General features: G+C 43.8%; 13 protein-coding genes, 1 long non-coding RNA gene and 2 pseudogenes across 33 annotated transcripts; 9 read left to right on the top strand and 7 right to left on the bottom strand.

Moving 5' to 3' along the window:
• The first annotated feature begins 1,958 nt into the window (after positions 1–1,958).
• On the top strand, positions 1,959–15,763 carry F7 (coagulation factor VII). 2 transcript variants are annotated; one of them, XM_019746603.3, is made up of 8 exons: positions 1,959–2,090; positions 7,281–7,441; positions 8,813–8,837; positions 8,913–9,026; positions 10,669–10,809; positions 11,725–11,834; positions 14,357–14,483; positions 15,088–15,763. In XM_019746603.3, the coding sequence occupies exons 1-8, from the start codon at positions 2,021–2,023 to the stop codon at positions 15,681–15,683; spliced, it is 1,344 nt and encodes a 447-aa protein (XP_019602162.2). In that variant the 5' UTR covers positions 1,959–2,020; the 3' UTR covers positions 15,684–15,763. The 2 variants fall into 2 exon arrangements, with proteins under 2 accessions (XP_019602162.2, XP_074185649.1); XM_074329548.2 differs by lacking the exon at positions 1,959–2,090 and adding an exon at positions 6,176–6,250.
• A 4,466-nt stretch (positions 15,764–20,229) lies between these two features.
• F10 (coagulation factor X) lies at positions 20,230–37,506 on the top strand. The gene is made up of 8 exons (XM_019746602.3): positions 20,230–20,383; positions 22,703–22,863; positions 27,323–27,347; positions 28,269–28,382; positions 30,125–30,256; positions 32,373–32,623; positions 35,657–35,774; positions 36,899–37,506. The coding sequence occupies exons 1-8, from the start codon at positions 20,314–20,316 to the stop codon at positions 37,459–37,461; spliced, it is 1,434 nt and encodes a 477-aa protein (XP_019602161.3). The 5' UTR covers positions 20,230–20,313; the 3' UTR covers positions 37,462–37,506.
• On the top strand, positions 23,601–25,332 carry LOC109455201 (lysine--tRNA ligase pseudogene; annotated as a pseudogene).
• A 4,154-nt stretch (positions 37,507–41,660) lies between the features above and the next one.
• On the top strand, positions 41,661–55,580 carry PROZ (protein Z, vitamin K dependent plasma glycoprotein). Of its 3 annotated transcripts, XM_019746554.3 has the most exons (8): positions 41,661–41,811; positions 46,195–46,358; positions 47,576–47,600; positions 48,200–48,313; positions 49,418–49,549; positions 49,908–49,987; positions 53,824–53,941; positions 54,809–55,580. In XM_019746554.3, the coding sequence occupies exons 1-8, from the start codon at positions 41,751–41,753 to the stop codon at positions 55,321–55,323; spliced, it is 1,209 nt and encodes a 402-aa protein (XP_019602113.2). In that variant the 5' UTR covers positions 41,661–41,750; the 3' UTR covers positions 55,324–55,580. The 3 variants fall into 3 exon arrangements, with proteins under 3 accessions (XP_019602113.2, XP_088649789.1, XP_019602114.2); XM_088793663.1 differs by lacking the exons at positions 49,908–49,987; positions 53,824–53,941; XM_019746555.3 differs by lacking the exons at positions 41,661–41,811; positions 46,195–46,358; positions 47,576–47,600 and adding an exon at positions 47,607–48,060.
• Positions 55,581–56,957: 1,377 nt separating this feature from the next.
• On the bottom strand, positions 56,958–78,062 carry PCID2 (PCI domain containing 2). Of its 5 annotated transcripts, none has more exons than XM_088793659.1 (14): positions 77,801–78,062; positions 74,648–74,737; positions 73,433–73,506; positions 72,257–72,322; positions 70,853–70,894; positions 69,779–69,833; positions 66,002–66,105; positions 62,333–62,408; positions 61,462–61,603; positions 60,173–60,273; positions 59,113–59,186; positions 58,833–58,958; positions 57,808–57,931; positions 56,958–57,435 (listed from the first exon to the last, which is right to left on the bottom strand). In XM_088793659.1, exons 1-14 carry the CDS (start codon positions 77,912–77,914, stop codon positions 57,346–57,348), a joined length of 1,278 nt encoding a protein of 425 aa, XP_088649785.1. In that variant the 5' UTR covers positions 77,915–78,062; the 3' UTR covers positions 56,958–57,345. The 5 variants fall into 5 exon arrangements, with proteins under 5 accessions (XP_088649785.1, XP_019602115.1, XP_088649786.1 ...); XM_019746556.3 differs by having other exon boundaries at positions 77,879–78,062; XM_088793660.1 differs by lacking the exons at positions 66,002–66,105; positions 69,779–69,833.
• CUL4A (cullin 4A) lies at positions 78,040–134,967 on the top strand. 2 transcript variants are annotated; one of them, XM_088793658.1, is made up of 20 exons: positions 78,040–78,675; positions 79,637–79,752; positions 90,675–90,779; positions 96,795–96,863; positions 98,139–98,212; positions 102,007–102,169; positions 102,736–102,825; positions 103,973–104,055; positions 107,837–107,904; positions 110,399–110,517; positions 112,886–113,078; positions 118,043–118,147; positions 118,479–118,589; positions 118,694–118,779; positions 119,442–119,549; positions 124,759–124,872; positions 126,729–126,834; positions 127,018–127,187; positions 131,467–131,619; positions 133,883–134,967. In XM_088793658.1, the coding sequence occupies exons 1-20, from the start codon at positions 78,522–78,524 to the stop codon at positions 133,976–133,978; spliced, it is 2,283 nt and encodes a 760-aa protein (XP_088649784.1). In that variant the 5' UTR covers positions 78,040–78,521; the 3' UTR covers positions 133,979–134,967. The 2 variants fall into 2 exon arrangements, with proteins under 2 accessions (XP_088649784.1, XP_088649783.1); XM_088793657.1 differs by having other exon boundaries at positions 78,042–78,675; positions 127,015–127,187.
• A 13,720-nt stretch (positions 134,968–148,687) lies between these two features.
• Positions 148,688–152,925, bottom strand: LOC109455184 (uncharacterized). The gene is made up of 3 exons (XR_012495494.2): positions 152,769–152,925; positions 152,049–152,117; positions 148,688–148,953 (listed from the first exon to the last, which is right to left on the bottom strand). It is a non-coding gene; the product is annotated as an uncharacterized LOC109455184 (long non-coding RNA).
• On the top strand, positions 152,715–172,048 carry LAMP1 (lysosome associated membrane protein 1). Of its 3 annotated transcripts, none has more exons than XM_019746553.3 (9): positions 152,715–153,254; positions 158,732–158,853; positions 160,689–160,905; positions 161,022–161,180; positions 168,316–168,500; positions 169,177–169,302; positions 170,171–170,237; positions 170,333–170,503; positions 171,051–172,048. In XM_019746553.3, the coding sequence occupies exons 1-9, from the start codon at positions 153,203–153,205 to the stop codon at positions 171,188–171,190; spliced, it is 1,239 nt and encodes a 412-aa protein (XP_019602112.3). In that variant the 5' UTR covers positions 152,715–153,202; the 3' UTR covers positions 171,191–172,048. The 3 variants fall into 3 exon arrangements, with proteins under 3 accessions (XP_019602112.3, XP_074185657.2, XP_088649788.1); XM_074329556.2 differs by having other exon boundaries at positions 152,969–153,254; positions 158,735–158,853; XM_088793662.1 differs by lacking the exon at positions 152,715–153,254 and adding an exon at positions 157,092–157,229.
• Positions 172,049–175,378: 3,330 nt separating this feature from the next.
• On the bottom strand, positions 175,379–201,262 carry GRTP1 (growth hormone regulated TBC protein 1). 2 transcript variants are annotated; one of them, XM_019746600.3, is made up of 8 exons: positions 201,098–201,262; positions 200,495–200,646; positions 196,557–196,715; positions 193,294–193,418; positions 190,682–190,778; positions 179,398–179,570; positions 179,134–179,319; positions 175,379–175,734 (listed from the first exon to the last, which is right to left on the bottom strand). In XM_019746600.3, the coding sequence occupies exons 1-8, from the start codon at positions 201,142–201,144 to the stop codon at positions 175,645–175,647; spliced, it is 1,029 nt and encodes a 342-aa protein (XP_019602159.3). In that variant the 5' UTR covers positions 201,145–201,262; the 3' UTR covers positions 175,379–175,644. The 2 variants fall into 2 exon arrangements, with proteins under 2 accessions (XP_019602159.3, XP_074185659.2); XM_074329558.2 differs by lacking the exon at positions 200,495–200,646 and having other exon boundaries at positions 201,098–201,243.
• A 17,848-nt stretch (positions 201,263–219,110) lies between these two features.
• On the bottom strand, positions 219,111–256,876 carry ADPRHL1 (ADP-ribosylhydrolase like 1). The gene is made up of 8 exons (XM_019746598.3): positions 256,460–256,876; positions 251,501–251,665; positions 244,785–244,910; positions 244,271–244,411; positions 241,093–241,220; positions 240,370–240,502; positions 238,660–238,813; positions 219,111–226,489 (listed from the first exon to the last, which is right to left on the bottom strand). The coding sequence occupies exons 1-8, from the start codon at positions 256,671–256,673 to the stop codon at positions 222,631–222,633; spliced, it is 4,920 nt and encodes a 1,639-aa protein (XP_019602157.3). The 5' UTR covers positions 256,674–256,876; the 3' UTR covers positions 219,111–222,630.
• Positions 256,877–258,855: 1,979 nt separating this feature from the next.
• On the bottom strand, positions 258,856–288,672 carry DCUN1D2 (defective in cullin neddylation 1 domain containing 2). Of its 2 annotated transcripts, none has more exons than XM_019746573.3 (7): positions 288,496–288,672; positions 282,030–282,246; positions 279,398–279,566; positions 274,659–274,789; positions 264,149–264,231; positions 262,352–262,448; positions 258,856–260,965 (listed from the first exon to the last, which is right to left on the bottom strand). In XM_019746573.3, the coding sequence occupies exons 1-7, from the start codon at positions 288,496–288,498 to the stop codon at positions 260,886–260,888; spliced, it is 780 nt and encodes a 259-aa protein (XP_019602132.1). In that variant the 5' UTR covers positions 288,499–288,672; the 3' UTR covers positions 258,856–260,885. The 2 variants fall into 2 exon arrangements, with proteins under 2 accessions (XP_019602132.1, XP_019602133.1); XM_019746574.3 differs by having other exon boundaries at positions 282,030–282,431; positions 288,496–288,635.
• Positions 288,673–288,850: 178 nt separating this feature from the next.
• SLC9D1 (solute carrier family 9 member D1) lies at positions 288,851–340,564 on the top strand. 3 transcript variants are annotated; one of them, XM_074329562.2, is made up of 14 exons: positions 288,851–289,053; positions 290,498–290,593; positions 295,084–295,607; positions 299,513–299,692; positions 302,077–302,268; positions 303,724–303,852; positions 306,321–306,413; positions 312,462–312,648; positions 318,480–318,597; positions 325,480–325,675; positions 332,451–332,601; positions 336,616–336,695; positions 337,673–337,822; positions 339,876–340,564. In XM_074329562.2, the coding sequence occupies exons 3-14, from the start codon at positions 295,164–295,166 to the stop codon at positions 339,987–339,989; spliced, it is 2,034 nt and encodes a 677-aa protein (XP_074185663.1). In that variant the 5' UTR covers positions 288,851–289,053; positions 290,498–290,593; positions 295,084–295,163; the 3' UTR covers positions 339,990–340,564. The 3 variants fall into 3 exon arrangements, with proteins under 3 accessions (XP_074185663.1, XP_074185662.1, XP_088649782.1); XM_074329561.2 differs by having other exon boundaries at positions 288,862–289,053; positions 318,477–318,597; XM_088793656.1 differs by lacking the exon at positions 339,876–340,564 and adding an exon at positions 339,431–339,605 and having other exon boundaries at positions 288,862–289,053; positions 318,477–318,597.
• Positions 327,946–328,741, bottom strand: LOC109455171 (eukaryotic peptide chain release factor subunit 1 pseudogene; annotated as a pseudogene).
• A 17,076-nt stretch (positions 340,565–357,640) lies between the features above and the next one.
• On the top strand, positions 357,641–398,690 carry TFDP1 (transcription factor Dp-1). 6 transcript variants are annotated; one of them, XM_074329566.2, is made up of 12 exons: positions 357,641–357,681; positions 358,716–358,790; positions 375,448–375,514; positions 383,643–383,749; positions 387,336–387,457; positions 388,675–388,840; positions 389,244–389,387; positions 389,959–390,027; positions 392,068–392,219; positions 392,723–392,889; positions 393,994–394,072; positions 397,339–398,690. In XM_074329566.2, exons 2-12 carry the CDS (start codon positions 358,779–358,781, stop codon positions 397,481–397,483), a joined length of 1,230 nt encoding a protein of 409 aa, XP_074185667.1. In that variant the 5' UTR covers positions 357,641–357,681; positions 358,716–358,778; the 3' UTR covers positions 397,484–398,690. The 6 variants fall into 6 exon arrangements, with proteins under 6 accessions (XP_074185667.1, XP_019602153.1, XP_074185665.1 ...); XM_019746594.3 differs by having other exon boundaries at positions 357,656–357,842; XM_074329564.2 differs by having other exon boundaries at positions 357,656–358,006.
• Positions 398,691–399,505: 815 nt separating this feature from the next.
• Positions 399,506–406,813, bottom strand: ATP4B (ATPase H+/K+ transporting subunit beta). The gene is made up of 7 exons (XM_019742047.3): positions 406,688–406,813; positions 406,024–406,152; positions 403,789–403,902; positions 403,449–403,648; positions 402,235–402,291; positions 400,942–401,043; positions 399,506–400,382 (listed from the first exon to the last, which is right to left on the bottom strand). The coding sequence occupies exons 1-7, from the start codon at positions 406,797–406,799 to the stop codon at positions 400,221–400,223; spliced, it is 876 nt and encodes a 291-aa protein (XP_019597606.2). The 5' UTR covers positions 406,800–406,813; the 3' UTR covers positions 399,506–400,220.
• Positions 406,814–406,893: 80 nt separating this feature from the next.
• GRK1 (G protein-coupled receptor kinase 1) lies at positions 406,894–429,242 on the top strand. Its single transcript, XM_019742026.3, has 7 exons — positions 406,894–415,997; positions 417,898–418,025; positions 419,903–420,060; positions 420,790–420,873; positions 424,641–424,765; positions 426,580–426,781; positions 428,072–429,242. The coding sequence occupies exons 1-7, from the start codon at positions 415,299–415,301 to the stop codon at positions 428,368–428,370; spliced, it is 1,695 nt and encodes a 564-aa protein (XP_019597585.2). The 5' UTR covers positions 406,894–415,298; the 3' UTR covers positions 428,371–429,242.
• The last annotated feature ends 11,015 nt before the right edge of the window (positions 429,243–440,257 follow it).

Here is a 440,257-nt window from a genome sequence, read left to right as displayed (position 1 = left end):
GAGAATCAAATTGGATGTAACAACTGCTAAAACAGACCATAAAACAAAATTATACAAAGATTGAAAATAAAAGAAAAAGCAAAGATATAACAGACAAACTCTAACTAAAAGGAAGCTGGGGCAGCAATATTAATAACACATAAAATGGAATTTAGAACAATTAATGGAGAAAAAGGACACTATGTGGCAATCAAGAACTTGTAAGCATTTAACAATTATGCTCAAAATATGCAGAGCAACGATCAGCAATCATGGGTGAAAATTTAATTATCTCACAGAAATTGATATGCATTTGTCCCTAAAAATAGGAAAATGTGCATTCTTTTCCAACACATGGAATATATACAAAATTTTTACAAAACAATGAAAGAGTTTAAAAGTTTAGAAAAGAAATATCATTGGGAATTCTGATTTATGTAGGACTGGACAAAGTATGCATATCGGAGCTCTTGGGTGCAGCTAAAGCATAGCTTAGAATGACATTGATAGCCCAGTTACATTTAATTTTTTACATGACAAAATTAATGAGGTAACCATTTAAAGAAGCTTAAAATAGGACCAATATAATCCAAAAAAAGTATAAAGAAGGAATTAGTACAATTCAGAGAAGAAAATAAAACAAATCAACAAAATCAAAACCTTGTTCCTTGAAAAATAATAAAATACAGCAAGTTGTGGGAAAACTGGGAAAGTTTACAACAAATAGAGGTTTAAAATGAGAGGACCATTATAAACAACTTTCTGCCAATACATTTGAAAACATAAAATAGGAATTTTCTTTAAGAAAGCAAATTGTTAAATTTATTCAAGAAGAAATAAAATGCGTGAGTTGATGAATAACAAAGATATTGACTTTCAGTTAAAAAAAATAAGGAAAAAGTTAACCCAGATAGCAGGCTCAGATGGTTTGATAGGTTTAGCCATACCTTTAAGGAGGAGAATCCAAAGAAAGTCAAAGGCAGAAATGCCCCCAGAAAGGGCTGTGGCTCGGAAGAGCAGTCAAATGATAAGTCCCTCCTCCTCCTCCCTTCTTCCTCCACAAATAAATTTCTATATAATTAAATTCCTAAAAAATTAAGCAATCCTTGCTAGTGACCACTAAAAATTCTAAAGGTGATCAATAAAACACATTTTCCCCTAAGGACTAAATCTTCCATGTGGGGAGTAGGGCTGGGACCCTGCCAGAAATGAGCGGAGCTAGTGGTCTCCATCCATTCACAGAAAGGATATGATTTCCAGAGTGTTGAGCCCAAGCTCTCTCTGGAGGTTGGATGCCATGTGAGCCTTGCCAGGGTAACCGGGCATCCTGGTGGGCCCAGGACGGTCCCAGTTTCAGCACGGAACATCTGCCATCCTGAGAAACCTTTTCCTGCCTGGCAGCCCAGGACAGGGGGTCACCCTAGCTGTGCCCTGGGTCCAGGAGGAACAAGACCTGGATGCCAGGGGTACAGGAGTTGCCACCTGCAGCTGAAGTGGAATGGGGGCTCAACTAAGGGCAGATGCCCCTTTTCCTGGTGCTTCTCTGCCAGGCACTCTAGCTCCCCTAAGAAACCAGGCCTCCCGGGCGAGGACGGTCCCATGTCTCCTCTGTGGCTCTCATCAAAACATTAACATTCATACCCCAAATATGCTCTCTTTACCAATATTATTACTGTGGGCTATAGTTTTCCACTCGCAGTTTAATTCTGTTTTCCTAAACTGCCGTTGTAAGTCCTAAGGGCTTCAGAATTCTAAATTGCATTTGAGGTGCGTATGCCAAGTGCACCTCCAAACACCTACGTTTCAGAAAAGGCACCTCTGCTTTGCAGACTTGGCCATCCTATTCCTGGATTCCCGTACCTGGCATCCTGGGTTGCAGGCCCTTTCTGTCTCTGATCCCCACTCTAGCACAGCATTTGACACAGTGTTTGGGAGGAAAGGTCTCCCTCCCCCATCCCTCTGGGCACTTTGAGGCTGAGAACTTTGCCCGCCTCCCCCACTGGAATGTCAACAGACTGGGAGTGACACCACCGACCACACCATGGTTTCCCAGCCTGGTGGGCTGGCCCTCCTCTGCTTTCTGCTGGGCCTGCAGGGGTCTCCGGCTGCAGGTATGTTGGGTGGTGGTTATCTATAAACCCGGTGAGAAGGGCAGCCTGGCGGTTGGCAGCCAAGCCTCCCAACCTCACCTTTATTCCTGTTCACCACTGTGCTCGTTCCTGTCCACCGGGACCTTCCAGTTCACCAGGAGCATTTGCTGGCTCCATATGATCTGCTTTCCTTCCAAAAAGCAAACAGCACCCCGGCACTTGCCAGGCATTGGAGGAAAGTGCTATTGACGGTGCACGCTTTGGCAGAATTAGTTTTCAAAGACTTTTGGGATCCTGCAGCACTTTCCTGGCCACCAGTGGGGATCCACACTGTGCAGTTGGAAAAGAGCACAGAATCTGGGGCCCAGGGGTGGGGGTGGGAGTGTGTTTCCCTCTCGCTCTGTTCTCCTGGGCTTTCGGCGTGGGCATACTGGGCTGTGCTGTTCTACCACCACTGTGACAAAGGCCACCCTCCCTGCCCATCAAGTGCCCTGAGAGGCCTGAGTGGGGAAACATGGGTACATGCTTTATAAGCTGTCCTCATCGTGACTCCAGTACGGACTGGTGGCCATGGTGGAAACAAGGTGCTCACACTGTGCTCTAAAATCTAGTTCATGCCATCTTTCGAATCCCACGGCAAGAAACTAGCCTGGGATCTAAGTGGTGGCATCACCCATCCTGATGACCTTAAAGGAGAGCGTTTCCTGCTCCCTAGAAAGTCAGTGCAGCCCATTGTCCTTTCTTAGAGCAGGAAAACAGTGACAGTTGGCAGGTGACTTTCATCTGCCTTGTTCTAGCCTCTTTTCCAAATTCTTTGCAATAATCGTGTGTTACTTTATTACCAGACTTGCCTCTGGTTCCCTGAGAGCTTTGTGGTGCAAATTTTCTCTCCTCCGAGGGCAGATGATTCAGCTGAGCTTAGCCGCTAGCCTGTCCATGGCCTCAGGTCTCAGGCCTCCACCGCTTGCCCTCCCCACATGGGCTCCACGACCACCTCCCAGAAACCTCCATTCTTTGATTTTTCCCTCAACTTCTTCCAAACCAGATCAAGTTCCCAGAAATACCAACAGGCGCAACGCTCTAATTTTAAGTATGTGGTCTCCTTCAGCCTGGGTGGCCAGGGATCACCCACTTCCCCCTTCCTCCCCATCCCCACATTGCATAGCCTTCCTACCTGACGCACTCACTCATCATCCTTCTGATGAACAGGCGGCAGCACAGACAGCCTGCCCTTCCTTCCTAGAAACCTCGGCCTCGCCAAAGCTGATCTCTTGCTGACTCAGTTTCCGCATTTGCTTCTGCCTCACCATGCTGGCTTCATTCCGGATTTCCTCTTCTCTCCCTGCTCACTGCACAGCCCCCCAGCAGCACTGGTCACACACAGCAGGATCGGCCAGGGCCCTGTGAGCGTCCCTGGCCTCATCCACACCCTTGACTTCAACCTCTGCATAATTGTAACTGGTCTCAACGTCCTGGCCTCTATTGCCAAGCCCTCTTCTGGGGTGCAGTCCCCATGTCTGCCTGCATGTCCAAAAGAATCCTCAAAGTCAATGTTTTCAATTTGGTCCCTCGGTGTCTTTGCGTGAGTTCTAAGCCTCACTCACCTTCCTTCCTCATAAGCAAAATGGGGACACGAGCTAGCTGCAAGTAACTATGGGGGTCACTGTGAGAGGATAGGAAGAGGCAAGTGCTCAGGAAGTTCCCAGAGGAGGTTGGAGCTCTTTAGTTCAGGTGGCATTGCAGGGGTGGAGAGAAGAGAGGCAGATACTGAAGGTGACAGCTGCAGAATTGTCTGTGAGGGGTCAGATGCCTCAGAGAAACTTGGCTTGGGAGGCAGGCGGGGCTCTTCCCCAAGACCGGGACTCAGACAGGAAAAGCAGACACAGCTGGGGCGGAGAGGAGGGAGGAGGACCTGTATGAGCTGTCTGTGAATGTGCGTTGGTCTGTAGGGATAGAGATCTGAGGTTCAGACACACTTCTAGGTGGAAATACTTGTGCGGGTTCTGGTATGTGGAGGGAGAGCCGAAGCCGGACATGGAGTGAGGTGGCTCGGAGTACCTTTAGAGTAGAAAGAAAAACCTGAAGGCTACAAGAACTCTACACCAGCTGCCAAGGAGGCTGGAGGGGGTGGGCAGAGAGGGGGGAGGAGCCTCAGAAAGAAGCCCAGTCTCAGTGGCCAGGGGAGGCCGTCCTGAGAAGTAGACAGCGGTCAGCAGGCCTCCTGCCACCAAGAAAAGCCTATGGGGAGCCTGTGGCAGTCACGGTAGCTTTTGCTTACAGTGGATCTAAGAGTCAATATAAGAACCTGGGTGGAAGGTGAGGAATTTTTCTTCAAGAGAGTCATCTTAAAGGGAGAGTGAGAGGGTGGTGGCAAAGCAGAGAAAGTGTTTAGGTGAGTTAGGTGGGAGGAAAGAACTGGCAACACTGGGAAGTAACCTGAGTTCCACAAGAGCTGGGAGGAACAAGAGTGGCATGAAGTGAACGGGACTATTGGCCCTTAATGGAGACAAGGAATGCCGGCCGCTCTCCATCTGCCACCCTCAGCCAGGCCACCCTCCGCCCCTCCCGGGAGTCAGAGCAACGCCTGCCTCTCTCTACCCAAGCCAGCCTCTCCCTGCCACCTGACCTTTCTCAAATGCACATAGCATAAGGCCCTTCTCCCCCATAGGACCCTCCAGTACATCCATTAAAATCTTGATAGAATGTTCTAGCCGATGTGTATTTTAATTACAGAAGTTACGCATGTTGATTGAACACGATTTGGAACAGAATAGCTGTTAACCCCCAAAGTTAATTTTTTATGTGCATTCGTTCAATAAATTACATTTACTCATATATACCTTTTTATTTACAAAAAAGGGATTATATAGTAGATATTGTTTTATTATCTTCTTTTTTTCATTTAATATCACATCTTTTTTTTTCTTTTTTGGAGATTTCCCTTATAAATATGTTAAAGAACAAAAATTCAACTGAGGCAATTTAAAGATCCAATAATCGGCTTTATTGTGTGACTCATGAATCGGGCAATATCCCTTCTAGTAAACAGAGAGGTGCTTTGAGAAGTACAAAGTGGAAGGTTTTTATAGGTAGAAACTGGGCAGGATAAGAAAGTTATTAGCAAGAGGAAAAAAGGGCACCTTTCAATAGGGGAAGGGAGGCAGGGGGCTCATTAAGCCGATTATCACTCTAGTGTTAATCAGGAAATTCCAGACTGATTGGCTTAAGGTCACATTTCTGAGAGAGTCAGAAACTGCAGTTAAGTCTTGATTTTTCTGTCCAGGGGGTAAGCCACTCTACTCTGGGCCTGTTTTTTCTTTTCCTTAACAAATGTGTCTCTTACAAAAGGGTAACTTCCACTCAGTTTTCAGAACTTTTCCTGTGTCTGCTATTTCTTAAAAATAATCAGCCTAAAATAATCATTACGTCAAAGAGGCATATTTTGGGATGACAAGTTCTTCCTTTCAACAGCAAGAGCAGACTTGCTCTTCCCTAACAAGAGCAAGTACTACCGTGTTTCCCCCAAAATAAGACCCAGCCAGAAAATCAACCCCAATGAGTCCCTTGGAGCAAAAATTAGTATAAGACCCAGTGTTATGTTATGTTATGTTATGTTATGTTATGTTATGTTATGTTATGTTATGTTATGTTATGTTATGTTATGTTATGTTATGTTATGTTATGTTATGTTATGTTATATAAGACCTGGTCCCATATTATATTATATAAGACCCAGTCCTATATTATTGTAAAATAAGACCAAGTCTTACAATTTTTGCTCCAAAAGACGTACCAGAGCCGACTGTTCGGCTAGGTGTTACTTTCGGGGAAACAGGGTATATCTCGAGTCATAAGCCTACAATCAGAGACAGGTAGAAAATAAGAGTAAACAAACAAAAGGGTCCTAATGGTTTACAGTGATGGGCAGTGTGGGAACAGAGTCCCAGAGAGCGGTTTCCAGGCTCTCGGCCTCACGTGGAAAAGTGCTGGCTCAGGTAGTAGATGGCCATCAGCTGTGACTAGTTGGCCATCAGCTGTTACTGGTTAGCCATTAACCACTGATATAACTGCTGTGGCTAAGCTAGCAAGCAGTCAGCAAGGGGTTGGTTGTTGGCAGAGAAGCATGGATTGCAGAGCCTGCTTGCTGTGTCTCCAACCCAGCGGCCAGCGAGACTATAATGGTATGACTCCTCTATCTATGGATCCATGGGTGTTTCTTTTTGGCCTCACCATATCCTGCTTTCTTATGTGGGGAGCGGGAGCAGAGACCCCGCATGACACCATGCATGACAGGTAGTATGACAATTTTTCTATAATAGCAATTTCATTTCTTGTAACCAAGACATAATGAATCTGGAAAATAAATAAGGCAAATCAAACTACTCCAAATTCAAGTAGAGAAAATTTTATATTATCAGACAATAACTTGTTGACACTGATGTGAATGGCAATAAATTAATATCTAATACTAGTGAAGATGGGAAATGAATGTACCTTTCCCATTTGTGTGTTATTTGTAGCTTCAGATAATTTTTTAAATGCCTTACGGTGAGTTTAAACAATTTATTAGAAAACTTTGTAATGATAAAGTTTGAAAACAATTTAATAATACTGTTTGGATATAAAACTATAATGTTAAATTACCTAATAACTATTTTTTTGTCCGGGAGGAAAATTTTTTCCTCCATCCTTCTAGGTTCATCTGGCTGGTTTAAGAATTAAATTGTTGTGAGACAGATTAACAGGAGAAAAGTGCGTTTAATTGCATATATGGGGGATGGGACTCCATAAGAAAATGAGACCCCAATATCACATCTTCTTAAGCATTGTATTCCTGGTGGCAGGGGGCAACCATCACCTGGTTTTCAGGTTATTGTTAGCAATAGCTCTCCTTATAGCTAGGGTTTTGAGCATGCCTCTGAGTATTTCCTTAGAATAAATTCCTAGAAGTAAAGTGACCAAGTCAAAAGGTATGAGCGTGTTAAATTACAATTGAATGAACATATTGCCTTATCCTTGTACATAAGTTCGTGCCATGTTGTCTTGTCTCCAACCAGCCATAAGAAATCACTCCTATTTCGAATTCAGCCATGCCTGTAGGCAGGAACACTTTGATTCCTATTACTGAGTGGGACGAGACCAGTGTGCATGGTTTCTGTGCCATCTCGGCGTGACAGGTTGTGAATGTTTCATGGAACTCCCATTTCTCAGTCTTCATTACCCAGGAGGAAGCCCAAGGCATCTTGCACAGGCAAAGGCGTGCCAACTCGTTCCTGGAAGAGCTGTGGCCCGGCTCTCTGGAGAGAGAGTGCAAGGAGGAGCTGTGCTCCTTTGAGGAGGCCAGGGAGATCTTCAAGAACGATGAGAGAACGGTGAGTTCTCCCTCTAGGGGGCGCCCTCTGAGCCACCCAAACTGTAGGTCTTCAGGAAGGGAGCTCTGAGACAGTAGGAGTCACTCCTGTGTCTCCACTTCTGTGGTTGTGAGTGCTACGGGCCCAGCTGAACACACAGGTGCACAGCCCCTCGCTTTCTCAGTCACTTTCCTTCCTAAGGATGACTTCACTTTCCTTAGATCTCCCACAGCATTCCATACCTCCCCTCGTTACCAAGATCATCCTCCTCTTTGCAAACCATGCATCCTAAATTTTACATCAAAACATATAGTTTGAAAAGCACACGTGATGTGTCCCTTGCCTATCCAAGGAAGGTCCTCTAAAGTTGCCCCTGCTTCACAGAAGTGAGGCTGACAGAGCAGATGTCTAAGACACTGGCCTAGGTGAGCCTCTCATTGCTGCGCACATGTGGGCACCTCTTCAGGGAAGCTTGAGTGAGGAAACACTTAGGAAACCACTGCTTCTTCCACCTGCCCTTGGGCCATATGGATAGAGTAGTCTTCATTTCTGTTTTCATTTTCTAAAAGAAGTATATTTAAAGTGTATCACATCCCTTTGAATACTTCAACAGGAGTGTGGGTCAGGTTACAATGAGATAAGACCACACCTCACACTCACAGGTCACACACCTCACACTCACAGGACACATGCCCCACACTCACAAGACACATGCTTCATATTCACAGGATATCTCACACCCAACAGGAAGTAAGGCTATTTGAGACAGAGGCTAACATGACCCTTTCCATGCAAGTTAAGAATGGTCATACGTTGCTGCTGTGTACCATAGTTTTCCAGAGCAGTTTCAACAGTTTTAATCTTGTTTTATTCTCACAGCAACCCTGTGAGTTTGAATTTAGTCGACCAAAAGAATCCTCAGGAATCAGTTTTATGGATGGAGCCCTTTGCCGTTCATAGAATGCCTCTACATCCACTACTGACCTTCTCCTCACATCACCCCATGTGTATGGATGACCACCCATAGGAGCAAATGGAGGCTCAGAGAATATCTGTGTCTTGCCCCAGATTCACAACTCAGAGGTGGCAGAGTTGGGGTTAATTGGGGTTGAAACTCAGGTATTTTGACTTGGGAGAAGGATATTTGTGATCTCTGGTGGCCTTAATGACCTGAGGTGGAGATGGAGGATTAGGAAAAACCTTTCTCCCCCAGATAAGCCCAACTTATCTCCAGAGGAAAGTCTGGCTTCCAGAGCCTATTGCCAAAGGCCCCATGTCAGAAGCTCCCAGCCCACCCCACCCACCCCAATTCATCAGTTCATTCCACGGATACCATAAATGTTTGCTTCTTGTGGACATATGTCTCATGCAGCCTCCTCTTTGTTCCCTCAGAAGCAGTTCTGGATTTCTTACAAAGGTGAGTAGGGAAACAGCCCACTTATATCCCACCCGCTAGCCCTTCTCAGCATACTAACACTGACTTATTCCACAGATGAGAACCAATGCGCCTCAAATCCATGCAAGAATGGAGGCTCCTGTGAGGACAATTTCCAGTCTTACATCTGCCTCTGCCCTGACGATTTTGAGGGCCGGAACTGTGAGACAAGTGAGGAATCCCATAGCGTGCAGACAGGGTCCCCGGGGGGCTGATGGGCATGGCCTGGTCAGGCGTGGGCTGGGCTCAGCCCCAGGGGAAGCTTGGTCTAAGTGACCTTGAAGGACTCTGCCAATCTGAGAGTCTTGGATCTGGGGTTCTGAGGTGCCAATTCTAAATCTTGATTGCCTCCTATTGCGTTCTGGGAAATATAAAATTCTTGAGTTCACCGCACTGGGATATTCTGTGGAGAGGGCCCCGATGAGAGTCACTACATCACTGCCCAGTTTCCACATATCCCACCAGCCAAGACAGTGGGGTAAACGTGACCTTCCCTACCTGCTATTACAAAGGTATGAGATATTTTTTTCACCTTCCATATGTTAAAGTAGTGCAAAGTTCAGAGGTCCCTAAGACCATCCTCAAGTTTAATAATTTGCTGGAATGACTCACAGAACTCACTGAAAGCTGATATACTCACAGTTACCATTTATAATAGCAAAAAGATACAGGTTAAAAGGGACGAGGTGCAAGCTTCCAGTTGTCCTCTCCCAGGGCAGCCATATGGACAGTCTTTCATTCTCCAAGGCCAAGTAGGACAAGATGTATGACATACCACCAACCCAGAAAACACACCGAAGCCTCGGTGCCCAGAGATTTTACTGGGGCTCAGTCACGTAAACATGGCTGACCAACCATGTGGCTTACCTTGGTCTCCAGTCCCTCCAGAGGCTGAGCTAATACCATGTGGCCCAAGGCCCCACATGAATCACATTGTTAGACCATCCTGTGTGACCCAAGGCTCTCAGGGAAACAACCTTCTTTTCAGGCAGATTAAATTAAAAGCATCCAACTTACTCATGGTGTGGAGGTCACTTCCCAGCAGCTGAAGGCGAAGGCTAGGCCTCTCTTTGAGCATGGTTAATCCTTTCCCACTCACGTGTACATTCTGATGCTGAATGAGCTCTTTTGGGCCTCAGCCAACTTCTGCTCGAAGCAGAACAGAGGCCAGATAGTGTGACAGACTAAGGAAAGAGGCTTCCTGCCACTTATTTGGGGCTAGAAAGCCTCAGTGTCTTTGCCCAGACTTGGGTGCTCAGCTGTTCTGGTGTGCATTCACTTCTAGGACTGGCCTTCCCGCCAGTGGTCTTGGACTTTCACAGCAAGCCAACCCTGTTTCCTTCACCAAACTGCTGTCTTTCAGAGTCAGGTTGAATCTTCCTCATCTCTGCCTGTCCAAATCAGTGGTTAACCCCGGACCGGGTCACTGGCCACCAGGGCCTGACTACAGAGCAGTCCCTTCTATCTGGCCTCTCACTGGCAGGCCTCTGCTTGAGTTGGACTCTTACTGTCTCCAAGGGATTTTTTGCTTTCCTCTGGCCCTTTCAACTGCCCACCAGCTGCTACCAGGGGTGATAGGTGGAGGCCACTGCTTGCTGGCCCTGTGTCCCCACTGGCTAGGTTGCTCAGACATGAGTGAGCACCCAAACACCGGGTCCCACCTTTCTGGATCAATCTGTAGAGTGGGGTAGTGCCAGGCTCAGTCTCTGTAGTTGGCAGCTGAGCACCACCTTCATACAGAACGCTGTCCCTGGCCCAGGGAAGGTTGGCCACCACCAGACGCCCCTCTCAGGCTGTCTCCTTCTGTCCTCAGACAAAAACGACCAACTGATCTGTGAGAATGAGAATGGAGGCTGCCAGCAGTACTGCAACAACCACGTGGAGACCAAGCGCTCCTGCTGGTGCCACAAGGGGTACACACTCCAGGCCGACGAGGTGTCCTGCGCACCCACAGGTAACAGGGTCCTGCTCCAGGGCTTGTGTGCTGTTTCACTTCCGGATGAGCAGTCACCAATTCCTGCCCTGCCACAAGTTCTCTTCTTGGCTAAACAATGAGACAGGGTGGCATAGCACTAACTGAGCTTCCACCACCTGCTGACCACTGCATGTTCAGAGGCAGGGAGGACACAAATCTGGCCAGGGCAACAGTGGACAGGACAGAGCCTTGATTGCAGCTCCCTGTGTGGGCCTCAGGCCCCCTGCCCATTCTAGGTGGGCCCAGAGGAGCGAAACGAAGCCCCTGCCCCACTTCCAGTTCTCTCTGCCGGGACTCTACACTGCCACACCCCGTGTCTGTACTGACTACAACACAATTCTGGATATCAAATCTTTTTTAAAGGCAAGCACTTTCAGGAAAATTACTCCAAACCAACATCAAACTAATGGGGCTGCAATTCCAAAGCCTGGGGCACCCCTCTCCCTCTGTGTCTTCAGAAGTAGATGTACCCAGCCTGGTCAAAGCAACCTGAAATTCAGCTGCCACCTCTAAACATTTTCTTTTCTGACCCAAGAACTTCACTGGAGCAGACCAAAAACTAAGAGTGGGATCAAAATAGTGGCACGATTGTCTGAGGGGCTGGTTAGCCTTTAGACAGAGTATCATTCATTATTTAGGAAATTCAAGCAGCATTTCTTCCCCTTGGAAAAATTAGCAGAACCCAGTTTCAAGAAGTAGGGCCCTCTGCTCCTGCAACAAAAGCCCTTGCTCCATCTACTCACCCAGCAGCTACCACAAGGGCACTGAGGCGTCCCATAGCCCCAGGCAGGAGCCAGAGGCAGAACCACTGCCTGCAGGGCTCAGAGTCCTCTTCTCACTAGCGCGTTCATCTATCATAAATCCCCACGTCTTGCTGACTTTTGTTTTATACAGTTGAATATCCATGCGGAAAAATACCTGTTCTGGAAAAAAGAAATGCCAGCCAACCCCAAGGCCGAATTGTGGGTGGCAATGTGTGCCCCAAAGGGGAGTGTCCCTGGCAGGTAAGGCTTCAGGGCCCCAGGGTCACGCGGAACTTCAAAGAGAAAGTGGGCAGGTCAGCCACAGGACACCCCAGGCCCCAAGTTACCCCTGCTCACGGAAGTGTTTCAGTGGATTTCCTCTTTATTCTGAGGTCCAGTTGTTGACAACAGCCTCCATTCATCTCAGATTTCAGTGCTCCCAGCAGCACCTCTGTCAGTTTACTTATTCTCTTCACACTGCTTCATCTCACTCCCCTTTTACAGATAAGAAACTGAGACCATACAACTAATAAATGGTAGAGGCAGGATTTGAATCCAGCTCTGTGACCTCCAAAGCTCCATATGGAAGCTCTATCTCCTCTGGAAGCTGAGATTTTTTTTTTCTTTTGTATGCCAGACATTGTTTTTTTGGTTTTTTGTTTGTTTGTTTGTTTTAATTTTATTATTTTTTAAATTACCATGGCTCCACCCCTCCCCCTTGGCAACCATCAACTTGCTGTCCATAGGGTTTGTTTCTGTTTTGTTTTGTTTATTCATTTATTTTGTTTTTTTAGATTCTACTTATAAGTGAGCTCATACAGTATGATTCTTGATCCGTAATAAAGTCCTCCTGCAGGCCAGGAAGCTGTCCCCGGCATGTGGTCAGGTCTGTGGGCCATGGCTCCTCCAGGATGCCTGTCCGCAAGGCTGCCTATGAGCCTGGTACCACTTGGAAATGCAGAGTCTCAGGCCTCTGGACCCACTGGGTCAACATCTGCACTTCATGAGAACGCAGGGATGTGTGCACACTCAAGTGTGAGAAAAGCTGCAACTGAGACCTACAAACTCAGGTCTGAGCCCGAATCAGTGACTCTTCTTTAACCTTTCATTCTGGGACACCCCTAGTTAAACAGTTAAAAATATTTAGAAATAAAAGTATGAGAACCTTGTAGGGGAAATTGGAGAATCGCGGTCATCCTTGGCCTGACCCCAGACTCAGGGCAGCTCCAAGCCTCTCATTTCGTGGCCATCTGGCCCCTTCAGACACTCTCACAAGTTGCGTCTCTTGCTGAGCTCGCAGCCTTGTGCCCTCCTGGCCTCCCCCTGCTCCACCCCACCTCCCACAGCAGTTGGGGCCAGGGTGAGGCCTTTGCAGGCCAGGATCCACTTCTCAGCTTTACAGAACCCTGGTTTTTGGCATCCAGAGGAAGGATCTGAGTTAGACACACCCAAATGGGACCAATATGTTCACCAGAGTCCCCTGTAATTGGGTGGCAAAGCCTCTCCGAGGTCGAGGCAGAGCTGGTCCCAGAAATGGGGATTTCTGTGCCTTTACAAAGGGGAGCTCTCAGGTGGGCTTGCTGGGGGGAAGTGCAGAAGGCACTACTTCCCAGCATATACTCCTCGGGCCTGGCCCCGCCAAGACCTCATGTCTCAGTATCATTTAACCCCCACAATCCCACCCAAGAGATAGGTGCATGCTCACCCCATTTTATAGGTGGGGATACTGAGGCCCAGCAAGATCCAGTGCCTTGCCCACATCAGGACTGAGAGTCAGGTCCAAAAGGCCCAGATCCAGCTTGTTAAAACCTTTCCAGACCACCCCACTCATATCTGCAGCCACAGATTCACTGTCATCCAGGGCAGGGTTAGATTTTAAGGGGGTTTCAACTGACAGGGCCTGTGGCCTTGAGCCTGAAGGTAGCTCTTTTAATCCATCATGGGAGAATTTTATGGTGGCTTTTTATTTTTCTCCAAGAGGCCCAGTAGTTGCCAGGTTGGGTGAGAAGAGGGGCACCTCCTCAGAACCATTTGTCCTGCTGTTCACAACTCAGCACATGAGGCCTCAGATTGGCTGACCCCATTTCCAGTCTCTTCCCTCCCTGGCTGATCCAACTTAACCACAACACATGGTGACCATCGAAAACCAGACCAGGACTGTTTACCAGCTGGTCCATATTACCCACGGCCAGGCCTCCCTCTGGCCTTGCAATTCCTTACTGTCCACAGGCCAACCTGGCCAGAGACAGAGATTCTCCCATCCATCGTGGGAGAATTACTGAAGGGCAAATGTCTCCCTGCAGGATTCATTCAAGGATCCGCTCAGCACCCTCTGTGCTTTTAGGAGGAAGGAAAGAAAAGGAAATATTTATTGAGGGTCCACTGTGTGCCTAGAGCCACGCTCAGTGCTTCACTGTGGTGCTTCATTCACTCCTCACGTGCTCTGGGAGCATCACGCTTGGCCTGATCTTTGCAAATCAAGCATGTTGGGGCAAGCGTGGATGACCATACTGGGAGACGCACAAACGAATCCAGCATCAACAATTTTATTGCCAGGCCAGTGCCCGTGAGCTTCCCCTTCCCGTAGCTACACGGGGAAACAGCCTGCTGGAGCAAAGTTGCAACAGCTTTGCCCAGGAAGGGTTCTGGGGAGGCCCCAGGATTTCAGAAACCATCCTGTAAATGCAGCCCATCCCTGAGGTGCAGGGCAAAGGTGAGTCTCCAAGGAAGGGGATCCCAAGGACAATAATGTGACCTTCCAATGTCTGTTGTGCCCTTGTCAGGCTGCGCTGAAGCTGAAGGATGGCCAGCTGCTGTGTGGGGGAACCCTGATTGACACCACCTGGGTGGTCTCTGCAGCCCACTGTTTTGACAAAATCACGAGCTGGAAGAACCTGACAGTGGTAGTGGGTAGGTTTTTGTCACCTTCTGATAAGAGAACAATTCTTGAGTGATAACAACTCAGGGCTAAGATTCAAGGTTTTGAACCACCAGCTTCCTCAACCAGATGAACTTCTCAAATAAAAAAAAGTGGGCAGCATCTGGACAAACCCCAGTGCTCACAGGGAGCCACTGTGGCCACCGTCCCCTCAGCCTCTTTCCCACCCAAATAAAGACATGTGGGGCGATGCTGTACCCAATTGCCTCGCTTGGGCCAAGAGCCCCAAGGGGGATGCAGCTGCCCAGGGCTCCATGGGCCACCATGGACGGACCTCTGCTTGGTGGATTTATGGGATGACAAGGACCCCCAGAGAGGCCCAGGCCCTGTCTAGAAAGAACTGGGGAATCAGGCACATATAGCTGCCTGGTCCAGCACCCCAGGTCCCAGATTCACCCTCAATTCACACTCTGCATGGAGCCCACCAGTGGCCACTTGGGAAGGCTGCTCTGGCCAGCTTGAGGGTGATATAGGGCTCCACTGCCCCAAAGGAGGTGCCTACCCTATTGAGATGCTGGAAGGGACATTCCCTAAGGCTGCAGGGCAAGGGGCCTGAGCAGTGTTGGTCTCCCACAGGCGAGCATGACCTGAGTGAGGAGGATGGAGATGAGCAGGAGCGGCACGTCGCTCAGGTCATCATGCCCAACAAGTACGTCAGAGGCAAGACGAACCACGACATCGCCCTGCTCCGCCTGAGCAGGCCCGTGGCCTTCACAGACTACGTGGTACCTCTCTGTCTGCCCGAGAAGACCTTCTCTGAGAGGACACTGGCCTTCATCCGCTTCTCGTCTGTCAGCGGCTGGGGCCAGCTCCTCGACAGGGGCGCCACTGCCCTTGAGCTCATGACCATCGATGTGCCTCGGCTGATGACCCAGGACTGCCTGGAGCAGTCAAAATGGAAGCAAAATTCCCCAAAGGTCACAGAGAACATGTTCTGTGCTGGCTATCTGGATGGGAGCAAGGACGCCTGCAAGGGGGACAGCGGGGGCCCACATGCCACCAAGTTCCAGAGCACATGGTACCTGACAGGCGTCGTCAGCTGGGGTGTGGGCTGTGCCGCCAAAGGCCACATTGGCGTGTACACCAGGGTCTCCCAGTACACCGAGTGGCTCCACAAGCTTATGAGCTCGAAAGCACCCTCAGAAGGCCTCTTCCGAGCCCCATTCCCCTAGCACTGCTGTGTCAGCTCCACGGACCTTCCTCTTGTAAAATAAAGCTGCTGCTGTTTGGGCTGTCCTGGCATCAAATCTCATACATTCTTTTGCTGTTCTTGGAGTGGAGAGGAAGGGAGGGAGAGAAACAGAGAGACTGCAAGAGAGACAGAGAAGGAAAGATAGAATGAAAGAAGGAGAGACAGGCCCAGAGAGGAAGAAAGAGAATGAAGGATGGAGAGAAAGATGGAGAAAAGAATAGAGAAAGACCAAGATGAGAGGGGTAGAGAGAGAGGGAGAGACAGAAAAACTGAGGGGAGAGATTCTAAAGAGGTAGAGAAAGAGACTCAGAGATTCAAAAAGATATACTGAGAGGGAAATAGCGAGAGACACATGGCAGTGGGCCAGGGAGACAGGAAGTGCTGCCATGGAGACAGAAGTGACCTTGCCTACACATTTCTGCTTCTTCTCAGGACCGACACAGCGGAGCTGTGCACGCATGTGTTCAGTCAGTGATGTGTGCTACTTTCTGAGGCTGTCTTTTAACTTTCACCTTTTTTCTCTCTTATACAACTATTTCATCTTCATTTCAGATAAATTAAATTGGAAGCATCATCCATTCACCTTGGTGGATATCATTCCAGATTTGTTCTGTGCATGTATCTTTTACCATAAAAATGAACTACATTGAACACTCTATACACCTGAAACTAATAACAAAAATAAAATAAAATAAAACCCTTGTTTGGAATAACTCAAACTCTAGCATCTGGCAGTAAAAATGTTCTGATCTAAATAAATAAATAAATAAATAAATAAACAAACAAACTAACTGGGAAAAAAAACCACTCTCCATACCATTTGCCATTTGTTCTCCCCACAACAAACAGCTGAATCTCCTTAGTGCATTTTTTCTGGCTGCCTGCCTGCCATTCATAGATTGTTTACATTCATTTCATTGAGACCCTGGTGTTTATCATCAAGCTGTCTTTTCTTTCACAATTGCCCACATAACTGAAATGGGAGGCTGCTTTTTTAAACTGAGAGCTCTCTGATGGATTTGAGAAGCTATTGTTCCCACAACCCTGTAGAACTGGATGTTTCCTTCCTGCCAAGGCCCTCGTTGATGACACTCTTCAAAGAGAGGGCCAGGGACGCTCCACAAAATGCAAGTTTCCAGGTCCTGCCTAGGTCTGTGGGATCCAAGGTGGGTAGGACCAGGTGAGTTACATTTTTATCCAGAACCTCAGGTAATTGTGGGCACACTAAACCATAGGTCTTAGGTGAGAAGGAAACAAATGATCAAAGTTCAAGTGGGTCCCACCTGAACTTGGTGAAGGTGGGTGGAGCAAACCCGGCAGGCACCCGCCTCCCTCAGGATATGACTGGAGACAGCTAGTGGCCTGGCCTGTGCCTGGAACACCAACGGTGTTTAACACATGTGAGTTAGGGTGCCAGCACTTGCTCTGCAGAACAGTCAAGTCATATTTTGTTTAGAGGAGACCAGGGTCTGCAAGCTAATGCTGGTGCTGAGTGCTAGCCACCTGGTTTTGTAAATGAAGTTTTATTGGGACCTACTGTTCCTTTACACATCATCCATTGCTGCTTAAAAGTGCATCATTGAGGGGTGGTCAGATAGCCCAGTTGGTTAGAGCACGAGCTCTGAACAACAGGGCTGCTGGTTCGATTCCTACATAGGCCAGTGAGCTGCGCCCTCCACAACTAGATTGAAGACAACGAGCTGCCGGAGGGGCGGCCAGATGGCTCAGTTGGTTAGAGCACGAGCTCTCAACAACAAGGTGGCAGGTTCAATCCCCGCATGGGATGATGGGCTGCGCCCCCTGCAACTAAAGATTGAAAACAGCAAGTGGACTTGGAGCTGAGCTGTGCCCTCCACAACTAGATTGAAGGACAATGACTTGGAGCTGATGGGCCCTGGAGAAACATACTGTCTCCCAATATTCCCCAATAAAAAAAAAATTAAAAACAAAAAAAGGCTACTTTCAAAAACAAACAAACAAAAAAAACAGGGCAGTATTGAGTAACTGGGACGGAGACTGGCCAAAGAGACCATCTGACCCACAGACCTAAAATATTCACAATCTGGGTCTTTACAGACAAGGCTTGCTGCCCTGGTCAGGATCTAATTTTTAGGGATCTCACCAAGCGATGGCATCTGCACTTTAAGAGACCCGACAGGGCCAGACCTCCTGGCGTCAGTCTGACTCTGACTCTTTCTCTTGGCCAAGCCGCTGACTCTCTGTGTGCCTTGTTTTCTCATCTGTAAAACGGGAGCCCACTGCGATGCTTTTCAGGAGGATGAAACCGCTGCACATGACATGAGACATCTGGGAGCACTCAATTATGTCATCATGGACAGTAAAGCCTATTTGCAAACACCCAGATGTCCTCCAGCTCAACAGCTCAGCTATAGACATTTAGGGGAAATTCTGCAACCAAAATGTGAGAGGTCTCAGGAGGAATGAGCCCAGCGAGTCTCTTGTTTCTCTGGAAATGAAAGCAGTCTGGACCCTCTTCCTGGGAAAAAAAGGGGGGGAGGAGAGATGAGGTCCTGGAAAAAAGGGGGGAGATGGGGCTGAAGGGGCCAGGCCAGGAGACCCCCAAACACACATTGGGTTAAACAGAGTCCTGTGTATCACTGGCTTTGCCTCGGTTTCCCCAGCTATCAATGGGACACAGGCCCTACCTCAGAGAGCTGTTCGTAAACATGGGTGCCAGGTGACATCAGGACAACACTTGATGTACTAACCGTTAGGGATCATGTCCATCTTTCTGTGAGTGGAGCTCAAATCATTTCCCACTCACCAGGGGCTGGGGACAGGCAGGGACTCACACAGAATATGGCCTCCTCCCACATGCTAAACATGCCCAGAGACATCATCACAGCATAAATTGACCAGGTGAGACAGGCCCAAGACACCAACTGCGGGTTATCCCTGAGGACCAGGCTCTGCACATCACAGTGATCACCCCCAGGTAAAGACCACCCTGACCTCAGCCCCCAGAGCAGGAGCATTTTGGGACCACACTGATTCACTCAATCTGTTGGTGTTTATTGAGCATCTACTGTGTGTCAGACACTCCTCTAGGTACTAGAGACAGAGCAATAAACAAGCTAGACAATGGTGCTTATATCCCAGTGACCACGGGCCTTGGATAATAATCAGTCACTACATGCAGAATCAGTCCTGGGTGATGGGTGCTGTGGGATAGAGTGCAGTCTTTTTCTGCCTCTCTCAATGAAGTATTCATCTTGCCAGCGGGTTCTGAAGACTTTTCCTCCAGAACCTGGAATCTTGCTGCAGAGACCTTGGTCAGCCCAAGAGCTCAGGCTGCATCCCGACGCCTTGAGGAGGTTTCCAGGCTGGGAGAGAAGCCTGGACCTGGTGTGTACCCTCTGTGTAGCATGCACACCTCCCTCCCAGCATGGCTGCCAAGGGGGCAGTCTGCTTCTGGTGACCTGAGATGATTTGCCTTCCCCTGGCATTTACCGTTTGTTGTAAAGACACACAACTTTGAGATCTGGAATCTCCCTGGGATGAGAGCCAAATAGTGAGACTTCCGTATCCCTGGGACACAGTGCCCTCCATATCTCTTGGCCCTACATGAGAGGAGTAGGGAATGAGAGCCATGGGAGAGGGCTGGATGCTAAAGCTGCCTCCAATCCTGGTCCTCAGGCACCATGCCACCCTCCATGTTCTCTCCTGGATGACCTGTACTGAGCTTTGCATAAGTGAGAAATGGACGTCACCGTGAGGCCTCTGACTCAGGGCTCATTCTCCCCAGCCCCCAACCTGGCCCTCAGTAGGGGTATATGAGGTGGTCGTGTCAGGCTAAGCCATGAGCCTCCATGGCGCACCCAGCAGGTCCTCCGTGCACAGCCCCTCCCAACCTCGGGCTAGCCTGGACAACAGATCACGCAGGGGCTCCGGCACAGCAGTCCCCTCAGGCACGCCAGCCAAGGGACAGCCTCCCAGAAGTAGGTGTAGGAGCCATGTGGCATGGAAGAGTCACAAGATAGTCTCTGCTTCTAGGAGCCTCTGCAGGTGAGCCTCTGCAGGTGAAGTGCAGGCACCAGGGCCCTCTGTGCTGAAGACCCTTTGCGGGACCACACCTGACACCACCTGGAGAGAGAGGCTTTTGAGTGGAAGGACCATTTTAGACCTAGAGAAAGGCAGGACACTGGGGCAAAATGTCCTGGGTTCAAATCCCAATTGTACCACAGATGCTTCACCTCTCTCTAAACCTCAGTTTTCTGATCTAGAGAAAAGATGGAGAAATGATAATTAGCCTTTATCATGGTAAGGATGAAATGAGAGCTACACATAAATGTCTGAAATAAAATGACATTTTTACTCTCAGAACGAAAAATTCCTATCCCTGCAGCAGTTTCCCCTGGATATGGTTACTGAGGAGAATGAGGTTTGGTAGAGACATCCCCAGGGCTACCGGCCAGGTGACAATGCCCCAGCACAATCAGTTGCCCCCACTCCCCACCCCTCAGCAGGCCCAGGCTCCAATCAAGAGGCTGTGATAAGCAGGACAACCAGCCACCCTCGAGCCAAGGTGAGTGAACCTTGCCCCAGAGGCCTGTCCCAGCTGGAACAGAGACGCTGTCCTCGGCCACACCATGGCGGGCCTGCTGTGCTTCATTCTGCTCAGCGCCTCCCTGGCCAGCCTCCCATTGCCAGGTGGAAGTGGTAAGTGCCCCTCAACCTGCAGACTGCAGAGGTGGCCCCCGGGGAGGAGGAGGAAGGGTGAGGAGTCAGAGCGATGCCCTTGAATCTGGTTGGTGGGTGTCCATCCCACGTCAAAGGCTAGCATGAGACAGCTGTGCTTGGTGGTCTCAGCCAAGGGTAGCTTAAGGCCAGGTGTGCCTCCCTGTGGGTGGAGAGTCAGCGGGTCAGAGGTCACAAAGACAGATAAAAACACATCCACAGAGAAAGAGGGAGAGAGACAGAGACAGGGATAGACAAAAACAGAGAAACGGAGACCGAAGACAGAGAGGCAGAGAGATGGAGAGAGAGGGAGGTGGCAGGCAGAGATAAAGACAAGTCCCCTCCCTCTGCCAAAGTGAGTGGAGAGAGAGAGGAGAGCAAAGGGGTCACAAGCAGAGATGAATTTCCATGGCAGGGCAGAGAATGAGGGAAAAGCTGGTGTCACCATCCTCAGACTAGCTCAGCCAGGGTGAAGGGCTCCCCTACTCAAGACTGGACAGATGGGCCTCTCTGGACCTTCCAGATTCCCAGGGCTTGACCAGAGAGAAAAAGCTCAGAAAAGGGAGAAGCAGAGTAAAGTCAGAAGAAAGAGTGGAGGTGGTGGCCTTACTCCTGGAAGGATGCTGGGGCTTGTCTGCTTCCTGGGTCAAGTGCAAGGACAGGAGCACTGAGGAGCAGACAGAGGGGACTCAGGTGTGCAGGAGATGAGGAAGTGGTAAACAGTAAAAAAGAGAGAGAAGAAAACAGAACAGGGGAATGATGAAGGTCGTTGGGGACCTTCACGTAGGGGAATGACGAAGGGGAGAAACCGATGTGTGGGTTCTATTTCAAAGCAAGTGCTTGATAGTAGAGCAGATATTTGGAGTAGTGAGGGAGGGGCCCACAAATTACAAGATTGAGCCTGGCACTGTTAGGATAATAAAGAAATGGGGAATTTGGGAAAGTAATTTGAAGTAGGAATGAAGCTAACCTTTACTGAGCACCTAATGTGTACCAAACTGAACACTAGGAACTGTATACAATCTTTAAAACAATTCTAAGAAGTAGGTATGTATGGTAATTTCCATTTGCCAATATTAAGTAGTAGGTGACCAAGACATATTTGAAAGTCAAGTCTCCTTGATTCTGCAATCCTGTTTTTTAGTGTAGGACATGGGGATTTAGAGTTCTGAGATGAGGAGAGGCATGAATCATGGTGAGAGAATTGAAAACAAAGAGCCCAGGATGAAAGTTGGGGCTAGAAATAGCAATTTGTAGAGTCTTTTATAATGGCGAGCCTCTAAATTCTTCGGTGAAGAAAAGATAGAGAGAAGAGGTGGGCATTAGCTCAGCTGGTTAGAGCATGGTGCTCTTAACAACAAGGTTGCCGGTTCGACCCCCACATGGGCCACTATGAGCTGCGCTCTCCACAACTAGATTGAAACAACTACTTGACTTGGAGCTGATGGGTCCTGGAAAAACACACTTAAAATAAATGAAAGTTTTAAAAAAAAAGATAAAGAGAGAAGTGCAGAGGGGGAAGAAAAGAATGTGAGGGTCTCCAATACCACAATGAAAACAAGAAAAGGAGTGTGGGTGAGTGAGAGACAAACAAGACTCAACTAGAGAGGTAGGGACAATTCAGCTGTAGATACACATTATAAGGAGGACCCAGAGACGCTCTGATCCAAGCCATTTTAATTGGCAGAGCATGACTCATTTGTGAGTCATGAAATCAATTTGGTGGGTTTTTTAAAACTGAAATAGAACAGAATCAAGTAGAAAATTTTATAATAAGTGCCATTTCGTAGAAAATAGTAGTAAGTACTATTTCTTGAAATTATGTTTCAATTGTGCTGATGTGTGTCCTGGGACTTTATGTATAAATCGTACTTTTCATTGTAGATTGTGATCAAAACAGTTATCAGAACTCCCTACTTAACTCAGCTGAGACCTTGAAGGGTGGGGTTCAGGATGGGGCTGGAACTGGACAGGTACAGCCTGAGCCAGAGCTCAGAGGGCAGTAGCCTCAGGGAGGGAAGGTGACAGTGACCTGGAACCACTCTGAGAAGGGGGAGTTTAAGAAAGAGGGTTGGGGTTGTCCACGTAAAGCTGGGTGTGAATGTGCAGGGAGGCTGGTGAGTTGTTTGGATGGGGTGTGTTTACTTCCCAAGAGAAGGATGTGTGGGGTCTAGAATAGATATTTTGTACTGTAATGGAGCAGTTGTGAGGGAGATGGGCATTTCCTTCCCAGCTGCCTTAGCGCATGAGGAAGGAGAGTTTTCAGGTACTTTCAACTTTGTTTTCTTCCCTGTGTTCTAGTGTTCATTAACCGGGAACGTGCCAATACTGTCCTGGAGAGGTTCCGGAGGGCGAATTCATTTCTAGAAGAGATGAAGAAAGGAAACCTTGAAAGAGAGTGTTTGGAAGAGACCTGTTCCTACGAAGAGGCCCGAGAAGTCTTTGAGAACATCGAGAAGACGGTAAGGGTTGGTGAGACAGAGAGACCAGTTCTGCACTATGCTGAGCCCGAAACGGGTGTTGGCTGACCCTGGTTACCCCTCTACTGGAGGCTGTCAGTATAGCCAGGGCTGGGCTACACTGCATGGCCTTCTGTGCTGTGGCCTCTGCTGGAAGGAGAGAGCAGCCAGGGAGGGACTTCCTGGTGTGGAGACTGTGAGTCCTGCTACCGCTTGCAGCGGTATTCATTCCTGTCTCCTCACCTACCAGGTGAGGCACAGCAACTTGTTTCATGGGTGGGAAAACTGAGAGGAACTGTGGCCCAAAACCAGTTACAAGAGTTATGAGAACTTCTGAAGGTATTGTTAAATCAATTCTAAAACATGAAAAGTTTATTTAAAAATTATTCACGGCCTGGGCCAACACCTCCCTGGGCTGGGCCATGCACACAGAGACATTTGGCCCACTGGATTTTTTCTCAAATCCATGGCCACCACCATTTGACATCAGGCACCTGAGTTGCACCCCTGAGAGTGCCTGGCACACAGACACCACAGATTCTGGGCCACGAGGCCCAATACCATGCCCGTGCAGCAGCAACAATGGCAACTCCAAAGGCACCAGTCCCCCTCACCCCTGAAATAGGTGAGGCCTCGGTCCCTGTCCTGAAAGTCGCTAATGAGCTTGGTTCACCTTGCAACGGGCTCTTGGGAAAGACGGTTGCCATGCAGAGGTGAGGTGGTAGTGGATGGTGGCTAGCTGAAACTGGGCAAGAATGGGAAGATGACACCTATAAGCTGAGAAGAACAGAGGAGACCAAGCAGGAGCTCTGCCAGAGACAGCTTGGCCAGGCTACTGCTGTCACCACCACACTAATGACAGTGGACCCCCGTCCACACTGCAGGACTGCAGTGGAGTGTCTACCAGCTGCTGGGCACTGGGGAGACCCGCAGCGCAGAGGCTCTTCATTGCACCCGGGAGACCACATGACTAACATCGTCTTAAAGGCGGCAGATAAGACTCACGCCGTAAGAGCTTCTGGGGAAAGCTCGTCTTCTGTGCTCTTCGAAGACAAGTCAAGTTGCAAGTCATGGCCAATCCAAGGAATTTAAATCAGAAGAATTTATTCGTGTGGATAACAGACTATCTCAGGGAGACATAATTGGAGTTCAGGAGAATCCTGGACAAACCAAGAAGGATCTGCTGAACATCATTCTCCACAAAATCACACTAGTGCCTCCTTGCTCACATATGTCACTTCATTCTCACTTTGGCCTCAAAGGCAAGGAAACAATATCATTGGAGATACTTGGGCTTGAACCTGAATGACTTTGTGAGGAAGAAATTTATTATCCACACTAAGAGCATCACATATACACGAAGTTTCTTGGATAAGTTAGGATTCCTAGACATTGAAATTCCCATGATGAAATTTCTCTCAAGGGGAGCTGTGGCCAAGCTTTTCATCGCCTACCACAGCGAGCTGGACATGAACTATACATAAGAATTATTCTAGAATGCTACCATAAGATGCCAGGCGTCAGTGGATTTGACCAGGTTTGTGAAATTGAATACCAGTTCCAGATGATTTGACTTTAAATCACCACCTGTGAATTTTCACATGGCCTCTGCAGATTGTTATGATCTCAGGAAATCATGGAGATTATGTCAGGGATGGTAAAGCATATTACAGACAGTTACAGGATCACCTACCATCCAAATGCCCAGAAGGTCAAACCCATGAGATTCACTACACCCAACCTTTCCAGAGAGTCAGCATGGTAGAAGAACTTGACAAAGCCCTGGGAGAAACTAACCTGCCAGAAGCTGCAAGAAAACTAACCTTTCAGAACTGAAGAAACTAAAATATTTCTTGATAATATCTGTGTGGCAAAAGCTATTGAGTGTCTTCCACCTCGGACCACAGCCAGACTCTTTGATAAGCTTGTCAGGGAGTTCCAGAAAGTGGCTTGCATCAGTCCCACATTCACCTGTGATCACCCACAGATAATGAGAACGTTGGCCAAATGGACCACTCTGAATACTCTGAGCTATTTGTAGTGAAGAAGGAAGTGTGCAGTGCCTACAGTGAGGTAAATAGTTCCATGAAGCAGCAAGCAGTTTTTTAAAGAACAGGCCAAAGCTGCTAATAATGAGGAGGCCATGCGCATAGATGAAAAGTTTGATACTGCATGGGACACCCACAGCTGGCTGTGGCATGGGCATCAATTGCAGCACCATGTTTCTCACAGACGCCAGTAAAGTCAAAGAAGTACTTCTGTTTCCGGCCATGAATCCTGAAAATGAGGAGAACACAGCAACCACTAATCCACCGGAGAGCACAACAGTTGGCACTTCTGTCTAGAAAACAGTGACTGTAAATTGGGTGACTCAGGCATCTTTGCACTTCTGCAAAATATCAAGGTCTGCAAAGGAATTCCTGTTTCTATCTGTTTGACTACTACTGTTCACTTCAGCCACCAATAGAAAGAAGAGGAATTGAGAATTCATTTTTACTCCTTGTTACCAAATAAATGAGTATTCTCTTCTAAAAAGTTATTCATAGTTTCAAGAACTATTTTCATTTTTAAATGTCCCTTTAATTCCCATATACATACATAGTTTTTTAAAATAATAAAAGTAATTTTAATGCCAATCCAAGTTCACGTTCTATCTTTTTCCTCAGCATCATTTCCCAAACATTTTTCCTTACTTCTGTGTAGCTACCATACTTATAATTTTAAAGAGTTAATTTATATCTTATTGTATGGACACATTTACTCCTTCATGTTTTGGCCATGTACATTATTTTATATTGCTATTATGAAAACACATAGATTTTTTCTGGATTATCTTCTAAGAATAGCTGCTCCAGAGAAGGATTACTGGATCAAAGGTTACCTACAAGTTGTAGTTTCAAGTAATTTGGAGAAAGCACACTCCACCCTGTCTCTCTGACTGAATGCAGCTACAAAACCTGTATAGAATGTGTGGAGCAGCTATTTGAGGATCCTGATAGGTCAATAGCAGCAGTGTATTGAAGAAGACTAGAATTCAAAGTGCCATATAATTGTGTTTACCCTTTTTTCTCCTCTAGTTCTTCAGATAACACTTGACCTGAATCTAATTGATATTTACAGATTCTCAACACCACCAGAATATGATTTCTTTCTAACCACCCATGGAACTTTCCACAAGATAGACCATATCCTGTGTCATAAAAAAAACACCTTAACAAACTTAAAAGACTGAAATTATACAAAATATTTTATCTGACCATAATGAAAGCAACCAAAAATCAGTAACAGGAAAATTTCCAAGTATATGGAAATTAAACAAATATACTTCTAAATAATCTGTAGGTCAAAGAAGAAGTCTCAAGGGAAGTTAAAAAATATTTTCAACTGAACAAAAATGAATATACAACACATAAAATCTGTAAGCTGCAGCTAAAATAACACTGATAGGGAAATTTACAGCATTAAATGTTTGTATTGGAAAAGAAGAAATGTCATAAATTGATAATCTAAGCTTCCACCTTAAGATACTTAAAAAAAAAAAACAGAAAAAAAACAGAGCAAAATAAAACCACAAACTTGGTTCCTTAAAATAACAGAAATTTATTCTCTCACAGTTCTGGAGACCAAAAGTTTGACGTCAAATTGTCCCAGGGTTGGTTTCCTTTAGAAGATCTGAGGGAGAACATGTACCATGCGTCTTTCTTAGCTTCTGGTAGCTGCCGGCAATCCTTGACATTCCTTGGCTTGTAGATGCATCACTCCAATCTCTGTTTCCATCTTCACATGACCTTCTCTCTGCGTGCCTCTGTGCATCCATTTCTGTCTATTATAAGCACATTCTCATTGATATAGAGCCCACCCTAATCTAGTATGAGCTCATCTCAATCCTATTTCAATCACATCTGCAAAGACCCTATTTCCAATTAAGGTCATGTTCTGAGGGTGCACCTGAACTTGGGGGGTGAGAGAGGGACAATATTTAACCTACTATAGACAGCAAAAAAAAAATTTTTTTAAGACTATGAACACTTTGTAGTGTAATATAGGCTCTTGACGCCTTATTTTAAGCTAAGTACTAATTGCCACTTTTAAAATTAACATAATGATTATTCACCAAGCATCCAATCTTTTACTGAATTTTTGACCCAAGTATCTCAACTGAAAACCATTCATTGGTCAGCTTGGGGTAGCAAACAGAACAAACCATTTTTGGTACAATCTATTTCTTGATGATTAACTTTAAATTCTTAATATTCAACAGAAATGGTGCATTTCGAATGATTAAAGCCACTATAGATGCAGAAAATCTGAAAAAACTTCCCTTTTAGATTGAATAGTTCTAGAGCAATTTGTTCCAGAAAATGAGCTCTGTTTGGAAAATAGCATCTTCAGGTTGAGTTACTAGATATGGTTGTTATTGGTGTAAAGTCCTAATGCATTTTAAAATTTGTTTCCCTTTTAGAATGAATTCTGGAATAAATACAAAGGTGAGATGTTTTCTACTCTAATCTTAAGTGAGAAGTATTCATCATTAGGATATTTAAATTGGGAGAGATTGTATTTGAATTTTGAAAATGTTTCTTGAATATCATTTCTGCTCCTGTTTAAATCTTATTTAATACTTCTCCCCTCTGAGTGTTTTCATAACATTTATTGTAAAATAGATTTTTATAACTTTATGTTAATTCTGGTTTTGTTGCTTACTTAAATATAGATTTAAATCAGTTCATTCTCATTTGAGGATACCAAATTTGATGATAATTTTTTTAATCCAAGTATGTTAACTAGAAACAAAATACAGAGTCTAAAAATTGGGTCCTCTAATAAGGTGACCATCTTGATTTAATGCTGATCACATCTGAAGTGGTATTGTCACTTATGTTTCATTCTAGTAACAGTATTCAGGTTTCTCACAATTGAACTTATCTCTAAATTAGATTGCTCAAATGCACGAAGAAATGTGAAGTCCCATGTGACAGACAGTAGTCTCTGAATTCTCATTTTATACCCAGAGCATTTGGAAAGAGGAATCCTAACATTCCTCTTGTCAATGCTCAGCCCGGAAATAAGTGTCAGGCAAGCACGTATCCTCCTTCCTTCCAGCTGATCCCACGTACTCATCAGCTCAGAGCTCCTCACTTTGATGTTAAAACACTGTCAAACATTTCAGCAAAAATTGGAAAGGTCAGTCAATGATCCAGTTAGATAAGGGCATCACGTACACATGGCCACAAAAAGCGGGAATAAAATGAAGTTCAGGTGGGAGGAATTGTTTACAGGGAAACAGGAAGATTTCCAAGTTCACTCAAGTTATCTGAAAAATGTGTGCCAAGATCAACACAGCAAAGTCATTTTCGTGATGATGGAAATTGCCTGCAAGCTTTAGTTTCCAAATCTTTTCTTTGCAGATGGCGACCAGTGTGAAAGCAGTCCTTGCCTGAATCAGGGCACGTGTAAAGACGGCCTCGGGGAATACGCCTGCACCTGCTCAGAAGGCTATGAAGGCAAAAATTGTGAATTAAGTGAGTTCCTCTTCTTGGTGTACCTTCAAGGCAGAGTTGTCTGAAGAATCAAAGGTGGGAAATAGGGAAGAAGCTAACAGGCCCAAGGAAACAGTCTCACATCACTTCTGACTTAGGCTCTGAGCTCCACTGTGATGTACCACTGTAATAAGAGAAAAAACAAGAATCAGTAAATGCCTAACTGTGTGCTAAAATCCACTCAGTTTTGGAGTACAATGAGACACACAGTCACTTGTCTGTTCCTCTGAGAGAGGGTATGGAACATTAGTAAAGAGTGTAGCCCATTAACATAGAAACGAAAACTGACTTTCTTCTTGGAGTAGAATGTACCCCTCGTTGTTGTTACTTACATTCCTGTGTCCCCGGGCAATGGTTCTAAATCACTACTTTTCACTTGTGTGTGTTAGTGCAAATATCAATACTGAATGTCGGGGATTGTCCAATTATAAGAATTTGATATATTTAATTATTTCGGCATGGAAAGGTCACTGAAAGTTTTCCTAATATTGTGATTAATTTTAAAATAAAAATTAGGTTCGTATTAGACCAGTTTTCGTTAAAGAGAAAGATTTGTATTTATTTTAAGTTACTTAATTTATAATCTTTAGAATGTGCTCTTGGATTGGACTGTTTTGGAATTTTCCCCGATGGGAATATCAGTTATGCACCATCCATCCCAAGTCCAGAGCTGCCACCCCTGCACACCTTTCGGCTGACCCCAGAGCCATTGTGAATGTTTTCTAAAGTTCCATCTTTGCACTGTAATTATTTTTCCATCAAAACCTAAATGTGGAGTGTAAAGTAAATTGCCAGTATGGCATCACGTGATGTGAGTTTAGAGTTTGATGTTCAGTGTATACTGGAAGCAGGTGGGTGATTCTGGCTTAGTCAGAGCTGCTTAACTGTGAGGGGTGAGCCCAGCCGGCCTAGAGGTCTGGAAAACTGACCTTGGCCGAGGGAGCGCTATGCCAAGAGCTTCACATGACCTGTGAGGTTTTCCTGTCAGGTGGTGTGACCTCTACCACTTTACAAAAGAAGAAACTGAGGTCCATGGGTTTAAATAACTTGCTCAAATCACACAATAAGTGATGGGAGGTCCGGTTTGGAACTTGAGTTGGCCTGACCCCAGGATGTGCGCTGCCTGTTTCTCCTTCCTGCTACAAAGAAGCCCCGATGCCATTCTCTGAGGCCCTTATTCCACATGGAATCCTGTAGCCTCAGAGTGGATAGGTATGTGGCCACTCTGCCAGGCTCTGCCTTAGCAACTGGCCCCAGAGCCCACCCTCCTGCATGAGGCCCATCCATGGTGGTCAGCACCCATGTGCCTTTTTAAGGCTAAACTTGAGACCCTCCCTGTCTCCAGGGCCTAACTGGGCATGCTCAGGTTACTTCAGCACCTTCTGGAAGGCTGGTGCCCAGGGCCTGCAGACGCTCAGCTCTCACTGAGTGGATGCCACGGTTTCCCCAGATAGTCTGGGGAGGCAGCAGGGCAGTGAGAAGAGCACACATGGAGGCATGGTCCCCTCATCCCTCCAGCCTGCTCTGGGCAGCCTGTCTCATTTGCACTGGGACCAGCTGATGGGCATCAGCCACCTGCCTCTGGCCCTTTGCTCGAGCCATGTGGCTCAATGTGGGGCTGACTGGTGGGTCTATATCCCCCTGGTGTTGCTATCCTTCCTCCCAGCAAGCTGCAGCCTCACTGTCCCCAACCTGTCCTGAGAGCCAACATGCTTCTTTCACAGCCACACGGAAATTCTGTAGCATTGACAATGGGGACTGTGACCAGTTCTGCAGTGAAGAGAAGAACTCTGTGGTGTGTTCCTGTGCCAGAGGGTACATCCTGGCTGACAACGGCAAGTCCTGCATCTCCACAGGTAGGAGGAACATGGAGACACCCCAGCAGGTTCTCTGAGCCAGAGAGGCCAGCCGTTTCCAGGCCAGTGAGGCATATGCCAGTGCTGGTGAGAGGGACAGCTGGAGCATCCTAGGTAGGCCCTGAGGTTTGGAAACAGACTCACTGTTTTTGTCAGCCATCTGAAAAATGGGAACAGTATTACCTAACTGCTTAGTGAATATGAAAATGTGAGAGGATAATTCATGGAGGGCGCTTTGCACAGCGCCTGGCTCATAGCAAACCCTAAGTGACTACATAATGAGCGCGGGGAAGGCGTGTTTTGTTTCCTTGGAAGGGTGGAGAGCTTGGGTGTCTAGGAGTCACAGTGGACAAAGGCAAGAGTGCAGGCCGGTAAGGGGCAGTGCAGGCCCGACTGTTGGAGCTTTGGAGTTGGGGATAGGTTGCAGGGGCCAGAAGGGGAACCGAGGACCCTCAAGAACTGATTTAGGTTGTGTGGGCCCCAGTGTTAATACAATTTATTTTTTCTTTTCCTCAATAAAATCCAGATGCCGTGAGTGTGGCCTAAAAGCTCACAGGGCACATGAGCTACCAAGGGGCTGAGTGAACGACCAGGTCCCTGGCTTGGGAGAGCCCTGGTCTCATACACTGTAGGAAGTCCCTCCTGTGCTGCAAAGCTGACCTCTGGCCAGAAGTTCTGAGAGTCCACTTCTTTTTTTTTTTTTTTTTTAACTTAATCTACTTCTCACATAGACCCTAACTTACTCCTCAAAGAGTGGTCCCCTGACTGGCCAACAGCTTTGGCATCATGGGGGTGGGGGTGGGGAGTAGAAATGCAGTCCTGAGCTGCTCCAGGAGGTGGAAACATTCCAGGATGACTGTAATTATGTAATATTAACACTCTCAACTAGCAAAAGACTGTCATTTACATTTCTATTGGTAATGAGACTTTAAACTTAAGCTGGTTCAAAAACAGGGGTAGACTCATGACATGCATGCAAACATTTTTTAATTCCAGGAATAATCACAAATCAATTTAAAATAAAGTGTGATGTTTGAAAATAAAATCAAGTAAACTACTTCCTAATTCAGAATGTCAAAGGGCAGTGATTACGAATGTTAACACGGAACTAGCAAACCATAGGGTGAAGAAGTCTTTATCTCCAGCTAACACATTCACCAAGAGTCTACTGGGGCGATGGGGTGGTGGGGGGCCCTTGAGGTCCTGCAGGAGCACATGCAACACTAAAACGAACTAAGTTTTGCTTATCTGAGCTTAGAAAAACACAAGGCCGCAGAGAGAAGCCATCCATTTTCATATCTGCCATTTTCCTGTGTCTCCTCTCTTCGGTCCTCCACACCTCTCCCTTCCTCTGTCCTGCTTTGCCCTCTTTCTGCCTCAGTTCCCTAGTTGATACTACAGAAAGGAAGCTTTCTCATGTTGACTGCCATCTCCCCTGTGCTTGGTGCTTTTAAGGATAGCTGTCATTTTTTTAGACATTATCGTTCAAAGCCATGTCACAGTACTCCTGATTATGCCTCAGACTGTTTCTACATATTGTCTCTTTTGCCCAGAACACTTTCCCCCCCAAAAAAAAAAATTCACTAAGAAATGTTTCAAACACACAGCAGGGTTGACAGGATTTGACAGTGAGCACCCATATGCCCCCACCTGGGTTCTACCATGAACAGCTCACTATACTTGCTTCAGTACCTGTCTGCCCCACATGTGTCCTCTGTCCATCCACAAGCCACCTTATTATTTTGATGCATTTCCAAGTAGATTGCAGATATGCCCTTCGATGCTTCAGCATACTGGTCAGCCCCACAGGTCAGTGTCCACAGCACGGTCATGTAGGTAGAGTTGATCCACAGGGGGCTGCACCGATACGAAGCGCACATTCCCTGCATTGTGATAATTGTACCCACCTTGTAACCCAACCCCCACCAAGACATAGAGCACTCCGCACCCCAAAACTTTCTCACACCCTTTCCCAGTTCCCAAGCCCACTCCTCACTCTCTCCCACCTGCATTTTTCAAGGCTGTTTCACCCCATTACGGTGAGGGTTAGACCCTGTCTCCGGCCTCCCTGACTGGCCCATGCCATTTTTTGGTTTTGCTTTGTTTTCTTTTTCAGAGCTTTTTCCCTGTGGGAAACTCACTCACGGACGTTGGAAGAGGTCAGTGACTCTGGCCCCCAACACCAGTGAGGATTCCCCTGAAACCATCGTGCTGGAGGAGTATGACCCTGGAGACCTGACTCCCACCGAGAACCCTTTCCATCTACTAAACTTCACCAACACGGAGAGGAGCCCTGCAGAGGATGAGAACAGCCTCATCCGTATAGTCGGCGGGAGGGACTGCAAGGAGGGCGAGTGTCCCTGGCAGGTAACTGCTGAGCACACTTAGGGAGTTCACTGGATAGGGGACCCGTCCTTGCTGGGCACTGCCACTACAGCCATCGAGGCCAAGGCCATCGATGTGGCCCCTCTCATGTGGTCTCTCAGCAGGCTTTGAGCTCCAGTGCTCAAGGAGCCTGAGATGAGAAGAGACCGGGCCCTCATCCCCCACCCCACCCCCACTACCCATTCCCATCTGTGTGCAGAGGATTTGAGTCCTAAAACCTCTACCTACAGGGGAAGGAGAGATGAGGCGCCAGTTTAGGCTGCAGGTTCGGGTCAGCAGGGAGAGGACCTCTCCCCAGATGGTGGGTGAGGCCTTTGATTGCTCTTCTGTTTGGCTGGAGGCAGAAAGATTCACTCTCCTTGTTTCATTTCTACTTTGATAAATTTTTTTTACTCAAACACCTAAATCCTAATGAGGCAGACAGACAGTACCTTAGAGAAAAGTACATCCATTAGTTTTCAAAGGTAAAAAAAAAATTTAAAAAAATCACTCTTTCATTGTTGATTTGGACTAAGGCTGCCAGGTTTAGCAAATGAAAACACAAGACATCCACTTAAATTTGAATTTCAGATAAATAATGCATAATTTTTAACATAAGTATATCCCAGATATTACATGGGACATACTTATACTAAAAATTGTTTGCTATTTATTTGATTCAAATTTAAATGGATGTCCTCTATTTTATCTGGCCAAGCTAACTTGGACTTTTAAACTTTTTAGTGTCCAAAGCCCAAACAGCTTCTCCTATAAGCAAAAATCCAATCCCAAAGCTGCCATAACTTTTAGAAATTACCTCAGCTCACCCTTCACCTCCAAGCTACAGGACAGATATGCATTTGTCTGAATTATCAAGAGCCCAAGGAAAGGACATTTCAACATCTAGTCATCTAATACATATTTATGGAAAACTGGTTGTATGTCAGGCACAGAATTGGGGGTTGTGAATGTAGGCCCTGAAACCATCAGAGCTACTTCTCTGACCTATAGATATCTAGATCTAGAAAGGGAAGTGAGATGCACCCAAATGAACACAATTCAAGTTGATGTGTGATAAAGGCCACAGAAGTGGTGCCGGTGGGATTATAATGAAGTTCCACTGGGATGCATAGGACAAGCTCCCCACAGGGCAGAGGTATCTGACTGGAGCTCTGTGAGTGGCTTTAGATGGAGCTCCACAGGAGGAGAGGACAGGGAAGGGCACTCTGGCAGAAGTTCCTCCAAAGGGTCCCTTAGCGAGTCTGTTGGCATTTGTGATTCTTGTTCTCCTGGTTCCAGTCTTAGCAGGTTGCCTCATCTCCATCTTTAGGAAGAGCAGATGGTGTCCAAGTCTTAGAAAGACTGCCTCTCCCTCACTCATCACCCAAGTTGGATTACGAGTAGATAACTTATGCAAAAAACAAAAAACAAAACAACAAAAAACCCCACAAAAAAACAAATTAGTAGAGACAGTCCCCAACTTACAGTGGTTCGACTTACACTTTTAGACAGTGGTGCAAAAGTGATACACATTGATCTTTCCTGGGCTAACGGCATGTGGTAAGACACACTCTCATGATGCTGGGCAGCAGGAGTGAGCTGCAGCCCCCCGTCAGCCATGTGATCAGGAGGGTGGACAACTAACACTCTACAGTGACCTGTGTTGCCAGTGTTTTTGGTTATTGTGTTCTGAGCACGTTTAAGTTCAGCTAGGCTAAGCTATTAACATGATGCTAAGTAGGTTAGGTGTACAAAATGCATTTTCGACTTAGGATATTGTCAACTTAGGATGGGTTTGTTGGGATGTGACCCCATCATAAGTCAAGGAGCATCTGTACAACATATTAGTCAGAAACATCTTCAAGGATTCTTTTAGAACTTGATGTTAATTATTTCATTAACCTACACATATCCTCAGCCAATAACTGTTGCTTAGGGGATGTGGAATTCCCTAGGGAAAGGAAAAACAAAAAAATGCTCCGTCTCTGGATTTGCAAGCCTGGTTCTTTGGGAAGGAAAGGAAAATAAGAGAATTGTGTGTGGTGCCTCTCACTTGTCCCGTCAATGCTCATTCCCAGGTCGAATACCCCTTACTCCAAATGCCAGGTCAGGGTGGAAATCCCTTCCAGGAGTAGCCACGTGAATTACAAGGAAATTAACCATGTTGGTGATATTCCATAGGCTGTGGGCGATTGGCTTGAATGGTTGAACTGTTCTAGAGACCAGAAGTTAGGCCAGTTAAGACAAGCATTTTCTCCAAAGACTGGCTTCTGCCTGGTCTGAGGTATAATTCACAGGCCCATAGACACCACAAGTTTTTACCACAGTGAAAATTGTTTTTCTGTGCATAACACTTTAGAGAGTGCTATGACAGATCCAGAAGAAATAAAAGACTAATCTCTGCTGTTCCATATCCTGACTTTATGGTCCAAATAGAGAAAGAGATAGGTAAATTGTGACAGAACCCTACTCAGTAGCTAGCTCTTGGCACTTAGTAAGGCCTCAACAAATACCTGTGGAGCAAATGAATAAGTCAGTTTGTTGGCTGGTACATGAAGCAAAGACCAGAAGGCATGAAGGGCTGCCCAAACCTGTGCCACAGAATCGAGGAGTAGGTGGGGAGGATGTGGGAAGGTGCTGTGGGGTCGACTGTCAGCTGCCTCTTGGAGAGTGTGCCAGGATGCCAGCCTGAACAGCCAGTGGGACACACAGGAACAGGCATGGTGACCAGCTGTCGGGAGTTCTGCAGCACTGGCCACGTTGGGCCAAAGCCCATGGGGTCAGATGGGCACTGTGGGTGCACTGGCTTGGGCCTCACATTTCAGTCTAAAGATGCCACAAGTTCTCTTGGAGGAAAGGACAGCAGAGATGGGAGGACAGAAGCAGAAGAAGGCTCAACTGGGTACACTAGCTTCAGGATGGGGAGGCCCTGATCCAAATGGGGGAAATGGAGGGGAAGGCTTGAATTTAAGGTTCCAAATTTCTCTTTTCGGAAAGTCACACTCAATCTAGTTGGCTCCGGCATTCTCATTGCAGGCTCTGCTCATCAACGAGGAGAATGAGGGCTTCTGCGGAGGCACCATCCTGAATGAGTTCTATATCCTCACTGCGGCTCACTGTCTCCACCAATCCAAGAGATTCAAAGTGAGGGTAGGTAAGTGGTACCACACCCCTCAGCTGCTCTGCTGGGCCCACTGTCACTTCCTTATTTTCAGAGACCACTGGAACAGATCAAATTTGCTGGGAACACTGAACAAAATACTAGACTCCAGGGTGGGGGTTGGGGGCAGTTTCTCAGAGGAGGTGGAGCAGGAAAAGCAGGGGCAGAAGGAGACGGAGGGGAAGGAGGGGGAGGGGGAAGACGAGGGGAGGAGCATGAGAAGGTGGGGAGGAGAAGGAGGAGAGGTAAAGGGAGGACAGCATGGCCTTCCCCGAGCTGGCCCAGCCATCCTCCCACATGGTCCTTCCTGAGGCTCTTGGTTTGCACGCCCAGCCCAGTACTGAGGTGCTTCCTCTCAGTGACCTTTCCTCTGGGAAGACTTCCAGAGCCCCTCCACCCCCATCCCTTCAACAGTCTGAGCACTGAGTCCCTCTGCCTCTCATACTTTTGTCTGTGGGATGATTTCGTAATGTCTGTCCTCTACCAGACTCTAGAGCTGTTCCATGAAAATCCAGTGCAAGCCACAAATGTGACCCACATATGTAATTTTAATTTTCTAGTTACATAAAATTTTCTATTATACATTTTAAAGGTTAACAGGTGAAATTAATTTTAGTAATATATCTTATTTAACCCAATATACCCAAAATATTATCATTTCAATGTGTGATAAATTATAAAACTATTTTTGAGCTCTTCGGAATACTTTTTTCATTCTAAGTCTGAAATGTGACACTCACAGCACATCTCAGTTCAGACCAGTCATATTTTAAGTTCCCTGTTGCCCCTGTGGCTGGTGGCAGCCCTCTGGAGAGCGCAGGTCTAGATCGTAAGACCTTCGGCTCCCTGGTATCCCTGGCACACTGTACACAGGAAATGCCCGTCCTCAAATGAACTGAAAGTCACTGAAGTACTAAACATATATAAGAAAATGTGACTACTGGTTGCTTCTGGGTAGTGAAATTGAAAGTCATTTTTATCTATCTCTTTATGCGTTCCTATATTTTTCAAATTTTCTAGTGACCGTATACAATTTTTTAATCAGAAAAAAAAAACTACTTTAAAAAGCAACCCACGTGTGCAGGCATGGCCCAGACTGTGCTCTCACCATATTCCAGGTGATCGGAACACGGAAACGGAAGAAGGCAACGAGATGGTGCACGAGGTGGAAGTGATTATAAAGCACAACAAGTTTGTCAGGGAGACCTATGACTTTGACATCGCTGTCCTCAAGCTGAAGACACCCATATCCTTCCGCATGAACGTGGCCCCAGCCTGCCTGCCGGAGAAGGACTGGGCTGAGTCGACGCTCATGACCCAGAAATCCGGCATCGTGAGCGGTTTCGGGCGCACCCACGAGAAGGGTCGCACGTCCACCACCCTCAAGATGCTGGAGGTACCCTACGTGGACAGGAACACGTGCAAGCTGTCCAGCAGATTCACCATCACCCCAAACATGTTCTGTGCTGGCTACGACTCCAAGCCCGAGGATGCCTGTCAGGGGGACAGTGGGGGCCCCCATGTCACCGAGTTCAAGAACACCTATTTTGTCACCGGCATTGTCAGCTGGGGTGAAGGATGTGCACAGAAAGGGAAGTATGGAGTCTACACCAAGGTCACCAACTTCCTCAAGTGGATCGATAGGTCCATGAAAGCCAAGGCCAAGGCCCAGGGTGGGTGAGGGGTCCCTATGCCTCCCCCCATTAAAGTGATTGTCTGAACAGTTGCCATTCTGAACTGGCTGAATCCTGGAATAGGTTTCCTATCTGCAGTGATTAACATCGATCATCCTGATTTTGTTCTTGTTCTGTTATAGTGGGACATGAAATTTTCATTTGGAACTGTAGGTCCTGCCTTTGCTCCTTGCCAGGTTGGGAGATTGCTTCAGGAAATGTTATACTTTATAGGACAGGGGTCTAAACTCCCCAGGATGACTGCTCTGCTCAAAACCATGACAGGGCTATTTCCATTCATAGTATGTTTTTCTGTTTCTGATTGAGCTAAACTGACTTCTTGGCCAGTCATACTCAGAACACTTGAAAATAAATGAGCAAGGTTCTGGGAGTACAGAGAGAAAACGCAGCAGAGGTCAGGGCCAGCCCATAACTGGGAGGCTTCACCCTGGGGTCAGGGTGGGGGTTCCCCACGTGTGCTGGTGTAGGCTCCCCAGCCCCCTCATTTACCATCTGGGACTGAGACAAAGGTGAAATGTGTCTGCCAGAAGCCTCCTGTGAGGACCGGTTCCCTGGGAAGGGAAGGCCATGAGAGCTTCTCGTGGGCAGGGACATTTTAACATTGACTTAACCACTGGTTCTTCTTTCTGGCTTCATGCTAGAATCACCTGGGGCACTTTTAAAGTGTGCCCAGATCCCGGCCCACCCTGGCACAGTCTCCTGAGCAGCTTACATGCCCACCAGTCCCCAGACCAGGGAACTCTGGAGTCCTTCATCCAGGCCACAGCTCAGAGCACTTAAACTAGAGTCTGTGTGGTGGGCATATGCCCCTGAAGTTTCTACAGCTCCTCAGGTGGCCTCCAAGTGTGTGATGTGTGCTGGCAGGGGCTGTAGGAGGGATGCCCTGTCCTCAACTGGGTCATGTCTAAATGCCAACTCCTTCGCTGTCACTGTCCACACTGGCTCCGGAACCTCCACTTAAGCGGTCATGAAAACCAAATATGCTTTTAGAAAATGGAAAAGGTTACCTCAGACCAGACCTACCAGTGTATGTTCCAAATGTCCCTGTACAGTTTGCGTAACTTCGCTAAGCAAAGTCTCAAAGTCCCACTACAAAAACTCCCCAAAATGTCAGCAGCTTTTTTTTTTGTAAACAGGAGATATTGCAAGGTTAGAGTGTTTTGTAAACAAGAGACATTGCAAAGGTAGAAAAATCAATGTGGGCAAGTATAATTTCCCAGAAACAGTCTGAGGTGAGCAGGAAAAGCCAAGGGTGATGATTCTCCTCTTGCTGCCTTGACTCCTAAAAGTGAGCCCCTGCCAAGTGGGCACCAGAGGCCCTTCCTGGGGAAAAGGCCTCAGCCATCAGGAGACCATCCTGTTGTCAGGTTGAGGGTTTTCTATGCAGCTGAGTGGTCTCTGTCCAGAGGCAAACCATAAACTTGCGTTCTTATTTCTGGAGATCAAAGGTTGTTTGGGGTCCAGAGAGAACTCAGGGGAAGATTCACAAATAAAACACACCTTCGCTGTTGCTACTTGATCTCTCACTGTTGGCCACTATTATTGGTGACAGAGTTCATGCTTCAGAGAGGAAGGGAAACTGAGGTAGAACAGAGGATGGGGCTCCATCGCTTCCATGGGGTTGCTTATCTCCCTCATCCAGAAACAGAATTCAATGCTGTGAGGTTCTAGAGGAAATAAGGTAAAGAGATGCAGTTGGGTGCCGTAGGTAGGGCCCTGGCCTGGGCCTCACAGATGAGGTAACCCAGGTCTGCTCATTCCTGTGTGCCCGGGAACAACTGACCTCCCTCTCAGAGTACCACTGTCTTCATGGTAAAATGGAGCTAACGAAGCCACCTCATCTACATGTCAACCCTCAACATGGTGCCAGGCTTGTGCGTGAAGGGACATTCCCTTATTTGCTATCATGAGAACTTCCCTCAGGGGCAGCTTGGTGTGGAAGGTGGGCACTTGAGGGCATAAAGATCAGCAGGAAGCCAAGGGTGAGGAATCAAAGAAGGGGAGAAAGTAAGGGTTTGACATTTTTCTCCTGAGAGTGAGGGAGAGGTTAAGATACTACCATAAAAACCATCTCCTCCCCAGCCACCACCACCACACACACACACACACACACACACACACACACACACACACACACGCATGCTCAGTTCCTGAGGGCAGAAGAATGAAGGTGACAGCCTGGGAGCACAGTGACCCCGTAACATGGAGGGGGTTCTGGATGGTGTTATGAGGTTTGAAAGGACAAGGAGGTCCCGCCTAGTGTGAGATAGGAGGCAAAGGAGAGTGCCATCTGGCTACATGGGGCCGACCCAGCACTGCTGCTGCTAAACCACAGTGGTAGTGGGTTGGCAAGAACACAGGTGACCCTCCACATGCTTCTGGGGTGCTGGCTCACTGGGGGGTCTGTGTGGTCCTGAGGCCCTGCCTACAGGTGTGGAGCACAAGGGCTGAGGCCTTTTAGCAGGATGAGCAATGGGACCATGGGGGCTGCTTTCTAAACTGGAACTGGACAGCTTAAATTTCTGTTTTGTCAGGTCCCCTGCTGCTGCTACTGCCACCACAGGAATCACTGATTGAGGCAAGCCATCAACCAACACCAAAATCATGGTGGAAAAGTCCTTGAGAAACAAGATATTCATAGTCTCAGAGCATGGCCCCAGAAGTGACTTTTCAGTTACGAACAGGACAGGATACCTTTATAATGGGGAGATCTGCTGGGCACATTATCCAAGTGACCAGGTACGAGTTCACCAACAACGAGACCACAGACGTGTGCCCTGACACAGGGCACTGGGAAAGACGCGCATCACCGATGCAGGGTTCCCCCTCAGCCTAACGTGAGAGGTCAATCGGGCAAATCCAGCTGAGGAAGGCCTGGGCGCTCCAAAAATGTGTGTCAGAAACTCCAAAACACCCAGGAAACTACATTAAATGAGACTTTGAAGGAAACAAAAAGGATGCAGTGAGAGAGAAGGACGGAGGCAGGGGGTTTTCACCAGATGCTCTTTAACAGAAGGGAATCCCCTCATCTACGGAGGTGTAAGGGAGGGAAGGAAAGAATAGAGGGACAGAGAGAGACAGCAGAGACACACAGAGAGACAGAGAAAGACAGAGTCAGAGAGACAGATGCAAAGAGAGCATTCACGGGGGTAGGGTGGCAATGCCCTGTGCCCATCCACCCAGTGAGTGTGTAACCGAGAATTGGTTGAGTATGGTCGAGTATGGGGTGTGAGTTTGCTGTCCTGTCACACAACGCTCAGAGTATTCATCATCTCGTAATTCTCAGTTTAAAGACACCCTTGGTTCTGACAAAATGTCCCCTAGGTCCACTCCTCCAGGTGGCACTTAGCACCGCAGGAAACCTGGCTGTGCATGTCTCACCAAGAGGTGGGTGAGGCCCCGTGCTGCGGTCTGCTCTCTAGCCTTTTACAGAAAAATTGGCTGACCTCCTGGCCCACCCCTTCTAAGGTCAGGTTCACTCTCCCCTCTCGAGTCCTCTGCTGCCCTCCTACGGACGCCCTCCTGCCACACCAGCCCCTTGCTGCGCCCTCCCTCAGGGCTTCGTCACTCTCCGTGCCTTGGAGGGTCTCCCCGTGAGGCACACTGTGTTCAGGTTTCTCTCCCAAAGGGAGGCTCTATGGCCTGGACCCCTTTATCTACTCTCCTTTTTCGGACATCGAAATTTGACATTTCTCCCTCCCTGATCCTCCCTCTCCCACTCCTAGGCTCTCTCTGCCTCCCTGCCTCCCTGTACCCCAATCCCTCCTGCGTGCCTCCCACCTGTCTAGAATATAAGCTCCAGGCCACTGTCTTGCTCACTGCTGTATCCCCAGGCTCAGAACACCTGGCCGGGGGAAGCCCACCTGAGCTTTGTTACTCGGGGCTACATGCATCTCTTAGATCTCTCAGCCCATCATCTTATTTCCCTGGACAGGAACTCTTGACTTCACTCCAGAAGTCTCCCCAGCTGTGTCTCCCTCACCAAAGCCCTCTTTGCCTTCGCTTTTCATTGCTCTGCCTTTTCTTCCCTCTTTGCTTTAAACAGAAATATCCAGAACCGAAGCGTATGTTTATTGAATTTGTTCAATAAAACTCCATGTGAAATGTACTCCCAACAGGGAGCACTTCTTTTCTCATTTCTGGCTTCTGTCTCCGGCTTGGCTACGTGTTTTAGAGCTGCTGGTCACTTGAAGCAGCCCCCGTGTGTTGTGAGCACGGCCCAGGGCGGACTTTGGCCTCTGTGTTGGCAGACTTGTCCCTCAGCAGCCCGGTGGGAATGGCGGGCTGTGTCCAGCTGCTCCTGACCCTCCTGGTCTTCCAGAGCGCCGAGTCCTCAGGTAGGCATTTGCTTCCTGACCACGTCCCTCCTCACAGTGTGGGTTGGGCCGAGTGGGTGTTTCCTAGGGCAGGCGAGGCCCTGAGTGACCAGCATGGACTTAACTCAGCCCCCTAAAGAGCCCTCTTGGTCTCCTTATCATGCGTGACGAATATGTTGGCAGTGATGATGGGGTCTCCCAAAAGCAGAAAAATTAGATGTGTGAGAAGTTGAGTAAGTGGCTCAGGCTGAGGGGCCCAAGACTGGGCAGGCGGACAGACTGACCTTGGTGGTGAGGGTGGGGGCGGGGGGCCACATCCCGCAGCCACTTCTCTAGGGGAGACAGAAGCTGCCCCACGTCACCTCCGCAACCCTGCACCACCAACTATAAAGCTGCGAATCAAACGGCCTGGTGCCCTGTGGCCCAGGGGTCCCCAGACTTTTCCCTAAGACGGACCTGGCAAGGAGGCTCCTTGACTCTCTGCTCCAACGCATGGCAGTTGGAAGATTGGGGAGAGTTTGTCCCATTATGTTCCTGTGACAGCTCAGGAAGTAAGAGCCCACCCACTACTTTATGGGAGAAAAGGCTCCAGCAGCCACTTCCGCAAGTCAACTCCTTTGACTTTCTCCTTTTGAGGGAATCATGAACCCTGTCACCATTTTAAAATGTCTTCATTTCATATTTATCAAGACATTAAATATTATATGTGGAGGCACTCGGTCTCTAGACCTCAGAAGCCTTGTCGTGGGTCCGTTACTGTTGCCCTTAACATTCCTTCCCATTCTGTTGCCCTTAACATGCCCTCACCTGCTCTGCTCTCCCAGCCTTGTAAATGCTGTTTCATTTCCCCAATAGCCTCAGCCAGGTAAGGAGTCAGTCAGCACCCCCACCCTTCAGCAGCCTCACGGCCCCTCCTGCCCAACGCATTGGCCACTGCCAGCCTCTATCAGAGCCCTGGACACAGGGTGGGTCCGAGACTGCTGTGAGCTCCAAACACACTGGATTGCGAAGATTTAGCACAAAATAAGAATGTAAACTTGAATTCATAGTTTTTAACAGTTGTATTCACCATTGTATGGTGAAATAATATTTTGGATCTATTGGGTTAAATAAGTATATTATTAAAATTATTTTCGCCTTCTGGTTTTGCTTTTTAAATATGGTGCTGAGACACTTTGCTGACACCTGGGGCTTTCATCCATTCCCCTTGGGCAACACAGCCCAGGGCAGTCAGGTCTCCAACTGGCCCACAGCAGCTCTCCCACCCTTACCAACTGCACAGTCTACGCAGCAAATAGCGTGACTGGGAAACACTAAGCCGGTCATATTCCTCTTCCAGTTAAAACACTTAGAATAAAATTCAAAACTCTTCACGTGTTGTGCTAATTACAGTTCAGTTTGTCTGTGAGTAGGAGAGACCCACAAGTAACATTATACAGTTTCCAATACTGTATATGGCCTTATACAACATGAAACAATCACAGTAGCTGAAACATGAGGATTTGTGAAATTTCGGTTCTAGAAGAGCTATGGATCAGATACCCAGAAAAAAAAACACTCCTGATAAAAACTGAAAGTACACTAAATGTTTTATATCGTTTTAAATATATACATCACTGGGCTGGCACAAAGGGAAGATTCAACGGAAGCCAGAGAATAAAATAAAAGAAAGGTGAGCATGAACTAAACGGTCACCCTCAGGTTTCTGCTGGACCCTGGAATCTCACAGTCCCAGGAGACCCCACATCAGCCCAGTAGGCAGGCCTCAGCCCTCCACACAGAGGAACAAGAAACAAATTCACCAACTGGATATTGGCTCTGGATACAGAAAGAAAAACATCTCCCAAGAATCAGTCGCCACAGTTTGGCCCAGTGGTCTGGAAATCCCAGTAATCTGGTGTCACGTCCGCCTGTATGGGAAGCACCCACCTTAAGAAAGGAAGGTGCAGATCCTCTCTGGAGAAATCCACTTTCATTCTGGGCCCCAGATAATTCCAACCCCCAACGTTCTTAAGAAAACGGGCCGTTCATGGTAAAAGAAAAACAACCCCAAACACACAAAGAAACAACTAGCCATGAACCTGCAGGGAAAAGAATAGAATCAGACCTTAATGTTCAGACACAGAACACAATATGAAAGTTCAACGCGTCTTAAGAAACATGCGATAAAAATATGAGAAGGAAATGAGAGGCATTAAAATGCTCAAACACATGTGAAAAAGAACCAAATTTTTAGAACTTCTGAAATGGAAAACATATTAACTCAAATTTTTGAATCAGTTAAATTCATAAAAAATGGGAGAAGAGAAAGTTCTCTTTACAACAGAATGCCAATTAGTAATGTGGAAGAAATGAGAGTTATAAAATCACTATTTTGCAATTATAATGGTAATAACTGATTCAGGAAAAACAACCGAGGATGCTGAAACCATTCCGTTAAAAACTATTGGGTAACAGGACACTCAGTCTCAAAGTATCTCTCTTACAGTGAAGAAATCTGTGGGTACCATCTGTACAGTGTCCTCCAAACTTCATGTTCACCCAGAATCTCAGAATACGACCTTATTTGGAAATAGGGTCATTGCAGATGTAATCAGTTAAGAAGAGACCATCCTCAATTAGGTTGGGCCCTAGATCCAATGACTGGTGTCCTTACAAGGAGGCTCACTATTCAGTCCTCCCTCATATGCAGAATGATGCTTAGAGCTCCAGCCACCACCTATGTCTCAGGCAGCAGGATGGAGGGAGAGACAAAGAAATGGCCACACCAGTTGTCTTTCAAGAAGGTTTGTAGGCAGCTAGAAATCAGAGCCTCTTGTTCTATGCCAGAGGATGATGACTGAGGACAGCCCCTCTCGAGCCCTCCTTCCACCCCCTTTCATCTCTATGGTCCAGAGCTATCATGCTGTTCCCTGCCCTCCTCTTGCAGAGCAGGCCTCTGCCTTGGTCTAAAATGTGCTCCACTTTCCACCGTTCCCCATTCTTAAGCTAATTCTTACCCTTCGAATCTTAGTGGAAAAGTCCCTTCCTCAGGGATGCCCTTCCTGACCCTGCAGCCTGTGGCATCTGGCAGAGGCTCCCCTGGTGACCTATGTTGTCTTTGCAGCTCTCTCACTTTTCTCAGGGCCACACTGCACTGCTCCTACTCTCAGTTCGTTATGTGTATGATAATTTGTCGGATGCCTGCCCCCAGTGAGGTCCTAGCCCTTTACAGGCCAGGACTGGTCTGTCTGGTTGCCTGCAGAATTCCAAGCCCTGGCCCACGCTGGCCTGCAGGTGTTCAGCAGATACTTGCTGGGTCAGTTGAGCTGACCTTTCTAGCTTCGCATCCCAGCATGCTTTCCCACTCCCTCCCCATGCACCCAAGGTTACAGCCAAACTGGCTGCTTGCCACTCCCCCTTGTCGCTTTGTGGCAGAGACCAAGGCTGAACTTGTACATCCATCCTCAACCCCCATGGTGCAGACAGCTGGGAAGCTGCATCCCCAAGCGCCCCACAGCCATGTCTCCATCACCCACGGAATGTGAATGGGGGGCCTGCATGCCATTTTCAGGCACGTCCCCCAGACGTTCCCCATCTGCAGGCTGTGTGGGGGTGAGCGACCATAGGGAAGAAGCCTGGGATGAATGTCATCATGTGACAGTTACCCAGCAGGAAGTAAAGTTCTGTGTCTGAGTGGTTACGCATTGTGTCTACTGGTTACTACGCATTAGCCCGCTCTAACTTTACACTCCCTGCCTTTGGCATAATGTTCCTTCCTCTCCAGTTCTTCCTGTCAAAAGTCGACTTGCTTTTCAATGCCCACGTCAAAAGGCAGTGGTTCTGTGAGGCCTTGTCAACCCTCCTTCTTGCTCTGGGCAGAATTTATCCCTTTACTTTAATTCTATTAAAGCTTGTAATACGTGATACTGTGATAGTTGTCGATGTGTCTGTCCAGGACGAAATCATGAAACATGTGCGGGTGGAGTCTGAGACTTGCATTTTTGTACACACCAGCTGCCAAATACAGTCTAAGTGAAAGAAGAAACAAATGGCCTGTTTCAAGTTAATACTGACACCAAACCAACCTTGGGGACTTGATGATGTCCGATTTCTGAGCCTTAGGTGGTCTCGCCATAGAATGTTAGCATCTGCCCCTAATTCATCAGGGTGTCCATTCACTAGACAAAGATGAAGGGCACTCTCACCGTGTGTGTGGACAAGGGCCGGCCCTGCAGACACCACCGTGAGCAGACCCTGGAGGGCTGGGTCTGGCGAGGACAGGAAAAGTGGTGGCCAGGCCACAGGCAGATGTCAGGCACCACAGCACCGTGTACCCTGACCCCCAGGAAGCTGATACCGAACTTCTTGGGTAAGTCAGTTCATCCATGTTGATGATATCTACATTCTTATCTTCCTCTGTAGTATTTCTTTCTGCCTCAAAAGCAAATGAAGTTCTGGTAAGATGGAAGCGTGCTGGCTCCTATCTTTTTGAAGAGCTCTTTGAGGGAAATTTGGAAAAAGAATGTTATGAAGAAATTTGTAACCATGAAGAAGCAAGAGAAGTATTTGAAGATGACATGGTCACTGTATGTACCCCCAATGTGATCTCACGCACTTTCTGATCCACATTTCTGCTGCCTTAGCATAATTTCTCAGAGACGAAGCTAAATTAATAACCTGTTTACTTCCCGTGAGGTTGACTGAATCCTAATTTTACAGACAAGGAAACATAGACAGAGAAGTAAGATAACTTTCCACATCCACTTTCCACACTGATTAGGTTTACTCATCACAAACAGCACTCAGTTTGTCATGACTCTGACAGAATTTGACATTTCAAAAGAGGTCTAAGTTTTTCAACATATCAACAAATTTTTAAGAAACAAAAATCCTCTCTAGGGTGCCTACATAGGAAGAAAGGCTCTCATAATCTATAATTTGGAGTAAAAGTGACTATATGTATAGGCAAACCATCACTTACTCATAAGCTTATCAGAGGATAGAGAAGCAAGTCAAACCTGAGAGGCTGAATATTTCTATGTAAATATCTCAGAATAGTAAAATATTTAATAAAGATTTCCTAGTTTTACAAATAAAGGTAGCAATATTTAAGGTTGATTCTTAATAAAGTATTGATCTGTTTCTCTAATGCATTTCTAAAATTTTTAAAAATAATTTCTTAAATGCTCATATATGAGAATGCCTCTGAAATAGACCATCTTTAATAAAACTAGGAGAAATTCAAACTTCCTAGTAAAGGAAAACTTGTGTTCTTAATTTGTATTTGTGACATCAGTCAGGTTGTTACAAGTCCAAGTATGATTGGGGAGCTACAATTACTTACATGTTTACTTTCTAGGCTTTAATTCTGAATAATTCTCCTAATTTTAGATACTTCCACCCAAACTAACCTCCCCCCTCACATATACACACGTTTAATTTCTTAATCATTGTTTAACCGGCTTCTACATTATGCACTTTGTAGAGTAAGGATTTGAAGACGGTGCCCCTGGGGGAGGGAAAGGCGGCCTTGGAAGGCCGTGGTCATGGAGTTTGTACCATGTTGTAGGCTATTATTTTCTCTTCCTTAAATAGGTTACAGTAAATACATATTGAATAGAATATGTTCCATATATTTTACATAGGATATTAAGTTAAAAAATTTTGCTTTTTTTTGTTTCCACTAGTATTTTCCTACTAAATGGATAAAAGTAACATTTTCTTACCTTTAAGTCAAACTACAGGAGAAAATATAGAAAGACAAATAACCTGTTTACAATACTGTTATGTTTTAATTTTACAGGATGAATTTTGGAAAGTCTATATGGGTAAGTGGTTTTCCTCATCTCTCTCCAGGATTATTTCCTCTTCTTTTTCCTTGAGATGAGGTTGAGGTAAGGCATTTGGCTCAAGACGGCCAGTGGATTCCAGCTTTCAAACCTTTGACTCCTGGACCCTTGACCCAACGGAAGGGCCTGGCACTCCCCGAGAATGAGGACAAGGGTGGGAAAGTCCCCGAGGTCCCACTGGGATCAGGATGAAGCTCCTGTGGGGCTTAGGTGGCAGAGGGTGGAGGGTCCCCCAACCTGAGTGGCACTTCTTATCTAAGTGGCCCTGGGGTCTCCCTAGGGCCTCATGCTGAAGGGTCAGAACCCAGTTAAATTGCGGAAGGCAATACCCCTCCTAGGCTTGTGGGGATGCTGGGCAGCCCTGCAGGAGGAGTTCCCCGTCAGCCAGTGACAGTCACAGCGGTCACTCAGCAAGGAAAGAAGGAGGAGAAATATAAAGGCTGGTATCACCCTGGGGGATATATGTGGGACGCCTGGCAGCCCACTCCAGCTTTCTGGTGTCCTGGGCAGTGGGACCAGGGGACTAGGAGAGCCCAGGTGGTGCCACCTACACAAGGGTTTCATATCCCTCTCGGCAGGTGGCTCCCCATGTGTCTCCCAGCCCTGCCTCAACAATGGGTCGTGCCAGGACAACATCCACAGCTACAAATGCACCTGCTCCTCGGGCTATGAGGGCAGGAACTGTGCCTTCGGTGAGCTCCCACCTGCCCTCACCTGCCCCGACCCACCCCAACGTCACAGAGACAGGCTCCTGGGGTGAGCAAAAGGGTACCTGTGAGAACCCAGTTTCAACCGAATTCTCCACTGGAAATCACATTCTGTAAACAGACCCCTTGCCTCCCGTATGTGCCTCCCTACAGTTTCCATAGATTAGAATCCCCTTCACTTCCTCCCAAATCCATCCCCACCCCCACCCCACCACCACCTAAACCATTTACAATCTACTCTTGGGAATACCTGGAACCTGACAGATCCCAAGCAGGGGTGATGGAACCTGGAGGGTCAGTCTGTAAGAAGGCATCACACACAGGATGGCTCAGAGGTAGGCATGGGTTCAAGACGCTCCCTGTAGCTGAGACTTACAGCTGCATGAACTAATGCTCCTTAAATACGAATAAATTAAATGTAAAATTTATTTGTGGGGATGGGGAGAAAGGAATTCCCTATCAATAATGATCAGATATGGAAAGAAATTAACTTAATCTTTTAATACCTCTGGTCAGTGCAGAGTCAATTTTCTGGGGGAAAAGATTATTTCCAGCTCAGATGTTTCCTCTGAAGTCCGGCTTTCTACTCCAACTGCCTCCTCGAGAGCCCCACACAATGTTCTGCAGACATCTCAAACTTAACACGGGCCAAAGCAAGGTTTTCATCTTTACCCCACCCGTGTCCCTGCCACTCATCCCAGATGCTCAACCAGCAGCATAGGTCACACTAGAGCCCTTCCACCCCACATCCACACCTCGAAGAGCCATTTAAAGAGTGTAGCTATTGGACCAGGAAGTGAAAGATGACTGTGATGGGCACATATAGCTGGGAAAAATGGACAGATATCTTTGCAATATGAATGCAGATACTTCTAAGACCAAATTCTATTTCCTGAGGACAAATACAAGGGCTTGTCACTCACTGAGCCTTTGACTTCTCCATGCACATTCTTGAATACAGGATGCTTATACGAGGAGCCAAAAATCTGAAAAGTATGAGAACATTTGGACTGAAAAACCAGAACCCAAAGCGCAAGGAGATTCAAAAATGACTGTTTTCATATTAGCATTTCTGGTTTTCCTTTTCAGCTAAAAATGAATGTCATCAGTTGAGGACTGATGGGTGTCAACACTTTTGCCACCCGGGACAGGCGTCCTACATGTGCAGCTGTGCAAAAGGGTATAAACTGGGCCAGGACCACAAATCGTGCATCCCACACGGTGAGTTCTCAAATGAAAAATGAGAAAAGGTGGTCTCTCTTCGTACCCTGTCGGCTCCCATCCACATCCCCCCTCCTTTTTTCTACAATAACATTTGGAAGATCACCTCTTCTATTTAAGATGAGGAGTTGTGGTCCTTACCTCCACGCTGGAGCCTGCCTGGGTCAGCAGTATGTTGGCTAACCCACAAGCACCAACAGCAGGTGATTTAATTTCGCTCTGCTCTACGTCTACATGAGTTATCTCAAAATAATGGGCATTAAGGAATCAGGTTCGAGTAGTTGGCACTATGGATAAAACCCAATGTTTGACTTGGAAGGCACTGATTTTTCTTCTCATGTTGTCCCCACAAATGAAGAGAAGTGTGCGTGTGGAATCCTGAATTCTGTCACAGCAGCACAGAACAGCACACAGAATCTTCAAATTTTCCCATGGCAGGTAACAGAAATATTTTATAAACATGTGTTAATTTTTTTTGTTACAAATCTCACCCTCTTTGTTATGTCCACCTTCTTTGCGAACCAAATAGAAACGTCATGACTAAGTGAAAGAGGCATCACGATTTAGGTGAACTATATTTACTAATCTCGACATCACACTTGAAAGCACTTTCTAAGCCTGAATTCACAACTTCAGCTGTCTCCATTCTTCACACCAAATAAAAACATAGTTTTATTAACAGCTACCTAGGGCCTTTCTTATGGAGTTCAAAAACTGTCCCTAATGTCATTTCTCTCAGAACATAAGCATCCTGAAAGGGCACTTGGGTGGATGATTTAATATGGGGTCCGACAAGTGGCCCCGGCGAAGGCAGAAGGCAAGTTAAAGACACAGGAAGGCCACTCCCCAAACACTGGGCTGGAACTCGAGCTCCATTATCGTGTGCAGGACATTTCTCTTCTTTGGCATCCATTTTTGTTATTTTCTGGTTTCCTCCTCTGGCTGCTTTGGAAGTTAAACATTCTATTTCTATTTAATGGTTACTCTTGACATTTAAACATTCATGTTTAACTCACCAATACATAAAGCTAGTACTTTTACCTCCCTCCTAAATTATTTTGACCATGCTAATGGGTTCATCTGCTATTTTGACTCGTATTTTATTCTCTTCTTGCTTTTTTAGTAACTCCACAAAATAGGTATTATTAGTTTTATTATTATGGTTTATACCACCAATGTGGGGCTTAATTTACCTATGGTTTCCATTTTCCTTGCATCTCAGACCTCTAATACAGATCAGCTTCTGCCTGATGTACATACACCCTTTGCAACAACCCTGTCAATAGAAATAGAATGTAAACCTCATACGTAACTGAAATTTCCTAGTAGTCACACTAGGGAAAGTAAACAGATGAAATGAATTTCGATAATATATTTTATTTATATGTTTAAATACTATTATTTCAACATGTAACAAATATAAAAACTTATTGAGATATTTACTTTGTTTTTTCGTTACTAAATCTTTGACATCTAGGGTACTGTGAGGACAAAGCCAGGAGTGCAGCTTCCAGGCTCTCGGCCTCACGTGGAAAGGTGCTGGCTCAGGTAGTAAATGGCCATCAACTGTGATTGGATGGCCATCAGCTGTGGCTAGTTGGCCGTCAGCTGTAACCAGTGAGCCATTGACCACTAATATAAGTGCCGTGGCTATGTTAGCAGAAAATGGGGGATAGAAAGAAGATGGTGGCTGAGCTAGCAAGTGCAGATTGCAGCTAGCAAGTGGGGTTGGTTTGTTGGCAGAAAAGCGGACAACAGTTTACAGATCGTGTGGCTCCTGTTTCCTGTGTCTCCAACCCAGCCACCAGCGAGACTATAGTGGTATGACTCCCCTATCCATGGCTCCATTGGTGTTCCTTTGTGGCCTTACCATATCCTGTGTTCTTTTGTGGGGAGTGGGACCAGAGACCCCGCATGACACCCTGCATGACAGGTATATTTTATATTTGGAGCACATCCAAATTTGGACTAGTCACATCTCAAATGCTCGGTAACCACATGTGACTACCCTCTTGGGCAGCAGAGCTTTAGAAGTTTCTTTAGTGAGGGTCTATAACAGGGGTGTCCAAACTTTTTTCAACGTTTTTTACCAAGGGCCATATGTGGTAAAATACACAAACAGCTGGGCCACTCACTCGAGGTGAAGTACGTATTGCCTCACCTGGTTTATTTAAGTAAACTGAATATAGTTTTGGAATTTGCTGCGGGCCAATTAACAATGGATTGTGGACCGCAGTTGGCCCGCGGGCCGCAGTTTTGACACCCCTGGTCTATAATAAGCCGTGTGTGTGTGTGTGTGTGTGTGTGTGTGTGTGTGTGTGTGAGACTTTTGTTTTGCCCTAATGCTCACAAGCCAGTTTAGCCAAGCAGAATCATTTGGCTGCTGTGTGGAGGCCTGGACAGATGATTGACTAGAGCTCAGTGACTACTGTAATAATCCAGATTTGAAAGGACACTGAGTGAAGAGAGATAGTAATGGAAAGGAAGGGGCAAAACCAGAATGGTCTAGTTATCAGCTGGTGAACTTTGTCGTTATCTTCTGTTGTCTTTCCTCCTTAAGCTTTCTAAGACCCAATATTCAGGCTTGCATTCTTATCGTTGTCTGCTCATCGATGCACTAAGGCAAGCCTCAGAATATGGGGGGGTGTTTAGGGGAGGCTGATGCGCAATGACTGTGTGCAGTCTTCATGAATGACGGTGGTGGTCTAGCTCTGTCAAGCACACCATCTTCTGATTCCTATCCACTTAAAGGATCTCAGTTACCATTTTCATGTACAGAAGTAGCGTTAGTACCAACGAGACTAGGAGCTATGACCTGTTAGGTGAACATTTTCTACATACAAACTAAACGTGTTTGGAGACACATTACAGCAAATTAAGTACTATTATATTTTTACTCTGGTACAATAAACAATACTGAAGTTATTTAACAGGATTAATTAACTGGCCTAGGATAGAGTTTAAAACTTTCTTACGTTCTAGATAAGAAATTGACACTGCATTCCACTGCATTTTACAAGTCCAGCTGACTAATGCTGAAAATGCCATCTTCCCTCAAACTTGGTTTTTTTTTAAAGATTTTATTGGGGAAGGGGAACAGGACTTTTTATTGGGGAACAGTGTGTACTTCCAGGCGTGTACTTCCAGGCCTTTTTTTCCCAAGTCAAGTTGTTGTCCTTTCAATCTCAGTTGTGGAGGGTGCTGTTCAGCTTCAAGTTGTTGTTCTTTCAGTCTTAGTTGTGGAGGGCGCAGCTCAGCTCCAGGTCCAGTTGCAGTTTCTAGTTGCAGGGGGCACAGCCCACCATCCCTTGCAGGACTCGAGGGATTGAACTGGCAACCTTGTGGTTGAGAGCCCACTGGCCCAAGTGGGAATCGAACCGGCAGCCTTCAGAGTTAGGAGCATGGAGCTCTAACCGCCTAAGCCACGGGGCCGGCCCCAAACTTGGTTTTTTATCTACCTGTAAAATAAAGATAATTATGTAAGTTGTAGTGAGGACTGAAGATAATGTACCTGACTTATGTAGGTAGTCAATATATGGCAACTATTATTAATAAGCACTTAAGATTTCCAGAAATGAGGATACATTCAATTTGAAACTTTTATACTTTGCTCAGCATTTTCCATTAAGCTACTGAAAACTGCAATAAGTAACATGTCTTGAGCCAGCACCTGTGCTATGTGGGTACATGCTTTATTTCATTTAATATTCACAATAACCTCACATCTTATGTTTTATATCCCTGGTAATATTCTCTTCTGAAATCTTCCTTATCTGGTATGATACTTCAGCTATGTATAAGTGTTAGCATGTAATGTTTTTGCCAATATTCTACTTTTAAACTGTATTTTTATATTTAAAGTGTGTTTTATAGGCACTATATAGTTGGCTTTTAATTTTATCCAGTCTGACAAATCCCTTCCTTTTAATTGGGGCATTGAGACCATTTTGTATTTAGTTAGGTTTAAATCCATAGATTTGCTATTGGCTTTCTATTTTCTCCATCTGTTCTTTTTCCGCCTTTTTCTGCCTTCCATTGGATTACTTATGTATTTTTTATGATCCCACTTTATCTTCTTTGTCAGATTATTAGGCATAATTGTTTTCAGTGGCTGCTTTAGGGTACAGTGTCCACCTTTGGTTTATCATAGGTTATTGTACCTTGAGCTTATATCACACTCCCTCCATCTTTGGAGCCCATATTCTTAACTGTACTACTCATACCCCAATCCTGCATATTGTCACTAGCTACTTATTGTGTTTTGGTTTTTTAAGGTAAAACTAACAAATTCCAAAGGAAAAGACTTCTGTGGTGGTGTTATAATACAGGAAAATTTTGTACTGACAACAGCAAAATGTTCACTGTTACACAGAAATATTAGTGTGAAAACAAGTAAGTATTTTAGCATTCATTTTTATAAGATCACATTGGAAATAAAAACTATCCTATGTGGAAATGAAATGAAAATTTAAAAACTAGAATTTTGTTTCCAGTGCAGTAGAGAACTGAATTTAGCATCCATATTACTGAGATACTTATCAAATCAGAAAAGCATATATAAACTACCTAGCAGAATGTCTGGGCATAGCAAGCAGGCGAATGCTAGTATAGGGCATAGCCAATAAAAATGTAACTTCATTTGACACTAAAATGGAACGGCTGTGGTATAGGAGACAGATAACTGGCTGAAAATAGGAAGATCTGGGTTCAGATTCTGCCCTGCCACCTGAGACCATGGCTGTGACGGGGGGCTCACCACTCAGCTTGTCCATGCCGAGTTCCTCATCAGTGAAAACTGGGCAGTAATTTCTATCCTGTAGGGAGGTCGCCAAGGATCTGTGATAATCCGTGCAAGTGCCCTACAATGATTCTGAAGAAACTTAAGTACATTTTACACCTCATCCTTGAATACTTTTCAGTCAACAAAATGTTAGCCTGAAAAATTACTTCTGAACAGCCAAGTTTTGATTAGCTCATAACTTCTTCCTACTTTTTTGACTATTTCACCAAACCACCCGAAAAAACTCATTTTGATGTTTTTTCTTTAAAGAAGAGTATGAGGCAAGGCCATGGGAATTAGTTGAAATGCTTCATTCTGTGATTTCCCTTTCAGTCCACAGATGAAGAAAGGAGATCAGTGCAATTAGCTGTAGCCTGTTTTACTATGTCCAGCCTGACATGGTTCACTGAGGAATTTCTTATTATTTTTGCAAGCTTGAAAATCAGGCTTTAGAAACCAGCTATTGTCCATTATTTCAGATTTTCCCAGAACAAACAAGGACCCACTGATGATTGAGGTGAAGAGCATCCATGTGCACATGAGGTACGAGGAAGAGACAGGGGACAATGACATCTCGCTATTGGAGCTGGAGCTGCCCATCCAGTGCCCGGACGTGGGGCTCCCCATCTGTAAGCCCGAGGGGGACTTTGCAGAGCATATCCTCATCCCGGAAACAGGGGGCCTCCTCATTGGCTGGACACTCAATGGCTCTGAGCTGGGCAACACACTGACACAGATGCCAGTTACACACATGGACAGCGAGGAGTGTGGCAGAGCCCTTAATGTGACAGTCACGACGAGGACGTACTGTGAGAGCGGAGCAGCGGCCACAGGGCTGCAGTGGGTGGAGGGCAGTGTAGTCGCCAGAAAACACAAAGGTACCTGGTTCTTGACAGGGATTCTGTGCTCAGCACCCGCAGAGGAGTACAGACGTGTGTTTCTTTTCACCAAGGTTTCAAGATACTCACTCTGGTTTAGACAAATCATGAACTGACTAAACCCAGCTAACTAGAAAGAACAAAATATGCAGTGGGATTCCAAATTTTAACTGCGAGCATGGAGTTAAATTGAAATTTCACAGCAAAATAGTTGTGACAGTTTCTGAACAACCCACCCAGTCTACAAATCATCAGTTACCGCTTATGAGATCAGAGTGCTGTGACAGTTCTTTCCTTGGGACTTTTTCATCTAAACAGACCTTCAGAGAATCTGAGATACATTAAATAATAAAAATGTATCTGTTGATCATAACCCAGTTTCTTAAAAACACTCTCCTTTTCCAAATCTAATGCTTTCTGATGCTATTGAGTCAATGAACGTAGCTTTAGTCTAACAACAAACATACCATAAGTGTATGTCTTTGGGATGGAAGCGGCTAAGAATTGCTAGTTACAGACAAAGCGTGACCTCACAGTTGTGCCAGCTTCGCTGATTGCCAGTGTGCATGAAAGGGTTACTTGGTGTTAGAAGAAGCAACTAGAAGAGACAGCACGGGAGAAAAAAATAATACTGAGAGGAATATTACACGGAACAATTTTAGAGAAAGAATCAGGAAGCACAAGAGGTTGAAAGAAGACAGAAAATGCAGGGCCTTTAAATAGGGCTGTGTGCTCGGAGAGGCACTTCCCATGGAGGGAAAACTCCCGGGCAGGTTCTAGGGAGCTGCTGGATCAGAGCCAGCACCGAGAACCAGATCGCTGACTCTGTTATTTAACACTTTTGTGCCACATCCCAGGGCACAAAATCCATCCCAGGGTAGATGTGATCTACCAAACGGGGCCGAGTTAAAAGCTGGAACAGTACTGAACCACAGTGATTAGTATCACGATGAAGAGTATTAGGTTGGTGCAAAAGTCATTGCGGTTTAAAAGGTTAAAAATTGCAAAAACCGCAATGACTTTTGCACCAACCTAATAGCACTCGCGTCCAGCCCAAAACTGTGCTTCCCTGAAGAGCAGAACTCCACATCGAGGTCCAAGTTTGTGCCAGAATGAAAAGTGAGCGCAAACGGATGAAAATGTTTACTTTTAGGTTAATCTCTTAGTTCTTAAGGAAGTAGCAGAACTGCTCCTCAACTAAGTGTATATAATTTCCAGTCCCCCAGTTTCCCGAGAGAAATAAAAGCACCTATAAGCTAACGGCTCTGCAGACCCACAGGTATGGTGGAGAGAGGGCCGCTAACTCCAGAAGCATGTGCATGGGTGACTGTGGTCTGCCGGGGCCTTCTTATTGTTGAAGAGCAGAGGATTATTTTAAGGATTAAAAATGTGAGGTGATTTGGACACTCTTGAGTGAACTACAGGGAGTTTAAATACAATTCAGATTTTTCAGTCTGACAGTTCTAAAATACACTAAGTATCTCTTTCATTTCTGATATTATACTTTAGCCCCAGAATTAAACTTTTTTGTATGTGTTGGGGTGCAATCTGCTGATGCGCTGGCCCATTTCTCTGAAGTCTGTCTTTGTTTGAAGTTTAATTACCTGAGATCCTGTTGGGACCAGGTCTTTGCAAAAATAAATGTGCTAATCTAATGCAGACTAGTGGTGAGGGCAGTGGGGGATCAAGAGCGAATTTTAAAGTCTTAGCAAAATTTGCTATCCTAGAAGATATAATAAAGACTATGACATTTGTATAAATTCAGAATGCTTTTATAGAAAGACTTATATAAAAAGTTACAAAGATGCATTTATGAACAACACTTATGGAGAAGTAAACTATAGCTGCCTGAGACAGAGCTTCCTTCACAGACGTTTCACCAAAACTCCAGAACCAAGAGAGGGGTCTGCACTATCTGAAAAGGGAATTCCAGGTCTCCGTGAGGTTGACATTAGTTATGAGTGATGACGGAGATTTCAAGGTGTCCGTGTGTGGTGGCAAGTTCAGTTTCAGCATCCCTGGGTAAAGAGCCTCAAAGAGATTCTGGTTGCAGAGAATAAAATCACGGCACAGGAATGATTTCATCAGCACAATAAAAACCTAGAGGAATACACTTCTTCTCAGGACCGTTTATACATTCAACACACTGTCGACAGCGGAGGGAACGGGTTTTGCTTGCTGACAACTAGCTTCTGATGCTGATGTGATATATAGCCTTTAATGTGACCCTGTGGGAGAGAAAGACACAGTTGGCTTATGATTCTGAGTCACATCACTGATGTTGGGTGAGTTAATTACTTAGTTCCATGGCGTAAGTATTATTCCCCAATCGGAGTGCAATTCAAGTCCTCAGGGGGACAATGAATAAATATATATATAGTGGAGAATATAGAAATATATGTTACACCCACCCACCTGCACCCCCATAAAGCCCTGTGAATATTATAGTATTTGCTGGGATAAAATTAGTTTACCAGAAAATACCTTCACGAAAGCAAAGGGCCTGATAATAACTTTTAACACCACTACATCAAAGCTTCACATTTTAGACCAAGTCCTACTGGGAAGAGCTGCCGACACTGAACAAGGAGCTCACACACCATGTATATCAGGTTGGCCAGAATACACTGGACTTCATCAATGTCCACGTCTTCCACCTGCATGAATTTCAAGGCAACTAGAAAAGCATCCAGAGACAACTGGTGTGTTTTGAGTAACAAGTACCTGAAAGAGGGAAACAGAGGTCCATGCTAGTTACCAACAGTGTGTACATACTTTGAAGGTTAAGAAAAGATGCACTGAGTCAGTAGAAAACATATCTTCTAACAAACCATTGTTCAAAAGGATGAAAAAAAATATACCACCTATTTAGATACATTCTAAAAATAATATATTTATATTAAATATAATTTTGACTTTTCAATTCTAAAAAGCCACTAGTACAAATATAATTTTTTCTATTTACTGAGTTATTCATGAAATCTAAGAAGCACGTATTTTCATATTTTAATATCTCTGAAATAAGGATGTATCTTAAAATGGATAATGTCTTATGGATTCAATGAAATACGTCCTTACTATATTTGATATACTACCCACTGCTATAAAGTCTGCCTTTGTTTGAAGATTAATTAACTTGATCCTGTTAGGACCAGGCCTTGGAGAAGAGTCAACTTCCAGTGTTACATGGAAGAAAAAAAATTGTGGAATTCAACTTTCTGACAAATAAAAGTGGCAGGGGGAGGTTTAGTTGATTATGAATAAAGGAAATGAACAATTAGTCCCACACACTCTGATAAAATGTGAAATATTTGATTCTTAGGGCTCATGTTTTAAAGTATCTCTTACAAAGTTCTCTGATCACACATAACCCCAGTTATTCCTCCCACAAGTGAGCCTTTGCTCACTCACCTGTGTGGTACCAAGGCCCATAAGGCAGTGGGCCGGCCTCGGAAGGTTTATTTTATTCCACACAATGAAAGGAAAGGTGAAGGGACCTCGTCTACACAGACTGACAATCCCATCTTAGAAGACACAGCACCTGTTACTGTAAGTTTTCATAACCTGAAAACTCTACTGCAGGAGTCATACTAAGAGATTAATTTATTAAAAACACTTTGCTTACACTTTCTTAAAAAGATTCCTGTAGGTGATGATCTTCAGCTTTTCAAGAATAAGGAAGATACCACAGCGGATAAAAAAGGTCTCGTGCTTTGTCAGAGCCTCGTTCAACAGAAGGAGATTGCCTTCACTGAGTGATGGGGAAAGATGCACAAGCACAGTCACAAAACAAACTCCCAGGACGAGATCGCATCAAAAAGCAATTACCTTTCCCAGAACGTGCGTGAAATTTGTATTAATTTCATATTTTAAAAGATCCCAAATGGAAAAGGATAAAATACTACCTTACAGCTTTGGTTACTTCAGCAAACTGCATGAGATGATACTTTTTCAAAAGCTCAATGGTTGGCATGTGACCCTAAGATAAAGAATTAATTTTCCAGAATAAGAGCCCTTTCATTTTAATAGAATTGTTTTTGATAAAATTCTTATCAAGGAATTAAGTTTTAAAAACTTGCAACCTTATGTTTCTTAGAATTTCTTCCTAAGTAGCTGAACAAAAATTAAAAACATCATACCAAAGAAAAAAACAAATGCTGATATAGAAATCAGAAAACCTTGGTATAATACAGTTTTGTCATTCAGTTACATATGACCTTTTTCTTGACCTTCTTGTGTCTCTTACCTTTAGATCATAGGAGGTGATTAGTAACTGAAGAAATACTAGTAGGAGATTTAGGAATACAGAAACATCATCTAGAAGAATCATCTAAAAAATTTAAATAGGTTGTTTCTGTGAAGTAGGGTTAGAAGTGGAGAGGGGTAGGTACAATATCATTGCTTTTCCATTATAAGCTATCCTGAACTATTTAAGTTTTAACCAAATGTGTGTATTGTTTTAATAATTTTTTTAAAATTTTAAGTAGGAGGAAAGGAAGCTCTATCTAACACTTTGAGGATGTTTTAATCAATTAAAATGCTAGTTATTTGTCATTGCTTTTCAGGTATCAAAAATGACTTTTGGTGATACGATACTTGTACCTACAGACAGGCTGAAATGATATTTTTTCTTCTTTATTGCTAACCCATTTTTATTAATTTAGATTTTTAGGGGGGATAGAAATAATATGTACTTATTTTATTTGTCCTACATACATTAAACTTTTGAGTTAGATACTTTAAAAAGAAATAAAGCACAGACAAAGCATTTACAGAAGGATCTGAAAGTGTCAATCATGAAGATACATGGTTCAGGCTACACGCAAGCTATTCTTCTTCCATTTTGGGCTGTGCTCATATGCATCTGAGATTGTGATCAACTACACACCATCTGCTGTATTTTAAAAAGTCTATCAACTTCTTCAAAGAAACAAGCTCTGTAAGAAATGAGTAACAATCACTTACCAAGAGCATTTTTACTGGCAGTAAATATATCAGAATCATCCTTTTGTTCTTCTGGCTTAAACGGTGACAGTGCTCAAAGGCAAAGGACAAGTATTCCTCGGCTGCAGAGACACCAACGAGGTCAGACCAACAGCATTTTAACCAGGCTTTGTACGCTCTATGAAACACAAAGTCACTCAAGTTCCCAACCTGTTCCTTATTCTACCTTTTATCCTTACACAAAAGGCTCTAACGTTTTCAGAAACTACAAGTATGTACCATTAATACTAAGAAATGATTTCTTGCTGTTAGGTATTCAAAAATACTACTCAATGAATCTTCAGGGGACGCACAAATCAGTATCTCAATAGACTTCAATAGAATATAATTTAAAAGCTTCTATTCTTATGCTTCATATTTTAAGGGAAAAAAGCAGCGATGGGGAATAACCAAGGAAAGCCCTTCTTCAAAAGCCCTAGATCTATGAAAGAAAATGAAAAGTTGGTCTGTATAAGTCTATAGAATAAAAAAAACAGAGTAATTGTTATGAAAGAGCTGTTATTTTTGTCATCAGAGAATCCATGGCTACAACACATGGAAAGAAAAGTGACTATGTATCTTGTATTGCCTGAAGTTATGTTGTTTTGTGTGCTGTTGAAGTGAGTTTAAAAAGTCTGGTCTGAATACAATAAAGAACCACCTCATGCCAGCTAATCAAAAAGTTTAAAAAGAGAAAAACTGGCTTCATGTTCTTGAGAAAATTAACGACATAATTACGTAATAATGTGATTACATGAAAGCGTCGCTCTGAGGTGGTAATGACGCCATCATCCATGGCCACAAACACCCAAGATGACACCAGTCCAAAGATACATTCCCACTGCTCGTTTGGGCGTCCCCCGTGGGATTTCTATAAGCTGTAAGTCGGCAGCTGAGCTAAGTGCTGCCCTATCTCCATGTCCTATGTCAACACGATCAGCACAAACAAAAGGAGAAAACAACTACTTATGTTCAATGCCAAGAATACCGGTGCTTAACTACCTCACACAAAAAAGACGTCCACGATAACGGAGACTCCGACACATATTTCAGAGACCCAGCATGGAATAAGTAACTTCAAATAGAATTTTCTTCTGAATTAACCAAATTTAGTGTAAAAAAATAATCAAAAAATATAACTTGGACTTGGTTTACACCTATACTCCACTTTAAGTAATAAAATGCAATAATTGTGTCCTCTGAAACTGTATCACAGAAGTTGTTCAGAAAGCAATCTATTGAAAACACTGGGGACAAGATTAACAACATACCTTGCTTAAAGTCACTATCGAACATGGCCTTCCGTCCAACATAGTACCTGTATGTCACCCTCTGTGCAGTGCTGTAATCATCTTTCAGGTTTGAGCTGTCAATGGCTCTGATTAGGGGTTTACACAAATGGAGTTTGTTGATCTATAACAAATAACAATCCACTTATAAAAAACAAAAACAAAAAAGGAGGACAAACTGCTACTCTACTAAGCATATGCTCCCTTAAACAAGGAATTACAAAACCCAATATATTATCAAAATTGATTATTTAATACGGAAAACGAAAACTCAAGCTGCACGGCATAGATTACATCCACTTTAGAAGGCCGTAAGAAGTGCTTCAGAGAAGAGTTGCTTCCAGGGCAGATGTGCCCCACGAATGGAAGGCCCACCAAGAGGGGCCAGGTCCCAGCCGCTAGTGTGTAACAGAGCTGCTCTTCACCTGGCTGATTTCATGTGGCAAAGAAGGACTTCTTTACCCATACGCACTCACATCTGTTCCACAGTTAATTATTACAATAGCAGTAGAAGGCTCTGGAATGAAACCCCTCACTTAAAGCCCAGTTGCACCACACTGGGCACGCTGCTTGGTATGTGGGTGCCTTAGTTTCCCCTGGAGCCCACAGCACTTACCTCATAGTGTTGAGGTTTAAATAAGACAACACACAAGAAGCATTTACAACAGTGCCTGGCACTTAGCAGGCGCTCAGCAAATGTTAGTGCTTAGGATTATAAATATGGTTAGGTAATGATCACTTCCCAAGCAATGCTAGGGAGGCTAGCTGACAATTAATAGAAATGGTACCTGGGAAGGTTAGGAGAAATAAAGTTTATAAAGATAAATTATAAAATATTCAAACAGAAGCCTACCTTAAAGTAAATCTTGAATAACTGGTTCACCAGAAACAGCATCCCCCACTTCTTAGAGTCCTCTATACCTGCGCGACTATGGGAAAATAATTTTTTATAGTTACATAGGAAATAAAAATTTTATTTATAAATCACAAAATAAACTGCCCACCCAAATTAATATCTTGAGATAAAAATCTCACAGCTTAAGTAAGGCCTATCTATGAAATAAAATAACATTAATGAAACAAAAAATGTATTACGTAATGGGTAAAATTGAAAAATCCAAATCAGGAATTCTAACCCTCCATTTAAATATTTGGGCAATATTCTCCCCCAGCTGCAGCAGCTGAAAACTGCTTTGTTTGCAGCAATATTATGTAAAAATTGTTATAAAGTATTTTTGAAAAATGGATAAAGTATTTTCCTTTATCATTACAACAAAATGAACTACTAAAATAGACAACAACATGGATGAATCTCAAAAAGAGTGGGACACAGAACACATACTGGGTGGGTCCATTTATATGAAGTTACCAAACAGGTAGAACCAATCTACAGTGGGGAAAACTCAGAACCGTGGTGAGGGACTGCCTGAGGTGGGGGATGAGGGAAATTTCTGGGGCGATGTTAATATCCTATAGCTCAATAGGGGTTTGGGTTATACAGGTGTTACGTACTTATCAAAACTCAGCAAATACACAGTTAAGATTTGTGTGGTTCACTGTATATTTTACCTCAAAATACAAAAGATAAACTGAAGTATTTAGGGAAAAGTTTACTCATGCGTACTGCATTATTTAGGGGAAACTGTACTGATGTATGCAATAACTTTGAAATGCATCAAAAAGCTAAACTGATGGATAGAGGGAAAGCACATGAACAGATGATGAAGTATAGTAAAATATTAATGATAGAAGTAGTAGGTCTATAGGTATTCACTGTAAAATTCTTTAAACTGTTGAATGTTTGAAAATTTTTATGATACAAAGTTGAAAAACAATTCAGAATTGAGTGTGCCATGTGTTTGCATTCTGCGATGGTTCTTCTTGGCAGAGCTTGCAGACTCTCACAGACAGTGGTGCTAGAAAGAAAGAGGGCCAATGGCAGGTTGCCTGGAAACACTAAATCCTGCAGCATGAAGTCAAAGTGCAATGAAATAAAAGTGCCCAATATAGAAACAAGCAGGGTGTTTACAAGCCGGGGAAAAACAAATTGCTCCTTAAGATCCAGATGTGCCCATACAGAAAGACTTAAAATAAGGTAACACAATTTAGTATTAAAATATCAAAGTCTATTTTATGATAACTGCCAGCTTCTTAATATGATTCTTTTCACTAACTAGTAGTATGACCTCAAACAAGAATATCTTCTCTCTCTCTAGGGTTCATTTTCCTCCCAGTAAAATGGAGATAAATAATACTGTTCTACCAACCTCTAAAAGGTATGATTAAAAAAAAAAAAGACATCCGTGTACTTTGTAACTTACATAAAATTCTCTTAGGGTACTGTCTTCACCACTCTGGCACCAGGGACAATGACCTCTTCTGGAGACATGTGACAAAGCAAAGCCTAAGGGAAAGGACTGTCACCTGAAATTTGCTTTTGTTTCCGGGGTCTAGTCCTAGGAGTGGAAGTGCTGGGTCATATTGTCACTCTGTGTTTAACTATTTGAGGAACTGTCATACTGCTTTGCAAAGTGACTGCACCATTTTACATTCCACCAGCAATGTATGAGGGTTCTAAATTCTCCACATCATTGTCAACACTTGCCTCGTCTGTCTTTTTGATTCTTGCCATCCTGTTGGGTGTAAAGTGGCAGCTCATGGTGATTTTGATTTGCATTCCCTTAGTGACTAACGATGGTAAACATCTTTTTATGGACTTATTGGCCATTTGTTTATCTTCTTTGCAGAAATGTCTATTCAAATCCTTTGCCCATTTTTTAATTGGATAATTTGTCTTTTTATGGTTGAGTTATAACAGTTTTTATATATTCTGGATACTGGACATTTACCGGTTATATTATTTGCAAATATTTTTTTTCCCATTCTATGGTTGTTTTTCACTCTTTGATAGTGTCCTTTGAAGCACATAGTTTTTAATTTTGATGAAGTCAATTTATCTATTTTTTTCTCCAGTTGCTTGTGCTAATGGTGTCACAGCTTAAAAAAGAAACCACTGCCAAATCCAAGGTCATGATCATTGCTGGGCAGGACTACACAAAGACAATTACAAGTCTCCATGTCATGAATATTTACTGAATAATACCACAGAGTGAGAGACACTATGTGAAAGCAACATATGTACCCTCATGGACTTTGCAACCGAACAAACATCATCCAAATAACTACTCTTGATAAATAAGTACAATGAATACAAAGTGCAGCCTGCTATGAAAGTTTACAAAAGGAGAACTGTATCTACTCTGAGGCTCGGTGATGAGAAGTGTTAGAGAAGCTGAAAGCTATGAAACGAGTGGAGACAGCCAGATGAAGAGCTGGGGGGCCATGCCAGGCAAAGGAAACAACATTTTTGGAAAGCTTCAGTGGGGAAGTATCCCGGTACCCTGAGGAATTAAGTCCATTTTTGGTTGGAATGTCTTAAGATGGAGTTGGTGGGGCCAGTGGTGAGAAATGAGAAGCTCGAATACTTTCTGGGAACAAGAGATTATTTGTTTATTTATATATGAAAAGCTTTACTTTTTATTTCTTTGCTTTACAATTTCCTAAAATTCCCCAATAGCCATGATTTTATAATGGGTGAAGAGATGGGAGTTTCAGGAGAAAAATGGAAACTCTAAAGTAAAATCAAATGGAAAGTATAGAATTAAAAAATAAATAGTGACTGATACTAATCAACTTGAAACCAGGTCAACATAAATTATCCAAAAATGAAAGAAAGAGGAAAAAAAAGATTAAGAAATAAACAGCCCATTGGTGCCCTGTGGAATAATATCCTGCAGTCTAACATACATGTAATTCGACTAGCAGAAAGATAAGAGAAAAAATGGGACCAAAAAGTAGTTGAATGTGAAAGATTAATTAAATAAATAAATAATCTAATAAAAAACATCAGCTTAGAGATCCAAGAAGCCCAAAGCATCCTAAATATGAGAAATACAAAAACGTGTGGTTATATCAGGGTCAAATTATTGAAAGCCAAAAATGAAGAGAAAAAATAGAGGAAAGAGGCATTATATACCAGGAAACAATGATAAGAATGACAATTGATTTCTCATCAGAGACCTAAGACAGATAATGGAATGACATTGGTAAAAGAAAATAAAGGTCAATATGGAATTCTTCATCTAGCAAAAAGATTCTTTAAAAATTAAGACAAAGAGTTTCAGAAAAATGAAAGCTTAGAGATTTCATTGTCAGCAGACCTGTAGTAAAAGCAAAATGCTAAAGCAAGTTCTCAGAGTAAAGGGAAATGGTACCAGATGAAAACTTAGATCTACAGAAGGTATTAAAGAACTCCAGAAATGGTAAATAGGTGGGTAAATGTAAAAGACTATATTTTTCTCTTATTTCCTTATAGAAAAATGGACCATTTAAAGCAAAAAAAAAAAAAAGACTGTGGGTTTACAACATATGTAGAAGTAAAACAAAAGTCAACAACAAAGGCTAGGAAGGGGCAATGTGCTGGGATAGGAGACTGGTAATATCTCAGTCTCCAAAACCTTACGTGTCACTGGCACAGACGCGGAAACAGCTCATCAACAATTCAGCTGCTTTTTCCAACATGTCCCCGACTTTGCTTTTTCCTTTCTTTACCAACTGCTGATCTGCCTAATAGAATATAAAAACATTTACTTTTCATTTCTGCTAGAATCCTTAATTAAAAAGAAAATCACAGTGCAGCTAGAAGCAAATATGTCTACAACTAAGAGTCAAAGTCCCAAAAGGTTTTGGCGAAATCATCTAGTCTATAGTACGTTATTTTTTTGTTTTTTAAACTAAATTTTATTTTTGTAAGGAGGGCGCAGCTCACAGTGGCCCACGCGGGGATTGAACCAGCAACCTTGGTGTTATTAGCACCATGCTCTAACCAACTGAGTTAACTGGCCACCCTTATACTGATATTTTTAAAAGCTGAGAAATCTATAGCTTATTCCAACTCTTCCACAAATCAAATATGTCTTCAAACAATGCAAGCTACTAAGTCAGTTCCCAATTTTTTAAGCCTGCTTCACATGTGGCCCTGTATTGCTAAGCAGCCTCTTCTTACCTCAATGACTTTCCTCTCTCCTATGCATGGCTAGTCAAAACCCTTGAAACACACTTTCGATAGACAGCAAAATTGTTACCAAGTTTGATTCTTCCCTTATTTTTAGGATAGTCTTGGTTAAAGAAAACCAGTTTTCTCCCACTCATATTCTCCCTACCACAGGTTCGCCGAGTACGGCCCATGAGCTCCTGAGATCCACATGGACAAACTATTCTCATGATCACACTAAGCCACTATGTCTTTTTATTGTATTGACATTTGGACTGATGGTGCAAAAACAATGGTAGGTGAAACCACTGGTGCCTTCCCAGAGGCACCAGCATAAACTAGTAGTCACCAGTCTTAACACCAAGTACCTACAATCCATCAATCAACCAACCAGTAAAACTAATTTCACTTTAAAATGTCCTTAATGATACAGTAAATAGTAACTTTATTAAGTCTTGGTCCTCAAGTACATAAATTTTTAATATTCTTTGACGAAATGGGAAATATATACAAAGCACGTCTACTGCATACCGAAACGAAGTATGATGGTTGTTTTAAGGAAAAGTATTTGGCAGCTGCTGGAGCTGCCAGCTGGACCAAGGAACAAATGGCTGATCGACAAGCAAAACAATCCAGGCATGGGTAGACAGAGGGCCATATGCTCCAAAGCGAATGAAAGAAGTATGTCTCTTCCAGGCAAACTACTGACAGTACTTGTTGCCAATGACAATATTTGTGCTTTCAAGAAAAAATAAGAATTTTGGAAAACTTGTATTGACCACCGTAAACGTGGCAGCTTTCCACTACTTCCAAAGCTTTTCTGATGAGGTCACTGTAAATGAATAAACGGAGAGCTTTTCTGATTCGGGGTTTCTTACATAATGAAATATATAAACATTTGGAACATCTGCATACTCAGTGAATTAAAATTTTCCAAATGTTTAACGAATGTTACAAAATTATGCAAGTGTAAGAGAGCCATTCAAAGTGCAAGAAACCAGCTGATTCTGATGTAACAGTGGAAAAAGGTCACTGCTATGCTTCAGAGAACCACACTGTAACTACCATGTTTCCCTGAAAATAAGATCTAGCCAGACCATCAGCTCTAATGCGACTTTTGGAGCAAAAATTAATATAAGACCCAGTATTATATTATAGTGTGTTATATTGTATTATATTATCCTGGTATTATTATATTGTATTATATTAGACCCTGTATTGTACTGTATTGTATTGTATTAGACCCAGTCTTATATTAAAATAAGACCGGGTCTTATATTTTTGCTCCAAAAGACGCATTAGAGTTGATGGTCTGGCTAGGTCTTATTTTCAGGAAACACGGTACCTTTTCGAGTTTAGGTATAGCTCAAAGAAGAGTATCCAGAATTATCTGAAAAGGTTACTAAAATACAATTATTTGAAAAGACTACTAAATTACTCCTCCCTTTTCCATCTGCATTTGTGTGAGTCCAGACTGTCTTTATATATTCAACCAAAACAACATATTGCCACAGAGTGGATGCAGAAGCAGATATGAGAATCTGGGTAGCTTCTGTTAAGCCAGACATTAAAGAGTTTAAACTATAAAAGAATGCCACCTTCTTCTTAGTACATTTTGTTCATTCTGGAAGTATATTTTTTATTTAAAAGACAATTATGTTACCATGTAAAAGGTTTATCATTTTAAATGAATATTAAAATTTTTCCCAATTAAAATTTCTAATACAGTAAATATAAATAGATAAAATACATACAAACAAAAGCTTCTGAGGGTCTTCAATAATTTTTATTTAAGTGATAATATTTTTCAGTTCCAAAATTTCCATTTGGTTCTTCTTTATATATAGAGGGTGCCAAAAAAATGTATACACATTTTAAGAAAGGAAAAAACTGTATTAAAATTGTAATATAATGAATGGTGCTAGTATTCCTTTGATTAACACCATCTTTTGAGCGAACATCATACTACATATTGCTACCATAATTCAATTCAACTTCAAAAAGTAATATATAGATAACATCTCTTAAAATGTATACATTTTTTTGGCACCCCCAGAATATTCTACTTCTTTGCTGAGACTGTCTACCTTTTCATTTGTTTCAAGCAGGTTTGTAATTGCTCCTTTAGGCTTTTTATGATGGCTGATGTAAAATCCTTACCACGGAATTCCAACATTGTGTCATCTCAGTGTTGGTGTTACTGAGTCTCTCTCTTCATTCAAAACCTCAAAGGCTAAGATTTTCCTGATTCTTGGTATGATAAGTGATTCTCAATTATATCCTGGATATTCGGGTATTACTACCTTATGAGACTATGGAACTTATTTCTCTTGTTTCAGCAGGCCTCCGCTGATGCCATGCTAGTGGAGAAACAGAGGCTCTATCTCTTTGGCATTGGGTGGGGTAGGGGGGCTGGCTCCCCATGGGCCTTGCTGACAGGTGGGTGGGGACCTGCAGACTGTGTGTAGAACACGGTAGGGATTGCTGAACAGCTCTGTCCTGATGGGCTGCTTTCCCCATTCCTGCTCTTCTTGGGACTTCTTCATCTCTGCCTATTGGTGTTTCTGGGTTTCTGGGACCCATGCTAGGACAGACAGGAGGCAGAAAGGAAATGCAGGAAACTCACTGCTAGCTTTTTTGCAAGTCCCTTTCTTCTCTCCACCTCTCAGAGCCATGTTGGCTTTAAAATTCCCAGCAGGAGGAATGGGAAAAATGTGCCCACTCCATCTTATCCAGGATGAGAAATCATCAATAATTTTTAAAACTGTAAAGGGCCCTTAGGACCAAAACCTTGAGAAATGCTGCTCCAAAACTGGCTTATACTGACCCCTAAGGATCTTTACATCCTCATACCAGAGAAATCCTTAGCTATTATCTCAATTTACATTAAGGTAGAATTCCTTAAGATAGGGGACAGACTACATCTGAAAAGTAGAAGAGAATGCAGAATCGCTCATCTATTATTGCTTCACCCCCTTTAAAAAAAAATCACATGCCATTAATGGTTAATCATATACAGAGACAACTCCTTCTACAGTGACAGTATGAAAATCGATATTTATGTAAATCTGTTCACATCAACCCAAAAAGAACAATTAGTTAAGATATCCCCTGTTCTGTGCTCTCTGTACCAGCTATATCCCAACCCCTACCCATTCCTCAAAACTTTTGGAAAGAATGACATGAAAATAAACAACAGATACCAAGTCTGGGTTTTAAAACAATCATGATAAAAATTGAACTTACATTATTGGCAAATATTCGAAGATCAAGTGCTACTGCATACATAACAGGCAAAGCCCTACAGGGGCAAAAAAGCAAGCATGTTTGAAGAGGCTATGAGGTCAGAGAGTCTCTTACCAGAAGCGGAATGAGACCGTCCCCAAGGGCTATGACTTGGAATGGGAGTCAGTACCCCCGCAAAAATCCAACAGGCTACTGTTATCTTCCTCACCTTTCATCAGCAGAGGCTGCAGTCCCTGGGCTCTGACCCACACAGAGGCCAGACACTGAAGCTCCACACCCACTGCCCCAGACCCTCCTCAGAAGCCCAGAGCCTGAGGCATCCAGGTGTCCCCAGGCTGAGGCGGGATCTCCTCACACTGATCTCAGGACATCCTCCTGTCCCACAAGCCCCCACTGTTATCCAAACAGCTCCATTAAAACAAGGTGTGGTTTAGGAGGTTCCTAACAGCAACCAGAGTATGCAACAGACAAATGTTATAGAACAATTTTTTAGAAATCTAGTTGGCAGTATTGGTCTTCCTTTCATGGATAAGCCTTTACTTAAAAAGGGGGTGTTGTTGTCTTTTTTGGTTGTTTTTTCCAGTAAAAGGTATTTGCAAGCCTCTAGGTATTTTAGTATAAACAAAATTTCAGTATTCACCTAGTTTCTTAATAAATCAAAAATCATAAAATTAAGAATTAGTTTGGTGAGCAATTTAAAATAGCCCAATTATGTATCATATTACCCGAAATGAACTGTAGTTGATCTACCTCTTTTGTCTGAGTTTAAAACCAAAAGTAAGTTCAAAATTCACAATTAAAGGGCAAAAATAGTATTCAGTGAATATTTGGGGGCATGAAAGAGTTGAAATAAAAATATTTCCCATTTATATAAACACACTGCAAATAATCTGGCTGATCTGCCATTTAAGTTTACATTGACTATTAAAACTCCATTATCCATGTTTATATTAATACACGATTTTAAATGTCCACATAGAAAACATAATATATATTCATTTAGAATAAATTTTTTAAACGTATCTGCTAAAAAAAAAACTCTGCTAATTTCTAGCTGTTTTTGTTCATACTTACCAGTTTTCTTCTTTGTGGGCCTGAAATGCCCGCAGGAATGATGTATTATATTAAGGAAGATATGGCATATACAATTCAAATAATACTACTAATGATAATAAATAGAAGAATTCTAAACTTTAAGGAGTATAGCTCACTATTTAGAAAATTATGTGAACCCACAGCAGTAAGTTCTTGAGGAAAAAAGCATAAAAGCCCATTTATAAATATCTGAGTATCATAAGTAAGGTATAAGTATACTAAATATATTTATTTCATACATACTTGCTCCAAAGTTAAGAAAAAGACTGGTTATGAGATTTTTTACATGGGCAATCTCAAACATTTTATTTGGTTTCTCTGAGTCCAGATGATCACAAGTTATAAGTAGTGGGCTGAAGAATATGTAGTATAAAGTTTGATTCATCAATTATAGATTCTTGAATTCAAAGGAGACTGTTTGGAACCAACTCCCTTCTGCGTATAAACAAAATGGTAAAAAAATAAGCCAATTCAAGTCTAGAGATACATATAAATACAAGGACATTCACTGACTAGGGCCTTAGCTGGGAGGTAATACTTAAATGATTTAAATCAGAAAATGGCTTCAAGTCTTCAGTGACAGCAATTAAATGACAATGTGTTGAGTCCACTCTCGTCCATCTATGCTTGGATTTTGGAGTTCTGATATTCCGCCAAGGGGACTTACCCAGTCCTTGTAACAATACTTAATGACTTAAGGGCAATACATTATTATTCTTCACAAGAGAACTAAATAAAATCCTTAATCATAACCAATGTTCTCCCTTATGTAACTGGATGGCAGTCTTAAGATCCATGCTAAATTTAAGTATGGATCAAGTAAAATAGCTAAATGAGTTTCTCTTCCAAAAATTTTTAGTTCTTTTCTAATTAAAAGGATGAATAAAATTGGCCCAATGTTTCAAGATCTTAAACCCCAAATAATGCATCGTATTTGTTATAAATTGAACAGTTTGGGCGGTCGGATGGCTCAGCTGGTTAGAGCGCGAGCTCTTAACAACATGGTTGCCTGTTCGATTCCCACATGGGCCAGTGAGCTGTGCCCTCCACAACTAGATTGAAGACAATCTGCCGCTGAGCTGCTGGTGGGGCGGCTGGATGGCTCAGTTGGTTAGAGTGCGAGCTCTTAACAACAAGGTTGCCATTTCGATTCCCGCATGGGATGGTGGGCTGTGCCCCCCACAACTAGGTTGAAAACGGCGACTGGACTTGGAGCTGAGCTGCGTCCTCCACCACTGGATTGAAGGACGACTTGACTTGGGGCTGATGGGTCCTGGAAAAACACACTGGTCCCCAATGTTCCCCAATTAAATTAAAAAATAATAAAATAAAAATAAATAAATAAAAATAAATTGAACAGTTAACACAAATGACAAAAGATATTGGACGATGACAGTCTGGCATTTGTATGCCTCTATGAAGTCATGGTTTCCCACTGCATAAGTGCACCTGAAAAAGAAATGTTGGAGACTGAGGACAGAGGCAGCAGAATGTTCATTTAGAGTGAACCTAGATGAAAACCTAGAAGTGAACTAGGTAGACCATACATCTTACTTCCATCACAAACACCTTAGTTCTCAGCTGATCCTAGAATGAAAGCTGGACCTCCTGCTTTGCAGGCTACAAAAGTTGAAGGAAGATAAGAAACACACAAATAACTATTTGAAGTAAAATGTGTTGGAGTAAGATGAAATTCCACATTAAGTTTTGAGACTACTCTTTTAAGTCCCAGAAGGAGAAACCTAGCTGCCAGCAGGTTTTATTAGTAATATGCACTGATAATACAGTATGGCACTTTTATTGTATCTATGGATGATGACCCTCTAACTTGCCGAGCTGGGTAGAGACAGTATTAGCTCATCACCAAATCTGGAATCCCATGGCACACTGCACAGAGCTAGAAAATAACAGCTTCACGCTACAAAGAACACATTGGCACTCCAACTTTTCCAAAGATGTTACAGGGCTACCCCACCTTGCCCCCTGCATGCCAGCCTCTCTGAAACACTAGAGGTATTACAGGCAAGAAGGCACTCAAACACCACACACTTTAAGGATATAAAGCTTTGCCTGAATTGATGGTTTAGAGATAAATATAGTAGAAATGAAATATAAATAAAAAGCGGTATTTCATTTGCTTTGCTCAGCTCTAGTTTCTTTCCCAGTAAGGCAATGAGGTGGGCATGTTTCCTTGAAAAATCCAAGTCAATGGTGGGCTCTACACCCTACTAAACGAAAGGCCACTATATAGCCAATATGATGGTTATCAAGAGATTTTTTTTTTAATGGTATCACACAATAGACATATGAAGATACACGATCACAATACAATTTTAACTTTTAAAAACAAGTGTGATCCTTGAAATGAAAAACATGTTTATTAACATTTTAAAGTTTTTTAAATATCACGCTTTTCACAGGCTTTACCAAAGTAAAATTATAAACACACTTTTCTACTTTTTCAAAGTAAATCATTCACTGCTTCAAGCATTAGATGATGTTAAATAAAATCCTTAGTCAATTCAGCAATTTCAAAATTTGCTTGTTTTACTTCCTCACCTTAAATGAGCTGCAAACATTTCATCATAAGGGGGTTCCAAAACTTGTTGACACTTCTCTTCTGGAGAGGCCAACTAAATTAAATATGAAGGAAAATGGCAAAAATAAAATTAACAGGCATGGAAAGAATGCAATGTGTAGAAAGATATTTAAACAAACCTGTGTTTCAAAAGGAGTTACACTTTACAGTTAACAGTAACACTTTACACTTTAGCACGTCTAAACAAAAGGTTCATTACTTCAACTATTCATCAAGCATGAACTAGGTATAGGGCACTAGATGAATACAATGTTTTATCTACCACAGGCTAGGAAATAGTCTAGGCACTTTCATATATATCTTAATGTTTAACAGCCAGTTAGTTAAGAAATATTTAGTAAGTAGCTACTATGTGCTTAATAAATAAGGCATACAATACCTTATATAAATAAGGCCTAATGAATTAAAGATGCCATGTTAGGAATCACTCCTCAGGTGCCTGGTGATAGAACCACCCTTTCTGTGCCCTGGGCTAGACTAGCTGACATTTATTTCTAATTCTTCCTTTCTTCTCAATGGCCAAATTTTAGATAATATGAGCATCATAATGGATTATATTTAGCACACTGAACTTAAAAAAAAAAGGGGAATCAATGAGTCCACTCTGATACTGATATAATACACATATAAATGTGGGAGAGGAAAAATAACAACATCAGAAAAACCATCATTCTATAGTCCCTAATGAAATAACTGATTCAGGCAATGGCCACCAGTGAGTGGAACCATCAGATGGAAGGTTCACAGGGAATTTTGTACTGAAGAACTCAGTCTTAGAGTACAAATGGGCAAACAGACGTGCAGGCCCCTGATGCAATCAATACAAAACACATAGCACCAACTATGGAGTGTCTGGCTAGCAAGCTGAACCTGAGTCTCCTCAAGTGTCTGGCACTAATTTCTATTTGGAGCAATGGTTTTCAATATGTTCTGTATATTAGAACAACCTAGGGGACTTTAAATTTAAAAATAGATAGATAGATAGATAGATAGATAGATAGATAGATAGATAGATAGATAGATGCCTGCTTCTACTCCAGAAACTGGTTTACACAGTTTGAGGTATAGCCTATACACTGCGAAATATAATCAGCAATGTAGAAGCTCAAACTCTAAACTTCTCTTAGGAAGCCAGATAGCCTGTACCCCTTTGTGTGTGTACGCTTTTCACATACCTGAAGCCGTGGGTTGGCAACATGAGGATGCTTGAAAGATACCAGCTCCGCACAGGATGCCCCGTCTCTGGTGTCAATTGCTTCATAGACCTGCAGCATTGGAGAAAAGAAAAGGTAAGTAGAAAATAAAACACTCTATTCTAATAGAACCTAAACAACACATTGTATACCACCAAAATTCATTTTCCCTACTTTGAAAGGGTCAGCATAATCAAAATATAATAGTCAATATTGTCTTTAGCCAGCAAACAATAACTACATTTCAAAATGCGATCTTCTGGAGGCAAATAAACAGGTGACTTACTGTGAAAAACAATGAGAGGGCAGAATAAGCCAGTTTATTATTTGGTTATTAATGAAGGTGATTTATTCTAGTTTTACTCGGTCACACAAGCAAACATTTGAAAATTCACTTACACAGCTTAAGGGAAAAGAAAGCGCTTATAGGGGCTGGCCCGGTGGCTCAGGCAGTTGGAGCTCCGTGTTCCTAACGCTGAAGGCTGCCGGTTCGATTCCCACATGGGCCAGTGGGCTCTCAACCACAAGGCTGCTGGTTGGACTCCTCGAACCCCGTTAAGGGATGGTGGGCTGTGCCCCCTGCAACTAACAATGGCAACTGGACCTGGAACTGAGCTGCGCCCTCCACAACTAAGATTGAAAGGACAACAACTTGACTTGGAAAAAGTCCTGGAAGGACACACTGTTCCCCAATAAAGTCCTGTTCCCCTTCCCCAATCAAAATCTTAAAAAAAAAAAAAAAAAAAAAGCGCTTATAAACCATTTATTTCCAACATTCAAAAGGCGGTTCTATTCAACCTAAATATAAAAGAAAAATTGGATGGCAATGGCTAAATAAATGGTGTCACAGTGTGCTGTGAAAAAGAATGAAATAGATCTACACGTAATAACAGGAAAGTGTCCGCAATATGCTTACCGTTAAGCAAAAAAAAGAAAACAGAAAAAAGAAAAAAAAGAGTCACAGGAGGCGGTGGCTCAGGCGGTTAGAGCTCCGTGCTCCTAATGCTGAAGGCTGCCAGTTTGATTCCCACATGGGCCAGTGGGCTCTCAACTACAAGGTTGCCAGTTCGATTCCTCGACTCCCACAAGGGATGGTGGGCTGTGCCCCCTGCAACTGGCAACGGCAACTGGACCTGGAGCTGAGCTGCGCCCTCTACAACTAAGATTGAAAGGACAACAACTTGACTTGGAAAAAGTCCTGGAAGTACACACTGTTCCCCAATAAAGTTCTGTTTAAAAAAAAAGTCACAGGAAAACTGCATAACTTGATCTGGGAGAAAAAGACAAACTATGTCTGACACGCAAGCACAGAAAGAAGTGCGGGGCCCCACACCACACCAGCTGACCCCTTGGGGTGAGGGCTGAGAAGGCTTTTATCTTATATATTTCTATACTGGAAGACTGTATTATAGTAGACACTTGTATTAGAAAACCAAATGTTATTTTTAAATTACGTGTATCAAAGATGACATAAAAATCCTAACAATGTGAGGAGAAAGCCAAGCAGAAAGCTGCATATACAGTGTAATTTATCTACAATAAAATTACATATATAAACTTTATACCCACGCAAGACTCTGACCAGGGACATCGTAAAGAAAATATCCAAAGGGTACACAAATGAGAAGGAGCTCACATCTCACCCACAAGTGAAATGCAACACGATATCTCTACACATCTACCAGAAGAGTTAAAATTAAAAAGGTTGACCATACTAAGCGCTCCAAGAATATAAAGTGACTGAAACTCTCATGCATTGCTAGGGAAGGGGTGAAGTGGCAGCCACTCTGAGACACTGGTGTACCTACTAATGAGCGCATACACCTACTCCCCGACGCAGTAATCCTATGCCCAGGCACCTGCAGCCAGAAGAAATGGGGCATAAATCACCAGGACACCAAAAGGACCCAATTCCTCATCTGTTGTACCACTCAGGGCATCAACTGGGAAAGTCTACACTACCCTATCTAATGAAGATTTTGCCACTTGACTATTCAACAAAACTATGTAAGCACTTACATTTTGAGCCAGCAATCCAGCGTACTTTACAATATGAAATAAATTTGTGCAGGGTTACTTGTTGATGCATTCTGAGTAATCATAAAATATTGGTCCCATCAGTGCCCCTGCCTCAAGGAAGCTGATAAAGGATGCTAAATTTCCCATCATGTGTGTGTGTGTGTGTGGGGGGAGGGGAACAGGGATGGCGACCAACTATCTTAAAGAACTGATTCTTAGTAACTATTCAACAAGCACTATCATTCTTCTTCTCATCATCACCCCAAATGGTTTCATCAAATAAGACAGACAATTGAAGGAGATTCTCATTGTGGTCCTCTGAGAATGCAGAGAACAAGACCAAGAGGTAGTTTGGTGAAACAGAGTCAGACAGACCAGCATGAATACTACCTTTACTCCTCACTAGAATGAGTAGGTCTGAACACTGGCAAATCACTCAGCTTTACCACCCAGCCTACGGGCGAGCTTCACACCCTTCTATATGCCTCCACTTATCTAGACGACAAATTACATTCAGCGTCCACATGAGTAAGACACCAGTCAAGCACCCTGAATGAAAAAAGGGGAAAAAAGAAATGGAACGAGGAGTGGGCAAGAAAACTGTAAAAGGTTAACAAAAACATTCTGGAGAGATTCTATAGTCATATTGGTTCTCCAATGTCTATGTCCTTGCTCAACTTAATGTTAACTCTGCAAAGACAAGGCCACAGTAGACCTATCCTAAGACCTTTTATTTAAGGATAGGTCTACTGTGGTACTATGAGTAGAGGCTCGCAGCCAGCATGACTTGCTATCTCCATCTCCTACTTCCACCAGTGTCTGTCCGAAACAAAACTCGAAGTCAGGCCTTTAGTGACTACACAGGGGCTGAACCCCCTACTTCTTCGAGTGGTTAACGGGCCCTTCAGCATCCGCTAGGACTAAGTCCCCCTCCCCCCCACACACACATATATTCACGTCCCTAAATGAGGGCAGCGACCACCGGTGCACTCTCGGGGTCCCTAAGAAACAGTGGTGTGTCTGCCTCAGTCGTCCCGCCTGGCTAACAAGGTCTCAGGCTCAGCCGGGCCGGCAGCGCATACCTCGACCCCGGCCACGCACGCGCCGGCCGCCCACCTGGACCCCAAAGTCCAGCAGGCCAAGGGAAGGAGAAGACTCCGCAGACCGAGCGCGATTGGACCCAACGAACGTTACCTGCTGCAGATACTGGTTTATAGTGATGTGCGCCATGGCGGTACCCACCCCCAGGACCGGGCGGAGCTTGAGCTCCGGGCCGGCCCGTCACTTCCGGCCCGCGGTCCGTTCTCCGCCCCGCGCCTCCAACCCCACTTTCCCCGAACTTCGGTTCCGCAGGGAGTCTTTGCGGGAGCGTGATCCCCGACCCGGCATGGCAACGCGCCCGGGCTGAGGAAGGCTGGGGTCTCTGTGTTGGGATTCCCCCGCCTCCCCTCGGCGAGGACGCCTCGTCCGCGCCCCTACAGTGCTCCGGGACACGCCGGGCCCCCGGAGCTGACGGGGCTTGCGCTCCGCCGCCCCCTCGACTGTTGCAAGTTTCACACGGACCGCGGCTGACGCGGACTGGCCGCGCTCGCGAGCTTCGGGGTCGTGGGCCGGATCGGGCCCACGGTCGCGTTGGAGCTGGGGCCGGGGGGAGACCGGACGGCGGTTGGGCCAGGCCAAAGCGGCGTTTGGGCCAGGACTGAGCGGCGCTGACGGAGCCTGGAGTTGCTGAGGGGAAAGGAGAGGAGAGGCCCGGGTGCCCGGCCGCGCGGGTCGGAGAGGAGGCGGAGGAGGCGGCCGGACGGGGCGGGGCGCCCGCTGCTTCCCGGCCGCAGCCATGGCCGACGAGACCCCCAGGAAGGGCAACTTCTCGGCGCTCGTCGGGCACACCAACGGCCTCACCAAGCCCGCGTCCCTCGCCGCGGCCGCCGTCACCTCCAAGCCAGGGGGCAGCGGCGGCTCCAAGAAACTAGTGATCAAGAATTTCCGAGGTGGGTACGGGGAGCGGCCTAGGGACGGGAGACCTAGTGGGCCGGGGAGGAGGGGACAGTTACAGGGAGGAGCCTGGGGGCCGAGGATGGAGTTGGGGGGGCGGCCCGGGACAGAGCTGGGGGTCGGCCTGGGGAGAAGCAACGCGAGGGCTGGAGGTGTTGGGCGGAGCGGCCTCAAGACACCAGTGGCGGTGGGGGTTGCGGGGGTTGTGGTCCGCTGGACTCCCGACTGTTCGGACGCCTCCTTCCCAGTTGGCGGTCATTGGTCCCGGCTTTAGACTCTCAGAGTAGGTTAGGGGTCCCCGGGCTCCCCCCGATGAGGGCGCGGGCCTTTCCGAATGTCGGCTTAAGCTGCGGTGAGGGCAGCGGGTTGAGTTTACTGGTAGCAGCGTTCTCCTTAATCTGTATAGTTGGTCCAGTTGGAATAAAATAGGCCAAATAATTCAAGTATCTTGATTGGCATGGCAGAGCAAGAATAAGTAGCAGCTACTGACGCTCTTCGTGATGTAATTTTTATTACTTCCTCCACTTTTCATCAGTTGTATCACTGATGCTATCAAAATAAGAAGCACCTTTGATGTAGAGATAGCAATTATAAGCTTATTCTTCACCTTCCTCCCAACGTTGAACAATTTAACTCGACTTTAAATGTTGTATAGAACTTAACTAGTCCATGTATACGTTTGTAAAGTCAACTTATGTGAAAGGACACTAAGATTTGTATATTTCCTGTGTGTTTTTATCCTAAGTATCAATATGAAGTGTATTTAGGCAAACAGATGTTACAGTTGCACAGTCTGTAACCTAACAAATTTATAAATACGATACTTTGTATTGAAAAAACCTAATTTCTGTGTTCCTTACCTGTGTGTCTTTTAACGTACATTTTCATAGACTGTTTTTTGAAAGATTATGACTGTTAGCATACATGTCATTCCTCACTGACTATCTGTATTTACAGACAGACCCAAATTGCCTGATAACTACACTCAGGACACCTGGCAGAAACTTCATGAGGCAGTGAAAGCCATACAAAGTAGTACTTCCATCAAATACAACCTGGAAGAGCTCTACCAGGTAAGGCTCCATGTATGGCAAAAAGTAGAGCTTGTTAGAATTCTCATTGAGATATAAATCCTGAATTTTCTTAGACAAGGACATCTTCAGGACATGATGAGGCCAGCATCCTGTGTCTGTCTCACTTACCTAGTTGTTTTTATAGTTGTCTGAATCACATGATTATCCAACTCTAGTGAAATGTGATACAGACGTGGATTATGTGGTCCTCGGTATTGTTTCAGAGTCAATAATGAAGGAAATACTAGAAATCCAAGTGTTTGCCTCCAACAAGGACAGGAGTCCTATGACAGCATGTCCGGAGTCAATGAGTGTTCTCATTTTTTGGTGGTTTTGGGATTTTTGTTTTATGTTTTCAGGCTTAAGCTCCTAGAAAGATATCTAAAGTTATTCCATTAAAGGAGAGAGATGTGTTTCTAAGAGCCACATGACTTAATATTTTCCAAATACGCAGCAAATTAATGTTATAATTCCATTATGTTATATATAAAACTCTTATTATGGTTTCACTTGTTAATAGAGATGTTTTTTCCCACTTCATTGTGTTTTCTGATTACTTGTTGCAATTCAAATGCAAAACAGATTTTGATGTATTTAATTTAAAGTAATGATGTTCTATTTCTAACATAAAAAATGGTCAAAAGTACATTTTACTATTTGGATATTCCATTTACAAGCAGACTGGTTTTTCTGATATTTTGTTTTTAAAGAATAACATTTGTTAACTAATCTAATATTCACATTTTGGGTAGCAATATGATATCCTGTTAAGAAATATGAATTTAAAAATTTTTTGTGTTTACATAAGTGAGTACATTGTAAAAATTATGGAAACTACAAAAAGAGTACAAAGAAGAAAATAAAAACCATTTATGTTCCAAAGAAGACTACTCTTGACAGTTTGATGGATATATGTGCCTTCTTTGTCTTAAGTTTGTGTATTGTATTTTTTCAACTTTATTAAGGTATAATTTTACATATACTATGTATTTCAATAAGTTTTAACATATATATACAATTTTATGACCACCACCACAATCAAGATATAAACTATTAATATTTCCACCACTCCAAAAAGTTTCCTGAGGCACCTTTCCATTTAGTCTTCTCCCCTGACTCCCAATTATTGGCAATCTGATTTGCTTTCTGTCAGTATATTTTGCCATTTCTGGGGTCTCATTTGAATGGATTTTGCAATCTTTTTGATACTTGACATTTTTTTGGGGGGGAATATTGGGGAACAGTGTGTTTTTCCAGGTCCCATCAGCTCCAAGTCGTTGTCCTGGCCCATGTGGGAATCAAACCGGCAATTCTGTTGTTAAGAGCTTGGGCGCTAACTAACTGAGCCATCTGGCTGCTTCTATACCTGACTTCTTTCCCTTAGGGTAGTGCTTGTGAGATTCATGCATATACTATGTGACAGTAATTTGTTTTTTTGTTACTGAGTAGCATAGGTATCACAGTTGGTTATCCTTTCACCAGTTAATGGTTATTTGGGATTCCAGTTTTTGGTTATTATGAATAAAACTGCTGTGAACAATAACAAATAGGTCTTTGTGTGGACATACGAAAAGGTCGGACAATTAAGTTCAAACTTTCCACTGTGTAAGTGAACTTAATTGTCCGACCTTTCGTATATTCTCATTCCTTGTGGGTAATTATCTAGGAGTAGATTCTCATGGTTATATGGAAAGTGTATATATAACTTTATAAGATATTTCCTGCTTTTCAAAATGACTGTCCCATTTTGCAGATTACCAGCAGTATATGAGAATTCTAGGTTGTTCCACGTCCTTGTCAACATTTGGTATTGTCAGTCTTTTTAATTTTAGCTATTAGTGGAATTTCACTGTGGTTTTAATTTGTATTTCCCTAATGTTGCAGAGCATCTTTTTATGTGCCTATTGCCATTCTACATACCTTTCTTTTTTTTTAATTAAAGTTTATTGGGATAACAATTGTTAGTAAAGTTACGTAGATTTCAGATGTATAATTCTGTAATACATCATCTATATATCACATTGTGTGTTCACCACCCAGAGTCAGTTCTCTTTCTATCATCATATATTGGATCCCCTTTATCCTCATCTACCACCCTTCTCTCCGCTTACCCTCTGGTAACCACTAAACTATTGTCTGTGTCTATGAGTTTTTGTTTCTTCATTTGTCTTGCTTTTTGTTGTTTTCAGTTTTATATACCACATATCAGTGAAATCATATGATTCTTGACTTTTTCTGTCTGATTTATTTCCCTCAGCATAATAATCTCAAGATCCTTCCATGTTGTTGCAAATGGTACTATTTCATCTTTTCTTATAGCAGAATAGTATTCCATTGTGTATATACATCTTCTTTATCCATTCATCTATCGAAGGACACTTTAGTTGTTTCCATGTCTTGGCCACCATAAATAAAGCTGCATTGAACATTGGAGCTCATATATCTTTACGGATAAATGTTTTCAGATTTTTGGGGTATATACCCAGGAGAGGGATTGCTGGGTCATATGGTAATTCTATTCTTAATTTTTTTAGACACTTCCACACTGCCTTGCGTAGCAGCTGCACCAGTCTGCATTCCCACCTACAGTGTATGAGGGTTCCTTTTTCTCCACAGCCTCTCCAATACTTATTTGTCTTGTTGATGATAGCCATTCTGACTGGGGTGAGGTGACTACATACCTTCTTTAATGAAGTGTGTGTTCAAATCTTTTGCTCATTTGTATGCAGTTGTTTTATTTTCTTACTATCAAATGTTTGAGTTTATTATGTGTACTAGGTGCAATCCCTATACCAGATATTTGCCTTGTATTTTAGTATTTTCTCCCAGCCTGCAACTTATCTTTTGATTCTCTTCATTATGTCTTTCAGAGAGCATAAGTTCTAAGTTTTGATGAAGTCTACATATCAGAGTTTGGTCTTTTATGGATTGTGCCTTTAGTATCTGTCTGAGAAATCTTTGCCTACTCTAAAATCATAAAGATTTTCTCTTGTATTTCCTTCTAGACATTTTAGGATTTTAGGTTTTACATTTAGGTCTATAATCTCAAATTTTTAGATTTTTTTGTATATGGTTGAGGTAGAAATCTACGTTCAATGTCTTCCCTGTAGGTGTTCAGTTGCTCCGGTGCCATTTGTTGAAGAGACTATCCTTTCCCCCACTGAACTGCCTTTGCTCCTTTGTTGAAAATCATTGTCCATATGCATTTGGGTGTAATGAGTCTTGAAATCAAGTTGTCCTCCAACTTTATCTTTTTCAAAGTTGTTTTGGCTATTCTAAATTCTTTGTGTTTCCATATGAAGTTTAGGATCTGTTTGCTAATTTCTTCAAAAAGCCTATTAGAGTTTTGATTGGGATTGCGTTGATTTATAGGTCAGTGTGGGGAGAGTTGCTATGTTGACAATACAGAATCTGCCAGTTGATCACAAGGAATAGCTCTCTGTTTATTTAGATCGTCCTTAATTTCTTTCAGCAATGTTTTTTAGTTCTAGTATTCATACATGTCTTGTACATCTTTTGTGAATTTTATCCCTAAGCATTTCATATTTTTGATGTATTATAAAGGGTTTTATAATTTCAATTTCTGGTTCTTGCTACATATAGAAATACAAATTACTTTTATATGTTGGTCCTGTATATTGCTATTTTGTTAACCTCCCTTATTTCTAGTAGCTTTTTGTAGATCCCATCAGATTTTCTACATAGACAAGCATCATCTGTGAACATAGTTTTTCTTCTTCCTGCATGCCTTTTATGTATTTCCTTGTCTTGCCTCACTGCACTGTTTAGAACCTCCAATATAGTTAATAGAAGTGGAGGAAGCAGACGTCCTTGTTTTGCTCCTGATCTTAGCGAGAACGCTTTCAGTCTTTTGTCATGGAATATGGTATTAGCTATCAGTTTTTCAAAAATCGCCATTGTCAGGTTGAGGAAGTTCCTTTCTGTTTCTAATTTGCTGAGAGTTTTTATCAAATACTTGTTGGATTTTGACAAATTCTGTGAATATTGAGATGATCACATAATTGTTACCTTTCAGTTTATTAAATTGATTGATTTTTCAAATATTAAACCAATCTTGCATTCCTGGAATAAATCCTACTTGGTCATGAGGTGTTATCTTTTTTATATATTGGATTCAATTTACTGACATTATGTTAATTTTTGCATCTGTGACCACAAAGGTTTTTGTGTTGTTTTCTATTCCTGTAATATCTTTATCTGGTTTGGGTATCAGAGTAATGCTGGCTTCATAAAGGAGTTGGAAATATTCCCTCCTTTTCATTTGCTAGAAGAGTTTGTGTAGAATTGGTATTATTCTTAAATGTTTGAGAGAATTCCCCAGTGAAGCCATCTTGGCTTTCTTTGTGGAAAGGTTTCAAATTACATATTTCTTTAGTAGATATAGACCTATTCAGGTTAACCATTTCTTCATGTTCACTAATCTTCTGTAATGTCTAATCTGCCATTAACACTATCTGGTGTAATTTTTATCTCATTGGTTATTTTTCTCTTTAGGTGTTCGTGTCTTTTTTTGTATCTTCTCTATCTATACTTAACTTTTGAACATATGGTATACAGTTATAATAGCTGTTTTATTGTCCTTACCTGCCAATTCTATCATCTCTGTCAGTTTGGGTTGTTTTGATGGACTGATTTTCTCCCCATTAAGGGTTGTTTTTTCTACTTTGCATGTCTGATAATCTTTGATTAGATGTTGGACATTGTGTATTTTGACTTGTGTGGTATTTTTGTATTCCTATAAATATTCTTGAACTTTATTCTGGACTTAGAAGTCTTGCTTTTAAGATTCGTTAGGCAAGACTAGAGCAGTGTTTGTCGAGGGCTAATTGCCCCCACTACTGAAGCAAAACCTTCCTGAATGCTAGTGTCCTGTGGTTTTCCAGTCTGGCTGGTGGGAAGTTGCTATTCTAGGCCCTGTGCGAGCAGCAGACACTGTTGTGTCTAAATTTCTGTGTGGTTCTTTCCCTCCTGGCTTTGGTAGTTTACCCACACACACTCTGCTGACTGTTCTAGGTAGACCCTGGAGGGCTCCTTGCGTATCTTCTAGCTCCACCATGGCTGCATCTCTCAATTCTGGGCCTTCATGTGCAGACTCCAGCCTTAGCTCCAGGTGCCTGCTCTGCAGCCTGGAAACTGGCTGCAGGAATCGGGAGCTGTTGGAGCCTGTTTGTTTCTTGACTCCCAGAGATCACTCTTTCATAGCCCAACGTACATTGCTTTGAAAACTGTTGTCTCATATATTTTGTGTGTGGCGTTTTGGAGCAGGGGGGTGGTAATTCAGGCAAAAGCTTTAGTCTAGTTCATCTTTACCAGAAGCAGTCCCACCAGTGCCTAAACTCATAGGTTTTTACTTTAATAAAATAGTGTATCTTACAGCTAGGGCTTATTCTTTTTTTCCTAGAGGTTGGACTATCTAGTATCAGTTGCCCATCATCTTCTTAGCAGAATGACTTTGCTGTGCCTTTTCCTCAGTGCTATGTCTTGTATGGTCACTACAGATGTTATCATGAAGTGTTTTCAGATGTCCAGGGTGTCCATATGCGAGTCTGGGGACCTTGAGGGCTTTGGGATGCTTACCCCAAATGGCCTCACACATTCCAGGGGACATCTCAGAAGGGCCCGTGTGAGGATGCGTTGATGAGCTTATGGAGGGGCATGTGCATAAGCAGGCTCCTGGTCAGTCCAGAGAAGTACTGAGGAGTCAGAGTACATTTCTACAAAGTTAGCTGCTCAGATCTTACGGAAGCAAATAGTAAGTGATGTCATTGTGAAATTATTGACCACTCCTGATCTCTGATCTAGTAGTTAGACATGCATTTGACTTGATGTTTCAAAATAGTCTTAAGTTTTTGCAGCGATCGTGTGGTATACACTTTGCCAAAGACACTTAGGTGAAAGTAACAACTCTCACCAGTGTTTTTTTTTTTTCTTTTAAGGAAGTTTTCAGGATGATTTGATGGAAAACCTCTTATATTTTGATATTGATCAGTTTCCTCAGAGAGAGGTCTAGTATCTCCCTTCTCAAGGTCTCTTATCTACCTGTCAAAGCATCCTCTACCCCATATAGGCACTTTAGGAGGCTTACCTAGAAGGAGAAAACAATTACAGTGTGTCTGCTGCAGCCTGCCTATTATTTGTTTGTTACTTTGTTCTTGTTTGGTAAAAAGGGAGATTCAAAGTATGGTGATGAAAAAGTCTTAACAAACATAGAATGACCCATAGTCATTTTCTTCCTCTAATGGCAAGAGGAGAATATTTGGAATGCATAGATCTTTTCTGTCTGTTTTTAGTGACCTGAATGTAGATTTGTAATCACTTATTTGCTGAAGAAAGTGTTTTTGTGCGTCTAACGTCTGTATGTTTTAGTCATACTTGTCAGCTTAATGAGACATTAGAAAATTGAAGATGACAATTTTTGAGAAGGGTTTCAGAGGAAGGCTAAGTGTTGATTTCACACTAGTTTTGATGCACAAAACAAACTTACCACAGAGGACTGAAGGTTCTGAGGAAAGCCCTGCTATTTATCTCAAGCCGTGCAGTAATATCTCTATGAAATCCTCCTACTTGATGATAATTTACTGAAGGAGAGTGGAATAGATTTCGGTATTGAATGTATTACCAGGATGGATAAAACTAATTAGAAAAAGTGGGGGGAAAAAACAACTCAGAAAATGGTAGGCAAACAGACATATTATTTGATGAACCCATTTGAGAAAGAAACAGGTTAATTGAGTGTGAATTCAACTACATAAGTTATTCAAAAAACTGAGGAGGATATTCAAAGTCAAATATATCAGGCTTAGTAGGAAGGATTTCGTAATTCAACAACTTTCATCACTCAGTAAAATTAGTCATTTGTATTAGGTGATTTACTTATAACATTTGGAACTGGGAATCTGTTGTGCAGCCAGTGTTCATAGACGACTGGTTTTCCTAAAGCTCTGGTCCTAGGAAACTTTCCTCTCATATTTATTCCCTCACTGAGACTTGAGTCCTAATTTAGTTTTTACATTGTTTACTCATTTCTTAGAGGTAGGAACCTGGAAGGGTAGAGCCCTCTCCTCACCTCCCCGTGTGGTGAGCAGGTCACCATGTAAATAGACCCGCCTTCTAATAGGGTCTGTCTTCATGACTATTTAGTGCTTAACGAGGGACTGTTACTGCGGAGGGATTTTGTTCAGTCCTGAACTGCGCATGTCTCTCAGAATCCTGTGCTGGCCTTTTAACTGTGAAATGAATCGTGTGGCCTATGCCTTGTGCCCCAGCCAATACATCTTTGTTTGTAATAGTGGACCAGGAGCATGGTTTTCCCAAGGGCTTGCGAGGGAGGGGGTGACAGGAATTGGTTGTTTTTCATTTTTCACTTTCCTCTGTATAAATAACTCTTAGTACTTGCCTGCTTTTTCCTTTTTATGATTTCTCACTCTCTGATATGTTTCACTCCTTTTTCTCTCTAGTCTCAACTTTAGCCCTAAAGATTTTTACATAAAACAGGTAATCTTCCAGAATTGGTCCACCCTAATTTCATAAATGCTGTATAGTTCTTTTTATCCCACAGCTCACTTTAATCTGTTTTGGTATTCCGTGCTGGAGGAGAAGCATTTTGTTTAGCAGTGATGAGTGCACTTGGGGGTAAGGGTTTGGCACTACAAGTAGACAAGCAGTCGAGGTTGATGTGCTTGTCTGTTTTGCTTTAATACACTTGTCAGGCCTAATAGGGACAACCATCTGAAGAACTCAGGCGTGGTGACCTGGCAGACCTACTGATTAGAGAGCAGCAGTGATGCGGGGAAAATTCAGACGAGCACAGTTTTCCCACTTAGCTAGGTTGATACAAGAACGTCTTTATCCTAATACTAGTAGAACCCAAGTGCCGCTGCTTCCTCACTTCCGATTATTGGATTCAATTTCTTTTCTCTGCAATTACTCTTAAAGATGTGAACAGCAACAGCACCCTAATAGAAAACACATGGGACAGGTCAGAGTCAGCACTTCTTACACCTAGAGAAGGCATTTCTTAATCTCAAAATATGACTATACCTCCAAAACTTGTTTTGGGAAGGGGGCTCCTGTGTTGTGCTTCTCCTGTAACAGTATAAAAAAGCCTGCCGGGGTCCCTGCCAGCGTGGGTAGAGAGCAGGGCCTCCCCCTGTTTTCTAAGGTAATTAGGTGCCTGTAACATGAAGACACCAGCAGTGACTCAGCAAAAGATATGGAGAAATGACGGCACCCGCAGCAAACCCGGGTCACCCCAGGGTTTGGCCAGTTGTTTTAAGAGGTGCCCAAATTTACAATTTTAAAACAAAATTAATCTCAGTGTGCTTCACATTAAATAGTATGTGCCAAACAGGACATATGCTAGAAAGAGCTAGTTATAAAATTCAATGGCAATGTGAAACAATTGGGAAAAGATTGTTTTGAGGACATTGACTCCTGATTCAGGAATTAGACCTTTCAGAAAAAGGTTCTCATAAGATGTTCTGTGAAGGACATGTATCACTAAGCTTATCTTGATTTTTGCCAAAGAAAATGTGTTTTCATGTATAATATTAAAAACTTATTTTGTAATAATTATGTTTGTGGAATTATCTAATGATTAACTACTGGAGCAAAAGCCTTTGTCACGAGGTTATCCTGGGTTTTTGGTTTGTTTGTTTCTTTGTGTTACATCTTGTTATTGAGGATTAAATCCAAACAAGGGGGAAATTAATGTATATTGAGGTAGTATTTCCTATAAGTCTATCATTTTTATTTCGTAAGTAAAATGTGTTAATGAGTTTTATAAAATTATAAAAGGCTTCCATTAGTGCTGACAAGTTAATATACTTGGAAAAAGACTTAGAATATTTTTAATTATAAACATTTAACCAAAGTTCACAGTATTTATGTAAGGTTCAGGTAAGAATATAGTTGCAAGCAGGTAGCAATGTATGCTTAGATAATTTAAATAACTTTCCAAGATGATACAGCTAGAAACTAAGACATTCTTGTTCTAATAGTCTGTCCTCTGGCTCACACAACCTCTTCAAATGTAAGCCCCTCCTCCCCTGCCCGTATACATTGCAACTACTGCAATGATTAAAGATGACATAGTTGTTCTCCCTGTCTTTTAAAACCGGTTAGGCCTAGGCTAACCAGGCAGGGAAATGCATGGTAAAATTGGGCTGGTTTGCTGCAAAGCGCTTCTGCAGGATTGCTTTGCTGCTGGTAATGTGACATAAGCCAGCTTTAACCAGAGGAGGATTATCCTGGGTTTTTTAAGAGAGAAAAGGATGGCAGATTTTTCACTCACTTATGAAGACATGACTGCAGAGTGTTGGAATTCAAGGCTTTCAAAAAAGAATTGACGGATGTAAAAACAAAATGTAGATAGGAATCTGTAGTAAGACAAAATGTAGGACAAAGGTGGTGCTTTTTTGTTATATTTATAATAAACTTACTAGAAAAAGGGTATGATTTTTTAATTGTCATCATTCCACTTTCTCTTTTGACCCTTGTAAATATGCATGTTTCATATGTTAGTAATTACTGTGTTTATTTAATTTAGATTAATATGTAGCAGTTCTCTTAATATTAAGAATTGGGGTTATTAATACTTAAGAGTATTGCTACAATGAATATCTTTAAAAATTTAAGTCACCTTTTTCCCCCCCTATATATTCCCTAGGGAATACAGTATCAAATTAAATTTAGATTCTAAAGTGTTTCTAGTCTATATCTCCCTTTTTTAATAAAAAAAAAATAGTTCAAAATTAGTCAATAGAAAAACTACATTTCAGTTTATAGTATTTCATATTTGGATTGAATGAGATGCTGGTTTTGTACATGAGATTTGAAAGGAAATTTTATTAGAACTGGTAAGAATGTATAAATGTTTCTTTGATGTGGATAAAAATATTTTAAGAAAAGCATTTCTGCCTCAAAAACTTGTTTCTTTATTAACTTAAAACAAACTTAAGTAAATTGCACATCTAACCTGCAGAACAATAAATAGGAAACAATGCAACCTGGCCTGTGTCACCTGAGCATATGGAACTTTTTCCTTCAGCTCATTATGGACAGAATCATTGTATTAGTGAAAGTGAAAAGAACTAGACTTCCTGCTGTTCTCCCCCATTTGGAAGGTGGTCACTGAGGGTCTGGAGTAGTGATTTCCTATCATGTTTCCCCCAAAATAAGACCTAGCCAGACAATCAGCTCTAATGCGTCTTTTGGAGCAAAAATTAATATAAGACCTGTTATTATATTATTATTATATTATATTACATTACATTATACTATAGTAAAATAAGACCAGGTCTAATATTAATTTTTGCTCCAAAAGTCGCATTAGAGCTGATTGTCTGGCTAGGTCTCATTTTCGGGGAAACACAGTACTCTGGTTTCACATTATAATCATGAGTAAACTCACATTCCTGTGGCCCCCACTTCCGACTAATGATTTGGAACATTCAGAAACAGGGCTGTGGGGATCAAACTTGTTTTGAAGTCCCGAGCTGACTGGTGTGCAGCCACAGACTATTGCAGTAGGAAAAAGATGGAGTATTGTGCAATATTCAAACATGGTGCAAGCATACCACCTGGGAGCCTAGGTATCGTGTGGCTATCATAGGTGTGCGTTGAATTTGTGTTCAATATTAATTATTGTTAAGTACCATTTTTACCAAACTATTACTGTTTTCCAGTGTCCCAACAATAATTGCCCTAAACTTAAATATAATAGTTTATTTGTAGATTACATAAGTATGGGGGGGGGTGTTTCATGTAAATGATTATAGCTACATATAATCACGTAACTGTTTCTGTTACTATTACAGATACATATATATATATATATATGTTTTTGAAAGAACTAATTTGTTATTCATAGTGAATAATTCATTTATTCCTTTTGTTTCTAGGCTGTTGAAAATCTCTGTTCTCACAAAGTTTCCCCAACACTCTACAAACAGCTACGCCAGGTCTGTGAAGATCATGTCCAAGCACAAATTCTTCAGTTTAGAGAATATCCTTTTGTTGTCTCATGAAATTCTATTCATTACCTAAATGTTTTGAAACTGAACATTAATAGGATAAAGAACTAATAAGTATCCTAAATATTAAAACAACTTTTTAAATTCCTTTTATTTACAGAACCAAAACCTTAAATTTGTTTCATACGACCCAATACAATAGATTCTCTTTAAGTGGAATTTTTACTATTTATATCACTGCTGATCTGATTAAAGTGAAACAGTGTCCTTTCATTGGGTCTGGTGCAAGTATTTAGGAAACATTCTGAACAATGTCTTAAAGTTTGAGTTCTGCTATCCTTTATTCTTATAAAAATCCATCTGCATTAGTTTTCTATGATGTGTAACAAATTGCCACAAGCTTGGCAATGGAAACCAATACCCATTTGTCCCCCCACAGTTGTGTAAGTTAAGAGTAGTGGCTTGGCTCAGCGGGTTCTCTGCTCAGGGTCTCACAGGTCGAAATCCAGGTGTGTGCCTGGCCTGTGATCTCGCCTGACGCCGTGCTCGTCTTCCAGGCTCATTCAGGTGTTGGCAGAATTCAGCACCCTCAGTTATATGTTGTAGGACTGAGGTCACTCTCAGTGCCCCGTTCTTGGTTTCTTGCCACAAGGTCCCTTCTCTGACAGCATGGTTATTTGCTGCTTCTGGGCCAACAGAAAAATCCACCTCACTCTTCTTCTAAGACAGTCTTACATGACATAACCCATTGTATTCACAGTCCTGTTCACAGTCGAGGGGAGGAAGTTATAGGTAGGAGAATCTTAGCATTTTGCCACCTATGACCAGATGTCTACCAGGGAAACTCTGAACTCCTTAGCATCCTGTAGACAATTCTTTAAAATCTGGCCTCCATCTCGTTCCCTGGCCCCCTCCCATTACTGTAGCAACCCACATGTCTCATTAGGTAGGAATTAGAAAGTGGGTTTATAATTGCGGACAATCTACTTGTGACTCTCGTTCTTCATTTGTGAAATGAAATTGTTGGAACATCCTCGTTTCTAAGTTTTTTTCTAGCTGAAGGAATTTTTCTCTCCCATTCCCTTACCCTTGAGAAAGTTAAGCATTCAGAGCTCATTAAAATCTCCCTTGGCAGCCATAGCAGCTGTTGCCTGACGTTGAGGCTCTCGATTATCCCTGACAGTGAAGCCCAGGTCCAGAGTGAGATGTTTCAGTTTAGGACAGTATTTGTAGTTCTCTCCATAAATGGGTCAGTGAAGTCAATTCTGGTTCTGTTGTATTAACATCTGCAAATACATCACTACAGTATTTTCTGGCAAACCTCTGTCCTAAAGATTATGAGGTCATTTAGGATAATGGTGACCACACTTTTGGCCTTTTGGAACCTGGCCAGTGTGTACCATGTCTCAGAGAGGTCTTCTGAAGACATATTCAGGCACCCCTCCTGCCTCACTGCCCCAGTTCAGGAATCCTGGGAGCTGGGTCCAGGAACCCATGGCCAGGATATTCTCATCTGAAAAGTAGATTCCCAAACCTTCTCTCCAAGATAGGCACTTATGAGGGTGAGCTCATGTGACTGTCCTAATCCAGTTGTTGTCCCAGCTTACTTGAAGACTACTTTTTGATTACCTCATCAAATTATTCTCCTGCCAATTAATCCTACCCCATGGATTACATGAATGTGTTTATTAATCTACTCATTCAACAAGTACTTCCTGTCTACTGTACTTGAAAATAGGGAAATGATTTTTATCCTCCAGGAAGTCATGGTGCTGTGATAGAGGCAAGGGAATTACCAGTTTCCTGGATGCTCTGACAAAACCATGATTATAAAAATTATTGGTTATTTTACAAAAGGAAAAAAAAAACACTACCAGAGTAAATGTCCTTGTTAACTTGAGGCATCGAGTTCAAAAATGTTAAACTGTTGGTCAGGGACAGGAAGTACAGTACACGAAGCATTTGGGGGCAAAGCTTCCCAGAGGAAGTAACACTTGAACTGTATCTTAAAAGATGAGTAGGATCTAGTCAGCTAGCGAGTGGATGAGGCATCAGAAAGCGGAGTGTGAAAAGATGTACATGAAACCCTGGAGCAGTGTGGCGTGACTGGAACCTGGCAACATTGGTGAAATTTCAGGCTGTAATGCTAAGTGCAACTTGATTTGAATCTTTGTGTACACTATTAAGAATTTGGACTTAAAAATAGGACCATCTCAGAGTCCTTACAAGTTTTTTTAAACAAGAAGCCAATGTAATTAGACTGTGTTTTGGGAAGGTCACTTTGGCAGAATGATGAGGTAGATTAGAAAATAGACCAGAAACAGCACACGTTTGTTTTACCATGTGCCAGGTATATTGCTGGGAAAAATAAACATGAATGAAATGGGAGTCTGGCCCTTTTAGAGCTTAAACTCCAATGGGATTGACAGACGCGTAAAGATACACATTTATGAAACAATGTGGTCGGGGTTTTAAAAGGTTCAGATAAACTCTTGGGATGTAAAAAGCGAGCAGCCAGCCTGCCTGGGCAGGCGAGAATGGGGCGATGCAGAGGTAGTAAGGGGCACTAGGGATGGAGGTAGGGGACGAGTGGCACAGTCTTGCCCTCAGAGCTCGTTTTTGTATAAACTAGCCCCGTCTTACAATGGTCAAGTGTTAGTAGTGCTATTGCAGATGCCCAGATACTCACTGGGCCGGGAATAGTCTAAGGTAAACATGTTCAGATTTCTGTTGCCTCTGAGCTATTCCAGTATTTCACATGATTACTTTCTAAGATTCAAGGCCTGCTACCTGCTGTATACTGATTGCATGCTGCTCTTGAAGCCCACATGAGAACTCAGGGAGACTTCCAGAAACCCTTCATAGGTTAACCGGATCAGGTGTGCAGGTGGAGAAAGGACTCCTGTGGAATTCAGTCATCTACTGTTATTTTCTTAGGTTACCATATCCATTCCCTTGTTTGTGTGTGTGATAAATTCTTACCTGCCCCTTTCAAAGTAAGTTACCTGCGATTGGTGCTACGCCTTTCCCCAAAACAGAGTCCTACACGTGCACACCTATGCTGGAAGCAGCCTGTGCTGACCCAGGCATCACACAGTGTACAAAAAAGTACGTGCTGTGTACTTAGGCTAGATTCTTGAGTTCTTCTAAAATAGCAAACTGTCCTCAGAATCTAAACCTGTAAATAACTGTAGATAAAACTCACTTTATCCTTCCCGATTCATCTTTATGGCTGTACAACTTTGTTTAGCCACAGCAATGATAATTAGCCTGGGGCATCAGTGGTCAGTCACACACAAAAACAGTGTGGTCCTCAAAACAGAAGGATGCATAAGGAACCAAAGAAGTCTTTGCTGTTAGGGAAATCATGAAGCTGCACCGTTACCTCTAAGCTTGTCTTCATAATCTGTGCTGATGAGAGCAGGCTTTGGGCTTCTTTATGAAGCCCCTCTGCCCGTACTCATATGCCTGTGTGCAGTTAGCACGCATGGAGCGCTTGCTGGCAATAAGCTAGCTTTGCACATTCACACAGCACTCCCAAGTTACAGGTACCCTCAGTCAGAAAGCCGAAGGCCACGTAGCAGGTGAGTGGCCCCAGGTTAGTGCTAGGGTTCACAGGTGAATGTGACATAGTTCCTATAGCCATGGGCTTTGTAGACTAATGAGGGAGGCAGTAATTAACTAGTCCAAAATATGAACTTTAAATATGAAAGACAGTGTTTTTCTTAGTGATCATAACAAAGGGACCTAATTGAGGGGTGTCAGGTGGTAAGTAACCACTGCTGGTCTGTGTTGTGGGGTCAGTGTTACCTCCTGCTCTCTTCAATGCTCCAAGGGTAGCTTGGATGCCACTCTCTTCACTGGGATTAGAAAAACAGGATAACTCAGTTTAGAAAATGACCAAAAATAGGACCATCGTTTTTCTACTCCGCTGTCTTTTTGGTTTCTTTTTTTACCTACTGTAATCATATATATATGTCGTTTGTTCATGGTGTATTATGAGCATTTTGCCATTGGATTTTTGTTGTTTGAAGACTTGCCTAACTCACCTTAGTAGACTGTGTAAGTCCTTTAACTAGAATTGGCTCTTCTCTGAAATGAGAAAAAGGATGGTTGCTGGAGAACCTACCTGAAGAATAAACTATTGACAAACTCTCAGCATGTCTGTATGTCTTATGTCCTGAGAGTACTCATGTGAGGTTTTGTGGCTACATTTATAGCTTAGGGTCTGGAATTGGTTTTGATATTTTGAAGGCTGGAGCTCAGTAGAAGCCACACTGTGTGGTATTTGCTGCCCATTTCATACTTTTTCCCACAGGAAGTGGTAAAAAGTTATTAAAGATGTATATTGATTTTACCCAGCTCTTTAAAGGAAAGTATCTTTCATTTAATGAACGCTTCACATTGGACCTTTCCATCCTAATGAAACCCCACACCAGGTAGAGCTCTGCCTTGCTTCGTTGCAGCACCTGAGCTGCCCGATGGTGTCAGATTGGCTGGTGTGGGTTTAACCCTGTGCAGCCTTGCAGCCTGTGTGACTGCCCGTGGAGCCCTGCCAGGGTGTCCACCACGAGGCAGGTGCCTCATGCTCAGCTCTGAGCACCAGAGCTGCTGCGTCACTGCTGCGTCGCTGCTGCGGTCACACCTGTCTTAATGTGCTTGGGACTGATTTTTTGTTTTTCAGACCATCAACATAAGGTTCTAACACAGTGGGCCGTTGTAATTTTGAGCAATTATAAAAGGGTTCTTCCAGAATAATTTGTTAATCATTGAACTACTAGGTCTTTGCTATGACTAATTATCTTTAATTTTTGAGCGAAGCCTCAAGAGAAAGTGAGTAAGACATTTGGCCAGCACCACTGTGGTTGTGGGCAGCTGTCCTTACTAGCATGACAAGGGCAGAGATGTGCCCATGCGTCCCTCCACTGCTCTCCTTACCTTCTGTCCCCTCCCAAAGTCCTGGCTGAGGCCCTGGCCTCCGCTGGCGATGCCTCCCTCTGTCAGACCTCCCCACTCACTGAAGACTTCCAATGCCTGTCTGATTGTACACGTCACACACTGGCTAGTGTGTTTTGTCTCCTCTCTACATGCTAAGAATTTTATGTACAACCTCAGAACAGCTCTGAGGAGTGTGTTCTGCACATGGCGAGACAGGCCTAGAGCAGTTTATCATCTGTCCAGGGTCAGCGAGCTAAGAAGTGGTAGAGCAGTACTGAAGCCTGGGAAACTTGTATCTTTCCACTTCAACAAGCTGTTTTGTTCATCTGTACAAAGCGAATGTCTGTGTTATGTGGTGGGGAGGATTAAATGAGCACAGACATGAAAAGCGCTTTGTAAACTATAAAGTAGTGTGTAGACATTTATGACTATGCAACTTTGCAAAAAGCACTGAAGACAGTGCTCAAGGCACTTAGCAATGATTTGCTCCAGGAACCGGAATTCCTTTTTTTTATTCCTATAAACAGCATCTTGAGTGTTTCTTTAAAAACATATTCTAAGAGTCAGACTGAGAGCGTTCCCAGTTTGGTGTGTGAACGAGACTTCGTGTCAGTTTTCAGTGACTAGAAGTTGAAGTCAAACCTCAGCCATTTCCCTGCAACTGCCAGTCCCCGGTGCTGTTAATCATTGAGCAGCTTCTTCACCACAGGGACAGTGTCTCCAGGAGCTCAGGTACAGGATTAGGTCAGGACCTGCCCTTTGTGGGGTATGGCCTTTGGTTCAGGCCCCCAGGCCCATGGAGCCCATGACCCAGTTGTTGGTGTCGGCTGGCAGGGCTCTGGAAGTCGGCAGGCAGTGAGGTGCTACAAGAAGGAAGGGAACCCAGAAATGGGCGGGAATAGCTGAAAGACAAAGGAGTGCGGGCGGGGAATTACAGCTAGGTGATGAGATGTGGAGGTAAGAAAAACTGCACTTACGATTTTTGAACTTTTTGTAGTATTCTGATGACTAACTGATAGGTAGAATTCTGTGGTGAAAAGAGCTGAAATTAAGGGGTTAAAATTGCAATACACTGGCCGTTTCTAAAGTTCTCCTTAGCAAGTCTGCACAGACTCACTAGATAGTGTTTTATTTTTAAAGAAGATTAACACGTGCTGGCAAGATCACTGCAGACAAATGGTAAGCATATCGACTTTTGTTATTAATACTAATTCTGTACATGGTGCACTATCCCTGAAGCTTCATCGGTACTGCTCTCGCTTCCTCTTTGGTCTTATTCAGCCTCTGATTTAGACAGAAAAATTTGAGTATCTGGGAGTATGTGCTCTCTTTTAATCCAGCTATCTTTTTTTTTTTTTTTTTCTTTTTAATCAAAGCATGGCCTCATCTATCTTCTCTCGCCCACCTAGGGAAGGTGTGGGCCAGATTGTGAGCTGAGATAGTAAGTTGTATTCAGGGTTCTGTTTTGGGTCAAATGCTACCATCCTGCTCCAACATAGTTGGATAGCAGGGGAGGGGAAAGCGGGCAAGGTGAACTCTGTTCTTCCATAACGGGGCTGGCTGCTAACTTGGCCTTCAAACCAACCTGACAGATGATAGCTCACTCACAGTACCCATAATTCCTGAATGGGTCTCTTAAGTTTTTCCTTAATCCCAGTTTATGACTGATAATCAAGCTTGAATTCTAGAACTTTAACTAGACAGCCAAAGTCTTAGACTTTGTAGATGTATTGATGCTAATTTGATTTTATGTATAAATTTTTAGTGTGACCTGGCTGTTCATTGTGTAAGTGAGAGAAAAGATAGTATCAGTAGTTTTCCTAAGTAGGTTGAATTCTTTTGTTTCCTAAGTGAGTAAGTAGGAGACAATGAATATGTCTCTGTTCTGGGCCAGGCACCTGGTAGATGGTAGAAATAGATGAATGTCTGTTGGAAGGTTTAGTTTACGTGTGTAAGCAAACCGGTACAACAGAGTCTGGTAAGTTCCATGAGAGGAGAATTACAGGGTTGCAGCGCACATGTCAGCCTGGCAGAGGGAGCAGCTGATTATCCTGCGTCTTCCCTGCTCTGCTTGCAAAGAAGAGTCCAATGCATACACCTGGCCAAGAGCCTCATTCTTATGTAACGAGAACTAATTGTTTAAAAGGCTTAGAGCATTTCCCCAGTCTAATGAGAGTTACCACATTAGTCAGGAAATGGCCAAATTTCAAAGGTATCGGTTAGGCTAAGTGCTTTAAAATCCCTACAGTCAGGTTTTCTGGACAAAAGAGATGAAAAACACCAAGGAAAACAATTTAGAGGGAAAAAAATAAATCATGAGGGTTTTGGTGGGAAACATCTTTTCATCAAGAAACACTTATTGCTAGACTTGAGATTCCTAGCAAGAGTTCAAAAGGCCTAATCTTGAATATTTTGTTAATAAGAAACATAAATACATTCTTTTCTAATTTACAGATCATGATCAGAAGTATTTTCTTGTTTTTGGATCGCACTTACGTACTTCAGAATTCCATGCTTCCTTCTATCTGGTGAGTGTCCTAGTCAGGACAGCTGCGTCTGCTGATGTGACGAAAACCACATGTTTGACTTGTGTCCTCCGCTGGTTAATTTAATAATGTGTACGTGGTTATTTGTCTTGGTCCTTTATCTCAGCCAGAATCACTAGTGCACACGTCCAGGCCCGGGTGGATCTTAGCCCCGGAGTGTCTCCGTCACCAGTGAGGGTGGCAGGCTGGAGCTGGGGCAGGAGAGTTAGGAGGAGCAAACTAGCACGTTCTCCAGCTCACGCCGAGGGTCGTGGAGGCAGCAGGCACGCATAGAAGTACTGTGTGAGAACACGTTTGTGTAACTGGGCTCTGGGCTCAGCACTGTCTGGAGACGACGGCACACTGCTCACCTCTGCTGTGGGGGGAAAGACCGAGGGTCTCAGTGACTCTCTAGCAGCTGGAGTTTGAGCCTAGAATGGCTCCTTCCAGTGCGCTGGTGAAACTCAGACAGACTGTGACTGCTGTGGGGTCCTGACCCCTGAGCGCCTGAAGCCCCTCAGGGCTCCCCGTCCTGCTGACCATCTGAGGGCACAGGGCTCTAGCTTCTTTTAGGATATTGAGGCCTGTCGTTTCATTCTGCTCATCACACATCTTTAGGGACAGTATTAATTAGGAACGCCTCCCCCATATTGCTCTGGGCCCCTTGTCACTGACTTCCACAGCCTTTGCTGACGCCCTTCGTCTCTCTGCCCGACTGCCCTAAGCCTTTCCACTGCTGCCTCCAAACAGGACCTGCCTGACTTGAACACAAGCCTATCCTTAGTCTCATCCTCAGGTTCTTCCTTTGTTGATGTGAAATTTATTCTCCCATTCAGAAGAGATGGTGTACTCTCTCATTACCTTTAAACCCGAGCTCTTTAAAAGGTTGCTTTTTTTTTTCCAACTTCCTCACCATCCTTTCACCCTACCCCAAAGCAATGTGATTTCTCCTTTCACCACATAGGAGCTGCTCTTGCCTAAGACGTTGGTGATCTGCTTACCAGATTCCATAGTCACTTTTTTATCTTTATTTTATATAACCTAGCATCTGTGTGCCTTTAGACATTCTCTCCTTATTGAAACATTCCCCTTCCTTAATACCACTTTCCCTCTTTGTTCCTTGTACCACTGACATCCTCTCACTCCTACATATCTCGTACTAGACCCCCACACATGTCCACAATAAGGTAGGCACTGCACAGAAAAGATAACCTTTATCCAGAGAAATAAGGATGGTAAACCTGATTGCAGCAAATCACAAAGCTTCTGCTCTGTGCAAGGCCCTGTTCCAAGTGCTTCAGCACCTACTAATTTACTTAATCCTTAGAACAGTTCTGTAAGGAATGACTGTTATCATCCCCATTTTATAGATGGAGAAACCGAGGCACAGAGAGTTCATATAACTTGCGGTACCTGGGTTGTAGGGTTACGTAGCCTGAACTCTTAATTTATAAACATAGTTTAAGGTAATCATGTCATATAAACTATAAACATTGCTTATAGCATGAAGTAAACTAAACTATACCATGCTCAGGCAGACAGAAAACCTGAGCATGATAGTGCAGTACGACAGGAATCGTGAGAAGCGCACAAGGAAGGGCGAGGAATGGGGGCAAGCCTTGACCCAGGCTTTGCAGAATGAGCAGGAGTGGTTAGACAGCTGAGATAGAAAGTGGAGGTAGAGAAAAAGAAAGCCCAGTCTAGAATCATACGCAGTCTGACAATTAAGTTCATGAACTCATCCTAGAAAAAGTGCTACACACCTCATTGCTGAATATCACTATGGTCACTTCGAAGTACTCCCCTTGGGAAGCTATGCACTGATGCTAGTGCCTAGTCCTCCCTTCAGAGCAATTGTGGAACTCTTTCTGGAATGGCTATCAGAGCTGTCATCGTATTACCCTTAATGGCCTGAATGTCATCAAAATGTCTTCTTTTCAGTATTTCCTTTGTCTTCAGATAAAGAAAGAAGTCATTGGGGGCCATATCAGGTGAGGAGGGAGGCTGTTCCAATACAGTTATGTGTTTACTGGCCAGAAACTCCCTCACAGACAGTGTTATGTGAGCTGGTGCATTGTGATGCAAAAGCCATGAATTGTTGGCGAAAAATTCAGCTTGTCTAACTTTTTCATGCAGCCTTTGCAGCACTTCCAAATAATAAACTTGGTTAACTGTTTGTCCAGTTGGTACAAATTCATAATGACTAATCCCTCTGATATCAAAAAAAGGTGAGCAACATTGTTGCAACAAGTTCGCGAACTTAACTGTCAGGCCTCGTAGGGTGGCAGCATGCCCGGAATGCGCCATTTGTGGGAGAGTCAGAGAGATGAAGCTGATGAGATACCCTGATAGCTGTTGGTGAGGAGCTGTTGGAGCCTTAAACTGAGATTTAGATTTTAGGAAGAAGATTCTAGTGGACAGTTAATACCTCCTAGGCATAGGATACCTGCCTGGACCTATGTGAACTGTTTCACAGGCGTAAATCAATGCATGTGACCCCCATTTAGTGTTACGGAAGGACAGGCACAGAGGTTAAGTTCCTTGCCACAGAGTCACAGTAAGCAAGCGAGTGTTGGGGCCAGGATTCAAGTCCAGGTGGCTGGCTAGAGCCCACGTGCTAACCACTGGGCTTTCGTGCTCTTTGAGTGCATGGAAGACTGTGGCCAACTGCTCCGCTAGGGAACGGGAAAGGGCCAATGTGAGTGTGGGGCACAGTGTAGGAGGAGAAGGTTCCCCAACAAAGCTAGGGCTCTTCAGAACGCATGCTCACCAGCGTCCGTTCACTACGGACTACCACTCACTACGGACTACCACTCACTGTTAATACTGCTCACCGTTATAAGCTCACCACCACCACCACTCACCATTACTACTGCTCACCACCTCTTACCTCCATCACTACCACTCACCAGCACTAATACAACCCACCATTACTACTACTGCTCATTACCACCACTGCCCCTGAGCTCCCATTCAGGAAACCTGGCTGGGCCCAGGTATCTGAGTTTTGTCCCCCTTTCCAGTGTTTGGCAAAGCAGAGAGTCCATTATTACATGTTTGTTGTGGATAATAACTGACAGCTAAATTTCCTCCTAAATTTCTCAGGCAACGAGCTGAGGAAGTATGATGGACTCTTAAAGTCACATTTTAAATTTGGTTCTTTAATAGACAGGGCCAAATAGAAGAGAGAACCAAGTGCCGGGGGAGAAATAGTTGGATGATAAGCTCTGTAGAAGGACCAGAGACGGAAAAAGGAAGGATGTGAAGGGGCTGGTGAGGGCAGTGGAGCCGGGTGGTGGAGGTTCCTAAAGCTTCGAGCATCTCTGATCAGGTCCCTACGAAGAAGGCTGTGAACTGTGGGCTGAAGGTGGCAGATTTTTACAAGATTCACATACTTTTCTTTCTTTTTTTTATTTTTAAGGAGGGCACAGCTCACAGTGGCCCATGCGGCAACCTTGGTGTTATTAGCACCACGTTCTAACCAACTGAGCTAACCGCCACCCCAAGATTCACGTACTTTTCAGGGGCATGCCTGACCTAGTAATGCCTCAACACTCCTCTTGTGACAGTTGCCTGAGCCACTCGGGAAATTAGACAGTCTTGATAAGGAAGGAAATACAAAGTACACTAGACTGGCCAAAAATGAAAATCAAAATAATAATAATTCTTGACACCTGGATTTAGAGAATTAGCAAATGAACAGATTTGGGATGAAATTCATAGTGTAGTTGGAACTTCACCTTAAACTTCTAAAAAGTAAAACTAAAATATAGTTTTGTTTTTTACTGTTTGTACAGGGATATGGGATTAGAACTATTTAGAAACCATATAATTAGTGACAAAATGGTTCAGAGTAAAACTATTGATGGAATTCTGCTATTGATTGAACGGGAAAGAAATGGCGAAGCTGTTGACCGAAGCTTATTGCGAAGTCTGCTGAGTATGCTCTCTGATCTTCAGGTAAATATCTCATTGTTTTAACTGTGCCAATAACTTTTTTAATAATTGATAAGAAAAACGAACTGGATACCTGACTAACTACTTACACCAAAATAAATGGATGTATCAAACATTTAAGTGCAAAATATGAAATCTTATTAGTATTTGTTGAAAATATGGGGTATTTTTTTTTTAACCCCTGGAATGGGAATGACTCTTAGACTAACGCCACACCAGGAACCACAAAAGGAAAGCCCTTACAATGGACCAGTGCTCCCCAGAAAAAGGATGAGGGCATGGCAGCGCTCTCGGGAGAGCAGTGAGGTGGGCTGGGCTGCCTCGGTTAGCTGAGTAGAGGTCAGCCAGCCAGGAATCAGCTGACCAGAGGTCAGCCTAAGCCCCTGGGGTTAGCTAAGCTGGAGCCAACTGAGCTGACCTGCCGAGGTCTCGCTGGAGGAATGGCAGGTACAGGCAGCTTATTAATGCAGGTACCTGCAGCTGTGTTCCCTCAAAATTTGGGATACACCAACACTTCAAAAGATAGATTTCTTTAATGTAATTGGTCAGTAACTCTGCTCATTTCTTAGGTATATAAAGATTCATTTGAACTGAAATTTTTGGAAGAAACGAATTGTTTATATGCTGCAGAAGGCCAAAGGTTAATGCAAGAAAGAGAGGTAAGACAATAAAATGTTTCTGAATTGCCCCATTTCATTTTTATAGATGTGCATGTAAGTGTAATTTCTAAATGCTTGTCTTTTCATACATGTAAGCATTTCATTGAAAATCTTTTGAAAGCTACAGTGTGGCTTAAATCCTCAGTAATGAGCTTCATTTTTATAGTAAGGATTTAATTTCTTTTCCTTAAGTTAGACACTGTTTTTTTGCACTGCCCGCCAAATAAGAAAGCCAGTAAGGTAGCTTCTGAAATACATAAAGGAACTCAAGTTGAAGCAAGAGAATAAAAGGTAAATTTTAAATATGAAACATAAATGTGACACATGAACATTTTTTTATATGTGTAAGGCATTGAAAAAAATCACCCATAAAAGTCACGTGAAAAACATAGTAATATGAATGCAAAGACTTTGACAACCAGTTTTCTAGTTATTAGAGCACAATCCTGAGGGGAGCCCCTCAGGACCGTCACCCAAATATCACTTGTTACTGTACAGGATGCACCCGACTATCGGTTCTTTCATCCAAGTTTTGAAGAGGGCGTTTCATGTCAGGTACCAGGCCTGGCTGCTGCCACTAGATCAGAACCTCAAAGACCTTTGTTATGGGGCCTTTCCTGCGCTGTCGGGTGACAGCAGGGACACCCTTAGCCCCTGGAAACATGAAATGCATTTTGAGATCTACAACAATGCTGTTTGGCGTCCCCAAATGAACAGCCAGTCTGTTGTTTAGCTTTTGCTGTTCCCTTTAAGTGTGGGCCACGAGGTGCCATTAGGCTCATAGCTTCTGACCCAGGTGCTGCTGCGCACCTGTCCATGGGGCCTCAGTGATGGAGGAACCTGTGGCATCGACCCTAGGACTTCACTGTGGACAGGGCATGACAATGCAGTGCTGCCCTGGCCCTTATTCTAGAGTTTATTTTAATCTCCAGAATTGAGTTTAAGGAAATGTTTCTTGTATCGCACCCCGCCCCACATACACTTCCCACTTTACCATCCACAACCCCCATTAATCTATGTTAATATTTGACTTGAACATATATTCTGCTTTTTAAAAAAGATTTCGTAAGGAAAACAGTATTTCAGCTTCTTGGGTGAAATCAAGAATCTTTTTGTTACTGATGTGGTTAAATGTTTTGTTTGGAAGGTTCCGGAATATCTTAACCATGTAAGTAAACGTTTAGAGGAAGAAGGAGACCGAGTAATCACGTATTTAGACCACAGCACACAGTGAGTACTGTTAATTTATTTAGTTTTTTTGCAATTTGATCATAGAGAAAACCTTTTCCTGGCTGGTTATTGAAATAAATGGTATCTTTGTAGATTCGTTCAGTGCTATCTGAGAGTATTTTTGCTCTTAGCACATTTTGCTTATGTTGTGATTATTCAGCACTTAGAAGATACACTTCCTAAGTGCCCTGTCATGAGTTATTGTCCAGATACTTGGCATCTTTGGGTTTTGAGACAAGGGATTCTATTTATGTTAATGGGATATAATAGAATATTAGGCAGTTTTGATGTTAGACATCTAATATAGCTGTAACTTTTTTTTATGGTACTCAGTCACATTATTCTCTCTCATCTAACTTATTTTCCTCTAAACCTGAGATTGGCTGAGTAGCTAGGGAAAAGTAAAAGGGAAAATCTTTTCTTTGTGAATGTCTGCGTCAGCACATAATATTTCTTCAAGGGAGAAGAAATAAAATAGAAATCTATTTCTATAGATGGTAGATAGAAAAGAAATGGGAGCCAGTTAAGGAATAGAAAATAAATGGATGTTTTTAAGAGAGATTAAAGTGATAAAATGTGCAGAACTTATTGACTCATTGGTGGGGAAGAGGGCAGAGAAGATGAAAGGGACAAAATTATGACAGTTTGAGCATATAGAAAATAAGAGGGGTCATAAGAGAAAAGATGAAGTCACTTTTAGACATGTTGAGTTTGAGACGCCTGTGGGAATCCCAGATGTACAGAGAGGTGACAGTTGAGCTGAAGCCAGGACAAGGTTGCTCAGGGATATGTGGGGATGCTGCCATTCACCTGGGGAGGAGGAGGGACTACAGGGGCTGGAAGCAGACAGAGGAGAGGTACCAGGCAAACAGCACAGGGTCTGAAAAGCCAAGGCGGAAATTATGAGTAGTGTCTTGCCAGTAGGTCAAGTCACGGAAGAATAAAAGTCTTTGTGGAGTGTCTACTACATTTTTTTCTATTGATGATAATTTCCATATACCATTCCATTTATATGTATGAAGTTCAAGAACAGGCCAAGCTAGACAGCGTACTAACTAGGGAGATATATATAAATCATGTAGGGAATTGCAAACAGGCTTCAGGATGGAGGTGGGGCTGGCTACGCAGGGGCTGCTGGCATGGCGAACACAGTGGTTCCTTTCTTGACTCTCATACGAGATTCCTATACTTTTTTATATAGATGCTGCATTTTAAACCCCTCCCCCCAATATTTAAAAATACATTGCTTAGAAGTATACGTAGATTATTTAAGCAAAGGAACCCTAGACAGAAGGGTGGTTCAGCTCCAGGCTCAGGTATGGATGGTGGAGGGCTATGAGGAGCACCGACTGAGGTGGCTTCTACAGTCATGCTGGTTTTATTTAGAATAAAACAGAATTTTCAAAGAGAGAAGAAGGAGACCGAGGGAAGCTGGCTGCAGCAGTCTTAGGGCTGGGCTCTGAGCCCCTCCTAGTCGTAAGGCCCCAAGTCCCACGTGCCTTCAGTCACAGCACAGCAGACGGCAGTATGATGAGGAGTGTGCTTGAGAGCAGCAGTGTATTCCTCTCTGCTGTGCTTTGCGCCCCACCCTGTCACTGAGCCGCGGCCAGCTCACCCTGCCGCCTCTGCCCTAGCATGGGCTGGGTCCTGTGTTCCCCCAGGACTTTGCCTCTCAGCATTGGACCTGCTCTCCTGTTAGTTGAAATCACTAGATGCTGTGGCGGGAAGTCTTTTATTGCAAATCAGTGAATTGTCACAGTAGTTTATGAAATCAGTCTTTGGGGACTCAGCTGCTGCAGTTCATTCCCCAGGACTGCTCCTGAGCTCCTGGTACCTCTGAGTATCATCTACCCCTTGGCCCACAACCTTTCCCAGCACCTTGGCTTTGGTAGGCACTGCATGAACTGTTAGAATGAAAACCGTGGCGGGGTTTCTCAACCTGCAGAAGGGAAGCCTAGACCATAAACTGTCAAGAAGCGGTGATTCCGTGAGCGCATGAAGAGCTGCTCCTTATTGTTAGTCATCCCGGAAATGCAAATCAAAACCACAGTGAATATACCACTTAACACCCACCAAGATGGTTATAATAAAAAACGCAAGCAGTAAAAATCATTGGTGAAGATGTGGAGAAATTGGAACCCTTGTATATTGCTGGTGGGAATGTCAAATGGGGCAGCCGCTGTGGAAAATAATTTGGTAGTTCCTTAAAATGCTACGCAGAGTTATTAGGTTGGTGCAAAAGTAATTGTGGTTTTTGCAATTGTTTTTAACCTTTTAAACCACAATTACTTTTACACCAACCTAATACTGTATGTTTCTACAATATACCAGTTCTATTCCTAAATAGAGAAATGAAAACAGACATCCATACGAAACTTGTAAACAAATGTCCATAGCAGCATTACTCATAATAGTAAAAAAGTGGAAACAACCCATTGTTGGCTGATGAATGGATAAACATACTCATACAGTAGAATATTATGTGGCAATAAAAAAGAATGGAGTACTGAAACATGCTACAACATGGATGAACCTTAAAAACACTATGCTAAGTGAAAGAAACCAGATACAGAAGTCATATGTTGTACAATCCCATTCATAGGAAAGGTGCAGAACAGGCAAATGTGTAGAAATTACTGGTTGCCTTGGACTAGGAGGCAGGGAGGATGGATGGAGGGAATCAGCGTTCTGATGGGTGTGAAGTTTCTTTTAGGGTGATGAAAATGTTCTAAAGATACATCATTTACGATTCTATACATATACTGACATCCATTCAGTTGTATACTTTAGGTTGGTGAATTTTATGATATGTAAATTGTATTTCAGTAAAGCTGTTAAGAGGAAAAGCAGCAGCAGCAGCGACTGGCTTGCTGTCCCTCTGACATTTTCCTCACTGTGCCCTCTGTCTCCCCTTACCTGTCTCACTGCTCCCTTTCCTGGAAGCAGAATGGAATGCTGACTCGCTGAACTGGACTCTCATTTCGTTGTGCCTTTCTCTGGGGTTGCTGTGAGGTTTAATTATGGTACATTGAAAAGTTCCTTATAAAATGAAGGCATTTGGGAAGATGGCCAAAATCAATAATCCTCAGAATAAAGCAGATGCTCTGATCCTTTAAAAAAAAAAAAAGAAATCCGTGTAACAAACCCAGGAAGAATGGTTGTTTGTGTCCTTGTAGTTATGGCAGTCACACTTGCTGCATGTCCAGATTTTGAGATATCCTGTTCTGTGTGACACGTAGCTTGGACATCATGAAGGAGCTTCTATGATAAGTTGGATTTTGATAAGTGATAATGGGAGAAAGCAGGCAGAAAGAAGCGAGGACAGAGAGACATAGCCATAGCAGCAGAAGAGGGTATTTTATGGGACCTGGAAAAGGGATTGGTGGAAGATGAGGGCAGAAATTTGACAGCGGTCCAGGAAGTAATGTACATATGGAGGACAAAACTGAAATTCGAAAAATGCCAACTGCCAGTCAAGCATAGGGGCCTACTTTTATTGGAAGCTGTGGCACACTTGCCTGTCTGCCGTTGTTCCCTTTTCCCTGGATCCATTAGTCTATTTATGTTATTCAGTAAATTGCTTTTAGAAATACTTCTGTCTGTATTAAAACAGTAATGACTGTCCTTGTGTGAGGGAAATGCTTGTTCTATAAGCCTTTGGTTTCTGATTGACTCCATACTATGTCTGTGTAGACAGTAACCCCCCCCCCACACCCATCTTTTACAACTAACTAAAGTGTCTCCTTTAACTTCTGACACGTTCTCTTTTTGCCTTATATAGGAAACCACTGATTGCTTGTGTGGAAAAACAGCTATTAGGAGAACATTTAACAGCAATTCTGCAGAAAGGTAGATTTTTCCTAACTCTTGTGTCAATTAAACTGAATGATAGCTCTTAATTCGTTAAGAAAGTAAGTAAAACATAAATAATAGTGTAAGGACATTTGTTATTGTAATAAGACGATCACTAAAAATCATTAAAAATAATGAACATATTAGCCCTTGAGAAATTAGTTAAGAGAGATATTGAAAGGCATGTGGTAGAACTACAATTTATGTTGAAATCACATTAAATACTATCCAGGCTAAAAGGTTCCAAGAGACCCTCTAGACTACAGACAGCTTGCAGGTAGGTCCTGACATAAGAGTCGTCGTCCTTCGTTGTGTCATTCACATTCTGACACACAGGTGATGCGCAGAATGCTCCTGCGGGTGTAGATGTACAGTTGGACAGGCTGTTAGATTCTCGTGGGCTTCCTCCCCATGCACTCGATTGGCTGAGTGTCAGATGAACTGCCAAATATGTGGTCTGCTTGAGCCAGAGTACACTTTTTTGTCCTGATTATCCTAGAAAAACAAGCAAACAGAAAATAAAATACATTATATTGCTAACTGTACAGTTCTACCTCTCATTTTACATTCCCCTTGTGATCTTAAAGCTTTGTTAAAGAGTAATTCAAACGTTGGTGCTTTGCACCAACAGTGAGACTGCTTCATATAGCCTATACTAGTGTATAATGATATATTCTTCAATCTGTATCTTTTTTTTATTTCTACCCTTTAAATTGTGCTCAAGTCTCTGGAAATTATAATGAGCACAGTTTAACCTTTTACAACACTGTAGTACTTAATGTTATGTTTTATAAGTATTTAATGTTACCATTTGAAAGTCATTTTGGAACTATAGGATCTGTTACAAGGTATTGGAAACCTTTAAGTTTTTTTGGTTTCTTTTGTGTGTTTTTGTTTGTTTGTTTTTTAAATTAAAGTTTATTAGGGTGACAATTGTTAGTAAAGTTACATAGATTTCAGGTGTACAATTCTGTAATACATCATCTATATCTCACATTGTGTGTTCACTACCCAGCGTCAGTTCTCTTTCTATCACCATATATTAGACCCCATTTACCCTCTTCTAGAGCCCCACTCCCAGAAACCTTAAAGTTTAATTTTGGAAAGGCTCTAAATAATACCCAAATAGATTGTGGTTTGGATTCTGTTTTGCCAGATAGTAGTAGTATCTCTAATGAGATACCTAAAAGTAGGACTTCCAAGTGGAACCAGAATAATGCCAAAAGGGAAGAGAATTAGCATTATTCAGCACTCCTTATGCTTTGTGTAAATATCTTTTAGTCCTTGAACAACCCTGTAAAGTAATTACCCCATTTCACAAATAAGAAAACTGAGGCTCAAAACAGCTTGACATTGGTGCCTCAAGTCACAGCTCATAAGTTGAGAGCTAGGGTCAAATCTGGATGTCTTTCTACTTATACTGCATTGAAACGTACACAGCTGGTATGATTGTACATGAATGAGATCTTAATTTAACGTCCACTTAAAGTGCATTTGGAATTCATACTATGTATTTTTAAAAAATGAGTCATAAAAAAAGGAACTTCGAGTAAATAAAAATTCTCGTGATTTTTTTCAAGAAATTGGTGAATTATATGTATGTAGGCGCTTTCTAATAAAATACCTAAGTGTTTTTAGAGGCATTTAAAACAGAAAACTGTAATTTTTGAATTCCTAAAGAAGACATTAGGTTTTCAGTAAGATAAATTATAAAATAAAGTAGATCAATAGATCAAAATATAATTTAGAGAAATAACAAACTTTGGAGCCTTGTTAAGGATCTGTAACTCCAGCCTACAGTGCATTTGTGCACATCTTTAAACCACCTTCAATGTGTGGACATTGTGCCCGTTTGAAGAGGAATCTGCAGCTTTACGAAGTAACATGAGTAGTTCAGATTCTCACACTTAGCTGTGTCTCCATTGGTATCATAGAGCAGGTATTTAGAAAATTTCTGGAAAGTTCTGATTGTGGTATGGTTTTAGAAAATCTTTGTAGGCATTTAAAAGCTAAAACAGGAAAAAACCTGTAAAATGCTGTGTTAAAGTACTTCAATATCTGATAAATAATAAATGTTTTTCTCTCAGTTTATTATATATGTGAGTAAAATTAATCAGTTAAAAGATTAGATTTGATAACTTATCCTTTGACAAATACACTTTCAGACTGATGGACTAAATCAGAAGTAACTTGGAATCACAAACCTCCCAGGTCAAAGAGTTGGTGTGAGTGTTTTTCAGATCACTGCTGCTTTAGTGACGTGAAAAAATAAAAAATACGTCTCCCAGCATGGTCTGAAAAATAAGATTCACCTAATAGGATCTGTCTCAGATATTGCATTAGACCAACTTGCCTATATAGAAATAAGCAATATTCCCTAAATTTCTTAATTACATATTAACCTTTTTGTGATGCACACTATATTCCAGTTTAATTTTTATTCTCACTGACTTACTGATGTGATATGCTAATATTTACCGTGTGGTCTCAGGGCTTGATCACCTGCTTGATGAGAACAGAGTGCCCGACCTCACTCAGATGTACCAGCTGTTCAGCCGAGTGAAGGGCGGGCAGCAGATCCTGCTGCAGCACTGGAGCGAGTACATCAAGGTGTGTGGGGTTTGTCTTGACAGTGATGCTAGCTGTGCTTTGCGCCGGGGTGGGTGGCCCATTGCAAGGAGACGGCAATGCCCTGGCAGAGGGAACTGGACTGTTTGGAGGTACCTCTGTTTTTCCATTGCAGGTAATCAGGTAGATAGTAGTCTTCCATTTCGTTCCAGATCACTTGTGCAAACTTTTTTTAAAGATAACACCCTTCTGAGTGTAAACATGACTTAAAAGGCTGCTGTTTGGCTGTTTCTTATCAGCATAAATTAATAAGTTTAATTCTACAATCATGATTTTTAAAATGTAGTGATTTTTGTGAATCTGCTTTTCAAACATGGTATCATGCCTTTGCACAGTAAGAACTATTACACATTTTGGTACATCAGGATGGGGTATATGTTAATTTCCTAGCAATCCAGAATTTATTATTGAAACGTACACTTGTATGTTTCTGTTGCATGCATGTGTATATATGTTTATGGTTATAAAAAGGCAATAAGAGGGATCCTTATGGTGCTGGAATGTTTGGTGTCTTGACCGTGGTGATGGGTGATGGGTACACAAACCTGCACAGGTGATAAAGTCTGGAGAACTTAATCCACACACAAATGAGTTAGAGGTAAAAGTGGAACTACCTGGGTAAGATGGGTAGATTGTATTATACCAATACCCGTATCTTGGTTGTGGCGCTGCTCTGTAGTTTTGCCAGATGTTACCATCAGGAGAAAAATAGACAAAGTGTACAGGGATCTCTTCACCATTTCTACTGCATGTGAGTCTATAATTATCAGAAGAAAAATTTCAATTAAATAAAAAAGATAAAGCTTTCATGCTGCTTTATGGAATAATCAGGCCTGAAGTTGTATATTAATCGACATGTGGAAAGTTTGTACACGCACGCACACGGCCACCCCAAGATTCTATACAGTGATGTTGAGCTAAAAGTCTTAAGTGACTTAGGCTGGATCAGCAACAGAGCTTTACATTAAGGAAAGGCTAACGGAGATTTAGGGTTTTGCCAACGAGTACTCCTTAGGGAACAGGAACAGGTGCTGAACACAAAAAGTTCATCTTTGCAATTTTCAGTATGGGTAGTAAAAATCAGTGATGTAACCACCCTTCCTGAGTATCCATTCATGCTAGTCAGTTACACTATAACAAAATAGGAGATTACACTCAGCACGCTATGCCATTATCAAAATAGAGCTGATCCTTGCAGTGCGTGTACATTGTTTTCAAATGCAGTCAGTACACAGGGTACAGAGTGAGAAGTAGGTCCCACTTGTGGTCATACAGTGTCCCTCTCCAAAAGGCATTTATACCAATTTCATTTGTACCTTTTCACTAATAATCTGCTTCCACATGCATGTATGATGCATGTATGATGGGTAAGTATAAGTGTATACCAAAGACCACTTTTTCAAAAAACATATATTACATTGACTATTAATTGTATACAACACCTCTTCAGCTGGTAGTTTGTATCCTCAGCTATTGTTGCATACAGACCTTTAGTAGTGTTTAATATAGTTATTTTTGAATTAAAAATACAAGCTAAAAAACTATAGTTAGAAGTGAAGGAGAAATAAAGTAGTCAAGAAATCCAAATAGGTGTATTGGGTTAACAGGAATTCATTTCTGTTTGAGAAATTTATAAGTAAAAGTTCTTTAAAAAGCAATGGAAATATTCCCAGTAATTTATAAATTCTTCCAGAAGCATAATTGTAATGCTAAAGCATTAATTGTATGCAGTAGTCCCCTCCCTTATCCGCTGTTTCACTTCCTGTGCTTTTTTTAGTTACCCACAGTCAACTGCATTCCAAAAACATTAAATGTAAATTAAAATTCAAGAAATAAGCAATTCATAAATTTGAAATTGCAAGCCATTCTGAATGAACAGCATGGTGAAATCTCATGCTGTCCTGCTCAATCCCACTTGGGACATGAATCAACCTTTTGTTCGGTGTATCCATGCTGTATATATTACCCATGCATTAGTCACTTAGTAAGCTGTCATGATATCAGTGCTTTTGTTCAGTTAACCCTGATTTTACTTAATAATGGCCTAAAGCGTAAGAGTAGTGATGCTGGCAATCAGATATGCCAGAGAGAAGCTATTATAAAGTATATGTACATATAGGAAAAAACATAGTATATATATAGGGTCTGGTAATCTTCACGGTTTCAGGCATCCACTTGGGGTCTTGGAACATATTCCCCGAGGATAATGGGGCACTACAGTATTCACTTAATTTTTAGAATGCAGACTGAATTTGTGAAACTTTTAAACTCTCATGATTGTTTGATAGCAGGAGAAAATAATGTGTGGTATCATAAACCTGTTGATGACTGTGTGTGTTTGTTCTTGTAGACTTTTGGGACAACAATTGTTATCAATCCTGAAAAAGATAAAGATATGGTGCAGGACCTGCTGGATTTTAAGGACAGAGTGGACCACGTGATAGAAGTGTGCTTTCAGAGGAATGAGAAGTTCATCAACTTGATGAAGGAATCCTTTGAAACGTTTATCAACAAGAGGCCAAATAAGCCCGCAGAACTGATCGGTAGAAAAACATATTTCTATATATTTTTTTAATATGGGAAAATAAGGTATAGCTCAGGCAAACTTTTTCTCAAAATATTCAAGTTTCTTACGGGAAGGGTAGGGGAAGGATTTGTATCACACCTTATTAGGGGATAAATTTTTCAAAAAACCATGTACACATTGTGTGCATATGTATATATTATATACATACATACATATGTATGTATGTATATAAGTACATTGTATTTCCATAAGGGAGAATGTAGTAGTAATTCTGTAAAAAATGAGGCTTGACTTCACAAAAGAAGGGATGATAAAGATTCATTCTAGTGTGCATTTCCTGTTCTAGCAGCTCCAGAGCTGTATTTTGTATTGGTTCTCTGTCTTGATTACAAGCAAGTAATTTCTGCTCGGAAATTGGATTGAGAAGGTTTGTTGTATATGATGCCTGTGTGTTATGAGGATAACTTTACCAAGCTCTAGATAATACTTAACTATTTAGTCACTATCTTTGTATCCTCTAATCAGTATTAAAATAGGATAAATTGGATGGGATCTCAAAAGAGCATATTTTAAGATCAAACAGTTGGTGTTTGTTTTTTTAATATACATACACACTTGATATGAGTCTTCCTTTATCAGACATGATGGCAAACATTTTCTCCCAGTCTGTAGCGTGTGTTTTAATTCCTTAAAAGTGTATTTGAAGAGTAAATTTTTTAATGTTAACGAAGTCAATTTTATGTATTTTTTATACTTCGTGCTCTTTGTGTTCTATTTATTAGGTTGGTGCAAAAATAATTGCGGTTTTTACAATTATTTTTAACCTGTTAAACCGCAGTTACTTTTGCACCAACCTAATGAATCTTTACCCCAAGGTCACTGATTTTTTTTCCTGTATTTTCTAGAAGTTTTATAGTTTTAGTTCTTACATTTAAGTCTATGATCCATTTTGAGTTCATTTTAGAATGTGGTGTGAGGTAGCAGTTCAGCTTCACTCTTTGCCATGTGGATATCCAATTGACCCAGCACCGTTTGTTGAAAAATATTCTTTTCCCTATTGAATTGTTTTGACACTTTTATTGAAAATCAACTAGGCCTGTTTCTGGACTCTGTTCTTTTCCATTGATCTATGTCTATCTTTATATCAGTACCACAATTTCTTGACTGCTATAAATTTATAGTGAGTGTTTTTAATTTTAAAATAAGTTTCAGGTGTACAACATTATAATTTGACATCTGTATACACTACAAAGTGATCACCCCTTAAAGTCTAATAACCATCCATGACCATGCAATTGACCCCCCTTCACCACTTAACATTATATGCTCAAAGTCCATGTTGTCATAAATGGTGAGACTTCATGCTTTTGTATGACAGTAGTATTACATTGTTTATATATTTGCAGAAGGTGCCAAAAAAATGTATACACATTTTAAGAAAGGAAAAACTGTATTAAAATTGTAATTTGTAATACTCAATATATAACAAAACAAAACCAGTAACAAAAGATGAATACAAGTCACGTATATACATTTTTTTGGCACCCCGGTATATGTACATGTATATACTGGGGATGCCAAAAAATGTGCCAAAAAAATGTATATATTTTTATCTTAAAATGTGTATACATTTTTTGGCACCCTCTGTATACACACACACACACATACACATATATATCGGAAGTGCCAAAAAATGTATACAGGTGGACACTTTGGTCAATGTTGCTCAAGCAGTAGTTTGCGGTAATCAGATGTGTCTGGATGCTGATGGTAACCACTTTGAGCACCTCTTGTAATTGCAGAAGTCAAACGTGACTTGTATTCATTTTTTGTTATCGGTATATATGAGCATTACAATTTTAATACAGTTTTCCTTTCCTAAAATGTGTATACATTTTTTTGGTACCCTCATATCTTCTTTATCTGTTCATCCACTGATGGACACTTGGGTTGTTTCTATATCTTGTCTAATGTAAATAATGCTGCAGTGAACATAGGGTTGCATACATCTTTTCAAATTAGTGTTTTGGGTTTCTTCACATAAGTACCCAGAAGTGGAATTGCTGAATCGTATGATGGTTCTAGTCTTAATTTTTTTGAGGAATCTCCATATTGTTTTTCATAGTGGCAGCACCAATTTACAATCCCACTAGCAGTGTACGAGGATTCCCTTTTTTCTGTATCTTCTCCAACATTTGTTATTTCTTATCTTTTTGATAATAGCCATTCTAACAGATGTGAAGTGATATATATCTCATTGTGGTTCTAATTTGCATTTCCCTAATAATGATGTTGAACATCTTTTTATGTGTTTGTTGACCATCTTTGGAAAAATGTCTACTCAGATCCTCTGCCCATTGATTGTTTTTGTTGTTGTTGTTTAGTTGTATGACTTCTTTATATATTTTGGATATTATCCAAAGTATGATTTGCAAATGTCTTCTCCCATTCAGTAGGTTGCCTTTTCATTTTGATGATGGTTTTCTTCACTGTGCAGAAGCTTTTTTGTTTGATGTAGTCCTGTTTATTTTTTTATTTTGTTTTCCTTGCCTTTGGAATCAGATCCACAAAAACAGCACTAAGACTGGTGTCAAGGAGCTTACCTCCTGTTTTCTTCTAGGAATTTTATGGTTTCAGGTCTTACACTTAATTTTTGTGTATGGTGTAAGATAGTGGTCTATTTTCATTCTTCCACAATGTGGCTGTCCAGTTTTCCCAACACCATTTATTAAAGAGACTGTCCTTTCTCCCGCATTACATATTCTTGGTTCCTTTGTCGTAAATTAATTGTCCACGTATGTGTGGGTTTATTTCTGGGACCTCAGTTCTGTTCCATTGTTCTATGTGTCTGTTTTTGTTCCTATACCATATTGTTTTGATTACTATAGCTTTGTAGTATAGCTTGAAGTCAGGCAGCATGAGTCCTCCAGCTTTGTTCTTTTTCAAGATTGCTTTGGCTGTTTGGGGTCTTTTGAGGTTCCATATACATTTTAGAATTATTTGTTCTAGGAATATGCCGTTAGAATTTTGGTAGGGATTACACTGAATCTGTAGATTGCTTTGGGTAGTATTAACATTTTAACTGTGTTACTTCTTCCAATCCCTAGCATGGAATATCTTTCCATTATTTGTGTCTTTAATTTCTTTCATTGGTGTCTTACAGTTTTCACTGCCTTAGTTAAATTTATTCCTATTTTATTCTTTTTGATATAATTGTAAATTATTGTTTTCTGATAGTTTATTAGTGTATAGCCACAAGTTTCTGTGTATTGAGTTTGTATCCTGTGACTTCACTGGATTCATTTATTCTAACAAATTTTTCATGGTCTTTTGGGTTTTCTATATATAGTATCACGTCTGCCAATAGTGACAGTTTTACTTCTTCCCTTTCAGTTTGGATACCTTTTATTTCTTCCTAATTGCTGTGGCTAGGACTTCCGATACAATGCTGAATAAAAGTGGCGAGAGTGGGCATCCTTGTCTTGTTCTTGATCTTTGAGGAAAAGCATTCAGCTTTTTATTGTTGAGCATGATGTTAGCTATGGGTTTATGTTGAGGTACGTCCTTCTATGCCCACTTTGTTGAGAGTTTTTATCATAAATGGATGTTGAATTTTACCAAATGTGTTTTCTGCATGTATAGAAACAATCATATTTTTACCATTCATTATGTTAATGTGCTATATCATATTGATTGATTGCAGATGTTTGATGTGCAGAACCATCCTTGCATACCTGTTATAAATCACACTTGGTCATGGTTTATAATTCTTTTATTGTATTGTTGAATTTGGTTTGCTAATATTTTGTTGAGAATTTTTGCATTTATGTTCATCAATGGTATTATTGGCCTGTTAATTTTTTTTTTTATTTTGTGTGTGTGTGTGTGTGTGTGTGTGTGTGTGTGGTTTCCTTGTCTGGTTTTGGTATGGAGGAAATGCTGGCTTTGTAAAATGTGTTTGGAATTGTTCCTCCAGTTTTTTGGAAGAGTTTGAGGATAGGTATTAATTCTTTTTTGAATGTTTGGAAGACTTCACCAATGAAGCCATCTAGTCCTAGAATTTTATTTGTTGGGAAGTTTTTGATTACTGATTCAATCTCCTTACTAGTAATTGGTCTAAATAGGTTTTTTATTTCTAAGACGAAACAGGTTTTTTTTTAAAGCCACTTTGTACAATTATTTCATAATAAAACCAAAATATATTTCAGGATTCACAGAATTTCACTAGTCAGTAAAAATTTTTAAAAATTTACAGGTGGCAAGGGCAAAGAAAGGTATGACAGTGATACAAAATTGGGCTTGTGTTAATTATTGTTAAAGGTGGATGATGGGAAGATGGAGTTCATTATACAATTATCTACTTTTGTGTATCTTCAGAATATTTTGTAATAAAAAAATACTAATAAAAGCAACAACAGAAGAAATTCATAAGGCAATTTAATTTGGCCTTTGTGCCACTTTATGGATTGTTGTTTTTCTAAACATGAATGTTTAACTCTTGGGAATTTGGGCTTCTTAGACGTCTTGGGTTCTCCCTTAAGCCAGGTCATGGTTGATTTGTGTCATCTCAAAAACAGGAAGTCAGAGTAGAATTTTTCTAATCCCTGTGTTCAGGTATAAGAGAGTGTCACCATGGATATAACCATGCGAAGCCATGAGAAAAATTCTGTCTTTTAAAGAAAGTCTTGTGTGAATTTATTTTACCACATCTTGAAGATGGGACATTCCAGTTTCTGGAGCAATAATGTGTCATGAAATCCAAGAATGTACTTAAAGTGTTTGTTCTTATATGACTTGAAAGTACATATCTTAAAAAAATCATTATTTGCCTTTTTTTAAATATATGATTTCGGAAAGGCTCCAGAATGTTACTGTCCAAATTTTGCTTTTAGAAATTAAGTATGTCCTTTTTTCTATTTAGAAAATGCATTATATAACAAATACTAATTTTGCAAATAATTTAAACTCTTAATCTCACAGCAAAGCATGTTGATTCAAAATTGAGAGCGGGTAATAAAGAAGCAACAGATGAAGAGCTGGAGAGGATCCTCGACAAAATCATGATAATATTCAGGTTTATTCACGGTGAGAAGTACTCTGTATGTTATTTTTATTAACATTGGGCACATAGAAAATGCACATAATCAGAATATCCATATTGGGATCCTATATTTTCTTCAGAAAAATTGACTGAAACTTTCCCACTTTCATGTTAATACTGGAAATAGAGTGATGGCCTCCCACTGATTAAATTGAGAGTATTCCTTTGTGGAAGTTTAATACACGAATTCACTGAAATTAGAGCTGGTTTGCATCAGAATGAACAAATACTTCCTAGGGTTTTTCAGCAGTTAACATGAACATTTGCGTATTAACTGTCTGATGTTTTGTGTTGCTCTCATTTGGTTATAAATAGGTAAAGATGTCTTTGAAGCATTTTATAAGAAAGATTTGGCAAAAAGACTCCTTGTTGGAAAAAGTGCCTCAGTCGATGCAGAAAAATCTATGTTGTCAAAACTAAAGCACGGTAAGCATGTGGGACCTGGGGTTCTGTCCTCCCTCCGTGCTAGGAATTTTTGCACTGACAACATGTTGCCCCTGTGTTTTTACCCCCCCTCACTTGTGTCCCAGAGTGTGGTGCTGCTTTCACCAGCAAACTGGAAGGCATGTTCAAGGACATGGAGCTCTCCAAGGACATCATGGTCCATTTCAAGCAGGCAAGTTGTGTTTTTCCAAGTAAAACAGGTTTTTAAAAAGTGTCTCACTTTAAATTATGTGAATGATTATGTAAATTATGTAAATAATTATATAAATTATGTAAAATCCTCATCCTTAAAAGTTACATTGTATTCAAAGAACTTAAATTCACAATGACAAAGAAAAATAATCCCAAAAAATATATAACAAAAATTTGATTTAAGGGGCGGCTGGGTGGCTCAGTTGGTTAGAGCGCGAGCTCTCAACAACAAGTTTCCAGGTTCAATTCCCTCATGGGATGGTGGGCTGTGCCCCCTGCAACTAAGATTGAAAACAGCAGCTGGACGTGGAGCTGAGCTGCGCCCTCCACAACTAGATTGAAGGACAACTTGGAGCTGATGGGCCCTGGAGAAACATACTGTTCCCCAATATTCCCAATAAAAAATTTTTTGATTTAAGTGACTCTAATGGTACCTTACATTGGTGACATAACCAAAGTGGAAGAAAAAATATTTCAAGTGACTTTGGAACACATGTGGCTTCAGTAGAATATGTTCTAAGGACTAAAATAAATGCAAACACAAGTTAAACTGTATTTTGAAAATTATACCATTTTTTTATAAATTAGTTATTTTTTATGACATCCTAAAATAATTATTTTATCTTGATTTTCTGTTTTTAGTATATGCAGAATCAAAGTGACCCAGGCTCTATAGATCTAACAGTAAATATACTTACGATGGGATACTGGCCAACATACACACCTATGGAAGTACATTTAACTCCAGAAGTAAGTGTTTTAAAGACTATTTGTCCTTTATTTTTAATATATTAGTGCTGCCAAAGCACTATAGACTTTTTCCCTTGTTACTCGTATACCATCTTATCTTTCAGGAATTATTTAATGAGCAGTTTTTTAAAATCACACAGTCAATCCAAAATCAAAGTGATCGCTTTGGTCCCTGTCCACAGCTCCTTCTGACTCACCTATGTCCATTGGCTGACCATCTACGGGGCACTGACACAGGCGCTTGTTGCAGTAGTTATTGCTCGTCGAGCTGTAGCTGCTGCTTGTCTGGTTATTTTTTCCTTCCATTATAGACAGTGCCCAAGTCTTGTGAATGGTACTATTGAGGACTTGGGGTACTCGGGGGATTTGCAGATAGGAGGGAAAATCCCGGGCTCAGGAACTTAAAATCTAGTGGGGGAAACAACACGAGCACCATTAATTATAATGCCAGGTGATGTGGGGAAAGGGCTGGTTCCATTGTGGGATCTGTGAATTAAAGATGAGCATGGATGAGGGCTTTCCAGCTGAGGGGCCTTCCAGAAAGGGCAAAGAAAGGCAGAGTCGTGGAAATTGGGAGCCTGGGTCAGCAACAGTCCTTGAAGCTGTTTTTTCCATTTCTAAGACAGTATTCATTTCTTAACTTTCTTTTGTTCCTGAACCCACTGGTCAGTTGCTTTTGTAGTTTTTTTTCTTCACCTGTATCTTAAATGCTACCATTCTCCAGAATCCCCCCTCAGCTCCCTTCCCATTCCCTCTCTGTGAACTCAGCCCACACCAGCTCTCAGCCTCTGGCCTATGTGTCCACTTGCCCACTTGAATGTACTCAGATGTCCCAGACTTAACATCCAAGACTGCTCCTATCACCCGTCTCCCTCTCTCCTTGAATCTCCATCATGTGGGGAGTGGTGATAGCATCTTAACCAGTTTTTCTACTAGATGTGAAGGCTCTGTATGGCCCTGCTCACCCACATGGATGTCATACTCTCTCTATTCTAAACTAGTTGTGGGCCCCAAACCCACTCAGTTCTCTCATCCTCTCAGGCCTACATATGTAATCCTCTAAATGGAAGCTCCTTCTCCAGAAAACCTCCATAAGCCATCGGTCACCAGCAGTTGGAGCTTGTTAAGACTTATCTCCCCAATCACCTTCACCAGAAAACGCTCCCTCACTTCCTCACCCCACTTCACCTCTGCTGGATGCAGACTCCACCCTGGGTGTGCCTCTCTCATGGGGCTGCAAGTTTATTCACTTCTTATTTTGGAATAGTTCAGACTTATAGGAAATTAGTAAGAATAGTTCAGAGAATTTCCAGTGCCCTTCACCCATTTTTTTCTTGTAGCACTACCACATGTGCTTCATCATTCTGTTTCCACGTATGTGCGTGCCATTTTTTTCCTGGTCCATTTGCGAATAGACCCTTACTAAAATAGAATTTACCCTTACTACTTTGGTGGGTAGTTCCAAAAACATTACTAGAGCATGTTGTCAAAGTCAGACAGTTAACACTGATGTAATACTTTCATCCAATATACAGCCATATGCTGATTCTGTCCGTTGTCCCAGCTCTGTCTTCTATAGCTTTTTTTCTTGTACCACATCCAGCGCAGGACCCCACATTACATTTATTCATCTCTTTATTCTCCTTTCATCTATAACAGCTACACAGCCTTTCTTTTTCTAGGACACTGACGTGTTTTAGAAATACAGTCCAGTTTTCATAGATTGTCTCTCAGTTTGGGTTTGTTTGATTAAATTCAGGTCATGCATATCTAACCAGAATCCTTCATGGCAGATGTCATTTCTTCTCAGTATCACGTCCAGAGGCATACACTGTTCATTTGTCCCCATTGGTGATGTTACATGTAATCACTTGGTTAAGGTATTAGCCAGTTTCTCCACTCTATTGTTGGTATTTTTCCTTTTATAACAATTTGTGGGGAGATATTTCAAGACTATATAAACCTCTTATTTCCCCATCAGACTCTCACCAGCTTAAATCCTGCCTGCATGCATTTTTTATTTTGACGAGCAGTGATTTTTTTTTTCCTAACTCCATGATTTCTCTGTATTTAGAAATCGGCATTCTACTCTAAGAGTGTTCCCTTCTATTCCATTAATTATTTATTTATCTGTAACAGTATGAACTCATGGATTCTTATTTAATTATGTGATGCTCAATTTGTCCCATATTGGCTGGTAGGAGTACTTTTCAAGTGGTTCCTTGTCCTTTCAACATACTCCCTGCATTATTGGGTACTTTCTTGTTTTCTAGCAAAAGATGTTTGAGGCTTACCTTACCGTATTTTTTTAATTGTGGTAAGAGGTAACTATAGTTTACCTTTTTAAAGTGTGCAGTTCAGTGGCATTGTTATTTAACTGTCATCTCTATCTTATTCAGAACATTTTCATCATCCCAAACAGAAATCCTGGACCCATTAAGTAATCACTCCCATTCCACCTCCCACCCTCTCACCACCGTGCGCGTGCGTGTACACACACACACACACACACACACACACACACACACAGAGCCCCAGCTCCTGGTAATCACTAATCCGCTCTCTATGGATTCGCCTATTTGGACAATTCATGTGAACAGAATGATATGTGGCCTTTTGTGTCTGACTTCTTTCGCTTAGCATGTTCTCGAGGTTTATCCATGTTGTAGCAGGTATCAGTGATTCATTCCTTTTTAAGGCTGAATAATGTTCTGTTGTATGGGTAGACCACACTTTGTTTATCCATTCATCCGTTAATGGATACTTGGGTTGTTATCACGTTCAGCTATTGTGAATAATGCTGCTGTAAACAAGAGTGCAATTTTTGTTTGAATAGCTGTGGTCAGTTCTTTGGGGTATATCCCTAGAAGCAGAATTTCTGGGTCATATAATAATTCTGTTTAATTTTTTGAGCAACTACCAGTTTTCCACAATACATGTATCATATTACATTACCATCAGCAATACACTAGGGTTCCAGTTTCTCCACATCCTCACCAGTATTCGTTATTTTCTGTTTATTGCTCATAGCCATCTTAGTGGGTGTGAATCGATATCTCATTTTAAGAGTTCTTTATATATTCTGTATATCAGATCCATATCATGTATGTGATTTGCAAATATCTTCTCCCATTCTGTGAGTTGTCTTTTTATTTTCTTGATCGTGTCCTTTGCACAAAAGTTTTTAATTTTGATAAAGTCCAATTAATTTATTATTTCTATTGTTATTTGTACTTTTAGTGTCATTTATCTAAAATACTATTGCCAAATCCAAGGTCATGAAAATTTACTCCTATGTTTTCTTCTAAGACTTTTATAGTTTTAGCTTTTCCATTTAGGTCTTTGATCTACTTTGAGCCTGGAATGGTAATTAGCACATAGTAAGCACCCAGTGTTAGTTGCTGCTATGTTATAATCATCATTATTACCACTCCTAGGAATTAATGTCAAGGAAATAATTTTTAAGAAAGGTATACATTAAGAGTTTTATCATATTACTGACTTTTAATATTTAGGTGTGATATGGTATAGTAGATATGTTTTCTAAAAGAGCCCGTCTCTTTTAGATATGTACTAAAATACTTAGAAATGAAATGATACTATGCCCAGAATTTGATGTTGTTGGAATTGGGTAATGCGTACATGTGGTAATTATGACTATTGAGCTAAGCTTTGAAGCATGAAAAGGAGTTTGCCAAGTAGACGTGAGGCTGACAGGCATTTCTGACAGAGGGCACCACTGACAGACGCATAGAGGCACTGAATGGGCCCATCAGGCCCAGGAACAGCAGGTATTTTGTACTCACTCAGCACCTGCTAGTACTATGCAGAGTGTACAGCACTGAAAAGCCCAGACCTGGTCCTCCCCTCTTCAAGCTCTCTGTCCAGAGGAGATATTCACAAATTGCTATAAATGGTATCAGAGCTAAGAGTGATCGGAGAAGGCTTCTCTGAGGAAGCCTGAGTAGTTATTGTTAGGGAGGTGGGTTCCCGGATCTGGTGGAGGAAACGTGTGAAAGTCTAAGGGCGGATGAGACGTGGTGCGCTCAGTGAAATGCGGGAAGGGACCATGGAGAGCCAGGGGAGGGGAGGCGTAGGAGAGGCCTTTGGGGTCAGAGGTTCCAGAGGCAAGGGACCTTGATGAGCCATAGAATTTTACTCTTAGGAAGAACTTGGAAGTAGCCAAGGGCACTGACAAGGGAATGACCAGAGTGCAAAGTGGGAGGAGTACAGGACCCTGGGGTGCCAGTGTGGGTGGAGTGGGTGGGAAGGCAAATCTAAGAAGATTCAGAAGGCATGGACTACAGACAGAGACAGGGAAGTCCCAACAGTGAGCGTCCCGGATGTCAGGAGGGCAGGAGGAGGCTGCCGCATGGGAAGGTGTTAAGAAAGTGTTCACAAGATGAAGCCTGAAGAGAGCTATTGGATTTGGGAGCACAAACCATTGGTGATCCTGGGTGCGGAGATGTGGAAGGAACTAAAGAAAATAATGAGCAAAAGGAAGTTAAAGGAATAGAGGTAGTACATGAGAACATGTACAGAAATGCTGTCAGAGAAATAGGAGCATTTGTCCATAAACAACAGCGATGCAGGAGTGGGAAAGGACGGGCACACCTGGAGAAGGAGCAGCTCAGGAATTTCAAAGTGAGACAACGGCAATAAAAAAACTGGCAGAAAGTTTGGAAGGTGTAATAAACCCTCCAAGAAAATGATGGCTAGCTTATGCCATACCTCCTGTGCAGGCACCATCCTGAGTGTTTTCCATTCATCCTCACTGCAGTGCGACAACAGGGGCCTTGCCGCGACCGCAGTTCATGGGTCACAGATGAGGCAGCGCGAGGCCCTCGGGCAGTTAGGACTCAGAGCTTGAGCTAAGACCTGGCAGGGTACACCTGGGCCTTCAGACAGCATCTCAGGATGGCCTCTGGCCAAGGGGAGCGCGGTGTGGGGTGTGGAGACTGCGGAATACAACCTGTTTGTACAGGAAATACCAGTTCAAGCATTATCCCAGTGTGAAGGGAAACCCAGTGTACTAGAGTGGTGGACATTTTCACAGTAAAAGAATACAGGAAAATATCTGTCAAAATAGAACTGTTCTTTTTATTCAGCTGTGAAAAATTGTAAAAACATTGTAAATTGAACAATATATGGTTCTTCAGATTAATGGTGTTTAGTATAGTTAAATTTGTTATTTTTCTGTGCTTGACAGATGATTAAACTTCAGGAAGTATTTAAGACATTTTATCTAGGAAAGCACAGTGGTCGAAAACTTCAATGGCAAACTACATTGGGACATGCTGTTTTAAAAGCAGAGTTTAAGGAAGTAAGTTCTTTCTCTATGTCATTTGTTTTTTATTTTTATAAGTATGTTAATAGAATTTTAAATTGCGTTTGAACTTTGGTAGCAAATAAAGGAAAAGAGTATTCAGTATAACTCAACACTGGCTTTTCTGGGTCAATAAAATTAAACCGTTGAAGGATTAATATTCTAATCAATAAAAATAAAAAAGACTGCCTGTTTGAAAAGCAAAGGATGTGGAGAGGCAACTCATAAAAGCAAGGCTGAAAAATCAATATCCATGAAAATGTGTTCTGCTTCTCTGACAATCAGAAGGTTGCAAATTAAAATACAGTAAAATGACTATGAAATTGATAAAGGCTAAAACTAAAAGAAACAGCAGCTCTCACCCCCTGCTGGAAGGAGTACATGAGCTTTAGGAAGGGCGGTTTGCAATGCACACGTATCTCAAACCTTCTCAGATAACACGCTTTGTGGCAATAGTTCCAGTTCTGGGAACTCATCTTAATAAGACGTTTTCACGGATTAATGAATAAGAATATTCGTTGCAGTGCTATTATTAAAAGTGATCCATTTAAGAGGAGAAATGCATACAATGTATTGATAAAAGAAGGCTGTCACATAATAGTCCCTTCATATTTGCATTTAACTTCAATTTTGTAAATAAAATTCAACGATGTACACTAAGCAAAAAAGTTATAAAAAACTCCTATTTTGCTAGCCTGATTATACACTAGCATAGATTATATATAGTTGACCCTTGAGCACCACAGGTTTGAACTGTGCAGGTCCACTTACATGCAGATTTTTTTAAAAAATGTAAGTGGATACACACAGTTCAGCCGTGTTGTTCAAGGATCAACTGTATTTTCAGTCCTCGAATACAGAGGGCCAACTGTAGTTATACAGGATTTTCAGCTGCATGGGGGTTGGTGCCCCTAACCCCCACATTGTTCAAGGGTCAACTGTATATACATATATACAATTTTACATATATATATGTGTGTGTGTGTGTGTATATATATATATGTGTATATATAATACATAATTTCATTGTGTTATTGTGTTGGGTTATATACATAAAATCAAACATACTAGTCTTTATTATGAGAGTATAAGATATTACAATCCCCTTAGCTGCCAACTTCAGAACTGAACATCTGCAGGGTGATCACATGACTACAGTTCTTGCCTTCCGTGGCTAGGCCTGAGGAGGAAACACTCACACAGGATGCTTCGTCATCCACACAGAACTGCTTGCATGTGGCAAGTCTCTGCAGTGGGGACTTTTTGAATAGAGGCAGGGAATTCTGTGCGGTCCAGAGCTGGGTCTGTGTTTATCACGTATACCACAGGGATATCACGTATATGAAGGGAAGCCAGGCTGACAGTGTCTGATCATCTGTGCTTCTTCCACTGCTCATTCTTTTAACAATGGGGTTGGCTGGATCTTTTGCCAGCTTCCCCATACACATTTTGTCGTGCTTTCTCATGCTCTGCCCATTCACTCCGGTGGTGTTTCCATCACCAGCCATTAAGAGCACGTCAGCAGGCGGAAAAGGGAGATGAGGGTGCTGTTAGGTGTGTATCAGTAATGTCTGCCTTCAAACAACGATAATCCCTGTCTTGTCCAACACAATTAACTGAAGGACTTTTTTGCTACTTTAAAAAATATATCAAGAAGAATTTTTAAGTGCAATACCAACTCGTTTTATTCTTGTATATAATTAGTAACATAATTTCTTATTTTGGTGGCTAATTAATAATTTCTTCTTCTACCCCACCCCTGCCAAAAGTTTGAAAGCCAAAAGAAGCCTCTTAAAATTTTCCAAAGATTGTGCAAACACAGCTTCACATGTGACATACGTGTTTTCTTTAAGGGAAAGAAGGAGTTCCAGGTGTCCCTCTTCCAGACTCTGGTGCTTCTCATGTTCAATGAAGGGGACGGATTCAGCTTTGAAGAAATAAAAATGGCCACTGGGATAGGTATGAAAAGCCTCTTCATGAATGTGTGGTTTGAGTGTCCTTGCTTTTGAAACATTCATTGAAGAGAAGATGTAGACTCAGCCTCTGCTCATCACACTTGAGAGCATGGTTCCTTTCATTGTTGTTGAGTGTCTTGTTCATTTTAATGCTAACCTGTGCCTGCATTTTCTCCCTGTTCAGAAGACAGTGAATTACGAAGAACGTTGCAGTCCCTGGCCTGTGGCAAAGCACGAGTTCTCATTAAAAGCCCCAAAGGAAAGGAGGTAGAAGATGGAGACAAATTCATTTTTAACGGAGAATTCAAGCACAAGTTGTTTCGAATAAAGATCAATCAAATTCAGATGAAGGAAACTGTATGTATAAACTTTCGCTTTTTACTTATAGGATTAGTTTTTACAGTAATTTCTTGACTGTAGAGTTCTGAAGCATATTTCTAAAGTATCTAATTTGAATACATAATGTTTATGAGTACTCATTTTAATGTAGCTTTCATTAACTTTATATTCACAATAAGAATGAAAATCAGAAAGAAATGCATTTAACAGTTATTCCTGTTCACAAAAATGGTGTGATAAATCAGATCTTCCCCTATCAGATTCTGTTAGTGGAGTGAGCATGTCATTTCCAAAACCCAGTGACTTGTCTTTTTATTTTTGCACAGCACATGTCAGCCATTCTCCCAGCCTCAGCCTCAGCCAGGTTCCTGGGGTGAAATGGTGAGGGTTATGGGTGTCGTGGACCCACTGACATTGTATCTGCGATCTGTGTACAGATGGAGCTTCTGTAGCTTTGATCAGATTCTCAAGTGTTATGTCTGAATACAGGTTCTCGACCACTGTCCTCAGGCCCTTCCTAATGCAAAGATGCTTGCACCCCTAGGCAGTTGTCGAACATACAGGCCAGGTGGGCACATGCACCTCTGGCACCCACTTATATAATACAGTGTCCAGCCGGCCTCCTTGTACAGTAAATGAGTGAGGAGAGGCCTTTTGAAGGAGTGAGGTCAACTCAGAGAACACAACAGCTTTAATTGATCTGAGCAGCATCACAAATACTTCCTCCATCTCCAGCAGTAGACAGTGATTGCTTCGCTTATGTAGAGCTGTTCTCAGTAGCCCAGTCAGAAAATACATTCAGATCACACAAAAAGAAATACAAAAGACCAATAAATAATAAAAGATGTTCACGCTCATCAGTAATTTTTGTAAAATTCAAATTATAGTAATATTCCATTTTTCATCTATCAATTTGGGAAATGTTAAAAAGTTTGACAGTACCCAGGGTTGGCAATATATGGGAAAAGCAGCATTCTATTTTATGTTTTTTTGGGTTTTTTTAAGATGTTGGATTAGTATACTTCTTTCAGTGGGTAATTTGATATATCTGTTGAAGATTTAAATGGACAAGTTTTATACTATTAGGAATTTATGAGAGTGATTAAAAGGATATAATATTTTAGAGTTGTAATTCCCAAGTGGGACTCTCATCTCTTTCCCCGAAAGAAACCCCCTTATTGCCACATTTGTACTCATGCAGCTTTTGTCTGTGATGTATATAAACTTTTTTTAAAGTGGGATCACTCTACATATGCCATTTATTTCATATGTACCATTTGTAACCTGTTCTTATTCTTTATCGTGGGCCTCTTTGCAGGTCAGGACTTGGTTTTCAATGGGTGCACAGGAATCTGTTATGTGAGTCCGTGTGAACCCACAAGAGGTTGGCAGTGCCCTTGTTGAAAGGCATTTAGGTTGTTTCCATTTCTCTCTAGTGGAAATATGGTTATATTACACATCCTGGAACAAACATTCCTGTTGTCTGTTAAGGCTGTTAGTATAAAATCCTTGCCCTGGAATTGCTGGGTCAAAGAATGTGTACTTTTGTTAGTCTGACCACTCTTTTCCAAATGGAAGTGACAGATTTTACCAGATTTCAGTCTCCAGTTTCTAGAGAACTCCTGCCCTCCCTCCACCTGCCCCTTGTCCAGTCTACTCAGAAACATGAAAATAGTTCCTTACCAGTTTAGTTTAGATTCCCTTGATTCTTTTGAGCATTTTTATGCCATTTAGTATCTTACACAAATTATGAAATCATCAATTCTTCATCTTTTAAAGTAGGCATACTACCTCAGGTTGTAAAAGTCTTGGCCAAATACCTGTAAGCACTTTTATATAAATGTCGATGCTGCTCGTTGATGGTTAGCCATTTGTATTGTTCTCTTTAATTAATTGCTTGTTCAAGTCACTGGCATATTTATTGGAGTATTCTTTTTCTGATTAGTAGAGGCTCTTTATATATTAAGGAGATTGACCCGTTGTCATTTGTAACAGATAATTTTGTTTTGACAGGGTGTTTTTCACACCTGAACATTTTTTAGTTCTCATATACAGTCTTTATGGTTTTTGACTTGAGGGTCACTCCAAAGACCTTCCTTTAACCCAGAATATTTTTAAAAATTAACTATTTTTCTAGTAGTTTTTACATTTAAATCTTTCTTTGAGCAATGTAGAAATTTTAATATTGGAAAGCAATCTAACCACCCTCCCTATTCCAAAACTGAATTACCAGTGTCATTCTCTGACAACTTTGTCACCTTTGTTGTATGTCAAATTTACGTTATGGGTCAGTTTCTCAATTCTATTCTACAAATTTTATTTATTTCATAGCCAGTACCCAAATTCTTTCAATGTACCTATTCCTATAAATTTGTTCTCCCAATGGAGTTGGGAGTAATTTTATTGTCTTTGATCTTCCAACTAAGAACATTGACTTTTATTCAGAGTGCATTAATCTGTAGTTTTCATCTTTATCATACTAAATATTCAGATTTATATGTGAGCATATACAAGAATATGTATAACCTATCATACTAAATATTCTGACATATATGTGTGTGTATATATGAATGTATAATCTCTGTCTTCCTCAGAGTTTTCTAGTTTTATTCTGTAAATCTTACATATTTCTTATTAGATAGTTCAACAGATACTTACTAAGCACCTATTGTGGGCCAGGTCTTCTATGAAGTACTGAGAATTCAGCTATTAACAACAAAGAACAATTCTGTTTCAAAGAGCTTTCAGTCTTGTCCAGTAGATAGGTTACCAGATGACTACACATCGATGAACTTGATACAGTTGAGGTAAAAAAGTTATGAGGAGAAGTACAGGAAATCCCAGTCTAATACTGTGGGTCAGGGAAAGCTTTCTCACTAAAGGGGAGACTAAGCCAGGAAAGACCTGGGGAGGCAGGCCACAGCCAGATCGTATAGAGACTGATCAGACCTATGAAGGATATGTGAAGGTACTACTAGCAGTTCTAAGCAAGAATGGCCACCCTATAAAGGGGATCTTTTCTCTTTACACGTATAATTAGTTATTGCCAGTGTGTATATATATGTATATATATATAAATGCTATTTACCTTTGTATTTATCTTGTATCCAGCCACTTTACAAAACTCACATTGGCTTTGATGGTTTTTCAGTATATTTTCTTGGATTTGGGGTTTTGCAGCTTATCTACGAATAATGTTCATGTGTCTGCTCTCTTTCAGTATACCTCTTTAGATCTCTTATTGCATAGCTAGAACCTCTAAAATAATATTTGTAAGAAATAGCATTGTTACTAGGCTTTCTCTTCTTCGTTAATTTTTTATCTCTACTATGGGGAACATTAACCTTTTTGATCCCAAAAAGTACCCAGATTCTTTCAGTGTGTACCTATTACTATAAATGTGCTCTCCCAATGAACTTGAAAGTAATTTTATCATCTTTGATCTTCCAAATAAGAACACTGACTTTTTTATTCAGGGTGCATTAATTTGCAGTTTTCGTCTTTATACTAAATATTCTGATTTATATGTGTGTGTATATGAGTATAATCTGTCTTCCTCAGTTTTCTATTCATTTGATCTTCCAAATAAAAACATTCTCCAATGAACTTGAGAGTAATTTTATCGTCTCAGCTTGGATTCTCCTTTCCTGAGTTCTTACCTTAACATGTGCACAGACCTCCCTCTCCCCCATCCCCCTTTGATCTGCAGACCTCCATTAGGTTGCCATTTAACATGTAGTTGTTAACAGTATTTGCTATTTGCTTCTGATAACAACTATCATGTTCAGGTTTTTTGTGTTTTTTTTAAATACTCCGTATATGCTAAAGTTTGTTTTAAATCAAGAATAGATTTTCAATTTTATTATGCCTTTGCAGCATCTATCAAGGTGGTCATATAATCTAACCTTGACATTATTGGGATAATCTGAGTTACATTAGTAGGTTTCCTAATGTTAAATAAAGTTTGCACACTGGAATAAATTTTGATGGCCATTATGCTTTGTTTTGTTTTTTTTACTGTGGTACTGGGTTTAATCCAGGGTTATATAGGGTTTTTATAGAAGTTTTACAGCTTTTTAATAAGGGAAATATGACTTCTTAAATTATCTTTCAAGTTTTGGCACTGAAGTTGCTCTGTTCTTGGGAAGCTAGGTTTTATTAGAACAAGTAAAAATGCTTAATAGAACAGGATTCATTGAAAGTTTGGCTTTCTTTTCATCAATGGTTTCTCATTAAACTCAACAGTATGAAATAATTAATACTAAAATATATCTTTACACTTTTTCTTTTTGTGCAGGTTGAAGAACAAGTCAGCACCACTGAGAGAGTGTTTCAGGACAGACAATATCAGATTGATGCTGCTATCGTCAGAATAATGAAGATGAGAAAAACTCTTGGTCATAATCTTCTAGTTTCTGAATTGTATAATCAACTGAAATTTCCAGTAAAGGTAAATGTATATTAGCTTAATTAAACCTGTAGTGTTGTGCTAAACCATTGACAAAGCATGTTTGATTCTCACTACCTTCAGAAACATACCATTTGTTTTACATATAAGTGATCATTTGCTGCAAAAAAAATCTACCTTTGTAGATATAGTAAGTATAGGAAACTGGCACGTGATGATGGTAGGAACTTTATACCACATGTTCTTCATCACCATTGTAGGAATGATAGATACTTAAAATTCCCACTTTCAGGGAGGTGGTACTTGTATTTTCAAGAACAGAAGAGGGGGGTACCTACATGGAGATATAGACACATTTATTCTCAGTAGCTGTAACAGTTCAGGTTATATCACAGGATTTTAAGGAAGTCATACTAACAACTAATTTACTCAGCATTTTACGAGCTACAAAGCATTTTCTACCTCAATAATATTTCCTCTTTGCTGTTGAGTAAAAGACCTAGCCTAAAACCTTTCAGTCCATGTGTATTTCCAGGACAAGGGTCACTGTCCTGGCTGTATGTGGAGTACAGGATAAGTGAAGGAAGCATTATGAAAAGCTCTTTAAAACGTGTATATCCACCTAAAAAGTGTGGGACTCTCATGACACCTGGCCTTTCGGTGACTGAACCCACTGTGTGTGCTTTTGGGGTGGAAGTACCCTGATTGTGTGTCGCCCAATTTGATAAAAGAGCAGCTGAACCTTCCTCCTCACCAAGAGGGTCAAATTGAGGTGGACCAATGAGTCCCGACACTGAAGTGGGAGTGCCGTCTTACCACAGCAAATAATGGGCTCCTGTACTTTTCAAGAGGCAACGTGTGCTCCATAGCACTCTGCACAGCCATGAAACACTGCTTCATACACCATTCTTTCCTATCACGAGCCAGAGCGAGTATTGATTTTCCCCTTTGCAGATGAGAGACCCAGCAATTAAAAAACTAAATAGTAAGTAACGTGCATACAGCCATAGCATCTAGTTCTGCCTTGATAGGTAATGGGGTTTCAGCCACATATTGTAAAATGTATCATCTATCGCTGAATAGAAAGTTAGGCTATTGGGAAATAGAATGTACCCCTTATACAGGGAAAACCTTGCTCATAAATGTCAGCATAGGTGTCCTTCCTAACAACACAGCCAGAGGCACTCTTCCTGGGCAGGCATGTCATGTCAATTCAGTCATCAGCTTTAAGCAAAGGAGCACTCAAAATCTGTGCTTATAAATACAGCATATGTAAGTACAGCATATATAGTAAATATATAACAACATACAGTACTTAGAGGGAAATGTCCTTAATGATGAAAATGCCAAGATATCAGATTTCCCTCTCAAACAGAAATGTGTTACCTAATAGGATCTACCATGCTTGTGTACTCATTAGTGATAATGTTTTTACATTTCACAAGTTCCACATTTCCCATAGGAAGCCCTGCTCTGATGATAAATTCACACGGAAGGATTTTGATCAAGAGATAATGTTAAACATTGTCTTTGAAGTAGGGAGCTTTAGTCTATTCATTTTATAATTAGTTCACAATTATAAATATGTACTGGGGGTGCCAAAAATGTATACATATTTTAAGAGATGTTACCTATGTATTCCTTTTCGAAGTTGAATTATAGTCGCAATGTAGTACGATATTCACTCAAAAGATGGCGTTAATCAAATGAATGCTAGCGTCACCATGCAACAGGCAGGACAATAAAAGAAAATGGCAGAAGCATGGCTGTCGTTCAAGGAGCACAAGACCATTTTGAAGAGGTATTTGAAATTCGAGAACGTTGTGGAAGTACGACGACAATGGAGGCATCGGGAGGAGGACCTTAAAGGATGTGGTGTACTGTACAAAACCGGCTGCACTGGCGGTGCTTTGGGAAGAAATTGAAACGGCATGCGCAGTGCTACAAGTGGACACTTTGGTCAACGTTCCTCAAGCAGTAGTTCGCCGTAGTCTGAAGTGTCTGGACGCTGATGGTAACCACTTTCAGTACCTCTTGTAATTGCAGAAGTCAAACGTGACTTGCATTCATCTTTTGTTATTGGTATATATTGAGTATTACCATTTTAATACAGATGTTTCTTTTCTTAAAATGTGTATACATATTTTTGGCACCCTCTGTATATATAATTATATATACATTATAATCACATCATTATAATCACAGTACGTAATTATAATCACGTACTTCATGCATGATGTTATATTTCCCTATGTTTGTGAATTTAATGCCACTAAACTTGAGGGGGTTTGTTTTTCTTTTTTAGCCTGGAGATTTGAAAAAGAGAATTGAATCTCTTATAGACAGAGACTATATGGAGAGAGACAAAGACAATCCAAATCAGTACCACTACGTGGCCTGATGCGTTGGCCAGCTGTTTTCTTTCAGTGAGACACTGGAATGTATCTTCAGAGTAAAACACTTCTGTGCTGTTTCCTGGGCTTTCTGGGATTGAGCCAGCATGGATACTTTGGCTTAGAAGGAAAGGAGATGATTTTTGGATAACCCTTCACAAGGCTTAAGGATTTGCAAATGGCATATGTGTCTTTTCTCCCTCTTGTTCTTTTAGGCATTTAAATTGTTTCCATTACTCTATGCAGAATGACTTTGGGATTGGACAAGAAGATATTGGTTAAATGAGGTTCCTTCGTAAGGTGGTGTTCTGTGGCAAAAAACTGAAAGTTTGGTTTGTTTCTGTGCGTGGGATCATGAATGCACAATTAAAAAGACCCTCTATGCTGCATTCTTTAGCTAAGATTACTTAGGTATTCCTGAACACAAGCTGTCTTAGTTGATGAACACTTAGATTAAAAACAAGAAACCTTAATTGGTGACCATTAGGAAAAAACAGTCAGTGTTAAAAACTGGCTCATCAATTATGCAACCTAACTACTGGCATCTGTTTCACTTATTTTCAAAAGTTTTAAACTTTGATGACTAATTTTTCTATAATGAGGTTTCTCAGTGAGATCTCTGATGTGCCAATAGGACATCGGGTCTGATGTGTTTGATGCAGTGAACCCATCAGGGTCTTTATTTTATTGTCACTAAATTACTTGTGAATTTTCTGTTTAAGGTTGGGGGGATAGTGTATTTGTGTTTACCATTCTGAGATTGAGTCTAGCAGTCCCTGTTTTTTTGCATTGGGGTAACTGCTGTTTGATTTATTTTTAATTGCAGTATTTGTATGATTGCTATAATAAAGTTTGGTTTTGTTTTTACAGTCACGCACAGGGACGGTCGTTGTTCTCTGTGCTATAACCACTGTAAAAAGTTTTATAGGAGACTTAAAGTCTTGATATTGTGAAGCAGAGGTTATTTTGTTGAAAGATTAAAAGGATTTCATTGGCACCTGGTTTCATGTTGTGTATGTATAGGTGAGGTTGAACAGCAAATGATGTTAGTACGGTAACTATAACAAAGATACTTTTATGATAACATTGAAAAGTACTTTATATTTTACATAATAGCATGTTTCATTTTGATTAAAAACTACCAAAGGAATTTTGATCATGGTATAAGTGTTTAAAGCAATATTTTCTGGAATATACCAAGTTTATATAATTTGATTTTGTGCTAAATTATTAAAAGATTCTGCCTTTTTGAAACATGCGTGTTTAAAATATGACAACTTATGGGTTTCCATTATGAAAATCCTCACTCCTTAAGTATCATCATTTCTATATTTGTAAATTTTCTTTGTGAGTTATATAATAATATGTGGTCTACAAAAGACCAAATAGATTTCTACTTCTTATATTTTAAGTTCATTGTCTCTAGAGATTAATATTGTAATTTAATGTAGACTTACTCTGAATAAAATTAGTTTAAATTGGCCTTAAAAATGACATTAATAAAACTTTGTGGTATGTGAATTACACATTCCTCATAACTCTCTAGCAACTTAAAATTCATTACTAGTACAACAGAGAACCAGAAGCAGGGCAAACATCCGTCACCCTCTCAGGTGTCCTCTTTCACAAACCACTACCCAGCAGAACATCATCAGACTGTAAAGGAAATGATTGAAAAGGAAAAGGCACTTAGACAAGAAGAAAGCTGTAAAATTAGGAAGAAGGTAAAATTATTTACAGATAAATGACTGCCAGAAAATTTAAGAGAAGCAACTGAAAAGCTGTAACTAGAAAAGAATTCACTAAGTTTTTAATTGAACACAAAATTAACAGAAAAGTGAAAATATAATGGAAGGTTATTTTTTCAATAGCAACAAAAAATGATAACTTGTAACAAGCAAATAAGTATCTATATGAAAAGCATTTTAAAATGACTTAGGAACACACAGAAAAACTGAGTAAGTGAAAGGTATGGGCTATTCTTACATTTATCTATGCAGTATCTTAAGATGTCAATTTTCCCTTACTTTAAAACACAAATAGACAAAGTGACTAAAGTTTAAACAGAAAAGCAAAAAGGCAAGAATAGCCAGAAATTGTTTTAAAACCTATCATAACATGATTTAATTGAAACAGCATGCTGTTGGCACATAAATGGATCTCTGCAACCAAATAAGAGTCCATGAATAAACCAAATACACAGGAATGCGTGTAGCATAATGGGGCATATTGTCAGGGAAATGGAAACTTTTCAACAAATGTTGGGAAAATTTGGGTTAACCACCTTGAAAAAAGCAAAGTTACACTCATTTTTTTATACTTAAATAAGTTCCAAGTGGTCAAAGATTTAAGTGTTTAAAAAAATGAAACCATAAATACAACAGACTTTTTTTTATTCTTAGAATGGAAAATGTCTAATCACAAATTAAGATCCATTATTTAAAAATGATAAATGACATTCTTAAAGGTCTACATGGGGAAAAGTTTAAAAGCCAGGGAAATTTGGGGATAAAAAGAAGACAATACTAATTATTTTCGTGCACACAGAATTAAAAGTTAACATAAGTGAGACCAACAACCGTGAGATAAGTGCGGATGTGTACTTGATGAGTGTTTGAGAGCATCAAGTAGAGGAGATAGACAGTACAGACCCAGAATTAAAGGAAGGAAATATGAAACAGCTGGAGGAAGAGTGGAACCCAAGGGGGTCATTTTGAGACGCTTTTTCAGCAACTTTGCAAGTGTTAGGGCATCATCCCGTAGAGGGGTATACGGACCCAGGAGGATGTGACGGGAAACAGTCCTCTACACCCCACTACCTAGGCCCGACATCTGGATGCAGCAGGGCATGGGAACAGTGGAAGGCCAGAGCCAGATCTGCCTTTAGGGGTAAGTGGGCTGAGTGGGTGATGGAGGGCTGACTATGACAGCAAGCCCTGGAATAAGCCCCTGTGAGGTAAATGAGAGGTAAACAGGTGTGTGCTCACCGTAGGGCTGAAGAATTGTGTTTGGAGGGAGCTCGTGTCAGCAATTACGGGATGTGGGGAAATGGAGCTGAAGTGAGATCAGCTGGGAGGACAGAGACCGACTGGATCAAGAGTGATGAGTGGAGCAGCACAGAGAACCACGGTGAGTGAGGAGCAGTGACAAGTGCCCGGTGGTTACTGCAATGTGGAGGGAAGGGAATGGCCCTTGGTATGTGCTTCAGAGCAGCAGGGGGGTTCAAGGAGTGGAGAAACAATGGCCTCCAGGCCCAGGGTAGATGGGACACAAAGATGAGAAAGCTACCACGTGGTGGGCTGCAAGGAAAGCAGGGTCCTCAAGACAGGTTTCAGTAGATGAGGAAATGGAGGAGCTGCTAGGACAGGGAAGCCGCTCTGCTCTGCTCCTGTGGCAGGAGCTCTGCTGGCCAACAGCCTTCTCTCTGCCAGCTTTCATCCACTGTCCTCAGGGGAGAAGAAATAACTCTGACGGGTTTGGAATGAGAAACAAGACATGGAGGGTCCCCGCTCCCCGGCACAGGCTCTTCTGCATCTCCCTGTAAGAACTGAAGAGGCCCTGGCTTCCGTGTAGGCGGCCTGGGACAGCCTTGGTTGTTTTAGAACTCGGGTCAGGAAGAGGAATGTTATTTATCTGGAACACCTAGCACAAACGTTCGCAAGATGGGGGTTTTATTGATGACTGATTTCTGAGAAGTCAGTAGAAAGGGCTGGGGTTGGAAGAGGTGGGAAATTGGCTCATACGGTGGACACCGAGTGCTGGACTCCTTAGGGAAGGTTAGCGGACTGCACAGTGGGATCAGACCTAGCGGCGCTCTCAGGAAGTGGGCCCTCAGTCGTGATGTGGGCCATTTTCCTCAGGGCCCTCTGACAATTGTTTTCATTTCGGACCATCTGCTTTCTAGAGCTGCACAGTTGTGGTCCTGGAATTTCCTTTGTTTCCATTTCTGTTTAGGTCCACTCCTCAGATCCCCAGTCTCGTTTTATTTTCCTGATTTGTTTTACTAAAGTAGATCCTTACATGATTTTCTCAGATAATGCATGGGAGACTAACTTTCTGATTCCTTGCTTGTCTGATTTACTTTGCATTTACGTTTAATAAGTTTGGCTGCATATAAAATTCTAGGTTCAAAATCATTTTCCTCAGAACTTGGAAGGCACAGCTCCATACATTCGTAGCCTTCTCATTTACAGCTCTAATGTCTGATGCCTTTTAGTAACTAACCTGTTTTTTGGTTTTTCACAAAACTTTTGAAATCTATTCCCGTTTTTCTATTTCACAAGAATGTGTCCAGATGTGAGCCCATTTTTATTTGTCCTTCCAGAACTCAGCAAACCTTCTCCTTCAGAAGACTGGTGACTTCTTCCTGTTCTGGGAAATGTTCCTCACTTATTTACATTGCATCTTCCCCTCCAACTTTTTTGCTCTCACTTTAAGAGGAAGTTTTGTTAGCTAAGAGGGAGTTCTTGCTAACCAGATGATCTTATAATGAGAGCCACCAGTCCCCACCCACAGTGCACTGTTCCATTTTTGTTTCTGGTTAGTTTTCCTGGCAATGACCTCTGTATCACACTACCATTTCTTGCCTTCTGATTGTGCAATTTTAATAGTAGATTTTATATTTTTTAATGGCTAGAATATCTGCCTGAAACTCTCGAGGGCACTAATGCAAACTGTTCAAGTTCTTTTCTCTTTCCTCATGTCTAGGGTAGGGATGGTAAACTTTTTCTTTAAAGGGACAGAAAGTAAATAGCTTAGGCTTTCCGGGCCACATATAGTCACCGTCATGTATTATTTTTTATTATTTTTCAAACACTTTAAATAAGTAAAACCATCTTAGTTCTCCCACTGTACAACAACCACAGGCTGCAGTGTTTCAAACCCACTCTACTGTCAGTGGCTGCTGGGTCGCTTAGCCCTGACGGCCCAGCACAGGCCTGTTCATACATCTCTTCTGTGCACATGTACACTTTCTTTATTGCTGCATTTCGTGAATGCCAATTCATCACTGAAAATTAAGTCCACACGTCATGTACTGGAAGGTGTGCTCACTCTCCATCCCAATCAGCCTGGGGACCTTCCTTACATCTGGGCTGCCCACTTGGATCACAGCTCTTCCCATAGTGTTTTACAATTTCAGGCTCTACTCATCAGTCTTCTTAAGTAGTTTTAGGGCACAATTTTATTCCTGAATCTGCAGTGTCTGGTACACAGTAGACACTCAATATAACATAGATGACTGAATGAAGAGGAGCCAATAGAAAAAATGAATAAGGATTATATAAGAATAAAGATATGGGAGCTCATCAACAAGACAAATAGTAACAAATGTTGGAGAGGCTGTGGAGAAAAAGGAACCCTCATACACTGTTGGTGGGAATGCAGACTGGAAGAAAAAGAAAATGAAAAAAAAGATGGGAGGAAGAGAAATCAAGGAAGACGGCAGTTTTAAGGAAGAAATCGTAATGTGATGAAAATTGGGAAATATCCAATCTTCGGGGATTCTAGGGGCTATGACAGTTTGAGTGTGGGGTAGGAACTGGTTCAACAGGGTGCAATTAGTGGTAGCTTGAATCAGAGGCAGAGAAAGGGCGAGTTTCTTTTGGATGATGAAACTTGAACATGATTATAGACAGAATGGAGCTAAAAGAAAGGGAGGGGAAGAATTTGACGATAGGGAAAATGAAGATACGAGTTAACTGATGTGTCAAGTTTCTACAAAAATAGGATAAAAGTGGATTCAAAGCCCACGGGTATATGAGTGTTTCTACAACGTGTATTTGTGTGTGTGCATGTGTCTCTGTGGGTATGTTCGTGTATTTTTAAGTGTGTGCATCTGTGCGTGTGTGTATATGTGCATTTGTGTATGTGCATGAGTGTGTGTGTGCATGTGTTCTCGCTAAGAGAAGGTCATTATGTAAAGGTAGGTACAGATATAGATAAATGTGAAGTAACTGGATAAAAAGCTGAGGATATTTTTAAGGATTTTTATTATCAGTGATGTAGGCATCAAGGTCAACTGCTAAATAAATTGAGACATTGCATTTTAAAGTGCACATGCTGTTCTGAGTCAGCTTCTCAGTGACAGAACTGAGAAGCAACACTTTCGAGATACTGAATCAGAGAGAAAGGTTAAGGGCTGGAATTTTGAAGTCAGATGACCCACAGATCAAAGCCTGGATCTGTCACTATCTCGGTGCCCTTAGGAAAATTACTTCCATTCTCTAAACTTGATTTTCTTATCTTTTAAAAGGAGATCATAATGCTCATTTGCTCATGGGTTGTTCTAAATTAATACATACCAAGGTATGTCTAACATGTACCACCTACCACTAAAGATGAATGGACGCATACAGTGTAATTCTTGGCTCGGAAAAACAATTTTGGTATAAATCTGAAATCTGCCCAAAGGAGGGCAGGAAAGTAGGGGAAAGGGGAACGAAGAACAGAAATAAAATGATCTAAACACTCCAACTAAAAGAGATTTTGAGACTAGATAGAAAATTAAGACCAAAGTATACATCATCTATGAGAATGGCATTTTAAATATAAGAAAACACTAATGGTTTAAAGTAAAAGATGGAAAAAGATCTACTATGAAAACTAATCATAAGAAAGCTGGAGTGGCTATATTTATAACCAGTCAATTTCAGGACAAGGAGCATTTCCATAAATAAAGAGAACATTTCATAAAGATAAAAGAGGCATCTGTCAGATTTAACCCTAAATGTAGAGCCCTCTAGTAACAGAGCTTCAAAAATGTGAAGCAAAAACTAACAAAGCTAAAAAGAACTCTAGGAGAAGCAGACAAATCCATTATTGTGGTTGGAGATTCAACACACTTCTTTCACTACTTGACCGACAGACAGAAAATCAGGAAGGACGTGAAACATTATCAACCAACCTGACCTCGTTGAAAATTATAGAATACTAAACCCAAAACATTATTTTACAGTGCACAGGAACATTCATCAATGTAGGCAAATGGTGGGTCATAAAACAAGTCTCAATATATTTTAAAGGACTGAAATTATACAGAATATGTCCCTGACCACAATGAAATTAAATTAGAAATCCAACAAGGATAACTGGTAATTAACTAAATGCTTGAAAATTAAGCAGTATGCCCCTAAATAAGTTATGCAATTCTAGTACAGATAATATAACACACTTTTAAATAAATAACCCAGGAGTCAAAATACATCATAAGGAAAATTAGAAAATATTGTGAGTTGAATGAATAAGAAAACATAACATACCAAAAATGTGTATGATACAATTAAAGAAGTATTTAGAAGTGAATTTATAGCTTCAGATGCTTACAACATTAAAAAAGTTTAAAGGTTTAAATGCAATGATATAAGTACCAACCTTAAAAAGCTAGGAAAATAAGAGCAATTTAAATCCAAAGGAAATACATGAAAGAAAATAATGAAGATAAAACTAGAAATCAAAGAAATAGAAAAGGGACAAATAAAGAAATCAGTGAAACCAAAAGCTATTTGAGAAAACAAAGTTGATAAACCCTTAGACCAAAACGAGAGAAAACAAAAAGGAGCTTAAGAGAACAGATCCTACCGAGAATGTTATGAATCAGTTTATGCCAATAAATTTTAATTTAGGTTACATGGTCAAATTCCAAGAAATTTGCAAATTACCAAAATAGACACAAGAAGAAATAGAAAAACAAAAACAGCTCTATATTTGTTAAGGTTATTGACTTTGTAATTTTAAATCTTTCCACAAAGAAAACTCTAGGGCAAGTGGCTTTACTGGTGAATTCTATTCAACCTTTAAAAAAAAAAAGTAATACCAATCTTATACAATCTGTCAGAAACAGAAGAGGTAAGACTTCACAAGTAATTTTATGAGTTCAGCATTACTTTAATACAAAAACCAGACAAAAATATTGCAAGAAAATAAAATTACATGGCAAGCCCAGTGGCTCAGGTGGTTGGAGCGCTGTGCTCCTAACGCCAAGCTCGCTGGTTCGTTTCCCACATGGGCCAGTAAGCAGCATCCTCTACAGCTAAGACTGTGAACAACGGCTCTCCCTGGAGCTGGGCTGCCATGGGCTACCGTGTGCTGCCATGAATGGCCGGTGGCCAGTGTGAGTGGCTGGCAGCCGGCGACAGTTGCCGTGAGTTGCTATGAGCGGCCAACCGACTGCTTGAGCCCAGGGGAGCGCAAAGCTCATAATACCAGCATGGGCCAGGGAGCTGTGTCCTACACAACTAGACTGAAAAACAATGGCTTGAACCAGAGTGGGGCAGGGCGAGGTGGAAAAGGGGGGGGGGGGGATAATTACAGACCAATATATCCCTCAACCAAATATTAGCAATTTAAATCCAGCACTATACAAAATCAGTAATATACCAAAACCAAGTCAAGTTTTTCCCCAGGAATACAAGGTTGGCTTAACATTTAAAAACTTGAAAAAGAAAGAAAAAGCATATAATCATCTCAATAGAAGCAACAGCATTTGGTGAAATTCAATACTCAATGTTGATTTAGAAAATAACTCTCAGCAAACGAGGAACAGAAGGGAAATTCCTTCATCTGTGAAAGGATGTTTACAAAAGATTTAAGCTAACATTATGCTTAATGGTAACAGACTAAAAGCTTTCCCCTTAAGGTTGGAACAAGGTAAGGATGTCTGCTATCACTGCCTTTATTCAATATTGTACTGGAGGTTGTAGCAACTGCAATAAAACAGGAAAAAGAAATAAAAGGCATACAGATGGGAGAGAAAGAAGTAAAATAGTCTTTATTCACACATGACATAATCATATGGGTAGAACATATCAAGAAATCTATAAAAATGCTACTAGAACTAGTAAGCCAATTTAGCATGGTCACAAGATACAAGGTCACTAAATAGAGCAATTGTATTTCTACATTCTAGCAACAAAAAATTGGGAAGTGAAACTTTAAAGTACAATCCCACTCACAATAGTATAGAGAAATGTGTGAAATATCTAGAGATAAATTACTATGTACAAAAACATATATACTGAAAACTAGAAAGCACTGCTGAAAAAATTTAAAGATGGCTAAAATAAATGAAGAACTATATCATGTCATTGGAAGATTCAATGTTGTTAATCAGGTTTCTCGGGGCAGCTGGATGGCTCAGTTGGTAAAGAGTGCAAACTCTGAACAACAGGGTTGCTGGTTTGATTACCACATGGGCCAGTGAGCTGCACCCTCCACAACTAGATTGAAGGACAATGACTTGGAGCTGATGGATCCTGGAGAAACACTGCTCCCCAAAATTCCCCCCAGCAAAAAAGATACCAGTTTTCTCCAAATTGATATATATATCCAATCCAATGCCCATTAAAATTCCAGCAGGTTTTTTCCTTTATAGAAAAATTGTAAGCTGACTGTATACAGATATGTATATGGAAATTCAAAGAGTCAAAGCAATTTTTAAAAGAATGGTTGGAGAACTTACCTAATTTCAAGACTTATTATAAAGCTACAGTAATGAAAAAATTGTGGTGTTGGTGAAATGACAGACACACAAATTAACTGAATGGAACAGGGAATATGAAAATATCTCTACCTATATTTGGCCAAGTTATTTTCAACAAACATGCCAAGGTACTTTAATGGGTTAAAAAAAGAAGTCTTTCCATCAAATAGCTATCCATATGGGGGAAAATGAACATTGACTCTTAACTTACACCATCCACAAAAATTTAATTTGATCATAGGCCTCATTGTAGAAGCTAAAACCATAAAACTTCTTGAAAAAAACAGGAAAAAAGTCTTTATGATGTTGGGATATGCAAAGATTTTTTTTAAGACACAAAAAGCAGGAAGCATAAAGGAAATACTGATAAAGTGGGTTTTCATGAAATTTAGAGCTTGCTTTTTGAAATATACTAAGAAATAAAAAGGCAAGCTACATAATGCGAGAAAATATTTACAATGCATAAAATTGCATCCAGAATATATATTTAAAACACTTAGACTTCAATAAGAAAACCAAAAACCCATTTTTAAAAACAGCACGAAGTCTGAACAGACTTTTAATGGAAAGAAAAAGACATATGAATAATAAATAGGCACATAAAAAGACCTTCAACCTCATTAGTCATCAGGAAAATGCAAATTACGTTCACAATGAGATACCATTACACAGTGATTTTTTTTAACTGAAAAGACTGATAATACCAAGTGTTGACAAAGATGTGGAGCTAATGTTGGTAGAAATGTACAATTCAACCACTCTGGAAAAGAATTTGAGAGTTTCAAGTAAATATACGCCACCTACCATAGGACCCAGCCATTCCATGCTACGTATTTACCCAAGAGAAATGAAAGCATACGTGCTCACACAATTATTTGGTTTTGAGTGTTCATAGCAGTTTTATTTATAATACAATACTGGAAACCCTTCAACCCTTCAAATATCCTTCAAGTGAATGGGCAAACAGATGTGGTAGATCCATACACTCAAATAAGCGGATGTCAGCAATAAAAAGGAATGAACTAGTGGTACGTACAGCATGGATGAGTCTCAAAAGATTATGCTGAGAGAAATACCTCAGATACAAAAAAGTGCATACTATGTGGTTCCATCTATATGACATTCTGTAATATGAAAACCTAATCCGTAGTGACAGAAAGCAGACAGTGGCTGCCTGGGTTTAGGGATGGGGTTAACTACAGAGACGTGAGAGAACTTTCTGGTTTGGAGAAAATGTTTCTTATCTTGATTGGGTTGGTGATTTCATGGGTATATACATTTGCCAAAACTCATCAAACTAAGATGGTGTATTTATTGTATATAAATTAACTTTAATATAAAGTTGATTTGAAAAGGTAAAAGTTACACACACACACACAAATGAATGGGACACTTATGTGGCTCTACCTGACACTAAAAGCAAGGAAAATATTGGCTCCTTCATCAAGGCTTTTTATCTTAGTTGGAATCATGGTGATTGTGATCTTTCTTAACGTTTCTATCTTGGTCCTAAACTTTTTTTTGTTATTAAGGACATCAGCCAGATTAACTGATGATTAATACTACCATGTAACCGTCATAACAAATATTAACACCATCTATGTCTGAATTTAAGCACTTGTCTGAAGATCTTTTGTCACACGCTTACTTTTTATTAGTCTTCTCAGCAGTAATTTGAATGAGGTTTGATACACCCACCTATTACTAACTTCAGTGTTGTACTGGCAGCATAGAATCATTGTGAAATCCGCCCCATCCCCTGTGAGTTGTAATCATGAGTTATAATCATAAAAATGTTGAAGTGGCTTCATGATGATTTCAGTTCCCATTCTGTGTCTTCCACTATTAGGAACAGGCTCTGGTTAGCCACATTTCATTTATTAACCAAGCACAAGCCCTAGTTAACACTTCAGACCCCAGAGTTCAGTGACCAGGTGTGTAATTGGAAATACGAGCAAAATTTAAATTACACAATTTGTCACGCTGCAAAAGACTTGGAACGATTGATTTGATGTGCTTTCTAAGAAAGTAAAAGTTTTGGTTCTTTTTTGAGAGGGTTCCTTTTTGTAACCGTCTAAAAAAGAACACTACCATGGTTTAAGTATTTTAAGGAATTAGGAAATCATGATGTACACAAGGCATGTGCATAAAAGGTGTTCTGAATGGCATTATTTTAAATAGCAAAAAAGTATAAGCAATCTACATGGCCTAAAGGAGAGAGCTGAGTTTTTAAAAAGTATTGTACGATGGGAGTCTTATTTTTTTCACTCATTTTTCAATTATAGTTGACACACAGTATTAGTTTCGGGTATACAACATAGTCATTAGACATTTATATACCCTACAAAGTGATCCCAATAAGTACTCACCTGACACCATACATAGTTACTGACATATTCCCTATGCTGTACTTTACATCACTATTTTTGGAACTAACAAGTTGTACTACTTTTTTTTTTTTTTTAACTTTTTATTTATTTAAGCGTGTCTTCCCAGGACCCATCAGCTCCAAGTCAAGTAGTTGTTTCAATCTAGTTGTGGCGGGCACAGCTCAGAACTGGCAACCCTGTAGTTAAGAGCGCCGCGCTCTAACCTACTGAGCTAACCAGCCGCCCCACAATTTGTACTTAATTGTATGACGGGAGTCTTGCTTCTTTTTCCTGCTTGTTAGCATATATTTCGCTTTAAAGCTTACTGTTGTCTATTTTTCTGACGTGTTATTCCTTAACGCTAGTCTTACACTTATCAACGATGATTGACTTGCCTTTTGTATCATTAATGGACCAGCTTCACCATTGGAAGCACTCAGGTTGTCTCCTGTGTCCCTATGACAAGCCCATCCTTGTTTTCTAAGCCTGTCCTTACTTTCTGGCTCCACAAGATGCTCCAGGCTCACTTTGTATTTTCCCTGCCCAGCCCTGGAGCCTGGCTTCACTTATTGGAGAAGCTTATTTAGAAACCATAATCTGGATCACTGCTGCTTCTCAACCTTCTCAGGAGACAAGTGTGTGTCTAACCCGGGTACACACACACAGCTCTATTTCTGTAACTATTTATATTTTAAACAGAGAGAGAGAGAGAGAGAGAGAGAGAGAGAGAGAGAGAGAGAGAGTTATCGTATAACAAGATTCATTCTCACCTTCCCCTATTCCTTACTTATAATTTCTTCTATAGTGAGAAACCTGCAAATTATCATTGTCTGCAAAATATCTACTTATTTGTCCAACATTGGTAAACATATAATCTCAGAACTGGTAACCCTACCCACATGAGAACAATTTACCAACTAGAGGACAGTGTCCATACAGCTGTCTTTGGCCTCAGTACCGTCGAAACACGGTGACTCAGGGCGCTCTTCTTTCCGGTATCTTACAATATGGGCATATAATCCATTCCTCTACAGTTATCTCTGTCACAAACTATATTCCAGCTGCTGTTGGAGGAGACTGTACAGATACCCTGCACCACTAGAAAGAGTGGAACAAGTGGGTCCTAGAGTAGATTAAGCCTGAAACATCGTTGGAGACAAAAATGACAAAACTGAAGCTCTCCTACTTCAGGCACATCATAAGAAGGCAGGGGTCTTTGGAAAAGACAATCCTGCTGGGAAAAAGAGAAGGCAGCAGGAAAAGAGGAAGAGCAAATATGAGATGGACTGACTCCATAAAAGAAGCCATAGGTATGAGTCTCCAGGAGCTGAGCTGGGCAGCTGAGGACAGGACATTTGGGACATCGCTCACTCACAGGGTTGCCAGCAGTCAGAGCCAACTCTACGGCACGTAACAACATTCTGTCTTGGATCCACCCCTACTGCCTACACCGATTATTATTTTAATATACAATAAAATTCCGTATTTTTAGTGTACATTTCTATGGGTTTGACAAATATTCCGACTTCGATATCTACTACCACTGTTCCTTAAAGAAAAGCTCATTCACCCAAAAACTCCCTCATGCTGCCCCTTGTAGTCAACCCCTCCCCCCCAACCCCAGCAATCCCCATAGTTTTACCTTTTTCAGAATGTCATATACCTGGACTCACACAGGTAGCCTTTTGGGGCTGGTTTTCTTTATTTCACAAAATATATTTAGGATTCATCCATGTTGTTACATAAATCAATACTGTATTCTCTTTTATTGTTGAGTATATTCCATTGTTTGGATGTACCACAGTTTATTTAGCCATTCACCACTCAAATTTCATCTGACTTGTTTTCAGTTTGGGGTTATTTACGAGTAAAGCTGCTATAAACATCATGCATAGGTTTTTACGTGAACATGTTTCCATTTCTCTTGGCTGAATATTAATTTTACTTTTAAAGGTAAGTTGATTACAAAGATCATATGAAAAAATAAACAAGGAAGAATAATTACAAAAACCCTGAAAGAGAAAAGTGAGGGAGCTAGCCCTACAAAGCATCAGTAAGATCAAAAATATGGCATGGGACCAGAATAGAAAATCACAAAATAAAGTGTGTCTCAAATTTAACAGTATAGGATAAGGGTGGCATCGCCAATCAGTAAGCAAAAGCTGAGCTTTTTACTAAGTGGTACTAGGATAATTGGAGTCCTGTATGGAAAAAGATAAAATGGGAATGGATCCCATTTTATCTTTTACAGATACTATAACAGACACTATAAATGTAAAAAACGAAACTATACATTACTAGCAGAAAAGGTAGATGGACTCCTCATAACGTAGAACTAGGAAGAAGCCATCAGGGAAGAGTGATAGATTCAACCATGTTCAAACAAAAAAACTTTTGCAAAACACCGTAAGTAAAATGTCACATGACAATTTAAAAATGACATACTGACTTTAAAAATGTGACTTATATCACAAATATCTCTATACTCCAATTTAAAAATGGGCAAAAAATTCAGGTAATTTGCTGAAAACGTAATGCAAACAGTCGTTAAACACATGAAAATATGTTCAGCCTCACTCATAAGGGAAATGCAAATTAAAATTACAGGGGTTTAATTTCTTACATATCAGATTGGCCACAATCTAAAAGTGTGACAACACTCAGGCTGTGGGAAAACAGGCATTCTGATGCACGCATTGTTGGTGGGCATGCAACAGGTGACAGCCTACACAGAGAGAAATATCACAGTCACATATACCTATGTCTGCACTACCAAAGACAGCATGATTTTAACTTCAAAATCATAACCACAAAAGATTTAAAACATACCAACTATAAAAAAACTCACAGTAATACACTTTAAAAAATGCTATGGTTCACTTTTTTTAATTACTAAAGTTTATTTAGAGCAGTTTTAGGTTCCCAGCAAAACTGAGAGGCAGGTAGAGTTCCCTATGCCACCTGCCCCCATATACTCACAGCCAACCCCACAACCAACATCTACCACAGTGGGATACTCATTACAATTGATGAACCTACACTGACGCATTATCGTTACCCAGAGGCCACAGTTTACATTAGGGTTCAGTCTTGGTGGTGTGGTCCACTTTTGCAGTTGCTTGGGCACCAAGTCACTCTGAAAACAGATAAATAAAAGAATCATGAATCAGGCACTTATCCTGCCTTTATCCTGCCTTTCCTGTATGTTTTATATTCTGGAGTCAATATGGAAAATTCTTCCTTATAGGCCTGTTCCAATTAATAAATGCAATAGGAATGATAGAATTAAAAAAGGACCAATTTGTCATCCCATACTGAAATCATGGATCTACTGAGCAACCATCAGTGTATACTAAAGCCATTAGGTTAAAGATTGATGGGGAACTTTGTAAAGTTCCCCACTCTAAAGTGGGCCAACCAGATAATAAATGCTTCGTCATGCAATGTCATCAGAAGGATACAGTAGAGCCTTGCATGCACTTATACATAACCTAAGGATCGTGTTGAAATGCAGGTTGATTCTGTGGTCTGGGGCGGGGCCTGAGACTGCATTTCTAACAAGCTCCCAGGCGCAGCCAATGCTGCAGTCAGACACTGCACACTGAGTGATGAGGGTCTAGTACTACTTTATGCAGCACCTCACCCTGGGGAAATACGCCTGATCTCATCAAGCCTCTAGATCAAACTACCAGTTTGCTGGAATAGAGGAAAAGATGAACATTCAAGGAACCAATCAAGTCAGTCCAAAATGTGGGGTATCCTATAGGTCAAGTGACCCAGTTTCTCCAACAAGTGGTATGCAAAAGGGGGAGGGGACTTGAGACATGTCATCAAAGGCAACGTACAAACCTTGCTGGATCCAATTTGATCAAACCAGCTGTAAAAAGATGTTTTGGAGACAACTGGGGAAATGTGCACATAGACTGGAAATTAGCTACTAAGGAATCATTAGATTTTGTATATACATTATATGAGAGAAAGGCATTGTTATGTAAAAAAAGTATTTGCATGAAAAACATGAGGTCTGAGGTTTGTTTTATAATATTCAAGCAAAAAATCAAAGGAAAATACAAAACAAATGAGGGGAAGATAAATCATATAATAAACGGATACAACAGGATTCAATGTATTATTCTATTTTTATTTGCAATTTTCTTTAAAAATTTTTTATAAAACAAATTGAAAATAAAAAATTACAGCTCTATTCACCATTACCATTTTTGCTCACCAGGTCTCAAAAAAAATTGTAACTTAGAGCAAAAAGGAGGAAAAAAGGCACAGACTGCTTCCTAGCTTGCTCATCTCAATTTTACCTCCTCTTAACTATTAGTTTATCTAATTCAGATACTGAGCCAATTATCTAAGTTACCAGACCCTTTTAGTGGCACAAGCCTTCAGAGAAACGTGCATTGCCAGCGTTGGAGCTTTATAGTTATTTCAGATACAAAAAGACCCTTGCCTTTTAATTGTGAACTTGTTACTGTTCATTATTACTAAAGCAATAACCTAAGTTTTACTCCTCAACTCTGCTAAGTAACTCAGAAGCCTCTCTATTGCTTATTGACCTCATTATTTAAAAAAAAAAAAATAACCCTCCCCAAAAGAATTCAGAAGACATGGAGTCATTCATTGTGTTTAGTTTTCTACGTCTTCCCCTCAGTCAGAAACAGATCAGACCAGGCCCATATCAAAGACTCAACAAAAAAGAAAACCAAACAAACAATAAAAACCTACCATATTATCATACTCCGCTTTATATAAAATGTTGCATCATAGAATTTTTGCTCAGTCTTTCATTTTCGGTTTTTTATACCTTGTTCTATTGCTGACACAGACTACTTGTAGTCTTTAATGAGGTTATAGTATTAAAAATGAGGTAATAATAAACAAAGCATATATTAGGCAAGGACTCTAAGTCATACACAATAGAAATGGACTCTGACTGATCTAAGCAGAAGAATAACGTGCTGAAAAGACTTTGAATTTCCAAAAAGGATGCAGAACAATGCTAGGGAAATAGCAGGTACAAGGAAGCAGCAAAGACCACTGCTAAAAACACATTACAAACCCAAACTAGTGAAGACCCAGGAAACGCCAGCACTTCACCACTCCAAAAATTTCCTTTTGCTAAGACTTCAGCCACGGTCATCACCAAACACCAGATTCTTGGAGGTATAGCTTCTTGGCAAACACTAGCTCCTGATTCAGTCTAACAGGCTGAACTGGCCAAGTTCAGACCTCAGCTGCTAGGAAGTCTGGTTTCCATCTGGTTTTTTTCAGTTTCTACTAGGGACTCTGGCTACCACCCCTAATCACAAAGGGAGAAATTCTCCCCACATAGGAAGGGGCTTCAGAGTCAGAGAGCACAATTAACAGGTCTCTTTGTTTCTATACGCAAGACTATTTGGTAGTTTCTCATCATCAGAATGTTCAGGAGAAAATGAAACTATTTTCCAATTTCTCCAACTATATCTGAACTTAACACTCTACTTCATAGGGACAATCTGGGCTCAGTCAACATTTTCACATACTGGGCCAGTACCGTGTTAAATTATTGTTGATAAAGTAATTCACAGTGAAACTATCAACAGACCCCAGATTTAATACTTTCTCTTTTCTACAGCGTACCTCAATTGAATAGCACTTCACCTAAGTGGAATTCTGCTGTTTACTCTTCCCCCATCTGGAACAGCAACAAACAAAAATCTCAAAAGATCCTTGAAAACCTAAACCAAATAGGAGCAAATCTACTCTTAAGATTTCTGACCCAAAGCACAGAACAAAGCCCAACACGTCTTGGCACTGTCTCAGAGCCCATTTGCTCCATTTTACTTGCAGTCCTATTCAGCTTCGTGACTTTCTCCAGTTGATTATATGCTAAAAGCTGGAGGGAAAAGGAAAGGAAAATGGACAGGAAGAAATGGCAACAAAAGATGACAAAAATCTACAAAAGGTAAATAAATATAAGAACTAAGAAAAAAAGCAACAATATTCAGTGGCGTCACAGGTTGTAATTAACAAGCCTGAAGAGGCTCAAGCCACATTTCCTGAGGAGACAGGACTGGAAACGTCTCAGTGAAGCTGAGAAGCAGCAGGGCAGGATCAGCAAGGAAGGAGAGGCAAGCATGGAAGCAGTCGAGGTAAAGGGTGAGAATGGCCGAGCGCCTCGCAGCAGGAGAAAAGAGAAGAACCAGAGCCTCCAGGCAAACCCAGGAAAGTGACCTTACTTACCCTCAGGCAATAGGAAGTGAGAGGTACTTGAGGAAGGTTCTAGAAGCAGAGACTGCGCTTTCCTTTTGTCTGGAATGTACGGGTTATATGGAATGGACAAGTGTTTCTGAACTTTTTTGACAAATGCCACCCCCATTCCCATACATCCTTTAGGAAGGTGTCACAGGTGGGAATCACTAGAATTTCTCAACCCCCTCCAACCAAGATTTTGTCTAGCTTCAAATTCTGTGCTGTGTTGTTTAAACATAGACTTGTTTTCAAACATGAACTGTAATATTCAATATGCGTGTTCGAACACCTACCTCCTTCCTAACACTCATTTCCATGCTCTTTGAGTATAATGGACCAGAGGAGCCCCAAAGTTAAAAACGCCAGGATACCGAGTGTTATTTAATCCAGACACACAAAAAGATGTGTCTGAGTATTGAGGTCGATGTGGAAATCCTCTTGTGTGACTCGTCATCTCCCGACGCCGAGGATGCCCCATAACACTCACTATTACTACTAGGAGTGAGTGTCTCCACTGTGCCGGCTCCCTGGCCGATCTGACCCTCCCGCAGGAAGCGACAGCTCTCCTACTTCAAACTCGTCTTTTCCTTCCGTGGCCGTTCCCACCGCTGCTAGGGGACAACACTTCCCACGTGCCCGGAAGAACTAATCCCTTTTCGCCCAACCCCAGGCCACACGGCCTCCTCTCTTCTTTCTCCTCCCTCTCCTCACCTCCAGCTTCTACGGCGCCTCCTCCTCTGCTCCGAGCCACCGCCCACTTCCCACCACCAGCCGCCGGGGACCAAGCCAGGGATACGTAAGACAGATTCGAGTCACGGGGCACTGCGATCACGTGCTGCGCGGGGTCGCGGGCCGGGTGACAGGTCATAAACGAAGCGATCGCTAGGCGCGGGGAGAACCCCGCACCCGCGCACTCTCGCGAGATTCGCGGTGTCACGTGACAGCGCGGGCGTGGCGCAGCCTCACGTGACGGGCGCAGCTGGCCGCGGGGTCTCCTTCCTGCAGCGGGCGCCGCAGCGGCTGGGCCTTTCGATCGCGGGACGCGCCGCTCTCACGCCGGCCCCCAGGCGGTCCCCCGGCGCCCGCTTTCCCGCGGCCCAACTGCCGGACCCTGCCCGGCTCCCGCTCCGGCGGCCCTCGTGCCCATGGCGGCCCCCGGCGGCGCCCGGAGGCAGCCGCTGCTCCTGCTGCTACTCGGTGAGGAACAGGGCCGAACGGGGGGGCCGCGGGGAGGGGGCGACTACAAGGGTTTGGAGGGCTGCGCGGTAGGGCTCGGAGGAGTGGGGGGTACAGGGGGCTTCGGGATGGGGGGCTGCGGGACGGTGTCCTCGGGGGGTGGGGCGACTACACGGGACCCGGGAGCTGCGGGCTTGGCCCGGGGACGGTGGGCCAGCGAGTTGTTCCTGCACCGGCCGGTATCCGGTGTAGATTCCCCTGGCCGCTGTTTGGGGTGTCAGTTCCAGTTGCCCAAAGGTAGACTAGAGTCGAGGTCTCAGCCGAGGGCCTAATTCCGTCCCCAGATCACTAAACTCGTTTTTTGGGGATGTTCAGCGGAAATGACTTGGGTGGCTTGGTGGTTTCTGGAGTACTGTGCTTTGTTTCTTTAACTTACGGGCAATTTTAGCCACGGAGGTCCAAGTGAGGCTGTGCGGCCCGGAACCCCAGAATCTGCGCGGTCCCTCGGTGCTCCCAGCGGGTGACCCATATGGAGGTCCTTGCTATACAGATCTTAACCAGAAGAGACTAGGGCGGCGTGGTGATACCGGCCTTTTAGTGTTCGTCCTTAGTGCTTTAACCTTCGCCCGTTTTTCAGTATGACATGTAGTCCTTGTGTGTGTGTTTACGTTACTGTGAATTTCAATTTGTGTTGGAATGACTTAAAATTACCTTTACGAGTTTGGGAGAGCCCATAGTAGACAAAATAAGAGGTAGGACTAGGCCTCGGTCTCTCAAACGCGGTGTTTATTTCTAGTGACTCCTTGTAAAGAGCTGCTGCTAGTGTCCTGTGTGTGCTGGTTACTGTGAGTCAAAATAAGGGGCTCCATTAACACATTGGAGAGCGTCTGGCACTCCATCAGTCTGTACAATTCATAGAAGCAGTCAGTGGGTGCTCAGTATTTTGATTGAGGAATTTTGTTTTCATTTATCAGTCCCAATAAGAAAGAGGAACATGGGTTATCTCTTAAACGAGGATCACTACATGGTTTGATTTCATGCCTTTCTAGAGGCCCTCTGTCTATGGCACCCTTTCTCACCCCTCTCCCAATTAATACAGGAAAATTTATTTACGTGGTAAGATCTGAACCAGCTGGTGGGAGTTCAGATGAGTTAAATAGATACACACATTCCCGTGTATCCTGCCCTTGAATTCTTTAAATATCTCTTTAATCTCATCGTATTCTAAAATTGTATTATTGTGACCAAATGGATTTTGGCTTCACGTTTTTGGTTTGCCTGTAGTGTAAAATTAGTTCTTTGAGCTGCATGAAGAGCCACAAGGGATGACCTTATTCCAGCAGTAAATCCGAAGCCTTGCCCTTCACTGGCAGGTGTAATTAGTTACAGGAGGAGTTGCTGGAACAAGTTTTGTCATGTTAGAACGACTGCATTGTTCTTTATTAGAAGAGCTCACGAGCATTAGAACTTTCATATTTTGTTTCACGTTTTAAAAACCCACCTTAAAAATGAAGAGAAGTATCCATAACTCCCCTACATTATATAGCTTAGAATATTGTGTATGTAATTAGGTTTTTAATGTATCACATTTATATTCCATTAAAATTCAAATTTCAGGAAAGGTCTGTTAACTTGGATTTAGGTCTATTTAAAATAATGTTTATTTTAATGCACAATTTCACAAAAAGTATCTTCTAAAAATATTTCAAACTTCTAAATTAACCAATTCCTCCTGCATTCATGATTAGAAATTGCTTAAACCTTTTTGTGTGTTTGAATACTTGGTAGAAAGCATAGAATCATGAACTGAAACTTTCTGATATATAAGATTAAGTTTGATTACGTAATGTGACTTTTTAAACCATTGATGTGTCAACTAGATGACTTCCTTTCCCTTTCTAAATGAGTAACTGGCACTTAGGAAGTTTGAAAAGTTTTATGCTAATAACGTTACCCTTGATTGTGGGAGTTTGTCGGTTACCCAGGTTGGCAACCAAATTCTTCAGTAGATCTGAGGTCAAAATGTTTTAGACCCATAATTTTGAATTTATATTGTTAGGCGCATCCCAGGCAGTATTAGTCCTCCCTTCTCTCTGCGGCCACAGAACTTGACTACATGTGTGTACAGCATGTGCTTCAGCTGACTTGTGATTATTTTTACACATATATCTCCCTTGCTCATCTTACAGCACACCACGTGCCTGACACATAGTAAGTGCTCAGTACATACATGTGCAGACGCCCAGTTTACAGCAGTGGTCCCTAACCAAACGTGCGTCAGTTGGCATTTTAGAAAGTATGTACTCTGGCCCTGCCTCTAGAGGTTGTGGTTCAGTGTCTGGGATGGAACCTTGGTCTTTTTTTCTTCCTTTAAATCTTAATAGATGATTATGTATCACTGGTTAAGAAAAAGAAGATACTGGATTTAAAAGAATTAAGTAAAGACAAACTAGGAAGTAATTTTTAAAATTTTAATAAATATATTGACTTGTTCCTCCAAAAGTGTTTCATAATTCGTAGCATATTTACCTGCTCACCGAGTGCTAGAGAGCATGGTTCAGACGTTGCACTCACCCTACAGCCAGCCCATGGCTGGCAGGGGTGGACACATGCTCTGAGTCAGCAGACCGGTTCTAGATCTGTCTGCATCACTCACTAGCTGTGTGACTTTGAGCAAGTTAGCTAATATCTCTGTGCTTTGGTCTCCACATCTGTAAAGGAGAATCCTAATAGTGTATACCGATTAAGGTTGTCCTGATAATGTAATTAACTGCAAAGTGCTGGGAGTGGTACCTCGCACACAGCAAGTGCATGACAAGTGCTTGTTAAATACTTACTTGACATTTTGTGTCAGGTACTGAAGATAACATGATGAACTTGATAGATGAGGTCTGTATGGCACTGAGTGATAAATAATAACCAGTAACATTAAAATCCGTGCAGTGCAATGCTCTGCATGCGTTGGCTCGGGTGCCTAAGCCCAGGGTTTGTCAGTTGCTGCTGGCCCAAGGTCACACAACTAGTGAGTGGTGGGGGAGTCTATCAATAGAACTAGGATCTCTTACTCAGAAGCAGGCGTGCTTCCCAGAGCTGCACTTGTTTTAGAGAAAAGAATCTACAAGTAGGAGTATTTTGAAGGAATACGCTATAGTTACTTCTTTATACATTCCCTGGAGAAATGATGAAGTTTGCATCTGAGTGAAGGACTGCTAGAGATTAGCAGTTGCCAGTAGGCCAGGGAACTGACTTTTGAGAGGGGTACCCCTCAAATAACCACATACATTTTTACTAACTTGAGAAGGTTATTTTTTTAACCAACTGCCACTGTTACAGAATTTATTAAAAAAAAAAAAAGCTTCTGACCATTAGCATACATGCATGTCTCAGAATTTCGTGTTGTAATGGTCTTTAGACAATTTTCTCTTGACCAACATTGGCTTCTGGGGTAAGTTTCTTGTTTAATAATTGAAAATTTCTGGCACTCTCCAGAACGGATGTGGGCATCTTGTGTTGCTAAAGCTTGTTTTGTTTCAGTAATAATACTTCCTTGTTTTTCTTTAAAAGCTCAGACCCTCAACATATTTGCTAAATGAAAAAATTGTATGATTGAAAGTTATTTAATGTGAAATGTTTCTTAATGAAGTGTTTTGAGTCAGTAGGAAGTTTTTTTTAATGATTCAGGGAAATATTTTATAGAAGGGCAACTTGGTGAGAACTGACCTGTGCGTGCTCCCATGGGAGGCAGTGACCTGCTGTGCCAACGGCACACGTGGTTACATGTGACTGTCCCTCCGGCAACCAGGCCAGTGCCAGGTGAGGGTATTTCAGGCCTGAGGGAGCCTATGCACGGGGCAGGCAGTGGCCCACATACACAGTAAGCTGGGTCAGTGTCCAGTGTTTCTCTGGCTTTCGTGCCCATGCTGTAACACACACTGTTGCTTCTGCCTGCCCACCCTCCTTTTGCCTCTGGTACACACTACCCATCCTGCTCAGAAGGTATGTGTTTTTAAAAACATTTACTGTGTCAAAAACAAGGAATGGAATAATTTTCTCTAGGTTTTTTAAATAGAATGTTTGTTCATTGGAAATACTTTTAGTGTAATCTTGCCCAGGTAATCCAGGGATGGGTTAAAAATTTGCAGAGCAAAACAGATCAAAAAATTGCACCGGTTTGCTTATTTGCCATATTTGCTTTATTTTCGTGTAGCAACTTTTCTTTATGAATATAGATTTTGGTATTTCCTTTACCAGAGACTTACGGAAAGACAATGTAGGGTTTCTGGCTATGCTCTTTGCTTTAGGATTGAATAGTTTAGACTTGAATTTCTTTCTTGAGAGCCAAGATTTTATTTTGTGAAAATCCCGGGGTAAAATGAACTGGTTTCATTGGAAGCATTTACTTTGCCAGAGACAAGGGTTTTGGAATGAAAAGTATATTGAGTGTCCTCTGAGTATGCTGCCTTCAAAGTGTGCCAGCATCACATGTACACTTAGAGTGAGCAGATCCAGGTGTGAAATGGTGAAAGGGCAGGCAGGAGCTTGGAGCAGCAGAGACAAGTGAGGGCACAGTGCTTCTGAACTTTACAGTACGCTGTGGGGGCTGAGAGCAGTTTGCCTGTAGAAATAGTGAAAATACCTATTTTTGCCTGTCTATGAAAGAGCAATGTACTAAAATGTACGACTTCTCTACCACAGTGATCAGATTGCATTTGGTACTAAACTATTTGATCGGGGCAGTGGGATATGAAGAAGCCAGAAATGGCACTGGCCCTGAGAACTTAACTACGGAGGGAATATTTAGCAGTGATCACTCTCAAGCTAGAAAGGCCCATGAGCACTTCACTCTGTCTGTCCCTTCCCTGTGAGCTATGGCAGCCCCACCTAGACAGGTTGACTGATTGTAAGGTCACACAGCCAAGTCCGGGTTCAGCTGAATCACTGTTTTTGAGGACCTTTCTGAAATTGGGCAAAAATCTTAGATTTTCGAGTCCATGGTTTCTCTTGCTACACCGCCAGTCCATGAGAGGTTAAAAACAGATCTAACTTTAAATAGCAGTTTAGGTCCACAGTGAAAGATACCACCAGCTCTCCCATGGATTTCTATAGAAGGTCAGTATTTAGGTTGAATTGTGCCTCTAAGACCACACTAAATCTCCCAGAGATGCTCTGAGCAAAGAGTGTGAAGCAACCTATGCCCAGGGGTGACCCAGAAATTAACATGTGATTTCTCCATAGTATTCTGAAGTAAAGCACTAAAGAGCTGTCGACCAGGTTGGCAAACTGATCAGATGGGTTTAGAGATAACGTTTTTCAGAATTGTCTCCAGGAAGGACAGAAGACTCCGCTGAGCCCAGCCTGGGTAATCCGTGTGTCTAGTTCTTAAGCGGTTTAGGACGCACAATAGAATCTCCTAATTATTGCTACACTTGCAGACAACAGAAATACCCAGTTGTATTTTCAAAAAGGTGTTTGATCATTTTTGTTTTTCCTGGAGTTAGCAGGCCTCGTGCACAGTGCATCAGCAGTGTTTGTGGTTCAAGATGGTAATGGGACGGCTTGTATAATGGCCAACTTCTCCGCTGGCTTCTTCACCAACTATAATACCAAGAGTGGTTCTGAGGTAGGAAACACTAAGGTACTTCACGCGTGGGGTGTGTGTCTGTGTGTGTGGGTTTAAAATTTTCAACTGTTTGAAAAATGATCCACCTTAAACACAGTTCTGTGTATGCCTGTTTCCTTCTCAGCTCATCAGTAGCCTATGCTGTTTTATATACTGAAGCTGCAGTCATAATATACAAACCATTTTGTGCTCTGCTTTCACTATTATTTTTAGCATTTTTCCAATTTTCTTTGTAATTATATTTTATAATCACAATGTAATACTTCATTATGTTTATCAACCAAATTTTTAAACCATCCCTCCCTCTATTAGTAAAGGTTATTTTAATTCTTTTTCATGCCCAGTGTACAGCTCTATGACTATGGCTTTTTTGATCTGTTGAATTTGCTTTAGATAAACTATTATGCTCCAAAAATTGTATATGAACAGATGCTTGTTGTGCAGTGCTGTAAGCACTGTACTATTTTGATTAAAATGTTCATTAGTAATTTTGTTAAAACAACTTTGTACTTCTACAGGATAAGTAAGGCTTTTTGCGTTTCCTAGATTTCTAACAAATATGCAGCATTTGTTTGTATTTCTTCCTTCATCACTTGCCTATTAATGGGCATTTCGCTTGTTCTGTTTAAAATTTACTTTTTAAATACGTCCCTAAACCTAATTTTATTTTCAATTCTTTTTTGAAACCACCATTTTTTCTTTACCTCCGGCTCGACAGCACCATTATCTTTTCATTACCGCTCAAAGGGCACCAGGATTGCTGGGTAGATCAGCAGTTCCTTTAGAGCACTCTGGACTTCGTGCCAGCTGCTGGAGCCTCATTATTCATTTGTGCTGGTGTAGAGACAAATGTGGGCTCTGTCAAAACAGAAGAAAACTGGAAAGGTTTTGTTCCATAGAAATGTCTCAAATTCTAAAGACTTATCCAAGCACCTTTTATTTTACGTTCTACTTCATATTTTTTTGGTGTTTGGATTTTTAAAATACCATTTGGGTATATATTATGTTGCACAAATGGGATCACCTATATGGTGTTATGTGCCTTATTTCACAAGACATGTCTGTCTCCTCATGTAGTTCTGTCATTATTTTTAGGACAGCATTAGCATACTGCTTAACCATAGTTACCAGTTCATTTTTTTTAAAATTATTTTATTGGGGAATATTGGAGAACAGTGTGTTTCTCCAGGGTCCATCAGCTCCAAGTCTTGTCCTTCAATCTAGTTGTGGAGGGCACAGCTCACTGCCCCATGTGGGAATCGAACTGGCAACCCTGTTATTAAGAGCTTGCGCTCTAACCATCTGAGCCATTCGGCTGCCCCCCAGTTCATTTTTGATGGCATTAGGTTGTTTTCTAGTTGTTTTGCACATGATAGTAAATTCAGACAATTTTGTGTAAACACCTTTTTGTTTACAAAGAGATGTGTTCATTAAACAAACATTTCTATAGCAAACAAGTAGTAATAGCTTTTTTCAAATATAAATACACAGTTCATCGTGAAGCCCAAAATGAATTATTTCAGTTTACCAAGATAACTTTAGTTTTAATTCTGCTGTAAATTAAAATATTAATGAAGAATCTTTAATTATATAAATAATGAAGTCAACTTTGTCTTACACTTGAATTACTTTTTGGTGTATTACTGGTATGTAATACTGAGTTTCTTTGTGTTTTTGTTTATATTAACAAATAAGTACCTTAACAGTGATATCTGAGATGGAAATGAGGTCTAAATTTATATCGTACTTACAGAGAAGATATTTATTTGGTGTTTCTGAATATCTTTAATAGCCTACATTCTAATTGGGTTCTATTGTCATTGTGTTTGTTCTAGAATGTGACCTTTGACCTGCCATCTAATGCAGAAGTATTAAATAGCAGTTCCTGTGGTAAAGAGAATGTTTCTGACTCCAGTCTCGTGATTGCTTTTGGGAAAGGAAATACACTGACCCTCAGTTTCACAAGAAATGCAACACGTTACAGTGTCCAGAAGATGAGTTTTGTTTATAACTTGTCAGACACACAGTTTTTCCCCAATGCGAGCTCCAAGGGTAAGAGCAAAAACTGACCAATTATGAAGTGAAGAAAATTGGGTTGGGGGAGTATCTAAAATTGCATTTAACTAAGTACTTCAAGTATTAAAAAATTAGTATTTTTTTAAATACAGAAGTCAAGACTGTGACATCTGCAACTGACATCATGGCAGACATAAATAAAAAATACAGATGTGTGAGCAGCAACCAGATCCACATGAAGAGCGTAACTGTCACGTTCCAGGATACTACCATCCAGGCATACCTTTCAAACAACACCTTCAGCAAGGAAGGTAAGACACTGCACTTGGCCCTAATGCCATTAGTCTTAATGCCAGTGAATGCAGAAGTGGCTTTGTGCCCTGGTGCCTGAGGGAATTTTGTGTGAATGAGCATCTGTATAGCTGGGGACAGAACAGGCATCTTCCATCTCAGGAGAAGTCTCCACCAAACCTTTTTATTTCTTTAGAGATGACCTCTTTAGATTAGGGTGAACAAATATTGATTTAAAAAGGGTAAAAGGGCAAAGCAGTCGAAACCCTCTGTGTCTTCCCTTGCTAGAGCTAATGGGGTCAGGGTCACAGTATCTCCCAGTTCAAGCCAGCTGTCTTTCCCTAGTTTTACCTCAGTCCTTCTCAGGCAGTCCCGGGGCAGGTGGTGGAAGGACCAGGAGTCCCTTTCTGAGGGAGTCATGACCCCCTGGGGAGACACCTGCTAATCCAGCTCCACTGGCAGGCTCGGGTCCAACAGGCAGGGCTCCAAGCCCCTTCCCAGCTCCATGGTCATGGAAGGGTAGTCAGCCTCTCATTTCCTTCACTTGTAAAATAAGGATAATAATCTTTCTTAGAAGTTTGTTAGTATTAAAAAGAAAGTTTATGCAAAGTGCTTATATCAGTGCCTGGCAGAGTAAATAGTAAATAGAGCAATCATTTTACTATGACTGAAAATTCTCTTTCCCAGCTCCCACCAGTCAACTCACAGATCACTGTCATTTTCCTGAAGGGTGAGGGGTTGATGGCCTTGGGGAAGTTGTCTCCACCTCCAAGAGGATGTGTTAAAGACAGCACCTCCTTCTAGACTTTAGACTTGCTGCCTGTGGGCCTTTGGTGTTCCCTAGCAGTCTTGCTTGAAAGCTGAGTGACAGTAGAAGAGGCTCATTTCCACGTCTGCGAGCTAATGGGCGCAATAAGCTAGTCAGGCCTTTGTGCAGCTTGTTCTAGTCCTGAGGACGTGGGTGCTCCAAGCGGGCCACACACTGGCCCCTCGGGCCTGCTCAAGTCTATCCCTGGTTTCTGGATAGCCAGTAAGCTAAGAATGGTTTTTATGCTTATAAACTTAAGATAAAAAAAAAATCAGAAGAATATTTTATGACACCAAAAATTATTTAGAATTCATGTTTCAGTGCCCGTAACAAAAGTGTTATTGGACCACAGCCATAATCATTCACTCACCTATTTCTCTGGCTGCTGTGATGTTCATAGTGGCAGAGCTGAGTGGGGAGAGACACCGGACAGCCACCGAGTCTAAAAGTTTACTGTCTGGCCAATTACAGAGAAAATGTGCTGACCCATGACCTAACGGGAACAGTGTTAGTGACAGAAAAGAAAGTGTAACTGGGAGAAATACTACGAGGATTTAATACAAGAAATCGCAGGTGTGCAGGGCTTAAAGGTGTGGAGGTCAGCGTGAGCTGAGCAGCAGGGGATTCTGAAGGAAGTGGGCTCGACTTGTGCGCCATGCAGCCTGGAGGGCTGGGTGAGCATGTGTCTTTAGCAGGAAGGACTGACAGAATGTGAGGACCTGTCCCTTGAGGCCAGTGTGAGTAGTGTTTGAGGGTAGCGGCAGGCCCAGGGGCTTGCGCTCTTAACATGCACCTCAGGAGGCAGGTGAAAGGTGAAAGGTGACTCGTCAGGCACAGAGCCTACCTGAGTAGCGGTCAGAGCAGCAAGCTGAATCAGATTGTTCATGTGCACAGTTACAAAGCTCCAACGGGGGGGTTCGTACCTCGCCGTCTACACCTGGGTTGCATCAGCCTTCACATTCAGGGAACGAGCAGAAGGAAAGAGCAACAACTGTCAGAAGGTCTGGGGAATGAAACCCTCTGTGACTTGCTGGCTCAGTACAGTGACCTCACTAACGGGGCCTGAATGTGGTCGTAGGATGCAGCTTCTCCTTTATGACTTGTTTTCTTCTGCTTCGGAGGCTTTGAACACAGAGAGGGCCTGGGCTACTCGAATGGTGTGGTGCTGGGAAGTGAGATGCCAGGCTGCCGGGCTTCATGACGGCCCTGGAGCCCTGTGAAAGGGGCTCCCGTTTCTAGTCTAAAAATAGATATGACCATAGAGAGGCTAATTTTGTTTTTAGGTTAATTACTTTGTTTTTTAAATAGACTTTATATCTTTGAGAAGTTTTAGGTTCACAGCAACCTTGAGTGACAAGTACAGAGATTCCCCACATATCCCCTGTGCTCACACATGCACAGCCTTCTCCCTGTCAGCATCCCGCATTTTAATTCCTTTCCTAATGGAAGACATAATGCAGGTGATTCCAGATGGGAAAGGTACAGGTGTGAGGCTGTCCTCAACCTGAGCCCTGGCCAATAGCCCCCTTCGCAGAGGTATGCTCACGTTTCACTGGGGTTACTTGTGGCTTTGACCTTCCCACCTGAGGGAATCCTTGGTTACTTGGAGCTCGTAGGTGCCACCCGCTCTGCTCCATCAAGTAATTTGTCAGAAGGTTGGTCGCTGAGCTCATCCTCACTATGGGACAGATCTGAGACACACTACCCACCTCCCCATGTTTTGTAATTGGCCACTTTCATCAAAGCATGGTTCAGTTTTGTTAAATCGCCCTACACTTACACGTACGTATTTCAGAAAGGAAACCTTGCTTCTTTATCAAAGACACTAGAGCATTCTTAGTAAATTCTACCGAGAAGAGGAGGGTTAAGAGTCTTCCTGAAGTTACATGGACTATCCTGTAGAAGTTGAAGTAGTACCTCCTCCCATCATAGGCCGAAAGCGTGAGGTGAAGTTATGGGCACACCTGTGTACTCTTCAGGGGAAAGGACAGTGTCCCCATGAGGCTTGTGGAGCTCATGTCACTGTTAAGTTACATTCTCTATATAGTAATCCCTTTCAATCTGTGTTAAGAAACAAGAAAGTCTGCAAAAAACCAAACCACCCACCGTAACCTGGCAGGGGCCCTTTCAAGGCTCCTTTGCTCATGCTTAGGCCTCTTTTGAGAGCTGCTCCTGCCCCACCTCTCTCACAGCTGTGACTTGTTTGTCACACTGTTTTATGGGATTTAGTCCTCCAGTGGCAGCGGCTCAGCATGCAGGTGCTGGGGAGAAGAAGTTGAGGCTTCCGGATCTCTAGTAAGGGCTGACACTGCATAAAACGGAATATAGTAATTGCTAACGTAATCTGAGTCGTTTGTAAAATTTCCAATTACAGTTGACATGCAGTATTAGTTTCAGGTGTATAACAAAGTGATTAGACATTTATTTACCTTATGAAGTTGATCTGGATTGTTTTTAAAGCTCAACTGTGTTGGCATGTTCCACAGTTACTCAGCTTGTCGTGAACCTGACTCAGAGTCCGGTCCTTGGGGAGCCTTGCCAGCTGGCGTGTCATTATACCACTTTTTGTCTATTCTTGATACCTTACTGGGTGTCTTTTGACAATAGTTGGTATTAATGTTACTTTGGAATTACAGGGACTGATATTTTCCCTAGAAGTAGGAGATTTGGCCTAATTGACCACATATAGTACCGTGACTGCATAAATCGCTTACAAATGCTTGATTTCTATGAAAATTGAGCCATTTCTTTTTAATCTCCTTTTATGCCAATTTCACTCCTTTGGTTCTTGGATGCTTTTTTTTACTCATTTTTTCTTGTCAACTAAATTAGAAACTTCTTCCAGGAAAAGATCACATATGAAATGTGTTAAGTATATTTTTATATCCCCCTAGTCTGTTCTGCTCATGGATTCTTAATTGTTGAATGAACATGGTTGCAATAAATCAGTAAACTTTTGGTCATAAAAGCTCGTTTAAAGTTTATATTTAATGATCTGCTGGTTCAGGTTATTAGAGTAGGGGCTTCTGTGGCCTTACTTACCAGTAGTGGTGTAGGAGTGGTCTGACCCGAAAGCCCTCATTCGTCTTGACTTTACACATACACTGTCCTAGCTAGGAAACCTCAGGTACTTACAGATTTTATAAGGATTTAAAGCACAAGCCAGGGCTACACCAACTTTCTGTCAGTCTTGTTAATGAAGCTAAGTTCTAAAGAAAACGGGTATCTTCTCTCCTGAAGATCTGTGAAAGGAGGGTAGATGATGATCTTGCAGGAATGCTCTGAATATAGCTCTGCCTGGCGGCTGGAGAACCCAGGTGAGGGAGTCTCACTCGTGTCCATCAGAATTGCGTTTCCAGCCCCAGGCCCACACTGGGTTAGTGGCTTTGGGGTGAGGCCCATGCAGGCATCTGGGTTTAATGACTCACCAGATGATTTGGATTTATTCACCTCTAAGATTTGATACATGGGTACTTGTCAATTCTTCTATGACCATTAGAAGTTTAGAATACAAACTACTCTTAAATATAGTTCATAAATTTCACTTTCTACCCAATTTGGCAGTATTTCTTTTTCATTCCTTTGGAATCAGACTCTCGCTCTTAGTCTAGCTTAAATTGAAGAAATTGATGCCAAAACATCTCTTTCCATTTGAGACTCCTTAAATGCAACATGCAGGTTTATTAGAATATCTGCTCTGCCTTGAGCATATAAGCTTTTAAAAATCATGAGAAGAGCATCTGGAAGGATGCACAGCCCTGCACCCTCCTCTCCCATTGTTTCCTTTGGGTGAAGACAGGGTGACCCAGCAGCAACCCCTGGGTCCCCCAATCTTTCCAGAGGCCTTCCAACAGGTGGCATTTAGCATACTTTGGTGCATTTTATTTGTGATTATCTCGCGAACTGTGAGCCTTCTGCAGGAAGGACTTGGATGGTATTTGTACCGTGTTTCCCCGAAAATAAGACCTAACTGGACCATTAGCTCTAATGCATCTTTCAGAGCAAAAATTAATATAAGACCCGGTATTATTTTACTATACTATAATATAGTATAGTATAGTGTATAATATAATACTGGGTCTTATATTAATTTTTGCTCCAAAAGACGCATTAGAGCTGATTGTCTGGCTAGGTCTTATTTTCGGAGAAACATGGTAGTAGGTAACAGACTGGTTAGAGAGTGAATTTTGCATTTATAATTTAGATAGAATGAAGAGGGCATTTTATCCATAGAGATTTCTAAAGTCCTGAATTTTTCTGACTAGGGGTTAGACCTTATGATGTGTTATTCATGTTTCCAAACTGCAGTCTTTTACATGCCCGAGTCTTTTGTAACCTGCTTTATGACATTTTGTAACCTGCTTTATGAAATCACTGAATGACTGTCATTATCAGTCAGTGTACGTTACTTTCCCCCATGTGTGGTGCCATCTAGACCAGAATTTGGAGATTGGCCTGTTGCCTTTTTTTTTCCATGTAGTTTCGCACTTTAATTATGTTGTGTTCTGTAAAAGTTTATAAAGTAATGGTGAAGCTATTCTTTTTAAAGTACAATAACATCAACCTGTAGCTTACTCTGGGTAAAAAAAACAGCACAGTGTTGGCCAGCACACCCTAGATTGGGACATCTACAGCAGTATTTGCCCTGCCACCATTTAACCCAAGGTTTAAGCCATTTGTGAGGGTTATATTTTTGTTTGTTTCCCATCTGTACTCTGTCTAGAAAGGCATTTTATTCCATAATACCACATCATGTGTAGGCATGCTGGGTGAGTTGAACTTGCAGAAAGTTTGTTAAATTTTCCCATGTATTACAGTTCTGTGGGGTGAAGTTTCCCGTCTCCTCCCCCAAGTAGATGGGATATGGAGGAGGAATCGGCAACTGAAAGAGAGTTACTGTGGAAGTTTCTTTGTAGTGTAGAGTAAGTAGAAAGAGGTAGTGGGTAAAGTTACACACAACAAACTCCTGATTGGCTCCCACACTGGATACTTGGGCCAGCTTCCCATGGCTCAGCCTAGGTGAATGTGGAAAGGGTCGGAATTGGATGCAAATTCCATCCAGTTGGTCGGAAATATTCTAAACTTCTTGTTAGTCCTGAGAAACAAGGTGTAAAGGAAACCTAATGTGGGGGTTGGTGGTATCCTAGAAGTGCTGCATATCTTGGTGTTCTAGAACATTAAGTAATTGTCTGTAATCTTCATAGAAGGCACACCTGTCCTGTCTGTTCCTATAGAAAGTGCTCAGTTATCTTTCTGCTTTGGGTTCAGTCTGCCTTGATTTTTGAATATAAATTTTTGTTGTAAACAAACTTGGTGGGTCAAATTCTGAGGAACAGAATCACATCCAGACACTTCAGCATGTCGTCTGGGAGCGCAATGTGGTCTCCCCCCCACAAATACCATCACCCCCAAATCTAACTTCTCACCATTGACCCGAGTGCCTCTGCAGTGGCCTGTCTGCACACCAGCCTGCCTCACGTTCTCGGTCGTTGTCTCCTGTTTCGGGCTTTTTGCTGTCACACCTAGTGGGCCTTCTGCCTCCATAAGAGTGCTTGCCGGTGCCCTCAACACCCGGCCACAGATGAAATCCCATGGCGCTGACTAACCCATGCCCCTGAGTCTCAGCTCCAGTCTTGTCCTGCAGGGCTGCCTAATGCCATCCCTCCAAGGACCTCTGCTGCTCTCTCAGAGGCCCCGTGTGGGCAGCACTAGATTTGTGATGATGTGTGTGTGTTTGCTGTCTGTCTGTCTGTCCCTGAGCCTGTGAGCTCCAGGCCCTTTTGCTGCTGTCCCTGTGACTGTTCCAGTGCTATGCACGAACTCAGAGCATTTATATGAATTGTCACCATTTCAAGTGGTGCATGGCTGACTGTCTCAACAGCACATGACACAAGTTAAGGTTTCCTTCTTGACCTCACAGTAGGAAGGAAAGGTTCGTCATGCAGAAGAGGATAGATCTGTGAACACAGGACTGCCCCAAGGCTGAGATGGACGTGTCCAGTTAGAGGTCTCATGCAGTGGCAGGAGTGGAGACAGGTGAACCAGACACTTGCCATCCCCCGCAGCCAGCTCTGGGGGACAAGTGCCTCGCCTGTCCTGAGCTGAACATTGCCTGTAATGATTTACTCCCATCCTGTGCTTCCAGAATGGTGTTAGTGTGTGTCATCCTGGGGAAAATCAAGCAGTCATGTTCTGTGAGGCGGGGCAGTTTGAGAAAGTCTGCGGGGCTCCACAGTGAGCTCAGGGAGACAGCAGGAGCTTGGGATTGCTGTAGCTCCTGGTGATTCTAAGGAACCAAAATTTTTACCTTCCTGTGAGCAGTGTGGTTCATCACCTTGTCCTTTCAGAGACTCGCTGTACGCAAGACGAACATTCCCCAACAGTGCCACCCACACCTCCCCACCCTTCACCCACACTAGCACCTGAGAGCCCCGCGGTGCACACGTACAACGTGAGTGGCGCCAACGGGACCTGTCTGCTGGCCAACATGGGGCTGCAGCTGAACATCACCTATGAGAAGAAGGACAGTACGGTAGGCTCAGTTCTGAGGAGCGCTTCCTCATGTGTTGGAGTTTGGTGTGTGAGTACTGGGATTTATTGTGCGCGCTGCCTTTTAGAATGTGAATGCAAGGACACTTCCGGGCGCCTGCGTCTGTAGGAAGCTCATAGGCACACAGCCAGGCTCACCCCGGCCCTGCTGCGGCTGCTTCCTCTGAAACAGCAGAAGGAGTGATGGGGACGTGCACGCAGCCTAGACGTGTGGGGTGGGCACGCTACAAGGTTGTTGGCTTCCGTCAGAGTGTTACGTTTTGCTTAAACTATTACCACTCGAATATTTGTTATTTTTATACTTTTTCTTTGAAATATTATTTCTCCCTAATGGTAACCAAGTCTGGGAGGCTGTAGCAGGTAACTTGCTAGTGATGAATGTAAAGTGTGTGACCACTGGGGCCAGGCTGAGGATGACACCAGGTTCTAGACCTTTCCCACAGATTCATGTCATTCTGAAAGTAGCGACCAGAAATAGCAGGAAAAATTGTTTTGGAATCTAGAAGTCTGCACTAGTGTGAACTTCTAGTGCTTTCATTCTGGTTTTGGTTAAAATGAATGTGGCCTTGAGGTTACTGTTTTTAGGATTGCTTGTTTTCTCAAGAACCGAGTACTCAGAGTGTGGAATAGAATGGTACTTATTTGCTTTTCTTCCTTAGACTGTGACAGGAGTATTCAACATCAACCCAAATAAGACCCATGTCAGTGGGAGCTGCACTGCCCAAAAGGTGACCCTGGAGCTGTGGAGCGAGAGCAGTACTTTCCTAGTCTTCCAGTTTGGAATGGTGAGGGTCCACTCTCCTTTGTAATTCTAGGGCTTCAGTGTCAGATGAGCCTGGAATCTTAGCGTGCATCTCATTGCTTTTTTCTTTCTACTGAGTTTCTCTTCCATGGTGCCTCAGGGCTCCAGTGGCCTAACTGAGCACAACCTGCGTAAGCCCAGGTGAATATTGGACACAGGTCCTGAAACCCACAGCTCTGCCTTAGGAAGGAGTCTTTTCTCTGCCCTCCCGTTTTTGTGCCTCGGCTTTCTCCCCTTCGTCTTTTTTGTTTACAAATGGGCCTTCATTTATTCTTCAGACATTTGGGAGTGCCTCCCGTGTGCCCGACGGCCACTATTAAACACCAGACAGCAGCCAGTCTATGGGTGCAGAGCAGGAGGGCAACTTCAGGGCAGACGCTCAGCTTGACCTCCCCCTGCCGACTCTATCTTCACCCCTTGACTGAGCAGCAGCATTTCTGCTTCTGTACTTTCTTTTCTTTATACTTGCCTGGGAAGAATCATGGAAAATTAACAGAGTACCATGGGAAGAACAGAAATACAATGCATGAATATTTGTCATACACTATACAAATGAACTGATTAACAGTTGGGTTTCTCATAATAAAGTTTAACTTTCCTAAAGTTCAGTAAACATTCAGGAAAGTTTACTTTTTTGGAATATGGATCCTTCAGTCCTCTGTGAAAAAGTGTGGAAGGAACAAATGAAAATTTATGTTCTTGAGATTTATATGATGCTTTTTATAGACAGGGTACTCGGCAGTTTCATTCTAAAGCTAGAAACACAGGAGGTTGAATTTATTAGAAATGACGCTGTAATAGTAAACGTGAAATCTGGTGAGTGGTTTATGAATTATCTTTTTCTCTTTAAGAATGCAAGTTCTAGCCGGTTTTTCCTGGAAGAAATTCAGTTCAATAGGACTCTCCCCGACGCCAAAAGTAAGACACCACCTCCACCACCCCCCAGCCCCATCCACACAATTCCCAGGCCCATCCAGGTGCCCCAGAACACTGACTCTCATGTGCTTTTGCAGCGCCCACCTTCCAGGCCACCAATGGCTCACTGAGAGCACTTCAGGCCACCATGGGGAATTCCTACAAGTGTAATGCCGAGGAACACATTCAGGTCACAAAGGCCTTTTCTCTCAACGTATTCAAAGTGTGGGTCCAGGCTTTCCAGGTAGAAGGTGACAAGTTTGGGTCAGGTGAGTGCCATCAAAGGCAGCATATCAGACTGAGTGGGGTTTGACAGGCTTCTGTTCAGATATTTAACAGCTTCATGCTGCAAGGAGGGGTTGATCTTTTGGGACTGCTTTCCCAGTCCAAGAGATTTTTAGAGCAAATTCCCCTTCCTGTCTTAAGCTTGCTTTCAAAACACCCAGCTTATCTTAGATGTGAACACATCACCATTTGAGCACAGGTAGCCATTTTAAGAAATAGTATGGCTCTTCTCCCTGTGAAAGGGAATATGAAAATGCTAGCTGTCTGGTGAGGTCAGTGTCCCAGAAGAGCCCAGAGGCCCTGGACTGCACACTGACCACGTCCATAGTTTCCCAGCCATGTGGAAAGCTCTGCCTCTGTAGGAGCGTCTCCAAGTGATAGTTGATTGGAGTTGGTATAATTCTGGTATAAGTTGGTATAATTCTCCCTGGTGGGGCGGTGGGCAGAGGTAGGGAGGAGGGCAAGGTCAATTTGTAAGGTCCCATGCTGACCACCCACGTGAACATGGTGTGCGCCCATTTGTCTTCGAAGTGGAAGAATGTCAGCTGGATGAGAACAACATGCTGATCCCCATCGCCGTGGGTGGCGCTCTGGCAGGGCTGGTCCTCATCGTCCTCATCGCCTACCTCATCGGCAGGAAGAGGAGCCACGCCGGCTACCAGACGATTTAGCATGGCGGCACCACCGCAGACCAGCAGCAGCTGCAGGGCGTCCGTTCATTTCCCTGAGCTTAGATTGATGTTGAGGGAGGTACACTTTCTTGCAAACTGATTTTCAAATCTGCTTTATCCAATGTGAAGTTCATCTTGCAACATTTACTATGCACAAAAGAGTAACTATTAAAATGACGGTGTTAATTTTGCTAACGGGGTTAAATATTTTGCTAACTGGTTAAATGTTAATATTTACCAAAGTAGAACTATAAGGGGAGGGTAAGAGTGCTTTTCTAAATAGGCACTGGCTCCACTATCATTTGGCTTTTTAAGGTTCTGGTGTTTGGTTTCTTCATTCCTGACTCAGATATAAGCCTTACAAAAGGAGGGTCTCTGGTCTTAACACCTATGACTCATGAAGGCTGGCTAACTGTTAGACTGACGCACTTAAGAAATTAATAGAGAAAAAAATTTAAAACAGAAGTACTTCAAAAAAAGAAAATCTGGAATGCTTAAATTAAGCTTTAGAAGCCAGGACAGGCCCGGCCCCCACAGGCTGCACAGCTCGACCCTTGCACATCAGAGCTACTGGGGCGTCCAGTCCTTTGGTCTTTCCATGTTCTGCCACTCAAGAGCTGGCACTTTTTTAAATAGAAAAATGGGTGTTATTTTTCTTTGTTTCTTTCTTTTTTTTTTTTTTGTAAAGTGATTTTCAGTCTTCTGTTTGAGGTTCGGGGTGATCCTGTGTCTGCACTTGTGTAAAATAATCGGTTTCACTCTCTGATTTATCCGCTTGCAGCTCAGGTGGGCTGTGCACTGAGGATCCCTTCGTGTAACGCATTGCCGTAACAATGCTAATAAACTGTCTCTTTCGTTGTTTGTCTGGACCTTGTACTTCTGTCAGCCCTCGCTGGGATGAATGGTGGAAAGCAGTGTGTGCTGGAGTGAAGTGGGTGGCAGTCACCGCTGCAGTGGGATCTGTCTGAGCAGCTGCTTCTAGGGGAGCTGATGTGTAGCCGGCTGCTGCGTGGCGGTTTGAGAACGAGTCGTGTCCTAAGGTCCGTCTGCAGTTGTGACCACAAGGCCAGTGTTGTGATCCCACCCACACCGTGAGGAGGAGGAGGGCGTAGGAGAAGGGCAGCGTACGGCGCCCTCACAGCACTGTTCAGTAGTTCTAGAGACAAGATCACCCCTTTGAAGATGGGCTCATCCGTCTTTTAGGACAGTGGCACCAGGAGGCTTTGCCGGGTCTGCTTGGAGCTCAAGCCTGAGTTTTACTTAAGCCAAACTTTTTTTTTCTTTCTTTTTTTTTTAGGAATTGCTGTTCTCATTTTATTTGTTCTTTTTTAAATTAAACTTTATTGGGGTGACAATTGTTAGTAAAGTTACACAGATTTCAGGTGTACAATTCTGTAATACATTATCTATATCTCACATTGTGTGTTCACCACCCAGAGTCAGTTCTTTTTCCATCACCATATATTAGACCCCATTTACCCTTTTCTAGAACCCACCTACCCCCCTTACCCTCTGGTAACCCCCAAACTATTGTCTATGTCTATGAGTTTTGTTCCTTCGTGTGTTTGTCTTGTTCTTTTGTTGTTTTAAGTTTTATATACCACACATCAGTGAAATCACATGGTTCTCGACTTTTTCTGTCTGACTTATTTCGCTTAGCATTACAATCTCAAGATCCATTCATGTTGTCACAAATGGTACTATTTCATCTTTTCGTACTGCTGAATAGTATTCCATTGTGTATATATACCACAACTTTTTTTAAATTATTATTAGTTTCAGGTGCACAAGACAAAGCAATACTTAGACGTTTATCATTTATATCCCGCACACTGTGATCCCCCCTCCCCCCATCCACTATCCCTCTGACATTGCACAGAACCATTACATTTCCACTGTCTCTATTCCTAATGCTGTACTCCGCTTCCTGTAACCATATACATACATATATATGCATATATATATATATATATATATATAAAATTATAGTTGGCATTCATTATTGTTCAACTTCAAGTGTACAGTGCAGAGATCAGGCATCTAACATCACCCCTGAGGTGGTCTCCCAAATGGGACACGTGTCCATCGGATACCCTACAAAATCTTTGCATTATTGATTACGTTCCCCAAATTAATTTTCAAAACCCCGTGGCCATCTTGTGGTTACCGACTATTTTCTAAACCTCTCACCTCCCCTTATCCCCACCCCCCCCCGCCCATCTAGCAACCCTCAGTTTTTCCTCTATGTCGCCAAAACTTTCTGATTAGTTCATTCACTTATTCTTTTCTTTAGATTCCGCATATAAGTGAGATCATATGGTATTTGTCTTTCTCTGTCTGACTTATTTCACTTAACGTAATGTTCTCTAGGTCCATCCATGTTGTTGCAAATGGTAAGATTTCTTTCTTTATGGCTGCGTAATACTCCATTGTATAAATGTACCATAGTTTCTTAATCCAGTCGACTACCGATGGGCATTTCGGTTGTTTCCATGTCTTGGCTATTGTGTATAGTTAAGCCGAACTTTTTAAGCAAAGACCTGTGCCCTCTGAGGATCGATGGACCTTGGTGGCTAAGGCTGAGGACAGCCTGCCTGCGGAGTGACCCTGGGATTTGCGTATCCCCAGCCACTGCCCACATACATGCACCCCAGAAGCTTCTGTCCACACGGGTGGGAGGAGGAGATCTGAGGTGGCCCTGTGTGGTTCCTCCTCATAGCAGTCCTTTCACACAGCATAGCGGAGGGCCCATGTGCACACCCACGCAGCAGGACTGCGGCTGCAGCAGCGGTCTGAACGCTCAGGGCATGGGTGCAGTTAGGGCCCTCAAGCAGCATGACCACACGCATCTTCTTCCTCAGATTTCAGGCTCCCCAGTCTGGACAGGACAGACAATCCATGCCTGATCCAAACAGAAACCAGCACTTGGGCTGTCATGCTGGGGGTCAGGTCTTTACAGATGTTTCAGGATTTGAAGCACAAGTTGAGAGCATTCAAAATAGTGTGGAAGTGGCACCTGCCTGGAGGGGCAAAGGTCTCCAAGGACCCAGACACAGCCCTGCGGCTCCCCAAAGGTTCAGTACCTAAGCAGGCGATGGGGCCATGCCCTGGAAGTGCAGCTGCTTAGGTTTCAAGAAGGGAAATTCTGTCTCTGGATTCTTTCCAGGGAAAAAGCCCTCCTGGTTGGTTCATCACGTACAGCTCCAGGTCACCCTGTCCAGGGCGCGGTTCCTGGGAGGGACTCAGGAGCATGGGGCTGGTGGTGAAGTATCAGCACTGGGAACTCCAAGGTCACTAGGCTGCTCTGCTAACCCTGTGCCAGTGACCTGTGTGCTTGGCTCTACCTTGGGGGCTCAGGCTTTGGTGACCTACCCAGGCCACTGTCTCCTGGGTGACAATGTCTAAGGTAGATTGGGACATTAGCATGCTGCTTTCGTCCTGGTTCAGCTGCATCAGTGGCTGTGGGGAAGGCAGGTGCCTTTGTGGTGGCCACAGCTGGGGATGGGGTGCTCTCAGGCAAGTCTGCTGCCACCCAGGTCCCTAGCTATGCCTCCCTTTTGAGGTAAAACCACACCCTCAGGTGCGGACAGGTGACCACAGTCCAGACGTGGGATGAGGATGGAGTTGTTTGTAAATGGAAGGACATTTTGAAAAACCAAGAGGTATTTATAGGTGACACTGCTGAGGGCAGCAAGCTTGGGGCCCCTGTGGGGAGGTGGGGCTGGAGGAGCAGACCAGCTGCCCCTGAGTGTCCCTGCATGTGCCCCGCCCCTGCTTGTCCCCCCACCCTTGCCCACCTGTCTCATGCAGGGCGCAAGCCTGCCCAGGCAGTGGGGTTTCTCAGCCAGAGGCAGCACCAGGGGTCTTGTCAGGGCGGGGAGACTGGGTCAGGGTTTGGGATGGGAGGCTTAGGGTCTCAAGCCCAGAGGAGGGGGTCTTGCTGCATGTTAATCATCTCCCTCCAGGGCTCTAGGAGGAAGTGGCTACATTGAGCACTTGTAACACGATTTTAGAAGTCATTTTTTGAAATTACCTTTCTAAAGACAAATCACTTGGTACGTGCACAAACTTCACATAAAGGTAAATGCTCTGCTACAGAAAGGAACAGGATATTTAATTGGCATTAATAACACTAATAACAGTTCACTGATTTTAATTTTCAATTGACTGACAAGTGGTAATCACAAATCCATAGGTGTTAACATACTTTATTAAATACAAATGTATATCACGTTTTATATATTATTGTCTCAGGTAAAAATATATTTTTAGAAATTTATGACTTCACAGCTCAATCAGTTACAGAAAGACATGATTTTAAATTGCTCTTTTAAAAAATTCACCTCCAAAGCGTAGAGACATCAAGTATTTACAGCACTAAAAAGGAAAACAGTAAAAATTGGTCAACTCCAGAAATGAAGCCTCGTGGTCGTGCAGAGGGGAGAATGCCCAAGTCACCCCTGTGCCAGCAGCTTGGCCCTGCAGCTCTCGCGAAGCCTGGCGATGGTGCTCATGGACAAGCTTCCAGGCTCTGAGAATATTTTCTGGAAGAGGAATGGAACGGGTTTAAAAACCAACCAAAACCACATTCTTACTTTAGCTGTCCTGTTAACGGTGAGGCTGTGGCAGACAGACAGACCGACCAAAAACCACAGGCCTCTTGCACAGTGAGGGGACAGCCCTCCATTTCAAGTAGTTCTTTATAAATTCTGGTAGTAACCCTTATCAGATACATGGTTTGCAAATATTGTTTCTCTCCACTCTGTTGCTTGTTTCCTTTGCTATGCAGTTTTTAAGCTGGATGTATTCCTGTTTGTATTTTTTGCTTTTGTTGCCTGTGTTGTTCTTTTTGTTCATACCCATTAACTCTTGTATCCTGTAGCAGCGCTGAAGCCAGTCAAGCCATTCACGAGCAAACTGAGTACGAGAAACCAGATTTGAAAAGTGGAAGCAGTAAGAGACTCAAGACTCATTTCTAGTAAGAGAGAAAACTGCTTCACAATGAGGAGAAACGATGCTGCCTCGGGAAGGCAGGGAGAGCACAGCACGCAGGCAGGTAGCCAGCCATGGGACTCCAGAGGAAGGGCGTTAAAATTAGCGTGAGAACAAACATTTTAGACTGCGGGATGTGCCACTGCATCTTTTGTGCATAACAATTTAATAATTTGTGCAGTTACTGCTGAGAAATTCACAGGTATAAATTAGGCCAAGAGTAATTAGCATTAAAAAGTTTTTTTAAATAAATTTCATTTCAGAAATGTTTCCATACTTTCATAATACATAGCACCTAAGGTTGGTAGAGCGTTTACGTGATAGCTGCCCATGTTCCTGAAAAGAGAAGTAAGTCAAAGCCTCTGAGACGTGCCAAGACATTAGTGTTCAACTGTTCTCTTCCCATTAATGTTGCACTAAGCTCCAATATAAGATCACTGTTTTTATTCTGGAGGTTCTTCTACAGGATTTCAAAGCGGTTTGATACATGAACTACAACTTCTGTGCTGATGTGTTTTTAATACAGAAATGCATATACAATTTTGTAGAGCTCACTGAGAAAGTAAGACTCACTATACTAAGGCTGTTTCCCCACCAACTTCCCTTGAATGGCTACATTTATTCTGTCGATGATACACAACCTTTTTGATTTCGATACAGGTAGACTGGCGAAACCCGCCCAGTGTCCTCAGGATCCTGTGCTTCCTTCAGGCCCACCAAGGTCACAGGGCCCAGAGCGCCTTCGGGCTGTGAACTTTGCACAGGCAAAGTCCCGCCGTGGACAGCTCACCCACCTGCACCCAGGCAAACCAGTCACCTTGCTGCCTCTAGCACTTTATAAATCCTAGCACTTACTGAGCACCTACTATGTGCAAGGTACTCGTCTCACTAAACACTGACATAAATAATACCAGTTAGATCTAAACAACCTTGAAAGCATTATGCTGAGTGAAAGAAGCTGGACACAAAAAGTCACACACTGTTTGATTCTATTTATGTGAAACGTCCAGAAGAGAGAAATCCATAGAGACAGAGAGTAAACCGGCAAAAAAAAAAAAAAAAAAGTAAACTGGTGGTTGCCAGGAGCTTAGGAAGGGGTAGGGGAATGGGGTTCCATTTGGGGGTGGTGAAAATGTTCTGGACCTAGATAATGGAACTAGGTAATGTAACAATACCTCTGAACTGTACATGTTAAAAGGATGAATTTTATGATATGGGAATTCCATCTCACTAAAAAAAGAAAAAGAAAAAAACTAAACCCTGGGATACAGGACCTATTATCATCATCTATTATAAATGAGGAACCTGAGACTAAAAGGAATCATGAAACCTGCCAGCAGTCATACAGATAAGGGAAGACTGATTCTGTCCGAGTTCTGCGTTCAGCTCCATAATCTCCTCAACATACAATTAAAGACTTGGAGGCCTGGAAGAAGCACGATCCTGCCATCTGCTGTTTGAATTCCCCTATAACATTCTCACCAAGAGGCCACCAGCCGTCTTGAAGACTTCAAAAGATGGAGAAGTTACCCCTTCTGAAGGAGAAAATCTGTCATGAGTGATGGACTCCAAGTTCCCCCGACAAGCCTCCAAGTGAATCAGTTCCAGGTTTCTGTCCAACACGTCTTGTCCGTCATCACTACCTTCTCTATTCTGGTTGCTGGCTGGTGAGTACAGCTCCGTACGAGCTGAAATGTCAGTGCTCATGCCCGCCCTCCCACATGCTATTCAGAGGATGCATGTGACCCTGGGGACCGTCACAGCAGCTAGACGTGAGCTCATCTTCTGAGGCCAGGTGGAAGTGGAACCCCTCCCTGCTGGAGCCCCAGTCTGGAGGCACCAGGTTTTCTCTCGCTCCCTTGGAGCTGCCCGGTGTCCACGCTGCACTTTCAGAGTGGTATGGAGTAAGCTCAAGGCACGAAGTCTCTGGCTCAGTGCCCTAGATTCTGTCTAAGATAGTCCCAGTCATCAGAAGGCTGCCCCTTGTCGCTTCCAAGCAAAACTGCCCCAGCAAGGAGCTCCCTACCTCCCAGGGAAGTGTGGAGAAGCACCTGGCCTTCCCAGGCATAGAAACAATGCCACGAGGATGCAGCCATCATGCCCTCTGCTACCTCCTTTGGATTTGTAATTACGTCAAAAAAGATGAAAAGTGAGATGGGCCAGGTGCTCTAGATGAAGGCTGCTCGGGCGCTAGTACTCATCACCTCCCGCCAGGGCCGTTCCAGCTTTGGGCTCTGCTCCCGCCTCTCACCCTCTTCCCACTAGTCCACCTAAACCTTGCCTTACCAACCTGAGCCTGTCCCAGCTCCGTGGACTCCTCAGAAGGCCTGTGGGATGCGGCTCCCACTTCATTCACTCAGCGGGTCTGAGTCGTCTACACAGCCTGCGACCCCACTAGGACCAGGAGAGACAGGAGACCTCCTGTAGACAGGGTCATCAGGAAAGCCCTCAGAGACCAGAAACACAGACAGCAGGCCCAGGAGGGGCTCCCGGACTCAGGGAAGTCTGCTACCTCCCAGGCCTGGAGAAACTGAAATGTGGGTTAGACCCATCTGTCTACTCGAGCCCTTGATGCTTCTGTCTCAGTGAACCCTGACTGGCCCTACAGGGGGTCCCATCGGCACACTGGACCCTGCCCATCTCAGAGCAAGCCACTCCATGGCTGATGGCACAAGAGGAGCAGCAGCAGCCATGCATTCCAGGTAGGTGGCCCCCACACATCTGCCAGCAGGCCCTGGACTCCAGAACATGGGCCTAGAAGGGGCTGGAGCCTCTCCTCGAGGCTGCTTGAGAAGGGAGGGGTGAAGAGACCCAGCTGAGGAAGAGGTCCAAAGGAAATACAGGGACAGATGCTTTGCCAGACAGACAGACGTGTGAAGCCAGGACACCCCCTTCACGGGCTGGGCAAATGGAACAGCAGAGCAAAGCACAGGCTGAGAACATCCACTCACCTGCATAAAAGTGTGACATTCAGTCACAAAACTCCCTTTGGTGATCTCCTTGAACTTTTCACAAATGTCTGCAACATTGGTGGCTTCCAAAATAAAAGCCTGGTGTTGCTTAATGAGGGTCAGCGCCACCCGGAAGATAATTTTTGAGCCTTCGTTGAACAAACAATCCCAGATTCGAAGCACCGTCTGCAGAGAAACAGAAATGGCAGATTATTGTGTGGTGACCTGAGTCAGCCCGGTCCCACCAAGGCAGGAGACACTCACCTCCACAGGCAGAATGTCCACAAACAAGCAGATGAACCAGCGTGACACGACCAAAGTCCACAGGACACCATGCCCATCCATCAGGGCCGCCACCGCCGGCAGCTTGGTCCTTACCAGCTCCCCCAGGACCTCCTGATCCGTCTTCAGGCCCAGCATTGCGGGGCTGTAGTAATCTGCCACGGGGATGAGACAGAAACCCAGAAGTGGGCCTCACTTGTTCCGCACACCACAGCCTCCTGCTGGCCTCTTCCCTCGTTTTCCTCTCAGCCAGAGGGGAAAAATGGCTATTCATGGAGGATCCTTTCCAGAAGAGGAGGGCAAAGTTAGAGGGAGGACTGAGGCAAGATGCTGAGCTGTGCGGATGCAGGGACTCCGGAGCAGTTCCCAAAGCAGGGGTCTCTGGGGCTCCGGACAGTGAGGCCCTGCTGGGCAACCATTAAAACCTGCTAGCAGAAAGCAGGATATTTGCATAGCAGCATTATTCATAACCGCCAAAAAATGGACATAACCAAGTGTCCACCTGTGGATGACTGGAAAAACAAAATGTGGTCCATACATACAATGGAATATTATTCAGCCTTAAAAAGGAGGGAAATTCTGACACACACTACAACATGGATGAACCTTGAGGCTATCATGCTAGGTGAAATAAGCCAGTCACAAAAGAACAAATACTACATAATTCCACTTATGTGAGGTGCTTAGAGCCACCACAATCAGAGAGACAGAAAGTAGAATGGTGGTTGCCAGGGGCAAGAGGAGGGGAATGGGGAACTCTTATTTAACGGGAACAGAGTTTCGGTTTGGGGAGATGAGAAGGTTCTGGACATGGACAGTGGTGATGGTTAAACAACACTGTGCCTATGCTTTATGCCACTGAACTGTACACTTAGAATGACAAAGATGGTCAATTTGATGTTATGTGTATTTTACCACAATAAAAATAAAACTTTAAAAATCGGCAGGTGGCAGCTGCCTTTTCCTGTCATCCCAACTGAGGGAGCGCCTCTGCAGCTTAATGAGGGTCAGCGCCACCCGGAAGATAATTTTTGAGCCTGCCCGACCCAGGCTGAGAGAGATTTCAGGAGGCAGCGGAAGCCAGCACAGGGCCACCTGAGCTGCGGGGACAGCACCACCTGATAGCGTGGAGGCGGCCCATGGCCCAGCGGTGAAGGACACAGTCACGGGCATAAGCAGACCCGCCCCCAGTGCCCATGCAGTGCCACCATGCCACCCCCCACACACAGTCAGGAGGGAGGGGCTCAACTCGAGCTGCCCCTCTACACCTTCCCGCATCCACCTGCCTCCTCAGAACAGACAGTTCAGGGACACAAATAGTGTCATAAAAGACAGTTCTTTTAAATTTGCCCAAAGCACAGATTTCCAATCCCACAGCTGGTTGATAAAATGTGTGCCCTGGATGGGACAGACTCGGGGCTTCAAAGACAGTGACAGCCTTGGCCTTGATGGCTTCTCCAGCAGCGTGCCAGTGTCCCCTGAGCACCCTGGGGTCCTCTGAGCACAGGACACATTCTCCTTTCTTGACTGGTATTGTGTTTTTTATTTAATTCTCTTTATTTTTTGTGTTACTAAGATAATACATGCTTACAATAAATTAGAGCATCAGGTGAAAAGCAAAAGTCACCTCCACACCACTGTCCCCAGGTAACCAATCATCACTAACCAGAATGACAGGCCTCCCCCATCTTTTAATACCACGTAACAGATTTACTTATCTCGCAAACAGGACTCTTGCAAACAGGACTGTTATACATCCCTTTGTACACCCTCACATACATGGCCTGCCGTCTTTGGCAAGGAGCCTTCGCAGGGATAAGCCATACACCACTTCACCAGCGCCTGGCTTGTAGACATTCAGATGCTGTCAGCCCACACACGTGTGCTCACATGTGCTCACGTGGGCAGAGAAACGTCTCCACGTAGAGCTGCTGGGCAAAGGCTTTCATGGAATCCTACATGCTTTCTCCAACTTAAGGGTGGAGGACACTTCATTACATTTACCAGAAATTCTAGAAAGAGCCAAATGTCCCCACCACTCTGAATACAGAAAGGCAGAAGCAATGTTAAGTCTAAACTGTTTCTTGTTCATTCCCGAAGAGGCATGATGGCTTAATTTGGAGAAATTTTCTACTCTAGTTAGTGGCTTGGGGACCCCGGGCTGTCGGAACACAGAAATCACGACTTGTTAAAGCGACCTCATGGCTGCTCTGCTTCCTGTTACAGGGCCGGCAGTTAGCGGTCCCTACCATGAGTTCAGACACACACACAGACCAAAGCTTCCAACAGAGGGTCTATCTTTTGAACAGACATTTGTCTTGCAAAAACCTTTCTAGCTTGTTAATGTGATGTGTTTTAATGAATTTTAATGCTTAATTTTTGCTATAAAAATTAAGTAATCTGTGTAATAAAAAAAGAAAATGTGCACACATTCTGCATACTGTCAAACACAGTATCTCGCCCTGCTGCCAATATGCAGTTTGGTCACTCACAAAAGCAAATGACAACACGTTCTTGTTAATTAAATATTTCGGTTAAAATAGTCATTATAAATATTAACACGATATTGCACTAATGTTGCTAATTTTCGAAGAGTAAGCTACAATAAACTATGTTTAATACTAAAGTACACTGAAAATAATTTAATAGAAGCCAATCCGGTTATAAAATACAAGGGATTAAAAAATAATTGCCCTTTCATATATTGATTTTGCATCTATCTCTTGAAACTTTGAACTGCTGCTCTCTCTTTTTCCTTTTTAATTCAGCAAACAGTCTCTGTTCTCTTGAGAGCATACTGAGTGCCGACCCAATTATACAAGTGACATCTCGGAGGAAATCAGGTTTAAGCGCAGGAGTGGTAAGAGGATTTGCCGAGAAGGACATTTAAGCTGCAAGCACAGCATGACCTTGTTCTTGGTAACAGAGAGACTTAGAGCAGCTTCCAAAAATAGATGTCAAAGTCACACCCCAGCCACCACAGGCCTGAGCTGGTCACCAGGGAAAGATCACTGAAAGCCTGCGAGCCTCTCTATTTACCCTCCTCAATGCATTCTGCCCCAGAATGTTGAAGGCAAGACAAACCACAATTCCTTCTAGGCTTTGCCCGCGGCATTCCCCTAACGTCTGCATAGAAGAGCACAGAGCAGAACCAGCATTCATCTGTGCACAGGAACAAAGAAACATCCTATGTAGCCCCTGAACTGCCTCGCCTCCCTGGGGCCCCAAATCATGCTTCTGCTAGGGACATTCACCTTTGCAAACAACCTAATGGCTGTGTCAGTGCATCAGAGAGCTGAATGGTGCTTCGAGGAGCAGGGCAGGTGTAGGGGTGCTGTCTCAGGTGTGGGTGCTGCTGTGGGGTGGAGGCACACAGATTTAGAAACACGCATGATTAGTGCTACATGAGTAGTAAGTGGTAGAGTTGCAGTTCAAACCTCTGCAGTCTAATTCCAAAGTGATGCTCTTCAGCCCAGGGATGAAGTGCCCGCCTGTGAGAAAGCAAACACATGTGCCACAGGAGTAGGACACAGGCTATGGATACAACACCAAGTAGGGGAGACTCTATGGGTAAGCTAATCAAGAGGACACAGGAAAGACATTGTCAGGTGCAGTTGAGATGAATGCAGTCCAGTGGTCCGCGCCCTGTTCCCCCTCTGCTCCTCAGGGATTATGAGCCTCACCCACAAAATGTGCCTTATCAGTCCTCATGTCGGCCACACTTTCTAGGTTGAGCTGGGTATTTCTGTGATGAGCAATTAACAACCTGTTTCCCTGTTTCAAGGGAAAACAGGTCTGACCAGCTTTTCAGGATGCCAATATATTATTAGTTCATTATTGTACTGACTCACTCATGTATGCTCCCCCCTCCATTCTTGATGTCACATGGGGCCTGAAGCACCAGGGACTGACTGACAGCCGGCTTCTAGCCAGGACATGGCCACATCTGCTTTTCCTCTAGCACCCTTTCACTGGATGCCTTGGTTTGAATGGTGTCTAATCCGGAGAGCCGCCCCTGGCTCCCGAAGAGGTTCCTTGATGTCATAGGAGGTCTGCATGAGACTTTGAACTCTGCATATGGATGTATGGAGGCCAAGTTTAGCATGTCAGGGCATTGTCTACTAGCATTCTGTTGACTTGGGACCATAGTGTAAAAGAGAAATCCTTCAAGTAAACTAGTCTGAGTGACTATTAATTTTCATGCAACATAGTAATACTCATGGCAGTGGCAGTGCCTGAGGAGGGCTCCGTCATCGAGGCAGGAGGCCCGTGAGGCGTGCACGAGACCATGAGTTAGTTCTGTGACTCTGTACAAGTTACTCTCTGCCTCCAGTTCCTCCTCTGTGAGAAGATAGTAATATAACATCTTCAATTCTAACACTAACTTTATCCTATTTCAGCTGCTCTGAAATTGGGCTGTCACTGGCCTAGAAGCAGCAGCCATCAGGGGTCTGTGCTAAAGGCTTTGACATCCTACTTCACTGTTGTTTAAATCTGCATCTCCTTGCTCACTTTGTCATCTCTTCATAACTTTGTTGGCCATTCATGTTTCCTATTTTGTAAGTTGCCTATTTGCTTTCTCGCATAAGTCTTGAATCCATCTGGAATAGAATTAAGGGTCTAATTTTGTTTTGTTCATATAGACAGTCAATTGTCACAGAACGATGTTTTAAATAGTCTTTCTTTACCCATTAATCAATATATGAGGTCGGACAATTAAATTCGCGAACTTGTTGCAATGATGTTGCTATCCTTTTTTGATATCAGAGGGATTATTTATTATGAATTTGTACCAACTGGACAAACAGTTAACCAAGTTTACTATTTGGAAGTGCTGAAAAGACTGCGTGAAAAAGTTAGATGACCTGAACTTTTCGCCAACAATTCATGGCTCTTGCATCACGACAATGCACCAGCTCACACAGCACTGTCTGTGAGGGAGTTTTTGGCCAGTAAACAAACAACTGTATTGGAACACCCTCCCTACTCACCTGATCTGGCCCCCAATGACTTCTTTCTTTACCCGAACATAAAGGAAATACTGAAAAAAGACATTTTGATGACATTCAGGACATCAAGGGTAGTAATACGATGACAGCTCTGATGGCTATTCCAGAGAGTTCCAAAATTGCTTTGAAGGATGGACTAGGCACTGGTGTTGGTGCATAGCTTCCCAAGGGGAGTACTTTGAAGGTGACCATAGTGATATTCAGCAATGAGGTATGTAGCACTCTCTCTAGGATGAGTTTGCGAACTTAATTGTCAGACCTCATATCTCACATACCAAGTTCTGACAGATTAATTGATCAATAGACTAATTGATTTCTGGCCTCTCAGTTCTGTTTATCCATCCATAAACTACTACCACACAATTTTAATTATTATAGCATTATGATAAATCTCCAATAATCTTTCCTTCTTGGATTTGCTTTGCTATTGATTCTTCCATATGATTAAGCCATTCTTGCATTCCTGGGATAAACGCTTTAGATAAAAAATACTACTCCATAACCATCACTGGATTCAAGTTGCTAATACTATTATTATTTAAATTAGGATTTGTATACCTGTGTTCGTCAATGAGATAAGCCTGCATGACAGCAAGGTTATACTAGCTTCATAACATGAGTTTATAAGCAGTTTATCTTCTTCTATTTTCTGCAAGATTTATAAAAATATATAGGAATTATCTGTACCTTCAAGGTTTGATGAGGTTTGTATGTCTGTGAAAATATTTTGTATGTCTGTGCATATGCCCACTCGGATGTTCTATTTTCTCCAGTCAGCTTTGTTAAACTGTATTTTTCTCAGTTATCCATTTGTCTCTTCATTTTATTCCTATTCTGATTCTTAAAAATCTACACATTTTCAAATTACAGCATCCCTTTCATTTCTAAATATCAAATCCATTTTTTCTTTATCAGTCTTGTAGAGGTTTGTCTATTTTATCAGCTTTTCCAAAGAACCAGCTTTTGTCTCAGTTAATCTTTCTATTGCTTCTTTGTTTTCTATGTCATTAATTTTCACTTTTTTATTTGTGTGCTTATGTACATATGTATATATAAATGCACAGAAAGAACTCTGGAAATATACACAACAAATTGATGATAACATAATTCCTCTGAGTAGGAGAGAAATGAGAGGGGGGTATAAGTGAAAGAAGACTGTCACTTTTTTTCTATAATCAGTACTATATTTTTTGAACTTCTGAAATGAGAATATATCTGCATTTTTTTGTATAATTAAAAAAGAAACAACTAAAAGCAGGATAACTGTGGCACTGAAATGACCTAGTTTGTGCAACCAGGATTCAGAGAACATGACGTATAGCTGCCTCTTTACCATTTGGAGAGCTATGCAAGGACAAGAATAATTCCTTTTTTCTCCCACAGTACTAATATTTTTATTTTGATATTTTCTTTTGTTTCTTTATAATGACACTACCACTTTAGGGGCAATCTGGACCCTTGATTTTTTTATTTTTTCTAAATCAGCATTTATCACCTAATACTCTTGTGTAAATTAAAGGAAACCTCAACTAAAATTGGAGTTGGGAAGGCCTGTAGAGGGAGCTCTCACACCCTACCACTTAGGTCAACTACCTCAAACAGGAAGAGGTCAATTACAGACCTCTACCCCACCCCCCCACAGAGAGTAAATTACAGACCAAAATACTTTTTACTACTTTACTCCTCCAGCAGGAGTACATTTCCTCTTGCCCAGCAACAAGCCCAGCCAATGGAAATGCCACAGGTCAGCCAATGAGAAGACGTCATCACCTGAACTCTTACTTTCCTCCAATGAATTTTCATTTTCCTCTTACTGATGACTTCCTTGTCTTGCCCTTCTTTCTACAAAAGCCTTCCATGTTGTACATATATACAATGGAGTATTACTTGGCCATCTAAAAAGAACTAAATCTTACCATTTGTGACAACATGGATGCACCTAGAGAGTATTATGCTAAGTAAAATAAGTCAGACTGAGAAAGACAAATACCATATGATCTTGCTTATATGTGGAATCTAAAGAACAAAATAAATGAACAAACAAAACGGAAATAGGCTCATAGATATAGAGAACAAACTGATGGATGCCAGAGCAGGGGAGGTTGAGGAGCTGGGTGAAAAAGGTGAAGGGATTAAGAAATACAAATTAGTAGTTACAAAATAGTCATGGAGATGTAAAGTGCAGCATAGAGAATATAGTCAGTAATGCTGCAACAACTATGTATAGTGCCAGGTGGGTAGTAGGCTAATCAGGGGGACGACTGCATAAATTATACAAATGTCTAACCACTACACTGTATACCTGAAACTAATATAAAATAATGAAAGTCAACGGTAAGTGAAAAAAAATTATTTTAAATAAATAAATAAAGGCCTTCCATCTTATATAACCCCTCATAGTATCTCTCTAGTTGCTAGATGAGTTGATGCTTGATTCGAAAATCATTTAATAAAGCCAATTGGATCTTCAAATTTACTGCGTTAAATTCTGTTTATTAAGCGTAGAGGAGAGACTGTTCCATGACGTGATCACTGTCTGTCCCTCAAGCTGGACCTGGGCCAGAATGGAGGTTGCTTTCTGCAAACCCCAGTTAGAGGTTATCTGATCATAATTTGATGTTCATCCGGACATAAAGCAGCACCCTACCCTGCCTCCTGCTATGTGCTGGTTCCTGGAACAGGTGGTTATCCTCGTCAAGCATGTAATTTCCCATACCTGATAGCAGTCCCATACTAGTACCCACTGACGATCCCCCCTTTTACCCTGTATAATTCTATGGGGCCTGCCAAGCAGTACAGGGATCCAGTTTGTCTTGCAGCCACCCAAGATACATCTTGTATGTAAGTTTCCCTTAGTAAACTCTATTTATTACCATACTGGAGTAACCAGCCTCTTCAGTCTTTCCCTGCCCTCCACTTATGGGGGTAGATTTTCAGTCTCAGGGCTTTTCCCTAGGTCTGCGTGTACTAATACTGTGGGGACAGAGCCCCAAAAAGCAGTTTCCAGGCTCTCGGCCTCACATAGAAAGGTGCTGGCTCAGGTAGTAAATGGCCATCAACTGTGATTGGATGGCCATCAGCTGTGGCTAGTTGGCCGTCAACTGTAACCAACGAGCCATTGGCCACTAATATAACTGCTGTGGCTACGCTAGCAAGAAAATGGGGGCTGAGCCTGCAAGCGGTGCAGTGAGGGTTGCGAACAGTGTGGCTCCTGCTTCCTGTTTCTCCAACCCAGCCGCCAGAGAGAATATAGTGGTATGACTCCCCTACTTATGGCTCCGTGGGTGTTCCTTTTGGCCTCACCATATCCTGCGTTCTCTTGTGGGGAGCAGAGACCCCACAGGCCGCCCCACACGACACATGGCGTAGTTGGCAGGATGTGGTGCCGGCCAAGGCTCTCCGAAGAGTGGTGGAGCAGTTTGTGTGTATGAACACCCAGTCTCAGGAAGACCAGCAGGAGCAGCTGCCGGAGAGCTGGACCCCCATGGAGGGGTGGGAAGACGTGGACAGTTCCCCAACCAGCATAGGCCTGAGAAAGCAAAGGTCTTTGCAGCCCTGTGGGCTGGGAAGTGCTTGCTGAGGCAGCCCAGATGCGGCACTTGTCCCAGGAGGAAAGGCTTGCTGAGTCCTCCTTGGGAGATGAGGGTGAGGTCAAAGTCATCCCTCACCCCCAGGACAGCCCTGGTGAATGACTATGGACTATGGAGAATTGCCTTCCAACCCTAATTTAATGGACCGCTTGACTGTTTGGGAACATACCACCATGTAGTGGAACTGGCGGATGTTTGCTTTTGTGTTTTGACTGACCACCATTGAAAATATGTAAGTACCTTGACTATGAGTCGCTGTTGTTCCAGCACGGTACCCTAAGAGGCCCAGAGAGAGTGGCAGTGCCCTGAGAGCCCTGGCTGTGTCCGGGAAGACTGGTGGTACCCTAAGAAGCCCAGTAAGTCTGGCTGTGCCCAGAAGCACTGGTGGTGCCCTGAGAAACCCTGGCTGTGTCCAGGATATTGCATTCACCTCCAGGCTCCTCGCATAGGGCCCCTCGCGGAAGACGCTTGTCGCGTAAATAGTGAGGCGAGACCCTGTAGGGGTGGAGTGTGGGGACAGAGCCCCAAAAAGCAGTTTCCAGGCTCTCAGCCTCACATAGAAAGGTGCTGGTTCAGGTAGTAAATGGCCATCAACTGTGATTGGATGGCCATCAGCTGTGGCTAGTTGGCCGTCAGATGTAACCAACGAGCCATTGGCCACTAATATAACTGCTGTGGCTACGCTAGCAAGAAAATGGGGGCTGCGCCTGCAAGTGGTGCAGTGAGGGTTGCGAACGTTGTGGTTCCTGCTTCCTGTTTCTCCAACCCAGCCGCCAGCGAGAATATAGTGATATGACTCCCCTACTTATGGCTCTGTGGGTGTTCCTTTTTGGCCTCACCATATCCTGCGTTCTCTTGTGGGGAGCAGAGACCCCGCAGGCCGCCCCACACGACAAATACTAACACTCTATATTTTATCTACTTATTATGGGTTGTGTGGTGGCTATTGCTCATTGTATGGGAATTTCACAAGGGCCAGGCCTTTTATGTTTTATTCACTGATGTTTTCCAAATGCCCAGAACTAAATAGATCGTGGATACCAATAGTCATTGTAATTCAGTCTTAGGACATAATTGAAGCAAATGGTGAACGTGTTACAAAGCTCTGTGAATACTTCATTTGGAAAGTCTCTGGACCCCTCTTCCTCCTAACTTCCTGACCACTGCACTTCAGGCCTTCAGGTTGAAACTGGGACTGACAGTCTTCTCCGCGGCTCTTCTTCCCCATCCCTGCGGCTCTTTTCTCACACTCAGGGCCTCTCCACCTCTCCTTTCCTCATGGGCAGCTCCATCCAGCCTGGCCTCTGGCACGCGCACTCCTGAGCCCTTACTAATGGTGGCACCAGAGCACAAGGAGTGCCCCCATTTCCCTCCATCTCTCCAGATCCCCCCCTTTTTTAACAGTGCACTCAGGTTCACTCCTCCATGAGGCACGTGCCAGGACCTTAGGGTCACACAGCCATGGGTTTGAATCCAGGCTCTGCCACACACAGCTGTGGGATCCAGGCCTTCCTTGTCCTCGTTTGTAAAATGGATTTAATAGTCAGGTCTATGTGGTACTGCTTTCCTGAGGATTAAGTGAGAATGTAAGCGCAGGTGAGCGTGGCATCGGAACCATGCTGTGTGCACCCTGCTCTCATGTCTTCAACATGGAGTTCCTGGAGATGGGAACCCGCTCTGCAGAGAAGTCCCTGGGCGCTGTCCGGGGTGGTCCTAGGGTGAGTCTAGCCCAACTCAGGGAAGCATGTGCGAGGGAGAGGAGCAAGAAGAAAATTCAGAGGCAGGCATAGAAAACAAGACTGACGTTGAACTCATCGCTGTGGGGAGCCTGTAACCACACCTGCCCCTACACCCCTCACCCCCCTTTCCACCAGTCATGAGGACTCGAAGCTGTGCTTATCTTTCAGGCCAAGCATGCAGGTCATTGTGAACAATCACCACCATCACGGCTGGGGAGGGCAGAAGATCAAATCTGCCCCAAGTTTTCTCCACTGAGATGGCTCTGGCCATTTCTCTTCCCAAAGGGATTCTGCTCTGCAGCTCATAGTCCACATTGTGTGTTATAAAAATTGGTCGTTGTTTATTAACAAATAGTTTGTTAACTAACTTATAATTAACATAATACTTGTTAGTAAATAGAAAGGTGGAAATGTATGAAAAGAATGATTCTCATTTTAAAAACAGTAATAACAGCTGACAATTATTGCCCTCTTACCACCATTCACAAACTCAGTAACGAATATAGGCTTGTTGAAACTGGGACTGATCAAGTCTTCTCTCCCTTTAGGCTCTTTTCTCACACTCAGGACCTCCCCACCTTTCCTTTCCAAGTGAACCTCTCCCAGATTTCATGATCAATAAGACGTACACTAAGGCCCAATAGGTCTGTCTCAACACAAACGGTACAAACTGAGGAACAGCTGAGCCAAGCATACAGGCTCAGCCAAATTCAAGCTCTAAGACACAGAAATGACTGGTTGCTCTAGCTGGAGCCAATCATCTGAAATATTTTTCTTCTCTTTAACTCCACTGCAAAAAGATTTTTAACCTCAACTCCCAAACAATTCAATTATGTTTTAATAAAATCTTGACTTATCGGCTGAGTTATTTTGATAACGAGACAGAAACAAGACAGTGAAAGGCATACAGTAGAGATTTTCGACATACCAGGTAGTATTCTTCCAACAAGAGCATCTAATAGCCAGAAGGATTCTTCTTCACTCTTTGTGATAAGAATTAGATATCCCGCTATAAAATTCATTCCCTGAAATGAGAAAAATGAGAAAACAGAAATTCATGTCAAGTTTTAAACCACCATAAGATTCTACGATTGTTGGGCTGCTAACTACTGACTTTCCATTTCCCTTGCTCGTCCCTAAAACTTGCATAATTCCACAATGACATTTTAGTAGAACTTGAGAGATACTCAGGATTTGCCATCTAGTAATGCATTTAGTCAAATCTACATGAAAAGGCAGAAAAAGAAAATAGTTAAGAGAAACTCTTCTGAATACTGCCTTAGAACACTAAAATCAAAGACTCTTCAACTAATGGTAACTGAGTGATAAAATACAACTTACAATTGACTTCTAAAAAAATTAATAGCATGAAACACTACATCAGAGGGGAAACTATACCAATGACCATATTTCATAATTCCATAAGGAACATGGGCTGACACATGGGGATGTTGAAAGCGACTTTGTGATCGAGCCTGTTTGGGGCAATTCATGGCGCACACTAGCCAAAGGCAAATGTTGCTAAAATACTTGAAGTCCGTGACTCTCTTATCTGAGAGCAGCTGCTAGACATGGGGGAGAAGCGAGGCAGGTGATGCTTCACAACAGTGGCTGGGCGACTGCGATTCAGACGACTTCTGTCTTCCTTTTTGCTTGCCTGTATTTTCTAAATAAGTATGGATTTCTCTAATAATAAGAGAAAAATCAACTTTTGTCAACCAACAAGAAAAATATGGATATAAGACACCACATGGAGAACGCCACACAAAGAGGAAAGCAGTGATTGGTTAATGTGTCTACAAAGTAAGGAAAGCCAAGGCTTGTCAGAGAGCAGCAGAAGCGAGGGAAGCAGCCTGGAACAGACGCTCCCTCACCGCCTCAGAAGGAACCAACCCCGGTGACTTGATCTGGAACCTCCAGAACTGAGAGACAATTAATACCTGTTGTTCACACCTCTCAGCTTGTGATACTCTGTCATGGCAGCCCCAGGAAAATAATACAATGTATGTGCACTGACATGCATATGTATGTGTGCGCGTGTGCGTGCACGTGCATTATATATTCCAAAAGCCAATAGAGTTTTGGCCTCGTGCTAGTATTTAAAATTGTGTGGTTTATTTTTTTAAGCTATTTTTAATATCCACAAGAACAGTAACTAGAATAATCTTAGGACAATTTCTCAGCCATCTTGCCTCCCCATCTCCTACAGGCCACGTCCTGGTTTCAGGACAAGTTAATGACAGTAATAAAAGCTGAGAATGACAAGAATTCTGTCTGGGGAGAATGGACTCATCCCAGCTTTATCTTTCTGTAGGCACTATCTCCAGGTAACAGAGCAATATAAAAACACAACCTGCTAAATTATTCAGGTGAATCTTAGTAGTAGCTATGATACTTCTTTGCTGCTGGTCTTTTCAAAACTATCGGCCTCACTCCTTCTCCTGTTTCCCCCCTTTCTTCTCCAGAGCCCAGAGTCACGCCACATGCTGTTCACGCAGGGACTGCAAATTGCCAAAGCAACCCCCACTGCGCAAACATTTGTTTAAACCTTATTAAGGACCCAAACACTCCTGGCTCCCTCACCTTTATGACAAGCTTCTTGAGCCCTCTCCCACAGCTGTTAGATGTAAACTTCCCATCACTATGGGTTTCACTCACCTCCTCCCAGGAAACCTTCAGACAAGCTTTGGGCTCCAAGAGCCTGTATAGGAAGTGTACAGACTCAAAGGTAGGGAAAGCCACTCCCATCCCGTGATAGCCCTGGGCTCATGCTTGCAGCCATGGCCACAAGCAGCATTCCCAGTAATAGGCAGCAGGCAGCTCCTGCCAACATCCTGCCTGGCACACCCGGTGACTCGGGTCTCATGGGCCTCCAGGGAGCTCAGAGACTGAAAAAGCTAATCTCAAAGGAAGTGCAGCCATATCACACGCACGCACCCACGGAGGGCACAACTGCTGCTACTCCTAACTCAGGCTCTTCTTGCTTTCCCTGTTATGAACAGAACTGTCCATTTGATAAACTCCAGAGGGAGAATGCTTCAGGGAGGAACGAGAAATGATTCATTCCCACCTCATGTGTGCTTCATGCAACAAATCCAAAACATGATGACTGAAGTGGCAGGCGATGAGGCATACCATTACCTCTAATTGCAGGGAAGCTCTGACTCTAGAGATAACCTCAAAGGAACACCCCCCACATCACACATAGTGCACACGCACACATTCGCACCAATGTGATGAGATGCTGGTTACTTTGGGTTCTAGAAAATACAGCCCTGTGTTCACCTACGTTACTTCCTACCAGCTTCCCAACTTTCCATCCTCACCCCCACTCACTGCAGTCTGATACCAAAAGAAATCATTAAATAGATGTTTGACTGCTTTTATAACTGGGAAATAGTTCCAGTCACAGCTTGTGCAGGTATTATGACTAGGGAGTTTCTGAGCTGAATTGATAAAGAATACTTAGTGTACACCTGGAGAGTGTTCCTGTTGTAAGTCTGCGGAGTGTCAATCGCGTTCACTTTCCCGGGGGCTTACCTGGCAGTACCCCACACCTTGGTTGTGGTGCCCGTAAGCCAACAGCACATTGTACAGAGTCTTTTGTAAACAGGGATCTGCGCTCTTCCGGAATTTTACATTGTCCGGGAAGGTCCTGTTCATATCTGCAGGGAAATTTATGACACAGAATTATTCAAAAGGTGAAAACAGAAGACTGGTCTGCGATGTGCCAAAATCCTCCTTATGCCTACCCCTAAGGGAGGCTCCAAATGCCACCTGGTGAAGTGCTCTGCCTAAGGTTTAAGAAGTGATTTCCACTCTGGTTATGCTTTTGGATCACTCCAGAAGAGCCTAGCTGTCCTTCATAGGCCGCAGGCACCTGCAGCCTCACAGTCAAGGCCCTGGGCAACCGAGTCAGGAAGGAAGAGGAGGGAGTTCCCTGGACCCCGTGTCCTGTTCTAGTCGCACCTCAGGAGCATGCCTCTGGGCCCCAACAGCCGCTTCTCTCAAAATCAGTGACAGTAGAGTGAGCCTCTCTCGGGCTCAGGCCCAGATTTTTACTCAGTTTTCTCCACCCCACAGACCCACTTGCGCCCTCATCCTCACACCGCCCCCTCTGAGATAGTAGAAGGCTTAACTCTAAAACCACAGGTGACGAGTAAACATTTTACATAAAACTTTGGAAAATGTTCCCAATTCTGAAGATCAAAAACATAAGGAGTCAGAGATTCCCTTTCAGAGATTAACGGACAAAACTGAAAACTGAAAACTAAATAAACTCAACACTGCCCACCCTTGTCTACGGGGGGTTCCCTGGCCAGCCTCTTCCTGCTCATCAGACACCCACTTCCTCAGCCCGGCTCTCCTGGCGTGGCCCAGACAGTCCACACCAGGGACCAATGCAGGGACGCACGTGCTGGACGAAGTCACCAAGACAAAACTGTGTCTCACACTGACGTGACACCTGACTTTTTAAAGCTGAGTTTTATATGTTAACTCTGTAGACGGGCGAAGGAACAAACAGGATATATAGCAACGTAAACAATTACACCTTTTCTGACTCTACTGATCCCACTTAGTTAGGTTAGTAGTGTATTTGCTACTGTGCTATGTATGATTACCAAAATGGATTGGGACACACACACACCCATAGATCTCAAGATAGGACACACGTAACCATTAGCTTTCCTGTCATGCTGTAAGACAAGCATGCATATCTCCCCTCTGTGCCTAAGGAAATCCAACTTGTATGTTAGCATGACGTCTACATAGCTGCTGTAAAACGCGGCAATAGTAATTTTGTTCCCAACTTCTGGCCCCCAGGCCTTATCTTTGCTTAAAATAATTAAATCTGGGCAAAACTGCCCCAAAGCACGTTACTTTTCATTGTATGTTTTCTATAAAGAAGAGATTTTGTTTTCTTCCCTGAAACTCTAAGCATTCCAAAAACTGGAATTGATCCCGAGGAAATGAGTGGTGTTTTTTTTACTAATTCAGACTTGAGTGACCATCTGTGCTCATTCCTATGTAATATTTTTTATTATGATACATTTTCCATATGTTTTGAAATCTTTCTACAGGAAATGTCCCTTCTTCCCACTGTGGAGGTAGATGTGGAAAGGGATATTCAGTCTATGCGTACAGGGCATGAAATATCCACTCTACTATCCCTGTAAAATGATTTGTCCAGATCCCTCAAAAAATAGACACAGAATTACGATGTGATCCAGCAATTCCACTTCCAGGAATATACCCAAAAGAACTGAAAGCAGGAGCCTGTGAAGGTATTTGTCCATCCACGTTCATAGCAGCATTACTCACAATAGCCAAAAGGTGGAAGAGATTCTGGTGACCATCAATGGACGGATAGTTAAATACAACAGTATATAACATACAATGAAATGTTAGTCAGCCTTACAAAGGAAGGAAATTCTGACACATGCTACCATATAGGTGAATCTTGAGGACATTATGCTCAATGAAATAAGCCAGACACAAAAGGACAAATACTGTATGATTCTACTTATATGAGGTACTTAGTCATCAAATTCATAGAGACAGAAAGTAGAAAGGTGGGTGCCAGAGGCTAAAGGAGGGGTAAGTAGTGTTTAATGGGGACAGAGATTCAGTTTGGGAAGATAAAATGGTAAATTTTATGTTATGTGTAATTTACCACAATAAATAAAATATATTTATCCAAAAAACGCTGGCACTAAACAGAGGCTCTAAATTCGTTTTCCAAACAGCAACATTATATTTGATTTAATATGCTCAGCCTCCCTTGGACCTAAGGTTTCTTCCCAACCCGTATCAGCATTTCTGGCCTCACTAAGGGACACCGCTGGGCTGTGCCTGCAAAGCCGGTGACAGCTTCTGTTCTGAGACCTTTGGCTGCAGTTTGTTAGCAACCAGGATGCAGCCGGCAGATTCAGCAGCTGCAGCTCGTCCCCCTGGCTCCTGCCCTGGGGCTATGAGACCCCAGGGGCTGACAGAGGACTGAAGGACCCCCGTGCCTTATGCTGGGACCCACCCTTCTCTCATTGTCACAAGTCAGTCCAACTTCTCAGCACTTTAAAGCAATTGGATTTTTTTTAATTAAATATTTTGTGTTTAAATTTGTATTTCTCAAAAACTATTGGAATCAGAAAGGCAGATGTATTTCCTAAATATCTAATTATTCAGTTTAGGTTAAACATTTTTTTTGGGTACTTTGAACTTTAAAAAGCCAGTGAGCTTATGTGACTACTGAAGAAACTAGAGGAAAAAGAAATTATAGGCCAAAAATATTAGCATCCCTAGATAACTATTAGAGTTCAACAGTATGAAAGAAAACTCCAGTGTGTGACTTTACAACACGTGGTAGCTGATTCTGTAAGTCCCCGTGTGTCACTGTCAGGCACAAATCCCTTAAGTGATTATCCTACTGTGTTATGATTGCTTACTCAGCGGCCTCCTCACTTTCCTTGAAGGGTTCTTCATGGAAGAAATCTAGTCTTTCTATTAACACTTTCCTTACAGGCTAGCTAGGCACGCAAGTATTTGCTGAATGAATTAAAGACATTGTTCTCCCCTCATGAACGCTTACGTTTTGATTTTCCTCTGAGAAAAATATAATTTCAAACTGAAATCAGTTGGTGCATCTTTAACGATGTTCATTTCTTCATCAACATCACTTCAAAGATCGGGTGCAAACACAATTTGGGGGATAATGTCCACTCCTCCTCCTCCTCCTCCTCCTCCTCCTCCTCCTCCTCCTCCTGCCTGGGCTGCCATCCACCCGAGGGACGGATACTGCACGTCACCTGTCCTGATGGCCTCCTCTAGGCTGTCATTCCTCTCTCCCTGGAGAAGTTGGTGGTAATAGCCAGGGTTCCGGTCCATCTGGGCCTGTGCTCCACTCACCCCCATCCAGACGCGGGCCCGGTGCTCGAGGGGAACACCTTTCCGGATATAGCGCTTCACTGAAACAGAGAGAGGAGGCTGCTTCAGAAGGACAGACAAGCACTTCTCTAGGTCAGACAGCTTATGGAGGGGCCCTTTGAGCAACTGACACGAATTCCAATGCTTTTAGCTTGTCATTTCTCTCCCTACGTCAAACATTAAAAACATGCAAAACTTCCTGCATCTCCACCACAAGTGGTACATACACTCATTACGGAATCCTGCTCGCCCTCCCAACTGAGCACAGTCGGGCAGGAGGCTGCAAGAACCTCTGATACGCCTACTCCACTATCCACACTAAAAGAAGCCCAAAACCATGAGTGATCTCAATGCATCAATAATTTTCCAGGCAGAGGAGAAAGATTTGTGAGACTGACACTCAAATTAATTACAGTAAGTAAGGCCAGGGGTGCTACAGTATGCTTTTAATGACCTTAATTTAACCCCCAAAACAGTTCATTTTCAAAGCAAATATTCCCAGCTTTGTTGTTTTCCTTTGATATTAGAAATTTTTTAGAAAGAAACCACACTTTAGAAATAAAAGCTCATACAATTAGTGAAATTCCACAAGTTGCCATAAAATGGAAAAAATCTGAGACACTCACTGCATTTAACAAAAACAAAAAATAATAGGAATAACATTCTAGGTTACAGTCAAGAAAAGCACTGTCGATAAAACCTTATCGACCCACCTTGGGGTCACCAAACTCCAAGGTGACCTACACCTGATGGACAGGCATAAGCACCTTAAAATGGAAGCTCCAGGAGGCCAAGCAGCCCACTCCTGCACCAGCCCACTCCTAGAAGGGCTTGTGGGGGCAGTAAATGCACGCTAAGTATTTGCAGAATGATGCAGGGGTGACAAGGGAGGACCAGAAGAAGGGACAGAACAGACTCATACCATCCACCAAAATCCAAAGAAAACTGAAGAAACTCTCTTTGCCAGTTTAGAAGCACACTGGAGGACCACACCGTGGCAAGAACATTGCTATACACAAGGTCTATTCAGACTGTTATGGGAACATGGAAAGGATAAGCTTTCTTTTATTTGTAAGTCTACCAAAGACACCAATAATTCAGCCTGACCTTCCCTCCAACTTAGATGATTTATACATTTGTCTGTAGGTCTCATGACCCCCTAGAGGGCATCAAGACCAAGAATGACCCGAGGGAGTTGTTAACCCCTCTCTGCTGACCAGCAAGGGGAAGGGTCAGTCCCAGTGCTGGATTATTCTAACTTAGATGGTAGCAAAAGGAATGAACATGCAAAAATCCACGGTACTTCTACACACTGACTGCAATAAAAAAAACTGAGAATAGTATCATTTACAATAGCATAAAAAATTAAAGGAGAAATACTTAAGTATAAATCTAACAAAATATCTGCAGGATCTCAGAGCTGAATGCTGCAAAAGAAGTCAAATACCTACATAAGCGGAGAGATAGAGCATGCCTACCACGTTCATGGATTAGAAGACTTCATATTATTAAGATGTCAGTTCTTCCCAAATGGATCTATAAACTCAGTGCAATTCCTATTAATATTCCAGGAGGCAAGTTAATTCCTAGGATGTAGCTTCTTTTTGAAAAAATTTTCCCCCCTCTTTTTCCTTTATATTTTACACTTCTGTAAACCTCAGTAATGACCTGTGTGGGTGAGCCCTGCCCTTGGGAAAGTGTCAGTCTCTAAGGCCAAGTACCCTGTTTTCATTCTTTTCTGAAGAAACATTGTAAGTTCAGATAACAAATATCTAAAAGTAGCAGAAACCTTTGTTTTTCGAAACTTCTGGGCATGGTTATCACTATTACAACAGCTAAGATTCATTGAGCCTTGACTGTATTTCAGGTACTACGTAGGCTGAGTGCTTTATCTGACCTGTGGGTCAGCAGTCCAGTTAACCATGATGGACAGCAAGCCTTCTCCTGCACTAAAAGCAAACTGCAGACCTGTGGGTGTGGTAGCTGCATTTGTACACGTGTGTGTGTGCGCACACACACACATCCTGTTCCTGGGAGGAGACACAAGGACAGTAGTCACTGCTCCCCAGCTCCGGAAGGCTGGAGCCTGGGTTAGAAGAGAAACTCAATGTCACTTCACACCTTTTAGTATGATTAAGGTGTTTTACCATAAACATAAATTATGTTTACGTTTATATACTTGTATGTAACTTCTTCAAACAAAAGACCAGTCAACTTTTAAGGATAAATCAAAAGGAAAAAATAAAGGAGATGTGCTGCTGGAAACACATGAACACACAGGGGCCATTCAGGGGTGGACATCAGCATATATGATTCATGCCAGATACACACAGCATGTTAGCCTCAGGGGTCTGTGAAGCAACAAAGAACCAACCTTTAAGGTTCCTTCCAGCTGATTTTATGAAATGCTAGTCTACCTGAGTTTTCACCAGCACTCCCATTAGTAACAGCCTTGAGGGACAGCTCGGTCAAGGAAGAGGCCAGTGGCTCAGTGCCTTGGGACAGCCTCCCTCCTCTCTGACCCACACCCTGCCAGACAGCAAGTTCCCAGATCCACCTGCCTACCCAGCCCTCAGTCAACTCCACAAGTATTTCCCAAGCACCTACTGCATGCTGGGGCCACTCTGGGCCCTATTCACTAACTGCTTTAAAGGCAAAAATTGACCTCTTCATCCCCTTGCTCACAAATCCTTTTACAGTTGGCTTCTCTCTGCCAGTCATGTGATGAGTGCCTACATGTGGCCCCATGCAGGGCCCCCGGCTCCATCTCCAGCCCCTCCTAACCAAGTCCCTAATAGGCTGGTCACACAGCTGTGTCCCTTGCAGCTGACCCGTCCTCACCCCTTAATTGTCAACAATGTCCTATTTCAGGAAGCCCCTCTACACCCTGAGCCATTTATCTGCATTCCCTCAATTCCCTGGCACACTCATACCAATGCCCTCACCACGTGCACGGCAGGTACCCACTAAACACTTCATTCATTTAACAAATACTAAAGCAACTCTCCTGGCCAATCCTGCCAGCAGGGAGGGATCTTTGACTGCAGCAGGGGAAACAAATGATAAAATAAGAGCTGCACTGCGCTAGACAAGGAGAAAATGAGAAGGGAAGGGGTAGCAAGCGTGTGGATGTGTGGTGTGATGGGGGACACGCCATTCCAGACAGGAGCTCAGGAAGGACTCAGGGAGGTGACATTCAAGTCAACACCTGAAAAACACCAGGTGTAGGGGCTGGGGCGGGGTGGAGGGGGTGGAGAAGAACCTTAAGGAGAGGCAGCCGCAGGCTAGGGGTGTGCTGGAGAAAAAGAGAGATGGCCTGAGAGAGGAGCCTCCAGGCCTAGAGGGGGGGCGGGGACTGGGGCAGAAGAGGTGAGAAGGGGTCCAGCAAGGACTGGCTTTCACTCCGAGGGAAGCCCTGGAGAGCTTAGTCACAGGAATGGACAACTGGAGAGCCCTGGCCCATCCCATTTTGAGGAGCAGGAAATCTGTTTTCTTCTGGAAAGAAGGTGTGGTCCATTCATATCTGGCAAGCAGACCCTTCTCAAAGAGAAGAAAAGATGAACTTGTACCTTAACAGTGCAAGTTCTAGCTGAATTTAAAGCTTTGAACCTCAACTTTTAGCCTGCATAGGACACGCACCTGCCTTGTAACTTTCTGGTCTCTGGAGCAGCAGGAAAGATACACAGAGCGGACACCAAGCGCCAGAATTAAGGCAGCCACTGGGGTAAAGGACCTAAGAAATCCAGAATCCCTCTCCTCCCAGCAGTTTTTGTCAGCCAGTGACCTGTTTGTTGAACAGTGGACCAAGCTCCAAACTCACCTGTCATACTTTTCTGAACACTACTACTTCCCTTTAGAAGTTTAGACCATTTTATCGCTCTTCGAGTGAGTATCACCAGGTAGGTGGAAAAAAATTCTTCATAAGCTGCATAGTCAAAGTCCTCAGGCCTTTCAAACCCATACGGATCAATCCTACAATACAAAAATAAAAACCCTGCAGCCCCAGAATAAAGTGCCGCGCTCACGTGCCACCTGTGGCACAGAGCGACGGGGTCCTGCCCCCGGGGTCCTGCCCCCGGGGTCCTGCCCCCGGGGTCCTGCCCCCGGGGTCCTGCCCCCGGGGTCCTGCCCCCGGGTCCCTGCGTAGGGGGCGGGGGGCAGCTGCCAGTCCGGAACCCGTGACCGACACACAGGGGGCACACGCTGGTCCATCCCCTGGCGCAGAAAGGGACGGCGGGCCGAACGCAGCCGGGGCGCAACCCAGCTCACGGACGCGCAAGCGTCAGCACCTCCACCGCCGCACCCTTCTACTTCCCGCACCCCTAAATCCCGCACCCTCCCATCCTCGCATCCCCGAGTCCCACACCCACGACCCTAGCACCCCAGTGCTGGGAGAAGGGCGTCCCGGCCCCTTCGCTCCCACCTGGGGACACAGTCCCGCGCCGCCTGTGTGCGCTCCCTGGGCTCCATGCAGGGAAGGTGGGTGGCTGTCCTGACCGCGGCCGGGAAGGGGTGCCAAATCCACCTCCCGGGACTCCGGGCAGCTAGAGTCCTTCCGCCGCGGCGGGCGCGGGGAGGCGGTGCTGCGGTAGGGTGCGGGGGGGGGGGGGGGGGGGGCGGTGCTGGGAATAGGGGTGGGGGAGGGGAGGGGAGGCGGGGCTGGGGGCGGGGCCGGGGTGGAGTGAGGGGGAAGGGCAGTGCAGGAAGGAGGGGGAGGGGAGGAGGGGGGCCTGGGTAGAGAGACAGGGAGGAGGAGGGGGGCTGGGGCGGAGAGAGGGGAGGGGAGGGGAGGGAGGGGCGGGGAGGGGCGGGGGGCGGGGGGGGCCCAAGAGGACGCAAGGGGCGGGCGCGGCGTTGCACCTGCTCCCGCGGCTCCTGCGGAGGGCGTAGTGGAAGGCTGGTGGAGCCTAGGAGCCGTGGCAGCCTACCCACTACTTTTTCCCCATACCTGAAGGGAAGCGGCTCTGGGAACTAGGGGATCGGGGAGCCAGGGGCAGAGTGGGAGGATGTAGGGGGGGGACACAGAGGGACGGCTGGGGGGGCAGAGCAGATGGGGGACCCGAGGAGCGGGATGGGGCGGCTTGAGGGGTTGCGGGAGCAGGATGGGGACCAGAGGGTGGTATGGGGGGCGTGGGGGGGCCTCCCGGGTACGGGATGAGGGAGATGGAGGATGGGAGGACCGGGGACGAGATCCCAGGGCCCGCGGGGCTCGCTGGGCGAGCGTGAGGCGTGTCCCCATCCTCAGACCTCCTAGGCCTCGAGTAAAGGTTGGAGGAGATAAATCTTCCGAGATTCCTTCAAACCTCAGTGCCCAGCAAGTCCAAAGTCCAGAGTTCAGACCTGTGACCCCGTTTTTTATTTTATGCAGAAAAAGCAAGTCATTTTTTATTTGCTCTCCTTCCGCCTACACTTCAGACCTGAAAACAACATAAAATAGAGATCATAATCTCTGTACCGACCTAGAGAAACCTGTCCTGTCCCTTCCTATTTCCCCAAACCGGACTCGAGGAGGAGGGGGTTCCATTCCCTCCCGCCTGACATCTCCTTCCAACCCCAACAGCAGTGAGCCGGGCCTTGGAAAATTGCAACCCTGCCAGGAGCTACAGTGTCTTTAGAACAGGCTCGCTGTGGCCCAGCAGCGAGGGATATGCTGTGCCCTGTAGGATTGCCATGTGGGGTGACTTGGGGTTAATGGCCTCAGGCATCTGCTCCACTCCCCAAGCATGGAAGAAGTGGGGGGGCTCCCTCCTCTGGCTGTAGCTTCCCAAAGGCTTGTGTCCAGAATCTTGGGAGCATGAGGCAACTCAAGAGTATTTTCTGCAAATGAACAGCTTCCTCTGCCTTTTACTTCAGAGGGAAAGCACCACCAAACAAAAGCAGTGTCAGCCATTCCTCCCTTGATACTCCAGGGCTGTCTTGCTCTTCAATTGTATCTCCTTTGTTCCCAGTACACCGTTATACTGTCCTGAAATTTCAATAATATGGCTTGAAAACCATGTCCAAACTGCTTTTCATATCTGGGAGGCCATCGAAAGTTTGCCAAAACTGTGTTTTGAATTTTGCTTCGGAAATGTGGTGAGATAAAAGAGGATTTAAGATACATTAAGGTACTCAGTCCACATCCCAGGGGTTCTTTTTTTTTTTTTTTCTTTTCTTTTTTTTAGTGGGCTCAGAACAGTAGGCAATCAAGCAAATCAGAAAGACTCCTTCTCTGCAAATGTCACATGACCACCGTCCTGTGCCTGGGAACCCACTCCACCAGTCACCAGCCCACCTTTGAGAAAATGTCTTTCTGAGACTCCAAATACACTTTCTCCTGAAAGTCCTCCTAAGCCATGGCGAGGTGTGGTAGAAATAATGTTCTCAGCTTTCCACTTCAAGTCTGACAGGGCTTTTGTGAATCAGCCTGGGCACTTAACATTGGTTTTTCAGGAATGTTCCACCTAAGAGCTAAACAAGGGACCTAGAAAATAATTTGTGAAACACACCTCCCCTAAATTGGGGCTGTCAGTCTGTCCATTTTCATGCTTCTCCAAACCCTGGAAAACTATAGGAAATTTAGTGTTTGGGTAAGCATAACCCCAAATGCCAGTTCTGCCAACCTTCGTAGTTAGCTGGTTCTAGGAAAATTCTTCAAGCTTCCGGCTCAGTTTATAGCATTTTGCTTTTGAAAGACACAGTGTCACTTCTTTCAAAGACCCCTGATGCATGTTCTGACCTACTTGGCACATTCCCAACAATGGTTTTTTCTTTTGCAGACAAAAGTCCGTCGATAGGGTGATTTATCTCTACACCAAGGTGGGGGATTCCTCTAGGCCCACACTACGCTTGCCTCTCCTGGATCTTACAGAACAGAACAGGCACAGTCACCTCTCCTACCCCCACTCCAACCCAACCCCCATCCTCTTGTTTGTGTTCTGTTCCCTTCCTTTGCAGTCTGCTACCAGTTTATTGGACTGGCTCCCTGAATGCCCCCCCTCCTCATTCTGACCTTTCTTTGGGGCCCAAACCCCATTTCCTACTTCCTGTTGTTGTTTCTATGAGCATATCTGACCCTCCTGCTCCCCACTTCTCTTGCATTCAGCATCTTGTGTCCCCAAACCTCCCGGCTTCTAGCCCCTGTTAGCACAGCTCCGCCACTTCCATCCTGCCTGGCAGTCCTGGTGGATACTTCTTGCTTTCTCAAGGCCCCTCCTTTACCTTAACTCCTGCCCTTCTCCTGATGGGTATCGGGATTCCAGCCTCACTACCCTCCCACCCAATTCCTCAGGAAACACAGAACACAAGATGCATGCACTAGGACGTGAGTGTGTTGGCGGTTCCCCAGACAGAGTGTATTTTCGGGCCAGATAAAACTAGAGTGTGAGCATTCTGTGTCAGAAGCAAGTTGGATAAGAGCAGGGCTGCCCTCCAGGAAGAGTGGAAGGAAAGATACAGCGAGAGAAAGGACTGATGCCCAGGGCAGGCAGGGATGGTCAGCAGCCAGAAGGCAATGAAGTTAGAAAGGCCTCCAGCAGTCTAAGGGCTGTTGGACACGCACACCCCAACCTGCCCTCCCACAACATCTGCCCGAGCTCCCCCCTTAGGAACAGGAGACAGGTCCATGTTTCCTGCACCACCTCCACAGGCCCAGTGCTCTGAGTGTCCTGGCCACATTCCTGGCCAGACTCCCTTTCCTCAAATCTGGCAGACACGCTGATCCACAACAGATAGATCACATCCGGAGTCAGGGAACCCAATGGTGCACACACCCCAGGAGCGAGTGTGCAACCTGTGCAGAGGGCAGCCAGCACCTGGTGTCCCCGGCACATCTCTTCCCCGTGCTCGTAGTGAGGCTGTGTGGCCAACCCGCTTGGCATCATTAAAGCTTCTGAGCACTGTAGGGGCCGCTGTCAGCCCCCTGTGTGAGAATTCCCACACAGAGGACCCGGTTCCTCTGGGGAAGTTGCACCAAGAGCCTGGAGGGCCACCGCCAGCGTGTGTCACCACCCAACAGATGCCTCTGTTCCTGCAGGAATTCCTCTTCTCATTAGTTGATTGTAGAAGCTGCTGGCAGTGCCGTCTCCCCGAGACTAACAGAATATCTGGGTGACAGTTCTTAAGACCTGGGGGTCTTATTGGAGCGATAAATGTAACAACATCCGAACCTGCTTATCCATCACAGAGCACTACCGCGGGCCCTGAAACACCGAGTGCTTCCCAATGTGAGGCAAAGGATGGCCGTGCCACCGTGGATCTCCTTGCCATGTCTTTGGACCTGAAGCCAGCCAGCTGAGCTTCTATGCACGCTGCCCGGTCACAGAAACTATGGGCAGCAGGGAAGGATGTCTTACCTGAATGACAGCAGTGCTGCTCAGACGCTGACTGAAGGGCCCAGGTCACCCGGGGACTTGGTGACATGTGGATCCTAGTTCACAAGGTGGGGTTGGGGGGACCTGAGATGGCATGTCTCACAAGCTCCTAGGGCTGGTCCCTGAGCCAGGGTCCGCACAGCAACGTGACCCGGTGTCCAACAGCAGGCTGGATGGGGATACCACTATAGATGAAAAGAGGCTTGAAAGAGGTGACAACCAGATGCTACGCATGGCGACAAAACCAAGAGAGAAGATACTGCTGATGACTACAAGGGAATTTAACACGGACTGGAAAGTAGATGAGATTAAGGAACTATTAATAATATTGAGTGTGTTAATGATACTTACGTGATATTGTTAAACCCTTACTTGGTATTTACGAGGTGTGATTAAAAAAAAAAAATACGGTGAATGCTGCTGCCGAGTGCCATTCAACAGAAAGGCAGGTGAGAGAAGGTATGTTTTAAAGTATGTTGTAAATCATCCTCCATCATGACAATGCTCCATGTCACACATCATTTCTGGTATACGGCAATTTCTGTCAAATGAAAACATTACAGTGTGTCCTCATCCACCTTTTTCACAGGATCTGGCTCTGTGTGACTGACTTCTGGCTCTTCCCCAAAGTCAAAATGACCATGAAAGGTAAACGTTTTGAATCAATTCAGGATATTGAGGCAGCCACAAGAGAGCTACTAAAGACATTCACGAAAGAGGACTTCCAGAACTGCTTCTGAAAGTAGCAAGAATGATGGGATAAGTGTGTTTGAAGTGAGGGGGTGTATTTTGAGGGGGATTAATGGCAATGTGTCTTTTACTGTATTCAGTTTTTTAAATTTAAACATTCACCGTACGTTTTGATCACACCTCATATGTTTGTGTATGTTTGTGTAATATATAATACACATATGTATTATATGTATAATATATATATACACACTTGTTGTTATTTAATGGAAACTGACAGTGTTGAGCTTTCTGAGCCCTGTGATCTTGGAAAACAGCAAAGGTTAAAAAGCACCCCTCGCATTGTATTCTCAAAAATGGCTCCCTGCAGAGAAGCCCAGCCCCATCTGACTTAGATGAGACTCAGGGTGTTCCTTTGTTTGTCTAGGACAAGCCAGACATAACCCGTTTGCACTCCCTTTTTTTGCATCATGGGTCCTGAGCTGGACTGTGGTCCCCACTTTTCAGTTGGAACAGCTTCTCTCCCCTGCCACCCTCTGCCTGGGCCAGCAGAGACCCCTCCTGAGAACAGGTGGCCTGGAGGGAACCTGCTCAGTCTGCTGTCTCAACTTAGTCTCCACACCCAGCTCGTTCTTACCTGGTTTACTACTCTATAAAGAAAATCTCTCTGAGACCAGCTCTTGAGAAACTTCCAGAGTTCTCACTATGGCAGTAGTCCCCCACTCTGCCAACATTTGCAATCATCCTTTTGAATAAAATACTAAATCCAGATTTGTTTTTATTTGACAAAAAAATATTTATAGGTGGAATTATATGAAGGCTGGAGCTGAATTTAAATATATTCCAGCAAGAGGGGGAAAAAAGGAAAGGGTAGCTGAAAAATATAAGGCAAAATTGTTGAAGATGAGTACTGGGCACATGAAGGGATTTTTGTGTCTGTTTGAAATTTTTCATAATGTATTTAAGCCGTTAATGAGTCATGCCTTCTCCTATAGGGGGCAAGAGAGGGCCGCAGCTGGAGGTCCGTGAAGCGGATCCTTCTGTCTTGAGCCCTAGCTTGACTTTGGCCCCAGCCAGCCTGCTGTGCACCTCTGCTCCACGGTCTGAGGCAGGGCCAGCACCCAGCCATACAAGCCTGTTGGGACCGTGGGGATTAATGTGCTCAAAACATACGCTTTCCACTCAGCAGGTCTGACGGGGTTCAGAACAGGCGTCCCCACGATGTGCCACTTTGGCATGTGGATTATTTTGAGCTGAAGGCAATTGAGACCCTGGAGCTCATGAGAAACTTTTATCTCGCCATTAAAGAATTTAAATTAGGGGCCTTGCCCATCATAAGAGTTATCACCAGAAATAACTTTGTATGACCTGTCTATAGGGCAGGGCAACTACTAATTACTGAACATCTGCTCTTCTTATTCTGCCAAGGTCCTTCCTCCCCTTTGAAGCCCAAAGGCACGTTACCCCGTGCTTAGTTCAGAATGTCACATATGCCTCATTTTCCCTTTCTGTCTCTGAACCTCTCATGGATGTGGGGTCTCTGACTCCTGTGTCTGAGGGTTTCCCACATATGTAATTAATGTGGGGCATTTTTCTCTTGTTAATCTGTCTCATGTCTGTTTAATTATTAGACAAGCCAAAAGGACCTTAAGGGTAGAGGAAAGTTTCTTTCTCCCCCACAGGTCCCTGTGAGGCCTTCTGCTCCTGCAGGGAAACATGCAGATGTTACGAGTAAAGGGGAAGGAACTAGGATGAGGACATAAAAATGACCAATGTGGGGACATTATGAGGTTTCCAGTGATCCCACAAATTGCCCACTTCTCTGAGTGGGAGCTGGGTGGCTTCCTTGAGCAAGTGCAAGAGACCTTGTTCTGAGGGCAAATTTCCCTTCCGTCCTTCCCGCCCTTTTCTTTGCCTTATAGGTGAGATTCAGGCCAGGACAATTAGTGAAATAATTTTGTTGGGATCACAAGCAACAACGGAACTGTTCCCGGAACACCAGACCACAGGGTCACTCTACATGGGTCTTTTGGGTTGGGGAAAGCCACTCTCCCCAAGGCTGCAGCGGGTAAGAGCTTGGATCCTGGAGACCTTGCAGGTTCAAGTCTCAGCTGATTGCTTCTGGGTGTGTGACCCTCCTTGGGTCACATCACCTCGTGCACAGAAGGACTCAAGGAGAAAACGAAAGGGGCTTAGCCAGCGTCTGGTGTGCGGAACGTGTTGAGCGAATGCTGGCTGTTTTCTTGTTCCTGTTCCAGATCCTCCTCAACTCTGGGCTTCACGTACATTTTCATCTGAGAGTAGATTCCCAGGTCAGAAGGCCCCATATGCCCCACTTGCCTTACAGAAAGCCACCTTAGAGTCTTTTTTCCATGAAGATCTTTAAAGAAGAAAAACAAGTTAAGGGAGACGGCAGGTCCAAAGTCTTCCGGCCCTCCACTCTGCCAGGGTAATTTACAGCTGCAGGGCGACCTATGCAAGTGAGAGGCTTGATTATAAATAAAGCAAGGAGATGGGTTTTGAGTGTGGTTCATAAGTCAGACTCTTACAGCTGGTTTTTCTTCCCTCATCCTTTCAATACAGATTCAAATGCCAGTTATTTTGTAGGCTCTTGGCATTACAGGAAGCTTAGGATTTGGTTTTGGAGACAATTTTATAAGAGTGTTATCCATAAGCAAGATTTATCTTTATAATAAGACAAAATGAACATTTTAAAGAAAAATATTGTGATACAACATGGTATTATGTAATGACCCTAATAAGGTTTTGTACGAGATACTGTACTTCGGGAGAGGGAGCAGGTACTTCTTTCTGGGCAGGTGAAGGAAGCCCCACCCAGCAAGTGTTGTTTGTCAAGTCTTGAAGGATGGTGGGAGTCTGCACTGCAGGGAGCTAGAAGTAGGCTTCTGCCTCAAACTGCACCCTGATAGACAGTCCTCGGGAAAGTCAGAAGGACATCAGAGGAGGGCAGGTATCACACTCAGCAGATACTGTGATCCCCACCATCCTTTCTCCTCTTCTTCCTTTCATAATAGAACCTCCAAGTTTTAGTGTTTTATTATTCAGCTCGGGCCGCTGTAACAATGGGCCACAGCCTGGGTAGCTTAGACAACAGACATTTATTTTCTCACAGTCCTGCAGACTGGAAGTCCGAAATCAAGGTGCTGAGAGGGTTGGTTTCTCCTGAGGCCGCTCTGCTTGGCTTGCAAACAGCCATCTTCTCCCTGTGTCTTCACATGGTCTTCTCTTGGTGCGTGTCTGTGGCCTAATCACCTTTTCTTATAAGGAGACGAGTCCTATGGGATTAGCGCCCACCCTAATGAACTCAGTTTAACTTAATCACCTTTTTAAAAGCCCTATCTCCAAATGCAGTCACAGTAAAAAATATTTCTACTGTGGAAAAATGACGCTCTTAACTTTGGAACTTAAGACCAACAATATAAACTAAAACTGTCCCAGATTCACGACACAAAAGTTATATACCCAGAGAAATCCACTTCACTTACACCTGAAATGGGGCTAACAGATTTAGCAAATAAAAAATACATATACAGGGCATCCAGTATGACCTTCACTAGCAAAGTATTCATGTACACTGCACTTCAGATTTGACGGGCATTCTGTATTTAGCTGGCAATCCTATCCTGAAGGCATATGAAACACTGTGACCCAGATTTCCTTAAACAAGCAGTAAAGAGATTTTTTTTCTTGAGAATTTTTCTTAAAAAGGTCATTAGTCCGAAAGCACAATAATGTCCTTTGTTTCTCAGCTTTTTTCTTTTGATGTTTTCTAACAGCCTGAGCACCTGCCTCTCTGTCACCCTCGCAAAGTTGACAGCATCCTTTGCCTTAGATGCAAAGGAGGTCCCACTCTGCTACTTAAACCTGGATTTCAGGGGAAGAGGTATCAGGACTTACTAGGTTAGGAAGCAGTGAGGCAAGGTACAGGGTCCTCCAAGGCCAATGGGAAATGTTTTTAATACACAAAGGTAAATATCAACAATCTAGACTAGTAACCCAATCCTTAGAATATTAACTTTAAAATAAATACTTGAAGCTGGAGTTAGGGTCGTATCCAAATTGTATTCAAACATAAGAGCACAAACTTCTAAAGGATTTCTGTGGTCAGCCAGTCCATCAAACAAATTGATTCAAGACCACTGTGATTACTATAAGGGTAAATGCAAATCTGAAAAACAAATTTTAATTTAAAATTTTCCCTAGTGCCAAGAGGGAGTGAGAAGCGCCTCGCCTCATCAGCATTTCTTTTAAAAAACTCAACACCGTGCATGTTCTCACCCTCCTTGAGATACATGTAAAATTTTCTAAAAGTGGAAGCAGCCTCTCGGCAGGTTTGTGTCCTAGGATGTCTTTCTTGGGTGTGGAACGCTGTCTTTGAAATGGGAACGTGGAGGAGGGTCCCCCTGTCTGGAGGACCTTAGCCCAGGAGCTTGTCTGCAAGATGCAACTTCCTCTTGTTGAAAAGACAGGAGTTTCATTTCTCCTTTGGATAAAGACAACGGACACGTATGTCATGGGTGGTATCAGCCCGACTACACAAAAGGGTGGAATTCTTTCTGTCTTGGCCATCTCTTAGCAAGCTGCCTGTGAGGCACCCCACTTTCTGGCTTTATGCTTATTCAAAATAATACAACTGTTTCTTTCTCTACCACCTTTCTGGAGAGGATTTCTGGGCCAGGAGGAGATTTCATTGCTACGTTTGTTGTTAGGCCAATGTGCAGGCTTGGGGATTTTTATAACATCCCTAAAGTGATTCCCATGGACAGCCATGCTGGGAAACACAGACTCTCACCTTCCTCAGACCTCTGATGTCTCTGCTCACATCTTCTTAAAGTGCTGAGTCCACTTTCTTTCCTGAAATAAGTGCTGACTCCCAGACCTTTACCTCCAGCTGCTACCCCTTTTCCGAGCTGTAGTCCTATTTTTTCAGCAACCAAATGGACATGTCCACCAAGATACCCAGAGTGTGCCTCCAACTCAATACAGTTAAACTGAGCTCATCTCCCCACAAACACTGTGCTCCTCTCGTGGCTCCTACCTTGCTTTGGGGCACCACCAAGTAATCTATCTGCTCAAGCCAGAAACTCCTCAAAAATACATTATTACAACGTTATAAATGCTTGCTGAAAAAAATTGAAATCCAACAGAACTGAGGCGAAAAGAAAAGGTATGCTTCACTACGCTCTCCTATTCCCTTTTTCCAGATGCTTTCCTCTTAAGATTAAAAAAATTAATTATGGAATAGAATTAATGAACAAACTAATCAGAAACAGTCTCAGAGATAATAGAGAAAAAACTGAGGTTTGCGAGATGAGAGGTGGGGTAGGGATGAGGGAGAAGGTGAGGGGATTAGACAGCACAATCGATAATCACAAGATTGTCATGGGGATACGAAAGACAGTTTGGGGAACATAATCAATAATGTTATAAAGATTTTATAGTGTATCCAATGGACACCTGTCTTATTAGGGAGACCACCTCAGGGATAATGTAGATGCCTGATGACTGCATTGTACACCTGAAGCTGAAGCTGAACAATAATGAATGTTAACTATATATATATATATATATATATATATATATATATATATATATATGGTCACAGGATGTGTAGTACAGCATAAGGAATAGTCAGTGGAACTGTAACAGCCATATGATGCCAGAGAGGTAGTAGATGGGGGGGTTTATCACTTTGTGAGGGATGTAAATGTCTATTACATTGTTTTGTATGCCTAAAACTATTAATTAAAAATTAATTATGCAATTTTTCATGTATATGGAAAAGTGCACAAGAGAAACCAACCCCAATGCACACACCCTTTTAAAGGCCTCCTTACAATGTTGGTGTGCAGCCTCCTGGAGGTGTCTTTGAATGTAAATTCTTAGAGGCAGGAACAATGTTTGTGGGGCTCTTTGCATTGTGACTAGCTCCCGGTACCCGCAACTAGGTGATACTTAAAGACATGTTGGTGATGATGGCAAATGGAAGCAGAATGACATTATTTGTGAGCTATTCATACAGCTCTCTGGGTCTGTGTCTGTGCGGGCTTAGCAATACCAGGCATACTCTGTGAACCACATAAAAGCCTACTTAGAAAAGGGAGAATCCTGGGACATTGGCTCTCAACCTCACCCCTATCCTGAAAGAATTCACCTGCTCCACTCCATAAGAGGCAATGTATTCTACTTTATGACATTTTACCTCTATGAGAGCATCTTTGAGCGTGCCCTATCACGTCAGTGTCAAATGTTCAATACTGAAAACTGGGCAGAAACAGAGCTTGACCTTACTGGTCCCGTTTGTGTAATTACTACAGTTTTCATCTTCCACTGTGGTATTTGTATCAGGAGTAACCAGTATTTGGTAGTGATTTCTCACTAAAGATGTCCCCATTCTGCTAATTCCATGGTAAGCTGTAGATGTGTGTACATCTCATAGTGGTATCTCTCGGAGTCAGGGTATTTTTAGCTTAGAATTTACTAGATTTTCTGTAGCTGATGTTTGGTCTTCATGAACGTCAGCCTCAGTACCAATTAGGTATTTCTTTTTCCTCCATTGAGCTCTATCTTAGGAAGCGAAATGATGTCACCTGTATAATTTTGGGAACAAATGTGTCATAAAACGTTCAACCTGACAGAAGCTTGCTTTTTTCTTCTTTTATTGTTACTGTACCATCCTAAAGGTTTTATCAGATTCCTTGGAGAGTTTTGCATCGGTTGAATGCTGTGATGAAGGGCCTCAAGAACAAATAAGTATAAAGTTAATTTCATGCATTTCCCATTCCTTCAGGTAAACAGTGAAGCAAATTATTCACAATGACTCAAAGGAATTGAATCAACAAAAGATAACTGTGCTTATAGTCCCAGGATTTGTTTGGAGACGCTGCTTGGAAAAAGAATATTTAAACAGTCTGAAGTGACAGAAAGTTCGGGAGGGTGTTTGTTTTTAGAGACTTGTTGACATTTCTCAACAGCCACCTCCATGCTGGGCAGTGCACCCCCTCATTCCACACGTGGGGGCTGCAAGCTCTCAGCTATTCCAAACACAAGTGCAGGAAAGGGACCCACTGGTGGCCCGCTCTCCTCTCCTCCTCTCAGGTGCTACCCTTCAACCTTTCAACCTTGCTGCATCCCCTTCCTGTCCATCAGTGCAGGGCCATGTAGTGACGTCTCCTCCTCTCTTAAAATTGTGGTAACATATACTTAACATATAACATTTGCCACCATAACCACATTTAAGCATACGGTTCAGTGCACTGAGTACATTCACATTGTTGTGCCACCATCACCACCATCCACCTCTAGAGCTCTCTGATCTTCCCATTAAACGACTCCCCATTCTTCTCTCCCAGCCCTGGCACCCACCATTCTACTTTCTGTCTCTGCGAATCTAACTATTCCAGGGATCTTATATGAGTGGAATTACACAGTATTTGTCTTTTTGTGTCTGGCTTATTTCTATTAACAAAATGTCCTCAAAGTCCCTCCATGCTGCAGTGCAGGGAGGTTTTAAATAGTTTTGTAGCCCACATAACCTTTCCACTGCCGGGAGGTGCTCAAGACATAATTTTGATTGATTCTATTTTCCTCTTTGAGCCTATAGGACACATTTCTGTCTGGGTGGGTCAGGGTGTGGTGGGAAGAAATCTCTCTGCATGGAGAAGGAAGTAGTGAGGGTCATACGTTTCCCAGAGGTCCTGCGGGCAGCTCTTTAATCTTCATGAAAGTTGGAAGGAAAGGGTCCCTCAGAGCATGCCCAAAACTTTTAACCTCCATTTGCCAAAGCCATTGAAAAGAAAAGCACATCTAAAAAAGAGAGTATCCGCATAAAATCTGTTGACTTTTCCTAGGAATAAGCCTGAGACTCACAGTCTCCTAAAGGCATGTTTTTCTCAGAAAAGGTATAGAGGGGAAATATTAATTGAGTCATAAGCTAGAGAGAGCTGAGAGAATTCAGGAAAAGTGAAAACCGCACAGTGCTAAGGTTTCCATCGAGAGTGATAAGAAGAACTTGCCACCAATGGGAGGTAAACATAAGCAGTAGAATTTATGTGTTCGTTCTCAGCAAAGAGTGTTGATGGCAAACTCCTGCACTCACACATCTGGGGGAGCACTAGTGATTTCAATGTGCCAGAAGGGCACTGTGTGGTGTCTGTGTGTCTGACCCCAGCTTTGCCTCCTGCCATGTGACCTGTTTACCTGAGCTATGAGGACCAGGGATGCTGACTGAGTAATCTGGTACCCGTGACCTTCTCACAGACAAAAGGACAGGATGAAGGAGGTGGGTTTACATCCTTGTTGGCACAGCAAAACCCTGTCACTGACACCTGTCAGGGGCAGGGGCCACAAGGATAGAAGCAGAAACATTTCCTAAGGAGGGTCCGATCGGTCAGCTCAGTTATGCCAGGCCAGTGTCAGAAGCTTCCGTCCTCCACAGAGAGGAAGTGCTGAGCCTGGACTGGCAGCTCCCAAATGACAACTGCTGGTCAGAGCTTAGGAGGCCCCACAATCGGCTGTAGTAAGACTCACGGCCGCCCTGTGCCATGTGGTGCTGAGTGCCGATTGCACAGCGCCTAACGCAGTGCTCACACAGCCCCATGAGGTAGGTGCTACGATTCTCACTTTAGGGTGAAGGAAGCTGTGGTGCATGCGCCCACATGCACACGAGGATCACCCCCTCCATCTCGCAGGCACCCCCACCCCCCGCACACCCGTGCATGCTCATGCACACACAAGGAACTTTCCTGAGGCCACGCAGCCAGTTTGTGGCAAGGCAGGACTCAAAGCTTGCAGCTGGCTGCAGGTTCCCTGGTGCCAAGGCCGCAGCAACTACCTGGAACCCCACAGGAAGGCCGGAGCCCCCAAGCCTGAGCTGCTCCGCTGTAGTGCAGAGTCCAGCTCTGGGAAGGGTTGGAGGAAGCTGCGTGCCTGCCCCGAGCCATGATGCCCAGTTGGAAGCAGTGCTCACCAAAGTGGTGTAGGTCTCGCGTGCTCTGGCCCTCACGTGCTCACTCATTTCACTCTGGGTCTAGCAAAACCCCAGGTTGCAGATCTCAGGGCTGGCCTTACCCGGGGCCCACAGTGCCCTCTGGTGGCCACGGCGACGGCAGTGGCTCGGTCACTACCAGGACTAAGGATTCTGGGGAGGTCCTGGCTGAGGGGCATATGGGAAGTGATGGCCGCATGAGTCCTGTTCCTGAGCTGCCCCTGCGCCTCCCCTGGATGAGTACAGAGGGTGGACGAGGACAGAGGACCCCCCTCCTCACGAGAGTAGGCCAGGACAGGATTCAAAAGTTGAAATGGGCCCATCCCCTGTTTAAGGTGCCATCAGGAAAGTGTCTTCTGGGACACCAAGATGACTCCATCACAGACTCCACCCTGCCAAGCTCTGGACCCAGTGATCACATGACTGCCAGCAACCTGACAGGCAGGGCTGGTTACTGTCCCAACTTAAAGATGGGAAAGTGAGACCTGGAAGTTTGCTAACTTGGGCAGTGTCACGAAGCTATAAACAGAAGCACAGGGTCTATGCAGCACTTATCCGGGTCCTGTGACTCTTGAAAACATTGGTATTTAATTTCTGGTCATAAAAATGTCTCCATGCATTTAAATTAACTTAGAAAATAGTGACAAATGTAAAGACAAGAAAGTACCTACAGATCCACCATCCACAGCTAACCACTGCCTGCCTTTCTGTGTATTTTTCGGTTTGTTTGTTTTCTTCCTTTTACCTGTATTTCACATGTTTGGATCTACTGTTTTGTATTGGATTTTATACATTAAATGATAAGACATTTTCCGTTTCACAAAATTATTTTCAAGCATGATTTTAGATGACTGCATCTATCTCACTGAACAGATATGCCATAATTCACTTAACCAGCCTCTATAGTGGACAAATATTTCTGTCATGTCTGTCTCTGTCTTGAATAATATCACACTGAACAGATTGTTTTTAACATTTTTATGAAAAAAATATTTCCTTAATATGATCCCTAAAAAAGTAGAGTTATCAGACTAAGGACCCACACTTTCTAAAGATTCTTGATACTGATTGCCAAGTTGCTTTACAAAGGGAGGCACCAATTTGGGGCCCATCAGGAATGCCTGTCTCAGCACACTCTCAAAAGTACTGAGTGTTACTGTTTCCTTAAAAAAAAAAAAATTGTAGGTGGGGAGGTTTGTCTGTTTGATAGACCAGTGTTGGATTGCATTTTGTGTGTGTGTGTGTGTGTGTGTGTGTGTGTGTGTGTGTGTCCTGATTTAGGCACTGTCTGCACATGTGTTCTGTTGGGTGTTGCTGTGGCACTATGCCTAGTTCTTGGCTAGGAGAGGAATCCGTCCCAGCAGACGTCAGCAGAAAGGGACGTAGCAGGTGGCATTTAGTAGCCCAAAGTCTCGTTGGCGGGAGTGTAAGGAGGTCTTCAAGCTGACTTCGGGTCCTCCCATGGCCCCCAGAACAATCTTCCTCTATGCTACTGGAACCAGGCAATGGCTAACTGTGTTTCCCTACTGTGGGCTCTGGATCCTCACTGTCCCCATCCTGGCTGAAGGGATCTCCATGCTGGGTGAGCCCAGCTGTAGACTGTAGACTAAGGCCCATGAGGGGTGGGTCATGAGTTTGGGCTTCCGTGCAGAGGGGCCACAATTTGCCTGTGGGGAACTGCAAAATGTAGAAAAACAATAAGGTAGTTCTCTTTCTGTAGCCCAGTACAACACTAACTGTGGCCCTGTGACATTGTGACTGAAGGGGAGCAGATTGCCACCCCAAAATGTGCCTCTTTGGGATATTGAGTATTTTAGTCTGGTTAATTTTAAGAAATAGCAAATGTGAGAGAAGCTCTGAAAACCTAGTAGAAGGTATCCTTTGTGAAAGGACATTTACACTGTAAGGGAAACCTCCATCTGTAAGGGTGTCTCCTTCACTGCACTGGGCTTGCCTTCCCTAGCATGGATTTTTAAATCTGTGTAACAACCTTACTGTCATGACTGCTTGCTCACAGTTGTGAAAGAATTCAGGAGGCACAAAGGAACAGAAGTCACAAAGCTCATTTAAAAAGAGAAACACCATCAGAGTTGTTGCTAGGGTCTAGGGTAGACAGCTGTGCTGAGTTTCTGTTTAGCTGGAGTTTTATACTTTTCTAACCAGGATGTAATTAATTTGCTTCGGCCTGTAGTGGAACCTTCTGTTGTGTTCAGCTTTGTCTGTTGGGTGGGGGGAGGCTTGGGGGAAGGTGTGGTTAAACTTGTTATCAAAACCTTAGCATATGTTATATGAATTTAAATTGGAGCCACCCCTCCATCAAATGGCTGCCCCCCGACCCCACCCCAGCCTCGTTCCTGTTTACCCACTCCTGTCTTATCACTTACCTTTGTTTTTACTGTGCTTTTCCTGGTAACCCCCCATAACTGACTCTCCACCCCCAACATCTTTTGTCTTTAGCTGAAAGTGGTATTTAAGGTGATGGCTACCACAATTTTGGTGAGTTACTTTTCCGGGGTCTCTCCAATGTACCCATATACAGGAGGTATACACCTTATTAAACTTTAATTTGTTTTTCTCCTACTAAGCTGTCTTGTGTTAATTTGATTATTAGTCCAGCCAGAAGAACCTTGAGGGATAGAGGATAATTTTTCCTCCCCAACATGATTAATGAGATATATGTATTTGATCTTTGCTCCCAGTCTCTGGCATAGGGCTCCTAAAACCCTCGGAATATCCTGAGTGATAGGGTGAGCAGAGCATCTTTTGTTTTTCATAATAAGCCCTTCCCACCAAACCTGAGTTTACGCTAACCAGGTGACTCTCTGAAGAGGGAGGTTGGTTGCCAGGGAGACCAACCAATGATTAGAGGGTTGGAACTCTTAGCCCGACCCTAGACCTCGTGGAGGGTAGGAGGAGCATGAGATTGAGTCACCAACGGCCAGTGATTTAATCAATCATGCCTCTTAATGGAACCTCCATAAAAATCCTAGGCTACAGGGTTTGGAGAGCTTCTGGAGTGAACACGTCCATGTCCCAGATGGTGGTGCACCCCAACTTGACAGGAAGAGAAGTTCCTGCTCCCGGGACCCATCTGTGAACTTCTTCATCCGTATGTTCATTTGTAACCTCTATAATATACTTTATTATAAACTGGTAATAGTAAGTAAAGTGTTTCTCTGAGTTCTGTGAGCTGTTATAGCAAATTATCAAACCTGAGGAGGGGGTCATGGGAACTCCGATTTGTAGCCAGGTTGGACAGAAGTGTGGAAACCTAGGGACCCAATACTGCAATTGGTATCTCAAGTGGAGGCGGTTCTGTGGGCTGAGCTCTTAACCTATAATGTCTGTGTTAATCAGGTAGATGGTATCAGAATTGAATGGGATTGTAGAGTACCGCCGGGTATCTCAGAGACCTGGAGAATGGCTTGGTGTGGAAAACCGCACATTTGGTGTCAGAAATGTTTTGAGTTATCAAAACAGTTTTCTTTGTAGGTCCCTTTATTCTTTTAGGGAAAATACCGCCAACTCTTTCACAGGTGTAGGGTAGATTCACAAATTGCGTGTCCAGTAGCTTCCTAACCTTGGAGTGAATTCTGCTGCATCACCCGGGGCTGTGGATCTCAGCCAAACCAGTCCTCTGTCATCAGATAACTGAATTATCTGTGGGCTTTTGGAGAGCTATATAGATTCTTATCAGAAATCCTTCCTGGGCAAAAGGAGAGGGGACACAGTGACCTCATCCCATGGAGCTCCTGTCACTAAGGAATGGTTCAGGACAAGAGGTGCCCGCGTCTTTCCAAACCTGCCTCAGGAGCAGCGCTCAGCCACCCCCGTGCGCTGAGATCGCTAGGGGAAGACAGGCTCACCCCCTTTGATGGTCTTTGTGCTCTTCACTACAGATGAATGAGCTCTTCCTCTTCCAGGAAGCTAAGAACCACAGGCCTGGGTCCGGGCACAGCAGCTTCTCTGAACGTCCTGGAAGGAAGCGGACATGGAATTGCTGTGCCCTGACCCCTGGTGCCCTATGCCCCTCTTCTCCTGTGCAGTCTGTCCCAAGCATCTCCCAGAGCTGCCCTTTCTTCAGCCCAGCTGGCGCCCAGGCTCTGCCTACACTTGGCCTGGGGAGCAGCCTTCTCTATTCTCGCCCAAAGCCTAGGTAGTATCCTGGGAAGGCCTGCTGCTTGTTTTTCCCAAGCGCACCCGGAGGGATTTTCTTCACATGAGGGCCTCCCAGATCCAGGAGCCTCCCTCCTCTCCTTTGCTGACTGAATCTCCCCACACCCACCGTGGCCTGGGGCTCTGCTACTCTCTGTGCTTGCTTCTCACCCCACAGCTGACATGAAATTCCTACCTCCTTCATGCAGCCCCTCAAAGAGGCAAGAAAGAGATTTGTGATGGGCAATATATTTTATTTTCTTTCTTTAAAATTGTTTTCAGCTGAATAAAGTTAGTAAAAGTTCAAAGGAGAGACTACAACAAAATAATATTTAGTAATTTCTAATGAATCCATTTTAGAGTTTGTATACAAAGGAGGATAAAACAAGGAACGGAACATTGAGCTGTGGGTTAATACATAATTCAACAATTAAAAGACCATAACTCAAACAGCAAAGATGCCTTCATTAAAAAAATACAGAAGTGATGCTGAATTTGTAAAATTCTAAGGAATGACATTCCCCGATGGACCGTCTGATATACAAGGGCACTCGTGATTCTTCGATTGATGTTTCCTGCATGAGCCCCCCCTCACTTTCCCTGCAAGGTACGTACCATACATGTGGCTGGCTGACAGATGCACCTGTAAACTGTAGAAAGAGCTGTAAAAACCTAAAGTGAGGTGTAAGCTATTCTGACATGCAAAATCAAGTATGTCAACCAAAAAGCTTATATAAATATTTGCTGTGGGTTTTAATTTAAAATAAAACCCCTCTGCAATAATTATTTTAACCCAGGATGCCACGTGGGTCTTTCTTTTGTAGAAATGGCAGTCATGTCGACAGTGTAAACTCTTCAAAAGCTATCCTTTGACCTTATGGTCTCTGTAATGTGAAGGTACACTGACCACTCATAAGTCCTCATGAAAAATCACTCTCGATTCTTTTCTATGGTGACACCCCAACATTGGCATACAGGGCAACGTAACCTGCAACTGTATTTGGTGACACAAGAGCAAGGCCCCTTAGGCTGAGCACGTGGCCTGCTGGCTGGGGCACAGACTCCCCCTGTGCTTGCCAGATATTTTATTTTAAAAAGGGAACTCCCAGTAAATACAATATTTTTATCTCCTTTGTCGGTCATCACATTCTCTGCCAAATAGTGCCTCAAATCCTTTGTGAAACAAAGTATTAAGAAAGAAAGAAAATAAGCAGGAAGTCACCTTCCCAGCGCCAGCAAAGAGGCCCCTGGCTGTGAACAGGTGTGGTGGATGGGACCATAACAAGCCCCGCGCCTGTGGACCTCTGCTGGGACCCCTCCCTGAATATTTGTCTCATGAGCCTCTTGAGTTTTGCCCAAGTCTAGATGCAGCCTTCCCAGAACTCTGGTGGTGGTGGGGGTGGGTGGTGGGTAGGGGCACGCTGGGCCCCCAGAGTCCATGCGTTTGGAGAAAAAGCACCCTATTCTAGTGGACAGGGAACAGCACTGGAGCCAGTGGCCCCAGTCCTGTCCATGGGCAGCCCTCAACCCCAAGTGGGAGCAAAAGGCCAAGTGAGGTGCCTCCCTAGGGTTCTGCCTCCAAGAAGTTGGGGTCCTCATCCAGGTGCCCAGACACTAGACACAGGGCAGTGCTGTCCATGTAAGTAACCGTCACATAGACCAGCTCACGCTGCTAACAACGAGTAAGTCAGGCAGACAGCTTCATGTGTAAGCCAGGAGCGCTGCCCCTGCTTCACAGAGGAACACCCCAAGGTTCCCTCTGAGAGGTGACAGGGAGACCCTGCACCAAGGCCAGCCCATCTGAGAGCTCCTGTGGGACTCTCAGACCTGCCTGACAGTGCAGTTGAGGCGTTTCCAATCCGCTGGCTTTTAAATGAATTGCCTGATTAGACAGAGGAGGGCAGCAGGAAATGAGCCCAGCTGATCACGCATGGACCTCACGATTCCTGCTTACCCTGCTCAGTGCCATGTAGGACACCATGCACGTTGGTCACACCGGGCCGAACCGTCCTGGGTTGCTAGACCACAGCGGCCCAGGCTCGGCATGGATAGCCTGAACACTGACAAACCCAGTTGTTTCTAAGCGCCCTAGCAAATCGTAAATCGGAAAACACCCTCCTCTAAATGAACACTGACATCATTAAATAAGGAAGATTACAGCACATGTCAAAGTAAGCTTCTCCGGACAAGTAGAGATTGTCTAGAAAATTGCTCAGCTGCAAAGTTAGCAAACATCAAGAAGTCTTCAAAAAGCAGAAATCCATGTTCCACAAGAGGATGTCATCGAAAACAGTGAGCTGGCCAGCGGGGAGAGTCACACCGTCAGTTCCTTCTGAAAACCCGTGGCCCAAGTGCGTCCACAGAATGAATTGAGCAGCACACATGTCAGGTTTTCAAAGACCACTTCACAACTCTCCAACATGCATGTGCTGTAACATTAAGATTTTAAAACTGTCCCCAAGATATGACCCCAATTGTGTCTGTGCTTTAGAAGAGATGCTGAAGAAAGAAAAACAGTCCAAGGTAGTAACAAAAATTATCTTGAGGTAGTGTTATTATCGGCGATTTTATTTCCTTCCTTATACTGCTATACACTATTCAAAACTGAAAAGGCATTATCTTAGTGACTGAAAATAAACTGGAATAATATAACATCTTGGGGAGTGTGGGAAACACTCATATGCTTTTCAGGAGAGTAACAGCAGGACAAGAGAGCATTGTGTTCGTGTCATTAACCAGCAATGCTGTCCAGGTTCCCAGCAGGACTCAGAGACCCCATGGAGGCTGCTGTGATGACAGTGAAAGACAGAGGCTGACGTTTTATTTTCCTCACCACGCCCATTTTTCTGAACGAAACCGTCCTTGACTGTGTGCACCAGGAAGCAGTGTTGAAAATGACCTTTTAATCGACCTGCATCCTCACCTTCTTCTAGAATTGACTCAGGCGTTTCCCGTGGTCTGTTCTGCTCTGGCCCAGCTGAGCCCAGGTGTTGACCTTCCTAAGCAGAAAGAGGAGGTGCCAAAGCCTGGATCCCAACATCCTAACTTCGTCTTCCTGACCTTCATCCTGGCCAGATGGGGGTCGTGGACCCAAGCCATCCCACTGGGAGTTGCTGCGGGAAACTAAAGCTCTTAGCCCTTCTTCCAGAATGTGTCAGGGTTACCACCATGTTGAGGGGGTGGCACTGGCTGTGTCTGAGCAAGTAGGGACCACAGTCTGAGGCTGACCACATCTGTGCCTGCTGAGGACCCTGCAAGGGAAGAAGTGCCCTCAAAGACCAAAGTTGGTCCAAGCTCCCTATGAGGAGACAGAATGGACACGTGAAAAGTTCAGCACCAAATGTAAAAGTGCTAAAAACAACACTGTGAGAAGATAGAAGTGTGTGGTTGGATGCACTCCTAGTGAAGATGCCTCCAGTTAAATAAAGAACGGGTCCGTGGTAGACAAACGCCTGGTGTGCCTAACACATTCCTCGTCCTCGCTGTTCAGATCTCCCAGGAAGAAGCCCACGTGCACTAAGCAAAAGGTGCAGAACTCCACAGCCCATGTAGGTAAGAATGTGCTGAGTTACGGAACTTCAATCCTCCTGGGGTCAGTTACTGTAAGAGTGAAAGGAAAGGACTACACAGACCTCTCTGAATGTGGACGTTCAACGCTGTGCTCCTTTGGAGGTGGGAAAAACAATCTACAACCTGAGTGAGGAGCAAAAACTGAGTCATTAGACATGTCCATGGCTCATAAGCTGGGGGCCCTCACTTTGCAAGTTCAAACGTGTCGTTGGCCCTGGTAATTTTGGGCCGAAAGGACAAATCAAAAGACCTCTGGTCGCAAAAGCTTTGGGCTCTGTATTTTGCCAAGTGTGCTGACTTTCTTCGATGTTCAAGATCCAGAGAGCTTCTCCCTACCCCAGGGATGTCTGGGGGTGCCTCCTGGGCTGGGTCTTGGGGTGTCTGGCAGCCCCCAGGTTCAGGCGTCGGCATTGCAGAGCCTTGTGCTGGCTCGGGGTGGGAGGACGTCTGGCCCTTGGCCACCTCATGACAGTGTTCTCCCACCTCGTGGCGCGCTCCAGGTGCCCCCTCGCCATCCCTAGGGGCTGGTCTCTGGGACTTCCAGCTTGTACCTGCAGGGGACGCCACTGCTGCAGAGCTGCCTGTGGGCTGCACCGAGTTGTGGGATGCCACCCTGCCGTCCTGGGCTTGTGCCAAGCGCCCTGCCATTTCTAGGGGGGAAGGTGCTTGGTTCTCTTCAGTGTGGGCATTGTGTCCTTGAGTGGGGTCCTCTCTAGTCCTCACCCATTGTCCTGGTGTATGTTCTGGACCTGTCTCAGCGTGTCGGCAGGGAGTCTCCACTTCAGCAGTCACCATGTTACTCACTTTGCCATCCCTGGTCTGTATTTGAGCCCCTTCAGAGCCACGCAATGTGGCCTTCTGGTCCGAAGGAGCTACTCCCTTCTGTCGAGGACCCTTCAGACCCACCAGCCCTGAGGCCCCCTCCTCTTGACTCCCCAGCCCTGCCTGTGGTAGCTGTGGCCTCTTCCTGACATTTATTTCCTCTAGGATGCCAGACTGTATGCGGGATGCAGGCAGCAGCTGTGCCTGGAGGTCAGGACACTTTTGGGGTGCCCCATCCACCTGCTGCCCTTCTGCTGCTGTCAGTGGCACTGAGGGAAACTGACAGGAAACCCCAGTGCGGAGAGGAAGCTGCTTTTCAGACATGAGGTGCTTCTCGTCCTTGGCCTGTTGGTTCTCAGAAGGTGAGGGCAGTTTGCCCAAACTGTGGTGCAGAGACCTGGCTACACTGCTTCCCTGTTGCACGGGGAGATTTGAGGTTGGAACCGGGGACTCTGTGTTATTCCCCCGAGGACTTGTTTGTGCAGCTATAGTATTTCTGCTTCGAGCTGTGGTATTTGTTTTGCTTGCTGCTGGTTCATTTGAAACCCCCACTCGGGACTCGTTAGGCATGAGCTCAGGGCCAGTGACCTCCTGTGGGAGAGCGGTCAGCGCCTCCAAAGACTGTGAGGTTGAACGTGGGCGCTCCCCCAAGTTTTGGCAGACGCGTCCCTCTGCTGCGCTGCTACTGTGGAGCTTTGAGGGCTCACCGGGTGTCAAGAAGAGGTGGCAGGTGGGTTCCTGACTGAGATCCTCTGTTATAAAACTGTGACTTGTTGGCGAGGAGCTGCATTCCCCCTTGTGCGAAGTGTCCCACTCTTCGGGCATACTGTTTTTGGGTTTCAGGGTGTTACCTGGCGCTGGTGCTGTGTGACTCTTGGTGGTCCCTGTAGCCGTCCCCGACCTGGGGGCTTTAATACTTGGTTTTGGGCCTTCATTGAAGGAGCTTGGTCTGTTCTCATCCAGATCCTGGTTGGGGCTTCCTTCAGCCATCAGCAGGGGCAGGGCGGATTCAGTTAATCGTGGCTTCCTGCGTTCTTGCTCATGCAAGGTGTTCTTGTCCACTGTGGACATGCTCTCTGAACTTGTCCAATCCTTGGCCGGTGCCGCCACCAATGTTGAGGTGCCCATCGAGTTATTCTTGTTGGGAGATGGCACTAGCTGACTCCCAGGGACAGAGCGGCTGTTTCCTCTCAGACGATTTTCCGAAGCTGTGGGATGATGGGATGGGGTGTCTTCATCACGGATTGGCATTTCATCTGATTCTGACAACTGGTGCTTCTCATAACTGAGCTCAGAAACATCCTTGCTTGAAATATCCTTATGGTTCTTGAGCTCGTTTGAATTCCCAAAACTTCCTTTGTTTTCCTTTCCTCCAATGGGACTTTTCTGTGGTTTCAGTGTTGGAGCTGTGTCTGGGATGTCACAATGGACACTGGCAGCGCCCCTTAGAGTTGTGAGGCTGAGGTCTGCCTGTGAGCCCCGCTGAGAAGGGGTGCTGAGTCTCCCGGGTGTCCCCTCAAGCTTGCTCACTCCGGTCTTGGCCAGGTTGGCACTTTTACTCTCAGTCATAGTGGGAAATAGCACTTGTATGTTTTCAACCACACTCTCTCCTCCCAGAACATGGGAACATTGGTCTTCACTACCAGATGCCTTTTGCAGCATGACAGGAGGGGGTGGCATTTCATGGACAACAGGAAGTTTGACAGTTATTAGGGGAGGCTCGAAGGCTGACTCTGTGTGCTGGGTGGCCTGGGCTGTGGCTGCACTGAGCGGTGGGATATGTCCTGGTGCTGTTTGTTCTGGGAAATTCTTCTGGATGGCGAAGAAGGGGTCTTGCTCTGAGTCTGAAATCACTCTTTCTGTTTCATCCTCCGAACTGCAAACTATCAAGTCCACTTGAGGGGCCTCCTCCGCTCCCTCGCCCAAGGGTCCAGGGCACAAGCCCACTCTTGCCCCCTTTGCTTCCTGGGTATCATCTGTAGTGCTGCTTGCCTGGGGACCCTGCATCCTGTCACCTCCCGATACCCCGGTGCACCCTGGGCTGGCTGGTTCAAGTAGGGATAACACAGGCTCGAGGCCAGAAATGGCTTCGCCCCTTTGGGATGCAAGAAAGGGGGAAGGCTTGTGGACACACTCAGGTCCTGCTCCAGGGGATGCTGTTTCCAGACTGTCTCTGGAAGCTGTGGCGTGTGGTTTCGAGGACTGTGCTGGCCCCTCCCCAAGCAGCCCCTTTCCTAGTGTTATGTTCCCACCGGGTGCTGTCTCCTCTGCATTGGGAGACCTGCCTCTTTCTCTTCGGGGCATGTGTCCCTGATCCGAGTGTCTGATTTTGGCACAGTGGGACAGCCAGCTTCTGGGGCTGCAGACGACTGTGGCAATGCTGAAGGCTGGCACAGGCTCAGCTGAGCAGGCCAGAAAGTGGGCCGGGGGCATCCTGATGCAGGTGCTGGCCATGGTGGCCACGCAGAGCTCGCGGATCTCGGGCCGGTGCATTTTCTTCCTCTGCAGGTTCTTTTTCTTTCGCTCCTCTGTGCGGAGCAGCAACATGCTGGCCTCTGAGCAAAGACAACTGCTCTGCTCAAACTTTTCCCGCAGCTTGGACAGGACTGAGCCCCTCTTGCCTATGATCTTTGGCAGGAGGCCCTTGGCTTTGGGCCGCTCTGCGGGAGGCTTTTCATGCACCCTCTTCTCCTCAGCCTCCTTCTCCTCTGCGGCCAAGAACTTCTTCAGAATGTTTTTCACAGTGTTTTTCCCAACAGGGAGGCCCCACCGGGGCTTATCACCACAGAGGGGCTCCCGGCTCCGTGCTGAGCCGTTGGCCCCCTCCCTGGACTTTTCCAGGAACTTGTTGACGGTGGCAGTCACCAAGCTCCTACCTGGGCTCTGCTTGTCCTTGAAGATCAGCTTTCCCACCTCCCGGGTCTTCTTGAGGTAGGGCTCCCGGCCAGTGCCCATGAACTTGGCCTGCAGGAGCTGAAAGCGTGTGGGCCGCCGGTTGGTGTCTTGGGGCTCAGTCTTGCAGCTCACCTGACTTTCTCTACTCTCTGCCCTCTTGGTGGGAGTCCGCCCCTGGGGCGCGTCTTCATGGCCAGTGATGTAGAGCAACAGGCTGCTGAGGATGGCACGTACAGCTGGGTCACAGGTCACCTTACTGACCTTCTTTTTGAGGGCTTGGGAATCAATGGGTGTCTTATTGCTGCAAATCTTGCCACTCTTGGGGCTGTAAGGAAAAATGAATTATTACAGATATTATCATTTTTTTCCAAGGTGACTTCATAGAAAATTTCTTATGGAACACCCCCTATTTTGAGTACCCAACAAGTCCTGGAGGAAAAACAGAAGACTAGGGGCCAAAAGACTTGGATTCTAGTGCATCTCTGCCAATAACTCAGAGACGTCAGGGACACCCGTCACCGCTCTGGGTCACTAGTCTCTTTTCTGTTAAATAACAATCACAGTTTGGGAATCTACTTTGCATGTGTAAGATATTTAACTTTTTATGATAAACATATTATACTTGTATAAATGGGAATTTATATCTCTGTGCGGTTCTGTGCATATCTCTAAGTTTAAGTATGAAACACGAAGTTAACATTGTAGTTACGTGTGTATCCTGACTCAATCCCAAACTGAGCCTCTGAGAATAATTAGTAAGACGGCTGGCCCTGGGAGGGCAGGAGGGGCCTCAGCTTTGGGGAGGGGTCTCTGAGGCAGGAACACCTGGGCAGTGGGCAGTGGATCCTGAGAAGAGAGCAGGGACACCACTGGGACCTGACTTCTCGAACCCCTTGGAAAACACTCCCAGAGAAACCCCAAGACAGAGCCCTGAGCCCTGAGCTCACGCAGCTCTATCCCTGTGAGATGCTTGTCAGCAAGGCCCCCATGATTCCATCACCTCAGCCCAGCCACTGACTCGGAGGCTGTGACCTCGCAGGTCTCTTGCATGGTGGGTCTCTGATATTTGATAGGGTTTCTCAGCCCAGCATCCAGGCTGGGAGGCTCACTAAGGAGTGCATCTGCTGACTACACTGTCAAAGCTGGAGGGTCCTCCCTGGTGGGGCAGAACCATCTCCAACCTCTCCACATGGTAGTTCTGTAAAGATGGACCCAGAATTAATAGCCTAACCATCACACATTCTAGTTATTCATTACAAGGACATGATCAGGATGTAGAACAAAGATTACATGTTGCATGGAAAATCTTCACTGTTATTGATGATATTGAAAAATTGGAGACATCCTAAATGTCCAACACTGGGCTGCTTAAATAACAGCACATCCGTATTTATAGGAAAATAGTCTGGTATAGAAAGTGCTCCTGATGTAAAGCTAGGAGTACAAGCTGCAAAGCTCTTTGTGGACTTTGGCCCAACTGTATTTTTAAGAAGTTTCACAGACACACACAGTCAGGAAATAGGCTGGAAGGAAATATACAAACATATTTTTCTTTTTGTACTTTTATGCATTTTTCCAGAAGAGAGCATTTTATTTTTAGAAGCCACACACAAATATCCTTTTAAAAAGCTGTTACTTGTGCACTGGTGTGATTGGGGGGTCACCAAAGGCCCACCCCTTCGATGGCCTCACCCCGACAGGACATGGATGATTTATCACGTGGCAATTTGACCCTACCCTCTGGGTGAGCCTGTGCAGTCACCCAATGCCTGGGAATGGATTCCGATATATAGAATTGCAAAAGCCAAAAACGTAGCCTCGGACTTCTGCCTCCTCAGGCTCCCTGAGAACCCCCAAATCACCTTGATGCAGTGAATTCACACAGAAAGTGGCTGCTTCAGTTATTCTAACACACCGTGTTTCCCCGAAAATAAGACCTAACCGGACAATCAGCTCTAATGCATCTTTTGGAGCAAAAATTAACATAAGACTTGGTCTTATATAAAACCCAGTATTATATTATATTATGTTATATTATATTATATTATATTATATTATATTATATTATATTATATTATTAAATTATGCCTCGTCTTAAAATAAGACCAGGTCTTACATTAATTTTTGCTCCAAAAGATGCATTAGAGCTGATTGTCTGGCTAGGTCTTATTTTCAGGGAGTCAGGGCAGTAGAGGACATCAGAACACTGCAAGGACTTGTTAAAACCTGGAGTGCTAAGCGATCCCACCAGAATTTCTGACTCAGTCTGTCCATGAGGGACTGAGAATTTGTATTTCCAATAAGTTCCCTGAGTGGTAGTTGCTACTGGCCCAGAGACCCCACTTTGAGAACTACTGGGATAGATTGAGATATTTCCCAACCTCAGACAACTGTGGATTTGAAGAACCAACGTGGTGGATCAGGCTTCTAAAATGAAACCAAAACCTGAACCCACTCCTAAGCCACAATGTGGTGCGAGCCAGCATGGCCTCGGAATAACAACTACATAAAAATTCCAGGGCCTGGGGGTGCCCCTCCAGCGCCAAGAATTCTGAGAGGCTTGCCTGTTCACTGAGAACCAGTAGGAAGGTCAGTCAAGCCCACCCTGGAGGGCGCCAGGCTGTGTGTGACTTCACAGCTGGTATGTCCACCCAGGCTGCCCACATGCCCTGGACCAGCATCAGGGGTTGCGGGGGACCAAGGAGCAGGCCTATTTTGGTATTGTTGGTCAGCCTTTGGTGCATCAGGCTGTATCTGGGAAGGCTGGTGATCTCACACCACGCCCATCTGTGGTGCCTGCCTCATTGCCAGCCTGCCCACTTTCCCTGACCCCCCTCCAAGTGATCTATGGAATGTCCTCTCTCCCTGATGACCAGATCGCTCACTGAGGGCTGCACTGAGTCACCAGAGAACTCCTTTTACCTGAGGAGGCAGGTTTTCAGCAGCCAACACTGGGGACTCAGTGGTCCAGGCCAAAGCCTTTCAGGGGTTTCCTCAACCCTCACCCTTCCTCTCCCAATCTTCCAAAGGCAGCCTGAAAGAAACATGGCCTAGAACTCCCTAGGGATGGTGAGGCGGTGGGGGCTATGCCCTGTGGCGGAGTGCTGGGATGTCAGGGGAGGGAGAGCCTTGCTCATTGCATGCTCCATGATCTAAGAGTTGTCACGTCTCACATCTCTGAGATAAGATGAGTGTTGTGATCGGTGGTATCTTAGCCTGGTGGGTAGCTTGATTGGCTGGTGACATTTTATTTCCCAGAGGCATATAAGACATCGGGCATCACTGAATTGACTCAATGGAATTTATGATGATGCTCCGTTGTTAACTTCTGGGTGATTTTCTAGTGACTGCTGGTGAGCTCTGCTGCACCATACACTGGCTCATCTCATTTTATCTTGTCTCTTAGGGATTATTGTTACCCCTTTCACATCTGAGAAATCTAACTATGGAGGTATTCAGGGACTTAGAGATCACAGGGCTGACTAAGTTTAGAACCTGGATGTGGTCGGTGTCCAGCTTCGTGGAATACCATGGGCAGTGCCTCTGGGAACTGCCCAGGTCTCAGGGACTGGCTGGACATCTGGGGTCTCACAGACACATCACACATGGCTGAACTCAACTTTTTGACTCTCAAATCCCTCCTCCTGCTTAACCTGCCCTGGCAATGGCACCTCCCACCCCCAGAAACACGGGAGTTATCCCTGGCCCCACAGCCAATCGTGGCCAAGCTCTGCATTGTAGGGCCTGAGGATGGGAGGAATCCATTTCTGTGGCATTGCTGCCACCCTTGCCGATGACATTCACAAACCCCCATCTACTTGCTCCGGCTCCTCTCTCCCCTGCTACTCCCTCTACATCACACCAGTGAAGGTTGCATCCAGACAGTGATTTCCACTGTCAAAATTGAGGGCGAGGGCAGCCAGATGGCTCAGTTGGTTAGAGCACGAGCTCTCAACAACAAGGTTGCTGGTTCAATTCCCGCATGGGATGGTGGGCTGCGCCCCCTGCAACTAAAGATTAAAAACGGCAACTGGACTTGGACTGAGCTGCGCCCTCCACAACTAGATTGAAGGACAACGACTTGGAGCTGATGGGCCCTGGAGAAACACACTGTTCCCCAATATTCCCCAATAAAATAAAAAATTGAGTACGAACTCCTGTCAGTGAGGCCCACAGAACCCCAGCCTCAATGTGTGCCAACTCCTCATGTACTGTGCCTCAGCCCTGCCATTCTGCCCTCAGCCCTCCCTCACCCTTTCTCTGTGCTGTTCTTGCCTTCTGCGACTCTCCCCCCACCTTCCTTCCTCCTCTTTGCTTAGGTCTCCCATAAATGCCACCACTCAGGGGGATCCTTCCTGAGCCCTTCTGCAGTAGGTCCTCCTGCCCTCACACTTGTCTGTTGCAGTGCTCATCCCAGGCATACTGAATCCTTGGCTGAATTATTTAATATCTATCCCTGCTATCTTACGTGAGTGTCTTCACACAGGATCGAAACACGTAGCTCAGTGCCTGGCACATGGCGGGTCCTCAGTAAGTGGTGACTGAATTAACACACCTGTGACTAAGCAATGCGCTGATGGCCTCCTACTTCATCATTTTATCAATGGGTCTCTTACTATGATAGTTACACTAAATGGGGAGGGTCACAGCAGCAGAGACGTGTGAATTCAGCACCAGAGTCTGCCATCCTTATGCCATCTGAGAGCCTTTGGGGTCTAGGACTTCACCTGGTCCCAGGTGGAGACAAGAAAGCTTCCAGACCTGCCTTGTCACATTGCTGGCCAGCTTGGAGTCGTTTGCTCACTTGGTTATTTCAATCATCTTTATGATCGCAGGTTGAGTCATTCCGATGACTGAAATAGCTACACTGACAATGTGCTTTGGGGACATTCTGATGTCTGAATAAAGGCCTTGAGGATCATCCATGTATGAGCTCATCCACCCCTTCACGTACCTTGCCAAAGAGCTTCTGAGCCCCACTGTCTAAATAGAAAGATGAAATGAGCTGGCCTCAAATTCCCATCAACCACCTGTCTTAACAGGCTACAAATTTGGAAGAGTTGGACAGTATATGAAGCTCGATGTTGATTTTATTCCATTACTCTATCGTCAGCCTATGGGTAACTGGACACCGCCTTCCACACATTCCCAGCCATGATTTCGATGCTGCATATCTGTTTGTTCTGGGAAGCTGAGCCGTGCACTTTTATGATGACAGTGACACAAAAGGGGCCACGTTCTTGGTTTGACTTACCATTTGTCCTTCTCATGGTTCATTAAGGGGGACAAGACTTATCCTACTTCTAGGTTAGCTGTTCCAGCTAGCTCAGTGCTTCCACGTCACATGTAAGTGCGTGAGCCAGTTATAAAGTTGGTTGTGTTATCAAGACATCGTTCAGCATCTCACTAAGCTAATAACCACCGAGAATTAAATGTCACGGAATTGCTCCAAGCTGCCTAGGAGAACCCTAGGTATATATTAAGTGGCTTTTATCTACCAGGACATGGGTAGAGTTTCAAAACATTCCAAAATGCTTTCATAATCACCTAAGACATGTTTTCACTCTCAGAGAAGGTCAGGATGCTTTTCTAAGATTTATAGGTCAAGGAATAGGGGATTAGCCAAGACCATAAAGTTCTTTTTCAGTTGAGCCCTGTCTTGCCAAGGTGGCTTTGCCCATGAGCCAGTGGCAATAGAAAGTGTATGAGATTCAGGACGATATCCTGGGACTGTGCTTAGAGAATGGGCACGGCATGATCGCCTTCAAAAAGTCATTTGTGTTTAACAACCATTATGAGCCGAATATTTCTCCTCTACCTCAGCCTGCCTTTCTCCTATGGCCATCTCTGTTCTGCTGTTCTCCCTGAGCCATCCTACCCCAGGATAGACACCAAATTGTTTGCAGGACAGTTGTTGAGTGTATGTTCACCACATCTGTGCCACAATAACCCTCTGAGCCACCTCCAGTGAGCTGGGCTCCTGCCCTCCCTTCAGGGACACCCTTCTCTGCTCATCATGCCCCTGAGCTTGCAAGCCCAGTCTGGCCCGCTGACCTCACCTTGTTTTATGATCCAGCTGTTCTGGTCATCAAATGTTCCCAGCTCATTCCCACCCTAGGCCTCTGCTCTAACTAATCCCTCTGCTTAGCGCAGTCTGCCCTCGGGGTTTCCTCTGTCCCCTCCTGAGATGACTCTTGCAGTCACAACTCATGGTGCTCTCCAGCACCTCCCCCAGGATAACTGTTGCTGTAGCATTTATCATTGTCTGAGACTTGAGGGCAATTTCCAACACATCATGTGTATTTTTGTCTGGCTCCCCCAGTAGAATGTAGGCTCCATGTGGGCAGGAACCTGGTTTGGTTCACCACCATCCCCCAGGGCTGACAGCAAGAGCTGGCCAGGGCAGGCACTCAGCAAACGCCTGTGGAAGGGCCTTGTTTGGAGGCCTCCGCTTACCTCGCAGGTCACTGCCAACGGTGAGCACTTCAGGTCTGTGTGCCTCAAGCTTTGAGCAGCGCCGCCCTGCTGCACACAGGTACTGCCCACCTGCTTTGGACCTTCCGCCAGGCTCTCCACCCTGGCTTACGCCATTTCTCTGGAGCTCTGGACTCCTGAACTTCCATTTTGTGGTCATGCCATGCTCTTTCCCAGCTCCATGCTTTGCCCAGGCTGAGCATTCTGGCCTGGAACAGCTGCATTCCTGACAAGCTCCTATTTGTCCTTCACTACCTAGTTCAAATGCCCCTGCTCAGTGGAACCTTCCCCAGTGCCCCCCCCACTACCACCACCACCACTGGTCCTGTGGAGGCCTCTTAGTGTCCCCCAGGGGGGTGACACTACAGACCTCTACACCCCCAAAGTCCCCGAATCAGAGTGCACGTGGATCAGAATGCATATGGAGCAGGCAAATTCTCCCTGTAGTCCCTTTTCCAGGGCACCCACGTCGCTCACCGGGGATCAGATAGCATCCTGGGGCGGGCGGCTGTGAGCCAGCCCATGTGGCTATTACAGCAGTGAGCTCATAAGGTCAATTCTAATAGTGACTATTAATCATAATTTGTATGCATCATTTTAACATAACTATTTTTCTAGTAAAGCACAATAACAAATGTCTGTTGACTATTCCGTATTTTTTTTTTTAATGACTAAGTAGCTAACAGTTGAAACTGTGCCAGTGAGTCAGAAAACCTGAACCTCTGCATTTCCCTGGAAATAAATCTGGCTAAAGAATGGCAGGTAGCCATCGGGGCTGGGGGACCCCACAGTCATGCCCCTGAACCTCACAGGCATGGCCATGGCTATGGTGGATAAACCATATGGTGGATAAAGGGAAGTCTGTCCAACTGAGGCTTCCTGAGACCACCTGAGTGTTGAATGCTGTTCCAGGCCCTGAGATTTAATAAGTAAGAAGAACATTCTACAGAGACTCCTCTCACACCTAATATACAGTTACTGCTATATGTATGTGTGTGCGTGTATCTCTGTGTGTCTGTGTATATCTGTGAGTGTGTGTGTGTGTGAGTGTGTAGTGAGAGAGAGAGAAAGTGATGAGGCAAAAGTGGCCCAGTGTTAGCATTTGGTGACGCTGGGTAAGGGAATATGGGGTTTCTTTGAGCTCTTTGTGTGCCTTTTTGTATGTTTGAAATACTTGAAAACAAACAATTAGAATAGGACAAGAAGGAAGCAACGGCATGGGTTGATAAGTACATTCTAGGACCCTGAAAGCACCAGGTCAGCAGTGATATTTGGGACCCAGCAGTGCACTAACGCCTGCAGGCCTGGTGGCAGGCAGAGGACTCAGGCATTCTGGGATTTCTCAGGCGTCTGGGACGACACAAGCCTGTGCACACCAGGTGGCTATGGTTCCAAGAAGGCCCCGTGTTCACTGTGTCACCCTCCTCGTACTATGCCCCCGTGGTGATGAGGTGGTGGGGATGGCGGCTAAGACACAGATGCGCCCTCAGGCCATGTGCCGTGCTGTGAGCCTGGCAGCATCTTTTGGCCTCCAGCTTGGGCACCGTCACAGCTCCTGTTGTGCCTATGCAGGGAAAGTAATGACCAAGCACTCGGCCAGAGCTGCGCTTCTTTCTGTCACATGTATATAAGTTCCCGTTTGCTGGCTAGCCGTCTCTGTTCAGTGACCGGGCCATTCGGAAACCATTGGGAGACTCAAGGCTGCCATTTTCCTTCCCATGCTGATTTTCCCCCCTGTAACATTCTGAGGGTGCTTACACTTTATTTCTACTTATTAACTGGAAATATGTCAACCCATGAGGGATTTTAACTGAAGGAGTCACAGTGCCTGCACTGTTACTTAAAAGGTATTCAGCATTACAGGAGCTTGGCATGAATTTCAATGATGGAATTGTTAATACATTTGGGTGGCACATGAATTTGAGTATTTCTAGTTCCATCAGTTGACATCTGATTGATTTTTCCAGTCTTGTCTGCTTGGGGCGCTGGGGTTTCATAACGCACCAAGGCGGGATCTCCCTGGGGGAATTCAGGGCTATGGTCAAGTCTCACTGAATTAGGGTGGCTGGTGGGGAGGTTAAGAGGCAGGAGTTTGGTTGTCAGACATGCTGGGTTTAAATTCCTACGCTCCATTTACTAACGGCTGCAACCCTCTGAATCGGTTTCCTCCTCTACAGAATGGGAGAAGTAACGGTACCCATCTCCGTACCTCAGGTTAGGGAAATACAGATTTTGGAAAAACACAACTAGTAATGGTGGGTGGCATCAGAGAACTGGGAGCTGAGGCAGCTCTGCATTGCACCGTGGTTGCTGGACCCTCTGCGTGGCTCTTCTGCTCTTGTCAAGTGATTGAGCCATACATTGATTTCCCCAGCTGTTGGAGAGGAGTGACAATACCTGCCAAACCCACCTCATAGCTGGCTTCCAGATACAAAGACACTGGGGGAAATTATTTAAAATCTAAATGCAAAATCTCTTGGGCTGGCCCGGTGGCTCAGGTGGTTAGAGTCCCGTGCTCCTAACGATGAAGGCTGCCGGTTCGATTCCCACATGGGCCGGTGGGCTCTCAACCACAAGGTTGCCAGTTCAATTCCTCGAGTCCCACAAGGGATTGTGGGCTCCGCCCCCCGCAATTAAGATTGAACACGGCACCTTGAGCTCAGCTGCCTTCTAGATGGCTCAGTTGGTTGGAGCGTGGGCTCTCAACCACAAGGTTGCCGGTTCGACTCCCGCAAGGGATGGTGGGCTGCACCCCCTGCAACTAGCAATGGCAACTGGACCTGGAGCTGAGCTGCGCCCTCCACAACTAAGACTGAAAGGACAACAACTTGAAGCTGAACGGCACCCTCCACAACTAAGATTGAAAGGACAACAACTTGACTTGGAAAAAATGTCCTGGAAGTACACACTGTTCCCCAATAAAGTCCTGTTCCCCTTCCCCAATAAAATCTTTTTAAAAAACGCAAAATCTTTTAACCAAAAAGTTTGGGCACATGAATTAATCAAAATCAGCCTGAAGTCTGAAGACTTCTGAGCAGTGCAGAGGACCTGCTCTAATAGTGGAGATGTGAGCAGGACCTGTGTGCCTGTCACTGGGGATACAGACGGCTGCCAGAGTGCAAACCCTTCCTGACAGCCATGACATTTCCTAGCCATAGTCACGGCTACCCGTCCAGAGTCCCAGCTTCAGACCTCACATTCCTGCATCCTGCGTCAGCTACGGGACTATCAGTAGAGGGGTATGGCCTATAGGTGTGGGAGGAAAACTGTAAGGTGTAGGTCACATCTCAGGACCACACCTGCCTTGGAGTTATCCTTACTTGTCACCAGGGAGTAACAGGTGCTAATACCCCCACATCTGCTGTTTTACAGGGGCTGTGAATTCACATGGGCATTTAACATTAGTGTTCCTGGATCTAACGTGCTATTAATTGTAAGATTCACTGTTACTTGACAGATCTCAGGGAAAGAAAAACTCTGCCAATTAAATGGTCAGACACAATCAAATATACGATGCATCCCAATTTTAGAAATATTAAATTAAAAAATGCATCCTAGAATGAAAAATCACTGGGCTATTGAGTTTAATTTCTTTTCAGAGGAGATGGGGAAGCAACCTTTTAAAGTAACTATAAGGAGAAGTGTTTAAAAATACCATCCCAGAAATGGAAACAACTTAAAACTACATCAGTAGGGGTCCAATTATATAAATTATGGCACATGTGTACATGGAATATCAGGCAACAGTTAAAAAGACTGAGGTAGATACATGTATGATGATACTGAAAAATATTTTAAAACCCAGTTAAGTGAAAAATGCCAAAAGGAAACCATTATGAACACTATAATTCTTATTTGTGGAAAGAAATTGTGTGTGTGTGTGTGTGTGTGTGTGTGTGTGTGTACAACATACAGATGCAAGTGTAGAACACATACTTGCAACCCTGATTGTATGTGTAGAGAAAATTTCTAGAAAGTGACATAAGGAATCGTGACCTATGACTTTCTCTGGAGTCTGGTAAAATGTGAATGTGCCTGAGTGTTTAGAAGAATCTTGCTTTCCACATGCGCCATTTATGGCATTTAAATTTCTGAAGCTGTGTGCATGTAATACTTTTATAACAAAAGTGAAAAAGCAAGTATTACATTTTTAAAAATTCAAGTAGGTATGGTAGTCACCGCATTACTTTTTATGGTTTTGTTTATCTTTTCAACTTTTGCATTTCCCTGTAATAGGAAAATGAAATGAGGAAACAGTTACACTCATTTTATGTTATCTTTGAATTTTTGTTTATGTGTTTTAATGTATAATTAATCTGTAAATAGACTCACTGCCTGATTCTAAAGGATGGGTTGAATTCTCCTAAATCATCTATAAAACGCAAACCAAGTAGCCTCCTTTGCATCCAGCTGCAGGGTACCCTCCTCATTGGAGGTCTGCTTCTCTTCCACACAGCTGAGTCGAAAGAACCCCTTGTAAGGTAAGCTGGTGAAACAGGATACTACTTCAAAACAGTAAGCTGCTGTGTTATGTATGTCCAGGAAAAATGTCAACTTACCTTAACTGGGTTTCTTTTCCTAGAAGATAATTCTCAGTTAATTTCTCCACCCCCACTAACCCTGGTTTGGCCCGTGAGTGGTGGAGGTAAATGATGTGAGAGCCTTTCACCCACTCTGTCTTTCTGCCTCTTCTGATTGAAAAGCATCAATAGCAGCAAATGTTAGTTCAGTTATTCAGAAACCTGACATTAAAAACACTTTGGTGCAAAACACAATAGCTCATAGGTTCTTTCATCAGCACAGATGGAAACCTTCATACTTTTCCTAAGATATGGAAAGTGATGTATTCTATTGAAAACACACTCTACTATTCCTACAGCCCAGGACACCAGAGGACAATTAAGAAGGGGAGTAAGAATGCCTGGGAGGGGCCGTGTGGTCCCATGAATCCTGAGCGCTTGAGTGCGAGCGGGTATGCCCAGGACTGGTGTCCCTGGGGCTCTGAGGACTGTGCCCGGCTGTGCTCAGGCAAGCCTTTGATAAAAAGAATGCTGCCATCAACAAGACAGGCCCCAGCCAAGCTGCCAAAGTGCCATGTTAAACATCAGTCACCAACTGCTGTTTTAGTCACACCAGATGCTACTTCAAAAAGGTTGTGTCCAAAGTTATTTTTAACGTGAGCAAGAATCTCAGAGTGAGAAACCCTGGCTCTGTTTTCTTATCAGCGAACCCCGGTGGAGCAGGCTACAGGCCCTCTCTGCAATGTGGACATGACCCACACAAGTGTGACAGCTGCAGACCACAGAGAAGAAAGATACGGGTGCTGGCATGAGAGCCCTTTATTTCTTGGTTTCCTTAGTTAGTTGTTCCAAAAGAGGTTGGTTTGAAAGATCTAGTGTGATTAAAAAAGTAGGCTGGCAGGTTAAACGCAGTGCTTTTGGCTGCAACCTTAAGGCAACAATACTGACTGTTCTTCTGACGTAGAAACCCAGCAGTGAGAATGCAAGTGTAACATGCGCCCGTGAGGGACGGGCGCAGCTGGTGGGGTAGGGGGTGGTAGGTTTGCAGTAGCTGAAATGCACGTGTAGGAGCTAGAGATAGACAGTGACGGAAGGTACTGCGGATGGAGGGGGGCCCTTCTGAGCAGAGCCATGGTGGTTAGTTGTTGAAATGAATGAGCGAATAGCATTAGTTTAGCAACAGAATAAAATACACCAATTTGTCCAAGAGACTGTTCGTGACTATTGCATGGGGAGGTTTGAGGGTAGCAAATCCAATGTGACCTCAATAATGCACTAGGTTTGGGTTAGGATAGGACAACTATTCTCATAGGACAAAGAGTGCATTTTGTAAACAATTAGGATTCTGAAACTGGGAGGAGAAGAGTTAAAATGTACTCCTGGTCAATTAGGCATGGATTATCAGTGAGCTGAGCAGGGGTGAGCCTCACTGCGGACTCCCCTGGAGCCCCCGGAGTGGACACGGGCTCCCTGGAAAGGGAAAATGGCAGAAGGGCTTTACTTCTCTTCTGTGGACAGGTGGTGAAGAGCTTCGCCCAGGTGCACCAGCTTCTCCCTGTGCTCCAGATTCTGGTATAGGCCTTTGGGAACAGCATCCAGGCCGTGGAGCAATCCGAACAGGCAGCCCGCAATGGTCCCTGTCGCCCCACTCTCACCTGGAACAGAAACGCAAGTCCTTAGGGGGCTGCAAGGCAGAGCAGGAAGAGGGAAATGAACGTGAACTTGACACTAGCTACAGCCTCCAGTCACCCTCCTTGCCAAGGGCCCATCTTAGAGACTCTTCTGGGCTGACTGCTCTACAGCAGGCAGCCCCAGGGCTTGCTCAGCCTCCTCCCCATCCCTCATGCAAAACCTCAGTTTTGCTCTGGGTGACACCCCACAGGCCCTGGGCAGCTTTTGCTGTCCCTGATAAAGGGGCCAGGTTTCCTGTCTCCTCACCCCCATCCCAAACACACTGACAACGCAGGATAGTATGCAGATGCCTTTGCCATCCTGAGGGCTGGGCACTCGGGGAGACCACCTCCTGTGGAGCTCCAGGACAGCCAAAGTCCAGGCTGGGCTCCCTAACAAGCTGTTTGCACCTCCTGAAGACGCCCTCCTGCTCTCAGCTAAGGGCAGTGGGCTAGTTGGATCACTGTGTCCGTCCACAGGCCCCCTCATCCCACATCTGCCCTTAGCTCCTGTCATCCTGTCATCTCTCCTTGGCTCCTCCTCCCCCAGTGGGAGCCCCTATGCTCCTGAAGAAGCCCTGCTATTGGCCCCCAGGAAGCGCTAGCATCTCAACCATCTCAGCACCAGGAATAGCACTTTCTCTGACAATAGTTACTCTAACATTGATGGAATCCATGCCTGGCAGGAGGTGACATACTGTGTTTCCCCGAAAATAAGACCTAGCAGGATAATCAGCTCTAACGCGTCTTTTGGAGCAAAAATTAATATAAGACCCAGTATTATTTTATTATAAGACCAGGTATAATAATATAATATAATATAATATAATATAATATAATATAATATAATATAATATAATATAATATAATATAATATAATGTAATACCGGGTCTTATATTAATTTTTGCTCTAAAAGATGCATTAGAGCTGGTGGTCCGGCTGGGTCTTATTTTCGGGGAAACACGGTATACTTGTTATCCTCTTACTTTACATTCCCAGGAGAAAATGGGCACCAGGGAGTGCGGCAAGCCCACCCCGCAAAGATCACCGCTACCAAGAGGCACAGTGGTGAGCTCCTGGCATCTCGTCTTCAACTGTCTCAATAGCCCTGCAATGCGGGTCTTACCCTCTTCATTCCCAGGGAGACAGGCCCAGAGCTAGATTCGAACCCAGGGCGTCCTGACTCTATAAAGTGCACCCTCTCTGTGACTGCAGAGTCTACAGAGGTGACAAACGAGATGACCATAGAGAGCAGAACATCGTGTGGCCAGCACCAGTGGAATTCACATGCTCTCGAACCAACAGCCACAAGGGAGAGGAGGCCTGCACCTCAGCCACTCCAAATATTCCATTCCCTCTAAGCACAGACTCACAGGGCCATGCAGGCAGTGCCGTGACCTGCCCACAGCCTGTGAAATCTGTGCACGAGCAGACTGAAGCCAGAGCCCCACCTAGAGAAGGACATTCTTACAGGTGCTTTGGGATAGAAGGGGGTCCTGGTCTCCCGAAAGTCCAAGGCCATTAAAGAAGGAAGTCTAACCTCCATGAAACATGGCCCGGTGGCAGAGCTCCATCCAGTTGTTCCCGGCTCCTAAGAGGGCATCATAGGCAATCATGGGGGCATCATGGCCCCGCCGTCCTCCTCGACCTTCTGAGCTCCATTTCTTGTACGTCTGAAGAAAGAACCGTGGGTCAGAGGCACGGGCCAAAAGTAGAGCCATGTCAGGCTGCGTTAGAACACGAGCTTCCTGGGTCCTCCAGGTCCTTTATTTACTTGCCGTGCACTTATGGCATTCCACCTGTGTGCCAGGCACTGCCGCAGGGTTGGGGATAGACAGTGAGCAGGAAAGGCTCGCTTCTCATGGCTCATACACTCCAGCCATTCAGAGGCAGACGTTCACAGATAAACATATGACAGCCTGTCAGGTAGCCATACGAGGAGAAACGGAACTAGGCCAAGGGATTGAGTGCTGTGATGGGACTGTTAGCATAGCACATCCAGAGAGCCCCTCTGTGGTGACATTTGGTCTGAGTAGGGCATGAGTAGGGCAAACGGACAAAGAAGTCTTCCATGGCCCCTCTCACGTGCAGCTGCTCCCTCGGCCTACTCTACTGTGAGGGGCAGCCCCGCTAGACTAGGGGCTCAGAAGGCAAGGACACAGTACAGGCCACTCGGCATAGGACCCCCTGAGCTGTGGGAATTTGACAGCTCCTGCTCCCCTGCTGCTGCTGCTGCTGCCATCTGGGGCATGACAAGACTTACCTTGTCCCTCTCCTCTGCATCATAATGGTCGGGAAAGGTGGCTTTACTTCCCGTGTCTTCATTGATTTTTCTCTCCTCCAAGTAAAACTGCCATTTCGCTTCAAAGTAAAACCAATGCTCCTGGTACTCTAAATGTAAAGAACAGGGTAGGCAAGGTGTCATGGCCATCAGCTGGGGTGCAGGAACAGGAGATGACTGGGGCACAGGGAGTCCCCGAGGGGGTGAGCTCAGTGATGTTGTGGGCAGTGAGCTGGAGGGAACAGGAGGCAGAGGGTAACGCCCTCCATCCCGCATGGGTGGGAAGAGAACCTGGCACCTTACCTAGTGATTGCTCCAGAGATTCAAAAATGCTTATATTTGTAGCTACTCTGAAACCATAACAAGGAAGATGGAGATGGGGGTGGGAGTGGGGGGTGGAAAAGCAACTCAAAGAGCTGCTTAACTATATTCTGAAACTAAAATAGCAATGGCAATATTTTTAAGTGCACTCTGAAAATTCTGAATCTGTGTATTTTTATTAATTCAACACTGCCTGCAAGGTAGGGAAAGAGGATATTTCAGTATTCCTAATTAACAGCTTGACATCCCAGCCCCAGAGGTGTTAAAGCAATGATTCTGAGATCATTTGGGGAAGAGGAAGTTAACTTAGAAACGAGTCTGGAGCAGCAGCGACACTTGCTCGTAGACGATAGGAGATGCCGCTGAGTCTTAGAGTACTCAGGTGGTCTGCAGGGCTTCAATGTCCCTCAGCTTGGTGGCTGCGCTAGCACACTTCATCTTGTCCCCCTTGACAAGCTATGGCAGGACCATAGCTCCACTGACCACCGGGGATGTGAACTAAGTAGAGCAGTTAAGTGGCCAGTAAGGCCCGAGATAATCAACTGACTCAGAGGAGCCACAGACCCTGCTGTGCCTGTTTGCGGTTGGGGAGTCTCGGGAGCAGAGCAGTGAGCAGAGAGGGGCTGGGTGGTCACTGGCTGCAGAGGGAAGCTGTGCTCCCACTGCTGCCCTTCTAGCCACAGGGATGCCAGGGGTGCCTGGGGTCAGTCCTAGGATGATATTCCAGGTTGCCAAGGGAATCACTGGCCCTCAGAAATGTCCCAACTCTGTTGTACAAAACTAATGGTGAGGCCCATTTAAGGTCTATTTTGGTGAAATAAGATTAAAAGTGAAAGACAAGAGCAACAGGGCCAGGACCGGAATTCACAGATCCCATTAGCCCTACAGGGACATGTAATGCCTAACAGAGGGCTCATGCTGGGTCTAGGTGCAAACTCAAACATAGCCTCTTTCCCATGGAAATGGCCAGTCAGCTTTGACTATAGACACCCAAACACAAAAACATGGAACTAATTTGCCAGTTGTCCTTATCGCCAGTGGATGTTGTCATAAACTAAGAGGAAGGCCCAGGAAGAACATTTCCTGAGGATGTTCTACAGAACATCATGGTCTCTGGTTGAAAGAGGGTTCTGCCATAGACATTTATAAGGCACTGGGTTAAACAAATTGTAAATTAAATAGGAAGAATAAAGTCTCAAAATTATCTGACCAGTGACTTTCATCCCTGTTTTTGTTCATGGGACATCTTTAACTATTGTTCTTCAGAAAACATTGGGGAAAACTGTTTTTGATTCTAGAGTTCTGGGGGAAATGTTCATTAATACAATGTGAAAACAGTAACTATGCAGTTTCATACTCTAATATTACTTACCTGTCTCTTTCAGATGGGTTAAGGGGACCCTACTTGGGTTAGGGAGATAACTAACCCAGTGGCCACAGACCAACGTCCCCAGGGCTGGAGAGAACCCAGGGATAACAAACAATAACTTAAACCAAATGAAAATAATATAGCGCTGCCATTTGTGTCCTACAATTAAGGTTACAGAAGGATGAGTACTCAGGGACACTTAGTTTACTGTGAACACTGAGGTTTCTCACTTCTCATTAGAACAGGGCCGTTGGGAAGTGTTTCCCAGCACTAGGTCCAGGCAGAAATAAATGCAAAGGTCTCCTTGTAAAGTTGTTCTAGAAGCTTCCCACGTGGCATTCTAGAATATAGTCCCAGCACTTTGGAGGGTGACAGTAAAGGGACTCGTTGATTTTCAGTGTGAAGACCTCAGCCTCAGGCTGTTCTGAAAAGTCAGCAGCTCTGCTCTCACATTCAAGCCGTTCATCTCCCGTTCCTCCGGGACAAATTAGATAATTTGTTCTAGAAATTCTCCTCCATAATTTAAGAATATCAAAGGCTGCATGAAGTTGTCTGTGTTCCATGCAGCCCACGTCCCTCTGGGTCAGCCACCTGAGGAGAAAGCCATGGATTTCCTAGTCCTGCCCCTGCTGTTCTGGGTCTGCTATCCCTTGGGGAACTCACGGGGAAAGGGATGCAGGCTGAGAAGGGTGCAGAAGCCCCCTGAATGCTCAGCCAGCACCACCACGATCCCCTAGGACTTTGCTGGATTGGCTGCTTTTGGCTGGATTGACCTCACTCATGGCCAAAAAGGGTGTGAGTCATTTGCTGACAGGTTTTGGGTAAACTGGGACAAATGGAGCTTCCTGGAAACAAATGTCATCAGTGGGCACAGACTTCTGTCCAGCCTTTGTGTGGGAGACTTAAGTCCCTTGGGTCAGGCACAGCTGTCCATTAGGTCCCGTGAGCACTTAGGACACTAGTGTTGACATTGTTCATCCCTCTCTGAGGAATGGGCTACTTAAGGACAATTTGGAAAATTGATTCTAAGTACAGCAAGTCCTCACTTAATGTCTTTCATAGGTCTGTGACTTTAAGCAAAACGACATATAAGGAAACCAATTTTACCACAGGCTAATTAACATAAACAAGAGTTAAATTCCTATGGCATCTCATTAATGCTGTCACAAAACAATGTTGAATGAACTGACATTATTCAAGGACCTGCTGTGTGCACCTCACTCCTCTGTGGATCTCCGTGCACACCTGGGGCCCTTCTGAGCAGGTGATGTCCTCCGGCTGGCAACACGTCAGGCCTTCCATATGGGACCCACTTGCTTCCACAGACCCCCCAGGGTGGCTCTTGGTTTCACTGTGGGCAAGTGGACCTCTTTGGGAGCCGCCGGTTCTGTCCAAATCTACTCTGAATGTGAACTGAGACCAAATTCGAGGTGCCAGTGCAGGTGTGACAGGAAGGGAAGCCAGGCTCACCTGCTAGGTGCCGGATGGTCTTCTTACAATATTCTTCAGCCAGTGGGATCGTCTTCATCATGTCTCTCCCCCACTGCTCGAGTGGCTTTCCTTGTATAGCGTAGGATGCAAACAGGGCTGTGCACAGCGACCCAAGGAAGCCTGGAGGAAGGTGGGGAGAGAGGGTCACAACGGCACCTGCCCCACATCCTAGCTCTGGGATGCTGGATGAGCCATTTACCAGATATAGCACCCTGGGCAATTAATTACTTGGTGTACTTCGACCTTTTGTTTCCGCTCAGATCCTAGTTTCATTCAGATAACTGGTGCTTTTCTTACCCTCTCCAAAATCATCCTACTTATTGCGAATCCCGTTTTTAGGTTGGCAAAAGAATCTAAGCAGAACCTCAGATTAAAAAACCCAAATCTGCCAACAAATAGCAAACCAAACAGTGGATGTGATCGCATGAGATTCCAGTCTCGTCCGTTGGGTGGAGAACCACACAACAGGCACCCGCCGCGACACCAGTGTTACCTGTGGGGTGGTTGTGCGTCATCCTGCCGCATTCGATGCTGACTTCAATGAGGGTCTCCAGCCGCTCAGGCTTCCAGTACCGCATGCCGATACACATCGCTTTGGTGGCAGCTCCAAACCCTGAGCCTACACGGAACATGACACACCAGAACTCAGACTTCTGCTCTCGTAATGCTACCCCTGGCAATCTAGCTTTCATGAATACTCTGAAAATGTTATGAAAATGAGAATTTTCAAATAATCTGAAAATTTTTATTACGTAAGAATGTATTTAATAACATGTCTCTCATAGTGTCACTTGAATGAGTGAAAAGTAGGCAAACCACCCAAATGCCTGACAAAGAAAAGAGATTAAATAAATTGCAAAGCAGCCATACATTGGGGTGCTACTTGGCTATTAAAAATGGAATTTTTGATGACATGGGGACATGCTCACAATATGCTTCTATTGGGAAAAATGTAGAAGACAGAATTGTATACACAGTATGCTTTCAATCATACATATTTTCTCTTTTTAAAAATAGCTTTATTGAAATATAATTGACATGTAATCAAATGCACATATTTTAAAGTATGCAAGTTGATAAGTTTTGACACCCATGTTTGATAAGTTAATACACCCATGAAACAGCATCTAAAGATAGTAAACATAGTCAACACCCCCAAAAGTTTTCCCATGCCCCTCCTGCCCTTCCCACCAACCACGGATCTGACACTACAGATTAGTTTGCATTTTCTAGAAATTTATATAAATGGAATAATAGAGAACATACTCTTTTTTGCCTGACTTCTTTTACTCAGCGTAACTATTTGAGACTCATCCACGTTGTTGTGTATCAATAGTTGGATCCTTCTTTTGCTGAATAATACTCCACTGTGCGGATATACCACAACTGGTTTATCCATTTACCTGTGAATGGACATTTGGGTTGTTTCCAGTTTGGGGCTATTATAAATAAGCTGTTATGAACATTCATAACCAGATCTTTTTGTGGACATATGCTTTCTTTTTCTTGGGTAATTGTAATACCTCAGAGTGGGACATCTACTCATATAGTGGTTGATACTTAACTTTTTAAGATACTTTAACTACCAGACAGGTTTCCAAAGCAGTTCTACATCCCACCAGCAGCTTCTCCACATCCTGACCACATTTGCCATAGTGTTTGGGGGCTTTTAGTGTACATCTTTAACCTATGATAGCCTGCCTTCTTGTGATACTGCATTTCACGCCTCATATAAGAACCTTATGATTGTACACCTCCATCTCTCCCCTCCCAGCCTTTGTGCTAACATGTCATACATTTGCTTATACATATTTTATAAACCCTGTAGTACATTGTTATCAATTGTTAAAGTCAATTACCTTTTAAAAATATTTCAATAAGTTTAGCAATCCTATGTACCCATGTGGTTACCATTTCCATTGATCTCCATGCCTTTGTGTAGACCCCTATTTCCTTTAGCTGTTTTTCCTCTTCTACCTGAATGACTTCCGTTAACATTTCTCATGCTGGTGAATTCTTCAGCTTTTGTTCACTTGAAAAAGGCTACTAGGACTTCGTTCTGAAAGAATTTTTTTGGGGGGTGTAGGAGCCTAGATCAAAGTTATTTCTTTCCACAGCTTAAAGATTTTGTTTGGCTATCTCCTCTCTTATATTACTTCTGACAAGAAATGTGCTGTCATCCTTACCTTGACTGTCTGTATGGGACATATGTTTTTCTCTTTATTATTAGTTTTGAGCAATTTGACTGCTATGTGCCTTAGTGTAATTTTTTTCGTGTTTCTTGTGCTTGGAATTTATTGAGTCTCTTGGATCTGTGAGTTTACAGTTCCCAAGTTTGGAAATATTTTGGCCACTATTTCTTCAAAAAAATTTTTGTTGTTGTTCCCCTTCTCTCTGTATGGATTCCAGTTACAGGTATGTTAAGTTGCTTTAAGTTGTACTGTGACTCACTAGTGTTCTTTTCATATTTTTGGATTCTTTTTTCTCTGTGTATCCCATTTTGGATAGTTTTTATTGCTGTGTGTTTAAACTCACTAAACTTTTCTTCTGCAATGTCTAATCTGTTAATCTCATCCAAATGTATTTTTAAAATCAGAAAATCAGACATTATAGAATTCTCTAGAAATGTGATTTAGGTCTCTTTTATACCTTCATGTCTCTCCTTAACTTTTTTTAAAAAGATTTTTATTAAAAATATAGCTAACATGCAATATTATATGAGTTTCAGGAGTACACCATACTTGTTCAACATCTATATACCTAAATAAGTGATCACCCTGATAAGTCCAGCAACCATCTCATACCACAATATTATTGATTTATTCCCAATGCTGTATGTTACGTCCCCATGACATTTGTTTCACACCGCTATTGCCCTTCACCTTCCACCCTCCCTTTTTAATTTTTCTGTTACAGTTGACACTCAATATTATTTCATATTAATTTCAGGGGTATCAGCATTGTGGTTAGACATTTACATAATTTAAGAAGTCATCCCCCTGATGCATCTTGTACCCACCTGACACTATACATAGATATTGCCATATCATTGACTGTATTCCCTATGCTTTACTTTACATCCCCATGACTATTTAGTAACTACCAAGTTGTACTTCTTAATCCCTTCACCTTTTTCATCCTGCACACATCCTCTCCCATCTATCACCCCAACAAATCTAGTACTCATCTGACATCATACATAGTTACTACAGTATTATTGAGTATATTCCATATGCTATACCTACATCCCCATGACTACTTTGTAACAACCAATTTGTGCTTTTTAATCCCTTCCCCTTTTTTCACCCACACTCCCAACCCCCTCTCATCTGCAAACATCAAAATATTTTCTGTATCTATAAGTTTGTTTCTGGGTTTTTTGTTTGTTTGTTTTGTTCTTTAGATTCCATATAGAAGTGAAATCACATTGCATCTGTCCTCTGTCTGATACTCGACTCAACACAGTACCATCCAGGTCCATCCATGCTGCCGCAGATGGCAAGAACCCATTCCCTTCCATGGCCAAGCAATATTCCATTGTATACATGTACTACCTCCTCTTTATCGATTCTTCCATCAACAGACACCCAGGCTGCCTCCACCTCTTGGCTATTGTAAACAATGCTGCAATGAACATATGGATCCACATGTCCCCTCAAAGTAGCATTTTAAACCCTAAAATGGTTTTTTTGGATAAATACCCAGAAGCGGGAATACTGGGGGGGTCTCTCTTTGTCTCTTGTTATAGCCTTTGTTTTAAAGTCTATTTTGTTTGGTATAAGTATGGCTACTCCAGCTTTTTTTTTCTTCTTCTTTTTTTTTTTTTTAGGTTTGTTTCCATTTTCATGAAGTGTCTTTTTCCATTTCTTTACTTTCCATCTGTGTGTGTCTTTCAATCTGAAGTGATTCTCTTGTAGGCAGTATACGTAAGGTTTTTGTTTTCTTATCCATTTAACCCTGTTATGACTTTTGTTTGGTGCATTTAATCCATTTACTTAGAATGTAATTGTTGATAGATATGTAGCTCTTGTCATTTTATTACTCATATTTTTTTTTCCTGTCTTAAAGAAGTCCCTCTAAGATTCCTTGGTGGTGATGAACTCCTTTAGTTTTTTCTTGTCTGGGAAGTACTTTATCTGTCCTTCAATTTTAAATGATAGCCTTGCTGGGTAGAGTACCTTTGGTTGTAGGTTCTTGCTTTTCATCACATTGAATATTTGTGCCAATCCCTTCTGGCCTGCAAAGTTTCTGTTGAGAAATCAGCTGAGAGCCTTATGGGAGCTCCCTTATAAGTTACTAGTTGCCTTTCTCTTGCTGCTTTTAGGAGTCTCTCTTTGTCTTTAACCTTTGCCATTTTAATTATAATGTGTCTTGATGTGGGCCTTTTTATGTTCATCTTATTTGGGACTGTCCGCACTTTCTGGGTTTGTATGTCTATTTCCTTCACCAAGTTAGGAAAGTTTTCAGTCATTATTCTTCAAATACCTTCTTAATCCCTTGTTTTCTCTCTTCTCCTTCTGGTACCCCTATGATGCGAGAGTTGTTATGATTGATGTTGTCCCAGAGGTCTCTTAAACTATACTCATTTTTTTGTATTCTTTTTGCTGTTCTGATTGGGTGTTTTCTGCTACTTTGACTTCCAAATGATTGATTCGATCCTCTGATTCGGCTGGTGATTCCTTTTAGTGCATACATCATTTTAGTTATTGTATTCTTCACTTCTGACTGGTTCTGTTTTATGGTTTCTATGTCCTTTTTTTTATGCTTACTATCTCTTTGTTGAAATTCTCACTAAGTTCTTTGAGCATCCTTATAACCATTGTTTTGAACTCTGTCTCTGGTAGGTTGCTTGCCTCCATTTTGCTTAGTTAATTTTCTGGAGTTTTCTCCTGTTCTTTTATTTGGGACACATTTCTTTGTTTCCTCATTTTGGTTGCCTCCCTGTGTTTCTATGTATGAGGTAGATCTGCTATGTCTCCCAGTCTTGGCCAGGTGGCCTTATGTAGTAGGTGCCCTGTGGGGCCCTGGCACAGTCTCCCTGGTCACCTGCTCTAGATTCTCCAGGAATGACCCTTTGGTGGTTTGTGTGTGCCCTCCTGTTTTAGTTGAGTCTTGATTGCTACTGGCATGTCAGTGGGTGGGATTGACCCTCAGGCTGACTGGCTGTGGGGTTTCGCCACATCCAGAGCTCACAGGCTGCTGTGGGGGAAGCTTACCCCACTGAGTGGGAGTTGCCCCAGCAGGCTTTGGTGCCTGTTGAGACCACCCTTTGTGTGTTCTGCTTGTGGTGTTCTGCTTGGTGGTGTTCTGCTGTGGTCTGAAGCCAATCTCCAGGTATGTTGGTTCTGGGGTCTCTTGTGAGGGGCTCTAGTGTAGGCCCAGGTCACCCATTGCCCGTGTCCAGCTGGGTACTATCTGGTAGGAGCTACAAAGTGATCCATGGTTTTTCACTGCCTGTGCTAAACCCAGAGGCACATGGGAGAGGCCACACTACAAACCGAGGATGTCTGCCATCAATACCAGGCCTCAGGTAGCTCCACAAAAAGCCAGAACACCCCAAGTCCTGCTGCCACTTGCCAGCTCCCTTAAAGTTCAGCTGCTGAAAAACCCTTGTGTGGCATACAAGTTGGATGAGCCAGGGTCTCATGGAATCACTACAGTGGGAAGCATTGTGGTCACTAGGTTAATGTAAACTCTGGTTTGGTGCCAGCACTAAGCCTGGAGCTACTCAGCACACGAAGGCCTGTTGTTGCCTGTCTGGGGCTCGTGGACTCCAATAGTTTTCCAAGAAAGAGTGCAATTCTGGCAGGCTGGCTACTCTTGGAGAAGGTGCTCAGTTGTTGGGGGAGCTGGGTGGGGCAGAGTCCCAGTGAGTCAGCGGGGCGGAGCAGTGGAACTCACCAGACCAATCAGGTTCAGATTTGGACGTAAGTGGAGGGGGCGGGCTCAACATATTAAAGATGGCGGCTGCCTGCTGGCTGTGCTACAGGAGGACCTCTCACAGGGAAAATGGGACTGTCCTCTAGCCCTGGCCTCAAAGCCACACACTTCAGTCTGCTCCCCGTATGCCTCTGATGCCCCTGAGTCACTGTCTCTCCGCTGGAGCCCAAGGTGAGTGCCTGCGAGCAAGTCGGTCTGTGCGCCGGCCATTTAAGAGGATGTCTGGGTTTCCCGCAGCCTTCTGTCCTATCTGGATGGTTGGAATCCCCGTTGTTTTTCATGGCCTAATGTTGTGGGGGCTCCTTTTTCTGGCACCAGTGCTCTGGGCTGGGGAGCCTTGAGTGGGGCTGGGGTTCTTCGCTCTTCCAAGGGGAACCTCTGCAGCTGAGGTATCCCTCCCAATTTTCATCTGCTACACAGAGGTTTGGGACCAGGCTGTTTGGCGTCTCCACACCTCCTACCAGTCTTGACATGGCTTCTTTTTCATGTCCTGAGTTATGAAACTTCTGTTCAGCTAGACTTCAGATGGTTCTCCAGGTTGATTGTTCTATAACTTAGTTATAATTTTAATGTGTTCATGGAAGGAAGCAGGCACAATATCTATTTTGCCATTTTGGATCTCTCTCAACTTTTTGAAAATATGGAATGCATACTATTTTATATCCTTATCTGATAATTCTAATGTCTATATCAGGTTTCATTAGTTTTGATTTGTTGATTTTTCTCTTCATTATGGGCCATATTTCCTCAATTCTTTGCATGCCGAGTAACATTTGATTGGATGCAGGCTTCAGTATAAACCCAGAGAGAGTTAGGTCCCACTTTCTGTATAAATCCAGAGGGGACAGGTCCATCTTCAGTATAAACACAGAAGGACGGGCCGGGGACCCCAGGAGCCAAGGTCCTGGAGGTAGACTGTGGCTACCTATATACATCACCCCATAAGCACATGAAACCATTAGACATTTATGCAGGTGGTATATGTTTTTCTTAGTGTTTTGGCAAAAAGAAAAAGAAAACTGAAAGGGAAAGCAATGGAAAATATTTCTTAAAATAAACCAGGGATCAGTGACAAAACTGCCGGGGAAGCTGGCATCCTCTAAATAGACACCCATGCAGGCGGCTGGCTCTCTAGGCGGCACACTGCCCTACAAAGGAGCCCTGGCAAATCCCTCTCAACTCACACAAAACTGCAAGGCGCCTGAGTAGTGGGATGACAGATAGGTTACTGCCCCGCAGCTTCAGAGGGAGAAGCAAGCATTCCCTCACCCTTCTCGTTGAAAGGCGTATGCCAGGCGAGGAGATAGTTATCGGGCTTCAGCTGTGAGCAGCCTTCAATAGTAGCTGGGTCTGCTCGATGTTCTGGAAGCTTCTCGAGGACTTCCACATAGCGTTTCACCATCTCCCGGTATAGATCATCCAGGCACCAGTAGTCTGAAGAATAAAGAGGAAGGCAGGGTCAGAGCGAGTGGGAAGGGCATCTGCCTCATAAACCCCAACACAGCAGTGACAACAGAAGTGACAGCAAGCATTAAGCCTCTGAGTCGGTGGAAAAGGAGGAAGATTTTAGTGATCCATCTCACACAGTCCTGGCTACCTAGAGAAACGTAACATGCCGACAAATCGTTCGCTTTATATTTCACTGCTATTTCAAACATTATAGGTTGTGGTGCTTATTATTCTAGTTACATATAAGAATCTAGAAAAAGCCCACAACCCTCATATACTGCTAACAGTTATATCTGTGCAAGGACAAACTGGACTGAAATCTGCCTGGGCTTTTCAGAACCCACATCTTAGGCACCGGAAGCAGAGTCTCTCCTATCTACAACTCCCTTCTTCTCACATTGGTGAAGTAGCCAGTGCTTGCCAGCCATTGTCCCAAACTGCATTCCCTACCACGTGGATGCATTCTGGGGACAAGTGTGGTCCCAAGTCCCTCTGAAGACCATGAAGATCATAGGACACGGAGGACAGAGGAGCCATTGCCCACTGAGCGCCTGCCGTCTGCCGGGCACTCTGCCTCAGATGATCTCATGCAATCTTCCCACAATAACGTGAGGCTCTTATTTGTCATAATGGGTTTTTTTCCCCAGATAAAGCTCAGTTAGGTTATGTGACTTGCCCAAGGCCAGAGCTAGTAAATGGATTTCAATTGTAAACCTGAGCATTCTGCCATTAAATTAATCCACAGCGTGGTGGGTAGAGGCCACACATGCTCTGAAATCGGGGCCCAAGGTGCTTGGTCATATGGGAGAGCAGGACTGGGATGGTGGAGGGGCTAGTGTGCCCGAGGAGGCGGGCAGGTACAGGCTGCACCTGCCAGTGCAGCTCCTACAGCCGCCAACAAACTCATTCTGTGCTGAAACTGCATTTCAGCCCTTTGGGCTGGCATCAAGAGCCTGCTCCTGCCTCTCCTCTCATTGAGGGTGGATTCCCCATCTTAGAGGGAATGTGGGGGAGGGGAGAACCACCTCTCAGACACCCTGGGCTTAGAGCAGGCAGTGGAGTACCGTTGGCATGAAAACCCACTGACCTTCCCATGGCCTGACCAGAGCCTTCATTAAACTGCCTTAGAGCCAGGGTCTTGACACAGAGGGGTGAAGGGCATTAGGAGTGCACTTGGCAAACTCTCTGCTCCAGGACGAAAGCCTCCTTCCTGGCAGCAACTACAGCAGGTTGCACCCTTCTCTCCTGTAGCTGTGACCCTTTGGAGATAGGACTGGGTGAAAAGAGTGGTTCTAAGTCCTTTTGTCCCATTCCCTGACCTCTTCACAGCAAGGGGCGTTCCATGAGGCCTGGATGCACTCAGCATTGCCCTGTTCTGAGTGGGGGACAGAGAGATTGTGGCAAGACCTTGGTTCTGAAGGAATGAGTTCTGTGGTGACATGGAGGGGTGTTCCCTCGGTAACCCCGCAAGAATCAAATGAACCTCTCTGTCTGGGAGGTGTAGCCCCCGGGATCTGTCCAGCCTCTCATTCGCCAGCATTATCAGTTACAAACAGCTTTTCAGGACTCAATCCAGGCTGGGTGAATAAGCCTGGCCCTTCTAGAGTCCCCTAAAATAATTCCTTTTATTCTGGAATCATTTTTTTTTTTTTAAAGGAAAAAATCTCCTTAAAAACAAAGTGGCAACTAAAAGTTTTGTGCTGATTTCAGGTTAGAATTTAAATTAGAAACATTTTTCAAAGCTGCAGAGGCTTGGACCCTCTCGTCTGAATTTCTCTACTTCGTGACATGGTTACTCAACTCATCTCGTCTCTAACTTACCTGCCCAGTCGCCTAAAATCAGAGCAGCTTAAGAAACTGCCTGTAAGTCTCCCAACTAATGTCATGATAAGGAAAAGTCACAATACCAGTATCAAGTTACTTTGCAAGAAAAAATACCAACTTTTCAAAACACTGTTTTCAAGAGCTGCTAATGGAGGAAGATAACGAGCTGAGTCTGGACAGGCCTCACCTGCTCAGACTTGGGTCAGGCCCCACGTTCCCCTGCAGGTTACGGACACGCAGGGGCACTTGCTGCGATCCCCAGTGGGCTAATGACCTCCTAGTCCTCTCCTGCAGCAGCGGCGACATGACTACTTTGCTTGGCTATGACAGTTGGAGCTGCTGTCCCCAGATGCATAAGACATTGTAGAAAGACAAACATTAACTATAGTGCCATGGCCGCCTTCCCATAATAACTTAAGTGCTCGCTCATGCTGTACTTACACTGTTCCGTTTATCCTCACATAACCCTATGATGAAAGTGTTATCATCCTGAAGGAAGGCTCAGAGAGGGGAAGCGGTTTTCTGGTGAGTAAGTGGTAGAGAGCTAGGAGTGTCACGTTCCAGAGCCCCTGACGGGAAGCCCCCTGCCCTCATCCTTGGGTGACGGGCGCAGGGCCACGTCCACAGGGAGCCTTTGGTACATGCATGCCAGTGAGCTCGTGGCTCATAAGCTGTGTCTGCTGGTTACCCACCTACCTTGGGTATTGGCTGCTTCCTAGGTCAATATCTGCTTTCCTCCAACACTGCCCTTTCCAGACACACCCAGAAGTAGGACGTCACACAGGCTGCACCTGACTTTTCTCATCACCCTCACTCCACAGCACAACTGCGGTTTGCCAAACCACACAGCTCTGGTTTATCAGCTTAGGGCACTTACTCGCGAAACTTATTAAATATGCCAAGATGTAGTTCCACTTGTCTGTCTTCGGAAAACACGTTAAAGAGCCACCGTCCATTGGAATCCTTGAAATATTGGCATGTCTAATAACCTCAGGTGGCTGGGACAGTGCTGAAGAACAGAGGTGTTGGAGGCAGGTTATTTGGGTTCTAATCTCTGCTCTGACACTCACTGGGCGGTGTAGCATTGGGCACCTTACTTACCCTCTCTGTGTACTGGTTCCCTTCTCTGTAGAACTCTAACAGTAAAGTCAACCTTCAGGGTGATGTGAGGATTAGATGATTTACACATGAAGTTACAAAAATGCCTGGCACAGAATTAGTCCACGTCAGTTAGTTCAGAGGCCTCTTTTACTGACTACAATTTGTTATATAAAGGAAAAAAAAAGGGCTGTTTGAAAACTAAATTTAAAATGAAATTTCAACTTAGATTTTTATGAATTGAAAAAAAATATATGCTTGCTTGTGTTTCTGGAGGAGTCCGATTCAAGGGGGTGGCCTTCACGAGTGTGCTCTCATGCCCCCCAAGCCAGAGGGTGCTGCCCTGCCCAGCAGTCGCCTTCTCGCAGCTGGGGGCTGTGATCACAGAGGGAACTCATCTCCCTCCTTAAAAACAATGCCCCAGACATTCACAATCCTCTGAAATGCCTAAATGTCACGCTGTGTGCTATTTCTGCTAAGAGGACTTGATCTATTCGCGGAGAGGAGAGCACGTTATTATCAGGAATGCCCTGACCTGTGCCTGGTACTGTCCTGGGGGTAACCACACGGAGACACGTCGTGGTTTCTGCCATTCACAAAAACTTACTCAAGTGCTAACGGAGATGAGGGCAAACATGGCGAAGACATGTGGACAGTGTACTTGTGTGTACACGGCGTCAGACACAAATGAAGGCAGCAAAGTTTAAGAGTAAGGACCAGCTACATGCAGCTAAAGCAAGCCTTGGTTTTATTTGGAAAGCCAGCTCTCCAGCAGATTGTTTGGGGGCAGGCATTACTGCTCTGGGATGTGAAAATGTTATTTGAACACAAAGGACATGAGAATCTTCCTAAAAACATCAGAAACAGGAAATATTTGGATTTCAAAGTTGTGTAGCTTCAGAAAGATGCTTCACCATTTTCAACACACTGTGACACCTTATCTTATCTGTGGTGCTTTATCTCTGCCCCTAGCTATTTAGGAACCAGCCACAAAGTAGATGACATTCCTGTCCAATGACCACAGAACTAAACCCAGCGTGCTCACAGAAGATACATGGAATGGCGAGGTGAGCTCATAGTGAGATTTCATTGACTTAATAGTCACCCTCGGATTTTAATTTTGCAGTGATATACCAACAACACAGGTTTTTAAAGAGCAAATAACGTGTGGGAAAGTTGTGCTACACATTTGTCCATCTACTCTGTCTCTGAAATTCATATAAAAACTTGATCCTAAAATCAAACTACTACTGAAAGAATATTTCAAGAAACTTTATTTTTCCCTCCCCAAATCCAACCAGTTTTAAAGCATTTTCTTAGGACATACTGATGTATCAGCAACTATCCAAGCTAAATCCGGTTCAGGAAGCTGGCATTTTAACCCTAATTCATTGGAATTTAGAAGTTATCCCCAAACAATGTTATCTTAATTTGTCCAAATTTCAGACTGGCTTATTCCTTTATATTCTATTGAAATAAATTCAGAAGAAGGCTTATTATCTGCAGTGAAAAGTTGAGCCCTCACCCAAATGAGAGATTTAACTGGCTTTCACGCTAGAGTCAGAGAGATCAGCTTAGTGACCATTTTAGACACACAGAAAAGTCACTGTTTAAGAAACTGACCCTGCGGATAAGCAAAGATAAATAACATTGTCACCCAAAAAGACTACATGAGAAACACAACCTGTCGCACGTCCGATTTGCTGAGGGACCCTGGTGTATATTAAATTGCTGCTTTTAGCTGTGGCATCGGGTGACACCATGGCTGAAAGGCCACATCACCTTCAAAGCTCCAGTGCTGATTGCAAGAGCTCCTGTTCACCCGACATGCCGAACGGCACAGTGGCCGAGCCTTACCTGTGGTCAGGGCCCCGGCTGTGGTCATGTGCATGATGGTGTTGTCACTCACAGGCCATTTCTCTGGGGACAGCACAAGGTGGTCCAGCCCCCCAAGTTTTTGTAGCTCCTCCTGGACCTTCGTGCCTGCAGAACTGTTCTCCTTGCGGGCGTTTCTGTAACCGAGAGCATCCCCGACACTCCCCAGCAGCATCGCAGCCTGAAATCTCTCCATTGTGGAGGTGGCTCTTGTGCCCCCACAGCTGCTGAGCACGCCCAGCCTTTGTTACTTCGCAGCAGTGGCAGCCTTCAGTCCACCTCGCTGACCTCTGCTCTCGTCATTGTGTCGCTGTCAGGAGTTTCCTCGAATGGCCAGGCACTCCTCTTCTGTCTCTGCAGGTGGCACTAATGAGAACACTTGTTTGGACCCTGCAGCTCACAGCGCCTTCTGGAGCCACGTGGAAGTGTCAGCTTCCTTCAGCGTCTGGACAGACTCTTGCTCTTCATCAGAGGAGCCTTCGGGCTTAGTCAGCATCCAGAGCAATTCCAGACGCTCTCTCCCCCAGCAAGGACTTTGAAGCAGTGAATCTTTGCACAGTATTCTTGAAGAAATGCCTGCGTTTTTAAAGCTTGAAGGTGTCATTTACACATCATGAAATTCACCCTTGCTCAGTGCACAGTATGACGAACTTGTGTACAGGTGCACTGCTGTGCGACTTTCACCACAGACCAGCTTTAGAACACTGTCACCCCAAAGTCCCTTTGACCATCTAATCCCTGTTCCCCCTACTATACCCCCCAGGCACTTACTCATCTCCTTTGTCTCTCTGTTTTACTTCCCTAGAATTTCAAATAAACGGAATCATGCACTATATGGCCTTTTGCGTCTGGCTTATTAGTGTAATGTTGAAATTCTTCCATTACATCCATGGTTTTGTTATTTGGAAAACTTTGGGGGGGGGGGAATTGTTTATGACAGAAAACTTAGAAAATGCAAAGTGTAAAGAAACAAAGCTCTTCTAGCTCCAGTGTGAAAGATTACGAAATGTTCTAATAATTCAATGTTCAACAAAGGGCTTTCTAAATAACCAGACTTGAGGTTGCAAAGGGTGAGAACCTCACTCAGTGGCATCCGTGACGGCGCCAGCATCAGACTTCCTGTATTTAATCACCCTGCCAATTCACGGGGAAGAACGTTCGAAGTGATGAAGAGGCTGGGGGGAAAGCAGGGATCTTGATTTGAAATAAGGACTTAAAAAAGCAGTCCATCTTGCTGTTCCCCAGCCCCCGGAGAGTGACAGTGTCCAAAGAGGGACCGTGCTTTCCCTTTGTCCCCTGCAACCTTGTTATACATTAGACCGGAAGTGAGAGGGCGTCACACCTGGACTTAAGAAACACATCTGATAAAAACGAAATTTTTTAATAATAACAAGCTGCATTTAAATGAACATATAGCATTGTTAAAAATGAGGTTCTGGAATATTATTCCAGCTAGCGTTAATTCTGAGAGATTCGGAAACAAATAGTGCATCAGAACCAGCACAGACGGTCCTGGGTTACTGGGTGTGCCGGTTCCCTACTCAACAGGACTAGGCAGACAACAGCAGCCCTGATGTAGACAACTACCACCGTAGGGAGGGTCGCATCATTTGGCAGAAATATTTGTTGTTGAGGGCAGACGTACAGTGTAGGCCTGATTTCTTTTGCTTATTCTGAGGCAGGGGAAACCTTTATCGAAGATGCTAAGAGCAACTCCATACTATTTGGCCTATGTCAGAAAATAGGAGGAGGTGAGAGGAGTTCACTGATTTGTTTAATATTTACTGAGCCCCGACTGTGTGCTATCAGCTGTGGATATAGCAACAAAAAGAAAAAAATCTACCTTTGCCTCCATGGAGCATGACGTCTTGAGATGTGTATAATATTACATCTAAACTTTTACTGAGTTAAAATAACACAATGAAATGTATTATGTCACCAAGGCAGAAAGAGATGATGATGTCTATTCCAGAAATTCTTGGCAGGCACTCTATAAAGGCACAGGTAACACATATTTATTAAACCTACTGTGCTTGGTTAATTTGTGTATTTTCAATATATTTATAGCTTGCATTTCAGTGTATTCTGGTTATATAATTCCTATCAACAAAAGGGCTGTATGAGATCTTTAATTTTTCACATGGAAACAACCATATTTAGCACATTATGCGATTCTTAAAAAGAAAACGAAATGACTGAAGCCATCAATTTGGGGACATGCTCATTGGACTAGGGTGGTCGGCTGTGCACAGGTGGGAATGTCCCTGCAGGGGCTAGTTTACTGTGCTTTAGAAGTGGCTTTCCCGTCAGTCCCAGGACAAGATCAAGACCCTGACATCTAGTGGTGATTACGTGAGCAACCAAAAATAGAATTAAAATAACATAACACCAGAGAAAATAATTTATTTTAATGTTTCCAAAGTTCTTAGCATTTTCACAGCATGCATGACTTAAATGTATATAATAGAAGAAAAAGAAACCCACAATTTTTTGAAGAGCCTTTGTCCGATGACTAATGTTTTGATATCTATTGATAAACAAGTGCAGAAAACATTTTTCCCCATGTAATTTTAATCTGAAGAATAAAAGAGTCCCAGACCTCTACAATTTATACAGGGTTATCTGAGTTCTATGTCCTTCTCTGAGTAGAACACTTACATGTCAAGAATACGTGAAGCCCTGAAGGATGCTAAAATTGTTGGTTTCTATTAAAGCTAGCTTTTCTTATATAAAATAAATGCTCTCTTGGAATCACAGACTTACATATAGAGATGACCCCACTTTTCCTTTTGCAGACATAGCAGTGGAGGCCTGGGAGAGGTGAAGTGACTTACCTGGGTCCTGCACCTAGTTTGGGGCCGGGGACCCCAGCCTAGACTGTGGTCTCTAGGCCTCCACGCCTTTCCAATCCTCCACGGCCTGCTGCCCTCTTTGACTTACTATATGTGAGCTATTTATATTTCCTATTCAAAAATATAAATAGCTCACATATAGTAAGTCTAGGCAAGCCTCATGGTATACCTGGGTGTTTCCTAAACCACGGAGTGAATCGCATTTTTGAAAGTCAAATCAAACTATACATTTTAGGCACACTTCCTGTTTACAGGAAATCTGAAGTGAATTTCCTCTCTCCCATGAAATAACCTCAACTTATCTGTTGCATAAACTGGGTTGTGGGTGGACAGCAGGCACATTTGTGACGTGAAGGTCTTTCAAATCTGAGGTAGGGTCCACACAGTGACCTTCAAAACTCTACACAGAGCTTTTCCAAAAGAGCAGGTGCGTCGCAGGCCTCCGGCCTTTGGACTACACGCCATTTATCCGTGTTGTCCTGGACGGTCGTCTCTGACAAGGCAAACACCAGAGAAATCAGATGGCGACGTGAGGCCCACACAGACTTCCGCACGTGAATGACGTGAAGGTTTCCGGTTTGGTTGGTTGTTTTGGACAATGATGTGTATTTTAGCTTCCAAACGTGCACAACCACATGGAGGGCAGGAGGGTGGACGTTGTGGATGTTACACACAGTTGAAAGGAACCAACTGACTTGATTTTTTAAATCTCTGTAATTCGTCATTCATTAAAGAAATATTTTTCATGGAAAATGTCTTTTTAAATGTAATAAAATACATTTTTTAAAAAGCATACTTTACGAAACTTCTTAGGAAGTTCAAATGACATTATTAAAAGTAAAATAGACCTGCTGACTTGTAAACAGTTTAAAATAAAACTTCCCTGGAATCACATACTACACGTGCCATCGCTGTGCAAACTGTAATGTCTATTAAAAACTATAAAATGATTTTCAGATGAACATCTAGAGAAAATTAAAGGAAAAATAGATCTGGTAAATCTAGATATTTGATAATTCAAAAAATATAAATCTTGAATTCCTGGCACCAAGTTTAAAAAATGTTAGAATCCACGACAAGATCTTCTTCTTTTGGGCACATTTTAAACAGCTTTGACTTGTATAAAAATACAACATCCTACCAAGGACACAAATACTGTTTTGTTTTGTTTTTTAAGTATAATTACATAGAATTCAGCAGAGTATGGTAACTGCTGGTGTTCACCTTAAATCATGAGTTAACAGCATGCTCTGCAGTCCTGCAAACAGGCTCTAGGTTACTTTTTCATAAATATAAAAATCATGCAGAAATCTCTTAAAGCAGCAGCTATGTGACCCATCGCCAGACATTCTGAAGCAGCTCTCTCCTGAGGGTCTCCGTACGGTGTCCACAACCAGTCACCCTTTTCTTTAAGCAGAGTGAGATGGTCATTCCAGTTTCATGACTGGTCAAGGATGACTTCTGAAATCGGTGACACATGTGCACAGTAACTGACCAAAATGTCTCCTTGCAGGACGCAGTTCATTTTCTAATCCTAATCCATCTTCATTTTCTGCCTAGAAAGGGCTCTGTTTACCACCTGTGACTACTGGCCGTGCGTATTCTACAAAATCATCTATAAGAACAGGCCAGGCTCCTAAAGGAAAACAAACAGATTTTTTAAAATTAATGTTTTAGAGCAATACTTTTATATTCAAAGCACTTTTTTCATAATCCAACATTTACATTTCAAGAACTCCAATGATTTTAAGTTTCAGTTAACAGCTAAAGTTACCCATTTCTTCCGCTCCAGCCAGACCAGGGCTGGCAGGTACTGTGCGCTCGTGTGGACATGGCCCTCTAACGAGGGCGGCACAGAGGGCTAGCTGGCCCTTTGCTCCCCCTGCAGCCTCATGGCCCTCAGCCCTTGCACCAGGCTGTCAGGAATGGACAAAGGACCCTCTGCCTTCCCAGGCTGAGAGATGCTGCCCCTTTCCTCCTGAGTTCTGGCTCCTAGGGATGCTGTTTTCTCCCTGAGCTGTGCCTCCTACCCCAGTCCAAGTGGCCCCCTTTTAAAGGCCCGGATGCTCAGGTACCACGCAGTGGCCAGCCGTACACTCACTGCTGTACATGTTGGCTCCTTTTTATGTCAATGTGCCTTGTCTCACCCACCATAGCTAAAGCTCCTGGAAGCAGGGCTTCTGTCTGAATTCAACTATATTTACCCACTGATTTGACACATACTGACAAAGTGCCTCCTTTGTGCTAGTGGGGTGTGACATACTGAGGACACAGAGAGACAGACTCTATGCCAACAATTACCACCAGGGTGGAGAGCACTGTCACTGAAGAGCCTTCACTTTCTAGAACAAAGAGGAGTGATGAGGAGGCTGCCCAGGGGGTTACCTCCTAGCTGGGCACGGAGGAAGCAGGCAGTAGGTGGGGTCCGGACACGGCGCATTCCTTCCCTAACGTAACAGAGCGCCCAGCAAGCAGTAGGCATTCAATGTTCCCTGACTGAGTGTCCTGAAACATTTGGGGTTTGGGACTACTAAATATGTGATTATGTTCATGCAAGTAAACATATACTGGAATCATCAAATACGCTTAAATAGCCTAACAGCCTAAAGCATCGAATGGGTTTATGCACTTGGAGCAGTGATTTCCAAACACCTGTCTACTGTATGGTTCTGCCACAGGGCTCTCTGCATGTCCATTTTTGAAATGCTTTAGTTTAGGGAACTGTCTTCTTGATTTACATAAACACGAAGCCCTATTTTTCTTTTGTATGATTTATAAGACGTAATAAAGTGAATATTAATATCATCATTACTCCCATTTCACTGATGGGGTAAGGCCAGGAGTCAAGTGGGACCAATCTGACCCTAGGGTTTGTATTGTTGTCACTGTCCTACACTCTAGGTAGGACCTGTCTGATCCACGGTCTGTATCTACCATCACTGTCCTATGCTCGTGGGGCAGGAAAAGGTAGCATACGTATCAGCATCTCTGGCCATCATCTGAAGTACTGTAACTCTCGTACCTTCTTCGTCATAGTTAGACATATCATCTGCAATCATATTTCCAAAATCTAGCAGAAGATTCCATGTGTCCCTTGGGATTGATCTTTTGTGATGTTCCTAATACATAAGAGAAAAAAAGCAACAAGATTTAAGATACAGACTTAACTGTCAGTTGTCCTAGTGGCCTAGTTATCTCAGTACATAATTTAATGAGAAATAAGTATCAGAAGAAAATTGTTAAACGTTAAAAATAGTGCTTTGGATAAATGTTAAGAGCTACATAATACTAATGTGCAAATATAGAAAGTAGACATTTAAAAAAAACATTTAAAATATTAAAATGCAAAGATTATAAACTCCTGTCAAACAGAAGGGCAGCATTTTAAATCTCTTTCCCTAACCCCCAAATCAATTCAGAAACAATGAAGGACAATAGGCTAGTTGTATTTTGACACATAATGTTTCTATATACTACGTAGTTCTTACAATGTGTTGGGACAATTTTCCGTAAACATCTTTGTTATTTAATATGTCAGATATACAAAAAATATACCAACATCTATGTTCTCTTATTCAGCATCCAGCTGCAGGAGGAGGGTGGAACCTGCAGCCCTGGGCACTTCTCTCTCCTGCTCTTTCTTCTTGCGGAGGTCCTCGTCCTCCTGAAGTCTGCATTTATCATTCTCATGCCTGTCTTTGTACATATAGTACATGCACATATATTCATAAACACCTTATAAGCTTGTCTTCTGTTTTAAAACATTTATATAATGGCTACCAAATTGTATGTAGTCTTCTGCAACTTTTTGTTCCATTCAGACCTGCTCTGAAATGTATCCAGCCTGACGCGTGTAAATCTAGACGAATCTGTTGTCCCTGCTCTGCAGTTGCGTCCTCCTGCTTTTACACTCTTGAGCTTTTCTCCACCCTCTGACTGATGGGCAGCGTGGTTGTTCCCGATGTGTTGTCATTACAATGACCTGGGAGCTCTCCGACCGTCTTTGCACATGTGTGCGCAGGTTCTCTGTGGAATGTCTGCAGTTGAGGTTACTGGCCTCAAAACTAGTAAGTCATGGACCAGAGTAAATGTGACCTGTTGTTGGGAAGCTGAATCTAGGCATTCCCACACTAGTCCAAGGAGGGCCTGAAAACACAAGTGCTCTGAATAGAAGGGCTCGTCCTCGGCCAGGTTAGGCTCTATGCTGCGAGGATGATGGCCTCCGCTCACGTTCACGGATGGAACTGACAAGGGAGAGGTGGGGCACACTGATAGCATGACCACCTGTTTGGGAGCTGGGATGCTCCACGCACTTCAGATAGCCCCCAGCTACACCTGCTCCCCTGACTTCATGCCAGGAGGACCCCTCTCCTTAAGAAGGCGCAGCGTGACTGGAAAGTCTGCCTCCAGCACAGATGGCTCTCGCCTAATGGGGCCAGCTGTGCCCTCTTTTCCTTCTAAGCCTCATAAAATACATCTTAAAATGGTATCAGACTGTGAACCCACACACAATGGCAAGGTTTCACTGGACAACGGATACAATCCATCGTCTGAAACCCCAACCTAGAAGTTGGTAGCCTGGAGCCACTTTCGAAGTCAGGCTTGGCGCAGCCTAACCTAAAACTCAGCAGCTGCATGCTCTGCAGGTGGCAGAACGATGTGGCGACTTGTCGGCTACCTGGGGATCTCTGTGTAGCACTTCTCTTTTACCACAGTGCCCACACGTGATACTTTGGTTAGGTAAGATGGAGAGCCACATAACCTGCAGACCACCCTCTTCACACTGGGCATGCACAGCAAGAAGCAGGGGGACACTTACCAATAAAAAGGTGTTCCAAAGATCTAAAAACTTAAACCTTCCAGATAATACTAAATTCCAATATGCAACCGCCATTTCTAAATCTGGCAAAAAAGAGAGAAAGAGCAGTTAATAAATCCCAATTATTTTTTCCACTGCACAAAAAACGACCACTTCTTAGCACACTGATAATTCACTTACTCAATAAAATTCAGTAGTCTTACCCAAGAGTAATACGAGGCCTAATCGAAGTGTTCTGAAATTGTGTGTAATCTAATTTTATAACTCTAGAGGCATGTCTTCAAAAAAGGATTTGTGTATTACATTATTCAGACATATAAATAATTATCTCTGAATTCATTTGTTTCAAGGACTCTCATTTTCATACTATCAGGCCATCTTTAATTCTAACCAACATGGATATTATTAATGCATATCATTTATTTTTTAAAAACAGACCAATGTACTTTCTAAATGATGAACTACAAGTTAAACACTTGTTTAGAAAGGAACATAGGCTTTTCAAATAGATCTGCCTTGCCACTTAGAACTACAACAGAATCTGATTCAAAATCATAAAAACACTGTAATGACTTTGAATTTCTCAAAGCATAGTCAAGACAAATAAGCAGGCTTAAGGAAAATGACTTTCATTGATGTAAGGATATTTAAAAATGTAGACTGGTTACTAATCAAAGTCAATGTCCTCCTTTTTTCCTGACTAGAAAGGAATGATTATTTCACAATTTCTAAACAAACCCAACCTGTAGGGCTCAATCTTAGATGATGTCTTAATGGAATATGAATGCTGAGTTTTAGAGCTGCATTAGAATATGATCCCCAATCCATTATTTTTGGAATACTGATTCATCTTCTGCTCACTAGAAGTTTAATATATATTTCTTTTTAGATGCTTAATATAGCAAGTACAGAAAGAGACTGAGAAGTTTACTTCTTAAGATGGATAACCTTTAATCATGTTGAACAGTGCTCATGACTTTTAGACAATAAAAGAACAGTGATAATGAAATAATTTCCTAATTATGTTTACTTATGTATATCAGATAAACTAACGTGAGAAGCGTTTGAGTAAATATTTAAGGTAGCAGATTATTTTAAATGCAAAATACTGAACACTTTTCAGAAGATTTTCATCTAAATTTTGTTTGGTCCTACATGGACAAAAATTATTCAAGTTACAGCTCTGACCTGAGATTTCCAGGGTCAATTATTATTAAAATTGGGTAAGCAAAAGAGATGTATGAATAGTAAGCGACTGTCAGTAAAAATGCCTATATTCCCTGTATTTAAAGTCTATTACAGACTTTCTCAGTCTTAAATACCTTGGCGTCTTCATCAGAAAGAAAGCAATTGTCAGAAACCGGTCGTATGGCGGCTCGCTGAACCTTCCCTATGGGGGCCCGCAGTGTGATGCTAAGATGATTAGTCTTGTCCTGCTAAGTCTACACCCGTATCACTTAGGAAGGACTTTAATTGAAATCTATACTCAACTCATCTTAATGATGAAAAGTCTCACACTGAGAAATGGAGGGAAACCTGGGGAGGAAAGAAAAATAGTTTTATGGCAGACCTTTAATCTAGTTACTTTTGGATTAGTTTGGTCCTAGTTCTTATGAAGTTCCTCATTTGTATGTTTGTAAACCACACGACTAAAAGTAAATGTATGCATTTTCAATATTTAGTATTACCTCTGTAAAAATGTTTCATATTGTCTTCAGGGACTTAGCCATTTGCAAATTAACAACAAAACCCCAGATGACAGAACTTGAGAACTGAAATCAAGAACAATAGCTATTCTAGTGGCTATGAAAAAGAATCTTTGTAGCAGCTATTTTCTTTCCAATAACCTCTGCTAAGGCTTATCTCCTGAGTAAGAAAATGTTTACAAGGTATTACTATCTAAAATTTATATTTGTGGTGCTCTAATTTAGACTTAGATAATGAAGATACCCTATCAAAAAGTTAACTGATTTCAGACTCTAGCCAGTATGAAATGATGTCAAGCTTCTGACATTAAAACAAAGAGTCAAATAACTTTAATTATCTTTTTTATTAGGTTGACCATCAGTTAAGTACAGGCTAAAGAATAATCAGGCATAAAACAATACAGTACACATAATCTTAGACACACAAACTTGAATGACATGAAGAATAAACCTCTCTTTTGTTGGTTGCCCTTTTCTACTGCTGTCCATGCTTTTTTCTAGGAACATTTGTATCAATCTCTTTAATTTATATTTAATCCTTCAGAAGATAGACCACGTAACATACTTTGGAAACTGTAAAATCAATCGTTGTGTTTTGTGTGTACAGTCATAAAATTATTCATCTTGCTTTATTTCCTTTTTTCAAAAGTCCTCAAATTACCTTCTAAAATAGAGACTGTAATGTATTTGAAATATTCAAATAATCTAATCATTTCCTGAAGAGGCTATTATTTTCTTTACTATAATTTCATATTCTTTCAATTACTCTCATGAAGCAAAGAATCAAAAGCAGTAACTGTTCTAATTCTCTAGTGAGTGATTCTGATAAACATTTCGGTGTCTACAGATATAAACTAAATAAGAAGATAATAATTTTCTTAATAATTAATTTTAAGAAATTAATTTTCTTAATAATTTTTTCTTAATAAAGGAATTACCATACATGCCACCTTTTTTTGCTGCCCGATGCTAAGGAAAATCTACCAAAAATAGAGGCTAAACATATTAGGCTCTGTATTGTAAAAATGTTTCAAAACATTCCTTACCCTCATACTGACTTTCTTTGAAATATTTATGAAGAAAGAAACTAAATTTTTAAACTTGAAATCGGGTAATTAATTTAGAGCCTCTTAGACATTACTATGGATTTAAAATGTTTGTCGAATGTGGTTGACTTCAAATGGCACTGATGTTGTAGGATTTACAGGGCTGGGTCTTAAAAGGTACACAGCTCCCACCTGTCCTGCCCATGAGAGCTGTGCAGCCTCCTTTTGAAGTACGATAATAATTACACTCAGACCTGAATCAGCCACATTTTAGAAAGCGTGGAAAGGAGTATTTCTTGTTCAGGAGAATATTATTTAGGAGAAAAAAAAAATCAGGAAATGGAGAGAAGTTTAAAAAAAAAAAAAGGCAGCATAAGAAGAAATAATATTCATGGCAGAAAGAACCACCTGTTGGGAACATGGCACTTATCCTCGCCAAATGACCAAGTCTTCTCACAGACATCCCAAGAATGCTGAATGAGCCCAACCCAAATCTTCTTTAGTACTGTTATTCTGTTGTCTATTTGTTTGTTAGGTTCTAGAAAAGACCGGTAATGTTTCCTTGAGAACATTGATGATTGTAACTGGGCAATCAAGGTCCAAACTAAAAAAGGCTTTAATTTTTAATGAATATTTTGCTTTAGCCTCTTAAAAAGGAAGAGAGTAGAAGAAAGAAGGCAAGAAGCAAGAGTTTTAGTTCCAAAAGTAAAAAGTCAGCTGATAACAGTACAGTTTGGGGCATACCTACTACGATGGCTATTATTAAAAAGAAATAAAACCACAAAACAACAAGTATTGGTGAGGATGTAGAGACATTGTGCACTGTTGGTGCGAATGTAAAATGACACAGCTGCTGTGGAAAACAGTATGGTAATTTCTAAAAAAATTAAACATAGAATTACGGTATGATCCAGCATTCCACCTCTGGGTATATACGCAAGAGAACTGAAAAGCTGGGACTCAAGCAGATATTTGAACTCATGTTCACAGCAGCGTTATTCACAATAGATAAAGGAAATAACCTAAATATCCATTGACAGATTAATGGATGAGCTAAATGTTGTCTACATGTATAGAATATTATTCAGCCTTAAAAAGAAAGAAAATTCTGACACATGCCACAACGTGGATGAACCTTGAGGACATTATGCTAAATTAAATAACTAGTAACAAAAGGCCAAATACTGTATGATGCTATTGATACAGGTTACCTAGAGTACTCAAATTCATAGAGACAGGAAGTAGAATGGTGGTTGTCAAGGCTGGCGGGAGGAAGAATGGGAAATCATTGTTTAATGGGGACAAAGTTTTAGTCTGGAGAGATAAAAAAGTTCTAGAGATGGGTGGCAGTGATGGTTGGACGACAATGTGAATGTACTTAGTACCACTGGGTTGTGTATTTGAAAACAGTTAAAATGGTAAAAAAACAAAACAAAAGAATGAACTAATAGTCTGGGGGGAAAAATCCCCAGGACCCTTGACTTGATGGTGTAAGAATAAGCAATTTACATGCCTCAGCCTCTCCTTTCTGTCCTTTAGACAAGCAATTGATGAGCACTTAACACTCAAAAGCATTTGGAAAGGTTCTAGAAAGGTGGTAGAAGAGGTAGCATAGTTTTAAATTTCTCTGAACCTTCATATAAAAACAGATAAAGCATCTAGATAGCAAAACCAAAACCCCAAAGCGACATTTACAATGAAGGTGAAAAGGCATCATGAACTGCAAATATGGGCAGGAGAGGATGGACGACCAGCAGCCACAAGACCCACATGGTGTGTACGGAGGTGGGGAAGTCAGAGGGGCACGGTGTCTCTGATGGGTGTGACAGCAGAGGAACCGCAGAGCAGCCACCAGGCCTTTACTGCAAAACCTGGCCAGGACGAGGTGAGGACTGAACTTGAATTGGGCCATGGCTGTGACCAACAGAACGTGGGTGCAGGAACCTGCCACGAGGGCTGGAAGGGCTGAGGCCACCCGGCTCCCACGAACCTCAGAACTGACCTACCACGGCACCTTCTAGACAAAGCCTCGCTGCAGAGAGGCGGTTGAGAGTGGACAAGTTGAACAGGAAACAACAGCAGAGACAAGAAAAAATAAAAGTTGGAGAGAGGGACAGAGCCAGAAAGTGTTAGCAAACTTTACATCACTGTATACGACACGCACAAACGTACATGCAGGCACATTCACAAATACTCATGTGTACACACACGTACACAGCAGGCACGTTCATGCACACTTTACATACACACACACACCCCAGAAGTTAGAACACTACCCTGAACCATCATCCTTCTACAAGTCCAGGAAAGGGAATTTCACATAGAAATAAACAAAAGAAAAACAGAGGTCAAATCCCTATGACACTAAGATATGATAATACAAACAGAATATCATCCCTAGAAAATGCATGCGTGCCAGGAAACATGCCAATAGACAGATAAAAATTGTGACCTCCATTTCAAAACAAGCTAAAAGACATTAAGAAATGACACAAAACATGAAAGAACATACATCAGAATTAGAAAAACTCAGAAATGAGGGGATAAAACTCAGGAAAGAAATGAAAGAAAATCATTTCAGAAATACCTAAACTAAAAGAAACACTAAAAGAGCAAATAAACTCAAGAGATAATGTCTTAAGAGAAAGAGAAGTGAAAAATGAGGACAATTTCAAAAAGAAAACAAAGAAACAAAATAAAAAAGAAGAGATAAAAAGGTTTTGAGAGAAAGTGGCCAGCTGGCCTCAGGCCCCTGTGTCACCCTAACACAGTCATGCGCGGCTCTTCATTTCCACGTGAACAGTCATTCAACCGCTCTGTCTAACAGCACGATGACCCATCTGACTTGCCACTTGACTGGCTGTCACACAGCTAATAACATTTTATACTTTTTCCTTAGTTTTCCTAACATACTTAAAATAGAGAACACCCCTCACACTAGGAAATGAACCCGGGGTTGGCAACCTGACAGCTGCACAGCAGGTAACCAACACAGGTACCTCAGCACAGCCTAGGACACGTTTTTAGCACTCCCTACCCTTCCCATGTGTCCCTATGCCTCTTTGAGAGATGGCCGCTCTCTCAGATGGTCACACCTGAAATGCAGCCGCCTAATCCTTGTTGCAGTGGAAATGAAAGTTAAGGTATACTTCCTCCAGGTATTTATAAGATTCCTGAAGAGAAAAAATGTTTATGGTAGAAGCATAGAGCTACAATAGATCAAATGGAAAAAAAATCCGAGGTTAAAAGTATCATTGAGTGCTGTATTCACTGCAGCGCTATTCACAATAGCCAAGAAATGGAAACAACAGAAATGCCCATCAATAGGTGATTGGAGAAAGAAACTGTGGTACATTTATACAACGGAGTATTACTCTGCCATAAAAAGAATGAAATCTTACCATCTGCAACAACATGGATAGACTTAGCAGAATTATATTATGCTAAGTGAAATAAGTCACTGAGAAAGAAAAATACCACATGATCTCATTTATACATAGAATCCAAAGACTAGAATAAAAAAAACAAAACAGAAATAGACGCATAAATACAGAGAATAGACTGATGGTTGCTAGATGGGAGGGGGCTTGGGGGGCTGGGTGAAAAAAGTGAAGCGTTTGGGAAGTACAAATTGACTGTCACAAAATAGTCACGGGGCTGTGAAACATAGTATGGAGAATACAGTCAATAATGTAATAACTATGCATGGTATCAGATGGGTACTAGACTTATCAGGGGGATCACTTCACAAATTATACAAACGTCCAACCACCGCACTGTATACCTGAAACTAATATAAAATAATATTGAATGTCAACGGTAATTTTTAAAAAGTATATATAGTCACAAGATGTAAAGCACAACATAGGGAATATAGTCAATGGTATTGTAATAACTACATACAGTGTCAGATGAGTAGTAGACTTGGTGGGGTTCTCACTCTGTGAGGGGTGTAAATGTCTAATCATTATGTTGTTTTGTACACCTGAAACTAAGAATAAAAAAAGTGTCATCAGGTGTCTGGGTCTATGCAGTGCACAGTGAGTTATTTTTAGGTGGGGATAAAGCAGGAAAGTCAGCAGTTGAACCAGGCACCCCGTCTCCCGACGATCTGATTTGTCACCGTGAGAGCAAAGTTCATAGGCTGTGGCCTTCATAGTAGCACCACATACAAGGCAAGACGATGCTCTTAACAACCGACTGTTGTAGATCCCTTGACCAAAGTGACACCATCTCCTAACCGGACTGACACTGAAGCTTTGTAACCTGGCTTAACCCTGGGAGTGACCACCAGGTGGTCAGGACACACTGCAGCAGTTTTCTGAGAGAGCAAGAAAGCTCTTCCTGTCCTCACACAGGAGTGGAGGATGCAGTACATCACTGCTAGATGCTTCCAACCTTGATCTAACCAGACGAAGCAACATTATATGAGGAAATCACTATGCTTTCTTTATCAATGTTTGTTGCTTTTAAAAACTGAGGTGAAAAAAAAAAAGAAAAAAAAAACCTGAGGTGAAATCTTTTGTGCTGAAACAGAACTATGAATATTTTAGGAGTTTTAAAATTGTAATGTTTTTGCTCATACCATGCACATAGTATAAAACAAGATAATTGAGACCATGTAATATAAAATGCAAGATGTAAGTAGCATGGGAAATCCTGGTTAAACGTGAGTCCTGGAGTGTCCTGAGAACGTGAACATTGGCGGGAGAACGGGCCAGAGAAGCTTGGAGAAGAAAGCCCTAGAAGGAAAGCAGTGCCAAGGCAAGCAGACTGACCAGGAAAGGACAGATGGGTCAAGACAAACCTGAGCCTACTGTGATGGTCTGAGCTTTCCCTACAGGGGCCCATGACAGTGCATGAATGGCCGCTGAGCTGCTGCCGTCCTACACCTGCAGGCTCCCTTGGGGTCTCAGCCCACGTCAGGCAGCCCACCGGGGAGGTGTGAACAACGGGACAGATGAGGGTGGGCTCCACACCTGCTGCCACAGCCTGTTCATTCCTCTGATATATTGTTCTATGCCTCAGAATCCCTGTTTATAAAATGGGGAGAAGGGCACGTGTGAATCAGATAAAGGCTGCCATATATATGCTTAATAAATGCTAGTTTCTACCTTTCTTTTCAGTAACAAAATAAAAGATAAAAGAAGCCACCTATAAACAAAAGCCACACTGACTGTCAAGAACAACCTTGCATTTGGACCTCTGAGTGGCAGAAAAGACAGAGAGGGAGACTAGCGTGTCCAGGGCTGAGCAGCACTGCTGGGGTGACGTGCTATATTTCACTCCAATTTTATCCCTCACTGCTGAGTAGCACTGTTGGAGTTATTTCTTTTTTAAAATATGCCAAGTTTTAAGAATTTTCCTAGGAGCACAACATCGCAAGTCCAACTCTTTACTCTGCACGAACACCCTGGAATCATCTGAAATTCCAATGCCTCAGAGTTTCTCCTCCGTGGGTTCCCTCTGGAAGCTTCTGGCAAGCCCTTCTCCAGGAGATGCCCCAACGAGCTACAAAGAACCCAGTGGCAAATCAGAGCTCATGCCTGCAGTGGCCCCTCTGCCCTTTATCTCAGTCGGCTGACCATGTGTTGGTCTCTGTGAGGGGGTGAGAACAGACAAAACCCTGCTTCAGCTTCTTGTTCTCACTGCTCATGCTCAACCATTGACAGGGTGCTGCCGTGGACTCTCCTTTCAATCTGTGCACTTGGTTACAAAACCAGATCCTTCGCCGACATCAAGCCAAATAGGAAAGCGATCAGTTTCTTCACAAACAAAGGTGTCAGAAACATCACTTCCCATGGGATCCCACAAATGTTTTCCATGACCTCAGCTCTCTGACTCATGACAAGATGGGGAATGTGCAAGGCCTTTGATGTCAGAAACTCCTCGCTGCTGGACCTTTATAAAACTGACAGCCTCTATTTGCTCACCCACTTCTTTGAATAGGAAAAAATCCATCCATATTTTCCAAGCAGTTCTCCCACTTCCATCTTCTGAAGTTTTAAGCAGATCCATTCAAGTACATTCCTGAGTGGGGCCCTGCTCCTGGTGTGGCAGGGGCATGGTCTATGAGGTGGCATGCAAGGTGAGAAACCCATTCACATGGTGGGCCAGCCTAGAGAGAGAGGGAATCTGACCGAGACTCATCACAGTGCAATGTACCAACAGGAAAAACGAATAACCCATAACACTGGAGAAAAACAAAGAAAAAGAAGAAAACTCCTGCCATAAGAACTAGGAAGTGGTGCTTAAGAAAAGGCAGCTGCCCATCTTCCTGCTCCGAGACGGAGGAGCTAGCTGCCCGGCTTTCTGATCTGAGACATAAGTGCCTGCTGCCCATCTCCCTGATCTGACATGAGGAGCCGGCTGCCCGTCTCCCTGATGTGACACAGAAGTGCCTGCTGCCTCAGTCTGTACCTCTATGTCATCTGCTGACAGAAGGAAAGGAAGAATGTCAGAAAGATGGAAGGGATAAGAAAGGCTACTGCCCACACACACCTGCAAACATGCACAAGTGAAACCAGGACCTGAAACCAAATGCTTGCAGTGGATTTTTCTATCTGTGAATTTTCAAGTCCCTTTTAGGTTTCCTACCTAATTCTGGTCATTTTATAATATTGCTTTTATTTATAAGAACTTTTCATCAAAATATACTTTCTAATGTACCTGTTTAATCCCTATTTAAAGACCATGTAATTCCCCCCTCCAAACTTGTAAGAAATTTAGTGAGCTAAAATATAACTGTTACATTAGACAACAAAATGTAGGTCAATACAGATTTATTTCTACAAAGAAATGACAAAAATAAATTATATATTACTTAGGGGCAACATAAATGAAAATAAGTAGAATAAAGCCCTCAAATAAGCCAGAAATTCAAACTGAAAATTTAAGTTAAAAATTTTCCAAATGTATCACATATAGTGATATACAACTTACATGACAAAATCATACAACTCTGAAAGAAGTACAAGCAGACCTCGGAGATACTGCAGGTTTGGTTCCAGACGACCAAAATAAAGCAAAGATCACAATAAAGTGAATCATACAAATTTTTCAGTTTTCCAGTGCCTATAAAATTTATGTTGACACTATACTGCAGTCTACTAAGTGTGCAACAGTATTATGTATAAAAAACAACCTATATCCCTTAATTGAAAAATACCTTATTGCTAAAAAATGCTACCCACCACCTGAGCCTTCAGCAAGTCATAACCTTTTTGCTGGTGGAGGGAGGGTCTTGCCTCAATGTTGATGAAAACGCACTATCTGCGAAAGCGCAATAAAACGAGGTATGGCTGTACTAAAATGTAATCCAATGCACATGAGAATTGGTTTTAAGTAAGTTAACTTGAAATCTCCAGACCTGAGCAGGATTAACGTCACCTGGCCAATCCTAGCCACACCATCGGCGGGATCACACTACTAGCTGGTACAAGCACTGGTACTGTCGACATGAATTGCTGACTTCGCAGTAAATTAGATATCAATATGAGAATATGAGGAAACATAGAGCATTTGCAAGTTAGTTTACATTTTAAATTTTAAAATGTAAATTTGAGAGTGATATTGGTTGAGGTGTTCAAGTATATGATAGTACCAATTGGTCTACCTGCATGTGGAGCAAATCAGTGGGAAGAAAAACACAAAGAGGGATGATAACACTATAGCAGGCAAGACTGACATCCTGTTGATCTTGTCCACTTACAGTCTCATTGAGATGTGGCATCTTACAAGTTTGGATTTTATACTCACCTAAACCTTTTTGCCCAGGGTTCTTAGCAAAAGTAAAAGTAAACTGATAAAAATCCTTAAATTTCACTGTGTCCTTAAGCTCCTGCTCCAATCTTGGCAGGAGAGTTTTCAGCTTTTCTGTGCTGTCACACCTGTGGCAAGAGACAGAGACAGTGCTTGGTTATGGGTGGCAGACGTGTCTCCCCAATCCTGGGCAGTTCCCAGCCTCACTGGAATTTGGTGCAGCCTGAGGTCAGGTCTAGGGGTGGAATTCTTGTGGGCCCCTTTCTCTAGCTAAAAGGACCTGAAATGCTCTAAAACTGACCGTGGTGATGGCTACAGCTCTGTGAATACACTAAAGTCACTAATTTGTACACTTTAAATGGGTAAATTGCACGGCATGTGAATTATCTCTAATTAACGCTGTCATTAAAAAAAAATTGCTTGCCCTCCTCTGTGTAAATTGGAATATGGATATGGTTTAACTCTGCAGCTTTGACCACACAGAAGTCAATGCCCTGAGATGACAGTGGCAAGACCCCATTTCCTCAGTGACCTCGTAGAAATGAGCCACTGCCAGCCCCACCTCTGCTACTCTGTACACTCCTACAAGAGGGAAAACACCTGTAGCATTAAGCTACTGTATCCAGGGGGTTCTTCATTCCATCATGTTAGATTTAAAATGTCCAAGTATCATAAAACACAACTCTATTACTTTAAAATTGGTTGTCCTCCAAAGTCAAGAACCTTTAAGAATATTAAAAAATCTTTAAAGCAGACTCTAGACTAGTGAAACATAGATTTTTGTCATTTCTATTTTGATTGCACAACAAGGAAGAGAACAAAAGCAGCACTTCACTTAAGCACACACTAAGTACAGCAGGGCTGAGGAAAGACAATGGAGAAAGTCCTGGAGTGGCCAGAACCACCCACCGGCCAGCAAGTCCATGAACACACTCAGAGGCACAAATGCACAGCTTCAGGGGCTACCGTGGGTTCTCCGGAGTGCAGCCCACCCACATCGAGAATGGGCAGGCAGCAGCGCCTTGGGTGTGGCCACCCGCCTCTCCCCATCACAACCGCTTTCCTCCATGTGGTCACTTCCTTTCTCTTCCTTATGCCTCCATCACCCAACAAGCACTCCTTGACAGTGTAAGTTAGTTATCCCTGTGTCTAAACTTTATAAGTAGGAACTCATGGTGTGTATTATTTTGTGTCTGGCTTTCTGTGCCAACATTATGTCTGTGAGGTTTATTCATGCTGACATATGTGGCTCTGGTTGGTTCATTTTCATGGCCACATAGCATTCCGTTATATTTACACTTTATAATTTATGTATTTACTGATGATAAATATTTTGGCTGTTTCTGGCTATGAAGAATGTTGTTAAAAATGTTTCTGTACATGAATCCTGGCACACACATGAATGCGTTATGTTAGGCATACCCAAGAGTGGAACAGCTGGGTCACAGAGTCTGAGCGCTTTCAATTTCGTAAGTAACGTCAAACAGTTTACCAATGTGATTGTCCCACTTCACACTCCAACCAGGAGTATACTAGAGTTCCTATTGCCTCATGTTTTCGCTAGTATTTGTGACAGTGTCTTATTTTAGCCATTCTAGAGAGTGAATTGTGAGGTTCTATTTCATTGTGGTTTTAATTTGTACTCCCCCAATGATGAGATTGAGCGCGTTCATGTATTTTCACTGGTCATTTGGAAATCCTCTTTTGTGAAGTGCGTGTTCAAGTTTCTTGCCCATTTTCAATTCGGTTATCTTTTTTTATTGTTTTATAGGAACTTTTTATATATTAGGGATACAACCCTTTGTCAGTGAAGTATTTTTAAAGCACTTCAGAATGTGGACTGCGTTTGTACTTCCTTGATGGTGTTTCTTGACGATCACTTATTCTTAATATAGTACACTCTATCAATCTTCTTTTATATGTTTAATTGTTGTTGATGTTTTAAAACTTTTCCTACTGCGTGACCATAAAGATATTCTCCTACATTATTTTCTAGAGGCTTCTCTGCCTTCAGCCTTTCACAAGGAGACTTACAATCCACTTGGAACTGATTTTTATGGTGTGAGGTAGGGATCAAGATGAATTATTTTCCATATGATTAGCAGAATCTCCCACGACCATTTACTGAAAAGATGTCTGTTCTCCACTTCTCTAAAGTGCTACCTTTGCCATAAATCAAATGTACCTGTATACATGGATTCATTTCTGGGCCCCGCATTCTGTTCTACTCGTTTATTTACCTATCCCGGTACTCAATACCATGTAGTCTTATTTAGTACATCTTGAAAAGTCCTAATTATCTGGTAGAGCAAATCTTCCCACCTCATTCTTTTTTCTTTAAGAATTGTTGGTTATTCTTGACTGTGCATATTCATGTAAATTTAAAATCCACTTTTCAAATTACACATACATAAATCTGCTACTTTTGGAGTTTACATTGAGAGCACATTAAATGTACAGATATTTTTAGGGATAAAACACTTGAGTGTTTGAACCTATGAATGATGTATATTTCTCCATTTATTCAGGTTTCCTGTTTTTCAGTGAGTTGTTTTCTCTATGAAGGTGTCATACATCTTTAATTTGACTTATCCTAGGTGTTTTATATTTTGATGCTACTGAAAATAACATGTATTTTTAAAATTCACTTTGTTTTGTTGCATTATTGTATTCAGTGTTTTGAAATATGATCGATTTTTGTTTGCTGACTTTGTGTTCTGCAGTCTGGCTAAACTCAAAGATTGAGTCTACAATAATCAAGACTATTTGGTGTGGGTTAAGGACAGATAAATGGATCCATATAATACAATAGAGAATTCAGAAACAGAGCCATACATACAGTCACTTTTTTGGTTTTACAAGATGTCAAGGTATTTCATAAAGTTTACTCAGTCTACTAAAGAATCCTCAAATCTGCAATGAAAAGATGTTAAAGGCAGGTACTCCAACCACAGTCAACAGTTAATAGCCAGGAAAAAGTGTGAAAAAATAATAAGAGAGCGGACACAAAAGTCAAAGTATATTTTAAAGGTTAGTGCTATTTAGACTAGAAGCCAATAGTCCTTTATATCCCTAAAAACACTGAGGTTATCCCTACAATATACTTTACTAACACATTAATAATACTTTTGTTTAGTACATAGCACTTTAATATTTATAAAATGCTTTCACCTTTACCCACCCAGTGAGATGTGGAGAGCTGCACCATTAACCATCATCAACTTGTAACCTTAAATTCATTCTATATGCTCCATATAAGAGGGCATGAAATTATCTAACATGTTATGGGAAGATTCACACTCAAAATCTTTAAAGTATGTTTAAGTTATGGCACTTAACAGAATAATAGATAGGGATTTTAAAAATTTACTTGTACAACATATTTCCAGACAATGTCTAAGAAATACCAGTGTTTCTATAAGAAGCACCTATTTGCAAAATCTCTTATTTTGGGGAAATTTAACAGATGGGATAATACATACCGTGTTTCCCCGAAAATAAGACCTAGTCAGGCCATCAGCTCTAATGCATCTTTTGGAGCAAAAATATAAGACCGGGTCTTATATTATATTAAACTAAAACCCGGTATTATATTATATTATATTATATTATATTATATTATATCATATCATATCATATCATATCATATCATATCATATCATATATCATATCATGGTATATTATAAAGACCCAGTCTTATATCAAAATAAGACCAGGTTTATGTTAATTTTTGCTCCCAAAGACAGATTAGAGCTGATGGTCCGGCTAGGTCTTATTTTTGGGGAAACACAGTAGTACAATGCCAATGGAATGCTGCTTGAACAGGTAGTTTTCCATTCTAAAACTGCTGATAATTCATCTAGGCTTTCCTGGGTGTAAAGAACATGAAGAAATGTGCTATTATATCATTGTAATATCTCTTTTGTTTGGTTGGTTTTATACCCGATATCACTAGAAATAAAGAAAGTCTTTATTAGCATCTAAACAGACAAGGCTGACAAATACAACAGATTCATCAGGTTAGTGGGGACAATAAATGCTCTATTTTGTTCCTGTGGAATGCTATAAGCACATGCCTAAGAACATGGTTACCTTAGGCTTTCAAGCTCCTTCAGCAGCTAAAAATAAGCTAGTTTAAGTTGCAACACTGAAATATCAGAATATCAGCAAGTCAAATAAATTGGCTTTTACGTGACCTCATGAAATAATTCAGTAAACTTAATGATTAAAAAACACTGATGTTATGTGCTTTCATTTACTTCTCTGACTTATCTGACAAATGAGAAACATCTTAAGTTACTAATGAAGCTTGTACCTCAACCCTGTAAGTAGAACAGAGAAGTATTACAAGCAAAAATCAAAATGACATTTTATTAATGTTTAATACAGCAACACACTAAATTACACATTTAGTACACAATATTATGAAATAAATTGAATGGCTGAAAACAAACGAAAACTCTGATGTTTACTGTCAATTCAAAACTGGAATAAAAATTTTAAAGTAGAAAATAAATTACAAAAGGGATTAATCTGAAAAAATTATTAAATAAAACTTTAACTGTAATTTAAAGGGAAACCAAAGGATTAATATTGTGCAGATGCATAAGAAATTTATAAGATACAGAAAGAACATAAATTGATATGAAATTAATATTTACAGGTGGCTGAAAAATAATTAATGTTGAAAGTATTGTCCTTTTTGAAAAAACTTAAACGGAGACTAATTTACTTACCCAAGTTCTGTCATGCCATCTACAAATTCCTTTTTGCTAAATTCACATTGAGTCGCTGCCCTGAATTTCCACGCTATAACCAAAACGCTGATACTGGCAGGATCTAGGCTTAAATCATCACAAAACTGCTGAATCCCATCAATTCCAATTTTATTTTCATCTTGTGGGTCTATAGTTAAAATTGAGGGAAAAAGAAGTTATACTATTTTGGAAAGTATTACTAAAATGGGTTGTTAGATTCATACATCTAATACATAGCTCTAGCACGCATGTTTCAAACACATCAATCGATAAACTGTAATTTTCTACTATTTGTGAAAGAAACGGCAACAAATAATTTATCTAGGAAATACTCTTATTTTTAAAATCTAGGTTTTTGGGCTTTAGTGGGGAAAAAAAGCATTGAAACTTCTTTTAGAAGACTTCGTCATTAAGAAAAAAATTAATTTCCCTAAAGTAAAATAAAATTAAAGTTTACAGAATTTTAGTTTGCCTAAAGGCAAACTGTTGCAAAAATTACTGCATTGGTATTCCTAATATTTTAAGTTTTCATCACAACCCCACCAAAGTAAAAGTGATGTTTTTCTTTTAAAAGTGATTTTATTTGCTATAGTTCTAATGCTACTGTACAATATTTATTTTCAAAATCATTTAGTTTATACATCCACGTTAACAGCTTGGAAATTCAGGCTTTCCTCTGCCTCCATTTCTGGTTTAGCATTTCCCCATCTGAAAATCAAATAATACGATCTATTAAAAGAATCGCAGCAAGACCTTACCAAACAAGATCTAGTAATTTCAGACAGATTGTATGTATTGTAATATATTCTCATAACGTTTGTGTTAATTATGTTGGTTTAGAAGATGCAAACAGAAAACTTGTAGTTGCTTTGTTTAAATAAAGATTAAGTGTGATAAACTTTTCTTCTGTCATACAAAATTTAACTTTGGTCATATAAGTACTATATACAACTTTTACCAAGGAAAAAATGATGATTAAATGAATAAAACTGCAAATATCCTACCAACTCTATTCTACTAATACTATTTCAAAAGTATTAATGAGGGGACTAATACTTTAACTATAGTCAGGGGATGAAGGGACACAGGTTCTGTAAAACATTTTCACTTGTCTTCCTACTCAATTCTGTGCTCCTAACATGATAGAACTTCAGGGTAATAGAAAAATTGGTCTACAATGGTCTATAATGCTCTCACCTAATAAGCCATTTCGATACATTTCATATACAATAACATTGAATATTTTAAAGTAACTTTTGAAGTATGCATTCATTTGTATACATTAATGTAATAACCAACATTATATTTGTGAATAGTCTTTGAACTCTGTATTTATTTTTACAACCCAAAATGATTGTACCACATATCTAAATAACTACAATTGCATGGATATTAAATAATGAAGGTATGAAGTTTAAACTAAAGAGAAATGACAATTTTCACTTACATAAAAGTATCTTTTCAAAGGCAGCTGCACATATTTGAATAATTTTAAAAATCTGCAGTCTGACTTACAAAATTAGCTCAACAATTAACTAAGCCAAAAAAAATTTAAAGCACACTGCAGCTTAATTATAAACAATGTACATTTTTTCGAGAACTACAAGTACAAATCTTTTTTAACTACAGAATATGTTTCTGAACCAAGATCTTTTTTTAAAAAAAGAATGCAATTTTCAATCCATTTTCCAGATCTAAATAGACAGATTAAAATATACACACAGTATTCTTTAAAGTGAAAAAAATAATGAACAAGAATTTAAAGCCAAGGGAGTTATTCTGTTTGGGTTAATATTTGTTTAAATAAGGTTTTGTGTGTTTTTTTAAGTTTTGGAAATAAAAGGATTAGCCTTAGAAACTACTAGAAAAAAAAAAAATCAACTCTTGAATCGTTGCTGCCTCTCCCATTACAGCACAGATTTGACATTTGATATGCAATTTTAAAGCCTGCTGAGTGATTTAGGTCTGTATGTATTCATCACGTAGACTTATTTTTGCAGTATGACAGTATTTTGATAGGGAAAGCTCCATTCTAGGGGTTGATTTCAATAAAAATAACAACTGTCCCCGATCTCCAATACAAAAGTTTCTTTGCTAAAGGCTTTTACCAAAGCTTATGCAACAACTGAAGTTGTTTTCAGTGCTATAACACTACTACACTGTGTTAAGAGAAGGATGACTTACTCTCACATGGTGAATGATTTGTATAATTTGGTATTGTTCTTAAACAACTTTCTCACCACAAATATTTCAGCCTAGATGGAACTGCTTGGGAAAACACTGTATTCACAAGTGTAGTCATTTGGCCACAGTACGATGCCATGCGTCCCCTGCCACTGGCGGGTAACTCATTAGACTCTACCCAGAACACAGTGGGTAGATCAATCTTTAGACTCTTCTCATCCCACCCCTAATCTATATAGATTAACACTCACAGTTCCGTTTCAGCTGATTGGATTTTGCAGATGAATACCAGGAAGAGTAAGAACAGCATCTTGGAGGTCTTTTGAGCACAGCATCAGAAATTCAAGCAACATAACATTCACTCTGTTTCCTAGAGATGGAAGCGCATTCTCTACTGTCTGCCCTTGTTGTCACTGTCGCCTCTTACCTTTGTACCTGTTATACAGCTGCTCCAGCTTCTTCTTGTCTACTGTGTTTCTCATGGATTCCTTGTGGAATGAGTCCGGGTTTTGGAAGAAGTTGTCAGTGGCCACGTCTAGTTTCCACTCATTCTGTGTTAAGCAGTAGATGGCAGTTCTTTCACCAGCCTGAGTAAATGCCATAAACTGGCGGACCTTGTCCTTCTGAGATGATTTAAGCTTATGCTTTGGGATGCAAAAGAAGCAGGAAAGCCAATGAAGCCAATCCAGAGGTTTGTTTCAGCGTTCTATTACTAATGCCTATATTTTAACTGGACTTAGTTTTTTCTCGTTGGGTGACTCAACTTCACTTCAGAATTACAGGAAGACAAAGCCTCGTTCTTCATCAGTTAAAAAGACTGCACAGTCTTCTGAAAATTGAAACGACAGCATCTATATAGTAACAAATATGCAAAGTCTAATCTTCAAAAAATTATAAGAATCAATATTTTAAACAAAACACATTTTGATCTTTACCCAGTTAATTTTGCATAAAGTATGACATTATTTTTTTTCCTAAGTCTCAGTAAAATCCCTCATTATAACACACATGCAGCCCCCTGATGAAATGAGGCTGCGTGTGCGCCCCAAGGCCTGACCACACCACCACCATCACCACCACCCATCTGCAGGGTCCTCTTTGACTTCAGTTAGTTTCAGGCTCTAATGCACAGGAGGAGGGCTTCCCAGTTTGGAAACATTGTTTCCCAGTTTAAAATCAGCAGAACCACACGGATGAAAACATACACAATTAACTAAGAATAGTGTCAAAAATAATTTACAGAAGTTCCAGAAGCAGGCACAAGAAGCCTGTTATGACTAAATGAAGATGATATGAACAACAAGAATATCTACGTACATGGGACAGAAATAAAATAGAAAAATAGGGCAGAGGCTGCAAGTAGGTAGTAAATAACAGAACTGCCAAGTAACTGTACTATATATAGTATATAATGAAACAAAGTAACATCTTAATATGTCCAGATTTAGGATGGTTAAATTTCTATTCATCTGTGGTAACTTGAAAAATGACACCAGAAATGAAAGTGATTCACTAATTTTCGTAAATCAAAACAGACTATAATCTACTAGATGCTAATGCTTTATACATAATATAAGAGGAAAAGTTTTACTTCAAATTATTTATATTCAATTTTATCCAAAAAAAGATGAGACGGTTTGTAGAAACACACAGAATAAATTATAATATAACTTACAAAAATATGTAAATAGAAAACAAGATGTAGATGAAGACATTGAGAGGAGGGAGAAAGGGCGGTAAGAAAGACAGGGATAATATACAGACATGCATATACCATTAACAAGAGCTGAAAGTGAGCTGAGAAGTAGGCTCCAAGCTTCCCAGTTTTCAAAGCAAAGAAGAAAATAGGATTAGTTAGGAAAATCTGTTTCTATAAGATTTAAAAACCTACCAGTGGCCCAGGAGTGGCACAGCTCCTCCTGGCACTGAACCCTGAAGGAAGCTGCTCAAGAAAGGGCAACGTGCAACGTCTCCTTCATACCAAACCAACTCCTCACCAAAATGCCAACAAGAAACAGCAGAGCAAGTGTCCAGAGCTTTTTCCTAAGGCATCCCTCAGTGCATGCTGACGCCACAACAACAGAAGTACAATTCGGCAGGAGAATAAGATAATGCAGTCCAAATACACTTTCTAAGTATGGTCTGGAGACCCCAGGGTCCTTTCAGGGGGTCTATGATCACAAAACTATCTTCATAATGATTCCAAGCCACTCTCCACCTTTCTCACTCTCATTGGTGTATGGTAGAGGCTTCTAGAAGCTACACGAGATATGATATCTTAACCGACTAAATGCAGAAGATCTGAGAACCTATCTTTTATTAAGCTAGACATTAAAGACATATGCAAAAATGTAATGTAAATATGTAATGAGTTTATTATTGTTATTTTAAAGTACATAAATATTTTAAAATTTTCCATTTTAATTTCTAATATGGTACATACCGATGGCTACAACCCACATCAACAAAAGCTCTTTGGGGGCCCAATAATTTTTTAAATTATATACAAGGGGACCCCTATACAAGAGGACCTCAACTAAAAAGTTTGACAACTGCTGATCTAGGATGACAAAGGGAATTAACATCTCGGCTGCTTACAACAATGTTGATGGTTTGGGGTCTTGGGTCCTTTTTGGAATCTGATAAAAGTCACATATCCTCTCTCCAGGAAAACACATGTGAAACACACATGTGCATGTGGTTTTGCACAAAGTAGCACAGTTTTCACAGAATGTTTAAGCCCATCTACTGGTTCCTCAGAGGGAAGGGGAAGGTAGAACTCAGATTAAGAACCGAAGAGCTAAATCGAGAGCCATTGGTCTCTGTTAAGGCCACTCAATTCTACCATTGCAGAAAAGCAGCCGTGGACAATATGCATATGAGTGGGCGTGTTGTGCATCAATGATACTTTATTTACAAACATAGGGAACTAACTTGTGGTCTGTAGTTTGCAATCCTGATCTACATTCTAGAGAAATACATGGAATACATATTCTATACATTATTTTCTGAAATTGAAAAGAACTAGAGGAAGACTTCAAGACATATTCTCTGGTAAAATCAAATTGAACTAAACTAGGGAAGATCTTATAAATTTTGACAATACGCTGACAAAAATAAAGCTGGCAACTTTTTTATGAAGTTGATAGCCTCCCCAAGGGAGGGTGGCCAAAGCCAAGGGTTACCTCAGAAACCTTAAGATAGACACAGATGCTCAACCCAAAAATGGTACACTACTGGGGATAATGATGACATCTTTATTACGGAAATTGCTGTCAAAGCGAGATTTTAAAATTCTGTCATAATTGTAAAACAAAACTTGGTTTATACATACAATAAAATTCAGCCGTAAGAGGAATAAAGTGCTGATACTACAATGTGGATAAACCTTGAAAACATGCCGAGCAAATGAAGTCAGTCACAAAAGGTCATATGTTGTATGATTCCATTTATATGAAATACCCAGAAGAGGCAAGTCCATAGAGACAGAAGCAGATTGGTGGTTGCCAAGGGCTGGTGGGGTGAGGGAGGAATGGGAATGAATGCTAACGGGTGTGGAGTTTTCTTTGGGGTAATGAAAATGTTTTGAAACTAGAGGTGGTTGTAGCACAACATTATGAATGTACTAAACGCAACTGAATTGTGTACATTGTTTTTTTGCCTCCACCCCCCCATCTTCCGCCCGCCCCCCCCCCCCCCGGGTTTTTATGCCATTGTTTCTCAGTCTAGTTGTAGGGCTGTATACTTTTTAACAGTTAATTTTATGTTATGTAGATTTTACTCAAAAAAATTCAACATAGCACCCTTAGAAACTCCAAGATTGATCAGAATAACTGAATTATTTAACCAACTTTATATAACTGCTAGATCCATACCAAGTGCATGTTGACTGACACCTGGAAGATATGATGATACCTGATCTTGAGGTATTTTTCCTGATGATCACCTCTTGAAGCCTCTCCTAATATGTGACAAAATAGTTATATCAACAGTGTAAAGGAGAATACTTTCTGGAAACTCTAGAAGAGGAGTTGGAGGAGTATATGGGTCCAGGCCACATAAAATGGTTTGAATTGTTACTATGTTAAGTTATAAAATGGAAAGATGTGCAGATAGAGAAACAAATAGATCCCTTTTAGATCTATTCCAAGTACCTGATATGTCACAAGACAGAGCCTACGACCTTGAACCTCAAAGTGACCTTGTACCTCAAAGAGGTACCAAGGTGCTGGTTCTGAATGAGCAACAGCAGCCACGGGTCTAAGCCTAGTCCATAACAAGTCTCTGGCCAGAATGAAAAGGAAAGGGACCATTATTAAAGCTGCAACAATTTGATATCGCCCATTACAAGCTTCTCCATAAAATCACAGTGATTAAAACAATAATCATTAAGGTAAGTTTAAAGATTATATGTGCAATTTGCAAACAGCAAGTTGCAATTTGTAAAAAAGGGAACTGGCATAAGCCTCATAAACTACAAAAATTATAGGGGAAAGAAGAAAGTTCTGGTCTATTTAGATAGGACTAAATCCATGTAAAATTAATAAAGGTCCATAAACTTGCAGGACCAGAGTCTACCCTTCAGTGAGACCACACCAAGAGAATGAAATTACCAATGGTGGCTTTTAAAGGTGGGAGGCGGGGATGGATTTTCTCTGTTTCATTGTTTTGCTGTTAAAACGTACAAAATTCTTGAAATAAAAATCTGGATAATACAGTAGAAACATCAAATAAAATCTCTAGCCTATGGAAAAGTCTCATATTTTCACTGTGACCTTGTGAAAAATCACTTACATAATCCGGGCACCAAGGCTGACCATACATAAAATGAACCCAAAAAAAAAGTTATTCTTACAATGCCCTTCCTCCTAATACAACAAAATCCTCTCTTAGGGTCAACTTACAAGGGGCAGCCATGGCAACTATACTAATCAAATTAATTACATAAACTTGGTCACTCTGCAAGCTATATACTGAATGGTCTTAAATTCAAAGGGTCCTTTCACACTCTTGGATTTCCAACCTCTGCAGTGGTAGCACAGCCCTCTTCTGCAAGTAAAGCTCCTGCCCACCCAGCCCCTGCCCCTTAAGAGCTGGAGAGAGTGGTCTCTGCCGGCAGGAGGTGGGCACATCCTGCCTGGGCAGTGCACTTGTCCCACTAGAGTCTCATTGTCTATGGCTGCACTGCTGACTGCCCCCCCCCTTGATTTCTACCACCACTCGCTCTAGTCTTCTTCTTTCTCTGACCAACCCTTCTTCATCTCCTTTTCTGCTCCTCTTCCCATCCTGAAGTTCTGTCCTATTCCTCCACTCTTTCCCCGACACATTCCTCCTGGACTATCTCTCTCCTGTTGGAAACCCTCTCACCAACCTCCCAGGACCTACCCTATGATAAAGACTAACGTTTTCTTCCTGTGCCCTAGAAGATGGCACAATCTGGTTCAGTTCCTTCACCAGCCTCCTACTGTGTCACTTTTCCCTGGCTGTCTGTGCTGTAGCCAGGCAGATCTTCCGATTCCTGGAACACACCACCTCCTGCCACTCATTCTGTTCTTCCCACCTGGAGCACTACACCTATCAGGCTGCCCTTCCCACCCCACTCATTCTTGCAAGTTCAGCTCACACGGTATTACTTTAGCATCTGACACCACTCACCAGCTCCATCACACGGGTTCTTGGAACCTGTGCCTCTCCCTACACTTATCTCAACTACAATAAAATAGTTGTGTGTTTCGTGCCTGTTTCCCCTGCCAGGACATCGGCTCCATGAATACCAAACCTATGTCTCTCTTGCTCACCATCAAACCCCCAGCATCTTGTACACTACCTTCCTTGCACAGAGAAACCTCTGAATTTACCGAATGAATGATAAACCCACAGATTACCATGGTTCCCACTACATTTCAAAGTAAATATACATTTCCAGAAACCTCTCTTCTAAGCTCCAGGTCTATATCTCCAACTAACTATATGATCCCTCATTTTCCCCTCATTACTGTATTGTCTCCCATACAAATCTGCTCTTCCCTCTATATTTCCTATTTTGGTCAATATCACCATCTGCTCAGATGCCCAAGCCAGGAACTGCTGAGTCCTTTCTTTCCTTTATTCTCCCTTTCTGAATAGTTCTGTAAAAGTCCTCATCCCTCCCTCCTCTCACCCCCCCCTTATTCCTAAGGACAATCTTTGGTTCTAGTCCTCATCTCTTCTTCCCTAAATTATTACAGCAGCTTCCTAGCCGGTCTCCCTGCAATCCTGACCCTTTCCGATTCAATTCCTATCCTCCTGACATAAAGGCGTTTTTTAAAAAAATACAAACATGATCAAATCACACACACACACACACACACACACACACCCCTAATTCTTAAAAACCCTCTATGGTTCCCATTATCTCCTGGATGAACTCTGCACTCCGCATGGACTACAAGGCCCTACGTGTGTAGTCCTGCCATTGCTGACCTGAACTCCACGTTCCAGCCACACTGAATTACTGGCAACGCTCACCAGCGCTACCTCGTCCTGCTCGTCTCTGACAGGATGCCGCAGCTACCGGAAACGTCCCTCCCTCCCCGTTCACCTGGCTGCTCGTGCTTCGCGGGAGCACTGTTCGGAGTCCCCCCGCTCGTCCTGCGCCTCCATCCCGTCACAGCGTAAGGCTGCACTGAGGTCACCAGTGCGATCTCGCCCTGGGTCGTGCAGGTTCCCACCTGCGTGCCTCCCCACCACCAGCGGCGCCCACCGCGAAGGAGGGCGGACCGCGACTTCACCGCTCCGGTGACCTTCGCGCCCGGCGCTCCCGGCTACGGTCCCGGACCCCTGACCCCGGAGCTCCCCCAGCCCCGGGTATGCAGATGGGGCCGGATGGAAGGCGACACCAACGGGCCACCTACCATTCTCCCCGGCGCTCCCCAGCTTCTCGCCGGCCCAGCCGTCTGCGCAGGAGCCCAAGCCGCCTCCCGCCCCAGTCAGCCGCTCGGTCCTCGTCCTCGGCGTTGGCTCGCGGGACACCCGCGCGGGGAGGGGCTCAGGGGAGGTGGCGACAGTTCCTGCCAATCGAACTCCAACTCCCGGCGTGCACCGATTCGCCCGGGAGCCGACGGGACCCAGGCCCCGCCCTTCCTCAACTCGGACTTGCACAGGCCACCCGGAGACGGGCAGTTCTCAGGCCCGCCCCCGCCTACAAATCCCGACAAGCACCGCGCGACCCGGGGGCCGACGGAACCCACGTCCCACCCTCTTAAAGGAGCCGCGTTTCTCTATTACAGATAGCGTCCGGGAGAGCGGTAGGGTCGCTTCGGCCCCTCCCGGTGTCTGACCGCGTCCCTGTCCTGGCCCCAGGGACAGCCTCGCTGCCTGCGTAGGGATGCAAGGAGGCGCATTCCTGTGCGCCCCTCGCCTCCTGGCACCGAAGAGCCGGGCCCAGTACGCGCAGCGGCCAGAACGTTCAGGTGAGCGCTGCGCGCGGTACGGACGAGAGGCGTGGAGCCTCAGGTCCTGCCAGGAGTTCGGGCCCTCGGGGCTCCTTCCCAGGGCTCTCCCCTTCCCGGGGCTTCCTTCTGGATGGGGTCTCCCCCTCCTGGGGGTATCTCCCCTTCCCCTTGGTCGCCCTTCCCCCGGGTCTCCCCTTCTCTCCTCTCCAAGGGTCTGTTTCTCAGACCCGGGCTCTTCAGCTACCTGAGCACCGCTCTCCATCTCTCCGCCTGCGCATCTGGCACTGCGGTGTGTGAGGATGATTGTTCACCCTCCCTCAAAACCTCTAGTAAAGACAGATGGACCTGTTAGTGGACCCCAGGATTGTGTTCAGGAGCGTGTGTGTGATGGGGCAGTGGTGGGGGGTGCGGTCTTTATTGGTAAAGCTGGGGAAGCCGCCCAAGTCAGCGGTTAAACAGCCGGGTGGGTTTACGGACCCTCCCCCCACACACACCAGGGCTGCATTCTAACTTAGGTGTGAACTTCTTGTTGCTGTAGCCAGTCCAGTAAACAGGGCCACACAGAAAACCTAACGCCTTCTGCCGTCTGGCTGTTCTGGGCCAGCTCCCAGGAAAGACAGGGGAGACCTTGAGGGCTGGATTACAGCGGCCAGCTCATCCACCCGCACCGTGAACCGGGAGGTTCCAAGGGTGGATCCCTTCCTCCTCCCCCAAAAGGACTCTGCAATTCCCTTCCTAGTCCCCCACGTCGCTTTCCTGGTTCTAAAGAAAGAACGGCTGGTCGCAGACCTGAAACCTTCTTCGTAGGCCCTGTGTCTCAGTTCTTTTTGGATCTCACCTGCTAACACCTGAGTAAATACGGTTATTTTAATTAAAAACACTTTGTAACACTGTGAAGCTCACATAGTATTAGACTGTATAATCTAGTCTAAGGTAGCTCAGCCTTTCATATTTATACATTTTTCAGATTATTCTTTGGATCAGAGCATCTTACTGGTTCATCAAGTTTTTAAAAAGTAGTGTCTCAATGATGGATGACTTAATGGAATATTTGTTTTTTGTAGTTTAACTATTAAATGCCTTAAAGATTTTTAATATCCATAAGAACTTTCTTTCTTTCTCTTTCCTTCCTCTCTCCCTTTTTCAACTCATTTCTAATTCTTTTGCTAATTGTAATTACAGGATTATAAGTGCTTTATCTTTTAAGAAATATAGTTTATATCATTCAATTTGTTAAAGTTTAAAATATGCTTTTTAAGTTACATCCTCCACAAATTATATTGAGATGTAGATTATTTGTGTTGGCGAGTTTTCTCGCTTCCTAAGACATTGCCACAAGTCTTCCTTTGTTATGTGTTCAATTCCTGTTTCATGCTGAATCTAGACGTATTGGTAGTATTACAAAGAAATTCTAATCTTAAACCATTTACTACAAATAATCTTCATATTTTCCCTTTTTCAGAGAACGCTGAGCAACTAGTACTGGACTGGTTAACCCTATGCGTGCCACACTTACTGCTTGCTCCCAGTTTCCTGTCCGCAGCCCAGGCCTGACCAGGTCAGTACCCTCCACACTAGGGGCCTGGGTTGGTCCAAGGATAGGCCTGGCCCCCCTGGTGGGCTGGCCTGAGAGCTGTGGGGAGTAGAGTCGGAGCCAGCCCAGGTGGCGTCTGCTGCACTAGTGTGGTGGGTAATCTAGATTCTTTCTCAGCAATTTGATCTGGTAAATCTGAGTCGGTGGGTCTGGAAGGTCCGAGGAAGAGAGACATTGGAGGGACCTGTGGCTGCACATGAGCAGGAGGCTGGGTAGGTTTTCATATTTTAGCCCATTATATAAAATTGGAAAACAGAAGAGCTGTTTCTCCCTCAGTCTTCCCTCTTCGGTTGGCTTCCTCTCCCCTTTCCCTGAAGGGACTGTATAACCACAGGGCTCTGGGCTTTGTAGGTCCTAACAGATGTCTAAGGAGATAGTCTCCTCATGTACCCTGTAGCCATATTACTCAGAGTTAGAGGTATAAGGGAGAAATCTAACTTTGGTGACTTTGCTCTGAAAAAGCTTGAACTTAGACTATATTACTGTGCTTTGCTTTTGAGCTTTTTACCCAATAAATGATATGTGACATTTCTGAATTACTAAAAATTCTCAATGGAATAAGAGTAATTGGTTTTTATGTAAAATGACAGTGAGTTAAAAGTATTCGAAGTTCTTGGTTGTTTTTTTCTGAGTAGGCTTAATGGTGAACCCATTTGCCTTTTTATTCTAAATCATTGAAGACATTTATTAAAATTATTTTTCTTCTTAAATCATCTCATCAATTTAAAGTAAGTTTTGGGGTTCTTGTTCTGCATTTATTAAAACAAGCAAAACCCATTAGAAATTTGGAAACTTTGGGGAGATACGTTTTAATTAATGTTGGACTATACATAAATAGAAACTTTGGGGGAGAGGTTGTACTCAAAGTATTGATTTTGGTATTGCTCTAAATGAGAAGTAACCTTGGGTTTTACTGTAGCTGAGGCATCCTGAAATACTTTGGCTCTGCTTTAGGACATTTCCTAGTTTAAATATAAAAGAATGTCATGGGAATGGTTTCCTTGCTCTGTAATGTAAATGGTGATTGTTACACATAATAAGGGCTAAGTGGGAAATATATAGATTATATAAAATTATATAGAATTTTAGAAACTTTATTTTGAGTTGATTATAGATTCACATACAGTTATAAGAAATAATATAGAGAAATCCTGTAGACATCTAGTTTTCCCCAACGGTAAGTCCTTGCAAAACTATAGGATAAGCTGGAGATTACGTTGATACAATCCACCCACTTTATACCGATCACACCAGTTTTACATGTATTTATGTGTGTGTCTAGATTTGTGCAGTTCTGTCACACGTGTAGATTTGTATGGCCACCACCACTGTCAAGACACAGAACATTTCTGCCCCACAGGGACACTTCTGCCTTGTTATAGTCACAGCCACTTCTGCTCCCTTCCTTGACCCGTGACAAGCACTGTCTGTTCTCCAACTCTACAGTTTGTCTTTTCAAGAATGTGTGTAAATGGATTTGTACAGTGTGTGTGATAGGCTCTCCTCACTCAGCCTTGAGATCTACCCAGGTTGTATGTATCAGTAGTTCAAGACAGAAATTTTAAGAATGCATTATAAAAACACAGAAAATCCAAAGTGTATTTGTTTATAATGAAATAACAATAGCAGAATAACACTGAAGCTAAAAATGTTTACTATTTACTCAGGAAAAGCATGCTATAAATTTAGTAGTTCATAGGATTTGGTAGCCAAGTTTGAAAGGAAAATGAAGTGAGTTTATGAAAAAGGGATGATTCCGATTTTAAGTGTCTATAAATAATTTCAGTTTCATGTTGATGACATGAACTTGTTTCAGTGGAAATATTAGTTTGACTACAACTACAATTCTCAAAGATCTCTCATAAAAAACTAATAACTCCCTTGGGTATTACCGTGTTTCCCCGAAAATAAGACCTAAGCGGACCATCAACTCTAATGTGTCTTTTGGAGCAGAAATTAATATAAGACCTGGTATTATATTATATTATGTTATATTAGACCCGGTCTTATAGTAAAATAAGACCTGATCTTATAGTAAAATAAGACCTGATCTTATATTAATTTTTGCTCCAAAAGACGCATTAGAGTTGATGGTCCGGCTAGGTCTTATTTTCGGGGGAATACGGTATGGGGTAGAGGGATAACTGTTTCATTTCAGGAACTTGTTTGAGGAAGGAACCAGAAATGAAGGGAGAGGTGTTATTAAAACACAACCTGTGCAGCAGGTTATTTTTTTGAACTTTGAAATCCATAAAAGAATCACTTGGGAGCATTTGAGATCTTGCTTCCTGGCTTGTCATCAGTTTGGCTCCAACAAACGCTTATAAAAATTCAAAAAAAAGAAAAGAATCACTTTTGGGGGAAATGGGAAGCATTAAGGAAGCATCTGTAATTTCTGTCTTGGTTCTGAAATATACTGAAAGTGTGCACTTCTGAAGTAGTGGCTGAATTCTTTCTCTCCTTTGGAACAAAGAAGCTTAGCAATTAAATGAGTCATTAAAATAACAGACCAACTGTATTGCTAGGTATTACTATGGTTAATCGTCTATTTATTTTTAAGGTGGGAACATTTACTTAAAGTTGTATTAAATCTGTAACAAACAGCAAGTTCTCATTTATCCTACCCTGTTAGGAAGTGACCTGTTCTAGGTAAGTGAATTTTCTGTAACATTAGGAGCCGAAGTATCTAAAGGTGTATTGAAATTGAACAGTTCCCTAACTTTTTAACCATATTATAGTTTATCCTTGGTGACTTTTGATTGTCATTCTGAACTTCCGGTGGCTCTCCTGGCCTCCAGTAGTGGTATTTTCTGGATCTGTTGAAGTGCGTAGAACGAGCCCCCCTCACTGGGTCACCTGGGCGGCTAGTGCTAGTCTTTGCTGAGTTCTGTGTTTCTTTTCCCTAAACTCTGTTTTGTCTCCATTTTCTATTGGCTGTCATTGCTTGGTTTGGTCAGAATTCTTTCTCTAGAAATACCACACTTTATTTTTGCTGCATTTAATCTTCTTTGCCTGGAAAACCAGATTAAACTGGTTAGATTACCAGTGAAATCAAAGTAGCGATGTATATTTTAGTCAACCTCCCCAGCTAGAGGAAATACTGGTATGATTGACAGTTGAGTAGGAATTCTTGATCCATTGGCTTACCTGCTGCTAATTAAGAATAATTAGATGGTGTATATGACTATTTTGTTTCCTTAAAACTGTAAGTCCTGTGTAAATTGTAGGTATTTGTTGTGTTTTCATTTTTGGCCTAACTACTTGTGCCCAGTGAGCTCCTAGTTGCCAGGTTCAGTGAATATTTTATAGGATGTATCCTACTGGCCCCCCTTGCATTTGTTACTTCTTTTTTCTTTGGTCTCTATTTTACTACCTTCTGAGGTGGTTCTTTCTTAGTGACCACACTGACACAGCTGCCACCTGCTCCTTCATAAAGCTGTCCTCTGGGGGACACAGCCCTGACCTCTGCTTATCATAATCTGGACACCACAGCTGCAGCTCCCACGCTGCCCGCACTGAAACTTTCAATTCATCGTGCCCAGGGTCCTGTCTGCTTCACTTGTCAGGATGAATTCATACCTGTTGCTTGAGGTCTTCCTAAAGAGAGAAGGAGATGGAGCCTGAATTTGGATGATTGAAAATGAATGCTTTATAAAGCCCTAGAGATCCAGATGTGGTTATAGTTTGAGATTTTTCCCCCCGTCCTTGATATCTTGTTAGCACTTTATTGTAGACTGACTTTGGAAATTTGGCAAAGTTTCAGATGATTTTGGAAAGCCAACAATATGGCAAAGCAAGGTAATAGTAACTCAAAAGATTTTGTTTCTGGGATGATACGGAGCATGTTTCCTCCAGGTGTTCACGGATCTGTGAATTTTCTGGCCTTAGACCCTCTTAAATAGAATTGGTTTTTGACTTTTGCACATGGTAGATATAGGAGATTTACTGTATTTCCCGGAGAAGAAGACCTACCCTGAAAATAAGCCCCGGTTAAGATCGTTAGCCAGATGGATGCATTTAGTACATTATGACGATGTTCCAGAAAAAGATGACATGACTGTATTGAATACATGTAGATTGTTGTATGTGAAAAAAATAAGATATCCGCTGAAAGTATGCCCTAATGCATCTTTTGGAGCAAAAATTAATATAAGACCCGGTCTTATTTTCGGGGAAACACGGTATTAGGCTAAGTTTTTCTTAAAAATACTGCCTTTACATTCAGATGAAACCTTTCATCTCTATTCTTTACCAGGCACCATACTTTAACATTCAGTATTTGATTTTAATCTAGGTGCAATAAATAGTTCAGATGTTAATATTAACCTAGGAAAAATAACATTTTCTTCAGAATAGCCATAGTGTTCTGGATGTAATTATGTAATACTTTAACTCTGATCTCAATAATAATGAATCATCATTCAACTATATGTGACACCAAGTCCCTTTTTCAGCTAAAAATGTGTATCTAAAATGCAAGCTCAGCTTAGCAGAAATCTTTGGACTGCCTTGCCCTGTTCTCTGAAGTTGGATCATGAAGGTATTGGAAAAAAATTACTTCTGGATGTTGCTTCCATTACTTCATTTGATCACGAATGCTGCGGAACATGAAGAGGTAGCGAAACATGCCATCAAGTTACACCGAGGCAAAGGGGCGGCTATCACGCAGAGGAAGCAGTGGGTCCTCGATGGTTGCAGAAAGCTCTCCGGGCTTCTTCGCCAAAAGACGGTGGTTCTTAACAAACTGAAAAATGCAATCAGAGCCGTGGAAAAAGACGTTGGCCTGTCGGATGAAGAGAAACTGTTTCAGGTGCACACATTTGAAATTTTCCAAAAGGAGCTGAATGAAAGTGAAAATTCAGTCTTTCAGGCGATCTATGGACTGCAGAGAGCCCTACAGGGAGATTACAAGGATGTGGTGAACATGAAGGAGAGCAGCAGGCAGCGCCTGGAGGCCCTGAGAGAGGCTGCCATAAAGGTTAGTCCTCTCATACCCCTTTACCACACTCTGAGCGGGGAAGTAGCGGGAGAGGGAAAGTGCGGATGGCGCAGATACTTCAGCAGGTGTGGTCTGCTGGGGCATCTGTTCATAGTCAAACAGAGAAAATCTCTCCTGTAGAAGAATCTTCCTTTTGCGTTATATCTTAGCATAGTTACATTTTATCACTTCTAGAAGGAGTCATTCTCAAATGCTTTTCTTTATTGTGAAATCCCCTGGTGATTAAAATAGTTACTGAACTTTTCCCAATAAACTGATGTGGAAATCAATATATTTTTAACTGCAACCAACATTTTGAGTTTCTGACAAGAATCCCTTTTTGTGTGAAGGTTGACTTTCTTCAGCATCCATATAGTGAAAACAAAAATATAAAATCACTTTTAAACAAATGTATTCATTTGAAATAAGGATTTTGATGAAGAATACTTTTAAAATGAAAAGAAACCATTACTGTATCAGATGTGATACTGTATAATTTTTAAAAGCTATTATTATGTGCCAGGCATTTTAAATACATATCGTTCCCTCTTCATAGAAAGGCTATGGTATTGATATATAGTTTAAAAAATAGAAAAGATACTGACTTATAAAACTTTCTTTACCAAAGTATGGTATTTGGGATACCATATACAGCCATGTGACACATAATGACATTTCAATCAATGACGGATTGAATATATGATGCTGGTCCTATAAGATTATAATGGAGCTGAAAAATTCCTATTGCCTAGCGATGTCGTAGCTGTCGTCATATCCTAGTGCAACGCATTACTCACGTGTTTGTGGTATCACAGATGTCAATAAACCTACTGCACTGCCAGTCGTATAAAAGTATAGCACATACAATTATAGTAGTAGCTGTACCATCTAGGTTTGTGTAAGTACAGTGTATGATATTCACACCACGACAAAGTCTCCTAACAATGCATCTCTCAGAATGTATCCCCAGCATTAAGCAGCTCATGACTGTACGGTAATAGGGTAAATGGCTAAGTCAGGGTTTTCATCCACCTTGATTCAGTCATCTTGTCTATTTTGTGTGTTATTGTGTATTAGAAACAGACCGTGATGCTCTCCTCTGAGGTGTGACTGCCTTAGCAGATCCTTTGGACAGCTGAGACATTAAAACTCCTTGGTTTTAAAGAGGGCTGCACTAGTCCCCATATATCCATGATTTTGCTTTCTACCGTTTTAGTTATCCTGGTCAACTGAGGTCTAAAAATATTAAACGGAAAATTCCAGAAATAAACAATCACAAGTTTTAAATTGCACACTGTTCCGAATACTGTGATGAAATATGGCACCATCCTACTCCATCTCACCTGGAACGTGAATCATTCCTTTGTCCGTAGTATCCATGCTGTATATGCTCCCTGCCCGTTAGTCACTTAGCTGTCTCTTATCAGATTGATTGTCTCTGCATAGCAGTGCTTATGTTCAAGTAGCCCTTACTTTACTTAATAATGGCCCCAAGGCACAAGAGTGGTGATGCTGACAGTTTGGATGTGCCAAACAGAAGCCATACAGTGCTTCCTTTAAGTGAAAAGGTATGTGTATATGGGAAAAAATATAGTATATATAAGGTTTGGTATAATCTGCGGTTTCATGCATCCATTGGGGGTCTTGGAACATATCCCCCACAGATACGGGGGGATTACTGTACTTAGTGATGTCAATTAAGGTAGTTCTACTATAAAATAGAGAATAATGTCACTCAATTGAGTGACATTGAACCAAATATGCATGCTTTCAGTAACTTGAATAAACAGCATTCACATTACACTGGTTCTTGCCTCATACTTCTGAGTTGGTCCAGGTATTGTTAACCCACAGCTGTGTGTTAGGGGTGTTGTGATGACGTGGAGATCCATAAAATAGTCATGCTTGCCCCCGAGACTGTCCTGTCACTTCTCTGTCCCAGCTATGCCCACCCCTTTAATTGTGAATAAATATTTTAATAATATGTGTATTGATTTGATTAAGATAGCTTGAGTTTAAATATTGTATAAAATGCGTGAATCCTATTATCAGCAATATCCATCAGTTTTTCAAGTAATTAATGCTGTTAGATTCTTCTGGAAGAATTTCCCCTTTGTAACTTGGAATTTTACTATGTGTATCCTGATTAGAAATTTATAGCTAAATAATGAACTATCACGGCTGTTTTTAAAGTACAACTATACCTCCATACTTACCTAGTAGGCACGATGCCTGGAACATAATCAGTGTTCAATGAGTGATTTTTGTACGAATAGATGACCTTCAGAATTTATATACAATAGTACATACATTTGTTGATGTACAGTCATGTGTTGCTTAATTCCAGGGATACGTTCTGAGAAATGCATCATTACGTGATTTGTCCATCATTGTGCGAACATCTTAGACTTACTCAAACCTCGATGGTGCAGCCTCCTGCGCACCTAGGCTACATGGCATAGCCTGTTGCTCCTACACTACAGACCTGTACTGCATTTTACTGTCCTGAATACTGTAGGCAGGTGTAACACAGTGGTAAGGATTTGTTTATGTAAACACAGAAATATGGTATAAAAGATAAAAAGTGGTACACCTGTATAGGACACTTCCCATGAATGGAGTTTGCATGACTGGAAGTTGCTCTACGAGAGTCAGGGCGTGAGTGGGGAGTGGATGTGAAGGCCAGGACATGATGTCCACGACGGTAGACTTCTAAACACTGTCCCACAAGCCCTCCCCCATTCCTTCCCACACGGTCAGAAATAGAACATTGAAGCTGTCAGTGCTGCTCCATGGACAGGGATGTGGGCTGGATTGATCGGAAATATCGAGGAGAAACTGGATGCGTACGTCATAGGTCACCGTAATAGTGACTGTCCGGAGGGAACGAAAGGCGGCTTGAGGATCAGTAAGAAGAACAAATGAAGACGGAGCAATAAAGGAACATAGGGGACTGTCATGGCAATGTGGCTTTGGCTATTATATGTTGAAGCAGTGGTCAGATTAAGGAACTTTAATCTGTGGTATTCATTTAAAAAAAGAGGGTGTTTAACAGGGAGAGGATATAGAACTGAGGACACAATATATTGACTTTGGAAATTTGTTTTTGGTTCCACTGACCCTATCTGACACACAGAACTCTCTCTGGCATTAAATTGATAAAAGAAAGAAAACTTATCTATACTTTATATCATCACAACCTGAAAATATTTCCAAAGTACAGGGGCAGGCTGGCTCCATACCACCACAGAAAGCTGTTACTTAAATGGCAGTATCATTTAATACCTGTTAAGGTAGATCCTGTGGATTTGTGTCTTTGTGCAGGATCTTAGGTCCTCAACAAAGAATTTACAGCAGTTGCGCTCTGAAGACCATCATGCTGGACCTGGGAGGGCTGCAGTGCCCTCTGATTGGGCACTAGCATAGGTTCATCTGTGCTGAAGTGGATCAGTACAGATAGGCATGTAATCTGTGCACGCAAATTTGAGGTGGTGAGTCAGAGGGAATCTATTGCCAAGCCCCACAGATGTTATTGCTCCCATCATAAAGAAAACAAATTCTTCTGAACCACATATACTTCCATTTCTTACAGGAAATTCAGCTCCATTATAATCTTAATGGGACCACCATCATATATGTGGTTCATCATTGATCGAAATGTTATACAGCGTATGACTATATGTGTAAAAATAGCTTCCTCTAAACATTTGCTAAGCTCAGTTATATTTGATAATCTAGGACTCTTGACCTTCCCTAATTGACTAGAGCTAGAATTATACATTTATGAACAAGAGTATTGACAGAGTGTGTTGGTTGGTGTGGTCAGGCCCCATACATGAATAGAAGTCATATCCTGGTTTATTTCTTAATAAACCCCACTGTTCGTTTTTTTAACAAATGAATAGGAAGAGACAGAATATGTGGAACTTCTGGCAGCAGAAAAACATCAAGTTGAAGCCCTTAAAAATATGCAACATCAAAACAAAAGTTTATCCATGCTTGATGAAATTCTTGAAGATGTCAGAAAGGCAGCTGATCGTTTAGAGGAGGAAATAGAAGAACACGCTTTTGATGACAATAAATCGGTAAGTAGCATTCCAGAACAATTTTCCCTTCACCTGCTGAGCTACTTACTGAAAGGATGTGTTGTTGAAATTGTTTGCATGTGTATTTTTGTAGATTGAAAACAAGGACAAAACCAAACATTTCTGTGTCATAAAAATAATTGGGTTTGGTCTTGCAAAAGTACACTGGTTATCCTTTATTTTCTCCTCATGTTTTGTCAGCTCCCCATCACTGGCTCATCTTTGTTTCCCAGTTGTCCCCTCAGCTGCATTAGAACTCCTGTTTCAAGAAAGCATGCCCTGGGCCGGCCCGGTGGCTCAGGCGGTTAGAGCTCCGTGCTCCTAACTCCGAAGGCTGCTGGTTCGATTCCCACATGGGCCAGTGGGCTCTCAACCACAAGGTTGCCAGTTCAATTCCTCGAGTCCCGCAAGGGATGGTGGGCTCTGCCCCCTGCAACTAAGATTGAACACGGCACCTTGAGCTGAGCTGCCTCCCGGATGGCTCAGTTGTTGGTTGGAGCGCGGGCTCTCAACCACAAGGTTGCCAGTTCAATTCCTCGACTCCCGCAAGGGATGGTGGGCAGCGCCCCCTGCAACTAAAATTGAACACGGCACCTTGAGCTGAGCTGCCGCTGAGCTCCCGGATGGCTCAGTTGGTTGGAGCCTGTCCTCTCAACCACAAGGTTGCCGGTTCGACTCCCGCAAGGGATGGTGGGCTGCACCCCCTGCAACTAGCAACGGCAACTGGACCTGGAGCTGAGCTGCGCCCTCCACAACTAAGACTGAAAGAACAACAACTTGAAGCTGAACAGAACCCCCCACAACTAAGACTGAAAGGACAACAATTTGACCATTGTTCCCCAATAAAGTCCTGTTCCCCTTCCCCCAATAAAATCTTTAAAAAAAAAAAAAAAAAAAAAAAAAAAAAAAAAAAAAAAAAAAAGAAAGCATGCCCTGAGCAGTGGGATTTCAATGCTGATCTACCAGGGGAGCAATGAGTTACTTATAGGAAACGAGCTCCATATCTGAAGCAGGATTTCAGACTGTTCACTTATTGTAATGTGTTTAGGATTCTTTGGGGAAAAATGAGATTAATGCTGAAAATTGTGTCTTGGAGTGGACTCAGAAAAGGGTTAGGTGATAAAAACAAATTAGAACAAGTTCAGAGAAGAAAGAAGGAAGAATAAAAATTGAGAGAAAGGAATGGTGTGTTTTTAAAGCTTTCTAATTATGGAATGGAGGAGAACTCTTAAGTATTTTAAGGGCTATGAATTTTTGAAAGTTTGCCCTTGACAGTGAGACATATGTCCCCTTTATTCACTGCTCCCTGAACATTTCTGTACTCCAAGGGCATCAGGTACCCTACCAAGCAGTTCTCCAGTTCTCTGTGACACTAGCGGGTGTCCTACAATTCAGTTTGGTTGTGAATCTACCTACCTGGGGTTAGTGCAGACCCTATAGCTAAGGGCTCAGTCCAAGACTGTCACGTCCATTTCAGACACCAGTCCCAAGTCCCAGGTTGTCACCTTGGAGGATCCCACAACCCTCTCCTTGGGATCCGAAATTTGCTAGAGCAGGTCACAGAACTCAGGAAAACAGTTTACTTACTTGATTACCAGTTTATTATTATAAAGGATACAGTTCAGGAAAAGCCAGAGGGAAGAGGTGCATGGGGCAAGGTATGAGGAAAAGATGTGGAGCTCCCGCCGCCCTCCCAGCCACACACCTCCATGTGTTTAGCAAGTAGAAGCTCTCTGAACCCCATACTTGAAAGATTTTTATGTAGGCTTGTGATTAACCTGATCTCCAGCCCCCTTCCCCTCCTGGAGGTCTGGGGAGGGCCGAAAGGTCAACCTTCTCATCACATGGTTAGTTCCTCTGATAACTAGTCCAGGCCTGTGGTTATCAAAGGCTTTCCAAAAATCACCTCTGATATAAAGTCAGGTGAGGTTGCTAGGAGCTTGTTATTAATAACAAGACACTCCTTTCGCCTCTATCGTTTTAGAGCTATTTCAGGAACCAAGGACAAAAGACCAAATAGAACAAAAGATGTTCCCATCGCTCGTTATCACTTAGGAAATTACATAGGTTTTGGGAGCTGTGAGCCAGGAAAGGGGATGAAGACCAAATATATATTTCTTATTACAAATCACAATGTCATACCCTGAATCAGGTAAAGTAGGTATTTGGAAATAATAGAAATCCTAAACACTTCCATCCTTAAATCACTTTTTTAATTGAAAAATTTTTCCTAATTCATGCTAATGAACACTTACTGATCTTTTGTCACACTTGACAGAATACTAAAAAAGTAATTCATTTTTCTATATAGAATTTACTCTCTAAAAATTGAACTTGAAAGCATTTCATTGGTTTTAATTGTACAATATTGGTTATTCTTATAGGTCAAAGGGGTCAATTTTGAGGCAGTTCTGAGGGTGGAGGAAGAAGAGGCCAATTCCAAACAGAATCTCACGAAACGGGAAGTGGAGGATGACTTAGGTCTCAGCATGCTGATTGACTCTCAGAACAACCAGTATATTTTGACCAAGCCCAGAGACTCAACAATCCCACGTGCAGATCACCACTTCATAAAGGTAGTTTGTCTGTCTGCTTGCTCGCCTCTCAAAATCATTTGCTGGGCTTAATTCCCACTAACTTCCCACCTCATCTCCTGGTATACATGTCAAGGAAGACTGAGCTTTCTTTCTGAACATTATATTAGGGGGCACAACCTTCCTCCTAACAGAGAGATCCTACTAGCATTTCCTAGGTTTCCTGTGGTTTGAAACATTTTCTCTCAATTTTTTTCCCATAAGAATAACGTATTTTAATGTTTAAATGAAAATTAATTTTGCTTTTGAGAGTTTGGAAGACTTAGATGGGATTAAAATTTCAGCTATCTAGTAACTATTTTCACTAAAATAGAGCATTCTTCAGAGGCAGAGAAGTTTTGGCTAAGGTATCCCACATGGCATTATTTAGACGTGGAGTGCGGTGTGAGAACTGTCTCCCCCCGCGGTGACTGGCATTCTGGCCTGGGTTAGCGGCAGATGTGTGACCTCCAAGGAAACCAGTCTAGTACGAGGATGTAATTATTTAAAGACTTGAAATCGATGGTGTTAAGCTTCAGAATCACTGGATTTGGATGGAAATGAGAAATACGAGGAATAGGGTTCAGCCTGCTCAGGGAAGGCTGGCAGGCTCCAGATAAATTGTCAGATCTTGAAAACTCTGGCCCTGAGATTTACACAGGAACAGATAGCCAGACAAAGAACCTCGTCTTAGAGATGGTGCCAACACAGACAGGCTGGGAGGAAGCTAAATGATCCCCACGGGCTACTGTGGGGGGCATATCCCTTTATCAATAGACTCGAATCGATAGATAAAACTCAGCACCTGTATTGGCCTTCCTCCATTGGGGCTGGAACCGCAACCAGGAGGAGCTGAGTCTGCAAAACGGACTAGTGCCCTCTGGGAACAGGTGGGGTCTCCACTGTAAAGTTACCCTTTTTTCCCTTTATAATTAATACATACTTTCTGGGGAAATATTTTAAGACTATGTGAAATCTCACTTCTCATCAAACTTTACCAGTAGTTTTAGCACCTACTGATGATTTTTGCCTGAATCTATTATCAGTGTGATGTTTATATTGACTTTGTGGTAGGAAAACCAATGGTGAAGGTATGTGCGTTATGCTAGGAAACCAGCTCTGAAGGTTTCCCAGACCAGAAGGCTAAATGGAGTCCTAGTGCTCTGAATTTTTAGAATACTATTATGGGGCTTAAGCAAAACAGATGTATTTTGCTGTAATTGCTAGACCATCAGGAGCTAACCTCATCTACTCCTAGAATACAACATTCTGAGTGTTTTCCACTCCTCTGTGGTACACAGTGGTAGTAAAATTATCTCTCTTAGTTTCATCTGCCCTTTATTCTCATTTAGAGAAGTCTTCATACTGTCCCATCCTGCTTTTGCCATCAACCAACCCTTTTCTTGCCAACTATTGTCTTGAATTTTTGTGTTTCTTACTTGTTTATTCTTACACTAGGACATTGTTACTATAGGAATGGTGTCCTTACCTTGTGGATGGCTGTGCACGACGATAGGATTGCCTACAATGTTTGGCTATATTATTTGTGGTGTACTTCTGGGACCTTCAGGCCTAAATAGTATTAAGGTAAGAACAAAATGGAACTGTTTTAGTATCTGTTTAACAGACAACAAAAGAAACATTCATGAAGACTGAATAAAGTTTTGATCTTGAAATAATGAAGATAGCAGTTTCTTATAATCCATATCAAAGAAGATGCCCTTTAAAGTATCATAGGAAATCGCTAAACCATAAGAAAGTCATTTTGTTCATTAATGAATGAGTGACTTGACTAGAGAAAATAACCCTGTTCATATCTTTAAATTAGATAATTTTAAAGATTCCATTTTCAGTAATATGGACTGGATTATTCAGAGACTGAGAGCAACTAAAATTGCTAGATTAAGTGTATTTTTTTAAAAATTCTTAATGCATTGAAAAACTGATAAAGTAGTGAGGAATTATCAAGCCTAAATATAGGGTATTACGAAGACCCCGAGGAACAATGTGGTACTGATGCTGCTTTTGCTGGAGGCCATTTGCCCAGCAAATTTAAGTGAGCTTCATCTCATGTTGACAGCACTTTCTGACAATAAGGAAGGGCTCCCAGGCTTTTGTGCACTTCAGAATTTGTCATTTAAATACATTCAATTTGACAAAATAGAAAGAGAATGCCAAGAATAGGTATCATGAGCCCACACAGAAGGAGCAATATAGGATGGCCGAAAATAAACGACAGAATTCTCAAAACCTCACTGATGCTTCCCAGTTAGGTAGAACAGAAGGTGAACGGGCGAAAGGTGTGGAATGCTCCACTGGTAGTGAATAACGTGTCATTCCCTTACTGCTGATTAATATACCTTGCACCAGGTAGAGGACCTCTGTGGTTTTCCTAGACTGGCCAATAGCAGAAGAGGGTGGTGAAGAAATTGTCACACCAAACTAATTTTAACAATAGGTGAGATTAGCCAGGTGAGAAGTTATACTCAGCTGCTCCAGGCTAAAAGCCTGGAAACTTAGTGGTAGAATAGATAACCAAGGAGGAAGGTGCCCTGGTGGGCTGGCCTCAACTTGTCAGGGTGGCCTTTGGGAAGAATGGTTTTAATTTAATTTTTTGAATAAGTAATTTTCCATTATTGAAAATAATGTAAAAAGCTGTAGGTGAAAAATGTCTTGCAGTCCGTGTCCCATCCTCCCTTTTCAGAGTATTTGCAAACAATAGCAAATACAAACATGTTCTCCTTTTCCTTGTTTACTTAGCAGCAAAGATAGCTTATAAACAAAGAATTAAGGCTAAATAACTAGGTAATAGATATAACTTGATACTATAAATATTATAATTCTTAATAAATCAGCCACGCCATGGAAAAATAATATAATTACGGTAGGCGACGATAAAAATGCAACAACATACTAGCCAAAAGTGGGGGGTGGATAATGGAGGAAGTGTAATTATACCAAAATGTTTATCTTTTCCTCGTAGGAAGTTGATAGGCTTTTATTTATTAAATTGAGAAGTGTAGGTTTAAGTATGTTACTTTGAAGTCATAGGTTACAGCCTGATTTTCAAAAGGGAAGAAAAATGAAAGAAAAAATAAAAGGAGCAGTAAGGAAGCATAAAAATGAGAAGACATAACGTAAAAGAAGTAAGAGCAAGTATCTATTGTAATAATAAATGTCAGTGGAATAAACTTTCCTGTTAAAAGATGCAGGTTTCCAGATGGTGTCAGGAAAAAAAAAGTACAGTAAACAAGATTAAGTAAAAATAAAGCAATCAAGAAAGGTTGAAAGTGAAAGGAGGACAGTTGCCAATAAGGGGGCAGGATTCATAATGATAATAGCTGGCAAACTGAGTGTGGGTGTGCAGGGGTTAGGATAGCACACATGAGCCTGTGCTTTATTTTCTAATGTTCAAGGAACATTGAAAACAACGTAACAGTTTGTAGCAACAATGAAAACCTCAAATGTAAGTAACATAAATAGTACCAAATATAATAGTATAAATAACATTCTCTATTATAGTGTGATAACATTAAAAATAAATAGCAAATGAAGAACCAAAACAAATACAGAACATAAGAATACTGTATATCTAAACCTGGGATATGACCAAATGTGGTTGTCGGGAGATAATTCATTCACTTAGTCATGTTCAAGCCCAATGAGAGTAAAACACTCTAAATTAGTTAAGCATCAAACTCGGGTTTAATGCCTCCCTGTCACATAAAGAAAGCTAAAGAAAGGAACTGCTGAAGATAACAGTGGCAATTTTAATGAACTTAAAAACAGGTGAATGCATGAGTTTGTTCTTAGAAAACTGTTCCTCCAGGTAATCAAGAAAAAAGAAAAAAAAAAAGCATTATAATCAGGAAGTCCAAATTATCTCAGATATAGAGGAAATTCAAAGAATTAATTGTTTCAAAAATATACTGTGCTTTGGCGGGGGGTGGGGGGGAGATAGTTCCACTGAGCTCATTAGTACAAGATTGTTCTGTTAAGCGTACTTAATATGTTAAATATATTAAATTGTATGGTTTTAAAATTGTGTTTTTCAGTCTATTGTACAAGTGGAGACATTAGGAGAATTTGGTGTGTTCTTTACTCTTTTTCTTGTTGGCTTAGAATTTTCCCCAGAAAAGCTGAGAAAGGTAAGGACCTCATCAATCTGTGTTGTTACCCACAACTGAACATAAATGATTTTGGTTTATTTTCTTTTAACATTTGGTCATGACTTGGCTATCAAATTAAATATTTTTAGGATACAATATGATGTTTTAGTTTGATATTATTTATTGAAATATAAATTCTACAGATAAAAAATGTTTGAAAAGGTGAAAATTCAATGAATAAATGGAAAATTACAAAAAAGGTCTGAGAAGTAATATGTTTGAATTTTAATACATGGGTCCCTCCACGAAGGTTTAAAACAGAGGCTGAACTATCATAGGGATTGGATATTCAGTGTATTACCCTAGAAAAAATTACTAATTCTAATTTCTAAATAAGTCGTATATTTTGATTTTATTGTTCTATCACTGTTAAATGCAAATATTTGAAAGATTAATATTGCAATAGGACCAAATGTTTGAATAAATGTTAAAATAATGGCAGCAACAGTTGCCTTCTAAATTTATTTGCTTTTAGAATTATTACTTTGAATGCTGAAGTATTCCAGCATGGAAATAAGAGTTAAGTTGTAACAAATACATCACAGAAGACGAAAATAGCTGATTTACAAGCTAATGGGGAGGATAAGGGAATAAAAGGACACTACTGGTTACAAAAAAATATATAAATTAAAATGAAGTATCATTTTGCTTACCGGTATTAACTAGAATACTAATCTCAAGTGAGCAAAAGGTTTTTAAATGGCTGTGAGGAGTAATAAAATAGGTATTCTTGAACCAGGCTAATGAAAGTTACATCTAGTGCACCCTTTTTGGAGAGCAGTCTAGCAATTTGACTTAAGAGCCTTAAACAATAGTTCTACTCCTTGGTCTCTATCCAAAAGAAACAATCAAATATAAGGTTTTTTTTAATTAACCCACAAAAGGTAGTCAGCTCTTCATTGTAGAACTTTATAAGCGATTAGAAGAAACCTGAGTATCTAACGGTTAAACTATGACATAGCTACTTGATAGAATATTTTGTGGCCATTAAAAATATTACAAGAATGTGTAATAAAAAAATGTTAAAATTATAAACTTAAAAAGAAAAAAATGAGTATATGGCAGGAACATGGCAATCCAAAAGGATCCCAAATGACTAGGAAAAAGCAACAGGAAATAGTGTACCAAACAACTGGATGGCTTCTCTTTTTCCTTCTCCACATTTTGCAAATTTTCTATAATAACCAACATATACTTTCTATAATAAGGAAAAATAAATTTTTCATTTAAAGTCTTGTGTTTGCTTTCAAGAAGTAACTACTCTAGTTTTGCTGACCTCTTTTCCTATTTGTCTCCTTGGTTCATCATGTTATTCTTTGACCTTTGTTTCTTTTGACCTCATTTTTTTTTAAATTAAAGTTTATTGGGGTGACAATTGTTAGTAAAGTTACATAGATTTCAGGTATACAGTTCTGCCATTTGCGGCAACATGGGTGGATCTTGAGATTATTATGCTAAGCTCCATTTGTCCATCTACTGATTACTCTCACTCCCTTTTAAATACCTCCCAAGATATGCCATCTCATAAAGCATTCTGAATTACTTTAGTGTTTTCTCCAGGTACCTTTGTATCTTTTTACATGCTTCTGACAAGAGAACCTCCATATATTAATTTCCAAATTCAAAGTCTAAAGAAAATTGGCTACTTTCCTGGGTCCTAAAGAAAAGTGGCTGCGTTCTTCCTGTTAATTCTGTTGGGGTGTGTTGGGTGGGACAGAAGAAAACCAGCTTGGATGGTGAGGACCTCCAAAGTCTCCAAAGGAGCTGAGAGGCCGAGCAGGAACATAATCTTGGGACCCATAAAGGTATAGGGCTCCAATTCGTAGCACAGCATAGTCTCATCTGGATCTTCTCATGTGTTTAGTTTAGAGAAGTTCACAGCGAACAGGGATGGCTCCCTTGTGTTTAGAGCAAAGAGGGGTAGAGTTCTGGTTCTCCATCACTAGCATCGCCATCTCAACCGGGTGCCTCACACCAGTGAGGCATTTGTAAGATTAAAGTTTCTTCTGGCTCTAAGTTTTCACAATTTATGTATTTCTCCACTACAACATTCAGTGTTAAACAGGAAAGTAATGTTACAACATACTGTTAACATAATTTTATTTTTATTTTTCAATTGCAATTGACATTCAATATTATTGTATATTAGTTTCAGGTGTACAGCATAGTGGTTAGACATTTATGTAATTTCCAAAGTGATCCCCCAATTAGTCTAGCTCCCACCTGGCACCGTATATAGCTATTACAGTATTATTGACTCCACTCCCTATGCTGTACTTTACATCCCCACGACTATTTTGTAACTATCAATTTGTGCTTCTTAATCTCTTCACCTTTTCACTCGGCCCCCCAACTGTTCTCCCATCTGACAACCATTAGTTTGTTCTCTGTATCTGTGAGTCCGTTTCTGTTTTGTTTGTTCGTTTATTTTGTCCTTTAGATTCCACATGTAAATGAGATCATATGGTATTTGTCTTTCTCTGTCTGACTTATTTCACTTAGCATAATAAGTCTACCCATGTCGCAAATGGTAAGATTTCATTATTTTTTATGGCCAAGTAATATTCCATTACATTAATGTACCACGTCTTCTTTATCCAGTTGTCTATTGATAGACACTTAGGTTGCTTTCATATCTTGGCCATTGTAGATAATGCTGCCATGAACATAGGGGTGCACATATCTTTTCAAATTAGTGTTTTGGATTTCTTTGGATAAATACCCACAAGTGGAATTGCTGGGTCATAAGGTAGTTCTATTTTTAATTTTTTGAGGAACCTCCATAGTGTTTTCCATAGTGGCTGCAGCAGTTTGCAATCCCTCCTACAGTGCATGAGGGTTCCCTTTTCTCCACATCCTCACCAGCACTTGTTTGTTGATTTATTGATGACAGCCATTCTGACTGGTGTGAGATGGTATCTCATTGTGGTTTATACTTTGCATTTCTCTGATGGTTAGTGATGCTGAGCATCATAATTTTCAATATAAAAGCTGCATACCTTCCTCAGTATGACGATGCTGACAGTATGTTGGGGGTTTTACACACTCAGTCATTTTAGTTTGCACTTGGTGATACAGCTCAGGGAGGGCTCAGGAAGGAAGATTTGTGTTATGTGAGTTAGCTCAGTAAATGTGACGTGGTGTGATAAGTGGAAAGGGCACCAATTAAGTGAGTGAGCTGGGCAGGTAATGTCCGTGCAGCCCTGATGTGGATCCGCAGGCAGCCTTGTGTGCTGCCCCCCTGTGGTGGCTCTGAAATTGGACGCGTACCCAGAGAGCATCCTATCTCTTTCTAGGCCCATGGGCTTGGATGGCAAAAGGTTTACATCTACCTAATAAAAGCTACATTATTAAGTAATACGTTTTTCTTTTTCTATTTCTCAGGTATAAGTAACTGATAAAGCTTTAGAGCACCTGAAGTAACTAGTGTAATGTTCTGAGTTGATAGGCCTCCTGCTGTGTGGGTTACCCACGTGTCCCACCCATCATGGTGGAAAATTATTTGATAGGGTTTTTGAAATATTGATAATTGCCAGAAGGCCCCTCTTAGGTCTTATGTGAAATCTCCTAGAGGTCTGATTAGAAACTATTCAAAACATCAGTCTAGAAACTACTTCCTTGATGCTAAAGAAAGTTGGTCTTTCTCTTCTGCCCACTGGTCTCATTGATTGTCTAAATCAGTTATTCGTAAGTCGTCATCTACTGTCTTATTTCATTCTTCTAGCTCCACTTAAACTGACCTCTAAGTTTTATGTCATAATAGTTCAGTTTCTGTCTCTCCCTAAATAGATTATAAAATCATTGGAGGCAAGAGTTCTTTTTTCTTACTTTTGCTCCTTATTTGTTCTCTCAACACATACTTGTTGAGGATAAAGTTCCAGACGCTCTGGTACTTCTGATTGTAAGGTGATGTACACAGTCAACACGGTCCTTGTCCTTTTGAGGCTTGTATTTGGGGATTTTATACAGACGTATGGGAGTGGTAGACAGACGTCCTAGGAAAAGAAAGAGGAAATTAGAACTCAAGAGTATGTGAGGCCATCCATGCACCTGGGAATGTGGTCCAGGCGCCCAGGGAGTGGGGCCTTGGCTCAGCGGATTCCCCATCAGAGTTTCTCAGACGCCGATGTGTAAGGAGTCCCCTGGGGCTCCTGCTGAACCAAAGGTGCTGATAGGGGCAGCCTGAGGGCCTGCATTTCTGTGAGCGCAGGTGGTGCAGGCGCTCCAGTCCAGGGTCCCACGAAGCTTCTAACGAACGCTCCCTCAGGATCTTTTCTGGACTCATTTCCCACTGTTGTTTCCTCCACACTTTGCTTCTTGCGCTAAATGGATTCTGGCCCTCCTGACCAAGGTGTAGCAAGACACTAGATAATAAAGTCAAAAGTTTGCTCTGGTAATGACCTCAGAAATCATTTAGTGTCACCTTTCTCTACAGATGTGGAAACTAAAGTAGAGAGATTGTTACCTACGCAAGGTGCACAGCCAGTTAGTGACAGGTTGAAGCCTAAACTCCAGATGTCCTTTGCAGATAGGAACACCCTGAGGGCGAACACTATTTACAGGAAGGACTACCTAAAAGCTGTGAACCCTAAAATCTAACGGGCCCAACCTTCTCAGAAGGTGCAGCTGGCTGTATGGGTCCACTCTAGTCATTCACCACTCCTTGGTTGAAATATACAGGAAGAGGAGGCGTTACTAGAAAGGGATTGATTAGCTTATGATGCTATCATCACTGCCAAACACAGGAAGTAGAGAACATGAAATTTGAACTTTTGAGGAAGAGCCTCTGGGAGCTAACCTTCTCCCCCCTTTGGGAAGGAGAGAGTGGGGCCTACGTTGGCCAGAGTCACGTGGCAGAAGACAGATTTGGCTCTGCATTGAAGGCCGAGCACTCAGTTCAGTTACCTGTGTTGTCTTCTGCATTTGGGGCTTTACAGGGTTGGGAGGCCCCTGGAATTCATTTCCTGAAGTTTCCGTGGTAGACAAGCAGGCTGGCAGGCGGTCACAGCCGTGCGGAGGACAGGGTGTGTGTGTGCTTGTTCAGCCACAGTAGGAAATCAATGCCCAGCTGAGCTGATTCCCAAAGAAAATGTCATGATTTTGCAGGATATATTGGTTTTTACCAAGAACCAGAGCAGGGGAGGGGAAAGCTCACACCATCCAGAACACCCGAAAGTGAGTAAATGAGTTGAGACGCAGATGAGGCTGTCCAGCTTGTAGGGCCTCTGAACGTTTGTGTTTGACGTTACCGTCCTACAGTTGTGATGAGCCATGCATCTGCCACGAGCTCTTTCAGTAGACGGCCTGGATGGGGGAATCGGTTTTGACTGGGAGGGTGAAATAAGGAGAAGAAAATGAACAAGTGCTTTAAAGTAGGATAGGGTGAATTTCTGGTTAATTTCTTTTGTTACTATGTAATACTCATATTTGTATAAATATCAGATTTTATTATGTTGTCTCTTCAACTAGATTGAAAATCCCAGAAGGTTAAAACCAAACCTGATTTCTTCACATTTTCCATCATGTCTAGCGCAGTGCTAAGTGCCAGGACAGGCCTAGTCAATATTTGTTTGATTATTGAGCCATGCTATCTGGATTTATGTCCTGACATTGACTTCTATGGGACTCTGGGCAAGTCACCTAATCTGGGCTTTGGTGTTTTCTTCTAGAAATGGGAGAGAGAGTGTTAATCTACCTCCAAGATGTGTTCTGAGGATTAAATCATATACATACAGATTCGTGTACACAGAGAGACATGTGTGTTTAGTCCCTACAAGAATACCTAGAACTCAGAAAGCCTTATGTTAGTGTTTGCTGTTTTTATTGTGTTAAGATTACGACTTTGGATGTTGTGCTGCTGTGTCCACTGCAGAGTTGCTTCCTGAATATACACAATCTGTTGTGCACGTTCCTGAAAGATTCAGGCCTGCTCCATTACTGGACAGTGTATGTGTGTGTGCTCTGTATGATGCTAGTCACGGGATGGCTTATTGTCACTAAAATGTGTGTAAATATGTTCTCTTTAAGGTGTGGAAGATATCCTTACAAGGACCATGTTATATGACACTATTAATGATTGCATTTGGCTTATTGTGGGGACACCTTTTACAGATCAGACCCACCCAGAGTGTCTTTATTTCTACTTGCTTGTCCTTATCAAGCACACCTTTAGTGTCCAGATTCCTCGTGGGCAGTGCCCGGGGTGAGAAAGAAGGTAGGTGATGACGTGTTCTAAGTATGTGTTGAAGTGTTACATATTTAATTGATTGAATTCACTCAGAAGGCCTGTTAGAAAAAATTGCAGCTCTTCCTCCCACCCTGGGGTTTTCCTAACAATTATGAGTACTTCTGCTCATGTTCCCTTAAGAACTGATGTTCCTATAAATTCAGCTTCTCCAAACTTCCACTTGATTAAGAAAAATGCCTTTTACATGCTCATAAATTTAGGACAGTTGGAGGACCAGGTTTAAAAAGAAACGAGGCTGCATTAAAAAAGTACACATGGGACTGGTGGATTTAAGACATTAATGTGTTGCACCAAACCTGAAACTACACAATGTATTGTGTATATTCCTGAAAGATTCAGGCCTGCGCCATCGCTGGAGCCAATTCTGCCCACCTCCAGAATTCTAGTTATGTAAGATAATTCAGTGTATTTATTGCCTACTGTCAACTGATTGTTACATGCAGACTTAAATGTGCACTGTTTCACTACTTTAATTCTGGCAAGTATTGGGAATTGACATAGTTTTGATACCTTTTACTATAAAATATATGAGGAACTTTGTTAATTAAAGGTATCTGCACCTCATACTTTGGCATTGGTTTCATCTGTGTGTGAAACACTGCCATTTCTAAATCATTATCATGTACCGTGAAATCAGACTTGATCAGAAGCTAGGAATGAACGTTCTGAGTTGTTGTTTGGTAGCACTGTCTTCCGTATACAGTTAAACTTTGACAGTATTGCCATTTTTTTACATCATGTTGATTCATGATGGTAATTTTCACCGTCTCACTCTTATTTTGTAAAAGTCAGTAAAAAACAGGGTTAAAATATCATAGTAAACTCACACTGATACTCGCCCTTTATCAACACACAGTAATGAAAGGGAAGATATGGGAAGAGAACACCAAAGCGGGGCAGCTGAGCTGGCTGATAAAACCCACCTGGCAGTGAGCAGAGCTGGCCTAACACGATAGGAAGAGTCATTTAATGGGTTGCATGTTTGGGAGGTTGGTAGACATACTGAAGGACTTACATTTTGACGGGAAAATTTATAATTAAGCCTACATGGTAAAAATTTAATATACCTGTAGCACAGTTAGAAAATATAATTTGGGGGAAAAAAAGCTTCAATTTGTAATAGCCACAAAAAATACAAGGTTCTAAGGACTAAATCTCTGAAAAGATATGTGTGGTCTTTGCGGATAAAATTACAAAATATTATAGAAAAGAGAACCCATGAATGGAAAGACTCAATACATAAAGATGTTTTCTCCCCAAACTTAGGAACAGCCATCCCAGTGAAAAATCTGGCAAGGTTTTTCATGAAACTTGGCAAACTAATCCTCAAGTTGATTTAAGAACAAAGGACGAGACTAGCCAATATTAATTTGAAGTGAGGCGCTTCCCCACCGGATATCAAGACCTATTGTCATGTTACCATGCTCGGTGTGGCATGGTATTGCCCAGCCAAAGACAGGGAAGGGGGGTGCAATGGATAGTCCAAACACTACAAGTAAGTGGGCTGATCAGCGAACGAGAATCAGTTATCCATACAGAAGAATAAAATTAGAGAACTACCTTCAACTGTATACACAACAATCAATTCTATATGGATTAAATACCTAAATGTGAAGAGCAAACCTTTAGAGCTGTTAGAGGAAAATAGCCTTATGACCTTAGGGTAAAGAGAATTCCTTAAAACATGAACACAGAATCCAAAAAAATATATTGATAAATTTGAGTGCATTAAAGTTGGTAACTTTTATTAAAAAGGTATTTTTTTATAAGCCACAGACTGAGAGAAGACATTTGCTATATATATCATGTGCAAGGGAGTAATATTTAGAATGTATCAAGAACTTCAATAAGTCAAAACAAATGGAAACCCAATTGGAAAATAGGCAAAACATCCTAAAGGACGACTTACAGAAGAGGAAATCTGAATGACCAATAAAGATAAAAAGATGTTGAACCTCACTAGTAATTAGGGAAATGCAGGTGAAGACCATTAAATGCCATTTCACATTAGTGAGCTGGCAGAAAATTTTAAATAGATATACCATGTATTAGTAAGAATGTAGAGTCCCTGGAACTCTTATGTGAGTTGATTTAGCTGCTTTGGAGAACAATTTTGCAAACAGAAATTTCCATTTCTGGAGCCATATCCTAGAAAACTTGCAAATGTGAAAGAATATTCAAAATAATCACTTTTAATAGCAAAATATAAGTAATCTGAGTATGCAGTAATACAGTGAATAATTATGGTGTATTCATCTACTGAAATATTACAGAAGTAAAAATGAATTAATCATACAGTATTGAGGGGGGAAAATACAAGATACAGAAGACATCTGGTCTGATAACATTTACGTAAAGTTTGAAATCATGCAAAGCTTTATACTTGCAAACTTGTACACTGGGGGCATGAAGAGATGCCCAAGAAGGATGCCTCCATCACTCTTCAAGTCTGGGTTTTTGTTAGTTGTTGCCCAAATTCTGTTCCTTTTCTATTTCTCAAGATTCCAGCCAGTATATCAAATATTGGGTGTATATCAGTATATCAGATATTGGCCCCTCAAAGGGGGCCAGTAAATAACTCCACTCTTCCATGCCCGTGCTTAGAACCCACAGGATGATAAACAAAGGGGTCAAGCAGATGGAGGTCACACTAGCAGCTTGACAATGATGAAAAGTGCTGTAGAAGATGTGGCAACACTAAACCTCACCTGAGCTGCTGCTCACCAGGGAAAGAGGGGCTACTACTGACTCCCAAATAGAGCATGCTCGTTTCTATGGGAGTAGCGTAGGCAGGTTAGGGCACAGCGCCAGGAGTAGTTAGGGGAAATCTCATGAAAATAAGCAAGGGAAGGGGGTGTTCCAGTAAATGTACTAGAATGTTCATATCACAGCACATTTGTGATAATGGAAAAATTGAACCCAAGTACCCATCATCGATTGGGAAATAGGTAAATTGTGATGTATTCTACTGCAGCTTTAAAACTGAATTCTTGCATTGTGTATCAATGTGGATAATTTTCAGATATAATGGTGAGCAAAAAAAAGCACATTACAGAAATATTGATTATACAAAGTTTAAAATTACACAATAATAAGCTCAGTGTTGTTCTCAAACACACAGAAGTTATTATATTAAAGTAGAAAAGCATTCAAGAGGATGATAAACGTTAAAAATAAGGCACTGATTAGAGATGTAGCCAGGGAGAGTGGGACCCAGCAGAAGATAGCTGAGGGCTCAGTACAAGTACCTACAGTATCTTCTTTTCAAAAATCTGAAGCCAAGGGGGCCGGCCCCGTGGGGTTAGAGCTCCATGCTTCTAACTCCAAAGGCTGCTGGTTCGATTCCCACATGGGCCAGTGGGCTCTCAACCACAAGATTGCCAGTTCAACTCCTCGAGTCCCGCAAGGGATGGTGGGCTCCACCCCCTGAAACTGAAATTGAACACGGCACCTTGAGCTGAGCTGCCTCCCGGATGACTCAGTTGTTTGGAGCACGGGCTCTCAACCACAAGGTTGCCAGTTCAATTCCTCGAGTCCTACAAAGGATGGATGGTGGGCAGCGCCCCCTGCAACTAGCAACGGCAACTGGACCTGGAGCTGAGCTGCGCCCTCCACAACTAAGACCGAAAGGACAACAACTTGAAGCTGAACGGCACCCTCCACAACTAAGATTAAAAGGACAACAACTTGACTTGGAAAAAAGTCCTGGACGTACACACTGTTCCCTAATAAAGTCCTGAAAAAAAAATAATCGGAAGCCAAGGTGTCAAAAATTTAAGATTTGGGAAAATTCAGTACTGGACATTTGTTATATTCTTTGTTTTCTACACATTTAAAGTATTTAATAAAAGGAATGGAAAACAGGAAAAAATTAAAATGCTTATAGCAGTGATAAGCACAAAAATTAAACTTAATGCAAAATGAAGACAAACATGAAAAATAATAAGTGGTATCTATTTTTTAATAATTCAAAGTGAATAATTATTTTCACCTTTGTCTTGACTGCAATGTTTACATTTTATGCTTATCACCACTATAAGTGTTTGTCTTTCTCCTCCAGCCAAAATGCATTTGCTCACGAGTGGGTGCTTCCTGAGAAGAGCACGGGTCCTGCACCAGGGCCCATGGTGAGGACCCTGGCCCTGACCCGTGGTGCCTGCGGCCTGGTGGTAGATAAGTGACTGACTTAAGACAGTTGACTATGATCAGGTGCAAAGGAACAGAACAAAATTGTAAAAACATTTACAAAATGCTGGCAGTATGTATCAAATGCTATTGTAAAAAGTGAGATGTACTTAGAGATTTTTATATTTCCTCTAAATCAAGCAGAGGTACAGTAATGGGCACAGTCTAAAAAACATGAGTTGTGTGTGAGGAGTAGGGGAGAAGGCCATGATGTAACTGCAAGCTTAGGACCCACTGAGTTTCCCGAGATCAGGACAGTCCCAGTTGTCATGAACCCGTCAAGGTGTGTAGTGAAGTGTCCCAGCCGTTCTTTATTCTCTGTAACCGGCCCTCAGAGGTACAAGCTCTCACAACAACCACCTGACGGGATCTTCAGTGTAGAATATTGTAAAATTCTAAGTCAAGATGATTTCACTCACCAAAAATGTAACTCTGTATAATAAGTAAAACAAGCCTCTTAAAAACTTCTAATCAAAGTTTTTGCTGGTCATGAGGGATTTTGATTTGGTTTGGTTTGGTTATTCTGCTTATTTTATATAAATTTACTCTATTAGATTGGTCTTTAAATATATACTGTCGTGGGGTGGCCAGTTAGCTCAATTGGTTAGAGCGTGGGGTTGATAACACCAAGGTTGCCAGTTTCCTCCCCGCATGGGCCACTGTGAGCTGCGCCCTCCTTAAAAAAAAAAAAATATATATATATATATATATATATATACATACATATATATGTGTGTGTGTGTGTGTGTGTGTATGTGTATGTGTATATATATATATATATATGTATATATATATATATATATATATATATATATATATATATATATGTATGTATATATACCGTCAGTAGCTTTTTAAAAGAGAATAGCTTATTTTAGGGGGAACATGATACTTGAGTGTTTAGAAGTACATTTAAAAAGTCCAAAGCCAGGACTGTTGGTTGAAAAGGGAGACATTTGGAGGCCTGTGTGAAGTAGTGAGTTCACAAAAAATATATCATTTTTCCTTCTTCTTTGCAGAGTTGTGTAGTCCCCTCAACCAGTGCTGGTCAGTGCTTTTCTTTTCTGTCTATCTAATGAGCCCGTATATCCCTACCAAGTCTCCATTTGTCTCAAAGGGAAGGGATATTCCATGTGGGGATGATGGTGGGTTTGAGGGAAAGTGAACTGTGTAGCCAGACTCCGCCCAGCAGATGTGACCAGAAAGGGGTGGGGCCAGATATCTTTTGCATAGCTTAGGGAAGAAATAAAGATTGGTGTTGAAGGCTGCTGCTTCGTGTTTTTTGGGGGACCCAGTGAATTTGGTATGATTATCCAGGCCTGTCATATTCTTGTTTGCCATGCCATCTTTCCATAATGACATTTTTCTATAATTACATAAGTATCAAATAAATAGTGAAAATAAAATATTCAGGAAGTTTTCTTTTCAAAAAGTTTTAATCTTTAAAATTGTTTCAATGTTTGCTCTTAAAAAGATTTTAAAGTCTATATTCTCATTTAAAGTATCGAAATTATTGGAATTATATTGGAAATATGCACGGTGACTATATTTTGACTTGGGACACTTTAAAATACTGTCCGCATTTGCTTTTAATAACTTTTTCCATCAAGCAGGTGACCTTGACTACAGCGCTGTGCTGCTTGGAATGCTAGTGATGCAGGACGTACAGCTGGGGCTATTCATAGCTGTCATGCCAACTCTTATCCAAGCAGGAGCCAGCACATACTCTAGGTACGTTTTTTATATTACTTTATGTCACAGTTTGTTTTTCTAGTTTCAAATCATTTGTTTGTAAAAATACTATTTAATACATTTTTCCAAAGAGATGTTCAGAGCTTGTATAGAGCGCACAGACTTAAGAGCCTAGACACTTGGGGTAACACAGCCTGGGCTCGAACACTAGCTCTGCTGATTTCGGACACATTACTTAACCTCACTCTTCCTCAGTTTTGTTGTCTGTAAAGTGCGGATAATACCAGTTCTTACCTAATAAAGTAGTTACTGGAATTGAATGAGTTAAGGTATAAAAGTGCGCTGTCGTGTGATTATCATTGTCAGTGCCGTCATTACCATTCCCCCTCATCCTTCTTTCCATTCTCCAGTAAAATGATACCAGAACCCAAACTCTACTTGCTTAGGTTCAGAAGGTAAAAGAAGCCAAATGGGAAAAATAAATTTACCCAGAAAGTTGTAGGTTATGTTGCGTATACAATATATTAGAAGAATACCAGCCAGAAAATAAACACACTTGGAAAATATAGGGAGCCTTATAAATTTTAAAGGTACATTGCATGTGGGTTAGGATTATAAACTTGAATTTGTTTTAAGCAAATATATGCATATAAATATTGTGCATTAAATATTTCCAGGGGATACATTAATTTTATCTCTTGTGGTACTGATACTATTGGTCAAAAATTAGTAGACTTCTTTGAAGTTTCTTTCAGAAACACTTTGAAATGCTAAGATCTGTCTTATTTATTTTCTCTCATCTTTTCTAATCTGTTATGCCTCATCTAAACCTAAACACTCTCCAAAGGCCCATCGCCAAATACCATCACAATGGGTTTCAATATGAATTGGGGGGAACATAAACCATAACACTCTGGGTTTATCCTATTTGGTGTTTGCTTAGCTACTTGAATCTGTAGATTTATGTCTCTCTCCTAATTTAGGAATTTCAGCCATTATTTCCTCATATACTTTTTCAGTTCCACTTGCTCTCTCCTTCTGGGACTCTAGTGATCTAAATGTCCTTTGTTATTGCCCCACAGGCCTCTGAGACATTTTTGTTTTCAGTCTATTTTCTCTCTGTTCAGACTGAGTAAATTCTTCTGATCTGTCCTCAAGTTCATTGATTTTGTCCTCTGTCATCTCCACTCTAATATTTAGCCTATCCAGCAAGATTTTTATTTTGGTTATTATATTGTTTAGTTGTACAATTTTCATTTGGTTCTTCATTTCATAACTTCTGTTTCTTTGCTGAGATTTTTCTGTGTTTTTTTATTTTCATTTGTTTCGAGAACTTTTAATTGCTGTTGAAGCAGTTTTATGATGGCTGCTTTAAGCTCTTTGTCAGATAATTCTAACAATGATTCATCTTGATATTGAAGTCTATTTACTGTTTTTTCTCATTCAAGTTGTGGTTTTCCCTGATTCTTGGTGAGACGAGTGATTTTCAGCTGTATCCTGGACATTTCATATATTATATGTCTCTAGATCCTCTTCATCGTTTTTTTAAAGCAAGCAGTCCCCCGATTGAGGTGCAGTGTGAAGGCTAGCTGGGTGTGTGGGGGGAGGGTGTGTGTGTGCGTGTGTTTCATCATCCTGTTGGGCCCCACCCAAGTGGAGAACTAACAAACCTGCCTCATTGCCGATGGGTAGGATAGAAGTATTTCGTAGTTTTTGGTATTTACCAGATATTATATTAAGTTTCAGCATACCCAAACTGATTTAAGATCTCTTCTGTGCTCTTAGGTAGCTCAGCCTGGCAAGGAAAGTAGAAGGAATGAATAGCTTTTTAACTGAGGCTCAGGCTGTGGAGCAAGGCCTCCTCGGAGCCCCAGCTCTGCCATTTGCCAATCCTGCAAGCTTTGGCACCTTACTGAACCTCTTTGGGCTGCAATTTTTGTCGCCTATAAAATGAGGACAATATAGAAATAGGACCTACCTCATGGGACTGTGTGAGAATTGCAGAACAGAATCACACAAAGCACTTAGCTTAGTCCCGGGTACATATAACTATTAAAGGTAGTTTATCAAGAAGATCCTTTTGATTGTCATTTTCCTTTGATCCAATTTTTTTTTTTAACTATCAGAAAAGCAACATTTTAGTCACAACCTCAAAAATCAGAGTCAGTTCTTATTCTTCTGGCTACAGATATTCAAGATAAGTAACTGAACAAAAATCTGGTCAGCAAAAGGAAGATTTGTAAGTTTAGCTGAAAATTATTTGAGTTCTATTTAAGAAGTGTATAACAAATTATTGTCTATAAAGGTCGAGATCTCCTTCCAAACAATAAGCAGAACCTCAGCAAAGAGTCATAGAGCACTCATAAAACACAAATGTGACATTCATCTTATCAAACTTTCCTGTCACTTGCAGGTAAAACTGTTGCTATAGGACGTTGTCTCAATCAAAAAACTTTTAAAGCTTTTCTTTTTTTATTTTCCCAATTAAAAAAATTAATCCAATACAGGTATCAACACCATTGGTATTATTTCAATTTAGTCATAAAAACATCATGTTTACCAAGAGTTTTAATGACATGGAAAAAATGCTCCATATTATGTTAAGCTGTAAAAAACAGAGTCAAAATCACATACAATATTCTTCAAAAGGTTAAACATAGAGTTACCGTATGACATAGCTATTTCACATAATGCCATAAATTATACACTTTAAAATGTTTAAAGTGGTCAATTTTATGTTATGAATATTTTATCACAATAAAACAATCTTGTGCATGAATGTTCATGGCAGCATTAGTCATAATAGTTAAGAAGAGGAAATAACTCAAATGTCCATTAACTAATTAATGGATAAATAAAATGTGCTATGATCATACAATAAAATGTTATTCAGCCATAAAAAGGAGTGAAGTACTGACACATGCTACAACATGGGTGAACCTTGAATACATTAGGCTGAGTCAAAGAAATCAGTCGCAAATGGCCATATATGCTTCCATTTATATGACCATCCAGAATATGCAAATCCATAGGTGCAGAAAGTAGACCAGTGGTTGCCAAGGGCTGGGCGAGGGGACTGTAGGGGACAGGGTTGCTTTCAAGGGTGATCAATTTGTTCTAAAATTGATTGTGGTGGTGATTGCACAGTTTTGTGAATACACTAGAAAGCATTGTAATTTATAGTTGAAATGAGTGAATTGTATGGGATGAGAACTGAATCTCAGTAAAGCTGTTAAAATCATATACAGTATTATTTCAACTACATAAAAAGAAAATAAATGGAGAGACTGGAAATGTATGTATACACAAACACATATACAGAAGGTGCCCAAAAAATGTGTACGAATTTTAAGAAAGGAAAACTATTAAAATTGTAATGTTTAATATATACCGATAACAAAAGCTTAATATATACCAATAACAAAAGAATACATACAAGTCACGTTTGACTTCTGCAATTACAAAAGGTACTCAAAGTGGTTACCATCAGCATCCAGACACTTCTTATTATGGCGAACTACTGCTTGAGCAACGTTGACCAGTGTCCCTGTATACATTTTTTTGGCACCCCAAATATATGGGCAAACATACACGCAAATTACATGTGTGTACACAAGTATATATACACATATACACAAATGCATACATGTACATGTACTTTTTTGGTAAGCAGGCTAAGCACATGAGAAAGATATTTGTACACATATTAAAGACAGGGTTAAGTTTTTTATTTCATAAAGATCTATAAATTAATAAGAAAAATTTGAAAAACCCAATTAAAAAATAGATGAGCAATATGAGCAGCTAACATAGAGATGAGTAAATGGAAGATACTCTCTCACAATGAAAAGGCAATGGCACCTTTTACTTGTCAGGTTGCAAACCTTTAAAAGTGGGGGCATGATGCCCAGGGTGGGGAACGGCACTCAGAGGTCTTGGTGGGGGGTGGGAATTAGAGCCAGAACCTAGAACAGCCCGAGTGCCTGGCTGAGAAAATGATGGCACAGACACGTGATGGAATACGTGCGCAAGTATTAAAACGACTGAGGCTTGTGCTGATATAGAAACGTTGCCAAAACATGATGAATGGAGAAATCAAGATGCAGAATAATGTATTCATCGTGCAGATGAAGAACTGGCTGTGGGCATACAGATGACACTTGAGCTAGTAGAAACTCTTCACAGTGTTCTCTTGAAAGAGATTGGAGTTGTACGTGACTTTCACTTTTCATTTGTACCTTTTTGAGCTGTTTGACTATTGTATCCTCATCACAATGCAATTAAGAGACAATTGGGAGATAGACCCGAATTACCAGCTTGGTAATTCCAGAGAGTATTTTAGCAACTAGACACATAGGCCCTGGAGCCAGACACCTAGCATGTGACCTGGAGCAATCGCTTGGCCTCTGCCTCTTTCTTGTCTATAAGATGGGGATGGCGACGGCACATCCCTGGTAGGGTTGCTGTCAGGATTGTTGTGAGAAATGCAAGTCTTCAGTGGCTGCAGTATCTTTATCAGCTAAATAAACCTGGACTGAGACTGGAGCACCTGTAACATGCCATGCACTGGGGGGTGTGGCCTGCTCTCAGACTTGCCATGGCGTTTGGAGAAGATAATGAATGATAAATAAGGGAATGGTCAACAAGAAGATGTCCAGTGCAGGTGAGTGTTGTGCAGAGAATTCCACTGGGGTGAAGAGTCAGCGAATGATGGGTGACCACTTCAGGTGGGCAAGGCCTCTAAGTAGTGGACTTTGGGCTGAACTGTGAAGGACACAGCTGAGCCAGTCAGGGAGGAGAACCCGGGGTAGGGGGTAAGCATCTAGCTGAGGGGGCCTTGTGCACAGGCCCCATAGCTGGAGGGAGTGTGGCCTGTCAGGGAGGAAAGGCTGGTGTAGGCCGCTTTGCAGGTGAGAGGTGAAGAGTGGAAGGAATAAGAAGTCTGGGCTCATCTGAATGTCACAGGCGCTTTGGACATCTAATTGGTGTTCCCCTGTATTGTTTTGGCCTCTGTGGAGCGTGGACGAGATCAGTTAGGAGGTTACTGGAGTTGTGTGGGGAGATGATGGCACTTAGGGAAGGGGTGCCCTGGTGCTGGACAGGACCAGGTTCAGTAGTACAGCACTGACTTGTGATGCGTTGATGTGTGTGGTGAGCGATTAGTTCAGTGGTCTGTTACTGGGATGCGGAAGAAGGCTAGGAATTTGAGGTAGGTCCCAACCTACTTTATTCTGTCACAGCAAGCACATTTCTATTCCTTCCAGGGCTACAGACCCTAATTTCCCACACTGGCTCGCCATCTTCATTAACAGACATGGAGTCTTTCACGATGACTTTGCTTCTAGCCCAGCTCTGTTGCTCTGTTCTAATTCTCCTAAGTAATCGCGCGCAACTTGAGATTTCTGTTCAGCGTTGCTCATTTAAGCGTGGCTACAGTGATGAATTCTCAGTGCAATAGTCCTCCTTTATCTGTGGGGTAAATTTTCCAATACCCTGAGTGAATGCCTCAAACTGCAGATAGTACCAAAACCTATATACCTGGGGTACCAAAGAAATATATACAAGTGGACACTTTGGTCACTGTTGCTCAAGCAGTAGTTCGCCGTAATCAGAAGTGTCTGGACGCTGATGGTAACCACTCTGAGCACCTCTTATAATTGCAGAAGTCAAACGTGACTTCTTTTGTTATCAGTATACGTATATTATAATCTTAATACAGTTTTCCTTTCTTAAAATGTGTATAGATTTTTTTGGCACCCTCTGTATTATACTATGTTTTTTCTTTTACATGTGTACCTTTTCACTTAAAGTAATCACTTTGCAGCTTCTCTTTGGCATATCTGAATTGCGAGCATCCCTACTCTTGTGTTTTGGGGCCATTATTAAGTAAAGTAAGGGCTACTTGAACACATGCACTGCGGTACTCAGACAGTGGCTCTGGTTTCCCAGACAGCTGCTAAGCAACTAACAGGCAGGGAGCATCTACATATACAGTGTGGATACACTGGACAAAGGGATGCTTCATGTCCTGGGCAGGACAGAGCAGGACAGCACGAGATTTCATCACACTACTCAGAATGGTGTGTAACTTAAAATTCATGAATTATTTATTTCTGGAATTTTCCATTTAATATTTTCAGACTGTGGTTGACCAGGGGTAACTGAAACCACATAAAGTGAAACCGTGGATAAGGTGGGACTACTGTAATCAGATTTGTATTATTCCATTGAGAACTTTTAAACCAGAATTTTGGATTGATTGGTTTCCTAAATACGGTGGAAAGCTAAGAAAATGTGCATATATTTAAGAAAATGTGTATGTTATTATAAATACTACAAATATATAGTGATGCCTTTCTTGTAAAAGTCTTTAGGTTGAGATCTTAAGAATATATTCCGAGATCTGAGTAGCATCTTGTGAAAAGAGCTTAGTACAGAATCCTTTTCTTTATGACTAAATAGACATAAAATTCAGAGTTCTGGCTTGGGATAAAGGAGTATTTTGTTAAAAGTCACTGGAATTCTTTAGTTACCTTCTAATGGTGAGCCTGCAATGTAATATTACAAAGTGACTATTGCCTGATGAAGAATTTCAAGTGGGGGTTAATTCCTGAAAAGGAATTTTATTATCTATTATAAAGCTATATAAACTGTCAGTCAAAAGTCATTGCATCCTATTAAATGTATTCACTCTAAAGTATTGGCTGTAAAACAACCCAGCTTCTATATTTAATTCAAATAATTTCTGAGGTTAATATGATTGATAGATTTTATTTTAATATTTGGAAATAAAAATGCATGTGATTTAGGTCATTTATTTTGCGACATGTTAAATAAAAAAGTGGAAGATCTTTTTATTGGGTTTTAGAGAAATATGTTTTGGAGGTGAAATAACATGTTTCTTTTTTTTTTCTTTCCTAGCATTGTCATGGAAATACTACGAATACTGGTTTTGATTGGTCAGATTCTTTTTTCGCTAGCTGCTGTTTTTCTGTTATGTCTTGTTATAAAGACTTACCTCATAGGACCATATTATCGAAAGCTGCATATGGAAAGCAAAGGGAACAAAGAAATCCTAATCTTAGGAATCTCTGCTTTCATCTTTTTAATGTTAACGGTAATTCTCAAAATATGCTATTTATATAATCTAATTTATAATCTGTTCACTGAGAGCTTGTGATCAGTTCTTTAGCTTTTTATTTTAATAGCAGTTAAAATATTTGAGACATTTGTTAGTATTTTTTATTTTATGCACAGTTATTATGCTACCCATCAATATTAATACGAGTTAAGCCTGTTTAACTATTTTAACTCATACTCTATTTTTATTTTTTATTCTTAAATATGGTTTTTTACTCTTCTCCGTTTCTGTATCTCAACACCACGATTTCACTGCCTAGGATCTGTCTGTAGAGGCTATAGAGACTACAAAAGCTACGGTTTTCACCCCCTTATTTATGTGTTTGTATGTGTTTAAGTGTAGTACATAGCAGCAGTATATATCACGGAAGAGTGCACATTGATTAAAGAAATACAAAACTTTGGCATAATTTCCGAACTTAAATAGTAAAAATAAAAACTACAAAAGAAGCTGCATACCCTAAATGTATCATGTGAAACAAACATAGTCAAAAATGTAAATTTACATCCAGTTCCTCTGGTCTTGTCATAGCATATTAGACCCATTTACAATGGCAAAACCCTGAGCTAGTGCTGTGAAGAGAGCACGCTTGCTCACTGTTGGGTGTTCTGCAAATACACAGTGGAGCCCAAAGCAAAAGTCTGTTCCAGTGAAGCCTCCCGCACTGGCGAAAGCCAAAGAACTGACTCTTCTCATTGGGGGTCGAAACATTAGGTTACACAACGACAGTCGTTTGGAGCTCAGAGTACAGTGTGAGAACCAGAAACTTTACATTTAAGACATACTCCCTTCATTCAAATGAAACAGGATTATTGGAATAATAGGCAGGTCTGCAACCGGGACCAGGGAGCTGGTTCAGACCAATAAAGCTACAAGTGATTGAGTCAAGTCAGTAAAGAACAGCAGTCGGGCACTGAAGTGTTAAAAGTACCCAGTGTGAAAACCAAATGCATCCCACTACCCTATCAGTGTAAGAGTGATACCAACGGACTTTTAAAACCTTTGGTCTTCAAAGCCCATTTGGTATCCTTATTTTCTACTGCTACCGCTGGGCACGTCCTATGCATTTTGTTTACTGTCACCACCTCGGGCACACCATGACCTTGCATGTCAGCTGGGGTCCAGTCCTACTCACAGCCCAGCTGTGAAGCATGAGCTTCAGGTTTTCAGGCCCACTTTGGAACCAACATGGTTAAGTCCTGGGAGCCAGAAGCTGTGTCCCATCTCTTCCCTTCCCTCCCCTGCTCTTTCCACCCTCCTCCCATAATTTCTCATAGGAGAGGTGCCTGCAAGTCCCATATTTGAAACAGATGCTCCAACCCCACCAGGTGGTCGGGGTTTTTTTATTACATGCATAGTCATATGTGTTTTGTCTCATTCCTGTAAAAACCCTTGCAGTTCATGTTTTAAAAATCAGGACATTCACATAATCTCATGTCAAGCAAAACAAGGAAAACGTGACCACCTCCCGTTTACTGCGGACAGATCCAAGCAAAATAAAATATTCTTTAAATTTCTTTGCTTCCCCTTATATTGCATGTTTTATTTCTCCCAGTCCCAGCAATAGCACAGAAGCCCGCATATCCATTCCAAACTGGTTTCTAGCAGGCTGAGATGACGGGAACCCTTGTCAAGGCAATTGATGCTATGGGCTTCCAAACCTGGGCACAAATGCGCCTCCAAAGCAGACGGAAGGAAACAGTGCACTCTCTCCAATGCTTCGTGTGTCAGTTTGACTTTGCAATGCAGTTTACATCCTTAAGACTGACAGTCTGTAGTGGAAGGGATAGTGTGAGGGAGTGAAGTTGAGTTGTCTCCTATTAGCTCACCCTTTCAACATTAAACAAGAGACCAAGACAGAAATGGTTCCAACATTTCACCACGTATATTTCTTCTTATGCAGTCTCTGCTGAGAATGCCATGTAAATGGGTCATTGCAAAATGCAGCCATTGATTTTTCTCCAATCAAAATAAGAAACAAACCAATATGATCTCATTTCTATTAACTTTTGAAGGTTTACAGCAGTTAAAGTGTTTTTGCTACTATGTATAAGGTTAAAAAAATCATTTTTTTCCCCATAAAATACAAGAGCAACCAATTTCACCATCGAGTAAAAGTGAAAACTGGGATTCCTGTTTAAATTAGTCCAAAGTGGCATTTAGGAATTTAGTTGTAGTCTGCTGCACTGACACCAAGACTAACCGAAGTGTAGGGTTGGGCCTGGTTTTGTTGCGGTTTTCTTTTCAATACCCAGTGCTCATGGATTAAGTTCTGGAAATGTTCCAATTGTAAGACAGGGATCTGTTTGGATTCCATCACGGTTATGCTCCTTGAGTTCGATGCTGGAGTGTGAGGTACATTTTACCAGACCCATGTCAACTACCTAGTAGTCATCAAGGTCAAAAAATTCATTGTCTCCTCCGTGGAAATCTACTCATTACCACAGAACACCTCCAATTCCACCAAATGCTTTCACAAACTGGGATCCTTCTTGTGACGATTTCCAATGTAACTCCAAATTTTTTATAGTTGTTAGCAAACCATTCCTGCAGGGGCATGCTCTCAATTAGTTCATGTTCTGGTCCTGTCTTTTTGTGAAATGAGACTTACCCTTCTCTTGTTCTGGAGTTAGAGAATTTTCTCCTCTTGTGCCTTGGCAATGAAGAATGTATCTCATTATATCCAGATTTTCATAGACTAGTAGTTCCCATTTTTAAAGCTTTTAGTCTGTCTTTAACTCCAAAACAGTACTTGCCTGTGTCCTGGCTGATTTCATCAGAGTAACATCCTATTAATTTCTTCTCTTGAATGAATTTCGCGTTGGAGAGAACTTCAAATAACTCAATAGCTACATTTAATCCATTTTCACCACCATAGGATAGAGCAACTAATTTTAAAACTTTTGGTTGCAACGCCTGATCAAACATAGACTGACTTAGTTCAGGTTTATAGTCAGCTGATCCAGCTACAGTAAGACCTGCGACACTCGCTTTGTCCCCAGGACTAAACGGCTGCACAGCAGTCTCAGCTACTTTCCGAACATATTAACACACTTTTAAGCACTTTGCTAAAATGGTATTTGTGAATGCTGCATTGAAAAACAAAACAAATCTGGGGGAATGAAAAGCCACCAGTGTCAAGCCATGTTACTCTGTCTTAAACTTTCAAACAGCATTGTATCTGAAACAAGATTAGCAATTTAAAAACAAATTTTAGCTCTGTTGGATCATGACAAGCTAGTAGCAGTAGAACACGCTTTGCCATAAATGTGAAAGGTTAAAAAATAAAAAGTTTGTTTTGGAAGCAGCCTTCTCATGACAGAATTGGGGAAATGCTATTGGGGCCCCCAAGAAGTACTCTGGTAATGGAATCACCATACAACCCAGCAGTTGCACTCCTGACGTGTATCCCAGAGAAATGAAGACTTAACGTTCACACAGAAACTTACAAATGTTTTATAGCAGTTTTATTCACATTAGCCCCAAACCACCTAATTGTCCTTCAACAGGTGCATGGTTCAACTAGCTGTGGTCCTTCCACACCAAGGAAGACGACCCAGCTTTAAAAGTATTGGTACGTGAATCTCCAGAGAATGATGCTGAGTGGGAACAGGCAATCCCAAAGGTCACGTACCGTATGATCCCATTGCTGTGACCTTTATGAAGACAGAATTTGAAAACTGGAGGGAAGATTGCTGGTTGACAGGCATTAAGGAGGGAGTAGGGTGGGAAAGGTCTTCGTGGTGACAGAGTGTTCCGCTTCTGTGCCCTGTCATGTCAGTGTCCTGGCTGCGATCTTGTGCTATCCTTTGGCGAGATGTTGGCATTGGGGAAAATGAGTAAAGGGTCCATGAAACCTCGCTGGATTATTTTTTACAACTACAATTGAATCTACAGTTGTCTCAAAAGACGAAATTTAATTAAAAAAAAAAGGAAATTAACAAAAATTACTTCCGTATATATAGTTTAATTGCCTGGGGTCTCATTTTATGATCTTCAGAGAGGACAGATTTGCTTCTGCTCAAAACTGCTCAAGTATCTGACTGACTTAATTTTTTTTACATTGCTTTATCCATTCAGAGTATTTTTCTCTTTGAAAACAGCATCCAGCAAAATTGTCTTACCTGGGTGACTTCTTTGCTGTTTCCCAATAGCTACATAAGTTAAAAACAATTCCCACTTCATTGGTTTTCAGTTTTATTCATTCAGCTGTATTTACTGAACACCTGCTGCTGTTGCCAAGTATTGTGTTAGGTGCTGAGGCATTTTGCTTATCATATATTCTTATAATTCCTCTGTCAGACTCTTCATTCATTGCCCTGTGATACTCCATCATGCGAGTATTTCACAATTCATCCTTTCTGTTGTTAGCTGTTAGGGTTTGTTTTCATCTGGGGCTTCCGTGAATAAAGCTGCTATACACATTCTCCTATGTGTTCCTTGATGGACATGTGCTTTCATTTTTGATGAGTGTGTACCTAGGAGTGGGGTTGCTGGGTCGCAGGGTATGCACATGTTTCGCTTCAGTCGTTTCCCATGCTAGTTTTCCCCAAGTAGTTATGCCGTAGGTTTCTACCCCTATCAGCGCTGTGTGAGGGTTCAGGTTCTCTGTGTTCTCACCATTATTTGTATCGTCCGTCTTTGTAGTTGTAGCCGTTCTGCTGGGTAGTGGTGGTATCTCGTCGGGGTTTCGATTTTCATTTCCCTGCTGCTTGGTGGTGTGAGCACCTTGCCGTGTGCTCCTTAGCCATGTGGTCACCCTCCGCGGGGACGTTGTGTTGGATGCTGAGGCATTTTGCATGCCATATATTCTGCAAAATGTGTACCCTGAAGACGCCTGTTAGCGTCTGTTAGCGTCTTCAGGTTATTTTTCTTTGGGGTTGGTTATTTTCTTACTCATCTGTAGGAATTTTTATCTGGCAAATTTTTTTGTCAGATTTTTCTTTTAACTGAAATGAAATTCACATAACAAAACTCGCCTTTTAACCATTTTAAAGTGTGCTAGTAAGTACAACCATCACGCCTATCCAATTCCAGAACATTTGTGTCACCCCAAAAGAAACCCCATGTCTCCCAATTCTGTCTGCCCACCATCCTGTAGTAACCACGAATCTACTTTCTGTTCCCATGGATTTGCCTGTTCTTGACATCTCATATAAATGGGATCAAATGATATGTGGCCTCTTGTGTATGGCTTCTTTCGTTTTGCTTGTGTCACAGGTTCATCCATGCTATAGTATATTTTAGTACTTTGTTCCATTTTATGGCTGAATAATATTCTATGTCAGATACATTTTTGCGATCATCTTCCATTTTGTGACTTGCCTTTTCATTTGCTTATTGGCATTTTTTTTTTTTTGAGGAACAGAAGTTCTTAATTTTAATGTAGTCCAAGTTATCAACTTTTTTATGGTTGGTACTGTTTATATTCCACATGAAAGATCTTTGCCTGCCCTGGATCATGAAGATGCTCTGTGTTGTCCTCTAGAAATGTCACTGCTTTATTTTTCTTGTTTAGTTTGACAGTCCATCTTCAGGGGAGCTTAGCACATGATGGAAGGTAGTGGACAGAATCTGTTTTTTCACGTGCTTTTCCCCACACTGTGTGCCGGAGGATACCTCCCCTACGTGTGCAAGATCACCTTGTCAGAAACCAAGAGGCCATGTGAGTGTGTGTGTGAATGCATGTGTTTCTCACTCTATTCCCTGGCCAGCTTACCTGTGTAGGGCCCAACTTTTTTCTCTGGCAGGGTTGTCTTGGCTATATTTGTGGTCTTTCCAGTGTCCACGTAAGTTTTTAGATTTAACCTGTCCATGTTCACACACGAGAAAGGTCTGTTGTAATTTTAGTGAATCTGTAGACAGTTGAGGGAGACCTGACATTTTAATGATTCCAAGCCTGGAAGCGTGGCACACGCCCTCAGTGTACCGAGCTCCTCATCTGTGTTTCTTAGTGTTCGGTGCGGAGACTGTGCACTTCTGTGGTTGTATAGTCCCAGTTGTTTGATGTGTTTTGGTGCTATTGTAAATGGTATTTCTTTAAAAGTTCTTTTTTTTTCTGTTTATTGCTGCTATCATCTATAGTTTTGGTGTCTCAAATTAAAAAACAGCTACTTTCCAATTGTTTTGCATCAGTAATGTCTCATCAAAAAGTTTGAAGCTTTGCATGTGACAGACCATAGTTAGAAACCTGATAAACCATAACTATTCTATCTGAATCTGGCTCTATTGAATCTAGTCATTTCTAGATTCGTTGATGCTTCCCTCTGGTTTCCTGCCATCTCCAGGTAATTGCTCATTAGCTGTGCCTGCTTTCTCTAAGTGGTTTGAGTTGGTGATGGGAATAGTTTTTTGTTTTTTATACAGTATGTTTTTTAATGTCACAGTCCAGCTGTTCATTGATTCAAGGTAAAAAAAAAAGTATCACGAATATTTAAAATAAATTTAGAAAAATATTCTCATTCAAAAATTTCACAGCAATCTATATGAATTATTGCTTCAGATTCCTGTTTTCTCTTTGTATGGTTAATTCAATGGATGTTACCTTCCGCCTGTGGTCATTCATGTCATCCCCACAGAGGCCCCACTGAGGACCTCACAGATGTACAGCAATGTTTGATTGTCACGGTTTTCTCGTGTTGGCTCTGCTAGATCTAACAGGCCGTCTTTGGGTGTGACTCCTGCTTTGGCAGAGGCTGTTGGTAACTGGTGGCACTGTGTGTGTGATGTGTGGTCCTTCCGTCTTCCTCAGGTCACAGAGCTGTTGGATGTCTCCATGGAGCTTGGCTGCTTCCTGGCTGGAGCTCTCATCTCTTCCCAAGGCCACATGGTCACCGAGGAGATTGTGTCCTACATCGAGCCTATTCGTGACTTCCTGGCTATCATTTTCTTCGCATCCATAGGTAACCTTTCTTCTTTATGTCATAATGTTTGAATTGTATTTGTTCAACACTTGCAGATCACGTCTGGTATCTGTTTATACACATACTTTTATTTATAGCCTATACAGTGAAAACAGTACCCATAAAAACTAGAGTCTAAGGAGACATTTAAAAAGAGGGAAAATTTGGACCAAGGGACGTTGATTGGTTGTCATGCTCTGTCAGTGCTAAGATGCACATGTAGCTGGGCATTAAAAAGGCTCCGATGCCCTTAGGTAAGGACGACCCTCACTTGGGATGACGCCACAGGGAAAGGCACTGGTGCTCAGCCGGTTAACAGCTTAAAGTCAGTGCATCAAAATGGGGGGTTGGGGAGGGAATATTAATTTTGATACAAAGAAAAGTGAACTGACCATGTGGAGGTGTGCTGCTCTGGAGAGTTCACTTTGTCAGGGTTTCTTGAGTGGCCAGTCCTGGCGGGGTGCAGGCGGCGTCAGAATCACGGCCTCTGTATGTCCCAGTGCATCTATGCGGCACCACCCTGTTCACACCACTCCTCACCGCCGGGAAAGCTCACGCACTGTACACTGGTCGGCAGGTTCAGTGGGATCCCAGCGAGGCTGGGACATGGAAAAGCAGATTCTAAAATTTGTATGGAAATGTGAAAGGCCATGAATACCCACATCAGTCCTGAAAGAGAAGCACAAAGTGGGGAAGGTCGCACTTTATGTGAAATAAAAGGTGAAATAAGACCTTTCATGAGCTGCTTCAGTAACTGGATGCCCTCTGTGTCCCATGAGAGAGGCCCTCTCGGTGGACATTTGTCTCTTCCTCTCTGCCCCCTTCTCCCCTCATCCTCTCTCTCTTTCTCGTATGTGTGCGTGCACGCGTCCATGTCCATCTCCCCTCACCCTCTCTCCTTGATCCCCTCTCTTCTGCCCCCTCCTTCCCCTTCACCCCTGCCTCTACTATTGGTAACACCCCCTCGATATGCTAAATAAGCTCTGCCAATTTTTATTCCTTGAACTCCATTCCTGGTTGATGATTGACTTCTTTTCTGTCAATTCTTTTCCAGCAAGATCTAAAAACACTGATTAAACAGTAACCTCATTCTTACTGCATTTCAGTCCTATGCTCCATTCCTAAGACCTCTGGGTCACCCTGACGAGTGGGTGCCATTCCATGTCTCTCCGGCTAGGGCTTCGTGGAATGTGCACTTGTTCAAAAACTGAAATTCCATACATATGTTTTTTAAAATAGACATATTTGCTTTAATACTCCTCAAATTAAGATTCTTGATTCATTGAAAACCATGCTTTCTAACAAAACAAAAATCATACATATTTTTGCTTTGGTTATTTACACGCAGTATATCAACGGGAACTCAACTTAATTTCCCTGCCAGCTGAGAAATGTGCATCCAGTTAGGTTTTTTATTCTCTAACTGGTCAGGGACAGAATCTTTTTGTTCCAGGGGTCCAAGCAACAAGTTAATGGCATCCGTTGAAGGAGACACCTTCACTTTTCTGCATACTTAGACCTCAGTGACGTGCAAATGAATAGTGCGGTCCCCGTTTTTAACAAACGTTCATTGATCTCCTGCCTGGAAGACCTGGATGTGGCTGCTGCATTCAGGGCTCATGAGCCACAGTCAGTGTGGGGGAGCAGAAGGGGTCCTGTGGCCCTGGCACCAACAGGGGTGGGTGCACCGAGGGCTTAAGGTTGCGCTCCTGAGGAGCGGCGGCCTTTGAACAGCAAAGGATGGTTTGGCATCCCAAAGTGACGGAGGGCTGTCCGTGCTGAAGGGAGAGCCAGTGGTGCCCAGGATAGTGCAGGGGGACAGGAGACGAGTGGGACTCCACATGCCCCCCCTCTACAAGGTGGAAATCGGGACCTGCCTCACCTCAGTGACATGCATCCTAGCCCTCATTGTCAGTAAGGGCCCCAGGCTCACGCAGATAGCAAGCAGCAGTATAGATTTTGAATCTGCGTCCTTCCCACTGGACCAGGGTCCACAGACGCTGCTCCATGGCCCACATCTGACCTGATGCCTGATTTGATAAATGACATTTTATTGGGACACAGCCAGCCCAGCTCATTTCTTTATGTTTATGAATGCTTTTGTGCTCAGTCTCAGTCAGCGTGGGCCACCATAACCAAGTACCTTAGGAGACTTGGGCTCAAACAACAGACGTTTATTTCTCATGGTCCTGGAGTCTGGAGCCCAAGACAAAGGTGCTAACACAGTCGGGTTCTTTTTTTTTTGTTGTTCGTGTCAGGTGCACAAAACAGTGTAATAGTTAGACATTTATCATTTATATCCCTCACACAGTGATAACCCCCTTCCCCAATCTACTACCCCTCTGACATCGCACACAGCCATTACATTTCCACTGCCTCTATTCCTAATGCTGTACTCCACTTCTTGTAACTATCTATCTATCTATCTATCTATCTATCTATCTATCTATCTATAATTGTAGTTGACATTCATTATTGTTCAGCTTCAGCTTTAGGTGTATAGTGCAGTGATCAGGCATCTACACACAGTCGGGTTCTGGTGAGGACTCTTCCTGGCTCGCAGACAGACGGCCACCTTCTTGCTGGGTCCTCACATGACCTTTCTTTGGGGTGTGTGTGCACAGAGGGTGAGGGCATGGGAGCACGAGTGAGCTCCAGTGTCTCTTCTCTTCTTACAGGAGACCAGTCCTGTTGGATCAGAGCTGCACCCTGTGACCTCATTTAACCTTCTTTACCCCCAAATACTATCACACTGGGGATTAGGACCTCAGCACATGATCTTGGGGGCAATTCACTCATGGCGACTCCAGCAGCAGTGGTGTGGGGGGTGACAGAGCTATTCTTGAAGGTGCCCTAGAGGTAGTTGTCACATGTCAGGTGTAACCTAGCACCTTGCAGCCCTAGATCCTTGCTCACTTTTATATCTGTGGGTCTAGTGAGTGTGTGCAGTGACCACGAGAGTTGGTGTTTATTAATTAACACAGATCGTGTACCAGTTACCTGCTTCACACGTCATGTTGCATTCACTCATCGCCCAGATCCACAACTACAGATGAAGAAATTGAGGCAGAGAGAGGTTAAGAGGTGTGCCAGCGTCCACAGTTGGTTCGTGGTAGACCCTGGATTTTAGCCCAGAGCCTGTCCTGTTGAACATTGTGCTATCCCAAATATACATTTGGTATTTGTTGTAAGAATGAATGGCCATACGTGGAAAAAGTGTAACATAGCTTGTTTGCCCTCCTGTGAAAGTTATATGTGGCAAAGACATTGTAACATGGCTTTCGTCTCTTTCCGTTTTGTTAACGTCACTAAGTACTGGCTCCAGTCAGTCTGGTGTCATCGTCGCTCTGTGCAGGGTGCTCTGCTCCCTGCGGGGAGGCATGTGAGTGAGTAGAGTCTCTGCCCTCAGAGGGGAAAGAAAAGCTCTGTCATCTGGCCTGTGTGCTGAGGGCCCACGCTGGTCTGGGCCCAGGCGCTTGCTGTGACAATGTGGGACTGTGTGATGACGACCACGCCACAGTGCTGTCCATATAGGACACGAGAGCGTGCGGGAGACCCCGCTCCACCCTGGGTCAGCGAGCTGTGGAGCCTCCCAGCCTTGAGGTGTGGACACTCAACCTCCTCTCCTGTCTTCTGACTCGAAGAGTCATTTGCATCCTGGCCAGAATGTTTTCGTAAAGGAACATCAGATTTAGCAGCTGCTTGCCGTCATGCTCTGCTGTGTCCTGGGGTGACGTCTGGCGGAGGATTGCGCTCTGCGCCCAGGCCCACGCAGCCCACCGCCCGGCCACTTTGCCGGGCGCAGCTGGCTCCGGAGCCGCTGGCAGCAGATGCTTGGAGGAGCACTTCAGGGAACGGCTCGGGGGGATCGTGCTTAAAGAACTTTATCCTGTATCGAAACAACTATTAGGAGCTTGGGAATTTGTAGATTTGTCACTGAGACACGGGTGTGTGTTGTTGGGAGACGTACTGTGTGATCCTGAAAGAATTCTGTGTGTGTCCTTTTCCTAACAGGCCTGCACGTGTTTCCCACTTTCGTGGTGTACGAGCTCACCGTCCTGATGGTCCTCACTCTGTCGGTGGTGATCATGAAGGTATCCGTCCTGCCTCTCAGTCACTCGTGATTGGTACAGTTCATGTTATGTGTGGCTTTCCCGTCACGCAGCACATGTCACTGCTTCCTGGGCCTAATTTCCTGCCCTTAGTGATGCCGAGTCCGTGAGCCCCCAGCTACAGCGTTTACACACAACCCCCGTCTGGGAGATGACGCCCACCACTTTTGCCACTGGCACAGCCGGGATGAGGAGAGGGGTGGTTTGGGTTTGTTTTCCTTTGTTTGTCTCAGAACTGAGTATGTTTCAAATTGGGAGTTAGAAAGCTGGACGGAAGAAACAGCTTTCTGGATCTTCCAGTGAAATCCTTGCGCTATAATTTGACTTTTATCCTAAGTGAATCCAAAGAACCACAGATCCCCTCTCTTATGACACATGCAGACAGACATACATTTTAATGACCACTGAGAATTAGTTCACCGCTCTCCGCTTGTCTGCTCTCTGTGCCTACAAATTACTCAGTTGCTCGTGTTATAATAACTTTTAATCCAAGGTGCAGTTACCTGTCCTGTACCTATCTGGCTCTGCGGATGACAAACATTGACTTAAAATATTTCCATCTGAAGGAGGTACAACCCCTGACGATGGTCTGGCCGCCCCACCAGCACCAGGCTGCTTACCTCCAGATCCTGTCTACATGAGAGAGAGACTTCTCTCGCATTAAAACTGAAATTTCCATCTTGAATGCTGTATAACATTTAATGCTGTGAACGTAGTTTGGAAGGGAAAGAAAGCCTTGTTTTCTGCTGGGGAACCTACACCCTTGATTTTGCCTTTGTGTTTATGTGGTTTTATTTCAGACATTTTGTGTTTATTTGGTGCTTCTGCATTGAGGTGCCTCTCTGTATGTCCCCTCTTTGTGCCCCTTGAGGGCTGCCCCAGCGTTTATGTGGCTCTGTTTTCTGGGTGCTTGGCTGGCAGGGCTCTGGGTAAGCAGTAACACACGGCCACTCTCGCAGTTTGTTCTGGCAGCGCTGGTCTTGTCTCTCCTGCTGCCGAAGACCAGCCAGTACATCAAGTGGATCGTGGCCGCAGGGCTGGCCCAGGTCAGCGAGTTCTCTTTCGTCCTGGGGAGCAGAGCGCGCAGAGCGGGCATCATTTCTCGGGAGGTGAGTCCCCACTCGCTTTCTGTGAGTGCTCACGGTCACAGTCAGACAGGCGCTTTGCCACCGGCCTGGTCGCCATTCCTCATGCTGATGTGCGAGCATCATGCCCTGTCGTGTGTGCGTGCAGGTGTGTGTGTGTGTGTGTGTGTGTGTGTGTGTGTGTGTACACTTGTGCGCTTGTCCACCTGCTATTTTGTACTTACCTTTTCTCTCTGGTTTTGTTCGTTTCTATTTTTTTTAACTTGTATTATTTGCCCTTTTTTAACTGTCTGTGAACTAGAACTTGATGAATATCATTTGATGATCCATGATTGTCACTTTAAATTTGATAAGAAGGAGGTTTTGTGCTTGACTTCAGGGTGTGGGTTGTGGCTCTAAAGTAAAAGAAAAGCTCCCCAGCCCGGGGGTAAATAATGCCGCAGTCTGTTGCTCCCCAGTGTTAAACGTTTAATATTTAAAATCTGAATATTCTTTCAGGACCAGACAACTCAGTTGAGTATTAGCCCTGAATGATCTAAGGGCAAATTGATGCTGTGACTAAGAAAAGCATTTGGTAACTAAAATTAGAGCATTACTGTTTAGTGAAAGCAAATAGTGTAGAAATCTGAACTCCCTACTTTGGAACTGTTGGTTCACTAAGAAATCGCATGCATGCCAGGGCTGGAGCCTGCATGCTTTCTGTACAGACTCCTAGGCGGTGGAAATCGGCTGTTTCTGTATTTCCCAGTGTAGAAACAGTTAACTTCAGGATGTTTTTAAATCATGGATTTGTAGACACACAAGTTCCCAAATAGTAACTTCTATTTAAAGTTATTTTTGAGGAGCATTTGAGAGCTTGCTTCTCAGCATGTCATCAGGTTGGCTCACGTAAACTGATTCTCATAAAAATACAAAATAAATTATTTAACCTAATTTTCTTGACCTGTTAGCCCCCTTCTGCAATCTAAGTTTTGCTTTTTGCCCTTCTTGATGTCTGTGGAAGCACAGTTGACCTTGCTGGGCCTGAGCCCTGAAGCCAGAGCAGGGGTTTGCCCCTGTTCTCATTCCCTTCCACATGGTGGGGCCACCATGTGGGGGGGCCTCCTGACGGCCCCCACCTCACACACCCCGCCCTCAGTTGTGATGTCGATAAAGCCCGCCCTGCCAAGCGACACGTTGAATATTTGGTTCTGCCTACCTGCTCCCGAGTAATAAATTTGGGCTGAATGAATATAAAAGTTTTTATCGGTACATGTGAAATGCTGGTAAGCATTCAAAATTAAGTGGTTGTCTCCTTGTATCCATAAGTGTGAGTAAGATAAGTCTTGATGTTAAACAGCACCAAAAACAATTGCTGAAGAAAGGAAGTTGTGCAAGAGCTCCCTCTGAAAACTGCCCTGCGGCTATACCTTCACTGTAAGTGACTCCCAAGGGGTCAGTCTGCCCAAGGGGTGACACCCAGGTTATATAGACTCCACTGTGTGGACCAGTGATGCATTAACCCGACGACAGTCTCCGCTGATGGTCAAATCTCGGTCTGCCTCACAGCCAAATGTCGCTGCACCTGTGGCTGTATGGGGTGTACCTAAGAATGCACCTGTGGTTGGAGGACATGCGCCTGACCTGTTGCAGGTGTACCTCCTAATCCTGAGTGTGACCGCACTCAGCCTTACGTGTGCACCTCCTAATACTGAGATGACACTCCGTTTTACCTGTTGCAGGTGTACCTCCTAATCCTGAGTGTGACCGCACTCAGCCTTACGTGTGCACCTCCTAATACTGAGATGACACTCCGTTTTACCTGTTGCAGGTGTACCTCCTAATCCTGAGTGTGACCGCACTCAGCCTTACGTGTGCACCTCCTAATACTGAGATGACACTCCGTTTTACCTGTTGCAGGTGTACCTCCTAATCCTGAGTGTGACCGCACTCAGCCTTACGTGTGCACCTCCTAATACTGAGATGACACTCCGTTTTACCTGTTGCAGGTGTACCTCCTAATCCTGAGTGTGACCGCACTCAGCCTTACGTGTGCACCTCCTAATACTGAGATGACACTCCGTTTTACCTGTTGCAGGTGTACCTCCTAATCCTGAGTGTGACCACGCTCAGTCTTTTACTGGCCCCGGTGCTGTGGAGAGCTGCAATTACAAAGTGTGTGCCGCGACCAGACCGGCGGTCAAGCCTCTGAGGGCACCGAGATGATAAACAACTTTGCAAAGTGAAACCTGTATGCAGGAAAAGCAAGTATTTGGGACAGTTCTGTAATTGCACATTCCTGTGAGCCTTCTACATCAGGAACAAAATACACTATTAAGGGCAGAGGGTATCTTCTTCTTTGCCCGGCTTTAGAAATTACTACTGCCATATTTTAGAATCTTCCAGAGTGATTTACTGCATTCAACTGATCATGCACAGTATAAACATAACGCTGCATTTTACAAATCGCCTTGACTATTTTGCCTGGATGTGCCTTTTTTTCTGAAATTAATGTTAACTTTCTATTGTTATTTCATCAGTTCATGATTTTTTTGGTAAAAAAAAAATTAGAAAGCTTTTTTATTTATTGTACAACTTTAGTGTTGTAATCTGTTGGTCAATATTTGTTTTTAAACATTTCTGTGATGTGAAATTTTAATTCTGGCAACAAGTTCAGAAAATTACTTTTAATCCTTAAAACTTATGTTTTCTAAAATGAGACAAATATCTTCAAATGTCTATTTGCTTTTTATTATAACAATTTTAAATAAAACACTTTCATGTCAATTTGTATTAGGTATATCATTCTTTTAAAATATTTAGTTCTGAATCACAAGAATATGCACTTTTTAATAAAGATATTTATGATTGGAATACAATTAATTGAAACTTTATGAAAATATTTTTCAAATTAGATTTTTAAGTTTTACTAATATTCACCAATTTTTTTATTGAGATGATTTGTATATTACCACACTATTTTCCAGGAGACCAAATTAAATGCAGTGCTATGTGCAAAGCCTGAGTTCTAACTTTGAATTTTAAAAGTATATTTTGGTTATTATGTGCCCCATTTTAGGAAAACCACACAAATGAAGACCTGATCCTTACAAAGATTTCCTGAAGGGATATTTACTTTAAACCAGAGTTTTCCTATAAGTATTGGCTTTAAGAGCATAACAATTTGGCCAAAATACTTGGAGTAGAGGGACAGACATTTTAGATGTAATTATGGATTACAAATATAAATTATGGATTGTAGTAATATAAATTAAAACACTTTAAGGTAAAGAAATTGTACTGAATCTGAAGTAAATCAGTGGAGAGATGATATAAATGTGCTTATTTTTAGAAAATATAACAGCACTGGTTTTATTCATTTCTAAGTTATACAGACGGTCTGGGAGCCTTCCCTTGAATTGGTTGAGTGTATACACACGGCAGTGTGGGATGTATTCTGGGCCCAGCCCGCTCATCTGGCAGTCCTGTCCTGTCTGCATTACTGTATCTTCTCCCATCCGGGCAAGCAGGAATACACTGAAGTCCTCTGGGATATGATTTAGTTTGTTTTTTGTATCTCCAGCACCCACAACAGAGCCAGGAGCTTATTAAATTTTGTTGAACTGAATAAAATCTATTTGATGCGCTTACATCAAGTTTTCAACAAAACATGGAGCTTATATCACTCTGTGAGAATGAAGAAAATAAAAATACACACTGAATGACAAGAGGAAATGCCTTTAGGAGACCTTTCCCGATGGAGAATGCTCCTTGGAGAGTCCTAGAACATCCGGACACCTTGAAGCCATGGGTAGCTCCACCTCTATCCCCCTGTGCCCACCCTCCCCCCTTCATCCCTCCCAGGGCCACCATTCCCCCCTTCACATCTTCCAGCCCCAGGACTTGGCCTCCTCATCTTTCACTCACCTGTGCTTCTCATTTATAAACGTGCTCCAGTCTGCCCCATCCTGAACTCACAAAGCCCTCTCTCAACCTCTGTCCTCGCTCTCCCCTCCTCATGCTCTAGCGTGGGGACTTGAGGAAGGCTCAGATTGCAGAAGGCTCAGCACTCATCTCCATCCCCCCAAACCCCTGCACCTGCGAGCTGCAGCCCACCTGCCTCCCAAATACCAGCATCGAACCCGTCTCATACTGTACCACCCCCCAGGCCTAACTCCTCTTAGCATTTCCTCTGTGTGTGGGGGGACAGAGCCAGGAGTGCAGTTTCCAGGCTCTCGGCCTCACGTGGAAAGGTGCTGGCTCAGGTAGTAAATGGCCATCAACTGTGATTGGATGGCCATCAGCTGTGGCTAGTTGGCCGTCAGCTGTAACCAGTGAGCCATTGGCCACTAATATAACTGCTGTGGCTACGCTAGCAGCAAATGGGGGCTAGCAAGAGGATGGTGGCTGAGCCTGCAAGAGCGGATTGCAGTTAGGATGGCGAGCGCAGGTTGCAGAGTGTGTGGATCCTGCTTCCTGTGTCTCCAACCCAGCCACCAGCGAGAATATAGTGGTATGACTCCCCTACCTATGGCTCCGTGGGTGTTCCTTTTTGGCCTCACCATGTCCTGCGTTCTTATGTGGGGAGCAGAGACCCCGCAGGCCGCCTCCCACGACAGTGCATGTTGGGGGAGGGGGACGGGCCAGAACGTGTGGGGTGAGTCCTACTGTACATACTTCTGCCAGAGGAAAAGCATGCGGATTGACGAGCCCGGTAGTCACATCGTGTCATGCAGGGAGTCACGTGGGGTCTCTGCTCCCGCTCCCCACATAAGAATGCAGGACATGGTGAGGACAAAAAGGAACACCCATGGAGCCATAGGCAGGGGAGTCATACCACTACAGTCTCGCTGGCGGCTGGGTTGGAGAAACAGGAAACAGGAGCCACACGATCTGCAACCCTCACTCCGCCGCTTGCTGGCTCAGCCACCATCTTCTTGCTAGCCCCCCTTTTCTGTTAGTGTAGCCACAGCAGTTATGTTAGTGGCCAATGGCTCACTGGTTATAGCTGACGGCCAACTAGCCACAGCTGATGGCCATCCAATCACAGCTGATGGCTATTTTCTACCTGAGCCAGCACCTTTCTGTGTGAGGCCGAGAGCCTGGAAACTGCACTCCTGGCTCTGTCCCCACACATCATCATCCTGAATTTAAAAATCGGTGTCTGGTTTGAGTCCATTCCTATGAGATCAACACCTGAAACACACTTAGAGAATCCTGGGAATTCTAAAGACAGATTGGGAGAAGGGTGTGTCGGCCACCTCAACACCAATAAAAGCTGAGCAATACTAGCTGACCTTAACTGCCTTGTGTCAGGAGTCCCCCAAGCATTTCACCTGGGTGGCCAGGTGTCACACCCGGACCTCCCCATCCCCCCAGCTCTTCCCTCATGCCCCCATGCTTGGCACCCATGTGTGCTGTTCCTTGTTTCCTGTGTCTGTGACTCCTGACTCCTAACCTTCTGACAGGGGGGGCCATCCTCTTCCTTGGTGTCCTAAAGCTTTGCTGAGGGTGTGGAGAGCAGGCCCACAGTAAACCAGCTTCCTCACCTTTCCTGAGGCATCGCACTAAATGTGTGCGATGAATTTTAGTCAGGCCCGAAGGAATCAAAAGGGAGGATGTCAAACCCCAGATAGCTACAGAGTTACCCAGTGGGAGACTAAGATGTCAGTCATGGCTATCACAGCAAATCTTCCAAGGGAGATCAGTTAGGAAAGAATCTTGCCTTGCTTTGTTTAAGCAACAGATGAAAAGTAACAGTTATGCATCACCGATTATACGCAAAGCAGAGGTGAGGAATATGTAGAAGTGAAGACGATAGGTAGTTTCTGCCTCTAGGAACCAAAGCTCTGATGTAGGAGACAGACTAATGAACAGTGCAGAAGGGACTCAGAAGTCAAAGCAGGGCAGATGGGGAGAGCTGGGAAGCAGACAGGAGGAATGAGAGTGGCCGGAAGTCCTCTCCGGGGAGAGGCATGTGGGCTGGACGTGCGGTGGGCAGAGGTCGGTGTGGAAGCGCGCGGGAAGGGCGTTCCTGACAACTCCCTGGCCTGAGCGGAATCATGGCTCTGCAGGGTGTGGTTCTGCTGTGTCAGGGCTACAGGTGAGAGAAGTGAACAGAGCAGATAGCCCGAGGGGGCCCTCGAGCCTCTGGAAGAGGGCGACAGCCATCCCCAAGTCTTTTTCAGATTGCTAATCCTCGGCTTGGTGATGCAGTAGAAGCCTCAGCACTAGACACAGCCGCGGTGCTGCGTGACATAGCCCTGTGGGTGAGGGTTCTGTAGAGACAGAGCATGGAGACGATGACTTCTGCTTTGGACACAATGTTCCCTGAAAATAGACCCAGTGACTCGGAGCCCAGGAGGGATGAGGTGAGGCACAGACTCAGGACCACCTGCAGGAATGGGTGTGGGAGGCCTCTGTGCCAGGAGCCAGGTGCAGGTGCAGTGGGGGGGGGGGCCCATGTGAGGCTGAGACCCCACCAGATGTGCAGATCTTTAAGAAGACAAGCACCGGCAGCTGTTTCAGGAGCGTGCAGGTGAATGATGATGGGCAGGGGGAGGGGGAGCGGGTTCTGCCAGATGGAGAGACTGCGCTGGTGTCTTTGACTTCAGACATCTCTTCTCCCTGGAATCCCTCAGAGTCATTGTGATGTTCAGCCCCGGGTTAGCAGCACCAATGTCAGGACGCTGCTGCAGTGCTGTTGCTTGCAGCCCAAACCGTGTACCCCTGTTGCCCCACCAAACAGCAGGACTGTCACTTGTGACTTCCAAGCTGATACCCTACTTTCGGAACCTAATAAAGGCAGAGCCCCAGGTTTCTCTCTCTCTCTCTCTCTCTCTCTCTCTCTCTCTCTCTCTCTCTCTCCCTCTCTCCCTCTCTCCCTCTCTCCCTCTCTCCCTCTCTCCCTCTCTCGCTCCCCCTGCAACCTTCCTGTGTGGCCCTCAGGTTTACCATGCACACTCCAGGAATTGTGAGTAATCAATCTTGTTCCTCCAAGTTCCCTGATGGTTTTTGTGTATATCCTGTGACCATAATAAGACCACAAGAGCCAGTCCAGCCACAGCATTGGCCCTAGTGGGGGAAATATCTGTGGGGGTGCACTATGAGTCGGCTGGGAGTGACACAACAGACAAGCTGCCAAAACTCACACAGGAAGAAGTAAACAATCTGGGTGGGCCTATAGCTACTAAAGAAACTACATCAGTAATAACCTTGCAAAACAGAACACCAGGCTCACATGCGTTGACTGGTGAATTCTACCAAACATTTAGGGAAGAGATTATACTAAGATCTACAACAGGATAAAGAAGAAAAAATCCCATTATCATATCAATAGACACAGAAAAAGCATTTTACAAAATTCAACACTCATTCATGATTTTAAAAAACCCAGCAAACTAGCAAGAGAAAAGAATTCCTTCAACTAGATAAAGAACATCTACAGAAACCCTACAGTGAACATCATACTTAATGGTGATAAAGCTTTTGTGCTAAGGTCAGGAATAAGGCAAGAATGTCATCTCTCACCACTCCTTTTAAACATTATACTGGAAGTCCTAGCTAATGCAGGAAAACAAAACAAAACAAAAAAGGAATAAAAGGTGCAAAATTGGAAAGAAGGAATTAAAACTATCTTTGTTCTTGATACCAAAGAAAAACTAAATAAATGGATAGTCCAATTCATGAATAAAGTCTTGTTCATTGTGCCAAAATGTAAGTTCTTCACAACTTGATGTATAGATTCAGTGAAATCCCAATCAAAATCCCAGCAAGATATTGTGTAGATGTTGACAAACTGATTCTAAAGTTTATATGGAGAGACAAAAGACAGAATGTTCACTGTAATATTGAAGGAGAACAAAGTCAGGAGACTGACACTATCTGAATTCAAGACTTACTATAAAGTTACAGTAAGCAAGACCATACGGTATTGGCAGAAGAATAGACAAATAGATCAATGGAACAGAATAGAGAGCCCAGAAAAAAAAGTGTGTGTGTGTGTGTGTGTGTGTGTGTGTGTGTGTATTTTTTCTTTCTTTCAACTGATCTTTGACAAGTGAGCAAAGGCAATACAATGGAGAAAAGATCAAAAATGGTGCTGGCACAACAGGATATCCACATGCAAAAAGATGAATCTAGATATGGACCTTGCACTTTTCACAAAAATTAACTCAAAATAGATCATAGACCTAAATATAAAATGCAAAACGATAAAACGCCTAGAAGATAACAGGAGAAAATCTAGATAACCTTGTGTTTAGATACAACACCAAGGCACAATCCGTGAAAGAAATAGTTGATAATCTGGCCTTTATTAAAATTAAAAACTTCTCTGTGAAAGACACTGTTGAAAGAATGAGAAGACAAGGCAAAGACTAGGAGAACATATTTATAAAAGACATATCTGATAAAAGACTATTATCTAAAACAAAGAATCCTTAAAACTTAACAATAAGAAAATACACAACACAATTTTAAAAATGGGCAAAGGAACTGAACAGATACCTCACCAAAGAAGATATACAGATGGCAAAGAAGCATATGTACAGATGCTTCACATCATATGTGATTGGGGAATTGCAAATTAAAACAGCAATGAGATACCACTATACACCTATTAGAGGTGGAAATCCAAAATGCTGACAATAGCAAATGCTGCTGAAGATGTGGACCAACAGGAACTCTCAGTCGTTGGTGGGAATGAAAAATGGTACAACCACTTTGGAAGACTGTTTGGCGGTAGCTGACAAAACTAAACATCCTCTTACCATACGACCCAGTGATCATGCTCCGTGATATTTACCCAAATAAGTTGAAAGCTTATGTCCTCACAAAAATCTGCACATGGATAGCAGTTTTGTTTCCAATCACCAAAACTTGGAAACAACCAAGATGTCCTTCAGTAGATGAATGGATAAATAAACTGTGGTACATCTGGACAATTGAATATTATTCAGTGCTAAAATGAAATGAGGACTCAAGCCATGAAAAAATGTGGAGGAATCTTAAATGTATATTACTAAGTGAAAGAAGCCAATCTGAAAAGGCTACGAGGTCCAAAAATTAAGTTCGCGAACTCATCCTGGAAAAAGTGCTACGTACCTCATTGCTGAATATCACTACAGTCACCTTTGAAGTACTCCCCTTGGGAAGCTATGCACCGACACCAGTGCTTAGTCCACCCTTCAAAGCAATTGTGGAACTCTTTCTAGAATGGCCATCAGAGCTGTCATTGTATTACCCTTGATGTCCTGACTGTCATCAAAATGTCTTCCTTTCAATTTTTCCTTTATCTTCAAGTACAGAAGGAAGTGACTGAGGGCCAGAGCAGGTGAGTAGGGAGGGTGTTCCCATACAGTTATTTGTTTACTGGTTAAAAACTCCCTCACAGACAGTGCCGTGTGAGCTGGTGCATTGTCATGATGCGAGAGCCATGAATTGTTGGCGAAAAGTTCAGGTCGTCTAACTTTTTCATGCAGCCTTTTCAGCACTTCCAAGTAGTAAACTTGGTTAACAGTTTGTCCACTTGGTACAAATTTATAATGAATAATCCCTTGTAGGGAAGATGTTGAAGAAAATTTGCCTTCATTGATTGATGTGAGCTTTTTTTCTATTAGCTTTTACCTGTTCCTGTCTGTGAGGTGATTTTTGTGCTGTGATCAGGGCTTGAGTAAATTCCCCCTTTGGTCTCATTCTCCTGAGCAGGGGAGACATGAGATGAGGTTTTCTGTTTGGTCTCGTTCTCTCGAGTAGGGGAGATATGAGATGATGTTTGTCGTTCTTTCTATGTTATGAAGTGATGGTGAGCTTAGGGTTAAAGAAATTCTTGATCAGGGGTTGAGAGAATTGCCTCTTTGTTCTATATGTTTCGCCCACATCAGCAGATGAAGTGAAGAAGTAGCTAAGTTATATCAGGACAATGTGACAGACACATTGCCAGGCCTTGTTTGCTTATCTGGATGAATTGGCCCTTTGGCAGGATGGGCAGCATTCATATCAGTAACTGTGGGACCCTCCCGGAACTGGCCATTCCTGGAGGGGGAGGCAGGAACAAGAAACTTGGCTCTAAGTTACATCTGAGAAAATAATATAAGACAGACCTCAGTTGGCAGTGTAATTATTAATATTATTTCATCATTTGGTCATTGGTGATTTCTCATCATTCTAACATTTTGAAGACTTCCAGCGATATGCAGCTTAAAACACCCGGGGATGTCCTGACTTCCAGCCGCAAACCTGGTGAGGGCTGGCTGGTTCCCAGCCTCTCCAGTGTGGTTCTTCATGGTTAGCCTCCTTGAGAACTTGTCAGCATCTAGAAAACTTGTATGCAGCTTGCAGCTTACAACATCAGAAGACGTCCTAACTTCCAACAATAACAACAATGGCGACAACAACTGGCAACAGTCTTCAGATTGTTAACACCTTGAAAGGTATATGCAGCTTGCAGCTTATAGCATCAGGAGACGCCTTGACTTCTAACAACAACAAAGACAACAGCAGCAACATTCTTGGGAACTTGTAAGCAGCGTGTGGGAGACGCCTGAGTTTCTCTCAGCTACAGACCTGACAAGGTTTTGATTTATGACTTTTCTAGTGCTATTCTCCCCCAGTTTGGTGAGCTTTCGGCATCTACTGTAATAGTTACTATCCTACAGAGCTTATTCCTGCCTTTGGATACTCCTTACTGATATTATTTGTGTATTTAGCCAAGTAAGTTTTGATCAATAGTAAACATATGTTGAGCGCTATTAAACTTATATGTATGCGTACTCCTCTGACATGACATTATTATCAATGTATATAGTTTAGTCTTAACCACCTTTAGTTTCTGACATTAACATATTCTCTTAATTGCCTTTGTCTTTTGCTACTGCATATTACTAAATAAATTACTTAGATATTAAAGAAATAAATTAATTAGCCCCATTCTAGTGTGTGTCCTTCCTCCTTCTTTTCCCCACTTGTCATTACATCCCTCTGATATCAAAAAAGTGTAGCAACATCGTTGCAACAAGTTCGTGAGCTTCATTGTCAGACCTCGTACATACTGTTATTCCAAGTGTATGACATTCTGGAAAAAGCAAAACCGTAGAGACGATAAAAAGATCTGTGGTTGCCAAGGGTTAGTGGGAGGGAGGATGAAGAGATGGAGAACAGAGGATTTTTAGAGCAGTGAGACTATTCTGTGTGATTCTGTAATGGTGGACACTTGTCAGTATACATTTGTCAAAAGCATAGAATGTACACCACCAAGAGCGAGCCCTACTGTAAACCATGGTAATGATGTGTCAATGTAGGTTCATTGACTGGGAAAATATAAAAGCCAGTATGATTCTATTTTTGGTTTGTAACTCCACTTTTTATTTCCTACGTGATTTAAAAGACAAGTGCACAAAAATAGTTATATATCTATGTTACTGAGCAAATAATGTATAAATATATAAATGGTCAAACTCCCCTATCAAAAGACAGAGATTGGCAGAATGGATAAAAAGCAGGATTCAACTATATGCTGTCTACAAAAGACTCACTTTTTTTTTTTTTAGAACTTTTTTTATTATTATTAGTTTTAGGTGCACAAAACAAAGTAATAGCTAGACGTTTATCATTTATATCCCTCACACTGTGTCAACCCCCCTCCCCCCATCTACTACCCCTCTGACATCGCACACAGCCAATACATTTCCACTGCCTCTATTCCTAATGCTGTACTCCACTTCTTGTAAGTACATACATACATGTTTATAAACTTGTAGTTGACATTCATTATTGTTCAGCTTCAGCTTCAGGTGTACAGTGCAGTGATCAGGCATCTACATCATCCCTGAGGTGGTCTCCCTAATGAGACAAGTGCAAAAAACTCACTCTTGATATAAGGACACACATAGGTTAAAAGTGAAAGGATAGAAAAAGATTGTACATGCAATTAGTAACCAAAAGAGAACAGGGTGGTTATACTAATACCAGATAAAATAGACTTTAAATAAAAAAATTGTTACTAGGGACAGAGAAGGACATTATATAATAATAATAATAATGCTGACAATATAATGTCTTTCTTTGTCTTTTGTAATAATGATAAAAGGGTGCATTCACCAAGAAGAAAGAACAAGTATAAATATATACAGTTGACCCTTGAACAATATGGGCTGAATGGCATGGGTCCACTTATGTGCAGATTGTTTTTAACTGACCTGCACAGTTCAAAACCATGTAGTTCAAGGGTCAACCTCGTGGTTGGGAATCCAAATATGTGGAAGGCTGACTTAAATTATATGTGGATTTTTGACTGTGTGGGTGGTCAGCACCCCAACCCTCACATTGCTCAGGGTCAACTGTATGCACTAAACATCAGAGCTTCTACATACAAGAAGAAATCTTGACAGAATTGAAGGAAGAAACAGGCAACTCGACAATAATATAAGAGACTTCAACACCCCATTTTAAGTCATAGATAGGAGACCCAGGCAGAAGGTCAACAAGGACAGCGGACTTGCACAGCACTATAGACAAACTGAACCTAACTGACATGTACAAAATACTCCACCCAACAACAGCAGAATACACATTGTCCTCAAGTGCGCATGGAACATTCTCCAGAATTGGGTCCCTGGAGACATTGCCTAACTTTGTGAGATATCGCATTGAAAAATATGTCTTGGAGCCTTTTTCTTTCAGTGCCCCCTAGTGTTTCATCAACCTTGAAGCAGGTCAGTCCACTGAAGAATTTTAAACAGGAAGTAGTATGATCTATTTTCCATTTTTAAAACATCTGGCTGCTGAATAGATGAGATATTAGAGTAGGACAAGATTGGAGGAAGGGAGAAGAGATAGGATTTATTTTTATAGCCCTCAATAAAGAGGATGGGGACTTGGCCAGGGTAATGGCAGAGGAGATGGAAAAAAGTAGAGGAATTCAAGATATTTCAAATTGGCGATTGGTTTTAGTTAGCAAGGACAAGTGAGGTATTTATTTGTCTTCTAAGTTTCTCGTATGAACAACTAGTTGCACATAGTTCACTTCCTGAGCTAGAGGATATGTGGGGAGGAGCTGGTTTGTCACAAGAGTCATGAGTTCATGATCAGTTGTAGCAAATGACATTTTAAGGATTAATCCTATTACCCAGTTGCCTTACTGGGCAGTTGCGCTAATTAATACTCCCACCAATGGCATATAGGGTATCCATGAAACCAAGATTTTTAATGGTTTCCCCCAAAGGAATTTGTGTGCTCATCATAGAATGGCAAACCTACATTTGGAGATAAATTAGCTGTCTGTCATGTTAGAGGGTTTAGAAAGTGGAAGGAGGAAAGAAGGAATGAGAAGTTTCCCTAGAATTGTGTATATGGAAATTTTAGAGAAATTTCATAGCTTATATGAAAGAAAACATAATTAGACTTGCCCTTATCTTTCCCACTGATCTCAGAATACATGTTTCTTTTTCAGACTTTCTCAGTTTAGCTCTCTCTCAGCCTGTCTCTTTCCACCTCTCCTATGTCCTAGTCCCATCAGTCATGCCTTCTTTCTCTTCTTCCATCTCTTTCTCTTTAGTAACTTCCTCTCAGCCTACAAAACACTCAGGTTCTTCATCTCCCCCAAACCCTTCACCTCCACACTGCTCTTCCCCCCGCAGCTCCGGACACCACCCTTTTCTGGCCAGACCTGCTTGCCGCCTCACCTGCAGCGCCCTCATTCCCCATGCCCTCCTTCAGTAAATACTCCCTACCCTTTGCCCCTCTGCACTATGGAAACTGCTCTCCTAAATATCGCAATTATCTCGTTGCCAAATTGAATGACCTCTGTTCACCTTTCATTCTACTTGATCCTTATAACACATTTGACACTGGTGATCCCTTCTTCTTATTTGAAACAAGCTTTCTTGGTTCTGTAAATCAATTGATCCATATCATGAGCGACCACATTTTATATTTAGAGTTTGAATCAGCGGTGGTCTTGGCAGAACTACATGACACTCAAAGGCTTTGTCTATACAGAGTGCTGAGGGCACTAGTGAACAGCTGTGGGCGGGGCGAATGACTAGCAGGAGGTGAGGAGAACCTCCAGGAAAGCTTTATTCACCCCAAGCCTGGGGGACACGGGAGGGAGCACAGCATAGAGACCTGAGGAGAGCAAGTGTTGTGCAAGGGAGCCCCTGCCTCCCACCCCCAGGAGCTGTGGCTAGAGCAGGACGCAACCACTGCCCAATTGTGGCCATGTAGCAAGAGAATAACAAAGCCCACCCTCTCCCTCCTGCTGCCTCTCTTTCTTCCCGGTGACTCCCATTGGCTGAATCCTAGTGGACAGCACCAGCCAAGGGACACAGTCCCTGGAGGTCAGGGATGGGTGGAGGGAAGGACAGAGCCATACAGGGAATGGATGGGATGGGGCAGAAACCAGAATAATAGCACAGTGTTCTTCCTTGGGAGTGCAACCTCTGTCTTCCTCTTAGAAATGATCTTAGCACTGAGCTGTGGAGTTTTGCCTTCAGTCTTCACCTCTTTTCTCTCTCAGTGCTCTCTCCTCACGACTCCCACTCCCAGAGCACCCCAGTATCTATACACCTCCGATGCTACAGGCGCACCTTTAACCCCGAGCTTGCCCGAGTGTCAGTCTTGCACTTTGTACGGTTTATTGATGTCTCACTTTCACATTCCTCCCCAACCTGGAACTCAACTGTCAGAAACGCTTTCCCAACACTTTCCTGTCCTCTCTGCCTCAGCTGCTCAGCTGCCCACACCCGACTCTTCCTTCTCCTCATCCAGCACCATCCATTCCAAATCCTGCAAATTTGGGCTCTTGGGTTTGACCCCTGCCTTTCCCTACCATCACACCTTAGGGATCCCTGAGATCCCCTAGCGAAGCTTTCTGTAGCAAACACTTACATTTTGGAGGCTGTTAGTATCTGAAGCAACTCCTTATATTTAGGAAATCTGCCCTCATTACGTGTTGGCGAGAGGCAGATGCCTCCTCCTACCCTGGAAGCCCAAGAGGCACCACCACCAGAAGCTAGAGACTAGGAGGAAGCATTCTCATTCGGAGCCTCCCACTCAGGACTTTGACTCTGGAGCAGTAACTCCCATTGGCCCAATGTAGAACCATTCTAGCCTCCGAGGCACCGTCTGTGTTTCGGTGTCTGGTGCTGGGCAGCCTGGCTTCCCCAGCCCTTGCTAGTGTTGCTTCTGAGGCTGGACCTCACTCAGTCAAACCCCGGTTCTGTGGCTCCTTCCCAGTGTGTGCTGGCCAAAGGCAACGCCTGCAGCCTGCATCCGGCCGCCTGACTCCTCACCTTCTAACTTGTGTCCTGCCTCAGATCGTGTCTTTCTCCAATCTCTTCTTCCTACCACCAGGGGCTTATTTCTCTGAAACACAAATCTCTCTATCATTTGGAACAAACTGCTAAGTGTCCCCCAATATCTGCTCTCCGCCCTTTTCTTTTACAGACCTTCAAGTGCTTAGGTAGCTATAGGACCCAGAATAATGGCTACATTTCTGGCATGTCTTAGAACCACGTGTGGCTCCTGGCTAAGCCAACGGGACTGTTACGGTCTGAATGTTTACAGCCCCTCAAAATTCATATGTTGAAATCTAATCCCCAATGCGGTGCCTGAAGAGTGGCAGGATATGCCATCCCCAAATGGTCCTCTTTGGCATAGGTCTATTTTGAAAGGCCGGAGAAGCTCTGAAAACGGAGTGGAAGTTATCCTTTTGTAAAGGAAATCTCTGTCAGGGTGTCTCCCTCTCAGTACCAGGAGGAGATAGACAACTAAATTACAAGAAACTTTGATCAATGTAAGAGGTAGGGTTTGTTATATACGTAAGAAACCTTACTTTTGTTTACCATGCTTTCCCGGTCACCTCCGCAGAATTGCCCTCCCCCTCATCTTTCTTTCTTCATTAGCTGAAGATGGTATTTAAGCTTGAATTCTAAGCCACCTCTGAGAGTTACTCATTTTTCCCCTGGATAGCTCCCATGCATATACATGTTCAACGTCTGTTTTTCTCTTCTTAGTCTGTCTTTTGTTACAGGGGCCCCAGCCAAACATGTAGAACCCGGGGAAAATTAGTTTTCCTCTCCTAGGGTGTTCTTTGGGGGCGGGTCCTTTGGGAGGTAATTAGGTCGCGAGGGTGGAGCCCTGAGAGTAGGATTAGTGCCTGTATAAGAGGCCAGGAGCTAACTTGCTCTCCCTGCCCTATGAGGATAAAGTGAGAAGGTGGCCATCTGCAATTTAGGGAGAGGATCTTCACCGGAACCTGACCATGTTGGCACCGTTCTTGAACTTCTGGTCTCCAGAACTGTGAGAAATAAATTTCTGTTGTTTATTAGTCTCCCAGTCTGTGGTGTTTTGTTATGGCAGACCAAGCTGATTAAGACAGAGATGTAAGCAGCTACAAGCATTTTCCAGGACATGTCCTTGTCTGCTTGTGCACATACAAACACACACACACACTCACAAGTGTGCACAGGCACACACACATTTATACATATATTCTCAGCGGGTCCCAGCGCATCTAAACGTCCCCTTCTGTGTGAAGCCCTCCCTTCTGCCTGTAGGGGAAAATAATTGCTGTGATCTGATTCTGTGCTTCCATATTTCTCTTTCCTGGTATAAACAGTCTTGTCTCCTCATGTCATATTTGTCTGTGAATCTGTCTCTCCTGTTTGACTCTGAGCAATCCTCTATTAATCTGTATAGTATCAGCACTCAGAGTACTATCTGGCACGTATTTGGAGCTTAAAAATGTTTCCTGAGTGAGGAATGCAGGAAAGGTAAAACTCTTGAAATTGTGGTTTATCTTCTTATCAAAGAACTATGTTTTTATCTACTTATTTCTCAAAAAAAATATAAAAGCTAAAGGAATCTGAGCATCAGAGAGGCTAAGGTTACTTATCCAAGGTCATTTGATGTCCCTTCATCTCAGCTTCGGGTGAGCTCTACGGTTCTTCTCTGAATGTGTAAAATATGTGGACAGGTAGCAGAGAAATGACTAAAGGCAATCAAGTTGTACAGAAAGTCAAGTATCTTGCACTTGTGCTGTAGGTCCCTGGTACTGCTTTCACTCCTGGCTGATGGTAAATTGATTCAATTGAGGAAGGAAATGATATAAGGAGAACAGGGATCTCTCAACTTTATGCTGTAGGATTCCACAGACAATAATCGGGATATTATTTTAGCCAGGACAATGTGAAGTCACATAGAAGGAACACTTTAGGATTGTGGAGCTAAATGACAAAGAAATGAAAGGGATTTCTTTCATTGCAAAAGCCAGAGAACATTACAGATGAAAAGCAAACAAAAAGTGTCCAAGTAGTAAACAAGACTCGTAAGAGGAATTTGAGTATATTGGATGCTGTAATCTAAAATTTGTCAGATCCAAGGGGCACTTTTCAAAGCACAGTGGCTTCAGCTTGTAAGTGATTGTACAAGTCTTTAAGACTAATATTAAGAGCATAAAATACAAGAGTGTCGACTGACCCTCCTTCCAAGAGAAGGATTTGAACAGAAATTTTCAAAAGGACTCATGATGTAACGAGGAGTAAAAGAATTAAAGATGTCTTCATGTCTAGATGGTGGGATGGGGGCTGCAGAATTTCTCTGTAGACGGGGCTTAGAAATGGTGATTTCTTGAGGGAGAGGCCCAGGGGATTTATCTTGAGGTTAAGCCAAATACACTGATTTGCTTATGTTTTATGATACACACAAATTAGCAGAACAAAGTTTTCTAAAGATGCCTTTATTTATATTTTTCCCAAGAAGAAAATGTCTCTTGTTCATATATCCAGGAACATTCCCCCCCACCCCCACCCCCAGCTGAAAGTTCCATGAGCCCTTGTCCCCCTCCGTATTCCCACACCATTGCCACAGTAACCCAAGAAGGTGGAAAACAGGAATGGCTGGAGAAAAGACCAATGCTATTGAGGAGGAAACCAAAGACAAATTGGATATTTAACAAACACATTTAGAATAAAACATTTCAAGGGATTAGAAAATTCTCTCTTTAAAGGACAGTTTAATGGGGGGTAAGGGCTGGGGGTATGAATTTGGATCACGCTCTGAGACTCAACAGAGCAGACACACAAAGATGAGGAATATTGTTGGGAGATTAGGGCTTTTACTGGGAAGGACCCAATCACTTTCTTCTAACATGGAACAGAACAATTTTCACGTGATATCCTGGACAGTGACACAGGGCTGAATGCCAGTGCCTAGGAAGTGGACCAAGTCAACACCCAAATGAAAGTCTCACTAAATTATGCTCCCTGATCACGGACCCCGCCCCCAAATATGGATTGGAAATGGCAGGATTAGATGAATACAGGGAGCTTTGGGACCAATACTCATCAAGGAGGCTGCACTTCTGCAATTCAATCCAGAGATTTCAAGGCGAGTCAGTGGATAAAAACATTTGGATCTTCAACCAAACATTTTAGAATTCTGTTATCTTTTAACACAGAAACAGGGTTTTGTGGGATATTTGACTATAGAGAAGCCAAAGGAACAACTTTTTGTCTGTTTCCCAACCAGCAGAGAAATAAAGTGTTCTGACTACAGGATGTGCAGGGCTTTCCCTCGCTAAGCCTTCTATTCAACCCTATCACACCACCATCCATGTTTCTCTAAGTGCCCATTGTTTGCTAATCAGCAGAATGGGAAGATTTTTGCTGTCTTCAAGAAACCAAGGTTAATTAAGGTGTTAACCGGTTAAGTGGTGCATTAGAAGCCGGAATGGGTGTGATCAGCATAAAAGTGGTTAAATTGTGAAACCATACTAGGTGGGGTGTAATGCAGAGAGGTCTTTGCTGTGCTCAAGTCCTCTGTGACATTAATTATGCCCTGGCTCACTGCACACCACAGCCTGATGCAGCCCTGAACTTTGGACTTGACTCTCAGGCCTAGCCCCTGGGGCTTAATCCTCTGGGGGCTGTGGGCTCCGGGGGTCAGTAGTCACCTGGGCCAAGGGTCCACCAGGCCCACGCAGTGATAAGGAACAACCTTGCTGCCCGGTTTACCTCCCTACTACATGAAGGACCATCATCTGGGCACAAGCCAGGCGTTGGTGTGGAGGCTGCAAGTCCAGCAGGGGCAGGAGAGCACAGGTGGACAGGGCTCTGCACGGCATACGCACACATCGTACCTTCCACGCACCTGCACACTCATGGGCAGCCTGCCTTCCTTGCGCACGTACATACACATGCACTCACCAAAACACAACCACATGTACAGCCTGTCTTTCTCCTGGAGTACACATACACTCGTGTGTGCACAAACCTGAACTTTCCTCCACGTGTCCACACGGCCCCCTTCATCCCTCATGTGTGCACATCTGCAGGTGCACAGAGCAGACCCCTCTCTGACATGTGTGCACATACCTGTGCCCACAAAATCTGTTCACTTCTGCCTTTGTGCACACACCTGGCCACCTCTCTTCTTTGCGTGCACATGTGCTTATACACCCAGTTCCCTTTCCTGTGTGCATATACACCTGCGCACACACAGAGCCGGCCTCCCACTCATCTGTGTGCGCATATTCACAGGTGCACACACGAGGCTCCCCTCCTCCATGTGCACAACCCCCTGACCCGTCTCACATGTGCGTACAATTGTACACACACACTCCAGCCTCTGTCCCCCGTGTGCGCACACGTGCACATCGCACCGGCTTTTCTTCCCCGCGCGCGCACCGCCGCGCACTGGCGCCAATCCCTGCTCGCCGCGCACGCAGACGCGCACACGCACAGCCCATCCCCCTCAGAGTCTAGCGCGGGCCGCCCGGGCGGGAGGAGGAGGTGGAGGAGGGAGCCGAAGGCGCGAAAACGCGCGCAGGCGCGCTGCGGGAGCCGGGCCGCCCCCCCACGTCACCGCGCCGCGCACGTTACGCCGCCCAACGCCCGCTCGGCAGGGTGAGCCCCGCGCCCGGCGCCTCGCAGGGCAGGACCCTGGGCCGGAGCGCGCGCCGGGACTGCCCACGTCTCTGTGTCCGCGTGTCCGAGCCCGCGCGTCCGTGTCCGCGCCCGCGCCCTCGTGCCCACCCCCGCGTGTCCGTGCGCCCACCGCCAGCCAGGTGCGGCAGGCAGGGGGCTGGCGAGGGCTAGGGTCCCGGGAGGGGCGCGGGCACGCGGGGCGCCCACTGGTCCCCCGTCCTCCTTCCCCGACGCGTGTGCGCGCCCCTCCCGGCTCCCCGGCCTCCTGCCCCTGGTCCTGGGCGCCGCCGTCGGGGGCTCCCAGGTGACTTGGTCGGGGGTCCCGGGTCCCCCTCGGGGCCTGCAGGTGGCCTTCAGGCGGAGCAGCAGCACCGGCGTCTGCACCCGGTGGGGGTCGGGGTCCGCCGGTGCGCAGGGGGTTTAGGGGTCCGCGGTGCGCGGAGGCGGCGCTGACCTGGACTTGGCCCGCCCGACTGCCGGTTCCGGCGCGCGGGAGGCGCTCGCGACGAGGCGGCCGCGGCCTAGTGACAGGCCGGAGGCCGGACCCCGGAAGCCCACCTGTCAGAGTTACCGGCCGGCCGGGTGGGCGAGGGGAGCGACCCAGCTGGGATCGAGGCACTCCTTGGGGTGCGCATTTGCGCAGGGACAGCGGTGCTGCGCCTGGGGGGGTAGCCGGGTGTCCTTAGTTGCGCCCAGGTTGCGCGGGCGCAGGCTGGGTGCCAGGCCCGAGCGGGTGCCGGGTCTTTGTGTGGGCATCGGGGAGGACAGGGGTCTGCAGGGAGCCAGACTGGGCATCCTATTGTTGGATGCGTTTCCCTTCGCTGAGATGACTTAAAATCCCGGGGGGGGGGGGGGGGGGTTGCCAGCTGCGCTTTGAGGATGGAGTGTGGCTTTGGAATGGAAGGTGCCTGCTGCCTGGAAGGGCAGATTGCTGGTGGCATTGGGGGAAATGTTGATATTAACTTGTGTTTTTGTTCTTACTTATTTCTTGTTTTTCCTTCCCTCTTTACCAGAAAAATCATTTTTCTTCTCTGGAGGGTGAACATTTATAGCATCGATTTCACGGATCTGGTAACATGGCAAAAGATGTAAGTATGTTTGCTTGGTTTTACATTTACAGACAGATGTTTGCCTAGCACTACACTCTTTGTAGTTTTCCCATTTTATTTCAGAAGGACGACACAAACTACAGTACTGTTCATTTTCAAACTTTTAAAGCACATGAAATGGGATAAGGATGAAAAAGATGAAAGAAATCTATTAATAATAGATTTTATGGAAATGTGTATGATTTGCTTTAGCAGCTGGGTTTTCAGTCTTAAACACCGGGTGACAAACACTGCATGAGGCTTAAATGGTATCACTGACTTTTTCTTCATCTTTTCAGAGGGTATTAACTTACAATTTTTAATATCTTTGTTGAGGAACACACAGAGTTGGGTGAGATGGAGGGCTGGGACCAGGCTGACTGGTCGTGTGCAAAATGAGCCTGAGCACCTGATTTGTGGAGAGTATAGGAAGTTAATTCAGCTTTGATGGATAAAGTGCTGAGTGCTTGTTTTGGCCACTTTTGTTTCTCAGAAAAAAGCTTGGTGATTAACGAAATGTGACGAACCCTACTTTACCTTGCCTTGTGTTTGTCATGAAACACTAGAGTATAGTGAATAATTTTTTTAACTTGTTCCAAGAAATAGGCTTAATTTAGGTCTAAAAATGTAGACTACTTTATTGGTTATGTAGTTCTTACCACACTTTGTAATATCACTTAAAGTCATGGAAACCCCAGTTCTGTCCTTTAGTGTTTCTCAGAATGCATTGTTCTGTAAGCCTTAGTGAGAAGAGGCTGTTTATTTATTTACTTATTAATTGCACAGAGCTGGAAATGTAGCTCAGATAAGCTGCATCTGCCTGAAACAACTAGAGGCAGTAAAAATGTGTCTGTAACCAAAGCATAGAAGCTTTACGCCTTTCCATCAGTTCAGTGGTTTTAGTATTCTCTAAAAAGTCTGGCTGAGAGCCCCCTACACTCTCCCGACTGTCAGGCGTGCACTCGCATTTGCTCCTGTCTTCCAGTGCTGGGTTTCACTTGGTAGAGAGTGTGTGAACACACAATTGCACCCTGTGTGTTGTGTTTTAACTTAAAGTCATAATCCGTATATAATATTAGGTTGATTTTATCATCTCTAATTACATTTGTTGATGGCCACATCCTGTTCTCTGGCACATATACACCAAAGGGGCAAGACGGGTAGTATGTGCTCACAGCAGAATAATTAGGGATCTTTAAGAGAGTGCTGCTCTCCCCCATGCCTCTGTTAGAGTGCGGTTCTGGGGTTGTATGTTTCAGGGAATCGAATTTATTTGCCCTTTTTTATTAACCAACTAGAGGAGAGGGAGTGATTCCATGTTTGAGAGGCTCTCTTTGATTCCCTGCTGGCCTCTGGGGGATGTAAAGACAGATAGTAGAGGCCACGCCATCTGGTTGCAGGAAGAAGGGCTTGGTAAACAACCTTTTCCGACATTCACTTCTGGAGAAGCAGCCCCTGCAAAGTGCGGGGGCAGCTGCGGGCCGCCTACTGGCTGAATGGCATGGTGGTTCCCCTGGAGCTGATGAGGTTGGGTCGTGGGTGCTGTGGTGATAGTGGGTAGTCTAGGCCGAGAAACGGCCTACGGTGAGGTAAGTGGCCTTTCCTGTCCTGAGAGCTGGCTGATGCCAGGAGCCGCTGGAACCACGTTTCCCCGGGACTGGTGGGTCACGCTGGAAATGGAGATCATGGCCAGTAAAGGGATTTACTTTACTTCGGCCTTTTCTCTAGGTACCTTATCTTTTTTAAGTAGGGGAGTGACATGTGAGTTTGGAAAGATGACTTTGGCAGCCAGTGTCGGAGGGGAAAGCAGCAGCCGTTAATTGAAGCCATAGCGCTACAGTTTTTCTTAGGTGTAAGATCAAGGCCCATAGCACAGGTGGGAGCTGAGCCCCTCAGGTTAAGGTGGGGTGGGCTGGGACCCCATCTTTGCAGAGCTCTGGGGGTTCCATGGGAGGCTATTGGGGCCCAGGGAAACTAGAGGGGGCTGGAGTTAGGTTTTGGGCGTTATAGTGGAGGACAAACTTAGGTGACCACTGAGGGGTCAACTTGGCAGATTTTGGTGAGGAGGATGAGGGAAAATGGTATGGCAGTTTCTTACCTCCTGTGGAGGTCCAGGGAGACCAGCAGGTTTTAGGGTTCGACCAGGGAAATGGATGGACAGGAGCGAGCCCGTTGACTGGGGGTGAGGGGCTGTGGGCGTGGGTGGGTTTTAAAGGTCAGAAGCCATCCCTTGAGGGAGAGGGCAGGTGGGCTGGGCTGGAGAGGCCTGCAGAGGCGTTGCCGGTTGGAGGGCAGCGATGGCCGTCCTCCTGACAGGTGGGCATTTGTCTGGGCATAGACAGCTGTTGCAGGCTAAACAGTGTCTTTGGTCCGAGGGGCCCAGTGTTATCTAGTCTTTTGGAAAGACTTGGAACTTTTCACTCATCCTATTGTACATGCATCTCAGATGAGAATTCTACCCAAGCCAGACCGGCTGGCTCCTGTATGCATTTCCTCTACCTCAGTTCTTGGTCTGTGGGATCGGGGGGAAAGGCCTGAAATAATGATAGCCTGTGCTGCTTTTTTGCATTCATCTGTTGTTTGCTATTTGTTGAGCACCTGTGCCTAATGGTGAGCTTTTCATGAAGCTTGCAGTCCATGGGAGATGGCTGTTGTCGGCTTGGGGTTGGGGACCTGTCTAGGAAGCAGGGCCGTTTTCCCTGAAATCAGAGGATGAGGAAGAGACCAAGGTGGGTGTGTGGGGATCGGGGAAGAGCATGGGCCTGGGGACCCCATGTGTGTGCTCTGGCACCAATACTTTATGTCTTCTTTTTCTAGGACACAAATAAATTAACTCCTCCCTCCCCCCATTTTCCAGCAAGCTATGAAAATAAGCCTGATTCCTCGGTGATTAATAGTTAACACTTCATTTTAAAAGCGTGTCTCTTTGGCTGGAAGTGTGCTAGAGTGTGCATGTAAAATGGCAGGAATGAGTGGGCTGCCTTGAGGTGCCCTCGGGGTGAGTCCCTGTTTGTCCTCCTGCTTCTCTGGTTTTGCTTTGGTCACACAGAGAAGGGAGATGGCGCCTGAGGAGTTGTGGTGAGAGGGTGGAAGCCCAGGCTGCTCAGGGACCCGGGATGCCCACTCTTGGCCTGTCTGGGTGAAGCCAGCAGCCTGGCCTGGACGCAGAGAGAGGAATGGGCACCGGTGATCAGTGCCTTCGCTCTTACCTTCAGCATTCATTTATTTGAGTTAAGTTGGTGTACACTCGAGGTGAACAATTCAAATGGTAACAGTTCCAATTCACTGTTCATCCACGGTGTGGAGGGGGAGGAGGCAGAGAAGGAAAGATGCAGCAGCACAGAAGCTCAGCGTGGACGTTCCCAAGGCCCGAGTGCGGTCACTCCCCAAAGGGACCACTAACAACAGTTTTGGGGGTTATTCCAGAAGTGTAAGAGAATTACTGTCTGATATTGGTATTTTGGGCAAGAACTTCCTTGTTGTGGGGACTGGCCTACACAGTGACAACGGTCCTTTCCTCAGTCCTGAGACAGCCCATGAGGCCCCCCTTCCTTGGATTTGCCGACACCCCGGGGGGTCAGTACAGCCTGGAAGAGAACTGCCATTCAGTCATTAAACTTGCCTGGGGTTTTCATCGCTGCCCTCAGGGACCTGGTGACCGTCATGTCTGTGTGGGGATTCCCTGGCCACGCTCAGCCTGTCCCTTCGTACTCATAGCCAAAGCTCAGGGACCATCCTTAGATGTGTGGTTTGGAATGTCCTTCCACAGTTGCTGTAGAGAGAGTCGGGGCAGGTCAGAGGGCAGGCAGCAGGCGTTTCAGTCACTGCGCTGGAACTGCGTGATCTCTGCTCCAGCTCCCTCTGTCACGCGGTCTTGTCTCCCGGACAGGTGAAAAATGTACTTTATTGCTTATTGACTTAAAGAACTAGGTATCTGACTTGTGCCAACCACGGGTCCTGATTGGGAAGGTTTGTCTTGGCTGAGAATGCAGTCCCATTTTTTAGCACTGAAGAAGGCTCCTAAGGTAAAAGTAAACTTCAGAGGAAATAGAAACAGGATAATTGTTAGATACATACTCATTGTGTTAAGGATTGCAGTTGTGTGAGGTGGAAAGTGGAAGGCATCCGACACGCCTGCGTGCGCACCGTGTGTGTGTGCGGACGTGTGTCCTGGTCTGCGCTGCCCCCCTGCCACCATCTTGTCCCAATCTCTAGCCTCCCAGGAGCCTTTCGGTGCTATTAGCGTTTGGAAAATTGCACTTACGAGGTAAAGGACCTGTATAGCAGCTATAGTTCTATTAGAGCTGAGCTGGAAGAGGCAGTGGGTGAGGGAGTGTGGGTCACAGAGCGCCACGTACTTTCTCAAGGTCACAGGCGGAGTCCGCGTCTCCAGCTCCCAGTCTCGGAGTTCTTCATAGCCCTGCAAAGGAGGAGGAAGAGCATGGCATTGCCTCCGTCCCCACTGGGAAGATCATGTGCTCGTCCTTGCCCAATATCGTGAGGTTTGTAAAGAACAGGGAGCTAGATAGTTGATTTGTAAAATTACAGAGGTGCTTGTGCAGGGAGGTGTCGAGTTGTGGGTGAGCCGACCGTTGGGTATCCACAGGCCCCACCTCTCCAAGCTTCAGGCGTGAGAGCAGAGGGATTATAGCTGGTGCAGCCGCTGAGTCCTGACACAGACATGAGGCCACTTGGCCCGTGCACTTGGCCAGAGGACGTCCTGGGGGAGGAAGATGCCTCGAATCACAACCTGATTTCTGGCCGGGGGCAGTGCTGGGACAGCTGGCAGCACGGGTGGCCGTGTAAGTTCCTGTTCAGAGTCCATAGGCCTCAGGTTTGAAAGCTGCTCTGTGAGTCTACTTGTGTTCTGGGAGTTGATGGAAAAATCCCTAGATTATATTATTGAGAGCTGGAGAACAAAGAAAAATGCATCCTCTCTGTGCTTTTGAGGGATGCTATAATGAGGCCTGGTTTAATACCAATAGGAGACTAATGAGCTTATCTAAAAATACATGTCCTGAGTATCATTTTACAGACCTAGACCTCGATGATGAAATTCAGGGCTGAAGAAATAAGACTGGTATAGCAATAACGTGCTGTTTCCTCCCGTCTTTGATGAAGTGGGTTCTGGGAACACACGCTAATTCAGTCATTTAGTGCAGCCTTTTTTTTTTGCCTGCCCTCATAAAGAAAACAACTTCACATTTGCGATTAAGGAGGTAGTAAATGTAACCCACTCGGGTTTAAACAGAGAAGAAGTCTATGATGGTCTGCTTGTTTTTACAACAGGCTTTTCATGTTTCAGAATTAATTTTTTTCTACACGGAATGAAATTGGAGAAACTCTGAGATGGTTTTAGAAAGCAGAAAGTTACAGATTAATTAAAAGTATTGACCTAAAATATCTTGCTTTAAAAGACGTATTGTACAAACACCTGGTATAAAATTAAAAAGATAAAAGGGATATCTTTTTCCCTCATGTAATCAGCTCTCTTTTTAGCTCTGTGCTTTTGGTGTGTAAAAAAATTATCTTCAGAGTTCATTGTGAAACAATTAGGAAATTTGCCTGTGGTATCGAAGCACAGCCTGACTTGCAGTAACTTCTAGATGCTGTTTTCCTCACATAATCAGCTTTTCAAAGAGCTCTTTTCTCTTGGTATTTAATAAATTATATTATTTTTCAACATAGAACAATTGGAAAATTCTCCTTCGTAATTGATACCTGGCTTCTCTTGCCTGCAGTTTCATACTGTTTTAGGAGGGACTGGATTTCTTGGGGAGAGCAAGCAAGGATGGATCAGAGGTGGCACACGGCCCACACATGTCACAAGCCTGTGGGTCTATGCTGATGGCAAGAGGGTGAGACTTCTGGGATGTATGTCATCTGGGTGTTGGCATTGGCTGAACCCAGAGGAGAGGTTCACCCTTAGGCACCTTCTGGCTCAAATGATTATCATGATTAGGGGATTGGCCATAAATAGTACAGATGCTGTGTCTACATGACATTGGGCCTGGAAAGGTGTCGGCCGTCAGTAAATATTTGCTGACGGGCTGCAACTCCTGCAGACCCAACTCTGCGTAAGGACTTGTATGTATTCAGAGGCTGACTGGCTTTTCAGTTGATGCATAGTTTATGGGTGCTATTTAGATGTGCTACCGATTTGGAAACTGCAGAATGAAGTGTTGTATTTACCTCTTCCTAGTACAGGCTGTTTGAACTTAGGACGCTGTGTATCACAACCCTGTTTTTACATGATCCAGTTTTAAAGGGAATTCTGGTTTGATGGAATGAAACCAGTGTGCATCCTCAGGTTCTAAAATGCAGCACCTTTTAACACACATGCTTGACCTGTGCACCCAGGGCTTCTCTTAAGTCACATCATGTCACTGAGGGCCCAAGGGGGAGACAGTGAACATGTTTGCTAGGCAATGAGCCCAAAGGTAGTTATGCCTGTTCGTCGGTCCTGATGTTTCCAGCGCCCCCCACCCCCCAGCTCAGCCCTGCCCTGTGCCTACCCAGGACAGGACAGATGCACTGGTCTCTCTCATGGTTCATCCTGCGGAGGGATTTGTCATTCCCAGGTTTTTCTGTGTGGCCGCAGCCTATTCTCAGCATAAGCTGTGAGTTTGTAGTCTGTTGAATCACAGTCCCGTCACATCAACAAGCATTTCTGTCACAATCATTGGATTATCCATTTAGCAGAATTTCCACAAGAAATAAGTTTGAAGTACTGAAAAAGTTCGGGTAATATTTCTCCTGTTTACAAAAGTAATGTTAATTTTGCAAAAGTTAGAGAGTTCCAGGAAAGTAAAAAAAAAAAAAAAGAAAAAACTCATCACCTGGTTATCTGAGAGGAATTGTTGGGATTTGGTAGTATATTTCTGTTGGATTTTTCCTTAGTCATATGAAATAAAGACATGTTTTACAAAGATGTAAATGTATGTTCATTTTTAATCTTCTTTTTCTCTTTAATATATTGTCAGTATTTCCCCAAGTCATTTTTTTAACCACATTATTTTATTTGACATGTTGGAAAATTGTAGATGGTCAGTTATTGAAAAAGTGAGTTAAACTGGGAAATAAAAAAGGATGCTTACTTAAACACATCATTTTAAATTCAAACAAATGTATATTCACTCCCCAGTTCTTTTGGCTATAGAGTAAAAGCCCTTTCTTGTTGAATAGGTCCACTTATTTGAGTCTCTTGTATAAACCATACCCATGATATCCAGTTTTGATTTCTGTAGAATAGATGGAGAACATGAAAGACATTTAAAGACACTGATGCAAGCTTCTAGATTGTTTGCAGTTTCTTCCAGGCTTTTAATAAATACAACTGGCATAAATCGATTTTTAGAGATGAGCATAGCTGAGTATTAGATAGCATGTTGCTGAAGTTTCTGGATAACAGATACACAGATTATTTGAGAGAGTCCTGAAAGCCATCAGCATCTTATAGGAGAATGGAGAATATCAATTAGTTTGACAAATTCCGTATTCATTCTGGATGTGCCTGAAGTCCCCAGTCCCCAGTGTTGGGGATTCCAGTGGTTTCCAGTTAAATCCCACATTTATATAGATCTATGATGAGACCCAGGATAAATTCTGGGAAGTGTAATTCTGCATGAGTGTGCGTGGACGTGCCTGTATGTGTGTAGATGTGCCTGGATATGCATGGCTGTGCCTGGGAGTGTGCGTATGCGAGGACGTGTGAACGTGTAGCACACTCATGCCCTATGTCTTGGAGACATTATAAGATTACTTTCCAAAACGATTGTACCAGTTTATACTTGTTTCCGTCAGATTGTAGGAGCGAGCCCATCTTAACATTTTGTAAGCGGGCATTTTCCCACCAAATCGCGTCGTAACGCGGGGCTTTTTTGACATTTTCTCGCCAAAATTAGACTTTCCGTAAAATATTCATATCTTTCGATCTATTTGATATTTTTCTATGAAACTTGCAGTGTTTAGTTTAAAAAGAGGTCTCTATTTATTTACTTTGCAAAATTTTTGCCGGTTCCAACTAGAGGCGATATGACGAGTTTACTTGTTTCCCACAAACAATGTGTTAACATTCCATTTGCAACATTGAGTTCGATAATGATAATGTAAAAACCCACAAAATCTGCTTGGTTTGATAGGTAAAATTTTAAATGATATTTTGTTTTTTGTGTTTTTCGATTTAGAAGTTAAATGTTTTCCTCTTAAAACATTATTTCACTGTGAATTGATGAACATATCCTGTGCTCATTTTTTCATTTAGGTGTTTGTTTCCTGTTGATTTGCATCTGCTTTTTATAAATTCATGGTTTTAAGCCTTTGTTCATCATTTCACAGCAAAATAGTAACATTAGTTTTCTTCTGTCATACAGTAAGAATTGTAAAAAGAAAATCACTTTCACTATAAACCTTCAGAGAACACACCTTGAATTCATACCTTGAATTTTAAATACAGATAGTTTTTAGGTAGTTTAAATGTTTTTCCTTTATTTGACTGATAGTGTATATTCATCTTTATTCAGTGTGATCATCAAGGCTCCTTGAGGCCCAAGTTCACTATAGTTGTCTGTGTTCTTGTAGCTTCTTGGGTAAATGATTACAGCACAGCGTAAGGTCTTTTTAGCTATTGCACAACGTCTTGCTTCCTCTCTGTAAAAGTATTAATAACTTAAAGTAGCTAGTATGGGTCTTATTTTTCTGTTGTTTCATTTGCTTTTCAGAAAAATCAGGGTTTGAGTGAAAGTATCTTATGCTCCCTGTATTTTTTTTTTTTCACCTATATTGATAAAACCTAAATCCTATTTTGCAGGGAAGAAGGATGAAGAGGGAGATACTTATGAGAGAGTTCAACCTCTGACTTTTTCTCATGGCTGAGATTGGGGATCGTTTATACAGCCACACTTATCTTTGATCTGGTATACTTTCAGATTAATCCAGATAAAGAAGTCACTTATTCTTGGAGGTTATTACTTTAGCATTTCTTTTGAAAATTTGTGATTTTTTAATTTAGGTACCTTGTTTGCCATGATGTGCCGCATAGAAGATAAATGTTTGCCTTAATATTGTACAAATAAGCAGCCTGTGAGTTAAGATGGCTGTAGTTGACTGGGGTGTTTCATCCTCATTTGATGAAGCCCTGCTGATGTTACCCTCCCCCAGCACACACAAATGCACGCACGCGCACGCACAGCTTGAGTAGGAGGGAAGTCACAAAGTTAGACAATCTCAGGGTTTTGTAACTCCAGAGAGCGTTGCCATTGTGTTTGTAGCTGTAGGTGTTTCAGGGCACTGCCAGCCGGGAAGTGGAGACCACCACGGATATCTTCCTCCTGGATGGAACCCCTTCTTTCCGTGACAAACTGGAAAAGTGGCTCCTGTGGGAGCTGCACAACCAAATGTTACTCTGGAGGTGGCAAGGATGTGGAGGTGGGTTTCCTTGATGACTGTAGGCCCTGAGCTTTTCGTGCAGTGATGGGGGCCTGTCCTGCCCACCTCACAGCCGTTTATTTGAGGGGCCTTTATTGGTAGTGTATGGACTGGGGTCCTGGAAACCCTGCCTAATCTGTATTTTTGAGCACTCCTCCTCCTGGGAAGGGGGAGGGCTGATGTGGCGCGTCGTGCAATAAGAGCTGCCCACCCCCTGCCCTCTGTCGCTCACCTGGACCCCACGCCGACTTAGACCCTGGGCCTGGCGGGCGTCAGAGGCCTGCCCTGAGTAGGGGGAGTGCTCGTCCTGTCTCAAGCTCCTAGCCTGGGATGACTTGGTTTTGTTAAAGAGAGTTAGGTTCTTTGTGAAAGGGAAAAAAAGTATCCTGCAATAACTTTTCCAGTAGAGAAGTCAAATTAGTATATTGTGTTTTTTTCAAATTAGCTAATAAAATTACTAGAGGAGCAGAAATTGTCTCCATCTCCAGTTATGTTACCCTGAGGAGAGGCCACAGGCCGCACTCCCCCCTCCGTGGAGGGTGGGGTGTGCCTGCGCGCTCGCGAAACCACAGGACCACTGGGTTCTCCTGGAAACTTTGTACATCAGGACAAAGGCAGTGATTCCAAGGGGACCTGCCCCACCTGGTTCTGAGTCCCAGCTCTGCCACTTCCTGGCGGTGTGACCTCAGGCAGAATCTTCTCTGGGGCTTGGCGTCTCATCTATAAAATGAGGTAACAAGCGTACCTTCCTCTCAGGGAAGCACAGATTAAAGGACCACACGCATCACACACTCAGCCCGACCCTGGCGACACTTGGGTGAGTTCTAAAGAATCAAACGTGAGGCTTTGAAGAAATTTGGAGTTGATCACAGTGCTGGGCCTCTGAAATACACTTCTTGGCCATGCGTGGTTGGTCTCATCAGAGCTCTGGGGTTAGACCCCATTCCTAGTGGCATCAAGGGGACCAGCTCCTTGTCAGGGTCTGAGCTCAGGAGTGAAGTAGGCAGGCCTCCAGAAACGGGGTGCAGGGAGCCACAGGTCACCAGAGGAGGTGTGGGGCAGCCGCAGGCAGTGGGAGATGGGATGCTGGGGCCACAAACCAGAAGTGGGGGGGGTAAAGGGGTTCACAGGCCACCAAGGGACGCTGCTACAATTGACCACTCAGGGCCTATGTGACCTGATGTCCTGCTCCCTGCCTCCAGTCTTTCTGTAGACAGGTCTCTCCCCCACCTCCCGCTTGCCCTAACAGCTAGAACGTAGAGAAATCCCATGGGGGTGGGCAGCAGGCACTCGCTCTAGGGCAGGCCTGCTGGAATGTGATTGGGGGACAGATCCTCTGACACCTGGGGCTTGCCCTTCAGGGGCTGCAGCTAGGGCACTGAGACAGCACGGGCTTTGGTTAAAGAAAAGCCCTCAGTGCAGCTGTCTCATCGGTTCAGCCTTTATAAGGAACAAGAACTAATGTCCCATTGGGGAGCAACTGCCTGCTAAATCACATTCTAGCCGGCCGTGACGAGGCCCCATCAGGACCTGCCTGCAGCAGGTGACGGCGCAGTACGTGCCCTACAGAGCTAACCCAGTGCAAGTCTGCCACAGAAACGCCAGAAAGAGGGGCATCAGCAAATATTTAAAAATTGTTTTGGAACCACGTTATGTGTTCTTCCAGGCAGTTCTGCATTTGTGCCTTTTCTAGAGTAAATTTGGTATTTTTTTCTGGCAGCAAGAGAGTGATTGAGGGACGCAGTCGGATTATGGATTAGAAGAGCAGATGCTGCGGCTCGGCTGCTTCCTTCTAGGAAGGACGAGCCAGGGAGTAAGGTACTGAATCAATGAGAAGCACAGAAGCTCACATTTCAGCATGAGCAGGACGCAGTTCCTGCGCTGTGCATTTTGGGGTGGGGTGGAGGGTGATAGCTGAAATGGTTCAGCATCTGACTGACATTCAGGTGCAACTTGGTGGGCAAGAGTTGGATGGAAATGCCAATTTATACTTGACTGCCTGAGGAGGTGGGCTCTGACGGCTCAGACAGGCCGAAGAGGCGCTGCTGCAGAGCAACCAGAGAACCTCAGCGTTTCAGAGCCGGAAGAGATGGGCCATCTCCAAATCCAACTAAGGAAGACAGAAGTTAACCTGGGCTGTCTATCTGAGTCCCAGTTTTGCTTATCATGGAGAAGAACAACTGTCACTTGTGTGTTACTTGCTGACATCATGGCTTCCTGGCAAAGAACTCAGGGTCTCACTTGAATTTCAGAGATCCTGGCAGTCTTATCCATGTCCTGGCACCACAAACACATTCCCCCTCTGCCCCCTGCCACACCTCGCCTCCCTTTCCTCTGAGCCTGCAGGGGTTTGTAGATTTAACTCCTTAACTCCTACCTCTTCCATTTCCCTTCCCTGATGGAGTTGAGATTCCCCCTGAGGATATGGATTTGTGGGGGAAGGATTGGCATTCACCTGGTCACTTCTAATCCAGACTGTTTTGCTCCCCAGCCGATTCTGCCCTGCCTGTGCCTCAGGGCCAGCTCTCTGACCTTCCGTCCTACTCTTTCTGCTTTCTGGCCTCGGGCTTCTGCCCCATTGGCTCTTGTTCCCATCTTGGTTTCTTTTCCATGGATGCCACGTGGGGTCCTGACCTCAGATCGTCGGGTTTCAGCCTCCATGCTCATCTCTCCCTCGACCCTAGATCTTGTTATCCTTGGGACTCTGTATCCTTTGTTTAGAAAACGACAATAGTCTTATGCTTCACTCAGTTACAAAAGTACCGTAAGTCCTCGTCGAGAGGTCCTGCAATTTTAAGTGAAATGACATAATGAAACCAGTTTTACCACGGGCTCATTGATATAAATAAGGGTTAAGTTCTTACAGCATCTTACCAATGTTATAACAAAACAACATTAATGAAATGATATTATGTGAAGACCTGTTGTGTAGGGTTTATTTAAAAATTCAGACGGTGTCAGAAGTAAACAGTCGTCTGAAATCATAGTCCAGGTGACTGTTAACATTTTGCTGATTATTTGGGGGACGAACTCCCTAGCTGTGTGTTCAAACACACTTAAATGACACGACTTGACATAAATGAACTCACACATTCTTTCCCTGCTATTTTACCCCACAGTTTGTCCTAGCTTTCTCATATTTTAAATATAAAAATAGATAATTTAGAAAAACTGTTATGGAACGTTTCAAACGTACCCAGGAGTAGGGAATGCGATGGTGACGCTCTGCGTCCTTGTCACCGTCCTGAGGACTCACAGTTCATGGCCAGGCTTCGTCCATACTTCTCCCCAGCTGGTGATGGTGAAGCCGATTACAAACATGACGTCATTTCATTAAGTATTCTAATGTCTCTCTCAAGGACAAGAACGTCTTACAAATACCCAAAACAATGGACAGTAAGTCATTAGTATTGCCAGTTAACTAGTGTTTGGGTTTCCCCAGTTGTCTGAAAATGTGTAAGCTTTGTTTGCTGATAGCGGGATCTAGGATGATATTTCGTTTGAGGTGCCTGCATTTATTTGATCCTGCTGAGGGGCAGTGAAGTTGTTTCCGGTAACTTGCCTTTATGGTAAAGCTGAACTGTGATTCAATACGCTTATGGGTTGGCTGTCAGGGCATTTTTCAGGCAGTGTTGCTGGCTCAGAGGCGTTGATTTTCAGTTCCCTGTGCCTCCCGTCCCTGTCTCAAGAGTGCTCTGATCTTGGCACAGAGATTTAAATATATGTATTAATTCATTTTGTATTGTTTTTAGCATGAGGCTTGATCTGAAGCTCCTATTTGGCTGTTGCCAGGTACAGCAGTCCTAGATTTATTTTTTCCACTTTATTCTTTTATCCACTTGGAATCTATTTTTTACGTGATGAACCTTAGCTCTAACTCACATTATTTTGCATAATGCTCCGTGTCTCATCACTTTGTAATATTACTATAGTGTTCTTTCCATGGCAAGGACAGAAACCTATGGCAAGTGGCTAATGCAGGAAACAGGCCGGTGCATGAACAGAATGTGGGAGAGTGAGCTGCGTGGTCACCAGCGTCTTGACCAGCCTCCTGTGTCAGTTCTGTAACAGGTTACCCAAAACTTAGCAACCTGGAACTACAACTTCTGTGGGTCAGGAGTCTGGCTTCAGCTGCGTTGGCCCCCAGCCCAACAGCGGAAGGTGTGGTGGTACCCAAGGTCCTGGGGGGCACGGCTGCGTCTGGGCTCACTTACCTGTTGTTGGTGGGATTTGGTCCCTTGAGGGCTGTTGACTGAAAGTCACCCTCAGTTCCTGGCCACATGGACCCACGGGGCAGTTCACATCATGCGAGTGAGTGAATGAACCAGGGAAAGAGACAGGGAGACAAGCCAGCAAGACAGAAGTCTTGGTCTCCCGAGACCTGACCTGCATATTTGGTCAACAGGTTAGGCCACAGTCAGGGAAAGGGATCGGGCAGGGGTGTGAGGTTCCACAGGCAGGAAGCCCACTTTACTTCCTGGTTACTTTTGGTAAATGAGTGACTTTGCTATTGGTTTATATGTTAAATAATTAGCAGTTTGATGTGTTCCTACAGGAAGCTAGGTTTGCATTTTAAGTATAAAGATTTTGTTGGAAAATAAGTCCATTGCACTTGAAATTAATTGCAATTTCAGTAATGCCATTTAAAAAATAAAAAACAGCCTGTGTTTTGATGCTTCTGGGCTATAAGATGTGAGGAAGAAATCCAGTGGTGTAACCATGATAATTTTTTCCAAGTCAGTACTTGTTGTGTGATTGAAGATTTGTACTAACTGTAAACCTGTCAAAGTGACTTCATGTTGGAAAATCCCAAGGAGGCTGTCATGGGATCCACTTTAGTATATCCTCGTGCTGGTAATTATGTTCCCAATGGTGCTGTGTGGTGCATGGCCTTGGACGGTGCTACTGTCTGAAGAACGAGTGGAGACGCAACAGGGTGGGCTCCTCGTTCAACCCCCGCATGCTTCACGGCCCCTGGAGCCCTCAGGTTCTGAGAGGAGAACTTGCGCAGGGTCAGCATGCCATCCACTTGTGCCGGAGAGCGGGACCCAGATGCCAAGACTGCTTTGCAGCAGCAGGACGCTGGGGATTGGAGACCGTGCTTGGCAGCCTGGTTTGCACCCCTTGTAGATCCTATTTATACCAGATCTTGTTTATATCTTCAGCAGACAGATCCTTGGAGGTGTTACCCATAACCACTCGCAATGACCACTTTGCAGCTGGCCTGGGACCCTCTTGCCTTCAGCACAGCGGTCCAGTGCCCCAGCAGCCCTCAGAATCAACCCCCTTAGTCCTGGGCGACTAGGACGATTGTTCACATGTGTGTGGATCTTTACAGGTTTGCATGTCATGCTGGAATTCTTGTAAGGGCTGTCAGGAAGGTGGGTTGGTACTGCAGGTAGCAGTGACAGAGGCTGAGACTTCTGTCTCGCCCAGGGGTACGCTGTGGGAGCACCATCAGGCGGGCCTCCTGGGGATAGAGCAGCGCAGGTGTGGGGAGTGGGCGGTTCTCTCTGCAGATGACAGGCCAGGTCTCACAACTTAGTGGGGTGCTTTATAGTTGACCACACACAAATCAAATCCATAATAGTGAGATTTATTTCAGGAAAGACAACAATAATAATTTCCTACTATAGTTAGTTGGTTCTTGCCGTACTTCACCATTGTCAACCAGTGAGGTCTTTATTTGATTTTTCCGTTGTCTTGTGGGGCTCATGTTCCACAAAGGGGGTGGTGTTTTAGAAAAGCACCGTCATGAGAAGGCTGAAGCTGTGATTCTGGGGTTGGGGGGTGGGTATGGGTGATGACACCAACCCCAGATGACCTATGTATATACCTGAATTAGTTGGTGTGGGTTTGAGACAAACTAGCGTCTCCCCTGAATTGCACATTGTCATAAGTGGTTCTAGTGTAGTATTCTTAAAGGGCCGAGTTGAGGCTTGGTCTAGTGTTGTTCGTGCCACCGTGGTCTCCCCACACCAGCCACTGTGCATGACGGGGTGGTCCCAATGGGGAGCTGTGCACCTGTGGGCAGGGTGGAGACGGAAATGTCAGGATGCTGTTCCCACACGTAGCCGGGAGCAGGTGGAGTGTGTCTGGTCTGGGTTGGTCTTCAAGCGCACAAGTGATTTTCCTCTTCATAGCGAGCAGAATTAGAAGGAATGTATTGGGAGGGGGAGCTTGGCTTAGATGCTTGGATTCAGGTTTGACTGGGGAAAATTTGTTGTGCGATATCTCCGGGCATTGAAGAGTAGGATGAGCCACTCTGGGAACTGGTTTGGTGTAGTCATACGTAGAAACTAGTTGACCTTGAGACTCTGTCCTACTGATATTTTTCACTGTAAGATTTTTAATGGCTTAGTTGTCGAAAATGATTCTGTTTTGCTGTAGCACCCTTCCACCTGGCTGACCAGATGCCACGATAGCTCACTTATTCCCAAGGTTCTCGCTCCTTACGGGAAGGACTTGTAAAATGTTGTTTATGGAAGATCAGGAAACCTAGATAAATTATTTTGGTCATGACCATTTGTCTTTGACAGTTTGCAGTCAAGAAATTTGAACCAAAGTTCCATGCAGCTGTTAACGGTTTGCTTCAAAAATACATTCAGTGACTTCCCAGTTAATGAAAAGAAACACTTTTTTTTTGTCGTCGTTCTGGGGCTCAGACCAACCCGAAGGTCCTTGCTGTGTTCTCAGGCCGAATCACCAGTTTGTTTTCAAGGAAGTCGAATGAATTTTCACGTCCACCTGCCGTAAGCCTCTGCCAACCCCAGACGTTACCTTTTAAAATACATGTGCTGGGGTGGCCAGTTAGCTCAGTTGGGTAGAGCGCGGTGCTAATAACACCAAGGTTGCCGGTTCGATCCCCACATGAGCCACTGTGAGCTGCGCCCTCCTTAAAAAATAAATAAATAAATAAAAATAAATGTGCTGATTTAATAAATAATAGCAGTATTTCATGACTATCTCAAGGACTTAGCTTTAAAGCCTGAAATGTTCAAATGATCTTTTTGATAACTCATGGGCTGAGGTGGCCCCACACAGCTGCCTGCACGGAGGACCGAGGCGTTCCCCTCCATGGCTTTCGGCAGTTGTTTGCATAATGGTGACTGGTTTGTCTTCTCACTGTGTTATTTTATACCACTCTCTGACAAGGGCGGTGTGTTGACAACTTCAGCTTTGTCGCTCTATCAGCTGTCGTATTTATTATGACTGTTGTTGCTCTCTGCAGGCTGGTCTAATTGAAGCCAATGGGGAACTAAAGGTCTTCATAGACCAGAACCTTAGTCCTGGAAAAGGTAAGGGCGCCTACTTTGGAAATACGAGTTTGTTGACATGTCTGTTAAGTTTGGTGTATTTATGAATTGCTCTGATATGAAAGCCCCTTGTCAACTGTGGAAGCCCCACTTTGGGCTCTCTCTTGCCTGGGAGCGCCCCCACATGGACTACGGCGGAGTAACACGCAGAACTGAGTCGGACAGACCCCTGCACATACACATATGGCTGAGTTTGGTTTGGTTTGTAAGTCTCATACTGTTTTCAGAAATTCAGGAAATGTAGAAAAGTATCAAGAAGAAAACACAGGTCACTTGTATTTCTTCCACCTCACGGCCGGGAGTGGGTATGTGCTCTCCAGGCGTGGGCTCTGTGGCCGGCCACACTTGAAGCGGACGGAAGCAGACTCCACCTGAGGTCTCACGGTGCGGTGCGCATCTCAGGGGCGAATGAGTCTCCTCATCAGTAAGCTCTGTGTGGGTGAGTGTGTGTGTGTGTGTGTGTGTGTGTGTGTGAGTGAGAGTATGTGTGAGTGGGTGTGTGTGTATGAGAGAGTGTGAGAGTGTGTATGTGTGTGTGAGAATGTGTGTGTGTGAGTGAGTGAGAGGGAGTGTGTGTGAGTGAGTGAGAGTGAGGCTGTGTGTGAGAGTGTGTCTGAGTGTGTGAGTGAGTGTGTATGAGTGTGTGTTTAATGGTTCTTTGGGGATCAGTGTTTCTCTCCATCATTGGAGTTTGGGGAGGATTGATTAAAGCCACTTCTTCCTAGAGGGTCCCACCGTTTCCCTCCTAAAAGTAACATGTGGTAAACCTCTGAGAACATGTATTTGAGCATGCTGGTTACTTCCTCAGATAAAATTGTAGACGTGGAATTGCTGGATCCAAAGATATGTACCTTTAAAATGCTGATGTGTGACGCTTGGCTGATTGTAAAGCTGCGTTGGTGTGGGGCTTTGATACCAAGTTTGTGCAAGCCTGTTTTTGTGCAGCTTGTTACGCTATTGCTGAGAGAAGGCCTGTGGGAGAGCCTGCTTCAGCTGAAGGAGGTTTTGCTTGCAGGGCTGGATGAAGTTGCTGTGCGTGTCTCCAGGCTCCGTGTCTTCTTTATCTGTGGCCGCCAGGCAGGGGGCCTAGAGGCCTTATTTCTGGGTTTTCTCATGATTGTCGTACATAAAATTAGCTTTTTACTCTAACAGTGAGGCCCTAATAAGTGATCTCTGGGTGCCTACTGTAACCTTGGGGGAATCTGAAAGTAGCGCTGGGCCCCACTTGGTCTTCCTGCCGTGTCCCAGCCCCTTCACATCCATGCCTGGCTGGCGAGCGCTGGATGGGAGCCTGGCCGTCCCCTTTTCCACCCACACCCTCCCCTGTGGAGCCAGGCCTCCGTGTGACTGAGCCAGTCCAGCATGTCGTGGCTGACGGGCTCGTACCCCATCCACTCTGTTGCATTGGGACTTAACCTTCAGACGCCTTTGGAGGCTCCCCTGCTCTGCGGAGCCTCACGCACCCTCTGTCTGCATGCGTCCAGGCCTGGCTGAGCTCCTCTCAGCGCCACCCACGCCCTTCGGGCCCATGCCTGGTCTCCTGGTTTCTCTGCTCTGGAATGTCATTGGTGGCGCCCTGCGTTTTTGCCATACTGTCGTCCCCGTTTCCCTCTTATCCAAGGATGGGGAGCCCCCTGATGCACACCTTTAGCTATCAAGCTACAGAATTCTGTGAGTACAAATTTTTGACATTCACAGATTGCTTGAGTGAAAATTCAGTGTAACTAATTGGATATTTAAAATTTTCAGAAATTTGAGGTATGACATTTTCTATTATAAAGTGATAAAGCAGAAATAGTAGTGGAAGAAAATCCACAAGCTTGGCTCCCTTGGAAATGATGGAAGTCTTTCATTCTGCCGTTTATTTTTAATTCCTCTATTTGAATACTCCCAAGTAAACTTGCTTATGACCACACACTGGCTGTCTCCTTTTCCTTTCTTAGGAACCAGTATGTGCTTAAATCCTACTGAGTCTAATCGTGCGCCAAGGAGTTGAATTGGAGGGATTGGAAAGTAACAGTTTCTTGATTCTCCTAAACTGCTTTGGTGTGAACCCCTGGGCCGCTCGCAGTGCTCGGTGTCCCTCCTGGGCTGGTCTGACGCTGCAGCCCTTCCGCTCAGTCTCGGCTTCTCGTTCTTCAGCGCATGCGTCCCTCCCGCCTGACTCCTCCCTTTGCCTGTGCCACGCTGCTCCCGAAAGCTCCAGCGTGGGAGCCACTGGGCGTGTGCCCGGCCTCCTGTGTCCTCCTCGCCAGGCCTTTTCTGGTCACGTGCTGAGCAGTGGACTCGGCCCCATCCCTTCCACCTTGTGGCTGTGTGTTAGGTGAGAGAAGGCACACGGTGCCGTCTCCCCGACCCCACTCCCCACACAGGCGAGGGCCACCACGTTTCTCCTGCTCCTTCTGGAGAATTCGTTTTTACCAAATGGAGCCATTTGTCTCTGCTGTGCTGTCCGGAGGGAGCCGGACAATGCCATGTGGCTGCTGCCCTTGTGCCCTGAAGGACAGAAGGGTTCTCAGCAGCAGCCCCCTTTCGCTCCTGATTCAGGAGGATTAGGATAATGGTAAGCAGTGTTGTACTAAATGAGCTGTTCACTTTGGTTATTTGTTAGTATTTCAAGAGGTTGAGGAGCCCCATGAGCTTCGCCCTGGAATGTCCTTTGACTCAGTGGTGCCTAGGTGACTTCCTGAAGTGCACTTAGCAAAGGCTCAGGGTCACAGGAAGGCCCAAGTTTGTGTGGGAGCCAGGGGAGTGGTCCGCAGCGTGTCCTAGAGTCAGTCTGGAGTGACTGAAGGAACGAACTGGTTCTCAGTGTGGAGGGTCGGGTGGTAAATGAGGGCGGGATGGGCATGAGGAAGGGACAGGGGCCCAGGCCAGGACAGGCGGGGGCTCTGAGGGACCAGGCTGGCTTTGCTTTCTGCCCCGCGCCCTGTGCCTGTGGGGCCAGTTCACTGTCGGGCATTCTGGAGCAGGCCTGCGTATCGCTGCTTCGTGGGAACCCTGCTGCCGTCAGATAAGAAGCCGCGACACCCTGAGACGAAGCCACACCCAGCACCCCGTTCCTGCCTCGCCTGCTCCCGCCGGAGCTCTGGCTTTGCCTCACCTGCTCGCACCTGAGCCCCGCTGTGGACTCTGCCGCTGTGGCGCCATGGGGTTCTCGCCCTCACTCTGCTCCCTGCACCCCCACTCTCCTGACCACGTCACGTCACATCCTCCTCTCCTTGCTGCTGTGTTTCTAGGCCCCTGTCTCTGCCAGTGTTCTCCAGAGAGGCTGCGCTGGTGGAAAGCATGCCATGTCTATGAAGGAGGTTTGTTTCCAGGAATTGACTTGGGTGGCTTGGGGGGCGGATAGGTGTGACACATAAAGCTGACAGTCACACCCTTCGAGACTCAAAAAGTTCCTTTTCCCCCAGAACGATGAGCTGAATCTATAGCCTTTGCGTCCACAGCCCCTGAAGACAGGAGCCCTGAAGCAGGGTTTTAGACAGTGGCCTCTGTGTGCAGCTGTAGTTGCGGCGCCATCTGGGTTTCTCGCTCGCGGTTGTTTGCTCAGCGCCTTCAGGCTGTATGAGCCTTTCCTCGCACGTTTGTGCTTTAGGCAGTCACTTAGGAGTAGGAAACTAGGTCACATGGAAAATGTGTGGCTGCACATTTCACACCCAGCCGCTCCGTATCCTCACCGATGTGTGGTGTTGTCAGGGTTTTCGATTTCACGTGTCCTGGCCCTGAGCTGCTGCGAGGTTCTGTCCAGGGCGCTGTGCCCCCCCGCCCCCCCCAAGGCCCTGCCCCTGCACCTGGTCCTGGATGAGCTCCCGGCCTGGCCCATTTTCTCAGCTTTGTTTCTCCTGATTCCTACTTGGGTCTTCCCTTCCAGCCAAACGGCTGTGGGGCTCAGGCCGCCTTCCTCCACCACGCAGGTGCCCACACCCCTTCCTGACTGCTTCCTGCCTGGCCTGGGGCCACAGCTCAAATGCCCTTTTTTCTATAATTTATCTTTGTTTCTGTCTGCAGTTCATCATGCTTGTTGCCTTTTCAGATGGAAAAGTTTTAATTTATTACACAAGTAATATGTGCTCATGGAGGAAAAAGTACAGTGGTCACTCTGGGTGCATGTCAATGTATGTTTAAGTGCACACTTATTCTTTGGGGAACACTCTTCCACACCCGGTGTCCATGACATAATGCTGTGAAATGTGCTCATCCTCCCTCATGCTGTTGTCAAACTTCAGTTTTCTTTGCTGAGCCGTTGCTGTCAGTTCCTAACGCCACCTTTTGTTGCCTGGCACCTTTTTGATGGAGAGCTCTAAAACCTGCTGATTCATGCTGACGCAAACCTGTCTTTTTCCTGAAGGGCTCTAAGGCCCTGCGTGCTAGGTGCATGTCGGTCACTGTCTTCAGCTCCTCGGAAGCAGGGCCCATCTCCACACGCTCTCGCATTAACCCGAAAAGTTGCTTCTTGCATTGCCGTCCTTGTCTGACTGGTGACAGGGCATTCTCCTGTGATGCACACTTTTCCCTCTGCCTCAGTATAGTCTTTCAGCTTTGGAATAGGGTTCTATGGCGGGAGAGATGAAAGTTGAGCAATGAGTGGCTGAAAACTAAGTGTTGCTTTATAATTCTTGAGACATGGTAATAGCACCATCCCAAACGTACACACACACATGCTCACGTGCGTGCATGGTGGGTGAATTCAAACTGGTCTTCCTGCAGCGATTGGGAGGGGAGAGCCCACTTGTAGGAGCAAGCGGCAGAGCTTCTGGTTACCCCGTCCCGTGGCTGCCCTCCTGGGAACGTGGAGCAGAAGCGTCAGCTTGTTCTCCTCTCCTGTCCTGTCCTAACCCAAAAGGACACTTAAAGCACGGCAGTGACATCCTGCCTTGTCAGCCTTGCCCTGGGCCTGAGATGATGATTGTTCTTCAATTAAACGCGGCCAAGGCACCAAAGGACCGCTCTGCAGAGAAGCAGTGTGGAAGTTGCTTGACATGTGGGTTCAGGGCTGACCTGGAGCTGATACTGTCAGAGGGCAGCCCTTGGGCCATGGCACACCTCCGCTTGGATCCAGGGAGGAGCCCGTTTTTCCCGAGTTGACACGGCCTAGCCATGATCAGCATGTCTGTATGGGGTGGGTGTGGCTGCTGTGATGGCCCAGGAAGGAAGCTCCTGAGTAAGAACTGAGAATGCGGTTCCAGCTGTCCCGCTGCTCCCCGACACCCCTTGTGGGCAACGCCTGCTGGCACCTGGGGCAACACCGTGAAGACGCTGCATGCAAGGCGGTCATGTTCTCCTGACCGTTTTGGCCGTGTTAGCAAAAAAAATATTTGTGGCATGGTAAGCAAAATAGTAACTCTTAAAACATTAGGTTCTGAAAAATTTTAAATGTTGAAATTATTTTTAAGAAAACACTAAGTCGTATAATTGAAGATATCCTAAAACCTATAGCTATTAACAGAATGATTACCAATAATAAAAGTATGCTTATATAATGGTTTTTAAGTTTTTTTCTTTTAATGGTTATATTATAGCAATTCAGACCATACATACTCTTAACTCATTTTCTTGTCATGAAAGGAATTCTCTCATAAAGTTACATTTGAAAATATTTTGTTATATAGTTCCTTTAAAAAAGGCTTGTAGTACATTTTACAGTTGAAACAATATTATTTCTAGTGAGTAGATTCCTAAGCTGTGTTACAATTTAACCCATTCTGTAACTAAAATATTACTTCCTGCCCCCAATAATTAGATTGTGGGTGGCAGTCTTTATTTGAAAAATGTGTTAAGCATTTTTTATGGCCAGATTAAACCAAAAATAAAATATCATTTCATTCTTGAGATTGACAGAAAGTGACAAGTCTTACTGAGTGTCAACAGTTGGCAGAAACCAACTGGGAGAGGAACACCAGCTGCTGGGGGGAGTATGTGGTGTGTGCGTGTGTAAGTGTGGGTTTGCATGTATGAGTTTGTGGTGCATGTGAGTGTGCGTGCGTGCATGTGTGCACAAAGCATGGCCATGGCAGGCACTGTGGGGAATCCTGTGACAGGGCATCAGGGGGGACCCAGGTCCCCTTTGGCCTGTCTGCGTGAGAGAAACCTGGGAGCAACCCGTACTCAGCCTTTCATGTCAACTGCAGCATTCGAGTAACATGCTGAGTATTTTCATGTTACATCTACGTATTCATATTAGAATAGAATAGGAGATAGCATTGAAGGAAGTCAGCTAGATCTCTATGGAAAAGTCTCAAAACCAATGGAAACAAAGTTGCAGAATTCATTCAATATATACCATTTTCTAAATTTAAAATCCATACAGACAGTACTTACATTGTTGGATTCATAGGTAGAGACGTATGAAAAATGGACTGAATGCATCCATCAAGCAATAGTAGTTGGAAGAAAGGGTGGGGCAGGTCCCAGCTGTAAGGTTAGCTCTGCTGCTCAAGTCTCTACAGCAAATACAGTGAAATAATAATTCTTGGTGTACTGGAGTAACACTGTTTGCAAAATAATTCTTTGTATTTGAAGAGTTTCTCACTCAGTAAAAACACAAAAGAGAAACCCTGGTGAGAACGACAGATGGTGTCAGTAAGCAGATGGAAGAAAGGGGGCCCTGGCCCCAATCCACTTCTGCCTCAAAGCTCTGCCATTGCCCCCGAAACCCTCAGAGTCCTCCTCGTTCCCCCAGCTGGGGCAGAAAAGGGGAGTCCCAGATTGGGGCTCTGAGCATGTTATTTTCTAGAAAGACACATTCCCGTGGTTCTAGGGTGGTTTGTGTTGTCCTGCGTAGTGGGCGTGTGTTGTGGCTACACCTGCAAGTGTAGTCATAGAAGATGACCGCCTGGCCCTGTCTGTCGAGGGGCCGACTTCCACAAATTTGACGTGCAAAATAAGCTTTAACATACAGTGTCTTAAGAAATGCCTGAACTGCTGCTGCTGTTGGCAATGACTCACATGCTTCCGAACTTGAAGAAGGTGTGTTTTCTTTCTTCAGAGTCATTGAAAATTAGGGAATCACTTGCAAATTTACAAACAAAAAAAAAAGATGTTGTCTTTTTTATGAATCAATTCAGTATTCCTGGAAATTTGTTAGTTACTAGTCTATATGTGAATCTGAAAAGTAACATTATCTAACTGTGTATTTTAAATCTCTCAGTGCAAAATAGAATAACTTTATGTTTTGAAATATCTTTCATGTATCTAAAACAGTTTTTAAAATATTTGCTTTTGTTAAGATAGATCTCTATTTTTAGAGGAAAAATACTCAAAGCAGATAAACTTATTTGTAGAAAATAAATATCTGTTGCTGTTGATTAAATATTAATATTTAGCCAGTTGAATGGAAGGATGAATATCTGTCTTGCTCAGTGTAGGTTATTATAGAGAAACCATTATGTTCATATGTAGCAGCAAAATTCATTGCTTATTGAATTTTGAAGAAGCCTGTTCTTTAAAGTGCATAGATTGTAAAGGGTTCAGAAATGAAATTTTAGACCAGGCCACACTGAAGACGATGCCTGGTGGCTTGGAGGTCATGGTGATGCTGAACTGGGTGGAAATGAAAGAAAATAGCCTCCCTGTGTTAGCCCTGTGCGAGGCCTCTGGCCACAGAACCGCTACCTCCCGGGGAGGCCAGGAGCCCCCCTCGCAGCTCGCCCACGCCCGTCTGCTTTGGGGAAACGGGTTTAGAAGCGTGACCAGAATAGGGGCTTCTCCTTTGTACATGTGGTGATGGCCCTCAAATCAAAATAATTCTCACCCGAGAGTATTCTGTTCTATAGTTGTCATAGAATTGTAGCCTTTTAAGAGCTGTTATTTCCAGAGCCTGTAGTCCCACCAGAACATTCTGTTGCTGGGCACATAGGGGCTTGGGGGCATGTTGGTGATAGGCCTGGGGGTACCTGAGCCCTGCACCCCAACGAGGGGCTAATTGTACGGGAGAGCAAGCAGTCCTGTACATGCAGCCCCCCTTACACTGAGAATTAAGTTCAGTAGAGGTGTTTGTAACTGACCCGTAGATTGAAAGTAGGAAAAATAAGAATTTCTAATTAGAAGTATCATTTTCCTGAAATTGTCACTTTCAGAAAAGAACTAACCTTGTTTCCTTGTGTTGCAGGTGTTGTGTCCTTAGTAGCTGTTCACCCCTCTGCAGTAAACACGCTTGGGAAGCAGCTCTTGCCAAAAACGTTTGGACAGTCCAATGTCAACATTGCACAGCAAGTGGTAAGGGGCCCTGGGCGGGGTGGGCTTGCAGATTCGGGACAGTAGCCCTTAGGTTCTGGCTCGGAGGCTGGAGTGGGAGGTTTGCCCTCTGCAGCTTCCTGTTGAACGCTTGCAGTGCTGAGACAGTCACCTTCCTCAGATTTCAGGAGCGTTGTGGTTAGAGCACAGTGGTCTTCCAATGCTTATGTGTTCTCCTGGCTGGGCATGTCCGTCTGTGCAGGTGGACGGGGGGACTCCACCCAGGCCTGGCAGCTTCCTGTGTCATTGTGAATTCCCTCCAGTCCTGAATCTGCCTGACGGGCTTCTGAGGTGTGATGGGAGCTCAGGTAGAGTGGCATGGACTTGGGCCAGGGGTGGCCGCACCTTGGCCTTCACACTCCTTCGGGTGGACGTTACCTGCCGGGGACATGAGGGTGGTGTCCATGGGCAGGCCATATTAGGTTAGGGCTGTGCAGGCTGTCAGGGTGTATGGCATGACAGGTGTGTCCCTGCCCTTGTCAGCCCGACAGGAGAGCACCAGAGGTGGGTCTGTACTCCGGGAACCATGTGGGCCCCCTATCCTGTGTTGCCCCCCGCCAACTGAACAGCTCCCACGTGTGGGGTTTTAGTGGCCCTCTTTGTGATGTGACTCTGGTGAGGCTGACGTCATTCCTACTAGGCCATGTGCAGCCGTGAGAACAGAAGGGCGTTACTGCCCACCTGAGCTTATTCACTTCCCAGGTGACCACCCCCCGGCAGGTGTATAATTGTTCCCCGTTACTTAGCTCCTTTCAGTAAAACATGACATTCGCTTAATAGAATAACTGATTTTTCAAATAGTACATAGACGCTATTTGCCACATCACAGCTTTTCAATAAATGTCTTTTTGATATTTAAATATTCCATTTTATATTTTCATTTCTAATTCACATTATTTTATAGGTATTGTGTATTATAGCAGAATTTAGCTTGGGACTACCTCATTAATGATAGCAACAGTTCTGTTTTTATTGCCAGTATAAATAGTTGGGGGAAATTACATGAAAATTTTTGTGTTAGTACACCTTAAACTTCATCAGTCTGAAAGTTAAATTGCTGATTTGAATCAAGCTATTTTGGGTGAAGCTAGTAATGGTAATTCATGCTTCGCAAAATCCCAGTGGTGTGAATTAAAGCTTACACATTGCAAATGTCTCTTAAATCTTTATCTACCAAAGGGTTAAAAATAAGAGGACTGGCTGATTCTGACGTGGGAGGTGAGGCTTCGTCTGCATGTGAGTGAACATGTAACCTGGGGCTCAGGTCTTCCCACTTCGCCCAATCCATGGTCTGCATGGTCTGCGTGCTCGGCTCACAGCCCAGGCTGAGGTGTTCCCCACATGGCAAGATTTTTATGTAAAATAGAAAACAGTGGAACTAGGAAAGCAAAGAGAGAGAACCAGTAGGCATGGGCGGCCTTTGCTCCCCCATGAGGGTCTGGGTGACAGCCGGCAGATTGAGGACCCCTCCTTGCTCACCTGTCCTGTCACCCAGGTAGGCCATTCTCACAGCGAGCAGTTATTGAGCACCTGCTGTGTGCCTGGCCCTCTGGCCCTCCATTCTCATTGCAGGACAGGTGCAGCCTAAGGAGAGGATGTAGGGGGCGTTGTCGCAGGGCCTGGGCTGAGTGTTGGGCGGGGCACTGACCCTGAAGCCAGGCAGCCCCTTCTGAGCAGAGGAGCAGCACGTGAGGCTGGTAGGGCTCGCTTGTGCCTGCCCGTGTGGCCTTTGCTTGTGTCCTCAGGCCGCTCTCCTGGGAATGGAGCCAACTGTGTCCAGGCCTCCATGTTGCCCACGCTTTGGACCACGAGCCTTAGGAGGAATATGTCCTCACCGAGTGCCCCGTAAATGCACGTACTTATCAACAGAAACGAAAGTTCTCTTTCCTAGCCTGTTTCATTTTTCAGAAAATTCTTTGATTTGTTTCATGGCTTTCGAATGACGGTGACCTACAGTTTAAAAAGCGCTGTGATGAAGCTCTTATCATTGGAAACGTGAATTAAAAGAATGCAGTTCAGTTGAGCTATTTTCCTTTCTGTGGTTTGTGGATCATTAACATTGACAGGTGACCTGGACTTAGGGATACTTTACAAAGTGTCAGGTCAGCTGTCTCAGGGCCACCGCAGGTAACACACCCACTAAGAAGGGGACTGAAATAGCCAGGTGACGGCCACCGTGAGTCCCTGAGGCTGCAGTTTGCCCTCCTGTGTGTGCTGCCCTCGCTCAGGTGCCTAATGTTAAACGTCACTGAGACATTTCGCTGCATAGTAACTGACAAGTCATGGGTCCGAATCGTTTCCTGGGTCAAGTCATCGGTGCAGATAGAGTGACACAACAAGATCTTTGAAAAGTTGAGATTTTATTTTACTTTTTTATTGAGGTATAAACGACATACAACACTGTATTAGTCTCAGGTGTACAACATAATGATTTGCTATTTGTACACACTGCAGTGATCACCACAATAAGTCTAGTTAACATCCATCACCTTATGTAGTTACAGATTTTTTTTTCTCGTGATGAGAACTTTTAAGATCTACTCTCAGAGCAACTTTCAAATATGCAGTACAGTGTTACTAACTATACATTACACCCCCGTGACTTGTTTTACAGTTGCAAGTTTGTGAACCCATTTACCCATTTTGTTCACTCCTACCTCTGCCTCTGAGCTTGGAGTTTTTTTGTTTGTTTATTTTAGATTCTACATATAAGTGAGATCATACAGTATTTGTCAGAAAAGTTGGAACTTTACTTGGCTGTACAAGGCAATGTCTGTGCGTCCTCCATGCTAATATTTGAGTATTAGTTGATGGGACCAAAGTTCTGAGTCCTTGTTGTCAAAAGACAGAGCAGGCTCTCCCTTCCCGTGGTGAAGCGATGGGTGTTGGAGGCTCCAGACAGTTGAGGGAGGGCAGGTCATCGCTGCCCCCACCCATCCCCGTCCCTATGACCTGGGCTGTGTGTCCTTGCCTTTGCTCCCAGTGCTAATTGCCTCCCTTCCCCCTGCCCTGTGCTGTGGGAGGTGCCTGGATACCCCACAAAAGTGTCGTTTGGATGGGCTTCCCACACGCACACCAGAGTCTCGCACTGTATTCCTTTTGTTCTGAGAGCTGTTTTCTGTTTGTTTATCTGTATCATTAAAAGGAAGGGAAACAAAAGAGGGCGAGAGGAAAAATAGAAATGCGCCGAGTGCCCCACTGAATCCTGTAGCTGGGACATGGGATTTATCCCCCCCCCCACGGGACCTTATCGAGGCCCACGCGCCCCCAAGATGTGCACGTTCTGTCGGGCTTGTTTAGGCTGTCGGATGCCTCCTTCTGCGTTTGTTTCCATAAACAAGGTGCTGAGGTTGAAAGAGGGAAATAAAGACATGTTCAGAAGAGATGTGGTGATATCGTCCATAGTGCAAAGTGTCAGCTGTTGGGGACTCACGTTGTCATTGTTCTTTCTGATTATTCGTTGTTAATAAAGTTCAGCAGTGGCTGTAGACAATGAGAAATGATAAAATGGCAGCGTCGTATGTGGGAGATTGCTGATTGTGTTCTGAATTGTCTTTTTTGACTGTAGGTAATTGGTACGCCTCAGAGACCTGCAGCGCCAAACACTATCGTGGTAGGAAGCCCACACACCCCTAACACTCACTTTGTGTCACAGAACCAGCCTTCAGACCCCTCACCTTGGTCTGCCGGGTGAGCACATTGCCTAGAATTGTAACCCTCCAGTTCTGTGGCCATAGGGGCGAATCGTCATGCCAGAGGATTGAAAAATGTCCAGTGCATGCCCAAGATACGTGTGTAGTCAAGGCACGCTTTTCCTCATAAAGGAGAAGTTGGGCTGCGGGAGAGCTGCCCCCGGCCCCTGGTTTTGGGGTGGTGGCTACACTGTAAAGGGTGGGAGAGGTGCCCCCCTGTAGTTTCGGTGATGGTTATACTGTAAAGGGTGGGAGAGCTGTCCCCCTGTAGTTTTGGGGTGATGGCTACACTATGAAGTGTGGTCAGCTCTTGGCAGAAGAAGAGGAGGGCGCTGGCTTCTGAGCCCACCAGTAACTTAGACATTTTCCATTGTCTGCAACCGGAAAGGAGCACTTAGGGAATGACGTGTAAATGTGGCGGCTCTTGCAGCAGCCTCACCCACTGCAACTAAATGTAACTGCCATTCCCGGCTGTGGCCCCACTGGACGGCCCCAGCACAGTGACTCTGAGCCTTTCTTCCACTGCAGCAAACCAATTTGAAAATGATTTTACTCGAAGGTCAGCTCTGCGACTTTTCTTAAACAACAACAAAGCTATAGAATCATGTCTGTATTGTTTCTAAAGCAAAGACCATCAACCCCCAAAATTCATCCAGTTAGAAACTTGGAGCGACCCTTTCCTTGACGTAGTGACTTAAAAAATTTAGACATTTGTTTTCCCTCCTGACCTGATAGCACACTTTGGTGTTCAGCGTTTGGCGCCCGCTGCCATGTGGCCCTCAAGGTCTCGGCATCCCCTTGTCTGTTAGCTTACTACATTTGCCCTAAAACGTCCTAAATTTGCAGTAAAACTTCCATAATTCCTGATGTTGGTTGACATCTTTTTAAGAAGCAGTGTTTAGTGGATCGCTGTGCATCAGATACGTACTGGGTCCCGTTCTTTCGGGCAGCAGCCCCATCCTTCCTGAGACTTGAAGGCATAGATGTGAGGTCTGGCCTGTAAAGAAAGAAAGGAAACATTGGACACCCGTTGCTGTGTTGGGTGTGCTCTGCACAGACCGAGCCAGTGTCCCCTGTGGCCGCTCCTGGGAGCTCCAGCCAGCAGGACGCCAGGCCCTTGTGTAGCTCGTTAGCCGTTTTAGGTAGATGTGTGTCTAAATTCAAGGCAGGATCTAAGAAGGCTAAGGGTGCTACTTCTCCTTTGTATTTTTGAAGGAAACGCAACAGGAAAGGAGAGAAGAACGGTAAGGGCCTGAGGCACTTCTCCATGAAGGTCTGTGAGAAGGTACAGAGGAAGGGAACCACATCCTATAATGAGGTGGCTGACGAGCTTGTCGCAGAGTTCAGCGCCGCCGATAATCACATCTTACCAAATGAATCCGTAAGTACATGCCACACAATGCACCGCATTGCACAGCTCCCTCTGTTTTTATTTGAAACAACTTCTAACAGAAGTTCCAAGAAGAGTACAAAGGAGTTTATCTGGCCGTTTTGTGGGTCCGATGTGCCACCATCCCCAAATGTTTTTGTGCCCGGGCTCTGGCTCTCCCTGTCGGGTGACCTCCCCCCTACAGAAATGCCCTCTTGCCGGGCCCATCCCGCATCACTAGCACTGGCCAGGTCTGTGAGGATGTGTTAGGAGCGAGGCTGGCAGCTGCTGCGACGGGTTTGTACCACACGAAGCGAGCAGACGGTGCACTTCTTTATGTTCAGGGTCTAGCGTTTAAATGTTGATCTGTGATTCGTCCTGGATGTTTTGCAAACTCCCGCTCCGTCTCCCTCAGGCTTATGACCAGAAGAACATCAGACGGCGAGTCTATGATGCCTTAAATGTGCTAATGGCCATGAACATCATCTCTAAGGAGAAGAAGGAAATCAAATGGATCGGTCTGCCCACCAACTCGGCTCAGGAATGTCAGAATTTAGAGGTGCACTGCTAACCTTTCATGTTCTGCTCGGAAACTGTCCCCCAAGCAGTCTTTCTAAAGCAGGTGGTTTTGTTGTCTGCAGCACTAGTGCCTGCGAGGGTCTTGTGCTGTCTGTGCCTGGCCTGGACCAGGCAGACAAGTGTGTCCCTGTTTCCCAAAGTCTCTGATTGGGCCCGTGACTGCCCGTCTGCCGTTGGTGCACTGTCTGTCCGTCCAGCCTGTCTGGGCTGTGCTGATACTCACTGCGGGTGGGGAGGTGTCAGGCCAGGCGAAGGCAGTGAACTCTAGTGCACGCAAGTCTGAATCCTAACTTGTGGGACTTGTACAAAATATAGCCACGTCCAGAAAACGAGAGAAGACAGAAGAATACGGAGCTTTGAGATTGAAGAAAAGTCGCCTGTCTCTTGTAAAATGTGCCATGTTCTAGCTGGTCTGTTTCCCCACCATTAGGTTCAGAGCAAACATTTTTGGCAAGACCCTCCTTAGGTGATATGGTGTTGATGGGGGTTTTAAAATAAGCTATGTTCAACAAATGGTGATGATTTCTTGTATTGCTGGTTTATTTTTGAAGGTAGAGAGACAAAGAAGACTTGAAAGAATAAAACAGAAACAATCTCAACTTCAAGAACTTATTTTACAGGTAATAAAATACTTATCTTTGGAGGCAAGGTCATTTTTCTTCTACTAATGTAGTTTTTCCTCAACAGCAGTATCTCACAGTTCATTATATTCCTATGTGGTAAATAAAATCTCTACTTTGAGATTTTGAATGTGAATTTCATGCATGTTCACTGAGCTCATCCTGTGCCGTTGACATGAACTCTCATGGACATGGACCTTGTTCCCAGAGAGAGAGAGTGAGAGCATGTGTGAGTGTGTACACATGTGAGTGTGAGCATATGAGAGCTCATGTGTGAGCACGTGTGAGTATGCACGCGTGTGTGCGAGCAGGTGTGAGTATGCACGTGTATGAGCATAACCATGTGAGCATGTGTGTCACTTGTCAGAAAATGTCTAAATGGCAGGAGGGATGGCCCCTTAGGAAAGGAGCATGTAAATATTCCTTGGTTATGTCTGAAGCGTGTTCTGAGTACCAGCCTCCAGACTAGGGGTGTGAGATGCAGAGTGAACCTGAGGTGGGTGTTGGCAATTACTGCTCAGAGGTCAGCACACGTGGTCATGGAGCATGTGTCAGTGCACCGTCCCTGTACCCTCGGACACACTCCGTCAGGGAACATGTGCGGCCGTCCCCTGGGCCTGCAGAGACGACCTTGAGCATCAGCCTACCCTTGTAGGGTCCTGGAGATGCATGGCTGGGTTAGAAGCAAAAACTCAAACACGTGTGAAGATCTTGCTGGAGAGGGAGTGACTGGGCCCTGGACTGAAGCAGCACAGCACTGGGGTCCCTGCCAGTGGCATGGGGAGCAGCTGCCAGCAGAAGTGGTGGTTGGTTAGGAAAGGGAAGGATGCCTTAGCAACTCACTGAGATGCCTGTGGATCCTCAGGGCAGTGAGGCCACAGGCCCTGCGGTCAAGTCGCAGGGTGTCGGGGAGCCCTGGGAGCCTGTGTCCAAGGACCAGAGGGTCGGGGTCTGAGAAGCTGTGGCAGCAAGTGAGACCCTTGGGGGGAAGCGTGTGGGGCCTGAGGACAAGCCTAAGTGCTGAGGGCAAGAGATCTAAGAACATGGGAAAAGACCAGGACGGGGCACTGTGGGGCTTGGCACATCTGCCCCAGCACCCAGCGGTGCCCAGGGCATGCTCAGCATGGAGGCGCCTTCCCCCACCTCGGAACTCTGTTGCCCTTAAAAGAGGCATCCAGGACCCTTTCCATGGGAGGCCAGCTGAGGGGGCTTTGGCAGGTAGAGAAGTAGTCAGAGCCAGGGGACAGAGGGGACTTGGGCAATGGAACAACACATGGGCGTAGCTCTGGCTGGGAGGGCAGTTGCTCTAGGCAGCAGCCCCTCCAGACTCCAGAGTTCTTTCACTCAGTTGCCTTCGGTAGAGTGAATTATTCTCTTTCTCTGCATCCATAGCACCTCATAGCTACTTAAAAAAAATCGAAGTCACTGCCTGTCTCCCACTCGGCCTTGAGCTCCTGGGTCCCAGCGCCGGGCAGCTCAGAGAGGCTGGATAGGGAGGGAGGGAATCTTCCTGACTTGACATTAATGGCAGGGAAGTTATCTTGCCCTTTCGGAAAGGTCATTTTAGGGCCTGGCTTTCTGGCTTTAGGCCTGAGGACCGTGTCCCCAAGGAGACAGACTACACCAGCCCGTTCGCTGTTTCTGCTGTCCTGGGAAGCTCCCGGTCCACAACCGAATGCCTGCCTCCTAAGGCGTGTGGAGGGGACAGTCATGGGCACATGTGGACCCCTCCCCAGTGAGGGGTAGGACTGTAACCTCCAGAGTCCTCCTTCTGTACGAGGGGGTTTCTGTCTGAAGGGTGTGAATGCCTGCGTCTGCAGTCTCAATTCTCTGGGGATTTGGTTTTTCAGGATGTGCTTTTTTTTGCTGGGCAGCTCACTGGATCCTGCAGCCCCTCTTTCTCTGATCTCCCAAAGGGGGACCCAGACTCTTCTGCTGTCTTGTGAGGGTCAGGGAGGGTCGTTGAGGGTGCCTGGGGTGAAGGGATTAGGTTCGGCGATGACTGGTGCGAGCGTCGTGCTGATTGCTCATCTTTTGTAGCAAATTGCCTTCAAGAATCTGGTGCAGAGAAACCGCCAGGCAGAGCAGCAGGCCAGCCGGCCGCCCCCGCCCAACTCTGTCATCCACCTGCCTTTCATCATTGTGAACACCAGCAAGAAGACTGTCATCGACTGCAGCATTTCTAATGACAAGTAGGTTGTCCGCCTGCCTGCTCGGTCTCAGCACTGGGTCTCAAGTCAGAAAAGAAGAATGGCACAGTCAGCGGTGTTAACGGCCTGTCTGGTTAATTTATATAAGTGCCTGGTTTGTAATTAAATACCATCTTTTGGCATAATTACTTGAGAAGTTTGCTTCTCATTCCCCTGATTATGCATCTCTCTTTTAAAAGGAAAATAAATCAAACCTGTTAGGATTGTTAGTAGGACAGTTGTTCAGACGTAGCACAGCTGGCAGATGGTGTTCACTGTTAGTCCTGGGAGCCAGGCAGCCTGAACCGAAGGTGGACCAGCCAGCCACGTGCTGGGGCCGCGCCTCCAGAGCGTAGACGACGATATGCGGTGCCACCTGAGTCTCCCAGGTCACTGTTTCTGAGTTGACAGATTCTGTAGACACCAGATGAAAGGGCACCCAAGGAACCAAGCGCGTCCATCTCTGTTGAAGATGGCATTTTTCTAACAGGGACTTTCTCCTCCAGATTTGAGTATCTGTTCAATTTTGACAACACGTTTGAAATCCATGATGACATAGAGGTGCTGAAGCGCATGGGGATGGCCTACGGGCTGGAATCCGGAAGCTGCTCCGCTGAAGACCTCAAAGTGGCAAGAAGTTTGGTGCCGAAAGCGCTGGAACCCTATGTGACAGGTCAGTCGGTCTCAGTGACCATGGTGGCTGAGTGGGGACAGTCCCCCAGCCCCCAGTCGTTCAGCTCTCCTCTGCTAATTTGGCTCAAGCTCACTGCACTGAGAGCAGTGACACGCGGGGACATGAGAGGGTCCTGGGGACTGCAGATGTGGGCACGGGAGGCAGGAGGGCCGTCTGACGGGGCCTTCAGCCGCGGAGACACTTGCCGAATGGTGTCCACAGTGGCATTTTGTGGGTTGGCCCATGCAGTTTATATGAAGGTGTTAAGTCAGGATTTCACCTTCCAGGTAAGGCCCCCAAAAAGAGAGATTGAAGTTCTCTGAGGAGTGGAATAGGCTTGGACGTTTCCCCTCAGGTAGCTGATTGGTCACTACTGCAAAGGAACCAAGAATATTGACGTTCTGTGCCTGTTAACTGATGGCTGGAGTATGGAAGCATTTGCTTGGTCAGTGGTTACTCTGGTTCTCTGGCTTACGTTCTGTTGACTCCTTTGCTAAGAACAATCCTGGCCACAGAGGGGAATCGGCTTTGGGGCAAGAAAAAGCTGCCATCGTCGCCCCACCTTTTTGGTGTAGATCTGTCCCTGAGAGCCATCGCGTTGGATTGGACTCAGAGCTCCTGAGCCGTTCAGAACAAGTGGGCCTCTGGCGTCGGGTCGTCCAGGGAAACTGGCTCTTCCTGCCCGTCCTGCAGGCTCCAGCAGCCAGCCGGCCGGGACTCCGAAGCTGGCGCGTCTTTGACGTCTCTACCTTCACTCTGGTCCTGGTACAGACCGCTGTCTCCAGGACGGGAGTGAATGCTGGTCCTTCGTCCCCCTTGGTTCCCACTTTCTGCTTTATGACAACAGTTTAGATTCAGTGGCACGGTTGTGTCGTCATCAGTGACTACACGCCAGTTAAGGGCTTCCATGCCTTCTTGCAGAGGGCTGGTCAGTGGCTGTGGCCTGGCTGAGCAGGGCTGCTTTCCAGGAGGTGGCATGGCCCAGAAAATGCTGGACCCATCACAGGTGTCCAGGTGCCGTGGCCGTCTTGTTTCAGCATGAGTGCCTCTGTTTCTTCTGGTCTCTGCTTCATGACATTTGCTTTATTTTCTTTCTCTTTTCAGAAATGGCTCAGGGATCACTCGGCAGTGTATTCATCACGTCGTCGGTTTCGACCTCTAATGGCACAAGGCTTTCTGCCAGGTGACTGCAGTTCTGGGCCGAGGCGGGTGGGCAGTGGGGACACTGTGTCACCTGGCAGTGTGAAGCCCCCCAGCTTTCATACAAACAACCTTGATTCCTCAGCTGTTCAGAACTGGATTCATTGTGTAGACAGTGGGTCCATCACCCCCTGGAAGCGATTTCAGCCCCTCCCCCACCCGAGGGTGCTTCATGTGCCTGCAGCTTGTCCCCTTCGTGGAAAGCAGCTTTCTTATTGGTTTCTTCCCCCTAAAAAGTAAAAGTAATACATGTCTTTTATGTTTTAAAAATTCACACACAGCAAAAACCCCACTGCCAACTGCCTTAAGTGACTGTGTTCCTCGATCCTTTTTTCCTTATTTCTTTTTAACACAATTGAGGTCACAATGTATATTTAATTTTGTTACCTGCTTTCTTCATTTACCTTTTATTGTTAAGTTAAATTTTCTATGTTCTTTTTAACACACTTGAGATCACAACATACAAATAATTTTGTTCCCTGCTTTTTTTACTTTACCTTTTGTTGTATGTATTTTTCTGTGTTATTGAAGGCTTTATTATTTAAATCAGTGAGCATTTAACCTTTGACCTAGCAGTCCCACAGAGCAGAGTATGTCAGCCCTCAGTGTTTATCTTAGTTTTAAAAAGATAGACAATTTCAGCATTAAGTATTGACAAAACAATGGTTTTATGAACTTTTATATTATATTGTGTTATAATTTATACATATTACTTTATATTAATCCTAAGTATTAATAATTGTTTAATTTCTTAAACTATAAGATAAACTAGCAGCCTGTAGGGCCAACAAAATGGGATTGATCTAATAAATGACGGTGTGCGCACACCTTCAATGCAGTGCTCTGTGGCCATTGAACATGGCACCTTGGGTTTCTGTGTGACACACGAGGCCACAGGGTGGCCCTGAGCGAGCCACGCATGGACAGTGGGGTTGCGAAGCCTCGGGGTCAGCCGGCCTGCTCCAGGGAGATGGGACTGCTGAGGGCTTAGTCGTTGATCTGCTGCGAGGCTTAGTGAGGGGTGAAGTTCTTTGTAGGGTGTTTGGCACACGGTCAGGTTCTGACAGAGGTCAGCTCGGTTTTTAATTCCAACTCTCTTGCTCTGTGTGTGTAGGGAGCAGTCTGTAAACTGCTGGGCATTGGTTATTCCAAGGAGGTGGAATTTAGGTATTTTCTAAACTTCCATCTTCATGAAATTCATTTTATTGATTAAATTTTCAGAGACTCATGTCAGTTTTTATAATGAGGGAAGCAAAGCCAGTAACATTTCAGAAGAAAAACTAACATTAATGGTGGAATGATACAGTATTTTATGAAGGCACGATAATTGACTGAACTGCCCTCCATTGTTGGATATTTAGGTGGTTCCCAGTTAGAAGAAAAGCGGCAATGAGCAGCTTTATGGCTAAATTTTTCACCCTTTCTGACCTGTTTTGCTAGGCTAGATTTCCCAGGTGTAGAATTACTTTGTCAAAGAGCACAACATTGAATAGTAGTTTTTTTGTGCAGTGTTAATAAAGACCAGTAAAAGGTATTAAAATATATCCATATGGCTTTATGTTAATAAAAATATTTTTTAGTGTTAGTATGTATTGCAGCTCTGGCCTGTTGTTGCTGCAAACTTTTTAGGGTTCCTGATCCTATTGCCAAGTTAAACCAACACTTGCTGCTTAGTCATTTCGTACTTCCCAGACTCCCTCTTTTTCAGGTGTATAATGGCCACGTTTCCAATGCAGTTGTGACCCTTTTATGTCCTATCTAAACGGATTTACTGTGTGAGCTTCTCCCGGGAGTGACTCCAAGCCCCTGTGTAGTTTCAGGATTTCAGCCCCTCTCCCCCACCCGAGGTGTGAAACCTGGATGATCTCTATCAAATTTTAAATTCTAGGTTGGCATCCATTCAATACTTGATGTTTCTTAGAATACCTTTTTTTGCTGTACAACTCAAATACTAAGAAATTGAAATTATTTTTGACCGTAACCTACACAAGTTACAATTCATAGTGGAAATGTGCACTTGTCCCTCCTCCTCATGATTGGCGTGGACCATCACCTGTCAGTGCCCCAGAACAGTAACTAACCCTTCGTGTCTGACTCTCTCTATACTGGGAGGCTGGGTGGTGGCTGAACCCAGGGGTCTTTCACCAGGATCCCAGCTCTTAAAATCTCTCACCGATCTAGGCCAGGGTCTCACCTGTGGCATTCTTGACATTTTGGGCCAGATGACTCTATGTTGTGGGCACTGCCCTGTGCCTTGTGAGATGTTTGGTAGTACCCTCGGCCTCAGATGCCAGTACCCCTGTCCTTCCCCACCCCCAGCTGTGGCAACCAAAGATTTTCACATGTCCCTGGTTGAGACTCCTAGGAACATAATGCAAATGTAGGTGGGTTCTGGACGCCCACCTGAGGACCAGTGTGTAGGACCAGGCACCTCTGCCTCCTACCCACTCCCAGCCCAGCAGCTCCACCACCCCTCTGGGCCTGTGGTCCCTGCCCAGGGCCAGCCCCTCTGACTTTCAGCAAATGCCATTCCACAAAACTAGAAAGGCGGGTCCTTGGAGCCTTCCTGGAAGTATAGATTGCAGAGTGTCTGCATGAGACTCACCTGTCACAGCTCAGCTTCCTGGGCTCTCACAGAAAACAGAGGAGCTGAGGGTGGGGCCTAGGGACATGATTGATACACACGTGCATGTACACGTGAATGCATGCACAATGCACATCATACATGACCGCACACATACACAAACGTGCATACGCAGACACATGTGCACACACACACAACTTGCTGGGTGCTCTCCCACACATGCTATCCAGGGAGCCTTTCCTTGGAAGGTCCCATGTCACCCTTCTTGGGGTCCTTTTTCCTAACTGTTTTCCGCCTCCTTCCTGGAGATTAACAAGTTCATAAGTAAAAGGCCTAGAAAGAAGGATCTAATCGTTTTTCCGTTTGTGCACTCAGGGATATTGTTTCTGATGTAATAATAAATGGGGAAAAAGACTATCTATTGTGGTCTTGCCAATATTCCCTTCATTTTTCTGGTTATGTCCAAGAGGACAGGCTGAAGAGGATATGAAGAGGGTGAAACGGATGACAGAGTGTTGGGATTCTGTGTTAACAAATGTGTGAAACTTTCCGTTTCTCTTTGTATAATAGAAACTACCCAGACCTCCCTGCAATGCTGGCCTGTCCTTGGCGCAGGCTGCAGACGCGCGTCACTGACCACCTTGTGTCACCTCCTGTCCTTGCAGTGACTTGACCAACGGTGCGGATGGGATGCTGGCCACGAGCTCCAGTGGGTCCCAGTACAGCGGGTCCCGGGTGGAGACCCCTGTGTCCTATGTCGGGGAGGATGACGACGAGGACGAAGAGTACGAGAACGAGGAGGAAGACTGACGTGCTCGCTCGCAGGTCGCTCCCCCGCAAGTTAAGCTGCAGGAAAACATGCTTAGGGAAGAGAAACTTTTTTTTAATGTGGGTTTTTCTGTTTCTTTTTGGCCTCCTCCCAAGAAGATATTGGTAAGCTATTGAATTCGATGTGCGCCTCTGATAAGCAAGCCAGGGTTGTTTTCTGTCGGGTCTTTTAAGACGGGCTGCAGTGTGTATGGGTTCCAGTGTGCTGATGCAGGACCTCTACTTACTTTTTAGGATTTTGTGTGTTCCTTTTCTATTTTTTTAAATAACGACTTCATTTATGCCCAGTAACAATTCTTGCTGAGATTGCTGACTAAGCTGTAGTCCATCTACATCAACGAAAATAAAACTCCGTCCGGTGGAGGCGGGTACACCACCCAGAATGCCATTTGCAGTTTGTTGTGAATGGCGCCACCCGCTGGCCGAGGGTGTGGCTCCAGGACGAGTGTTGTGTTGTTCAATCATGTGGTGTCCAAAGAACTGAGCAGATGGCAAAGCTCTGCTTTTCAACATTAAGCACCATGAATCTTATTATACCTTTATTTTTCTCTTAAATTATATCAACTGTGATTCCATCAAGTTTATACTTTTTTTTTTTTTTTTTGGTCTATTTCGCAACAAATTGCAGAGTTCTTTTTTTGTTTTTGTTTTGTTTTGTAAAAGTTTACTGCCATGCTGGTGCAGCTATGAAAACTGTCTGGAAGGCTTAGAATGGTTTATTGCTTATGGTAAAATTTGCCTGATTTCTTACAGGCATCGTTTGGAAACTTTTTATTATATAGTTGTTTACATACTTATAAGTCTATCATTTAAAGACATGTACTGAAACAAATATTGTATTTGTTTCATAAGCATCTTCCTGTAATCTATTATAAAGTTGAAATTAAATATAGAGAATGTTTTAACAGTTTTTTAACTCAAAATTTGTCAATCATTTTTAATAGTTCTTTTTTTATAAAAAGAAAAAGGAATTTCGGGACAGGCAGTAGCCTCTTTTAAAATTTATTCACAAAGAACCATTAGCTGCACAGTTGCTGTTAGCTGCCTGTTCTAAAACAATAGTCTTTTTATTGAAACACAAACTTTTCTGTAATATTTTATGGAATATAAAGAGACTTTAATTGTTTGACTTGTTTAACTTGGCACTGTTAGTTTTTATTAATAAAACGCGCATGGGCATTTTAAACAAGTTCTGTGTTTCTCTAATTCAGAGATTACTATCTAGAAATTATTTTATCCTGTCAGTCTTACTTTCTGCTGGAGTGAGGAGAAGTTGCCAGGCCAACCAGTGGTAGGCTCGGACCCCACTGTTGCTTGCCCCTCAGCTTGTCCTGTAGCTTTTCAAGGGATGGTGGGGACCAAAGAAAGGTCGTGGTGGGCACAAGCTAAAGCAATACCTCCTCTCTGGAGGCCAGTGGTGGGGAGAGAGTTTGTTCCTTGATTTTCTCCTGAACCCTAAAAGTGGAGACAGATTTTATGGGTTTGATTTTCAGAAAAAGAAGATCATAAGGTAAGAAAGGAGATGTGACCTCTGACTTCCAATGTTATCATGCCATATCTGAGTGACCTGACCTCTGACCTATGACATGACATTTCTGAGGTGGCTCAAAAAGCTTTCACTGACGGTATCAGAAATGAAGAGCATTTGCTACATTGTCTTACGTAGTACAGATACCCAGCAAATACATGATTCAGTTAACCGTTCGGAATACGTACAGGGTCTTGATTCTCTACTCAGACACTGTTTGTCATTGGGTTTCTCTGGTTTTCGCGTTGACAGATTTTCCTACCCAGGAACCGTGTGGCGCTTTCCCTGTTGCTCTGTTGGTGGTGGCGCCTGCTGCTCACGTGGGAAGAGGGCATCAGGCCCGGGCCATGGTTTGGGTGAAACATGCGTAACACTCAGTGAGAGCAGCTTTGTTTGTTCAGACAGAATATTCTCATGTCAGGGTTTCTGAAAGGCAGAGAGTTGCAGACTTCACATGAATTCCTGGATGTTGAAGGAGGGAGTCGTGCCTGAGAGGAAGGTTACTACTGTGTATAATTCCCTCTGGTTTGTAGGTTCTGTCACACTGAGGAAACCCTTGTGTCCTACTCCTACATTGTTTTGTAATTTCTCTGACTTGCAATTGAAACGTTAAAAAGGAGATTTTTAAAGAAAGGCATTTGCTTTTTTAGTTACTTTTCCCCCTTATTAGGAAAGACATGGCTGTTTTACGTAGAGTAAGCATGACTTTAATATATTTATTTTTACAATTTAGGAATTGCATTCTTTAAAGCAAGCATTCAGAGTGTACATTATCATGTCATGTTTCATATCAATGCATTAATAGTCTTTAGGTTACAGTCACATGGGTAGTAGTTCATTGATGTATAGAAAAAATAAGTTATAGTAAGAAAAGTGATGTCTATATAGAAAGCGATGAATCATTTTAGGGTCTTGTTAGTTGAATAGCTGCTGCCTTAGGGTTTCCATGTTAATCCAACATTTTTATCATAGCAACAAATTCTATCTAAAAAAATAATAAAGATTTAATAAGAAATAGTTGATCTAACGCTAAGTGCTTGACGCACAGGTGCCTGCCTGGAGTTACCCAGCTGGCTTCTTTGTTGGTGTTCCAGAACATCTGAAGGCTGGCTCGGTGTGGAGCCAGCAGGCAGTCAAGAGGGTGGAGGTCTGCAGGTCACCCCGCAGGTTGACGCCAGCCTCCGTGCTCCTTTACTTCTCAATTTTAAGCTTGAACTCCACTTTCCCTTCATAGGGATCGTGGGGGTTGTCAAAGGTCACGTTCTCCGCCAGGATCTTGCACACGATGACAACTTCCGTGTTCCCGGGGACATTGAGAAGCTTTGCTGCGACTAAAGGGTTGCTGTAGTGGGGCTGAAAGGGAAGTGTGGAGAAGATGTGTCAGAAACTCGCAATGAGTGTCTACTTAGGTGGCATGGAACAGAGGCAATTCTTAGGTGCGTTCTGCATAAGACCTGCAGTCACCTAACATCTCATGTAGGCTCTGCTACATGTCCCAGAATCCCTGGGGTGAATATGAATTGGGCTAGAGGGGACAGATAACACCCATGACAAACTCAACTTCAAATTATATTTGATGAAAACTAATCTAAAAATAAAACAGGAACAAGCCAGAGATTTAGAGGAAATGCTTTAAAATGCATATGCAGTTTTCTAAAAAGATTTGAGAGGCCGTCGAAAAGTAAAAGAATTAGGTTTTATGTTTATGTTTTGCGTGAGAGCAATGTGTTTTCAGGTAGTAAGGAGAACTGTGTTTGGGAAACACCCAGAGCATTGAATGGTCAGGATGGGCTACGTAACCGCCTTTGTTTAGTTTTTATAGGTACAGTGTTTATGGCTTTCCTAGTGCTACTCATTGCTAAATTTCAGATGATTTCAGTAGTTGTTACAGGGAAAAGGGAAACAGACCTACCTGCGCTTTCTTGCCATAGTAAGGGAAGTAGTGGAGACTGAAGGTGCCGTTGGGCGGGTAGTACTCCACCTGTAGGGGCTGGCTGTCCTTGTCATCTTGGTCCTGGGGGAGGAGAGGCCGCTGACTGAGTAAAGCAGGATCTGGGTGAGTGAGTGAGAGTGTGTGTGTGTGTGCACGCGCGTGAATCTGTGCTTGTCTACGTAGGTGCATGTATGTGTATCTCTGTCTGCAGGTCTCTTCAGGTGTCTGTGCATGTGCATGTGCATCCCTGCATGTCCATTTGTGTGTGGCATGTGTGTAGGTGACCACATATATGCTTTATTGTGTTATTAGCATAAACTAGCTCTAATCTTTATCATCAGTACTGAGACCCCATTAGGGGTCTAATGTTAGTTTGCAAAACCCCTGGTGACTTACCAAAATTTCATTGTTACCATTTTAAGTCCTTGTAGGATAATAAAGGTGGATAGAGCCGAGAATGTGCCTGGGAGTGAAAGCTGATAAGTCTGAATGGGCTGGTTTGCCAAAACGGGCTCAACGTTTGAGTGGCTCTCTGGGATAAGGATCTACGTGCTTTTGTGGGATTTGTTTCTTTTCAGAGTCAGCGAATTGCCCAATGGATAGTTTGAGCTTATCAAAGAACATATATAGGCAACTTCGGTGTCTGTCAAAATCTCAAGTTGGCCTACACATGTGGTCGAAATAACTGAAAAAAGGAGAAAGAAAACAAGATGACCCTGGTGCCCCACGGAGAGATTACAGGCTTTGGGGGTGTGGTGTTTCTGGGCCCCCCCACCTTGGGCTCCCACTGCTAATCGCAGGGAGCCTTGGGTGAAGGCAAAATGGTGAAAACAACTTTAGAAAACAGTTCAATAAAGACAAATTTAGTTATTTTCATGTACTTAAATACTAGTTTTGAGAAAAACTGGAACAAGTTAATGCCAATTCTTAGCCCATATAAATACACTATTGAACAACCATAGCTGCTGGTAATCTGGTATGGTTTTGTAAATAAGCAAATTAAAAGCACAAAACAATAATAGCAGTGCCTTGGTTTTTCCAAATTGCCACCAAACATTTTGAAGTCCGTTAATCATATACTGTCCCAGATGCTTTTTATACGAAAACTTCTTTTTTTCTTACTAGGTTTTTCTCTCCTATAGTAAAACTAAGTAGTGTTTTGTTGTGTATCTGGTTTATGAGGCTGACAATTGAGGTTCTTAGGGACAACCAGTTAAGTGATCCTACAGATTTTCTAGCATATACAAAATTATTGCAGACAGTTGCACTCACCAGGAAGGTGCAGTCCACCCTGGGGGCCGTTTTGTTGCTGGGGAGAAACCTGACGATCTGGAAGGGAAAGGCATCTTTATGCTCATCTGTGAGCACCGGGGGACTCTCCTGAGCAGGGGTTTCTGCAGGGCATTGAGAAGGATCTGAGGGGTGATTCCTGTTCTGAGAACCTCCAGTGGATGTTACCAACTCCTACTCGAAAGCCAGAAGCCCTGCCCCAGGGCTGTGGTCTTGGTTGAAGGCAGGTAGCAGACACACCCAGACAGAAGGGTCCAGGCCCTGGCTGCCACTTCCAGCCCCTCCGTTGTACACTGAATTAGGGCGTAGCATCTGCCTCCTGTGCGGCATGCAGCTCCCGGGGCTCCCAATCCACACCTTTCTCGGCCTCCTGAAGTCCCAGCCCTTGTGTGTGCCCATTTGTGCCCAGGCCTGGTATAGCACCTGTCTTCCCCACATACCTGCCCCGGTGTGCACAGCCCTCCTGTGCAATGCAAGTGGGAGCTTCCATCACACCTGCCAGGCAGGTCTGATGGGATCCAGGATATGTGCAGAGCACAAGTACATGGCTTCCTCTAGGCATCTTAGGGAGGAAAATTGTGCCCACGCAGGTGTTCGGAGCCCCCAGCCCCCGGGCCATACCTGCTAGCCATCATGCAGCCCTGCCCCCTCACCCCTTCACCCAGCCAGATGCCACCTCTCCTCGTCTCCCCCTGCCCACCCCTGGCCAGGAGGACTGTGCCCACCTGTGCTTTGTTTGCACTGTCACTGCCCTCACCCTGGCCTCAGTACCTGGCCCTGGGCCTGTCAGTGGGTCCCTGGCCCAGGCTGGAAACCTGCTCTGGACAATTCCCAGGGGCCCTCCCAGTGCCTATACAGGGCCTGGTTTCTTTCTAGCTGTTGTGCACACATCGCCGCCCCGGCAGCCTGAATAGCCCCACGCTCCGCTTCTCGGCGTCCAGATGCCACCGAGTGTTAAGTAGGTACTGTATTGGAACAGGCGGTTTTCAGGTTGTATTTGAGAGAAGTAAATTCATGAGCCAATGCAATGGGTGCGCGTTTGAAGGCGCAGAGTGAGGAAGGGGCGGCCCGGGCAAGTGCGGCCCCCCATCTCTGGAGGCCTGAACAGGAGGCCTACACGCCCTGACCTCCACCCCACGGCACTCCCCAAAGGAGACCTCATACCGGGTCTCGGACCTCCAGCCCTTTATACTCACCCTGTTCATTTTAATAATAAAACATGGCTTTCCGTCTGCAAAGCCGAAGTTGGGATCCATAAGGCCTGAGCAGTTTTGCAGCATGTCTGTGGTGAACTTGCAGGAGAACTTGGTGTGGTTAGGGGCTATGAAGCTTTCCTGGGTGAAGACCTGCTCAGAGGTACAGTTTATGTTGTCCTCTTGGGCCTCAGGTGAGTAGCCTGCCGGGACAGACACCTGTGGGCACCGTCCTCTGACGGCAGCCTCTCAGGCTGTTAGAGCTGGCAAAGCCCATTCCCCTCAGTGGAATTTTCTTAGAAAAGGAAAAAAGTAGAGGCTGGCGAAGCATTTTAAACCTTACCTGCCAGGAAGTCGTGGAGGGTGTGCACCAGGCCCGTCCAGGTCTTGTTATCAGAGATGTTGTAGGAAATGTCCAGGCCTTTCTCCCCATAGACATCTGGCCTCAAGGTCACACCTAGAAAGAGCATGACACATACTAGTTTCCCAAACGTTCACCACATCCAAGCTGCTGCCTCTGGAGTTGGTGAGTTGCACACACAGTTGTCTCAGGCTGGTGCTGGCCAAGTGTGGGGTGCCGGGCTCCAACCAGGTCCAGGTCTTCAAGGGCCCCCAGGTGACGAGGCTGTGGCCAGGTTCACTCTGCACAGCGGCTTGGCAAGGACCCCGCACACCAGCCTGGGAGCTACACGGCTGGAATGAGGCCTGTCCAGGAGCTGGGTGCAGCCCTCGGCTGACGGCCAGGTGGGCTCCCAGCACACGAGGCCTGCGCCAGCCACCCGGCCACACTCACTGTCGCAGGTGGCGACTCATCCACGGTCAATTGGGTTTTAAGTGAAGTTGTGTTTGGGTGCACATTTGAAAAATGGTCACTGGTTTTGGTTAAGTACAAAAGCAATCTAATATATTAATTGTTAACAGAAAAAGTCGAAGTGTACAAGTGTAGGAAGTTCAAGCGACAGCCCTCAGCTTTCCCATCGCAAGTCTAGTGTGCATCCTTTGGAAGCTCTTAGTTCTGTGAACACAAAGATATAGAAATGGGCATGTATATCCTGTATTTCTCCACATAAATGGGAGCGTATTGTCCATATTCCACTTTCGTTTTTTCATTTGCTGATACCAGTTGTAATCATCTTTCCCTGGCATTTCATATCAGCTCCCCTCTTTCTTCCTACAATTACCCCATCGTGTTGCATTGTGGGAAATGGTCCATAACTTAGCCAGTCCCCAGTTCATGAGAGTGACTTTAAATAAGTAATGAGGGTTTTGTTTTTATGGATGCTGCGGAAGTAGCAGCTGTCCATGATTTAAAATAAAAACCTTCCGAAAGGTTTAAAAGAAGAGAAAGCTCTCTCCTCTCTCCTCTCTCCTCTCAGCTGCCCGCTCTGAGCGTGTTTCACGGCCTCTTCTCGGGTTCTCAAGTGACTTGTTCATCAGCTTCAGAAGGCAGCTGTTGCCTGTTCCCCTGCGTCCTCCCCGTGACAACAGAGCACACCTCGCTCTGCCTTCCATCCTGAGTTTTGGGCAAATTATATTATAGTTATGTTCCCAAGTTTGTAATGTATTGTTCTGAAATTGCATTGAACTCCTCCATGTTTGTTCTGTTGGTTGATTCTAAAAATTGACACCCAGCAAAGCACTTTGGTGTTAAGATAGTTTGTAGACGGATTCACCGAGGATCCCAGCAGAATGGCTGGACCCACTGGAGAACGTCTGAGGTGGATTCTCTTAAAAACTCTTGAATTTTCTTTTCTTTTAGGTCACACCTGTGCGCTGCTCTTGGCTGTTTCTGGGGTTATTATCTTCTTTAGAAAGTTTTAAGGATGCATGGGTGATAAACATTGGGAGTAATTATGTGCTGGAAAATGCTTTTTCATCCTTCATTTCTTTCTTCCTTTCTTCGCCCTCCCTCCCTCTTTTGTTTTTGTTTTTTGCAGTCAGCCGTGGTTCATGGGCTGTGTGTGGAAGTCTGGGTTAGAATCACCTTCCCCAGAACTGGAGGTGATGCCTTGCTGTCTCAGGCCCTAGTGTTGTCACGAATGACTCTCTCATTTGGTGCCGCTCAGTCCACTTTCTGAACTGGACAGGGTAGTAGACTAACTGCACTTACAGAAAACGTGGGGTATTCTGAATGGAATCTGCTATTATGGATAATGTGCTCCCACAGGACTGAGGGGCATTCAGGGGAAAACAAAAGCTCTTTGCCTCCCTTCATTCTTAATCTCCTTGAGAACAGTTTCTTGTATATCTCCCAGAAATGTCCTCTGTGGCTATAGATGCATACATACAAAGTAAGTGATATCAAGACTCTCTTAACAAAAACCTTCTGTTTTAATAATTACAACTAAAGCCAAAGTCAGACTTTGTAATATGCAGTTACCTTCCTCATTAAAACAGCTGGGGGACCGTCCACACGCTGGTGTGCCCCTTAGACCCCTGGACACTGGTGGGGGTAGCTCAGAGGCCCCTCTAGGGCTGCCCCCTGGGGTTCGTTCCCAGAGGGTTTGTGTTCCGGGGAGCAGCTCTGGGACTGAATATCACCCCCACGCTGTTCGGGCTCGAGCATTGTCCCTGTTACCTGGTGACTTGAGCCGGTCTTGGTAGTCCGGTGTGTATGGGTCAAGCGTACACATCAACGAGTAGATGCACAGGGCGAAGAGTCCGGTCATCACCACGTAGAAGGCCACGTAGTAGAGGCTGATCCACACTGCGCGGGGAGAGGCAGGCCAGAGGCAGCTGACACATTTCTCAATCATGTAGGACACAGCGTAAAACCCACCACTGCAACCATCCAAGTGAACGACTCCATGGTGGTGATAACATTCACACACAATGTTGTGCAACCATCCCTTCCATCTACTTCCAGAACATTCTCATCACTCCAAAGAAATCCCGTACCCCTTAAAAGTCTTCTTAAAAATTGTAAAGTTTAGGAACATAGTTCTAAACTGCTGCTCTCAGATCTAAGCCTGAAAGTTTGGGACCAATCCTCAGATGTTCCCACCTTGCAGGTCCCTGGTGCCGGAGGGTATTGGAGCTAAAATGGATCTTTGGGGCCATCTGGTAAGGGAAGAGAGGCCTATCTGGAAGTCCTGGCAGGGCCTGAGTTCTGGGAGCCTGGATCAGCCAGCCCTAAGCCACTGGTGGGTGGTCCTCTGCCTCTGTCCTCAGAGCGGCCCCTCCTTTCCCGTCCTTGCCCAGCACATACCCCACCAGGGCAGCATTCCCTGCCGGCCACATACCCCAGCGGGACAGGGTCCGGCCCAACAGCTGCCCCGTGTCTGGGTTCCAGCAGTAGTGTTGGAATTCCTCCATCCGTTGGCTGCATGACTTTTTCTCCTGCAGTGCTGCCATTGTCCCTGCTTCTGGAGGTTCTCCTCCAGTAGAATAGGGGTGCTCCCCACACCAAGACTGAGGGGAAAATCCTCCTCTGGGTTTTATAGTCTCCTTCTTCAGAGGTCAAAGGCACCTTAGAGGCAGTTTTCAGGGAAAGCACCAGAGCGGCGTTATCAGACCTCGGCTATCCAAACACCAGTAGCGGGCAGCTCCGTGAGCTCGGCAGGTTCTCCTGCTATCAGGTGCCCCTTCACCTCCCCTGTGCAAATCAGGGTGGTGCCACCTCTTCTTACCACCTCCTCTCGGTGTGCCCTTGGCCCATAACTTTGTTTTCTGATCATGACTAAGGAGGAATGCTTGCGTGCATGAACAAGCACCATTTGTTCAGCTCTGCCCCATTCTCTTGCTTCAGGAGGAAAGGTGTAAAGAGCACAGGTCAGCACGAGGACAGGCCTGGACCCAGATGCTCACCTGCCGTGTAGACACTTCCTGGTGTGAGATGATGTGGAACATGTGGTCGATGTCATGCTAATGCAGCTGCTGGGGCTCTGCAATTGGCTCCAGACTCTGTCGTCCCAGTGTTTACCACTCACTGGAGAGAATACATCTGACATTGTGAAAACAGGGCCAGTGTGTGAAAGGGGCTAGACATTCTGTTCCAGACAAGAGGATTGAGAAGCGTCCCTGGTCCCTTCGCCTCCCGTTGTTCTTGATGCTCAGTGTCAGCGATAAGGATATTGTCCTCTGAGATCCATTGTTGGGTAGGACTTGGGCTCTTTAGGACTTTTTTATGTCTATGGAGGAATTCCCAGTCATACAACCTAGAGGTGCATTTCAAAACTGAATGCACACCACACCTTGGGCATCTATTGAAATGCAGATTCTGACCCAGTGGGCCCAGGAGCTCCTGGGGGACCATGCTTATGGCTGCAGGACTGCAGCAATATCCAGGTGGGGATGCTTGTCTGGAAGCATATTGGAGTCACCCGGAGAACCTTGAAACCTGGTGCCTGTCCCACCCCCAAGTTTCCGAGAGCCAAGCTGTTAGGGGTTCTGAGCTTCCAGAGAACTATGAGCCCCTCAGACCACCTTAATGCGTGACCAGAACCACTGGCTTAGAAGCCTTGGTGGTTTACATGGCTGGGACTATGATGTCTGCTCACTGGGGCATCCCACACTGCAGTTAGGTTGAAAGGTCAATGCCAAGCAAATATAATGTGCCGCAGAAGCCTTTCTACAAATATCTCAGCCAAAACCCAATTAAAATAATGGGTGTTGTATAGAAAGATGTAGAATTTCGTTCACTGTCACATCTAGGCTTTCCCTCTTACGGATCTATGTAGCCAGATTTGAAGATTTCTTTGGTAAGAATAATAATGAAAAACCCTCTTACCATTACTCTGCCTCATTTTCTTTAGGATGGTTTAGAGTTTATCAGGAAAATGAGCACCTCAAAATTAAGATGGAATTGTACCATTTGAGTGAGGAGTCCTAATTTATTAATGCATCAATCCTATGCATTTTCATGAACACTGTTCCTATTCACAACCTTGGAAGTTTAGGACAATAGCAACAGAGTGTGGTACTAGGTTGCAGTCTAATTACCCACAACCTGTGGGTCTGGGACCCCAAGTGCTGGGGCTTGAAGATAAGTACAGCAACTATTGTCCACAGAATAAATGTGCCCTTGTCTATGAAGCATAGCGATGCTCTTCAAACGAGCAAAAGATGAACTCTTTCTGGAAGTCTTTGAACTAAGTCTTCCCCACTTAGTGTCTGAAGTCCCAGAAGCATGAAAGTATGTGCTAAACTGCACACACATTATCAAAGTGACCTTCTCCTTGTAAGAAGGAGGCAGGGAAAGGGATGCTGGTAGAGGGCAGTTTCCCCCACAGTATGCTCTAAAACTGGAGGACAGATGCCCCGTTAAGAATGGGCTCCAGACAAAGTGGGGAGCCAAGACTTCTACTGCCACCTGGCAATAATGAAGTAGAGCCAAATTCCCTTCTGCCGCTGGAGTGGAGTCAAAGAAAGCTAAAAATTGAAGGATTAAACAATAGGAAAGTGTCTAGATTTCAAGTAATAATACCTCATTATACCTAGAACCAGGAAGATTTCAAAATGAATGAAAACAAAACAATCAATTGAAATATCAAGGTGACAGATGTTGGGATTACCTGACAGAGATTTTAAAGCAGCCATGATAAAATTGCTTCAGTGAGCAATTATGAAAATTCTCGAAACAAATGAAAAAATAGAAAGTCTCATCAAAGAAATAGAAGATACAAAGAAGAACCAAATGGAAATTTTAGGTTAAAAAATACAACAACCAAAATAAAAAGCTCAAAGAATGGATTCAACAGCAGAAGGAAGGGGGCAGAGGAAAGAACCAGTGACCTGGAGGAAAAAAAAACAACAACAATAGAAATTATCTGAGCTGAACAAGAGAGAGAAAATAGACTTGGGAAAAAATGCACAGAGCCTCATTTTTAATATCTATAATAACATTTGTGTCATCAGAGTTCTAGAAGAAAGGAAGTAAAAGGGCAGGGCTGAATCCTACTCAAAGAAATAATGACTGAAAACTCCCCAAATTTGGCAAAAGACATAAACCTATAGATTCAAGAAGCTGAGTGAATCCCAAACAGGATAACCATGCCTCCCACCAAATCCATGCCAAGATGCATCATAATTAAACTTCTTAAAATTAAAGACACACGCATGCAATCTAGAAAGCAGCCAGAGAAAAACCATTTGAATGACAGCAGATTTCTCATCAGAAACCACAGGCCAGAAGGAAGTTGCACAATACTTTTAAAAAACTGAAATGAAAGTACTGTCAACCTAGAATTCTAAATCCAGCAAAAAGCCTTCAGGAATGAAGGGAGAGAATCAAGACATTCTCAAATAAAGAAAAAGGAACATAAAATAATTTGTCACAAGCAGATTTGTCTTAAAAGGATGGCTAAAGGAAGTTCTCGAAACAGAAAGACAATGTTAAAAGAACACATATTGGAACATCAGGAAGGAAGAAATAACACAGAAAAATATCAGTAAATACTATAGACTTTCCTTTTCTTCTTGAGTTTTCCAAATTATGTTTGATGGTTGAAGCAAAAATTATAACATTGCCTAATGTTGCTCTGAATATATGTAGATGAAATAATTAAGACAATTGCATTATCAACAGGAGAGAATAAAAAAAGGTAACACTTCACTCGAACTGATAAAATGACAATAGAATGTGAAAAATTATGTATATGTAATATAATGCCTACAACAACCAATAAAAAGCAATATAAAGAGATACACTAAAAAATACTATAGACAAATCAAAATTGAATTCTAAAAAAATGTTTAAGTAACCCAAAGGAGAAAGGGAAAAAGAAAACAGAAGCAAAAAACAGAACAAGTAGAAAACTGGCAGACTTGAGCCCTAACATATTGATAACTACATTAAATGGTCTAAGCACATCAATTAAAAACAGACTGACAGAAAAGGAAAAGGATATATAATGCAAATATTAAAGCAAGAATGGCTATAGGAATATCATATAATGTAGACTTCAGAGCAGAGAAAATTTCCAGAGACAGACATTATATAATGATGAAGGGTCAATCCACCAAGAAGATACAGCCATCCTACAAGTATGCACAAAACAACAGAGCTGAAAAATATGTAAAGCAAACTGATAGAAATGAAAGGAGAAATAGACAAATACACAATTTTAGTTAGAGACTTTAACATTTCTCTCTGAACAACTGATAGAACAACTAAATAGAAAATCAGCACAGATATAGAAGAACTCAACAACACCATCAACCAACAGGATGTCATTGACGTTTGTAGAATACTATACTGAACCACAGCAGAATACACTTTCTTTTTAAGTGCTCATGGAACACTTATTAACATAGATTATATCCTGGGCCATAAAATAAAGCTCAACAAATTTGAAAGAATTGAAATCATACAGAGTGTGTTGTACAATCACAATGGAATAAAAGTGAAATGTAATAACAGAGAGATAACAGGAAAATCTCCATACGTGAAAACTAAGCAGTACACTTCTAAATAATATATGAGTCAAAAAGGAAGTCTCAAGGGAAATTTAAAACAACACATGAAGTTCAATGAAGACAAAAATATAACAACAAAATTGGTGGGACACAGCCAATGCAGTATTAACAGGAAAATTCACAGCACTAAATGACTATATTACAAAAGAGAACAAGTCTCAAATCAAGAATCTAAATTGCTATTTCAAAAACCTAGAAAAAGAAGAGATGGGGAGCAAGTTGGAGGAAGAAATAAAAGATAAGAGCAGACAATGAAATTAAGAACAAAAGCAAAAGAGAAAATCAGTGAACCAACAAAAAGCTGGTTTTTTGAAAAGACCAATAAAATAGTCAAACCTATAGCATGAAAGAAGACACAAATAACCAATACCAGGAATGAAGCAATATATCACTAAAGACCCTGCAGACATAAAAAAGATAATAAGGGAATAGTACACACAACTCTACATACATAAACTTCACAACTTAGATGAAATGGACCACATCTTCAAAAAACACAACTTGTCCAATTTGAAATAGTTTAAATAGCTCTCTAATTATTATGAAATTGATATCATAATTTAAAATCTCCCATAAAAGAAACCTCCAGGCCCTGATGGTTTCAATGGAGAATTCTACCAAATGTTTAATGAAGAACTACAAATTATACACTATATCGTCTAGAAAATAGAAGAGAACAGTTCCCAACTGATTTTGTAAGTCCAGTATTACCAAACCAGACAAAGACAGTACAAAAAAAGAATTCTCCAGACCAATATTCCTCACAAATATAGACAGAAATAGCTACAATAATCAAGGCAGTGTGGTATTGGTGGAGTGATAGACACAGAGACCAATGGAACAGAACAGAAGGCCCAGAAATAGACTCACATTAATACGCCCAATTGATTTTTGACAAAGGTACAAAAGAAATTCAATGAAGCAAAGAGAGCCCTTTCAACAGATGGAACTGGAGCAATTGTACATCCACGTTGAACATCCACAAGGCAAAAAAAATGAACCTTGACCTAAGTCTCATACCTTGTAAAAAAAAAAAAAATTAATTCAGTGTGGATCATGGATTTAAATGTAAAAGTATAAAACGTTTTGAAGAGGCTGTCTTTTCTCCACTGTATGTTTTTTGCTTCTTTGTCAAAAATTATCTGTCCATATTTATATGGGTTTATTTCTGGGTTCTCAATTCTATTCCATTGGTCTGTGTGTCTGTTTTTCTGCCAATACCATGCTGTTTTAATTATTGTTGCCCTGTAGTACAAGCTAAAGTCAGGGAGTGTGATACCTCCAGCATTGTTTTTTTTTCTTAGGATTGCTTGGTTATTCGGGGTCTTTTGTGGTTCCATACATATCTGATGATTTTTTTGTTCTATTTCTTCAAAAAATGCCATTGGGATTTTGATGGGGATTGCATTTAATCTGTATATTGCTTTGGAAAAAAACGTGGGAGGAAATCTACAAGATCTAGGGCTAAGCAAGAGTTCTTAGACTTGACACCGACAGCACAATGCATAAAAGGAAAAATTGATATTGTCCTTCAAAATAAAAACACCTTTTCTGTGAAAACCAGAAGTGGGTGAAAAGACAAGTTACAACTGGGATGAAGTATTTGAAAACCACAAATCCAACAAAGGACTAGTATCTAACATAGATAAACAACAAACTCAACAGCAGAGACGCAAACAATCCAGTCAAAACATGGTCAAAAGACATGAAGAGACATTTCCCGAAAGAGGATGTATAGATGACAAACACATGGAAAGACATTCAAAATCATTTGCCATTAGGGAAATGCACATTAAAACCACACTGGATACCACTACAAACCTATTAGAATAGCTAAAATAAAAAAGAGTGACAACACCAAATGCTGGGGAGGATGTTGAGAAAGTGGATCACTCATATGTTGCTGGTGGGAATGTATAATGGCACAGCCACTCTGGAAACAGTTGGCAAGTTGCTTAAAAAACTAAACATGCAATTATCGTACAACTCAGCAATTACAGTCTTGGGCATTAATTCCAGAGAAATCGAAATTTATATTCACACAAAAATCTGTACGTGAATGTTTATAGCAGCTCTATCATGATAGCCCCAAACTGGAAACAACCCCAAACTTCAACAAATGAATGGTTAAATCAACTGTGGTTCATCTACACCATAGAATATTCTCAGCAATGAAACTGTTGGCACACGCAGCAACCTGGATGAATCTCCAGAGAATTTTGTGAATGTAAAGAGCCAATCCCAAAAGGTTCTGTACTGTATGATTCCATTTATAGAATATTCTTGGAATGAAAAAAATCATAGAAATGGAGACCAGATTAGTGATTGCCTGGGGTGCAGGGGGCTGTGGGAGTGGGAGCAGATGGATGTGTCTGTAAAAGGGCAACAGGAGGGAGCCTTGTTGTGATGGAATGTTCTGTGTTAATTGTGTCAGAGTTGCTATCCTGGCTGGGACCCTATGCTGTAGTTTGGGAAGGTGTTGCCACTGAGAGAAACTAGGTAAGGGTACATGGGATCTCACTGGATTATTTCTTATAACTGCATGTGAGTCTACAGTTATTCCCCCCAAAAAAGGTTTAAGTAAGGAGAGAGGTTCGAGAGCCAAAGGAGTTTGGGAAACATCGCATATTTTACCCCGCTTAGAGAGCCACGTTCATGCTAAAACCTCTAAATAAGTTCCTTGATGGGAAACATATTTAGCTTTGTTTACCTAAATGCTTCCTCTTCTCCAGGATGTAGTTTGGTGTTAACCCGTGGGAGCTGTCTTCCTCAGACGTGGCTTCTCACAGTGGGGCCTGACTGGCAGTGTTAGCACCAGCTGGGAGCTTATGAGAGACCCGCCCCAGACCCCTGAAGCAGAATATTTATTTTAGCAAGATCTACAGGCGATTTGTCTGTCTTGTGCCGTGGGGAAGCACTGACCCAGGACACACTGTGGGAAACACTACATCACACCATGGACACCAGTGTCCCATTTGAACTCACCCTGATTGGGTCGGCAGCAAGGAGTTAAAGTGATTGGCCCAAGATCACCTGCTATTGGCTGGGGGGGCCCCACCAACCCCCTTGTTTGGGAGGCAGGGGGAACATGGCTGCTCAGCCAGCAAGATCTCATCTCCGCCTCCCCAGTTGCTACAGAGGATCCCACCTGTGTCCCTGCACCCACTTGCAGAATCTCATTGCCACCCTAGACACTCCTCTTCTCCCACCATGGAACAGATGGGTGGGCTGGGCAATCTCCCGGCCTCTTCTCACTCGGGCAGTCCTTGTTTTGGAAACCCTTCATTTTCTCCCCTCTTTAGAACCAACTCCCTACTCATTTCCTTGGCATCCTTTCCCAAACATTTGCTGAGCACCTACTGTGTATAGAACAGACAAGGGAGCCTGTGATCTCATGAAGCTGACATTCTGTTGGTACTGGCATTTCTCGGTATACCCCAGATGTGCCCCAGGTGTCTCTCAGGTGTGCCCCAGATGACTCCCAGGTATGCCCCAGGTATGTCCCTGACCTCTTCATTCCCCTCTCCTGCCTCTCTGTGTGGGGCACTGGGTGTAGCTCGGAGGTCTCCTGGTTCCCCATCCTAATTTCACCGGAACACTTCTCTTGGCATTTTGACTTTTGGGGCACACCCCAGGCAAGGGAAGGGAACTGACGTGGAGCTGACCCTCAGCAGATGCTGGGGTTCACTTAGGTCCTCAGAGCCAGCAGAGTGACACGGGAACACGGCTGCTCTGTGTCGGGTCAGGACGAATGTCAGGCCTCACATGCTCATCAGTCCCCCGATTGAGTGCTCTCCTCGGCAGACACCCCAGGAAACTGTTCACTGTGGTTTTTCTCTGTCTCTAAATTCCTGTTATCAGCAGGTTTTCTTTTTCACTTACTATTTTTCTTTAAAATAAAAAAACTATACTGGGGAAAACAACCAGCCATCTTTATAAATTAATGTTTTTCCTGGGGCCCCGCCTCTCCCTTCCGTTCGGCCTCAAGTCCCATCAAGGAAACAAACAGGAGGCCAGAGGGCGGGACAGGGCAGCTCAGAATGACTCTGAAGCTCGGGGCTTCAGTAAAGTGCCCCTGGGTGTCTTGGGGTCTGTCAAGACAGAGATGGTTTCAGGGGAAGGATCCGGGCAGGCTGGCCGTCTAATCCTCCTGGGGGCGGCTTAGGGGATTGTCTTTATCTGGCACCTGCTTGCCGCCCTGAGTGTGTCCTCCATAGCCCCAGGCTGGGATTTAGCCTGAGCTGTGTCAGCTGGGCTCCCTGGGGGCTCCTGGCATGCCCCCCAGTCATCTTTGTACCGGCCAGGACGCCTCCTGTCCCTAAAGCCAGGAACGGGCACAGGCCAAGGGCAGCGTGCGGCTCAGGCCCACTCTGCACGCGGGTGCTGAGGGCCAGTCCATGGCCCCTGGTGCCTGAGCAGAGAGCGGCGGGCACCGGGATGGATTTCGGGTCCTTGGAGACAGTGGTGGCCAACTCTGCCTTCATCACCGCACGGGGCAGCTTCGATGGGAGCAGTGCCCCTTCCTCCCGGGACAAGAAGTACCTGGCTAAGCTCAAGCTGCCCCCGCTCTCCAAGTGCGAGGCCCTGCGGGACAGCCTGGACCTGGAGTTCCAGAGTATATGCTCGGAGCAGCCCATCGGCAAGCGGCTCTTCCAGCAGTTCCTGAAGGCCAATGAGAGGCACGTGGCTGCCCTGGAGCTCTGGAAGGACATCGAGGATTACAACATGGCCGACGATGACCTCCGGCCACAGAAGGCCCGGGCCATCCTGGCTGAGTACCTGGACCCCCAGGCCAAGCTCTTCTGCAGCTTCCTGGATGAAGGGATGGTGGTGAAGGTCCGGGAGGGACCTGTGGCAAGTGGGGACGGGATTTTTCAGCCTCTCCTGCAGGCCACCCTGGCCCACCTGAGCCAGACCCCATTCCAAGAGTACCTGGGCACCCTGTACTTCCAGAGGTTCCTGCAGTGGAAGTGGCTGGAGGCCCAGCCCATGGGGGAAGACTGGTTCTTGGACTTCAGGATCCTGGGGAAAGGTGGCTTTGGGGAGGTGTCGGCCTGCCAGATGAAGGCAACTGGCAAGATGTATGCATGTAAAAAGCTGAACAAGAAGAGGCTGAAGAAAAGGAAGGGGTACCAGGTGGGCAGCACCGCCGTTCCCAGTGGAGGGCACGCTCTTAGATTGGCGGATGGGTGGGTCAGTGGGCTGGGAGGGTCCTCAGCTGCCTTGTCCAGCTTTACATTGCACCCCTCAGCTGGCTGGCTCGCTCACCTTGCCTCTCCTGTCACTCAGCCATCAGCTGGTTTCTAGTCCATCTGCATCTTCTTGTCCGGAGTCATCCCTACCTGTGCCCAGCAGCCGAGCCGAGCACTTGGCATAGAGCGGAGCGGCAGGAGGAGGCAGTGTGTGGTCCTCTTAGCCTGTGCCTCACCTCATTCAGCTTCTCTTAGCCACTAGCTTCATACTGCACACAAATGGAGTTTGCTGACGTCCCTTCTCGGAGAGCCTTTGCATTTGTTAGTGTGGATTACGCTCCACATTCTGTCATCCTTCTTGGGTTTTCACCAACACCATGAAATACAGTAGCAGTGTTGTGGGAGGCTGTTAGGAGATTGTTCTCCAATTCTTTACTCTGACTTTATGGAACTTACCTAAGCCCTGGCTGTTGCTATGATGGAGAACACACAGGGAATCGAGCCAGGACGAGTAGTCCTTTATGTGAGGCTGAGTATGTCTGTGAGGCTGGGTGCAGGCTGTTCCCCAAGTGCAGCTGTTTTCCAGGGATGAGGAGTGAATGGAGGCACAGGCAGGTTGCTCTCGGGGGGGCACCCTCTTTAACTGGGGTCAGACTCCATTTAGGTAGGATCAGCAAAAGCTGCTTAATGTCTTAGAAACTCATCTCCCAGCCATACGGTCCGTCCTCATGGTTCTTTGTTCCTTTCCTGCTGCACAGTGCAGACTGTCAGGGGCAAGTACACCTTTTTTGATAAACAGTAGACACCACAGAGCATCCCCTCCCTTGGGGGTTCCTTGAGGGTGCTCTTCCCTTGAGACTTTGGGGAGAAGCAGTTATCTCTCACAGCTATCTGTCTGTAGTTTTAATCCAACAGTTAAGAGTACTACAGTTTCTTCACTCCTGAGTCCAGGACCCTCCTTGAACTTAATACAAAGTAAAATCAACCTAACATCTAAAGGGGCCTCCTCCAGTATCAAGAATTCCCCCTGCAGTAGGGATTCTGCTTTCTTTATCTAAACACAATTTTGAAAACATGTTAAATTGACATTAAGAAATTTTAAAATAAGGAGAAAAGGAACAGAGATGTGGGGTGGTTTGGGACCTTGGCTGTCCTCCGTTGTTCGGAGGAAAGGAAAGGGGCTGGAATTGCAACAGGACAGGCTGCTTAGAGGTAAGGAAGGACTGCAAGGAAAGTCAGAACCGAACAGACAGCCAGGGGATGTGCTGGAACCCTCACCTGGCATTAGTAAGACTGGTTGGCTGAAGCTCCCCTTGCTGGAAGCTCCAGGAAACTAGAAATCCTCTATACGTGATAAATTTGCATGTCCAATTTTGTCTCTGAAATGGGTGAGTGAGGCATGTTTATAAGTTATTTGCAATGACTTTGTGCAAACTACTTTTAAAATATATTTGCAAATCCGTTTCTATTTTATTAAGACATTTTCTGGTTTGCGGAACTTGGTCTTTTATGACGATGTCACTTCCCTGTCTAAACCTGGGTACTCTTTTGTTTTTATTTTTATTTTTTATTAGTTTCAGGTGTACAAAACAATGTAATAGTTAGACATTTATCATTTATACCCTCACAAAGTGATAACCCCCCTCCCCCAATCTACTACCCCTCTGACATCGCATACAGTCGTCACCTTTCCACTGTCTCTATTCCTAATGCTGTACTCCGCTTCTTGTAACTATAAATATGTATATATATATATATATTAAATTATAGTTGCAATTCATTATTATTCCGCTTCAGCTTCTGGTGTACAGCGCAGTGATCGTTTTCAACATCTTCCTTTTCAGGGCGCTATGGTAGAGAAGAAGATTCTAGCAAAAGTACACAGCAGGTTTATAGTCTCTCTGGCCTATGCATTTGAAACCAAAACTGACCTCTGTCTGGTGATGACCATCATGAATGGAGGCGACTTAAGGTAAACAGGGTTTCTGTCTTCCATGTGGGAGCTGGGCCTGGGAGGGCTCGAATGGCTGAGTTTAGAGAGCGGATCTCTGGGGCTCAGCGGGGCTGCTTCCCACGTGCAGAGCACAAGGTGACATTTGATGTGCCCCCATCAAAATCCTCCCCTCTTTGTCTCCTGGTTGCTGATACTTGAAGCAATGTATCCTCAGTCCCATGTGAAAAGTAGGCTCTGTAGACCACGGGTTTGTGTGGATGGTGGGAAATATTAAGTGGGGTGGGCAGCAGGAACGTGTGGTGCTAGGTGGATGGGTGAATAGATAGAGGGGTGGGTGGGGCCTCATGGGGGTTGAGGGCCTTGCATTAAGAGGGGTGCAGATGAAGACAAACTTCATCAACCACACGCTCTTGGGGATGATGGCAGGCTGGAAACATGATGTGGCTAACTTTGGGAACCATGGCTTTGCCATCATTCGGCAGAGAACGAGGGGGTGTCAGTGATGTACGGTGTCTGAATTTGACGGGGATCTGAGGGCCTGGCCCTGGGCTCCTGGGCAAAATCAGATCATTGGCTCTCAGACGGGACAGACCCACTTGCTAGCTGGGCAACCTGACCACTCTTGCCTCAGTGCGCTGGTTTGTAAAATAGGGAGAAAGAATAATACTGGTGTTCAAAGATTGTTGTAGAGAGCAGTGGACGTTAATACATGTGAGACACTTAGAAGAGTGTCACAGCCACTTATAAAGGGGGGGGGGGCATTGCTGTTAGTGTTATTTGCAAGGCCTTGCACTCCTATTCTCTCATCTAGTTTCATCTCCACTGAAGTCTGCCACGTAAGTTTGTTGGCCCCATTTTCCAGTTGAGGATTCTGAGGCCTTGACTAAGTAACCCAAGTAAGGTCACACGGAAGAGGAACAAAAGTGTCTAGGAAGCACAAATAACGTGACTTAGAGTAGAAATGATCATAATGCTATAACTGCACTACATTATCCTATATTATACTATATTCCAGTACATAATGTTACACTAGACTATACTAAAATGCAGCATGCTGTGCTATACTGCACTGTAACACTATGCTACACTATACTGTACTATATCATACTATGCAAAGTGCATTATACTACACTAAACTATTGCACTGTAATATCCTATGCGATACTGCACTACACTATACTATAATATAAATGCAATATGAAAGCCTTTTATGTTATTATTTCAACTGTCTCGTGCTCAGGCTGATTTAAGTGTTCTCTTTTTTTTTTTTTTAAGTTTTCTGGTCTGCCTCTTCTCTCCCTGATGGCTTATCTAGTTTAAGAAATGCATTTCCTTTTATGTGTTATGCTTGGCCCCTCTGTACAGTGTGATAGTGGAAAACATGACAAAGGACTGTTACAGGAGAGGAGGGAGATCCCTCAAGGAGTCTGTGTGTGCGGGTCGGGTGAAATGGCCCACACGTTTACATGACTCTGTATTAACTACTTATATTTGAGGTCACTTGAGCTGCTCATGTAGACTTCCGTCTCCTTTCTCCATCCCCACTCGTTCAGTTGGCCATGGTGAAATGGCTTTGGGGCCCATCTCTTGGCCTCTGCAGGCTCAGGGCTGGGGAGGTAGGAGAGAGGAGTGCACTTTGCTGCCCCGTTTCTCCCCTGTAACACTTGTGGTGAAGGGTCTGTGAGGGCGCAGGTACCAGTTTCCAGGGGGTCTCGGCACTGCCACAGACTCTTTAGGCTGGACACTGAGGCCCCCAAAAGACCAGACACTTTGCTGACACACACGGGATTCTGAGGCCCTCACTGTTCTCCTGAGATTTTCCTTCCATCAAAACTGCGGTCACACTCTTGTAGTTGTGCCAGAAAAGCACAGGCCTGCGCATAGTCTGCCTCCAGGTACCACATCTACAATGTGAATGAGGAGAACCCTGGCTTCCGGGAGCCACGTGCCATCTTCTACACGGCCCAGATCATCAGCGGCCTAGAGCACCTGCACCAGAGAGCCATCGTCTACCGAGACCTCAAGCCCGAAAACGTGCTCCTGGATGACGAAGGTGAGGTGGCCTCCCCTCCGCAGCCTCCCTCCCAGCTTCCCCTAGCCCTGTTTACCTCTGGGGCCCCACGGGTCATCTGTAGGGGGAGGGGCTGGTTTTGATAAGTGCTCCTCAGAGCTTTGAGCGCTACCAAGACACATCTTAAGTTTGTTTATTGTTCATGTAGCCATTTTGCAACAGAACGGCATTATCTCCAAATGGAGATTTTGCATGGACTTTGATGAAATTTGGTGCATAATGAGGTACCTGGGGCTGCAGGGAGTTAATCCAGGATATACGTAGTGTCTGGAACTGTGGGCACACAGTACTGTTTTATGGCCAAATCCTCCCTCTGTCACTCTTTTCTTGCTGCCTTCTCTGTGAAGTCACCCTCAGTCCTTCTGTAGTCTGGACAGGGAGCAGAGGTCCCCCGGTGCGGAGGCCTCAGGCCCCCCCACCTAGAGTGTGCATGTGTGTGCATGTGAGTGAGTGTACAACTGCTCATGTGCACGTGTCTGCACATGGCGTGAGCGTGTGTGTTTGCCTGTGTGTGTGTGCATGCACATGTGCATGTGTGAGAACAGGTGTGTTTATGTGTGCATGTGTGTGCACATGTGTGCATGCATGCGTGAGCGTGTGCATTTGTGAGTGTGTGCAGAGGCTGGCTTTTGGCTCCTGCGCACTCCGGGAACACCAGGCACCTTTGTTCCCTGCAGCCACATGTGACCTCAGCCCATGTTTGCTTTTCAGGCAATATCAGAATTTCTGACCTTGGGCTGGCCGTGGAGCTGAAGGAAGGGCAGACCAAGACCAAAGGTTATGCAGGGACCCCAGGTAAAGGCCTGAGAGCGAGGGTGGGGAAGCCTGTTCCAGGGGGTGAGGCGAGGCCTTGGGGATCCTGGGGGTCACTGTGGCCTGGGGTGCATGGCAGGGTGAGGGCAGGGGTTTCACAGGAAAGCAGCTCCCTCAACCCTCAGAATGAAAAACCAGGGGGACTGGCTAGGGTGCCTGCAGCATGAGTTTGCTTGCACCCACCGCAGGCACAACCCCTCCCAGCTAAAAAAATCACTGTTGTTTTGTCATGCTGTGCGGCCTCTGTGATGAAAGCTTCCTTCTTCAATGGCTTTCCTGTTTTGTGTCACAGAATCTTCCCAGTCCTTGGACTTTGGGCTCTTTGGGGGTTTGTAACTGTCGACACAGTGAGTTTGTCCTCATCTGTGGCTTTATTTAGGTAAAAGTTCTATCTTGAATTTTCTGGAGCCTCAGCCAAAATCTATGAAGTTCCAGTCTCAGGCATGAGTGTGTGAGCAGAAACACCACTCACATATTTCAGGGTGATTCAGATCATTAGGAGAAAGCTGGGAGAACTCCAAGGCTAGGATTTGAAATAGTTTGACCTCAAGGATATTGCCAACCGCTCGAATCGAGTGTGAGGGCCCTGACGGCCACCAGAGGGCCCCATAGCTCTTGCTATGGCCGCTGAGCTGCTGCTTTCCTCTGAACAGACCGGGACACAGCTTTCCAGGCCGGGGGTTCTCATGCACCTCACTACAGGTGCGTGAGGATGCTGCCTTGAGCATTTAAGGTCAGATGCAGGGCGTGACCCTCAAAGAACTGCAGCAGATGCTGAAGTTAGGGTGTAAGTTAGAAGGCTGGGGCATACAGCAAAACCACTGGGGATGCCTTCCTGATTCTTCTTCCTCTGCCTCCTCTGCACCCTCCCAGCCAAAGGCCCCACCTCTGAGCCTCTGCAATTGACTCTAAACAGGGGACTCACTTTGGCTAATGCTGTGCCAGCCCAGTAGGATGTGCAGAGGAGCTATAGGCGTGCTTTCTCTCCCCAATGAGTTTCCAGCCAGGAGGGGGAGATAAGTCAATATGCGTAAGAATTACTAACTAAACTGAGGTAGTATTCATTCATTCATTCACACAACAAATATTTGTCAGTACTTACTTTGCTCCAGGCACTACATAAGACCCTGAGGATACAAAAAGATGCATCATTTAGTACTGAGTTGGGTGGAACCGACTGAGTTATTTGCCAAAGGAGATGATCACATCCCTGTGGTCTGATTGGTGTATCTCTTGGACCCTGATTTAACCTAGAAATTGTGGTCAGTTGAACACGCCTTTTTCATAGTCTGCACAGTCTGGATAATAATGTAATTCTCTGAAAAGTAAAACTTACAAAGGTGCATTCAGGAGATTCTATGGAATTTAACTCTGATAACCTCTTTGGGGAGTAATGATTCTGTGGTCACATCAGCTTGGCTGATGTTTCCAAGCACATCTCCCTCTTGGAAACTCACCACGAGCACAGTTATATTGAAGGACAAGGAAAGACTGAAAATAAATGGACACAATTAACTTTTACTTACCTCAAAATGTCTAAAGTCGTCTGAGCACGGAAGCCACCCTCATGACCAGCCCATAACACCCACTCCTGGTTCCAGGGGAGTGAACCATGGGCCCAGAAACTGGCCCATTTACCCTTCCCACATCTCGGGCTGGCCTTTGCATGGTGGTAGTTAGGGAGTGGAGGCCCAAAGCTTGTTGACCTTCAGGGCGTGGAGCATAGCACGTGGTTCCAACTCCCCAAATGTGGCATATACCTGGCATAGGAGCAGACGAGACATCTGACATGCTCCTGGAAGTTGGATCATCCAGACACAGACTTCTGACAAGCTCTTACTTGCTTTGTTGCACAAAGCATCTTCTATCAGAGACAGAGGCATAAAGCACGTGGCTAGGAACATATGAGTCAGGCAGCACAGTACTTAGGCACACGGACCCAATAATTGGCTGCACATGTGGGCTGTGCAAGATGATCTATCCCTGTGACCTTGGAGAAGTCACCTATATGTCCTCACCCATAAAAAGGGTCATAATTACCCCACTGGGGTAATATTGGAAGTGAGAAAGCAATGGAAAATTGTCTTAAAAATAAGAGGGAAAATGATTTCCCACTTAGAATTTTATACCCAGCCAAGCCATCAGTTAAATATTAGGGTCCAATAAAGGCATATTCAAATACAAAAGTCTTCAAGAACTTACTTCCTCAGTCCCCTTCCTCAGGAAACTTCTTGACCAAAATAAGGGAGTTAACCAAAAAGTGGAGTATCTGGGATGGAGAACACAGAAAGAGGCAAAGGATTTCAGGTTGACAGGGAGATTCCAGACTGCTGGTTGCAAACCAGAATCCAGATTAGAGCAGGTAAGAAGGTTCTAGGAGATTTCTTAGGATGAAATTGATAAAATATTTAATATATCAAAATATGACAGGGACTAGAGAATTGTCAGATAATTTAGGGTCAGATTGGTAATAAGAACACAGATAACTAAGCAAATAAAAGAAAAGATAAGGGGGGTTTAGTTTTCGGTTCAGTGGGGAATAGTGTGAGTTGAGTGCTGGCCAGCCTGACGATATACCGGGAGAAGGAAGAGGGAGAAGCACGTGCATGGTGGTGGAGAGAAGAGAAACAGATCCTCAGCTTCCAGAATGGGAGTCAAGAGAAGAGGCCCCATGGGAACTGCAAAATCAGCTATATAAGCATGGATTTAGAGGTATAGATATTAATTCCAAAGTAACCAGCTAAAACAATTCTGGGATGAGGATGAGGTGGAGGAGGAGGAGAGGTCAGGGTAATATTATTATTAGAAACAGGCCTTGTAGAATTAGCTAATTCTTAATGTGCCTGAATAATTTTGGTAAAGATGAAAACTAAGTTATAGAAAGATGATTAGTAGTGGGTTTAACTACCATTTCAAAGGATGATGTAGTGGCCAGGGAGTCAGATGCCTGGGTTTGAATCCTACTCTGTTACCTATTATCTATGTTATTGTGAGCAAGTTAGTTCTCTAATAATAGGGAAAAGTAATGGCACTTCTCGGTGTTATGAGGATTAAATGAGATCACTTTGTACCTTTGCCTGGCACACAGCAAGCGTGGAATTGGGGTCAGCTAGAATAAGTGCTATTGAAGGATGCTGACACACGCACCATGTTGGTCAAGAATAAGACCTCCTTGAGTGCCAAGAGCCTGGCCTTGGTGGGCACCCCTCAGCTTCAGCCTGAAGTGTGGCCCCTCGGACAATACCCTCCCTCTTTGGAAAGTCTTGGCTTAAATCTATCCTTCTGTGCTCTTTCAGGAAGTATCTTGTAGTGCCTGTCTCTACAACCCTCATGACCACACACACCCATGATTCCACAGGTCATGCTTGTGCCTAACAGGCAAGCAAGGACCACCACTCTGTCTGCCATTATGTGCCAAAGGGGAGAGGAGGCCTCACACCATGTGTAGAGATCAGTGGTTGTCAACCAGGGGCAATTTTGCCCCCAGGGGACACTGAACAACGTCTGGAGATATTTTGGGTTGTCACACTGGGGATGCTAACTAGTGTGTGGGAGCCAGGGTGACGCTCAGCATCCCACAGTGCACAGGGCAGCCCCAGCACAGACAATTTTCTGCCTCAGATGTCATAGTAGGAGAACCTGGCACACTGTGCACATGGGAGAATCAGCTCTGCAACTACCAGGGTAGGATAAGTGCTGACCACCATGCAGCTGCGTCTTTGAATGTGCCCTGTGTGCTTGCCCGGCAGGTTTCATGGCCCCTGAGCTCTTGCGGGGTGAGGAGTACAACTTTTCTGTGGATTACTTTGCCTTGGGGGTTACGCTGTATGAGATGGTCGCAGCCAGAGGACCCTTCCGAGCCCGGGGAGAGAAGGTAGGAGGTGGCTCCGCTGGTGTCCCTGCAGTTGTCCTGGGGTTGACCCTCTTTATTGGGGGAGTATTACAGGAGCAGGTGTCCCTACAGCTGACCTGGTGATGACCCTCCCTTGTAGAGGAGCTGCTCAAATCTTACGCACTAGGCTTCTTGTTGTAGGTCCTTTCTGGGCAGAGGAGAGGGGACATGGTGATCTCATCTCATATAGCTCGTAACACCAAGGAGCATTTCAGGACAAGAGGTGCCTGGGCCTTTTCAAACCCCCTGCCATGAGCAGTGCTCAGTACCACTCTCCCTGCCCCACCGAGCTGCCCTGGCCCCTTTGACAGCCTTCATTGTTTTCACTGCAGACAAACACTAAGCACCCTCTCCCACGAAGCTAAGAACCCACAGGCCCCACACCAGGTACAGCACAGCAGCTTTTCTGCATGCTTTGGAGCAAAGTGGACATTGCATGCTGTGCTCTGACCCCTGGCCTCACTTGCTCCTTGTTTCTCTCCTGTGTGGTCTGCCCCAGGCATCTCCGTAAACAGGGAATGCGGAGGCTGGATGAGAAAGGAGGCACCTCCAGGGGCCTGGTGTGAACGGCAGTCTTTAGGTGCGGCACCTCTCTTGCCCACACTCACTTCCCCTGGCTCTTATGGAGTTCATGCCCATCGCGTTCTTCTGCCTGGACCTCCTCGTGGGTCTCCCCCACTCCTGCCTCCTAAGACAGTTTGGGAACAAACTAAGTGTCCAATTTCTAGGAGCACAGTTCCCCACATGACAAACACACCAAGACACCCTATATCTCTGCAACTCCACCTTGAATTCTGGTAACCAATTCTCTCTCCTGACTTCCAACAGCTCAGAAGAGCAAAATAAGACAAAATGTTGTGAGATCCACATGCAGGTGACCAGCCTCAGCCCATGACAGAAGCTCCCAGCTCCCACCTCAGAGCTCTTGCTGATCCAACAGCCCAACCAGAATCCCTGTTTCCTCTGTCAATGAGCATGATGAGCTTTTATGAGATGTGCATAGTGAACCAACCGTGGTCCATTTATAGCGACAGGAAAGAAGGAACCTAAATACACCCACAGCATGAATGGGTCCCAAACCTATTACACTGAATGAAAGAAGCCAGACATAAAAGAGTAACTCTGGATGATTCCATTTCTAGGAAATTGTAGGAAAGACATATCTAATTTTCCATGAGAAGAAATGGGTCAGTGTTTGCCTGAGATGGGGTGGAAATGAGCTGCAATGGGGAAAGGGTACTTTTGGGGCAGTGGTGATGGGGGTCCCTGGAGATTGATCAAAACCCTTCCCTGGGGTCACTGAAGATGGAGCTTTGTGGTGTGTAGATTATAATCCATAAAGCTGGTTCGAAATAGGGATCCATAGACACAACCTCAGGTTTCAATCCAGTTAGAAGCCCTACCTGCACGGGTCTCTAAAGTTGACTTTTTAGTTCTTGTTATTCTTTTTTTCTCCACTAGGTAAGGAACGGTTATGTAACATGCCAAGGCATCATCAACCAGCGTTCCCTAAACTACAGTGCACCCCAACTTTAACAGGCACCTTTAGAGTTTCGCTCCTTTGACTTGAGATATTGAGCCCTTTAACTGCTACTATGTGGGGAAGGGGAGCGCACTCAGGTGTCACCGTCACTTCTGCCCAGTATGAGGGAGGGGCAGGCTTCGTCTTGGGAGAAGCACCAGCCCAGCCGAGACACCAGCAGGGGCTCTCCGAACTCCTGCAGCCAGACGTGCCAGCTCTGGTGATGGTGGTGAGTTTGGCAGGGGTTTAACATGATGTGCGTCTCACCGTGCAGGTGGAGAACAAAGAGCTCAAGCAGAGGATCCTCTCGGAGGCGGTCAAGTACCCAGACAAGTTCAGCCAGGCCAGCAGGGACTTCTGTGAGGTGCTGCTGGAGAAGGACCCAGAGAAGCGCCTGGGGTTCAGAGATGGGACTTGTGATGGGCTCCGCGCTAACCCCCTTTTTAAAGACATTAACTGGAGACAGCTCGAGGCTGGTACTGTCCGGAAGTCTTTGGATCTGGGGGGTATCGGGGGTGGGTCTGTTAGGTGACTCTCGCTTGCTTGTCCCATCTCGTTGGTGTCGTCTATGCTTAGCTCATGTCAGTAGAGCAGGAACTCCTGGGTGATGCTCTTCCGATAGCCACCTTTGTACCAAGTAGTGCTAATACTCTCTGGGGCTCTGGTCATCCCCCATGCACCCCAGGACAGGGCTTTAATGGGCGAGGCCTCTTGGGAAACCTGCTGGAGACTGATAAATGTTGGATGGGATGTGTAGGGAATATGCTGGCTTACCTTTGAACTAAAGATCCAAACCTGCTATTTTGCAGTTCCATACCATGTTCTCTCAAGGAGCCTGTGATTGCTCAAGCTGTCTGCTTGGGAGAGATTCATTCACTCCACCAGTGTTTGAGTGAATGGATATGTAAGATCCTCTGTGTGTGTGTGTGTGTGTGTGCGTGCTAGTGTGCATGTGTGTCTGGGAGAGAGAAGTGTAGGACACACCCATTACCCCCCACCCCTCACCACCAGAACCCACAGCCAGGATATGTGAACATGTGCCTAAATGGCAAGAGCCCCAGGGTGACAGTGAGTAGTAGATGCCTCAATAAGAGAAATTACTTTTGCAAGGAAGGGTCAGAGCAGAGGCAGCTCCCAGCTGATCTGAAGGTGGGCTCCACCACGGAGAGTTTTCAAGACCAGCTCAGCATGAGGTGGGGTCAGGCAGCTCTGAGAGATCAGAACCAGGAGAAGCCGGAGTCAGGAAGTTAGTCCTGAGGTCACTGCAATGGTCTGGCAGCCCAAGGTCCGAGAGCAGAGACGGGGGACAGGCTGAGAGGCAAGAGGAAGGAGGGTTGGTCTCGGTTGGGGTCCTGGGTGACCGAAGTTCTGTATGTGGTAACCGGATAATTGCGGCTCCTGAGCAGGTGAGAGAGAAAAGCTGACTTTGGGAAGAAGATGTGGAGTTCAGGTCTGAGCATGTTGGGTTCTAGGTGTCTGACTGCAGATGGCAATGCCCTGGGAGGCTGGCATGAGGGTGCGGGGCCGGGGGTCTGCAGAGAGGCTGTGTGCGGCCGTGTGAGGGGCGGAGACCATGTAGGGTGAGAACACACTGTCCTTCACAGTGGGACTCTGTGGGGGACGCCCAGGACCCTCTCCATGTGCTGTTTGTTTGTGGTCAGGAAACCCCAGGAAGGGCAGCAGTGAGCTGGAGGCCCTGCTTATTGAGCTGCGTGGATTGCTGGCAGGTGCCTGTGTCACGCCCTGTGTTTTCTGTCTTCTGACAGGAATGCTGATTCCCCCCTTCATCCCAGACTCCAGAACTGTCTATGCAAAGAACATCCAGGACGTAGGGGCCTTTTCCACAGTCAAAGGTGTGGTCTTTGACAAAGCGGATACAGAATTCTTCCAGGAATTTGCCACAGGCAACTGCTCCCTCCCCTGGCAGGAGGAGATGATTGAGACGGGCATCTTTGGGGAGCTGAACCAATGGCGTGCTGACGGGCAGATGCCTGCAGACATGAAGGGGGTCACCGTGGAGGAGGCCACTCCCTCGTCCAAGTCAGGAATGTGTCTGATTTCCTAGATGTGAAAGAAAAAGGATCTCCCTCTGCTGCTCGCAGGGACGAGCACACCTTTGTGTGTCAGTCAAGCCCACCATGTCACAGGCACCTCTTTGGGGTCATGCCACTGGTGTGGCTGAGATGCTCAAAGCACGGTCAGGAGACAGGAGGCTCAGAGCCACCAGACATCCCAGCCCTGGGGTCAGGAGCCCCAGCTTGTAAATAGTCCACTTCTTTTGCCCTATTTCACTCAAAAAAGATACACCAATGGTTCCCAGACAGAAGGCACCAACCGTGCATCTCTCCAGGCTCCTGTGTGGATATACAAGCTGGTGGCAGTGTTGGGCAGCAAATGGCTGCTCAGATGAAAGGATGTTCAGTTTGAGTTTCCTGGCACCTTAATGCAACTTCCTAGAGCCCCATCCTTGCGGGTGGCCTTCTCTAGGTTGGTCTGGGGGTTGGCAAACCACAGCCCTCGGGCTCCTGGGCACCACCAGAGAGGCGTGGGCTGTGGACCCTGGCCTGGACCCCCTTCATGCCTGGCTCCGGCCCCCATGCCGCCTGGCCACTGCCAGGGCCCAGCACCTGGCAACACCCATCTTCTCCCCCTCCACCTCAGGAGAGGAGTGCATTTTGTCCATTGACAGCTTTGGAGAGTTTCTGGCCAAAACCGGGACCCATCTACCTCCTATTTTATCTAGAGCCTCTGTAGACAAGATGAGCTGTTCCTTAAGCAATTGTGTGTGATCCAGGCAATTGTTAGGTGTCGATTCTAGTTTTGTGGAGACATATCAAGTGTGTTCTTTAGAGTTACCTTATGCAATGAAGGACTTTAACCTTAAAGCACCCTTGGATTGGTGGAATAAACCCTTTCAGAACAATCCTTCTTTCCTGTCTCTGTGTGTGATACTGTAAAGACATAGAATGATCTGGGAGGGCCTTGGAGGGGCATGCAGTGCTTTTTGGTCTGTGATTCGAAACTGCAACCTATACATCACTCTGGGCAGGCCCAAGATAAGGGACCCAGGGGCAGAGGACACTGAGCTGTTGGCAGGACAAATCACTCCCCTCCCCTAAGTCTGGCTTTGTTTTCAGAATGGTAACGTTGATTAGCTAATGGCTATACATTTCATTTCACTACCTTCTGGTGCAAGAAAGACCTATATCTGATGTTTCTAAAGCCATTTATTCTTCTGTAGGTCCCTATGGCCCTGAAGGATGATTTAAGCAGCCTCTGCTGTGCGGCTGGAGGCCTGGCCCTCACCCCTAAGACCACCTGGTCATCACGTGCCTGTCCAGGGCCCGTGGTGCCTGAAGGTAGAGGTCCTTCTGGTCACACCCGAGTCACCAGCAAGGACCTCTCTGCCTTTATCTTATGGTTGGATGGCCAGATAAAACACAGGACATGTGTTTATATTTGGCCTTCAGATAAACAACAAATAATGTTTTTGGTGTATGTCTCAAATATTGCATAGGACATACACTAAAAAAATTATCCATTGTTCTTTGGTTAAATCTGTCATGCCTGTGACTGAACCTATGAACAAGGAGTTATTCCATTGAACTCGCAAGTCTGTTGGGATATAATCACAGAAGGGACTTGTTACTTCAGCCGTCTCTCGGAGTTTGGTCAGGCTTTGACTTTTCCCACCCTTGATAAAACTCAAGTCACCTCCACATATTCACACACAGACAATCGAACGTCTTGTTGTCACTTTATTTTTTAAAACTTTTAAAACATAAAATTTCACCTAGAGAAAACAAATCATGGATGCTCAGCCAATGACTACATTGTGACACCAGGGGACTTCCCTGCTGGTGCAAGACCCAGGACACTGCTGTCACCCCACCAGCCCTGTGCCCCCACTCCACCACTCCCCTACCCAGAGGTTACCATGTGTCTACCTGCAGCCACTCTAAGTAACAGTGGGCTCAAGCACTAACTTAGATGCCCCGCCTGTCTACGTTATAATAGGGACGCCAGTTACTTCAAACATTTTTCCCAGCTGGGATGGAGGGATGTTCCTGCCCTTTCTGCTGAGCTCTGCTGCCCTCCCCAGTCAAGCTCAGCTTCCGGCTCCTGGAGGTGAGGCTGGAGAAGGAGAAAGGTGGACAGGGTAGTTCTGAGCTGCTGGGCAGGTGCTTACAGCTACTCTTTGTTGTGGGGCTTCTTCATGGGTCTTTAGGGACCGCCACCGTGGGTATTGCTCAGGGACACACTGACTGGGAACAGGGGTACAGGCCAGTCCTCACTGCAGCTCTCTCCCCCTGCTCACCTGGGTCCAGGGGACCCGCTCTTCTGTCTGGGCTACCAGGCTGCCTGCTGCAACAGCAACTCTCGTTGCTCTGCTCTGGCCCTGCTGGCCTGTCTGGGCTCTGTGCCGACCCACAAGCACATTGTGTGAGTCCTCTGCAGAGAAGCCTTAGTCTCTGACCCCTTTATCCTCCACACCCCGAGCCGGCCAAGGGGGCCTCAGAAACCAGGCTCAAAATCTCTACAGGGTGGCTGGCCTCAGGCACTTGGGCATCTGATTTTGGTCGTTAACACGCCCTGGCTAAAAGCCCAACCAGACATTCCCCCTTTTAGCATCCTGGGCGTGGTGTGTCTAGATATACAACTATGATGAGAACATCACCACAGTATTTCTTTAGCAGCCTAATCCCCGAGAGGAGGGGGAGGGCGGTGAGAGGCCCTGGAGGTGCTTCAATCAAAATGGCTGCAGGGCAACTTTTCATTTGTAAAAAACAAAAAATGCAAGTGCTAGTCAAGTGAAAACCGGGTAAAAATAAAAATTAAAAAAGTGAGATGGACTCTCTAGATTGTAACATGAATATTAGTTGCATTCTTTCCTTCAAAACCACACATACATGCAGATACGTACACACGCACACATATACTTGCACACATATGTACACACATATACACGTGCACACACACAGACATACACATATACACATATACACATGTATACACACACACACAAACTTTGCCTTCATTCTCGTCTCTTTATGGCTACCAGATTTTTAAAATTGTTTGCAAAGCCCATTTGTCAGATTTCGAATTCCAGTGCATCTGGAGTTTGCACACGTCTACTTTGCTCTTTGTTATAGCAAGTCTTGTGTGGTGTTATTCTGCTACGCACAGTATCTAGTCAGTCCCTACTGTTTATACTTATAAATCCCCTTTATTCCAAACCCCTGTCATGCACTTGTTTGAGACTTTGTATATTTGAGTGGAGTTGTGGCCTACGAGAGACCGAGCCACCTTAGAAAGAGGCCATCCCCCTCCACGGGGCAGGCCCTGGGGGTTTATTAAGGTGAATCAAGTGTAATATGGGAGGATATCTGATTAACACAATAACTAACAAAAAACCAGGAAAGGTTGTAGTTAATGCAATAACTGGAAGTCTTTAGGTGCCAAGGGCCACATGAGATGCTACGGAGAAACAAAGATGCACTATGTCTGTTCCTGTTTGTCTTCTGGTCTCCTCAGTTGCACTGTAAGCTACTCCAGGTGAGAGACCTGTTCAGTGCTTCTCTCACGTCCTGCTGTGCCCACCTCTGTGCCAGGTGCTCAATAAATGCCTGTCCAACTGAGGCAGCAGATATTCCCTCTAAGGCCTTGAATGACCTGGCATTTGCTGTACATTAGATGAAATCCCTTTTCTGGGCCACAGTATCCATTTGGCACTGTGTCAGAGGAGGGCTGCTAAAACAGACAATTCCAATAAGAACCAGCGTCTATAACATACACCTCAAATGTCCAGCATATGATTGGACAGTCACTTGTCACACCAAGAACCAAGAAAACCCCAACTGGAATGAGAAAAGACAGTCAACAGTGGCAATGCTGGAATGACACACGTGTTGGGATTCTCTGACGATAATTAAGCAGTCATCATAAAAATGCTTCAGCGAGAAGTTGCAAAATGATCAAGCATATGAAAATGGAGAACCTCAGCAAAGAGACAGGACAACGTGAGTGCAGCAAGGTTTGAGTGGGAAGGGCTGTTCCACGGCAGTGTAGGGTGGTGTGGACAGGACGTGCATGAGACACATAGTTTACCCCCAAAGTCTGCACGGTCCCCTTTTTGGTTGGCCCTTGGGGATGCCCTGGGGAAAGCCCATGGGGGAGGGGGGCAGCCTCATGCTCCCAAGGGCCCAACGAGGGTGAGGGAGACCTTGTTCCTAGGACATTCAGGGTCCCATCTGGTCATTTGAACATGAGTTACATGCCCACAACCTTTCATTTCCTCCTTTATTGGATTATTCATTATATTCTCATAGCCAGCTGGTTAATTTCTTGCCTACAGTCTTTGTAGATTTGATAAATATATAATTACCTAACATGAACTAAGCTGAAATGAGCCTTAGAAAGAATGAGTACACCTCCTTTTCTATCATAACAGGGCCCCCACCTCCTGTGAGTGTTCAGGTATACAAGTGGGCTTCAATTGAAAATAAAACATACAAACGCAGGCATTAGGCCAGCTAATAGAAGAACAGTTTTGGAAGAAAAACCTCAATTTGAAAACACGAAATTAAAAAAAATAATAAGATAGGCTCTCAGGTACTACCCAGATAATTTAAAATGAAGATAAGAAGTCTTGATTTGATTTTGTAAAAATCAAACTTCAATTCCCCAATTACAGTGGAAAAATGTTCTTCCAAATTCAACCTTCTTACTTCCAAGGTAAATGGGCTGAGGGATAAGGTTATACATTTTGTGGGGTTTCATGAAAACAGGCGTTGGAGCACTGCAGCCTGGCATTTGACCCACCCACGTCTGGGTGGGTCTCAGTGTCCTGCTCCCTGTCCTGTCCCTGTGGTTCCAGGAAAGGTAGGGGGCAGCTGCCTTTCCCCGGCATGTCAGTATTTAATATGTGCCGTGGGCAAGGGGACAGGCCTGCTAGGGGTATGTAGGGTTCTCTCCTTTCAACAGGGAAACCACCAGCCTGCTGAGACGTGCACTTTGCAGGTTGTTTGGCTAAAACAGGAGACATTGGACAAGACTGTGGTTGCAAATCCAGGGCCCGGAAGGGGCTCTTGCTCCAAGGAATCATGGGAGGTCTGGGAGCAAAAGAACCTTGAAACATGAGCCATCTGGGACAATTGAACCTTCCTGCTTGGCTGGGCTCGTTAGAATGATCTGGGAGATCGTGGTTACAAGGCCTTCTAGCAAAGCCCTGAGAGTGTTTTTAATTTAAAAAATTCATGTCTCTGAGAACGTCTCCTGTCTCATTCCTGCTACCTCACCCACCTCACCCGTGTGGATAGACAAACAGGGGCCACCTGCCGTTTCCCTGGCTCCCATCTACATTATTCATTCCCTGAGTGTCATCTCAGGGTTATTTGGTTACAGGAAGGAGTCGTGTTTTGCTGTCTGCACTCCACTAACACTTGGGAGCCAAGAGTCAGGCTCTGTACGCACAGGTTCTTTCAATGATTTGCAACTGCATAGGGGCTGAGCAGCCTGTGGTTCTGGAACAAAGCGGAGGAAGCAAACCATGCCTGTGGCTGACAAATGTGGCTTTACGGTTCTTTTAATCCCTCTCTTTGTAGAGCTGGTAGAGGGCATGCCCTTGGGAGAGACTGTTGACCCCTATCTGCTCAAATAAACAGGTTTTCCCGTCAGACTGAAGTGATGGGTCCTCCAATAAGTGCTCCAGCCAGTGGGGCCAAGAAGGTGAGGGCGCAGGTAAGAGAGGGATGATGTGCTCAGCATGGGCCCCGACCAGGCAGGGAGCAAGTGCTAAGTGGTGCTTGAGAGTCAAGTTTATTCAGTCTTCCTTCAACATGTTTTTTTTTTTTTTCTTTTTTAAAGAGAGTTTTGTTAAAAATATAGCTAACAAACAATATTAGTTTCAGGGGTACACAATAATTATTCAACATTTATAAACCTGAAGAAGTGATCACCATGCTAAGTCCAGCAACCATCCGACACCGTACCACGCTATCACAGTATTATTGCCTATGTTTCCTATGCTGTATGTTACATCCTCATGACTTATTTGTTTTATACCCAGAAATTTGCACCTCTTATTCCCCTTCATCTTTCCCCTCCTTTTTAAATTTTTAAATTACAGTTGACATTCAATATTATTTTATATTAATTTCAGGTGTACAGCATAGCGGTTAGACATTTATGTAATTTAAGAAGTGATCCCACTGACTAGTCTGGTACACACCTGGCACTATATGTAATTATTACCATATCATTGACAATATTCTCTATGCTTTACCTCCGAATGACTATTTTGTAACTACCAATTTGTACTTCTTAATCCCTTATCTGTTTTCACCCTGTCACCCCTGCCCCTCCTATCTCTCATCCCCAACAAATCTAGTATCCATCTGACACCATATATGGTTATTACTATATTATTGGCTATGTTCCTTATGCTGTACCCTACATCCCCATAACTACTTTATAACAATCAATTTATACTTTTCAATCCCTTCCCCTTTTTTCACCCACAACCCCAAAACTCTTCCATCTAGCAACTATCAAAATGTTTTCTGTGTCTATGTGTTTGATTCTGTTTTTGTTTGTTTGTTTGTTTGTTTGTTTTGTTCTTTAGATTCCATATATAAGTGAAATCACATTGCATCTGTCTTTCCCTGTCTGACACTCCACTCAGCACAGTACCATCCAGTCCCATCCATTCTGCCGCAGATGGCAAGAACCTATTCCCTTCCATGGCCGACAATGTTACATTGTATATATGTACCACCTCCTCTTTATCCATTCTTCCATGGAATCCACTGTAAACAGTGCTGCAATGAACATATGGATGCACATGTCCCTCGAAGTAGTGTTTTGGGTTTCTTCAGACAAATACCCAGAAGTAGGATTACTGGGTCCTTTCTCTCTTGTTATAGCCTTTGTTTTAAAATCTGTTTATCTGGTATAAGTATTGCTACCCTAGTTTTTTGTTTGTTTGTTTGTTTTCATTTTCATGAAATAACTTTTTCCATCCTTTTACTTTCCTTCTGTGGGTGTCTTTTTTTAAACTAAAGTTTATTGGGGTGACAATTGTTAGTAAAGTTGCATAGATTTCAGGTGTACAATTCTGTAATACATCATCTATATCCCACATTGTGTGTTCATCACCCAGAGTCAGTTCTCCTTCCATCACCATATATTTGACCCGGTTTACCCTCTTCTACCAACCCCCTCCCTCCTTACCCTCTGGTAACCACTAAACTATTGTCTGTGTCTATGAGTTTTTGTTTCTTCATTTGTTTGTCTTGTTCTTTTGTTGTTTTCAATTTTGTGTACCACATATCAGTGAAATCATATAGTTCTCTACTTTTTCTGTCTGACTTATTTCGCTTAGCATAATAATCTCAAGATCCATCCATGTTGTCGCAGATGGTACTATTTCATCTTTTCTTATGGTCGAACAGTATTCCATTGTGTATATATACCACAACTTCTTTATCCATTCATCTATCAAAGGACACGTTGGTTGTTTCCATGTCTTGGCCACCGTAAATAAAGCTGCAATGAACATTGGAGAACATATGTCTTTATGGAAAAATGTTTTCAGATTTTTTGGGTGGATACCTAAGAGAGGATTGCTGAGTCATATGGTAATTCTATTCTTAATCTTTTGAGGAACCTCCACACTGCCCTCCATAGCGGCTGCACCAATCTGCATTCCTACCAACAGTGTATGAGGGTTCCTTTTTCTCCACAGCCTCTCCAACACTTGTTATTATTTGTCTTGTTGATGATTGCCATTCTAACTGGGGTGAGGTGATATCTCATCGTGGTTTTTATTTGCATTTCTCTGATGATTAGTGATGTTGAGCATTTTTTCATATGTCTATTGGCCATTGTAAATTCTGGTTTGGTGCCATTGCTGAATATGGAGATACTCAACAAAAGTCTCAGAGCACACTGAGGCCAGTCACTGCCTGACTCGGGTCTGTTGGACTTGGATAGTTTTCCAAGAAAGAGTGCAATGTGGGCGGGGCTGGCTATTCTTGAAGAAAGTGCCTCAGGTGTTGGGGGAGTTGGGTAGGATGAGGTCCCAGAGAGTTGACAGGATGGAGCTGTGGAGCTCACCAGACCAATCAGATTCAGAGTTGGTCAGATGGGGGCGGGTTCAACACAGGAAAGATGGCGCCTGCCTGCAGGCTGCATGGGAGGAGGATCTCCTTGCAGGGATAGGTGACTGTCCTCCAGCCTTCAACCTGAAACAACACAACTCAGTCTGCCCCGCTTATGTCTCCGACACCCCCCGAGTTACTGTCCCTCTGCTGGAGCCCAAGGTGAGTGCCTCTGAGTGAGTGAATCTGTGCGTGGGCTGTTTAAGAGGAGGTCTGGGTTTCCTACAGCCTTTCATCCCACCCGGATGGTAGGAATTTCCACTATTTTTCACAGCCAGATGTTGTGGGGGCTCCTCTTCCCAGTTCTCTGGGCTGGGGAAGCTGGTTGGGCCTGGGGTTTCTCTCTCCTCTGGGTGGAACCTCTGTGGCTGAGCTATCCCTCCTCGTTCTCAACCACCACACGGAAATTTGGGGTTGGCCAATTCCGTGTCTCCGCCCCTCCTAGGTACTAGTCTCGACTTGGCTTCTTCTTTATATCCTTCGTTTTCAAACTTCCGTTCAGGCAGACTTCAGATGGTTCTCCAGGTTGATTGTTCTACAGTTTAGTTGTCATTTTAATGTGTTCATAGAAGGAAGCAGACACAGTGTTTATCTACTTCGCCATCTTGGATCTCTCCCCCAACGTATTTTTATTGCGTGTCTGCCATGAGCTAGACATGGTTCTAAGCAGGGAACAAAAGGGCAGAAGTCCCTGCCCTTGATGAATTTAATAGAACTGAATAGGTGCTGTGGCCATCCCTGCCCACCACCCTCTCACACCTGCTTTTATCCTAATGATGCAAAACTTTTGGTTATTATAGTCCCTGGGAAAGCCCTTCCCTGGCTCTCTCTGTCAGGTGTCCTGGCCAGTTTCTGCTCCTGTAGTGGCCTGGGACAACCAGAGAGGGTCCCCCCCCCCACTGGCATAGGATCAAGGGCTGCATGCATCCCCTTCTTGGGCAGCCTGAGCTTGTATTTTTAAATCACCCCGATTGTGATTTAATTTATACAAAATTCTTTCTAATTCCCATCTCTCGCTCAAGCCAGAGATTCATGGCTTCAAAGAGGGAAGCCTGTGGCACTGTGAATAGGCAAAAATCCTGCAAGTCTTTCTGTCTTTGCTTCCTCTAAAGCCTAAACCCAGAAAACTCAGAGGTAGTAACAGAAGGAAGAAAGAAGAGGTCGGCCAGTGCCCAGAGTGGTGAGCCTGTGTCCTGCTTCCCAAGCCAGCTTTTGGTGCAACAGGACCATGTGGTGGCCCCACTACCCCCGGATCCCCATCGTTTCACTGGGCAAGGAGGAGACAAAGGCATGCTGGCCACAAAAGTCCACCTGAGCTCAGTGGTAGAGAGAGTGGCAATGGCTGAGGACTGATGGCCAGATGTACCTCCTGTCATACCTGTCCTCCATCTGCTACTGCAACCTAGCACTGTCTAGACTGCAACTTAGGGCCAACCTGGTGTATACATACAGGTGTGCATGTGTGCCCATTTGCCTGTGTGTGCTGACATTCTTGTGGGGCCCACAAGGACAATGGACTGACTGGGGACCCATGGGAAGATGAGTCCCTGCTCCCACAGTTTGGAGGGCAGAGCCAGCCCCTCCTGCCCGTTCCTTCATGCTGGCTCTATGGACAGCTGGGTGTCACCTTGGCCCCCATGCTGGGAAAAGTCTGCCACTAGGCATGAGCAGGATGCAGGAAGACTGATGGGAGGTATTGCCACACTCCAGAGTAGTGAGATTTAATGGTGATTTTTCACCCCTCCAACTTAGCTTTGCTCCTAAGCCTCTGCAACTTTGCCCCACCCAACTCCATCCTCCATGCCTGACACAAACACAACCTCTTCCTTAAACTACTTACCCTCCACTTCTCTCCTTTAGCATCCTATCTGTCCCGAAAGCAGTGATTCCCAGTTCCAGCTGCTTATGGACTTACCTGGGAATCTCAAATGTTTTCCCACCTCCAGAGGCTCTGATTGAAGAGGCTCTGATGGAAGATTCCTAAACCCAGGATTTTTAACAGTTCCCAGAGGGTTCCCATGGGAGGCAATGTTGAGAATCACTGTGTTGGTCTTCAGGGAAGTGTTGAACTCCAAATGGACCACGCCATGCCCGTGGGGATACTGGTTGTTCTCCAGTACAGTAATTGCACTCACAGATGCTACTATCATTGTCTGCTTTGTAGTATAATAGTCTGTTATATTTTCCCATATTTCTCGCTTTCAACTGTAAGGTTCTTAAAGGGCAGGTCTGTATGATTCATTTTTGAAGCTCTCGTAGTATCTTGCATATAGAGGAAATGCAGTAAATATTTGTTGATTGCATGAATGAAAGATTAAATTAAATGTCTATAGTCAGGTAAATACATGTTTCCCATTCAGAAGACGTAATTATGCTTTGAAATTGGACTGACCTGGTTTATATCTTGTTTCTGCCATTGACCAGCTATTTTATTTTGGAAAAATTATTTAAATTCTTGGTGTCTCAGTTTTTTTCATCTGTGAAATGGGTATAGTATTGCATGAATTAAATCAGTGTGAGGACAGAATCCCAGAGAGCAGTTTCCAGGCTCTCGGCTTCATGTGGAAAGGTGCTGGCTCAGGTAGCAGATGGTCATCAGCTGTGACTAGTTGGCCATCAGCTGTTACAATTAGCCACTGATATAATTGCTGTGGCTAAGCTAGCAAGCCAGGATTGCAATTAGCAAGTGGGGTTGATTGACAGAGAAGCAGACGGCAGATTGATAGTGTGGCTCTTGCTTCCTGTATCTCCAACCCAGCCACCAGAGAGAATATAGTGGTATGACTCCCCTGTCTATGGCTCATTTGGTGTTCCTTTATGGCCTCGCCATATCCTGGGTTCTTATGCGGGGAGCGGGACCAGAGACCACGCATGACATCCTGCATGACAATAAGGCAGCACTTGAAAAGTGGTGATCGCCATGTGAGGCATACTGTAGGTGCTGTATTAGTGTTAGTCCTATTCCCCCACCCCCAAGTCACCCACACCGTCTGAAGGATGAATCCAGATTGACTCAACACTTCTCGGTAAGAGACTGAGGAGACTTGGCTGTTTCTGGGACCTGTTGCGTCCTCTATTCATATAAGGGAAGTTGTAGGATACTTGAAACATTTATTCAAAGCGGGAGGAATCTGGTATTACGGAGAACAGCATGCATTTATCATGACTGTTTTAATAAGTTTATCTTCTTAATGTCAATAATAATTTGTCCAGTCTCTCTGATTATCCTCAGACTGGTAGAAGACAGATTTCCTCATCTTCTCGTAATTACCTTTGCAAGAACTAAATTAAATTACATTTTAAAAATACCCTGATCCCAGACTATCGCTCCCTGCAGAATTCCGCTTGCTACAGGCCTCCTGTGTCAGCCCAAGGTGGGGTATACTCGTTGTCAGTTGGCATAATTGGCACAAGAGTGGATGCACCTCATCCACTTGGTGGTCGTCCTGCTTAGGCTCCTGGGGGAGGCGAAGGGTTCTAAGAAATGAATTCTAACCAATGTCCCTCCCTACAATTAAAACACAGGCTCTGCAGGAATTCTGGATCTGCTTTTGGTCGCACCAATTAACCTCCTGGGACCTCAGTTTTCTCATCTGTGAAAGGAGAATGACACTGATATCAGGGGAGGATGACGTGATGTTTCTGTGAGGTGGGGCCACTCGTCTCCTGGGGCACACTTACACCTGCCATGTCTCTTTAGAGCTGTGCTTTCTGAGAGTCTTTGCGCATGTAGCCCTGAAAGAAACTTTACAGAACTTGCCCATTTCATGTTTGCATCTGAAGTTTTCTGTG

The sequence above is a fragment of the Rhinolophus sinicus genome, chromosome 16 (assembly GCF_057876585.1).
Source record: "Rhinolophus sinicus isolate RSI-liver-muscle chromosome 16, RSI-T2T, whole genome shotgun sequence".
Taxonomy (NCBI): domain Eukaryota; kingdom Metazoa; phylum Chordata; class Mammalia; order Chiroptera; family Rhinolophidae; genus Rhinolophus; species Rhinolophus sinicus.
This window is presented reverse-complemented; position numbering and strand designations above follow the sequence as displayed.

Coding starts and splice junctions, on each gene's coding strand:
- F7 (XM_019746603.3), top strand. CDS start 2,021: ATGGTTTCCCAGCCTGGTGGGCTGGCCCTCCTCTGCTTTCTGCTGGGC. Junction 2,091..7,280: donor GCAGGGGTCTCCGGCTGCAG/GTATGTTGGGTG, acceptor CCCATTTCTCAG/TCTTCATTACCCAGGAGGAA. Junction 10,810..11,724: donor GGTGTCCTGCGCACCCACAG/GTAACAGGGTCC, acceptor TGTTTTATACAG/TTGAATATCCATGCGGAAAA.
- F10 (XM_019746602.3), top strand. CDS start 20,314: ATGGCGGGCCTGCTGTGCTTCATTCTGCTCAGCGCCTCCCTGGCCAGC. Junction 20,384..22,702: donor CCCATTGCCAGGTGGAAGTG/GTAAGTGCCCCT, acceptor CCTGTGTTCTAG/TGTTCATTAACCGGGAACGT. Junction 28,383..30,124: donor AGGCAAAAATTGTGAATTAA/GTGAGTTCCTCT, acceptor CTTCTTTCACAG/CCACACGGAAATTCTGTAGC.
- PROZ (XM_019746554.3), top strand. CDS start 41,751: ATGGCGGGCTGTGTCCAGCTGCTCCTGACCCTCCTGGTCTTCCAGAGC. Junction 46,359..47,575: donor TTGAAGATGACATGGTCACT/GTATGTACCCCC, acceptor TTAATTTTACAG/GATGAATTTTGGAAAGTCTA. Junction 49,988..53,823: donor TTCAAATTTTCCCATGGCAG/GTAACAGAAATA, acceptor TGGTTTTTTAAG/GTAAAACTAACAAATTCCAA.
- PCID2 (XM_088793659.1), bottom strand. CDS start 77,914: ATGGCGCACATCACTATAAACCAGTATCTGCAGCAGGTAACGTTCGTT. Junction 70,895..72,256: donor TGCCAGACTGTCATCGTCCA/ATATCTTTTGTC, acceptor TTAATATAATAC/ATCATTCCTGCGGGCATTTC. Junction 59,187..60,172: donor TGCCAGTAAAAATGCTCTTG/GTAAGTGATTGT, acceptor TCTTTATCTTAG/GGTCACATGCCAACCATTGA.
- CUL4A (XM_088793657.1), top strand. CDS start 78,522: ATGGCCGACGAGACCCCCAGGAAGGGCAACTTCTCGGCGCTCGTCGGG. Junction 90,780..96,794: donor AAATTCTTCAGTTTAGAGAA/TATCCTTTTGTT, acceptor CAAGTCTGCACA/GACTCACTAGATAGTGTTTT. Junction 118,148..118,478: donor AATATTCAGGTTTATTCACG/GTGAGAAGTACT, acceptor GGTTATAAATAG/GTAAAGATGTCTTTGAAGCA.
- LAMP1 (XM_019746553.3), top strand. CDS start 153,203: ATGGCGGCCCCCGGCGGCGCCCGGAGGCAGCCGCTGCTCCTGCTGCTA. Junction 161,181..168,315: donor CAACACCTTCAGCAAGGAAG/GTAAGACACTGC, acceptor TTGTCCTTTCAG/AGACTCGCTGTACGCAAGAC. Junction 170,504..171,050: donor AGGTGACAAGTTTGGGTCAG/GTGAGTGCCATC, acceptor TTGTCTTCGAAG/TGGAAGAATGTCAGCTGGAT.
- GRTP1 (XM_019746600.3), bottom strand. CDS start 201,144: ATGGAGCCCAGGGAGCGCACACAGGCGGCGCGGGACTGTGTCCCCAG. Junction 179,571..190,681: donor TGTTGGAAGAATACTACCTG/GTATGTCGAAAA, acceptor TCCCCGTGGCAG/ATTACTACAGCCCCGCAATG. Junction 175,735..179,133: donor AATGTCACACTTTTATGCAG/GTGAGTGGATGT, acceptor TTCCTCTTCCAG/AAAATATTCTCAGAGCCTGG.
- ADPRHL1 (XM_019746598.3), bottom strand. CDS start 256,673: ATGGAGAGATTTCAGGCTGCGATGCTGCTGGGGAGTGTCGGGGATGCT. Junction 251,666..256,459: donor AGCCGGGGCCCTGACCACAG/GTAAGGCTCGGC, acceptor TTTATTCTTCAG/ACTACTGGTGCCTGGATGAT. Junction 238,814..240,369: donor CCGGGCCATGTTTCATGGAG/GTTAGACTTCCT, acceptor TTTCTGTTCCAG/GTGAGAGTGGGGCGACAGGG.
- DCUN1D2 (XM_019746573.3), bottom strand. Junction 274,790..279,397: donor GATGGCATGACAGAACTTGG/GTAAGTAAATTA, acceptor CTCTTGCCACAG/GTGTGACAGCACAGAAAAGC. Junction 264,232..274,658: donor CCCTGGGCAAAAAGGTTTAG/GTGAGTATAAAA, acceptor CTTTTTTGCCAG/ATTTAGAAATGGCGGTTGCA.
- SLC9D1 (XM_074329561.2), top strand. CDS start 295,164: ATGAAGGTATTGGAAAAAAATTACTTCTGGATGTTGCTTCCATTACTT. Junction 299,693..302,076: donor CTTTTGATGACAATAAATCG/GTAAGTAGCATT, acceptor TTATTCTTATAG/GTCAAAGGGGTCAATTTTGA. Junction 303,853..306,320: donor CAGGCCTAAATAGTATTAAG/GTAAGAACAAAA, acceptor TGTGTTTTTCAG/TCTATTGTACAAGTGGAGAC.
- TFDP1 (XM_074329563.2), top strand. CDS start 368,124: ATGGAACCCCTTCTTTCCGTGACAAACTGGAAAAGTGGCTCCTGTGGG. Junction 392,890..393,993: donor GCTGGAACCCTATGTGACAG/GTCAGTCGGTCT, acceptor TTCTCTTTTCAG/AAATGGCTCAGGGATCACTC. Junction 394,073..397,338: donor GGCACAAGGCTTTCTGCCAG/GTGACTGCAGTT, acceptor CTGTCCTTGCAG/TGACTTGACCAACGGTGCGG.
- ATP4B (XM_019742047.3), bottom strand. CDS start 406,799: ATGGCAGCACTGCAGGAGAAAAAGTCATGCAGCCAACGGATGGAGGAA. Junction 406,153..406,687: donor CCGGACCCTGTCCCGCTGGG/GTATGTGGCCGG, acceptor CTCCCCGCGCAG/TGTGGATCAGCCTCTACTAC. Junction 400,383..400,941: donor ACTATGGCAAGAAAGCGCAG/GTAGGTCTGTTT, acceptor CTTCCCTTTCAG/CCCCACTACAGCAACCCTTT.
- GRK1 (XM_019742026.3), top strand. CDS start 415,299: ATGGATTTCGGGTCCTTGGAGACAGTGGTGGCCAACTCTGCCTTCATC. Junction 418,026..419,902: donor ATGAATGGAGGCGACTTAAG/GTAAACAGGGTT, acceptor GTCTGCCTCCAG/GTACCACATCTACAATGTGA. Junction 420,874..424,640: donor AGGTTATGCAGGGACCCCAG/GTAAAGGCCTGA, acceptor CTTGCCCGGCAG/GTTTCATGGCCCCTGAGCTC.